At 39.5% G+C, this 510,085-nt stretch overlaps 16 protein-coding genes across 39 annotated transcripts; 8 read left to right on the top strand and 8 right to left on the bottom strand.

The window, feature by feature from the left end:
- The first annotated feature begins 4,280 nt into the window (after positions 1–4,280).
- psmb4 (proteasome 20S subunit beta 4) lies at positions 4,281–7,896 on the top strand. The gene is made up of 7 exons (XM_036566516.1): positions 4,281–4,443; positions 5,065–5,271; positions 5,381–5,527; positions 6,757–6,838; positions 7,038–7,154; positions 7,282–7,370; positions 7,731–7,896. Exons 1-7 carry the CDS (start codon positions 4,322–4,324, stop codon positions 7,741–7,743), a joined length of 777 nt encoding a protein of 258 aa, XP_036422409.1. The 5' UTR covers positions 4,281–4,321; the 3' UTR covers positions 7,744–7,896.
- Positions 7,897–8,913: 1,017 nt separating this feature from the next.
- Positions 8,914–21,144, bottom strand: pogza (pogo transposable element derived with ZNF domain a). Of its 2 annotated transcripts, none has more exons than XM_036566511.1 (19): positions 21,002–21,144; positions 19,469–19,593; positions 19,239–19,367; positions 18,856–18,953; positions 18,674–18,764; positions 18,222–18,440; positions 17,629–18,063; positions 17,315–17,403; positions 16,414–16,784; positions 16,027–16,181; positions 15,741–15,841; positions 15,364–15,510; positions 14,616–14,750; positions 12,408–12,622; positions 12,120–12,260; positions 11,858–11,917; positions 11,643–11,755; positions 11,455–11,479; positions 8,914–11,280 (listed from the first exon to the last, which is right to left on the bottom strand). In XM_036566511.1, exons 2-19 carry the CDS (start codon positions 19,569–19,571, stop codon positions 9,615–9,617), a joined length of 4,293 nt encoding a protein of 1,430 aa, XP_036422404.1. In that variant the 5' UTR covers positions 19,572–19,593; positions 21,002–21,144; the 3' UTR covers positions 8,914–9,614. The 2 variants fall into 2 exon arrangements, with proteins under 2 accessions (XP_036422404.1, XP_036422405.1); XM_036566512.1 differs by having other exon boundaries at positions 11,455–11,476.
- On the top strand, positions 21,131–30,211 carry zgc:153441 (retinol-DH_like_SDR_c domain-containing protein). 2 transcript variants are annotated; one of them, XM_036566515.1, is made up of 8 exons: positions 21,131–21,145; positions 24,476–24,542; positions 26,250–26,384; positions 27,149–27,340; positions 28,164–28,325; positions 28,550–28,669; positions 29,234–29,438; positions 29,756–30,211. In XM_036566515.1, exons 3-8 carry the CDS (start codon positions 26,372–26,374, stop codon positions 29,859–29,861), a joined length of 798 nt encoding a protein of 265 aa, XP_036422408.1. In that variant the 5' UTR covers positions 21,131–21,145; positions 24,476–24,542; positions 26,250–26,371; the 3' UTR covers positions 29,862–30,211. The 2 variants fall into 2 exon arrangements, with proteins under 2 accessions (XP_036422408.1, XP_036422406.1); XM_036566513.1 differs by lacking the exon at positions 21,131–21,145 and having other exon boundaries at positions 24,328–24,542.
- A 695-nt stretch (positions 30,212–30,906) lies between these two features.
- On the top strand, positions 30,907–43,904 carry vps45 (vacuolar protein sorting 45 homolog). The gene is made up of 15 exons (XM_036566510.1): positions 30,907–31,283; positions 32,123–32,257; positions 33,015–33,075; positions 33,220–33,299; positions 34,459–34,527; positions 34,809–34,946; positions 35,279–35,389; positions 36,143–36,277; positions 36,685–36,798; positions 37,046–37,213; positions 37,406–37,564; positions 38,253–38,360; positions 38,481–38,602; positions 40,689–40,820; positions 42,459–43,904. The coding sequence occupies exons 1-15, from the start codon at positions 31,191–31,193 to the stop codon at positions 42,529–42,531; spliced, it is 1,698 nt and encodes a 565-aa protein (XP_036422403.1). The 5' UTR covers positions 30,907–31,190; the 3' UTR covers positions 42,532–43,904.
- A 1,525-nt stretch (positions 43,905–45,429) lies between these two features.
- plekho1a (pleckstrin homology domain containing, family O member 1a) lies at positions 45,430–60,918 on the top strand. Its single transcript, XM_036566509.1, has 6 exons — positions 45,430–45,662; positions 46,209–46,355; positions 53,460–53,600; positions 56,144–56,248; positions 57,233–57,334; positions 59,122–60,918. Exons 1-6 carry the CDS (start codon positions 45,636–45,638, stop codon positions 60,244–60,246), a joined length of 1,647 nt encoding a protein of 548 aa, XP_036422402.1. The 5' UTR covers positions 45,430–45,635; the 3' UTR covers positions 60,247–60,918.
- Positions 60,919–84,961: 24,043 nt separating this feature from the next.
- anp32e (acidic (leucine-rich) nuclear phosphoprotein 32 family, member E) lies at positions 84,962–89,472 on the bottom strand. The gene is made up of 7 exons (XM_036566508.1): positions 89,282–89,472; positions 86,633–86,782; positions 86,220–86,342; positions 85,776–85,938; positions 85,492–85,616; positions 85,341–85,395; positions 84,962–85,199 (listed from the first exon to the last, which is right to left on the bottom strand). Exons 1-7 carry the CDS (start codon positions 89,333–89,335, stop codon positions 85,117–85,119), a joined length of 753 nt encoding a protein of 250 aa, XP_036422401.1. The 5' UTR covers positions 89,336–89,472; the 3' UTR covers positions 84,962–85,116.
- A 19,575-nt stretch (positions 89,473–109,047) lies between these two features.
- si:ch211-191i18.2 (uncharacterized protein LOC564095 homolog) lies at positions 109,048–123,098 on the top strand. The gene is made up of 5 exons (XM_036566507.1): positions 109,048–109,243; positions 115,336–115,425; positions 115,926–116,053; positions 119,428–119,549; positions 121,711–123,098. Exons 1-4 carry the CDS (start codon positions 109,141–109,143, stop codon positions 119,500–119,502), a joined length of 396 nt encoding a protein of 131 aa, XP_036422400.1. The 5' UTR covers positions 109,048–109,140; the 3' UTR covers positions 119,503–119,549; positions 121,711–123,098.
- Positions 123,099–135,810: 12,712 nt separating this feature from the next.
- cart4 (cocaine- and amphetamine-regulated transcript 4) lies at positions 135,811–137,924 on the top strand. Its single transcript, XM_036565663.1, has 3 exons — positions 135,811–136,026; positions 136,262–136,342; positions 137,625–137,924. The coding sequence occupies exons 1-3, from the start codon at positions 135,898–135,900 to the stop codon at positions 137,730–137,732; spliced, it is 318 nt and encodes a 105-aa protein (XP_036421556.1). The 5' UTR covers positions 135,811–135,897; the 3' UTR covers positions 137,733–137,924.
- Positions 137,925–139,141: 1,217 nt separating this feature from the next.
- On the top strand, positions 139,142–141,065 carry si:ch211-191i18.4 (uncharacterized protein LOC799350 homolog). Its single transcript, XM_036566505.1, has 3 exons — positions 139,142–139,364; positions 139,668–139,781; positions 140,941–141,065. Exons 1-3 carry the CDS (start codon positions 139,236–139,238, stop codon positions 141,046–141,048), a joined length of 351 nt encoding a protein of 116 aa, XP_036422398.1. The 5' UTR covers positions 139,142–139,235; the 3' UTR covers positions 141,049–141,065.
- Positions 141,066–141,162: 97 nt separating this feature from the next.
- jtb (jumping translocation breakpoint) lies at positions 141,163–144,652 on the bottom strand. 2 transcript variants are annotated; one of them, XM_036566504.1, is made up of 6 exons: positions 144,446–144,652; positions 143,563–143,755; positions 143,356–143,396; positions 143,175–143,260; positions 142,957–143,033; positions 141,163–142,829 (listed from the first exon to the last, which is right to left on the bottom strand). In XM_036566504.1, exons 2-6 carry the CDS (start codon positions 143,649–143,651, stop codon positions 142,673–142,675), a joined length of 450 nt encoding a protein of 149 aa, XP_036422397.1. In that variant the 5' UTR covers positions 143,652–143,755; positions 144,446–144,652; the 3' UTR covers positions 141,163–142,672. The 2 variants fall into 2 exon arrangements, with proteins under 2 accessions (XP_036422397.1, XP_036422396.1); XM_036566503.1 differs by having other exon boundaries at positions 142,957–143,036; positions 144,446–144,651.
- A 3,967-nt stretch (positions 144,653–148,619) lies between these two features.
- LOC118804892 (potassium voltage-gated channel subfamily KQT member 4) lies at positions 148,620–215,563 on the bottom strand. Its single transcript, XM_036565506.1, has 14 exons — positions 215,259–215,563; positions 172,438–172,528; positions 169,198–169,324; positions 167,147–167,322; positions 166,775–166,900; positions 166,506–166,616; positions 166,324–166,419; positions 165,318–165,406; positions 163,187–163,309; positions 155,570–155,799; positions 155,102–155,201; positions 149,814–149,945; positions 149,464–149,602; positions 148,620–148,874 (listed from the first exon to the last, which is right to left on the bottom strand). The coding sequence occupies exons 1-14, from the start codon at positions 215,561–215,563 to the stop codon at positions 148,671–148,673; spliced, it is 2,049 nt and encodes a 682-aa protein (XP_036421399.1). The 3' UTR covers positions 148,620–148,670.
- Positions 215,564–225,459: 9,896 nt separating this feature from the next.
- nfyc (nuclear transcription factor Y, gamma) lies at positions 225,460–250,742 on the bottom strand. Of its 11 annotated transcripts, none has more exons than XM_036566491.1 (11): positions 250,614–250,742; positions 240,128–240,237; positions 239,408–239,479; positions 238,409–238,522; positions 236,110–236,205; positions 234,092–234,268; positions 229,508–229,579; positions 228,660–228,821; positions 226,857–226,964; positions 226,539–226,598; positions 225,460–226,257 (listed from the first exon to the last, which is right to left on the bottom strand). In XM_036566491.1, the coding sequence occupies exons 2-11, from the start codon at positions 240,224–240,226 to the stop codon at positions 226,135–226,137; spliced, it is 1,083 nt and encodes a 360-aa protein (XP_036422384.1). In that variant the 5' UTR covers positions 240,227–240,237; positions 250,614–250,742; the 3' UTR covers positions 225,460–226,134. The 11 variants fall into 11 exon arrangements, with proteins under 11 accessions (XP_036422384.1, XP_036422392.1, XP_036422387.1 ...); XM_036566499.1 differs by having other exon boundaries at positions 239,408–239,476; XM_036566494.1 differs by having other exon boundaries at positions 240,128–240,234.
- Positions 250,743–259,782: 9,040 nt separating this feature from the next.
- Positions 259,783–270,484, bottom strand: si:ch211-13c6.2 (uncharacterized protein LOC100000125 homolog). Of its 5 annotated transcripts, none has more exons than XM_036566486.1 (12): positions 270,399–270,484; positions 269,940–270,045; positions 269,648–269,716; positions 267,966–267,990; positions 265,428–265,514; positions 264,313–264,461; positions 264,014–264,139; positions 263,188–263,236; positions 261,618–262,458; positions 261,364–261,421; positions 260,378–261,170; positions 259,783–260,231 (listed from the first exon to the last, which is right to left on the bottom strand). In XM_036566486.1, the coding sequence occupies exons 2-12, from the start codon at positions 270,000–270,002 to the stop codon at positions 260,014–260,016; spliced, it is 2,478 nt and encodes an 825-aa protein (XP_036422379.1). In that variant the 5' UTR covers positions 270,003–270,045; positions 270,399–270,484; the 3' UTR covers positions 259,783–260,013. The 5 variants fall into 5 exon arrangements, with proteins under 5 accessions (XP_036422379.1, XP_036422380.1, XP_036422381.1 ...); XM_036566487.1 differs by having other exon boundaries at positions 270,404–270,476; XM_036566488.1 differs by lacking the exons at positions 269,940–270,045; positions 270,399–270,484 and adding an exon at positions 269,792–269,901.
- Positions 270,485–275,439: 4,955 nt separating this feature from the next.
- Positions 275,440–387,330, top strand: trioa (trio Rho guanine nucleotide exchange factor a). Of its 5 annotated transcripts, XM_036566482.1 has the most exons (60): positions 275,440–275,735; positions 293,376–293,429; positions 321,850–321,924; positions 326,922–327,036; positions 329,827–330,019; positions 336,028–336,570; positions 338,943–339,065; positions 342,071–342,262; positions 345,620–345,751; positions 346,036–346,266; positions 347,245–347,367; positions 348,111–348,302; positions 349,489–349,658; positions 353,888–354,062; positions 355,960–356,155; positions 357,334–357,500; positions 357,978–358,097; positions 359,346–359,537; positions 360,106–360,255; positions 360,344–360,458; positions 362,383–362,498; positions 362,829–362,951; positions 363,182–363,376; positions 363,740–363,855; positions 364,039–364,105; positions 364,250–364,359; positions 364,521–364,590; positions 364,684–364,773; positions 364,865–364,957; positions 365,096–365,207; positions 366,961–367,151; positions 367,313–367,414; positions 368,942–368,971; positions 369,186–369,325; positions 369,963–370,062; positions 370,179–370,422; positions 371,802–372,097; positions 372,574–372,744; positions 375,762–375,857; positions 376,466–376,614; positions 376,709–376,775; positions 376,895–376,998; positions 377,143–377,212; positions 377,307–377,396; positions 377,813–377,905; positions 378,041–378,091; positions 378,196–378,273; positions 378,393–378,584; positions 378,671–378,851; positions 379,400–379,666; positions 380,293–380,771; positions 381,553–381,800; positions 381,912–382,050; positions 382,240–382,267; positions 382,368–382,530; positions 383,483–383,604; positions 383,733–383,811; positions 383,938–384,138; positions 384,247–384,385; positions 384,561–387,330. In XM_036566482.1, the coding sequence occupies exons 1-60, from the start codon at positions 275,666–275,668 to the stop codon at positions 385,104–385,106; spliced, it is 9,276 nt and encodes a 3,091-aa protein (XP_036422375.1). In that variant the 5' UTR covers positions 275,440–275,665; the 3' UTR covers positions 385,107–387,330. The 5 variants fall into 5 exon arrangements, with proteins under 5 accessions (XP_036422375.1, XP_036422376.1, XP_036422374.1 ...); XM_036566483.1 differs by lacking the exon at positions 368,942–368,971; XM_036566481.1 differs by lacking the exon at positions 368,942–368,971 and having other exon boundaries at positions 378,671–378,890.
- A 4,641-nt stretch (positions 387,331–391,971) lies between these two features.
- On the bottom strand, positions 391,972–433,131 carry tinagl1 (tubulointerstitial nephritis antigen-like 1). Of its 2 annotated transcripts, XM_036566478.1 has the most exons (12): positions 432,843–433,131; positions 425,477–425,787; positions 420,840–420,906; positions 410,096–410,188; positions 409,763–409,877; positions 406,576–406,699; positions 406,051–406,201; positions 405,322–405,508; positions 404,441–404,486; positions 401,980–402,103; positions 395,578–395,623; positions 391,972–395,478 (listed from the first exon to the last, which is right to left on the bottom strand). In XM_036566478.1, the coding sequence occupies exons 2-12, from the start codon at positions 425,775–425,777 to the stop codon at positions 395,308–395,310; spliced, it is 1,425 nt and encodes a 474-aa protein (XP_036422371.1). In that variant the 5' UTR covers positions 425,778–425,787; positions 432,843–433,131; the 3' UTR covers positions 391,972–395,307. The 2 variants fall into 2 exon arrangements, with proteins under 2 accessions (XP_036422371.1, XP_036422372.1); XM_036566479.1 differs by lacking the exons at positions 420,840–420,906; positions 425,477–425,787; positions 432,843–433,131 and adding an exon at positions 410,435–410,697 and having other exon boundaries at positions 395,233–395,478.
- Positions 433,132–464,620: 31,489 nt separating this feature from the next.
- gatad2b (GATA zinc finger domain containing 2B) lies at positions 464,621–508,301 on the bottom strand. 2 transcript variants are annotated; one of them, XM_036566476.1, is made up of 11 exons: positions 508,156–508,301; positions 478,251–478,610; positions 475,609–475,738; positions 473,090–473,221; positions 470,120–470,248; positions 469,519–469,689; positions 467,657–468,044; positions 467,184–467,386; positions 466,952–467,062; positions 466,486–466,681; positions 464,621–465,048 (listed from the first exon to the last, which is right to left on the bottom strand). In XM_036566476.1, the coding sequence occupies exons 2-11, from the start codon at positions 478,607–478,609 to the stop codon at positions 464,912–464,914; spliced, it is 1,956 nt and encodes a 651-aa protein (XP_036422369.1). In that variant the 5' UTR covers position 478,610; positions 508,156–508,301; the 3' UTR covers positions 464,621–464,911. The 2 variants fall into 2 exon arrangements, with proteins under 2 accessions (XP_036422369.1, XP_036422370.1); XM_036566477.1 differs by having other exon boundaries at positions 508,165–508,252.
- Between the last annotated feature and the right edge of the window lie 1,784 nt (positions 508,302–510,085).

The raw sequence follows: 510,085 nt of genomic DNA, 5'->3' as shown, positions 1-510,085 counted from the left end.
TGTATCTCCATTTCTGTCATTTTTCTTCTTTTTTGGCATGATATAAAAAGTCCAGTTATCCTTTGCATTGTGGTAATGTTTCATGATCGGCAGACTAATAGAAATGGTACAGTATCCTGTTACATTAGTTAAAATACTGTGGGGCAGCATCTTGTAAGAAGTGGTGGTTTGATTAGCAACAGAGAGAGAGAGAGAGAGAGAGAGAGAGAGAGAGAGAGAGAGAGTTTCTCTATTTTAAACTTTAATGAGTTTTTCTGTAATTAATTCCATTTTTGAAAGTCCAGTTCCTTTTTGTCCAGCAGATGATGATGTTGTGTGTTAATGCAGGCACTGGTGTTACTAACCCTAACCCTAGACTTCAAAAGCTACAAGAGTTTTTTTCATCTTAATATGCATAGATATAATTCTAATAGCCACACAGTTATGATGGAGGAACAGATGTATTTGCACCACAATAAGCAAAACATGGTGCTTTAAAAGAACATTTGACTGTGAGAGTACGTATAAGCCAGCTCTTTAACTAAGGGGTCTGACAATGAAAGTCTACATTCTAAAGTCCTGGGTGTGTCAGAATTATTGTGGGTGGGGCTGGTCCAAAATTAGAGATAATTGTTTTCCAAAATACTCCAACAGTAGGTTGAATTTACTAATTAAATTTTTTTAAACACCTCACCTTAAGCACAACACCAAACAAATCATGGAGGCATATAACGTTGGTAGTAGTAATTGGACAGTGCACAATTTTTTTGTACTTAATCTCACTGGATTTGAAACAATGCAGTTAAAGCACTGAATTTTAGCTTTAATTTGAGCGTACCTACATTTATAATGACTGAATCACACATGCTTTATATATAGTCCCGTTTTAAGAAAACAAAAGTAACTGGACTAATGAAAACTTAAATCTTATATCTTAAAACTGTAATATATTTTCTGTTTGTTAGGCAGCCTAACAAAAATCAGTCTCTGTGATGATAGATGCTGGATTTGCAGTTCTGTAATACTATTTAAGTATTTTTTTGTCATGACTTGTTTGTACATTTACTAAAGTTTTGTTAAAGTTACTTTTACTTTTTGAGGTGAGAAATTTTTACTTAATTCCCAACATGTTCAGTGATTAAAAATGCAACTGTGAGCCTCAGTTTTCACCACTTTTCGAATTATTTACATACATTATTCACACAATGACCCTTTTACTTTAGGGGCTCCAACTCCAGCCTTACAGACGTTTTCAACTATTCAACACACCTGATTCAGCACTCCAGTTCATTATGAAGCCCGTTCTGAACTGTGTCTGGTGCTATGGGACAGGGAATACCTCCAAGGTGTCCAGTCTGTTGTAGCTGCAAATGTTCATTCCAAACAAGCACAAGCACACCTGATTCCACCTGTTAAATCTGTTGTTCTCAGGCTCAGTTGATCATGTGTGATCTTGCTGTGCTAGAATGAAATCCTGTAACCACACTGGCTCTTTGCAGATAAGATTAAACACTCCTGGCATTAAATTGCAGCATTTAGTGCAGGTTTCCCTCTTATATGTATAGCAAAAAACAATACATATAAGACAATAATTTAAAATATGTTATTAATTTAACAATAAGGTATAAAATAATGTATGCTTACATATCTCTGTGTTATATATTCACTAACACCTGGCAAAATTAAACTTTGCTAAAATCACAATGAGGAAATGGTTTTTGAAACCCTTTGTTGCAATTTTGCAACATTTTTCCAAAATCCACCCTAAAGCAAAGTTTATAATTTTACATTTAGTTGGGCAAAACACAAACTAGTGATGGCTGAATACTAAATACACTGTGCTAATTATATTCAGTAATGTATTCCATTATAATACATAAAAAAGTAATGTATTCAGAATACAACCCCATTTCCAAAAAAGTTGGGACGCTGTGCAGAATGTAAATAAAAATAGGATGCAATGATATACAAATCATATGCACCGTAATTTTAAAGGAAAATACTACAAAGACAACATATCAAATGTTGAAACTGAGAAATTTTATTTCTCATTTGAAAAATATGTGCCAATTTTGAATTTGATGCCAACAACACGTTCCAAAAAAGTTGGGACGGGGGCATGTTTACTGCTGTGTTTCATCACTTCTTTTTTTAACAACACTCTGTAAGCGTTTGGGAACTGAGGAGACCAATTTCTGTAGTTTTGAAAGTGAAATGTTTTCCCATTTTTGTTTGATATCAAATCAGCTGCTCAACAGTTCAGGGGCTCATTTGTTGTATTTTTCACCTTATAATGTGCCAAAGGTTTTCAGTGGTGACAAGTCTGGAGTGCAGGCAGGTCACTTTAGCACCCAGACTCTTTTAATACAGAGCAATGCTGTTGTAATACATGCAGAATGAGGTTTGTCATTGTCTTGCTGAAACAATCAAGGCCTTCCCTGAAAAAGACGTCATCTAGATGGCAGCATATGTTGCCAATATATCGTTCAGCATTAATGGTGCCTTCACAGATGTGCACGTCACCCATGCCATGTGCACTAGTGCACTCCTATACCATCATGAATACTGGCTTTTGAACAGTGCACCGATAACAAGCTGAGTGGTCTTTAGCCTGGAGGACACAGTGTCCATGATTTCCAAAAAGAATTTCAAATGTTGATTCATCAGCCCACAGGACACTTTTCCACTTCCCCTCAGTCCATTTTAAATGAGCTCGGGCCCAGAGAAGGTGGCAGCGTTTCTGGATCCTGTTTATATATGATTTCTTCTTTGCGTTTCAGAATTTTATCAGTTTTCACAGACAGTGTTTTTCAGAAGTGTTTCTGAACCCATGCAGTGATTTCCACTACAGAATCATGTCTGGTTTTAATGCACTGCTGCCTGAGGGCCCAATGATCACGGCCAGCAAATACTGGTTTTTGGCCTTGTCCCTTGCATACAGAGTTTTCTCCAGATTCTCTGAATGTTTTAATGTTATTATGTACCATAGATGATGAAAAACAAAAGTTCTTTGTTATTTTACGTTGAGAAACGTTATTCCTGAATTGTTGCACTGTTCGATCGTGCAGTCTTTCACAGAGTGGTGAACCCTTCTCAGTCTTTACTTCTGATAAACTCAGCCTCTCTGAGATGCTCTTTTATACCCAATCATGTTACTGACCTGTTGCCAATTAACCACCAGGTTTTTTTTTTAGCATTACACAACTTTACAAGCCTTTTGTTGCCCCCGTCCCAACTTTTTTGGAATGTGTTGTTGGCATCAAATTTAAAAGGGGCAAATATTTTTCAAAAAACACTTTCAACATTTGATGTGTTGTCTTTGTACTATTTTCAATGAATTTGCATATCACTGCATTTTGTTTTTATCTACATTTTGCACAGCGTCCCAACTTTTTTGGAAATGGGCTTGTGCATTTAAAATAGACCTACATTTAGAATACATATTGATAAGGCACATGGGGAAAAATTCTACTGTAATTTTTATTTAACTCACACTGTTCCTTGCAGTTACTGGTTCTTCTGTTAATATGTTTTACAAAAAATTCACTTATTTCACTTAGTTGCAAAATTCTTAATGTTATTTTGGCTCTTATTGCCTGCTTCAGTCCGCTGCTGATTCCATAATCCCACAAACCCACTGTGGCCTCATGAACTGAGCAAACAATTCATTACATTCCAATAACAAAATCTTGCAAACTTGACTATAAAGTATGTAGCTCTGTGATTTTCAGTTAATAACATGTAACTTGCCATGAAATGCACGAGTCCACTCCAATACTGATGCTATCACTCCTGTCCACTACAGAGGAGACTGTTCAGTTCAAACATTCATTAAAAGAGTTTAGTAAAGCTCAGATTAATAACACACTGATTTATCAGTGTACTCAGGCTTTAGCTGGAACTTTGTTAAGTTTTTGTTAACAGTGTTTGTTAAGAAGCTGTTTTACGCTGTTCTTTAGAGTATGAAATTACACACTATATGTTGGTTTTGAAATAGTTAATTAACAAGGATCAATGGTGTTTTTAAAAATTGTATACTTTTTTTTTAATTTAGTAAGTATTCTAAAAGTATTCTCCTAAAAATGTAAAAGGTAACTGTATTCTGAATACTACCTTTACAAAATGTAATTTGGACTGAATACAGATACTTCATTTCTCTATTCTGAATACTTATTTCCAGTACTTGTGTTCCGTTACATACCAACCCTGGCAACTTAAAACAGTTTAAAGATTAGAAATGAAAACAGATGAACAAACTGAACGCGTGGCTCTTTAACCGCTACGGTGTCTGTGAAGGAAAGCGAGACTGAGCGCCGTGAGGTCATTTCCGGCGGTGTTGAAGATGGAGGCGAGCGGACTGAAGCTGAACTTCTGGGAGAACGGACCAAAACCCGGTCAATTTTACTCTTTTCCAGGACCCAGCCATACTACAGTTCCAGGATGTGGACCCATTAAACACACACTGTAAGCGCCAAAAATCTCATTATTCGTATTATGTAACGTTAATTAGTCGGGGCTCGGTTTTGGTCAGCCAGCGCTGCTGCCTCTACTTTCAGTTTTCCCAGCTAACACTGCTGTATCATCATGGTGGAGGCGCTCGGGTAGAAGGCTAGGCAGCTAACGGCTAACGTTAGTGTACTGTTTGGAAAGTTCCACCCAGCGTGTTGTCTTTCTAGAAGGTCTTTACAGAAAATAAATATAACAGGTAATGAATTTGGACTTAGTAGTGTTCATAGGTATTTGGTCAGTGCAGTGAGATAAAAATACATAACCTAACTTTGTTGTTGGTAACGCTCTGCTAACTGTTTAGCTAGTTAGCTAACGCTAACGGCAGTGCTCTTTCAGGCTGTGTCATGTCGCTCATCCTGCTAGCTGTCTAAAAAAAGAACAGCATTTAAAACCTATTTTTCTACACCTGCATATGTTATAGGAGAGGGATTTCCTTCAGGCTTTCAGTGTCTTTCCTAGATATTTTAGAAATATGAAACTGAGAAAGAAAGGCTTTTGACAGGTCAGTGATGTTAATGCATGAGTGATGCAGCTAACAGCATCAGTGGTTTTGACTTCTCCCATTTCCTTTCCCAGTAACCCCATGGTGACTGGGACGTCAGTGCTAGGGGTGAAATTTACAGGTGGCGTCGTCATCGCTGCTGACATGCTCGGTTCTTACGGCTCTCTGGCTCGCTTCCGCAACATCTCCCGTCTCATGAAAGTCAACGACAACACCATCCTGGGTGCCTCAGGGGACTACGCAGACTACCAGTATCTAAAACAGATTATTGAACAGATGGTGTAAGTGCTCAAGTATTTCCATGTAGTCGTTTAACTGTATTTCATAAGTGTCTCTCTACTGCTGTACAGAAAAATGGAGCTGAAGTTTTCTTTTGTGGCATTTATACAGGATTGACGAGGAGCTCCTTGGAGATGGCCACAGCTACAGTCCCAAAGCCATCCATTCCTGGCTTACTCGTGTCATGTACAACCGGCGCAGCAGGATGAACCCACTGTGGAATACTGTCGTTATTGGTGGATTCTACAATGGAGAAAGGTAGATTAGTTTTCATGTATTAACAGTCCACTCTCTTTAGGGCTCAAGCATCACTGCTACGGGTTTCCTTGGCAAATAAGCAGTATTACCATACTGTAATACGGATGTTTACTGACATAGAAAACGTGTTTTGAATGATATTTTAAAAACAGTACAACTACTTAATAAGGGTTAACATTGTTATGCCATGCCAAAGACTTGATGAAAGTGCACCATGAGTTGCTCAAAATGGCCAAAAATCTGACTGATCTTGTGTTGAGTAACATTTGCTTAAATTGTGAGCAAAGACAGCAGTGTAAACTTGAGTGGAAGAAATTGAAAGCTTTATCTAGTTGAAGTAAGATCATGCACGCAGGAACATGCACATACAATTTTGCATCAGCAGTAATGCATTCACATCCACATACTGACATGTCCATCTCTTATTGCACAATATAACATTGTGCATAACATTATGACCACCTCCTTGGTTCTGTGCTCATTGTCCATTTTATCAGCTCCACTTACTATATAGGTGCACTTTGTAGTTCTACAATTACAGACTGTAGTCCATCTGTTTCTCTGCATAGTTTGTTAGCCCCCTTTTACCCTGTTCTTCAGTGGTCAGGACCCCTATGGACCCTCCCAGAGCAAGTACTGTTTTGGTAGTGGATCATTCTCAGCACTGCAGTAACACTGATGTGGTGGTGGTGGTGTGTTAGTGTGTGTTGTGCTGGTAAGAGTGGATCAGACACACTGCTGGAGTTTTTACTACTACTTGAGAACTACAAAGTGTACCTGTATAGTAAGTGGAGCAGATAAAATGGACAAAGAGTGTAGAACCAAGTGGTGATGCCTGATCGGGGTGTGTGTGTGTGTGTATATATATATATATATATATATATATATATATATATATATATATATATATATATATATATATATATATATATATATATATATATATTCATGTATGTATGTATTTATGTATATGTGTGTATGTACACACACGTTCTTATTTTAAATAGCTTTGGATGAAAGGTTTTTGAAACGTTTACCCCTGTTGAAATAGTTTGCATTTTTTATTAGTATTTACCTTATAAGGAAAAAAATATATTTTTACTGAAAACATGATGTTAATCTTTTCTGTTATGTTTAGCATGATTATAAAAACTGTGGTTGTTTTAATTTGTTTATGACACCAAAAGTAAACGATTATATATAACCATTACTCCTTTGTACTCTTTTAGCTTCCTTGGCTATGTTGACAAGCTAGGCGTTGCATATGAGGCTCCAACAGTAGCAACAGGATTTGGCGCCTACTTGGCTCAGGTGAGTAGAAAGATGTTATTTTTAGTCTGAACAATCTAATTGGGCCTCTTTTTTATGTTTGCACAAGTCTTCCCATACATGAGACATAAGATACATAAGACATTGTGATTTTGTTTTTATGTTTTTAATTGTGTGTCCAATTATAATGTCTGTAGTAGATCTGTTCTTGACAGTTTTGGTATATAACCTATCTTTACAGCCATTGATGAGGGAGGTGGTGGAGAACAAGGTAGAAATTACCAAGGATGAGGCACGGGCATTGATAGAACGATGCCTCAAAGTGCTGTACTACCGCGATGCTCGTTCCTACAACAGAGTAAGAACTGTTTCTGACCTTAATATAAATTTTTTATGTAATCCAGTCAAGGTACAGCCATGTGTCTCTTAAAAACATGGTATGTGTGTGCCTGTTTATAAAAAATAATTTCCTCCTTTTTCCTTAGCATGAGATAGCCATTGTGACTGAGGAAGGAGTTGAGATTCTCGGACCACTGTCATCAGAAACAAACTGGGATATTGCCCATATGGTCAGGTGGGTTGAAATAATAATATTATTATTAGAGAAAGTGAATTTTAGATGGCTTACCAAATATAAGCTATTTTACTGTGTTCTTTATTTACATATGTTGACTGAAGACAAGATACTTTGCTCAACTGAGATTTTGAGTTTCAACTAGCATTTTAAAGAGTCTCAAGAGCACAAGTCCAATTTGTATCAGGACACCCACAGTAATCTGGCAGCTACATTTTTACTTTAACTTGGGGCTCACGGTGCAGGGATAAAGGTTTTGTGCTTATGTTTTTGTAGTTACTTCATATAAAAAATGTTTAAATTAAATTATCATTTGGTGCTTTAATATAACTCATTTGTTGTTTTCCTTTTTTTCTACAGTGGGTTTGAATGAAGGTTCATCCTGCTAATCCAGTTTTGTGGACACATCAGTGGATATTTTTTGCACCACTAGTAACTATTGGTTAAGACTACGCCTAGTTTAGTTAATGATGTTTTTCATCTGTTTTTTTTTTTTGTTACACAGAAATAAAAACTTTTAAAGTGCTAGGGTGCGTTTTCTGTCTGAAAATGTTTTTAGCTCAGCATACAGTAACAAGAACTGTCAAGAACAGTGCTATGCATTATATAAATGCAGCAGCCCTACTTATAAGTTCGGAGATATTCTCTATACTGCTGGTTCTCAATGTTTTCAGGGGTCAAAACATCTCTCTAAATAGGTTCCTTGCTCAAGGCACAATGGCATTAGTGATTTGCAACACATTACAATGACTTCTGTGCCAGTTCTTATTAATCATTTTAAGAAAATGTGCCTTTTGTGTTATTGCTGAGGTGCTTTTTTTACAACATTTTGCTAATTTGTTTTGGCACCATTGCTCAATGTACTAATTTTATTTGTGGCACACAGCAATACTGCTGCATGTAAGGCCTTATTGGGGGTAGATAAGTTTCACAACAGTGCCTTCTAATGCTTCCAAGGTGCACTGAGCCAGATGAAGCTACAGAGATTTCCCTCTTATTATTGGTCAATAATGGACACTAATAGTTTTATGTAGGATGACATTTTGAACGTTTCTGAAAAAAGCCGATTCTGCAGCAGCCATAGACAAACTATCTACTTTGTGAAGAAATGGTATTGTATTAGCTACAGCAAATAGTCCAGTTAATCAATGTATCAATATTAAATTATCATTCAGCATATCATGTGATTAACAAAATTGCCCTTTACTGCATATACAAAGGCGCAGTGGGTAGCGCTGTCGCCTTACAGCAAGAAGGGCCTCCCACGGTCCAAAGACATGCAGTCAGGCTAAATGGACTTGCTAAATTGCCCCTAGTTTAGTGTGGATGTGAATGTATATGTCTGTCTGTCTGCCCTGCAATGGACTGGTGACCTGTCCAGGGTGTATCCTGCCTTCCACCCTGTGATGGGCTCCAGCTCCCCCCCGCGACCCAGAAGGATAACCGTTTTATATGTGTGTGTGTGTGTATTGATTAAATTGGTTCTTGCTTACAAAATTAACTGTTTTTCAACAACCACAAGAAATAACTACAATTAAAGGAATAAAAAAAACATAGGTTTATTTATTCTGTAAGACAGCCCTTTAAATATGAACAAACAGCCCTAAACACAGCAGATAATATAATTCTAACACTGATAAACAGGGAGGGCCATTTGCATTGTATCTTTACACGTGTGGACAGTGTTATTAGTATTCATAAAGATGAAAAAGGGACCAGTAATTTACTGGTTGAGCAATAAACCAAAAAGACTAAAACGCTTCAGTAGTCAGTCAAAGAGACATGATTGTATGTATCTGTACAATATCTTGAAACCCTTTTTGAAAGGTATACTAAATAAGATTTTCTTACAATTTGTATATTCTACTATAGCTAAAATATGTTGTAGTGACTAAACTCCACTTTTTTATATAATGATGCTCTGAACTACATGCTGACCAAATAGGAAGACTCATGTTGCACTGTCAGCAATTACAGGTACTGTGAAAAGATGTGAAAATCTTATGTAGTGCACCATTAACACATGCAAACAAGTTTAGTCAACAAATGCTACTGCACCAGTAGTAAAGCTGACTCACTGACAATGTTGCTCTACAGTAATCTTTGACAAGGAATTTTTTTCATTATGTTAGTAAGTCATGAAGTCCAAAACAAAAATGGTCAGTAAGCAAAACACTGTTGGAAAAGCTTGTCATAAAACACCTACTTAGAGCAACAAAGTCATTTCTTGATATTTTTCAGCAATTAAGAGTCTGTCATTTCAGCATCTTCAAAACCAAGGAAAGATTCTAGATCACTATCTTTCTCAAATATCTTTTTCAAAGCATGGGGATTGGCTGGTGGGGAAGGCAAAGGGCTTGGAGAAGTAATATCTTTAGTATTGCTTTTGTCCCTAGACTCTACTTCCTCAGTTTCTTGTCCCTGAATATTGGTGACAACGAGTGCTTCTGTCAAACTACGCACTAACTTAGAAAGCTCTGCGGGTGCAATTTCTGTAGAGGAACTTAACACCTGATCAAAACTACGCCAAAGAAGATCTGGCTTTGCTGCTATAACATCCAGCATCTCAACAAGCCAGGTTGCGACGAGAAGAGCCAGGTCAGCAGGCTCAGCACCAATCAGATCTTGTGGTGCTTCCGTCACATGCTGGCTCCAGCGAGCTTGCAGGAGCTCTCGCAGCACAGGCCCAATACAGACCTCCAGAGGCTGCAGACGAGAGGAGCAGGCACGAGGGACGATGCCTGGCAGGGTATTGGCACTGTTGAGTGATGCTAAGAAGTCATCAGTTATGTGTCCACGGTAAGTGTCCAAAACCAGCAACCCCTTCCCTCCAGAGCTGGGCTCCACATGCCGACGCCAGACTTTGTCGAACCACAGCTGAAGTCTTTCCTCATCTGAGAAGCCCTCTAGCTTTGCCTCCAAGATAACGATATCTGGCAAGGATGGGGCATCTGGGTTTAGGGGCTCACCTTTGAGAAAGACCATGGTTGGTAACATGGTGCCATCAGCTAGGCCGACAAGCACAACGTCCATAAGCGGATCTGAATCGCCGACCAACTTGAATGCTGACATCATGGAAGAGGAATCAGCAGAGGCTGGATCTAGCTGTTCCATGTCAATAAAGATGGAGAGTTCATCCACAGCACCAATGAAAGACCGACCAAAGCCGTGTGAGGTTACCTGCTTAGTCATGAAGCGAGTAAAAGAATGCACATGTTCCTGAGATTTAGGAGGTAGCAATCGGCTAGACATGGCCAAAGCCTGCACGCCCAAGTTATGCCGCAACAGGAAATCCACTGCCCACTCATAAGAGATCCCTGGCCCACCATCTTTGCTCATGATCTCTGCAGCTTTGGAGAAAAGTTTCCCTTCATTTATAGGTAGCTGCTGCTCACGTTGACACAACACCCACTCAGCCAGATGGTCACTTGCTCGAGGAATCAAACCTTCTCTGCTTTTTGGGGGCCCAAGCTGAAGTTGACGCTTAAGCAACAGCGACTGGACTTCCTTTGGCTGAATGTCAAAGTGGTTAGCTGCCTGAGGAACCCCGAAACACAGGGCATAGAGTACAATCTTGTGCTGGGCTAAAGTAAGGGACCCTCCCACCTTATCTTCTGGATGAGCTTGTGCACCACTGGAAAGCCCTCCGTTTCGTGGAGCTGAATCTTTTGGCTGTGTCCCACAATTCTCATCAGGCACAGTGCTTTGATCAACAGGTTGCACTTGAATGGGAATTGATGGAGTGTGGACAGAGCTAACAGGGAGGTTAATGCATTGATTAGGATGAGTGGCAGGTTTACTGAGGTTGGAAAGTGATTGCTGGCCCACTTGCATTACACAAAGAGGCATAAAGGTCCCTGGATTGGGCCTCGGATCCTGCTGAATCAGCTCAGTTGGTATGTAGACAAATCTAGAGAATAAACATTATTTAGTAACGTTAGAAATACAGATATGCATTCTGTGTCTGTTATTAATTATTAATGGAACTAGATAGTGTGTTGTATTCTTACTACAGCAAAAAAACAACAAAAAAAAACCAAAAAAAAAAACACACAAGTTCTCTTTTGTGGCAAAGTCAAATTACCTTTTGTAGCCACGAGCAAATCCTTCTGGAAGAAAAATAACAGACAATTACTGTGTTAGATCACTGTACCATATTCTGCAGCCCTCTGCAAATTCTCCTTAGTTTGATCACATATTCGCATGTTGGAAAACAAATTTACTTCACAATTTACAACCAATTTAAAATAAAACAAACCATCATTATCTTACCATTGAACCTGCATTGGCTGGAACAGTGACCAGGATGGGCAATGAGATGATTGGCCATCAGGTCCCCAACTTTAGTTGTGTAATCACATGAACGGCAGCTCAGCTTACCCAATCTACATTTAAAAAAACAAAACAAAACATAGATCAGTATATATTCAACACCCACAATAACATTAGCAGGAAATTGGAGAAACTAGAAATCTGTGGTCTCTTACTTTGGACAGGGCTTGTACAAGTTCAGGTATTTAGATGTGGTTTTGCGAGAAACATGATTACTGCAAACAAAGACATAAAAGAGCTTATTAAGGACACTTAAACATTCAGTGCAATACTGATTATTCAATCATATCACACCTTGTGTAACTGATGTTCATTAATGCTAGGTTACATTATTTATAACATATAATTATAACTAAATCAATACTTTTTCATTAGACTCTCTCTCTTACACACACACACAAACACACATATACACACCTGATCATGTGGTTGGCATAAGCTCTGGAGCAGCAGGTGCGATAACGACACAAGGAGCAGTGCACAAAGGTGGGAAAGTGGCTGGAAAAATCTGGAATCTCATAGTTACATTCTATGCAGAACTGCTTTTTTGCTGGCTCACTGGAAAGAAAAGAGGTTAAGTGATGAAATGAAAATAGTTTATACAGTAGCTGTCCGCTGCCTTTGCAGGGACGCTGCAATTTAAGCCGTAATCAGAACATTTTCTATGCAATGACACAAAAAACAGACATCAGTACACTCACTCACCACTGGCTCTGAAACTTGGTCATGATTTCCAGCATGCTCTCAACAGGCTTCCTCTTTGTAGGTGTGATTTTTTGGACAGCACACTGAGATACAGGAATTGAAGGTGCAGAGGCTGAAAATACCTCCTTCTGAGGAGGACTTTGAACATTTGTGCTAGGTGCTTTGACGCTCGAGTTGTCATCTACCCTAGTCACTGTATAGGCCCGAATGGTTACCTGACAAGACAGATAAACAAGTTATATCATTTACTCAGTTTCATGACATATGGCTTACATGCTGACAGGTTCAGTCAACATAAAAATAAATTCTCTTTATATTAACTTTTAATACCACAGGAAGAACAATAAGTACAGTATTAGATGTGCCAGTATTTAGTAATTTGCTATACTGTGATATTTAAATATAAAATTACTGTTACTCGATACAGTAATCTGACACCAGCCACACAGTATGGCGGAGAAAAGAGAGGTCCCAGAACCTTTTCCTCCATCAAAAACCTCGCAGGTTGGAGGAGGATAAAATAAAGGTCCTCATGGATCCATGATTGCTTGCACTTACAAATTGTGTGAATATGAAGTAAAAGGATCAAAACCACAGTAAACATACTCTGCATAAGAAAACAGTTATGTTTAATAACCAGTTTGGCAGATTGCTAAGAGTTTAATCCAACAGTATTCAGAGTTAGAGTTAAAATGTTTCCCATATCCACTTGTAGATGATGTGTGGTGTTAAACAGTTAGCTTGAGGCTAACTTATGGGAAAAGCCATCATGGAGCTAGTAAAAATTAGCATTTTTGTAGCAGTGGACAAACAAACGCTACTTTTAAAGTACACAATTCCACCTTAACTACTGTGTGGCTGACAAATGTTTATGATAATATGATTACAATTTTATAAAAGTTTAAGAAATGACTAGTAAATCCCCTGCTTTATTTTTTGTTGAAGTATTTTCACATTTCTCCGTGAAGATCACAGCTCTAGCATTAGTTCTCAGTTCCTAACTGCAAGAAGACCTATATAATATCATTAACACACCATGAGTTTTTTATTTATGTTATTGCTTTATTGTTCACGTCATACATGTGTAACTATCTTCACAATAATACTATTAAAAACTTACACTGAGCACTAAGAACATAGTTTGTTTAGCTTTTAATATGTAGTGATTTTGTAAAATACAATATGGCGATAATATTGTAAACTATGATAGGTTAGGTAATAGTGATATGTGTTTTTGAATCAGCACATGTCTATACAGTACATATACAAAGTATAGTAAACATAGAGCTGGGCGATATGGCCAAAAACGTTATCACGATAAACAAAATTCATATCGTTCGATACTGATACATGACGTTCGCTGTGTAAAAGCATTATCTGCAGTGTGAATCTCTCACACCAATCAAACAGAGTCCTCCTTTTAGGTATGTTTAAACTGAAAGCGGTGATTTTGTGTCTTGTTTGATCTACCTTATCATCAATTCACTGTGTTGTGCCGGAGCGCTGCTTCAAGTTAGCCAGCAGCTAAAAACAGCTAGCCTGGAAAGCTAACCCAGCGCTCTCCTGCTTCCCAATGCCTCACAGCTTCCTCAGTTTACTTTTGTTTAAATCAGGGCTGTAACTCACATTAACCCACTTCTATCTTTCACTTTCGTTGCTCGAGAATGCACTAATACTAAAATATGACGGTTTGGCGCTGTAACACGGCGCTGCAGACGTGATTTAACACTGCTAAAGTTGTTAGGATGCATGGAAAGAGGTAAGTTCACCATAGGACAGTACAGTTACGTCACTGATCTCGTCACTCACACTCGGTCACAGGAGAACAGATCGCCGGTCGCTCCACTCAAACAGGGACTGTATAACTCCGCGTTTCAGATGTTGCTAAAGTATATTTGGCGACCCTTTTTTACTCATGGCCCCCTCCCTCTCTAATCAATTCGAAAAACTCGGAAGTGCGCCCTCTCCTGGCGACAGCAGAGTAGTGTCGCTTTCCTTGCAGTAGAAAACCCCACCGGGGCTTTCGCTAAAACCTGGAAGTGTGAGAATGGTGTATTATATCGAACATTTTTTGAACCTGTCTTATCGCTCTTTCGAGGAAGAGTTATATCGCGGTACTTACTGTTATCGTTTTATCGCCCAGCCCTAAGTAAACATAAAAAAGCATTCTGGTTTGGATATGCAGACTGAGGGTGGGAGCCATTTTACCTTGGTGCCAGGCTTAAGCCCCATCAGTTGCACAGGCTTGAGATGGGTCTGATGGAATAACGCCTTATGATCTGCCTTCTCTTTTGAAAAGAGAAACTGAAGCCGGCACTTGTCACAATGTTGCACTGACTTTTTCTGGACACATAAGGAGACATTAGTAGAAATACAGATTCACTGAAAAATGCAGTCATGCAATCCATTATTCTGTTCATCTCTGTGGTTCACAAATCTCTAGGCCAACCCTGGCCAAATCTCTAGGCCAACCTTGTCCCTGCTCCAAACACACCTGATCCAAATAGTCAGCTCACTATCCCTTCGTAAGCTGATGTGAATGTGTTACAGCAAGAAGACACAAAAATGTATAGGACAGGTGGTATTCCAGGACGAGGGTTGGGAACATGTGCCCTATACCAGGCGTGCCCAATCTTATTCACTAAGGGCCAGTGTGGCTGCAGGTTTTCATTCCAACAAAGCAAGAGCTCACCTGATCAATCGTTTAAAGTTTGACAAACTGATTAGACTCGAAGAATCAGGTGTACTCCTGCTTGTTTGAAATGAAAACCTGCAGCCACACTGGCCCTTTGTGGATAAGATTGGACACCCCTGCCCTACATCCTGGTCTAAATCAGTGATTCTCAAACCAAATCAAGGGCCCCCCCAGAAGATCCACATTTCAGTGTGAACTGTAAGTGTACAACAAAGAACATATTTCCCATCTGGAGTCTCCAGTGTTAGCTGTATTGCTTACCTGGTGCTTGCTGTAGTGTAACTGGTAGCTGTTGGTTGACTTGAACACTTTGAGGCAATAAGGGCACTGCAGATTGTTTGTGTCTTTGTGGAGCTCTCTGAAGTGAATTATAACATCATTGTAGAAGGACGAGCGGAAATTGCACACCTTAAAAAAAAAAGGAATGACTAATTTAAAAGTCAGGTCTGTGTGGTGTTGCCTTAAACTACAAAAGTTAAAAAGTAAATAAAATAAATAATGTAATAAAATACAGTGACCTGCAAATTTCTAATGATTACGTACAGTGTATAAAAACAAAAAAGCAAAACAAATAAAAGGTGGCACAGTAATATTCAGGGCACACTTCAGAATTCTCTATAGAGACAAATGAGGGTTACCTGACACATGTATGGCATTTCGCCAGGCTTGTGAGAGTTTTTCATGTGATTAAGAAAGAGAGGCTCATTATCGAAGGACAATTCACAGATCTTACACAGGGCTGTAAAAAGAGAAATGATAAACTTTCATGACTCTGTATACACCGACATAGTCCTGTCTTTGGTTTTATGTTTTGTAGCACACATATTAATAAATACAATGGATAGGAGTTTTGAGCAAAGCAGATCATTTTGAAAAACAAAGCAAAACAAAAACATCAGCAAAGGACATGGCAGAGGGACGCACCTGTACACTCTACTTGGCTGTGGACAGTCTCAACGTGGCACTGCAAAGTGAAAGGTGAGGAAAAGTTCCGGAAGCAATGCTGGCACACAGTGTGGCAGTCCCCATCACCCATCTGGAGCTCCATTTCCATGTGGTGCTTCATGTGGTTCATTAGCCTGCAGGGAGAGAAATTAATAAAGAGAGCCCAATTCAGGTCATCTAACCTCAGGTAAGCTAAAGGGCAAAAACAGATGACTATGTAAATCCTTAGACTTACATACCTACACAACAGCTAGCTAGAAAGGCCACTCGCTAAACACACACTACAATTACTAAAACTATTTTTTCTCCCTAAAATTAATCCCCCCATTTTCCTCTCTCCAAAAACCCCACTGAATGGCCTCTTACTTGATGTTGTTCTTCAACCTCTTGTCACAGAGATGGCATTTCATCATGATGGGCACTTGGTTATTCTCTATCAGGACTGGCCGACCAGGGTCCTTCCCATAGAAGAAGTCTTCCACTAGTATGATAAGCTTGCCGTGCTGATCATAGTCCCCAGTTCCAGGACTAGGAGCTCCCTCTGGTATCTCAGAAGTGGTAATGTGTTTCAGAGAAGTAGCAGGAGGAGGAGGAGAGGCTGAAGGATGCCTGCTGCTTGTGGAGGCAAAGGAGGAAGAGGGGGCAACAGGGCTATTGTGCGAGATTCGTCTTGCCTTTCTTTTTCTGGGTTGAACAGCCAAGGCCTGGATGCCCTTTACAAGCTCCTGATTGCATCGCTGAAACAGATTGTAAAGGGTGTCAAAAAACACAGAACTGATTGCATAGGAGAATCTGGCAAAGTAGACTTTGCTTTATACAATTACAGTTTTTGATTACTAAGCAGCTTGCTGAGCTCAGCTTTTGGATATGCAAACTGAAACTTAAATTTGCGGAAAAAAAAACAACAACTTCTACTTTGGTGTTTTTCAGTTAATTAATGGTGAAAGTCTGCAATAAACCCACTAATAAAACAGAAATAAATGACAGCCTCTCAGTGAAACACAGCACTAATTATAAAACGTGTTCTAATAAATGGGTATGTATGATTAACAAACAACAAATGTTTTTGCATTTTGCAAAATGCCATCATTGAGATATCCGCAATACTGTGTTTTTAAATTAAGATTTGTTTACATCAATATAGGAGTGCACACAAGTAAGTCAGACTGTCTGACCTAAAAATGTGCTAAATGCCTAAATCATACTCACATACTGTCCATCCATAAATGACCTAAATATTATGGTGGGGGGGGGGGCGTTCACTTACACATAAATAGCCACGAAGAGCGTGAACAACTTTGTAGGAAGCACCACACACAGAGCAGGTTTGTGGTGGCCTGGATGCACCCTGAAATACTGTAAAACATAGAGATTTGATTAAACCTCTTACATCAAGACACAAATGATCTAAAGACTGCTGAACTAACAAAGCACCTAAATGCAAATCCAAAAAGAATTCTGTGACCATGAGTTAGATGCCATTGAATTTTGATTATTTTTCCACAACCAACCAACCAACCAACCAACCAAACAAACAAACAAACAAAACAGACACCACACATGTGATAACTGCCTTCTGACCTTGGGTAACAACGGTACGAGGAGCAGAATTCTGTGCTTGCGGTTTTGGGGCCAGAACAGGGAGGACTTTATTAGGGATCCGAGATGAGACCTGAGTGGACACTGTGTTTGCAACTGAAATGGTTGGTGCCGTCACTGGACCTGTGCGGGTGAGCACTGCTGCCGGAAGTATGCGGGTAGGCACTGAAACTTTACGAGCAGGCACTGGAACTGTGCGGGTAGGCACGGTCACTGCAACTGTGTGGTTGGGCACCGCTGGAGGAACTATGTGGGCAGGCACTGCTGCTGGAAGTGTGTGGTTTTGCTCAGCCACTGGAGCAGTGTGGGTGAGCCCAGCCGCTGGACCCGTCTCTACTTCTGGGGGCTGCACTTCCGGGACTACCACTTCAGCAGAAGCTACAGGTGGTACATTAGGTGGAGGGGTGGTCACGTGCACTATGGACAGATTTACAACACAGAGAAGAGTTAAAGAATGAATTAAGGAAAATTCTGTGAAAAGGTCTATACAAAACAAATGTGTGATTACCACAATGTGAGCATAAAGTACACTAAAATCACTAGCTACAGCTTTCAAAAGTTCTATAAGATGATACCAGAGTCAGCCGGAGAGGAGAGTGGAAGGACTCTGGACGGTGAGAGACCCATAGCAGGCATTCCAGCGGAGGCTACAGCAGTGAGGTTTTGTATGCTAGACGGACCGCGAATGGTGAGGTTGACTGGGATCTGAACTGTAGTGTAGTTTCCTGGAGACGCTGCTTGTGGCGTGCCTGATGGAGAAGTTAGCTGAGTGGCGATGATCTGGCTTGCCTGAGCTGAGGAAAACAGGTGGAATTTCAACCAGCATGGAGACAAATAGCAACTGACACTGAAGGCAATACAGAGGATAAAGAAGGATTAAAAAGAAAAAAGAAACACCTTTTCTTTGCTGACTTTGACATTTTTAGAGTTATGCACAACCTGAAAAAACATACTCCTTACAAGCATCAAAACTAAATATCTCTATGTCTGGAGAGAAAGAGAATGATGTTTTAAAAATAAACCTTACCGGAAGTCAGAAAAGTGATAGACTGGCCAGTGGCTGTAGGTAGAATGTAACCTACAGGAGTGGTAAGGTTCTGAGAAGCGCATGGAGGTGCCTGAAAAAAAGTCAAAAGCCCTATTACGCAACTTTAAGAAAAATACAAATATATATGTTAAAAATATATGTGCAAGAAAAAATGAGTAAACCTGTGAGGTAATGTAGATGGGCTGACCAGCGGTGCCACCTGCAGCCATCTGAACAGGCTGCAGAATATTTGACAACAGCTGCTTGGGCACAACAGGAGCTGAAGGGGAGAACACTGTTAATTAGGATGGAGATAAATTCAATTCAGTTTTCTTCTAATGTATCATAACAATGATTTACTGCTTCTTCTTGTGGCCAGTATGACAACTGTACTTGCTGTGCCCTACAATCATTCAAAAGCACAGTTCGTTCCCAACCAGAGAGACTGCTGTACTCGGATTTGCCATTTTAAATACTAACACTTGGTAAAACAATCAACAGAAAAGCTCTAGTATGTGCTCAGACAGTCTCCCAAACCTGACATTTATTTCTTTTGGAAATGTACCAGCAGCAATTGGCAGAACCGTTGTCTTCATGCCCACTACCGCAGGAGACTGAACAGCGAAAGCAGGTGGAGATACCGCTGGGCTGCCATCAGAGGGCACTGGCGAGACAACTACATGTCCGTTTGGCGCTGGAAAAACAAAGGTGTTCATATTAAAATCAACATAAAATGCTTTAAGCTTTTTCATAAAGTCTTCACATTCACATCAATGTTAAGTAGTTTTTGCTAACCTGTACTGTCTATGTCCACTGTTAGAATCGTCTCATCCGCGATGCTTTGACAAGGCGCAAGGTCTTCCTCCTCACACTGCATGTAGAATTCTGACTCAGCCATGTTCCACAAAGTCTATAAAAAACTATAAAAACACTTATGAGATATAAAGATATTTTACTTGTGGATCCAGCAAGAGCTTGTAACATTAGAACACATACAATCCCCAGTCAGTACAGAAAGTGGGTATTGAGTAGTCAATAGGGCTGGGAAATTAACTGAATTTTATTTTCAATTACAACTTTGACTTCCAACAATTAAGGAAACAAGATAACAGAGATAAAACAATTTTTGTGGTGCATTCTGTTTCACAATGATACTCTCGTTTTGTGTTGTGTTATAAATCCAGCACACTCTTTCCCTTTACAGCAGCCAAATTCATCGAATTTATTTTGGTCGAATTGATTTTATTACGTTTATTTGTTTAGTAGTTTTCAGAAGGCTGTGAAAATGCACTGTAACATAAATTATCTTGTTTATTTTGACCTTATTTATGTATTATTTTTACATATTTATTTGCAAGCATATATATATATATATATATATATATATATATATATACACACACACACACACACACATATATATATATATATTCATGCATATTTGTATCTACATACATATATTCATATATTATATATTAATTACTGTGTTTTGTACTGTATTGCACTTTTTATTTATTCTTCAGTTGAACTAGAATTAAGTTCAATGATACCCACTGTTAAAAAGACATTTTTCGTAGTTCCATAAATGCACAATGTTTTCAAAGTCAATGAGTAATCATGTTAAATAACTGTAACCTCAATGTTGACCAAAATAATCGTAATTATTATTTTTGCCATAATCGTGCAGCCCTAGTAGTCAGTATTGCCACATCTGCATATTCCATAAGGGAGGCTGACAAAAAGATACTAAATAAGATCATACACGGCTTAAATGTCCAACTTTGTGTCATGTAAGTATTGTTAAGAGGAACTTCTGTTAGAGAGAACACCAAAATGTCCTTTACCATAAAACGAACTAGTGAAACATTAGTTAAGTGATTTAAATAGAGTAAACAAAACAGGGGACAAATGTAGATAACGCTGTCATTAGACTCCGATTTTTCTCCTTCCAAGCGCAAACGTACTCTAAACATACAAAAAAGCACAACAGATCGATCGCAATGTTGTCTTCCATGCTGACCGAGCTGTGCTTGTGTAACGCTAGCTATTTCCTAGCAGCAGAACTGTTTTTCCGTGATCCTCACAGGCTCCCGATCTACGACTCCCCACAACTCACTCCGTGTGTGTGTGTGTGTGTGTGTGTGGGGCTAAAGGCTAGCTGCGCTGCTAGCTGCATGTGGACTCCCACTCGCTCACTCCAGCGCCCCTCCTCCAGCTGTGCTACACGGGTTAGCCTTAGCCTGCCCTGGCTACAGCAGTTCAACACAACTTCAAAACAAACGCTCTTCACTTTTCGCTTTGAGGTGAAACAAGAAATAAACACCTTACCTCTTACACTGTTTTTCAAGCAGAAGAAGAAGAAGACATCACACTTCGTGGGACACGTTACTATTTAGCGCGCTTTGCCATCGGGAGAAAAACACAGCTTAATCTGCAGATGATGATTTTCCTTCTGCAGTTCTGCGCGCCGCGGTAGGTTAACCACCTTACAACGTCACTTCCCGGCTTCTCATTGTCCTGCGGATTGGCTACGATCTTTAGGATAGGGCGGGCTAATAGCTCATATTCCACTCCAACAATTCAGCCAAATCAGAGAAAAACTGGAGTAAAAGTATACATATTTTTGCATGCGATGTATTGGATACGGATGCATGCATGTCATCAGTGTTGACATCCCAGTCATATCTGTTCCCATTCCTATTCAGTTCATGAAGTCATGCCTGACATTTCAGATTAACTTGATCCTGCAATGTGGTTTATGTCAACAGAACAAAATGACCAGTAACATTGATACACACCTTTACCTCCGTTGCTTTCGCGCACTGGTTATAAATCCTGTCATTAAGTGAGTGCTAATTTGTGTTGGAGTTAACTGCTAACGTTACCAACAACAGGCAGCTAAACAGGAAACAGTAGTTGATAGCTTGTGCAGCTAACGTTAGCGAGCCAGTTAGCTGGCTGGCTGGTTTAGCTGTCTTTTAGCAACACAAAACTCGCCTCAGATAAATGGGTTTTTGTGTAAAGCGAGGAATCTGCGTGTAGTTGTAGGTTAACTTAAGTTTCGGCATTTTATAAAGAATTAAGTAGCTTAAACCGAGACAATACAAACACTAGTCAAGCTCTTCTGCTAAACCCTTTAGCTAACTAGCTAAGTTAGTTAGCTAGGTTAGCTACCACAGAAGCTAGCAGCTTGCTAGATTTTCTGCTTCTGGTTTTAAGATGGCGACTGAGTCTCCATCGCCAGAAATAACGTCGAAATCACGGTCTGCGTCATTTTCCCCGACGAATAAACCAAGAACAGACACACACATCTTACAACAGTCACCGACAAAACCAAAACTGATGAGTTAGTTTGTCTTAACTACCTGATTTTCGGACAGTATTTACACCAGTCATGTAAAATAGCTTATCGAAGTAAAAACAGTTAGAGTGTGAAAGGTTGCTTGTTTTGTTACATTGAAAAGGGACATTTATTTTCCTGCATAGACTGACGCTTTAACTGTGGACACTTCAACAGTAAGACGGACTCAGCCAGACAGACTCGTCGATCGTCTGTTACACACAGACACGAACGATATTGACCATCGCACACATTCGCTAAATTAAATTCATGGATTTGTAAAATGATCTAAACTGCGTTTCATTTCTTTACAGATTTACAACACCTAACGTTAATGGATACATCCAGTATGGATACTGTGGATTTTAGGCTTTTTCAGATTCCCCTCTAAGTCAGTTGAAGAGGACAGACCTTCCCACGCTGAACATTTAACTTACAGTAAAAAACTAAGTGGTTCGTACTAGCCAAGCAAGCCTAGAGTATACCGTACACTTCGAGGTAAGGGCTAAAGCGTCCGTATCTTGTAACCCAGAGGTGCCCACACTCGCCCTGGAATGGGCTATGTTACCCCTGTCCTGCACATTTTAGTGCTTTCCCTGCTCCCAACACACTGCAGTACATTAGCAAACCCTTCCTAAGTTGATCTGCATGTTTTAGAGCAGGACAATACAAACATGTGCAGGGCAGAGGATACTCCAGAACCAGAGCTGGGAACCTGTGTTATAGCCTATGCAGAAAAACCAATGGGTGGTCCCAGTAAATTACATCTTCAGTGGTCTCCAGGCCAACATACTACTCACAAAGTTTAAATGTTCTGTTTTTACGTACTAGCTAAACTTGATCTCTTGCTTTATAATGATATGGTTCTGAACATCCAGAACAGAGAACATTTACCAGTTCTCTGTTCTTTCGCTCGCTGGACTGTGTTTACACACTACATATCCCAAACTATCCAGACACACCTTCTGTTAGTGAATTCAGTTACTTTAAGGTGCACCCATTGATGACACTGTTGTTTAACTGTGCACACACAGCTGTAATCTCCATAGAAAAGCAATACAACTCTGGAGCAGCAGCAGATGAGCTTTATATCACTGTGCCTAATACCAAATGTTGCTATAGGGATATAAAGCACCCCAGCATTGGGCTGTAGAACACTGGAACTCTGGAGTGATGAAACACCATCTAATACCTTTAGGATGAGTTAGAGTTGTGATCCAGAACTAGTTATGTCGATTTTGGAGGAAACTTTGGATGAGCAGCTGTCTAAAAATTAATGGACACAGTATATTTCTACCATGCTGTTCTTTAAACTCAGAAATCTCTATAACAACCCATGCTGAGACCTACATAATAATATCTCTTTAGTTTCTTCGTTCTTCCTCATTCTGTACAGCATTATACTGTTAGTATACTTACAATAATAATATTAATATATTTATCATTGTAAAACATATTATTATTATTATTATTATTATTACTATTATTATTATTTTCTTGCTAATCTAGCCATTATTTAATGGCTATGGCCTAGTAATTATGAATTTTCATCTAGATGACAGCATTCCTGAGAATTATTTTTGCTTATAATTATCTAATTTTTTTCAAATTGATTTAAGTTAAAAATAGAGTTAGAAATATGATTATGGTGGTTGTGGGGAAAGCAGTACAGTTAGCTTTGAGAGGTATATATATGTATATATATATGTGTGTGTGTGTGTGTGTGTGTGTGTGTGTGTGTGTGTGTGTATGTATGTATATATAATGTGATATTAAAGTTTATTATTTAGTGATAATGTAATGTTATACCTTTGGGGTAAGAAGTCCCCCTGGGGAAAAGTGGTAAAAGCATTTTACCCCCAAATTATTACACAATCACACAGAATTGTTAAGTTTCACTGACTGAGCATTAGTGTTACATGCTAGCTAATATATGTTTTATCTTTACAGCAAATGGACATTTTTTAAGGGGGCTATTTTCCCCCAAACAATGCATAAGATATATTAGCACCTAATGACCGTTCATCAGAATTTATTACATTTATTTCTATCCACCAGTATTTCTCTGATTGCGCTACCCAAACAAGCACAAATATTCAGATGTCTGCAGTCTTTAGAATGTCCTGAAAAGAATGGACAAACCAAATGAACCAGAGTGAATGAGAACAGAACACTGTACAGTCTTTCCACAGTCAAACACAGCACACCAACCAAATGTTTGTGTTTGACGGTGTTTGTTCATTCATTCGGCACACTCTGGCCTTCGGTCTAATCTGGTTATAAAACCTTAACCCGGCCACTCTGTGGAGGCGCTTAGACTTACTTGCACTCTGTGCTAGATGGCCATATTGCAACTCACAAGGCATATTAAATGAGGAAGCAGGGCAGTTAGTTCAGGTGGATAACAGCACTGGTAGCTCTCCTCGACAAATGACATGAATCTGTATATCTCTGCTGCTCAGCTGTGGGAGGAACTGAAGTCGAATGATCTTGCCAAATATGGAGCAGTTACTGCGGCCACAGCTATTAGTAAGTTATACTTGTTTCTCATGCAACTTGTGGTTAAGCTTTTATCCTGCAAAATGTTTCTAATTAAAGGATTTGTTTAGTTGGTGAGAAAGTTACCGAACACAGGAAAAGATTTGCACTTGCTTGAACAATTGCTACTTTATTAAATGCTATAAAGATAATCAGTTTCTTTCTGTTTAGACTAAAAAGGTTTACTTAATTCTTCTCAGTTAAATGTATGTTTTTGAATTAATTGCTGTAGTTAGTATTGATTACAAAGTCCTCCATTCATAGCATTGTCCTATGCAAACTCAGTTCACACAACAAACACTTGTATTAGAAACATTAAATATATGTGCATATACAATGTACACAGCTTTCTGAAACATTACTCAAAGTCACTAACAAATTCCTCCCACCACAAAGCAATGTGCAATCCACTTGTAAACCTTAAGCAAGCCACAATCCCAGGGTAAAGCTTCCATTGTGAGAAGATTATTAGAGCTAATCTGGTAAGGCTAGTGTCTATAGCTCCACATGGAACCCATGTCTCTTGACTGCAGGAAACATGTCTCTTGACTGTTTACATGGGATTTCATTTCTACTGTACTTAAGATACAGATTTTACTTTTACAGCAGTCTCAGTGTATCTATAAACTGTAGATAATACAAATACAGGTATAATTTCAATGTTTTAGAACAGGAATCATAGATCATTGCATCATGTGCTGCCAGGTCCACTCAGGGCTGCCTACTAGCTCTGCCGAGCTGCCTACAGTACTAAACTAAATAAGAAATTCACAGATGGAAGCTATGAAATACAATCAATTAAATATTTTAAAAAAGTACCTGAGCAGACAGTGTCTATCTAAAAAAAAACAAAGTCTCCAAAGTAGTAACTTTACAGTAGAGGGCAAAGATATTCATTCCTTTTAAAGAGATTTATTTTTCCAAATTATGGAGAGCTTCTGGTGATCCATTATGAAATTTTCATACAATGTAAATGGCAGCTGCCAGGGCCCTGGAAACCATAGTCCACAGCTCAGTAAAGCAAAAAATGCAAACAGATGCAATGATGCTGTATAAACACAAAAACAAGTACATCTGCATTGATAGAACTGTTTATTCCACAGCCCAGAGCAGTTAAAATATTACACAACAGCATTAAAATTTCAATTTGACCTTTATTTTCAGAAAATTGGTTGTTCAATTTATTAGGCTATTATTACATATTACTTACAAATTTAATACTCAAATAGATGCTGTCCAGCTGAATGGACAAATAAATAAAAATGCGCATTTAAAATAAAAAAGTTTGCAATAGTTTTTTTTTTTATCAGCCTTCAAGGAGGATAAAAACATCTCAGAAAAAAATCCTGATTCATGTTATCATAATCCATGCATGAAGGGGTTATATAATAGAACTTTAATGAAACACACATTTTTCACACACACACACACACATATGTATTATTTATACATACTTATACATATTATTAAAACATAGACATTCTATATTTAGACAGATATTCTAAATTTTTATATCTTGTATTTATATGTAATGCTCATATTAAGTTCTGGAGAAGGTGAATATTTTCTGTGTTTATACTGAAAGGTTGATCTGTTGAGGAACAAATCTTTGTTATAATTGTCAAGTTATCATATACAACTAAACCACATGAAATCATGCTTGGCTTAACTTCTCATGTTTCTATGTACTAAATGTAGGTTTGGTTTTGTTGAGAAAATGGGTTGCGGGAGGAGTATGCTACAGTCGCGTGAGACTGGATGGGAGGACGGTGGTCATCACTGGTGCCAACACTGGCATTGGAAAAGAAACAGCACGGGACATGGCTAAGAGAGGTATCATATCCTGCATCCTCCATTACCAACTCATACACTTCATTGTCAAAATCGTTCCAGTGCACTAGAGCTTTCGTCCCCTGAAAGTTACCACAATGTACCGTCAAAACCAGTGAGCACTGAGTGTTCCCTGAATGGAAATAGCATGACATTTCCAGCATGACTTTCAGAAAGTTTTAAAATGGAGGATGAATGCTGTAGCCTATGTTGTCTCACTTGCCTCTCCTCCTCGAAAAAATTATTGTTTATTTTTTCACATTAGTGAATTAAAAAACTCTAAAAAACCTACGAACAATAAGGTTTTTGCTCTAGAAAAATTTGTCTATCAATTTTATACTAACTTAAATGTTTCTATCAACCTGTTATCCACTTAGCTAAGTTGCATTTAACTTTACTTATATTCTGACATTCATGTTTGCCACCAACTACCTACAAAACACTACATATTATGCACTATATTTCAGAAGCATTGCATATTTATTCCACGAACAAAATGAAAGCAGTCTGACCTTCTATTGGGCTAATAGGTAACAGGTGATAATTAGGCCCCTTCAGAAATATTCAGGCTCTAAATTTCTCTTTCTTTTCTCAATGGTTAAGTAGTTTAGGATGAAAGTACTAAAGAGGGTGGAGCCTGACTGGAGATCAAAAATTTTAGTTCCTTAAAATGGTTATATACCATTTCAATATCAGTTAAGACCTACTAATGACTACTTCATTGTGAATTAATCACTCAGTTCTCTTGTTTAATGACCTGTTCTCAGGAGCACGAGTTGTGATGGCATGTCGAGACCTCACCAGGGCAGAGAAGGCTGCAGCACAGATACGCCACTCCACAGGAAACGGCAACGTGGTGGTGCGGCACTTAGACTTGGCCTCTCTTTTCTCAGTTCGACAGTTTGTACATGAATACATTGCCACAGAAGACCGACTGGACATACTCATCAACAATGCTGGTGAGACCGAAGTTATACATAATTTTTAAGTTTGCCTGATATATTGACTGACACATTGTATAAAAATAAAATATATAAAAAAGTACAATATGAAAATGTTGTTTTAACTTTAAAAAGTAAGACATCCAAGGGTCTGATGTTTAAATACACAATTCAGGATGAGATCCAGAAATATAAAATGATTTTGTCCATTTCCAGTTCTCAATATCAGTGAATTTTCTAAACCTGAAATGAAGGAGGACGTGAAATTAATTGCTGTAATGTGTATGTTCTTTATGTTGGCATTCTGATGTAATGGTGCTGTTAATTATCTAGCACGTACTGTATTTATTAAAAAATATATTGTACATATCTGTGGTGTTTCCCCTGGTTATGTCATATCAAGTGCTAAAATATGAAATCTTGTTAGCATTTTTGAGCATTGAATTATGTTTATATTGCCATTAATAAAAGGAGTAGTTACTGAAGTAATAGTTGTTGAAAAAAGTCCACTTAGAAGAGTTCTCGTTCGTGATTGAGAAGTAGGTTTTGTTTTATGACCCATAGACCCAAGTTTTTCAGTAAAATCTTCATTTAACAGTCTCAGTTTATCAGTATAATACAAACATTTAAAATGCTCAAACTCTAAACAAGTTTATTATATATTCTGATAATAGTATAGGTACATATAAGTATATTATAGATTCTGATTATATGAAGAATCCAATATATACATATATCTATTTGATTAGAAACTACTGAAGTATTTAATAACAGTTAATTACTGTTTTATTACTTTAATTGCTGTTATTAACAACATTGACCACTTATTGCACTACATTAGGAGTGATGATGTGCCCCCACAGTCTCACAGAAGATGGGTATGAAACTCAGTTTGCTGTCAATCATTTGGGCCATTTCCTACTGACTGTTTTGCTCCTCGAGATGCTGAAGAAATCTGCTCCTAGCCGTATTGTCAATGTGTGCAGCATTGCTCACAAAGGAGGTAAATCCTGCCTATTAAACTGTGCTTGCATTCCAAGGCTTGTTTTTTTCAGTGGAATGGTAAAGTGAAGACAGGCTGCCTTATATAGCTGCATTACATGTAATATGGATTGTTGTGCTGTACAGAAATCAGTAGTTAAACCTAGTGATCAGTGACAATTTCTTATAGATATATTTCTTATACATTTTTGTGTAAATTACTTACAGCATTTCATTGTCTTTTAGGAAAGATCCACTTTGATGACCTCAGCTTCAACAAAACACCGTATGATTCTTTGGTCAGCTACAGGCAGAGCAAACTTGCCAACCTGCTCTTCACACGAGAGCTCTCACGGCGGATCAAAGGTTTGAACTCCAAATTGTACACTGCACTGAATCAAATCAAGGGAAGGCAATATACTATATATTGGAACACTGCTGTGAGGATTTGATTGTATTCAGCCACAGGAGCATTAGTGACGTTAGATTGTTACTTCTGGATCACAAACAGCACTTATTGCTATGTAGCATACTGTCATATTGAAAAACACCATATATTGCCCAGCCCTACTAGAACTCATCCCAAAGGTATTCAGGGGTGCTCCATCAAGCCAGTTCCACTGGCTTTATACCCCTCTACCTGACACTTGGCATTGGGCATGGTGACCTTAGGTTCATATGTGGCTGCTCTAGAGCATCCCATTCTATTGGCAGTGCTTTTCTGTGGAGAGTATATAAGCTGTGCAGGCACAACTGAATACACATTACGACAATGGATACACCTTAAAGTAGCTGAATTTGCTCATTAGAAGTGTCTGGATACTTTTGGACATATGGACACATGGCTTTTAAATGTTGATTCTTTTTTGATTGATTCTTCTTTGATCAGTCCTTTGTCTGCTCCTTCACACATGTTCTTATTCTGGTTAGGTTCTGGAGTGACAGCATATGCCCTGCACCCTGGAGTGATCCGCACTGAGCTGGGACGCTATGTAGAGATGCGTCACCCTATAGTCAGTGCCCTGCTGTCTGCTCCTGCCCTCCTCCTGATGAAGACCCCCAAGCAGGGAGCTCAGACCTCCATCTACTGTGCCATCACTGAGGGGCTGGAAAATCACAGTGGTTGCTACTTTAGGTGAGTTCTTATTCACAACCTAGAATATATGACAGTGTCTGACAAACTGCTGTTTCACTGCTACATCACTGTGACTGTCTGTAAATGCCCAGAAAACTTTGCATGTATCTGTGATCAAATTTTTTTTTACAAGTCTTATTTTCATGCTACATAATTAGGTCAGTATCTGCATCTTGCTGCTACCAGCACTTACAGTATATTGCAATACAGTAATTAACACTAATGAAATGTGTAAGTGTGTCCTGGTACATACCGAAAATACACCTTTTTTTAAAATTTTGTTGTGATTATGTTCATTATATTTATGGTAATGACAGTGACTGCAAGCTAAAAGAACCAGCACCGGAGGCTAAAGATGACCTTGCTGCCATGAGACTATGGGATGTGAGTGCTAAGCTGGTGGGCTACAAAGAAGAGGACTGATCCCAGGCAGCATCCCAAAGCAGCAATCTTCCACCACCAGTACATGCCTACAGCAGAATTACCAGAGCTCCTGCTGAACACCAGTCTGCTCTGTGCCTGCTTTATTACTATTTCCTTACATGTTTTTATTATGACAGCTTTGTCAAATTTTACAAATATCTAGAAATGAACAAAAATGAAGGATTTTTTTCACAAATCATGTAGCTCAGTATTACAACATGGTAACCACTCATTCTTATATCTATGTGATTAGTACTGAAGCCCATTCTCACCAGGTTGAGGAGAAAAAAAATAACCTGTGGCTTATCCTCTGGTTTTTATTCTTCTTATTTTCTTCAGATAATGACATATTATGCCATAGCAGAGTATCCCAAAATAATTACTTACTTTCTTACAATTATTTTATTATTTCAACATGTTGAAATTTAGTCTTGAATCAGTACTTTGAGAAAATAAGTCATTACTTTGATATACTAAGTCAATATTTCGAGATAAATAATATTTCCTGTTATAAATAATGAATTTAATATTCAGTACCTGTTGGTAATTAATATAATTCTTTACCTTGTGGGAATGGGCTTCCATGTCTATGCAATTTGCTTGAGCTTGAGGTATTGTTAGCTGTCATTACTGTGTACTTAATAGTTGTTTTAGTATGAAGAATATAATGAGAAATATAAATAAACATGATTTTTATGTTTTAATTTTGTAGTGTTAGTATGTATACAACTGAAAGGTTGTTTGAATTCTTAAAAAGTCTTTTATTCTTATAGACTAATATTCTTAATAATACTTTAAAATATTATATTACTGATATAATAATATTGGTAATATGATAATTATGAATATATATTATTAAAGCATACGACCTTATTATACATAACGTTGAATTATTAATAATATTGTTAATACTATTATATATGAAAATACTAGTATTATCTTATGACAAGTGCTCCTCTATGACCTTACCAATATGGTGGTTTACGCACTCCGTTCTACGTTGTCGCGTTGCATTATGGGATAGGTTCTGCTTTGCGTGTGGGCTGTTTGGAGGTCAGCTGTTGTGTTGACTGTTTCCAGTTCTTTACTCTGAAGGGCGATTTCAGCAGATCCCAGATCAGCCTGCCAAACTGTTACACACACCGGAAGTATCCCCGGTTTCATGAGCGATCCAGGCAGTTTTTGTTCATTGTCAACAAAACAATTTGGTACGCGGTGAACTGGCTGAGAGGACCGGCTGTGTTCACACTCAGCACTGACACTAGAGCTGTGTACTCTCGACTGAAGGAAACTGTGTAAACAGACGCAGGACGACACAGCGCTGACAAAATGAACGTCACTTTAGCAGTAAAGCAGTATGTCTCCAAAATGATAGAAGGCAGCGGTCCAGGAATGAAGGTTTTGCTCATGGACAAGGAGACGGTAAGTAAAGGCTTCACGCAGGTTCGGAATGTATTTGTCGTTTTGACAGTTGACAGTGTTAACGGTTCTTGCTAATGTCCCTCTCTCTCTCTCTCTCTCTCTCTCTCTCTCTCTCTCTCTATCTATCTATCTCTCTCTCTCTCTGTCTCTCTCTCTCTCACTATACACACATACGCATCGACTTGGACACTTGCATTTATGCTCATTGTCCAGTTTATCAGGTTCACTTGCCATATAGACGACATAGGTGCACTTTGTAGTACTACGATTAACGTTACAGAATGAAGTCCATCTGTTTCTCTGCAGAATTTGTTAGCCTTTGTCTCCCCTTATTAATGGTCAGGACCGCCACAGGACCACCACTGAGTAGGTTTTATTTACGTGGAGGATCATTCTCAGCACTGCTGTGTCACTGACAGAGTGGATGGAGTTTTCAAATATCTCAGTGTCACTACTACACTGAGAACAGTCAACCACCGCGTCCTGTGGACAGAAACTGACCACTGATGAAGGACTAGAGGATAACCAACGCAAACTGTGCAGCAACAGATGATCTGTCGTCTTTAATTTACATATGAAAGGTGGATCAACAAGGAAGATGTGTCTAGTAGTGTCACTGCAGTACTAAGAATGATCCACCACCTAAACGACACCACCTGTATGGTTAGTGGTGGTCCTGACACTGATAAAGTAGGTAAATAAGGGGGAACCGTATTATGCAGAGAAACGCACATATATGAAAAGTGGACGTGATGAAAATGGGCAATAGATAGGTAGACTTGACGCTATTTTATTTTAGCAAGTATAAGCCAGTTTTTCTTTCTCTTTTATCTCCATAGACCAGCATTGTGAGTATGGTCTACACACAGTCTGAGATCCTGCAGAAAGAGGTGTACCTGTTTGAGAGGATTGACTCTCAAAACCGAGACAACATGAAACATCTGAAGGCCATCTGCTTCCTGCGACCAACCAAGGTATTCATGCTCAGGTGTTATGTCTTATGCTTAGGGTTTTGATAACATTACTGTGTGCATGCACAACATCCCCAATGTCAGTGCATACAAATGTATGGAAGACGCAGAAAACATCCAAATACCTGCTACAAGTCCTCGTTGAAGGCCCTGTTTCTTAATATTTCACTCTTGTTCCATTTAAATCCCCAGTTTACCTTCCTCCTGCTCCCTTTCAGCACAAGAGCCCAGTGAGGATACATTTGAGTGCATTTTCCCGAAACATTTAAAGTAAATATCCTGCAGATCAAACAATTATTGAAAGAACCTGGATTTGAAAAAAATATTCTAGGCTTTAACTATGTTACATCAAAATAAATTAATGCATTTCCTCAAGACAGCTTGACTAGACTAGACAACATAGATAGCAGCTTTAGCTTGAACATGGTGAGAGCGGTGGCTATTTATCAGGGCCTACTCTGTCTGCCAGTGATGATGTGTCTGGGCACACTCAAGCACATCAGATCCAGAGAAAGATTTGGCAAAGTCCCAATGACAGCTTGATCATAACCACAAGTTTAGTTTTAGTTTTAGAGACTTTTTAAGTATTTTCTTAGTGGAGGGGGGCCATAAAATGCTTTGATCAACAACAATGTTAACTGTTATTTTTGCTACTACTATTAGAAGTAGTATGTAAGATCTGTCAATGGGGGTGTCATCAGTATAAAACTGCTCAAAATCATTCATATTGTTTATTGTCAAAAATCTTTTTTGCATTTAGGAAAACGTAGAGAATCTGATTCAAGAGCTGCGCCGTCCCAAGTACAGCGTCTATTTCATCTGTGAGTAATGGCGCTGATTTGCAGAGAAACACTTAGTCCCTGTTTTCATATCTTTAAATCGTGTGAGGCCAACACAAGCACTTAGCTCTTGATTAACAAAGTTATTTTTTATTTCTTTTGTTTCTGTTTTTTCTCTTCATGTAGATTTCAGTAACGTCATAAGTAAGAGTGAAGTAAAGGCTTTGGCAGAGGCTGATGAGCAAGAGGTCGTTGCAGAGGTGCAGGTCAGTAAGCTTGTGTAACACTCCCGTAAATATCCTATTGAGCATTGAAATGTTTATTGTTTTTCTCCAGATCTAGAGTTTTTTTAGCCCTTTTTCTAGTTTGATTATGAGCTTACTGTGTATAGTAATACTCAAGAGAAGAATGGCATTATATACAGTAGTGTACAGAACATACAGTCCTGTGCAAACATTTAATTTCCTTTTTCAGTGTCAGCAAAAAAACAGAAACATATATTTAACAGAAATTTACACAATAGCCTTTACAGCTAAATATGATATATATTTTTTTAGTATGTAGTGTATCCATGCCTTTATTACGCCTTCCATTCTTTTCTGGAGGCCTGCTTTCAGTTTTTCAAAGAAATCTGCAGGGATATTTTTCCACGTCTTTAAACTTAGGCTTAAGGTTGCTTGGTTTTTCTGCTTTTCGTCATCCAGGTAATCCCAGTTACAAATTTAGATGCAACATTCAATAAAGCCCTACTCCACATCTCTGCTGTCCAGTTTTGGTGTTATAGAACAGTTTTTTTTTGTGTATTTACTTTTCTCAGAAACGCCTTCTTGACAGCCACACATCTTTTCAGACCCATAACCTTGAGAGTTCTCTCCTCACTGTGAAAGGATGGACAGATCTGAAGCCAGAGCGGAGCTTAGTTTTCTCAAGTCTCTCAAAGATGAAAGCTTTACGTACTGTTGATCTGATGGTGACAGTTTTCTCAGTGCAAGTGTATTATTTTACAATTAATCTAGTAATTTTAGGTGCACGTGAGAAATAAATTTGTAAGGCAGCTGAGGTGAGTTTGGGTAGCTGCTTCTGTGAATGTTAGTGTCTCTTTGAAGGAGATCATAATGTCAGTGAGAGCTTTGGGAACTCTTTTTTGGGAGGACACAGCTGTAACTTGTTGGTTTTAGGATTGAAAGGATGGAAGAATGAAAGTGGCAGTATGGTGTAAAAAGTAAAATTAATAAGTAAACAGTGAATTCAACACAGATTTTATATTATATTTATTATTGGAGGCTTTTGTGTATTTCTGTTAAATGTGTTTTGAGGCACAAAAAACAGTTTGCACATTATGGCCATTTTGACTGGAAATAAAATGAATGACTTTTGCACAATACTGTACATTGTAATTGTAATTGTAATGTGTTCTCTCTGCAGGAGTTCTATGGAGACTTCATCGCTGTGAATCCTCATCTCTTTTCCCTGAACTTACAAGGAGTAGCCAGGGTAGGAGACTTGGGATTTGGGAGTCTGTTTAGACAATATTTTTAAACTACAATGACGTTGTATATCCTCATTTAAATCGAAATAGCATACTTGATCATGAAGAAGTGGAGTTTCACTGCCTAGTTTTAATAAAAACTCTAATCTTGAAGATTTTAGGTAACTGTAGGTTTTGACTTTTTTGAGGAAGAAAACAGTGCTGCTTTACTCACAGTTCATTCTCGTTGGTTCTCAGATATACACTCTGTGTAGTTCATACATCGTGTTTGTGTGGTTTCTCTCAGGGTCGCAGTTGGGAGCCCACTGTTCTTCCACGTGTCACTCAAGGCTTGACCTCTGTGCTGTTGTCTTTGAAGAAGTGTCCCATGATCCGCTACCAGCTTTCTTCTGACATGGCCAAGAGACTGGCAGAGAGTGTTAAAGTAAGATGCTTGTGTTACTGAGCTTAAGTAGAACTGTTTTGTTATGCTGTTTTCATTATTCATTCCTCATATACTTTATTGACTGCTCAACAAAATGCCCTCACAGTTGAAGGCTGCACTTTTGAGCCTCTCTATTGTTTTAGAAAATGCTGTTGTAAACAGTAGGATATGATGAACAGTAAGAAATCAAGTAACTAGGACGAATGTAAATGCCAAAATGCAAATGCAGCGTTATTCGTCAACTTTATAGGGATATTCATTTGTATTTGTATTGCAGTTCTACCAGATATTTGTATAAGTAGCACAAAGTTTATATTTTTATTCTCCTGTAGCAAATCATCACCAAGGAGTATGAGTTATTTGACTTCAGAAAAACTGAAGTGCCTCCTCTTCTCCTGATACTGGACAGAAGTGATGATGCTATCACACCCCTCCTCAACCAGGTGAGTGTCTGCCTCTTGTTTTGTGAAGCTTTGATCTATTAAAGGGCCCATATCAAGTGAAACCGCATTTCCTTTGCTTTTAATAAAAGAGTTGGATGTAGCACATCAACATTGTTCAAGTTTCAGAATATACCACTCCCTCCTCAGTTCATACACTCCATATAAGGAAACTAAGCTGCAAAAACAGCCTGTTTTGAATTCATTGTTTTTTCACATTACAGGGCAGAACAGAGGTCATTTATATATATCAATCTTAAACACACAGTAACAAAAATAGTTTATTTTTAAGGTATAAAAAGAGGTTGAAAAAAATGATCATGTAAATCTAAAATTGTTATGTAAAAATAAATTATGCTTTTTAAAATATTTTTTGCAAATACATTGTGACTGTTTAAAAAATAAAGTACAACAAATAAGACAGAATTAGGAAGTGGACCCTTAAAACATCTAGATCCTGCACTACGTCCTCAGCTGTAATTATTGGCTGTGGACACAAGAGGGCAGTACTGACCACTGCTTATATTGACTTTTAAACCTACTATACATTTAATATTTTAGATTACTTAACACTTATTAATGATAGTGTCTTCCTGGGGAACCACAAAAATTAATTGTACTCAATCGCATGTTTAAATTACATTGTAAACAATTGTATTCTGTCCATATGCTTTGGTGTGGTAATCTTAATCTTATGTAATGATCCAGTTGTTGTGATTGGAATGAGTGGTATGTTTGTGCTTTTTCCTCCTCTAGTGGACATATCAGGCTATGGTTCATGAGCTGCTGGGTCTCAACAACAACCGAATAGACCTTTCTCGAGTTCCTGGTATTAACAAAGACCTGAAGGAAGTGGTGCTGTCTGCAGAGAATGATGAGTTCTATGCCAACGTGGGTAACACCAGGCTGAATGAGTGATGCTAAAAATGTATTTATTGTGATGATATCCGTATTACTTTTTTCAGGCATAAAGTAAGATCAGGTTTGGGCTGGATTTACAATGTCATTGGGAAATTTTAACTGAATATTTTTTTGTTTTGGGCTTCTGCAAAACTGCAAAATCACTTGAAATTAAACCTATTTACATGAAGCTATGTTAAAATTTAAGAACAAATTTTGTCTTGTCCAGACAATTTGCTATTTTGGTGGTACATGTTCTTCTTTGGACCGCTACGACGTGTTGTTATATGCAATGGGGTAATAAAGAGTGCCATTTCTTAGGTGTATTGCTTTCAAGTTTCCTTTTTGTGATCTTATTGAAGTATTGGATGATTTATGGACTCTTTTCTCTGACACAGAACTTATATCTGAACTTTGGTGAGATTGGAACAAACATTAAGAACTTAATGGAGGACTTCCAGAAGAAGAGGCCGAAGGGCCAACAGAAACTGGAGTCTATTTCTGACATGAAGGTGAGGCTATAGAGATATTATTATGTGTTGTCAGTATTTTCTGAAATATGCAACATAATATATTGAAATGTGTTTTTGATGTACTGCTTTTTTTATGGGCAATTCCTTGAGTTCAGATCAAGGTCCTTCAGATGATCATATGGGTCAGATGGTCAGATGGGTCAGAAAAGTAATCTCAAAGCAGCAATCTAAGGACTGCTTTTGCTCATTTTCCACTCTTTCATGAGCATCTGCTCCGTCTCTGCAGGCGTTTGTGGATAACTACCCACAGTTTAAGAAAATGTCGGGCACAGTGAGCAAGCATGTAACCGTTGTGGGAGAACTGTCTCGTCTGGTCAGTGAGAGGCAGCTGATGGAGGTGTCTGAGGTGGAGCAGGAGCTGGCCTGCCAGAATGACCACTCCAATGCCCAGCAGGTACCTCACACACCGCATGCTTATTTACCCTCGCCTCACGACTCATGCTAACACACAGTTTTATTTAGCCCGCTTCTTCACTGCTTCTTGTCTTGGGTCACATGATTTTCTATTCAGACATGCTGCTTAGTCATGGCTTGGTTAGTAGATTTGTGTAAACCCTAGTGCTGAGGCCTCTCCATGTGGCAACAGAATGTACGGCGCCTGCTGCAGAACCCACGGGTGTCAGAGCTGGACGCGGTGCGGCTGGTGATGCTGTACGCTCTGCGCTATGAGAGACACAGCAGCAGCATCCTCTCCAGCCTCATGGAAGAGCTTAACAGGAGAGGGGTGTCTGAAAAATACCGCAAGGTGATGAAACAGTTGTTATTCGATTACAGTTTTCTTGCTTTTCTGTTCAGCATGAGATGTGCAAGAGCAGTAACCATGTTATGCAGTCTTTTAATGCTCAATTAGTCAGAGATCACCCTCCATTTATTTAATTTCCTGTCAAAGTGGCCATTATGTATACGTAATTCATTATTCAGCATCAGGAAAAAGCAGAAAACGTAATTATGTAAAAATGTAATTATGTAAAAATGTAATAACTTAACTTTTTGCCTTTATTACAGCTTTATTGTTGAGTTGTATTCTCACAGTGAATGAACAGAGAGAATGGATTTTTTCAGATTTGAAGCAAGAGTAGAGCTTGATTTTCTCCTATTTCTCAAATATGAAAGCTTTAAGTACTGTTTATCTTGGGACAGTTTTGGTCACCTACCAGGTCTTGTGCAGTTGTTAGGTTGTTAGGATTGTTTCTAAGACTTTTAATATTTTTTTTAATTCCAGTTTTGGAAAGCCCTGTAGTTTCACTCATTTTCCTTTCACTTTCGTCTTGCTTGTGCAAAGGATAATTTTACCTCTAATCTCCTCAGAAATATCTGTTAAATAATGAATAACCTGCCCTTTAAATTAAATAAATGAAGGGTGGTCTCTGACCTTTGCACAGTACTGTATATATTACATATATTTTGTTTACACCTTTTCTCCTGTGCCACAGATGGTACAGGCCATGATTGACTACGGAGGAAAACGGGTTAGGGGAAGTGATCTTATCACCCCTACAGATGCTGTGGCCATCACAAAACAGTTTTTCAAAGGGCTTAAGGTAGAGGATAATGTACAGACTGTCAAATTACTGACATGTTTTCACCATTTAATTTTAATTTTTATATTATTATTATTGAGATGTGAGTGGTTTATGTTTTTTGTTGGTCTTTGTGTGTAGGGCGTCGAGAATGTCTACACACAACACCAGCCCCTGCTGCATGACACACTGGATCAGCTGATTAAAGGCCGTTTGAAGGACAGTCAGTTCCCCTACCTCGGGCCAAGCTCTCTGCGGGACAGGTTCAACAGATACCCACACACACTCGCATACATTCTGCAGTGCTCCTGATCCCTGCTTCTTTAATCTCAAATCCACTTCATGTGATTTTAGCTTTAGTCCTGCAGTGAGTCATCATGCTTAGTTCAGTGTTCTGCAGTTTATTGTATTAGCCAGCTATGAGCAATGGGCCTTTGTCCTTTAAAATGTCACTTAAAGCTGCACTAAGATTTTTTTGTTTAGTAAAAAGAAGTGGCATTTCTAAGTGAGGAGGATAAATGAAAAAACATGCTTAAATATGGTGTCCTTGTGCTGTTGCAAGTCACCCTGTAAAGACTGAAATAATAATTTAGAAGACAGAGCAGTAGGATTGGATTTCGTGGGAGTTTTTGGATCATGTCATACATCTTTACATTTCACTTTATGCACTCAGGCTCAAAATTAATATTTGGCTCAATGTTTAGGTTTAAAATGTAAAATAACCAATATGCTGATGAAGATATGATGATAATAGTAAATAATTCACTTACATCCTCAGAAGACACATCTTTCACGAAAATGTGACTTGGTCTTTAAGTCATCTTTCAGTGCGCTCGCAGTCATCATATTCATCCTCTCGGGGAAGGGAACCGAAGCACAACCGACATTATAAAATGTTCTTCTGCATGTTGCATGCAATTACACAGCTCCTCCAGAGAGGTCTTAAAATCCCTAAATATTACATAATGTACCTTTAAATGTTAAAAAATTACCTGACACTCTAAAGTATTCAGGCTCCTCTTTTTGTTGCTATTTTATTAAAGCATGCATTGCATTGTCAGCAACAAATGATAGCAAAGTAATAATTTGCATGAATGAAATACATTAGGTACACTATATGGCCAAAAGTATGTGGAGACCTGACCGTCACTCTTAAATGCGCTTATAGGACTTCCCATACAAAGCCAAGGGAATTAATATGGAATTGGCCCGTCTTTGTAGAATAACACCCTCCACTCTTCTGGGAAGGCTTTCCACAAGATTGTGGAATTTGTGGCCATTCAGTCAAAAGAGCATTTGTGAGGTCAGTGCTCCGTGCAGATCACTGGAGTTCTGTTTTATGGAGCTCACGGTCATGCTGGAACAGGAAAGAGCCTTCCCTAAACTTTCGCCACAAAGTTGGAAGTATATAATTGTCTAAAATGTCTTTTTATGCTGTAGCATTAATGTTACTCTTCACTGGAACTAAGGGGCTAAGCCCAAACCCTGATAAACAGCCTCACGCCATAACCCCTCCTCCACCAAACTTTACAGTTGGCACTGTGCATTCCTGTAGGGAACGTTCTCCTGGTGTCTGACAGATCCAGATTTGTCCATCAGACTGCTAAATACTGAAACGTGATTCATCATTCCAGAAAACATGTTTCCACTGCTCCAGAATCCAGTGGCAGTGTGCTTTATACCACTCCGGCTGATCTTAGGCTTGTGTGCAGCTGTTTGGCCATGTAAACCCATTTCCTGAAGCTCCTGATGAACAGTTCTTGTGCTGATGTTGCTTCCAGAAGCAGTTTAGAACTCATTACAATGGAGGATAGGTCATTTTACACGCTGTGTGCTTCAGCACTCGACAGCCCCACTCTGTGAGTTTGTGTGTTCTACCACTTTGTGGCTGAGCTGTTATTGTCTAGATGTTTCCATTTCACAGTAATGGCATCCACACATGACTGCTTGGGGTTGGAGTGATTCACAGAATGTATAATTCAGTTTGATACAATACAGTGGTGTCTTGATTATATACATTTTTGTGATGCAGCAAAAATAATGAGTGCCTGAAAATGTTCCTTATGCCAGTGTTAATGTTTCAGTTTTCCATTTATTAGAGCATTCAACACTATAAAAGTACAATATTTTAGAATGATGCGCTAGCTACCAGTTAATACGTTAGCCTTGTGAATACTAAACTGAGATACTGTATTGAACTATACAGTATGATATATTTTGTTTTTACACTCCTAATGGCTGCATATTTTGTATTAATGGATAGGATGTGGGTATTCATACTCATCCCATATAAATACAGACTGCTGGACCTTTACTGTATGTTACACACTGTGCTTCACTCCAATGCAGGCCGCAGGACATTATTGTCTTCGTAATTGGAGGAGCCACCTATGAAGAAGCCTTCGCAGTTTACAACCTGAACCGCACCATGCCAGGTGTGCGTATCGTACTCGGAGGGACAACCATTCACAACACCAAGAGGTCAGGACCTCTCGTTTCACCCTAAAGCAACCCTAAAGTTTTATTCAGAATGGAATGAGACATGATAGAGTTACACCAGCCTTGAATGGTGGTATATGAAAAGCAATCAGTGCGCTTGCATGGCTCCATTGAGCCGGAGCAGTACTCTAAAATGCAGAACTTACTTAGTGTAGAAAAGGAGGAAGAGAATATTCTGTGGGAGCAAAAATCTGTTTTTATTTGCCCTTATTCTCCTTTTTTCAGCATTACGTGTGTGCTGAATATAACCTTTGTATATTTGCATTATTTATAAAACATGCTCGAAGTGCATCACATTGTGCATACATTATTTCATGTGAGTTATGGAGTTTCCTTATTTATAAAGGTAGGCTTACTGCAGTAGTTGCTAATTCAAAAAACATTGAATGGGATATCCAGCATGAATAAAATAAAGAACAGAGTGAATTTGATTGGTATTATATTAAGTAGTATACAGAATATACAGTACTGTGCAATAATCAGAGACCACTCTTGTGTGTAATTTCCAGTCAAAATGGCTATTATGTACAAGGTATTTATTTCTCTGCATCTGGAAAAGGCAAAAAACATATTTAACAGAAGATTACATAGAAGCCTCAAGAACTACATATAATACACATTTTTATGTATTTAGTGTGTCCACCCTTTAACTTTGTTACAGCTTTGTTTTTTTTAATTTTTTTTTTTTTGAGAAATAAATCCACAGGGATATTTTTCTTCCAAAAGTTCAGTCTTAGAAGTTGCATTTTCTGCTTTTTACGATTCAAATCATCCTATTCACATTCAATGATGCTGAGATCTGGACTGTGGGGTGGTCAGTCCGTTGATCTGAGAACATCAGCAGCTTCTTTGCTTGATTAGCAAATTTTCTCCTTCTTTGTCTTTTTCTTTTCTCAGTAAGGGCTTCTTGTCAGCTACACGTCCTTTCAGACTCATAGTTTTGAGTTGGACGGATGGACAGAAACACTTGTGGATTTTTTCAGATCTGATGCAAGAGTGAAACTTGATTTTCTCTAAAAGATGAAAGCTTAAAGTACTGTTTATTTTGTGGTGACAGTTTTGGTGATCTAACAGGTCTGTTTCGATTGCTAGGAGTCCCATTTTCCGTGTATTTATTAAAATTAATTTTATTAACTCCTGTTTTGAAAACTCGAAATATTTCTTGAAAAGTCTATGTACTTAATGGTGGTTTTGACTGAAAATTAAATGAAAGAAGGGTGATCTCTGGCTTCTACACAGTACTGCACTTCTCAGTTGACATGGACATTTTGTGTGCCTCAAAAATGTCCATGCATCAAGTATGGGTGACCTATGTGGTTTACTGGACTATAAATAGGAAGTATAGCTAGCAGTATACAGATTGTTTTGGTTACACTGTTTACAAACCTTAAGAATTGCATTGCTTAGGAAACAGTTAGTACAGTAAGTACTAATAATGATTAAAGAACTCAATCAGGACAGCGCAACAACCTCCTTAAACTTTTATGTTAGCAGCTGCTCCCTTTCTGTTAATAATTAATTAACAGTAAGAGCCAACACCACCTTCTTTCTTCCCATTATCTTACTATAATTTGGCTGTGCGAGTAGCGGTAATTAATTGTTCTTCTCTCTCTTTTACAGCTTCATGGAAGAGGTGGCATTAGCAGCAGGTTTGGGGCATGGAGGCGCCAGTCGTCCACCAACCAGACGCTGAGCGTTTGTCCTTAGCTTTCTTATTAATGCGTAGGTTATAGTGCTGTGTGTCATCTGAGCCCAAAAGCTGAGTTCACGCTTCCATCCCTCCTACTGCACACATTCCTCTCCAGTAACATGAACATGAAATACTCTGCTATCTTTGAAAGACTTGATGTCATCCAGGCATCCATCTCTGAGTATGTTACAAATTGTGTGAAACAAAGCAAGAATGCTTTTTGAGTTATGCATATGATCAAAAGTATAAAACTGTAATAACTTCAGACATTATTATGTTCCCAATGAGTGATCTCTACTTGGCAGCACTACACTAATAATAATGAGACCTCCAAGACAAAAAAAATCTTGAACAATAATCCTTACCCTGTTGTATATAATGTTGTCACTTATTTTGTTTCCAGTGAATACTGCAGTCAGAAACATCTGTAGTCATGTAATGTAATCTGTTATTTGGCAGCCTGCACTTAATAGGATGAAAACAGCTGGTCTCCATGGTAGTGGTGGTTCCACTTTACATTAGTGCAGTGGATTCCAACTCAGTTCTACTTATTATCTGTCCCATGTTCTCCAACTAAATTATGTCTTCAGAAAGTCTTAACTGTCTGAATCAGGTATTTCACGTCAGGTAAGGAACGGGGGGGCAGAAGTCCAGCACAGTCCACGACAGTAAATCTACAGGAAGAGGTTTGGTGACCATTGCATTGTGTGTTCCTAATGCCCATATGTGTGGTTACAGAGATGCCTACTCTTCTTTTTAATCAGTATATCATACCAATGAATGTCTTTAAAAAGGCGACTGTATGTATTTGCTTTGGGTGTAATTATTTGGACTGTAAAGTTGTCTCTGGTTAATGTAGTGCCTATTAGCAGTTACTAACTGTGTACTAGTCATCTTACAACATCATACTATGTTTAAATTTTTTTTGTTAAACTTTCTCACCAAATACAATTAGTGCTTATACTACCAGAACGAATTGGTTTGATTTGTATATGACATACATTTCTCTTTCTACAAATCTTTTACATATTTTTGCTAGCTGGTTAATGCAGAAGGAAGCTAACATTACAGCTAGGAATATCACAACTGTATTCATTAGCTTATACATCAGTGGTGCATCATACATGGTGATGGTTGGTAGGAGCATCCAGAAAATAAACATCCAGAATGGACACATGGACATTTACACTTCTACAATAAGGTCTTGAATACAGACCATTTCTGTAGGCTGAATCACATATAAAGTTTGTGTGAGTGTATGTGCCCTCCTGAATGTCCTTATGTTTCATTTTTGTACAGTGTGATATACTTTAAGATGTTCTGAAGAGATGATTAATATTTTATGACAAAGCCTAATAAACAAAATGAGTACTGGTGATGAAGATTAATCATTTGATACCCTCAAAAACATCTTTCATGTTTTCGCATCATTGCTTGAAGTCTGTTTATAGGCCTCGTTTGAAGAAAGAGCAGGGGAACAAAAAGCCTACAGGCTAATTTAGATACAGAGCAGAAACTCTAAGCCTAATAGTAGCCAAGCACATATGCAATGACACAACAGTGTTATGCTAATATATAAGGTCTTGGGTTAGGCTTTACACTTGGGTTAAACTACAGGAAATATTGCAGACAGTTTTTGAAAGTTCTAACCTTTTTTTTCAATTTTTCAAATAACCTCACTTGGCAAGCTGTATCACATTATCAGCAACTTGCTTCTCTGACATCACAGAAATACTTTGAGCTGCAAAGTCAGTTGTCATTCCATCCTACAAAAGGTCATAGGTCATTACCTTGTAAAGTAAAATCAAGGTGTTATGTGTTATACCAACTTGACATCAAAATAAACAAAGTCAGCCTTTATGACAGCTGCCACCATCCTTTTGTTTATCTAGGTTTATGTCAGTTGTCACGAAGGGTTTATGTAGGGGGAGTGTAGCCCTATGACCCTAAAGGTGCATTGGTGGGAAAAAGCATTCAATATGTTATTAGTCATGTTATGCAATACCTACAGCCTTTCATACTTCACAGCTTTGTCTCCTTTTTGCTCTTCAGTCCATCAGTGTTTTCTCACTACAGTATCCAGCATGCATTATGTAAATATATCATACAACCGTTGGAAACCCCCACCCACAGTGATAAAGAAATCCACTGATGCACCACTGATGTATAAGCTAATGAATACAGTTGTGATATTCCTAACTGTAATGTTAGCTTCCTTCTGCATTAACCAGCTAGCAAAAAAAACCTTACATCAGAAGGGTGGGGGGAGCTTGTCTTTAATCTGGCAAATCTCACTCTGGAGACTACTGTGGCACCACTGTAGGAGGCAAGTGGGCAGGAGTGGCCAGAGATCACTGTAAGTCACTAGAGCTAATTTGTCTGTAATAACACTGTATGCTTTTGGGAAACTGGCCTCAGGTCCTTTGACAGGGAATACATGGTCCCAAAGTGTGGAGATGTGTTTTTATGAGAACATGCAAGGCTTCTTTGAGCAACGTAAATATCACAAATCTCTTAATGTGTACATTGACTAAGTACTTTGGATTTGTGAGCTTGTAAAACAGAAAATTATCATTGAATATGCACAGAATATCGTATATTCAGGATCTCGTATATCCTGTTATCATATAACATTTATGTTACCTACTATTTGGCATCAGAAAACCTTGCAGAGACTAAAAATTTGGATACAAAAAAAGCACTTTTTAGTGTGTAAATAGGTGAGAATAAGCTGCGCTCGTTCATCTTCGATACCTGAGCTTTAACATCTGACGTGACGTCGCGTTGTGTGAGCGCGGCGCTGTCCAGTAGAGGGCGCAGCGGAGCTCCTCTCGCTGGAGCAGCCCACAATCTGGTTCACTGCAACTCTCAGCAGCTCTCAGGGAGCCTCCCAAGCCAGTGGAGACAGTATGCCCGCGTTTTGCAAACCGTCACGACAGCGAATAGCTGCTGCGAGCCGCCCGTTCAGCTCCGTCAGCTGCGTGTAGACAGAAACTCGCCAACAAAGAGGAGGACCAGCGCAGCCAGCGGTGCGGTTCATCTCTAACAGACAACCGGGGGCAGTTCGAGGGATATAGATCTGAAAAGTGCCATAGTTCACGTTCAACATGAAGAAAAGCCATTTGGTCAAAAGGGTGAGATGCTGATGTGTAAATGCTGAATAAATTTACGCTGTTCCTCTGACGGGACTGGAGCAGGCTGTGATAACACGCCTCTGCTAGTCTACACATTTGTATAATACATTCTTAGGTTAATGCTGTTTGGCACACCTCTGTATAGCAGAAGAGCTGGGCTATATTTTGGTATGTTACTGTCGTAATGCGTGTAAGTTGTGATATGTTTGTTTTTTGTGACTCGTTTGTCTTGCCTTTATCTAACGTGTAGCACAGAGTTTTAAAATTGCTCTAACCATATGTGTGGGGGTGTCGTTCTCCGAGGCGATAAGCACAGGTACAATATCTTTATTCTGTTTATATAATAGAGTATTCAGGCTAATTGGCCACACCCTTAAAGTGAGCATTAATTAAAAGCTGCTGTGTGGAATCTATTGCCATGATCAGCAGCACATGCCATATTTATATGTCAAAAGATTAGGTTATCAGAGTGGGTTTGTGTAGGAGAGGCTTTTCATTTTTAATTCCTCTGTTATGTAAGGCTGGATTTACTCTCCATACACGCAGGGACTTCAAGATGCCAACCAGCTGTCATCGCAGCCGGACAAAGTAGGCTGGATCCGCAAGTTCTGTGGCAAAGGCATTTTCAGGGAGATATGGAGAAATCGCTTTGTGATGCTGAAAGGGGACCACCTGTATATTTTTGAAAAAGAGGTGAGTTGAGTTCTCTGAAATGCAGATTTTTAGATTTTTTAAGATTAAGCGTTATGCCACATGAGAAGTAGCCTATGTTTAATTTATGAAAGATTGTCATTGAAAAACAGTAAAAAGTGCCTTTTCTGCCCCTGCATTTTGTGAGTCGCAGTAGAACACAATAAGCCTGTAATAAAACTAGGCATTAATATAATAACCCATACTTAGATTTTCTAGGCAGAAATGATTCCAAACCATTAAGGTGATATTCGGATTTTGGACAGTGGAATCTGGTAATTGTAATTTATCATAGACATATTCCGTTGCATTCTGAACGACTTGGGGAGAATGATCCAACTGCGATTTTTCTGATTTTGTGACTGTGATTTATGCTTTTATTCTCTATAAATTGAGGCCTAGGCTTTTTTTGGCTAAGAAGACCAGCACATCCGCTTCTGATGGCTTAAAGCTTGAAGACTGAATGCAGCTTTCCAGACTGCTAGTTAGTAGTGGTTGTGTTGTCATGTACACAGCACATGGATGTTTGGTTGCTTCTGATTGGTCTAACTTGTGTATAGGCGGTTCAGTTCTGTGTTGTAAGGGTTATATTTTCCCACAGTATTTTTCATAATGTAGGATATAGTTTAAATAAAGCTCTGGGGGTTGAAAAATTGTGCGTCCAATTTCAAAATAAAAACAATTAAATCTTTCACCTCTAATTTTCATGGTTGTGTCACACACCATAACATATGCATGTTGTATATCAGGAAGTTATACAAATAAAGCCATAATCTTTTATGCACATCCTATAACTGAAAGGCAGTAAGAGTTGAGCTTTGTTGTTGCATTAGTTGGTCCATGAGTGTCTTCTGAATAATGTTACCGTCCACCAATCATCTCTTTGCAAAAGAACTGTAAGAAGAAGTCCACTGGAAGGCCAAAAAGATTTTTTTTCTCTAAATCCAATTTCTGGTTCACTGGAGGTCCAACACATCCCTGTAATGAAATCAGCTGTGCACTTGAAGCATGAGCACACGGCACACGGATGATGATGATTTTCAGAGAAGTGCAGCAGCTCTCTCATGTCATAGCCTGAAGGCCAGTTAGTTTTGCAGCTCTGTCACTTTGGGTAGCAAGAGGGAGGAGTGAACCGATACAATGAGACACACACTACTCCCCCCTCCAACCCCCTCCAGTCCCCCTCCACAACCACCAAATTTCAGCCTGGCCTGTGCCTTTATCCTTAAGATAACTGAAATCGCATTAAAAATGTTGCTGAGTAGCTCGCCCCTCACTCGCTCAGCTGCAGTCTTTTGGATGCAGTACAATTGCCATTACACACATTAGGAGATCAAAGCCGCAGCTGCAACTCTTTTTGTGCCTGAGGATGCCCAAGGCTCTGAATGCAAAGCCATGACACCCCCCATGCACACACACAAATACACATAAATACACTCAGCTGTTATCTAACTGCAGAGCACCTCTACATTCCAGCATCTGAATGAGGTTAGTAACAGCACATTGAGAATCTGATAAGGAGAAAAGAGAGCAGATCTATTCGTTTTTGTGAAGTCACTGGTAGAAAGCAGAGACCTGATCATGACCTCTTCAATTGCCTTATTAATTACTTGAATGGCATTGAGGATGGCATGAGACGAAACAAAAAAATTGTAAAAAGAAAATGATTTAAGCAGCTATAATCTCTTGCTTATTTAAGTGTTGAGTGGGGGCCTATGTGCTCTTTTTGAATTTTGGATTTTGGAGAGCCAACGCACCATTAAGCGCAAAAGGTACAAGGTGGAAATTCCTCTTTTTCCCTTATTAATTATACACTAATGGCAATTATTTGAGCCATAAGTTAAGCTCAACATGCCTTTAAAACTCTAGCTACTTTTTGACTTTTTGCCTTATTTGACATTCTTGTCTTATCTTAATATTTCATACTTATTTTATAAGCATTACTGAAGTTGTGAATGTATAAGATATTCAGTCATTTAGTTAGTGTGTATTTCAAAAGTGTTTCATTAGTGGTGTTAATCCTACCAGAACAAGCAGCATCTAGGCAGTATAGATAGCATCTTTCCATGAAAATAAATGTTAAAAAAAGTTATTTGCCTATCTGGTGACAACAGTTTTGAATATCCTACGCAGTGGCTTTCTCAGGTTTTCTAGCCTACAGCAGATGGTATTCATTTCACTTTCAGCTCCTGAAAAACCATGTGTAACTCTTTAAAAATCTTTCAATGTTAGCATCGTAAGTCTTATTATTTAGGAACTACATGGAAAACAATTTGAAATTAGTAAATTATTATCATGTAATAGGAGTAATTATCAGGTGTGGGCAATATGGCAGTATTTGTTGTTGTTGTGTTAAATTACATCATATAACGTCACAATAAGCTTTCTGAGCATATCGTCGATGTAATCAGTACTTAAAAAACGCTGAGCAACTGCATGTTTCATCATAAATACCACATAATTAGTCCTGTTTAATTGGAATTAGCGCAGTGCAGCATGTGAAATATTGAATAACAATCTTTGTATTCATAGTTTTTGGAGCTTTTTTGTGTGTACAGACGTATCAAATGAAATATGCTGTTACATATCATCCTTCGTGAAAATCTCTTGAGGTGCTGTGATACTGTTTTTGCCATGTCACACTGTTATGTTATAGGAATGAACAATGAACATTACACCCACTGACAGGTCTGTGAAGGTTAAGGGGTTTAAAAGAGCATCTCTAGACCTTTCAATTATCATTAAATGCTTGTCTAACAGTGACATATATAGTCTGTATATGGTTTGCAATATCCTCCATTGGCAGCATTTCAGCCCTCAGGCACTCAGAGTTATTTTTGCCATCTGCAGCGACAGTGTCAGCAGGTTGCATCATACTGGTGGTGCCGGCTGCCTCAGGTGTGTAGAGGCCCTGGGGGAGAGTACGGTGTCCTGAAGCAGACGACTGAGTGACAGGCCACACTGTACATCACTGTATTCTTTCACACTGCTTGAGACAGCCCTGTGCCTGCCAAGATGATGTCAGTGGAAGTAACTGTATGACGTGAATCGCTCTTAATAGGCATAGGGAGAAATGCTATGCATCAAGGAACTTTGATAAAAGGCATCTCTGTTCTTGCGTCCCTGATGCATTATATGAGGCCGTATGTGGAGAAAGTCAAGCTTCTTCCAGTGTCTGAGTGCTTACGCTCAAGCGCTCGCTATAAGTTTGGTGTGAATAATTGATGAGCTAGCACTTACTGTATGTAGGGTAAGGACTGCAGTGTATAGCACATCAGATGGGCAAGGGCAATGCAGATAAAACCATGTTAAACCGCAAACTGTATTAAATATAATTTATGATATGTATAATGGGTCGAATGTTTCGGATGAATCAGATACAGTTACATTTTTTAATAACTTGAATCCAGAATCTAGTGTAGTTTAGATATTGAAGTCTGTCATACAAGGACACATTAAAAGCCAAATTGACCTTGCTTTTTTAGAATAGAAGAGCTAATGTAGTATACAAACGTTAAATTTTCCAAACTGTTCACACCCCTTTTCATACAGTCCGTATATAAAAACTAAGCTGCAAAAACTTTTGCTTGTATCAGTTTTTGCCCTATCCACTTATGCTGTTAAGTTGTAAGGAGTGTTTCAGTCCAGACTGCTTTTTGAATGAGGCACAATACAGGGCAAACAAAAGAGATGCTGTTTGCGTATATCAGTCTTAAAGGTACAGTAACAAAAACGGCCTGTTTAGTTCTAAGGAATAAAGAAAGGTTGAAAAAGGGTCATATTAAAATTTATTTAGACAATTTTGGTCAAATATTGGTACATTAAACAACACAAATGTCATAAATGAACCTCAAAGAAAAAACAAGAAAAAATGTAGAATATGGGCAACTTCAAGGGAAATTTGCGTGACAGAACTAGATTCAAGAGCAGAACTTGTTTAAGCCAACCTGATATCACAATTGATGTTTTTGTACCTAGTTACTTCATATCCCTGGTCCCCCTTCATGATATTTCATGATTCATCATATATTATTTAAAAGACAAAATTCTTGGTTCCCCATAATCTTCCACCACAAAATGTAATGACTTTTGTCCCATTTTCAGATCTTCAGGTTTTTGCTTACATCACAGTGATAAAAGCAAGTTGGGAAAATAATATTAAGCAAAAATATCATGTTCTACCTTACCCTCCCACCCTCACCTATCATTGTGTTAAAATGCTCAGCTTGCTGAGACCTTCCATAATGTTTCATTTGGAAGTGTACGAATTAGCTTTTATACAAGCAACAATTATTGGTTGCACAGGAAGCTTTAGATTATTCTGATATTTTAGATGATAATAGATTTAAATAATCTAACTCAGGTTTTAAGATAGCAAAAATATTCCAAGCCAGGAAATATTTGGTTAGGTGGACAATAAAGTGATGTTCCAGAATCAGCTTTACTTTGATTGCATGAGTGGCAGGATAGTAAATGAATCTTAATACCAGCTCAGCCCTTTCTGTAAGCTCCCATCAGAACTGAATCACGCAACCTGCACTACACAGCAGTACACTGTGTGATTTATGCATGAGCTTTGTTATTTGTAGTATAAACTAGTAAGACTGATCTAACAGAGGTTTATTATAGATGTAAATGCGCCTGCTGCAATAGCAGTGTAATCACTCACACAGTGAATCATGATCTGTTAGTGTGCATAGCATTGTCATTTATTTCGTGTGGCACAAGCCTGAGAGGTTTACATATGCCCATTATTTTAATGATGTTGATTTCTATTTTGGGAGAGCCGGGTGGCCTCAAAAATAACGTTGCCAACCAGATTTAAGAGTGTTTTCCGCTATGATTCAAGGGATTTTGCAAATCCTTTTTCCACCTTTAATTCCAACCTAGTTTGTACAGAAATAAACCCTTGGGCATGTAATTGCAGGGTATTCAATTCATGTTGACTACAGTTTGGAGCCAAACTAATAGGAACTTCCTTTATGGTTCCCCTGTGAAGGTTTCCAGCGCAGGCTCTCTGTTCATAGTCCCACTGCTCTGTTTGCCATGCATTTACAGTGAACAACTTGCTGTAGAGCAGCCATGTTTGTAACACAGACCCCGTGGTTTCATTTCTAGTATTACGTTCCAAAAATCATTAGTGCACTGCTGGAAATTTGCATCTTCATTAAGCAGCCAAGTCATACAGTCATGCTTCATACCAGAAGAAGTCCTACAAGTCTTATGTTTTCAGCATTGCTTTCTGAGAATGATGGCCTCACCATGTTAATAAAAGCATGCAAAATTCATAACAGGACACTTCAGGAAGCGTATGTTTTCCTTTTCGTGATTTTTGTACTGAGTTGAAAGTCCTCGCTGTCAGTATGAGGTTGGTTGGTTAGCGGGTTATTTTTGGATGTGGTTAATCCTGGGATGAGGATGGCCCCCTGCCTGAAACGTGCTGGGCCAACAGCAGGGGAGTGAAATATTGATGTGATGGAGGGAGGCCATGCGTGTTCCTTCAGGGGTCTTTTGCCCCATATTAGCATTAGCCTGCGCATTCTCTCTCACTGTCAGCGCACACTCGCATTATAACCTCAGGAGGCCGGTTAACTAGGAAGAATGAGGTTACGTGCACCAGTATTGGGCATACCTGTATATTTTTTCTTTGTCTGATTTTTTATTAGAGTGTGTTCCTGCTGAGTATATTGCAGTATGTCTGTCTGCTAATGAGGGTGGGGTTGCTGTGCTTTTACGCGTGCTGTTTGATATTACACTCCACGAACTCGGAGCACTTTGATCTTTTTGACTTGCGCTGGCTCACTGACAGTGGATTCCTTTGTTGCTCATTTCTGTTGCTATGGTGAATGCCTAGCAACCATACAGAATTGTGACCCAGTATGCTGTATCTGTCCATGTACCATCTTAGTGAGCCTATGAAGCCACTACTGTTGGACCGACATACAGAGGTGCCACTGATATTTCTTATTCCACCCACTGTCTCGACATGAACTCCTGCGGCCTGAACTGTGGCCCTCTGGGAATTGTAGGCCCAAAAGGGAACAGCTTCCTGACCCCACTCTCAGGCTCAATAAAGCTCTCCATTTTTTTTTTACTTAGACAGCTTTAATGAGGATTGACCTGTGTTTAAATGAGGCTTTTTCACAGACGAGTCACTGGCAGAATAATAGGAAGAGAGGCTGGACCAACGGAAAAGAGTTCACTCAGTCCACTTGCCTTTGTCTGAAGCAGAATGGCCACTCTAAGCGTTGTGTTTTGTTTAAACAATTAATTTAACAGTGAACTTTCAAGAGATTTTAAGACAGGCGTACAAGTATGTTTAAGTAATAAAACCTTGTTCACTAAATCTCCAAACAGGTAACTTTACAGGGAATTGAGAAAACATTTTCTTAAATTTTAATGTAAGTTAACATATTACATGAATAAATTGGTCCATTTGTCATGAGATGTTTACACAATGTAAAGAACAGCTTGTATTATCAAATGATGTAAAAGAATGATAGTAAAAACAATTGAGGTTTTGATACGACAATGACAATATACAACATAGCCCAATTTACAGCTCAATATACTGTAAGCTCCGTAATCTCCGATCTATTTAACAAATTTTTTATCTCAGATTTTATGGATTAAATACTGCCAAACTTTGCTTGCATTCATAATTCATTAATAGTTAATTAATAATTAAGTTATTAATAGTTAATTAATAATTAAGTGTTCCTCAGTGTTTAATTCTCTTGCCACATGTGGTATGACACCTGATTTTAAACATTCAGACCTTGGAAGGAATGTATGTTGGACATTATGTGTGAGATGATATTAGTAATCCCTTTTTTCAATTGTAGTCATGTCTTTGTGGAGTGAGCTTTGAGCACTCTCTGTCCCAGCGTGTGCCTGACACTAACAGTGATCAGTAATTACCCCTGTCCCTCAGGCTGAAGTCAATATGGCCTGCTGTGTCCCACTGTCAGCAGCACAGCCAGCATGTGAAAGGGCCGCAGATGGCTGTCAATTAATCGAAACATGAGCATCAAATTGTACCCTTCTATTTGGTGGAGTGCTCCAGTTGTGTGGATGTTGTTAACCGTTTTTTCCCTTTTTCTGTAGATGAAGAATGATGGGAAGACACATGAGGTGTTTGATCTGGCTGAGTATGAGCGCTCAGAGGAGGTGCGCAAAGCCAAGAGCCACAGCAAGAAGAACCTCAGCAAGTTCACCCTCCTGCGTTGCCGCCAGTCCGCAACTCGGGTGAGTCCTCGCAGAGGGATGTGCCACAGAAAGGCCCAGACAGAGGTGCAGGGAGGTTAAATGAATGGTTCTGTCAAAAATGTAACAGTGGAAGTCTGCATCCTACATATCTCAAAGCTCCCTTATTTATTGAAATATATATATACAAAGTTTCAACCTCTATGGTCTTCAGTAGGCAAAATAGTTTATATAGTGGCCAGCAGTGACATCATAAGGTTACCTGCCCACCAACAGTCACATGAACCAGCACAATAAAGATGCATGTATTAAAAAATAAAGTATTAACACAATCATTCAAAACAAAAAGACTTATACATAAAATAGTGACGTCAAGTAAATCATTTTTGATCATGAGTCTGAATTAATTTAGAACTTAAGTCTTATTTAAATGAGAGGTCTATTGTAGAAAAGGCCTCTATACCAGTGTATGTTGGTAAGAAATGCACACAATCTTCCTCTTATCCCATATTTAGTTCATTAGCTGTGTTTGGTGTTCAAAGTCTGTTTTAATTAATTTTGCTTTGGAGCTATGAGGCCAATGTGACAAGTAATGGAAGCTTATGGCCATCAGTTAACATTAAATCACCACACACTTTACTCATGCCATCGTTAAGTTACTCCAGTGCAATACAAAAGAAGCAGATTTCAGATACCAGACATGTCTTGTCTAATCAACTATATTTGGCATAAGGAGAAAATTGTGAAAACTAATGGTTTACTTATGAATCATAGATGAGAAACTAGAACATCCAGGGCTCCCAAGTGGTGCAGTTGTCTGAGCATTGACCCTATCATGAGTAGACTGATCATAGCAATGTATCTCTTAACATATATTAATGGTAAAATGGATGTTGATGTTACAACATTTATTACGAGTTCAATCCCCAGCAATACCACAGCCATCCATGGCTGGAAGTCCAAGAGAGCCTAACGGCTAGTGATGCTAGCCAACATGAGCGTCTGTTAGCTGACGTAACAGAATTGGCAGTTGACCTGTCTATTGACGTTGTGTGCAGTTATGCCAAAAGATTCATTGATGCTTCACATGACTCAGAGTAAGCACATGCTAGCTTTTGCTGTCCCGGCTTAGTACACTCTGTAAAAAGATGGTTCTTTAAGGGTTCTTTCGTAAGGAGAATAGTTCTATTTAGAACCATTAGTTCTATATAGAAACATTTCATGCTTAAATAGTTCTTTGCATGGTGAAATTGTTTTTCAGATGAATGTGTTGTATATGGTTCTATATAGAACCTTTTTGAAAATGGGTCTATATAGCGCCAAAGAGGGTTCTTCTATTGTTACAATGTCATGCTTGTAACAGTAGAAGAACCCTTTTGGTACTATGTGAAACCACATAAAGACATTCTCCATCAATCTGAAAAAAAAAATCACCATGCAAAGAACTATTTAAACATGAAATGGTTCTATATAGAATCATTCCCTTTACTAAAGAACCCTTGTAGAACCACCCTTTCTAAGAGAGTAGCATTGGGCTACGTAGAAGGACAAAAACGGTTAAAAATCCCCCTCCCAAAAAAATCCCAATAAGCCCCATTATGAGTTACACTAAAAGATGAGCAGTTGTACTGTATATCTGTGTGTTCAATAAAACATCTGGCTAGTCATTTTTAGATCCACTGTCCAAATTAAATTCTGTTCATTACAACTGACCAAGACAAACAAGGGTACTATCAAAACTGAAACTGTGTTCCAACTGCAGTCAGATAATTAAAATGCAGTTTCTTCTACAGTACATTCTTTTGACAGATACATGCACTAATCCTATTGCTCTGCCACTGCCAAGAGTATCCTCTCCTGTGGAAGACAGAACACATAATGAACTTCAGTCCAGCTTCAGTTCTAGACTGCGCTGAACTGCTCTGTCACAACCACAGCTCCTCAAGCTAATATATGTGTCACCCCCTGTGAGTGTCCTGTCATTCATAAGGCGCATGGTGTCTTTTAATTTGTATGTATCTTCATCCTGTTCAATTTTCTCTAAAGATTACTTCATGTATTAGCTTTACATCTTATTAAATATGCTCGTTGTGGAATATTAGATTTCAGTAAATTAATAATTCATAATTTTTGCAAGGTTTTGAGAGCTGGGGAGTTTGCACATCACATTTCTTGGACGTGTGTGTGTGTGTTAGCTTGTGCATTGTAAGAAAGAGAAAGAGAGCTCCAGGATTAAGAAATAATACTTATCTTTCTTTATCTCTTCTAAGTTTGTTAAGACGCAAAGCCCTCTCCCTTTACCTCATTCTGCCTGCTGTAGATTGAGCCAGACTTTAATTCATTTATGGTGATTTTAAGGAGCATGTGGAGATGCTTTACAGCAGAATTTGGCTGGCTTTGTGCTTCACGCAAAGCTTAAATCCTAGCAGCGCTTGTAATCCGCCCCTCTTGCTCTCGCTACTTCTTTCAGCGCTGCTATCAAAATCATTGACTAAACAGTTCCGCTCTTCATATCAGAAGATATTAAGAAAATATTCTGAAAAAAAAATGTTGGATACAGTTTCTCATTAATGTCTTTCCCTTAGACGCCCAATCTCGTGTTTTTGGCTGTTAGTCCGGAAGAGAAGGAGTCTTGGATCAATGTTCTGAACACAGCTATTATCAGAGCCAAGAACCGTGTTCTAGATGAGGTGAGCAGAAAGCATCTTTCTGGTTCTTTTTTTTTGTTTCTTATTGTTTTCATCTCATATTTTCAGCCATAATTGTTTGTTTCTCGGTCTCATGCTCCCACGCCCACCCACTCTTTCCTATGTTGGCTTTTTTCCTCTGCTGTTTTTATCCACAGGATCTGTCCATATATATTTCTGCTCTTTTCTCTCCCTCTTCTGGTCTGCTGCTACCCCCCCTCCCCATCTGTCTCTATGTCTAGGTTTGCATTCTTTTTGCACCATTAGAGAGGATACAGCTGAATTGGATAGAAAGATTTGTCTTTGTAATCCTTTTTGAGGGAACCACAAAGCACTGCAGCTGACTAAAATGTACTGTCACTACTGTCCCTGTGCTGGACGTCCTCTTGAAAGACATTTCAGCTAAATGCTTTTTAGCCGACATAAAGCTTGACGGCTCTGACAGGCAGAAATCAGATAAAGTCAGCTTAGGAACGCAGGTCAGCTTAGTTTCTTATTCCATGATTTCTGCCTCAGTGAAGCGTCTCATTTTAGAAGAAGCCATCCCTGAATGTTGTAATGTCATTTACCCTTAGTTTCCTGTATGCAAAAAGCTAACAACAGCCTTCTGTTAGAGCTGACGCTCAGATGTTAGCTGTGAACTCGGTTTGACTGTAATCCCAGTGGTACTAACACTTCATCTTCTATGAAAGTGTGAGGTGTGAAGGCACAGCATATGAACTCACTCTAAATCTGTAAATTAAGCAGTTCCTATATATGAAGCACATTCTACACACGGAACCGTGAGATTGCTTGCAGAGTTGTCTGTATTACAAACATGCAGAGTTAATTAGCGCTTTTCACTAAATTTAGCTAGCTGTATCATATGTCATGTCTTGTAAATTACTAACCCTAAAGGACATATTCAAATTCATATCAGCTTTCTAAAAAAACAGTGGTAAGTCATGCTTGCTTTACCTGGCATTTTCTCCATTTTTCTCTTTTCAGGTCACAATTGAGGAGGAAAGCCTGTTGGCTCACCCGACACGTGATCGTGCCAAGATCCCACTTGGGCGCCGCCTGCCCACGCGGGGTCATCTTATGGCTGTGGTGGGTGGCATTTCAGCATTGACTTTGAGCTCAGTCAGAAGTCAGTTGCTGTTTTTTTTGTGCAGATTGCTGAGAGCTGGTGCAAAGCACAGGCCTCTGTGTTCTAAAATGTTTTCTTTAAATCTGAGCGTGTAATATATAAACAGTCACATGCAAAAGTTTGAAGTGACAGTAAGTTATCCACTTTAAAGAACACACTTCTGGACATTTCAATGCACAATTAAAGGCCACCTTTTATGCTTATTTTTTTCTAATATGGTAAATTCAACAAAAAAACAGTAACTGTGCATTAAAATGTGCAGAAATATGTTCTCTGTAGAGGATGTATGAACTTATTTTCACTCAGAAAATCAGCAAATCATGTCATTTGACCAGGGGTCAAATGCTTGAGACTGTAGATATAGGTACAGCTAAATCTAAAGATAAAGATAGTACTATTAAAGGATAAATTTGGCAGAAAATCAAATTTACCCAGTTTTCCACTTACTCCAGATGTGGTCAATCAACCAAGACATGTTTGGAGTCCAAATTTTGCTTTTGTACTTTGGAACTAGAGCTACGTGTCAAGTTCCAGTGCTGACAAACACTCAAACTCAATAGTCATCCAAATAGCCCAAATCATTTCTGTTAAAATACATCACCAAAATTTCTTTCATCCCTCTCAAACCACATTCAGGATTGATGTCACACACCTGTCAGTGTTTAGAATACAGTGTGAATTACTGTGAGCTATAAAAATGAACCAAACTGCATTGCTACAGGCAGCCATTTCAGACAACACTAGTTTTGTTAATTTATATAGTTCACAGTAAGTCACACTGTGTCCTAAACCACTTCGACAAGTCTGCGCAACCTTAATGAGACCCGGATGCAGTTTGAGCAGGTTGAAAGAAGTTTTGGTGATGTATTTTTACAGAAAAGATTTTGGCTGTTTGCGTGAGTTATAGTGTTTGCTAACAGTGTTAGCCTTGCTGCTCCAGTTCTAAATTAAAAAAGCAAAATGTGGATGCCAAACCCCTTTACAGATTGACTACTTCTGGGGCAAGTAAAAAATTTTGCGAATTGCATATTTTGTTGAACCATTTCTTAACTGAAACTACTAGAATACAACTTAAAGTCTAGAGTTTAAAGGGTTAAACTTTCAGTTCCTTATTCTCAGAAATGCATATTATCTTTATGGTAGATATTGAAAAATTGACCTGTCGATGCTTTGCTCACAATTGTACTCTGTGTTAGAGCTGTTATGAGGTTGGACAGGTTTTACAGAACATTTGGAAAAATCCCATTCAGTTTAATGAGACATTTGTGCATAATACATTTTAAATGACATTTATTTTGTATGTGTGTAAAAGGTTAAAGTATTAGAATATACATAATTAGCATGGTGGCAAGTTTATTGTCTTTTCCCACCTGCCTAGGTTTGATTACATATAACATTAACAGCATAGACCTGCTTTGTAGTGCACCATTTTAAACTGTAATCTAAATATTGTCTGGCAAATCTAAACTCCAGCCTAAATCATTATGCTGAATGGAATTCTTGTTAGCATTTTGTGAGGCCTGTCTAACCTCAAAACAGTTGTTACACAAAAATGCATTTGTGAGCAGAGAATAGGTCAATTCATGGTGGTCACTGGATAAAAAGTCTTTAAGATTAATAACTTAAATGCCTAGAGTTTAAGTGGTTAAAATTTCTTCCTGATTTATTATTTAACCAAGTTAAAAAACGTTTCTAGCCAGAACTGAGGGCATCAGTGATTCTGAGAATGATGGTGATGCACCCACAGGCCTCCACTTCTTCAGATGGGATGCTAACTCTGGACCTGGTGCATGAGGAGGATGCTAGCATGCTGGAGGAGGATTATGCAGTGTGGGTAAAGGACCATCGGGGTAACCTAGATGTTCTGGCTCCTGGGCGGAAGCGCGCTGGCACAGATGCCTCCAGGCCTCGAGTGACCCCTGTCGAGGCCAGGGTGAAGACCAGCAGCCTGCCCCGTGGGAGTGAGCTTTCATGGAGCCACCAAAGCCAGACTCATACTCCTCAACCTGGCAAGAAGATGTTAGCTCAGGGTAGAAGTCGCTGCGGCTCCATGGATGACGCTCTGTCCCGTGGAGAACGGAGGCCCATCAAGAGGGACGGTTTCAGTCACCAGGCCACATTAGCCCAGAGTCCAACGAGCCACCTGCAGGACCTCATCAACCAGCGGCTACAGAGGACCCAGGAGCTATTGGCCAAGGTTCAGGAGCAGGAGCCGCACAGGGGCCGAATGGGCTCCTACACCCATTTGAGGGGCATTGATTCCCCAAGGCTGCGACACTTAAAGGGCTCAGAGTCGCCTCACTCCAAAAGCTCCAGCTCTCACAGCTCAACTCACGGCAAAAGTGTAGAATCTTCTCCTCAACTCAAGGCCAAGGATTCACCAGGCTCAAAGACAAAGGACTCTCCTCGTGTCAAAGCAAAAGATTCTCCTAGTTTGAAGTCCTCAAAGTCCCCTCACTCCAAGACCAACTTCCGCTCGAAAAGCATCGACTCGCCTGATTCAAAGGGTTCCAACTCCCCTCGTATGAAATGCATCGACCTGACCCGTATCAAGAGTTCAGACTCACCTCTTTCTGCTGGCTCCATTTCACCCCATTTAAAGGGTGTAGACTCGCCCAATTTGTGGCTTACAAGTTCACCCCATTTTAAAGGGCCAAAGGGCACAGACTCCCCTCTCAGTGAGGCACTGGACTGGGAAAGCAGGAGGGCAGCAGCTGAACGTCTGCTACAAGAAGCTATCTCTTCCTGGGAGGAAGCAAGGGAGGTACTAGCTGAGGTAAAGGAGCTGCAGGCCAGACAGCAGCAGGCAGAGCAGAGCAAGACTGCAGCTCCCTCCACACCCTCAAAGGTCGACAAGCATGAAAGCCTCTGATGCCCCAATAGCCAGTCACAGTGCTTTATATGACTCATAGGCCTATTCCCATCAAATGATGTGAGACAGCACAATAAATACATGAAATGCACTGGGAACTTTTTTGTAACTATTTTCTCCAGTAAATTTTCTCGCACTACATTATTCATTGGCACTCCAACACCCCAGTCCTTTATCTTTGCCCTGTAAATTACTGTCATTTTACTGCAACTTGTCCCCTCTCCCAGCTAATGTAAAGGTGCACTTTTTTGCTATTGTTAACAGAAGATTGAATTTTTTGTTATACCACCCTCAGTGGACCTCACAGGTTTGTGGCATACTTTTCACAGTTGCCCTCAAGCATAAATCTGTTTCGAGGAGTGTGTGATGAGTTTTCTGTGCTACATAGAGCAGTGGGTTTCAGTTCTAGGTCAGGTTTGTCCATGACCCAGACACACACAAACCCTGTGGTGTTGTTGTCATGCCCTCATGGGCCATTTGACCATAATGTGAATTTCATTATAAGCTTTTTACAGTATTACAGAAATGAACATGTACATACTTTGAAAATAAAATGATAAATTATCTTGATCAAAGAGCTTTTCATTTATAGAGAATATTACATGTTTTTATCAGTTATTGCAGTCATGCAAAAACCTTATGTCTCCATTTTTGTCTTTTTTTTTTGGTACTTTTGGCATTATTTGAAAATATTTTGTTAGTTATTCAGAAATGGTCCTTAATTACTTGGAAAAAAATCGTGTTACATTAACTTCCATTACAAGTTAAGAATGTTTTTTTCCTTCTCCTGTAAAGTCACCATTTTAGAGATAGGAGGTTTTGTTCCGACAGTGTTGAGATTAATTTTATACTGTAATTTCATGTTTGTTAGTCATGTATGGTAGTGAGTTTGTGAACAAACCATGCTCATTTTGACTTTTCTTTCATTGCAGTGTAGTTATGACTGAGGTGTCTCATATATCTCCAATAACATTCTCCATTCTCATCCAGTTGACCTATCCATGCCCCGCCCATGAATGCATTATTTTGTAGCAACTTAATAGAATGTTGGCAAAAATCCAATTTAATCTCATGAGAAATTGTAGCACAAAACAGTGTCTGAAAAATTAGTCTTATTAATTTCAAATGATATCTATATTGTATGGGTGTGAAAGGTTACACTGGTATATTGGGTGTAGTTTTTATGTTGTGTAATTTAGCCACTGTTAGCATGATGGCAAATTCATTGCCGTTTGTTGTCAGATTCACTGCCTAGTTTGAGTTAGTAACAACAACATAGTCTATAGCCATTTAACACCTGTTAAATGAGCAGAATCCACAAGCAGTCCTCACTTCTAAAACTTAAGAATAATTCAGTCATTTTCCATTCTTTTCCATGTAATTGCTGCAGTGTAAGAGTGAAACAGAACAGAAGTGGATTGTAAGTGTCTTGAGGTTTGAATTGATGTAAATTATTGCTTTTGTTCTTCAAACCTATAATTTTGCTCTGGATCGTTTCATTCAGTTTATTTGAGTTGAATAAAATTGCTTGTTACCATGTGAAGTTTTCTTATTTTTTATTTTTTACAGTATGAATAGTAAGCCTTAGCTGGGGAATTTAAAGGGTTATTCTGGAAACTTCTATATTGTGAATCTAAATGCAAACCTAAATTCATTAGGTTGAATGGGATTTTTGCCAATGTTGGATACAAGGCTGGATAAAGCTTGTGCAACCTTTCACCAGTTGCTGTGAAAAAATGCATTTGTGGCCAGAGCTTGGATCTGCCAATTAAACTAATTTTTCAAGTCATACAGCCTATTAGATAATAGTTTTGAGGAAGCCTCAGTTGTGATTACACTCTTTGAGATATAACAGAATTCTTATTCTATAACGCATAGACTGTTCAGCTGGCCCAGCTGGTAACCATACATGCACTTTCATAACTGTCATTTAGATTGAAGCTCAGTGAAACACATTCACCTCTATGTTCAGAGGCCCTGCATTGTTTTGAATAATGATAGTGTTTTGGTCCATAAAAGCATGCCAGTGAATGAAATCTTTGTGAGCTGCAGAAGCTACTTATTAACTTCATTTGATTCTCCAGAGGCATGATAATTATGGGCTTTTAATTACAGCTCTTGTAATAGATTACAAGAGGGTCAGCTGAATGTACACTGGGTGGGTGGGAGGTCATTAGTTATCTAAGTACCCTTAATATATGGGCTATGTGTTTGCTCCTCATTTTAAGAGTGCTTTATTGAAGTCCAATGCCCCAGCAAGAACATGATGTTACAAACCACTCTGAGTCAGTTATGATCACAATCATAGATGTTTTGCTGTACATGGTTTCGCAGTTTATATTAAGAAACATTCTGTGATTGAATAAGGATCTATTTTTGGGTGCTTTTTCCTTGTTATTGTTCGGCAGAATAAAGTGAATCAAACACCACTATATTAAAAATTACTTAGAATTGAGTCTATGGCTCTCCAGTCCAGATTTGGCTTTAGCAGGCCTGGCTAATCATGTAAAGCATGTTCACCTCACTAAAATATGACTAACTGAGCTGAGTGTGCTTAAGGCCAAGTGTGAGCCCACCATGCTAAAGCAGGAATCTTGTTTGAATTCTCAGTGTACTGCAGCTCCACATGAGCACCACATGAAGAATATCATTGCTTTTTACTTTAACATACAATGAAGTTATACCGCTTCCTATAAAGCGGTGATTTTTCAATATACAAGGTCTTGTTATAACAAAGATGATATAATACTGAATTCAATTGGTGCCATATGCTTTTTGTACAATACGGCCTCCCAAAAAGATCTCATCACTGCAGTTTGAAGGAATTTCCATTGACTTACTCATATGAAAAGCAACAATATCGGAATTCTATGTAATATGTTTCATGTACGTATCTGACGAAGCGAATACATAAACATTCACAAAATGTAGAAATTGGTACTAAATCGGTCTGGATCAGCATTAGAGAGAAATATAACCTTTGTTTATTTTATTAAGCAGTTATAGAAAACGATACCAATATTATTGTGCAACCCTAGTTTCAAGGGCTTAACATTACATCTAGGGGCTCTTTTATTGATCCAAGCCTCTCTAATAATCTGACTTGTGTAATCTTAGCTCATTAGAGTTGTTGTGTGAATGAGTCTGAATGCAATTATAATTGATTAAATGATGAATTTGTTTCAGTCAGAACTTGTCAGTAGATCTAGAGCAATCGGTTGTTCCTGCTGTTAATCCTGTTTTCTCATGAATGGCTGGGGAAGTATTAGACTTGAGTAACACCTCTCCGCTCGCTTCCTATCAGAGAGAAGGGTGCTCAAGTGAAAGTGAACTGACACACTTTAATATGTGATACAAATCTGATTCATCTTCTTGGCCTCCATGCTGGTCAAATAGCGCATGACTGGAAGTCACTGAAGCGCACTCAGAATCTATGCGATGACAGCTAATGCATAACGGGGAGCATTATGGAAAACAAATGGTGAGTCATCAATAATTAGGCCACACATGTAATTGGTGTAAGTGGCTGTAGATGAGTATTGCTTCTAAGCATGTTCTGCTATGTACAGACTTCACATCCAGGCGCATAGCACCAAATTTTGGGCCCCTGGCACAGTAGTGTGCCCAGGCCCCCTCCCAAAAATATTAAGAAAAATTATGTTTATTGTGTTGTGTTTCTTTATTAGGCTGGTTGATATGAATATAAGAGTGGAACAGCTAACAATGAGGTAAGTTGTGCTTTCACTGCAAAACATGGTATCTTGGTAAGTGAACTTAAATCTAAAAGGCAGGAAGCAGGCAGACAAGCAGATAAAGGATACACTTATCGTTATTATTCTATAATTCTATAATAATAGAAATGAGCAAAATTAGAAACCAAAATAAATATGACTTGCAAGGCTTTTAAAGGGTCTTCCAACAAGGCAGGGCCCTGGTATGTCAGGTCCACCATTACCTGTGGTCCGATGCCCCTCTGCTATATCAGATTTCCATACGGACTTGTTTGCTCACTTATGAAGGTGAAAATGCAGTTTATTTACGGTTTTGCAAATCATACATATTTCCATCATATAAACATATGCCATCAACATTACTGTAGAAAAAATATTGCACCTCCAAAACAGAAGGAAATTGTATTTTATGGCTACTATGAAAAGGGGTTAATCAGTAAGTTATTAAAATTCTGTCTATTTACCAGAATGACTTTATGCTGTTAATTTGTCCAAGTTTTGCTGTCAGACATCAGTACATCAAAGGTTTCAAATATTCAACAAAGATCTACGAATTTCCAGGCTGTGTGTGAACATACCCACTGCCAAAGTAGAATAAAAGATTCGGAGGCTAATCCTTTTGTCTCTCATTTCTCTCCTCTTTTAACTAGCTCCAGAGTCTCGAGGGACCAGGATTGTATTTTTCATCACATTACCCATTAGCAGGGACTTCTATATTCAAATGCAATCACGTATGATTAGCCGTGTGAAGTAGGACTAACTCACAACCAAGCATGACTTCCATTCATATTTCAGTGCCTCAATTTTGGATGAGGCCTGTGGTAACACTGTTAAGAGAAATGCCAGCATGAAGATCATGTGATTTCACTAGCAACGTTTAAATGCTGGATAAGAAGCAGTTAAGTGGAAGATGTGCCACACCTGATTCATTTGGAGCCACCTGATTCATCTGCCCTTTGTGTGTGTGTGAGTGGTGTGTGTGTGGTGGGGGAAGGGCCTTAGCTTTGTGACTCATTAGCCTTGCAGCATCTGGCTTTAGTGTGCCTCTACTGAATCAAATGGATTAATAGGGACATTACAGTGACGGCATTAGCAGAACAGAGGCCTGGAGCTAAATGTTAAAGTCCTGCTCCCTTAGATTGTAATTTTTCCATAGGAAGATGCTCCAAAAGAATAGCAACCAAACATGACCTATATTCACAAATAGATCAGTCCCAGCTCAGAGAGAAGGCCACATGCTTCATGTGCACCTGGTCTACTCCAGGGATGCCTGTGCTGAATGCTACTAAACAGTGATTTTCAGCAAAATGGGTGATGATGATGAAATTCAGTATCAAAAAATATTGGTATAAATGTTGAAATAAAGTGTAAAATATAACGTCTGTTATATTAAACATCAGTGAAGTTGTATTACCACTGACTGCGACACCACTGACAAAGTACTAAAATCAGAGCTTTTCTAAAATAAAGTCCTTTGCCACTTTAGCTTCAAAGTTACATTGTATGTAGAACATTACAAATATTCCATGTAGGTTGTTATTTTATTTTAATTTTAAAATCACTTCACAAGTAACACCAATGACACAATGTTTGAGCTTTAAGTATTTTAAGCTGTCAGTATTTTAGTCAAAGAAGTTTTCAGAAATATAAACAGAGATGTCTCTAACCATGGACAGCGAAAATATTTTTCACATAATGTAATGGAAAACAGGACAAAATCACTTTCAGGTTTTCTAGAGTGAAACTTTATTACAACCCCATTTTCAAAAAAATTGGGACGCTCTGCAAAATGTAAATCAAACAAAATGCAATGATGTGTATATCATTTAAAGCCTATATTTAATTGACAATAGTACAAAGACAACATATCAAATGTTAAAACTGAAAAAAATATATTGTTTTTTGAAAAATATATGCCCATTTTGAATTTGATGCCAATAACATGTTCCAAAAAAGTTGGGACAGGGGCAACAAAAGACTGGTAAAGTTGTGTAATGTTTAAAAAACACCCAGGGGTTAATTGGCAACAGGTCAGTAACATAATTGGATATAAAAAGAACATCCCAGAGAGTCTGAGTCTTTCAGAAGTAAAGATGGGGAGGGATTCACCATTCTGTGAAAAACTGTGTGGGCAAATTCTAGAGTAATGTCTCTCAACATAAAACAGCAAAGAACTATGTTACATTAAAGCAATAAGCCACTTCCTTAGCTAGCACCCCATTTAGAGAATGCACAGCCGTTTGGGATTCAGCCTGAGTTTGACGCTACTTCTGACTGAAACACAGACATTTGAAGCCTGTAAGCCATTCAAGTGACATTCTTTAGTCTTTTATATTGCCGTTTTACAGTGAATCATATCGAAAGTACTTTAATTAATATCAAGCCTGTGATATCAATGATGGAGTTGTTTAGGCTGTTACCTATCTTTTAGCCTGTTGGCTAGCTGACCAGCCTAGTTCTTGTTAAGAAAACAAGATGCCTACCCCTCAGTTTAAACAAAAAAATGGGTTCTTACTTCATCAGTACACTTGGTGGTCCATGCAAGCAGCATGAGTGTCAAAGCTTATTAGTTCAGTACTGCGTTCACAAATGTTAAGTAAGTTAAAACTCAACCATGCAAAGAAGAACCCATTTATAAACAGGATCCAGTAATGCTGCTGCCTTCTTTGGGCCGAGCTCATTTAAGGTGAACTGAAGCAAAGTGCCAAACCACTTTCTGCACGTATAACAACTGCACAGCTCCATAGTCAAAGAGAAAATATACAGTTTGTTAGTTTGTTAGTTCTTTAAAAATGACCCTTAACATCAGAACATCATCACTGACACAGTGGTACACCAAATCTGAAAAATAAATTAAAATAAATCTAGGAACTAAATCTAGTGTGAAGAGTATCTTTTCAGGCAATTGAAAGATAAGTCAGTCATCCATGTGTAAGGAAACCATCGTCCATCACTAACATTACACTTTGACCCCGGTAGAACAGAAAATTTGGGCACCCTTGCTTTATGCTAAAAATGTCTTGCAAACCTGATATAGCTTGTTGTGACCGGACTCTTTTGTTCACTCAAAATGACACCACAGGGAACCTCACACAGTAAATGTTAACCAGACAGGAACCGGAAAACAAACTTAGTATTTATTTAGTGTTTAAGCATTTTGAACTGTTCTTTCAAAATCATCTCTATCAGTCAGGAAATGAAATACATTGCAGTTTTCGTTATCAACATTGCTAAAACTAAAAATTCAGTAGTATTCAGTGACATCTGTACTGGTATAGACAATATCACTCCAAATTTACAGACTTTTGCATCCCAGAATAATCAGGTGACAGTCCACCTTGGGAATTTCACATTCAGGCTTGAGAAGCAACCACCTGAGACGATCAGCTCAATCTTCCTGAAAAGAATGCAGTTTCAGACTGCATGACAGGTAATTCTGTGGGGAACCTACAACCCCCTGATAACAATGGAAATTTCTTTTATTTACTGATATGTAGATCAGCATAGCTAAGGCAAAGTAGTCGCTGCATGAGACAGAGAGTTCAACACAAGATTTCTGCTTCTTTCAAGTCTCAACCGAAACCCAAAAGACTTAAAATACAATAAAGGAAGTCACAATCACTCTCTTTATCCTAGAGTGGTTGTACCTCCAGAATGTGTTGAGTCTGAACTCTATCAACACAGCTAAAAACACATCTCGTGTGACCAACAACCCAACACAAACGAGAATGGCCATGTTCAGGTGATATGTGAGAGCGAGCACCCGCACCTAATGCAGCATTTTATTCAGCCCAACGCACAGTGGCCACTTATAAAAAGAACATGACAACAGAGAGCTTTTTCCAGATGCTGGGCCTTTTGCATATTTTAGAGGATGCACTATGACAGAAAATGCAAGCTCCAGGACAGTGTGCTTTCTCCTTTCATAAACCTGAGTCCAAAGTTTGAGCTTTCAGAGAGGTGGTCAGTAAGCTTTCATAGATGCTGTAAACAAGCCTGGATCAAGAAAACACAGTCCATTATTATCCCAGTCATAACAAAACCTTGTAACTCCAAAATGGGACCTTTATAGGAGAAGGAAAAAACAATCATCACACAATGTAAAGGGCAGCTTTGAAATGACGACTTTGTTCGTTTTATGTTGTTAAGACTGATATATAACTTCTTAAGGTTGTGTTATCACAATCCATGTTCCAAGATGATTCAAAAAAGTTGTTATTTTAGTTTGAATGATATGTCTGAATGGTCTATGTGGTCTTGGCCATTCACAGACTCCTGTGTATTCATACCATTATGCTTCAGTATAGCTTTTTCAAAGAAGTATATTCAGAATTAGGGGGAAGGGCTGCCAAATAAAAGTTCCAAAACACACGATTAGTCTCTCCCAAAACTCCAGCAATTGGTCTCCTCACTTCCCAGACGTTTACAGACTGTTGTTAACAGAAGAGGGGATGCTACACAATGGTATACATGACACTGTCCCAACTTTTTTGAGATGTGTTGCTGCCATCAAGTTCTAAATGAGTTCATATTTTTCTTGAAATGGTAAAATGTCTCAATTTCAACATGTGATATGTGTTTTATGTTATATTGTGAATAAAATATGGGTCTTTGCAAATCATTGCATTCTGTTTTTATTTACATTTATTTACATTTTACACAGCATCCCAACTTTTTTGGAATTGGGATTGTGTGTGTGTATATATATATATATATATATATATATATATAATATTTTATTGTGATATTGATGATATTTTGTTATTATCATAATATATTATGGCACAATATGCTTTTCTGAGCATATCATGGACATCGTCAGTACACTGAATGGCAAACAACACTGAATGGCAAAATTAGGTCTATTAATTAGATTTAGTATAGTGCAGTTTGTAAAACATTAAATAAAAACACCATGGTTGTAGATTTATTATTATTGTTATTATTATCATTACAATATGTTCCATATGTGGCACTACAGGTTCTATTGTGTCTATTCCAACTTGTTACATCGTAGAAAAACTAAATATTGTGATGCATAGTGTGCATCTATATATATATATATATATATATATATATATATATGGGGTGGGCGAATGAAAAAATATTAGCCCTCTAAAGAAACATCCATTCAAATCGTCTTTCCTTCCCTGCCCTTTTAAACGTGTATGGGTCTCTTTTTGAAGGTTTCTGTTAAGACAACTTGGACTGAGCACTCGAACCAGCTGAGGAAATGCCCTTTCATGTTTAATTCATCACTCTCATCGCATGGATAATTACAAATTTGTTTAGGGAGTGTAGACTCTGTATTAATATTGCACTAGAGGAGATGCTGTGTAGTTGTTCAATAGCTCTAGTCTTCTAATTTGTCTATCAGAGTTGAATGGTGCTGTTGATGAACCAACATAATAAACAGTGTTGAATTTAATCATGCGATGTAGGACTTTAATCTCCTGCTGAATTTAAAGGGCATGTTGAGGTAAAGGATGTGTGAGTTCAAGAGGAAAGAGAGATGAAGAGATGCCGAGCACAGGAGGCCGAGGCCATATGGGGTTTAGTCTGTGGGGAAAACACAGTAAAACATCTGTTTAGCTTTACCTATCTGTGCCTGTTTGATTCTACATCCTATGAGTAACTGAAGCATTGGCATTAATGCAGATATACAAATACAGCCAGCTCAGCAAAATAACTGTGTCTTGAAGTTACGAGATCAAACATCTAGGTTAGGCATTATGTTTTATTCTTGTGGACAGTTGCATAATAACCAAAAGCTTGTTAATGGACTCTGCCAGGAACAGCTGCACACTGACCTCAGCATAATCACTTCTCATCTGTGTGTGTGCGCGTGTCTGTGTTTGTGTGAGTGTGATTGATGCAGCAGGAATCTATATGTCTCAAAGAAATGGGTTAGCCTGTGTTTCATTTACTGACTTTTCTATGTCAGACTGAAGGTTAATTTAAAGCAACTCTACACAAAAATTACAATGGCAGTTTTTTTGTCTTAAATATACACTGAGATGAAAAGAAAGGCACAAAATAGAGCAAATTAATATTATATTGTCTTTTTAAGTGCATAACAGAGCAACTAAAGATATTTTATTACAATATTCGGCCCTAATACAAATTATACTGGAGATTATTATAAAAATAAATCTGCCAGCAAGCTATAAAAAAACTCTTTAAAGGGCCAATATCCTACATTTTTCTCCACTTATCTGTGTGATTTTATGTACCAAAAACAGTCATCATTTAATTTTATCTGGCCATTTTCCAACCTCTCTTTACCCCTTAGAAATAAATAGGCTGATAGTGTGTCTTTAAGACAGACCTATATAAATGAGCACTGTTTGATTGATTGCCCTGCATTGTGCCTCATTCAAAAAACAATCCTGGATGAAACACTCCTTATAACTTCAAATGAATGGGCAAACCTAGTGTTGTAAGCTGAATAAGCAAATTTATGTAAATGCATTGGTTTTTTGTCACATTGCAAATACAATTAATACACAATGGGTGGTTTTTGCTGTCTAATTTTCATATTTGGACAAGGGAGTGAACGCTATGTGAAACAATGTTAACATAGTACATAAAACTTTATGTAGCTTAAAAAAAAAACAGTCACTTTAAGTGTACAAGGCAGCATGTCACAAATGTGGGTGCTTCTTTTTCTAAAAGCAAATCTTGGCTTCTTACTCAAAATTTCTGTTGGAAGCAGTTCAAGAGATTAATCCCCCCTTTTGGCGCATCTTTATGTTGTTGTCTTTTTTCTAACCATGGTAGAGTTTGTGTAATGAAAGGAAGATTCTTAAAATTAAAGTTTATTGATCTGTGCTTCAGTAGTTATTAGTCATAAGTGTCTATAAGACTCAAGTGTATCAGTGTTCCCCCCGCTTCCACATCTCTGTGACACTTAAGTGCTTTTTTTTAATAGTGCATTTACTCAGCCACTTCATATTATGTCCCAGTTAGAGTGTTTGGGGTTTGCGCTTGTGTTTCTATATTTGATGCGGATGATAGGCATATATGAGCGTGGGTAAAATGGAAGTTTCCCCCTGGGAAAAGTGGAGACAAAGAAGTGTCACACGACAAAAGCCAAGCGGTGCTCATCAGCTGCTGAACAATCCTGCCCCTCACTGCATAGTCTCCATATAAGGTTTCCGCAGGCTCGGCCCTTCTGATTGGATGGCTCCTACCCTTCAGCTGAACGGTGGGGGTCGGAGCTGCGCGTGCACGGATGAGCTTTAGGCTGTGTGACATATGTGTGTGTGTGTGTGTGTGTGTGAGTACAGAGATTTATCCTTATAGAAAAGCTATTTCATGCTGGCCACTGGAAGAAACGTTTCCTGCAACACATCAGAGCTGAAATGCTGATGTGCACCTGCTCACATTCCATTACATGCATATGTGCTTCCCCTCACCACAAAGGCCAAAGTGTTTGCATAGGCAGGCATGGACGTCAGCTGGGTAATAAATTGCTCAATAATAACGTACTGTGCAAAACAGAATGCAAATATCCCCCTAAATCAGGATTTCACTGTCACGTTTTACTGCATGTTGGCATATTAGATCCTGGAAATCATTTCCTTACATACATTGACTGAAGGTGCTTTGACCTACTTTCCATCATTTCTTTGGCAACATTCTGCATTTATAATTTGCAAATGCACTGTGACTGAACCCCTTCCTCCATATTCCATTCTAATTATAAAAGAAACGCAGCCTGCTCTGCACCTGAATATGGACAGCAGATAAGACTGCATCATTACAAAACACAAGTGTTCCCAGATGCAAGGACTTAGTTGAACATCATCTATCACAAGAGAGTTGAATCCCCTCTCTATTTCAACATAGAGGCAAAGATACAGTATGCGCCTGCACAGCTAGTGATGACTGATCGAAGAGCTCCTCCAAGTGGCATCTAGAATGTCTTACAATTAGGAATTTTTACAATGATCCTTAAAGAAGAATTCACCTTTTTTTTTTTAAATGTCTGCATAATGTAAACAAATTAGGAAGCACAATGTCTTCAATACAAATATAGCCACTTTATTAACTATTCAAAACCACCAGTTAACCTACACATCTGCTGAGATTTTATATATAATGTTGGTAATGGTCAAATAGTGATGAATCTGAATGGAATTAGTTTTCTTTAGGGGTATTTTTCTAGCCTTACAATGCCCTGCATGTACCTCTCTGCCATACATGGATTTAAAATGCATTTTAGATCAAAACCTTCTCAAAGCTATCATAAAACAGTGTCTCAGACATCGGGCAGTGTATTCATATCCATTTAATGTAATATCTTTCTGTGAGGGAGGTTTTAGAGGCATTAAATACTTCAGACATCTGGTTCCTATCACCACCACCGTGAACAATTCTGAAGTTCACAGTTTCTCTAGAATGGAGCATTTCACACTAAACAACTCTGAATGACCTGGTTCCCATCTTAACCATTTCATTACAAAGAATTCATTATGTATTATTATTAGAGAATTATTATGTATTTGTTTGCTGCTAGCTTAAAAAGGACATGACAAATTTTAGGCTGTAAGTTGCGCAGTGACTAAGCAGACTCAAAACACTGCGTTCTGCTATTCAGAATATCAGGGATATCCTTTACTATAATTTCATCCACTGTTATAAAGACTGAAGCTACTACTGTTCCCTGTACAGTACACACGCACACACACATACATGTTATCTATGCCGCTTATCCTCCAGAGTCGCAAGTGGTGGTGGAGCCTATTCCAGCAGTCATTGGGCAGAAGGCAGGAAACACCCTGGACAGATCGCCAGTCCATCGCAGGGCAGACACACAGACATATACATTCACACACACATTCACAACTAGGGGCAATTTAGTGTGTCCAATTAGCTTGGCTGCATGTCTTTGGACTGTGGGAGGAAACTGGAGAACCCGGAGGAAACCCACGCAGACACGGGGAGAACATGCAAATTCCACACAGAAAGGACCCTGGTCTCCTGGCCAGAGTATCAAGCCCAGGTCCTTCTTGCTGTGAGGTGACAGTGCTACCCGTGCCGCCCAATAATAATAATAATAATAATAATAATGATAAAGGCATTATTTCCATCAGAGTTCTTATAAATTTAATTACAATGAACAAATAAAACTGACGGTACTTTGTAATTATATCTGTTATATGACTTGAAAATTGTTATTATTATAATTATTATTAGTAGTAGTAATATACAAGTACAATTACTACTTAATTTTGTTCTTTGTAGTTGTTGTTATTTATTAAACAACAGCTGGTGGGGTAATGTAATATTAACTGATATTTTACCTTACATTTACTACCAGCGCAAAAGCAAAACTGAGATGAAATATCTTTTTCAGCCACTGACATATCAGTAGCACTCAATCCTGTGCTCTGTCTGTTTCCCTTGTTCATTCTGACTGAATGATAAGTGCTGTGGCGGAAATCGGGCCTGCAGTGTTGAGATCTCGGGAGCTTGTGCCAACCTGTCACTTAAGGGTGTTGATGAGGAACCCACAGAGCTGTTGGAGCGGAGCCAGCTGTCAACAAGCTGTAAAGTAACACCACGGGGGCTGCTGCCATCACACAGGAGTTTGCGTTCCTGTCATCCTGATTGGCTGCAAGCTCAAACACAGGTGTATTTATGGAATGCTACTCAATGAAAGCCTAGAAGATACAATGAACACACTAGCAAGTGAAACATTCAACTGAATTAACATCTAACTTTTGGGACCTCCTTTGTCGGTCTTTCTCAAACAACTGTTGATTGATTCATTGTGACTGAAGAGTATGTGGTATGATCCAACACAAGTATCTGAAGGCCGAATCTGTACAACTGCTATGAGTTAATCACCATCTTTGAAAGAGACATGCCGTAAAACATAACAACTGCACTAACTTAACTATTCATTTATTTATTCAGGCTTGCTTTACTCATCTGTTAAATGTACTAATGGAAATCTAGTAACACATACTATTTCTTGGATAATGCCTTAGTAGTTACTTAGGTAAATTTTGTTAAGATCAATTAATTGGGATAAGTCCTACAGACTGAAGTTTCTTCTGCCCAAAAAGCTTCCCAGCATTGACAGCAGTTCTGCTCATTCCTGTTAATTAACTGCTAATTTTACTCATTTTAATCTTCTAATCTTCACATAATGCTATTTTTTGTGTTATAGCATTCTTGTGCTGAAATGTTAAGTCTGGAATTATTTTACGTTTTTATTATTCTCACCATGGTGTTTTGTGTTTAGGTATACTATCCAGAAAGGCTATCAGGTGGTGAATACCAGCCCCCCAAGCATTTTCTGCACAGAATGGTAAAAATGCTTGAAGCCATATGAGCCCACAGAATAGGTGACTCCTGTCATCCCTTTTTTCAGTACTGTTTAAAAAAAGGAATAAGACAATATGCAGCCTTTGAAACGCAGCCATCAGTTCATTACTGTATGAAATAATCTATTTGGAATAATGGAGTTGTTCCACAACTTGATACCAATGCATTGCACACAGATGAGTATTTGCAGTGCAATTATATGAGAGGTTAATTTTACTAAGCTGATTCAAGTTAACAATCAGAAACAGTTAACTTAACAAAACATGAGTTACTGCAAGCTCAGTTGAAACTATTTAAAATTACTGGGCTGTTTGAGTTTATCTTATCTGCTGAAAAAGTGTGGTTCACTGAAAAATACAAAGTACCTATAACTAAATAGAAAGTCATTTAAGCTTGAGACTGTTAACCCGTTAACATCCCAAGGTTATTACATACTAAGGTTTTTTTTTTATTATTCAATGCAAACTGGTTGATCCATTCTTAGGTTACTGAAGTGTGTAATAAAGCTTTGGGCCCACCGGCGGCTCTGGCCATTTAAGGGGTTAAGTAAATTAACGTTTTTTCAAGGCAATAAGTTTGCATGATTTTTAAAAGTAAAATCAGCTAATTTAAATTTTCAGTGCAGAGGGCTGCTAGTTCTATGCCTCTAAAAAAAGACGGTTCCTCAAGGGTCCTTTTTGGTGCTGTATAGAACCCTATACAACACATTCTTCATTAATCTGAAGAACCATTTCACCATGCAAAGAACCATTTAAGCATGAAATGGTTTTATATAGTACTCATGGTTGTAAATACAACCATTGCCTTTATTAAAGAACTATTGAAGAACCATCTTTTTTAAGAGCGTAGAAAAAAATCAGATCCAAATAAGCAATTTACTACTTAACACTATTCTGTTTCATCAGCATTTATGTAGTTTTTTGTTTTTGCTCTGGGCTCAAGCACGTTGTATTTGAAACGAAATAGTGACTGCGCTGATAACAAGCAGACTGTCTATTTCAACATGAATTAAAGCTCTTTTATTTGCAGACCTCTGATTTCAGCGTTCCTTAATTAATTATGTAAGAGGCCACCTCTTGGCCAGCTGAATAAACTTTATTACTTTGTTTAAAAGCAAGAACGCAGTGGTCAGCTTCTTAAAGGAGAGAAAAATCAAAAAAGAGATCTCCTTAATATCTCAACGCTTTCTTCTAGACAACGAGATAGAATCAGATAGAAAGACAAGTGAAATGGGTGATCTCCCAAATGTCTCCTCTGGAGTTTACCCTCCTCATTCCAAACGTACAGTATTCTGTACATTTCTTCCCAGGTATTCTAGCTCTACAGAAGCAGGTATGTCACCACATTCATTTTTATGTGTTTCTACAGAACTCAGTCTTTGCATTGGTTGATCATTTAATAGCATGTTTTTTTTTATCTTGTCATAAACAAAAACAAACATGGCAGCTGATGAGATAGAGGCTCACTTCCTCCAAGACTGAATGAAACACTTTCTGAATTATTTTGTATTTCAGAAATGTTTCAGCATGTATGTTCTTTTAGAGGGTCCCTCTTGTGAAAGGTATACAAGGAAATAGTAGATATTTATTTCTGCATACACAAATATTGAGATAAGGTTTAATGTCCAGTAATCTGGACATTACAGTGTAGTAAATGATGCTTTGATTATTATAATGGACTCATGCATTACAAAACACAATCATCCAAGATTTTTGTCAATTTGGGTAAAAGTAGAATCTTGTGTATTTAGGAGAGAATCATTACAAATAATTCTATATAATATTATATATAGCTTAAGTGAGTCTTTGTGGTTTCCATTGCTTTCCCTAACACTTACACTTTCTTGGGGGGAGGTAAAAATATTAACTACTAAGGTAAAAATAAAACCTAGACTTTGTGGTCCAACTCAGTTTCATTTAGTAAAGCGTAACCCTGACCTTAGTAAACACATACATTTTGACAAGTCTTATGTACTTATGTACAGCTGGTGCAACCACTAGTGCTGTAGATACTTGAGGTATTGTCTTGGACTTGTCTTGGACTAGATAGTCCACAGGTCCCTGTGTTTTATGTAGAGGTAGTGCTGGGCTGGACATTTCTTCCCACTGTTGAAGTGCAAAGAGAATTTGCTTGTATGCGCAATGTTGTCTCTGCTTCTTCTGTGTCCATGCTACACTGGTGTCAGATGTGGGATGTGGTCGCCGAGTTTGAAGAAATCAAGCGGCACCTCAACTAACTCGAATGTGGACGACGAAGAAGACATAACCCAGAGGAAGGGGGTTCCAAGCACTACACATGCCCTCTCCCTGATGTAACCAGCCAGCCGAGAGCCAGCAAAAAAAACAGCAAAAAAACTGCACAGCGAGGCAGTGGAACCCTAGCTGGAGCCTGGCAAGAGGGAGACAGCGTATGTCCAATCGGCACACTACAACAGCAAGGGAGCCTGGGAGCCATACACCGCACAGCTGCAAGTAGTCTCCTGGCATCACAGCTGGATGGCAGCCATCTCTGAGGTGCAGATGTGTCTGGCACTGGAGGGGAATGCACTACAGGTGCTTGTCAGTCTATTGACGGAACAACATCACAACCTAGCGGCACTGACCACAAACCTCCAGCAACACTACGAGCAAGCACAGCAGCATCGTCAGTCAGGTGGCAGCTTCTGGAGAGACAAAGGCTAAAGGGAGAGCAGATAAGCATGCTGGCAGTGGAGCTGAGCACAATCATTCGACACGCATAGCCAGCATTCGAGAAGGATGTGCAGGAAGAGTTGGTGCTGGAACACTTCCTGATCACGCTGCTGCAGGAGGAGCTGAGATGGCACGTGCAGCTCACTGCACCAGCCAGCCTTCAAGCAGGCTCTGCCGAGGCAGAGAGGGCAGAACTCATTCTTGGTGTAGAGACAGCAACACAGTGCTATGCGGCTGAGGAGCTTGAGAAGGAGATGTTGTGATAAGTGGCCCCCGGACGACACACCTGCCAACTGGGAAGAGACGACCATGTGAAAGAGAGGAAGCAACTCCCAGTCATGGTGGGGCGCCTGAGCCGAAAGCATAAGTTCCTATACAGCACCTATACAGCATGCGTGCATACTCCGATTAGAATACTTGCAGCATCCAGGGCTGTGTTCGACCTCCAGAAGGAAATTCTGTTCTTGGAGACATGACAAGTGAAGCTGCTTGCTCTGGCTGGATGCAGAGCAAGGTGCTGTACCGCATGTGGCAGCCGCTGGTGCCACACACACTTCCTGAAGAAGCCTGAAGAAGATGGTACCATGTGTAGTGGATGGGGTAGCTGGCTTGTAGGCAAGATGCTGAAGTGGTTGCAGCAGAGATTTTACTGGCTGGGCTGCTGCACAGATGCTGCAACCAGTGCATGGCAAAGAAAGGACTGTAGCAGTAGTCTCATGCCCTGTTTCAGTCTCCCCGCTCTGGCATACCAATGGACATCCTGGGCCCCATGAAAGAGAGCGAGAGTGTGACTCTCAGGATGCATCACACTCCTAGTGTAAAAACGGATCATTGTTGTTGTAGTTTGGTGGTAGTTGTGTTTATTAGTGTAACTGTGTCTGAGAAGGGTGGACTTTGTGTGTATGTTTGTCTACTCTCCTTAACTGTGAATTTTATAATAATTTGAGCGTAGTAGAGACCCATATTTGCTTTTTTAGAGTTTGTATTTTTATATTTTCAAAACCTGCAGTAGCCCTGCATTGTTTACGTGAACACCGTATTTTCATTACAGTGAGCCAAAAACTGGCCACTTTGGGGGCTCATCCTCAAACACATGCAGGTTGAGGTTCAAAGAGAGAAAGTCTATGCAGAGTTACCAGCCAGTTCTGAGCCCCAAAGCAGCTTAATATTGTTTTGAACAGAAAAATAATCATCTATCGTTATAATAACGTTTCAACCGCTATATCTCCCGCTTTGTGTGCGTTCCTCTGGGTGTAACACAATCCATTACCGTTCCACATTTCAACAATCTGATTGGTTGCCGCTCAGTTCATTTGCATAAAGTTCGACCCAAACGAGAGAGCAGAGAGAGGACGTGCCATTCGATGCGTTATATACATATACATACATACAATATTTATCTAGTGTCATCTCTGACCTCATTGTAGTACTGTATAAGGGTATCAAAATGTTATTGTAACATACCATACCGCTCAAACACTGAGTTACAACAGCCATAGTTTTTGTGCATTGTCACGACAAATAGTGAGCCCCTCTTTACTGCTGCTGCAACTGCTCACGTAGGTTAGCTAAAGCAGCTCTGTGTTTTTGTACATGTCAGCGATTTCTGTAACAAAAGAATGATAGAAAGAAGAACTTTTATATGTAGTGTGAATTCGGTAGAATTTGTTTAGATATAGCTACTTACGCTAGCTAGAAGCCATTGCTAACTGTAGCTATATTCCCAATCAAGGGAGCTAGTTTTTATTAGCTGCTGGCACCAGCTGGCTAACATGGAGCAATGTCTCTGGCACATTTACAGCATGCCAGCGATCTCTCTAACATTAGAAAAAAAAACATACTTTTTATATGCAAAGCCTATTTGATAGACCTTGTTTAAGCTCTCTTTTAGCTTATGGTAGGCTGGCAGGCTACAGGCGCTAATTAGCTAGCCTACCATTAGCAGTTTAATGAACACCAGCTTCATATGAGTAGCAAACACTAAAGCTAGCTGGCTAGCTATGTTAGCGATCTGCCAAACAGGATCATTATTTTACTTACACTCATTACAATTTTGAAGCAGTACTTCAGATAACATCCACCTTTCACTGCTGAATTGCGAGTCCTAGCTAACTTGTATCTTAGCATCGTGGTTATGGTGTGACATGCTGATTTCCATTTTCTGGTGTTGATTTCCACGGGTGATTGTGGCCTGAAGCCATATCTGACATAATGTGCCAGCTAACGTTGGCTGTTTATACCAAGCTGATCATGTAAGAATTATTTTGTTGACGGTTAATTGCCTGTAGCATTAGCTTTTTAAAGATGTGAAGCAGACAGCTGCTTTATGTTAGCCGGGTAACAGTTTACAGTTTGAGATATTAGCTACAGTTAGCAATGGCTTCTAGCCAGCGTAGCTAGCTTCATATAAACGGAGTCTGTCAACTTCGTTCTACATACAGAAGTTCTTCTTTGTTTTTAAAACAAATATTACAGAAATAGTTGGCATGTACAAAGAAACTGCTTGATGTGAGGCAGCAGCCGTAAGCAGGGCTACACCACACAGCATTTTAGCTCTTAAATCAGTGCATCCATTTGTCACGGCAGTACTGGAAAACTAAAATGTGGCTGTTGTAGCCCTGCGATTGAGCATTATGGTACATAGACCACTGTAGTCGTGTCGTCATTTTGTAGTCGGCGCCATGTTCTTTTGCCCATATGAGGAACTCCAGGTCTGAGCTCTATTTCTCTATGGCCAGAATGAATAGGGTTCTCGAAAAATCGCCTCTATCGCCCCGTGTTAATAAAAATGTTCAGAACCTGATACGTTTTGTCCTGTGAACATTCTTTTCTCGAATACCACTGGATCCGCTGAATTACGAGGTCGTTAAAGAACTGAAATGTGAATATTGCTACATGTGAGCTAAAGCTACTACGCACTGAATTCACGTCATTAGACTGGCAGTCTCCTTAAGCGGGTTTTGGAAGCGTACATTTCCATTTACAGACTGAGGACAGATGAAAATAAGTCAGAACAAGATCAGCAGGTTTCCCTGCAGTTCTCAGTTCTTCATCTGATGCTCACTGAAACATGATAGAGCTTTCCTTTTAGCTTGATTTGAAAAGATCTACAAACGTACCTGCACTCAGGCTAATTCAGTACAGACTTAAGGCTTAATATCACTACTGACCCCCTGATAAACTGATTTCGGCTGTCAGAATATCTAATTATTATTTTAAATGGTGCCGCAGTCACGTTCTGAACTGCTGAGCCATTTAAGGTAGAACGGGAAAATTCGAACAAGCAGCCGGCAAAAAAGAAGCTGACTTCTTGGAGGGTTAAAAGGCATGATATGAGGAGGTTTCACTATTTACGCTTAACAGCTGAGTAACATTAACTTATTTTTGCTGTTCCACAGAACCGACAGGTCAGTATTTTGTCTCGTTTGCTAATGTTTGTGATTGCGCACAGCTGCTGCACCAGTTAAGGTGGAACAGGAACATTCAAATAAGAAGCTGCGAAAAAAGAAGCTAAATTCAGCCTCGTAGTGTTAACATGGATAGTATTTTTGATAAGGAGTTTTAGTCTATCAAAATATCCTACCTAGAGGTTTTATTTACGGATATACCTGTAAATATGCGCTACAGTACAACATTTTGATAAGGTAGCACAGCTCGTCAGAGCACCGCCACAGCCTGCCTTAGTTTCGTGTAGCTTAGTGACATCAAATTGATGCGCAGTAGCTTCAGCTCGCATGTAGCAATATTAGTAATATAGCTCTTTAACGACCTCATAATTCAGAGGATCCAGTGGTATTCGGGAGAAAAAACGTACACAGGACAAAACGTATCGTTCTTAACATGTTTATTTAACACAGGGTGCGATAGAGGCGAAAACCCTATTCATTCTGGCCATAGAGAAATGGGGCATAGACCCGGAGTTCCTAATATGGGCATAACGAGGACTACAGAATGACGCACGACTACAGTGGTCTATTACAACAACATTTTGACATCGCTTCTGCAGCAGTTATACAGAGCAGAAGCGAGTATTACCCTGCTACCGCTTAAACTAGAAGTAGGTGCGATTCTTTGTGACAAGAGTCCATTTTCGTCTGTTTCTACGGACAGCAGCCCTGGATACCGGCGTGCTCGATTTCGAGTCTCCAGCAGTCACTTACAGACAGGCCCTGTTTACAGGTCAAAACAGACAGACTGAAAACTCCAGTAAATGTTGATTCTGGTAAATGGTACTGTCCTTTACTTGCATTAGCACAACATATTAAGTTGACTAAGATGTAGTTTTCTGTTCACGTGTTGTGCTAGTGTAATATACTAGCACACAACTGACCGTTGGAAGGCATGGTAACTAGCTAACGTCAGGTCTGTGAAACTAGCACCTCTTTAACGCCTCTAAAAGCTCCCTCACAGAAAGTTGCATGAAATGCTTATGAATACACTGCCTGACGTCTGAGACATTGTTTTACAGTAGTTTTCTGATAAAGTTGTAGTCTAAAACGTTTTTAATCAATTTAAAGCAAGGACTATTCTCTCTCTCTCTCTGTGGGTAAGGGACAAAATTTCTTCAGTCTTATCTTGACTATTGTTACTGCTTAAACAGAGTGTCCTGCCAGTAACCAATCAAAAGTGACCACATACTAAAAGTTGTCCCCAAAATGTAACAATACCAACAGACATCACAACTGCTGGAGTTCACACCTATTAGAATAGGCCACTGATATGCAGACCATGATAGCAAATGTCAGTGTGGTGGGGAGTAGTGTGAGCCCCACCGGGGGCAAGGTGAGAATATTAAACATTTAAGGGCCCATGTCCTCTGTTTTTCTTGTATTTTATTTGTCCCCAAGGCCCATGTATAATGTTTGTGTGGTTTTATGTACCACAAACAGTCGAAAATCATTTTTACGTGACCATTTTCCAACCTCTCCATAGCCCTTAGAATTAAACAGACTGTTTTTGATACTGTCCTGTTCTTATTGTCTGTCCTGTATTGTGCTTCATTCAGAAATCAGTTTGGCTGAAACACTCCTTATAGCTTAAACGTGAATGGGTGGGGCTAAACTACGGTTTAGCAGAATAGTTAGATAAAAGTAAGTGTTTCCTTTGTGTGAGATCACAAAAGCAACTAATTAAAAAGGTCTGTTTTTACAGCACAGTTTCCTTATGTGGACTACATTTGGGAAATGGGAACATGTTTGCATACATTTGGGAAATTGGAAGGTGTTTGCATACTACACCAATTTTTTAAAAAAGTGAGGGGAAATGTGGTTTTCCACAATACGGTCCCTTTCATAAATTAACATTGTGGCACAAATTACAATTACGGCACATTGTGTAGTAGCTTTATGATCTGATTGGCCAGACCATTCAAGTGCTCAGTACAGTTTTATTATTTCTGCTTTGTCTCATAGAATCCTATGGCAAATCAAAGATCAATTACTTTAGATTTAAGCTTTAATTTGATTTCATACAGGACTGTACTCATTCATTATTTTCCTATGAAGTATGAGTTTTCAGAAGTTGTAAGGTGTAATCAGACATTTTGTTTGAGAAGACTGAATTATTTGTGCAGTTTCAGTGATCCTATCCTTCTCCTGTTTGCTTCAGCACAAGACTCTCACTCATTAATTCAATAAATTACTGATGAGCTGTATCATGACTCCACCCTTTGCATGCTCCATGGCTCTCCCTATTGGCCCAGAGCACAGTGCTTCACTCATGAATTATTAATGTCTCTTCTGGTAACCCTGTCTTTTGCTTCTACATGCTTGAAACAGGCCACACCCCTTTTCACTATACCACTGCTGCTGAAAGCTTGTGTAGCTGATGAATAATTAACACGCTGTGTAAAAGCCTTTGCAGATGGCAGCTCTGTATAGTATTAAACACAGCAGCATGTTTTCAGAGGTGCTGTAACCCACACACCACAGGGTCAATAAAGACATCAAGGGTTAAGTTACACACACAAGGAATATACGCTCTAGGGGACAGCTTTTGAGTCATTTCTGCTTTTGACTTTTAAGTAAAGGAAATGTGATTAGTAAACAGCTGCTAGTCAATACATGGACTAAAATCAAGGGTGGTGCATGTATAAAAATTATGAATCAAAAACACACACTTCTCCAACATGGTTTAAAATACTTATTCCGTTGCAAAGTATTTTGAGCTGCTTTATAAAAGTTTTCTATAAATAAAGGTATTATTAACACTAAAACCACCTGATTCCATCACTCACTGCTTTCAGTTCCTTTGTATGGCAAACCTGTGATTAAAATCTGTCCTACTTTTCACCCGTTATTACAAAGTCAGATTATTAGTTATACGTAAAGCCAGCTTCTCTGTGCCTAGATTTAAATGTTTAGGCCTGTTAGTCAACTAAATCTGTATTTAAAGCAACTGACTCGTCAATTTGCAGGCCAGACAATTGTGCTTGTTGATAACAGTTATTACACAGTAATGGCAGTTACTGCTAACAGCCATTCATTCTTATCATCAAATTAAATCTTACCCCCAGTAGACAGATGAGCACCCCCTCTTTTGTACATCACCTCCTGTGAAGAGCCATTCTTTTAATCCTCAAAGGACCGCTCTTTTATCAACATCTGCGCAGTTCATTACTGAACTGAAGAATTTACACCCTCATCGAATCATTTATCTCAAAGCATGTCATCTTTCATGTTTATTTTTTCCAAAAAAGAAAGGAAAAAAAAAAAGACAGGAACAAGAAAAAAATGAAAGAAATCAAACATCAAAACCCAACAACAAAACAACTAATCCCTCCATAGAGGTTTACATCACATAAAACCCCAAACACAACACTCGCACAACAGCCAAGTACTGAAAAATAAAACAGGCGACCTGCGTCTAGGGACTTTAGTCCTCTGACCTGTGCTTTGTAATAAAACAATTAACCAAATAGTTTTGATTAAAAAAAAACAAAAAACAAAAGTTAAAAAACACACTAACACCGACCTGTTGGAACAGATACTATATACTGTACATATTGCCATACGAACATTAGATTAAAGGTATTACTCTGTAAAATACCCCCACAAAAGGTAGAAACTAATCTGTTTCCACAGCAAGACATAGGTATAAAGGTACTTAAGGGTACGATTTAATCCAACAAAGCCATTAAACCTGAATGTTACGAGAAATTTCCAGCTCTCTTATAGGAACAAATTCTGACTATAGCTTTGCTCTTGACATAGCATGATTTTTGAGTCAAACTTTACTGAATTCTCCAGGATATTTGAGGAAAGGTAAAATGCTGATTAAACTGTTTACCAGTTGATTTTATTATCCCTGTGGTCTTTCTGTCTTAAAAAAGACTAAGATTAAAATTGGATAACAATTTGTTACCCCTACACTGATCTCCTTCCTCATTTTCAATTACTTTACATTGCATTTACATACATCACATTTTAAAATTCATGAGATCACATACCGTCTGGGCTGTCAATTTGAGCAAGCCTGGTCTACGATACCTTTACTGAATCAAGAGGAGACATCCCTTGCGGAGAGGGCCTTGGACTAAATCCTCGGCAAGGACTGGTCGACCCGGGAACACAGGGGGCTGCTAGCTGGAGATGACTGGCTCGATGCTCCGTGGTGGGCTGAGACTGAGGCAGCCTGGAGAGGTAGATGAGGAGCAGGCCGACTCTTCGCCTCCTCAAAGAGGTCTTGGGAAAGTCACTGGCAGGTTAAGCACAAGCTAAGTGGCTGAGTTTATTGTGTACGGATAAAAGTTGCTGTGCCAATTCGCCTCCCAGTATTCAAGTCCCAGTGCCATATTTAGAAATGGACTGTTGGTCAGTAGGTTTGGAAACAACGGCCCAAACCGCACCCCACAGACCTCCCCCTCCCCCTCCCATAACTCACCCACACTGACAAGATTCTCGTGTTGGGACATAAACTTGGAATGGCTATAAATGAATTGTCAATAAACCCCTTTTATATAGTATAATATAATGTATTTATCAAAAGAAAACACTTAGCCTCTACAGTGATATATCTATGGTATACAAAGAGAAAAACAATCTGCAAGATCACGCTTTTTTCAAGGTTGTTCAACTTGGATCAGGTTTCCAAGGCGTCAAACACACACACGGTTAGTCATCATCTTCATCATCGTCTTCGCCTTCATCTTCTGCATCCCTCTTTCGTTTCTCTCCCCGAACTTCTGCCTCCTCTTCTGCAAAGTGTACCATAAGAGGGCCATTAAAGACAAAACAATAACACCTCTCAGAGCAGATAAACTATGAAGACACTGGAGCCTTCAGATATCAACTACACAAAAAGTCTTCTGAAATCTCATAAGGTTCTTCATACTTACCCTCACCTTCCTCTTCTTCCTCTTCTTCTACATAGTCGTCATCATCCTCCTCATCCTGTTGTGGAAAGATGTCAGTACATTATTAATTGGCACGGTACATGGGTTTAAAAAGCTGGCTGAGAATTCAGAAAACATGCAACATCTGCCTTACCTGAATTTCATCTTTCATTAGATAGGACAGTCCAACCTCTTTACCCTCTGATCCTTCCTCATCATCGTCATCATCATCATATTCACCAACAGGGCCTGCTCCTTCCTCACCATCCTCATCATCATCTGAACAGTTACACCAAACACTGTTACAGCACTGAATTCACTCTAATTTTATTAAAATAATGGTGTGTAATTGGATTTCAGCCTGTATATTTTCAAAACAGTGCATTTTTCAACAATCCTAAGCAGTACAACATAACAGTCCTCCAGTTCTCCACTCACCATCATCATCTGCCTCTGAGTCAGGAGCCTCGTTGTCCTCTGCATCAAAGCCATCCAAGTATGTGATCTGAGGCAACAGCTCAAAAATGCTCTCCCTGTACTCCTCTAGTGTGGTGATCTCACAGTTAAAGAGGTCCAGGCTTTTCAGATTCTTCAAGTTTTGCTGAGGATTAGAGTGAAAAGGCCAAACACTGTCAACTCCGAATTGACCTGGGCAGTTAATCTTTATGGTAAACAAAATGTGTCTCTTTTCATAGCAGGGCAAGTCAGTCAGCCTACAGAGGACCACTGAAGGCTGTTTAATACAAACTTTATAAACAACTGTTTTTTTATGTTACAACACATTTATTACAGTCTTAACATACATCTACAAGTAGACAACTATGTGTCCACAGGCAAGCAAAAACAGTGACGCATAACTGGTAAGACCTAGGCTCTCCTTACCAGAGCTTCCACTGTGCTGAGTTCTTTAATCTTGTTGCCACTCAGGTTTAGATATGTAAGATTGGGGCATTTCTCCGAGAGGATCTCCAAAGAGCCAGAAATGTTATTGTCACTCAGCTCCAACTGTTAAAACATAAAAATCACACAGGTCACAAACACAACTAGATATGGCTACATCATAAAAAACACATGAATTTAACTTTGCAATGTAGTGAAATTTCAGTAGATATTTGTTGTCATAATTGTTGTGAGTGATGCACAAATTAGCTTTTGGTTAGCTTTACAAAATACAAGCATAAATTCTCTGCTGAGCTCCACTAATTCATCTATTTAATTCTACAAACTAAGCTCAATGACTGGCAGACATCTGCAAAATTGTCAGCTTGTGAGATAAATGTGCACTGACGACTCACCTTTCTCAGTTTGGGCAGTGATGGCAGCATGGCCAGAGAAGTGAGACCCACGTTGACCATGCTAAGGAACTCCAGCTCCTTGAACTCGTCTGTGAGACCCTCAATCTCTCCATCACTGGAGCGGCAATTATCCACCACCAGCTCTGCAACCTGCAAGTGTTTGACGTGTTATATCAAACAGGGTGGGCCACTGAATTGATGGGTGCATTTATCCAGTGGCAGGATAAATTTTTAAATCCTATCATTTTTAGACCGTGCAAGTCAGAATTTAGAACTTTAACAAAAATGATTAATGTCCATGCTCACAAAAAAAGCTCAGTTTTTATGGACTATGGAAGATATTTGGGTAATTATTTTCAAAGTAGGTATGAACAATGATATAGTATCATATTGGTATCAAAAGATAATCACTTAAATTTTCTGAAATTTAGAAAGAAGCTTAGATTTGACCGATATTTCAAATCAACAGCTGCATTTATGTATGTATCGTATTCTGGAAGAGAATAACTAGTTACGCTGGGTGACACTGGGCTACTATGCTAAAATGTCTGCATTTTATCCATTTTACAGCATTTGCAACCCTCTAGTAGTCAATGTTACATTTCGCCTTTAAGGCTACCCTGAGTACATTTAGTTCCAAATTCCATTTATTTTATAAATTATTATGTATCAGCACTAGCTGATCCCTAATTGAAATAATTTTGATTACTCTGTCAAGCCCTTGCAAATGCAAACTATTTATGAAACTCGCAGTGAAGCAGATTGTGAACAGGAACCTTTAAGCTAGATGGCCACCTTCAAATGTAAGTCATTATTCATTTCCTTCTATTGCACTGGATTAAAAGCATTACTCTGAGGTGTCTTCAGCAATCACATCCTAAACGCTTCAGATGATTTCTTCACTGAACAGAGAGGAGCCTTGAGCCACCAGCACCACCTACGGATGAATGGGCTGAACTGGCTCCCTACAAATGTTTCACAAGAAGGCGCTCGACTTTATGCATGGGCGTACTGGAAATACTTTAACTGGTGACGTCAGCGTCAAGCTCACAACCGAGTAACTTTAACAACGAAGTGACGTCGCAAAACTTCGCACTGCTCGCCCAGTATTTGTCTGAAAAGGATAATAAAAAGCGGCCTACGTATCTATTCGAGGCAAACGCGATTCTCGGAGATGGCAGTCTAGGCCAGGCTACAATAATCTACTAGGCTACATAAGGGGGAAGGGGGGGTAGCCCCCCTCACCATCTGCCACATTCCTTCAAGTAATAAACACCGTCGATCGTCGAAAAATTTGTTTAAAATACTCCACCATGTCGAATAGTCTATAAAAAGTCCAACGCCAAATGCAATCAGGTTACATAATCGCGCCACCGTTATGTGAGCATGGAGGAAAATGGCACCGTGTTCTTTTCAGGACTCCATAGTAGAAGCCCTCGACTGAACTGTGTGCGTGTGTGTGTGTGGCTGAAAGTACCGCCAAGCGGTTGCAACCGAGTTGTAATTTACTGCACTTCTGGTTTTCATGCACCGAAATGACTCGGTCGTCGTATACAGTAAGCGAACAAAGTCAAAGGCACGAAACGCCGTCACTCGTCAACCGATGCAACAAAATGACTTCCAGTCAGCGCTCCCCGCCCGTCAGATGGTGGACCTGCAGCGGCAGCAGCCTCTCAGTCCTCCCAGCACACAGCGAGGCGCTGCCACACACACACACACACACACACAACAGACGGAGCTCAAATGCGCTCTGGAGCGGGCTTTGCCGATTAATAACTGACGAGAGAATGCGCTCGAACAGCTCCGGGTGGTCTGAATGGGCTAAAATGTCGAATAGTCTACACATAGGGGCTTGGTGAGGAATACAGACGGCGACTGAAATCTTACAATGTCGAAAGAGTTCGAGAGTAAGATGTCCGCCTCGGGAGACGAAACTGCTCACTGTACAGCTAGGTTAGAGAAGCCATAGTGAAGCCTACATCCGCGGAGCTGGCCTTTAACAGACTTGTTCGAGCACATTATTCGCTAAACGGCCTAGTATCGAAACAAATGTTCTGAATTTGCAGAGTTACAAACAGGGTTTTCAGGGTAAAGTCGTGTATTTACAACGACGTTGGTCTCCTTGTTTAATATTCCGAGCGGATATGGTGCCATATATCAAATACAGTGAGGTCTTATTTTTTCGAAGACGGCGTCTGAGAAACAGTTTCGTTTGTTTTTTATAAGTTCTCTGAGGGAACATCATAATTCCGTGGCGCAACTAACGTTAGCACTTCGGACCTTCTTACACCGACCACAGAGTAATGCAATGGCGAGGGGGACAGTGTGGTGTACCGAGTTGACAAAAGACTCCACAGAGTTTGCCTCACTAGCTCGGCGAGGTTGGGCAGTACGAACACACTGAAGTCTTTGCGCTAAACGTGATATTCCGTTAAAGCCCGTCTCCGGTCTATTAAAAGGTAGGCGATCTGCTCGTTAACACTGTACATAAGCTTTCCTACTCGCATCCTTTTAGGCGCCCATGTGGTCTAACTGCAGAGCCATTCAGCGGAGTCTAGTAAGTGTTCGAGTCTGCAGGGTGGACAGGTTGCGAGCGAACATCATTTCACATTTCTTGAAAAATAAATAATTAAAAGTCCAAGATATTACCTCCGCCGGAGTTCTGTTCCTCAGCTCTAAACTGATCCTCTTCTTCATCTCCATTGTTTCAGAAGATACTGTACTGGACAAGATCGCTTAGGAAATAAATTGTAAGAAACTCCAGAGCGCGGACCCACAAGCTCGGCTTTCTTCAACGTCTACCGTTCTCTAACTGATCCTCCATGATACCTCGCACCCAACCCCCTTTCTCAAGTCCCGCCCACGCGCCCTCGTGATTGGTCCGTTTTTGTTTTTGAGCGCCTGATTGGTGGGTCAACGCGCCATTCAAACGGATCACACTGATCAACATAATCGGTCTTTGTCGACGGAGATGATTGGTTGGAATTGCGCGCGCAGTAAAATTAGATGGGTTGATGTGAATGTCAGTACGAAGCTTTCAAACTAGAAAACCGCCCATTCTTTGTTCTCATTGGCGCCTTAAAGCGCTGTCCATGTCCCCCCTAGTGCTCTACCAGTAAACACATCGATTAAGAGCGGGCCTAACTAATAGTACAAGTAACATTATGAAAACCCAAAAGTAATATTTAAGTTAAAAAACTGACGAAGCCCATAAAATGACATTTAGAGTAGACTAAATAGGCGCCCGTTAAACAGCCAATAGTTACCCACCAACTCTTACTACACCCCGCTTAACTATTAAATAAAATGGCTGACCATAAACCATGACAGCCATGGGGGCTTAGAGGCTGCAAGCCATCATGCCATCTGTCTCATGTAATGTGCTGCTGACCGCTTAACTACACAGCTCATACAGGCCAAAGTCCTTGTGCTCAGGCTTCCTGCATGTCAGGAAGCATGCTCAGTTTAACTGGGTTCTCCAGCCTTTAAGAGTGATGCTAAATCCGCGTTCTTTAAGAGAGAAAAATGTTCATGAATAAAAAAAATGACCTCAGGTCACTATGGAGTCACTCCCGAATATGGCTCTCCCAAACATAATTGTTCCAAAGGGTACAATTACTGTCAGCAACCACATATGTACTTTTTTTCTTCATAGGAATGTCAATATATTCAGTCATGTAGCTGGTACATGTGTTGGTGCAATACCCAAGGTGACCACTGGGTGGCTAGAGCGCGTTGACCCTGCCGTTGAATGGACAGATCTCCTAAGCTGATTTATCCCACATTGTAAGAGGAAGTGAATAATCTTCCGTACCTCACGGGCTGCGTCCGAATACTTGAACGAGGACACCTTTCCTGTGTACTTTGTTTATTTTTTTCCTGGTCTGTAGCACATGGCCTCACCAAACATATCGGTGGAGCTGACTAGTATGTGGATCCACATGGCTACCAGATCAGGCAGAATAAAGGAAAGCAGAAAGGAAGGGAATTCCATTGAACTACTCTGACGCAGCCAAAACTGTTCGAGAAGAACTTAAATTTTGCCTGAAGGAATACAAATACTATAGACTCATTGTATTTGAAAACTACCACAAAGTATAGAACAGGCCAAAAGCTTTGTGTAGTTACATACTGGACAGAGGGTTTGGGCCCTGTGTATTTGTAAACAGACGGATATCTCATTGAGAGGGCCCACTAAAGGCCTTAGAGTGAGAGGTGGGAGTGAGGGGTAAAGGCACTCCGTAGACAGGAAACAGGAAATGCTTCGGTAGACAGAGTGGAAAATATGGAGCATTGATTGGATGATGCAGCTTTTGCCTTTACTTACAACCTCATAGTAACACAACACAAAAAAAATTACATCCACTTTGATAACCCATATTAAACTGAAACTGAACTGTTGTGAGTGTAAGCTACAGGGGGGCTTGGGGAGCCCTCCAAATTGGAATACTGCCTCCCAACCAACCCCACATTTTTCGAAAAATTACAGATTTTTAAGTTTGCTAGTTAGGTAGTCAGTGTTTGCCACTAAAGCAATGTGTCTTTAAAAACAATGCCTCTTGGTACCCAGCCCAATTTGTGAACAAGACCCCACCTAAAATGAAATTCTGGCCAAGCCACTGCTGTAAACGTACTCCCATGGTCAGCTAGCAAGCCAGAAGACAATCTTTATTATGGCTTTGCACATAGTTGTAGTAATGGGTTATATTCCTCTGGGCAACAAAGTCATTTACAGCAAAAGCAAAACACCAGATACTGACATGATGCATGGTAGCTCACTGACAGGTGGCGACATTAGTAATGAGAAGAATGCCAGAGTGTAATGACATAAATAACCACTAGGTGGCAGACAGCAAAAGGACATTGCCCTAACCAGTTCTAACTGGATTTACTCATCCACACATTTGGTCCCTGAACTCAAAGGAGAAGTCGCCACTAGATGGAGTAATATATCTTTGGACTGTTCATACTTTTTTCCATGTGCGCTGTGAATGTGTATTTTGGGAATGGTAATCTTGGGGTAATTCAAGAACAAGATGATTGGATTTTTATTGTTATTACAGCCAATTTTGGAAACAATTACTCCTTAAAAAGGAGTAATTAATTAATTTTTTCTTTGAATGGAGAAACTTACAGCTAACATATCACACTGACCAACAGGAGTTCATCCACACTTTATACTTATGAACTGATATCTCTCTTTCACTGTGACCTCAGCTTTTATAGGCAAGTTAAAGTTTCATATCAGATCTTATTATCCCTATTATTCACAGCCTTATTATTGAGCCGCAGTAACATATAAGTGACTATGTATTAAAAACTTAAGGCTTGCCATGAAGCATCAAGAGGGTAAATGGCTGTAATGGTCCATTGTGCTGGAACCCTGGAGCTTCTCCTTGACCTTGATAGAGAGCTGTTGTCACGTCTCCTCAGTGTTAACTGCGCCCCTTTGTCCTCCGGCAGCGTGCTGGCCCACTGCTAGAAAAAGCAGGGGAGAGTGAGGGGGAGGGGGTGTGGGGTATGTCAGGGTCTTGTTCGGGTTAGAACAAAGGCAAGCACACACTGGTGTATTCTCATTCAGGAAGACAATAGGGAACAGCGGTGAGGCTGCCTGGGGAATCCTAAAAGGTTCATAATGGAGGAAGCATCGAGAGAGCCAGACACAAAAGACATAGCAAAGAGGCTAAAGATGGAGTGATGGGAAGTGCTGTAGCCTATTTTGCATGACTGAACGGGCAATATTCAGAATAGGCTGGTTGATGATTTAAACAGTGAACACTCGAGAGTCTATAGCTACAACAATACATATCAATTTGTCCTCTGAGTGCTGGGTATTACCATAATAGAGTACATTATATTAAAACCTTTTTTTGCATGGCAAAAAAAAATAGGAAGACAAAAACAAGTCTTCTCACTTATTGAAAGACAAAGTTGATGGGAAAATACAAAATCCCCCACTCCAAAATTCAAAACTTTAGTGGGCACCACACTGAGTGCCAGTCAGTGATGCCAGGTGTTTTACTAGAAAGCTGAATCAAAGAAAGAATTTGGCCTATCAGAGTCAGAGATGTGTGAAACTCATTAATTCACAAAAATATGCTGCTGTGTTTTTATTACCATTTTGAACAGTGGAATTGATATTGCTATGCTGTCTCAAAATAGGGTAAAAAAAGATTTTAGTGGCTTCTAAAAGGATCTGTTTTCAAGAATATATGCGTATACCCCATAAAATTACAGAGCCTAGTTGTAATTGGTTCCAGGTGTAATGTCTGGCGTACATGAACAGCGTGAGTGAATGTTTATAAAACGAAGTCGCAAACTGAAAAGCAGAGGATGAGGTTACAGACAGTCAAGTTAGAAAAATGCACTTTCACTCAAGATGAAAAGGAATAAAGACAGCATCTAAAATCAAAACGGCTTTTCCTTTGTGCAGGGGTGGAAAAACTATAGAGAAATTGTGCTAATTGTAAGTGAAAGTACAGGTACCATGCCAAAATCTTACTCAGTTAAAGGTGGAAGCACATGGGGCTAAAATATACTTGTGAAAGTAAAAAAGTGTTTACATTTAAACATATTCAAGTAATTATAAGTAAAAGTAAACAGTTTAACACATACAATGTCAAGATACTTTTTTACATTAAAGATGGATTCCACAGATTTTTGGAAAGTTCTGTATAATTCAATCATTGAGATGTAAACAAAGTCATTCAAAGTGGTTTTATGTGAAATGGTTCATTGTAGAAAAACATACTGACTCTGATGCCTTTACAGTGGTGGTGATAGGAACCAGGGGTCACAATGTCAACAACGCAAATATAGCCATTGTATTTGCTCTTCAAAATGACCATTGAACCTACATGTGTCTTCTGAGTCTTATGTGCGTATGTTAATAATGGTGAAAGGGTACTATTTTGCCTTACAATGGATTGCATTGACTTCTCTGCCACAAATTTCAAATAGATACATTTTGGACAAAAATACATTCTCTTAAAACATAAACCAACGTCACAGGCAGTAAATCTGTAACCATTTAATGTACTTTTTGTTATAGCTTTAAGAGGCATCAGAGTGCTTCCAGACATCTGGTTCCTACACTGCCACTGTGAACAATTCTGACTCGTCAAGTTTCTCTAGAATGGGGCATTTACATCTTAATGATTTAATTATGCAGAAATTTTTAGAAAGCTGTGTAATTCACCTTTAAAGTGATTTTATGGAATGTCTAAATGAGAATGTACTGAGTAAAAATTATGTTTTTTCTCTTGGAAATGTAACTGAGTAAGACTGCAAGTGTTTAAATAATAAATGTGTACAAATTGCTCAAAATTATACTTAAGTGAAGTAAGAAACTACAATCATGCAAGTATTTTCCACTTGTGCCTCTTGGTAAATAGAAAATACAGATATTGCACTGAGAGGAGATTGTTTAAACTATTATTTTAAGATTAAAATTACAATACAAGAGCACAGAAAAAGTAAAAATGCACTTGATTCCATTGTTTGTGTGTAAACAATAGAAGGTTTCTCAGGTGTGTAAAGGAAGCTGCAGTTATATGCACCATGACACACTTTCCAAATCAGGCTATAATCATATGATTTCTGAAAGGAATGTTTTTTAAAATGTGCATGGCTTGAGTTTGCCAGCTGATCTTTGTCAGTGCAGACAGTTGATCTTTGTAAATGCAGCTGACGCTGTCAGTCTGTCATTCGCACCAATCCACTGTGAAATTGCCATCCATTATTTTTGCGTACCTTTAATATTTCTGCAGTTTTAGCTCACTGGCATGCGGGCTGAGGGCATGGCTCCAGCTCTGTTCATTCATCCTCATGCAGATGGCACAGCCAGAGAAAAAGACTTCTTTCCTGTGGTGGAGCTGGCCCATGGATGCATTTGTTTTCAATCGGCTTGCAGACTGTGAAAGAACACATTACAGAGCAGAGCTGTGGCCATAAATTACATGTCAAACTTCAAACGCTCTCATTGCTGAGAGTAAGTAGCTATGTATACATATTTCAGATTACAACACATCTCTAACCTTCTTTCTGTCCCCACCACACTCTCTCTCCTTTCAGTGTGTAAATATTCAGTATCTAAAGGGGTTTCCCTAGCATAGATGCACCACAATATGACATTCACTTGGCAAACAGGTTTAATAAACAGTTTCTATTTCATATGCACACATTTGAGAAGGGGGAATGGTTCAGATTACATAATGATGGTTTCAATTTACAGAATTTCTCACGTACTCCAGCTGTAGATGATCAGCCAAGACATGTTTGGTGTTCAGGTTTTGCTTCCTTAGTTTAGTGCTGGAGCTATGAGCAATGCTGCTAACAAACAGTAGAACTCAGTAGTTATCTAATTTTTGTTCTGTAAACACGTCCCCAAGACTTCTCTCAACCTGCTTAAACTGCATCCACTTCTTCATTAAGGCCATACAGATGTGTTGAGTTGGTTTAGGACACAGTGTAAGTTACTGTTAGCTATAAAAATGAACAAAACTTGTGTAGCTGATGTGTACACTGGGGGCTGCCATTCTGGACAATAGGATGTTCTAGTGACCTGTATGAAGACCTGGGTGTGGTTTGAAAGAGTTGAGAGAAGCTTTTGGGTTAACAACGTTAGCCTCATAGCTCCAGCACTAAACTAAAGACGTCAAATTGGGACAGCTAAAAATGTCTTGGCTGATCAGTAGCTGGGGTGGGTGGAAAGTTTTGTAAATTTCTTGCCAAATTATGATGTAGGAAAAAAACAGATCTCCTTAATATCTCTGCAATTTATCCTAGACCAGTGGTTCCCACCCCTGGAGTACCCCCTGCCCTGCACATTTTAGTGTTTTCCCTGCTCCCAATACACCAGATTGAACTAATCATCTAATTAATAAGCGCTTACTGAGTTGAAGTGGGTGTGTTTTGGTAGGAAAACACAAAAATGCGTAGGCAGAGGGTCCTCCAGGACTGGGTTGGGAACCACTGTACTAGACAACAATCAGATCAGATGAAAACATAAAGGAGACTTTCCTCCTGCTTTGATATTTCTCCTGAGCAAAAGACCTCAGTAATCTCACGTCTCCTCTTTTAGTAGAGTAGTTTTAGTAGAAATCTCAACAAGGTCACATATGCTGTGAATAACTATTACAATTTTTGTTCAGGGCCAGAAGTATCTCACATCTCCTTTTTTGTCTAGTGCTGTTTCTCTAAAGCAATTTAGGAGAACCACCATTGTCTCCTGAAACATCTCAACATTTGAGAAATAAAATGTTCTTCTAGGATTCCTTTCACAAACAGTTGTTTGGGCCTGTCTGATTTTCCACACAGTCATAGCTACACTGAAAAAAAGTAGAGAAGTGTGGTTGTATAAAGCTTAAGAAATAAGTTTTGAAAGGCTCATTTATCAAAGCTTAACTGGGTGTGACAGTTTTGAAAGATCCTTATCTTTACACTTTGGAAGTAAACGCACTCTGGCTCAGTTTAAATCTAAATGCTTGTTGACGACCAGCTGTGAAACTTGTAAGTGGATTCTGTTGCCCGAGAAGAGAGTGAATTACCTGACCAAATCAGAGAGACAGGCTCTTCCAATGGGCAATGTGCCAGCGCAAATATATGTGACTTATACCATGTTTGGTGAAATCAAGTGAGTTTGTATGTACAGAGTGTCTCTGCAACCAAAACAGCTGTAACCAGCCTTTCAGTGAACTCACTGTACAAACTCTGTACAAGCTCTCTGTATTGTACAAGCCCCCTTCAACTAGCTTGATGGTGTTGTGGAATAAAGGACGCAGAACTTATAAAAAGAGTTTTTGCTCTTTTCATATAATGCCAAGAAGTGTATTTCCCATCATCACAAGACTGAAGAAAAACGTCCATTGGATATATACAAGACTTTTTGATTTAAAATGCAGCATCTTGTCTTGTTCAAAGGCTATTGTGGTTCCCCTCAAGACATTCAGATAAATCACATCAGAGGATGTTATCATCTTTCAAAAATTCCCAAACTCTGAAGTTGTATTCATCTGCTGAAGTTGCCTTGAAGCCTCAACATGGAAACTCTGAGACTGGACAATACTGAACAAAAGGATAGTGTGATGTGGGATGTTCCCTGGCTAGTTCATAATGAAACAATAAGGAGTTAGACTGAAATATTTGGGGAGGGAATAAACTGTCAGACAAAGGGTCATCTCCAATCACTAAGGAGACCTTTACTTGAAAACTTGTAAATGTAATTAAATAAATCAATAAATAGTTTGTGTATGATTAAGTATACAGTATAATATAGATCAATGGATTTGCGCAAAACAATGAGGGTAAGTAATGTAAGTAATGTAATCTAATTTTTGTTTAGTTTTTGTTGTTGCTTTTTAAATTTACTTTTCAAATGTTTTTTTTTCTGCCACAACCATCTTCTTCAGTTATAGCCCAAATGACCAAAAAAGGGGCAAGAAGAGGAAAAGCTTTTGCTTTTTTTTTTAGTTTCCATCAGTAGGAGCTCCATGCTCTGGGAGTGTGCAGACAGGGTCATGCATGAAGTGGTCTCTGAAGACACCACCCATGTTTTCTCAACATTCTCAGGATGGTCATTCTCACTGTGGTCTGTGATTGATTTACAAATAGAAAAGAACACGGACCTGAGCAGTGCCATCAAGCACACTGATGGGCCTTTATAACAGCTCCTGAGGGGACTAGAGGAATGTAGACTTTGTCTAAAGCCTTCCTCCAATATGCAGTGTACTTTTTGTGAAATTAATGCATTTTTTATTAAAGCATAGAATCAATGCTTTTTCAGATATTCAGGAACATAAGACACCATTCACTAAATAATTATTATTTACTTATACTTTCTAAGCTTTTATTAATATTATACAACAATTAGTTCCGCCAGCACAATCTGATTGGTTGAGAAGCATTCTACATTTTTTTTGTTGAATACTAACTGTATAACTTTGCTGAGCACCAGTTGCTGGTTATTAACACTAATTAGTATTCATTTTCAACTTTAGCTAGCACATACAAAACAGGAAAGATATACACTTCTAGTAGATAATACTTGACCTTCAGGCAATCAGTTTAGATTCTGAAGAAAATTCTGACAACCGGACTACATCAAATTCCAAACTTGTCATTGATCCTAAAAACTTTTCAGTCAGCAACTGTGATGGCAGAACAACTAAACACACTGGAATTACTCAGAAACTATCAGAATGCAATTTGGCTATCAAGATGGGCTGGTAAGTGCTTTACAGCCTGGCTGGATCAAAACAACATTCAGTTGAATGTGGCAAGTATTAAAAATGCTGAATTGACTCTGTTATTATGATATTGTGATATTTTTAGGGCTAAACAAAATGACAAAGGCTACAAATATTTTGGCTGAAATGCCAGTATTAAAGTACATTTGATATAATGTTCAAGCCTTCTTTGCTTTACTTTTTTCTTTGTTTTTCACAACTGTATGAAAGCAAGAGAACACTTGAGGTTGTATGTTATTGCGAATAACATCATGGCTGTGATGACTTATCATACTCACCTTTTGCTCCGGCCTGCAGTCAAATCACAGCTGTGATGTTATTTGTGATAACACACTGACTCCTGGTCTTATGTTTAAATATGACATATTGTGTCCTGTAAGAACCTTGTGTATTTTATTCTATTTTATTTTATTTTGCCTGAGTTTCTTAAATTACACTCGAAGTGTCCTTCTCTGTAGTCTCCTTTAGGACCTGTTAAATAAAAGGACACCTGAGGATTTATCAATGTATCCCACATATGCACCAGCAGGAGAAACAGCTGAAGTTCTCTCTGTGGTTTCAAACCAAACTTTCCTACATGAACCATGCAGACTGTTAAACACAGCATTACCCATGTGAGCTATAATAGACATAGGAACTAATAAACATTTATAGAGCCTACAGCAGTGTTCAGTGTAAGTACCAATTCAATTATGTGAATCTCAGAGAAATCTCAAGTGCATACACACTGTTCACTGGTGATGTAGAGAAGTACATTGCTATTAATTATAGGGGATTCTCCATCTTACATTAGCCATACCCAGATATGTCATATGAATCATTTTTAGTTTTAGCTTAACCTTAAGCTATCTGTAAGCTCAAACTAAATAGACATTACATCAATGTAGCAGGCAACTGTGACTGGTCTGTACATATGCTTCTTATAACTCTAAACTAATGGGCTGTTTATCTGAGTGAGCTCATTTCCTGAGAGAGCTGTAAGGGGTAATGGTGGGAAGCAGAGGTTTTGCAGGTATCGAAACGTGGGCCTCAGTCCAGGGACCCTCCTACACCATACCTCCCTTTATGCAGAAAATACATTTTGATAAGAAAGATACTTCAAATTGCTCAATTTAAAGAGAATTCTTGCACAATAAAGAACCAAAAGGGCTGTTTTCTCTCAAAACACACCCCGGTCATGCCAGTGAACTACAAAAAGGGCAAAGATGAGATGCCTCTGAAGACAGAAACAATCTGAAATTTAACTTTAGTTTGTTAACATTTAGTTTGTTAAGAATTATTCCACACAAAGCACTGAAAATGCATTTTGAAACAGCATGTTACCTCATACTGTCTTATCCTGTGTGTTTTCTCTACAGTATTTATTATTGGGCTTTGAGTTGTGCATTTGTTTATATTTTAAAACTGTGGTTGGTATTGTGCTGTACTGTCAACGTGAAATTGCATTATATGTAGTCTGCCTATCTGTTTCAATACCGGATTTGACATACTCTCGTCTAATTGGCCTTGCCAAAACCACCTGGGGGGAATCCCCAGTGCCATTTTAAGGGCCGTTCTATTACTGTATTATCTCAAATAGAGGATGTTAGGTGAGCTATTGGAGGGACGAGGGACTGAGTGAACACAAGTGTCAACATTAGCAGCAGAACTTGCCCAGAATTCATTGCAACCTGACACATTTTCAAACTCAAACAAAAAAATGCTGGACGAAGCTGCTTGTAAGTCATAGCAGTAAACTATTTTAAAATGCAGATGTCAAAACCACAACATTCAATTTGTGGGCTTTTTAGTAGTTAAAAAAACTACTCCATCTTGTACTTGACTTCATCACCACTCATTTATGTGGATGAGGTGATAAAAGTTGATTTGGATCTAGATGAAAGGCGTGGAACTGCATATCTTCAGCAGGTCAGAATGTGAAATATTATTTAATAATCCTCTACAGCACTCAAAATCTCTGTCTGTCTTTTATGGTACCCAGTGTTCCAAGACAATGACTTTTCCTGGCTGTAGCTTAACTCTGCACTGGCTGTGTCGATTATATCTGCATGTTGTCTTGTGGTCGTCTTGGCTGTGAGACTGGAGAACCATAAAAAAGCTATTCTTATCACTTGAGAAAATCTCATAATAACAGGGTTAAATGTGGTATCTGCAAATGTTGGCATGGACACTATGTCTACGTCTCTTGGACTTGTGTTTATTCATGGCTATCAACAAATGCTGTTTTAATGAGTAGCTGAGTGTGAAATACTGTCTACCTTTTTTGTAATATCAAATTTCATATATGGGGGTTTTCTTTTTAGCTGAATGGACAAATTAAATTTACTAAATCTTTTTGGAGTATACCAGTAATGAGACTACTATGGATAAAACAACTCATTAATGTTAATGTTAATTTATTTACTACATGAATGGATTTAAACCCCCACTGCTATATTTGAGTGGTGTTTAAAATCCAATTAACTTTAACAGACTCTTCAGCAAAAACATGTTTTGTAAAAATCCCATCAAGAACTTGCTAAGAATCCTGATTTTTAAATGTACATTTCACATCATTATATGTTGACCGTGCCACATAGTGGTCTGCATAAATTGAGTAAATGTTAGTTATGAAAAAAGAAAAAAGTTTTGATCAAAACTCCTGACAGCTTAAGGAGAGCTGTATTTCTGTATAAGTGGTACAACTTGTTCCTAAATGATTCTTGCATTGGAAACATGGTTCATAGAACAGAACCTTATTTGGACCTTTTGTGGATGTCCTTTAATGGTTCTTCATACTTGCACATCTCATTTGTCATTCATGAATATGTATCTAAGTTTTTTCTTAAATTTGTTCTTGGGAAATCAGTAGGTCAGATTCATGATGTGTTCTTAAACCGAAGAATTGTTCACACCTTTGTGATCTTGAGTGTGCGTAGTTTCTGTTCTTCCCAAAGAACGAATCCCAGATAAGAAAACACTGGTGAATCTTTGGTAAGTCGGTTTTAAGAAGAAATTTCTTCTTAAGAATGGTTGTGGAATGAGGCCCATAGCTCTTCTATTGAAAGGTTATTTGGGGAACCAAAAGTTCTATGGCGTCACTCCAAAGAAGCCTTTTTGGCACCATCTGAGAGCACAAATGGCTCTGCTGCTCTCTGAATAAAGGATTAGTGCCTCTCTCCTGTAGGCCAGAGTAATGTTAGCCAATTGTAGGCATCTGTTAGGTCATGTGTACAGAATTGGGCAGAGGCAGGATGCATGTGCGAGTTAGCTTTATTTGGGGCAAACCAAGAATCATTGTCGTGTACACAGTTCAGGGTCAAAGAACAAGCTGACAGACATAAACGAGGCACATCTATAGTCGAGACCAGTAAACCAGGAACAGGAACGAAAACCAGAGAACTAACATGAAACAGGGAGGCCGGAAGGCAAGAAAAAAAAACAAGGAAACAAGGCACTAGGGAAACTAGCCTGGAAACTAGACACAGTGTTGCACTGGAAGGCGTCAAGAATTCCCAGAGACTAAACTGAAACAATGGGGTATGTATACATGGACGAATGACCTAATAATCACAGGTGCACGTGAGTAAAAGGTAGATAATATTCTCAGTGCATAATACGGCCATAATCCTCCTAATAATGGGCCCCTCCAACTTCCTTCTTTTGTAATCAGGTGCACGTATTTACTTTAACACATTTCCAATGAAAATGGCCATGAGGCGCATTTCTAAAAACATTGGGACACTGTGCAAAATGTAAACAAAACAGAATGCAATGATGTGCAAATTAATTGAAAATGGTACAAAGCCAATATATCAAATGTTGAAACTGAGAAATTTTATTCGTTTTTTGAAAAATATACATCTATTTTGAATTTGATGGCAGCAACATGTTTTAACATTTTTGGGACAGCAGCATGTTTAACACTGTGTTGCATCACATCTTCTTTTAATAACACTCTGTAAATGTTTAGGAACTGAGGAGACCAACTGCTGTAGTTTTGAAAGTGAAATGTTTTCCTGTATTGCTTGATATAAGATTTCAGCTGCTCAGCAGTTCAGGGTCTCCTACTTTTGATTTCATAATGCAGCAATTGTTTTCAGTGGGTGACAGGTCTGGAGTGCAGGCTGGCCAGTTCAGCACCCAGACTCTATTAGTATGGAGCCATGTTGTTGTAATACATGCAGAATGTGGTTTGGCATTGTCTTGAAATAAGCAGGGCCTTCTCTGAAAAAAACACCATCTGCATGGCAACATATTTTGCTCCAAAACCAGTGTATATCGTTTAGCATTAATAGTGCCTTCACAGATGTGCAAGTCACCAATGCCATATGCACTAATGCACCCCATACCATCACAGATGCTGGCTTTTGAACTGTGCGTCAATGACAAACGGGACTCTTTAGCCTGGAGATCGCGGCATCTATGGTTTCCAAAAAGAAGGACACTTTTTCATTTCGCCTCAGTCCATCTTAAATGAGCTCAGGCCTAGAGAGGCAGCAACGTTTCTGGATCCTGTTTATATGTGGTTTCTTCTTTGCATGGTAGAGTTTTAACTTGCATTTGTGGATGCAGTGATGAACTGTGTTCACAGACAGTGTTTTTCAGAAGTGTTCCTGAACCCCTGCAGTGATTTCCACTACAGAATTATGTCTGTTTTTAGTGCAGTGCCACATGAAGGCCTGAAGATCACGGCCAGCCAATGTTCTTTCATTCTTGTTCTTTGCATAGAGAGATATCTCCAGATTCTCTGAATCTTTTAATGACATCATGTTCCGTAGATGATGAAATTGGCAAGTTCTTTGTTAGTTTATGTTAAAAAACAATATTCTTGAATTGTTACACTGTTTTCCTGTGTGGTATTTTTTTGTCCCAATTTTTTGGAAACAAGGTTGTGTAAGTGATTCACTTTTCAGGAAAATGCAGAAGACATGTATTTAACTAAAAATTACACAGAAGCCTCAACAACTAAATAGAATGTAATTTTTTCCATTATTTATTCTGCCCACACTTTGCCTTTATTACAGCTTCCATTCTTTTCAGGAGACTTGCTTTTGGTTTTTCAAAGAAATCTGCAGATATATTTTTACACATTTCCAAAGTTCAGTCTTAGAAGGTGGTAGCGTTTTCTGCTTCTCATGGTCCACATGCACAGTTGTTAGGAGTCTCGTTTTATTTATATCTTCTAATCTTTTTTGCACTCCAGTTTTGGAAATGCCTGTTTTTTGCTTGTATTCGTTCCTCTTTCTATGTAAGTAGATTATTTTATCTTCTATCTAATCACCTCAGAAATATCTCCTGAAATATAACTTGTACCTAATCTCCATTTTGATTGTATATTAAAATAAATGAAGGGTGGTCTCTGACTGGTCTTTGCACAGTACTTTATATTCTGAGCAGCCACTTCATTAAGTATACTTACATTGTTTCTATACTCTTTGTCCATTTTATCAGGTGTATTTACCATATAGGTGCATTTTGTAGTTCAACAATAGCAGACTGTAGTCCATCTGTTGTTCAAAACTCCAGCAGCACTACTGTGCCTGATTCAATCGTACCACCACCACATCAGTGTCACTTCAGTGCTGAGAGTGATCCACCATCCAAATAATACTTGCTCTGTGAGGGTCCTGACCATTGAAGGAAAGGGTGAAAGGGGACTAGCAAAGTATTTAGAGAAACAGATGGACTACAGTCTGTAATTGTAAAACTACAAAGTGCACCTATATGGTAAGTGGAGCTGATAAAATGGACAAAGAGTGTAGATACAAGAAGGTTTAGTTAATGAAGTGAACAGTCAGTTTATAAACTTATATACATGCTACAGTCCAAAAGTTAGCTTTTACTAATGTAAAGTTCACTTTACATTAGTTTTATTATTTACATTAGTTCATTAGATTTTATGTGGACACTTGCAGTAATGGAAACTTCTTGTGCATCTTGGATTTGGCAAACAAGCAAGACTGGGATTTGAGTCTCAAGGGCACAACTGGGACCAGAATGGACCAATCAAGAACAAACTGCTTTAACTAGTCTTGGCCCTGGAGGAGGGACATAATGACTAACACTTGGGACATCATTGAGCATATATATATATATATATATATATATATATATATATATATGTGTATATATAGACCTAGAGAGATTTAGTTTAGCTGTGGTACTGATGCATGACTGAGAAACCATTACATGTCTGTACTTACATTATACAGTACGCATGGAAAACAGCTTCTGGACGTGAGCCCAGATTCCATGCAAATGTTCAATAGTAAACATTCACAAATGTTCTCTCCCACTGCTGTGTCAGAGAGACTCACAGTCAGTGTGGCAGTCTCATCCTCCCTACCCCCTGGGCCCCACACTGTCCTCCTGGGACCCCCAGTGCTCATCCTGTCAGTGTTCTCACGTACATGCACTCTGCTGGATCTGCTGGTTTATCGTGCCCATGCAAAGTCGTTTGGTGGGAGCGTGGCTCAAATCCCACTCACATCTCACATACAACTCCAAACAGAGTTACTAAGAGTGGGTTATGTTCTACTCTCACTGGAAGCTGCCCTAATATAGTGTGTGATTTGGTGAAAATTTGAAGTTGTTCCCCATTTTATTATCATGATTAACTCCTTGCATCCTAGGCATATTATTTAGGAACTTCTATGAAATTAATTTGTAAGATATAAAGTTATGAGAGTGAAGAACTGAAATGTGGGTTCACATACAGATCCTTGGTGTTCAAGGGGTTAATTTATAGTTATGCTCTATTTTCTGAAGTCGACAATGTAATTTTAGACCAGATAATTCTACATTTAAAGCAAAAATAGTTTCAAGCACGAACCCATAAGCAAACACAAATACAGGCTTTGCTGATAGATGGTACAACAGAGATTGTAATATTCCAGCTGAAGTGACTCTATTAAACTTAAACATATTGCTATTCTTGAGGTTTCTGGTGAAATGTAAGCTCTATTATTTTGAAATAATTCGGTCCAAATGGACTCATTTCAGCCTTACTAGAAATGATAGACATATGAAAAGGAAACAGTTCTCTGAAACCCACTCAACTGAAGAATATCCTTACCGCAGTACTCCCAATGCATCATTTACCTCCCCCCACTTCCCAGCACTCTGTTGGAGTTATGTTAGAGCTAACACATGGGTTACACAGTTGGATAGAAGAATTCTGTAGAAAAAACTTGGAAACCATTCACTGCTGTGTGAATGGCTTCAATAGCAATTCTTTACTTTAGATCATTCATGGTATGCCATAAAACGAAAGATTCACAATGCATTGTAAAAAAAAAACCTTAAGAACCACTTTCTTAAACCATCTTCTTCAGTCACACTAAAGAGAGTAAGTTAGTTGCAAAGAAACAAGAACAAATGCGTTTTCTGCACAAAAAAAGAGGAAGAAGCAGATCAAATTACAGAAAATGAGAAGAGAGAAAAGTGGAAGTATAACAGTCCTCCAGTATGAGCAAATCCTACTTGAGCACAGGTTGGGAAAGGAGCAGTTAACGTAGCTTGGGACAGTGACAAATCAGAAGTGTCACATGTAGCTTACTCAAATGGTCTGAATGTGTGTGGCTCTGCCTGCCAGGCTTACATCTCTAATTGCCTCTTGCTGTCCCTGCCCTGAATGTGTACCCTATATCTGCCTGTCAAAATGGCAGCCAAGTGGGCGACAAACATGCCCATTCCAGTTTATTTACTACAGTCAGTCAAGGGAGGCATCCCTGATACTCAAATGCAGCCGAAAACACTATAAAAGTGAAACATGCCTGAAGAAGGCTATTAAGAATGACTGAATAACAATTATGTTCCTCTGGACCCAAAACACAGTCAGTAATAAAGGTACATAAACCGTTCCCAGGGAAGGGGTTAGGAGGTAATAGTCTGCGTCTAATAAGAGGATCATGCTGTCTTAAATAGTGTTTGAGAATTGGCTGTAGGAATCCACAAACCTGAGCAAGAAGCATTGCAGTGAACTCTGCCAAGCCTCACCCACCTGCAAGTCAAAACCACAGAGAATCACCTCAGACCCCTAGGGCTAAGGTGGATTCCGCACAAAAACAATGCAGGCTAAGATGATGGTAAGAGTGGTGTTGATGATTGAGACCTCATAAAGACCTCATACACACCAGAACAAACCCTCACGCACTTCTCGAGGAAGCCTCAGACACTCAACTGAAGTGCAGTCTTGCATGTGGATTTGTTTGATTTGGCAGATCCATAGTAGACGCTGGTGGCATGCCCGCTTTCCCTTCAATGACCCTTGCAGCGAGCGGCCACCCTCTGTGGCTGGTGTGGGGTTTCACTCTCGTACTGTCTGGAGGCATCTCGGATTTCAACATGACTCAAGGGCGTGTCTAAACAGGAGTCAAGGGCATAGCAGAGGACTTTTTTTTTGCACATTAGGACAAAACGAAAAACAGCAAACCAAATCTAGTGATAGCAACCAAAGTCTAGAAGTAATAGAAGTGTTAGAAGCATATAGTCTTAGCATAAAAGGTTCTATATAATACAGAAAAAAGTCTTTTAATTATAGAACCATGTTTGGTGCTGTATAGAACTATTTTTGAAAAACATTCTTTAAAGAATTATGTGCAGCTGTTTGCAAAAGTCAAATTACATTCTTTGTACATATCCTCTAGAGAGAACACACTTCTGCATATTTTAATGCACAGTTACTGTTTAGTTGCTGAATTTAATATATTGGAAAATAACATAAAATGTGGCCTGTGGTAAAGTTATGGCACATTTTATGTTTATTTTTTTTTACATTCAGCAATTAAACAGAAATTGTGTGCAGAAGTGTGTTCTCTGTAGAGGATGTGTTAACTTATTTTCACAATCTACAAAACAAGTGTTGTTGTTTATATAGTTGTAAGCTTTTGTATGCAACTGTACATATAAGTAACAATTTAAGCATGCAAATAACCATTTTTGCATTTTTTCTTTGAATGTTCATGGTGAGATATAACCATTTATTTACTAAAAAACCTTTGAAGAACCATTTTTTAGATAGTGTAGTACAGAAGGTACATTCCCTGAAGCGATAATCCTTTTCTCTTAAAGTGAAGATCTGATCTTACTGCAACTTGACACATTGACACATTGACATCCTGTACATGTTCTATATATATATATCCTGCATCTCATGCACCTAGTGCACATTTGGAAATGTGTATGTTATAACTGTAAATGTTATAACTTATATGACTGTACAAAAACTGTAATACTGGAATACTGCAACACTGGTGTATACTAATGTGTATGTTGTGTATATGTGTATATATTTAGAGTCTAGTGTGTATATATATATATATATATATATATATATATATATATATATATATATAGTTTCTTTTCTTTTTTTGTATTTAAGTACTACTAGGATTTTCACTCACCTTCACACCTGTGTAAATGTGATGTGACAATAAACATGATTTGATTTGATTTAAAGGTCATACATGGTTCTTTAATTCTTTTTTTTTCAATACAGATATCAGATATATAAAATATAAAGGAACTCATTTAAGGTAAAGGTTACATACCAACTAATATACCAGCTTTCCTAGAAACATACGTTCAAGCCAAGAGCCATTTAGGAACCTTTATTAGGAAAATGCATTAATTCCTAAATTGCAGCAACAAAAGGGACTGTTCAAGATGTACATAGCAAAATAGAAATATACAAACAAAAAACCAAGCGAAAAAACCCTTGGGTTCCACAAGCAGCATTACAGCATTGGAAATGGGGTGGGGGTGTGATGGGTGTTTAATGACAGAAAACAGGCTTTTAACCCACTTTTTGAGGGTGACAAGATAAAGGTTACCTTTAGATGAGGTGGTGCTTCTCCAGCATTATGGGTTGCTAAGAAACAGGATTTTGATTGGCCTTACATCGCACATGCTCTGCCTCACGTGTGCTCTGTCATTGCCCAGTCACCCACACAGTCCCACGGTCCAGTTCACACAGCTGGGGGCTACAGGAGAGGGGAACTGGGCCAAGTCCCACTGACTCAGAGCAGGGAGTGAGGAGCAGGCCAAGTCAATGCTGCAAGAATAGCTCAGAAAGAGTGAGACAGGGGGGGGAGGAATATTCATTCATTTGCTTACGTCCACTCTCCAACACCCCCAGCCCTATATCCTGCCCTGCTGCTGAAATACATCTTAATACCTTTAGCTTCTCCTCCTGCCCCATGCTGAGTAGAAGGGGACAGGCAGTTCAAAGCTCCTGCCTGTGCTTTGCAAAACTGAAAAACATCTGGTGCTTGGCACATTGGAAAAATGCAGCCTTATGGACCAGAAATTGACTATACTAAAGGAATGCTTCAGCTTCAGATGATTTCAACACGTTTCCTTGTACTTAGTGCTTAGTAGCTTCTGCAACTGCCCATTGGCCTCTGTTATAAATGTGTTTCAGGACTGTTCTGTTGTTTTACTATGTAGTAGAATTGCATTGAACTTTTTATACATGGTAATTGACTTTATGATGCAGATGTGGCTTATAAGGATTAGGCTGAATTATGTATTTAGATCAATGGCCTTTTTTCACTGTTATAAAACCTGAATACATGACATTAAATGAAATGTGAGTGCATGTGCTTGTTTGTTTTTCTAGTCACAAGCATTTTACAGCCACAAGTGATTGGACGTGATGTTCTATTTTCAATGCTTCCTCTGGTTTCCTGGCAGTACTTCATATTTACTCATTAGATGCCCTGTTTGGCTGATTTCAAAGCTCTTTCCCACACTCTGTTCACAGCAGGCACACACGTTTATCACTGATTGCCATCACTTGACAAGCAACAGCCACAACGTACTATGGCTGTCTACATGACGTTTAGGTCCGTTGACCTGAGAACAGCCTCACTGACCTCTTTGTGGGCTCCTGGACCTTCAGCCCAAAACTGAGGTCAGCTCATCAGCTCTTAATCCAAAAACCCTAAAATTGGTGCTGCCACCACAAGCTTAAACAGCTGTAATCCCAGCTGCTAAACTGTTACTTTAAATGGATGAGATTGGGCAGGAATCAGATTATTTAGTCCTAATCCAGACTGCTTTCATTTGCCGGGCTTGGATGGTCACTGTGGGACCGTATAAAAAGGGGGCAGTGTTAGTTTTTGGAGATAAGTGAGGCATCTAGGCAAACTGGGAGAGTTCCCACCCCCTTTTTTTCTTCTCCCACCCCCTGTTCTTAGTCGTTTCCTCCAGCTCTCACATGCTCACACAGCGCAGTCATTCAGAGGCACAGCGTGGAGGCTGCTCTCACACACACACATGCACACACACACTCTGAAGAGCAACATGCCCAGGTTACCTCATCACTGCCTGATAGCTGTGTGCCTGGCAGGATCTCTGCTACTGCTTCCACTCTGCTGCGGTGAGTGCTAAAGAAAAAGCGAGAGTAACTGTGTTTGCATGTGTGCATGTGAGAGAGACAGAGAGAGAGAGAGAGAGAGAGAGAGAGAGAGAGAGAGAGAGAGAGAGAGAGATGTTTTAGAAAAGAGATAAAAGGCAAATCATCGCTGCCCAAAAAAACATGTATCTCCAAAATAGTAACTATACAGGAAAAAGCAAAATGTTCCTTAAATTGTAATGCAGCGTTGGTCCATTGGTCCATTGGTGGCATCATGAAAATTTATGAAAAGTATAAAGGACAGCTGCAGAAATCTAATGATGAAGAAAAATCAAACCAAAACCAAAAATGGAGGTACATGTTTTTTTTGTTTTATGCATACTGGGTCTGAACATAGAAGACTAAGATAGAAAAATGGGGGGTATTAAAATAGTTGTAATTCCTACATCGTTCACCCAATTTAGATTGAAATACCTTCAAATTAAAGCTGAAAACCTGCACTTTGAGCATATTTAATATTATGTCCAAATATTTATGGCTCTATTTGTATTGTTACTTTTATGACAAAACCTCATATGTGATAAATGATAACTTTATAGGAGAAGGACGAACTTTAATATCATTCGGAAGTCATTCTGGAGAGTTTCTTTTGGTCCATTCATTACGAAACATTCACACAATGTGAAAGTTCAGTGGCATTTTTAAATAATGTAAATTAATAAAAAAAACAGCAACGACATGCATGTTTAAGTCTCTGAACCTGACTGAATAAGCATGGGAAAGGTGCATACTGGAAAACAAGTGCATGTTTGGTGTGCATTTGGAAATGAACAGTGTGTTTGATGAGGGTTGAGCACTAGGGCAAATGCTTGCACATGTTTCTGTTTAGGACTGAGCTGTCTAGCAAGTCTGAGCAGTAACTATGACACACATTTGCGAAGGTAGGCGTGGATCTCCTGACATGAGAGCATGTGGTTTAGAGTTTTTCTGCTTATTCAGCAAGACCACACAGACTATGGACACACATCTTGTCAAACAAAGGCCTGAAATGATTCAGATCAGAGAGGCCGTTAAGGACAGTGAGGAAAGAAAAGTTTCAGTTGTGTATGTTATGTGACCTCAGAGCAACCTGCAGACACAATATTAGAAGTGCAAGAGCATACTGTCTGAGCACAACAAGCCCAGAGGAAAGTGAAGAAGAAAGGACAAAATTCCACAGTTAGAATTTATTTCCCTTAGATCACCCGTGTCTTTTCGAGTGGCTTCTACTTCAGAAAAACGGCACAAAAAGCAGAAATTTGCTGCTTGCGAGTGTCAACTAAACTGAGACGATGAGTAATTCTTTCCTGTCATTCAGAGCAGATTAAGCTCTTGCCTGTAGTCTCAGGATGCCCTGTAGATGTGGAAATACCCCGGGAAAAAGACAAAAACCTCAGTGTATCCTGACATAGCCGTAAGAAAGCATGCTATCTGATTGTGCAATGCGGTTTCTCTAGCATGAGAGACGACCCTGAGGGTTAGAACAATCACAGGGGCGACATAATCCTGGTGCACAGCTGTTTTCTGTAGAATGTGTCAGCCACGGCTCTGCTAGGTCTCTCTTTATTCTCATTCATAGGATGCTGGCCCCAGAAAAAAGAAAGATGAGTTGGTTCTTGTGTGTTTCAGAAGAGATTGTCACTTGCTGTGGGGGAGCAGCAAGTCAGCGGGAGAAATGGGGCCTTAAATGACCCATGCAGAGAATGCAAAAGGCTAATGGTGCTCTTAAGCTGTGCTGCTGAGATGTCACATCATTTAAAGGAATAGTTTGGTGGAAAGTCTAATTGACACAGTTTTCTCCTCTCCCCGAATGTAGTCAATCAGCTGAGACATGTTTGATGCCAGAAGTTTGCTTTATTAATTTCATCACAGGAGCTAGAAGGTTGATATTAACAAGTAATAGAGACTTGTAATTAGCACTGTGCAAACTACATGACTGAATTCTCACAAGTGACCCACACCATGTCAACTTACAGGGCCCATTTCATGCAAAACTCCCTCACTTTTTTACATCAAAGACTTTGATGCAGTATCTGAACAATGCTGAAGTTTGAAAACATTTCATTCACTCCACAGTTCATATAGTCTATCTATAAAAACTAAGCAGCAAAACAGCCTGTTTTTAATTCACTGTTTTTGTGAGGTCACAAAAAACAACATATTTACACAAATCTACCTGTTAGGCCTACAGCAGTTCAGCTCCACCCATTCGTGCTATGCTGAAGTTACAAGAAGTATTTTAGCCTGGTCTGCTTTTTGCAGGAGGAACAGTATATGTCTTAAATGCACAGAAACAAGAACAGCCTTTTTAATTCGAAAGGATAAAGAGAGGTTGGAAAATGGTCATGTAAAAATGAATTCTGAGTGTTTTGGGTACATAATAATAGCAATAAAGTGGACCTCAGGGCAAAAAGACAAAATGCAGGAAAAATGTAGAATATGGGCCCTTTATTTAATCTCAAACCGACTTGCCCATGTGGTTTTATGATACTGTGTGATATTCTGTTGTCTATAGCATCTAAAACCACATAAGCAAGTCTAATTGAGATTACTTAACAACTCAACACAGTTTGAGGCTAGTATGTGATGATTTAGGCAGGCAGAATCATTCCTTTAATTCAGACTTGGATGAGGAGAGAACTTTGCAGTGTTCTTTTACACTTTCACCAGGTCTTTATTCCTTTAAAAACAGAGTAACGTGTGAGAGGTTTATGGTTTTTAGTTCTAATGCAGGGAGAATTAACACAGAGCTGAGTTTGTAGGACAGTAAAGTTGGCAGTCAGCAGTCAGAGAAATGCTCTCAGCTGTGTGACAGATTGCTCCAGCAGTCGGGTGATTTGGTAAATTAATCACCAAAAACCAAAGTAAGCTCAGAATTAATAAAGGAAATGTCACGCGATAAATACCATCAATGTTTCCTTTTTGCCTCTGGAGAGCATACCTCCTGCAAGAATCCCATGAAAATATTGGACGCTCCTGCCAAAAATCATTATTTGAAAGGTGTTATCTCACATTGATGCTATGCTCATAGCTTCTCGTGCTTGTTTGACATGCGTAGGAGATAACTGGGTGAATAACTGAGTGAAGTCTGGGGGTTTCTGGTGTCTAATTACATGAGCTCTGCAGTTGGCCAGAGCTTTGCTTTAAGTTGGCCAGAGCTTTGCTTTAATTCCATTTTGAAGGACAAGAACATGTATTTGTGGGAAACTGTTTGAAAGATACTATGCATACACTCTCCACTGAGCTCAAAGGTGCTTGTCAGAGCTCAAATCCTTTGGTCTTTTTGCAGATTTCACCGTGTTCCGGCTTTGCTGCCTCCAGGTTGATTTAACTGCACTGCATGAGGTCAAACATCCTACGGGCTAAACAATATGTGGAACCTTTAGACCTTGGAATTTTTCTCATATCCTCACAAATCTTGATGGCAATGACACACAGAGAATGAGCGAGAGAGATGCAAACCATAAAAACAGACGTGCAGGGGGTAGTAGTGTCACCAGCGATCAGACATAACTGTGACTGAAGCACAGGACAAAGCAATGCTCCATTAACTCTCCCTGTTGGGGAGAACATGAAAGGAGCAGTCATTCCATAGGGGCATGTGAATACCTTCACCCTAAAAATCCCTGCACCATGCTAACCTTGCCCAGAGTAAAATATAGCCCTGTTATTGCTACTACTCTATTTGGCAAATCCATGTGATTAAGGAAGTACTGCGCTGTTTAGATAGGCTAAACTTTGTGGAGCTCCTTAGTGAGCTGCTTGACAGAGGGCATGAAGGTTAGAGCCAGAGACCCGGTTCCCAGTGCTGCCTCATACAGTGACACCGAAATTAATAGCAGGCGGCTGCCTTCCCCTGGAGCATGTAGTCTTAAACAAACAGCACATACTCGTAGACTGGCCAGACACCATTTCACAGCTAATGCCATTTAGCTCCATGCTGTTTATGATCCCTCTTGTTTATCGGTGTTGATACAGGTAATAGCTCTCAGTCCCGTTTCTCCCACGGCTCTCAGGCTAGCAGAGAAGATAGTGGCTAGTTCATACTGAGGGCTTCCTGAGCATGCTTTGAGGACAAACTTTAATCACTGCGAAATCTAATTCAATTAGTGTTTAACGAGTCTTATTGGACGTGAGGGCAACCCACTGTACTAAACAACCTCTGGCCTGTTCAAACAAGAACAGCAAATTAGCATTTATTGAGGACTTCCTATTCAGGCCTTGTTCCTTCACTGGTGTTTTTTTAATGAGAAGGCTAGGTCAGGCTGAGAAGAAGCCCTAATGGTCTTGGCAACCTGCCATCAAGGAAAACGTATGGGCCATTTCTTAACTTCAATGGTGGAGGACACATAAGTCCCAGAGAAATGCAAAGTCCATCTGTTGTAAGGCCAAGTCTGGTAAAGCGTGCATACCATGATCTTTACTGCAGCCCATACTGCTGGATATATGACCCGTCTTAAGTGCAAAAGGGCTGGTTGATCACTGTATTTTTGTAAATTCCAGCAAGAACCCAAAGTTGAACTCAGGTTTCAGTGAATGACTGAAGTAGAAAGAACTCCCTGGAATCTCAGCTTTGTGGAGCTTCAATTAGCTAAATATATATACATCCATGTCAATGAATGGAACTTGAGAGAAACAGCTTTAACAGTCTGAACATATACAATGTTTCACCATATCACTGCTGCCAAATTAGAACACAATATCCCTTCAGACAAAGGCAAAACATCAGAGATATACAGAAAAAGGAATCCAGATTTGGCTTAGACACTTGAGAAGAGCCTCTTGGGTTGGTACCCAGGTGTGGGAATCACTAACATTCCCTCAAGAACAGCACTTGAAATTGATTGCCTTGGACCAAGCAGACAGCTGAATAAATGAACTAAATCTAAAATACAAGCCCGAATGATTATTTATTTAGCTCCTTCCTGTGATGCGGAAGCTGTTTCTCAGGGTTCACTTCCATCTTCTTCACCCCAGAGCCCACACCAGAGAGAAGGCTCACCACTGCTCAAGTGCTGTAAATCCCAAGACTACAAGCTACCCATGAAGACTTCTATAGAATGTAGGAATCACTAAGGGTCATTTGCTTTTTATAGCCATGTATGCACTGATCTCCCATGTCCTGTTTCTTGTCCAATGACAAGTTGACCTGCTTGCTTTGGTCTCAAGTGGCCCATTAGTATAGCAATGTAAAGCCCTGTGAGAATTTTCATCCTCATTAAATTAAGAAAGGATTGCTTCCGTTCTTAGTAACTTCCCACAATGGATAAAAGCTACTTTGAATTATCTGTAGAAGGTAGACAAATACTTTCCAAAAACTTTTCTCTCAGTACATTTTAATTGTAATGCCTTCTATGATCAAAGATGATCCAATACTTTACCTGCTGGATCCAAGAACTCATTCTTAAAAGCTATATTAGCGATGGCTACTGTTTGAACATGGCTATGATTAATCAGATATATGATCATTTTAGCTTGTAATGAGGGCTGACAAACATCCTGACAGCTGCCATTGTTGACTCTTTATTCATTCAACAGAATGGCCTCAAGTAATTCCATAGCACCACATATATCATGTCAACATAAGCTGAATGGATATAGCTGTCTCACATAGCTGACAAATGGCAGTGGTATGAATGTGGATACAAAGATCTCAAGTTACTGATTATTCTTCTTTTTGACTACAATGTCCTTCATTGTTGAGTGACACAGCTGAAATGTGTTAACATAAAAAGATGACCAGTTCAAAGTAGGATCACTTTAGATGAACTAAAGATTAAATATAATAGCTAATAAGTCAAGATCCTCTGATTCATCTGGCCTTAGTGTGTTTATATCAAAACAACCACTGTTCAAGTGAATATGTGTAAGAATAACAAAGACTGTGAAATATCTGGATCTGGAATAGTCGAAAAAATGTAACAACCTAAAGCTGGAACAGAAAGGCAATCAAGGGTTACATTAGCATGAAATGATATATATAATTATAGCAGAAATATTGCTTCTCTCGTTCATTTCTCAGCATATGAACAGGTTTTGCAAATCCCACCTAAATCTCATCTCTTTTATCTCCACAGTTGGCCAAGATGCCTTTCCACAATATGACTATGACTCCACTACATCACCAGAATATGACTACAACGCCACATTTGAGTACTCTTTCTACAGTATGTATTCCTATGTTTAATAATCTTTCAGAAACACTTTAGTTGAACCCTGCTACATAACCTTGACAAATCAAATAAGTCCTGACAAATTTTGTTCAGTGATATAATTTTTGCTGGGTAACATTTGACTGAAGGGCAGCATTCATAGCTCTTTCATGACAAATGACAAACATTTCACTGCTGATGAAACAAAACCTTGTATCTTCAAAATGGTAACGTTACAGGAGAAGGAAAAGCATACTTTACTTTTAATGTAGGTCAATGGAACCAGACATTTTTCCAAGTAATTTTGGGCTGTTTCTTTTGGTCCATTCATCATGAAATTTACACACAACATAAAACTGAAAAATGACAAAAATGGAGATACGTGGTTTTGTTTCCGACAGCAGCGATATACAGACACCATACTGAAGTTAGTGTCACCATGGTAATCATGGTGTATATTATTTAGAACAGTTTATAGAATGATTCATTTTTTCACACCGCACTTGTTGCACTAGGCAATGGGAGCAGTGAAGACTTGGAGAAGTTTCTTGAAGGAAAAGATGTAGATGATGAGGAGACTGAGACGGACATAAGCCTAACAAATCCAGATTCTACTACGTCCACTACCTTGACCAAAGCTCAGGTACGGAATCAGTCCACCAATCTCTCTCTCCTTTCTGTTAGAATAGAATGTGTTAAACGTAGTGTTTCATTCTGAGAAAGTTGTGAAAACTATGTAAAAGTGTGAATGATCTGCATCTCCCATTGAGCCATAATGACCTTGTGTTCTCAAGAACAGGACATCAGGAGGGGGTTCTTTAAGAATTGTGTGGGTGGACAAAACTTTGCTGAAACAGACAAAATCTTTGAAGACACGTACAGCAGGCCTGTATCATCTTCAACCTCTAACTTCAAAACTGAATTAAGTCCCAAATGAGCTGATTCATCTGGTTTGTGCTTGAAACTCACACTTAGTGTGTTTATGTCAAAACAGTCACAGTTCAAGTGAAAACATGTACAGAGTGTGGAGTAACAAAGGTTGTGAAATGTCTGGGGTTTTTGACACAGTATTGTTTTTCCATAACAGCAAAATACAATAAAATTTACAGTACCGTGCAAAAGTCAGCCATGAAAATTATTTAAAACTATTTATCTTGGCAGAAAGTGCTTTTGTCAATAACACTACGTAACACAAGAACAAACATAAATAAACATAAATAAAGTAGAACCGCTTGTTTTTTTTTTTTTCAAAAGTGATTCATATCTTGGTTAGAATAATACAGTTGGAAGAACACAAGTTTGTTCCCTGATTTCTTGCTGCATTCCAGCCATTGTATGTTATTGTTATTGTTACCGACAATAAGCACACCTGGTTTAATGAAGGGCTGATTAGCCAAATTAACTGTAAATTGTCACCGTCCAAAAACAAACAAATGTGTACCTCCATTTGTTTTTTTGTTTTTTTTCTACATCATTTCAACACAGCAGCGGTCCTTTATATTGTGTAAAACTTAAATGATGAATAGACCAATGGAAATGCAACAAAATGACATTTTTGAGCATTTGGAGACTTTTCTGGTGGACATTCGTAATTGCATGCAATGTGCAGTAGAACATCTTGTAACATTGGTGGTGCTTCGGCCCCCTCAAGTGGATGAATCTAGTGTCTGCGAACACGTTGAAAGAGTATTCAAAGAGAACTCAGTCAAACCTTGGTAAAGGACGTGTCTTCCAAGAATGTGCATGAATTATCTACTGTTGTCATCTTACCTTTATTAGTATGTTGATTTTGCATTTGAGACCTAAACATCGAGCTAGATCTTCTTTTTGAGTCTGTGTGTGTGATGTTAACAAGTAAAGTTGTATGACGTGGTCCGAAAAACTCCAGCAAAATCCGACCCAACACCTTTGACTTTTAAATTGATAAAATATTATTTCAGGCTTTAAAGGGTGACTCGCAGCAATGAACAACAGAACAACATATTTGACTTACAAATTGCAGCTTTAAAAATGTTTTCACCTTCTCCTGTAAAGTTACTTTTTTTGCAGATACATATTTTTTTGGGCAATGATAAAATAATGGGCTTCCTTGAGGACAGGTCTGGAAATAAATGCTTTCTGCCCAGACAAATAGCTTTACATATAATTTTTTCAGATGTCTAAGACTTTGGCACAATCCAAACCTGTAGAGAACAGTAAAATACCTCCTGATCACATTCTAATTATAGTAATAAAAGGCGCCCTCTTTTAGGATTTCAACATAGAGTCTTGCTATTATTGTGGATTAGACATGGTGTGGGAGTATCTGCTGGCACTGTGGATGCCTGCTGATTCAGTACTGAAAGTAAATGTAAACACATGGGTGTTATTAGTGTAGGACTACAGATCTATCCGAAAGGCCCATCTGCTTTACATCCCACATTTAGACTTGGAAACTAAACAAATGCCTCTGGATTAAGATATGCTACAGATAGTGGGGGGAAAAAGATCCCTACAGGAAAACAGCTCGAAACTCCTGAGGGTAAATTCCCAGCACTCAGTTACAATGCAGGTAGCACGGTGTGAGGGTCACGCTGATATTACATTACACGAATACTGCACGTGTCTTCATCCAACTCATACAAACTAAATGTAAGTCCATTCCATAAAGTTACTGTTAAAACAACAGATCAATGCAACAAGATCAATGCAACAAGTGCTTGCTCTCGCCTGTTTGAGTCTCTCTGTGTTAGACACAGTATGTAGAGAGGTCTAGGAGACTTACTCATAACAGCTCCTGAGTCAGAAAAACTCACGTAATCCCTCTCTCTAAAGCAGACAGTCCCTCTCCACACCTTGACACAGTTTCAAAAAAGACTTTGCACCTTTTATTTTCACATCTTTGCCTCAGGGTATATAGATGTGATGGTACTCATTGTGCCTTCTGTACTGAACAGCTGCAGAACAGTACCTGTCACTATCAGCATCAAAATGAGTATATATAACACAAAGGTTATGTTATGTGACAATACCACACCCTTGCTTTAGCTGGTGCGTGTTACGCTGGTTCAGCTTGACTTAGACTGAACATGTAACTTGAGATACAGCACTGCACATCTCTCTTTTAACACATTCTTTCCAGAGGCCTTCACTGACATCAGCATTTCAATGGTGTAAAAAATACATTTTAATCTATATTTAATTCCCTTGGATTATCATTAATGTTTGCAGCAATGCTCACAAAGGTATCTGGAATTAACTTTTGTGGAATAGAAACGCAATGAAATTAGCAAAAAGCCACTTCACATTCATTTTTTGTTTTCTTTTGTGTGAAAATGCTGTCTGATTATCACTTAAGACTTCTGTAAGCTCTTTAAATGGTCCAGCTCATTGAACACTGCTTGCTTTTTCCTAAATACAAGAGTTTGATGTAGTGCATAAACACTGTTAATGTTTCAATACCTGCGGTTCACTCTCCATATATGGAAAATGCAAAACAGCCTGGTTTTAACTGTGTTTTGTGATGCCACAAAAACCAACATATTTGCAAATATCCGTCTATTTATAAAACCACATACAGTGGTTTAACTTGCCCATTTATGATCAAGTTCTAAGGAGTACAGTAATAAAAACAGTCTGTTTAATTCTAAGGAATAAAGAGAGGTCGGAAGTGGTCTTGGAAAAAATAGATTGTGACTGTTCTGATACATAAAACCTAAAAACGCCTCAAGGAACCTCGAGGAAATGAATCAAATACAAGGAAAATGTAGAATATGAGTCCTTTAAAATGTATAGTATTAGTTTCAAATAAAAATTATACAATTTACCCTTGACCCAGACATATCTGATGTCCAGAGCATGCTTTTGGGCCAAAACAATGGACAGAATTACATGAAAATGTATCCAAGTCTGTTAGAGGAGGAACTTTCAGCATTTACAGTGTGTGTCTATCATTCTGTGTCTCAGTAACTCACTGGTTTTTGTTTTGTTGGTAGTGTAGCATCTATTGATACAACTGCTCTTCTCTGATCATTGCAGGCCTCTAGAACAGTGTATCCCAGCTTACTGCTCACGGTGGTCCTGACTGCTCATCTGATACTGCAGTTTCTATAGTCCACACAGCACCCATCACAGGACACTCTCACACACATACACATGAGGTGAGTGCAGGCTCTTCTCATTATTGAAACCTAAACTTTATATTTTTGTATTATATACATTTTTGAACTCGAGACTTGGAAAATACTGTATGTACTATATGTTGCATCCTGCTGCAGTGAGCGACTGTACTAGAAAATATGCATGTAATTCTATTTGATGCCAACAGAGGGCGTTCAAAGCCCAGGTAAAAAAAGAATATTGTTGATCTCCAAATTTAAATGTTCCAGATTTGTAGAATGTTTAGTCAGTACACAGTATAAATGTATGTACAGTATCAAAAGATACTCAAAAGAAGATAAACTAATGAGTAGATAAATATGAATATATAAGTAGTGAAAATATAAAAACATAAATTGGACAATTATTACACTTGCTGTTAAGACAAAATAACAGTGACATTATATACTGCTGTAATGTTTAGGTATATGATTTTGGTATATTCAGAGCTTGCCTGAAGTGTATCATAATTACAAGTTACTTAAAGGGGGGGACAAATTGTTTGATTGTTTTTGCACCATCAGTTCATGTTAGATAGATCACAGACCCTTTTAAGAAGTTATTAACTGCAGGGTCCCTTTTATTTGAAAATGAAATACATCCCCACTAGAAAAAAACAGTATGGAACAGCATAACTGTTCATCAGTAAAGCAAACCAGCATATGTTGTATTTTGACCAGCACCAAACCTGCATAAACCAGTTTAGACCAACACTAAACCAGCATAAACCAGTTTAGACAAGAACTAGACCAGCATAAACCAGTTTAGACAAGAACTAGACCATCATAAACCAGTGTAAACCAGCTCAGGCTAGAAATAGACCATAATAAACCAGTTTAGAACAGCACTAAACCAGCATAAACCAGCAGTAGCCAGTTTAGACCAGACATAGACCAGCATAAACCAATTTAGACCAGCACTAAACCAGCATAAACCAGTTTAGACCAGCACTAAACCAGCATAAACCAGTTTAGACCAGCATAAACCAGCATAACCCAGAACTAGACCAGCATAAATCAATTTAGACCAGTACTACACTAGCATAAACCAGTTTAGACCAGTTTAGGCTAGAACTACACACACACACGCACACACACACACACACACACCTTCTAAACCGCTTATCCTTCTGGGTCATGGGGGGAGCTGGAGCCTATCCCAGTGGTCAATGGGCAGAAGGCAGGAAACCACCTGGACAGGTCACTAGTCCATCGCAGGGCAGACAGTCAGACATATACATTCACACACACACTCACTCACACTCACACCTAGGGGCAATTCAGCGTTTCCAATTGGCCTGACCGCAAGTCTTTGTACTGTGGGAGGAAACCCTCGCAGACACGGGGAGAACACACAAACTCCACACAGAAAGGACCCTGGTCGCACGACCGGGAATCGAACCCAGGCCCCACCGTGCCGCCCTAGGCTACAACTGGCATAATTCGAGGATAAACCAGTTTAGACCAGAGCTAGACCAGCATAAACCAGTTTAGAACAGAACTAGATCAGCATACACCAGTTTAGAACAGAACTAGACCAGCATAAACCAGTGGAAACTAGTTTAGACCAGAACTAGACCAGCAGAAACCAGTTTGGACCAGAACTAGACCAGCATAAACCAGCTTTTAATGTTTTTAAATTAGTGGTGGCTACAAGTGGTTAGCCTCTTATATAAGCGTTTGCACTGGCTGGTTACTCTGTGTCTGACTTCTTGTTAAACGTAGGTACAAACGTTTGTATATCTCTGCGGTAAATATGCTTGCATATGTCCACCTCCATCAAAATTGACTGACTGTGGAAACTGAAAGCATTGAAAGGAAAGGTGCTGGGGCACTATGGGAAATGTAGTGTCTATAGTAAATTGGTCCTGACGTGTAGTTCAGGCCAGCAATTCAGGGCTAAAAAGGGGAACTTTATAGCTCACGCATTGACTTTTTCAAGGGATTATTGTGGGTCCAGTAATGTCTCTGCTTCAGTATTGCACTTGGGAATAAAGAGCCAGTGAAAGTGCTGCTGAACTGCACATATCCACTGTAGAGCAGATGAGTGGTGGTGTCAAGTACTGAGTCCATTTTATCCCTCATCCTCCTGCTGATTGTTCCATCCTAAAGATGTTTATGAGCTGCTGCTGTTTTCTGACTGTGTGTCGTCTTATTTTCATAGGAGCCCAAGAGAAGACAGGTCAGGATGGACAGACAGCCAGAGATTTGGCAAAAGAGACTAGCAGGAAGACAGACACAGATGGACAGACAAACTCATACATGAATGCACACACGCCCACAAACCTCTCACTTCAAAGAAGCAGCTATGAGTATCTCCTACCTGCACCTCCACACAAGCACAGAGGATTCACATGGACTAGATGAATAGGATGGGCTACCTGAAAGAAAAATGAAGCTCAATCAAATGATAGATTCCCTTTGTTTAGCTTACTCCCTAAGAGTGTCTTACAAGCAGAGAAAGGAGGCAGAAAAAAGCCTCGGTGAGTCAGGTCAGGGAAAAAAACAAAGATATCAAGGTTTTATGAATGTAAAAATAATCATCAAGTGAAATGTTACATATGAATTATGTTTTGGTGCAATTTCAAAGGACTTTTATTACAATAAAATAATTAGTGTTACTGTAACGAGACGAGCAAAATGAGATACAATGCTGAAAGGAATGAAAGGACCTTCAATGTTAAAAGTGTGTATATCAGTGTCTGTGTATGTGTGTGTTTTACTGTCATGTTCTCATTTAAGACCACTGATCACACAGCAACAAGTCTTAAAAACCCCATCTGCTTCTCACAGGCCACCTCACATTATGAAAAAAAAACAAAACACAATAGAAATCTTGCTAGTGTTTCAAATGGAACATTATTCCTGTACACTTTATTGCCTTTGATACCAGTTAAAAGTTTTGCTTTACCCACAATGAAACAGCATGCATGTTCACCTTTAATAACGCACCCTATAAAACTCCCTCATGCCAGTTTTAGTGCTGAAGGAATCACATGTTCCTGTTTTGAGTAAACTGACTTCAATATTATTATTATTTTTTCTTTAAATGAACAGACCTTATGGCTGAATCTCAAACTCCCTATATAGTAGGTCATTAAACCTATGCAGTGCACTATAAATGGCTCTCTATTAGGTAATAGAAGCCACTATTTCATGACCTACATAGTGCACTACATAGGGTGTAGGGAGCCAGTTTAGATTCAGCCTATGAGTGTCAAAGCAGAAGCCATAGCTCCAGCAGAAGTCCTGCCACTCTTTAGATGCATTTTAGTATGGCAGAGGTTCACTGTTCAATGCATGACGTGCACACAGGCACTTTCCTTAGCCAATGCACTTCTTCCATTCAACACCACTTTCTCAGTGTTTCTGGGTGGATAACACTTTGCAGCACATCTTTATGTTTGAAATATTAAATGTTACATTCATTTTTTTCTTTCTTTTTAAAGTTTGTGAAAGGATCCCGTTTGAGGATGAATGGACATGTTTTTGTGAGCTAATGAAGCAATCTGTATGTCTTGTTAATAATTTTGAATAAATATTTTTTAATTACATTCGTACATTTGGCCACCTTAATGGTTCAGGATTGAGATGTTTTTTTTGGTCAGAGTTATTCACTGACCTTTGAATAAACAGATACAATGATATTTGAGATGTTTGTTTGACAGCTATTTATAGAAATGAATCTTAACCTGAAGTGTCCACATGGTTTCTGTTAATCCATTAAATATTTGATGTCAGAGAGTTATTGCTTAACAAAACATCACAACATATCAGAAGTCCTGCCATGAAACCATTAAGGAGAAGAAACCATATTAGTAAGATTAGAGACAGTAATGAAAGTTAATAGACAAAAATAGACAAAGGACAAAAACGAGGCCACAAGACACGTTAATGCCAGGAAAAAGACGTTCATATTCAGTGGGTACAGTGGGATCTGCCCTGGTGAGCAAAGAGACGATGAGACAACTTGCTGAATACATTATGACTATTTTCTGCCTTTGGACACTGAACAACACAACAAATAGGGGGAATCTTCATTTAGCACAAATGCAGATGATAAATCGGTTGCACACAGAAGATAAACTAGGTTACAGAAAACTAATGTCTCATTAATAACATTCTAGGTCTGTAATGTATGACCTTAATTATAAACAGAACATTTAGAAGACTATATTGATTGGTTGATATTTATGTCCTTGAAAGTTTGTGAACCCTTTAGAATTTTCTATATTTCTGCATAAATTGATCTAAAACTTCATCAGATTTTCACACAAGTCCTCACAGTAGATGAAAAGAACCAACGTAAACAAATGAGATAAAAATATTAGACTTGGTCATTTATTTACTGAGAAAAATGATCCAGTATTACATATCTGTGAGTGGCAAAAGTATGTGAACCTTTGCTTTCAGGATCTTGTGTGACCCCCTTGTGCAGCAAATGCAATATTTCCGGTAACTGTTGGTTAGTCCTGCACATAGGCTTGGTGGAATTTTAGCCCACTACTCTACCCAAAACAGCTTCAACTCTTATGTTGGTGGGTTTTCTCACGTGAACTGCTTGCTCCAGTAGCCTTCTGGCTTGTCCATGTGATCTTTAGCAAACTGCAGACACGCAGCAATGTTCTTTTTGGAGAGCATTGAAAACACCTGACTAATTTCAACTTCAAATTATCTGCTAATCCAAGGCATTCACACCAGATTTGGTTCTCTTTATTTACTACTAGGAAAATCTGATGAAGTTTTAGGTCAAATTTATGCAGATATAGAGAAATATAAATTCTGAAGGGTTCACAAACGTTCAAGCACCGCTGTATGTGGCTCTCAAAGCCAGTGATGTATATTAAAAGCATTTCCATAAATGAAAAATAGTCGTGTTCACATATACACTCATAAAAGACTAAAAGCCAGGCCGATTCACACAAGCAAAATTAAAGGGGCACAAAAACACAGGCTGTTTTCCTCTCTTTCCATTTCACAAACAAGCACTTATCCATTCAATCAAGTCAATGTGTGACAATCAAACAATTAAAAGGGGAGAAAATGTCGAGCATTATGCCACACATGTATCAGCACCTTTCACTTGCAGCCAGTGAAATATTCATGATTCTCACCTCCTGTATGTTTCAGGAGATGGGCCCGAGTCAATAGGTCACTGTGGGAAGACAGAAACGGAGTGTCGGTGTGCATGGACAAACAAAACAAAGCGTAAGGTCACAAACGGTGCAGCTGAGTGCGTGCTGATGGCGGGGGGTGATATCTGCTCGTCTGTCTGAAACGGATGTTTACTGGCCCACTTTAGCCAGGCCACCATCTTTTAGCTCAAATAAAGCTTCCAGATGAGCCGTGATAAGAAAAGTGCCAGTTAGGCCTTTTTTATGCTGGAAACTATTTATTTAACTTAATAAAGTCTAACGCGTACAAAGAGAACACTTAGATGTAGGTTGTTTCTTGAGTTTTCAACTTCAGTTTGTAGACACCTTCTCAGTGAACGTTTCGTCTGAAATAGAGGATAATAATGGGGAATTTGTTCCCATTCGCTGTGGTAACAGCCTCTGCTCTCTTGGCTTTGCACTGTTGGAACATTCCTGTGACGATTTAATTGCGTTCAGTCATACGAGCATTAGTGAAATCAGAAATGAATGTCGGATAATTAGCTCTGGATCACAAACTACACTCCAACTCATCCCAGACTTATTAAATGGCGCTCTATCACTAGATAATGTAATTCCATTGCTCCACAGCCCAAAGCCGTGGGCTTTGCACCCCTCTAGCTGAATTCACTAATTAGAAGGGGTGTCTGGATACTTTTGGACATATATGTGTAGACCCTCAGGACTTTACACCATTAAACATTTCAGGAAGTATGTGGACCTGAGAATTAAAAAGCCCTTTTAAAATCTGGCCTGGGATGACTTCATCTCATAGCAAGTTAACTAGCTGAACTTTGCGAAGCACTAGCCACCTTGTTTTTCACAGTCTGTCTGAATAGGCTATTTTTGCTGTCAGTCCTACTCTGTTCCAATGTTTCATTTGATTCTCACAGTGGTCTCTTAAGACTATGGGTTGACATTTCAGTCAGCATAATGGATCATCCACAGCTGTAGTCATGCACCATTGATGATTCACTTTAAACTAATTCCCTTTATTCATCAGCGTAATAATGAAACTCTGCTACTTTTCAGATTCACAGTGTGATCAAACAGAACCAGAGAAAGAGGAAGAGAGTTTATCCTCTTTTGTCCTTTGCTGTGCTTTCAGGTTCCTTTTATTTGTCTAGTTCCAAACACAAAAAGGAAGCAAAAGCCTCAAGTCGCAACAGGGTGCTTTCTAATCAAGACTCATCAGCACAAGAGAACAGGCAGCAGAATCTGAGTGTTTCTGAGCAGGTAAGATCACAGTTATCACTCGTATCCTGTTATCGTATCCTCATCTGTGTCCTAGTCATGTCTTCACAGCTGATTTTGCTCAAACAGTAATTAACACAACTGAGCGTCTTTAATTATAAGTAACCCGAGCACACATGCTTACCTTTGTTTAACGTTGTCACTGAATTTTAAGTTCATGTTAACAAGTATTGAAAATACTGTATGGAATAAAGAATTATTTACACTTCCAACATCTGCGTGTGTACTCAAACATCTAGAAAGTTAGCTGAATATGGTACTATTATATCTCAAGGATAGGTATCACAGTTATGTAGGGTAATTGGTGTCACATTACACACATACACTTTTTAAAAGTTTGGAATTGCTTGTCATAGTTATGTTTTTTGTCAATTTCTTTACTAATAACATATGCAGTGTACAAATATTTTAAAAATAGCTACATTCCCCTTTTAAAAATATTTAAAATGTTAGTTGTGGAACAACAAGAACTTATCATCAATAATATTACTAATACTATACTACATTATGTCACAATACTATATGAATTACATTTTTACAATGAATGAATGAATGAATGCTGCCAGTATACACAGGAAAGTGGCATCATCTGAAAAAGCACTTTTCATTCTTATTAACGGTTATAAAGTTCAGTCTATAATGATGTCATTTCACACCAAGTACATTTTTACAGATTTAATGCATTGAAACCTTCATTTCAAGTCTGACGCACCTTTTTTAGCACTGAAAATGCAAGTAGTAGTAGTACTTTCAGCCAGTGCAACTCTAAACTGACACTGGTTGATGTCCGATTCTGCTAAAAAAAAAATCAATAAACAGTACACGTAGATCGACTGGCTCACACAAGATCTGTATACCTGGTGGTCCACTTTTGCTTCAGATCCACAGGTGTTTTTGTCCATCCTTCCACTGTGAAAAGACAACTCAGTGCTGTGAATCTGAAAGGATGTGTAGCTGTCAAGAAGACCTTACTGAGAAAAGGAAGCAGACAAAAAAGAAAAAAGTTGCATATCAAACAAAACTGCTTGTGTTCTCAGAACAATGAACCGGCCACCCCAGAGTCTAGAACTCAACATCCCTGAATTGAATTACAGCAGTCCCCGTATGAACCTTGGTGTATTTTTTAAACCTTTGCTTGCTCCCGGCAGGCAGTCAGCAATCACTCATTTTTACAGCCGCTGTGGGTTAAGCGAAGAACTTCTGAAACTCATGTTGCAGTGTGCCTGGAGCTTGGGCAGATGCTCACTGACACAGTGGAAGTGAACTTTGTGTGTAACCATATTTTATGTGTTTGGCTTTCCATCTTCGTTTGAGAAATAGATCAACTATGAATATTTGGCTTCACTCAATGGAGAACTCATTGGATATGGTCTCTCTGGAAGACACTTGCAGATTCTACTGCAAAGAATAGTTTGTTTTTAATTGAATACAGGTGTCTGTTTTCTCCCTGTTTACCCACCAATTCCCAGTACTCTTCTTTGCAATGAATGCTAAAGCATGTGCTGACCTTTCACACACCCTCATACTATTACACTATAAACAGCGGTTTTGGCTTGAGACAATTTTGGGTCTTTTGCATAGCTCTCCTGCTGTGCAAAGAAACCTCACAGCAGTGAACGGTGAATGGACAACCAACCTCGCTCACAACAAACTTGCAAGCATCTATTTTTGTTCTTCCTGCATGATGACATCCTATTGTAGTTTATTGAGAAAACACTAGTCATGTCTCCAGCAGCTCTGCCTGGTGCACTATGGTGCTTCAGGAAGCTGAAACACTGGGGTTATCCTTTTCTCCAAGACCATTATTGTATTTTGTGCTTCATAATATGCTTTATGTTTTCAATGGGAGACAGATCTGGAGTGCTGGCAGGTCAGTCTAGCTATAGTCATGCACTAGCGCTTGTCACGTTGAAACTATCATGGAAGTCCCTGAAAAAGTCCCCCAAGTTACACATGCCATCAGCACTAATCCCTCCACCACCCCACCATGACAGACCCTGGCTTTACACATTTACACTGGTAACAATCTGAAAGGCCCAGAGAGCACAACATCTATTGTTATCCTTGCAGTCACTCACTGGGCAATCACCAAAAAATGTTTAAAACCTAAATCAGTTTCAGTATTAGGGTATATTTACTAAAAAACAATGAAGTTGATAAAGTAAAACATTAAATATTGTAGTGACCATGCATGGCCATGCAAGCAGCCATGCGAGGAGGCTCATGGTCAGTGCACACCCTCCAAAAAAGGAACATTTATTGTTGTTTATGTCATTGCTGCTTTAGTTTCAGTTGTGTGTAAGTGTTATTTTGTGTCAGAGTGCAGTTTAAGTTAGTGTGCATTGTGTTGGGGGTTGGTCTACTAAGGGTGAAGCCTGTGGCTAATGGCGACCTCCCCCGTGGCTTCATGCTTCTACATGTCTCTTTCTGTCCTAGTGTTTAATAAAGAGCACTTCTCATGGTGGAAATCATTGTCTCTCCTGTGTCTTATTTTAAGCCAATGCAACAAATCTTGCTGTTTTCGTATAAATACAGAAAGTGAACAAATCATTGCTTTCTGTTTTTATTTGCATTTCACATATTGTCCAAGCTTTCTTGAAACTAAGGTTTTATTAATTACTGGGATCATACCAAAAGTAGTTAAGTCTAGCTAGCCAAGTGTCAACTGCAAAATACTGAAAAATGTACGGTCAAACAATGGCTGCTGGTTATATCTAGAGAAGGCATTCACAGTAGATCTAATTCACTTTTGTAGTAGTTTTGTCTGTGTTTTGTCTCTGCCTCATCAGGAATGTATTCTGCTCCGCTGTAATGTTCCACAAACATCTCACTCTAGGAGGCACCTTCACCTATTATCAGGTTCAGTGACAGTTTCATTTTAGAGGAGGCTGATAAAATGACTAAGAAAATAGTTTAATTGTGTAGTTTGACCCTAATCAAAGTCAAGGTGCCATATTACTATAGTGTTGGGGTGCTGATGTCAACAGCATACAAATATGAATGCAGGCCAATAAACATACATTTTCATTTTGTCAAAACATGCTCCCTATCAAATCATTACACACATGTCTAAGATGAATAATACCTATTTTTGGGTTATTCGTATGAATGGCATCCTTGTTGTAAATTAATAAATAAGTGAGCGTGTACAGTTTAAATTTTTAATAGTGTCCACATGGACAGACTTTTGTGATCTTCTGTGACTTTTGTGGCTCTTTGACTCAAGGGTTCCTTCATTAGGCTGCATCATGACACATAGGTCCATACATATTTTATAGAGCTTGGTTTGTTCCTCTGCGTTCTACAAGGTTACTGTGGTGGCCAGGTGAAGAGTTGATGAATGGCCTGACAGTGTGGAAATGCAGAGCCGTGGCAGACCCTGAAGTGCTGCATAATGCAAGAAGCATATCACGCGAACACTTGCCAATACGTGTTGAATGCGTACGTGCTAAATGCGTGCAAGACCCCCCTCTATTCAGGGTTCAGGTATTGCAAGTGAATGGAGGTTCTTCTTTCCACACAATGAACAGCGGAAACTGTCGTAGAAGCAAAAGACTATAACTGGTTGTGGACAGTGTGCGAGATAACTCTTTGTATTTGGCGGGTCCCATGTTGGCTCGCTATTCGAGCATTGGTTGGTTGCTCATTCACTCTGTAGAGCGGTGCTAATCCTAACTTTAACGCAGGGGTGTCCAAACTTTTTTTAAAGAGGGCCAGACTGCACCATGTCAAAATTCCTGAGGGCTGAAATATTATTCACAACATATTCTAAGTGGTCTTCAGTAGTCAGGATCCCCATGGACCCTCACAGAGCAGGTACTATTTGGGTGGTGGATCATTCTCAGCACTGCAGTAACACTGACGTGGTGGTGGTGTGTTAGTGTGTGTTGCGCTGGTATGAGTGGATCAAACATAGTAGTGCTTCTGGAGTTTTTAAACACTGTCCACTCACTGTCCACTCTATTAGACACTCCTACCTTGTCAGTCCACCTTGTAGATGTAATGTCAGAGGCTGTAGCTGCTGCTGCACAGTTTGTGCTGGTCATCCTCTAGTCCTTCATCAGTGGTCACAGGATGCTGCCCACAGGACACTTCTGGCTGGATATTTTTGGTTGGTGGACTATTCTCAGTCCAGCAGTGACATGAAGGTGTTTGAAAACTCCAGCAACACTGCTGTGTCTGATCCACTCAGATCAGCACAACACACACTAACACACCACCACCATGTCAGTGTTACTGCAGTGCTGAGAATGATCCACCACCCAAATAGTACCTGCTCTGTGAGGGTCCATGGGGGTCCTGACCACTGAAGAACAGGGTAAAACAGAGAAACAGATGGACTACAGTCTGTAATTGTAGAACTACAAAGTGCACCTATATAGTAAGTGGAGCTGATAAAATGGACAATGAGCATAGAAATAAGGAGGTGGTCATAATGTTATGCCTGATCGGTGTAGAGCACTTAATCAAACCGAGAGTCTTGTTAGCGGTCCATTCTGACAATTTGGTGATGACCTCTTAAAAACATATGAATCTGCCGCCAGAGGAGTTATGCAGCGTGCATGTTCACGCTGGTCAGAGTGAAATGTATCAGTGTGTCGAGTCAGAGCGCTCTGTGAGCTTTGCTATCACTGTATAAAAGATGCACTGGGCTTCTTTACTGATTGATTGTTATTCTGTGCAATTTGAATCAGTAAGCACTCATAACAAATTATTTAATTGTTTAAGAGTAACAATTAAACATGTCTAATGTACCAATTACATTGCTCTTCAAGTGTTTATTTTTTCAAAAATATAATTTGTGAGACAGACTAAATCTATACATTTTCAGGTTTGATTGATCATGCTCTTTATGTACCAAATAAATGCAGAAACAGGATTCAGAAATCACTTTATTATATAAGAAGAGCAGATTAAGCACCATACATATCTGTGCTTTATGGCTGTAGTCTTGACTATATGAGGTGCAGGTCTAGTCAGAGATGAAAGGATCTTAAACTTTAGCTAACATTGTTACCACAGTGTGGCGCATAACACTGTAATTTTATGGTGGTGCTGCCACCATCAGGTGAAAGGAAAAACTGCAACGTACTGGCTGACGGGCCACTTACAACACACTATAAAACAGAAGCTGCGGGCCAATTAAAATCTCCCTGTGGGCTGCATTTGGCCCTGGGGCTGGATTCATCCCTGCTTTAATGGCAGCAAAACGTTTGGTATCACAATTATCCTTTGGAAATTCTCTTTTCCAGTTCGGTAATGTCCTCTTCCACACATTCACGTAAATCGTACATATCTTCTCTTTTGCCTTTGCTTTGAAAAATGCAAATATGCTGTGGCACATTGTAAAGTTTTTCAGAGGTATACTGGGCATAGTTACAGTTGCGGTGCAATAAAGGACCAACTGGGTGAACCCCTCTGAGCCAGTGCTGCATCTCTAGTTAGTTAAGAATACCAACAGAAGCTCGCTGATTGTGGTTGAAGCAGCTAATCTTCACCTGAATTTGTATTTCTCCCAAACAGACAGTATAACATCTCATAGTAAGATTATTTTCAGGAACACCCAGAATTATGATTTTGAGACAATCAGGTGGTCCTGGGGGTTAATTAGGGGGTCATGGACCTCCCAGGACCTCTTGCATTTCGCACCTTGGTTGTGGACTCTGTATGGCACATTATGCAAATTGTATTTTTTTTTTGTTTGTTTGTTTTGCAAAATGCAGAGTGCGGAATGTCTGAGAGAGTGAGGCACCAGAGAGTGAGATTTAATAACCATGATGCTGCTTACTGAATTGTTTGATGAGATATATGAGACTTCTATGATAATGTCCAGACAGAAAACTAAATAGGCATTTCTGTGATTTTATTGTTTTATTTTAGAGTTCTTACAGGCTTCTAGCTACAGATCTCATAACAGATCATTCTTCAGAGCACATTAACACAGTGCCACACTATAAATCCAAATGCTTAGGTTTTAAACATTTTTCTAATCAAAACTGATCAATTTGGTGTTTATTTGATGTTTCAGTCACACATTCCCTAGTTTGTTCTCAAATAGGAGAACAGCTCAGCTCAACACTGAGATGCTTTTAAAAAGTCTTATCTGAAAAATATTTAAAACCTAAATATTTTGGAAGTTTACAGGCTAATACCAACCGATCTAATTGACTTGATCAATCATGTTCAATATAGAGAGACAGAGCTTGTGCTTGCTCACCTCATCTAATGTCTTATTCTGCAAACATCAATAAAAAGACCTTTGCAATTCTGAACCTGGACCACACTCATGTAATGATGGAAAATAACAGGATGCATATACATTGGCCCCAAACTTCGGTATTTGGATATTTGTGTCATACTTAAAATTATCGTGTTAGGAAACAAAATGTCAAACCAAGCAGTATTTATTTTAAACAGGCAATACCACAACTGCCATTTCTCTTTTTGGCAAAGTGTACCTCCTGGTGTGTTTCAGATCATTATTGTTTGAATCATTTCTTTGCAGGTCTTTGTACACTTTTGCGTTTATGATCCCTTCAATGAACACAACTCATTGACACCACTGTAAGAAAAACAGCTCCGGACTTCCATGCTTCCACCTCTGTGCTTTACAGAATTCCCAGTGCAGTCTGGTTGGAATTCTTCTCCAGGCTCAGTTTGCTGTTGGGATAAACATTTTATGAAGTAACCTAAAGAACTTTAGGTTTACAAGTTGTTTAAAACTGGTTAAAGATATTTTTAGGGGCTACTGTATGTTAGAGGGGCAGTAGCTTTCTAAACATTTTTCCTATGCTAGAGCAGTTCTGTTCTAGCAACTCCACTACATTTTAAAGACAAATATACAATATACAATAAATATACTTTGTATTTATACTGTGCCTGAGTTGACAACCCCATGCAAATTTTCTTCAGAATTTTTTTCACAAATTGAGCTGCTGGGGTCTAGCTTGCCCGTAAACAGATCATGCTCATAATGATGATGCACTAGTTGAATTTGTACCTTATCTGTCATACATAAGAGACTGATAACCTGAAGATACAGTTGTGGTCCTGATCCTAAAAATAGAAGACCTGATTCATTTCTGTCACTTTCAAGCAAGTGTCTATTACATGCCCATCTTTCCTGTGTTTTCACACCTATGGACATTCCAGTGTGCTTTAATTATGTCACCAGCTGAAGGGATGAGAGTGTAATGAGACAGGTTGAGAATGACAGGTTGAGAAGTCAGACATTCTTCAGTCATTGTCTCCGTCTGCTCAAAGTTAGTCATGACACCAGAATACAATCTACAAACTTTGTCTTTTGGATGGTATGGTATAATGATTTCAGGTTGACTTTTAGGACTATGATCTTATTGTGAGAGGAAATATAAAAACTTTTTTACACTACTCTTCATGCAAAGAAATTTTAAATATTAAAAGTTAATCTACTGGTGGTTCTTGCCTTAGAGTTCTGACAATGAATGAGCACCAACACCTTTAGTCAATGTTATAAAAAAATAAAATAAATACATAAAATAAATAAATAAAGAGGACAAAACTACAATCATGGTAGCCATATCACTGATCTTGATGTGTTTTTTTATTCTAAAATCAAAAATTTTCTCTCTCAAAAGCAAAAATGACATGCAGTACTGTGCAAAGGTCAGAGACCCTTCATTTAAGTAATTTACAATCAAAACGGCTTTTACAAATTATTCAGTTTTCAGAGTCAGAAAAAAAGAGAAAGCTGAAAGCATGTGTTTAACAGAGGCCTTAACAACTAAATATAATACATAATTTTACCATTTAGTGTGTTCACTCTTGCCTTTTTTACAGCTTCTATTCTTTAACCTATTATTCTCCAGGGTATATTTTGGTTTGTCCTTCTGAATTTACATGACCAAATCGTAAGGCAAATTATTCAGTAACTGCATGAACAAAATGTAATTTTTTATTTTATTTATTTATTTATTTATTTTAAAGCTCCCCTCAAATTAACAGAACATATGTTTTATGATTATACACATATTGCTATATGCTTACAATTTACTGCTGAAAGCCAAAAATCTTAGACACTCTTTGTATTATTTTATAAAAATAATTTTTGCAGAGTGTATCACTGAAGAGACACCATCTGTTTATAGTTTATAGCCCAGATTTGTGGAAAAATGGGTCGACTTTCAGTAGACAAAAAATTGTTCAGCTTCTTCTATTATAAGGGTTTAAAATTACATTACCTATCTATTTGGAAAGAAGACAGTTACAGCTCTTATATGACACCCACTTTTTGAATGTAGCTTATGGAATATGAAAGTTATGAAGAATGTGACGAAGTGCGTTTTGGAACCACCGGTGATCTCAAGGAGTTGAAGAGGTTAAAGGAGGCTTGTTTTCAGTTTATCCAAAGAAATCTGCAGGGATATTTTTCACACCTCCAAAGTTCAGGCTTGGAAGTTGGTCACATTTTCTGCTTCTCACAATACAAATCTCAAATGCTACTAAGTGATGTTGAGGTCTGGACTTTTTTTATGCCAGTGGATTATCTTATATCTAATCTGTTCAGAAATATCTCCTGAAAAAAAAAGAGTTATTTGTACTTAAGGTTGTTTTGACTGGAAATGAAATAAATGAAGGGTGGTCTCTGAGTTCTATATGCGCTAATTTATGGATGGAATTTATAAATCCCTGTTTATGTACAGTATCTGCTTTTGCAACTTTAAAATGGTAGAAAAGGGGTGAACAGGGGACGTTGTCTGCCGTACCTGGGGTTCAAGGCTAATGACTTCGGGTGTTGAGGGTGTTCTGCCTGCTGATATCTGTTCTTGGATTTCTGCGCTTGGTACCATGGAGACCAGGATCTGCTCTTGGTAAGCTCAACCTAATCACACCTTGTCAGGCTCTTGGAATGAAGCGTGCACATAACAAGCAGGCTTTTATTAAACACTTCCCAGGAATCCAGACCTCCTCATATTAGCTCCTGTGTATGTATCTGCTGATTATTTCATGCCCTACTGCGCAGTTACCCACATTTTTAAAGCCTTCAAGTAGAGCCATTAAGGGGGTCTTCATCTTTCTTGTGTACACTTTTACAAATCAAGGTAGCTGTATGGTTCTTGTCTTTGGTGTACAGTGCTAGGGGGAAAAAACTTTAACCGGTGAGCGTGGAGGTTCTTTAAACTTTAAAAAGGTTCTTCAGACACAACTTCACAAAATCGTCCCCTATAAGCGGTTCTGCAATGACTCTGCTACAAAGAACTCTTTTGGCCCCTTTATTTTTTAAGAGCACAGAGATGGCTTGTTGATTCTAAGCAATCATCTCAAAATCTTTTTGAGTTTTAAAGAGAGAGCATAGCTAGAAGGATTATCTAAGAACTGTAAATAGGTTTTTCATATTTAGTTACATGCAGAACTTCACAATCTCATCCAAAGTCCAATCAGGACTTAAAACATCCGTCCTTTCTCTGAAAGAGCTTCATGGTTTAGTACAGTCAACCTTTACGTTCAGTTTAAATTACTTATGTGTTTTTGTACTAATACCCAACATTAGTTTATGGTCAGACCTCATGCAGTGGTGAGCTGACGGGCTACTTTATCCTCAGTAATGAGCTTTTGGAAATTGTACTCTGATAGTGGAAATGCGAGATGTGCTCCCATTTGCGCAAAGCAGACCTGACGTGTACAGACGACATGCTGTCAGCGCTGTTTTTTGCCTTTGGGCTGTCAGTGCGGTGTTATCGTTTGACCTAGAGACTTATTCACACCTGTAGAAAAATGGGGGACGCGGGGACGGAGGTGGTGACGTCACGAGACCATATCAGTCCGTCACTCGCATCGTATAAATGGACAAAGTTTCCAAGCAGCTCAGTGAAGCAATAAGCAGCAAGCAGCCGGAGGAGAACAGCCAGACTGAAAGAAGTGCGTTCATTTTCTCTGATCTAATCCACGCCAAAGCGTCCAGCACCATGGACAGCTCCAGAGCAGCCCTGTACCTGGGGGTCTTCATCCTCACGCTCAGCGTCGTCTGCCACGGTCAGGGGTCACTGGACAACCGACTGTCCGCACACGAGGAGCAGCTCGTCACCAGAGACTTGGTAAGACCGTAATCTTTAACTGAGGAATGATGAATTTACATTCGGAGGACTAGTTTACTGAAGTGCTCACACTGTACATGTCATTAATCCACTCATATTTACTGAAGTTGTTGGTTTCTCTACTAACTAGTTGTAACCGCTCCAAAAGCGTTTACACTCTGACCTGCTTTAGAAAGTTTATACTACACTGTCCGCGATGGTGTCTTTAAACCTTCTGTCTGTCCATTCTGCTCAGGCTGAAGCTCTCGGAGAACTTCTGGAAGGAGACGAGGACAATCGGATATCACTGGAGAAAAAAGCCAGTGTCATTCCGAGGGTAATTATCATTACTATTATTATTATTATTATTATTATTATTATTAGTAGTAGTAGTAGTAGTAGTAGTAGTAGTAGTAGCATTAGCATTAGTAGTAGTAGTAGTTTGTGAAACATAGTCAGTGATAACTGTTGGCTAACTAATTGTATAAGATTGTTTGAAGTTGGAAATGAAAAAAAAATAGTGCTGAATCATAAACACTGCGCAGGTGTAAAAAAAAGAACGTTAAAATAAACCTTATACACCGCCTTATCAAAAGGGTTCTAGACAGTACCAAGAAAAGGTTGTAACAATATTTTATACCACTTTGAAAAGTTTTTTAAACAATTTCCATCAAAGAGAAGAACCACTTAACCATGTAAAACAATTCATCTATTAAAATGGTTCTTCGAGAGTCTACGATTCTGTACGCTCCTTAAAAACATGGTTCCTCAAGGGTGATTTAGTAAAGACAATGGCTTTATACAGAACCATGAACACTCACCATTTGCATGATTAAATGTTTTTTTGCATGGTCAAATGGTTCTTCAGATTGATGAAGAATGTGTTGTTTATGGTTCTACATAGAACATTTTCGATAATGGTTTTATATATCCATACATACATCGTATACATTGTAACAATAGAAGAACCCTTTTTGGCGCTATATAGAACCATTTATAAAACCTTCTCCATCAATCTGGAGATCAATTTCACCAGCCGTTTAAGCACGCCAATGGTTCTCTGAGTGTTCAGGCTTCTATATATTATTACTGTTTTTCTTAAAGAACCCCTGAAGAACCGTCTTTTTAAAGAGTGTACAGAATCGTGGACTCTCGAAGAACCATTTAAGCGCGCAAATGTTTTTTTTTGAGTGTTCACGGCTCTATATAGAACCATTGTCTTTATTAAAGAGCCTTTGAAGAACCATCTTTTTTAAAAAGTGTACATAACTACTGCCTTTACTAAAGAACCCTTGAAGAACCATATTTAAGGGCCTCTGGGTTCTCTCGGGTTCTGCATAGGCTCTGTGTATAAACTATAAGTATCTTTAAAGCTGATCAGTCTATGACAACAAACCCCAGATATGAAGATGTGATAATAACGCCACAGTGTTAATATTAACCCTCTATTGCACAATGTTGCTGTTAAATGTTGTTGTTAAATCGAATATAAACAGCGTGCGTGTTCAAACTGTAGCTGTAGTTCATTCATCACTTTCTGTGGGGGGTCATTCTCAGAGGGGTTCTGATCACACTAAAGGAGTAGGAGAGCTTACTGAGCGGAGCTGTTGTGTTTGCAGTGTGATATTGGAGAGCGCTGTGCTCTGAAGCACGGCCCGCGCATCGGCCGCCTGTGTGACTGCATGAGAGGAACCGCCTGCAACACCTTCTTCCTGCGCTGCTACTGAACCCGCAGGACTACACTTCCCATCGGGCACTGCGCGACCACCTTCTCGGTCATCGTCTTATTCGTGAATTTATATGGTTGACGTCTTAAACTGTTGTGCTGTTCGTAACCTTGACATGTATGTGTGATTAAGGCATAGCTACGATTAAATGGATTTATTTTTGTTTAATAAAATGTCGTTAAGGCTCATTGATTCTGCATAATGTCTAATTAATTATGCTGGAGATTTTAAAAGTTTACAAATGTTTTTTTTTTTATTTCACAGTACACGTATTAAAACATCATAGGTAAAATAAAATGAAAAATATCTGTCATGTATTATATATAATATCCGTCATTCTATGTTCTGTGTGAAAGGCGCCCTCACTCGGGCTGTTTACACCAGCCTTCAATGCAATATAATCAATTCTTCAATAAGCCTTGTAATTAAGAAGGCAATCATCAAAGGGCACGGGGGGAACAACGTTTACCTTTAATACTGATCAGTGAGCCGCGCTGATCCAGCTTCTGCTGACCTGTGGTTTCTTATCTGAGTGGTCTAATAGGTTTTCTCCTCTGATGTCCTCATCAAGGGCTTCTGGCTTCTTGATGAACTTTACACAGCGGCAGTCTGACTCCTTTAAATAAATTCATCAGTAAATCAGAGCATGTTGAGGATTAATGCTGCTGTGCCCTTTTCTACACCACAGAAAACCTTACTCGGACGTTGACTCTGACCTTTTAGCCAATATCACAAGATAACAGGTCTGTACAGGCTGTGTTGACATGATCAATGGGTTTTCTGTCATTTCCTACGAGCCGGTGATGCACTGACATTTATTTCAATGAAACACCAAAGAACTGAGAGCATCGGAATAAAATTAATGTCCACAATCTCCTGTTAGCTGCTGACAGTATTGGTAAATCAAGACGGGAGGAGGATCGCACAGCTCAGAAACACTGTGCAGACATTTATAGCTCATATATGTGTGTATACAGGCCACAGTACCACTGGACGGTCAAATGACTTTTCCTTACACACTGAATAAACAACATACACACTGGGAGTGGGCAGCAGGGGAGACTAAACACACGGCAAATCCGCTTTGATGTAGAGAGGATTAGCCTACACTACAAGTCGCTGAAAGTGTAGGCTTCAGGACACAGGCGCTCAGGATGGAGGTATTATTTCATCGTATGTAAGACACACAAGAATATAAGCAAACTGAACTGTTTCAGTAAAGAGAGTCTCTCATCTTGGGCGGATATTTACGCTTAAATCATGTGGGAGACGCAGCAGCGGCGTTTCTCCCACCAGTAAACCGACAAAGCCACGCCCAACTGCGAGGTCATTGGTTAGAAGGGTCATATTTCCTGCGCTTGGATTGGCTAATAAAGTACGAACTACTCGCGCAGGAGGCGGGGCTTGTCTGAAAATAGGTGCGGAAAAATAACACTGACCTTCTGCTCCGAATCAGAAGCTCTAGGCTAATATTGTCCCTCACGAGTGGCGGAAAACCACATTATGCCAAATTTCACCTCGCTGTTGATTGTGGTTTGTGTAGTTTTATGTGTTACTACTGTGGGCGCGAGACCGCCAGAGAACCTGCCTTTGGAACCGACGGACTCCAGTGAGGAGACCAAAACAGACCTGGTGAGTGAAATGTAAACAAAACCAATGCAACCTGTAGACTAAATTAAGCAGGTTTATCGAGAAATTCGTCACTGTGTCCTGGTCAATGATCCTTCTACTCAGAAACATACTAATTACTGTATACTATAATGTAATACAGTATATCTTTAATATATCAAGGCAAAGATTTTGGTACTGAAATAAAGTTATTAAAAATTAAATATCGACAGTGCCACTGAAACAAAGGGCATTTTAACACAGTAAAGATGGCGCTGTTCTTGTTAGCTAAAGTGCTAGGCTAATGAAACTGTTTTATATTTGCAGACAAAATTCTCTAATGGAAACTTCCAGACAGATGGCGTGGGCACATTAAGGAAGAGGTTTAACCGTCTTCCAGGAGTGTGCAGGCGTTTGAAGAGAAGGAGAATAACAGTTCTGGTACTTCTATCCCATAACAGACCAGGGGCACAGCTAGAACTTTTAGAATGGGAGGGCCAAGTGAGACACCGAGGATTTACTGGGGTGGCACAAAGCTAGGAAAAATAATAGCAAAACTGTATTAAACTGACATATAAATTGATGGTTTGTTTTTCTCTGTAACTAAATTTGTCCATCATTTCACATGAATAAAATATTACATCAATACAACTATTGCTGAAAGTAAATTGAAAGATAAAACTGTTGATGTAACATACTGTAGTGATTCATGAGGAAATGATGTGTTTGAATCAAGTAAATTAAATGCATCACTTTTTTAGTTTACAATGAAAAACATTTTATATAGACAGGCCACAGAAGTTATTCATTTAGGTTGAATTCACTTCAGGTAATACATGACTGTAATGATCAGACAGCGAGCCAGACAGCACTGTATAAGGTAACCTACACCATATGCATATATTCAACTATTAAAAAAATTAGCATGATATATGATTATAGCTGACTAATTTTTGATAGTTAATGCATGTAACCATTGAACAGCCTTATTCACAATGTAGCTCACACAGCATCACTGCTGAAGGGACCCAGTGCACATTCACTCGCCTGTCACTGAGTAAATTAGCCCATCACAGCAAGATACGCTGATTATTAAATGCAGCATTATCAGACTCTCATAACTGACTGGTAACAACCCTGATGGCAGATTTTCACCATAAAGCGTAATTGATGCTTTATTAATGATGGTTGATTGATAGCTGACTGTCTCACTTTCCATAACTGGGGTGGCCAGAAGTGTGGCCATGCTGCATTCCCTCGGCTACACCTCCGTAACAGATAAACAATAATTTGCTGATTTATCGCCCATTCAAAAGGATACTAGGCCAGATGGTTCACAGGATCGTACCTCCAATAAGGCTTTAACCTACAAGCACTTTGTAGCCTAGTGCTCCACTGCACATTCAAGCAGCACTTAGTGGATTAGTGTGAAACGTTTAAGGGACTTGTTCCTGGTATACTGAGCATTTTTGGCTCTGCCAAGGATTATGCAATCACCATTCAGATGGCTTGGTGTTTGTGTAGGTGTCTCTTATTACACTAATTATAGAAGTGCAAGAACAAAGTGTTTATTTGTTCCTATGTCATTTTCTCTCCACAGTGCAACGTTGAAAAGTACTGCTCTGCTTGGAGGGACTCTCAGCATGGCCATATCTGCTCCTGTCCCAAAGCATCAAAGTGCACTCACTTTTTCTTAAAGAGTTTTTAATTTCATATTGCAGTGCTTTGCGAGAAAATGCAAGATAATACTCTTATCTTAGAGACGTTAACAGCTTTGCAAGGCATATGAAGTCATGCACATGAAACAAAGGCTAAAAAAAGATACAGTAAGAACTCTCTCTGTTTAATTTATTCCTCCATTCCCCCTTTAAATACAGAGAATAGGAAACATATCGCATCTTTCATAAAAAATACATTATCTACAGTTTGGGTGGGCCAGTAAAACTAGCCAAAGAGAAGACCCTAGCCAGGAACATGCAGCTGTTTCTTTACTTGTAATCCTGTGCAGCAACAAAATAGATGAGACATGACTTTGCAAACTGGCTTCACCCTGCCAGATCACACATGACCAGAGGAATATGGTGTAGAAAAATAAAAAGAACAGCTGTATCACTGGAAGCACAGGTTCAAGCCTGGCTTGTACCGAAGTTTAAAAAAAGATAGGTATTTACTATACATGTCTACCACTTCAAAAAGCAATTTAAAACAGAAACATGTGCATGTTATTCAACATAATGCAGATTTACTACATTTTTAACAGACAGATTAAAACAGCAGAGTTTTAGGTTGAGAGAAGTCAGCAGCGGCAATCAGTGCAGTGCCCAGCGCGTCATCAGTACATTGTACAAGTCAAATATTAAGCAGGCAAAACATTACACATACACTGAAAACTATGCACAGCATGACAGAGAGAACAGTGGTCAATCTGTATTTGATGCCATGGTGAAACCGACAGGGCTAGAAAAACATTCTGTATAATTTTATGAATTAAAAACTGAAAATTTGTAAATAAATTGAGTTGTGAGATCTGTAAATCTGACTACTTAATAATGGACATCTGAACATTTTCACAACTCTTATGTACTGGAAAATTATGTCTACAACCAAAGTGGCAAGCAACCATTTTTTCAGTGTCAATAATTACATTCAGTCCAGTATGATATGGAATACACTTTAAAAAATGCAGGGCCAAAGTTTTATAATTAAAAACGTCAGTTTCAGACACTTCCAAGACAAATCATATTTTTCAGATTCAAAGCCAAATACCACAAGTTTCCAGTACTTTTAAAACACATGGTCATTTGAAACAAATAAACTCACATACTCTCCCTGTACATAAGATCAGCACAGTGTTAGTGAAAACGTACCTTTAGCCATACACTATATGCACAGAAACAGAAACTTTTCCAAATCTCAGGTCTTAGCAAACTGTCAGTTGTTTCTCATGTAATGTCTGTTCGTGTTTGATTCTCCATTTCTTTTGGAGGCTGAATCCCCAATTCAAATCCTTGAAAGTTCACAGTTAAAACAAGATCACTGTGGCATAGCATGGATTACCTGGGAAAAGGGTCAATTCTGCAAGGAGGCAGAATCTGCCATCCACATTTAATGTCAGAATGTAAAGGAATCTTTCGTCCATTCAGCCAGCTGTGGCAAGTTTTGTGCAGGAGTGTCCACTGATCACAACCCATGCTGAACCAGTAAACCTGGGAGGTGAACTGGTTACTACAGCTGTGCTATAACACTGAAAAAATGCTGACCCTTGCTGTAACTTCAGAGGACTGGACCTCCTGATCAGATTTGTGCAACAGTTCTTAATTCAGTTTTAAGTACTAAATAGATTCTATCTGCCTGCGAACCTTTTCCGAGGCTTGCCGGTCTAAGGAGCGTTGCCGGGCGACCACCACTAGGGCAAAGATAACAGTGAGCCCCAGCACGGCACCTTCAAACTTCCAGAACAGGTGCTCCTCCATTGTTGCTGAGCGGCAACTACCAAGATACAAAGAGAGGACAGTAACTTAACAACTTACATTTAATGGGAACATAGCAGTTAAAAGACTCCACATCAGCTCAGTAAGGGTCAGGGAAAGAGCAGGACCGAGAGAGCAGGACTTACCTCTTCAACTCATCTTTGTTGGACTTGGTACAGTTAATCCTCTCCACATATCCTGTCTGGCGACAGGCCACTTCTGTCTTCTGGAGAGATTATGGAGGGGGATTTAATGCAAGCCAAAGGAACATAAGTGCCACTCACAAAAACAAACACTGGACTGATCTTTGGAGTAAATATATGCATCTAAAATTTAAACACACACACACCAAGATGATTCTCACCGTTTGGAAAGCATTACATAGGGTGCACTCGGCAGCAACTACGAACTCTTCCAGTTGCCAACATGGCATGGTCACAGACTTTGTTACTGCAATTAGGAAACATTAATATCAGCAACACAATTTTGTTAATGATATAGACGGCTGCATTATACGAGTTATGAGTATGTTCTAGATAGGCTACCTGCGGATTTCTCTTCACTAAGAAGTGCAGCCCCAAACACTCTGAAAGAGGATTAAAAAAAGGTGAAAAGTCACTGATAATCATCACTCATAAACTCGTGGCGTCTCGAAGTTTCACACTCGGTCTGCCCTCTGAGAGAAATTTCCGAGACGGAAACCAGAGACTTATCAGCCCAAATCAAAGGCTTTTGTAATCTTGCGGACTAACCTGAGAGACACCAGACCCCAGAAGAGCGCGTGCAGAGCCAGCACTCGGGGTCTCAGACAGGCCATCGGGATCCTGCAGTCGCTCTCCATCCCGCGGGCGTACGCGCACACACACCCCACCACTACCACTTATAGACGCTTCATAGCTTCACAGGAGCAGCTTCTTCATACAGAGCCAGACACGATCGAGCAGCCTGAAGACAGGAGATTTAGGAGGAAGCGAGGTGAGTGTCGTGTCGAAGACTGATCCACACATCAACAAACCAATTAACAACCAGTCAGAGTACAGACTGCGAAAGATGAAGAAACCCCAAGAAGAGCAAAAGGTGAAGTTAGCTTCTCTTTCGGATTTTCCCTTCCACCTTAAATGGCGCAACAGCCACTTCTTGTTGGTGCAGTAGTTACCAGAATGACAGGAATGTACCTGCTGCACCAGTTAAGGTAGACCGTAAAGTTCAGTGTTGTGAGGAGAGCTGGTAAGATACCTGATAGTCCTGACACACGTTCCTGTCTGTACAAACGTTACTGACAGTAAGGTAGCTTAGCTTACCTGTGTGAGATGTGATAATTAAGTTACCAATATTTTGCCTATAATTAACCAGCTTGAGGTTGTGAGGAGTGAACTCGGCAAACTCGGCGAAGCACCAGCTCTGGTTTGGCTAACCGCTCTTTAAAACATATACAGTTTGCTACGTTAGCTGCCAACACAAGTGACCTTCGTGACTGTAAAGGCCAAAACACGCTCCTGAGTTGCTCATTAACGTTACTTAGACCTGATTAAAGCTAACTAGCGCTTGCTACGTGTTAAGCTATCTGGCGCTGACGTGACTGTGTTTAGCAATGTGTACTGAAGGAAGCTCTAAAACACACAGCAGAGTCCTCACCTCACAGCACCACCGCCGCTCCGCGCTCTGATAACTCGATATGTCCCGAGATCTCTGAGCTCCGAAAGTCCGAAAACTGACACTTGAGGCCGCGTGGCGGGTCACTGTTCCGCTGTTTTTAACCCGATACTTTATTTACACAGAAGTGAAGACGTGACTATCCGCCATCTTTAACTCCAGCGTTGCGATGACGTCAAATCAAGTGAATGTGCATTTTTTTCCTTTAGAGAAATGTTAGAGCGCCGTCTAGTGGTTGTTCCCATTGAAGGGGAGCTCCACCGAATTTTTAAAAATTCTATATAATTCAATTGTGACAATTGTTTTTTATGTGAAATGTTTTATGAGAAACGTACTGTCTCGTACTGATTTTATTTACTTACTTTATCATAAACATTTAGTGAACTTACACGCGTTTTCTAAGTTGTATGTAATATATATATATATATATATATATTATATATATATATATTTTTTTTTATTATATAATTAAGATATTAATAAAATACTGTTTTTCATAAATTGCCCCTAGGTGTGAGTGTGTGTGTTAAACGTGTATGTATGTCTGTCTGTCTGCCCTGCGATGGGCTGGTGACCTGTCCAGGGTGTATCCTGCCTTCCGCCCAGTGACAGCTGGGATAGGCTCCAGCACCCCACCGCGACCCAGAAGGATAAGTGGTTTAGATGATGGATGGATGGATGGATGTTTTTCATGTACCTGCCCACCCAGCATGTATTTTAAAAAATACATTTTAAGCCAAAATCTTTTTTCTAAAACTATTGTAAAAGAATGTCTAAGGGATTAGGCAACAAATTCATCACCATTTCAAATAATACGTTCAGTGAGGTAGCTTTAGGACGCTTTAAACGCTTCAGACAACTGTTAAACACCAACACTGTGAATAATTCTGATTCTTTAAGTTCCCCTATTTTACATCAAATAACTCTAAAAGACTTTGTTTACCTCTTAACAATTGAATTCTGCAGAAATTGTGACATAATCGGTGCTTCAAATCATCAGACTATCCCACTCACACTGGACCCAAGTGAATGAAATGACCATTTGCTAAAGAACTTGTAGAGCAGCAACTGCTGCCTCCCCTGCTACGGTAGGACAACAGATGTTGATCATGTTGGACATACATCACCCTAAAATGTATCACTGCAGCACATGCCCTGACTGAAAGAGCTTAACTCACATGTCTTGACTGAGATATTCTTATTTACTGTAGCAAAAAAAGATGAAACTCATTGCTGTTTAGATATATTTCTATTTTTGTGCCTCAGTATTTACAGTGAGGTTGGTGAGTTTTAGGCATTAAAACCAACATGGAACCAATCTGGATAATAAAGAGACAAATGATCAAAAGGTGAAATGTTCCAAATAATCATAGTTAGTTCTATCCGCTTATTAGTCCTCTGTCACACAAAATTGCTGGTCATTCTTAAACAAAATCTGGATTTATTAATTTTTTTTTACAATCATACCAGATTAAACATACATATTTCAGAGCAAATTATCTCTCATATCAGCAGTTAACAATCATGTCAATGGACAGCAACAATAAAGGAAATATCACAAATTTTTAATAGTACCTTGGTGTACAGCTATGTATTTAAAGGACATAAGATTGATAAGTAAAGAACTGAACAAGGCAGAAGACAAAACTGAATAGGAAGGGGAGCCAAACAGAAAACGTAAGAAAAAAAAACAAATGAACAAAAGGAAACAGGAACATACAAAACAACATGGCAGAGTGAAATGTACGTAGGTGAGAAGAAGATAGAAATATTTTGCCAAGAGCATATATTGTCCATACATGAGTCTGTGCAGGTGCAAATGTGGTTACGTATAAAACTCCTTCAGGATTCTGTTTACTCCAGTTCAGTCCATTTAGAATGATTCATTAATGCCATGATTAGTAGCCCAAACAATTGCTTAGGTCTACCTTTGTATCGTAAACACATCAGTGTGCTCTAGCTACGTAGATAAGGCAGAGGAGAGCTGCTGCTCCTGCCATGCTGTTGTTTACCCAAACTGGCTGCAGCATTTCTTATAAAGCTGGATTCCCCTCCCAAAGTTGCATGCATAGATACTGATATGGAGCTCATGCACAAAGACTAAAGTCTTATATCAGTCACTTAATCTTGATCACATCTGTTTAATCAAACTGCCAAACTGCTTCTAGCATTGTATGGGGAAATATGAAAATATTCAGTAGGTGCTTCACAGGGAAAATATTGTGTGACAGGCTGATATTTGATTCAATAATGGCCCACGGCCATTACATGCCTCCTGAATTGGGGGTAAGTTTAATAAAGTTTCTAGAAAAAAGCTATACTGGAAAAAAACATCACTTGATGGGAATTTCAGAAACTAACGTAAGCAAGTAGAAATAGTAAAGAGATCATAACATACCTGTACAGTCTTAAAAATAAAGGTTCCTTAATAATTCTTGGTTTGGATGTACAATTCTAGGAAAAACCTTTAACTGCTGTAGAACCTTTACGTCATGTGGAGGATCTTTTAACTTTAAAAGGGATCTTTACATTCACCGTCTTATTCACTAAAATTATGAATAAGAAAGTGTTTTTTTTTCTATTATATCACTCCAAAAATGTTTTATTTTTAAGAGTGTAGGCCTCTCATTCAGTAGGGCTGCACCACTTGATTTGGGCTGAAGTACATGCAGGATGAAAAAATGGGCTGCAAGGCAGATAGGGAAGAGGCTAAAAGGACAAGAACAGGGCATATAAACAGCCTCTATGACTAAATCCACTAAAAAAGAAAAGGTAAGCTTACTGCCGTATGCTATTATTCCACCTGAAGGCATCCTAGCCTTCCACTAACATGCACTTTAATGCAGCTATTTCAGTAAAGGAATAGTTATTTTCTAGTTCTAATTTTGATTCTTCTTTTTTTTTTTTTGCACAGTGGGCTCTTGAGAGACAACTGAGTGACAAGAAGGTGTACCCAAATCTGTGCAGTATAGAAAGCGCCGCAACAAGCTATGGAGTTACCACAATGCATGACAGAACCCTGAGTGCCACAGCAGACCAAGATTTGGTTCATTCTTCCCATCCTGGGCATGTCCTAAGAAGTAGGATGCAAGGCCATGCAACAAACAGATCAGGAGTTTAGGAAAAAGATGATGCTTTGGTCAAAACTGCCATTTGTCCCTTTGTCCAGCTTGAGTCCATCATGATGAACTGTACTGTCGTCTGTCCTTCGCACTTAGGACAGAATTAGCAGAACAGCACAAGGTTAAGGGTATGCAGTACATTCAGTAGAAGCTCAGTGACACCTTGTGGCACAAAGGACGCTGCATCAGCTCAAAGTTTAAAAACGAGAACAGAGAGCGAGAAACCCAGTTTGAATTCATTTGAGAACCAAAGCCCTGATCTCAGAACAAATAGAAATCTACTGGAAGTCTACTGATCAAAACAAAACAAAATAAAAACAGAAACAGAAACATTACTGGCATCACAGCATCAAGAAATAAATGCCAGAATTTTTTTGTATCTACAGTTGACTGCCTTTTATAAAAGAGACTGCAGAGGTGAAAGTAAGTGAGACAGTTTTAAGTGGTCAAGTAACAGTGCTCCACCCACTCTCATCTGGAAGACAGAAAAATAGAGATACTTTGCCTCTGCAAAAAGCTTTGCTTTCTACTGGACAAGTTCTTATAACTTTGATCTCCTTCGCATGAAGTATCAGTGTTTTCCCAAGAATGCCTGGTTGCCATGAGAATGCCACTGTTTGCCCACAAAAGCTGTGAGACAGTTTACCTAAAAAGACAGCGAGAACACTTGCAATGATAATCAGACTCATGAGTCAGAATTTAAAAAAGGATGCGAACACTGAGTATGGGTTATGTGTTTGGTTTAGAAATGAAAGAGACAAACATCTAATGTAGCTGAGGTCAGAAACGAGAAAATACGCAACTGTAACACATTAAAAAACATATGCACACCCAAAAGGAGTCCTTACAAGGTGTGGAATTGAGCAGAAACAAAAGGCAAAGACACAAAAACATAAGGGATAAAAGTCAGCGTAGAGGTAGGCAAACCCATGTGATAATGTGGGGACAGCTGGAGCAGTAGGCTGTAAGAATCAGCAGAAGGGTTTTTGCAGCGTTTGTGATGTGGAAGTTTAAGCTGAGTGTCTATTGGCTGCAGTCACTGTGGGGCTGCTGGACGCACACAGTCCCCCTGTTCTCTCCTGGTGTCAGTCCATATTCCCACTGTCTGACTGGGAAATGTTGAGCGTGTTGGCAGAGGGAAAAAGCTCGCGTTGGTCAGTTGGACTTTGGTAGTCAGAGGTGAGGTCAGGCTCCAGCAAAGAGGACAGGGTGAAGTGGGAGGAGCCTTTTTTTAGGCACTGAGAATAAAAGTTTAACAGCAGGTCCAGCTTGTTTTCAATTGACTGCACCTGAGACACCAGAGAAAGACACGGTTAGAGGCATTTCCTTGTGGAATTGATCTAAAGAATTTACAGCACTGTGTAGTATCTCAGAAGTTTCCAAAACAATAAGAAATGAAAAAAAAATGGAAAGAAAATGGAGAAAGAAAAGGAAAGACAATGTCTAAAATTTCATAAAATTGCATACAAATGTCATAGACACACAGCAATGATTACACTGTGTGAATTCTGTTCACAAATAGATCTGTTACTGTTCAGAGACGTCATAAGCAGGCATTTTATAGATGTGTTGATTTGTGACAAATCAGAACTGGGTCAAAAAGTGGTGACACAACTATTGGCAGATGTAGTTTTTTTAACTGTACTTTTTTACATGAAAAGAGACAGAAGGTGATTGGTCACTTCAGTGATATAAAAATACAGTGTAATATACAGAATTCTATTTCTTTGGATTCTTTTGAAATTTGGCTAGGAAAATAGTTCGAAACAGTCAGTTTCTGTAAAAAACAAAAACAAATAATTCACCAATTATTTAGGGCATTTATATTTTTTTGTTTTTCTCTTGAAACAAAATATTCATTACTTGGCCACGCCGTACCTGCTTCTCCACTTTAACTACACGTCCCATCATGCTCAGCTCATCCATCGGATCCAGTTCCGGAGGAGTCTTTTCACCTTTTTCTGTTCTCACCTTCTTATCAGATTGGACAGCTCCGCGGCCAACAATCTGATCTACCCTTTTTATGCAGAAAAATGTGTCAGTGTAGTCTGGAGTTTTCTAATTTCATTCTATGGCTGCTTCATATGTATTCTTTAGACTTTTTTACACATCTTTGAAAAGTTGGTGTCAAACACACCTCACTATGTTATCCTACATATCACAAGGCTTCATGCAACTTAAAAAGTGAATGTGCTCTGAAACAAACACAACTTCTTATTAAACCAAACCTTGTCTGCAGGCTCTTGATTCTGCCCAGCATGTCCAGGTGTCCGGCCGAATACTGCTCAATTACATCCTTCACATCATATGGTCGTAGTGTTTCCTTAAACTTCCGTTTGGCTACCAGGAATTTGAGGATTCTAAATAGAAACAACACACACACACACACACACACGCACACACAATCTGAGCCAGGTACAGAGGTACAGTAAGAATAAGACTGATACAAGGCTGCAGGGGTCTTTATTAAAGTGTACTTTTGGGCTTCTTATGGAAGTATTAGCAAAACAGCAGAAATACAACGGTAACTAGTTGATGGATCTGTACTTCTCTGAGTATTTTCAAATTGTAAATAGATCAAATATATTTGTGAGTAAACTCCTTTTACTGTTTGACTTTTGGTTCCTAATTTGTATCCATTCACATTTAGTTTCTAAATCCCTTTTTGGGTTTAATTTCATTCTGATCTGTTAGTTCAGCACATGGACTGCTTTGCTGTTGCTTACATCATTTACTTTCAGACTTTAGCATTTTATTTTACATTAAGAGGGTCCCAAAAAAGAGAGCCTAACAAACTTCAGTTCCTTTACTGATAGTGGCTGGATATACTCAGAAGTTCCACTCCAGATCTATAGGGAACTCTACTTGTACTTTTTTTTTAAGAATGCTCCAATATGGGACTTGTGGGCCGACACCGTTATCCAGTATTTTTTGTATGTATATATCTGCTGCTGATGATACATAAACATTCATAAAATGTAGAGATTAAAACTAAATCCACCTGGAGTAGCAATAAAAAGAAATGTAACATTTATTTCTGTAGGCTTACAATGACAGTAACATGAATAAAATGCAGATATTTTAGCACAGCAGCCTATTCTGTTCTTGCGGTGTGCAAATACATCATCACATAACAGTCTGAAATATCAGTCACATCTAAACATTTGATTTTCAAGCAAACAGCTGCTGATTAAAGCTGCTGAAAACGATGCTTTCAATTATATTTGGATTTAGACAGTACAGATTATATATTACTGGACATAGTCAGAGATGTGGCCAGATTCTTCAACCGAACTGCTTTTGCCTAATGCCTGAGAGGCCCGTCATAGCTGACAGAGATGAAACTGTGCAAGGTTTGTTTCTTTCATCAACCTCGGCTCAGATTCTCCTTATTGTTCTCTATTACTTCATGAAGCTGGCTTGACAAAAAGCATAGAACACACCAAATGTTAGCATCAGCAAACATGTGCACTCAAACTGCCATCCTGTGCCATGATAGATTACTCCAGGAGTAAGCGAGGACAGAGAACGTGAGCAGAGGAGGCTTTTTTTCATAGAATATCCTATCTCCTGTTAGCAGAGTCCTGCCTCTATTTAAGAGAATATTCTTTATTAGGGGACAAGCGAGGCAGAGCTTCCCAACTCAGGGGCTCCTAACCCTGCTGTAAAGCCATGTCCAGCCAGCAGGGGGAGAGACTGGACTTGGATAAGAAGAAGCACTGGCTAAAGCAGGTGAAATAAATCTAAGGGCCAAGATGTGTTTAAAAAAAGAACCATTGTTTTGCAGGAATAGCTTGCGTGTGCGAGTGCCGAGCTGTGCATCTCTGCCTGGGTGATGGTGCCGTTTCTGCTGGCGGGATGCAAGAGGAACTCTACAGCTGGTGCCTCAGCACACGTCAAGCCCCCAGAACCCAAGTTTCTTGATGACTCTTGAGTTTAGGGTTTTTGCAGGCTGCATTTTTCCCCCCACAAATTTTGCAGGTAGCTGCACATTTCGCTAGGGTGGGTCTCAGGTGCGGATTAAAGAGAGGGTAAGGAAAAAGAGAAGGAGAGAGGGAAAAAGCAAAAAGAAATCCCATTTATTTCCTCTCTCCAAGGGTTTCCATAAAATGCTGACTCTCTGTGTCAATGGCAATGCACTGTAAGGTATCGTTATACTGTCAGCCTTTAGACTACCCCACCCCCGAGCAACCTTTAAGTTGGTGCCCCTAATAATAGCTGCAAGAACACTGGCACCTGGATACTCCTGTATCCAACGTAAAGTGTAGGCTGTGGTAAATGTGTATGTGAAGTTATCTGAAATCCAAAAAATGACACTAATAATTGTCTATTATAAAAAAAAAGTTCCACTGCATTATATTATAAAGGGGCTTAAAGCATGGATTTTATTTATTATTCTGAGAGTACATTAACTGTATTTTAGAAATGAGCAGGGCTTTGGTAAGTGTGCACAGTTTAGTTCATTTTATCATTGTAAGGACATCTGGTGCAGGTCTTTTTCTCCTGTGTTCTGGAACATCTCGCTGAGCCCAGCTCACGCTTTCCTGCAGAGGAACGCTGATGAACTGTAATACTCTCTTTAAAGTGAAACCTCAGCATTGTGTAAAGCTAAAATTTGCTTGCTTCTAAAGGACATCAATCTTATCCAGGGAGCCTTACGTAAAATGCAAAATGCTGTTCTGCCACTGGCAACAATGCACCTGTGAGTGCTGCACACCTGGAGCTTTGTGTTCTGTGCGTTCTTGAAGGCTGTGACCAAGTCAACTAAACTGGTCAGGCCAAAAGGCTCAGATTTAAGCTGCGATAATTCCGCTCAGTGAATGGTACTATGTGGCATTCATGGGTCAGATTAAGGTCAGATTGAATAAGCTCTATTCTGAAGTCTACCATGCACACTAGCAGAAGTTAGCAGTAAGACTGAGCATAGTTCAGGCAAACAATACACCTGCAGGGTGCAGAGAGCCATGTGTTGACTCAGGCTTTGAGTATCCCAGTGTTTATAATTCTTTAAATCAGTGTATGTTCACATGTCCACATACAGTGTGTTCATTTGCTTTGCTCTGTTTTTGATTTTTAAAGAAACATGTATTTTGTTTGTTTATTTTGAAACGTGTCAGACAGAGGTGTAATAGGATTTCATATTATGTGAATTTGACAGACTTTCAAGTGGTACTGGGAGGATCTTCTCAGCTGATTTAGATGGTATTTGTGGGAAGTGAAACATGATAATATTGGTTGATATTATTTTCCCTGCCCACTGGTGCACAGTGATGTGATAAAAACTCAGAAGACTTTTTAAAGCCAGGCAAAAGCCATCACACTTCGATCTATGATTAAAACAGGAATTTTGTTTTTAAATAAATGATGTATGAGGAATCCTGCTTAATACCACAGCTATGAAGGCAAAAATGTCGGTTTTGATTTAAGGTTGAAACCAAGCCAAAAAGACAGATTTCACAGAGGTTGACCTTCAAAATGCCTCTTGAAAAGGAGGCAAAGATACAGAACAAAAATTATACAGTACTAAAATTGTTTAAAAAAAGTTTTTGTACATTTTATTTTCTTAACAATCTCTGACTACTTGCATTTTTGCACATTTTATTTCTTTAACAATATCGGCTGCTAGAATACTGTATCAACCAAATACTGTATTCCATTGCTGTTCTGGTTGTTACCTCAGTGACAGTTATGCTCATATATGCTAGACTATCTGCTAATATGTCACAATCTACATGTTCTCAGCACCGTGTACTGCCTGTTTTGTTTTGTATTTGTTGTTAGTCTTTTGTATTTATTGCACTGTATTGTCTGCACTGTGTATATTGTATTATTTTGCACTTGTGTTTCTGTGTTGCACCATGATCCTGGAGGAATGTTGAAATGACAATAAAGCCTCTTGAACTAAAGCCTCTTGAACTTGATGTTTTTTGTAAACAAACAAAAAATCTGTTGCTGGAGATAAACTAAGAAAATATCCCATCTATCTGGATGTACACTGGAAATTGGCTATTCAGAATATCAGAGTGTGCTGTAAACCCTTTGATTTTTATGGCTATGCTTTTTCATGTTCTCCCATAACCTCTGCATGACACAAGAGCTGAAGGATTATCTTCTAATTATTATTTAGCAGGTTTTGAGTTTTGAGCCAGTATAATTCTTTTCCTTGAAAAATGAAAACTTAAAAAGGTGGTCCTAAAAATAAACATTTTTCACAATTCTGTTGGAGAAACAATGAAAAGTGTTTATAATACTAAAAAATCATAGAGATTAATGAGTAAATTAATTACCTCTATGACACTGTTGGTCAAGTGCTAAAACATTTTTTGCTAAAAATTTAAAACAATACTTTCAATTATATTTGGATTTAGATATGTAAAAGCAGTGGTCACTAACCCTCCTCCTGGAGATCTACTTTCCTGCAGAGTTTAGTTCCAACCTGCATCTAACATGCTTTGCCTCCCTCACCTAACACTAACATAGCTGATCCAACCAGTCAAGAACTTCCAAAGAAGTTAATTAGCAGGTGTGGCAGATTGGATGAACTATAGGTTGCAGAGGAAGGCAGATCTCCAGGACCAGGGCTGGTGACCACTGTGTTAAAGCTACACCTTTGTAAGTTTGGGGATTTTGAAATTTCTCTGGCAGAAATATGTAATTTAACTCAACTGCGAAAGAACATTTTTAACGTCAACTGTGTTTCGACTGTGTTTTTGCATTTGAGACTTAAACATCGATCTCTGACTTTTAAATTACTATTACTATTTTAGGTTTTATATGGTGACTCACAGCAACACACTCACATTGTATTTTAGTGTGTTTTTTCTCCTAACTCAGTAATGCTACTTCTTCAGAACTTACATAGTGCAGCTTGAACTTCTCATTTCAAAGGAGCTTCTCTGTGTAGAATTTTTGGGGGTGGTTATTTGTGCTGCTTTAGTGGGCTGAGCTTCCTCCAACCATCGATGCACGCCACAAGACAATAACTATACCATGATGTGTAAATTAATTAGCTGATGCATGACAAACTTATCAACTGTTGTGAGGACAAACACTCATCAGATAGAACAAGTCAGCATTCAGATCTTTTATTACTTTCTGCTTTTTAAACAAAAATCCGAGCTTGTAGCTGATGGCTGCCATGGCCCTTATGTACATCATCCTTCATTGTCATTGTAATTGTGATATTAATAGTGCTTGAAGTTTGCTTCTGAAAAGGTCAAGGCTGAGGAAGCATGTTCTATGCCAAGGGTCCTTTGCAATAAACAGCTCATTCAATAGAAAGCCAAGGTGACGTAGATAAAATGTTCATTTATTTCACTAGGGCCATAAGAATTCTCCTCAAAGACTGTAATATTGCATGTAAGAATTGGAAGCCAGTGTTTGAACAGTTATTTGACTAGATTTAGGCATTTTATACCTTAAATTGGCAAAAGAAATAACCAGATTTCAGAATATAAATTAATCTAGAAGCCCAACTGGGAACTTCAAAACTGACCACCAAAGCTACTAGACTCACCTAACGGCTCGAATCAGGGTCTTCACTGCCGGTATAACATCCTCCATAGCAACATCACAGTACGACTTATCCTCTGTGCTCTCTTCTCCAACTCCCTCTACTACAAGAAATGACAGAAGAGAATGTTAGGTGTTTATATGAAAGTGAATGTGTGCACTGCTGTTCATGGCTGCGTTCATATTCAGACTTTGTTGCTAAATTAGATTTTTTTTTTATCAGACCCAATCATTCCGCTTTGACAGTTCACATTTGTGTTTGTAAATGACCCATAGGCCCAGCTGTGATTAGAACAGTCCCCTGCTCTGTACGTGTTTTTTTAAAAAGTTCACCACTGCCTTACAAATCTGAAAACAACAGATTATTTTGTTCACACAAAAGTCAGACCTGTTTCATATTTAGCTGAAATCAGATTTGTGGCCTTTGTGCCAACCCATAATGTGAACGTAGACTATGGTAGCACTTGCGTACCATCTGCGGCAGGACGAGGTTTGAGGCGGAGTGAAGTGCGGAATCGGGTTCGGTCGTTGAAGCTCCAGCTTTTCTGCACCTTTCCAGGGCTGGTGGCTTCAGGCACGTTTTCAGTGCTGGGTGAGCGGCGCACACTCCCTGGGGGCACAGGGGAAGAAGCCTTGCCCCGGATTGCCTGAGTGGAGCGGGAATTGTTCATCCTAATGCGGTCCCGAAATGGAATCTTCCCACTGCCAGCATATTTAGAACAGTGTATTCACAAACAACAGACTGATATTGCCAACTGATAAATGAAGTCAGTACATTAAAAAGTAATATATTGTAGTTATACTGTAGATTATAGAGGAAATGTTCTTAATAAGCACATGTAACCCATAAGCCCGCTTGTAACATCTTTTTAGATCAAGATATTTGTGTCTATGTGGAAGAACTGTTGTGAAAAAATTAAAAATAGTGATCCTCGAAATAAACACTTTTTGGAAATTTATTAGAAAACAATGACAAGATGTGATAATACTATATACAAAATATTAAGACAGGATAGAGTTGCCCATTTAATATGCTACTTCCTATTTCAAACGAGCTCTCTGAGGTAGTGGATTGTCAGAAGTCACATGGCCAACAGTAGTCTGGACACTTTGGGTACTACTCAACAAAGTAATAGCTCAAACTTTTTGAAAACAACTAAAACATGAGTATGTGATTGTAAACTCTGTGTTGAAGCTTTTTATTTGAGGTGAAATAAGAAAAAAGTCACACTGTTCTATAACTTTTTTGTTCTTACAGTGCTTGAATTGGAGCAGTTCCCAGCTAAGAATTTTCTTAGTCAACCAAAATGCCTGATTTTTGACTACCAGTCATCTGCCACCCCAGCATCACTCCAGCAAGGTGCAAACTAATACATAACACAGTACTGGTAAAATTACACATTTTTAGCATGACTAGCAATGCCTTTTTTAGAAAGTGTTAGGTCTACATCATATTGAACTGTAAGTTAAATGTGAACAGTAAGCTCAGTAAAGTAAAACAAAGTTTAAACTTAGATTGACACTCACTATTTACATAATTCAAACTTCAAAAATATCTAGTTCTTTGAAATAATTAAAAGACTGTGAGAATCTTAGTTGATCAAGAAAACTATGACTGATAAGACAACTAGTCAACCTCAAGTGAACAGTCCTTGCTTGAATGCGTGAAATGTTGAAAAAGATTACCAACAGTTCCCAACTTTTATTAATAAGTATATTATTAGTCCTTCTTAAAAGTGTGCTGCTGTTGTTCATGTATTTTCAACGTACTTTAATACAATTGACTGGGCTTAGTGGGTACAAAGGTGGGCTTAAAGGGGTCTTTAATTGTAAAATCTATATGATAAACATGTTTACTTAGAAATATGTTTGCATTTTAGTAGGGACTGCACAACATGCTGGCTGATTTTTTAATACATAAAAATAAACATTCTTTTTTAGAACTCAGTCGGGAAAAAGTGATTCTGTTTAGGTAAGAATATATGAAAAAAGACAGACAAATGAGCAGAAAACAGGTATAGATGTGTTAAACAATGGTTAGCAGTTAAGTAAAATGGCATTAGAGACAAAGAAAAAGACCCGTATTTTGTAGAAGTTGAAATTTCAGAACACTTTAAAAATTCTACAAAAACACAGTCGTGATAGAACTGCAATCATCCAAAGACTGGTGTGCCTCAGTGACAGGACAGTTTTCAAAGAGTAATTCTAAAATAATACCTAAATATAATACAACCTACAGTTGCACGTTTATCATTTATTGTATGTACACAAATTAAAATGTACATCACTGTGACAAGTATATCATACTGGCTGAAATGATACATGTTTAGCTCTTGTAGAGGACTGCTGCATAAAACATTCACAACTCCCTTTACTGAACAATAAGAAATGAATAGTAACATGTTAGGTGTGCACTCTGTGGTTAGTCAGCCATTTAAATGAATATTTAAATCACTGAAGGAGCATTAGCAAATACATCAGCAGATTTAGCAGTTTCATTTCACTAGCTGAAATGTTCTGTAAGATTCATAATTACAAAGGAGACAAAGTGGATTAACTCACATCATGCTACAGGAACAGGCACTAACAGAACTAATGCAGTAATGCTCAAGCAATGGCATGCAGTTTAAAGATGGTTGAGACACATACTACTGAGAACATTCATGTTAGCAGATCTCACAAGCTGAGGTAAGCCGTTCAAACTGAGAAGTCTGTGAACACAATGTTCATTTACTGCTAACACAATAAGTAGAACATTATATAATATAATAGATGTGCTCGAGAGAGGGACTGTTGTTAAAAAAAACGTCCTCAGAGCATTATAAATGTGGTACAATAAAATCATTTCTGCTCTAAACTATATAATTCATGCAAATATAATTCTAACTGCCAAACCTTTGTAATAACTGCTGTAGCAGGGCCACAGTCACATGCAACAGAGCTTAAGCCTGTTATGCCATTAATGTGTACGCAGGACTGGCCCAGGCTGAACATGCGAGTCATAAGTCTGGCCCAAGGGCCACCACACTCCAAACAACGAAAGATCTAAGCTACACCAAGACTCATAATTAAGCATGCATATCTTGCTTAGTAACTACACCCTGAGTTCTAAACATTCCTACATCTTCATTACGTTCAAACATGCTAGAAACGTTCAGAGAGCCAAGTCTCACATGAGTTAAAGACATATAGTCGGCAATGCTGATCCTGGCATCCAAATAAACCATGATGAACAGCAATTTAGTAAACCTTGAAAAACAGCAATTTAATTACATCTGAACTCATGGTTTATATTGACCTTTTGAGCACAGGCAAACCTCAAGCAGAACTGTACTCCTCATCTCTCGTCTAGTTCTCACACGCTACAGGCCACATTCAGAGATTACTGAACCAGAGCCACCTTTGTTCTTGTAAAGAAATGTTAGGAATGTGCCAAATCCTAAAGTAATGCTTTTTAACGGAGCTGTGCACTGTGTCCTTTAGTCATGATGCAAAACAATGCTCCGAGTCACAAGAATATGTGAAGCTATCGAATGTTTGTTATCTATTATCTAATATTCTAAAACTATTTATAAATGGGCATCGAAACTGATTTCAAACACATTTTATTACTCAGTGAATGAACCATAAAAATTCAATTCACTAATGGAGGTGGAAGGAACAAATTGCTGTCGTAAGAAAGCCTTGTATCTCTGAAAAACTAGCTTTATAGAAGAAATTCTTTTGTGTTAAAAAGAAAAAAAATCTTAATATGAATATATGTTCATATATGTACATATATATATATTTCAGTTTTATTGCAAGTAATTTAGGACCACTTCTATCGGTCTATTTATCATAAAATATTCACACAATGTAAAGGGTGGGAGCTACGAGGTTTTGATATGACAGCTATAATACTTTTGTAAAAGAGCACTCTTTTATTGTTGGGGCTCGCTCAGCCAAGCAGCTGCTCTGGGCCAGTAAGACTCTGAAACGGTCAGGCATAAGAGGGGGAGTCGTGCCCATTGTGTAGCAGGCACTGTGACAAGGATACCTCTGCTTGCAGCCAGCATGAATCCGGAAGAAACCCCGCTTTTTAGATATGAGCTGACTGAGGAGACACACAAGGCAGAGGGGGAAAGCGTGAGGGCTGTGAGGGGAAGTTGGCTGTGGCAGGACACAACAGTTACACTTGTTTTCTTTATGTGGCTATCATCAGCTAATTCCACAGTCAGAACTGATTCTTGATTAACTTAACGGTACGTTCACAGATATGCAAGGTATGCCACGGGCACTAATGGTGCTGTTCCACCACACGTTTGTACGGCGACTCTACTCGACTCTACTCAACTCTACTTGCTTTTGGTAACACATACATACCATATACCCCCTTAACATAGCCGGTCATTATAGTGATGCTGCATGAAACTGCCGTGACATGAAGGAGACAAATTTTGTTCATCAAAAGCTGATGGCAGCAAGAAAAAAGACTGCTGAAAAAAAACAGGAGAGTTTGGGAAATACTACATCAGAGTTCAGATGACGGGATGATTCTGGTTGCTCAAAGGCAATGCAAGAGGGTACAGGAACCTGGTAGCCAATGTTAGCATTTGTGTATAGGGTGACAGTGACGATCCTATCAGTAGTCTGCAGTTTTTCCACATCACCTTTTACTATCAGCTCAGCTTGCTTGGAACCTCAACGAAGGTGATACCAAAAATAGTACCAGGCAAGGCGAGTAGAGTTCAGTTGAGCCGGTACCATGGAGTGGAAAAGTGGCTAAATACACCCCATACCATAACAGACTCTGTTTTTCTAACGTTACGGTAGTAAAAATTTGGATTGTTCTTTCTTTTTGGCCTGAAGAACGTGACATTTTGACTGTGCAACAGTCTATTTCTGATTAACCTGAGCCCAGAGAAGTCGTCTCTGGACATTGTTGACATACACAGTGCGCTGTGCATTGTACAGTCTTGAGTTGCATTTGTGGATGCAGCAATGAACAGTATTTATTGATTGTTTGTCATTTATTGATTGTTTGTCAAGTATTTCCGAGCTTATGTGGTGATCAATCACAGAAGCCTGCTGGTTCAGAGGTCACATGCATTCAGTTATGATTTCCAGCCTTGTCCTTTATGCATAGAGATTTTCTGACTTCTCTGGATGATGATATTATGCATAGTAGGTGAAATACCTAAAATCCTTGCAATCACTCCTTGAGGAACACTGTTCATAAACTAGATTATTATATCTATATTAAATAGATTATTTGCTGATGCATTTTTTTTAAGAAAATTGACCCATCCTTGCTAGTTGAAGACTAGGCCTTCTTGGATGCTCCCTTTATACCCAAGTATGCAGGGATGGGGGAGTAGCTAAGTAGCGTTACTTTTTGTAGTTAGCTAAAATTTTTTGTAGCTAATAGCCATAGCCGCTACCGTTTTATGAAATGTAGCAAATAGCTGTAGCGCCTACAGATTTTTCTGTAGCTATAGCGAAAACTTTCGCTACAATTTCGCTACAGCCATCATGCAATCCGCACAAAATCTGAACCATAGAACACGGCCATTAACTGGGCTGGTGGCCACTGTGCAATCCAGACTGAGCCGCGGACAGTTTGAGCAAATGGGAACGGGCTGATCACCCCTTACTATAGTAAGCTTAGCGCAGGGGTCGGCAACCCAAATGTTAAGAAGAGCCATTTTGTTCTTTCAACAAAAATCAAACCAACAACATTTTATGTCTGTTTTATCATCTTGGCTGTAAGCATATCTCAGTATGTGCTGATAGCACAGGCTAAAAATATAACGAACACAAACGCAGACTTTGCTCTGCTTTAATCTTTAGCTCAGCTATAGCTGCTTTTCTCACATCTCAGGAAACTTCTCTGCAAGTTTCTTGTAAAATATCTCTCAATGTTCGACTTTTTACGTGGCTGAAGTCGCTTCTCAGTCAGCCTCAGCGTGAAAGGTCGGTGAATTAGCAGTTATACGTTAACTCAAGCATTTAAGTGTTTATTGTGAAAACTGTGTTAGAACTGTGTGTTATAACATTTTTACAGCAAAGGAGGATTATGTTATTTTACCTACAAACCTAGTTCTGCCGCGGAGTCACAACAGCTCTGCAGCAGTGGAGAGATTATTCAGCTGCGCAGGCCTGATTCTCACCCAAACCAGAGCCAGGGTCAATGATGAGGATTTTGAGGTTAAAGTGTTACTGAAGTTTAAACGACTCTGAATGTCATGTCTGTATATCTTGCTGAAATGTTTAAATTGGAGCGGTTTTATTTCAACAGTTGACAATGCTTTGCACAAAGTTGTTTGGTTTATATTCAGTTATTTTTTGTTGATTTTTGTTAGGAAAAATCTGGAATAATTGACTTTGCCTTCAGTCTAAATTTTTGTTGGATATCACGCCTTTGGTTGTGTAAGTTTGATTGTTGGTTACACTTTTTCACTACTTTCTGTTTTTATTTGCATTTTACATCCTGTCCCAGCTTTTTTGCAATCAAGGTTTGTAAACTGGTATGTAGCTTGTCTACTTTTTAAGTGATCAAGCACTCAATTCTTATTTTCTTTCCCATTCTCGGGGGGATCCACCCATTGTTTCACTTTCCACAAAGTGAAACAATTCTGTTATATTCACATATATCTTCCTGCTACTCATAATCATAAGCAGATAACACCCACTCAAAAACAAGTGCAACTTTGTAACAGAAGGAGGACTGAGTAGTATTAAAATGAGCTGGCTGAGTCTCCTAAACTTTTCACAACCATCTTGAGCACGAGTGAGTAACAATCTTAGGATAAGACGTAAGCATTAATGTGTAGGTTTGAAAGAGTAGGGTTAAGTCACAGGACACTTAATACAGTTATTAAGGCACAGACAGAGGGAAGGCTTCATTTACAAGCAGGGACAGCATGCAGATCCTGCACATGTGAATTCAGGCCATTTTTCAATGAAAAAAAACAACCACATGTACTGAAGCCACAGGACCCCAATGTAGGCTATGTTAAAGATTCACAACACTGTCCTTTACAATCAGTTCAATGTCACAATACAGAAAGACAGCATAATTCAAAAAACCATTGCATTTACAGTAGAGGACTCAGAATGCACAGCAAAGCAGCCAACGAGCTTTATCCATTAAAAGAATTAAATTCCTCTCAAAAGCCTACCACAAACCTTGAGACTCCAGAATTCCCGAAACTGTGGATGGATGGAAAGATGGCAGAAAAGTGAGGAAGAGCAGATGAGATGGAGAGGACAAATGAAAGGGAGGAATGTATGGGCTTATGAAACTAGTTTGACTTTTGAAAATTGCATTTTAATAATTTTCAGCCATTTACAACATTGAATCTGAGCAATAGCTTTGACCTTAAAGGGAAATAGTAATTAAATCACATGTTTAAAGGTGCTGTGTGTAAGATTTAGTGGCATCTCTTTCCAAGCGTGTAGCAGAACCTACGCTACACTACGCTTTCCAAGAAACATGGGGCACAACATAGCGGCCTCTGTTGGAAGAGGATCTGCTCCCTATTAAGATATGAAGGGCTCAATCTAAGCTAATGAAAACATAGTTTTCATTTCAGTTTATAGTTTATAGGTGATTACATACTAATGGAAAAATGGTTTTGTATATCATATTCTATTTCTGCTAATATATCCCCCTAAATCTTACACACTGCACCTTTCTTTGGCTAAATTACTCTTTAACAGTTACAATTGTGAAATCATTTCTAGGGGACAGTCCAGTATAAATGAATCCAAAACCGGGATAAAGCTGTGCTTGGAAAACAAGAACATAGTGTTAGTAATGTTAGTATCAGCTGTTAAGAGCGCACAACACAGAAGATATTCACAGGAAGCAAAAGCAAGCAATAGCAGCGCAAATGTAACTTACTTAACCTTACTTTACATTAGTTTACAATAACGTTTACAGGTCTATCCTTGACTAAGTTCCATATGCTGTTTTTTGACACCATACAGTAACCTTAGTGCTCTGTTCTTTCAGAAGACAATCACAGCACAATATATGTCTGAATGAATTCACCATAAATAATGCCCAGAGACGTTCTGTGAATACTGGAGCTGGACAGTAGCGTACCTGTCCCCCGACAGGTAGAGGGAGCTATAGGGCCGAAGGCCCGACAGCAGGGTTTGGTAGTTGTGAAGAACCTTCTTGGTGTTACGCTGCCGTTGGAGGTGACTGAACAGTAGCGTCAATTCTCTGACCCATGAGCAAAAAAATAAAAACATGACAAAGGAAAAAATAAACTCATAAAATGAGAGCAAACTTATCAACCAAAGCCACACTTAAAACGACAGAGATATGGATTCAGGAAATTATATTTGCACATAATTGGTTTAATAATGTAAAGCAGATGTAACAGAATACACTTAAATACTCATACTTCAATTAAGTCTGTACTGTAAGTAATTTACATATATTCTGTCTTTTTAAACAAAAGATAATTAGTCAAATTAATTTTGAAAAAGCATGTGAACACAAAGGAGTAACAGCAATGAAGAAAATTTCAAAACCAAATTTAGCGGATTGACAAATTTGGGATTTGAAAATAAAACCAGATAATAGTGAGTTGAAGGCCCTGATATCTTTCAGGGGGTAAGACTATTATAAATTCTGTTGTGTGACACATAACTGTCTGCTCATATCAAATAATAAAACTCATCAGTAGTAGCTCAGAAATTATTTACTTTCAGCTATTACTGCATACAATGTCCCTGCACACTGAAAGAATAGTTATATTTTTCTTCTTCTACTGTTCGTAAGAACCAATGTTAAAATAAAAATGGAAATAATAATAAACATTTAAATTTGATCATTTTTTGAAAACATAGGCCAAAATGAAAGGTTGTTTAAAGTATAAAAGGAAGGAATGGTCTAAATGGCTCCTTAATTTTTAGTAGGCTCAGGTCAAAGTAGTGACATTAACACTATTAAAATCAGATTTAAAGTGAGGATGGTAATTACATATCCAATTACTGGGCCACTGACACCACAGCAGGGCTTTTTTGTTCATATACTAAAGGTATTAAGAGTAAGATTTATTTTGCCAGCAAAATTTAGCAAGCAAAATTGCACTCATTTCAACTGAACTTTTTTTTCAACTGAAGTTTTGCAGATTTCCGCGAAACTTGATCGACTTTCAGTTAACTTTGACATACGAATTCAAGTCGTCAGCCAAAATCATTATTGCTTTGGATGTGTAATCTCTAAAGGGGTGTGGCACAACCATCTAAACATTTCTTACCCATTTGCTTTAAATAAACACATAAAACAGAGACTGTATGATATGTAGTCATTTGGAGGACTGTATTAGAAGGTATAACTTCTGTATTAGAAGGTATAACTTTGGTGTTTTTACTGTTTATGGCAGGCAAGTTAGCCAGCTTGGTAACTGCTAGGTTAGCTGCTTGACTAAGTGCTGCTGCAAACACCAGTCATGCTACTTTTGCGAACCACAGCAGTTATCCACACCTGCTATAACTCAGTGTGCAGCAGTGTGTATCTATTCATCTGGCATAATTCTGCTTACTTTTTGTGTTTTTTATTACTTATTATTGGTGAGTTAGACTAACTCTAACTGGGTGTTGCTACACACACCAGCCATACAATTTTGATGTATGTCATTGGTTAGTTGTGTCAGTTATACTGAACGATGGAACGATAATGTCATCACATCATTATAGCACTCACATGTTCTGATGTAAATTAGCAAAAAAAAAAAATCTAATGAAATAAAAAAAGCAAATCGCTTTGCATGACACCATCATTCACGTCACATATACGCTACTTAAAAATTCAGCACCCCTTATTTAAAAAGCAGATTTAGAAAATTTGTCCAGAAATACCACCACCTACATGGCATCTGATGCCATGGCTTCAAACTGCTATAACACGCTGTATTAGCGTCTCAGTTCAAGCTAGTTAACATGGAAGACCTAGTGATGGGTGATGGGTGAGTGGTATTTAAATTATTAAATAATATTTTTTAATTTGTGAATGAATATCTGTTGAGGTGATTTTACATCTGACAGAAAATTTCTGAAGCAGGTGGAATGTTTTCTTCCCTTTATATGCTACATAATATCAAATCAAACCTCTCAAAAAGTAAAGCATTTATAAGGCTAGTACATGAGATGGTTCAGTTTGCACAGCACACAGGCAGGAAGCTCAGGACATAGGTGGGAACTGCTGGACAGATCATACTTACCTAAACGATGGTAACATACTGTCGTAGAAATACCAGGTAGCTGTAAGATATGAATGCTGAGCATCTGTAGAATAGAGACGCCACGCAGCCTGATAAACACACAAATACAGACACAAACATTTGCAGATCTTGACTTAAAAAACACTTTCTTGCACTTTATAAAAAAGAATCCCACCATAAAAAAATTTCATAAAGTATGTAAAATATAGTGTTAAATAACAACACACGTTTAGTGTATATACAGGTAATTCCCCCACTTCATATATAATTTTTTGTTTTATCTGTAAAAAATGTTTTTTTTTTACCCAAAAGTGAAAATTCTGCATTATAACAGAGTATAAAAAGTCATATTATGTTTTATGAAGCATTCTACTACCTAAAAAGAAATACTTCATCTTTATCATCACAGCTAACTAGTTAGCTAAGGTTAGCTACCACTAGCTAGCAGACTGCACCTGAATTTTAATCAAGTTTTTTGTCAAAATGTTACCATTTTTGAGGAACTATAGCATATGCTGACATAGATTACATTACCTATCATCACATTAACAATAACAAATCACTATAAAACTGAGGCCAAAAGAATATCAAAATGGTAGCTAACATTATGTTAGCTTGTTTGTGAACTTAATGGCCACTTTAATTATGCTAACTTTATCTAATGTTTAAGGTTTATAAATACTGTTGCTACATCTAAATTAATATTACATATAATTGCTGTTATATTAAACCATATTGTCTGTGAACTTATCATTTATACTCTCTCTTGATGGTGGTGTAGTTTTCTCTCATTTGACTTGTGCTGCAGCAGCAAGCTGTGAGGCAACAGTTAAACCATCCAGCATGCAGTGTGTGCTTGGGAATCAGGATAAATTACAGTGTAATGCTAAAAATGAAAAAAAAACTGTTCGAATTGTACAGAATAGCCCGTAAAAAGATGGATATTTTTTACTGCGTGAGGTGCATTGGGTACAGTAGGCAGGTGTTCTGTGGATCAGGTCATCACCTGTATGAGGTTGGCTGCAGGAGTTCTTCTCTTCTCAAAGTGCTTCTGTCTGTGCTGTTCCTGGACTTTCAGAGCAAAACCTGAACCTAGGATCCCCTTGAAGAACAAAGAGGCATTAGCTGAACTGTGACTGGTCTAGACTGGAGAAAGTGAGCAGACAGTAGGCTAATTAGTGCACTTACTGCGGGCAGGGCAAAAAAAGAGACCCCTAACAGGGCAAAGCCGGCTGCTAAAAGTCGACCAAGCCAGGTATGTGGAGTCTTGTCACCATAACCAATCGTGGTGAGGGTTATCTAGAAGAAGACACTGTGTGTAAGGAGACAGGGTTCCTACAAATGTTGATGGAGCACATCTGTTTTCCCTTAATATCTTTTCTAATTTCTTTAGAGTCACTATTTTAAACAGTGTGAATTAAGTCAAGGACAGTGGCTCTGTGTTTGACTGTACTCACAGTTCCCCACCAGAGGGAGTCTGCATAGGTAGAGAACTCTGTGTTGATGTCCTTTTCAGCCAAATAGACCAAAAATGAGGCAAAAATCAACACCAGGAAGCCAATGTACCAGGCTGTAATAAGCTCCTAAAACAGAATAGAAGATGGAGGAGAGAGCTGAAAAATCTTTGTCTCAATATGCTTCAGAATTCAACACTCAATGAATTCAGCAACATTACAAATTCTATGACTTCACCATTTACTTTCAGCCTGAATTAGCTTCTCTTATTGCTTGGCAAAACAGCAAGGCCATGTGAGAGCAAGGAGATGCTAAAAAAGCAACTGTAATGGGGTTAAGGAAAGTGTCCCGTATGTCTGTGTGTGTGTGATCACCTTGCTGTGAGCATACACTACAGAGCCCAGCAGTTTCCAGGTGCCTCCGCGGCGGTCCATGCGTACCATGCGCAGGATCTGTAGGAATCGCATGCTGCGTAGAGCAGACGTGGCAAAAATGTTCCCCTGCGTGCCCGCCGCTATCACAGCCACCGATGCCACAAACACTATGAAGTCTAGAGACACAAAGACAAAGAGACAATGAGTATGTAATGCCCTGAACAATTTCCCCCTGGGATTGAAGGACTACAGCAGTGTTTTTCAACCTAACCTCTATCTGCTGGATCTGTACAGTCTACAGTCAGTTACCACACACAATAATTTGTGATGATAATGATGCATTTCCCTGTAGTTTGAAAACTCCTTGACCTGAAAAGCTCTTGTAATAGAAACCATGAGGTAATTGCTGAATTCTGTTAGCAAACATTTTTGCAAAAGATGCATTTTTGTAGAACACATTAAACTCATTAAATCTTCAAAGATAAATTAAGCACAAACCTGTACAATTAATTCTTTCAGAGACAAGATGACTAGTTTTCCAGAAGGTAGAATTGGTAGTAATACCTACTGATTTAAAACTCAGAGCATAAAACATAATAAATTGTTTGATTTCTCTTTTTACTTTCAGTCTGAGTTTATTTCTTTTACTGCTTAGCAAAGTGACATATAAGGGCAAGGAGACACTGCCAAATAGAAACTGGAACGGGGTTAAGGTAAGTGCACTGCCACTGTATGGTTAGAGTGTAATGGTTGTAGTGCAATGGTTGAATTTGTGTTATATAGCCATGCATTTTAAATGATTATTCGTGGATTTCAGCAACTGCCCAATGGCTTCTATTATATGTGAGTTTCAAGTCAACAGGTATTCAGGTATTAATTAAGTACAGGGAAACATATTGCACTTACCGTCTGTAAAACAGATCTGGTAATACAGAGGTGGCACATAGAAAGTAGGTTGAAAACTGGAATATTCCTTTAAATAAAACATTTACCTGTCTGTCTATATGTCTGTCTGTCTGTCTGTCTGTCTATTTATATTACTGTACAAAAGTTAAAGACTTCCTTTCATTTATTTAATTCCCAGTTAAACCAGCCATTAAGTAAATGTATTCATTTCAGAAAACATATATTTAACAAATAATTACACAGATGCCTCAACAACCAATAATATAAAAAATCAGTATTTAGCGTGTCCACCCTCTGCCTTCATTACAGATTCCATTCTTTTCAGGAAGACCTGCATTCAGTTTATCAAAGAAGCGAGAGATATTTTTCCACACCTCCAAAGTTCAGTCGTAGACGTTGGTTGCATTTTCTGCTTCTCATGATCAAAGTAATCCCAAACGCATTCAGTGATGTTGAGGTCTGGACTTTGGGGTGACCAGCATTGTTCTGAGAACACCAGCAGGTTCTTTGTTTGATCTGCAAAGTTTCTTCTTTTTGACTATTTCCTGTTTTCAGTAACAGCTTCTTGACAGCTTCACATCCTTTGAGGCCCATAGTGTTGAGCTGTGGGTAACACTTTATTTTGAAAAGCCACTGTAGATACTTTGTAGATGCTCAGTCTGTGTTTAACATTGAACTAAATACCTATTAAATGCAACTAAACCTAAAGTTAATTGTGATAGATTCTATTAAATCTAATCCTAACCCTAACCTTAACTTCAAACCTAACCCTACAGCTATTCTTAAACCTAATGGTGTTGAGTGTCATCAGAACGTTTGTTAATAATTTGAGTATCTGTAGATCATGTAGAGGAGATGAAAATTAAGTGTGACGGAGTTGTCTTCTCACAGTGGAAGGATGGACAAAACACTTGTGTTTTTTAAGATCTCCTCAAAGAAAGCAAACAAATGAATGGTGATCTATCTATCAATCTATCTATCTATCTATCTATCTATCTATCTATCTATCTATCTATCTGTCTGTCTATCTATGGATTGATTGCTCAATCTATCTGTCTGTCTGTCTGTCTATCTATCTATCTATCTAATTCTTGTGAAGAGTAAACATATGAAACCTCATAGTTGACAGCAGACACATGCCTTACCTATAACACAGAAGGGTTTCCTGGCGAAGCGCAGTCGCCCCTGCCATCCTCTGTAGCGACAGCAGCAGCCAGCAGCCCAAACCCTCACGAAGTACTCCAGCCCAAACACCACAATCATCACAAACTCCTGCAGGACACACAGCAGAGACCAGTCAGTATTCTGTGCTCAGCTGCTTTCTCCAACTATTTCCAACATTGTACTGCGTGATATGAAATAGAAGGACAACAAAAAATTGTACATAAGCTAAACTTTCACAACTACCTGTGTGACACAGCAATAAATACGCTACCTCAGAGATTTTACCCCTCCAAGGAAGTCTTCCTTTTTCCAAGAAAATGAATAACTCTCAAGTGTTGTTTAAAAAAAGTTTTACATGCCAAAAGTTAAATATAGTTTCAACATCCAGTGTGCATCTAACTCTGCTGAAAAAGTCTTCTACCAAAAAATAATCCTCTACCGAAACAGGTTACAATGTTAAAAACAGACTTGTCTCACTGTGTTTTTTCTTTTCAAATGTCTGCATTTTACTGAGGGTATACTATGCCACAGCACTTACAGATGGAGATGGACAGAAAGAGAAGAACTGTGGCTTATCTGACTAAATGCGGACTCATGAGGAATTTGATGGCACTTGAAATGTTCACATTGTGCCATTTTCATAGCATGCTCTTCCTTTGCAGTTTAGATTTATATAGGTCTACTTTAGATGCTGGTATTGACTAATTCTAATGGAATTCCTGGGAGCTCATAACATGATTTGAAAAAAGAGGGAAATGCCAGGCAACATATTTCTTTGCCATTAGAGAGAGAGAGAAAGAGTGTCTTCCATTACCTCCCTCAAAAGCACTTCATACTGAATGGGTGATTATAGGATTGCCGTTAAGATTAGTGGCTCGAGACGGCTACTTCTTGCACGCTCAACAACACCTGAATCCTGTGCTGTGCTTACACTGCCATTTCGCTCTGTAAAGAGCCCGCTAGAAAACAAGATGCACACTTACACACACTTAATGTGGCCACAAGGAGACATGAGACAGTACAGTCCAGCTTGCAACCTGCCAATCACGCCAATCAGCGTGAGAAATGAGCTCAACTTGAGAGGCTGCTGTAGGTAAATCGTATCATAGCAAAAATGAATGTTCAAAGACGTCTCTTTTTCTTTTCTACGAGTACATCGAAAAAAAAAAACAACAAAAACAAACATGTATCCAAGATGGCAAACATTGCCAAACATTTGATTCTTCACTTCTTAGTTTCCTAATTAAACCTAATCTCTCTTTTCCTTTCGTAAAGCTACTTGTTTACGTTTACAAAGCACCAAATTGTGCCAACATGATAAAGCTTAGTAAAAACAAAGGACTGCAAAAAGGGCTGCAAACACGGCACATTTGATCCATACTGCTGGCAAATGAAAAATGGTCCCTATTCATCACTTTTTTTAAGGCACACCTCCACAAATGACACCCAAAGATATATACACTGCTATTGGATACTGTGAGAAAAGCATTGTCAGGTTTTTAAAACAATGTTCGTTTGTATGTTTTCATTTGGAAACAATAGAGACAATGCAAATCGGATGCATCTGGACGAAGGCTCTCCGAGACTACAGCCCGCAAACTAGATCTTTACTTTGCTCTACAGTTTGCAAAGAATGGACTGAAGGTCTTTTTAAGGTAAGATAGGCTACAGATTACCACTCCTTATTGTGCTTATGGTATCACATACTTTAAGGCTTATCATTTGAAACAACAAAGTAAAACAAGGGGAATCAAAGATGGAACCTGAATGCGCATGACTAAACAACAGTGCATCAGCTAGGAGTGCACGGTGTATTAGAGACGTAAGTGATTGCATAGGGGTGTGTGTGATGTAGAATGTCACTTGGACATTCACTCAAAAAAGCTTGTTGTCTGTACGAGTTCCTACTTTCATTTTATCTTCCCGAAAACATTATGGCACAAATGTGGTAAGATTCTATGGTAAGTTTAATTTTGAACCCTCTCTAACAGTTAAAGCGACAGTTCAACAGAAAATCGGGCACCAGTTAGCATTCTTCAAACTGCATGCTTGAATTATCACACACTTGCCTCAAACTAAATCAAGTTATTAGCAATTAAAATAGATTTGCTTTTGTGCTTTTTCACATTGCATGACAAAAAAATCTGTAAAATGGACAAAAGTACATCACATAGCTAAAAACAGCAGTAGCAGCCATCTTGAAGCATGGCCGTAACTAGCTATGAGGACACAGAGGTCTGGACCTCGGTAGTTTCAGAAGGATTCGGAAGGGTTTTAAGAGATTCAGTGTGGTAAAAAGCAACACAAATACCGAATGAGCAGTGACTGATTCTCAGCTGACCTCAGAACAGCTGTGGCTCAGCCAAAGACTTAACTGCTCACTCTGTTTATCTCTGTTTGAGCCGCTATACTACTCAGAGAACCAGAGTAACTGACTTCTTGAGATGTTCAGGTATCGCTATGGAAAAAAGGAGCTAGCTTATAATTTATGAGTGCAATTAATACATTAAGATTGTAAAATGCAAACCCTATATTTCATTTTCTGTTTGGGCTGCTCATAATGTTTCTGGCCAAATCAGCATGCTTTAGTCTAGCTCCAATAACTGCTCAGGTTATGCTACCGGCTCCGGAGTTACCTATATTGGTGATTAGATGAGAAATTAAGGTTGTATTGTGTTACCTACACATAACATAACATTGAATTATGGAAGAATGGAGGGATGAGGAAGGAATAAATTAAATGAAAAGATGCATAACAGTTATCGATGTGTAAAAAACAAAAACAAACAAACAAAAAATACTCATATTCAGCAGTTTATTCACTCTGAATGGGAGTTTATTCTGCAAAATGGACCTCACTAAAATTTTCATCCTAGTTACGGCCCTGTCTTGAAGCCTGAATTTGTCTGTATACTTGTTCACTATTATAGATAACAGCTTGTCACACAGTGTCAGAAACTACATAAGCAAGTATATTTGAGATTAATTAATAAATTAACAAAGTTTGAGGTACATGTGTGATGAATTGGGCGTGCACTTTGCACAAAGCTCTGGTTTCCATAAACTTCCATTATTTGTTAGTTACCATTGCCTCATAGCTCCAGCTCAAAGTTAGAGGAAGAACTGTGTAAATTAGACTTTTCACCAAACTATCACTTAAATGCATTAGATGCTATGATTTACTACCATATATTGGGGCATTTAGCAATTGGTCCTCTTACCAGGATGAAGAGCCCCTCGTTGGCGGTTTTCTGATGGCTGGGAATGGTGGAGAAGACAGAGAGCACCAGACAGCTGAACACCAGCAGAAAACTGCAACGCACAAACACACACACACAGACAAACACAGGTCAATGCCCATACATGACCACAGACACAAGACCTACATTCAAATATCTAGACTGAACTATCAACACATTTATTTATTGTCTCTTAGTCTAAATTATGAATCCAATGTGAAATACCACATGCATGCATTCTTTTTTAATTCTAAGTATGAATCAAACTACAGGAAGAGAACACAACTGTAAGCTTGCTATACTGACGACATGTTTGACACAGATTAGGAAAAAGTATGACAACAGTATGACATTAACACAAGAGATAAAAACACCAACAGATTACGGTGAGGCACAACAGGAGCGCAAATGAAACACAAAGAAATGGCCCATCACCACTGATGCTGCATGTTGGCTAAGTCCAGTACTGACTCCAGTGCACTGGACAGTGACTCCTTTAATTCAAACTGGCACTGGGGTCCACACACAGATGCTCATAATCACCACTGCCATGGACCTCGCTCGGAATGCCTGACACCTGGCTTGGAAAATATACAGGCTAACGGAAGGGATTAGAGCTCCACATCCTGGCCAACACTTGGCCGTGGGTGAGAAATTGCACTGTTTACTAATTACTCAGTAGAGTTTTAGCCAAACTACAGCTGTATTTCTGTGTGGACTAATGATATGCATTCAGAAAAAGGGAAAAAACAAACTGTATAAATATATTGGCTCTTTTACTGCCCTGCTGCAGCTCCACAGCAGAATTAGATTTTTTAGGTAAAAATAATCCTCCTTTGCAGTGAAATAAAGCTCTGCTGATCATTCTAACACAGTTTTGGAAATAAATGGTCTTAAATGCTGGAGTTAATGTAGCCTATAACTGCTAATTCACTAATGTTTGACCCTGAAGATTGGCACGCAGACTGCTGGTCACACAACAACACAGCAACGCAGACAACAATCTTGCCTAGCTAGCAGCTAACAAAAAGGCAAAGAGAAAGATTTAAGACAAACATTGATAATTTGGAGACTAATGGACTTATTTGCATTATAAGCACTCAGCTCGTTTCCTGACATGTTTAATCTGCAATGAGAAACTGTCAAACACTAAAAAAAAGTCACGAGGCCAAAGTCAGCTTCTTATTCGAATTTTCCCGTTCCACCTTAAATGGTGCTGCAGTTACATTCTGGTGCCTCAGGCCCCATTTAATGTGAAACAGGGAAAATTCAAACAAGAAGCTAGAGAATGAGAAGCTGACTTCAGCCTTGTAAAAAATCCAACATTGAGAGGTGTTTTATAAGAAACTATTCTACTATTGCAGAAACGTTTCCTGCCAGAGATGCGAGAAAAGCAGCTATAGCTGAGCTAAAGCTTAAAGCAGACCAAGGAAGTCTGCGTTTTCATTCATATTATATATATTTTATATTTTTTAGCATATAGTAGTACATTAGCACATATTGAGACATACAGCCAAGATAATAAAATTGGCATAAAATGTTGTGGCTCTCAAGATTTTTGTTGAAAGGACAAATTGGCTCTTCTTACCATTTGGGTTGCTGACCCCTGGGCTAGGCAATATGACCATATTTATCACTATTGTGATAAATTATGTCACATTACAGCACAATATGATTTTATTGGCATATAATAGATATCATCAGTACTTAAAAAACAGTGACCAACTGCATGTTTCACTACAAAGATCATATACATACATACATATCGCCACACCTACACACTCTTAAAAATAAAGGTGCCAGAAAGTTCTTTGCAGAAGAAAAGATGTGAGAGTGTGAAGAACTTTTTTAAAATTTTAAAAACCTCTACAAATATACGGTTATATGGTTCTATACCAATTACGTGTTTTATATTATGACTGTGCATCCAAAGCAGGCCATTCAGTAACCTTTCTCTTTTAGAGTGTAGATTCAATCTCATTAGTTAATATGATAACAGGTGTTTAGATGAGTTATGTTAGTGTAAGTGGATTAATGTTATGCATCTCACTGACTTTTATGCAACTGTGCTCCATTTATTTCCTGAAACATATACACTCAATACTTTAACAAAATCAAACACAATTTACAGCCTTTAATATTCAAATGATACTAAAGACCCTCTGAACACATCCACCTCTTTGGAAACAGGTGTTCTCAGACGAATTCCATGAAACAAAGGCTACAGTGTGTTGGATCTGCACTCCAGTTCATGAAGTAGCTTTTGGATCAACTCCACAGCAGCAGCTGGGGACAATGCCAGATTCTACAAGGAGCCGACTCTCAGTTCATTACATATCATTCATATCAGTCCTCCACTCAGTCATCTGGCAAGCTAGACTGTGTCATTCCCTACTGTTTTAGTTTGTGCAATATGACCACACATGGAGAGTGTAAGTGTGGAAGTAATCGCTTAACATGCTTGTTTTGAGAACCACAGGGTGAGTAGCATCACAGACGTTAAACTCATTAGCATCAGAAGTGAAAACAAATTATACACTGTCCTTTAAAGAACATCATGAAATGAGGCACAGTTGATGTTTGACATGCAGCTCCCACAATGCTTGACATGCTGATAGAACCACAATCATTGAATGAACCAATGATGTTTCAAGTTTCATATGTAAATGAATATTCCTGTTCTGATTTCCTCAGTGAGGAAGGATTTTCAGACTGGAGCCATTTCTGAAGTTCCGCACTGCCTGTTTTGGTCGGAATACAAGCAGCTGGTACTGAGGACAGCAGAAATCATATTTAGAGAGTGAGTGGGATGTGCTGAACTAATGACACAGCTAGAGAGAGAAAAGTGGCGGCCAAGAAGGAACAAATGTCAGCAAGATTACTGGGATTATGATCTTCCTAATTATCTACTTCAAGAGTAATTTGTTGACATTAATTACTATCATTATAGAAACAATTTGTAAGTTACCAAGTCAGGTAGAGGGGACGGTTCAGTAGCTGGCAGAGGGGATACATACCTGTTATCTGAAGCAGGTACATTTCAGGGCCTGATTGAACATGAACAAATACAACTTTTTTCCAGTAATGCATATATGGCTGCTGACTGGGGTTAAACACCGGGAGGTGGGTATCGTGGGTGAGTATATATGTATGATTCTTAATAATGTAGAATTTTCTTTATCACACACATAATTCTTGAGTTAAAGTGAAAGTGACTGGGTCTCTATGCTGCACCTCCCTCCCCTTACACTACATATTGGGAACTCTACTCTAATAAACATTTTAGTTTAGCTGTAGCTTCATCTCCCTCATTATTGCCATCCTGGCTACAAAGGAGGTTTTAAACTGGAACGAAAACCTTTAAACTAGAAAAATGTAATTATCACCATATATATTGCAGCAGAAATTAAAACTCCAACAGCAAATGTAATGATTTCAGTCAACTATTATTCATTTATGTAATTTACTAATGAGGTGCTTACAAGCTACCAGAAAAATCATGAGATAACAAAGTAGATAATGTGATCGCTTTGCACTGCTGTCATCACTTATGAGCAGATCATATGTGGGGAAATGGGAAAATTGATTATATTAGATGTGTCCATAAAGAATATGATCTGAATCTACTGAGATGATAATAAAATTTTAATTTAAAATACAATAAAAATGTTAAAGTAAATTAGCTTAACTTCATGCTGTACCAACATGCCAGGCTACGTATAAACGGGTAAAGAATCATCGAGTCAAATATGTGCCTGCAGAAGCAGCAGTTTTCCTAGTCCAACTGTTAAACACAGTTTCACTATTGCAGCTATTTTCAGGCTGTTCTGTGCAGTTTCACTTTTTTCAAGCTTTGCACAAGTATTGGAGATGCATTGTCTCCTTAAACTTTAGTTTTTGATTTGCATGATTTTATTGACTTTATTTACCCAATGACAGCTGGGATAGGCTCCAGCATCCCACCGCGACCCAGAAGGATAAGCGGTTTAGATGATGTATGTATGTATGTATGTATGTATGATTTTATTTACCATTGAGAGTGAAAAAAAGCCTAAAAATCTGTTTAGAAAAACCTGGGAAAGAGTTGTGTGTTTAGGTTTATTTTATTTAAATAACTTTTTTAATATATGACAGCACTCAGTCAGTGACCACACTAATAAACATCATCTGAAAATTGTAAAAAGGGGTAAATGTGCACAAAATGGACAACAAAGCCTCAGAATGTTAACAGAGCACTGGGCAGAAACAGTGGTGTGACCATGTCAGAAGATTTAGGGGTCATGTGTCACACATTCTTCCACTGCTCAGCCCGCCTCATTAGTCATTAGCTCCAAACTGATATTAGGTAAAAAAAAAATCCCAGTAAATCAATACGAGAACTGAGAGCCAAGCTCCAGCGTTCCAGTCCTGAATCAGCAGCTATCAGGCTGGATGGAGGGAGGCATGTCCAGAAACCGCTCAGATTCCCCCAAAGCCACCCAGCCAAAAATGATGAACACAGTAAAAAGACAGATACATTAGAGCATGCACAGACCATGTGCACTGGGTCACATTTCAGCTGAGAGGCAACTTTCAGGTCCACTCTCTGAGCCCTTTCCAGAGAAAAAAGTCAATTAGAAAGAAAAACAGAAATTAAATCTTCAAAATCAGCAAAAAAGATAGTCCCATGTGGTCAAAACGAAGCACTCAGAAGTGATTTTCCAATCCCTCCAAACAAGCACACAACCTGGCTGTTTTACAGTAATTAGGTACGCTTTACATAAGAAATTATAGGTTACGTCTGCTGATAGTAAATGAAATGAAGAAAGTTGCTAAGCACACATACTAAATGTTTTGTTTCTCAAAGAGGTTTCCAAAAACTGGAAGTGATAGGCAACTAGCAACCAAAGCAGTTCTGTCAAATCAGAAGAATGAGTTTAAAATCATAAACAACATGAGTTACTTTCATTTTAGATCACTGGCAATTTCATCCAATCAGTTTTAATGGGTTTTTTATGAAATACATAATCTAGTATAAAAGTACAAAAATAAAAATACATATTATTTTAGTATTTTCTTATTTTAGGCTTCAGCAGAGCATAACTTCATACACAGGGTGACTTGAGTTTTATTCTGCACTGTTTATCACACAGTAGCCAAAAGCCCTATTTTTTGGTTAATAAAACAAGTGTATTATAATGCTTTATTATTAAATAATCCAATGTCTGTGTGTGACGTGATGTCAAATGTTTTTCTGCCTGTATCCTAGAATAGACCACATAAATATCAATTTAATACAATATTAAGGCCTTTAATTTGTAAAATGTAATTTCAAAGAAAATAAGACATATTATGAATGCTGCAAACAGATGTGAATCAAATTTAAGCAGAAGTGGCTGTTACAATCCATTATAAGGCCTACATATACATACATACAGACACACACAAACACACACACACACACAAACATACATACATACATACATACATACATAAAGAATCAACAGAAGAAGAAACACAGAGGTAGCCATGATCCTCTGCAAGAAGTACTCTTTATTGAACACACAAGCAGGAAAGGGTACATACAAAACACCAAACTCATGGAGAAGGTCAGCTCTAGCCACAGGCTTCACTCTGACGGTGACACTCCTCTCACACACAAAACCCTAATAACTAATAGACAACAACAGTAAACTACGACGTTTACCCCCTTTGTTGGAGTGCACACACTACCATAAGCCTTTGCGTGTGGCTATCTGCCTAGCCACACCTCCAGAGTCTCTTGCTGCCAGCACCAGTGGGATGCTACAATAATATAAAACCCAAGTGAAGTTCTCATTTAATTTGAGTTATACACAAGTGATGCACTCATTTCTACAATGAAAATATAGCAAATCCACATCCATCATTGCACAACTTAAGATGGCTCAGTTTATCATCTATTTTAAATGTAAAATGAGGATATTTAGGCATGTTTACAGAATAGCGTCACTGCAGTTCAGTTAATTTTTTATGTAAGTACTAAAATGAATGGCAGTAAAGCCAGGAAAATAAAGCATAAAGCAAACTCAACATTTTCTTGAAAGATAATAGACAATAGTTTACTTTTTTCATGCTTTGAGTAGCACTGCTTAAAGCAAAATTCAACCGGCAATATCTCCTGTATTTAAATGATTAAGATTTTTTTTGCTTATATCTTGCTTTGTGGTGAAACCCTCAAGTTAATGTTCACGTGTCAATTCAAAACCGATTCATACTATATACCATCCAAGTTTTCTACCCTACACATTAAGGCTCTTACCTTTATGTTACTATTTTTGACCAAAGTAGTCTAAAGTATAGCTAATTCAGCTCTTCTTAAGGTGGAAGTCTGAGCTTGTGAACAATTAATAATCTACAAAAACTCATGGTAGGTGTGAAGAAAGACATGAGACATTTTCCTAAATATGTAGGATGATGAACAGTCTGAGCTTTTGAATAGTGCTTACCTGGACACTTCAGCCTGTTTGCCACGGGATTTTGCACACAGTGTAAGAGCACCTCTGATTCAATCAGGAGAGGATGATGGAGCAGGCATCAGTTACACAGTGGGAGAGAGTGAAGAAGGAAGAGTGGACAGAGAGAAAGATGAAGAGCATGTGGAAAAAGAGCAACTGATCGTGTAAAGTGGTCAGGAGACAGAAGTGAAAAATGCCTACAGGCAGAACAGAATAGGAGAACCACAAAAATGAGATAGAGGAAATAAGAGGAAGAGAGAAAGAGAGAGAGAGAGAGAGATGCATGCAAACGGGAGTGTAGCGCCAGATGTGATCGATGAGGTGGTAAACAGATGCAGTGAAAGCAACATTGACCTGTATTCTACAGGGAAGTCACATGCATATCATGCACCTGCCGAACGTACACATACAAACGGTCGAATCATCGGTGTCCTGAGACAATTCAGTAAACAGCAAAAAGGTGTGTGTGTACGTGTAAGAGATGGTGGTGGTGTGTGAACGAGAGAAAGACAGAGAGAGAGAGAGAGAGAGAGAGAGAAAGAGAGACAGAGGGGGAATGGGAAAGAAAGAGAGAAAGAGGGTGAGAGAGAAAGAGAGAGAGAGAGAGAGAGAGAGAGAGAGAGGGAGAGAGAGAGAGAGAAAGAGGGAGGGAGAGAGACATTTCTTCTCAGTAGGCAGAGGAGAAAGATTGTAACAGTAGAAAATGCTATTAATAGCACCTGCAGGCCTTAAATAGCGACAGCCAGCAAATTTGTCCAGGTACACACTACAGCTCCTGCCCTGCTAATCCCTGCTGAGCGACGTCTTTGGGGACCGTCAACTTTTCCAAGGGAAGCAAGACTGAAAACGCAAACAGCAAAATTCGGAGCAAGCGCCGTGGCACAAAGCCGCAGAATGTGTGATTAAAGGCCTCCAGGAGCCCATTTGAAAAAACTGAAGTTTCCACATTATCATGAATCAGATATTGAAAATATACTCAGGCATGCTGAACGACCATGACACCGGTTCATATTACAATATCCACAGAATTTAGATGAAATTCTGGAAAAACAACTTCTCTAATCATAAATGACAAGTAAATTTGTCTGGAGAAGAGTTTCGCAAAATTAGCCACAGCTAGCCAAAATATTTTCATAAATCTGCAAGTCTACAAATCTGGCGGGCCTGTTTAAAATTCCCCTGTGTAAATGAATTACCTTCTGGTTGGAGGTCACTGTTCTGTGCAGATATACAGCAATACAAAAGCTACACTAGAACATCACATGAGAAGGTTTCAGATACTAACAAAATGAGAATATTTAAAAAATTTTGTAATTTAAAGAAGAAAGAAAGAAAGAAAGAAAGAGATAAAGAAAGAAGGAGATGAAGAAACAGAGATTGGGAATGAGCACAAACTAAAACCAGACAGCTGCTTCCAGCTGCCCTTTCACGCTGTCTAGCTGCTACTCAAGTTCAGTGTGGAGTGGAAGCATAACAATGAAGGGCTATCTGTGAAATAAGAGCTAAATAAAACAAAAACACAGCATAGAATTGGGACAAAAACCTTGAAAGTCCTTAGAACTGTTTGGATAAAGAGACATCATCCATCATTTCATATTTCAGTCTGCTTGAGTGGCTCTGAGAGGATTCCTAGAGTTCCATTTAACTCTGATTCACAGAATGGCCTGATTTATTGTGCCTTGTTTTGCTTGCGAGGCCTGAAGATTCCAAGCAATGGTGCAACAGTCTCATTAAGATCTCAATAAGACAGAGGTATTCAGAATAACACACATTCACGCTCTGTAACACTGGAATTTAAAAGTGTGAGAGGATGTTTATAAAGGTCTTTGAAGCACACGAGGAAGAAACCCTTCAGTTTGAGTCAACAGCAAGCTATTATAAATCACCATCCTCAGTTCCAAAACTATTCTCCAGAGATCTCCTGATGAGCTAACAGATCTCATTCTCTTTAAGACAATGATGAATATACCATTATACCCAGCTGAAGAAGCTGAAACTGATTTAATACAGTGGAGTGTTTTCCACACACATACAAACAATTAAAACGTTTAAGTGCGCACGCACACACACACACAGTGGCCTTCGCAACTTGAGTCCAACAATCTGGAGTCTCTCACTCACCCCTGCATGCGGCGATGGTTTGAAAGGGCAGTGTGCACAATCATGGGCTATTGTGGCATGGAGTTGTGGAGCTGATATTTGCTGAGGTGGCTGAGTGGGGCGAGAGAGGGGCTGTAAGCGATGTTAATTGGATGGCGGAAGGTGCTGAGAGGTTTGACATTTCCAGACAATATTGTTACTGTGCACAGACAATTAGCACCAAGCCCTGACTCAAGCACCATAAGCACAAACAGGATGTCACCGGCCCAAACTAGCAAACCACCAAAATTCACTAGTGGCACACGCTGTGTATGCAGAGCAGATAGATACAAGCACTGATTTAAAAAAAAAGCAAACTATCTGTACTGAAATATGCACACAAACAAAAAAAATGTTGTAGGTATAAGTGGTCAAACCTCTCGCACACACAAACAATGCACAAGCAGCACCACCCCCCCCCCACACACACACACTCTCTCTTTCTCTCTGTTGCCCATGCTACAGTATTTATGTGCTGACATTTCACCACTCAATGCACTGCTAACCTTACTTTTAAAAAGCCCAGACCCCTGCAAAATATGATGCTTTTATTTACACGTGGGGCGGAAAAAGTGAAGTCAGTGCATCTGGGCTAAGGCTCTGTAAAAGGTGAGAGAGGAGCGGGAGCTGATTTAAGTCATACTCGTTTATAATAACCTCTCAACCTTCTCTCACATTACTACTGGACTGGATGACTAGATGGAAGACAGACATCCACAGCTGCTAGCCCACCTGCTGGATACTCAATAAAGTCCGCTTTAAAGCAGAGCAAAGTTTTGGTGACTTCAATGAACAAATGGAAATGGACAGTAAACTTATTTTTACTGTGAAACACTAATATAAAAGCTTTTTTTGTCACAGGCTAATCTATTGGTCATGCTTACCATTAGTGACACATTTTACTGTTTTCTATTGTTTACATTGTCCTCTCTGTGGAGAACACAGATGTTCCTTGCTGATTCCTCCTTGTACTTTTTTGCTCCTTAAACCACTGTCTGAATGTGATCCAACACCACTCAAAATACCAAAATCTCACCCCTCAGCGCTTAAATATAAATAATATTCATATGTTATAATTTACCACAACTAAAACTCTGGACATGATTTTCTTGTTAAAGTGCTAGAAGAAAAGACTATAAATCATGAAAAAAGCATGAAGGTTTCCTTTTTATTTGTTTAATACAATTTCTCTCTGCATGTTTGCAGTGCCATTTTAGACAGGTTTCTGTTATTGTTCAGAACATTTTTAACAAACTGCTCATTTTGTCCACACTACTTTTTGCAAAAGTGTCCCCACTTCATGCGCCCACTTTAACACATGGTGAGGACAAATTTGGACACTTCAAAAACAACATGGGGCATAAAGAAAAGAGATGGAGAGGAAATCCCCAGAATCCAATCCTCATCATAAATGATACTTGTGACAAAAACGTCATATATTGTGAGTAGTCTTTGTGTATTGATATTATACCAGGGTTAATACAGAAAACTAGCTGCAAAACAACACTTAAAACGAAACAGAATTACTGTGAAAAAAAACTTTAGTTTTATTTTTTTCAGTGCATAAATGAGAGTGTAGAAGTGGATCTCCTCTGTGTTCGGCTGTCTTTAAGGAAAGTTGGAGCCGAGCAGAGCTCAGAGCTCAGAGCTCAGTACTGCTGTGCTGAATTAATCTTATCAAATACGTGTTATCAGAGCATTCATCATAACACTAAAACTAAGACTAAAACTAAATAAAAACTAAACTAAAACCTGTTACTTTTCAAGAAATTAAAGTAAAACTATTAAAGCACCCTTAAAACTACCTGACACTAAACAGAAATCAAAGATCAAAATAAAATATATAAAATTAGTGACAATTTCAAAACTGTAAAAACCCTGTCTTACACATAACAGCACATTTACATAAGAGACTACAGGAGACAAGTTCACTGACTATATGTTAATTGTTTATCTATATTTAAAAAATAATATAAATAGATGTACAGTTGACATGGGTTTAGTTCACTGCTGTGAGGTGAAGAGTTCCAGTAAGATATTACACATATATTTATATAAACACATGGCCTGATGCCTGTGACATGAACTTTTTTTTTCTTTCAAGTTAAAATCGTACCCAAAGCAAACAGACTTATTTCTGAATTAGCACTATTTTACCATTTTTCCATTTTTTTTTATTATTTATTAGTAACATTCCACCAAAGTTTCACTGTTTTTTTTTGTATTGCAAGTAAAAAAGCTTCATCTGCACAGTTTTATATACACCTCAGTGTTTGAATTATGTAGATTTCTTTTGAAAAACTGATAAAATTCCCCTTTATAACTGCTAAGGCTATTCAGCTACATATAGCTGCAGCAATGAAGAGCTGAGACATTTCTTGCTATTTTATCACAAACAGATACGTTACTGGACCACATTTGTATGTTTTTAAAGTGAATCTAAAATCAAAACAGACCATGTCTTGTTTTATTAAGTCACAGTGGCGGGGTAAAATAATATTAACTCATAATATCACATTTCACCCCCCCTACCCTATCCCACCCTCCTCCCTTCGCGATCACCTATTATCAAGCAAAAACACTCAGTTAGCTCAGATAACTCAGGAACTGTGTTTCACTCTGAAATACGTCACCGTACAAAAGGAAGATGTTATGATTTCCGATTCACATTAATGTTATCGCTTGTTTATTTAATCAATTCAAAATTAGAATTAAATTGGCATATTTCACTGGACAGTACCTGTGTGTAAGAGTTCATATCAGTTCAATTTTATTGTCATTATACATATACGGGGGTACAGTATAACAGAACATGTTCAGGCTTTCTTCTCTGGTGCATAGACATTAAGACAAGGACATAAGTGCACATGCTAGTTGGCTGACAGTCAGTGTACACAAAATAAATACAAAAACAATAAACAGATAATACAATAAATAGATGATAGACCATACACAACAGATGCAAAATAAACTAGAGACACAGAAGTGAACTGGTGCATATAAACTGTGTATATGTACGTGCAAAATGTGCAAAACATGTGCATCAATTTCATACAACACTAACTACCACATAACTACAAAATAAAAGTTAATAAATCAGAGGGGACAGTTTGTACTTTCTCTCACACCAAACCAGCTACACAGCAAAGCAGGAATTACAGTAATCATTATCAGTGAGCAACAGGTTAATCCAATTAATCTAGCCAGAATCTCTTTTTAGAGATTAGGAGATTAGAACAGACTGGTCTACTGGATTGAAAAATAGTAAAAGAAAAGAGTGTCTTTAACATTTGATCAGTGGTTAATTGGATCGGTTTTGAAGTCTATGGGGTGAGAAAAAGATAGAGGTCATACACAACCCTGGTGGTCAGCATTTCAAAGCCACTTTACACGGATAAGCTTGAAAGGCAGAATTTTTCTGGTATTTCACATTCCAGAGAGCACACAGGAACTGGACTAGAACTGTCGGACTAGGAAAGATTCAAGAGGTAACTCCTGAGTGTTGTGTAAGTAACATGTAAGTCTGCAAGATTCGTTTGCTGATCAGTGCCATGTGTAGCCTCATATAAAACAAAGCATAATATGCTGCATTTCAGTGTATCTGACAAGTACAAGTGCATATAGAAAACGTCATGATCGCCTGAGGACTGTACAGTAAAGAGAGACAGTGATGTGGCATCAGACTCCAGCACATATGAGTTACATTTCTCTGTAAATAGCTCCTACAATTGTAAAGCATGGCTCCTTGTAAAGTATCTTAAACTCTGGAGGGAAGCCAGCTCTGGACGCAGTAGTCCAGCACAGTTTGGTGATTTCCTGGCTCAAACACAAATACTAAACCTGGTAATTAACTGATGAGTTGAGTCAGGTGTGCTTGAGCAGGAAAATCACCAGACTGCCCTGGCTCCTGCCCTCCCAAGACTGTAGCTGGGTTCTTTTGGTCAAGTGACTGACACATCACCGTAGATAATCACAGCTGTGTTGATTAGGGCCTACAGTGTTGGTTGGTTTCAATGTTTCAAAATGTTAGACTCCAGCTGTTTGATTCATGAAATGAGTGGTAGCAGAGATTAAACTGAACAAAAAGACAAATTTTAATGTGACATTAAAAGTACATCTTAACATGATGAAATATCTTGATTTAAAGATAAAATCTTGCATCTTATTCAAGAGATGAACCTTTTACTCATTATGCATTTACTTTTTTCTAAATGTGAATTTCAGGCAATTGACTAGGCAAACATTTCTCTTCACTTTAAAAGTGACTGAAAAAGCATTTTTAATATCTGTTAATTTAACTTTAAAAAACAAAAAATGCTTAAAACGTTTTGGTCATGAAATGTGGTTATAAAAGAGCAGCTGTTGTTCTAAAACACTGTAAAAGCATAAAAAATAAGCAATAAGAGTTATGAAGCTACGGCAGTGACAACATAGTCGTATGAAAATGTCTGGATGCCCCTGGTCATTACAACAAATTTTGTTTTGTTGATTTTCTTGTTTCTTTTTTTCACCCTACAGAGAACACACCAGCACATTTTAATGCACTTAATGCACAAAATGAAACATTAATGTGTCTTGTGCAAAAGTGACATCCCATTTTGTTATTTATGTGTTATTCTTTTTCCAATAAGTTAAATTTGGCAAATAAATACAAATCATCTGCTAAAAATTGCTATAAAAGGAATATTTAAGGGTGTTTTCAAGACAGGATATATTAACTTATTTTCTACACTAGTCTCACTTACAGTCTGAGTTGCCATAGTGGTGACCTCTTTTATATTAGCCCTATTAACACTCTATTCAAGCTGCAGGGTATTGAGAAGTGAGTCTGGCAACTCCACAGAAACATTTAAAGAGGATGCGCAGTGTTATCTTACCACTACTGTTATCACTCACAGTAATACTACAAGATCACTGGGCCAACGTCTTTAACCAAGACTTCAAACGTGGAATCTCTGGTTGACATGAAAGGCTGCAGTGCCTAGTAAGGGTACAGCCGGGGCACAAGCCTTCCTGTCAGCACCAGTGCAGCTGTTAGGAGACACAACACAGAGAGACTAAGACAACTACATCACCCTTACACACCACCCCTGCTATGAGGCTTCAGTTTGCACTGACCACAAAGCACACTGCAGCCTGTGGTGACCTTAAAGCACATTATTAAAGACAGCCAGTCTCTTCAAAACATAACCATACCACAGGAAGAGAGCTACCTTTCATAACATCACAACCTAGCAACACAAATAGAAACTTTACAGGGGAAGTAAAAGAGATTTTAATTTTGAAGTGCGTTGATGAAACAAGATTTTATTCAAAGGGATTTTGGAGTAGATCTATAGCTTTATAAAAAAGGCAAATCTTTTTGCATGACGTCACCGTTCATGTCACGTTTGTACTGCTTCAAATTTCAGTATCCCCCACTTAAAACCCCTTCCCATGTCCCTGGTGTTTCTTATGCTAGATGGACTGCTATGACCTTTTACTTTGAATTATTAATTACTTTACCGTTCTTCACTGTTCACCCAACATATATTGCCAAGAACCGGTTTAAGAATAGAAGGATAATTCAACATTTCTGAAGGGATTATTACCAGATTTATTACCAGATCTTGTGTGTTAAGAATGCTATGTCCTGTAAACAAGCTAGTTCTGTCAATAGTTTTGATACATTCCATGTGTACTAATCTCTTGCAATAAAAAATGACAGACATGAGAGAATGATGTGCTTATAGGGAATGTTTTATTATTATAATGTTATTGATGGAACACCTTATTATGTACATTATTAACAGTAAAAATACCCCTAAATACAGCTGAATGTAGATCCAAACTAGTAAAATGCAGAATAGTGTAAGATTCTCCTATACTGTACTGTGATGCTACACACTTGACTAAGAAGGTGAGGTTATGTTCAGGTAGTTCCAATAGATTTTAGCTTTATGTTCTGGCACTGTTTAAAATCTCTCAATATAACAGAGAGGCAGAGACTCACATAATCTGTGAGATCTTATCATACACCAATGCTTTCAAGAAACATAACGAACATAAAATCATCCAGACCCCTAGAAGACTCTGAGCAGTTCCTGCCCACACACACACTCACAGTTAGTGGATCTGTCAAACCTTATTCATGACCTGAAGAACAACATTACCTCATTGCTCCCTGTCATGGCAGACACACAGACCTGTTATATGTCCATGTCAGAGACAAACAGCTTTACTGCAGCTTTTACTGGAGAAACATCACAACCAGCAAAATACAACAAGCTCAACAGCAATTTTAAAACGTTTTCACCTATTTGTGGAGAAGCACTTTGCTCTACACTGCATCAAAGCCTCTTGCAGGATTGCTGCTTCATAATCACAGCACTAAAGGATATAATAATCTATACAATAAATAATACAGTACTCTCTACGGTATGGTGTGCTAACACATATGGCTTGTCTCTGCAACATGGTATACCATAAACAAAAGAGTTTTCTACACACAACAAAACAGAAGGATGTACACTGGAGGTTTGAAATCGCTCTTCAAAAGTTTTGAATCAATATTTTCAGTAACATAAAATCAATTTGGTTTTAGACAAATTGAATTCTAATATGCTTGCTCCATGCAATTCCACAGGTTTCAAATAATTAGGACATTAGGAAGCTGTAAATAAAAATGAAAACATTTTAGGTGTGTCCAGAATGATGAATGGAGCCAATCAAATATTCTAAAATGACAGACAGAGCTGAACAGCATGGAGGATTGTGAGAGTATAGTTAAATTATAGTACAGTACAATGTATGCATACTGTATAATTTACTATTGTGTAGAAAATAACAAAAATGGCTAATTTGGCAAGTGACTCAAAACTTTTTAACATTAGCGATCAGAGGAAAGCGTCTGTCTGTGTTAGTAATTCTATTTCCCTGAAAGAGGGGAAGACTGAAACGTTACACTCACAGGAAAATGCCCAGGGTCTATGGGTTGTTTCTATAAAAGTTCCTATAAAACAGTGCTGAATAGCTTTTGTGGATGTAGTCACTGAAGGCCATCATCTGGATGCCATTACATAAGTTACATACAGTTTTAAAAGATACCCTTCTTACTCACTGGCTCAAATCCTGTTCTGACCAGACAGCCATCAAGTGCCAGGAAGGCACTACTCGTGGTCTTGAGGGACAAATATGATTTGCCCTGTTAAAGAATCAGGAAGCAAGAAAATGCAACCTGGAAGGCACTACATCAGTAGAACAGCTAGAAATAACCTCCAAATGCTCTTAAAGTGTGACCAGAGCAGTCCCTCGGCCCAAATTTCCTATAAAAAAGTGATCACAATGGAGAAACCATGGGGTCATGACTACGGTTTTACAACATAGACAAAAAGCCACGTTGAGATTGCACTGTTACATATAATGACTGTGTGACATTAAAAACAAACTGATGAATCCTTGGTGGGACAGGTTAAAGATTGTCCTGCATTATTGTGCCTGAGCTTATTTGTGTTTTTGTTTTTATATGAATGCCTTGATATATATAAAGACCCAAATACAACAAGTGAAACATCCAAAACTGGTCTGAATTTCATATCAATATCAGCTATATTAATACCACAAAAGACTATATTACGATAACGATAATCAAATGATTATGTGCATTTCATGTCATGAGTGCTAGTAGCATGTGCCTATATACTTTCAGTAACTTCCAGTAACACTGACATCTCATCACACTGCCCAATCACTGGGGATGCCAAATCAAGTGCCTGTGTAACTGAAGGCTCCACCTGACCTGGCTCATAAAAATCAAGTCATGGAACTACGGCTGATTGAAACATAGGGAAGCAGTCAGAGTGAACTTGCATTCCATTTCCTGCACTCTGTCAAGAATAGAGTGGAGGAAAGGAACTGTGGAAAGGCATCTGCTGCGGACACACACGTGCAAGAGCACCAGTGATGTATCGATCTCACAAATTGAAAACTAAAGACAGCGATGGGTCATGTTCTAACAAGCAAACAGATCCATGTTTGCTCTGCAAAACATCTCCAAATGCCCTGCGACCACTGAAAGGTGTGTCAGAGCAGGATGGCCAAATGACTGTTCCTTACACTTCTATGCAAGGATAGATTCCTGTTCTCCATAAGACACAAAGAATCCAGCTCCATAACTGTTCCATTTCCTGGATGTCAGGAACAAAATTATGAAATTTGGAACTCCTATTGGGTTTCTGCACATAAGCCAGTCATCATATTCCCTCCCAGGGCAACAGTGCCAGCGGCAGCATCTGTGGACTTTGTCAATGTGAAAGGTGGCAGAGATAGTCCAAAAGGCATCATTTGATATTCATGTTTCCAACTTTGCCCTGTAAGGCAAAATGCTAAAACTTTCCATGCTGAGGTAAACTGGCATCCTTCAGGTCTAGCCTGACAGTCACTAAAGCAATGCATTCCATAAGCTGGAATGCTGTAAGTATTTAGTATAAATACTTTCTCAAAGTCTTGTTAAGGATGCAGAGATCTAGAATAGGGTAGATCCTACAGTCTTTGCCATGTACAACAAAATACCAGCTTTCGAATCTTTCCATCATATCAGAGGAGACCATCCCCTCCATAATGCCTCCTTCAACAATAGGAATTCTATTCTCTCATGAAGTCTCAAGGCCTGCATCACAGATACAATGGAATAAAAACTAAGGTGGTCTCCACACTAACTGTACTACAAAGCCCATCAACAGTCTGAGTATCTACTGCCACCATGGGGAACAGGCTGGCCTTGAGTGAGAGAGGTGTCCTTGTGACAACTAGGGCTTGAGTGGAAACAGTGTTGCATTTGGAATAGATCTTGGCATGTCTGACTGTCTAACTGTGAACTGCCAGGTCTTGAGCCAGTTTTATCAAACAGCTGATCCTGAGCAGATGTCGTGGGCGAGGCAGCAGAGGCTTCACAAACACCATCTTGCATGTCACATTCACAATGTGCCAAAACCCTGACAGATTGTGGAGTCTCCCTCTATCTCCTAGGTTGTTGGGCTATACAAAATCTCAGGGATGCGGAATACTCACTGTGGCTACCAGATGTATGGCAGTGAGGTGTGAACTGAGGATGAACCCTACACATGGTTGGTCCAAAGCCCAATGGTGAAGCTCAGTATACTGTGCAGTTATATCACACAGAGACAGTGGAGCTATGGGGCCTGAACAGCACTAGATGCAGAACAGCACAGACAAAACAGCAGCTTAAATCAGCAGAATCTTTGCAATCTGCTGGAAAATTTTCAGCAAATTTGGGGTCCAATGGGAAATGAACATAGGGAAGCTTTCAGTCCTTTGGGATGAACATGGCTCTGTGGATAGCCACACAGACCACTATAGCATAGTATATAATTTGCATCATGCACTTGGTTATATGTAAGGCATTTGCATTAAGATCTATTTGAAAGACATCAGTAAACAGGAAAGTGTACATTCAGTAACTGTAGCACTCGTGCATTAGTGTGATTACACAAGCAAAAACAGAAGAGCAACTTTTCCTCAGGTGACTGAGAATGTCAGTGCAGATGTCAGCAAGAACAGACCGTCCACAACTATATAGAGAAGTATATTACAGAAATGGTTGCAGCGAATAGACCATTTATTACAAAGATGAAAGCATGAGTTCAGTGGGATAAACATCACAGGCACTGGTTTACAGAGATGTGGAAAAAAGTGATATGGCCAGATGAGTTATCCCTCACCATGTTCTGCAGGAGTGGCATACACCAAGAGAATGATACAGGCCTAAAATCTTGACCAATACAGTGAGGGGGTCTGGTGGCATTTCGCTGGCATGGTTTAGGTCCACTTGACCCCTTAGAGAGAAAGGTCACTGCAATTATTGACTGATCACCTTCATTCTATGATGAAACATTTGCATCCTGATGGTCTCCTCCAGGACAACATGAATTGATCTGATGAGGATGAAAATAACGTAAATCATTTGCTACTGCCTTCACAGTCAGCAGATCTCTGCCCAACTGAGAGATTTTTGGAACTCTCCACCACCATCCTTTAGAAGAATGGTGTTCCATGGTTGTCTCAGGAGGCTATTAGGTATCCAAATAAAAAAAGAGAGGTCACATGTGTCATTGAGAGGGCACACAGAGTCAGAGAATGTAACTGGGACTCAAGCTCTGCCAAAAGCTTAAAGAGCTTTCATCTGTCTGGCATGTCCACGGAAGTTGTGAGGGGTCATTTGTGTCCATGGACAACAACTCCTCATCTTCAGACAAGGAGGACTTCAGTAGAGAAACCAATATGGTTGCCTTTCGGCTTTGGTAAAAAAGCTGGTCCACAGAACAAAACTTCCTTCTTCTGTTTAGCACATGCTGTGCAAACAGAGGTGGGCCTGCAGGCTCTTGGCCCAGACAAGCAACACAGCTGTCATTCTTATATTTAATAGACAGAAGAGTCCCACATGCATTATACATTACATTACATACTGTTTATAGACAACTACCTTTTCATACCTGAAGAGAAAAAGATTCATCACAAGAGGAGTAAGCCACTCAAAGAATGAAGACTACAAAACTAAGTCCAAAAAAGTTGGGCCAGTAAGTAAAATGCAAATAAAACAGAAAACAGTGATTTGCAAATCTATTTTGACCTGTCTTTGAATGAAAAAAGTACAAACATAAGCTTTGCAATGTTTTATCTGATCAACTTCATTGTTTTTTTGGAAATATACATTCATTCTGAAATGCCTGCAACATGTGCCAAAAAAGCTGGGTCAGGAGCATTTAAGACTAGGAATATTGTGAAATGTTCAAAAACCATCTTAAACAGTGCAGGCAATTATGCTTGGATAAAAAGGATCCAGGAAAGGCTGAGTCGTTTATGAGTAAGGATAGGTTGAGATTCACCAGTTTGCCAAAAATGCATCAGCAATTTATTATTTTTTTTTAAAATTGTTTTAAAAATAACATTCATCAGTCTGAGACTGCACAGATTTAAAGTATTTCACCCTCCACAGGGCATTATTTTATCAAAAGATTCAGGGAATCAGGAGATCTCTGTGCATAAAGGACAAGGCAGAAAACCACAGTTGAATGGCACCAATGACACTGAACATTTTGGAGCAACATCTGCTGCCTTTAAGATTCCGTTTTTTTCATGGACGTCTGCATATTTCCACATCACAACACCAAGCCACATTCTGCATGTGTTATAACAATATGGCTATGTAATTAGAGAGTGCGGGTGCTAGACTGTTCTTAAAACTGGATCAGTTTGTATCTTCAGTCCCCAAACTATTATTCAAAACAAAAAAACACCATTATAAGGTAAAACAAAAAATGTTTTCAGTTTTTGCAACTTTTCAATGTAATACAGGTCAGACAGAATTTACTAATCACTGCATTCTGTTTTTATTAGCATTTCACATACTGTCTCAATTTTTTTTGGAAATGGGTTTGTAAATAGCTGAGCTATTTGGCCAAAGTTGGTCAATTTAAGTTGATGTAAATGGTACTCAGGTTGGGGCAAAAGCCTGCAATAGTGAGCTATGAAGAGGTCCAGTTAGAAACAGCCAGAGGAACATGCAATGACACCTATCTCCACTGTGTGAGTGAGAAAAGACATTCCTTGTCAGTCAACTGATATATGTTAAGACAAAGCCCTACTGCCAGAAGACTACAGGTTCAAATCCTGACCATGCCACAGCAATCCAGAAGAGCCTAACAGGCCCTGATGCTCTTTAGCTTTGTTTCCTCTCTCATTTATAGTGATGCTAGCTTTATCTGGTCCATTTGTAGGGTTACGTTACAGCATTGAGCAGTTAGTGCCATGGATGCAGTGGCTGCCTTTATGCGTCTCTAAGGAAGCACGTGCTAACCTTTAACTTCTCAGGTTGTTAGCTTTGTGCGATAGGGATAGTAATAGCTAGTGGGCGGAAATTAGCTATAAACTGTGAGAAACACTGGGGTTAAAATGTAACAAAAAGAGAAACTATAGCTTCATCCTTTTATAAATTTTAAATAATTAAATAAGTGTTTGCAAAGATGTGAAAGCATACACACACACACACACACACACACCTACATGTGCATGCATACACACAAAAGTTGTGAAATTTATGGCTTGATGAGATGCAAAGCGTTGCGCGGTGCAAAATCGTCATGTGCTCTAATGGAGAGTGAGCTGCTGATGTGGTATTTATGGTCCAATCAGGCTGACCTTTAGGCAAAGCTTTCTCTCTCTATTTTCTCATAATGGAAACTATTAACACCGAGTTAGTGCAGAGTCAGAGAATCAGGTCCTGTAGAGGGAACACAGAGATAAGGCTCTGTGGAAATACACAGTAGGAACGCACTTCATTATGATACTGAAATGAGTTACCTCATCTAAACTAGCGGACTGAAGGATGAGCGTGGGCCAGACCAAATTCATCACAACCAGCTGTGTACATTACAAGTTTCCTTCATGTATTCCTTCATATATCATCAGCACATGTTTAGAGCATCATGTATTCAGTAGACGCAGGCAAACAATGGGGTGTAAAATTCAGTGACTGTGTTTGCGACTCAGTGCTCCTGAATACAGTACAGAGACATAAAGAAGCAGATCATGCAAATTTGATGGGCTATTAGGTTTAAGTTCAACTTTTCCATCTCTTTTATTTTACAATAAGGGCAAGGTTCATCATTTGGCCACTATGATTCAAAAACAGCATTACAGGCCTTTAAAGAAATGCAGAGATTACATCAGCCAGGTTCAAATGTGTTCAACTATACAGGCAAAAACACACACACACATGCTCACACAGACACTCACACAAAAGCCAGACTCATGAGTGAGGAGCGGGGAAGCCGGACCTTATAAATACGGCTCTATATTATGAATTTGTTTTAGTGCTGTCTCCATGGTGAGGTTTCCCCACATGTTTATAAAAGCTGCCATTATAAATTAAAGCGGTTAACAACACTTAAGCCAGGCCTTACATGAGACTGTGGACTACCAGCAACAACCAGGTGGTTGAGAGAGAGAAAGAGTGAGAGAGAGACAGACAGACAGAAATGAGGGGTACATAATGGTAGTCCCCATGTCTGTGGAGAGTTTGACAGGGGTTCCCTATTAGGGTAAGTGGCCTGCTTTTGTGGTTTGTCTCCTCTTTTAAATCACATACATATAAAGCACAGGGATGCTAAAGGGACGCTGTACTGTCAGCCACAAGACAGCGACAGAGCAAGTTAACAAGTCAGTCATGCATCAACCAATTATGCTGTTAATATAAGTACACTATTACAGCTACTACAGCATAGATCTGCCCATTTACAGTATGTGCCACCAAACCAGCTAGAGGCAGCATTGCTGTAGAACAGGTTCACACCATAGCTCTACTATACACCAGTTCAATCAGTTCAATGAGTTTCAGCATTCTTTATTAAACATTACAGAGTGCTTGTATTCTTAGTATCTTGCTGTTTCTGATTCCAATTGCTATACCAATATTTGTTATGAGAAAAAATCTCTAAAACAGTAACTTTATAGGAAAGCGTGATGTACGTTAATGTATTTGTCATGAAAGGTACACACAAAAAAAAAATGTACACTATTTTTCACTTACCCCAGATGTCAATGGTTAGCCAAGACATGTTCAGTGTCCATATTTAGCTTCTTCAGTCTAGTGTTGGGTCTAAGAAGCTAACATTGCTAACATTGCTAACAAACACCAAAAGTCAACAGTTACCCAAACCAACTTTTTTCATAAATACATTCCCAAAACATCTCTCAACTGGGTCAAACCATCTCTCAACAGGTCGCACAGTCTTGTTTTTGTTTACTTGAACTTACTGTGAGCTATAAAAATGAACAAAACTTACTGTTTAGCTCTCATGTGTCAAACACAAGGCCCGCGGGCCAGATCAGGTCCATGATACAATCCTATCCAGCCCGCAAAACTATTTTCTATTAATATTAGCACATTTCACAATGCGCTGCACTAAAGTCCCCAGCATGCACTGCAACGTAAAGTGCACTCTGAATCTCTTACCCCAACAATTACACCTCAATTCTACACGATTCCACACCAGTCATATCACCAAGAACTTGCAGCAAAGAAAGGATGCCTGTTGTATAGTTCAAGCAAATACATTGAACAATTCATGGACTCATGTAATATTTCAAAGTCTATTATAAGTACCTATATTTTACTGCTGAAGTTTTTGCATATTCTGAATAAACAATGGCCAATTCAGGTTATAGCACAACATTAATTAAAAATTAAATAAAAACATTTTCTTCTATGGCCCACGGATTTGTTAAGATTTTTTAATATGGCCCCTTTACTGGTTGAGTTTGACACATTTGTGTAGCTCACAGTAAGTCATACTGTGTCCTGAACCACATTAACATGTCTCAGTGGAAAACTGTGTAAATTAGAATTTTCATTGCACCATTAGTTAAAAGCAGACATGATAGTGAAGATACATTAGGGTATTTTTCTCAAAGTTGATATTTTAGGATTTAGTATCATTCAGACTTGTTCACTCAAAATTAATACATTACATAGTTTAAAGGAAGACAAAAATGTACATGAAGGTGAACTAATAAAATGTGATATATAAATAGATAAGAACTGCTAGATTGGGAGAGAAATGTATATATTTTGGGGGTAATTTTAGGTCAGCTAATTGTGACATGAATTCAGTGGCATCATTTACTGCGCAGTACAGTCTGCAAGGAACAGATGTCAAAAAGCTGAATAACAGACTGGCATGTGTGCACACTCACTTGGGACACTTGTGAACATGAAAATGGTCCCTGGCTGACTTATGTAAACAGTATTGAATACTGACGAACACGGCATGGCCCCTAACCTTTCAGTGACGCTTCAACATCCTAATGAATATCTCAGTTAGTGTCTTACTGTCAATGACTTAATAGAGGGATAGATCGTCATTATGACTGCAGCTCAGATGAAATGACTTGTCATTGACTTTGACTTTGTTAAAGTGAGGTTACAAAATGAGCTGCAAAATTCAGTTACTGTATACTGTTGACTGAAGACTACCTGCTGTCAAACCATGTTCTTTTCTGCCTTCTTGCAAAACCAGAATAGCGAGGCAATGTTTCCCCCTGAATTGCTAATCGGGAATGCCAGAAATATTATTTGCAGACATTTATGTGTAGAAAATGCTCCACAGAGCAGTGTTTTTATGTGTGTGTTTTTTTTCCTTCATTTGCTTACAGCTCTGCTGATGAAATGCCTCGGGGTTGCGATGCTGCGTGGGTGGGGCAGTGGTCCAGCTTTGGCTGTGAAACCTTCCCCAGGGCAACCTCATGGCTTCATCCACTTAAAATAAACTTAGCAAAGTCACAGTGCTTGTGCCCAGCTGAGCTGGTCTCCAAGCCCGCTTGGCAAAAATAGCCTTACATAAACAGAGATTAGTGCAGATTAGGGGGGTGTCAACACTGGTGCGGGTCACATTACAGAGTGTACACTCTTGCCCCCCCCTCGCCCAACGGAGTTAGATGCAGATTTGATCCCTTAAAGGGTGCAGGGATGCTAAGTCTATTAGCATGTAGTCCTTTTGAAAGACCCAGCAGAGTCGGCAGCCTTGGAGATTTCCACTCGGTGACTATTACTTAAACCTTTATTCCGCAAGATGATCTCTTAAGCAAGAGGGGCTTAGCGAAAGCGGCCACTTGACAAGCATTAATAAATTTGCTGGCTTAACAAAGTAGTTCATCACAGTGATACACTGCGAAAAGAAAAAAAAAGAAAAGAAAAACAACACTAACACTGCGCAGACGGTGCGAATGCCCAGAGCGAATATGTGTGTGGTAACAGCTTCAGTTTGTCATTATTCTGGAAACCCAAAACCGGCCCCTGCACATCCTGGGAGAGACAGGCTGTCCCGAGGGGAAACGTTTCTGCCCTGAAAGGAGAAATGAATCCGTTGCGCTACCTCTCATCAGGAATTCACCACCAGCACTCTGTAACAAGGACAAACCGCCGGGTCACTCGCTCCTTCACTGCCAAAACCTGCTCTCATATGCCTTACTGTCTTCACTCTCTCTTTACTCATCTACACTCAGCAGTCCTCACTCTGTTTACTGAACTAGCACTAGAGAGAGACAGAGACAGAGACCTGTTATGCTAAGTCCCACTTGTGACTGTATTCCATAAAATAAGACAAGCACAACGAACCAAGAGGTTTATTACTGTGATCTGCTCTGTAACGCCCTGTACCCCAGCAAAAAAACTCAAGAAATGCTGTGCAGTGTCAAAATCAATGCACTGAATGTCAATTGTGCAGCCCACTTCTATGCAAATAAACAATATAGTATGTAAACATTTGTGTTTCGGTTTACTTACTTTTGGCAACACTTGTGCTGATGTAATATTATTGTGGAAATTATGTACTCTTTGGAATCAAGCAAATTTAATGCATCAATTTTTTTTCAGTGAGGCAGAGTGAAATAGAATGACAGAGAGAGAGTGAGAGGTAGGGAGTCCTATACAGGGGAAGCACAATGAGAATGTTGCCAGGAGGCCAGTACAAATAAACAAAGGCAAAAAGCTCCCTTGTGTTTTGTCACGTAATAAAGACCAAGGCCTAAGTGTTCCTCCACAGAGCACTCAAAGCAGCGGGACAACACTGGGCAGTGAGCGTGGCTCTGAGGACCTGCCATCTGACGCTCTGAACCCGTCCTGTAAATGACTGCCAACAACGGACAATAAATGATGACAAGGGCTGTTTTTCCACAGTACATTGTGAGCACTGCATCTCCAGGGTTGGAAAGAGTACTGAAAATCCCTACTTAAGTAAGAGTTCTGCTACTGTAGAGATAATTCACCTGGATGGAGGTACCATTGCTGGTAAAATATACCCAAATACTGTAACAAGAGAAGTTTCACCTCTGTATATTTCTAATAGCAGAAATGTAGTGCAAAAATAAGGAATATATCCCTCAATCCCGTCACAGCCTTCTGTCAACACAATCTGCATGTAACAGTAAAGCTACAGTGTTCTTACACAAATACAGTATACCTTTAGGAAAGGCTATTCTATTTATGTTTATTACAAGCAAGCTAGATTTACAAGATCTGATACTATTTTTGGATTTATTAGCATTTAGACCTGTTAATTCATATCAACTACAACTTATACTTACACATCACCCAGTTTGAGAGAAAAAGTAAAAATATGGAAATAAGTAAGTGCATTTTTAAAAAATATGGTGCAGTTTGCGCACCCCTGATAAAACTATGTTTTGTTAAATTTCAAAGTGAAAATAAGTTAATGCACTCTTCTGCATATTTTCAGGCACAATTACTGTTTATTTGCTGAATATTTTATGTTTTTTTTCCAAACATGTTAAATGGTAGAAAAATGCCATATTTGTGTGTTTCCTGTAGAGTATCTGTACTTATTTTCTCTTAGAAACTCAAAAAAACATGTAATTTGACCAGGGTTATTTAACCTTTTGCATATGACTCTATATAGACAGACCGGGAGAGAAGCTAATATTAAAACGACTTCAGTGGCTGCATTTACCACACAGTACAGTCAGTGAGGAACAGAGGTCAAAAAGCTGAATAACAGACTGGCATGCTCACACAGAGGTTACACTGTTACACTAAAATTTTCTGAGGGGTGAGTAAACTCTTCCTGTGGTTGTAAAACCACACAGACAGGGCTTTATATGTGGCTGACTGAAGTTATTGCACAGTGACTTGCAAGAGTACGTCTGCTCAGCTGCTTTGTGAAATAACTCCATCCACCAGTGAACATAAACATCAAAAATCAAGGTTCTCAAATGGTTCTGGGCTTGGACGTACAGCTCTAGGAAAAAAACGTACATTGGTACCTTTACAATACCCAGCATGCTTTACACAAATACATCAGACAGCCATTGTGAATCTCTCCACTGCGATAAAGAAATCCTGACTGCTAACGTAACCACTAATATAGACGCTAATAAATACAGACGTGATATTCGGCTTTTGAGTATAAACATTAGCGGTCTTGCTTCCTAATGCAATTAGCAAGCCAGCAGGAAAAAAAAGTTCTTGACACCTTCAAAATATATCATCTGATGTTGGTTTTCCTAGTCTTTAAACCAGAAAATCTCACTCTACAGACGACTGCAGCACCACTGTAGAATGAAAGTAGGCATGTTTATAACAGATGTGGCAATGGTTACAGTTTAAAGTTTGGCCAGAGTGTCACTTCAAAGATCCACCCACTGACAGCTTCTTTAGGGAACCAAATCACTAGGTAGTCTAAATAAAATATCAAATCACTGGCATCCTGTACCACTATCTTACATAAGCACATAATTTTAGGCAGTGTTTTCCAATGAGGTTACGGTCCTCTTAGCGAGCGCCAATGAGGTTACGATGCTCTTCTGCCCAGACTGCCTCAGCTCCAGAGGCAGATAGCAGTAATCCCACCAAATCATCTGCTCTACGTTAATGCAATCTAATTACTCTGACACTAATCTCGTTTTTTGCTCAATTAGATGTTAGCTTTTCGTGCACGTCCTGCATGAAAAAAAGAAGCGAGCCTTTTCAAAGGGGCAGCCTCCTCACTGGCCTCCTCTGGATGCTGCTTCTCTGATAATGACACATAATGAAGTGAGTCAAAGCCTCCATAAACAACAGCAGACAGGAGCACAGATACAGAGAGCATTCCCAGCACACACCTCATTTACCTCATTCCGCTGAGCCTGAGCCTGAGTATGGTTCTATATAGAACCTTTCAGAAAATGGTTCTATATAGCACCAAAAAGGGTTCTTCTGTTGTTACAAGCTTAATATCATAACAAAGCAGAACCCTTTTTGGTGCTAAATAGAACCATTGCCTTTATTAAAGAACCCTTGAAGAATATTTTTTTAATTGTGCGCTGAGAAATGAGCCTTCTTCTGAACCTCCACCACACACATACTGCACTGCACCCTTTAAAAAGGTTCTAGAATCGTTCTAGGTTTGGATATATGGTTCCTGGAAATCCCAAGGCAAGGCAAGACACTACAGGCAGAATTTCAGATTTTGGTCCGTCAATCATTTTACAGATATTTGATAAAACTGCATCCATAATGTGGCTTTTCTCCAAATTCAGAAGGACTTCTTGATATACTGCTAACAGCTAAATTTATGCTAGATTATATAGTGTAAAATGACCTGAAATACATTGAGATTCCAGAAATCTGTTCTGTAAAATACTGTGTCTTCACAGTAAAATACTGTGATGCATGAAATATGGAGAGCATTTTAATTCTAAATTCATCCAAAGTTGTGATCTAATGTGTTAAAAAATATCCTATTCACCTATAGTTTCTTGCCTTAATTAGATCTTTATAGAACCTTTACATTATGTTACATTAAGTTCTTTAAACATTAAAAAGGTTCTTCATCTTATTTACAAAATGATTCTTTAAAGAATAATCCACAGAAAGGTTCTTTAGGGAACCAAAAGTGGTTCTTATAGCATCACTCAAAGCAACCCTTTTTGGCACTTTTATTTATCCCTGATCCAGCCATTTAAACCAAATGTGGACCTTATGTGCTGGGTGAACACTGAAGATGCTGGGAAGAGCAGGGTGTGTTGTAGCTCACTCTGCAGCTTCAGGCTCAATTACAAACGGTGTGAGAAAAACAGATAATAATCCAGTAAAGCAGATGAGGGAGGCGAGAGTGATAACTAAATAAGGGGCTATTGGAGGTCTTTAATGGGGCAGAATTTACACACTCCACTGCTGTGAACCAATAAAGCAGGCGGGGGGGGGAGCCGCACGCAGTCTTGCAGGTTAAATTGAGATGAAGTGCAGAAAGTGTTTTTTTTCCACCTCCTCTCCCTTTATGATGCACCTCACTCTTCACTTAGTCATCAGGTAAACAAATTCAAATGCCTACTTGAAGCACACAAACATAAGATAGGAAAACTAATGTAGTACATTAACCTAGAAATCTAAGTCATTTTGGTATGTATTTGATTTGATTACATGATTATTTAAATACAGTTAAATTTTTATATATATATATATATATATATATACACACACACACACACACACACACATATATATATATATATATATATATATATATATATATATGTTTTTTTGTTTTTTTTGTTTTTTTTTCTGCATCATTTGGGCTCAGTAGCTGCCCTTTACATTGTGTAAAAATTTCATGATGACTGGACTAACATTAACACTTCGTATAAAACCTCTTTTCAGTAATTCACATTGAAAGTTAAGAATGTTTTCCCCTCTTATGTAAAGTTATTATTTTGGAGATATTATTTTTCTTTGGACAGTAACTTTAAATTGACTTTAACTTATTCAGAATTCAACTATTTCTCTGTCAATTACAATTCTCCATTCATTCAAAACTCTCTATCAATTACAAGTATAAAGCCACGGTTTTCACATTTAAAGCAGTACACAGCCTTGCCCTGCTTTATTTCTCGGAGCTCCTGCAGCCCAACACCTCATCTCACGCACTCAAGTCCACCAATATGGTCATCACTGAGGGCAGATAATTTAGTGCTGTGATCCCAAATCCTCTCAGGACCCATCACTGTTCTCCCTTCTCCCACTTTAGGAATCTTGAAACTTACCACTTCGCACAACACTTTGTTTATTCTAGTGTCTAGTTTCTTCCCTCTCCCTAATGTTTAAGTATCTGTAAGCCACGATTTAAACCACATAATAACTATGTTGAACAATAAATTGTTAATAATTATTATGTATAATTATTACTGCTCTACTTTTACCATTGGTGACTGGGGAATACAGCCCTTTGTTTGAACAGCTGAGCAGGTGAGCTGGGAGCACAGTAAAAGCTAAAATAAATTTAACTTATTAAGCTGCATTCATCTGAAGCTTGTAACTTGGAATTTCCCACCTTTGACTATGAAAAATAAAAAAAAAAACACCACTGAACTGCAAATTCCTTCTTTAATAGTTACACAGGTAGCAGTAATAAAGAACCACTTCTCTACTTTTAAATGAGAATTGCTTTAGTCAACACACATAGTGTTTAAATCTATACCTTTGACTATGAAGTTCACTGTTTTGAGCAGGTAAATACATCTTACAGCTATCAATTATATCACTGTTAGTTGGCTAGCTGGCTACCAGCTTTCATAACAAGTTTTTCCCACTTTGTAGAACAAACGCAGAGGTTGTAAATGTCGTAATTCCGAGCTCTGCTCCACTTCAGAGCAAAGCTGAATGCAGTATTTGCCCACTAAACTTGTGTTTTGCTGGGATCATACCTGTGTTGTGGTGTGTGAAGGCAAAGTCTTTATAGTGAAGTCGGTTCACTCGGCGGCCATCTTTGCATCACTGCCAGGCAGTTATTTCCAGCTATACAAGACCATTTCTCTATCTCTATAATTGGGACAAGACCTAAATACTCAAAATTAAAGGCCAAATTACTGTTTCAAAACAGTTATTGTGCAGATCTCTACAGCGAGAGGCGCTTTCCCCGCTCGATCCTTCCCCGCTCAATCCTTCTCCGCTCGATTGTTCTTCGTTCGCAGCGTAACCAACAAGCGGATTGGCTCTTTTACTTGAAGGGTGGGACATTCCCCACAAACAGAACCCATGTTTAGTGTTACAAGCTTTCCCATTCATATTTCAACTAGTGACCAGTCTCCTCCTTCATAACATCTCTGGTGAAGCTGTTATTATGCTAAACTACTGCCATGTGGACATCTCTAGCTTATCTTATATTTGAAGGTTTATTAGATGTGTAATTATAATGTGAAATGTAAATTTGATACTGTTGCAATTCTAAATATATTTTATTTGTTTTAGATAACTGCTGACTGCACAGTCCACACATCTCAAACATTAAATTAGACAGGGGTGCAAGGGTTCAATTGTAATTGTACAGCTACCTTGAGTGTGAGAAAGGCCAATAAAAATTATTATTATTAATACCATTAATATTACACAATTACATGATTAATGACATAGTTAAATAACAAATTACATTTACATTCTGGAGCTGCTTATAAACATAGATGTAGTAACACAAAAGTTTAGAATCTGCACTTTCAGTAGAACTTCTCCACTTGTTTCAATGAGCTACTAGTCAGAAATAATCAATATAAAACTATTTATTCTTGTATTAACTGCACATTTTAATGGTTAACAATAAATAGAAAGTGCCAGCCAGGAGGTGTCAGCCTCTTTATATCAGAATGCTTAAATAACAGGGCAAAAATGTAGCAGATTTACAGGCAGTTCAGTTCCATTAAGGCCCACGTCTACACTTTTGTGCTTGTTGTGGTAATCGTGATAGAGCTCAGTCTGAGTGAGTGAGAGAGCAGTAGAGTCAGCACACGCTCATGTGGGCTAAGAGCACTTCTCTTGTATTTATAGGCTTCCGGGTGACACATTCCACTCCACTGACCTGAGCTTTCCGTGCTACGTCCACCCCACACTCACACACCTGTAATTCACCGCCTCTGCTGGCCGCCCTTCAGGCCAGCGTGATATTCAAGGCTCATTAGGGTAGCCGGCCGGAGGTCTGGACCATGCCTGAGTCTGACAGGCTGTGTATCATCTCCCGTTGTGTGGACAGGAGCTGTGGAGAGAGCGCTGCGGTCCATCTCTTCCTCCATCTATAAATAATGAGGGTTTAAGCCGATGCTCTCATAAACAGAATCCATCTTCACTGACCTCACCTGATCGTATCGTAAAAAAGTTAAATGGTGGGATACGTTAATATGGCAGGACGGCACGGCGTTACACACAGGAGAAAATACACATGCACACTGGAAAATCTGTCCTGAATGCATGGAGAGTCGAGCATGAGTCAAACAAGCAGCCCTGAAGGGTCAGAGAGAGGGATAACAGATTATGCGGATGGTTCGTTCCTAGTTTTGGGCATTCAATACGTGCTTCAGTGGATGCATTATTAAAAGCATCCTAGATAGAACAGAAAATTAAAAACCTGCCATTTTAACCCCTTAAACCATTTTAACCCCTCTGTAAAGATCACGTTTTCTTTCATTTTTATATTATTTTACTTACACATCAGTAAATTAATAATAACAAATTATTCATTTGCCGTTCTAACTTTAAAACATAAGTGACCATGCTGAAATAAAATTTTAATTTAATAAAACGTTAAATAATAAGTTAACAGATTGTAATCCTCCAATAATTGTTCTGTTACATTACTATTAGAGGCCTAATGAATTTTTATGGAATCCAGGTTACTGACTTTATTGAGTTAAAATATCAAATCATTTTTAACATGTAGACACTGAATAATTCATAGACATCGCAAGAAAATAAGCTTTAATATTAATAACTAGAACTGTAACTACCAGCAGTGCACATTGAGGCCCACATCATGTGTGACATGGTAATGACCCGTGGCCTCTAGTATAAAACATCATAAGTAAATTTTGCCCTTAAGTTTTCCTCTTTACCTTAAGAGAACTGCTAAAATCTATTCAGAGAAATGTTGCAGTGGAAAGTAAAGAAAATCAATAATTGTAAACTTTCAGCACTTCAGTTTTGACAGTTGTAAACTTTAGATTCAAATGTACAGCTTTATTTATTTATTTATTTTATTTATTTAAACACTTAACTCATGGTTAATACTTAAGATCTTCTACGCAGTGTCCACGGGCCCTCTAACAACTTTACTGGGCCTCTTAAAATTCTACCTCTGCAATTTTACAAGCAAGAATCAAGGCTAGCTACAATAACGTAATTAAACTGTCCATGTAATTATTGAATAATTATACTTAGGATGTCATTACAAAAAAGTCTCAGAGTTTAAGAAATTAATAACATACTAATAAAATTTGCTTAAATTACCAACAAAAAAGTGCACTTTTTAAAATTAATTCAAGGTCATTTTCATATGTGGAGCCCATGAATTTATTTCACAATGAAGCTTATTAGATGCTAGTTATGTCACTTTTAATAACTGAATAATAAGCTTACACTCTTAAAGGTTCCTGAATAGTTCTTGGGTTGGACATATGGTTTATAGGGACATATGGAAAAATATTCCTTTGGAAGAGAACAGTGGTCACTCCTCCTGCAGATCTACCATCCTGAGTTTACTTCCAGCCTGACTCTAACATGATGCCCTCCCTTTATCTAAAACTAATGCATGGAATCCAGTCAGTCAAGGACCTTTGAAGAAGATAGTTAGTTGAGACAGGTAGATCTCCAGGACCAGGGTTGACCACTGATACAGAACCTTTTCTGTAGGTTCTTCATACTTGAACATCTTGTTTACGAGAAAGAAAAAAAACACAAATGCTGTTTACAAAAACTGAAAGGTTGTTTACAAAAAAACTGAAAGGTCCTTTAGTGAATCAGAAATGGTTCTATGGCTTTAAAGAACTGTGTAGAGTTTAAGGGGTTAAACAACCAAATGTCTACAAAATGGTCAAGTCCACATCAATGATGACCATACAGTTTCCAAAAATACAATGTCTGACTGTGTCTGCATGTTAAGGCACTACTACGCTTAAGTCTGGTGAACACGCTCAGAGTATGACCTGACTATGGCACTCTGGCTCTCGGATCTCTGGATAATATCAAGCCCAGGCCGGACCTGACGAGGCAATCGCCACCCCGGTGGAAAATCGATGACCTTCCTAGAGAAGAGGGTCCTACACTGATCGGATTAGTGATTGCTGAGTAATTTCTTTAAAAGCACAAACAATGCATTATTAAACAGCATAACAGCACAGCGAGCACTAAGGCCTCTCTTATACACGCAGTTCCTCTTTGTACAAGGCTGTGTTTGTACTGAGTGAGCACGTGTTCATTTTTATATATTTATTAACTTAAATTCAGGCGATGTGTGCAGCACTTTGAGAGATGGAGCGGGAGTTCTGGGCTTGCAGTTATTTCTGGCTCACTCTGTGAAGTTTGGGAATGAATCTGATAGCAAAACAAATATGAAATCCAAAAGGAAGGGAGAAATGGTCTGTTTTTCTCTTTTTCTGAATGATTCCTTTCAAACTACAACTCTGTACACTGTATAGAGCGGTGTAAGAAGTCCTTGACCAGAGTAAATGCAGAAAAAACCTATAACTGCAATATCTTATGTAACGTGACTTTGTTAACGAGCCCAAGTAAGAATCTAAGAATAAAACTAAAGTATTACAATACTTACACTTAAAATATACTTAAGTATCAAAATTAAATGGACATTTTATGAAGTCATTTTTCTATACACACTAATCCCAGCTTTTATACAGTTAGCAAAGTAAAAGCGTACTCCAACTAAAAACAGTGTGCTTTTTTAACCTTTACTTATTCGTGCTACGGTCACTGAACAATGTCCTTTCTCGTTTCAGGGCACTGTGGGTCATAAGAGCAGGTATCAGAAACATTAGTCCCTGCTCCACTTGGGATTCCATAAGTCTTTTGTCCTGCTATTCAAGAGCACTTAGCACCACCACCCCCCTTTTTATAGCCCACTGTAGTGTGAGGAACAGTAGGAGACCTAGAAGAAGCCTTGAATGTTAAGGGTCAGTTAAAGTAACCATGTGATTTTCTATATGTGGCGTGAGGGGAAATGGATGAGGCCAGAGGCCAGAGTTTTGATCCTGCTCAAGCTGTATGGCAGACATTTGCTCAGTTTACAGAACAAGCTCTCACATTCTAGACACTCTAAACATCAACATTGCACTGAGTTGTAAAGAGAAAACGGCTAAAATTTTCTCCCAGCTCTGCTCAAGATGCCCACATGCTGTACTGGTCCAGAATCTGCAGGGTGAAAAATGTGGGGCTTTTTTTTTTCATAAAAAGTGCCCCTTTTACAGGCTGCCAGGCCTTTGTTTAGACCCTTGTGAAGCGTAAAGACTCCCACTCATGTCCTAGCAACGTATCAGGTTCGCAACTAGAGGAATTTGTCAGCAGAGGATTTTCTGGAAGAACAGCAGGTGTTCTCAGCCTGATCTGCTTTAACGACACCACGTTTACCCAATCGAAATTCACAGAACTACGTACTTTGTTCCAGTCTCTTAGACACGACTTTTTCACTGCTGGAGCTTTAGTCAAAACATGGGCCATCTCGACTCACAAGCTCTTTTAAATTGAAGGACACGCTAAACATTGTGAGAAGCTGAGTTTTTCATGCAACAGCTGAAACTCAGGGGAGGTGGGGGGAGAGTGGGCTAGCGTGAAGAAACCGCCACTTCATCTTTCCTGTTCCAGCAGCCGTGCCAAAAAGCGGCACCCTGAGAGAAGAAGACCCCCTCCAGCTGCTCCCCACTCACAGGCCTAATTAAGCGGTGGAGACATTTACACTGCGTGCTTAATTGCAGAATCAATTAAGTGATCAAGAGACACTTCACTTCAGAGCCTCACAGGCCGGAGCTCTGCTAGAGTAGCACCAATTCCCAGCAGTTCATTTACAAGGAGCTAATTCCAACCATTAACATTTACTTCTGAGCAAAGCCAGGAGAATCATCTGTCATGACAAGATCTCAGGTGGACTGAACTTGGTCACTGTACTTGGTCTGCATAGATAGTATGGTGAAAAAGTCAGAGACCACCCTGCATTTCGTGAATTTCCAGTCAAAACTGCAGTACAGGTTATTCTTTTTCAGCAACAGGAAAAAAGCAGAAAACAGAAGCCTCAACAAATAATTATAATTTCAATATTTTCAGTAGTTAGTGTGTCCACTCTGTCTTTAGCATGGCTTCCATTCTTTTCAGAAGACCTGCATTCAGTTTTTCAAAGAAATCTGCAGGGATGTTTTTCTACCTCCAAAGTTCAGTCTTAGAAGTTGGCTGCATTTTCTATTCACCAATCAAGTAATCTTACAAATATTCAGTAATGTTGAGGACTGGACTCTGGGGTGGCCAGCAGATTCTTGTTTGAATTGCTAATGTTCTTATTTTCTGCCTATTTACTTTTCTCAGTAACAGTTTCTTGACGTCTAACATTTCAGACTCATGGCACTGAGCTGCCTCACAGTGGAAGGACGGACGTGGACACAGTGGCTCCTGTTTTTCAGATCTAAAGCAAGAGTGGAGCTCGATCTTCTCCTCTCTCTCAAAATGAACACTTTCAGTACTGTTTACTGATGGCGGTCTACCGGGTCTTGCAAAGTTGTTAGGAGTCCAATTTTCTCTATATCTTTCAACTATTTTTTGAATTCCAGTTTTGGAAATTCCTGTTTTTCTGCATCTTCCTTTGACTTTCTCCTTCCTTATGCAAGTGGATTATTTTATATCCATCTCCTCAGAAAACAGCTCCTGAAAAAATTATAACTTGGGCATTTTGGCCAGAAATTAAAGGAAGGGTGGTCTCTGACCTTTGCACAGTAAAGTATGGGGCAAAAAAGGACTTGGATCTTCTTTACAAACATAAACAAAGGTATAAAAATGTGTCACTGAGAAATGTGATTGAGATGCATTGATCTGAATGTAGTACTTCAACTGCATCGATTTTGGAATGTTCGAACCGATCACAATCAATTATAGTAATATTCAATAAAGGTCAAGATTTTTAGGGCCAAAATAAAATTTTGGGTCATTACTGAACTTAAAAATTAAAACAAACTAACAAAAAACACTTTGTGCATTGTTCTGTATTCTACCTTTGCATGAATAGCTCAACAGACCAGTGACCAGACTGTGAAGCTATGCATTTGTAAAAATAATTCTGCATTGTCTAAAACAAATCAAGTCAAATCAAAGTTGAATTGTGGTAAAATCTGAGATTTCATGATGCACTTCATTTTTTCCTAAAGAGCTGCAATCAAATCATTGTGATTAGAGGAGCAAACAACTCATTCACACCACATAAGCCCCGAGTCAGTTCAAACTTCCACAGCTCTGGTTTCTAAAACACTGTAGTGTAGTGTAGAAATAGTTGTTAGAGAGTCTGTTCAAACACTTGCATGAGCACCATATGGTGGTTTTCGTGTTATGGTCCTTTTGTGGTGCCGAGCAGTGGTGACAGAGTCTGAAACACGAGAACTTTAAACGGAGAGTGACCATGAGAACCTCTCAACTAATGCCAACACAATCCGGTAACTCTGCATGCTCAGCGTGAGCTTGTGATCACGGAAATGTATGCTTGAAATTCCTCTATAATAAAAATTTCACGTGAAATAATACAGAACGTAAATTAGAGTTTATGACGGAGTTTATGTGTGTATGACAGAAGGAGAAACAAATCGTCACTGCTGGAGCAAAACCTTCATCTCCAAACTAGTAACTTTTCAGGAGAAAGTCTGGCCACTTAGCTTTCAGTGTAAGTTAATGTCATGAGGTTTTATTCCAAATAAATTTAGATCATTTCTATCGGCCCATTCATCATGTTTTTGTAACATAATTTAAAAGGGCAGCTTGTATTTTCAAATTATGTACAAAAATGGAGATACAAGATTTCTTTCTGACAGTGACGACATACTGAGAGAGAGAGAGAGAGAGATTGAGAGAGAGAGAGAGAAAGAGAAGAGTAAGTGAGAGTGAGAGAAAAAGTGACAAAAAGTGAAAGATAGAGAGAGAGAAGAGACAGAAAAAAGGTGAGAGAGACAGAGAATCAGTGAGAGAGAAAGAAAGCAAGACAAAGCAAGAGAGTGAGAGAAAGAGATATTAAGAGAAAATTAGAGAAATTCCAAAAACAAGAGAGAGAAAGTGAGAGAGAAAGAAATCGAGAGAGAGAAAGAAACTAAAAAGGGTGAGACAGAGAGCCAGAGTTAGAGAAGGAAAGCGAGAGTGTGCAAAAGTGACAAAAAGAGTGAAAGATAGAGAAAATGGAACATAGAAAGTCAGAAAGAGACACAGAGTGAGAGTGAGAGAGAGGAAGAAAGCAAGAGTGAGAGAGAGAGCAAGAGCAAAAAAGAGTGATAGACAGAAGGAAGAGAGTGAGAAAGAGACAGAGACTGAGAGTGTGTGAGAGAGAGAAGGAAAGCGAGAGTCAGAGAGAGAGGAGTGACAAAGAGTGAAAGACAGGGAGGAGACAAAGGGCAAGAGAGAGAAAGAAAGCAAGAGAAAGCAAGAGAGTGATAAAAAGAGATATTGAGTGAGAATTAGAGACCGTGAAAGAAAGCGTGAGAGAGAGAGAGAAAGAAATGAAAAAGTGTGAGTGAGAGAGAGAGAGAGAGAGAGAGAGAGAGAGAGAGAGAGAGAGAATGCTGTCCCCTCTTGGGTTTCCCTCTGATGTAAACAGATGGTGACAGACAGCAGCGCTTGTTTAAACTCTGGTGGGTGAAGCACAGCAGACTGAAGTCTTTCTGTTCACGGATAAAGGGCAAGACCCTTTAGTAACACTGACCACCATCATACAGTTTGAACTACCAACACATGGTGGACAAATATCGGTGACTAAGCACAGATGTAACTGCTCTTTAGTCAAGCAGAACTGAAAACCTGTCTCGCTGAGCTGACAGTCCAACAGCATCTCAACTCTCAGCATCAATAGCAGCTTGATAATCAGGACTACCTGCACACGTCCTATATTAGACTCACTGTAAGTTTACAGCTGAGTTACAGAGCAGTATGATTAAGCGTAGATGTGTAGAATCTAGTTACATCAGAAGAAGACCACCACAGGACCAATTCATCATTTACCCCTAAGGCTGCAGACGCATCATTTCACCATTGAAGACTAATCATTCAGAAACTACAAGGAATTATTTGCTAAGTACTGGAAAACCGAAATGTAAGTTATGTAGTTAAGTAAGAGTGTAAGTAAAAGTGACAACATATTTGTGGGACCATATATGGGCTTTTAGGGTTTAAAAGTTTAAAGGAAAACATCATGTTTAAACCTTACACCACATGCAGCCAATCAGCCATTTTGAATTTACAGGAGCCACAAAACTAATATAATATAAATCTATGTCATCTAGACTTACCTAGACCAAGACTGTTAGTGTAAAACTAAGGAAGCAAACTTTGGACACTAAACACGTCTTGGCTGATTGGGTGCATTTGGGGTAAATTGTGTACATTTGACATTTTGATGAATCATTCTTTTAAGAGCACAAAATATTTCCTGATTATCTGGTTCTAAAATGTTATTGGCTGAGCCATATTTGAGGCCACTGTAAAATATTTGATATGCATACATATGACTGTATACAGTCATTGAATTCTGGGATAATGCTCTAAATTATTATGTTGTTTGCCAACCACTGCCTACTGTTAACAAACTACACTGCTTAGTGGAACAGCTATTACAACACTGTGCAAAAGTCAGAGACCACCCTTCATTTGTTTAATTTCCAGTCAAAACAACCAAGTTAATGATTTTCAGGAGATATTTCTTAGAAAAAACAGATACAAGATAATCCACTTGAATAAGGAAGGAGGAAAAAAGTGAAAAAAAAAACATAAGTTTTCAAAACTAGAGACTAAAATTATTAGAAGATGTAGATAAAATGAGACTCCTAACAACAGTGGAAGACCTAGTAGATCACCACAACTGCCACCATCAGATAAACAGTACTTAAAGCTTTCCTCTTTGAGAGAGAAGAGAAAATCAAGCTCCACTCTTGCTTCAGATCTGAAAAAATCCACGGGTGTTTCTCTCCATCCTTCCACTGTTAGAAGACAGTTCAGCACTATGAGTCTGAAAGGATGAGCAGCTGCCAAGAAGCTGTTACTGAAAAAATTGGAAATTGAACAAATAAGCTGCTGGTGGACTGACCACCCCAGAGTCCAGACCTCAACATCACTGAATGTGTTTGAGACTACTGGGATCTTAAGAAGCAAAAAATGCAGCCAACTTCTAAGACTGAACTTCAGAGGTGTGGAAAAATATCCCTGCAGATTTCTTTGAAAAACTGGAAGCAAGTCTTCTCAAAAAGAATTGAAGCTGCAATAAATGAACTAAATATTATTAAAAATCAAACATTTAATTGTTGAGTAATTTTCTGATGTTTTCTGCCCTTTTCTTGACACCGAAAAATGAATAACATACTTACTGTCCATTTGAGTGACAATAAAATAAATGAAGGGTCTCTGACTTTTGAACAGTACCGTGTTTGAACATTTTTGCATTTTGTTTCCACTTTAGAATGTTTTGCACTGCGCCTAACAGCCCCTTTTCTGTAACACATGGCCTTGTGCTGTATTGCTTTATTTTTCCATCAAATTTCAAATTATTTAACTGAGAGCTGAAAAATTAAATAAGTTAAGGTTCTCTCTAGACGATCTCAGCAGCCTTGATTTAGGCTGTGTTGTGCTTCTGAGTGAAAGAGTGTGCTGCATTAGATGAAGGACAGATTTTGGGTGTGGGAGACTCTGATAAGCTCTGTGTGGAGATCATAAAGGGAAAATCACAGCATAACAGCAACGTGTTGCACTTGCTAACAAAAAGTAATCACATTCAAAGCGACTGTTTACCCTTGCGGTGATTCACACAGCATAAACAATGTTTACTTGTTAGACGATTAAAGGTCATATACAATAACAAACACATGCACTATACCGCGATTGGATTTAACCTCTTTAATAGTAATAACAGTTAGCTACATTAGACACTATGTTGCATTACCTTACAACTGACTTAAATGTTTGCAGTGGACTACATTTGCACTCTCACTCGTGCATGCCAGCCATCACTCTGTTTATGCCATCTCAGATTGATATGCTCTTAACTGCAGCAGACATGATCCTAATAGGCCGGTGAAATGTACAGTAATTGCTGACTGATATATAATCTAAACCACTCTGCTTTGATAAGTGTGCCAAGTGGATGAAAGAAAAACAAAGGTGTAGAAACTCTACCATAGACACTCCAACTCAATCAGCCATTTGTAACATGCAAAGTTTTTTCATCATATCAATCCAAAAATTTACCTTAAGAACACAATGTGAATCCAACAAGACCATACTTGCACAATAGGCCCTGTGATACAACTCACATGTAGGCCTAATTAGACTACACAAACGCCTAAAACTATATTTACACTGTAAAATGCTGTTAATAATGTGTAGTAGTCTACAACATCTTCTTGTAATAGAACTAAAATTGTCAGACTTTACAGTAATTACCGTAAGCTGTTGTTCACAGAATACTTTGGGGAAGTGAGCGGTTATTTGTGCAGTCCAGTATTCTTTGTGGTTTTGTTAATTTCTTTATTTCGTCATCCATAGTTCCTCTCCCTTTCGTCTTTTTTTCACATATTATTTCAACCTAAAGACATTTTCAATCCACTTCGCCTTTTGATATTCCAAAATGATGGTGTTTTGTGTTTAAAGGGCCGACATTGTGGAAAACTGATTTTCCCACCTACGGTTTAGCCCCGCCCACTCACGCTGAGGTTATAAGGAACATTTTAACTTAAACTGCTTTTTGAATGATGCACAATACAGGATAACTAATCAGAACAGAGCTCATTTACATACACAAGCCTTAAATGGCCACTAAAAGCCTGTTTCATTCTAAGGGATACAAAGACGTTGGAAAATGGTCACATATAAAATGAATTATGACTTTTTGGTGCATAAAAACACACTGCCAGCTTTACAGTCATAAAGACTGCTATAAGTGCATATAATGTCTTGTGTATAAGGTGTGATGAACAGATTAGCATTACTGTATTTAGCAGAGTGATTATACTGTTGGCTTTAAAAATCTGTAAATAGCTGGAATTCAATAATGTGTAATATTTCTCTGTAAGTTTTATTAACTCAATGTTTTTTTTAATTTCTTTACAAATTTACAGTATGTGTCTGGTAACTCTACTTTACTGTAAATGAATTTACTGTAATTTTTGGATAATACTACTGTAAAATTCCTTAAAATGTAATCCTGTAAATAGACTGAAGGTTTACTGTTAAATGTACTGTATTTTTTCAGTGTGAACTGGTTTCACAAATAAAGTGTAAGTCTACTTTCTTAGCTTTTAATGTCCTTATGATGCTAAAATAAGTAAACAATGGGGTGCAGATTTCATTTGTGTGGTGTGTCAGAATAAAGCCTCTTTGCTTTGTTCCTTTATTTCACTCCACACACGCCACTTTGAAGGGAGGTGTTGATTCAAAACATCAGCAGATGCCCAAAAATGTTATGCAGGAAGTGCAACTTTGATTAGCTTTGCTGCACAGGAATTAGCAAAATGCATCAAGGCTTAAGATGGCGCAGTAAAAGTTGGGGGTTTTCCAATTCCAAAAGTGACTCCAAAAAGAGGTGGGTAGGAACCAGTTACTTTTCCTCAGCTCCAGGCTAACATTTTAATGAATTTGTACTTCTAAACATTTTCGAATGACAATGATATTCAAGCACATTGGAGGGAAAGTCCTCAGTTACATTTCAGTAGTTCACATTTAGGTCTGAAACTCTTTTGGGGTTCATTTCATTCTGCTCTGTTGGATCAGGAGCTGGAGGCTTTGCTGCTGCTCACACCTCTCGCAGCTTCAGCACCTCATTTTAGATCAAGGGGACCCAAAAAGAAGAGAAGAACAGAGCAGAACTAACTTCAGTTGCTGTTCTAGGAGATTCTGAATATTCTGAGTAGATCCACTGCAGTTCTGAAGGGAGTTCAACATTTTTTATTTACATTTACTCAGGTTGGTGTTTACTGGCTGCTTTTACTTCAAGTTAACACGTGATTATAGTTCGAATTGGAATTTTTCCGTTCCACCTTAAGTGTACTGGCGCCAGAACGTAACTGCTGCACCATTTAAGGTGGAACGGAGAATTCGAAAGAGACTGGCGGACAGGAAGCCGATTTCAGCCTCGTAGCTCCAGGTCAGCGTGTAGCAGGTGCTCAGTTCAGTTCAAGAGCTCAACTGCCTCCTGACTCGAGACTTACATAAAGTTTGTCGCTAATGTTCGCCAAAAAGTACCACACAGGGGTCAGAGCAGTGTACAGTACACGCTCAAGAAAGATGGTTCTTCAAGGGTTCTTTAGTAAAGGAAATGGATCTAGCAGGAATGATGAGCTCTATATAGAACCACTGCATCCTTTAAAGGTTCTGTGCATGGTGAAATGGTTCTTTAGACTGATGGAGAGTGTCAGAGTTCTGCTACTGTAACGATGAACCCTTTTTTTCTGGTGCGACATCCATTTTCAGAAAGGTTCTATATAGAACCATATACAACACATTCTCCATTCTTCAAGCATGAAATTGTTCTATATAGTTCTATATGGTTCTAAACAGAAACAGCACCACTGCCTCTCTTAAAGAACTCTTGAAGAACCATCTCAGTTAGTGCAGAGCTGGACTCAGGCTGCTGATGAGAGGTGACTCACATGAACGCGTGGTAGATGAAGGCCCATCCTCGCGGCCTCTCCAGCACGTTGTACAGGCAGTTCTGCAGCTTCCTGTAACGCTTGCTGGACGCCGAGGCGGCGGCGCGCGCTCCCGGCGGCACGGGCAGCGGCGTTCCCAGCAGCCCCGTGCGCTGCGACGGCGGCTGCGCGCGCTCCGGGCTCGACGGCTCGCTCCGGTCCGCGTGCACGGCGGCCAGGGCCACGAACTCCACGCGCCTGTCGTCGCCGGGGCCCGGGGGCGCCAGCATCCTCACGCCGCCGTTATTGGAGGGGCTTCCCAGCATGGCTGTGCGGAAACAAAGCCTCAACCGGGCAAATGAAACTCCGCCATAAGCGTCCGAGTGATTTATGGGGGGGTGCGCGCGCACGAGCGAGTCCTACAGCTCCCTTCGCCTTTCGATAGTGAAAGAGTCAGACGAGCGCGCGAAAAGTCACTCCGAGCCGTTGGTTAAAGCCATGGCTTCGGTCAGCGCGCGTGAAAAGTTTGCATGCCGCTTTCAGCGCAGCACGGAGCCGCGGGAGCAGAAGCGCGCGCGAACCATCGCGATCCAGCCGTTCCAGCTGTGACTTCAGCGCGTCAGGAAAAGTTCGGCGAGCCGCGCCGGCCCGTAGCAGGAGCGCGAGCACTTCATGGCGAGAAGTGTTTGGGGGCGAACAGCGCGAGGAAGAGCAGCACAGACACGCACACGCGGATGAAGTTCTGCTCCAAACCCTCAGTCAGCTGTGCTGGACACACCGGCCCGGGAGCGAATAGCGAAGGACACGTGCTCTCCCAGTTAAAGCAGCGCTGCTCTCCGCTCCGTTAAGCTGTTCACACGTCGTGAAGTTCTGAAAAGAGCTCAGTGCCCGCGAGGTGGGACCCTCAGCAAACAGCCCTCCGCTGTGGAGGGGAAAAAAACACACGAGCTCAAGGGAAAGATACTGCGCACGGAGGAGGTGGGGGTGGAGGGGTACTGTAACACCACTGTGTTTATCTGGACCTCACATTCTCTCTGTATGTTGTGAATGTACTTTCTAATGAGACTATAATGTACAGAGTGTACGTGTTTTAACATAAACACTTCACTTATTACAAAATGTGAGAAGTAAGAACCAAGAGCTTGAAAGAGAGAGCTTGATTTATCATAAATCATAAATACAACTAACTGTATCATCAACACAACTTGCATCCATATATATAAAAGCACATAATATATTACACAGAAGGAGGGGGGGTGGGGAGGTCCCAAACCTCCCCTAAGAGTGAAGGGACCCCCATAAGAGAGACAAAATTGAACTAGTGGGGTCCTGTATTATTTCCTTGAACAAAATTTTTATTTTCTGACAAAATAAATGCCCTACATGAGGTGACAGCCGTCTTTTTAAGTTTTCATCATAGTCAACATTACATTACTCTCTCTGGATAAACTGTACACACTCGCTCAGCCCCAATTTATAACGTAACCGTACAGTCTACAGCACCTACACACAACAGTATATGACCAGAATTTTACACAATTGTACTTCTGTGAGAAACTACAGGGTGTAAACCTTACAAAAGTGCATTGTGAAAATACATAAACGCACAATATATAGGTCACCCCAAAGTCAGACTTTCCACTAGTGGACCCCCCCCAAGAACACTGCCACAATTTGAACACTGCACAGAAGCCTCAACAACTAAATATATCATCTTTTCTGTATTTAGTTTGTCCACACGTTGCCTTTATTGCAGCTTCCATTCCTTTTGGGAAACTTGTTTTTAGTTTCTTTCTTTCAGTTTTTTGGAAAATCTGCAGGGATACTTTTTCCACACATCCTAAGGTTAGTCCTAGAAGTTGGTTGTATTTTCTTCTATTTACACTCAAATTACACCCGGACACATTCAATGCAAGCGAGAGAGAGAGAGAGAGAGAGAGAGACCTAAGACACTTTCATAATAACATGCAGGCAGCCATGTGCCATGTGCAGAGAATGAGCAAAAAATTCCATGTTGTTTATGTCAATGGTAAGATTATCCCAGTTGAACAGGTGCTGGGGATATGCAGTACAATGCTCTGAGCAGAGTGAACAAAACAGGGCTGTAAAACAGTGCGCGCCGATGTTCTCTGCATGTGTCACCTGACAAAAAAATGCCTGAGTCAAATAAATGGCTGAAATGTTTACCTGACCAAAAATACAGATTTGTACAAATTTGCACTCATTAACACTGCATTTAATAAACAACTACCCCATACAACATTTCCAACTGGACAGGTTCAGTATGGGCCCTCAGAATTTAACTGACATATATCTCACTTTTTCTCTTGTATTTTATTTTTTCCCCAGACTATATAAACCCCACATTTACAATGTTTATATTCAAAAATATATTTTTAACAAATATTTCAAAATATAGCCCTGCAGAATTAAACAGGCTGTTTCAGTTACTGTGTCTTTAAGACTGATATATGAAAATGACCCTGTTCTGATTGGTCTTTCTGTATTTAGCATCCTTCAAAAAGCAGTACAGGCTAAAGCACTTCCAAAGGAATGGGAGGGGGTAAACTGCTGATGGATGAGTAGGTGGGTTTATGTAAATGTGTTGGTTTTTGTGATGTCACAAAAACAAGTAATTTAAATTGGACTGTTTTTGCAGCTTTATTTGCATATATGGATTTTATAATCTAGAGAGAAGACTTGTTTTGAAACTCAGTTTTTACATCTGAAAGCAAACTCAGTATTTACATCTGAAAGCAAACCCAAACATCCATGAAATGGGCTTTTTAAGAACGTATGCTCCGGACATCCTGTGTTTACAGCATGAACCATTTGCGGAAGAAAAGGATGTGATCAATAACATGCATTTGGTTTATGTGACTTTATGAAAGTTATCCTAATGGCCTCTGCTGCAGCCTATTCCATGGAACTCATGGCATGTGCAGTGCATTAGATGGAGTTTACAATGCATTAGTCTGCGTTACTTCCTATGCAGGTTTGTCAAACGGTAAATTGCTTTGTCACCTAAACATGTAAGTGCATCTGTGCTTACATCAGAGCCACAGCCTTCAAAAAGAATTGCATTAATTAGAGATCTTTGTTACATTCATCACTCAATGACTTCATGGGCTTTGGAAACCGCACTGGTGGTTCTAGCCATCCTGAGGACTATGGCCAGCACTATACTTGAGACCACTCTCAGGTCTGTCAGACAGCATCTTACCTGTTAAAGGGTCCATAATCATAGAAAATCCAATTTATCTCACTTTTTTGAAGTGCCCAGTCCTTATGGTCTGTATAACAGGTCTCCCTACTCAGACACTTGAATCAACTCATCTTAATTAGCAGGTTTAGTAGATGTGATTTAGATTTAGTACATTTAGTAGAAACAGCAAACTGTACTGGAGTTTGAGACCCCTGGTTAATATGGAAATTAAGCTGCAAAAACAGTATATTTTGTTTTTGTGATTTCACAAATATCAACACATTTATATACATATTATCTCATTCAGCCTAGAGCAGTTAGGCTCCACCCATTCACACTGAAGTTATAAGGAGCGTTCCAGCCTGGACTTATTTTTGAATGATGCACAATACAGAGCAGCCAATCAGAACAGAGCAATTTACATACATCAGTTTTAAAGGCACAGAAAACAAAACAGCCTGTTTACTTCTACAGGATTGAAACATAAAACATTTCCAATGGGGCACAACTGCTCATATCAAGTCAGATTCAAATTTCACATTCGGGTCATCACAGCCCACCTCCCAATTTTAACGTAATTTACCCTGCATTTCCCCTGCTGCAGTTTTTCTTCTTACTTTATTCTCCCTCCCTACTAAACGATTACAATCTGGAATGCTGGAGACGCCCACTCAAATTTAGAACTAAGATCCATGAGGCCCTTGCCTGTGAAAAAAAGGATGAGCAGGAAGTAAACAGTGAATTGGTTCAGGAAAGCACAGATTAGTGCAGCCAAAAGGATGTTATAATTGTTATATTAGTATTTTATGCTGTGTGTTCATATATGTGACATATCTATCTATCTATCTATCTATATATATATATATATATCTATATATATATATATATGTTGTACTTAAACAGATGAAGGCTAATGTCTGCACCGCACGGAAAACAGCACCTTAGCAAAAATTGCACATAAAACACATAAGCACATTAAAAAAATATCCAGACTAAAAAATGTTGGGAATTTGTTTAAGAAATTAAACTTAATTTTGGCAGCTAATTATTTTATCATATTATTTTATAAATCCTTTATTTGATTTGTCCGTGATCTAATAACAGCTATTTTCACTGCCACATAGCAACATAGCAGTGTAAACTGATGATCAGATCACAGCCAGTATAATTAGTTAAAGGGCCATATCATGTAAAAATGAGTTTTCCTCACTTTTTTGTTTAAATAAATGTGTTTGATGAAGTAGCTTAAGTTTCAAAACATGCCGTTCACTACCCAGTCCATGCAGTGATGTCACACAAACCATCACATTTATGTTCATCCTTCCATTCAGTCTACAGCAGTTAAGCCCCGCCCAGTTACACTGAAGTCATAACATGTGTTTCAACCAGGACTGCTTTTTGAATGTGGCACAATACAGGGCAGCCAATCAGAACAGAGCTCATTTACATACACCACTCTTAAAGGTAGAGACTCAAACACAGCTAGTTTAAATCTAAAGGAGAAAGAGAGGTTGGGAAAATCATCATACATAAATTCATTGTGACTGGGTACATAGACAAATGTTATAAAATGGACCTCAGAGAAAAGAACAAAATACAAGAATACTGTAGGGTACTGTATGTGGGTACTTCAATAAGTTGAAATGAACTACAACTTTCACTGGTGAGATTCAAAATCTGATCACTATCACTTGTACTAAAACACACTCTACTGTAGATAAGGCAAAGGCACTAAATAACACACGCAGTGGCTGTCAGCCTCCATCCCGGAGCGCTGATGACACACAGCAGCTGGTAAAGGTCACTGTCTGCACCCAAACGAAAGATACACTCCATTCACACACTGAAGCACTTCTTCAAAGAGCCATGAACAGCACCCTTTCTTCCTCTGCGTGTAGGCACAAAAGAGGGAAGCGATGATGGCACAGGACTGGTGCTGTGGCTGCGTGCACACAAACCCAACCTGAACACACACACACACACATGCACGTACACACAGAGGCCGCATTCACTCATGCCCCAGTGAGAGGGATCCAGGACCAGACAGCCACAACACAACATTTAACAGAATTTAAAACACACATCAGCTGTGCTGCTTAGGCCTTCCGCTTTGCAGTGAACTTCCACCGAACCATGTGCCTTTCCCACACCCCAAAATGACATTTGGCTTTTAAAACCTCTCTCTCTCTCACTCTTCCACTCAATAATCTGCTCTTTACCCTAGATCCTATTTAGCACAGCATGTTGCTTTCAGAGTAAGAAAAACAATACGCACAAATAATGCTCATACTCTGGGCCTTCGTGTCAGGGGAAAGGTCAAACCATGATTTAGATTCCAGAGCAGCTTTTCAGGATTGAAGGAGATGGCTTTGAGCTCTGCTGTCTTTAGGATATTTGATTCGAACTACGAATGGCTCATTGCTTGCTCATCCAAATGGAAACTTTGGATTTCGGAGGAGCTCTGCAGCATGAGGAAGGCTATGGGGTTGTACGTACTACAAAGCTGAACAGATCTGGACACCTCCTACTGTGTGAGTGAAAGAGAGCTTTTGAGAGAGTAGTATGGGGTGAGTAAGTGTGCCAGGCCCCATTTCCAACTGAAAAGGTCTTTTGTATGTGTACCTCAGCCCCTCCCTCACCTAGCACTGAGCAAAGCTTAGCTATTTCCACCTTACATCATGGGCATAATTAGGCCTGTGAGCAGAAGCTTAAACAATAAAAAAGAAGACAGACGAAGAATCACTTTTGAACAAAACTTTTAAATGAAGAGTATGGCTTTTGAAGGAATCACTAACTTACAGCTTCTTCCTTTAGATCTCATGTGGTTGCCCATTCCAGCTTTCAGGGGCCTGCAGGCCCACGTTTTCAGCTCCAGGCCTGGTTCAGACCTTCCAAAAACTGTCTGAATCTCCAAAGAGGTTAAGAATGATCAGCATAGCATGAGTGGTCTTCTTGACGCACCCAGGAATCTTTGCTGGAGTCACTGGCGATAAACTGAATCCACCAATCAATACTAAGTGAAGTATAAGATTTTGAGTCAAATGTTGACTGTAGGTTTAGGTGATTCACTTGGCCACAGCTGCACATAACTAAAGGTATTTTTCATTACTGCACTACACATTGGAACTGTACTGTGTCTCACTATCAGTATAAAACTAATATCCCCATACTATGTAGTTTAGAACATACCATTTTATTTTTTCTGTATCATTATTTTCCCCTTTATTATGTAGTCTTATATAATGTTAGCCCAGTGTCTATGTTTGTACTGTTGTGTTTACAATGTATATTTCACCTAAGAGAGCAGTGAGAAAGCTTTTAATTATGCTGTACTTGTATAATAACAAAGTTGAATTGAATTGAACTGAACGGAATTGAACTGGAGGGCATATACACAGATCAGCCATAATGTTAAAACGACCTCCTGTTTCTACACTCACTGCCCATTTTATCAGCTCCACTTATAGATGTACTTTGTAGTTCTACAGTTACAGACTGTAGTCCATCTGCTTCTCTGCATACTCTGTTAGCCCCTTTCACCGCGTTCTTCAATGGTTAGGACACCCCCACACACCCCCCCGGAGCCACCACAGAGCAGCATTATTTGGGTGGTGGATCATTCTCAGCACTGCAGTGACACTGATGTGGTGGTGGCGTGTTCGTGTCCCTGCTGAAAAAATAACATAGAAACCATTAAGTGTTTCTGTTGGTTCCTGCTGGTTTTGTAATGTGTTTTGGCTTTTTTGATGGATTCACATCACAATGTAACAGATCCTAATTGTTTAATAGGTGACCAATGGCTGATTCTAAATGCATCTGATGGTTTCCTAATGGGATCTAAAGGTGTTCTGTAGGAAACTAGTGGTCTCTTTTGGAAATCATTAAGCCAATTCCCATTAGAGAGCAACAGGTTTTAGGTTTTAATCCCAATCATTTCTAATGGCCCTTTTTCAGCAGGGGTGTGTTGTGCTGGTATGAGTGGATCAGACACAGCAGTGCTGGTGGAGTTTTTAAACACCTAAGTGTCACTGCTGGACTGAGAATAGTCCACCAACCAAAAACATCCAGCTAACTGCTTCCTGTGGGCAGCGTCCTCTGACCTCTGATGGACAATGAGTGTAGAAACAAGGAATTTAATGTTACGGCTGATCTGTTTACAAAAACACAGAATAAAGAATGCTGACAAGCATCAACATCCTAATTCTTGCAGCTGTCCTTCGAATGTCCAGAAAAAGAACTGACAGCCTGAATGAACCAAAGTGAATGAGGGAGAATATTCTAGAACAGTGTGAATGAGGAAGAACATTCTACATTCCCCCAACAATCCCAAACAGGTATAGAACACAAACCTCCCCCTGCTAGAAAAACAGCATAGACCAGAACCAGCATATGCTGTGTTTTGGACGCTGATCTGCTGGTCAGCAGCAATCACAGTAAATATACTGATCGCCAGCAAAAATAGCGCATGCAGTGTTTTGGATGCTGGTATGCTGGTCATTCACTATGATCATACTGGGTGACCAGCTCACCCAGCATCACACCAGCATTAACCAGCTTAGACCATCATGGAATAAATGCGTGCTTAGTCGCTGTATTATAATAATAATAATAATAATAATAATAATAATAATATTGTCACTGTTACAAATTTATATACACAGAGTTTTATGAAGGGCACACAACAAGAAAATTACATCCACTCAGTGCCCATCAGGCCATGGTTTGGCACACATTCTCACAGACAGCTTTAACACTGTTAGGGTGCAGTCCGGACTCATTAATAAGGTAATTGTTCAGTATGGAAGGCGATTAGAAGGCAGTGTTAGCTCTGAGGCCACAAACAGGCAAACTACACCTGAGCTCCTGCAAAACACGCAGAGCTGGAGCTGGGAGTCGATACAAAAAAGAGCCGATTCTGCGACTCCGGGCGTCTGAGAATCCAGAGTCGACTCACAAGCTTTGGACTCGATTCCACACAGAGACACTGAAGTTTGCACACATGTTCGTGTGTCCGCGCAAACTCGACAGCCAGTCTGAACAATTCACCTTTCCACAAGAGTCATCACCAGACCGGCCGTGCTTTTCTTTAGGAAAAATTGAAACAAAACCATATTTGGTAACAAAAAACAAAAAAACTGACTTACAGCAAACTTCACCACTGCGGACACATCTGCTTCTCCAAAACTGAGAAGAAAATCAGTTTAGCAAAGCAACGTTACCGAATTTTGCTAGTTAATTAGCTGTCCAAGCCGCTGTGCTCATATAATTAAACTGACCTCGATGGTGAGCCTGAAAACAGCTGATGCGGTAACACATTTAGTAAATGCCATCTCTTATCATTCATACCGCTCTTAATGGTGCGTTATGCACTTCATACTGTACTTCTTAATTTGCCAGCTCTTTATTGTGTCTTGATTTTCTGGAATCGAGAAAATTGACTCTGAACAGTCAAAGGCTTTCTATGCCTTTTTTTGTTGTTGTTTACTTCAGAATCGACTCTTTGAAACGTGAGCTGTTTGCAAACGGGTGCGAAACGGGAAACCCACTGAATAAGAATGAAGGCTTATTTTTACTATAAAAAGAAAGGGTTAACTGGCAGAATTGTTTGTGTACATTTTTCTGTCGAGATGAAACGTTACTTGCACTTTCAACCCTGAATTTCTCTTCTACTTTTCTGCTCCTCCGTAATCGCCTCTTCCTCTTCGCATTCAGGCGGGATAAAGAGCGCAGGCTGATCTGTGAGCTTAGAGGTCTCACCAACTCGTGATCCAGTTGCTCCATTTAACACTTATCCGACTTGAAAACAAGTCAGGGACTAAGAAGCCCGATTAGCTCTAACACGCTGGTATCCGGCGAACTGAGCAGTTGAACTTTACAAAACACAACGGCGGCGCCCCCGTGTGGTGACAAAGGAGAAATACTGCCCTTCAACAGGGACGCGCTGATGAATGATCCAGACACAAACACTCCACATTAGTCTTTAACACGTACTTATCCACTGTATTATTAGAGGGAGAATGGGCTAAACCTATTCAATCTGTCTCACAGTAAAATAAAACAATCATCTTCAGTTTTCACTTTTTATTTTCTCACAAACCTTTCTCTTTAAAAAAAAACAAACAAAAAAAAACAACGTACCTAAGTATTGCATATCATACTGGCAGTTGTAACTACATGCAAAAATAATACAACAGAGTGACAACATCCGAAAAAAATTCATTCAAAAATCCATTTGATTGTTACAACTGGTTTTAAAATGTGTATATAAAAGAGTATCATTTCAACAACAAATAGTTTGTACAAGGGGTAACGGAGCAGTTTCCACAGTCAGAAGTGAAGAGAAGGAAAGAGAGGAAAGACGTCTTTTCACATCTGGTCCAGAGACAGGCTTTAATGCACAACATCAAACACTGGAGAGAACACACACCATCACACTCACATGCCTATGGACGACACACCCTTTACTGAACCGCTCAATCACACTCACGCATGCGCACACCACTGCATGTAGAAAACCCAACAATAAGAAGCCCTTTCAGCAGTATCACATTATCAAATATGAAAACTTTACAAGATACTAGGTAAAACAGAACCAGTACAATTAAAAGTGAACTACAAACAAACAGTTATTATACAAACTACAGAGATAACTGTGTACAGGATGTGTAGATTATGGCTTTGTCATTAAGTTTGAAGTCTACACATGAGAAGTCATGATCGATGGGCTTAAAATAAACATGAGCCAGGAGATAAGCTAAGCTTTATTCAAGACTACATAAAGCCTAAAGGCAGGTTACTGCAGGCCTTGTCACTGTAAACACTGAAGGCAGAGAAGACGTCAGAATCCAGAACCAAAAGACAACTTTCTACCCTCGCCTTCATCAAATAATCAGACTGATGCAACAAGGGCATGCTCTAACTACACTGTGGGGAAGACCGGATCGTTTGTAGTATATGTATGAAGAGAAGTAAACCAGGGGTCACCCAGGCGCTTCACAGCGTAATAACTATTCGTCATTTTATAGGTGATGCTTGCATTTCCATATATCTTTTGGAAAACTAAACCATGAATAGACACACCATTCCTGTCAACCAGTCTGAAAAGACAGCCTCAATTACAGCTGCACATTTTGAGAAATATGTCCATGGAATGACTTTTTGACTGGCTGAAGGCAGGAGAATGGCACTCAGTTAGCCTGTGCAACTCTTACTTAATGACAGCAAGACCAAAGGATGCAAACGTGTCGTCAGACATTTGTGGGTGCAGAGTGAACTAAACTAACAAGAATGACCCCACGGCTATAGTCAGGAGCACTGAAGAGAAATAACATGACAAAAGGAAAAGTTACCTTCTGCCACAACATGATAATCTGAAAACTGAATAAACAAACCCAACAGTTTAAGCAGGAAAACTATTTTGGACGGTACGCAAGTCAAAGCTGAAGATTCAGGTTTGTGAGGGTAAGTGTAATTAGAGCAATTAGATGTGTTGGTCACCATTAGGAAATGCCTTACACATGACCCTGCATGAAAAAGGACTAGAAAGATGGGGGGGGCTTGTTTAGCTGTGAGCAGCTTGGATGGGATATGTGGGTGTTGATACAGGTGTTGACGGTGGGGATCCCTCTCCTTCAGATGGTCTGGAGCAGTGTTGTTATTGCGCTGGTGGTGACCGGATTGGCAGGAAGAGCCTCAGTCTGCGCTGACCTGCGTAGTGACCTGGCTGTCGGCCGTCTGACTGGTGGACTGGATGAACATAGGCTGAGTCAGCTCCTGCCCTGCTGGCATTGTCACCTGCTGGATCTGGTACATCTGCTGCAGGGAAAAGAGAGAGACAAGGCAAAGCATGAGAGGAAAAAGTGAAAATGACAAACAACAAAACTGCAATTTAGTGGAAAAAAATCCAAGATGCACTGGCAAAAACAAAAACATAACTTTAATAGTGGGCAAGAATGAATGACAACTGTTCTTTGTTCAATATTCAATTTGCTTCCTATTTTCTGTTTTTTTTTGCACTATGAGCAGAATTTTAATGTATGAAAGGTGTTATGTCAGTTATCATCATCATCAGTGGCAGTGTCACTCAAGAGCCTTACCTGACCATCAGTGAACTGGTTGAATTGCTGTTGTCCTTGCTGTACTTCTGTCTGTGATATCTGCCAGCAGACAGAAAGAGCAAAGCGGTCTTTATCTCACAGTGATAATTCTGTGTTCAAGGTATCATCATAGAACAGATGATATAGTGTAATTCAAATTGGAACAGTCTGTTCCATTGAGGTATCAGTAGCAGGCCTAATAGAGGTCAAACCAAATAAAGGAAGAAATAGCAGTTATTTTTCTAAATAAAACTATTACTGTCTTACAAAAACAGAGACTCTGGTAAGTGGCTTTCACTTAACAATTAAATCTTTTACCTGCTGAGCATTGGTTGCAAGTGTCTGTATTTGTCCTTGAACGACCTGTGTTCCTGAGACTGGCTGAGCCAAGCGTATGTACTGCAGTTGGCCGGTGTTAAGCTGCACCTGCAAGGACAACACCACAAGGGGGAGACAATGAGCACACACTGTTACCTTCAACTAACCTCTGCCTCACTTGCTTTGCGGGTTTCTAAGGTAATGATCTCTACTCTTTAACTCTGACGATACAGGCTGTTGGATCCTTTGCTAGCTCAACAGGGTCAACAATTTACTATTAGTTTAATCTTTCACTCTTTTCTTTGGGCAGACTGACAAAACTTTAAAAATGATAAATGAGAATAAATAAGCAGAAGTGGGTACCATGCTCAAATAAAAGGTGTTTCTACTTCAATTAAATAATGACTCAAGAAGAAGTTAAAGTAGCTGCCAAAAACTGACTTCTGAGTCAATATCAATATAATGTTCCTTTGGTGTCTTCAGCGTAGTCATTTAAATTTTTTACAACATTGTGAAACAATTAGTTTTTCAAATTTGACTCAGAATGAACACATTACAAACATATAGGCATGTTAACCTTCAGTTTAAAATACATTTTATTTCATTTTCTTTGATGTGGAGACAAGAATTTTGACATGCCCAATGAGGTACATGGTTAAGTAAACGACTTTTTCTGGTTAAATAACACCTTTTACAACAAAAATTGCTATGTGGTCTTCAGGTTTTGAAGAAGTTTGTTGATAATTTAGGTACTTTGATTACTCATTTTGCCATTTTCATAAAAATATCAAGCTAATTAAACATGTTAATTTGCTGTTCCTTTAAGAAAGTGACCTTTGAAAACCATGACATCACAACCTTCATACTGTTTTACCTTCATGGACTGAAGACACCTGCTGCATGTTCAGTAACGATATAAGCTTTAAAAGACCACCCCTTTTTGGTGAAACATCGAGTTAATTAAAAAAGAAAATTAACTGAAATTTTAGAATATCAAAATCAGGCTACCTTTGGAACAATACGAAGTCATCCTGAACATGTCACCATGCATGCAACTGTAAGTCAACCGTGTGTTCATCAAAAGCTATTTTTAGCTAAAACTGTCCACGGTCACTGTCCACCCTATCGCACATCTTGCCATCTCAACGTGGACGCATTATAGAACCGCAGTGAAACTTCAGTACACCCAGCATCTACCTGTTCTGAAAGGTTCTGGCATCCTTTTGGTCTAAAATAAAATGCTAAGCCTTTTATGCTACTACTAGAAATACAAATGAAGTCCTGTCTAGTATATAGACAGACCAATAATATAACTATCGGTTGTCAGTATAGATGTTATATTGGCATCAGCGAAAACAGCGCTGATAACGCACTGATAACAAGCAACTTTTTTTTTGGTTTCAGACAGGATTTGAACTCTCAATCTCTTGATTGTACAACTGGGTAACCCAAAATGTGAATTTTTAGCACCTTAAAACCAGTAATGCATCAGCCACAAATCTGTCCATACCAGTCAGACCCTGGCATGGATCCTTTGAAAATATACTAAAATCTGAGTATCTATGCAAATATAGCCAGTTACTACCCACATCTGAATAGAAGCACTGTTACAAGCACACTGTCACAACAAACCTTCTCTCTCCAAAATTGTAACTTTATAAAACATTTAATAAGTGCAAAAAGATTTTAATCAATTTTGGACCATTGCTATTGGTCCAGCAGTCATCCAAACTTTTCAAAATGTAAGTCAATGATAGAGATACGAGGTTAGTACACTTATAAGCATGCTTGTGGAGCTCTTACGGGGATTTGTTGGATCTCTCCTGTGCTGGTGATGATTTGCTGCATGACCTGCATGGTTTGGCCTGCGGGCTGTGCTGCCTGAGCCTGCGCCTGCCCCTGCGCAGCCGCCTGAACGATCTGTACCTGCTGACCCTCGCCTACCTGCATGGTCACCGGAGCACTCTATGGCAGAAAGAGAGAGAAAAGACAAAGGAAGGGGAAATGAGTGACGAACATGGTACTAAGTTTGCAAGCAAATGAAGTGTCAAACCATCACATCTGGCTGGACCTTTAGATGCTAACTATAAAAGAACGCCTCACGCTCCCCACCCCCCGTCTAAATGGTCCTACAAAAACCACAGGAAATTGATGCAGGGAGTAGGTAAGAGAAGTCAGGCAAGTGTGTGACCCCAGGCCTCTTACAGCAGGCAGAGAAACCTGCGCCGCAACTGCCCGGCCGTGAAAGGCGATCGCCCACCTCTTCAGGAAAGGACACCCGATACACAAGAGCAATTTATTAAGCAGCTGGGCTTTATCTGCCACTGTGACCTCGTGTAGCATCAAGCAAAGAGGAGATCAACTACAGATACAAGATACTTAGTGAGTGTAGAGACTAACTGCTCTGTTCAGGACACGTCACACTTTGGCACACAAACTGCACCAACTCCTCTCCTCTGTATTAGCGCAACTGTATGGGACAGTATGTGCAATATCAAAATGACAATTTGTGAGTGTAACCTGTAAACACAGTCACAGAGTTGCACAGTTTGCTGACCATGGGTCAAAAGGTCACAGCATATGGTCCTTAGGGTAGAGCAGGTGCTACATTAGGGACGTGTAGAGTGCTGTTTGGGGGCTGAAATGTTTACCGTGATGGGGGTAGCCTGTGACTGAGCTACCTGCACCTGCTGTAGCTGCTGCATGGTGGTCCCCTGCAACACCTGAAGATGAACATGGCAAGAGGAAGAGAGAGAGGGAGAAAGAGAGAAAGAAAAGCTTTACACAACAACAAGCACATGCAAAGCGCACACTAAATGATTCACTCAGCAAATAAATAAAGTGCTTTCATGATGAGCAAAACAAACAAAGAAAGCATGTAAAGCATGTGAGATAGTTGCAAAGTTTATAAACATACAAAATATTCCGCAAAACAAACAAAAGTTGAAAGCTGATGAAGGCTAACGCACAGACGATGGCAATTTGGATGAAAGTGGTGAACTCATGGCAGTAATCTGACCAGGCTGTGAAGAAACAGTCACATGTAAGGCCTGACACCAGTTCTCTCTCTCCCTCCATCCTCTGGGACACAGACACAGCACTAGTTACCTCTTCTTTATTAAAAAGGTAGTTTTGGCTTCCAGCTGACCTATCAATTTCCTGCACTACCAAAACAGAATCCCATTTGTACAATCGCTTTCTTTGATGTAACCAAATGATATATTCCACATTGACAGATTATAGATGTCAGCAAGCTCAGCTATCATGATAGCTGCAGTTTGGTTGAGGAGAGTGGAGAGGAGGGGGAATGAATGAATGAATGAATGAAAATCCAGTCTTATCCCAGATGATTTCATCTGGAAGAAAATCACTGACATGACTGTGACAGATTCCACTGCGGTGTTCCTCCCTGTACAGGTGACCTAGCTGCCTGGAAAGCAAACCAAAGGCAAAGCCAACTTGCTGAGTCAAATGCTTTTGCTACAATATGAGCAACAAATATAACCGCATAATGTAAAACATGAAATTACATTTTAGTACTATATAATTTTTGGCTACTGCTGCACAGTGATAGCAGCCAGTACTAATCAAATTCCACTTCAACCGAATCTGCAGTCTAAATGCATCAGTAAATCCACAAATCATTGTGGAGAGACTGCTGCAACTAAAAGAATATACACTCACTTGTTTAAATAAAGAGCGCATACAACCCCGTTTTCAACCCTGGGACAGGGAAAACAAAAGACTGATGAAGTTGTGTAACGCTAGAAAAAAAAAAACACCTCATGGAACTTTGGCAACAGATCAATAATATGATGAGGTATAAAAAGGGCATCCCAGACAGGCTGAGTCTTTCAAAAGTAAAGACAGTGAGGGGTTCACCACTCTGTGAAAGACTGCACGGGCAAATAGTGCAACAATTTGTTTCTCAAAGTAAAATAGCAAAGAACTTGGGGATTTCCTCTTCTATGTATATAACATCATTAAAACAAAGAATCTGGACAAATCTCTGTATGCAAGAGTCTAAAAACCAATATTGGCTGGCCGGGATCTTCGGGCCCTCAGGCAGCACTGCATTAAAAAACAGACAATTCTGTAGGGAAAAATCTCTGCATAGGCTCTAGAACACTTCAGAAAACGAGTGTCTGAACACAGTTTGTCGCTGCATCCACAAATGCAGGTTAAAACTCTACAACGCAAAGAAGAAACCATATAAACAGGATCCAGAAATTCCGCTGCTTTCTGTGGGTCCAAGCTTATTTAAGATGGACTGAAGCGAAGTGGAAAAGTGTCCTGTGGCCTGATCAAAACATGAAATTCTTCTTGAAAATAACGGATGGCACGACCTTCGGCCTAAAGAGCAGAGGGACCATCCGGATCGTTATCAGTGCCAGCACCCAGGGGTGCATTAGTGCACATGGCATGGGTGACTTGCACATCTGTGAAGACACTATTAATAGTGAACGACATATACAGGTTTCAGAGCAACATTTGCTGCCATCCAGATGAAGCCTTTTTCAGGGAAGGCCTTGCTTATTTCAGCACTACAATGCCAAGCCACATTCTGCACGACTTACAACAGCATGGCTCCATGACTCCAAAGAGTCTGGGTGCTAAACTGGCCTGCCTGCAGTCCAGACCTGTCACCCAATGAAAACATTTAGCACTATAAATGAAAAATGACAAAGGCAATCCCAAGCTGTTGAGCAGCTGAAATCCTATATCAAGCAAGAACGTAAAAAATATTTCACTTTCAAAACTACAGCAGTTGGTCTCTTCAGTTCTTAAACGCTTGTCTTGTTAAAAGATGATGCAAGACAGTGGATAAACATGCCCCACTGTCCCAACTTTTCAAATTCAAAATGGGTGTATATTTTTCAAAAAACAAAATTTTACTTTCTACATTTGATATGTCGTCTTTTTAGTATTTTCAATTAAATACAGGACTTAAATGATGTATACATCACTGCATTCTGTTTTTAATTTAAATTTTGCACAGCACCCCAACATTTTTGGAAACAGGGTTGGACAAATGGTCATCTTTTTAACTAAGCCCAACATGTATTTATGTCTCTTTTGGGGGACAAAGTCATGGCACTAGGATCAAGTCCCTCTGGTTCTTTTCTCCATCTCTGCTTTCCTGTATCCATCCCCCATCTCTCTGTATTTCCTGTATTCCCTCCCTCGTATCGTTCTCCTGTTCTTGCGCTTGTTCTTGTTGTCCTGAGCGCTTTAGAAGGTGACTGCAGCAGCACTGTGCCCAGCTCTGACAAGTCAGCGAATTGCAGGCCTGCTGAAGCAGCACTGATCCTCAGAGAGAGAATGAGGTCCAGTACTTGTGTGTGTGCATGCATTTGTCTGTGTGTGTTTGTGGTGCGGGGACGAGAATGGAGGATAGGCTGAGAATGAAAGAAAGAAGCAGAGAAAGAAGATCTAGAGTGGAATAGGTGAAGAGTCATACAAATAAGGACAGTGATGAAGATAAAGAGTGAATGGAAGTAAATTAGGCTATAACATCTGAGAGAAAGAGAAGGAGCAGAAGTAGCATCATATAAAGAAGAGCAGAGGTTGGAGCAAGACAGTAAGATTGGAGGGGAAGAGTGAGAGAGAGAGAAAGAGATAAAGAAAGAAGGTATGATAATGAATAGAGAGAGAGAGCAAAATAGCAAGAGAGAAAGAGGCAGCAAGAGATAAGAGTGAGATACAGGGATGAAGGGGGAGACGGGGAGAGAGAGAGAAAATGAGCACATGACAGAGTGAAAGGGTGAGGGAGAAAGCCAAAGAGCAAGCAAAAGATCAAGAAAGAAAGAGAGAGACAGAGACTGCGAGGGAGAGCGAGAGAGAGAGCGAGACAGAGGGGGGAGAGAGCAAAAGAGTGAAAGAGAGAGGGAGAGGGGGGAGAGAGCGAAAGAGTGAGAGAGAAAGGGGGAGGGGGAGAGAGAGAGAGAGAGAGAGAGAGAGAGAGAGAGAGAGAGAGAGAGAGAGAGAGCGCGAGCGAGCGAGCGAGAGAGAAAGAAAGAAAGAAAGAAAGAAAGAAAGAAAGAGAGAGAGAGAACGAGTGCGAGAGAGAAAGAGAGAGAAAAAAAAAGAGTGCGAGAGAGAGAGAGAGCCAAAGAGCAAGCAAAAGATCAAGAAAGAAAGTGAAAGAGACAGAGTGAGACTGAGAGACAGAGAGTACGAGGGAGAGCGAGAGAGAGAGCAAAAGAGTGAAAGCGAGAGGGAGAGGGGGGAGAGAGCGAAAGAGAGAGAAAGAGAGAGAGGGGGAGAGAGCGAAAGAGTGTGAGAGAGAAAGAGAGAGGGGGAGAGAGCGAAAGAGTGCGAGAGAGAGACAGAGAGAGAGAGAGAGAGAGAGAGAGAGAAAAAGAGTGTGAGAGAAAGAGTGCGAGAGAAAGAGAGAGAAAGAGTGCGAGAGAAAGAGAGAGAGAGAGAGAGAGAGAGAGAGAGAGAGAGAGAGAGAGAGAGAGAGAGAGAGCGCTAGACTGATATTACACTGGGGAGGATGAGAGAGTGACCGGCTTCTGTGCAGTTCACTTGATAGGAAAGTGTGAATGACACCTCTGGGCATCAACTGTTAACAAAGTGTGGATCAAATGATCCAAAGGAGATCAAAATGAACTGAGCTCAAGTGTGTGGCTTTGTGTGTATGAGTATATTAATCCCTCTTAGTATGGTACAGTTTCAGGTGCTTGTGCACCACACTGAAGTATAGAATAGACAGAGGTGACTACAAGGGCAAACTCTGAAGTGCCACTCCACACAAAAAAACAGCTAATCCATAGTGCTATGTTGCTCTTTATTTCCAGCCTCACTTTCACCTCTTCCTGTTCAGAGTTCAGATGCCATCTTAGGTTATAGTGACAAAAATCACACACACTCATGATGTGAACATTGAATCAACCTTCAGTTACATTTCTGCAAAGGATTAACCTCTTAAACTGCAGGCTTAATATTCAGCTTTTATTCTTAAAAAGACTCATATTTTTCTTGTATGTTATTTTGCCCCTGATGTCTACTTTTTGACGTGTTTTGATGCATCAAACCAACCAAAACTTTTTTACATGACTATTTTACACCCTCACTATATCCCGTATAATAAAACACATGACAATAGACTGACATGTAAATTACAGGTCTTTTGAGTTTAAGGGGTTAAGCTGTTTTTGTACAGTGGGCGCAAATGAAATGAGGCTCTACCGAGTCAGCAAAGCGTGTGTGTATGTGCACGTGTGTGCTACCTGGCCCTGCTGAGGTTGGGCGATGATGATCTGTCCAGGTTGGAGAGTGGTAGCGGTAGGTGTAGCCACCTGCTGGCCTTGCTGCTGTCCCTGCACCTGTACAGCCCCGGGCTGCTGTGCCAGAGTGAAGTAGTACTGCACAGGCTCAGCCTGGGTTACAGACTGACGCACCTCCTCCTGCACAGACACATACGCACACAAATATAAGATAAAGCCTATCACTTGGTTACATCTCCATAAATTATTTTAACACTGTAATACTAGAGGCAGGTCTCAAATAAATAACTAATAGGAATGGCTAGGGACAGTAATGTGAGAGCAATGTGGACACATTCACACTCTGACACTTAGCCAAAGTCTGTGAACTGACCAGCTCTGCACTCACATTCTTGCACAACATTTAGACAGCCATTCACTAGTAACACATTACACAGTAAGATGTACAAAACCAGACAAAATACATATTACATAAATAGGACTATCATAATTGCTTATATTAGCAATTGAGTAGTCTTTGTATTGTTCTGATGCCTGAGTAATCAGAACTATTTAAAAACGTTCAAAAATAAAAATGTAAATTTCCTCGCCTTTTGGTGTGGCATGCAAAACTGCTCAAATTTTAAAAGCTATCATATCTTACATTATTATACTTTATTTTTCATGAGATGATGTGTGACTCAACTCACCAAAAACAGTCATAATTCATTTTTACATATAATTTTCCAATCTCCCCTTTTCCTTAGAATTAAACAGCCTGTTTTTGCTACTGTATCTTTAAAACCTTGCTCAAAAAGCACTCTTGGCTGAAACATTACCCGCAACTAAATAGGCAGATGTAGGCAAATGTGTTGGTTTTCATGACATCACAAAAACACAATTAAAACAGGCTAGCTTTCCAGTTTAGTTTCCACATGTGGACTGTATGGACTGGGGATTGAACGGTACATTTTGAAACAAAGTTCACATACATCAAACTTTTATTCTGAATAAACCAGAGACATTTGGTTCTCCATGCTATGGGCTCTTTGAAACGTTCCGTTCTCTCCTCAGTTCATACTATGCACAAATGGAAAACAAGCAGCCTGTTTTGAGTTGCTTTTGTGAGGTCAAGAAACAAGTTTACATATATCCGCCTATTCAGCCTACAGCAGTTTAGCTCCAACCATTCAAGCTAAAGTTATAAGGAATGCTTCAGCTCTGACTTCCATTTGAATGAGGCATAATATACAGCAGCCAGTCAAAACATCAGCTGCATATTGCCAATTAATTACTGCCAATTCACAGAAAAGGTAAATTTTATTTTTTAAACAAGTAATTGTGACAGTCCTTTGCATAATACAATTCCATACTTCGTTTACAAACAGTAAAAATCGGTACAAAAAAGTAATTAACACAAATAAAAGCAGGAGAAACTGAAGATTCATTTGTGACAAAGAGCGTAAACACCCCTCTCCCAGCTTCACAGTATCACAGCTGAGAGTGTAGGATGTTTACACACCTGCTCACACAGCCACACGCATGAACGTGATAGCAGCGGCAGTCCATCTGATAACATCTCCCATGCTAATCACAGATACAATAGAACACTGTGTCCTTTGGGTCCCGATTCATCCAGGATATGTTTCTGTTCAGTGCTACAGCAGGGCAGAGATCTCCTGGAGGAACATACAGACTGACATATGTTCTTAAAGCAGGATGGTGTTGCAGTCTGCTTGTTATATGATCAGTTGGTTGGGTGCTATGCCTGAGCCCAGGCTATGCAGTGGAAAAAGAGCTGATGTTCAGTGGAAGCCAGACGCTGCAAACATCCGACTGAAAGCCTTCACTTTTCTCTACCCCCAGCTTCCAGTCAAGGATGTTTACAGCGCCTACAAGCTGCCGCCAGTGGTGCTGCATGGGGATCCTCTTCCTCAGAGATGATCACTGATGTGAACACTTGCTTTCTCTGAGTTAGCTCATATTTCTGAAACTTCAATAACAAAAACACCACAGTAATAAACATTTTTCTGATTCCCCACCTGTCGTTTAGGGGGCTTGAGGTCATCTCTTGGGACAATGTCAATGAGGAAGTCAAACTGGTCAAACTTTGTGATGGCCATGGCTATGTCATTCCTCTGAAAAACAGAGTGAGAAAGAGTGAAAAAGAAAGCCCAAAAACACAACTCCTGACTCAGCCAGCACTCTATTAAGATTAACTTTGTTTAAAACAAATGGATATAAACAGAATTAAAACATACAAATATAAATATAAATTTCACAAATAGTATAATTAACTAACTAAATAACTACATAAATAAATGAGCAAGTTAGCTAGCTTAGGGACATACATTTAAAATGATATGTGACAGCAGAGAACAAGACTGAACGTGACCAGTAATAATGTCAATTCATCTCAGCTCCAGAACACTCACAGAGCCACCCCTGCCCCCTCTGTCTGTGTGGTACTTTCCACAGGATATTGGCTGCCAAGACCCCCTATTGTCACCCCCCACATCAGCAGCTATTTTTAGCCTTGTGATTAATATTTGGTAGCTAAGGGTCATGTCCGCGCAGTTGTTCTATTGATGAGCGTTGTCGTGGCGACCCTGATTGGCGTGATGCCTCCACAAAGGCCGGGTCTGCAAATGCAGTGCCTTAGCAACGTGCATTTGCACATAATACAATTTACATATTCAAGTGGTGCTGTACCCGATGTTATGTTCCCTCAGACTCAAAACTCTACAGCCCTAATTATACTACTGATGCAAAACAGTATTAACCCATGAAAAAAACTACAACCTTTAACAAAAACAAAACATTTAATTTCTGTAAATGAATAATTTAATACAAATTACACAAGTGACATAACACTGATTGTTCCTTGCATTGTTTTGTGTTTACAAACAATTTAAATCCAAGCTTTCTAAGAAGCTTGAGATCCATGTTGTTCGCCACTGCTCCAGGACAGAACGCAAAATGGCATTCTAGAAAGTGGGTCATGGGAGATTCACTTTTAGAGTCAACAGCAAGTGCTAGAATGGAGCTGAGACAGGCCCTGGAGGACTCAAGTGTGGGGCCCTGCCCCCAAAACCTGGCAAGCTCTGTCATGGCTCCCGCATCTTCAGGAGGTGAATACATGTAGTAACATGCATCGAAGCAGGAGGTAAATGCTTTTTTGGTCCAACAATTCTGACTAGTTTGTATAAAGCTTGTAATATGGGAAATAGAATGTAGTTAAGAGAGTTTCTGGATTTTTCATTATTTTATTATTATTATTTCTTTTTAGATGACTACAATCTTCTGACCTAGTTACTCAGTTTCTATCCATTTGGCCGCAGCTGATGTCAGAGATCAGTACTGCAGCTGTGACTATGTGAGAATGGCTTTAAACAAAAATACAGTTAAAGTTGTACCAGAAAGAAGGCTCAGTTTAAACAGAAGTCAGGTACGCTGGGGCTTTAGTATATTAGTAGGGATGTACAATGATGTCAGTATTTGAGTGGAAAGCCACCACGGTAAATGGTTAAATTGGGTAGATTCTTTTCCCTTTAATGGTTTTGTCCAGTAATTTTGGGTTGGCCACTTACACTGTGGACATGGGAGCGGACACAGTGATAACGTGAGTTAAAGCTTAATCTTTGTCAAATAAACAAACATGATAAAAGCACAGTTCAGTAAAAGTTGTAGTAGAGTCATTTTTGATTTGGCCACAAATCAGCATGCAGCTTTTTGTACAGTCATGACAGATGTCAGAGCATTATTTCTATAATGATCTTATCTATGCCAGGTACAATAAATAAGATATGAAAGTATAATATCACTCAGCATGTTTAAAAGTTCAGTTATGTTTACTTGTGGGAATACTAGCATCCTGCTGTGGTGTGCATGAAGGAAATCAATAACTGAACAACACTGTCCAAACCGGCAGGTTTTTACCATCACTGGGGACTGTTACTATAGAACTTGATTAACAGTCACAGGCCTATTTTGAGTTGACTGATATTTCAAACTGATATTTAAAGACATATTTAGTGTACGCCAGATGATCAGAATGTTTAATTGAGGCTGGGCTACTGCGCTAAAATACTTGTATTTTATTTATTTTACTGCATTTGTACCCCAAAGAAATAAGTGTTAGGTTTCTCCATAATGCTAATGTTGGTGGACCTAGTCCCTTATGTATTTGCAGATATATACATGAAAAATATCATACATTAACAGCCTACAACTCCCATACCAATGCATCCCAATAAATTAGTAACAACATTCAAGGCCCAATAGGTGCATACTTCTTGTGGGACAACTGTAGGATCGGAGGGTAAAAGGTCAATGACTAACCTGTAGTGTGCGGCGTTTGTTGTCCTCGGTGTGGATCCAGGCTCTGAGAGTGAGCTCTGTGATGAAGATCTGAGCCGCTTTGGCAAACAACACTGGAGCCTCAGCGCTTATCATCTGCAGAGGGTTAGCATGGAGAGGGTTAATGAAAAGATGCCACATGCATAAACAAATCCTCTCTCATGGTTAAGGCAGGAGTGAAGGCAGTCTTCATTTACTTACTATCATGAACCATGTATACACACACACGCACACAAACAAAAGCATACCCCAAGGTCCATGTCAGTGCTGCTGATCTCTTAATTGCCTTGGCTTTCTGTTCCAGTTTAACCCTCTTCCTACTTTAAGCTGTGGGTTATTTTAAGATTGTGGATAGCATTCTGACCTGATGCCTGCTTCCCACGCAGGTCTGGTCTTAAGCCTGGTTTATATTACTGGGAAGATGCACATAAACATATTGTGCGAATCTGTGGAGTTGTGTGTCACGTGAGTGCTGATTGGCTATCATGTAGTATTGGGGGCAGGATGAGACCCAAACAATATTCTGACCTGATCGATAACTAGCGCAAAATCAAAACAGAGCAGTTTGAAGAACAGCTGGCAGAAAAAGTTAATGATATTAATATGACCCATCTTCAAAATATTACAAAACAGTGAGTACCTAATCTAAGAGACGGGGGAAAACATGAGAATTTCCTCTTGTTTCCTCTTGTTTTTCGTACATTCTAGTTTGCACATTTCCTTTAGCGTACAAACGTACACACTGTTCATAGCACACTCAACAAAACCACTACAGAGGACAGAATAAGTGATGACAGAATAACTTAATTCACTAACAACAGAAAAGTGGAAACGAAAGAATGAAAGACGCGCATTCTGTGTAGGTTCTATGCATCTCTACATTACAGTACCACCAGTGAAAAGCAGGCTGCCGGTTGTAAAAGGAACAGGACTGAAGAGACTCCATCTGACAGGTGAACTTGGTTGCACAGTTGCTCTTACCTTCACATCTTCATCCAGCTTCATGATTTTCTTGATGCGAGCAAGTGGAAGCTCCTGCACGCGAAAATCCTTCTGAAACAGAGCGCAGCATGTCACATCAGGATAATCCACACTTAAGCTTCCTTGATAACTATCAAAGTAAATATCCAGAGAGAAGCACTCATGAATATTGAATTAATATCACAGATTGGAGTCTTGCTGAGGCACTTATGGGTGAAAAAATCTCCAGTGACTTCCCACACTCCCTCCATATATATTTGTATATACAGGGTGATACAAAAAGATTCATCCGATTTCAAGATGATTTATTTCACTTGTAAATTATTACAGAATGAAGTTTATTATGTAATTTTACAAGTGCTCAATATGACCTGCTCCAGCTGTACGGACAACACCAACGCGACAGTCAAATTCATCCCATACTAGATTGAGCATGTCGGGTGTCACTGTACTCAGCTCTTTCAATGCGATTTCGGAGATCATCCAGTGTTGTTGGGAGTGGTGGCACATAAACAGAATCCTTAACGTACCCCCACAATAAAAGTCACACAGTGAGTCAGAAACTCTTAGACCCTTTTTTTCCAATTGATATGTGATTGGTTCCTAGACGACTTAAATATGGCACTTGGAAATCGGATGAATCTTTTTGAATCACGCTGTGTTTATCACCTTCTCTTCTTTACAAAACTATTACAAAAGCTGTATGGGTGTGTTCCTTACCACAGTGAGGTTCCGGATCTCCTCCATGACCCTGGGCCAGAAGGACTGCAGGCTCTGCTGGGCATCGCTCCCCCCTGCTCCAAATGAGTCTGCTGCCATCTCCAAATCTGCTATAAAGAGAGACAGAAACTTCTTGAAGGCAACCTACATTTCATGAGGACTTCTAAGGTTGGGCTTCAAAATGAAGCCTTGAGTGTAACCTTTCATCACACATAATCTAATGTAATCAACACCATTTCCAACTGAAACATCCCACTATGTTCATTCATTGTGAGGAACTGTGCCTTTCAGTCTGATTGCCACTGTGTTAAGACTAAACGGTACGGTAGCCTCGCTTCCACACTGGACAAAAGGAGAAGCAGTCAGGTTTGCTGGGAAAGAAGTAAGAAAGGCATCCATACAGCAACAATTTACAGTATAGAAATGACAGGGCCCCAAACTTCCTGTGTGTGACTCAGAGCGAGGAAGACACTTCTGAATCCTTAAAGTAAAAGGCGTTTCTAGGGCTATGAGCAAACGTGGAACACTTGAATGTGCAGCTTGGTGTGCACACCAAGAAATCACTCGCAGACACACACTGACACACAAATGCAAACACGCTGCAAATGGGCCTGGTCCATCAGGCCCAGCACTCTGAGAGTAAAGCTGGCAGGTTACTATGGCATGAGAGGAATTCTGCTGAGAAGTCCAGCCAGCCTGTCTGAGCTTGTGCTCCTGGGGAACACAGCATTGCGCGCTCGCTCTTTTTCTCTTTCTAGCTCTCTGGAAGGAAAGAGAGGGCCAAAAATAGCTGGGTGGGGTGCCACTAGAGTGGGAGCAAGAGAGTAAAAGACAACTAGGCCTCACGCAGTTCAGCTATAATCCAATAACAAGACAAAGCGCCAAGGGCTTAGAGAGAGGAGGTGCAGACGACACAGCAATCAGACCGCCGTGTGGCCTCAGTATGTGGGTCAAACGAGAGAGGACAAAAGTGAAGAATGATTGCTAGAACACGCTTGCTTGCATACATACACACACAAGCCCAAGAGAGAACAAGGGGAAACGATTCTTTCAACACAAAACAACAACGGCCATGGTCAGCCACAACATCAGTTCCATTGCTTTCAAAATGAGAATTAAGACCAAAAGCATTAGGGCAACTACAAATCAATAAGTCATGTGTATCAGCTGGGCCTGACTAGCCAATAAGGTCCCGTGTAATTTCAGGGTTGAAACTGTACTAAAAGGAGCCGGTCCCTGTAATACTGACAAGAGTTGATTGGATTTAAAGACTCAAACATTGGGATTCATGAGAAATCTGAACTAGCATCTTTAAAAACCGGCTCTGTTTGAGTGTCTCTGCTTGCTTGTTTTTTTCTTATTTGTTGTTTTTTGGAGATGTGAAAAGCTAAGGAGCTTTAAAAAGCAGCATCAGGCATAGATCTTGTGACAGATCCTGCAGGACACACTGTGAATGTGGATGGGCGATTCTCAGTGCCAGTCAGAGATAAGAATTAATAATTAGACGATTCACTTAACACCATTAAAAAGAACTAGCTTGCTAATTACCATGCACTAACAGCACGATTACCGCCAAAGCCCCAGGAAATGGAAAGGCAAATTAAAAGTGCAAATCCTTCACTGAGAAAGAAGTACATCAAATCTTAGCTGGCCCAGCTGCTTTGATTGGTAGCCATCTTTACCCTTTGTCAGTCATGAAGCATGACAAACCCAAACTAAGAAGAACAAGACTACTCACTCTTTGTTGCTGACTTATCCTACATCCCATAAAATATCCTCTAACTGCATATTAAATTAAAAGATGTCAAATGGGTAGATTGCGTCAAAACCGAAAGCAGATACAATTTTATTCAACCATGAACTTCGAACTGGAAACACTAGCAGCCGGGCGAAATGTCTGCATTTTTTCTGCTCTCGAGCGATGACTGCTCTTGCACTTCAGCAAGTTGGGCAGCGCCGGGTGGTGTTGGATTTCTCCTGACCTGTGCGGGTGTCTCATCGGCAGTGACCGCTACTCCTTTGCTTCACAGAAAGTCAATGGTGCCAGCAGGAGCTGAATCAGCAGGAACATTCTGGCTAGCCTGAGCATGCTCCATGCAGGTGCAATACAGTGGCACCTCAGCAAAGGTGTGCTCCTCCATTTCAAGCAGGCAAGGGCCACACTGGAAATGGTGGACAGAGGTATTGTGCTGTTAATTAGCTCAATTATAGCTTAACTGTCTAAAGTGATAGAGGGTTATGTAGAAGGCCATATGCAGAACAGCTCTTTTGCGTCATGCTTGATGTTTGATGAAGCAGGAGGCAGAGAATGGTAGCCTCAAGCCTCTCAAGAGCCAAGAGAGAAGCAGGTGCCCTGCACTATGACTCAAACACAACGAAACAGTTCTGACAGCTTCTGCTCAGAGCCAAATTACTGCAAAGCTCCCAAGTCCCAAACCCTGGACAGCATGAATATGATGCACATAAGGAAAACCACAACAGAATGCTTAAGTACACTACTGAATACAAAGTCAGAGATGCATAACTATTTAAACTAAGATGACATGCGTTCTAACCACAAAGTAACCCTGGAACAGCCAAAACAGAATAAAGGAAAATACCTGGGACATGATCAGGATACACCACTGCACCATCTGCCTCAGATTGTTACTTAATAACAAGTTCAGCCTCAAGTAACTTGAGGCATTCTCCTCAACTCTACTATGATTATATGGTACAGCCCACAGCTGGAATGAGCATACTTAATTCCTCAGAAAGCCATTACTTATAGCCATAGAATATACAGTTGCAGACATTATCAAAAGTTAGATTCCCCGAAGCTTTTTCATTTTAGTTGAATGTCCTGAAACAGCAGTGCAGATGTTCTGCAAAAAATGATTAAAATTCTGCTCCATAAAAGGTTCAGGCCAGGGGCTAGGTTTTATGTTGAACAGTATTAAGATATTTCACCAAGCTTTTCTTCCTGCAGTTCTAGTCATCATATAAGTCAGAGGACTGACGTGTCCTACGATGATGACAGGCCATGGTGTGAACTGGAAACCAGGAGGTATACATCCACCCATGAAAAATTCAGATATACACCTCTGATGATGTAAGCGTAAAGCTTGCAAAAATGCTAAATCCCATCTATTCAGTCAGCTGCCATGTTCCCAGATAATGAGTCTCATAAATCAACAATGTCAACACAGGAGCAAATGAAGTACAGTCACTTGCAGTGTAAAAAACTATGTTCTGAGTAAAATAAGCCTTTTTTGTTCTGCTAAAGTCTTTCAATGGAACCTCAAAATTAACTTGAAGGGAAAACAAACAAAACAAGCGAGATGTAGTTGCCAGTGCGCACATCTCAATATCCTGTGTTATCATTCCTTGTCCCTCCCCCTCCGCTCCCCACACTTGCATCTTTCTCCTCCTCCCCTCCTGCACTCCTCCTCTCTCTCTGTACAGGAAAACAGAACGCTGATGAGAGCAGATATGAAGGAGTAATGCAAGCTTATCTGACATCTAAGTGCTAAGGGGTGGGGCAAAGGGGTGGTGCGTGTATTTAGAAAAGGATGGAAGCGCGTATGTTTTACAGTATTTTAAGACATACTTTATGGAGCGGTTACAGTGGTTACCAAAGTGGTTGGTGGTTACCAAAACTTACTTCATCTGAAAATAAACATGATATACTAATCCAACAAGATGTCCTTTTCTTAGAAACAACAAAACTAAACATTTGATTTGGAAAAAGGTCACCTCAAGGGTACCAAACACATTTGTCTAGCTACATTTAGGATTCATTAACTACTGTGACATTCTCACACAGAGGACAGTTGGTAAAAGCTGCCCCGGTTGCTGGGACTAGTTAATCATCTACTCGGGCAAAACAAGACATGGAGCAGCACACAGTAATGAATTACAAATTAACTGACAAATAACCTCCTCCTTGTTTTGATACCAAGCTTGGCGCGTCTAAAGACAACAGGACAACAGCCATGGTTACAGTAAGCTGCAGGTAATCTGTGTGAACCAATGGCTCGATCACACTAACCATGCCCTTGGTTCAGTCTCACTGCAACTCCAGGAAACAGTTACTGATCTCTCAAGGTCATTCAATAGCAGAGGGGGGGAGGGCAGCAAGGTGGGGAGGGAGAAAGAGTGAGGGATATTGTAACAGGGATGGGGTGAAGAAAGCGAGGGGAAGAGAGAACTTTTGCTGCGGCACTTGGCGACCCCGTGGTAACTCTCCTCAGTGTGCCGGTGTCCTCCCCAGAGAGGACGGAGGCTGACGGTGAAAGGGCCTCTCTTGTCTGGGGGCCTATGAGGGATGCACTGTCCTCACACTCTCACGCTCTCTCCCTGCTGACAGATCCATCGAGGGAGCCGCTCTCACATTCCCGTGACCTTCATCCGCCAATAGGCCCAGCTAGCACAGAAAGGTACAACAAGCTAAAGCTAGCTCCAAAGCAAAAAGCAGAGCAAGTGCAAACTTGGTCTTCCTCGGCAATGACATTTTCCAAATACCCATGCGAAAAAGTGTCCTGCCCTAGTGTGCCTGGGTCAAAAGAAAGAACCTGTAAATAAGGTCACCTTTAGGCAGACTATTGCCACTTGCAACGCTGCTACATTACATATTTTTGTTTTCATTTACTTTTATGTCCACATTTCCAACAGTGCAGTAAGGGCCTCAAATGATATTCAAATCTCATGCAAACAACAAATCGCAGTGGGATTTGGCAGTGAGGGCTCCAACTCTGAGCTATTTTTAGTTCTCCTCCCCCCTTTGGGACGCTACACTGTCAGAGGCACCAATGGAAACTTTCAATTAGAAGGGGAACAGAAATTGCAGTGGACTACAGATTCGTTTAAGGCTTATTAAGTGAGGAGAAAGTACCCGGTTGGAGATGTACAACAGGGCTTACGATGGGGCGAAGACAAGTGCCTGCCACAGCATCTCTCTCATGGAACCAGCTCTAAAGCCAGTCTTAGAACCAGCTCAAGTTTGTCCCCTAGACCCTACCACCATATTTGTCCTCTGCACTACATCACTGTCAGGAAAGCGTAAACAAGCCATAAAGGACTGGGCCTTGAAGGTGAAGCCGGACTCCTGTGCAGCCAGACACTCGCTACCTTCCCGTACCGCCCTACAAACACAAGAAATGATGCAGCAGACTCGTTCCCACTGCCTTCAAAGTCAAAAACTACTCTACTACATAAAAAAGAACTTAAGAACGTGCAGAAAGGCCATTAGGAGTATCCACTATCCATCACTCTCTACCAACAGTTAAACAAGATCAGGCGAAAAAGTACACCAATTCTAATGCACACTGACACAGTTTTGTCAACCATTTGCACAGGTGCAGCAAATTCATATGCTTGACAGAGTGTACTAGCTTTCACTGGAAAAACTAAGAAAAAAAGTCACTTAAACTGAGGGGGGAAAGTAGAGGACGAAAGGAGGAGGGGAAGCGTGGTGGAGGACAGAGGAAGCATCCTATTTCTACACAGAGAGAGAGAGAGAGAGAGAGAGAGAGAGAGAGAGAGAGAGAGAGAGAGAGAGAGAGAGAGAGAGAGCGCGAGCAAGCGCAAGAACAGCAAGAAAAAGAATAAGACAAAGCACAAGAAAGAAAACCCAACACCATATACAGGCTTGTTTTGTAGCACTGCCTGCATGCACTTTGTCACACTTACCCCATGTCCTTCATAGTGCACAGCAGACTGCGGAGAGAGGACGAGACGAGGACAGGAGGAGAGATGTTTGGAGCTGAAGTCTCTTTCAGAGGTGCACAGAGAAAGTGTCTCTAGTCTACAGGCTCTCTGTCCCAGGAGCAAACAAAAGGCTGTATGGGGCAGGCGGTCCAGCGCTGCGCTCCGAGCCCAAAGCTGAGGGGAAAGCAATAACCTACCTCCCCCTTCCTCAACCCCTCCCCTCCCCCTTCACTGCCCCATCTCCTCCACACACACCCCTTGCCGCCACCCCCCCTTTTACTAAACACACAGCCCCCTTCCATTCCTTCTCCCAGCGAGTCCTCTAAAGCCGGAGTTTGTCTCTGCCCGGCAACCCTGGTGTTTGTCTTTCAGCTGACCCCATCTTCATAATGAGCAGAGTTACAGGGGGAAAACGGCAAAGAAAGTGAGAGAGACAGAGAGAAAGAAAGAGAAACAGTGGGAGAGATACACACAGTAGATCGGCAGAGCAAGTCCTAGACAAAAATCTCCTGCCTGCTTTCCCTTTAACACTTGAAAGTAATCAATCTAGCCTGCTACACGATACTTACGGTCCGCCTCTCCTCCACATCCCACCCATTCCTCTGTCCTCGTCCAATCAGAAACGACTCGTTTTTGCTTCTATTGGCTCTGCTGACTGTCCACAGGCTGTGTAATTCCAACTCCACCTCACACATTCTCCACTCCACCCCTTTTCACAGAGAGTCAACTTCCTGTTTTAAGTTACCTTGAGCAGTAGGATAGGGGTCAGGGAATGAAAAAAGGAACAGAGAGAAAAGAACAGAAAAAGAGAAAGTGGGGGGAAAAAAAGGACGTAACAAGGGCGAAGGACGGTCTCTGTCTGCTAGCCTCTGAACACTCTCTCGCTCCTTGCAAATCTCCCTTCCTGCAGTAGCTGAACGGAGCTGGACTGAACAACTGGTTCCACTAACAACTGTCCCTTGCTTATTTACAATGTCAAACAAAATGTCTCTAGAGCCCGCCCCTCAGAGGAGCGCACTGGCCGACTGAATGGTGATGCAAATCGCCTCAAGAGCAGCCATTGGCTCAGAGGAGCGTCAAAGCACATGCCGCATGCTGTCGCCGGATGATTTAAAGTGGAATGTCATACAGGGCAGATTTGCAGTCACATACGTGTGCAAGGACATCTGTGCACTAAAGCTGCAGAGAGTGTGCAGTTTACTGGCAGGGTTCAAAATGTTAGTACAACGTTACGTGCAGGACATTCTGCCATTTCAACATCAGGAAAAATACTGACCAGCAGAGATTACCTCAAGTCATTTAGCCTGAATACAGTCACAGCTGTCAAATGCAGGAATGGACAAACACATCTAACCAAAACAGACACAATTAGCCAGAAAAGGCTACCATCTTACTATCAATGCTGTTCTGCATCACAATTGTTACTGTGTAGCGCTAAAAATTAACACATCTCAATGAAGGTTATTCCAAGCACAACAGAATGTCGCAGTTCAAGCAGCATGTTTCTTGGAAAGCCTGTGTTACCAATTTAGCCCGCGCACTCCTTATTTCAAGAAAAACACACAAAAAGATCACATGCAGAACTGCACCATTACGCAAGCAATATTTATTAAAATTTCAACATTTCAAACTTGAAACAAACAAGCTGACCAGAACACACTCGGACAATTACCAAGAAGACAGAACAGGTAAAAGCAGTGGATTATTTATTTTTCTTTCTTCTAAAGGATGCAGGGGATGGTGGAATGACCTCAAGGTTATTCCTGTCATTACAGCAAATCCCTACTGTTCTGAGAAACTAGACAGAGGAAAGGGAAACGCACAGACCTGCATAGTCAGGGAGTGATGGGGGAGGGGCAGAGATAAAGGGTACGAATAGAGGTTAAGTTTTACAGGTATAAAATGTACAGACACTAAAAGAGTGGGTCACCACAGAGCTCAACGGAGGCAAAGCGTTACTGTTTTCAAGTGTATTAGACAAGCAGTACACTGGTAAATGATTACACAGCAACAGGGCACAGGAGATTATGGGAACAGCTGGCCAGAGCGCCATGGCAGCTTTCTCTACCTGCAACACCATCTCGACTCCTGCTGAGGTCAGTGATCAGTTTTTTCTCCCACACTATTTGGGTCTAAAACTGCACCATCAGAGGTGGGTATAAGTAGTGGTAAACCGTGACTATTAGAGCTTGGCCTTTAGTTTTGGGCCATAATTGTCAAAACTCAAGAAAACTCACCTTTCTGATCATACTAATCTCTGTTAGGGCCCCTGTGGGATTCTGGTAGTATGTTAGTGCTAGGCTACCATTGATTCACAAACACATTCTGGCCACTCTAGAACAAACAAAGACATCCCACATTTTATTTAAAGCCTGTAACAGACACATTAACATATTTTACCTTCTACGTAGTTTCACAGTGATCTGTGGTATAGAGCCGTCACTGGCGTTTCTTATTTCCTAACTATTTATGACTGCCAGAAGGCTTAGAGTGACTTTTTCCCTCAAACCCATTGGGAATAACTGGATGATGCCACTGTGCATTCCCAATTATATTAATGGTTAATCTGAAAAGTTAGTCCAGGTCCCATGTGGCTGTATCCACCTAGATACAACAAAAAACAAAAAAATTCTGAATGGATATCCTTTTGTTTCCAGCCAAAACCTAACAGCGAAATATGAGTATTCCTGCAGTTTCAATCCCAGCATGATTACATTAAATAAAAATGAAGAAAAAATGAGACATGCATTTTTTATTTCACAGAAATCAAGAATGCCTAGAAGGCCTCAAGGGTTACACTCAGGTGGACCATAAATATACATATATATAAATATATACACACACACACACACACACAGCAGATTGCTCACAACAATTCCTTCAATGTGCTCGCAATATAAGCAAAATCAGAAACATTGACAGTTTATGGACTTAAGAAGAAGTAAAAGAACATTAAGTCTGGCCAAACTGACCACTCAAGTGCCAATGATATAAGACACAAGGTTACCGTTAAAGCAGTCAGCCACTCTACTCAACTGCTTCTTCCACAGAGAAGCGTCACTTCCTGTGTTACAGCAGCATCTACTGCCTTTGGGTAATGCGGTTTAACATGGCTGAAATATTAACGGTGAAATTTAACTCAGTTTTCATTCATCAATCTCATCTTATAATCAGGACAAATCAATCTAATAGTCCATATGCTACGACTGGCAGTAATTCACTGCAAATAGGCTAATCAGAGTTTATTAGATAAACAAGATCAGCACATAATCTTTTGTAGTCGACTGCAAAGGCTTTCCATTAAGCAAAATCCTGGCTTGAAGGTTGGGCTGAGGAGCTTGTTTTAACTACATCTGATTATTTTGGATCGAATAGACGCACAACTTATAAAGTCTGTTGGCAATCAAAGATTTAGGGGGTATGTATCACTATTATGTAACATAAAAGGTGTATATAGCAATATTTGATCTACATTCATACAGCAATTACATAAAGGTGACAGCTCGTCTTTTAATGAGTGGTAGTTACATCTATACATGAAACGTTAGGAGCAGTTCACAACCTCATGACTGTTCTGTGGACTAACCTAAATCTTCTGAACACTCGGTATCAAAGTAGGGTCTAAACGTAAGAAATGTTTTTAAAAACAATGATTATAACAACAACAAACCAATAATAATAGTACTACTACTACTACTACTACTACTACTACTACTAATAATAATAATGTATGCTGTCAGTAATGCTCTATTAAAAAAAGTCCGCAATACAGACATACTGCTAAAACATGAAAGCACATGTAGGATAAGCATTTTAAACTTATTTATTTGGGCAGGTTAGCTACTGCAGTAGGAATTAGCTAGCTAAGCTACGTAGTTTTATTTTGTTTTAAGAAACAAACGTAACATTGAACTTGTAGCTACTTTAGTTATGCACTAAAATGAAACTCACTTCAACATTTGAAGGGCTAAGTTACGTTGAGGGTCTACTTTACATAGCTATATCTTCTGAATGCTGGTGAATAGTTTGGGTTTTTGATTTTTTTACAAGAGCTAGGTTAATAGCCATTGGCTATGTGATGTGCTTGCCTTGGCACAAGACTTGTTTACTTGATCATTAATAACGCTTACATCGACCCTAAATACAAGCAAGTGTGCTTATGGCTTAGGAGCATGCAGTCTGAGCCTATGCAGCCACAATTAGTGAAAGCGGCTAAATTAGCGGGAACGGACACGGTGTTAAACACGAGCCGCTGAAACTTTGGAGACAATGCTCGCTATTATCAGCAGGCCGAATGTCTTCTATGATGTTCGCTAAAAGAGGAGCCATACGTACGGCGAGGTAACCTGCCCTATACCAAAGTTTCCTAAAATATTTGTAAAGCGCTGTAAAGACATACTAACCAATAAAGACTACGTTTGGATCTGTCCTTCAGACCAATCAAACCTCGGACTAGATTCCACCAATCAAGCTTTCTAAGGGCTGTGATAGTTGCGAAACTAACGCCATTCGGGCTCAAGGTGCACCAAACACCTCAGTATCCGCATATGGTAACGAGAGCCAAAATGCCGGGCCGTAGTGCCCAGTTTCCCGACCGCCTCCATTCCTCTCCACTAGCCACCAATAAGCGCCTCAGAGAGCGAGGAGGGAAATGGCGCCCATGTTCATCCTCCAAAACAATCATTGGATGAGGCCGTTCATTGGCCGAGGGCTCTCGCATGACCTCAGCCTAACGTAAACTCTACAGACGATAACAAGAGAACATAAGCAGACCCACACGTTTTACTTTTGTACTCACTTTGCCTTCTGAAATCGTAGAGTAGTCCGCTTCGGCGTTATTTTTAATTTAATTCAAGGTGCTACAGGAGCCAAGATGGCCGACGCTTTGACAACTTCTTTTCAAACCGGAATTACGTTTACTGTGACGTTCGAAACAGAAACCCACCTCTAAAGCGCTTCAATTTTTTCACCGCCCGTTTTCCGGAAAGACCCGCCCTCCTGTGTTACTATTGGCTAAATGATTTTCACAAGTCGTCCGCTCATTGGACAGTGATGGAGATTGAGAAGCAAAACGAGGACTAGAATTCAAATTAATGATATATTTTAAAACGACTGTTTTACAATTGACGTTGCAACACGCAGTTTTACAGAAATCAGAAATCAGTGAGCAATACGAGGACGACAATGGTAGGACCTCCCATCAGGACGAAACCTTGCAGAGGCGTCCAGTCTCATCCACACAGGGGCGGTGTGGCTGCAGGCTTTTGTTACAGCCAAACTGGGGCACACCTGACCAACTGTTTGAAACCATTTGATTAAACACGTAGATTGAGGTGTGCTGCGTGTCTGTAACGGAAGTACACACAACCAGTTTGTCAGCAAATTTCCTGCCATCTGTATAAATATGTAGTATAAAAAAGTAAGCACTAACAATGTTCACCATCAGAAGACACTGTTTACTTGACTGCTTGTCAATTTAAAAATGACTGCTAATGCTTTTAATATTTGCTGGTACACTCTTTATAAGCATTTAACTATTAAAAAAAATGTCTGGGTGAGGCGTCTACAATGACTGCTTTCCTGAAAAGAAAAGAAAAAAACCCATTTACAGTCCTGCTCACCATTATTGGCACCCCTTCCTTTTTTTGCATAACCTGTACAATATCTTCAGAAATAAATGTAAAATGTACCAAAGTTATATCTTCAGGATTTTTTAATTGGAGGTCCAAAGTAATACAACAAAAAAACATTGTTTTTCAACTTACATGTTGCAATTTTAAAGAAGAAACAGAATAAACAGCATGTGCAGCAATAAAGGCACCCCTTGTTAATATTTGGTTGCACACCCTTTGGCTGTGATGACAGCCTCCAAACGTTTTTTGTAGCCATCTAGAAGCTTCTTGCACTTCTCAGCTGGTATTTTTTCCCACTCTTCCTTTGCAGTTTGTTCAAACTCTTGAATGTTTGCACGATTCTTTTTCCCAATGGCAGATTTCAACTCACGCCAAAGATTTTCAATGGGATTGAGGTCAGGACTCATTGCTGGCCATTTTAAAACAGTCCATTTTTTCCTTTTAAACCATTCCCGTGTACTTTTGGATGTGTGCTTTGGGTCATTGTCTTGTTGGAATACCCATGATCTTCGGCTCAAACCAAGTTTTCTTACACTGGGTAGGACATTTCGCTCTAAAATCTCTTGATAATTCTCTGATTTCATGATTCCTGTGATACGGTCAAGGCCTCCAGTACCAGACGCAGCAAAGCAACCCCACAGCATTATGGATCCTCCACCATGCTTAACTGTTGGTAGGGTGTTCTTTTCCTTATAAGCTTCATTGCGCCGTCTGTAAACAAACTGTTGCTTTGCATTGCCAAAAAGCTCTATTTTTGTTTCATCTGTCCACAAAACATTGTCCCAGAATGATTGTGGTTTGTCAAGGTACTCTTTGGCAAAGATCAGTCGTTCCTTTTTATGTCTTTTCTTTAGCAATGGTTTCTTCCTTGGCCTTCGCCCATAAAGCTCTGCATGGTTTAGTGTGCGGCGTATGGTACTTGTTGAAACCATAACCCCAGACTGTTCCAGGTTGGCCTTCAGTTCTTTGGATGTTTGCCTTGGTGTTTTTTCCACCATTCGCACCAACCTTCGAAGACTTCTCTTGTCAATTTTCCTCTTTCCCCCACGTCCAGGGAGGTTCTTGACAGTTCCATGCTTGGCAAACTTCTTAATAACATTGCGCACTGTTGAAACTGGGATACCAAGGTCTTTGGAGATGGCCTTATACCCTTTGGAAGTCTTGTGTTTGCTAATAATAGCACTTCTGATGTCCTCAGACAGCTCCTTTGTCTTCACCATTGTAACAAATGAACATGGCCCAATGTATGGCTTTTTAAAACCCTGAAGTCATCATTCATTGGCTAATTCATGTCACATGGGCACTGAATTTGTCACAGGTGATTATCATTTGCGATTTACCACAGGTGAGTGAAAATGTGTTTCCATACTAATTTAATGTAAAGGGTGCCAATACCAGTGTCACAGCAAGCTTTAGGTTTTTTCTGTTTTTCCCTCACATTGTTTTTTGTTTTAAATTGTTGTTTATAGTTTGCTCTTTTGTTTTAAATATGAGTGCTCTATACAAAAAAACTGTTACAGTTGATTAATTTTTTCAGGGGATATTCCACAATATATACTTAAACTTCATGGGTGCCAATAATGATGAGCAGGACTGTAGATAAAAATGCTAAGTGGGTCCTGTATACCAGTGTTTCTCAGCCTTGGTCCTGGAGGCCCCCTGTCGCACACTTTTAGTGTTTTCCTTGCACCCAACACACCTGATCCAACTTATCAGCTGTTTACCAGCCCATTATTGAGTTAAAAGTGGGTGTGTTGAAGCAAGAGAAGCACTAAAATGTGCAGGGCAGTGGGCCCCCAGGACCAGGGCTGACAAACACTGCTTTATACCATGCAGTGTATTACTAGACTTGGATTAGGACAGTGTTTTCCAAGGTAAATTCAAGCCTGTTCACTTAAGACTCTTTACAGACTTTCAAAACACGTTAAAGATTTATTCTCTATCGCATTTTTTCTTCTGGAAATAAATAATAAATTAAATTAATAAATGGATTTAAAAAACAATACACAGCAGAAAGTTCATTTTTTATATGATCTCCCTTGAAGTCTTTACAGTCCAGGGATGGAACCAGAGTCTCATCAAATGTTAAAAAATTCCATGGAGAACAACGGGAGAAGACACTGAAACTAACCCCCTTCCAAGTTATATTTCTTATGTTTTTTAATTGTAATTATTTACCATTTTTGTGCATTCTTTCATACTTTTTGCATACTTTCTTTTAGTACCTACAACCAGCAGACTGCTGCACATACTAAAACATTTATATAAATCATTCTTCCATACAGTGAGACTAGATATAAATGATGAATGATCCGAGTGTGAGGTGAGAATGATAATTTACATATTCATCACTAGGTGTCAGTAGTCCTGCATTTCACTTAAAACAAGCACTGAATACACTCTAGCCATAAGAGACTTTACAGATGAGTAGTTAACATAAGAAACGTGGTGTCTTGGAAATTAAGTAATTAGACACATTTATTTAAAAAAAAATATATATATTTTTGGGATGACAGTTTCATTCAATTCCTAGTAAGAATAAGCAAACCACTGAAAAAGATGACTGAAAAATTATAGACACTCAAATCTAACTTTATAAAGAACCTTGCATTTAGTGACAGGAAATTACTATTATGTTCATAATCACCCCCAACATTACTACTAACAACAAATAAATACAATACAAACAATACACAATATCATCTAAATCTCTGATAAACTGACACAAACTAACTAATATCAAATTAATTCATGATAATAACTACACATCAGGAATTATTTCAATGCGGTCTTTAAAATACCTTTTGTTTCAAAATTTCTGGAATTCTCTTCAAACTGTTGGTTCTCTTGCAGACTTGTGGGATCATTTGTGAAAGTTCTTGCTTCTTGAAAATCTCTAGGGCCACGCTCATATCTAGTGGTCTCCTGAAATCCGTTGTCATCTAGACATCTTTCCTCCTGCATATTCCTGCGCTGATCTAGTTTTCATTCCTGTGACTGTTGTCTCTGATGCATGGAGTGACCGTGATCTTTGGCTAGGACAGTAAAAAAAGCATTTGGAATGCTCAAGATAAACCTTGAGTTCTCACATGACACTGATTTGGTTCCCATCTTAGCACGCTGAGCTTTATTTGCATTAAACTCCTTCAGAAAGTACATTTAAACAGCTCCTTCAGGAAATAAGCTTCATCCACATTTTCAATTTTGATGTCACTCTACAATCAAACACAATATGTTAGAGTAAAAACCTATAAATACATATAAAAAAAAGACCATTCTCATTTGCATAACTGTCTGCAGTTACCAGTACATCCAAAGCATTTTCTATATTTAGACTGGCATTCGCCACATCTGAATCAAATCTGTTTCCAGAGCCCTGTTAAACAAAAAAAGTATCTTAGAAAACTGAAGTTACACAGTTAGAAAACTGAAAAAAAAACTTAGTTTTCTGCAATGACATCCTTAATTGAACTGTTAATCTGCCTTTGTATTTCATTAGTCCTATTAAAATTTCTGAAGGACTTCTTGGGTTCTTTTTCAGAATCATGGTTTCAATAAATCTAAAAAAGAAATAATGATTATGGAATCTAATATAAACATTAAACAATTCCAGGTTAATCAATCTAAGTGAATCAAACTGAGTGAAATTATGAAAAGCTATACAGTCTCACTTCTTCATTAAGGACAGGTTTATTACTATACTTTAATAGTATCATAGAACACATTCTCCTCTGCATACTGGAAACATCTTCTTGGTCTTTGCAGTTCATCTACGCTACGTCCTCTTCCCTCACATGATGTGTACTGTCAGCAAATCTGCTTCCTGGAAGACCACCACGATACACATCATCTTGCACATCTGAACACACCCTCTCCTGTAATTTATCTCTGAGTAGCGTTCTTCTTGACGCTCACCACTATAAGACTTTGCTGGAATGGTTCTGTCTATTTGGTGTCTTCCACTACTGTCTTCTTCTAGAAAAGACCTTACACTAATGTCTCCTTTCAAATAAGGTCTTTCAGTGCGGTTGTCATCTTCAAAAGATCTTTGTCTGCCATCTTGATAGTATGTCATTTCACATCTGTCATCCTCTGGGTAGGACTGTCCATGAGCTGCATTATCTCTAGATGATCTTTCACACAGGTCATCCTCATGATAACAACATGGTTTTCCAAGAGCATCATTCTTCAAATATGATTGTTTGTAACCATCTTCAGCCAAGGGAGATGGCCCACTTCTGTCTCGCCCAGAGTAGGACCTTTCATGAGTATAGGAATGAGAGTCTTCTTCTCTTCCATGGCCTGTAGTGGAATTAAATTAAATATCAACAAACTACCATTTCAGGACTTCTACAGGTGAACACATGAAGTGGGGGAAAAAAACAAAACAAAGTCAACCTTTGCTCTGTATGACTGAATGGAACTGCAAGGTCTAAACACTGATAGTGAACGGTCTTGGTAAAATAGGCTGTGGAGAGACTGTAATGTCTTACCCATATACATCTCCACCTGGTTTTGCACAGTGTAGCACAATTAGTAAAGCTGCTATAACAGTTTCTCAGCATTTTTGCTTGGTACTTGGACATACAGCGTGTTGTTTTGAATTAATCAGCTTAATTGGAAATTGTCCACAGACAAAGCAGGGGTTGTGCTTCACATGCAGAGTGAACATCCATGTCACAGCATGTCAATCAGACCAAGTGTTTTTGTGTGAGCATATAAATCGTAAGCTTTGGCTGTACACAATGGGCAATTCAGATGTGCACCGAGTTGTTTTTAAAGAACAAGATTTCTAAAACTGCCCAGTATATGTCTGGCCTAAAGGTATTTTAATTATAGCAGAGGTCGGCTTACGCCAGCAGCATACTTCACATTTGGATTTCACTTGACTGCATGAGAAACAAAGGGCCTCACTTATAAAAGATTTACATGCGCAGATTTCATTGTAAAATGGTCGAACATGAAAATTCACATTTAAGTAATGATTTATAAAACAAGAGTTTGACATGAAAGTGCATAGACTGACGCATGTTTCCAACCTGATTGACGGGTTTTTAATGACAGGTTGTGGCAGGATTAGTTAAACAAAGAAGCAAAACAAATTACAACTACCTTCACCCATCCACTAGATTTACCTCAAGAGAAATCTTGTCATCTACACTATTACAATCATGCATTCATTCAGTTGAAAAATTAATTAGACAACTTGAAAAATGAAAAAGCCACTCATAGTTGATAGTTAACATATCTTACCATCTGATAGTCTACTTCATATCACATACTACATGCAGTGGGGTCTCTCACAGAAGATTTAAAAAGTCAACCAACAAACAACATGTATGGCAATAATAGACTTATTACTGATGGAACTGACTTTACAAACTTTGCTTTTCTCATGTGGTAACCTGCACTTTTCTTACAGCGATGTAGGTCTATATTCTTGTTGGATCATTATAAGTTAGATAATTGAAATCAAGTCAGGATAAATAGCTAAACTGAGACAGTAGCACTCAGCTATATCTGGGCCTGCCAGTGTGCCGAGAGTGCGCAATCCGTGAATGAGTGATTTTTATAGATACAATAAGCATACTGTCTCCTTTGCAAATTATGCAAACACTTACAGGCAAACAAGACTACTGCAAATAGACGGCTCTGCAAATACTATTCATTTATTTGTTTATTAACAAGTTAATAAACTAGTGGGCTTCCATTTTGAGTATACGCCTACCCAGCACTGCTGAAAGCCACCTCTCAAGACCTGTCTGATTTAATACATGCACTTCTAGTATAGAATAGTATCTGTTCTTATACACTTACGTTATGGTATTTTTTTTTTTTTTACTGAATAACTAATAACATAAACCATTTTATGAAGCCCGTTAAACCAGTGAGCAATGGTTATGTAGAACAGAACCTGCTGCATTATACTCTTTTCTCTCCTTTTGAGCATTGATTGCTAAAAACATTCATAGGCAGTTAAATTAGTTAAAATATGGGCGGAGTTAGAAAGCTAATTTCTACGACCATTTGTGACTTATAAATAAACTATATGTCCAAAAGTTTGTGAACACCCTTATTCATGAATTTAGCTGCATTAAGGTAAACTCACTGCTGACACAGGAGTTCAAATGCACACACAGCTTGTATAGTCTCCATAGAAAAGCACTGACAATAGAACAGGATGCTCTGGAGCAGCGGCACATGAGCCTAAGGTCACCATTTCCAATGCCAAGCGTGGACTAGAGGGGTTCGAGGCCACCCAGCATTAAAGCTGCATGGGAAAACAGTGATGTTTATGTGTATGATATAACAAAATCTCAAAGTTTCTGTAGTGCTTCCTGGCAGGACATATCAGACAGAATTCCAAGATTCTTGTTAACACACTACCAGACAGGAAGGGAGTCATTCAGCAGGATCCCAGACCACAGCCCTGTCCCAAATGGTGCACTCACATTCCTGTAGGCCTCATCTGCACATGGCTGTAGGGTCTCCCATTTCTTATTTTGTTGTTCAAAGTAGTGGTCACAAGCACCCTTTATGTACTCTTTGCTGAGGACTACATCAATGTGAATCAGCAGTGGCCTCTCACCCATATGTTCTTGAGACACAGGAGAGGAGCAGTCCGAGTGGAGGGGTTAGTTTACAGCTGTCTAACCAACAAAGCAGAGAAGCTATTTAGATATGACTTTAAATGTTTTTTTCGCTATTCCAAATACAGACTACAGCCACCTCCTGGTATGAACAGTTAATTCCTTTCTCGTGGGTGCAGAATCTATGTGCACTTACCTGTGGGAAAGCACAGCTTTTCACAACAGATGTCGACAGAAGACAATCAGTTGTCCTCGACTGGTACTAGTTTTTTGACATCAGCCTGGTGTGTAACTAGTTTTTGGCAATTATACAGAATACATCGTAGAATCCATATTTCATTCCTCACTCAACATGCGAGAAGTTTAAAAAAGCTGACTTTTATTTAGTGTAGTGAGGAAACTCCTCAGAGGACAAAGAAGAAGCAGGTGGAACTAAAGTCTATAGCCTGGATAATATCCAAACTGGACTTATGAGCAATCTTCCAGCAGAGAAGGCAATGGCAAATTAGCCATTATTTTCAAATGAGAAGTACAGTGGCATACATAACACTGCAGGCCACCTGAACACTATTGAAGAGGCAGGCCTAGAGACTTTATATGATGGGGGAGATCCATATATCAGCACCTACGTCGTTCAAATCTTGTGAAACGATCAGAGAAATACAATTCATTCTCTTAAAATCATTTTAAGATTAATGTTGTACTCATAATGGGTAGAAGACCTTCCCAGATGATGTCAAATATCAGGCCTCTAAAAATCTGGACAATCCAAATGGACAGGGAGATAAGGATCACGCTGCATATAAAGTGGTGTATATTCATATAATTTGGTTAAAATGCATCACATCACAATAACTGACAAACAGCCCAGTGCTCAATGATGGAATTACATATATAGTCAGATATATTTAAATTCCACAATTAAGATTAACTTTCTTTGTGAATCTTTGCAATTAATTGTATATGTTTTAACATGAACATGATGCATGCTGAAAGTGTTCAGCTTATTCAGCTACACTGGTTACTTTGGAGATGTATGGATCCATAAATATACAAATGTACTTACTTTAAAATGTTTTGGAGTGGTATAGGCAGTTTCACTTTTTAGTTATCTGTTACAAATCTGAAAATGAAAATATCAATAAATCGTTGTCCATTCTGTCTGAATCATACAGCACTGTTCAAGCTTATATGGAATCGGGCGAGCAAAGTTATTTGGCTGTTAGTTCTGAGTATGGAAATCTTAAGATGCTTTATTAGCCAATACTGAAGCTGAATATTTCAAAGATTTGCTGTGCAGTCGAAGATGGTGTTTGCCTGGTTGCCCTCGTAAACAGTAAGAAAGCCACTGCCTACCTGCTAACAAATTATTAGCAAGTTGCTAGGAGAGACCTAACGTTAAATATGAAGTGTCATCATGGACTGTTAGGCCGTGTGATTAAAGTGACTGCACCTAAAAACAAATTTCACTTGTGGTGTGGATGTGCGCAAGCATATGGCGAATTTTAATTTTTATAAATTATTTGTTCTAACATGTTTGGGAGTGTTCTTACTTCCTTTGACTACCTACAACTGGTGGATTGTCATGTTGTATGCATCAATATGCTTTTCCTACCAATTCATTTGAGAATTTCTAGTTTTTGTTGCACATACTGAAATACTCTTGCATGAAGTCAAAGCAGATATAAATGATGAATGTTTTGAGTGTGAAGTGAGAATAACAGTTCAAATATTCATCACCAAGTGTCAGTAATCCTGTATTTTAACCAAAACAAGCACTGAATACACCCCAGCCAGGGAAGACTTCACAGATGAAGGGTAGTTAACATAAAAACAGTGCTCTGGACATTAAGAAATTACACACAATTAAAAAAAAAAAATTTATATTTTTGTTGACACTTTCATTCGATTCCTTTTAAGAATAAGAAGAATAATAACAACTACACACATATCTTCACATAATTTAGGAAACGTTTCAATTTGATTTACGTGCCATAAGCTCTAGGAGAGTGACAGCAAGCTTTTCGAGACTGGAGGGGGGTGCCACTTCCTGAGGCGGAGAAGATGAAGGATGAAACGGATCATAGGGTTCTGCACCAGAATCATAGTCACGCTGATAACGTGGCCTTTGCGCTTGGCTCGCGCCATACACCTTTTCTTCCTCTCTTAGAGGTCTGGACTTCCAAAGGCTCTCTGAAAAGAAGAGAAGACTGAAATGAAAATGATGCAGTAATATGATTTGCAGTAACTTGATCGCCTTTTTTGGGACATATGAAAAATCTGTGAAAAATAAAGTCCCAACAGACATCTTGAAGACACAGAATTGCTCATCAGCCTACCTCTTGTATCTCTTCCATCATCATTATCATAACGTGGATAGTAATCCTTGAGATCTTCAGACCGTTCAGCTGATCCCCTTCTTTTAGGGTCCCATTCAAATTCACGCTGACTGTCAAGGCTGCCCTGAGAGTGTCTGAAGTCACCCTCACTATACCTTCCCTCTGCTCCTGCTCTTCTTCTTTCATAGTCTTCATAACCTATAGATTTGTCAGAACCCCTGGTATGTCTAATGTTTTGAAAGCTTCTGGGTTCTTCATTAACATGCCCTGCTCTGGGGTTCTCATCAAAACGTCTGGCCTGCTGGAAACCTGAAGGATCATCTTCAAAACGTCCTCCATGTTGAAAACCTCTAGGCTTGTCCTTAAATTCTTTTGCCTGTTGGAAACCGGCAGGACCATCTTCAAAACATCTTCCATGTTGATAATCTCTGGAGTTGTTCTGAAATCCTCTTGACTGCTGGAAACTGGTACGATCATATTCAAATTGTCTTGATTCTTGAAAATCTCTTGGGAGATTTTCATATCTTGCAGACTCCTGGTAAGAGTCTTTTTCATATCCCTTCATGTCCTCAATGTGTCTGTGGTCTTCAAAATATCTTTTGTTTTCTAAATTTCTGGAATTGTCCTCAAACCGCCGGTTCTCTTGCAGACTTGTGGGATCAGTTGTGAAAGTTCTTGCTTCTTGAAAATCTCTAGGGCCACGCTCATATTTAGTGGTCTCCTGAAATCCATGCACATCAAGACGTCTTTCCATCTGCATGTCCCCACGCTGATCTACCCACCTATGAAAATCCTAGAAATAAAAATAAAAAAATATATATATAATTCTCATTTACACAACTGTGTGCACTAATGAGTACATCCAAAACATTTTCCATATTTGGACTGCTATTCATCACATGATGTCCTAAATGGAACTGTTAATATAATCTGTATAATCTGTATCGTATTTCATTAGTCCTGTTAAAATTTTCAAATGGTCTCACTTGAGATTTTGTGGGAACTGCTCTTCCTGGGTTTTTCGGAACCATGGTTTCAATAAACCTATAAAAAGAACAATTATTAGGAAATCTAATATAAACATTAGTTTGAACAAATGCAGGTTAATCAAAAAAAAATAGTGAAGTGCCTTAAAATGATTAAAAGCCATACAGTCTCACTTTTTTATGAAACGCCAGTTAGTTACTATAGGCTTAATGGTATCACAAAACACCAACCATCCTGGGAAAATGAACCTCACCTCTTCTGTGCAAGTGCTATTTCTAATGGTGTGGCATCAGAGAACCTACTCTTCCTTTTCCTTTTAGCAGGGGGATGTTCCTGAGCATAGTCTTCCAAACCATCTCTGTGTCTTTGGGTATAGCCTTGCACCTCAAAGGACCCAGCCCTTGCTGTATTTTCTACATTTGGAACATGTTCCCTTTCCTCCTCTGCATACTGGAAGCTTCTTCTTGGTCTCTGCAGTTCATCTATGCTACGTCCTCTTCCCTCACATGACGTGTACATCCGATCTTGAATCTGCCTGTCCTGCCTGTAGTCTGTATCTTCTAGGTGTCGAGCTGAACCACTCATCTCTGTGTCAGCAAATCTGCTTCCTGGAAGACCACCACGATACACATCATCTTGCACATCTGAACTTGAATTCCACCCTCTTCTGCGATTTATATCTGGGTAGCATTCATCTTGCCGCCCACCACTATAAGACTTTGCTGGAATAGTTCTGTCAATTTGGTGTCTTCCACTACTGTCTTCTTCTAGAAAAGACCTTACACTAATGTCTCCTTTCAAATAAGGTCTTTCAGTGCGGTTGTCATCTTCATAAGATCTTTGTCTGCCATCTTGATAGTATGTCATTTCACATCTGTCATCCTCTGGGTAGGACTGTCCATGAGCTGCATTATCTCTAGATGATCTTCCATACAGGTCATCCTCATGATAACGAGATGGCTTTCCAAGAGCATCATCCTTCAAATACGATCGTTTGTAACCATCTTCAGCCAAGGGAGATGGCCCACTTCTGTCTCGCCCAGAGTAGGACCTTTCATGAGTATAGGAATGAGAGTCTTCTTCTCTTCCATGGCCTGTAGTGGAATAAAAATTACATGTCAAACTACCTTTTGAGGACTTCAGGAAAAAACAAAAAAAAAAAAAAAACACAACAAGTAAAGTAAGGTAAAGGCAAAAATACACTGTGCAAAATTTCATGACCAGGCTGAATTTCAGCTTCATTGGCCATCGTGAACAAACGAGGTGGGGGAAAAAATAAACCGACCTTGCTATCTGGGTTTAGTTTCAGTGCTTACTGTGGCACATGTTAGTAAAGCTGCTGTAGCACAGTTTCTCAGCATTTTTGTTCTGTACTTGGATGCACAGCATGTTGTTTTGAATTAAACAGCGTTAAAAACCTCCACAGACAAAGCAGTTTGTAGGGGTTGTGTTCCACATGCAGTGAGAGCACTCAAGTAGCAGCATTTCACTCAGACCACTTCCCTTAGATCACATCAGTTTTTATAAATCGTGGGGTTTGGTTGTACACAATGGGCAATTCAAATGTACAGTGTGAGTTGTCATCAAAGAACAAGATTTCCAAACACCGTATATGGCTGGCCTAAAGATATTTTAATCATAGCAGAGAATGGCTTACACCAGCAGCATACTTCAAACAAAAAACAGCGGCAGCATACTTCAGAAAACAAAAAATCCTAATCACCATGAGTTCTTTTCAAGTATATTTACTAGAACTACGAGAGCTTTTATTTAGTTCTTTCGTCTTTTGAAACATACTGCCAGTTTTAGAATACACTCCTCACCTTGATAATCCTTTTTCTGCCTTTGGCCCTCGTCTGGCCGGTTGAGTGCCTTAAATGAAAAACAGACCACTTTCAGGCACACTTTTTGTACATATAGAGAATGTTTACACCTTGCATGAACATCTGCTTTCGGTGTTCGGATCCCATCACATTCAGTGCACACTTGACTGCATGCAAAACCAGGAGCTTAATTTATAAAAGATAAGGTTTTATATAAAATAAAACAAATATATAAGATTTTCCTGGTCTTCCAGATATTGCCTTTACTTCCACAGTTCCCCTTAACTGCCATTTCCTAATTGCACTTTGGACAGTTAATATCGAGTCCTGGAACCACTTTGATATCTTTTTATAGCCTTCCCTTGCTTTGTAGGCGTTGATTAGCTTCATTTTCCGATGTTCAGGCAGCTGCTTAGAGGAGCCCACGGTTGTTGAGTGCACAATGTTTGAGTCAAAGAATTTAATACACTCTGGAAATGTCTTTAGCTGACGAGTCAATTAGGGCCTAAAGAGTTCATTTCAAGACTTTACATGTGGAAGGGTTTCCAAACACACTATTTTATTTATCAATTTAAGTTAATCAAACGTAAGTAACTGTGCATTAATATTTACAGAAAATGTCTAATAGTTTGTTGCAGGTCTGGCACAATACAATACACTTAATGTAAAATATTCACACAATAACATCACATTTTATACTATTTTTGCAGTCAGTCATCTACTCAAGTGTAATGACTTGACCAAAGAGTAAGATTACTGACCAACATGTTCACCCTTCACTTTAATCAGCACACAAAAATAAAAGGGCAGGAAAAAACTGACATACCACTGGAGATCCCCATCCTTCTTGCTTTTCCACAAGTGCAGCCTTAGCCTTCGCAACAAGACCTGGTTGTTTCTGTGAACTTTTGCTGTTTTTCTGCCACGTCACCAAGTCTGGCCTCTTCAATTGCTGTGCACAGTTGTTAAGAGACCTGTTACTTTGAGTAATCAAATTGAAATATATACTTCCAAAATAAAAATGAAGCTGTATGCTAAGGCTGACTATTTTGTGATCATTTCTTTTGCAATGCATCTTAATATTTCACAATCAAATAACTGCAGAAAAAAGTACTTCAATCTTACCAGGTACTTCTGACGGTGCTTGCGGCTTACAACATGGCATACCATTGTACACATGTCCATCACTACTGCACACATTTTACACCTGTACCTCAACTGGACTTTGCCATCATCTGTGAAAGCATCTTCCTCTTGCACCAAAGCACCAAGTCCTGGAAAGGAAAAAAATATGGCAGGAACAGAAAAGAAAAAGCCCTTCATAAAATACTGGCTACTATAGAGTTTGCTAATGACATTAAGGTCACTGGACAAAGAAATTAGTTGCATGCATTTTTTTTTCCCTTAATACTTGGTTATGTGTCCCCTGCCTTAATAAAATCAATCCTGTCGAGTAAGGATTACACCAGTCTCTTAAGGTAGTTTCTTTCCATTCCATTCTAGCCCACTCTTCCACAAACTGGGTGCAGATTTCACCTGTCCTAGTGATCCATCATGTTTGTTGAACCAGTTACATAGAGGCACCCTACAGTTGTCATCCTGGAGTGTAGGAGTGTCAACGTTTGGTTCTCCTTGGACATTAAGCACAAAGTCAGTGGTAGAGTGAGCTGAAATAGACAAGAACTGCACTCTTAAAAAAAAAAAAGATGGTTCTTCAAGGATTTTTAGTTACAAAAATGTTCATAGTTCTATATAGAACCCTCAAAAAACCCTTTGTATGATTAAAGGGTTCTTGACATCATGAAAGTGTACTTCAGTTTGATGGAGAATGTGCTGTATATGCTTCTATAACATTTTTGAAAATAATTCTATATAGCAACCAAAAGGGTTCTTCTATTGTTATGATGTATGATGAGCTTGAAACAATAAACAAACCCTTTTGCGCGCTATATAGAACACCTTTTCAAAAAGATTCATGGTTCTATATTATAACCATTTTTTTTTACTAAACAACCCTTGAAGAACCATCTTTTTAAAAAAGTGTGTCTCAAGAGACTGATGTCATCCTCACCTGGCAGACCTGGTGCTTTTATTAAGGCATTTGGATGCTTAACCAAGTATTAGAGAAGAAATGATGCTTGTGACAAATTTTTTGGGAGACTATATTTTTAATATTAAAATTGTCACTTTTAAATTACAAAACACACAAAGTATCACTACATTTCATAGAGTTGCCTTACCAATAATGGGCTCATCAAGGTTGAGGTATTTCAAGTATTGTTTGATATCGGTCCATTCCGGCAGTGGGAGTGGCATAGGGATGAGGCCTATTGAATTGAGACAAAACAGTCAGCTTCACTCTGTAGGAAAATGTTTACACATCTCCAGAAGAATGAACAAATTTCACATTTCAATTTTCCATCATCAATCCTAGCAAACACATCTATTCTAACAGTTACAACTCTAATATTCAACCATTTAGGTAGCACGTGAAACTAAAACACAACACGTGCACACAATTTGCAATGTTCCAATGGTATCCTGGTTTCAATTTTGAAGAGAGGAAAAGAAAATCTCTGTGTCCATTTGACCAATAATAAGAACAACACTGTAATGACTGCAAGAAAACAGTCTGCATGAGAAAACAGTCATGTTTATGTGCATGACATAACTGAATCTCAATGTCTCTGCAGCACTTCCCAGACAGAAGTTATCAGACAGACTTCTTCCAAGATCCTTGTTAATGCACTGGTATGGAGTCATTCAGCAGGATCGCAGACCACAGCCAGGCCCCAAAAAAAATGCACTTACAGTCCTGTAGTCATCACCTGGTGCAGGATCCTAGACCACAGCCCTGCCCCAAACAGTGCACTTACAGTCCTGTAGTCCTCATTTGCACATGGTTGTAAGGCGTCCCATTTCTTGTTTTGCTGTTCAAAGCGGTGTTCAAAGGCACTCCTTATGTACCATTTGCTGAGGACCGTATCATTGTGAATCAACAGTGGCCTCTTACCCAAATTTCCTTGTGATACAGAAGAGGAGCAGTCAGAAAGGAGGGGGTAGTTTACAGCTGTCTAACCAACACAGAGTAGAAGAGATTCATGTAATTTAACATGTCATTCAGATGCACCAAGATAGTCATTTGAACTGTGCCACTGAAGACAAGCAAATTAGCTCATTTAATAAAACCGGTACGACGGATAATTGTGCATATGCAGAGCCTGCATGTTGCATGAGTCTGTCCCAAACACACGCTTGAAGCCTTCGAGGTCTCTTGCCCTCTACGTCCACAAGTTAAAGGTGTCACCTACATGTGGCCTTGGAGGTGGACAACAGGGTTTAGGGTGCCATTTGGGACAGGGCTCATGTCTTTTACATTAGGCCCTGTCATACAAAGCATCTCTGTGCATGTTTCACACCACTGGCACTTGTTGGCCCTTGTAGGCCCTTGTACAACTGTTTGGCCGATTGGGCACGCTGAATCAGTGTTGCCGTCTGTCCATGATTGGTGCTAGTTCTTCGACATCAGCTTGGTGTGTCAAGGCTGCAAGTTCTAGGTTAGACCAAGCGTGTAACTTTGTCAAGTGGATGTTGATACCAGACTCTCTTACAAGCCCCACAGGTATGTGATTTCTTCAGCGAGTAACAAAAATCCGCAGATTTTTGATGGCATCTTGATGGCAAAATATTAATTTTTAGGACCGAAAGGAAACTTTCAGTTGAATGGAAGGATCACATTCCTGAATGAACTGCACTCTCTGAAAATTCTGAAAATCTCAGAGAAATCAGATAGAGCAGCCAATAATTAACTGAAAGGCAATCAAAGCTGATGCTGTTCCAAGTACAGCATCAAGGCCAGCTCCAAGACTCCGATTCCAACTCTGAACATACGTTTCAAATTCAGAATTGGCTCGTTTAAGCTTTATAAAGAACTTAGGGCATATACTATACTAATATGCATATATTCTTCTTTTATTTTGTAGGTAGTACAATGAACACAGTGTCCAGCATTTATATCCAAGTGTCCAGTGTATTATGTTCCAGGGCTGAAGACTCCTAAGTACATTAAACTGGCTAACTCACCATGTTTGAATTCCAGTGATGTCAAAGAATATGGGGGCCAGGAGTGCACAAGAGCACAACTAGTTACGTTCTCCCTGCGTGTGAAGGATGGCTTCATTCCTTTCTCGTGGATACGGTGAGACTAGCCAGTCAAGGATATCTGTTGGGGCTAACATACTGAACAAAGCACTTTTGTTGCCCTTCAGACGCACATGACGCCATGGGAGCAGCAGCCCTAAAATACTCGATAAGAAAAAGGTGTCCCAGAGGAAACATATTAGCCCCCTGGTACTTCTTAGTTCACAGAAACTTCACATCAACTGTAGAGAAAAGTTGATACGCTGTTTACCTAAACAAAAGTTTACTACAGCGTTCATATAATACATGTGATCACAGTAAACTACAGAAATGGTTGGAGACAATACGGCTTCTACTGGTTCACTATACCATAAATAAAGAAACCGCTTGTCTTACAGACTGTCCATCGAATGACGGCAGTGCTATAATGGGAAACGGGCAAAGTGAGAGGAAACAACAGAAGGCACAATGGTTGGACTGGTCAATTTATCAAATACTAATCAATTGATTATATAAACAAACTTTAGTTGCAGCTTTATCTATAAACATTAATAAATGTTATTTTGTTTTTGGCACAATACAACCAGCAGCCGAGAGATGATTAAAGCTGTTTTAACATAGTTTGTAGAATTACTTACCCTTAGCAGCCTGCGCCTCTTCCTTCTTTGTAGAGTTATGGCCAAAAAGTGCAGAAAAACAGATATAGGTGAGTAAACTGGTAACAAATCATATCAGACTTTAAACCTGCCATCAGTCTCTTTCAAACACAAAAATAAAGAGGTTAAACCCAACACTTACATTAATGTCCTTTTTACGCAAGAGAATGGGAAGGACAATGTGTTTTTTTGAGTGGAATTAACTTTTTTGCCATTTAAAACAAAAACAAATATTTGTCGAAACAGATTCCATAAGAAATCAACGTTTAGGATCCATCTTGCATTTTTGTAAGGAAACAAAAAACCCTTTGAAACTCCACTTGGGTTGAGAGAACACAGTGTAGTGAGCGGAAAAGATCAGTAATAAGTTCAGACATAACTTCAAATACAATCATAAAGCCAGAACCATGATTCCTCGTTCCAGATATATACAGACAAGTGAGAAAGTGACTGTGTGGTGCAAAAGAACTTGGAGAGCGATGCAAGTATGTGCAATTCGTGAGGTGAGACCAGAAATAAAGTTTCAGAAACAGAAAGGTCATTCCTTGTGTCCAAGCGCACCTCCTGCTGTCAGAAAGTGCAGGAAATTAACTGAACCCGTTACACAAACCAAACAGACAGTTTGGAACAAGTTATGAAGGTCACCCACACAAACCAATTAACAATAAGCAATGAATTTGGTAAATGTGAGCCTATGTTGAATCACATTTATGTCACACAGCAGTGACATCTTTAATGCTGAGATCCTCGCTGGACGAACCACATTAATGTGTTTGGCAGAATTACATTTTCTTGCAAGGATGGAGTCTGGAGTCATAAAACTGTTATCCACCGGGTTTATCCAAAGTCACTTTTTCAATGTAAGGTCCCCAGACTCCTTAAAAGGGATTCATGTGGATCCATGAGGGAAAAAAAATGCAAACCCGGTCAAAAAACTGATATGGGGTCGAAAGGCATATACTTGGTAGTGCCTGGAAGAAACTATACTCCAGTCCTCACTCAACACATCAGGAGTGAGAAGGAATGACAAAGCTAACTTTAAAGTTGGCAACTCCTCAGACTCCAAAGAAGAAGCAGGAGGAACTAAAGCATACAGCTTGGATAATATCCAAAATAGACGTATGTGCAATCTTCCAGCAGAGAAGGCAATGGCAAACTAACCATTGTTTTCATATGAGAAGAACGAATGAAGTCTCCAGCGGCATACACAGCACTGCAGGCCACTGGAACACTGTTGAAGAGGCAGGTCTGGAGACTTCAAATACTGCGAATGGATTGGAGAAGTACAGTTCAGTACTTCTCTTAAAAACATTTTAAGATGAACATTGCACTCATGATGGGTAGAAGACTTTTCCAGATGTCAAATATTAGGCCTCTAAAAATCTGGACAATCCAAGTGGACAGGGAGATAAGGATCACACTGCATATAAGGTTTTGGTTAAAATGCATCACATCACAATAATTGACAAAACAGCCTAACACTCAACAATGGAATTATTCATTTATTTAGATATATTCAAATTTCACAGTGAAGATTAACTTACTTTGTTAATATTTGCAATGAATTGTAAGTGTCATTAACAAACATATGTATGTTAAAAGGGTTCAGTTTATTCAACTACACTGGTTACTCTGAAAGCGTATGAATCCACAAATATACTTACTTTCAAATGCTGTAAAGTAGTTAGATGGACCTTATATTGAGTTTCACCGTTTAGTCTTCTGTTACAAATCTGAAAAGTAAAATGATAGTAAGGAAAAAGGACACAATCGAAGCATATATTAAGTCCACACAGCAGCCACCTTACTTTGTTATCCATCCTGTCTGAATCATACAGCACTGCTCAAGCTTATACTGAATCGGGCGAGTAAAGCCATTCAGCTGGTAGTTCTGAGTACGAAAATCTTAAGATGTTCTACCAGCCACTGCTTCAGCTGAATATTTAAAATGTTTACCGTGCAGTCGAAGAAGACGTTCGACTGGTCGTCGTCGTAAACAGTCAGTAGTAAGTCAGCCATTGCCTACCGGCTAATGAATTATTAGCAAGTTGCTAGAAGAAACCTAGGTTAAATATGGAGTAAAATGATTAACGTTAGCTACAGCTCGCCAGGTTACCCTTACATCTGAACACAGAAGAAAGGAAAATGTGGTTACATAAATAAATTAGTTTTGACCTAGCTTGACTAGGTTTCGTTAGTTAGCTAACTTAGCTAACATTTGAATAACAACGCTAACCATGTCAGGAACATTTGTTGCTAGCGAGCTTAGCTACCTAGCCACTTAGCAAGTTTCCCTGATAAATAGCCCATCTAGCTAGCTAAATCTCCACGGACTGTTAGGCAGTGTGGTTATAAATTGACTCGAGTTTGCATCTGGCTACACTACCCCTCAGTTTTTGACTAAAAAAGTATTACTTTACTAATGCGCTTAAGCTCTCCAGAACCGGTTTATGAGGAGCCTGGCCACTTCCTATTCCCCCGTTACATCAAAAACAAACCTGCTAAACGGCAGAACGCACCCGCGAGCGAGTCCTCAGTGAATGGGAGTGAATGGCGCTCAACGGCTAAAAACGAAAAGTTAAAATAGTTTCTCATCACTCGCCCAGAACCTTTCTTTAATTTTAGAAAATAGAAGGATGTATTTCACTAAAAACACAAAGAAATCGTACCTATATATTTCCTTTTTTCTACAGCAAACGGGTTTTTAGGCAGTAGAAGGCGGGCTTTACTGCTAGAGCGTGATGATTGATTGGCGAGCGGAGCAGCTCATTGACTGTTCGCGCTCACTGACGTCATGAACATACACGAGGCGCCGTTTTAAACACCTATAGCTCGAGTTTAGAAGCTCTTAAAAATATAACAGCAGTGTTAAAATGTTTTATGCTATTCTGTGTTCAGGAATGATTGTATTCTTTTACATTAAATATGTTTAAGCATTTATAAACTATGATTTTGCTCAAATGCTCCGTATCAACCTATTCCTTTTGGACTCGCTCGGGAGCGCCCTCTAGCGTCTGAGAAACCCGGAAGACATTGCAGAGTGGTAAATCTCCTCTCTAGAAGTTCTCTGGCTCTTCTTCCTTCCTTTCTTCCTTCGCCTTTGGTTTCCTCCGCTGCTAATGCCACTCAGTGGCCGATAGCAGATACCGCCACCAAGCGTTCGCCGTCTAAACTGTACCACTGAGAGAGGAGGATGGATTTACACAATGTACCAACCAACATTAAGCCATATTAAAAAATAACTCGTTATGGTACACTAACCATTTATCTGTTTCAAAACAAATTGCTGAAACTGAGTATTAATAACAGTCTCAATTTCCAGACAATGTTAAAAATACCATGTAAACATTGCTACAGTTTCAGTGTTTCTTTGTAACATTTTTACAAAATGTACAATTAATTCACTAGTCCATACTGTCCATCTATTAAAACAAATCTGTCGCAAACATACACACATTTACATGTAACTGCCCATTTGGCCTATAGCAGTTTAGCCCTGCCCATTCCATTGAAGTAATAAGGAGTGTTGTTACTGCAGACAGTCTGTATCAGTGTGCATGATGTGCAGAAAACAATTTGATGTTATGTTAAGGCTAGCTGTTGGGAAGCAAAAAAAGGCAGACATCCAAAACGAGTTGCTGAACTTTATTTTATCTGATGTTTATCGGTATTCAGTCCGAACTTCATCATACATTTCAGCCCTGAGTTCTTTTTGAGGGAGGTGCAGTGCAGGGCAGTTAATCAGAAAGGAGGTCATTTACCTATATTAGTCTTAAATTCACAGTAACAAAACAGCTTTTTGTTTTGATTCTAAAGGATTAAATGGGAATTCCACTGAATTTCTAAATATTTGCATAATCATATAGTTAAGATGGGTGGTTTGATGTAAATTCTTCAGAAACAAATGAATCAGAATCATTCACATTAGTGGTGATAGGAACCACATGTCTGCCTATAAGAAATCCCTCACATAAAGTTATCACATGAAATAGTTATGGATACACTGCCTGTTGCCTGAGACATTGTTTTATAATTATGTTATAGACATCGAGACCCCTGATTTCCCTCAGGGAGTGACTACATGAGCTTTTTCAGCAAAACAAATAGTGATAGTAACATGATGCGGTATCTTCCTGGATCGGCACCTTGTCACGGCGGAAGAGCTTGTGTGGTCTAGAAATTTTCAGAGCTAAGTTGTCTGGAGCAATATGCTCCTGGTAGGGTCTACCAGGGCAAACAGGTGTGGAGTGAAGACCCAGACTAACATGATCCAAAATCCCCTATGAACAATGGACACAATATATCATGTACCCTGCCCGGGACATGGTTAATGGGACCTACCCCTCGACCCAGGCCCAGAGGTAGTGTTCCTTGGCAAACGGCTGGTGGCTGGGCAACCCAGTCTAAATCCAATCTAAATTTGTAATTGGACTTCTGTGCTAGTCATGGATTGTCTATAACGAACACCAAATTCGAAAACAAGGATGTTCATAAGTGTACTTGGTACAAGACCTCTTTGGGTCAAAGGTCAACGATCAGCTTTGTTGTTGTTTCATCTAACTTGGGCACATAGGTTCTAGACACTTAGGTAAAGATAAGTGCTGAGCTTTGAACCGATCACCATCTGTTGGTGAGTTGGATCAGATGGCGTGGAAGACTGGTTCTAAGACCTGGCAGACCCAAGTAAGGGTTTGCTGGGAACAATTGGCAGAGGCCCCTGTCCAGAATGATTTTAACTTCCACCTCTGTGAGAACTTTTTTCATGTGCTGGAGGAGGTAGGAGACATGGAGTCCGAATGGACCCTGTTCAAAACCTCTATTGTGGAAGCTGCTAGGTGTAGCTGTGGCCAGAAGGTTGTTGGTGCTTGTCAGTGTGGCAACCCAAGAACCCATTAGTCGACACTAGTGGTGAGGGAGGCAGTCAAGCTGAAGAAGGAGACCTTTTGGGACTGGTTTGCCCTCAGCAGATAGGTACTGATGGACCAACTCAGCAGACAGGTACTGATGGACCAACTCAGCAGACAGGTACTGACGGACCAACACAGCAGACAGGTACTGACGGACCAACAAAGCAGACAGGTACTGACGGGCAAAAAATACGCCTCTGCAATGTGGCATGGACCTTGGGAACAGTACCCTTTGTCTGGCAGACTGAGGTGGTGGTCCCTGTTTTTAAGAAATGGGACTAAAGTGTGTATGCCAATTACTGAAAGTGGCTCAGGATCCCACAGAATGAGCTGGAGGAAGTTGCGGGGGACAGGGTCGTGTGGGCTTCTCTGTCTTCCATATAGCAACCATGACCCTAGCTGGATCAAGCAGGTTAAGAAGATGAAGATGAAATGATGCAGTGTGATTCTACCTGTTGTCTTCTTTCACAGATGGTATGAGCAACTAAACTGGTTCTCTGTGGTTTTGAGTTGGATATGCATTGAATGCAGATACTATAGTGAAATTAATGAGAGCTGAAACTCATCTGTCTCTTTCAAACTGCTAAATTACCCTATCATACAGCAAGGCAACAGAATGACAATTATTACAGACGGGTAACTAATCCTCTTGTGGAAGCGAGCAATTGTAGCAGGAAAATGTGTGGCACAGTTAACCCACCAGGGGTCAGTTTAATTCTAACAAAAAAAAACAAAAAAAACAAAACATAATGGAATTTACAGAAAGCAAATTTTGTAATGGGAAAAGGACACTGATATTGTTATTATCAGATCTAATTCCACAGCTCAAACACCATCATTACTCTCAGTCACATCTGTGCTTCTAGTTCTCACAATATTTGAAAATGTTGTGTGTTACTCGTGATTAAAGATAGATTAAATACAGTAGTCGAGGCTTTATTATGGAAAAGATAGATTGGATTAATAGGTATATTCAAATAGTAGAAAATTCAGAGTTTGTATTAAAAAGCAAAATTTTTTGAACAAAATGTTTCTTAATTTTACGAAACTGATGAATTAGATGTAGAAAGTATTTTATATTTTGAAGCTGAAAGAAAAGTGTGAATAAAATGAATTAATTCATGATTCAGAATCACCTTTGGCAGGAAATGGTTGGCATTCAGATAACTTGTAATCTTAAGTAGTTTCTCAGGGCTACAATCAGTAAGCAAATATTTTGTGATAATATGCTACATGTTTACATGTTCAGCATCTACAAGTCATAAGTCTAAGTACATACATTCTAAAACTGATAACAAAAGATATATATTGGCATTATCACTACCATATAACGAGTGTGTCAGGAATGCCAAAATGTGTTTTACTTTTCAGTTCTGGGTGATAAACACTGGTATGTGTTTATGTTTTCTATGCTTCACTAAACAGCTGATTGACACTACAGTGGTTAATGTAAGTGAGTTCAATCAGGCGCATTAAAAGAGAGAAAACACTGAACTGTCACTTTACTTCACCAAGTATGTTACAAGTACAAGGAATTTTATTGGTGAGTGCACAGATGTGTAACATGTAACACACTGAACAGTCCAGACAAACATACAGACTGATAACAAATATTTAACTAAGGGACAAATAAAAACAAAATAAATAGAATAAAGATTGACAAGTACTGATGTAGTTCTTACAAATACGAGGACTGTTAACGATTCAGTTTGTGCTTTCCTGAACTACAGTAAAATCCATTTCAGCAGTATCTCCTTATACATCCAATGCTCTGCTTATACGGTAACATTTCTTGAAATCTTCATATGTTCAAGACAGACTACGGATCAGTGTCATTCATCATTTTTTAAATGTAGATTTACTCCATAACAGTAAAAATAAAAGTGCCTACATAACATTCTTCCTCAATCCAGTTTATGAAGTCTTAGAAACAGACTCCTCCTATTTCTATATGTAGATACAGATAGAAAGATCACTGAATTAAAGATCACTCTTACAGCCTTCACCTAATCTTGACCCCGTTTCCAGACCTAAACCAGCGGTAAGTAGTGGCTGATTGGATTATAGATCTGTTACCTATGAAAAGCTCTTTTAGCTTTTAGTCTACAATTTCTTGACATCAGAAATTCCATTTGAACTGTTATTAATCCTAGAAAAGAAATTAAATTTAACACGTAAGAATTCAATTCTGACTTTTGCTGGTAGAGATTACATTTTAGTATGAAATAATTCAAATCTCACAAAAAAAACTTACAGCCTTTGCTAATTCATTTTTTATGGGAGAAACATTTTACTAGTATGAATTAAATGTTAAAATCTTGTATAATAAAATATATTTTCTACCACTAAATGTTTAATTATTACACGTTACATTTTTTACTAGTTCTAATAACATTGTCCACACTGAATTTCTGATCATCACAGATGCGTATTTTCTGGCTTGCCAGATTTACCTCTATCTTTACCTGTAGAGACCGCTGAGAGGAAGGGAGGGAGTGGGAAGGGGGCTTTTGAAATCTGCTCACGCCCCCTGCTGTCTTCCCTGACTTTCCTTTTCGATTAGCCTACAGTCGGAAGGGCCGCCGGCCGGTGCTATTAATTTGTATTATCCAAGATGGAGGATTGCTCGTGGTCCCTAGCCTAGCAGAACAGCGGTCTTTTCCGTCCGTGTCACATCCTTCTTGAAGCAAAAGGGGCGGACATATTCCACACACCGTCTGAGCTGGAACAACCAAACTTTCACATTTGGATATCTGCTTCGCGGTTTCCACAGACATGAGCTCGGGGGAAGGAGCCGAGGAGACGGCTAAGGACGCGGCCGACATAGCGGCGTTCTTCAAATCTGGTAAAGCCCAAAAACTAGTGCGGGTGGACCGTGATTGAAATCGCTTGCTGGGTGGCTAGTTGGGGAGCAGTGATATAAGACAGGGCAGTTATGCATCCGAATGATTTGCACTGATCTGTAGTTGGAAAAGTCCTCTCATCGAACGGACATAAACAAGTTCACTGCTTTATTTTTACAGAAATATATTCTCATATCAGCACTCTATGGGGTCTGTGGGTCAAAACATGCTAGCTAGCTGTTTAAAAGTGAGATATGTCCTGTTTGATTATCTTGCTAGCTGGCGTGTACAAAAGACTGGTATAGTGCTGTGCCTTTAGCTTTGCCTTTATTTGCTTTCAAATGATGCAAGTCGATTGTTTCTTGATCTGCGGGCTCTGTTTTAGACTAACTAGTCCATGTCCCCCCGAGAAATACAGGCAAGTTAGCTATCTAGTTAGCTTGGATACCTCAGCTAGCAGTGACCAGCTGGGCAACTTCTTGACCAGCAGCTAACAGTTAGCACTTGTACCATTAGCCTTCTAGTAGGGTGTGTATGTGGGCGACCCTTTAGATAATCAAGTCAGTTTGTGTTTGTACGTTTTCACACTTGGTATTTAGAATTACTAGTAACATCAGCCGAAATGATGTTGTTGGCCATCAGTGCACTCTAGCTGTCCTACTAACCCAACTAGCCTGCACGAGAAACAGTCATGATCCGTTTTACTTCATCCCAGTCGTTAAACATCATTTGGGCACTAAGAGGCCAGACTGTCTATAAACGAATCTGTTTAGTTCTTTAGGCTGCCATAAAATTCATGCAGTTGGCTAAATCGTTTTTAAGGATGTACAAGACAGCCAGCAGACAAGATTAAGCATCTGTGCAGCTAAGCTAGCAGTGTAAACAATGACCTGGCGTGGCATTCTCCAGAGGAATCGTTCGCTAGCGAGCTGCTAATTCTTAGCTGTGTGGCTAGTGACCTGGATCACTCATTTGAATACTAATAGAGAATTGTTTTGGCGACGTGTCATTTGACAGTTGCACGGCATTTGTTAATAGCCGAGAGATGCGTTTTCTCGGTACCTTAAACGGTTTGGCAAGCCACATATTATTTGACCCACATTTGTCTAAATCGGTGCTATTCGCTTGAATCTATTTCGTTATACACAGAAAGGGCCTATAGGTATCGTCTGAATTAGGTGTTTTTAAAGCCCACGTAGTTTTGGTTAGGAGATCTTATTTATTGATAGTTAGTAATGTTGTATGATGCATTAAATTGACACTGTAGATTCTTTGCAAAGTAGGTTCTGGTTCAGAGGAACGTTCTTGGTCATTGTCGGTGCTCTACAGATTTGATGTAGGTTTAAAAGCGTATTTCTCCCCTTTGCCCCTGTAGAAGGAGTAAGATACTCTGTGAAGCTACACAGTCGTGTTGTTGACTTTAAAATATTATCCAAAATCTAGTCTCAGTGCTCTACTGAGGAAACCAAAAACCCCTCTCAAACACAGATTTTGCACTATGGCACAAAGTGTAACCACATGAGGAAGTACTGTAGCCTCAACTGCTTCCACACCGGAAGCCTTGTGATGTTTCGGTTCTTTTAAGTGTTTGAATTGGAATTGAAATGTAATGGCTTTTAAAGTCTAGTATTATTATCACTGTTGAAAAAGACAAGCAAATGTAATTTCACATAAATGGAAGTAGGACAAGCTTGATCTATATTGTCCAGTGCTGTTGAACACCATGCTCTGGTTTATGTCAGCGCATACAGCTGCAGTAGCTTTTTAGACAGATTATGTAAACCACAGGCCAGTTTTTGGTATGATGTTTTATGACCTCTATAAGGATCATATGTTGCTTCACTCAGTGAGATTTAGCTCATGTCTTTGTACTCAAGGGCCAGATAATGCCTTATATGGCCTCAGAGGTTCAGGCATTGTCATGCGTTACACAAGCTTAAATATAAGCATACTGTCTGAATTTGGTCTTAGTACTGCCTTTTTCTTTTTTTTTTTAACGGCAGTACTTGAATTTGCTCACTAGCAGCTACAAGTAATCCTTGTTGGCCCCCTATGTACCTGCATGGCTCTTGTGGTCTGGTGTATAAACTGTGGTATTGGCTTGGCTCTGGTTCTTTCTGCTTGCAAAGCTCTTGCTTTGAAAGAGTTAAAGTCCATGCTTACTTGCTGTGGTTTGTAGAGGTTAATTTGCCAAACTCCAGAGTTAGGAGCAGTGTGGGGTTTTGTGATGTGGTGATGTGGCTTGGATTCCAGTGAAATTGAGAGAATTTCTAAATGTAAAATTTAAAGCTGTGTGGGTGGAGTACAGCACAGCAGTATGGAATCCCAGAAGCTGCAAGACTATGAATTACACAGTATGAGTATGTAGACACCTGTGACTAACCCTTGACTGTGTCATTGTTTTTAAGTTTGACATACCAAACCTATACACTCTGTTTTCCCCAAAGACTTATAGCCACATGCTCTGCCCTAATACAGATCTGGTGATGCTGATGAACCCCAGTATTGTACTAGAGCACTCTTTTGCAATACCTTATCACACGCTTTTCTGTCTGTGTAGTAAGGAGGGTTCTTTTCAGACTTAATTTCCACTTTTATTCTGAAGACCTCTGCTGTACTGCCTTTGAATCTATATTTTGAAAAATACAGTTACATTTGGGTGTTTAGGTGGTGAAAAGTGCCATGTGAAAATCTTGCATCCACCAGAGGTACCACATAGTATCTTAAACAAGATTTTCGAGTTTAAAGACTAGGAAAATTCCTTTCTGGTGATGCATCTTGATGGTGAGGGCATCTTTTGAAAAGCATGCAGAACCTTTTTGATTTCAGCTGTGTAACTGTAGTAACAATCACCAATTCATGATTACAGTGTTGGGATGGATTATTCAAACGACAGAAATGACTCATCAGATGAAGAAGATGACAAACTTCAATCTAAAATTAGCAAGGTTATCCTGGGTATCTAGATACATTGTCAGTTTGGCTCCTTTACTCTGGTTGAAAGGGCAAAAACATGTCTCTGCATCCTTTTTGTTGTAAATAAAGATAGAATAATTATTTTCTTTATGATTTTGTTGAACTACTGAGGTAAGAGTTCACCACTAGGGATATCCACTTTGGTTCTATTTATTATTAGCCTATAGATCAGTGACTAGGCAAGTAGTCATGATTGCTTGACACCACAGGGATTTCTTATGGTTGTATGATGCATTTGCGTAATGTGTGCTGGGTATTGTTGTAAGTGAACATTGATGAACAGAAACATGAAAAATGTGAATACTGTCAAGCTAATGAGGCTGAAGGACAAAATAGTGCACTACAGACCACTGAATAACATGGCAAATGTTGGGGGGAAAAAAGGGTTTAAAGCTAGAATACTGATTGTTGTCTGTTAAGATGTTTCATCTGAGTATGTATGGCAAACTGCAAATAAAAATGTACTAATTTCACATTGGATTATGGCATTTGCCAGGTTTTACAAAGCTTACAAATGGGGAATTAAGGATTAATTACGAGTTCTTTGGGTCTTTTAAAACGACTAATCCAGATATTTGGTGCAGAAAATTTGTGCTTGATTGCATTATAAGCCCAGTGAAAGCTTTGTTGCTTGCTAAGTTTGTGGACAAGGAAAGGGGGGTTGAATCTTATTTTTCTGTGTCAGTTTTGTTGGTTTGTTTATTATGTTCAAAATGAACCTTGTTGAGGCCTTCTATGTTTTATCTGTTTTATGTGCGTAATCTCTATTTTATTATAGCAGTACTGGATAAATTTTAGCACTTGTGGTTAACACTGGTGGGCTTAGCGCTGCATCTCTGCTTGTGACTGTGCCACCTGGAGAGTCAGTGGGTGCAGCTAAAGCCTCTCTGCTTTGCATTCTCTCCTTCTGTGTTTCTGTTTTGTCTCACTGTCTCCTAGTTTATCGCTTCTCTCTTTAACCACCTTTTTGCTTCCTTACTCTCTCGTCTGTGTCTCTCACTCTTTCAGACAGTCTTTCAGTCTCCCTGTGTGGTGGGGAAAGGTCATGCTGACCTAGATTTGCTGGGTCTGTGATGGTGCACTCAATGGCCCCTCTGCCTCAGTCTTCTGGCACACAGCGAGCAGATCCTTATTATTCAACCACACAGGCAGGGACAGCGATAGGCAGTAGGGAGGAAAGTAGGACTGCATATTGTATAGTTTCTTAATCGTTATTGTGATGTCAACCTTTGCAGTACTGATATTGCAGAAGGTTGCAAAATGCAAGTGAGCCCTCTGACCACTTACAATGGATTTTTACTGTGTGCTGTAGGCATTTTGACCAATCACAGTTCCAGACCAGTGTTTCTATGAAGGTTTTATAAATCCAAGTATGCATATAATGTGATGATACCACAGCCATCTGTGACCTCACTTTCTCTGGTTGGGTCGTATAGCTTACCCTCTTTCTGTTACTCAGTGGTAGCCAACTGGGCGTCCGTTAGCTCAATGGGCAGTTAGCATTCTGAGCTGTCCGATGACATTGCGTAAGTGGCAGTTTAAATGGGTGTAGTGGATGAATTCACATACGTGATTTAGAGGAAGCACTAGCCTTTGCCTTCCCATTTTGGCAGTGTTGTGTCATGGGGGAGACCCTCACTGGGTTTATATTGGACATGACCACATTGGGGGGGAAAATTAGATGAAAAATAGAAACTAAATTATTTTAGTCAAAATAAAGCAGGCCAATTTTGCACTGTTACATTATTGTTTCACTAGTGCATTTTTTGAATACATTTAATTTAAGTCTATTGCAAGCACAGCAGCATAAAGCAGTATGATCAAAATAAAGTATTGTATGCATGTTGTGCATCACTAGAAGAAAGAGAAGACATCCGGGTAGCTTTTGTTTAGTGTACAGTTTTGTATCGTAGAAGCTTAATGCATGGATCATGTACTGTGTTGCTAAAAGGAATTATGGAGACTAAGTGAGGGCTCTGGAGGGAGAGTACAATTGAAAGAGACAGTGAAGGAGATCTCTACAGTGGCTCTGTCTATAGGAATGTTCACAGCTGAGGTAAATGGTATGCTTTGGTTTGGGGATCCAACTAACTGTATTAGTGCTGTTTCGGGGAAGCTGATGGGGGAGTCTTCATTAGATTACAGCCGGCCCAGAATCTAATTACGAGCTGGATTTGCTGCCTCTGTGCCCTCACTGTATGCGCAGCCAACTGTAATCTGCCATTAAGCACATGCGTGTTTTCGTTTTGCCGTTTCTAGCAGCACAGATGATCCAAAGCAAGTCGACCTGGAAGCATGTATTTCATAGCATAATCAGCAGCCGGGTGGTTCAGTTCAGCAAATTAAACGTGTCAGTTTCATGTGTTATTCACCACTCGCCACCTGCTTCCTGAAAATACTGCCATTTTTATTCAAATAATCAAGACGTATTATTGTGTTCTTAATATGATAAGTACTGTTATGTCATTACATTACATTTTGATCATTTGTGTGTTCATGTTTTGCCTTAAGCTTTTCAGAGTGATGACATTTACTGTATTGTGGAAGAGCAGAGCTTTGTGACGATGCCAGGCTACAGTGTTAAAATGAATACATTTTGTTCATTTTAATGCATTTGTAACCCCATACAAATAAATGTTAGAAATTAGAAATGTGTTTTTTTGTAATGCTAATCCATGTGGATCTAGTTCCAATTTCTACATTTCACAAATGTTTACATATCTGCATCAACACTGGTGTTACCACTGGCAGATACAGTGTATGTTCAAAGAGTTTGTAGACACCTGCTCATCTAAATCTTCTTCTAAAATCAAGAGTATTTGTCAGGAGTTCATCATCCCCTTTGTTGCGGTAACAGCCTCTATTCTTCTGTAAAGGCTTGACATTAGATGGGGGCTTTTTACCCCTATGGCTGACACCATACATTGGGCAATGACCTTAGGCTTCAAGCTTCCAGTTCTATTGGTCTTTATTTTCTCTGTAGATGATACAAGCAGTGTGTCCACAATTGGACTCCAGTGTCAGTAAAGTAGCTGAAGTCACTAATTAAAATGGGTGCCTGGATACTTTTGGACATAAAGGGTACATACCTGAAACATGTTGGATATCTATGCTGACCCAGAATTCCCTTGTTGTTGCATCCTTTATTCATGTTTAATAAATATGAACAACACTAACAGAGGTTGGGCCATCTGGGAATTTGTTCTGGTATTATAAAGATGTTATTAAATGTTTTCTCTCTTGCTGTTTATTCTGCCCTCTTGTCCTGCTCTCACCTGTCCAGTGTCACTGCTAATCAATATGGAGTTCTGATCTGGTTTTAGGGCTGGTAGGAGATTGGATTGATCATACCTTTGTGTTGCTTCTGTGTCTCGCAGGCGTGTGTGTGCGAGACTGAAATTTTGTGTTTCGCTGACGTCGTGCTGGCCCACTTCCTCAGCCAGCCCATGGCTCCAGCACAAGGCTCTGTGGATTTATCCCAGTGCCTGAGGTCAGGCAATCAGATCACACTCTGTTCTCTTCCCTGTTCCTCACTGAAAAGGTGCTCTGCTCATTCTGTGTCTCTGCCCTGCTTCTGTTTTCATTCTGTTGTTCTGTGGTCATTTAGCCACTGTCAGGTTTGTTCAGTCAGTGTTCCATGGGTTAAAAAAAATGGTTCATTTCATTTTTTGTTACCAATAAACAGCAGTTCCTATTTGAATGTGTGAGTTTATTGTTGAAGTTGAAACATTTTTGAAATGTGATCATGAGGATGGAATAGGGAATTGGTTTTTGCTTGATAGACCTACTAATAATAAAGTGCACACCTAAAATTAGTGGTGTTTGGGACCACTTTTTGGATAATGTTAGAACACCTACAACAACATACCATATCAGAAGGAAACATCCAGCGACGAGACCGACATCTATTTCATTCATGTTCTCAGTGAGAAAATGTGATGCATTGTGCTACGTGCAAATCACACATGGGTGTGCAAAGTTGTAGAGAAGAACGTAGTGGATGGCGATGGCTTTTGAGAACTGCTGAGGTTCACTGAACCAAAGCTAGCCCTGATCATACCATTATGGTTGTTTTAACTTGAGCTAGTAAAGAGCGGTAAATATAACTTTGTATAGAACTTTCAGTTGTGTATCATTTTGTGGACTTCTGATCATGAACATTGTAGTTATCAGCATTTTGGTTTAGAGAAAAACTGGTATCGGGCTGTTTACTTAATACATACGCACTAATGCCTGGTCCCACCTGTCAATACTACATTCCGTGGTTCATACGATAAAATTTCTGTTTTGCATTTTAATATTTCAGTGGATTAATACAGAGTTCAAATGTGTTCACTCATAAATGTGCGTATATCAGGTATACCACAGTGGCTTCAAATGTGGCTCTGCCAGTTAGCTTTTAGGCTACGTTTGCACAGCAGCTAAAAGTGGCCCAAATCCAATTTTAGGCTGTTCACGATATCTTTTAAATGTGACCTGTATGTGACATTAGTCTGAACAGATTACGCTAATAAACTGACCCACAGTGCTTTATGTTGCTTCACATGGCGCGCTCATCCAGAGGTAAACAATAATGACTGCTAAAGAACGCCAGTCGCTCTCGGCGCTTTCAGTTTCATCTTCGCCAGCATCACAGGAGCCATCATGAAGCTTCATTGACTGACAGCTGGGCTCATCACCTAGAATGTGTTTGAGGTCGCCATAAAAAGGGCTCGGTCACTTCTTTGGTTCATGTCCTCAGATTCTTCAAACTTTGCTTTCAGACTTTTAACTGTTCTTTGGCACTGCAGCCTCGTTCTCCTACAACAATGTTCGGCCATTTCGTTCTAAATCTTTTTGAACACAGGGGTTTGGAGAAGTCTCTTCCAGTTTTTTTCAATACAGAAGCATTGAGGTCTCAGCAGCACGAAATTATGACAAATGTGGAGTTGGATCGATGTAAAAGTCGCATGAATTTTCGATCTGGCCGCAATGCCGCATATCGGACACGTATCGGATTTCGGTATGGAACTTAAAATGGGAAATAGGTTGCTGCTGCTTATCCTTGATATAGACAGTCCTCTTCAAAGGTCCTCTGTGGACCAAGCTTACATTGTTTTCAGGTAACTTCAGATCTAATTTAACTTCAGATTTTGTTCCACAGCTCAGAATAATCTAAATAATAAGCTGTGATTGCTGAATTCTTGGCTTGTCAATATTTGTAATATGTTTGTAAATGCAATTGGAAATTCTGTAATCACAACTTTAATCTCTAAGAACAAAGAATTTTAATCATACTTGTATAATTCAGTTCATTTAGTTTAATTGGGAAAACTAGGTCATCAAAACTCTCAGTACACTCTCAGTACACTTTTGAAAGTTGTACTGACCTGCCTCTCGTTCTAAGTCTCTTTGAATGTGACAAACTTAGGGTTAGAGTCACACACACAGTGTTTTATGGATTGCTCCAGACTGCTCAGCCTTCTCATGCATTGGGCCCCACAACTCCTTTCAAAACCGTGAAGGTGGGTGTAAAAGGCAGTACAACAGACCAGTGAGTCAAGTGAAAGTAGCCATGCCACGTCAAGAGGGCAGTGAAGGAGGTCTGTGGGTGTAACAGCTGGCAAAATGTGCTCATATTTGGCTGGTAGCCACAGTTCATCTTGCGCTGTGTTGTGGCTGTTAAAGCCCCATATACTGATTAGTCTTGCCTGCAGTTTCTCTAGGTTCCTTCCATTTATCAAAGTATTTGGAATAGAAGCTTAATTTGGGCGAGTTAATTCAGTCGTTGAGTTTCTAGTGTGCTTTCCTGTAAAGCCAAAGATGGCAGCAGTTATTATGCTAGCCTGGCCTTTAAGGGGATATGACCAAGCCTGTAGAATATGCAAAACCATAGGCTGTCTGAAAGAGGCTTGAACGCTACCGAATGAAGATGGAAAACTAACTAAATAGGTGAATGTCATTTTCTGTGGTTATATCAGATGTGCTTTGTACAGAGAAAACGTCTTTAAGCCTCTGTATAAATAGGAATGGAAAATGCCTGTACTGAAGTATTATTTGTACATGCTGAACTAATGCCCAGCCATTTCTTTTGTCCAATATTGATGAGGTTAAGGTTGAATCAGAATTAGTATTCCTTTGGACTGATTCATGCTTGTGCAAGGTAGAATGGTAGATACCAACAGGTCAAGCTGTACGCTTGTCCACGGCCACTCATCAAAATGGCAGTTACGTATGTCTGTGTGTGGACTGTTAGCATTGCCCGGAGTGATATGAGGTGCTGATTTTCATAGCCATACCGGCCACTTTTTGTTCCCTATTGCTCAGAGCAAGTTTTAGAATGAATGTCTGTAATTTATGGGAATTTATAGATTCACTTGGACAACACTCTATTAATCCCTTCTATCTTACCCTCAGAAATGTCTCACGTTGAGACTGTGAATCAATGAATGTTAACTGCAGACCTGTGTTTAACTTAATTACTTTTACTATTACAGTGTAGTTAATGCACTTAGCAAATCACCTTGCTAAGTTTGTTGATGATACTGGCTGATACCATGTCTGATACCACAGTGAATTACCTACTTAGAATGAAGTAGTTGATAGTGTAAATGAGTGCAGTGTATTGTAAAAGTTAAATCAGTGAAATCTAGCTAATCTTAATTGATGTGCATTAGCTAGCTGTGTTACATTAGTTGCCCTGAATTGAGTAGCGATGCAACAGAGAAGAGCGGCTACAGTAGCTCAGCTAACTCCTAAAACCAAGCGATGTGCACGGTATGACACTGTGGGCTCTCTGCAACTGTTGTACAAAGACGATGTATTAACATTGATACCTCAGAGTTCTATTCAGTCAAACAGAGTGAAGTCTGTATATATGGGCTTTGGTAGCAAATGTCAAGGTTTTTTCGCCTGTTTTGTTAGCCTATGTTGTCCACCTGTGCTGGGGAAGGGATCGTCTTTGTGTGTGTGATTTTAATAGGGGGGGTATGACACAGTGAATTCCTAGGGGGAGAATATACCAAGACAAAATGTTAAAGTGACCAACAGCTTTGTGATCGTAGGATAGGTAGGAGAATGAGAGCAAGAGGTAGACTCATTTGTGACTCTCTCTCTCTCTCTCTCTCTCTCTCTCTCTCTCTCTCTCTCTCTCTCTCCCCCTCTCTGCTCTGCTGACCTGGTTTTGTTTGACAGCTCTTTCTATTCCCCTCCCTTTGCTCCTGTTTTGTTTTGTCATTTCTTCATCTCTTATATGACTGAGAACACATTCTTTAATATCCTTGAAAACAACCACTCAGCACACAATGCTGTGCATGCATCCTTAATTGACAGTTCCGTCTGTTTCCCATTCATATCATGCTATCATTGCATCACATTACTGTGGTAGCAGATGGCTGTATCCTGAGGCCCTGTTGACTTTTGCCTTAACTGCAAGTAGGATGGTACCAGGAAGCTCCTGTGTGCTAGTCAGTGGTTTCAGTTGTGATGGTTTTAACACTTGCTTTCTTGATATCTTTTGGTAGCTTGTAGCTTCTGTTATATGTGACTAAGTAATGTTTTGATTTTGTTAGAACACCCTCTTAAAAAGGTGGTTCTTTAGGGTTCTTCCTTAGTAAAGAAAATTGTTCTGTATAGAACCATGAACCGTCTGATTAAAGGGTTCTTCAGACTGATTGAGAATGTGCTGTAGATGGTTCTATTTAGAACCTTTCTGAAAAAGGTTCTATATAGCAGCAAAAAGGGTTTTTCTGTTGTTACAATGTCAAGCTTGTAACAAAAGCAGAACCCTTTTCAAAAAAAGCACATTCTCAATCAATCTGAAGAACGCTTTCATGATGTAAAGAAACCTTTAATCAAGCGAAGGGTTCTATGAGTGTTCATGGTTCTGTGAGGCATGCAAAATTAATAGCAAATAACATGATGAGTAACCTACTTGGAATTAAGCCGTTGTTAGTGTAAATGAGTGCAATGCACCTTAACAAATAAATCATCAAAATTGAACTGGTTTTAAATGATGTGCATCAGTTAGCTATATTGTGTTAGTAACTTTGAGTCAAGTAGCACTGCAGTGGAGAAGAGTGGGTTTTGTTCCATGTCTGAAAATCACATCTGTACACCTGTGAGTAAAGTGTATTTCGTAGTTTTGCTTCTCATCTGTCTATTTCAACAACAGTCTCTGCAGAACAGTGACAGCAGAAATCAATCCGTAGCTAGTGCTTTCGACGAGTGCACGTGTTGAGTTTTATGTTTTGTTGGAGTCTTTTTGGCTGTTTAGCCGTTTATGCTGTAGATGAATGTCCTCTAAAGGCCGGCACACAATGTGTGACTTTAGAAATCTTCTTCTTTGGTGACAACTTGCACTTTGTGTTTGAATAGACCATTGTGTATGGACAAAACCTGCGATATACTCGCACTGTACAAAAACACTTGGCTTGACGTGTTACATGAAACACAGGCAATATCCAGGAAAGCTGTTTCGTTCAAAACAGCATGCTGTGCATCTGAGTACTGAGCAAACTCGCTGAGAAACTGTGCTGTAGCAGCTTTGCAAACTTGTGTCATGCTGTGCACTGAAACTAAAACCTGCGGTGAGGTACTTGGGTGAGACGATGTGGTCTCTCTATGGTCTATTTTACAAAGACAATTTTCAAAAATATTAAACACTTTTAAAGCCTGCGTTGAGGTTTATACATCACAATTCCGTTCATTCAAATGGAAAAAAGTGAACACATATGGACTTCTTGGAGTTTTGTTGCCTCTGTTTTGTTAGTCTATGTGTCTCCACTCGTATTGGGCAAGTGGTTGAGATTGTCTTTGTGTGTGTTTGTAAATGGGCTAAAATGTTACAGAGTATGCCTGGCAGAAATAATATCAAGGGGGGGTTGTTTAAAGTGACCGATGGCTTTGTGTCTGACTGCCATGCCACTGGCATCACTTCACTGTGTGAGCAGACTCTCTTTCTCTGCCAGCTTGAGTTGTTCCTTCATTAGCATGGCGGCATACACTAGGCTTACGTCACATGATGTTGGATTTTGACATCTGTGCATTTTAATGAGAATGAGTAAGTGAGCGTGCTATTGGGCTGACCCTGATACCAGTATTGGTATTGATGCATCCCTAATTAGATGTAAAGCAGGCCAATGTTGTTTTGCAGGGTTTGCTGGCTGTGTTCACTCTGTCAGTCAACCAGTTATGTGTAGGGTGAAGCCCTAAGTGACTGGCACCTAGAGTAGATATTTGGTCTAATGGGGGTGTCTGCCACCTGGATCATGGGAAGAGTGAACCTTCTGAAAGAAAACTGTTGTCAGTGCACTACTCCACAAGGTAATGGGGAATCCCTTGCTTTTAGCAACTATAAAGCACTTTCTCAAAGTGTGCTGAAACTAGAAGCTGCTTTTGTTGTGTACCTGTTTTTTGCGTCGCCCCTTTATGTGTTTAATTATTCAGTAGCTCCAGAATAAGGTAAGGAAAGACACCAAACCTTTCGTTTTTATAGATGGTGCTCAAATAATAAACCGGTGATGTAACTTTTAAAGAGGTTTGAGATAATTGTCTCCAAAGATAAAAGGTTCTGTTTTTTCCCTTTAAATTGGTTCCAAAAGTAAAGTAGGACATCTTGTAAAATATAGAGCCATCATACTCTCACTGCTGAGCTGAGTCTCTAGAGACATGTTAAACTTTAACTGTTCTGACCTCTGTGTCTGTATCTCTTTGTCTCTCTGGGTTGTTACATAGTGGCTTGGCCTTTTAACCTCTGCTTATTGACACGAGAAGCTGTGCTCCTGGACTGTGCACTATATATATTCTATGGTGGTGTTTAGCTCACATCAGCTGTGTCATGCCAGCCCTTTCTTAGCAAAGGCTGTGAGGATATTCACCTGGGCTTACTAGGCCTTTGGGTTGTGGTCTAGAGAGACATCCAAAAATAGTTCTCTGACGAACATTACAATCACGGAGAACTGAGCTGTGTTTATGTTCACACAATGAATGGAAAAGAATAGAGAGCATCGAGGACACGGGGCAGTGGCAAAAGGAGACGGGCTGACCTGGCGGGGAAAATGACTCAGTTCATTAGCATTTAAAGAAATAGGTTTTTAGGTGCCACGCAGCTCATGAATGCTTTGACACCTTGTGTCCTTGCCCTTCGTTTTGGCTTTGCTTTGCTCTTATAGGGCTGCAACAAATATTCGTAAATTTCATACATTTGATAATTAAAATATTCAAAAACAGAAAAGAAAATCGAATAACTGACACACTTACTATTTTTATGAACCCATGCGTTTCTGTGGGGAAACAGAATCGAGCTAAATGCTTGATGTTTGTTTATCAAGCTTGATGTTTGTTTGTCAAGCTAAATGTTAGCTTGTCACCAGAGGCCTGCAGCTGCCAGCTCTACAAATCAGATTAATTACAGTTGTAATTTGGAACGGTTTGTGAGACTCTAGGCAGTTCGAAGCAACAGTTAATCCTAACTCCAGTAGCAGTCCAAATCATTTTCTTATTGATCCGGATTGTTAACTAGCCACAGCTGTAGGAAAATGATTCTGCACTGAGTTTAGCCACATTAGTTTGTTTGAAATACTAAATTTGGTATCAAATGGTTTTTAGCAGCTAACAAACATTCGCTGACAAGTTGACTTAAGTTATTTCAATTTCTATGATTCATGTTTGCAGTTAAGATGAAGACACTGTTTTTTCTGCTTTTGCTCCACCCACTGCTGTTCAGACACTGCTGTTCAAACAGGGTTGCCAGATTGGGCAGGATCCCCAGTTTAGCATTTTAATTTTCAGTGGGGTTTTTATTAACTTGTAGTGTTAAGTTAACGTTTGATAGGATAGTTAAATAAAAATGTAAAAAAAGTAAAGTAATGCAGATTGTCTTAACTTCAAAACAAAATGTATAGAAAATATGATTTAAAAAAGTATAAATAAATAATAAAAATCAATACAAAATGTAATGTAAACTATATATTTTTTTAATATACATTAACTGGTGTCACTAGTTAACTAGTTAATCTTCATGCTTTTTGGTTAATTCAGTTTCAAAAACCCTAAAAATGGTGTGTTTTTATCTTTTACCGTAGTCACTAGAAAAAAGCCAGTGACCAGAAGAATAGGTCTGTGAATTCACTGACGTAACTTTTGGAGCATAGTTCATTCTAATGGTGTAACATTAGCTGGGGAAGCTTGTTGTCCTAAGCTTAATAAGGTGCAACAAATTTTACTTGTGGTGATAATTTGGTTCTGAACTCACTCCAGAGAAATCATAGGTGAGACTTGAGAGCTGTAAAACTAGGAAATGGTTGTTGTCCCCCCCCCCTCGCTCTCGCTCTCTCTCTCTCTCTCTCTCTCTCTCTCTCTCTCGCGCTCTCTCTCTCTCTCTCTCTCTCTCTCTCTCTCTCTCGCTCTCTCTCTCTCTCTCTCTCTCTCTGACTCCTCAGTGGCCCTGGATGAGGAAGGCTGAAGGCATGTAGCGATGAGAGGGCTCTTTTTCCCCTGTAGTGATTCATCTGTGAGCGGTATTGATGACTACCCCACCACAGTGCATAACACAAGGGGCGTACTGCTGGGGTCTGCTTGTAAAGACGGGCTTGTTTTAATGCATTACATGAACAGAATGGGAGGGTTTTGTTTATGATGGGGAAACACATGGGTCCTGACAGGAACACATGAGGTTGAATCACTGCGTGTTGTGGCATTGTTCTTTTTCTGCTCTGGCTCAGAGTTGAGGGGCTTTTGGAGATGACTGACTGAAATGGCTGACGTTTAGGGAGTGCTCGTATACCCTCAGCCTTCTTTCCTCTGCACATATGCTCCTGTACAGTATGAGTGTGTTTGTGGTGTGGCCACTCATATCCTGCTCGCTCACAGTTGAAAGGAAAATAGTGATGTTGCTGAAACCCAAATCTCCTCTCCTATGCTTATGCGGGGTCGTCAACTGACCCCCTTTCTTGAGGAATGTCAGAGGAATGTTAATCTTCATTTAATTAATTTAATTTTATCTATAATCAGTTTTTTTTCTTGATCCTGGTTGGTTCGTTGGTTGGTTGGTTGAAGTGTTGATCACTTGAGAATGAGTGTAACTTTACCATGTGAAGGAAACTCACCTGTAGCAGTGTGGGCTGAAATAACTGTGCAAATGTTTTCCATTTCAGCTTCTGTTGAACTGTGCCATTATAGTAGGACCAAATCCAGGACTACAGATGTTACTTCTCACATATCCTGTTCTTCAGTCTTTGCTGTCCTGCTTCTGCCAGACATGTAATGAACCTCTTAACAAATGCATTACTTTGGCTCTTGAATTACTTTTGAATAGTGAAATTGTACAGTGAATGGTGAATAGAGCGTAGCAAAAAGTCAGTTTGTTGAAGTTTGACAGTGTTGTAGTTTGAAGAATGGTTTGGATAAACTCAAACACTGCAACCGATATGAGAGTTTGAGTCTAAAGATCTTTGCGGGGGATTTGGAATGGGCGGGAGAAAACTCCTTTCTTCTTATGAAGTGGATTTGAAACAGGACTTTTCCACCATGTCCTCTCAGCTTATGCTTCTATATTTGGACTGGAATAGCAAGCTTTGGCTTAACTGACTTGTAATCATTCTCTTTTGATCATTTATTTTCTTGAATTGGTTGTATGTGTGGATTTTTTTGTATGTGTGTGTTTTATGTGATAGTATTGGAGATTTGCTTAGACCTAATTTATAAACATATAAATGGAAATTAGCACAGTTTAGAAGTTAAATATGATTGCATGTCCAGGGTGTTTCTGTTTGGTCTCCAGTTTCTCAGGCTTGCTCTCTGTTTGGCTTCTCCAGTTGCCGTGGAACATCAGGAGAGAATGAGACGCAGGGGGAAAATTCCATTTGTGGAATCTAAAGAAGCTGCAGTTCTCCCTTGGAATTCTTGACATTCTTTCTTTCTGTTTCTCTATCTGTGCATCTCGTTTCTTTCATGGTGGGCTCAGGTTTGCCTGTCCTGCCCCCTCTTTGTCAGGACTGTGGAGTGTGACTTGCTGCGACATCACTGTGGTGCAGATGTGTGTGTGTGTGTGGGTGTGGGTGTGTGTGTAGGAGGAGAAGGAGGAGGGTTTGTCTGATAATGAGCATCTCAGTGGAGAGGTAGGGGGATTTCTGAAGGCCTCAGATCCCTTTATGTGATGAGAGGGAGAGACCCTTATCTGTCAGTATTCTGCCTTCTGCTCCCCTCCCCCACCTGCAAGCCAGTGCCTCAGGGATCATCTGAGCTCATCCGTGTCACTCCTTCAGCCCAGATGTGACTTTTGTCTAGAGCGCACCCATGCAATTAGCGTGAAACCTTCTAGGAAGCATGGTTTTACACGGGATTGCTCTACCTAAATACGTTCTGTCTGAGTCCAACAAGACACAGTCCACAACAGGAAAGTATTAAGTCTTAACCCAACCTCAGCCCGACAAACTTATGCCCAGACCTGACCTAAACCACATCATCATGTTTTGAATCTGAATTTTCTCCAAAACTGACCTAAACTGGTCCACCGTCACCCAAAGTGTCCAAAGTGCCAAACAAAACCAGATAGCGATAACTTTAGTCATCGTTAGGTCAGGCATTTAAAAAAGGACTAGTAATAGTAAAATGAAAGTGAATTCTGCTAACTAGTGTTTTTTCAAACAACATTCCACATGTTTTGGACTGGATAAACTTTCCTTTATCCTTTCTTTTGACACTGTGTGCTGTTGATATAGCAAGATGTTATCCTTCACCTGTTTAATTACTTTAACTAACAAAATGTTACCTATGACATATTGAGCATATACAATATTTTGCCCATACAAACGAAATCTGAACATTCTTTTGTCTGCACTCAACTCGATTGGCTGTTTTATCTCTTGTGCCTCTATTTTCTCATGAACGTGGGCCTTGTAGTTCTTGTAGATTTTGTAAATTAAGCAACACCATGAGTGAGTGAGCCCTGGCATGCCAGATTAAAAACTGTTCTAAGGTAATGAAAGTAGAGAGGAAGAACTAAGCAAGGAGAAATTAAGGCAGGGGGAAACGCAAGGGGGGGGGAGACGCAGCAGCTTTCTTGACCTGTGATCAGAGCCGGCTTTCTGTCTATGCACTTTGATGCCTGCTAGGAAAAGCATCTGTTTGTTTAGCCTGGCAAGAAAAAAGCCCCAACCTTCTCCACAGCTCAGTCAGAGCACACACACACACACTCTTGTCTCTAATGCGACCCTCACGTGTCCTGCATTTTGCTTGTAATCAGCAGTACATGCAGTGTCCACAAGGATCTTTTTTTTTTTCTTGTTCCCTCTCTTTTTCCATGGTGTTCCTTTGGTGTCTGGCGGTGGAGAAGTTAAAGTGTGATTAGAGGTCATTACATCTGAGGGATTAGTGCAGTGACTGGTGCGCAGACACAAGTTCTGTGTCACCACCCACACGTTTTTGGGGTCAGTGGAACTCGGCTAAGAGTAGCTAAGAGTGTGTTTGTGCTTACCATAGCTTGGGTCTTGTGCTGTGGTGTCCACACAGAGGCATAACGGCTAGAGAAATGCAGGGCATGTACCATATGGTGATGGACAAAAAAATGACCAGTCAGTAACCGGCAATAACCAGTTACTTTAATTAGAATGTGTTTCAATTAAGAATTTCAATTTACATGTGATTTGGATGTAAAAGTTTGTTTTCTTTCTGTTTATGTTCTCTAGATGGCTCCCTTCCAAAATGTGAACCCAAAAGCGATGTGTCCAGTCACATATCAGGTAAGGAGCGGTCAAAACGTTTTTTTACAGTTTTTATTTTATTTAATTTTGTTTATTTATTTGTTTATTGGGAATTCCGAAAGGCTTTAGAAGCAAATGACTTTGTTTTTCAGAATATATCACAAGTATTGTCGGCATTGTGTCTGTAATCTACACCTAATTTACCTCTTGCTATTCCTTCAGAAATAGTTCCTTTTTATATATGGTTTCTCTGTTGCTTAGAAACTGCAGATATTACATCTTCTCAGTAAACAGGAAGTGTACTTCATTATTTCAAAATTGTTTCATGATGGTTTTCTCTATATCTAACTTTATATTCTGAAAAATGCCTTTTAACCCTCCCATTTTTACTTTAAAATGGGACATTTTCTGTGCCTAAAATAGGAAAAATGACAGGAGAGTAGTGTCGGATATTAGTAGAGATAGTGACTTTCTTGTTATCTTTCATCCTTGACCCATAAGAATGCATTCTGGATAGGAACGCATTCCTGGTTGTACACTGTGTGATTGGGACATGTTAACCATGGTTTTACATTCGTCAGAGGTGTGTCTCCAAGGACACTTGTCCAGAGAGACTTTTCACACTGATAATTCACACTTGTGGGGTTAAAATAAGCCGCTGCCTCACCCATGCTCCCACTGAGTCTATTCAGCTGTGAGCATTCAGTTCATGAGCAGCCGTCTGACCCTCTACCACACCCCTTTACCGCCTGTCCTGACCAACATCCTGCATCATACATAAAGTACGCAGCAGCAAATACTGACTACTTTTGGATAAAAAATGAAGACTGTCCTACACAAGCTTTATTGGGTGTGGTAGTTAGGCTTTGAAAGTAGTAATCTACAGTTTGAACATCATACTCGTAATATTTAATCAGTAAATTTAATGCACAGATGTTTTAGCTTAATAATTTAGTGTTGTTAAAGATATTCAACATTATTCAGTTATGTAATATGATAGTATTAATGCGATGTATTACGTATGTCTTATATATATTGTGCTGGGGGAGCTGGAGGCTGTCCTAGTGGTCATTGGGCGGAAGGCAGGAAAAACCCTGGACAGGTCGCCTGTCCATCGCAGGGCAGACAAACAGACATATATACATTCACACACACATTCTCACCTAGGGGCAGTTTAGCATCTCCAGTTTGCCTGACTGCATGTCTTCGGACTGTCGGGGAGAAAACCCACACGGACGCGGGAAGAACATGTAGACTCCACACAGAAAGGACCCTGGTCGCCTGCCCGGGAATCGATCCCAGGCCCTTCTTGCTGTGAGGCAACAGCGTCACAATCATATATATATATAAAATGTACACACAAACTAAAATATCATGAGCTGTTGATCTACATAAGAGTTCACTTTGGCTGAGTGATCAGCCCATTAAACACCAGTTTTAATTGTTGGCTGTTAATGCAAGTCCTTCTATGATCTCTTTCGTGATTGGTCAGTGAAGCAGGGCTCAGCTGCTGAAGTTCTTCAATTTCTCACCTCTCCCTGCCTACCAGTTAGCACTGCTAATCTTCCTGAAGGAAGTGTTCATGACTCTGTGCCAGAGTGGAGCTGCTGCTTCAGATTATTTCATCTAAAATGGCTGCCACCACTCAAAGCTTCTGGTATTGATCAGTTTAAGCAAAATGGAAGAGTAAAGCTTTTTCACAGTGTGGATACTGCTGCCTCACCATATGCTAACACACACACACACACACACACACCCCACACCACACTACACCATACACCATAAGCATCTGTGGTTCTGCAGTTGTGTTCTCTATAAATAAACGTAACCCACCCAATCGAAGACTCTTTGCCCCCCACTGAACCAAAATAGTGCAGCACATTTGTGCACAGAGGGCTCACTGATACAAAGGCACAGGTGATAACTGTCCAAACAAGATACAAAGGCCTGTTGGGGAACTGCATGGTATTGAGTGTGAGCTCTTAGCTATGTGCAGTGCATCATAGGATAACTAGTGATGCATTGATACCATTTTTTTTTTTTCAGACTAAATACCAGTACGTTTTTTAGTTACTCACCGATACAAAGTCTGATGCCCTTTCATAACCATAACCTACTTAGAATTAAGTAGTTAGTGTAAGTAAGTGAAGTGTATCTTAACAGTTAAATCATTAAAATCTAGCTGATTTTAAGTGAAGTGTATTAGCTATGCTACATTAGTTACCTTGGTTCGAGAAATGCCGCAGTTGAGATGGTTTTGTTCAATATCAGAAAAGTGCTTCTGTACGGCTGTGAGTAAAGTAAGTTTCATAGTTTTGGTCCTCATCTGTCTCAAAAACAGTCTCTCTAGTGCAGTGACAGTAGGATTCACATTTAAGGCTGTTGCATCCACATAATGCGTAACGCACATGTTTTGTGATGTACATCCTCTTTGAGTCTTTTGTTTGGCTGGTTTGACTGTAGTTGAATGTCTTCTAAGATGAGACATACACTGTGATTTAAGACAGTATCAATGAACAACTTCAAATAAAGCTGTTTCATTCAAAACAACACTGTTGCACCGAGTACTGAGCAGACGTGCTGAGAAACTGAGCAGCTCAGTTAACACTGTGCACTGAAGCTAAAAGCAGGATGGGTGTACGTGGTAGGACAATATGATCTGTTTTCCTTGTTTTTTTGTTTTTTCTTGTTTTTTTCCCTATTTAACAAAAAAGACCTGTATTAATGTTTATACCCCATGTGTATATTCAGTCAAACAGAATAAAGTCGGCAAAAAGGAACTTTGGTAGGAATTGGCAACTTTTTTGCCTCTGTTTTGCGAGCCTGTGTGTCTCCACCCATATAGGGAAAGCAGTTGTGATTGTTTGTGTGTGTGTTAAATGGGCTAAAATTGCACTGTGTATTCCTGGTGGGAATTTGCCAAGGCAGAATATTCAAAGTGATCAACGACTTTGTGTCCAACCACCATGTAGTCAGTAACACTTTGTTGTGTGAACAGAGCCTCCTTCACTCCCAGGTTGAGTCGTTCGTTCGCTAGCGCAGCAGTGTGCACTCAGCTTACGTCACATGGTGTCAGCTGGTTTGGGATGTTGATGTCAGTGCATTTTTATGAAGCCACGTATGAGTAAATGAGCATGATATCGGCCCGATGCCTGATATCAGTATCGGTAAGGATAACTGTGATATTGTTTGGCAGTTAACACTCGTAAAACCTGCTCTTCTGTTTTGGTTTCTCCATCAAATTTAGATCAATGTGCTATGGCAGGTGTTTACGTGTGTGTGTTGTGTTTTTTCTCCATCAAATATTTATAAATATATTTGAAAAACCCTATTTTCTATGTCCCGGAGCACAAACAATGGAAGCTGTGTTAGCATCAAAAATAAGACAAACTTTTCGCAGTTCAGTAGCACACAGTCAGTATTTACTATCAGCCTTTGAAAATGGGAGTAGGTGCTTCATTGTAATCTTCATTGTAAAAGTATTTTGCACTTGTAATTGCAATGAGGCAAAAGCACGAAATAGCAGTAACTGCCCCTTTTTTCTTATTATGGACACTAAAGCTCCATTGCGCCTGTTTAGTAGATTATAACATTCATTTTTCAATGGCAAAATAGTTTGAGATGGCGCAAAACCTTAGTAAATTTGCCAGCACAGGTTGGTTTAAAATGTTCAATAATGTAATGATATTAGTTTAAAATGTTACGTTAGCATTACCTTTTGTTATGTTTTTGAATGTTTAGGGCAAGCGGCTCAGCAGGCCTGCTAGATACTTGTTAACACATTTTTACTGCAGAAGGTCCACAGAGCTTGTAAGACATCCACTGATTAGCCCAACTGTTCACAGAGGACTCTTGTCTACAGCACTGGTTTATGGTTGAGTTTCAAAACCTGCTAGAGTGCCTGCACTGTTCAGCTTCCCCTTTTAGAATATTAACTGTCACTGTCAACGGTTTCCGTGAGCTCAGCCTAACCGAAGCTCAGGAATTTCAATAACGGAAAACACTCAGCTCACGTCAGCCTGGCACTGAGTGGATTTGTTTGGTTTGAATTTTTTTTTTTTTTTGGTGGGAGGAGCTCTTACTCACTGGACGTTCTTGTGACTTTTAAAGTTGCTGCGGCCTCCTCGTTTTCCTGTGTAGGCCTCAGCCTTTTCCAGTGAACATCAAGGGAAAAGACGGAGAGATCTGTGCAAGTGAACGATTTCCAGGGCTTTATTATTGGAGCCCACAGCAAGGGACTGGAAAGAAGAAAGGAACTGAATGACTGTGTAATATGAGAATATATGGTGGCACAGGGAGGGTAAGAAAGAAAGATGGATAGAACAGAAGTCTGTTAGAGGAGGTGTGCAGTAACTATGAGGCTTGACCATTATGCAAATTTGGGAGTGAATGTACACACAGGGTGGTGGAGTGGTATTAGGATCTAGAGGAAGCCTCTTATAATTATGTTAAATCTTCTAGGAGAAAGTTTAGACCTATAGCAGCTTGTATTTAAAAATCCAAACCTTTGAATTAAGCAGCAGTTACATTCCCTGATTACACATTTAATGCTTACTATTATTCTGAATATTTATCCTGTCAAATTTGAAAATTTGAGTTTTTTCTCTTTTTTTTCCAGTGCCACAAAGGTAAACAAGCAAGTCATCACATTTTTTTTTATGACCTAGAATATAGTTATAGTTGAGCTAGTTTCACTGTTCCATTAAAGCCATCTTCCAGTGTTTTTGACCTGATCTCCGTCTGCTGCAGCGTGTGGTTGATTTTCCCAGACAAGAATTTCCCTGTGCTTCGAAAAGATCAGAAGCACCGTTTGCTATAAAACGCTTACAATAGAAGCTAATGGCCAGTTGCTGAAATCAGTCATAAAACTTTGGTGTGAAACGTTTTTTATAGAGTAATGAGTTCATTAGAAGATATTTGTGAATTATGTTATAAATCTCTATGATTCATGCTTTCAAAAATTGTCACTTGTGTTCCAGAAGGAAGAATTGGTGGTAATATGTTAAAAGTGTACTGTGTGGGTGGCGTTTTCATAGGCTGCCTGATTGCCTAGTGTACAAGAAAATCTCAAGGAAAGTGAAAGTAAGCAGAACTATTTGTTTTTTTTTTTTGTTTTTTTTGTGCTTAATGGCTAAAAAGCCTAATAATAAGCAACATGAATTAAATGAATAAAATGCTGATATATTACCGCGGTAGCCCAGCATGACCTAAACATTCTGCTCTTGCAGAATAAGATAAATGTCATCAAATATTGTTTTGAAATATTGGTCAGCTATAAATCCGTCCAATTCTGAAAAATTATTTATTTATTTTTAAAGCAAATATCTTCCAGTATGGATATGAATCCAGTGTCATTGTGCGTCTTTACTTTAGTAGTCACTTACTTCATTTATTCATGGAACGCAATAGCTGCCCATTGGCTTATATTGTGAGTCAGCAGGTTTTCAGTTTTTGTATGAGTAAAGGGAAGCACATCATAAATATTGTCCTCCATAAATGAGGGGTTATAGAGTGGCTGATAGGGATTAGTTGAACAAAGCTGGAGTTCTCCTTTAAGCCTCACAAGATCAGTGGTATTGCTGTGGGGTTCTGTCCTATAATCATTAGAGAGAGACTACTTTTCTGAGTATGCTTGAGTATCTATCTATCTCTATATTATGTATTTAATAATAATGTAAACTGACCGTAAAAAAAACCCTTCCTCATTATTCCAGCATTCCTTCTGTAGTTTTCTCTTCTCCTGCTCAGGTGGAAACTAATAGTATATCTGGCATCTTATAATGCTGAAATGGTGTGTGTGGATATGTGAGAATTTTATTTTTAATGGAGGCTCTCACTTAATAATGCCATTGTTAGAGATTCTTATACTGTAAGCAGTAAAGTACTGAACGTAGTCTTACTCTGTCTCCTTTTTCTCTCTCTTGGTCTCTTTTGTGTGAGTAGTGTGTGCTTTTGCTTTACCCTACCCTGTTATTAGGGGGCCTGAACTCAGGGGGCTGGCAGGAAATATCATGAAAAAATATTCATGGGGGAAAATACATGCAGTTCTGTGCAAAAATCAGATCTCAACCTTCATTTCTCAAATTTCCAATTAAACAGTTATTCATTTTTCAGGCAATATTTCTGAGTAATTAGATATAAGATAATTCACTTGACTAAGGAAAAGGAAATAACGGGAAAATAAGTGGGAAAACAGAACTTTGGAAAACTGCAGTTCAAAAAACTATTGAAAGATGTAGAACAAATGGGGCTCCTAACAACTGTGTAAAACCTAGTAGACCCCCAGAACTGTCATCATCAGATAAACAGTACTTAAACTTTCATCTTTGAGAGAAAGGAGAGAATCAAGCTCCACTTTTGCTTCAGATCTGAAAAAATCCACAGGTGTTTCTCAGCGCTATGGGTCTAAAAAGATGTGTAGCTGTCAAGAAGCTGTTACTAAGAAAAGATAATAGACAAAAAAAGAAGAATTTGCAAATCAAACAAAGAAGCTGGTGTTCTCAGACTGACCACCTCAGAGTCCAGACCTTAACGGATAAGATTGTACACCCCTGCTCTAACACATTATGAGCAGCAGGTAATCAGTGTGTTTTGGTTTTCTTGGGTTGTGAGTTGTACAAAAAGCAACCAGCTACTAAGACTGAATTTTGGACACACTAAATACTGAAAAAAAATGAAGAACTTGCACTTAATGACCATTTTGTCTGGAAATTAAATAAATGAAGGATCACCTCTGACTTCTACACAGTGCTGTATATGAAATGGATGCTTTGAAAACTCTAGATACGTAGTGATTTTGTCCCATGTCCTATGATTAGCAGATGTGTCTGGACATATGTGTGCGTATGTTGCTTAGCAGCTGTTTCCACAAGTAGACCTTTAACCCTTCCAGTTTCATAGGGTCTTGTCATGCACGCTCATTCATGTAGGGCGTGACTGTTCATAGACTGTTCTTGGTTACACCAACAATGCAGAACATGGTGATTTGAACATCGGTCACCTTTTTTCATGACGAGGGTGGAGATTGTTGTTGAGTTTCTGTAGAGTGAATGTGGGAGTTTTGTGAGAGATGAATGCCTAGGAGCACAGGTCTGTAAGTGGTGATATATTTTGAAACACACAGGCAGTATAGACTTGTGCTGAACCGTGTTAGTTAGCCTGAAAGTCCATTGTTGAGAGAGCTGGAGACTGGTTTGTCAGAGAGTGATGTCCTGTTGATGGTAACAGGCACTTTGTCAGTGTCAGTCCTGCGATGCGTATCAGTGACACCTACATTTATCACAGGCCTTTACTGTCGCCAGTCTCATCATCCACATGAGCCGTTTAGCACCTAGACAGTACTGCTCTGCTCTTTTCCTCTTTTTCTTGCTGGTGCTGACACTTTACTTCCTTCTGTGCACAGTGCTCAGCTTTTTCATATTTACCCCTATTTTTTCCTGCTTTGCTCATTGCTTAGCAGTTAAAAGTTGAGACAATTTTATTTACTCATTTATTTAATGACATCATGTATGACGTGTACATGGCTGAAATCAGTGTCATTGGAAATTCATTAGCAAGTTTGTGATTGAAGTAGAAAAATTGAGGATGGACACTGGTGTCTGTTATAGTGCAATATATTATGATGGCAATTAACAAATTAATTCATAATAAAAAGAAACTTAAAGGAATAGTTTGGCAAAAAAATCACACTTACCCAATTTTCCATTTACCACAAATGTAGAATGTGTGGAGTCCAGATTTTACTTCTTTAGTGTAAAACTGAAGCTTGGTTAATGTTGCTAACCAACACTAGAACCAAATAGCCCAAATCGTTTCTGTAAAAATACATCAAAACTTCTCCCTGCTCAAACCTTATCCAGGTCTTCAGTGAGGTTGTACTGACTTGCTGTTGTAGCTAAGACAACAGTCTGACTTTCTGTGAGTCTGTGCAGCGTAAATGAAAACCTTAAAAGAAATTTAGTTGATGTGTTTTTACAGGAATGATTTGAGCTATTTTGGTGACTATTGGGTTCTAGTGTTTGTTAGCAATAACAACAATTCTAACCTAAAGAAGCGAAAAAAATGGTTTGAACTCCAAGCATGTCTCTACCAATTGACTGAGTCTTGTGTAAGTGGATAATTGTGTAAATTAGATTTTTCTCCAAAGCATCTTTTAAGGAAATATAATGAATGTAGGTAATAATGTATGGGAAAAGCCTTGTTTCGAGATGCTGCATGTTATAAATGAACTAATTCAAGATTAGCGAGCGCAGGAACATTCTACAATAGTTTTCAGTTTGCAGAAAATGTAAACATAGTCAAATTCTGTTGACTAACAAAGTCATTTTGTCACTCCTTTAACAATGGTAGGATGTTCTATATTTCTAAATTTCTAAATTGACAGCATTGTGCCTAAAGAAAGTCACTTAAGATATGCAAATTGTCTCAAACGTCAAAAAGGTGTGTTTGCTGCATGGACAGGTAACGTAACTTATCTTCTTAAAAGGGTCTGTGCTGTTTTGCAGTGTTCAGCTTCAGGATTTATTTGTCTTACATGGCTGATAATCAGGCTTTCAGGCTGTTTCTGTGCGGTCGAAAATATCAGGTTTGATTATTATTACCGCACAGAAACTAATTAAGCTTTGCTTTATTATTACTACACAGTGATTAGTCCTCACGAGCGGTTCATAAGATCTCGAGTTGTACCCTTGGTGGTTTTCTTCTTGTGTTTCTTTCTTGTGTTCTTTAATAATACATTTATTAAACCGTTGAATGTTAAATATTTGTCAAACGAATAACTACATTTTACCCAAACTAATCAGTTAATCAAAATCAAATTGGACTAGTTGGAGCCCTAATGTCTAATGTAGGCCAGTGATACCATCCAAATTGGCTGTATTCCTTTTGAACTAATGCTGAATACTGTTGTCTGTGTGACATTAATGTAATTGAAACTTGAAGCTGAAGAATAACTGCAGTTTAGAGTGAAGCCTGTTCCATATGTGAACGTATATACGCACAAATATAAGCACACCCACACATGAACTTAACTCATTACCTATTACTTCAATAACAAGTAGAATCTTATTATATCAATAAGACAGAGGGGATTTGAACTCGGTCACCTTCTCATGTAGATAGAAGTGTTTCCTTGGCTACGATGGATATGTTGTTGTCCTTCCTGGCAGAGATCTTTAACACACACCTCCATACCCTCTGTTCCAAGACCACCTCCACAAAATCACACTGGCCAGTTTCCCTCTCTATTCTGTACCATCATCATTACAGTTTATTGCTTAGCTTGCTCTAAAGACTAGTGTTTGTCCCTTGAGAAGAGTTAATGGAAGGCCTCTTAGAGGTTTATGTAGATGCTATGGTCTGCTTTTATGGTTTGGAACCCTGAGGTGTCCATAGGAAGAACATCACTGTACTAATGGACTTCCTTCACTTTCATTGTCATCGTCTAAAGGAATGAACCAATCCCTCTAGTGGAGATGGGTGAGGTCTGAACCTGCGTCTTGGCTAAATTCAGTATTACCCTGAAAAACTCCAGAACCTTCGTATGATAATATTTACAGCTTTGTAGGATAATTTTGTGGTTATTTTGTATCTAGTGTTATACTAGATGCAATTGCCCTGGAGATCTTTGGAAGTGTGTTAATTTCTTTTCAGTGGAATTGTCATGCTGTTTAACATGCAAGCTTAATTAAGTGGCAAAGATGTCCTTTAGTGATGCACTGATCCGATATACTGGATCAGTATCAGTACAGATACTGACCTTATTAAACGGAACAGGTATCAGCCAGTATGACCAGTCTACGTGACCTACTATCAATGCTGTTTCTCAGTCACGGTCGCTCTATATAGTAAGCGCGTCATTCCAAAGCACAATACACAACAACTTCTCATTTTTTGTTTTATTTAATGAATGGAACTAAATGTTCTATGTACAGCTAATGAAAGATCACAATACAGACAGGCTCTTGTCTGGTTCCTATCATCACCACTATAAAGAAATACGATATCTGGTAGTGTCTACAATGTACCGTTTAACATCAAAATGCTTAGAATGTATTTGGTCACATCTCAGGACTGAAATATGTATAAATTTAATTGAATTGAAAATTGAATTTCTCTTTAAGGATTTGAAACAAGTAGGGATCCATCGTTACCAGTAATCGGCCCTGTACCATGTTCATTTACTCATACTCATGAAAATGCACTGACACCAACATCCGATGACACCAACATCCGATGACACCAACGCTAAACTAACGACTCAAGCTTGAATTGAACAAGTGTCTGCTCACACAGCGAGGTGTTGCTGATGTCTTGGCAGTTGGATGCAAAGTCATTGGTCATTTTAAACATCCTGCCTTGGCATATTTCTGCCAGGAATACACTGTACACAAACACAATCACAACCTCTTCTCCAAATACAGGTGGAGACACACAGGCTAGCAAAACAAAAGCAAAAAGCTCAACAATTGCTACTAAAGTCTGTATGTGCTGACTTTACTCTGCTTGACTGAATACATTTGCTAAGCAAAAACTATATATATATATATATATATACACACACACACACATATTAGTGGGTTTTTTTTTATTTCTTTTTAATTGTCTTTGTAAAATAGGCTGTAGAAAGCCCATGTCATCCTACCCATGAACATCACTGCCTTGTTTTAGTTTCAGTGCACAGTGTGGCACAACTTAGTAAAGCTGCTGTAGCACAGTTTCTCAGGACTTAAATGCACAGCGTCTTTTAAATGGAACACCTTTTTTGATAATTGTTCATAGACAGCTGTCTAAGGCTGTGTTTCATGTAGTATGTCAGTCAGCCTGAGTTTTCACACAGCTTTGATTGTACATGATGGTCTGTTCAAACATCAGTAGCGTGAGTTGTCACTAAGGAATGAGATTTCTAAAATCGTGATGTATGCCTCGCTTTAGATAACATTCAGCTTCAGCTTAACCAGCCAATCAAACGCTCCAACAAGACATAAAACCCAACAAATGAGCTCTGTAATCTCTGTAAATCTGTAATGCAAGGCTAAAACATTAATTAAACACAACAATTTTGAGATCGTGGTATGATAGTTAACATATTTACAGCGATCAGGTAGACTTAATAGACTTGCAAGAAAATCAGAATAACATGGTTGGAAATGAATGCCTCATTTAAAAAAAGCCTTATTTACCAAAATTTTGTAAAATAAATGTGATGTTTTTGAATGAATTATTTAAATGTAACAGCACATTTTATGAGGTATATAGATTTTAAATTGAAGAAGGGGAAAAAATAGCACTGATATCGGTTTGGTTCTTGGCTGATACCCTGAATTTAAGTATCAGAATCGTTAACAGAGGGGAAGTAGTTGGGTTGGTGCCTCCCTAGTGTCTTTCACATCTCAAAGCAGAAATATTCTTGGGATGCTGACATTGCAGCAATATGTTGCCATATTGCGTGGTCAGTGGTCAAGGCTACGGGAGAGGCCCTTTCTGAGGCTAAAGCTGATCTCCACACTTTCTAAGAAGCTTCTCACTAATCCTCTGTTCTCTTTTGTCACAGCAGCAGATTTTTATTTTTCTGGATTTTGTGTCTTGGGCATACAAGCATTCACAAACCCCTTGCCAGATCTACAAAATGCTAACATAAGTATTGTTCAGAAATAAATGCTAGGAGCCATTTCTCATTCTAATTTGTGTAATACTAACTAATAGCCTTTACTTTTCATTACCCATTGTAGCATGAAAGTCTTGCTTTTGGTCAACCTATTCCTTTGAATCTAATGGCCCTTAAGTAAACTTACTCGGCTGTACATTGATTAGCCTATCTTGGCAGCACACCCCCTCCTGATTATGGACATTGGGGCAGGAATGACTGCCTTTCTGCTCCTCTCCAGTCAAACACATTCTGTCTGTAGAGTATTAAGACTGAGGGAGATTAGAGGCAATGACAGACAAAGCCTGTTCCTTCCTTAAATCCGGGCATGACAGCTGTTTTCAGGGGCTTACTTACTGCCAGCCTGTTTACAGCAAAGGCTGTGGGGTTCAGCCTAGCATCTCAGGCATGTTGTAAATCTAATCAGCGGGGGAGAGAATGCCTGTGCTGTCAGGCCACTCTCAATGGCCAGGTTGATGGAGCGTTTTGAAGAAGCTGTGAAATGTCTGCTTTGGACTATGTTATCCATCACTCGCTGCCGAAGTCGGAATTCCATCATATGCTGAAGATTGCAGTCACTTTCTCATTCATATGTGGTTATGGAACAGCCGTCTCCATAGAGAGTTTTCGTTATGAACCTACACTGTGGTGCTGTAAGGGATGTTGCGAATCTGTCGAACCGCTGGCAGGGCAGCATGATGTCACTGGTGGACCAGCACAGGTGGCAGTATGCACAGACGGGGACCACACTGCTTCAGCTGCCAGGTACTGGATGTGCCCTTCAGACCCTACAGTCATGCCATCTGTAGCTAGGTAAAGTCCTGGAAGAGCGTTTAGTTCTCTGTTGGTGTTAGGGTTTTGATGGTGATGCTGATGTTGAGTTTTATTTGTGTAGTGTCTTTCTCAAATGTAAGGTTGTTTCACAGCAGCAATGCTTGATTTATAAAATGCTTAAAAATGCTTAAGTGCATCATGAGACTCATTCTGTTGCTGGAGGTGCTACTTCCTACTGCTAATAATTGCCTTAAGGGTCACTGCTTGTTTTGTTTTCGATCACCTGAGGAAAGAGCTACACATTCAGAGCTGTACCTCTAATGCTCAAAATGAGGCCTGACCATTATGATTTTTTTTTTATTGCCCGATTATAAGATATTAAAAATACTGATAACTGATAAAATTGTCCCCTATAATTTTGGATTTCATTTTTCTGCTCCTGTAGTAGAACAAGAGCCTAACTGACTGATATGGCTGTGACTGTCAGTTGTAAACTGTGAATTGTGAATTATAACTTGGTTCTTTCTTAAAGAAAAAAACAAATGCACAGTCTTAAATAACATTTTATTGTGGAATGTTTAATGGAACTGTGCGTACTTCTTTGCGGTTTTGATTTCTGATTATCGGCTCTTATTTTTCATGTGTTTTGGACACAGTTTACATGTTATTTTAACCGTGGTTGTATGTTTGATAGTTCAGTCTAGATGGGGCTTTCCAGTCCATCCAAGGCTTTACCGAGTCTTTGGGAGATCATGAGTTGGAATCTGGCTATGGCGCAACCTTAAAGTTACTAATTATTGGCACATTAATATAATAGTTGATACCAGTAAACCAACCAATGTCTTCCTCAGGCTTTAATTCAGATATTGTTAAAGCAATAGTTTGTCCAAAAAATACACATCTTCCCTTTATTCCACTTTTACTTGCACAGTCAAGGCAGCTTTATTAGGCATGACATTTTGTTTCAATGTATACAAGTTATATTGATGAATGACAATAAAGACCACTTTAGTTGAGGTTGGTAGTAGAGCTATGAGGCTAATAAAGCTAAGTAATGGAAACTTATACCTCAGCAATTAGCATCATGCACACTGCATGTCACATTTCAGCACACACTTTGCTCAAACTGCAAAAAAAGTAGTAGACTTGCGTTTGTCCTGGCACTGTGTGTACTGCAATTTGTACAAATGGACAAGAGCGCAGACAAGACCCTTTAAACAGCCTCCTACTGCTGTTTTTAGCTATGCAGTGTACCTCCACCCATGTTTCTCAAATAGACTTGCTATGCCAAACTGACATATGAGTAAATTACATTTCTTTAGCCAAACCAAGTTAAGTGATGAGTAGTGCTCTGTTCTAAATTTAGTGAGTGAAAGTAGTAAACATGTACAGTTTAATCAGTCCTGTCTTGAAGGGTAGTGTTTGCAGTATTTCATAGTTGTGGCAGATTCTAACTGGGAGGTGTGTCTTATATTGCGCTCCTGAACTTTGATTTCAAGATAAGATCAAGCAGTCATTGATGAGATATAATATAAATGTAATACCTCAGTTATATTGGCTTATTGTGGGGTGGATCAGTTAGGAAAGCAGAGGCTTCATATATACCGCACACTCTCAGGAAAACAAAAAGTACTAAATTGCCACTGGGGTTGTACACCTGTTGTCTCTGGTGCCTCTTCAGTATCTTTAGTTAGGGAAAATAATTGTACCATATCACATTCAAATTAAATTTTCTAACATTGTATTGACTCCACACCTTGTCTTGACTCCAGGATTTTTACTGTATTGTTCTATTTCTAAACATTAGATGATGAAAAGGTACAACTAAAATCATTGTTGTACGTTCAAGGGTACAATTACATTTTGTATCTCGATGAATGAAAAATGTGCCTCCACAGTGCCTTTTTTTCTGACAGTGTACATATAAACAAAACTATGCTTTTTCAGATTCCTGAGTGTAGCTTTAAAGTGGACTCAGTCATAACATGCTCTCTTATCCTCTCTTGACTCTCTGTGGCTGTTGGGAAAGCCAGTGGTTAATGTTGTTAGCTTGTATTTTGTGAGTATTTCATCCTGAACTGAAATTCCTTTCCTGTTTTATCTCTCGCTTCTTCACTGCATCACTCCTCCTTCATTTTTTTCCCTCACATGGAGGCGATTTCCATCTTAGTCCCCTCTTCCCCTCCCTGGCCCCTGATGGTCACGGCACTGGGTGGGAGAGATGAGGGGAGTAAAGGAGGAAGAGATGGCCATTTGTCAGGTGCGGGGGATGGAGTAGGAGTGTGGAGGAGGAATAATGTCTTCATCCCCACATTCTGGCACTGGATGCTATGTGGCTGAGACTGGCTGCAATCCTGTGAGATCACTGTCCCCGGCTAGTCTCTATCTCTCTGTCTCTCCCTCTCTGAGTCTCTCTCTTTCTAAGTGGTGTGCAGTGCCTCGTGATGAGTCAGTTGAGCTCACTGTGATCAATCCTTTGAGACAGCAAGAGAGGCAGCTGAGCCATGCTTTTAGTGTACGTGTGTGCATGGGTGCGTGGACCTGGTTGGTTTCAATGAAGTCTTTATAGATGTGTGTGGTTTTGATTCATTTCTAAGCTGATAGGCTGTACAGGTAGTATAAATGGTCTATGCAAATGCATGGAACAGCTTATACACAGTACTGTGCAAAAGTTGGAGACCCAATTTCATTTCCATTCGAAGTGGCAATGAAGTATCAGTTGTTCATTCCTCAGCATCAGGAAACAAGCAAAAAACGAAATCTGCAGGGATATTTTCCCACACCTCCAAAGTTCAGTCTTAAGCCCTATTTGACCTTGAGTAGTTTTACCTGAGGTGCTTTAATCCGAGTGATTACTGACTGACGAGATCTGGGATTTCTGTGAGATCCAAAATTTACAAAGTGTGCTAAGTAATAATTCCAGAGTGAATTACCTTCTATAATTTGCCAAACTCTGAGCTCCCTCAGTAATAGTGGTTCTGTTTAAATCAACTTCAAAGTAATGTGATAACAAAACTGGGTAGTAGAAAACTGCGCCTCTATTTCCCCCCCCCTTTTTTTGTCTTTTTTTTTTCCCCCGCAACTTCAAGACAAGACTAACAGCTAAAATGGAGCTTGATTTGACCCAATTCCTTAATCCTCAAGTTCATGACAGGACTACTGAAATCCACAACATTTTTGGTGATGGCTGAATTACAAGGAGAAGTCTGTGTTGTTGGACGGCATTTGGTAAGTTTGAATGAACTGACTTTATTGGCCTGATGGTAGCCTGTTTGCCATTTAGCCACACAGTGTGTTATTTTTTTGGAATTGTGGAGCCTATTGCATAATGTTGACTGAGAACAGCAGCAGCTTCTTTGTTTTATTTGCAAATTTTATATTTGTTGTTTTTTTTTCATTAAGGGCTTCTTAAGAGCTGTGCATCCTTTAAACCCACAACATTGAGTTGTCTTCTCACAGTGGAAAGATGGAAAGAAACACTTGGAGCTTTCTGTCTCTCAAAGATTAAAGCTCTAGGTACTGTTGATCTGATAGTGACAGTTTTGGTGATGTACCAGCTCTTGCATGATTGTTAGGAGTCCATTTTCTCTCTGTCATTTAAAAAATGTTTCAAAATGCAGCTTTGGAATTTTTTTTTCCATAATCGTTATTGTTGACAAATTGACTTTGTCTTGTACCTTTGTTTTGACTTTATAGTTTATATGAAATCTGTGTATTGTATATGTGCAGATGTGATTGTTTAATTGTTGGCCTGAATCCCATAGACAGCCTGTAATCTGTACGAGGGCCGGAACAGAATCTCTCACGCTTCTCCTGGCAGGAAGTGTCTATTTCACTGTGGTTACAGTTTAACATCTGCAGGTAAAGTAAAGGAGGAAATGAACTGAGTGTGTTATTATCTCTGCTGTTCCCCCAAGGAATACAGCCTAACCTCAGAGCAGTGAGGGCTGTCCAGCTCTGCTTCCCTAATCTTGCTCAATGCTTTACACAAAGTCCAAAACAATGTTTCAAAGCTTGTTGTGATTGTGTGCTATGGTTGCCCTTTGGTTTACCTCATGTAAGTTTGATGACGTGTAGTTTAGCCTGTAGCTTAATCCTCAGAAGTGCAGGGGCCCTGCAGTGCAGAGAATGAGAAAGTTTTGAGGTAGGATTGTCGTAATACTCTCAGCTACACTGCCGTTGCAAGCGTCAGTGGTGCACTGCGGGAATGCGGGGGGTTCCTGCTTTTCACTTAGCTATCCATGCATAGAAAAATTAAAATAAATAAATAAATGAGGCAAAAATATACAGGGTAATGGTATTGATGTGCTGTCACCGTGGATGTTGCGATGATTGTTGAAGCTCTAGGTATGAGCGATCTGATCAACCTTTGATTCTGTGAGTGTTTTGATGCATCAAGGCAAGTATCCAGCAGAAAATTAATTTTATGCCTGTGCCCGGTGATGGTTAAAAGAAAAAAAAGTTAATTTATTGATTTATTTTATTTATTTATTACATGCAAACCATAGCAAGACACTAGTATTTCTACACATGAACATAGTAAACATAGCAGAACTTTTAAACATTAGGTGACGTGGTGTCCTGCATGAAAACTTTTATTATACCTAACGTTGGTAAAAGAAACACAAGTAAAATCATGTCTCATCTCTTGTATATTGGGCGAAATGGGCCTCTGATGAAACGGCATTGGAGAAGAATGCAACAGACTCTCAGACACTAAGGTTTTGTGGCATTCACAGGTCCATTCTTTCTTACTAGATTAAATACAGTACACACACACATTATCTAAGCCACTTATCCTTCTGGGTCATGGGGGGAGGTCAGGGTGCTGGAGCCTATCCTAGCAGTCATTGGGCAGAAGGCAGGAAACACCCTGGACAGGTCGCCAGTCCATCGTAGGGCTTAAATACAGCATCATGGCCAAATTATAGATGACAATGTAATACAGCCACAACTTTTAATAACCTATTTATAATGATTTTATGTTCATTTATTCACAAAAATTAAGCTTCAGCACACATTCGATCACTGTTAGTTGCATTGTTAGAGGTTCTCTCAAAGCTACTGGAGAACAGAGTAGCAGTGTTGTCATCGTCGTCGTTATATAAAAGATAAAACAAAAGAAAAAAATAATCCTCACCCCCTAACCCAGTTTAACTGTTTACTGCCGTTACTTTCCCCCATTGTTTCACAAAAGTTTCTGTTACTGATGTGGACCTAGTTAAAAGTAATCATGTCACATCAGAGGTCCACCACTGACTTTTAATGTGCTGTAAGGTCTAATGCAATTGCAATATGTAGCATTATTACAATAATGTCACGGTATAGTTTTTTTGCCTGTATCATGCAATCCCTGCATTAGAAAGAGAGCTGGGAAACAGTGATCCGGTAGACACAGCAAGCCAGACAGAATAGTGTTCAGACTGACCAGCGGACAGAGAGAAAGAAAGACTGCACTGTGCGGGTGTGTCCTGCAGTAACCCCCTCCCCTCCGCACACACACACACACACACACACACACACACACACACACACACACACACACACACACCTCCCTCCTTTCTGCTCTGGCTGCTCCTGAAATGGGAGAGGAGAGCGGCGCTCAGTGGGACTCCGTGGGGGACAGGCTAAATTTAGCGTAGCGAGGGAGCTGAGAATACAGGAACAATAATAAAATTAAATGACAGTGGAATATGAAAAAATGTGCACACCTTCTGTTTAAGTCCTCACACTGATTACAGCATGTGTTCCAGAGACAGACCACCTATTACATGAGCAGTTCTGCACATGTGCGATCATACACATACATGCGTAGAAATATATACACAAGGCCAAAGTCGCAGTGAACTGTTTTACCGGGTTCTTTGACTGACATATGTGCATGCAGACACACCCCAAAGCCCCTCTGTGGTGTTTAAGACCCCACTGTGACTGAGGCTCTTTTTGGAAAGATGGATGTTAAAGTCGATTCTGACTCTCAGAGGTGTGTGTTTATGATGGCGTGTTCATGGGCGTCTCCATCTGTATTCGTCTGTGTGCTTGTTTTGGACTTTTTTGTGCTTTAGTGGGTAATACTGTGCTGGCGCAGACCACTGAAAAGTGTGTGTGCACATTATAGACCTAATACTAATTCTGCAGTCTGAAAATGTAGCCTGCTGCGACGTGGCATTTCCACTCCTCCTCCATTCGCCTTACTGTAGACTCAGTATCCTTGAGTAGAGAGACTGAATGTTTTCCTTCAGTAAATGCCAGAAGTCCCATTTGTCTATCTGCGAAAACCTCACTCTGCTTTCATGTTAACAGGTTAACATTCTGTATGTCCTCCATTATTTACTGTAACTGATTCATTTATGATGTTTGTGCAGCTCTCTGAGGGGGATGTAATATAATTTAATTACACTTGTAGTCAGTAGTAGAAAGGGAAGTTTTAACACTATGCACTGTTTCATAGTACGCTAATATCATCATGACCTTTACTGTCTAATGTGATTGTGATGCACCTTGTCATACATTAACAGCGGAGTAGGGAATGCTGGGGAACGCTGTTACCTAGTTAGAGATTTGCCTGCATTGTTTACGCCAAAATGATCTCCTTGGCTGATCATGTGACTGCTTTGATTTATCAGTGCATCCACAAAACGCTGTAGCTGTAATTGTCACAGTTCGCTGCTGGTTATGGCAGTGGTTCATGTTGGTCTTTGTCATGCCTGTGAAATATGGTCCCAAAAAATTATCTTTATTTATTTTTGAATTGTGCTTTAAAATAATAACACATTTCAAATGAAACCCAGAAGTTAATTGGATTTGCCTTGAAAATTAAATTTCATAGATAATATACAAATACAATAAATTAAATACTTTTGATAAGATATTTGAAAATGGGAAAGCCATTCAAATAAATTTTACTTTGAACTCTTATGAATCCACACACTCAGTCTAATGGTAAACAAGCCGAAGTGCTTGTACAAAAAAATTTGGGAATTAATTCCTACTATTTGAATCACATCAAACATTTCTTTTTTTTTCCCTTCAAGTTAGTCATTAGAATTATTATAATTATGAATGTCCACCAGCTGATTGAGCTGCCCATTTAAGGTCGGTCTTAAGGGGCACTGAGAATAGTGCATGGTTAGCACAGTTTTACTTTTGCAGCCACAAAAATGAAATGTAAAATGTTTGTCTGCTTATATATTTAAGATACAATGAAAAATGTTACTTTTTTTTTAACCTCTTGCACTTTTTTTTTAGAGAGAAAAACAATTCAAGACAAAATGAATGGGAAGAGCTCCTGAACACAAGCTAACATGAACAAACAAATAAATAAATAAATGTGCTTTTTTATTTTTATTTCATAAGTCAAACTTATGTCTTCAGCTTTCCCTATATTTTGAAAATGAAAACAATCAATAATTGTAGCTCTACTTAGAAACATTAGCCATGGAGGCCTTTCAAAACAGTATGTTGAAAAGCTGTGTCTGAAAAAAGCTAGAAATGATGGATCACTTTAATGTGACACTGCTGCTGTGGTTTATCCATCATATAGGACTCTTAAAGCCTCTTCAACACATGAGTCACTTGTGCAACTCTGAAATTAAGGGGTAAAAAAAATGATTACTTGTCATTTGCTAATGTAACATCTTGTAATGTGGCCTGTACTGTGTTAGTCCTGCATTGCATTTAGTGGCAGCACATAAACCCTGAGAGAGGAGATGTTTGTGCTTCTCAGGGGGTGTGTTTAGACATGCCACAGAATCTTAGGTTAAAGAATGTTGTTTGGAGCCTTTTTTTTTTCCACCCATCGCTTTATTTATCTGACACACAACTGCATTCTGGTTCCCTGTTGGTCATCTGTCTTTCCCACTCACTTTTATTTTGACTCTCTTGAATTTGATATCTACACTTGTTTCGTGAGCCTTTCCTTTAGGTGTTGGTAATACTGCAAAAATATATTATCAGTCAATACTTGAAGACATTTTGCCACACGCACCGCACATAATTTTTTTGTTTTTCTAAGGGCTGATAAGTTGGAACAGACATGGTGCTTTTAAGAAATGCCATCAAAAACTGAGCATGTATGAAATACAGTGGGGTCCAAAAGTCTGAGGCTGCGTTGACCATTTGGCCTGTTCCATTTAAAGTTGGAAATAAACCACCAACCGTTTTAGATTGTTGAAAAATTTAAAACAAAGAAGAATGAGGGAAAATTAAAATGAAATAGAAATGTTGAAATTCTGCACTATTTCTAGGTCACTATTCAAATTGAAGCAAATTTGTGAAACTGACCATGTTAAGCTCTCTGTACAAAAAGGTCAGTTTTTTTTTTCCCTCTGTTCCTTCCATTAAAACACAGGTTCAGGCGACTCTAAGGTGGATTTGATCTACTGTTGAGAGGCTTTTGTGCAAACTTAGGAGTCCCTGCCAGCTCAAATGCACACTGTCATTCAAGCAAAAGGGTGACATACCAGTGCTAAGAAATTCAGGAATTAATGTAAACAATAAAAGATTGTACTTTTCACTCAGACTGTTATTCTGAGAATCATTTGTATTGAAAAACTAAATTAGAAAGAAGAAGCATTTTTTCCAGTGGTCTCAGACCTCTGAACCCCACTGTATGAACTTTATTTAGACACTACCTCTAGTTAAGTAGGGCCAGTTCTGGACATTGTTGAGATTCAAACTCAAAGTCTCTCACCAGCTGGGTAACATTGGACAACTACACCGCTTGCCTATTCTAAACCTACTTTTATGAAACATGCAGTTGGTCAGTTCTGTGGAAGCACTGATGATACCCACGTTGTGGCATAATTTATTGTGACAATGTTGACGGTCACTGAAACGTTCTTCCCTGATGTCCTGTTGCTCACAAGATTGTGAGAAGTTTATTCTTCAGAATAGGTAGAGAGGTCATAGAAGTCCTGAGTCTCTCTAGCACTAATAACTTGTTGGCTAACGTGCTCACAGGCTACATACGCTTGACAAGCGTGGCCTGCTTTGCTTCAAAAGGCTGTGACAACTGCAGCTTCCACTAAAGTCGTGACCTGACCTCATGTGGGGTCAATCAGGCTGGAGCCTGCTGAGACGTCGTTATTATTAGCACACTTTGGGTTTTGCCCTCTTTGAATTCGGAATTGTTTTGAACACTGAAATCTTATAACAGTTTAAATCCAGTTATTGTTGAGCCTAATTGACTTGGTTATAAGCAGCAAACTAATGCAGCCACACAATTACAGCCTTATGACCGTTGCCCAGACCGTTTCAGTTTTTCATCTGCTGGTCCTGAGTCACTCTGATAAATGAGGCCACTAATTTGTTGGAGTCTGTCAGGTTCCTGTTGCAATAAGATGATTATGTTGTCCCTAAAATGTGCAGAGATATGACAGATATGTTCCCCTCCCTGTACTCTGGGCAGTGGGCCCTTGACTTTTGACTTTGGCTGCTCATTACACAATCATGCCCATCAGTCTGAGTGACAGCTGGGAACCACACTCCACTCCTTCTCTGAGGGAGACAGAGAGAGGGGGATGGGGTTGAGAGCGTGTGCATACATATGTATTTTTAAACCATTTGATCTGTTTTTGCAGTAACAAGGTTTGCTGTTAGTGTAGCTGGCAAAGAGCATGTAGCTATTAGGGCAGGTAATGTTGGTGATGATTGACAGGTAACCCAATAATGATCCTTGACGATGCATTGGGCTGGGAAATGGATTGATAGTGAAATAGGTTTAATTTAACTACTTATTGAATTATCAGTAATTATTGATAACATAAATGGAACTTACGTTTTGTTTTTGTGTTGTTTTTTTGGGGGGGGAATTCCTTTTTATATGCAAGCAGTGATCTGAAACTCTAATCCTGGTTTACTTTATTTATGCTCACAGCAGTGGTGAGTGCCCTGTGGGCTTCAAGGTGTAAGCTCACTGCCACAAAAGTAAAACACTTCCAAAAACAGCATTTTTCATTCTTAACTTTAAATATTCAGTCCTTGTGAGGACATTTCATACAAAGTTGATTTACGGATGAAAACAGATGCAGTTTGAAACCTTCTCATCAAGCCTGGCATTCTTTTAATATTAAACAAAAACAAATGTTTTGTGGTAATTTATTGTTGTTTTTTTTTTTTTCTTCCTTCAAATTTGCTAATTGTCCAGAGAACACGTCAGACGGGTGAATCTATTTCCTGGTTTCTTTGAAGGACATTAGACATGCAATCTGTATTCACGGCTCATGTTGAGTATCATGAGAAGATAAAGCGCCTCAGAACTAGAGCACTATAGGTCTGACACCATTGGAAAACATGACATTCAGCTCGATGCACAGAACACAGCGAAACAGAAAAAGTCTCTGTGAGCACACTGACAACACCTGTAGCCTCACAGATGACAAAATCACAGATGACAGTACCAAAGTGCAGAGTATATCTAAAAAAATAATAATAATAATGGAATACATTGCCTTGAATGATTGTGTTCTCTGTTGTTAGTCAGCTTTCATGGCACAAATTATAGTCTACACTATAATCATTTTCTTAAGCTTATTTTGTTTAAAAGTGTTTGGTCAGCGGTATTTCGGCCAAGCTCATCCTGAATTTTGGTTTCGGCCAAGAACTTTCATTTTGGTGCACCACTAGTTCCATTCTCTTTTACTTGTGTTGACCAGTGGATGGTTACAGGCCTTTAAGCTATTAGACTACTGTAGAAGGAACTGTCTGAGGGAAATTCTAAGCAGTTTTCCATTCAGCATAAATGTGCTGATGGTTTGGATGAGTTGTAAAATTCTGAAAATATTCATGGTTTCCCCAAAGCTCTCTATGACTGAATTCCACAGCACCACTGCTATAATCATGGATAATAATAATAGTAATAATAAAAATAATAATAATCTATAGAAAAAATGATGAGTACTAATTTAAAATCATAATAGATATTTACCAAACGACACAGTTTTAATTAAACGCTAAGTTAAGAGAGACGTTTTTAAATGTTTGTTAAAAATGTGCTTTGAGCTTGACTGTCTAATAGAAGGTGGAATTGTGTTCCACAGTTTAGAAGTATAATAACTGAATGAGGCCTCTCCACGTTTACTGTACAGAGGGTGTTTGCAGAAGGTCAGTATCAAAAAATCTAAGATCACGTGTTGAAACATACAGGCAGACGTTCTGTGATGGAAGCAGGTGCTTAAGGTCATTTAAGGCCTGAAAGCTAGTAGCAGAACTTCTATTCTAAAAGATACAGGTAGCCAGTGCAGTCCTTCAAACTGGGAGTGATATGATCTCTCTCTTGTGTTTTTGTTAGGATGCGTGCTGCTGCATTTTGTACGAGCTGTAGAGGATGTACTGTATTCTTAGGGAGCCCAGTAAGAAGAGCATTGCAGTAATCAACTCTGCTTGTAACAAATGCATGAACAAGTTTCTAAAATGTCTTGTTTCTTTAGATGTAAAGCATCATGGACGTGGCCTCTCAACGTACTCTTGTTTTGTGTTTTTTTTAATAAGAAAATCAGTTTTTAAATATTGTTCAGCCTTGTGTCGTAGAAGCATGGGCTCATCTGCACATATGTTTGCACGTGTGTGTGTTGGAGCAGACAGCTGTTGCGGAGCTGTCAGCAGGCAGCTGTCTCCGGTGCAGAGTGGAAGGGCTATAGCTGGTTGGCCTTGCTGTGTTACTTCCCCTGCAACCGCACTCACTCTCTTCCTCTCTTCCTCTCTCATTCTTCCACCCCTCTTACACTGCATCTCTCTCCCTCCCTCTGTTCTTATCCTCTTTCCTTCCTTTGTGTTGACCACCACACGCTTATCATCTCTCCCCCCTCTGCTCCTCCCTCAGAGCCCCCATCCTCCCTCTTTATTCCATCCTCCTTTTTTGTCTTTCACATTCAGTCCCTTGTTTCCTCTTGTACTTATTCCCATCTGTCATCCCTTTCTCATGTTACTGGGCAAAAGCAGAAGCTCCTGGCTCTGCTGCTGCCATTTGACAACTAGATTACCGGCGACTGTAAAAACTTGCCTTTGCAAAAGTGCTGAGGTTGAATGTGGCTAATTGGAGCTCCTAAAATAAGCGGATGGGAACAGTAAATCCAGCTGCACGTTGAGTCACATGTAAGACTGAATGGAGATGTTCTGTTTTAATGTTGCCTCGATGCTGAACTGACACCTTTCATCATCAATATATTGTCAGACTTTCCAGAAACCACGATCTAGGTACACTAGTCATCAAAATTACTTTAATATTGTCGCTGATGGGGAAAAAAAAAAAACAAGTAGAGTGGAATGTAATGTAAAGAGATTTTATTCCAAGCACTTCTAGAGCCTTTGCATCAGCCCTTTATCTAGAAATTGTCACACACCATAAAGGGAAGCCTCTGTGCCCAAGTGATACAGAATTGAAAATTGAAAAAGAACAATTTTTATATTTTATATGCTGATAAATGAAGGTCTCTACACTTCTGCTCAAAATGTTCCGTTTTGTCAATCCTGACGTGAAGTAATATGATATGAGTGCTTAGGCATTAGAATGCTCCTAACAAGAGTGGTTTGTGCAGTTCCAGAGAAGCTTACCAAGTCTGAACTGTATACAGTGATGGTGATGGCAGGCAGGGGTTGCAGTGTCTACAGTGCTAATATAGTAATTTTATTTGCTCTTCAAAATGAATTATTTGTGTCATCTGACTTTTTTGAATGTAATGTTGATAATGGTAAAAATAAATGGGGACTGTTTTGCCTTAGAGCACCCTTCCCACCATACATGTATTGAAAATGTTTTCAATGAAACCATCAAAGCTATCATTAACATAATCATCCTATCACTTCCCCCATTTCTGATTCTGCAGGTGTCTCCAGAATGCTGCATTTTAAATCAGTCCACTTGTTACTTCTTAATTTAATTACACAGCAATTATGAAAAATAGGTAGAATTCCCTTTTAAACAGTTTTTACTTACATATGAAATGTGTTCAGGACAGCGTTTGATTTTCTTTCTTCTTTGGCTCGTGTCTAACTTTCCTATATCTAATTACAAGCATATTGTGTTTGTCATGTTGGTTCTCGTTTCTGTTGTTTCATTTAAGTAAAAGGTTTGAAACATGCTCTCGTTCCTTTCAGGCACAGTACCTAAGAACAGTCCTCCAAGTCTAGTATTGTCTTTGAAGTTCTCTGCTTTTCACACTGGATTCTGTCTTGACACACCTCACCTCTCTTTCTGCAGATTCTGATTTGCCTGTCACACTTCAGAATGCATTGACATGCACCTCTCGGACAGTAGTGAGAGTTTTGCTGGACTCTAAAGTGGCTTTATTTTTTTATATATGTGAAATTTGTCTGTGTATATCTGGTCATTGTGCAGCAAGCTCCAAGGACAGGGATGTGGCCTTGAAATGGGTGTTTTGTTTTTCTCCTGTGAGGGACACTCCACATACAAAAAGGGAGTGATTAAGAGCGGCCTCGAATACATCCGCAAGGAAAAAAAATGGTGTGTCCACCTAATGTGAACGAGTGGTAAGGCTACATTTTGGCCATTATGGTACAGATATTATAGTAGAGGCAAACTTCTTCAGCTGAGTAGGAGAATAGTACTTTTCATGGCCTCTGAAAAACAGAAATGGTCACATGCTGGGGGAAAACAAACATTCAGACAGACAGACAGACAGACAGACAGACAAAGGCACACACCCTGCCATTACATCATCCAGCTGCAGGAGAGATCACCTTGTTTGTTCTACTTACCACACACTCACTGGCTCAGTCCGACACACTTTCTCTCAGGGGGAGACTTAGCTCCTGTTTTCTCCACCCACAGTACCGCCCCATACACACACAGACACGCGTGTGCACGCACAACCCTTCCTCTACTCTTCAGTTCATTTACTCACTGTTGTCTTTCCTGATTAGTCTAGAGATTTCAGATTCTAATTTTGGGTTGCCTTTAAAGGGAAATTTAAAGGGGAAATAATCCCACTATGCGTTTTCGTTACCTTTTGCTAAAGTTTTCTTTTAACAGGCCCCTTTTGCGTGCTCTGTTGTTTTTAGTACATGATACCAGTTTAAATGACAAATTACTGCATGTCTGTCAACAGGTAGATTGTAGTGCTGGGCCATATGGCAAAGATCTAATATCACGATATGATACCAAGTTTTTCACAATGCACAATATGTTGTTTTGGACATCTAATACATTGGAACAGGCAACGTAGTGCCGTATTTCAAGAATACTATGAAAAATTATCAATCCACTGATTTTTATTTAAAGTTTGACATACTGCTGCACTAACTCCATTTAAACAGGACTAATTATCCTCTCTTTCTAGTCAAACATGCAGTTGGGAACTGTTTTTAAGCGCTGATGATAACCCCAATATGCCCAGAAAAGTATGTTGTGATATAATTCATCATGATGATAACAAAAAATTTGCCCTATTGCCCAGTTCTAGTAGATTGCATACATATTTTGATAGTAGAGATGCACTGATATCATGCCAATATCCGATATTTTTTCATGCACAAATTCTCTGATACTGATACATAAACCTTTATAAGATTAGTAGAAATTGGGGCTTAATCTGCCTGGATTTGCATTATGAAGGAATATAACATCTATTTCTATAGGATTATAAACGCAGTAAAAATGAGCAAGATTCAGATATTTTTGCATAGTAGCCCAGCATCACCTACACATTCTCCTCTTCCAGAATACAATAAATACATCATCAAATATTTGTTTATAATAGGTCATATCTACACATCTGTCAGATGTTGATAATTGTTTTTCAAGCAAATATCTGTGGATACTAATATAATTCAGATATCATGCATCACTAAATTAAATAAAGACAGGCTCATTTAAACAAGATGTCTTTAAACAAAGCAAACAGTAAAAGCTGCACTGTTTTATGAAAGAAAATGATATATTGTAGGTGATGTATAGTTGTCGGCCAACACTATGCGCTCTGGGTGCAATGCAACAAATATCTTCTGCTCATCATATTTTATATTTTATTATTATTTTCTGTTATTTGTCAGGACTGATATGATTCCTGTGTCATCATGCACCCCTATATTTTATTGACAGCATTAGAATCTGTTGATTTTTATGGGTTTGTGTTTAACATATGGATATTAACATTTCAGTATCAATATACTTTAGCTAGTGTGCTTGAGAGAGAATGTTAGTCAGGCCTTTGCTTACAATAAGAGGCGCTATGACACTGCAGAGTCCATCATGAGATGATAACAGATGAGAGAGAGAGACAGTGAACAAGTGAGTGTGGGAGGGCTTGGCTTGTCTTTCTGAGCATATTTCATGTGCCATTAGCCGTACAGGAATACAGGAAGGAGTTTCAAAGTTACAATGACATGGGAAAAAAAAAGACATTTTTCACCCTTTTAAATAAGAGGAAGCACACAATGAGACCTCATACACACATTTGATTCTGTTCTGGATGACTAATTCTACATTTTGGAATACACAAGTGAAATTCCTGTTGGTGTTATTATCTCTCAAGGATCTGCAAATAAACATATGTTTCAACCTCCATTTAATAATTTATTAGTCTGTAAAATAGCACTTAAATTATCTGTTCATGTGCGAATATTTGACATGAGTCACAACTTGATCTCAGCCCAAACCTGAGCCTGCCAAACTGAGCCCAAAGCAAGTCTGGTAGCAGTGCATGACTAACCTTTCCAGCTCGCCCCTAACCAATGAAGCCAACTTCAGCTACTGAATCATGAAAACAAGTGTTTGAACAGAAGCGACAGTTCAGCCGGGTCACTCTCAACTGAGCTCATGGAGAAGCTTTGGAACCCAATCCAAAACCTGAGGTGGCTTTAGTTTGTTATATTGAAATAGATTTTCTGTAGACTGATGATCTTCAAAGGCTTCCTTTACATCTTTCAGAAATACCTATGTTTTAGAAATAGATCAATGTCATGATTCAGATTACAGCTTTATGAAGTGGAGGGTGTCTTTAGGTCATGCACTCGACACAGTAACGGCTGGGTGAGTTTCATTGATGCAGGTTTTCTCACATTGACTCTGATTTTGTTTTTCAGGATTTCGCAGGAACGAAGAGATGAAGGCGATGGAGGTTTTGCCCATTCTAAAAGAAAAAGTGGCCTTTTTATCAGGTTCGTTGTTTTTTGTCATCATTTGGTGACTCATTCATTCATACCACAAATGCAGTATTTCATGACGGGTATTTCATAGCAAGCTATCCTAATATTTAAACATAACATGCTCTAAATCTCAGTATTTTGACAAAAGCTGAGTTTTGCACTTTGATTTCTGATTAAATTGAATGGGATTTTTTCCCCGTGTTGTACTTGTTCAACCTCACAACACTAGCTTCAAATCTGTGCAGAGCATGGGTAGGTCAGTTGATTAATAATAGTATAGCACCTTATGTCTAAATGTGAAGTGTTCATTTGCAAAAACATCTTTTAAGTTTTTTCAGCTGGAGCAGATAACTCCAATGATGATAATTTTATGTTCCAGAGTCCAAAAAGCCATGCATTGGATACAAGTTTCGTTTAGGTGCAGTATTGAACATTCGTTAACATAGAACAAGTAGGTAAAGTGCTGAAAATTGCAACTGAAACAGCCCATTAATGGGCAATATTAAACGACTATAAGATCATAACTCGGAAAATCTAAGGCTAAATCTCAAATGGCTCACTGCTCCCTTTATAGTACACTATGTGAGTTATGAAATTTTGTTAGACTTTATGTCCAGTATGAATTGTACACACATGGCTGAATCCAAAGTGGTTCTTTGTTAGACACACTGTGCTCTGTTTAGATGCAGATGCCATTATTTTGAGACCTATGTGCTGCACTTTGTGGGGAGAAGGGAGCCATTTGAGATTCTGCCTAAAACAGTTTATGGCAGTGTTGCGTTACTTGACCCGAATACTGCGCACTGATTCGCTGTATGGATTATCGGGTTCTGCTCGAGAACAACACTGGCTTTTGACTGCTGTAAAATGTAAACTTGCAATGCCTTGACAATGGACAATAACAGCTTTTGTGATAAAGTGTATTTAGGCTTCAGATCGCGCTGTGTGTTAAGAATAATTTACGACAGCTGTAAATTGTGTTTATCGTTTTTTGCAAATGAACTTTTCGTATAGACTATAGGAAGTTCTCCATTATAGTAAAGCTATGGGCAAATAATCTCTGTGGTTTGATCTTCGTGCTGATGTTCTGGTCTTTTAATTTTTTTATTTATTTATATAATTTTTTTTGCTCATGAGGCTGTTTGTCAGTCTGTTGAGAGGCCAGAGTGCACTTGAGCTGCTCTGAGTCAGTGGCACAAAGTGCGCTCCAAATGTGATTGAAAAACAGCTAAGCTTCAGTTGCCCCCTGCAACTGTGTGCCTCAGGCGAATCCATCATGCAGCAAATCATGCATTCTTTTATTGTGATGTTCAGAGGTTGAGTTCTAGTGTCTCAGCCTGGCTGAAGCAGGTCGTTTTACATTCATCTTTACCTCCCTTCATCCCCACCTTATCACTGGGTTAACAGGGTTCAAACTCATTGCCATTTTGAACCTGTATCATCCTGTGTCTAAGCAAAAATCCTATTTAATCGTATATTATATAAACACTGCATAATGACTTTTTACATAGATTACAAAAACTGTCATTGTTAAAGGTTCTTGTGTGATATTGAGTGATTTCTGTATTCTTACATGAAGTAAAAAGAGTACCTTTCCTTCATGTTATGGAGCTCTTCACAGCTCTTTTTGTGTCCCTGAGATGCTGGATATGCATGTGTTTTCTGATTGTGTTTCTTGCAACCATGTAGTCTGCTATTAATTGAGGTGCATGTCTGAACTAGTAAAAAGCTTGGATTGGATAGGAAAAAAATCTGTAAGCTCTGTGCCTCTACAGCACAAACACACTCCATAACCCTACAGTTATTCAGTAAATTATGAATAAGTATTTTAACATTTTCACTGGAAAAAAAAATTGCAACTAAGATTTTGCAACTACTTCTAATGTCATGTTCTAGGCATATGACTTAGGAAGTACACGACTTCTGAAATCATTCTAAAGTCTCTGACAACTAATTTATCAATAATTATTGATATCAAGCATGAAATTGGTAGTTTTGACTGTTTTTTTCCCGTTTTATGTGCGTGAGCATTCTGCAAAATTCCAGTCCATGTTCTACTCCATTTATTCTATTTACATATTGCTTTTTATGAATAACACTGAATGACAGCCCATCCTGCTAAAATTTATCACAGACACTCTGTGTGGAAAGATGTCAGACATTGTCAACCTTCCTCTGATGCCAATGTACAATGTAAACCGTTTTAGACTGTTATTGTTACTGTAAAAAAAACACAATAAAACCCCGTAAATAATGAAAATATCAATATTTATCAGTAACTTTGTTGTTCAGAACTGCTAATCACCCTAGCCCTTACTATATATGAGCCTACTCCACTTTAATGTAATACTTTTTCACCTTTTCATCCCTGAAGAGCATAAAAGACCACCAAGTGTCAAGTTAGCATTGTTTGTACACTGGACGGGTTTTGAGTGATCTCTCAAGTGGCCTCAATTTCTTTGTGAAGTTCCCATACACACAAACACGGATGAACCCTTTGTCCTGCTTGTCCGGCAGACAGGCAGTGGTGGTGCATAGTCGTGCCCTCCAGCCCGACTAGCGCAGTTAGCTCTGTTCTTTTATAGCCAAACACAAAATACAGCTAGACTTAAGTGACCCTCCCAACTCTACCTGTACTTTACTTTTTTTCACAGTCTTTTGTGTTTGAGTATATTTTCAAGCATCTAGGTGGATGAAAGGTATTGTGTGCATTTGATTCACTGCTATGCTGGGATCAGGATAAAAAGGAGAAAATATGACTCTCCATGGATTTTACTCACACTCAAGGTCGTGAGACTAACACAAAACAAGCACATGAAGACTTTGGCGTGGATGGTTTTCCCATAGAGATGTGAGGCTGTCACTTTTGTTTATCCGTTGATGCAGTGAGGAAGGATCACTGTCCACAGAAATAACTGAGAAAGGCTACCGCTACCACTGCAGTTCTTAAAGGAAAAGTGACAGTCCATATAGCTCGGTGATTGTGCATCACGCAAATGTGATTATTTTTTTGTTCTTCATGCCAGGGGGATAAGATGGTTGATCCTATTAAGCGTACACTCAATTAGGGGGGTTCAGCACTTTCTTGCTTGGGAAAATCCACTGGGATGTCCTTGCAGGCATGGTTCATTATGGTCAAGTCAGTGCACTTTTTACTTTACTGAGTCTCTCTGCTGAGCACAGTGTATTTTAGTGGAGGTACGGAGGAAGAACAGAAGGGATTAATGCCCAGAGACGGAGAAGATTTACCTTCTCCTCTGCGTTCTGTAGCTTATTGTTTGGTTTGATGATAAACCATGGCAGATGTTGTTAAAAACATGCTGTCACAGTGATGGTTTATGCTTGTTCGTAAACCTAGTTCACCAACACTGTGTTACTGCCCACAAACTAATGCTAACTTTGAGCTGGACTGGGGCAGTGGCCATTTTCTCATGGAGGGTTTGTGTTTCACATAGAAATGTTTGTGATACTGCTGTTATCAAAATGCCATGATAAACTGCACAGTCTATGAACTGTTTTCTGTCAAAAACGACAGAAGAAATTAGGCTTAATGAGGCATGGCCAGCAATACTGATTTGTCTTTGGGTTAGCCTGAGATAGGGCTATGTAATGTAGTGTCCTGTTGAAAATACTGTGTTACCTTGTTGGACTGTGTTGCTGATAACAAATTTGACTCCATTTTAATGTTAGCTTGATTTCACGACAAAAAAACTACATTGAAATGTACCATTATGGTCTTTCAGGCAAAACAAAAGTAGTATTTGAAATAACACCCTAATTTTACAGTCCAGATTTAGGTAGTAACAGAATCCGTATAATGGCGTTATGGGATTACCTGCAGGATTACATTAAAACCACTCTTGTACACCAAATGTGATTTTTCACACAGTGATTATCATCATTATCACATCAAATCATTATTTGCCTCCCGTTTTGGAACTTTTGCTGGCGACATAAACTCACCCAGCCAATCTCTGTGGTTGGCATAGCAACAGCCAAGCTGACCATATGATTGTGTCTCAGGAATTTGTGACAAACTTGGAAAAAGGACTATGGATGTCTGAGCAAAACAGTCAGTGCTGGTTTCACTTTTCCAAAGTGGAAAGTTGCCTTCTTTAGGGCACCTTCTGAATTTTTTTGTAAAGGTGTGTTGCTCCCCATGTGTATAGATTTGTTTATAGGTCACCTAAAATGTATCACTTTGTTTTATGAAACAGTGCAGTTTTCTTGTGTGCATTGTTTCGAGAGCTTGTTGAAACTTGTCTTTATATATTTTTTGAATCTTTGAACAGTGATCCAAAAGTGATGGACAATTATCAAATGATGTTACTTGAAAGGATCCATATCATGGACAACTGGAATGCAATGGAATAAAACACATGAATAATGTAGATTATGGGTCTTTTTAAAGTTGTAGTCCTTTGGATTAGGTATATAGATTACTTTCTTTTATACATAGTCAGTAATCTCTACAGGAATACATTTTTAAAGAAACACCTCAAACCCTGGTAACATCAGTTCTTGGTCTATATTGCTTTCTAGAGCTGTATTTTCAGTCAGCTGTAGTGTGTGTAGTTTTGAGAGTGGGGACACTATGATAGTGTATCAGTGCACTGCTGTCAGTCTCTGTGCTATGGAGCAGTGCCAGCATGGGGTAAGTAGTTGTTATTGTTACCTCCATACACAGCATACAACTGTGTTTAGAGGCCCCCCTCCAGGAGAGAAACATGAGAACCTGCACTGGCATAACATGGCACATATCTCAACGTGCTGTGTGATGTAGGCGGATACATGTGCATACTTTGAAAACATGACATAACACACCCTCTCACATACTGATGCACGTTCTTCTGTCACACACAGGGTGTGTAAGTGGCAAATGGTAAAGCTCAGTAATAATGTATGATATTTCTGGGCTCTGCCTCTTGTTGGAATGTGTGTGGATGTTCACACAAGCAGCATTTTGACTGTTTCTCCTCCTCCTCCCAATTCCTCTTTCTGTCCACCAGGTGGCAGAGACAAACGCGGTGGACCAGTCTTAACATTCCCCTCACGTACCAACCACGACCGAATACGACAGGAGGACCTGCGCAGACTCATCGCCTATCTCGCTGGCATCCCCAGGTAAACCCCAACTCCCACACACCCACACACACACACCTGCCTCTTAGCCTCTCTGCCCCGCTTTCTCATTGTGTTTCCACTGCTGAAAGCACTTGCCCTGATTATTTTTCTTTCAGAAATGACTGATCATACAATAAAACCCATTTGTATTCAGGCATGGCAGAATGGAAGGTGATTTAGTGGGGTTCTGTGCACGTAGTTGAGGACAGTGGTGATCTTGGAGCACCCTAACTTGCATTTTTTTTTTCTCTCTAACAAATCTGACCCAATTAATCGGCTAATTAACAAGCCCTTCGTAAGATAGAATAGGTGTGTCAGAGCTGGGGAAACACTAAAATGTGCATAAAAGGGGTTCTCCAAGACCACTGATTTAGGTAAACCAGGTGCAGTAGACCATTTCAGTTAGCTGTTTTAGACTGACCTTCATGACTTATGTATGGATAAGTGGACTAAAGTATTACTTTTTAATAGCGATAATATTGATCTGTTTGATCTCTTTTATATCTTTTTTTCAAATAAAATCATTTAGGATGCATAAGTCGCCTATTTTTGTAGGTCAACAAGAGGTCTCTTCACCTTGTTTTAACAATAAGAAGTAAGTCTAAAATATTTGAATGGTGCGAAATGTCCAAAACAGAACTGAACACTATCTAGCTAAATCTATATTAACATTGCTTCCTAACTCTAGCAGTGTGTGTATGCATAAGCACACAGCAGCTTCTCTGGACACAGCAGAGCCAATGCTAAATGTTTCATGTCCCATGCGTGTCTAAGGCACTTGCTTTTACGCCTAGGACCATCAGCCACTGCTGTAATTTGGTAAACATTACAAATCATTCATGCTGTCGGTAGCGGGTGAACCCCTGCTTGTTGCGAGGACCAGGCCCTGTGACAGTGTCATTGTCCAGTGCAGTTGACTGAAGGAGGCAGCATCACAAGTGGACCCATGTCCATACTAGGCTAACCCCAAGAGACAGTCAGTTGCTTCTATTCTTGTGTCTCTCAATAACAAACTGGACTAAATTACCTCAGACTGGAACTGCCTACAGAGCAGGAAGTGATCGAGGGACTGTTGTGTTTTTATTTTCACTTAAAATGACAAAACCAAAAGGTAACATGTCCCTGAGTCCCTGACTCAGCCATTCAGCTAAATGGAATCAAACATGTTCAGCGCCATTTGTACGTTACATTTTCTGCACTTCTTAGGCAAATCAGTATAAAGTTTACGGCAAAGTTCATACCGTACAGACACAGGGAGCTTAAGTCCATGTTTTCTTTCTGAGTAGGAAATCTTGTTTTTGTGGGCACACAGTATACATGTGCAAAGTATGCCTGTGAATAACTTGTCTACTGAATGACCAATGCATTTTGCCAACATGCTCCTTTTTCGTTGTAAACTACTGTCTCGCCCACTGCTACAGTGTGCAGTATAGGGTACATCACTGCTCTAATGCATCTCACTGTGCTGTATGTTTGCTTTAATGAAACAGGGGTGTAGGGATGCTCTGGTTCCATATGTCTCCTTTATGGAAGAACTGCTTCCAGCCTTTACCTTGCTTAACTCTCGAAATGGCTTTATTTGGCTTCCTTTAGTCTTAGAGTGCTTACATTGGTCTGATGTTATGCGAGCTTATCTCTGATATTATGTACTATGTTGCCAGATTTGCTTTGGTCATTTCCTGATTTGCATCCTTTGTATTTTAGCTTCTGTGATCTTGAGCTGTGTGTATGTTTTATGTGTTTGTTTACCCTGTTACTTATGGTGGAAAAGTGCGACACCTGGAAGCGAGAGAGAAAGGGAGGGAGGGGGCTAACAGACCTGAAAAAATAGAGAGGGAGAGAAAGGCATACGCGTGGGCCAGATTCTAAAAAACCTGCAGCGGTTCAGCTTTTGCCAACAGACCTTCCTCCTCCTCCTCCACATCATCACTCTTCTCTTCTCAGCTCCATCCACTGCACCCACACAGTCACACCAGAGAGAGAGAGAGAGAGGAGAGAGAGAGAGAGAGAGAGAGATTCTCTGAGCAGATCCCACTGAGAGAGGGAGCAAGAGAGAGAGAGCTGCACAGAGCTGGAGAGTGACTGAGAGCAAATGCAGGGAGAAGTGGGGAGGAAGGGCGAGTGAACGCGTGAGTGGGTGGGAGAGAGAGCGCGCAAGAGAAAAACAGTGTTGCAGTGGCACAGGCTGCGTGTGCATCTGCTGATGGTTTGTGTATGGATCTCGGCTCGTTATCACGTAAAGACCGACCTGTCCATGCACATCCAAGGAAGAGATTGACAGGTAGATGCTGTGCTAACTGATCTAGACGTACAGTTAGAGATACAGAATGACAAACAGACAGGCGTGCAGTTAGTTACACTGACAAACAGACAGACAGAAGGTACTGAAGGCCTTCACCAGCTGTTCATTTGCCTGATGCTCATTATCTGCGTTTTAAAGCTGTCTGCCTTGGGTAAGCAATATGTTCCCTCTCACTTCTCTCTTTTGATGCTGTTCTGTATGTTCCTGCATCTTTATCTCTACTGTGTGGTCTTGTCATACTGATGTATCTGGTTTGTTATTATTATGCATAAAATGACCCACTGACAGCAAATCATTGTACTCTGTACCAAATATGATGAAGCATTCTAATTGTTCCTTTATTCAGTTGAGAGGATGCTCAATAGATTATGTAATGGATTGGAAAAGAGGATTAAAGCTTGTGTTTTGTTCTCTCCATCCCCCTCCCTTTTCCTATCTCCATCTCTCTATCCATCTCTTCCTCTTCCTCCCTCCCTCCTCCTTTCCAGCGAGGATGTATGTAAACATGGCTTCACAGTCATTGTGGACATGCGAGGCTCGAAGTGGGACTCCATCAAGCCTTTGCTGAAGATCCTGCAAGAGTCGTTCCCCTGCTGCATCCACGTCGCCCTCATCATTAAACCAGACAACTTCTGGCAGAAGCAGAGGACCAACTTTGGCAGCTCCAAGTTCGAGTTTGAGGTATGAGCCTTTTTCATGTGGTTACACTGCCTTGCTTCTCTTGGGGATTCTCTGCAGCAGTCTATAGGATGAATAGTGCACTGTAGGGTCAGAGCTGGACTGGGCTCACTGTCAAACGTATGATCTATACAATGCTGGATGTCATAAATTGCTCTGTCTAATGACTAATGATTCTCTGTGTGCTCAGCAATGCACAGAACATTTTAGTTGCACAGTAGTGTTTATGGGTCGTAGCTGTATTTGGTTACAGTTGTGCTATTGTGGTATGGTTATGTTCTAGCGGTAAATATATAGCCTTAGCCTTTGCTTTAAGGGTCGGCTTTGAGGATCATATTTATGCAACATTGAGAGGGATGCACGATGATGTTGGGACCATATCAGTATTGGTAGGTATTTGCTTAAAAAAATTAGAATTTAAAATATCGGAAAAATCATTCGAATCGATTTTTCCGATATTTTAAATCAATATGTGGTCTGTTTTTGAGCTTCAGAAGAGCAGAATGTTGATATGATGTGCTCCCATGCTAAAATGTAGTTTCTGTATGTATTTTTAAATGCATTTTTATTTGATCCATTTATATCCTTAGAGAAATAAATGTTTTATTTCTCTGTGATGCAAATTCAGGTAGATTTAGTCTCAATTTCTTTATTTTATAAATGTTTAGATATCAACATTGTCAGCTGTTTACATGAAAAATGTCAGATATTGGCATCACCCTCAATTCCCATATCTGTGCATCCCTAGTAATTTTAATGCCTCTCCTCTGCCATAGAATGCAACATTTGCCTTTCTGTGTATGTGTGTGGGAGACGTTGTGTGTAGTGCATTGTTGTAGTGGGCAGGGTGGGCTCTGGTTACTGCGGAGGGGGAGTGTATGTGTGGGAGGCATACATGGATTGTCAGGGTGAGGGTGTGCGCATGTGTTGCTGCACTATGCATTGAGCAAAATATCCATACATTTTCTTCATCTGTCAGTTGATTCAGATAGGAGGACGGTGGGCTGCATGTCTTCGCAGCAGAACACAGATGTTTTGTGGTGCTATTTGGTGTAATATGTTAGTCCACATCACATCATTTGTGGTTTGTCGACAGCCGTTTTGCTTTTCTGGATCGTGTTGTTTTCATTTGGCGTGTTTCAGGGTGAAGGTGTTTGTTTTTATTCGTGTCGGAGAGCCAGTGCCCTCAGTGCTGATAACAAATAAAGGAATTTTGCTGAAGGTCCTGGTTTACCTCATGGTGGATGTGTTTACTCTTCTAATGGTGCTAGGCAGAAGATATTCAAATGAACGACTGGCGGTTTGCCAGTGAAAATTATGTAATATTTTATAAAGTCCTAGTTTTTCAGTTGTGCAGTGAAGATTGTTTACTTTGCAAAAATGAATGAATGAGTAAATAAGTAAATGAACTTGAAGGATAATGGAAATGTAGAGAAACAGTTATCGTTTACAGAGATCATGATAACTGATATGATCCAAATTCAATTACAAAGTATAAATTGTGAGTGTTATTGAACCTTATAGCTTGCATTTTTCCCTAATGTTAATGTTATTACAATGTAATTACCTTCTGGGCTATATTACCGCATAACTATATTCTGCACAGACAGCATGAAACACTGTTAACATGCAGTGGTTCTCCATGTTGGTTTGGTTGGAAAATAAAATTTTGCACAAAAAATTCTTCCGGTCAAGGTCGTCTGTTTTACACCTTACCGGAGAGTAAATCTCACGTACCGGAGTTTCACTGTTTCATTTGCAGTCTTTGCCAGACTGAATATTTCTTGTAATCTTGCCAAAGCATTTATGTGTGTAGCTGCTTAATTGGTGGTGATCTGTTGCGATATAATTAAACTAACTAACCATAGAATAGGTATGAAAAGGTGAAATAAAGGAAAAGCAATAAAAAGCTATCATGTGGCACATGAAAGAAAATGAATAAATCAAAATTTGCTTAATATCAGCACTTATTTATTGCAATACTCCATATCAGTTATAAGCCCAAAGCTACTGATGAATCTATACTATATGTTTTCAGCATAGTAGTTAGATGTATAAATAAGGAATACTTTTCTGTTCAGCTACTCATTTCTAAATAATAGAGTGCATTTACCTTTTTTAAAGCAAATACCCCTTTTAAATTAGCTTTTGGTTAATGCTTTTCAAATACTACGTTAGACTAGATAGGAGAGTTAATATTTATCTTACGGTATACAAGATATGCACAGACATGCACATCTATCCATTTTGCTCAAGTATTGGCTCACTCCTAGCTGATTTCTCCTGTTTTACTCTCTGTACACTGTAGGGCAAATCCCAGTGCTAAGGTGTGGGTCCCTGCAGTGCTCAGATTTTTCCCCTAATAGAACACGCCTGTTTCGATTCATTAACTTATTATCAAGGGCTTACGAGTTGAAGCTGAAGAGCGAAGGTGTAAAACGGAAGGTACAGTGCAGGTGCCTTTGCTGCCTTTTAGATGTGCTTTTGAAATGCTTTGACTCTGGGGTTAAACTATGATTTGATGATGACATACTGGATAATGCAGCATTTGCAGGGTGTTGGTTGACTGGCAAGGCACTCCCTTTTGCTCTTTTTGGTTTGGATTTAGAGAGATTAATTGTTCATGGTCTTGAGCAACTGAAGGCCTTTAAACCAACTGTCAAATGGACTGTTTAAACAGTAACTACACCCTAAGACCTTTTATTTTTCATTAACAGCTGAAATGCACTGTTCTGTAATGATAAAATATACCAGTCTTTCTTTAAATGTGGACACATCTTTCTAAACTGTAAAATATTTTTATTGTGGTCAGTTCCACCTTTGCAGCGCGTCTCTAGTTCAACTCTGCTATAGGCGCGGATGACGTGTCTTTGTACTAAAGTACCATGAAACGTCACAGTAGGCAAATCAGTCAACCAACATTACCGCCCTGATGACGTCCTACTAAATATGAAAGCATAGGACCCCGGAGCGGAGGAGATAACCCCACTCACACGCTGAGCTAAATCCCGCCAACACCACCTCACAAGGCTGCGATATGCCAAATGTATGTAACAACTGTAAATAACCCAATTAATCTAAGCTTAGTTTGTAGTAAAGATGTTGGACCGATTAAGTGAGGATTCTTGCGAGTCTCCATAAAGTTGCCGGTCCTGCATCCAATTCACGTTTCCCTTCACAACTCGGACACTTGGACACACGCACTCACTGAACAGACATCAACCGCAAGCAACACGGGAACTCCGGAAAGCGAAACAGTTTAGGAAAGGTTAACGTTAAATGGCCATTGTTACTGACTGTGTCAACCTTTCATCCATACAGCCTTTCTCAAACTTTTTTCCCGCTTTCCGGTGTTACTTGCCGTTGGTTTCTGTTCAGTGAGTGCGTGCGACTGAGCGTTTGATTTATAAATGGGAACATGAATTTGAGAGGGAACTGAATCAGATGCAACACAGGTAAGTGCCATGAACAGCTTGTAGAACGTAAGGATTTAGGGCCACCGCAGCAAACCCTGGATGACAGGTGATGCAGTCTGCGACCTTGATGTCAAACTGAACGAAACTTAGACAGGGTGCAAAGAAATCCACTTTATTCGTTCGGAATCAGTGTATCTAAGAAATCAGGACCCGGGTTTATCGAATATGGACCTGCTGAACAGATAAATAGAAGCTAGCCATCATGGTTTTAGGAAATGGTCTACCGTTCAGCGCCTCTGCCGCTCGCTGGTAATCATTTTCTGGCACTATGTTAACTCTTAAGTCTTAAGGCTTGAGTCAGTGGCTCATACTGTTAAGGCTCAAGACGCCCTGCCTGATCAGAAACACCTTCCCTCGTTGAAGATGGGGATGGTAGTAGAGAAAAATCGTCAGCCGCCTGGGACCTCTCAGTTGCTAAAGTGCTGTTTGATTCGGTCACTCTCCATATTTTTTGGTAGCTAACGTACGCCAGCTCTAAAAACACAGCAGCCCAGCCCGCCCGGTTTCCCTCGCAGCCCCACCTCCAAAAGTTGGGTGTAGTTATTCTTTAAGCTTGGTATAGATTTGGTCTTAGAGTCAAAGGTTAGGATTGGCAGTGATGCTCTGCACAAAAACATAGTTGCTCAGTGTATTGAAAAACGTTGCATTATCAGAAAATGCAACTATTTGTGGTCTGTTATCAATATTCCGACAGTAAAAGCTAGTCAACAAATATTTCTGTTGACTTTTTGTTTACCTTTTCAGTGTGACATCCAGCCTAGAATGAGTTAACTTGAAGATGTCAGCAGTTTACTTATAGTGTTGTACCTATGTGAGCAACACATCAACTTGCTGCAGAAACCTATTTGCACATAGCTCGTCTGGTCAGCAAGCAAATTTAAATTGTAAACCGGTTAAATCATGCTGCAGCTTCAAGAGCTCAGACTGTAATCTACATAATTATTAGCTAAATAATTAACCTAAATAGCTAAAAATTATAGACAGGTTTAAATAGAGCACCATCCTTTTTTTCTGTTATGGTAATATCTTGGTGAAAAGTACCTCAGTGTATCAGAACATTGCCAAACGTCATTGTTAGAGCTCAAGTTTACAGGCCACATTTAAGCTGATTAAACCGTTAGTAGTTGGTTAATTCAGATAAATAATTGACTGTCAAAAGATTACTTTTTGCAGCCCTGCTATACGGATGAGAAACAGTGCTGGCTAATGGACTAGACCTGTTTTTTTGGTCGTTCTAAAAATATGTCTGTAAAGGTAGGAGCTTTTGAATATGTGAGTGAATGCAGGATTTGGTTGAAAGAATAGCAGTGGGACGCATTTACCTTGACTCAACAAAAGAGCCCAACAGCTTGGCTCTCGCCTTTTCACACAGCCGTGATGGAGCCCACTCACTTGCTTTTGTCAGTCCATCTGCTCTCTCTCTCTCTCTCCATTTCACCATCTCTTCATCTTTCCATCTCTGTCCGTGCCTGTGTAGATCAGCCCATGATTTCACTAGCTCAGAACTGACATCTCTGAGCAGGCGAGGAAATGTCTGTAAGAGCTCAAATGATGGATAGATAACTGGACGGGGAGGAAGGATACACAGATGTTGAGGCAGTGATCTCTGATTTTCTGACATGATTAGTGGAAGCAGTGATTCAAGAGAGTAAAACAGATTAGCTATGCTTGTCAGGTTGTTCCAGTCTTATAAACATACAGCCCTGTATACCTCTCCCTTCTTGTCTGCTGCTTTACGTTTCTGATAGGCTGGTTGTGCTCCTGGTCTGCAGTTGTGCTGATGTTTTAGCCTGCTCTGATGCCCTGGGGCTTCGCGACCAGCTCTAGTCTGTATGTTTCTTGCTAGTCTGGACCTCAGGCTGTCCCCAAGCAGCCAAGTTAAATTAGATTTTTGCCCCTTGTTAAAAATAACTGTCCCACCTTACTGGTCATTAACTGAGCCTGGAATGGCTGTGTTGAATCATACGGGACTCAGAACATTAAGATGGTACTGAGTGTTATTGTGCTGCTGTGCGTGTTGACTGATTTTGATGTTTTTTTTCCTCTCTATTTCCTCTCTGTTTGTTACTTCTGCTTGTTATTAAAGTGAAATTCTGCTGAATTCAGAGTCATTCAGAGTGGTTTGAAATGTTCCATTCTAGAAAAACTTTAGACTCAGAACTTTTCTCAGTGATTGCGATAGGAACCAGACGTCTGAAGCGTTAAACCAAAATACCAAAAGCTGCCTAATCGGACGTTTTTCCGTTGCTTTTCATTAATGTGTTAGAAATACAGTACCTAATATCTGACATTTTTAGAAGAGATTTGGAAGTTAAACATATCTTTAGAATCCATTCTTGGCAAAGAGGTACTGCACTGGGTATTGTAATGCATAGCATTCCAATTTGTAATTTCCTTCTCATTACCATTTTCAGCTGCTTCCTTCCTCTCCGTTAAAAATAAACCATACCATTAACTTCCTTTTCATTTCTTCCTGCTTCCACCTTTTCCCTTTTTCCTCCAGCCGTGCACTCACTATTTGTGTTGCTTTTTCAGACCACCATGGTGTCCCTGGAGGGCTTGTCCAAGGTGGTGGACCCTTCCCAGCTGACACCCGACTTTGAGGGCAGCCTGGACTACAATCATGAGGAGTGGATTGAGATCCGTGTGGCCTTTGAAGACTTCACAGGCAATGCACGGCACCTGCTGGCCCGGCTGGAGGAGATGCAGGACACAGTCACACGTAAAGACTTCCCTCAGGACCTGGAAGGGGCACGACGTATGATTGAGGAACATGCTGCACTGAAAAAGAAGGTGATGAAAGCCCCGGTGGAAGAGGTGGACTCAGAGGGCCAGCGGCTACTGCAGCGCATCCAAAGCAGTGAGAGCTATGCTAACCGCACAGTGCCCGTGGGTCCTGGGCAGAGGGAGAGTCAGGGCCAGCCCAACGCAGACACACAGGGCCTGTTGCCCCGCATCTCCGCCCTGCTGGAGCAGCTGCACAGCACACGGCAGAACCTGCACCAGGCCTGGCATGTCCGCAAGCTACAGCTTGACCAGTGCTTCCAGCTCAGGCTCTTTGAGCAAGATGCAGAGAAGGTGAGGCACTCAGACACAGCGAGAGTGGAGGGGTTGAATGATGCACAGGGTTTATTTATTATTGGTATATTACTGATGTACAGTGATACTGATGAACGGCGATACTTATGGTTTGGTTTTGATGGGTTATTTGGATCTCCATAAGCTGCACTTAAGGTAATAGGTACTCTTCCTGGGATCTACTTGAATGTAGAAAACATTATATGTAATTAGATACAGAGTGTTGCAAGACTTTACAAATTAAAAGTATATATTAATAATGCAGTTGTGACGAGGGATGCACCGATCATGAATTTTTATGATCGATTCTGCATGTGATTTCCTTACAGCCAGTGTAATTAACTACTGTCTGATTCTTTCTTTCTTTTTTGGCTTCATCTTGTTTTAATCTGAAGCTCAGTGTGGGCTAAATGAAACAGACTAACATATTTCCAGTAAATTTTTATAGCCAATCATGCAATATAAACAGTATTACTTCCTTTTTAATCGGCCAAACTGGCATTTCAAAATTTTCTATTTTTAAATTGGTTGCCTTTATAAAATGACACAAATCAAATATGTACTACATCAAAAGTAAGAGGCAACTGGCAATTTAGCACAATGAGTTATGCATAAGAATGTTATGAAGTTTTGTTACAGGTGTAGCCAAGTCATTAAAATACAGTACAAGTGCACTTACCGCATGTTATAAATACCAAGATAAAAATATAATTTGACTAATCAGAAAGCGCTTTGATTAATCGAACATTAGCAGTGTTGTGCTCTAAGGTGTTGGTCGTTTGGGTTATTTTTTTAAATGGTGATTTTTAGAAAATAGGTAGGATATTCTAGCAGTCATTGCTGTGTATGTTAAATTTGTTATTAAGGTATTAGCGTCTACTCTGTAAACGAAGTACCGCCTTTGTTGTGTGTCCCTCTGTTTTTTTTATTAAGAATGTATAATGAAGTTCTCTAAAGCGTGACAATGGTGTCTACGGTGCATACTGTTGATTCATGACAGTGGGTTCAGAATTTGATATTCTCTTGATATTTTGAACAAAACTTGAAAGAAAAATGTTGCCTGTAGTCATATTGGAAAACGTACATTAGAATTGCTGCGATGGACTGGCGACCTGTCCAGGGTGTATCCTGCCTTCCGCCCAAAGACAGCTGGGATAGGCTCCAGCACCCCACCGCGACCCAGAAGGATAAGCGGTTTAGATGATGGATGGATGGACATTAAAACTTGGGGGGCAGGAGGAGTGCTGGAAAGACATGTTGATAAGTGCTGATCGTATGCAAACTTTGGTTTTCAACCAATTTTATTAGAGGAATAATTAATTGAATATTTATTCTCTACAATGCAAAATTAAAACGATCAGAATGTCACAATGTTAATGTATTGTTGCACCACGATTATCAGTGTTGTGCAATATGGACCCAGAAGTTCAAATTATGCGCCTTATTTTGAGCTAGTTGGAGTTGCGTTTCTTTTTGTGTGCTTCCTGACCATGAGGTGGGCACGATATTTAAGATATTGTATTGTTATTGTGATAATTTTTGTAATTGTGATGCACGATATGCATTTCTGGGAAAGCTGACCAGCTGAATGTTACATTATAAAGAGAGCGTAATTAATCCTGTATAGTTGTGTTTAGTGCAGTATATGAAACGTTGAATAACAATCATTGTATTAATAGGGTTTTATAGCAGGTTTTAAATGTGACACTACTTGCGCATTTAGTCTGTTTTAAATACCATGATACTTATCGTATATCATGTACCCTTCTTTAAGTCTCATGATCTGCTATTTTTCCCTCCTACCTGACCGTACTACTTGATAATAGTCAAGATGAGACAGGCTATTAAGAGTGTAGTATAATTAGTAGTGCATGTGTAAAGCAGGGATTTCATGTAACACTGTTATTTTCATGATAATATAAATGAACATAATCTTTTTCTTTGCTCGCCTTCTTAAACGGTGTTTACTTTGTGCCTCAGCACTAATGGAGCAGTCTAAATGCTGCATGTAGTGGGTGGAGGATTTTGCATGTTGCTAGGACACCAAGAGCTATTCTCTCCTCCTGAGAATCGGGTCATTCTTAAGCATCCTATTTTTATCCACATCATCTTCATGGACCCACTGTTATGAATGTGTTGGAACACACACATTGCACACAAAACCAACACAGTTTTTTTTCTTTTCAGTTGAACATTTTTGTGCATTTGCTTGTGTACATGCACAAACTCGCTGTACTGCTCGGTCATCCAGAACATAACACGTGTATACACACCATTGCATGTTGAAACTCACACAGACACACGTGCTCCCTAAACCCCCTCAGGCCAAAGATGTTAAAGAGTGTGTGTGTTTGTATGTTGTGTCTTTGCAGATGTTTGACTGGATCATGCACAACAAAGGCCTGTTTCTGGCAGGCTACACTGAGATTGGCAACAATCACTCCCATGCCATGGAGCTCCAGACCCAGCACAACCACTTTGCCATGAACTGCATGGTAAGATAAGAAGAACACTACACAGAATTTTACTGTTTTGTAAGATTAGAAATCTGATTTAGAATGCGCTGTGAATTGCTATCTCAGTAGCTGCATGCCAGCAAGTAACTATTTTTGAGTTGTTTTGGCTCCTCTGTACCTGACAAGCAAATCATTTGGTCATGTAAACAGGGCATTTTTGAGACAGGAACATTTATGAATGAATGAATATGCGGCGTCCTTATTATGTCTAGACAAGTGCTTTGAAGTAATGTTCATTTAATTTTCCCTTATGTGGTGATTTTCTTTTCTTTATATGCTGTGGCTTTTATTCCTTTCCTTTAGTCTCTCCTTGTTTAAATGGGTTTCTGCTGGTTTGCTTTCATTAGCAAAAGCCTGTGCTTGTATTCATACATGGATTTTGAAGTTTTTAGCCGTCCAGTTATATAAGAATATTGTTTCTTAAATTCTGAAATAATTCAAATTGTTTTTGCAGATGTTTATTACTTGTACTAGTTTATAGGGATGCATGATCGGAATTGACCATGCACATGAATGGCAATCAGCAAATTTTGTGTGTGTGTGTGTGTGTGTATATATATATATATATATATATATATGTATATATATATATATATATATTGTATATGTATATGTATATATATATATATATATATATTATATATTATATATATTATATTGAGAGAGAGAGAGAGAGTGTGTTTTGGGAAAAAAAATAAGCATGAAATGTGGCCTGTTCAAAAGTTACAGCACATTTTTTATTTTATGTTTTATTTTTTCCAATATCTTAAGCTAAAAATAAATTATGCAATGCAATGAAACTGAAAGTGCCATATGTATGTACCCCATATAGGATTATTTTCACTTTACAAAATCAACAAAACATATACTTTGATTGGAGGTGTTCAAACTTGCACCCAACTGTATTGGAATTATGGGCCAATATCAGTTTCCAATGTTTTTCTTGTACATATCTGCTGCTGATGCCATAATTATTTATATTATCTAGAAAATGGGACTAGAGCTACTTGGATGAAAATTATAGAGAAATATAATTTGGAGATATTGGTGATATTTATATACAAATAGAGATATTTTAGTGTAGTAGCCCAGCATCATCTAAACATTCTGCTCTTGCAGAATACAATAAATACAGCAAGTATCAATTTGAAATATCCAGTCAAATATAAACATCTGTCTGATGTAGATATGATTTCGACATTATTATGCCTCCATAATAAATAACTTGAGTTAGGTATGTGCACTTGTGTAGTATTTGAATGCTGCTACTACACCTATGCTAAACTCTCACAGCATTTTTATGCATGACTAGTGCTAAATAACCAGTTCCTCATATTTTCTATGTAGCACTTCATTCGATTCATATTATTTAAGTAATTTTTAAAATGCCAGTTTGGCCCATTAAAGAGTAAATAATGTTTTTTATATTGTAGCTTTGGCTAATAGAAAGTACTTGGAATGTGCTAGTGTGTTTCATGTGTTCATTTAGTCCACATATTGTGAGCTTCGAGTTTAAAAAAAAAAAAGCTGATAAAAATCAGCCTGAAAAAATAAAAAAAAATAAATAAAGAAAAATCAGCCATTGCCAAGTGGGCTGTAAAGATATCATAATTGGGCTTCAACCATAAAAATTCATGAGTGGTGCATCGTTACAAGTTATGTTGGTGGTTTTGACAAGAATAAGCTCAGTGTTAGGAATGGGTGGTTAGAACTGCCAGTGGAAGATTAAATTTGGAGCACTCACTGTAACACCTTTGAGGTATTTTCTCTCTCCTCCCATGGGCTCACAGAAGGTTCAGTACTGGATACAGTGCTTGTAAGCTGGCACTGAGCCAGTAGTTACAATCTAAATCCTCTGATACCTCCTCTAGAACCCATAATGAATTGTTTCAGGCTAGTGCTTCAGTCCTCCTGAAACTGAGATTACTGTGGATTAGAATGTTTTTGAACTGAACAGATGTCAGTTTTCAAAGAAAATAGAGGTACTCCGGCTCCCTCAGTAACATGGCTTTTGCTTGAATGGGATGGTGTAATGGTGGAGCAGCCTCTTAAGAATCTCAGTGTTCAGTGCTAGTGACTCATCACATGTCCAGTAATGGAGCAGTGGCAATGATCCACCTAAATGCTTCCTGTGTGAGTGGTGTCCCACAGGCTGCTCTAGACCCATACAGGGGCATGCTTTCAGGAGCCTCTTTAGCACAAATATGGATCAGTTCCTGTTTCAGAGAGGCACAGAGGAAACAGAGGGGAATGGGGAATCGGCTAATTCACAGGCATTCCAGTTGTGTGAGAGTTGCAGCTGTTGAGATGTAAATGCCTGCAATGTAGCTGACGTGGCTCTAAACGTTCTGCAGGTGCATTATTACGCAATTGTTCCAGCTAAACAAGCAAAGTAATCATTCTAACCCTCATGTGCAGCCAAAATATATTTTTTTTAAATATATTCTAGATGGAATGGTAGTTAGCAGGATCAGAAAGTGGTCTGGCTACCCAGGACCTTGCTAGATATTTGCACAGGGAGGTTGTTTGCAGTATTTGAAGGGGTAGCTGTGAGTTATTGGTCAGAGGCATGCTAATCAAACTGTAAAATCTGTGCTCTCCCCTGAAGAATAATGACCACTAAAGAATAATGACTACTCTCAGAGGTCTCCATGTATGGAAACAAACTCAGAGCACAGGTGTGAATGGAAGCCACTATAGAAACCAGTTTATTAAAATTGTCATGGTCAGAAGAACCTTGTAAGTCCATTTTTCCCCTTTTGTTTGCTTGTTATTTGTTTGTTATTCATATATTTTTATGCTGCTTACTACAGCAGCTGCCTCTACTTTGTAGGAACATTTCATAACGAATGGACCAATTGAAAATTTTGGAAAACAAACCTTTCAAGCTCTCATTAAACAATACTTTAATAATTTAAGAAGTTGAGAATCTTTAATATGCTTTAGTTGTTGCTAACTTGATTCCCTGTCTTGTCCTTGTGCAGAATGTGTATGTGAACATTAACCGCATCATGTCTGTTGGGAACCGGCTGCTGGAGGCCGGCCACTACGCATCCCAGCAGATCAAGCAGATCTCAGGCCAGCTGGAGCAGGAGTGGAAGGCCTTTGCTGCTGCTCTGGACGAGAGGAGCACATTGCTGGAAATGTCTGCTACCTTCCACCAGAAATGTGACCAGGTCAGAAAATGCAGCACAATGCTACTTCTGTCAAATCTTAGTGGTAATGCTAGGACTGAATGAGAAACATGCCTCATCTGTGAGTCACATCCGTAGTTTTGATATAAGCAGTGAATATGTAAGCCAGCTAAAGTTAGTTGACATGTAAAAGAGGAGTAAAGTTGAGGCTGAGTAATACTCTTTCCATATGTTCCTCACAATCATTTGAGTTCAGTTCATTGTTGCTACAGGGTATAAAAGCACTCTTTCAAACTTAGGAATCTCATACAATTTAAAAAATGAAACGTGTTCAGATTTATTTTAGTCTTCTGTTGTTTATTTGTTTTTATCCATTCATATCTTCCTCCATAAATACACACTGGTGGAAAATTCGGAGATGTAAAAGAGTTCCTGAGTGCATAAGACCGCAGGAGTATGAGTGCCCCATTTTTTCACTCATGGAATATTCCTCTCATCTATGGTGCCTTTTCATGCGGCAGTAGGATCAACCCTCTTTTTCCAGGGATTTCTCTCCTGTGAGCTTTGCCCCATCTCGCATTCTCTCTCTGTACACAAAGCCTGGTTTCAGTCCCCCTCATCCATGCCATTCTGTTTGAGACCTGGAAGCTGGGTCAAAGACAGACCCCGCCCCCCCTTTTTCTTTCCGTTGGGGAGGGGGATTGTCAAGAATCATGAAGTTCTTTACATGAGTGAATTTATATTAGACTGTATTGAAGCTCGATCTTCAGTATGCCAATTTTACCCTATATTGACATGCTTAGGTTTATTTAGCCTATTGTCTTTTGATATTTTTCTTTTTAGTTCTATAAAGACAAGTGTGGGGAAGTGCTGAACTGCTAATGATGCATGGCATTGTGTGGAGAATCTAATTTTGGAATTAATGTGGCATGCGTATTTTAAATGGTTTAAATGAATGTAATTGATTGAAATGTACAGTGTGGAATCTTACAAGGCAGAGGATGTAGTATATTCCCCTGAATAGTAAATAAAATACCTGAACATTAGTCTAATCTTCATTTTGGAATGGGGGATTCCAATGATTTTTCAAAAGTTTCAACGTATTTGAATAGTTAATGGGGAAACTCATTTACAGTAGTTTGATGTGAAATGCTCCACTCTAGAGAAACTTGCTGAGTTAGAATTGTTCACAGTGGAAATGGGAAAAGGTTAATGCCTCAGAAAAGGGTGGATTAAATGGTTACAAATACACTGTCTCATGTCTGAGATTTACAGTAGTTGTCACATAAGGTTTTGACGTTTTTTACAATTCATTCGTATAAGAGATGGTGCACATTTATCAATATTATTTATAAAAACTCAGCAGACATGTGTAGGTTCACCAGCAATTTTGAATAGTAAATAAAATGGCTATATCTGCATTGCAAACATTGTGACCTCTGGTTCCTATCACCACCACTGTAAAGAAATCTGAGTCAGCAAGTTTCTCTAAAATGGACCATTTCACATCAAACCACTCTGAATGACTTATCAGTTATTAAGTAGAAAGTTTGAAAAATCGATGGAATCCTCTTTTTTCTCTTACAGTAAATATAGTATTGTATTAACCCATTAAGCTTCATGGAGATCCCGTCCAAGGATTACTATTCAGTAACTGTATTGAAAACAATTAAAAATGGTGAAGTTAATTAAGCAATAATAAACATCAAAGAATTTTACATGTTACAAAATATAATGATAAGGTGCTGTCGGCCTATTTTGCTAATCTGTTAATGCTTTTAGCTGAGGGCTCCTGGGGCTGTTTGCACCAGCAGTGCTTATGCCTGGTCGTAACCGAAGGCACTCATAACTTTCAGGGCATGAATTGAACTAAAATGTGTCTGCATTTCCCATTCTGTACAATCCAAAATACAAAGAGAAAAGGAAAAGAAATTCTGCAAGTCAAAGTATCTGACACTGTTCCTAACAGTGAGTTAAAAGACATTACTGAATCGCAGTTATAAGAGGTTAATACATTTTTTGTTGCTTTATAGTCTGTGTAGCCAGCCAACATATACTGAATGAAACTGAGCTTTTTTGGTTTGTATTTGAAATCCATGAGGGATTGTCAAGTTAATTCACTGTGCAGTCAGACACGCCCCTTAAGCGTTGAGGCTCTTGTGAAGAAACAGCTAATTTCACTTAACTTGTAACTTGTGTGTATGAATAGTATGTGATTAGCTAACTATGCTGCAAAACATGCAAAAAGCAGACAAGTTGCCTCATTCAGAATGAGTTTAGATAGAGCTGCTGGATGTTCTTCCATGTACTTGCTAGCAGTCTTGTGTGATAAAGTCCTCACCTTCAACATACTGAAGTAGAAGCAGAGCTAGCAGTGTGGAGTGTTTGCAACAGAACTGCAGAGCCATTCTTCTAGAGCTGAGGTCCATGTCCTCCTTGCAGAGAAATGTGAAGAGCTGTGGCGTGTGAGTTGAGATGGAGGGGGTCACAAACCCCTAAAGTACATTTTGGATGTGTGTGGCTCAAAAAGGTTGAGAAACACTGTTCTCCTGTGTGTTGTCCTCTCGAACCAGCCCTGTTGCCTCTCTATTTCTTAAGCTGCGAAGATGTTTATCCATCAAAGTGACTTTAAGCAGACTCTAAAATTTAAACGATATTCAAATTTCGCTGTGAGCATCAGCTGTCAAGTTGCCAGTCATAGGTATGTGCTGCTGTTTTTTTACTTAGTAACGCAGACTGCTTAGGAGCTGTCATTGTTGCATGTGACCTGGCTGATACCGGTCTTAATTGAGCCTAGGCGTAACTTTGTTTGGCGCAACAGCTGTAAAGTTCTCACTAAAAACTGGTCTTCACTACAACTGACTTAGCAGTCAGGACCTGTTGGTGCAAGCCCCTGCCCTGCATGGATGTAATATTAAAAGTCAAAGAACAACACAGAGGTTTCTCGGCTGGATTTGAGTTGGGTGGGACAATATTGGAAGACGCTGACATCAAGTGATCCCTGGAACCAATTTAAAATAGTGGTAGACGTTTTGTCAGCAGCTCTTTACCACAGAACCATCCCACAAACACAACACCAGTAAGCGAGCTAGCTGCTATTTTAAAAACATACCTTAATTCTGGTAAAATGTTTACTATTTGCCAATATTTGGATTTTCTTGTTTTACATGCCATTTCACTATATATTTTTTCAAATCTGACATGAGTTAATGATCAAGTCATGCATCTTTAGTTTTTTGTGTTACAACATTTGCGACAGAGTTGCCAGCCCCTTTGAGTTGTGAAAGGAATGCAACTCTAGACTTACCAGAATGTTAATAGGTTGAACTTGACATTAAACGTTGTAAAAAGTGTTGGATGGCTCATTCATGTCTCTTGTGGTGTGTCTCGTGCCAACAGTACATGAGTAATGTGGACTCGTGGTGTAAGGCATGTGGAGAGGTTGATTTGCCCTCTGAGCTCCAGGATCTAGAAGACGCCATCCACCATCACCAGGGCCTGTATGAACATATCACAACTGCCTACTCTGAGGTACAGTACAAAATACATGTGTGTATGTGAGGAAGAGAAAGTGTTTTAAAAAGTAGTTTAATCACTGTGTGTTGTTGAAAACACTCCTAAATGAATTGATCCCGGTGCCGTTGGTACACATTAATACATGAGTGCCAATTACAGGTGCTGCTACGGTCACAGTTTAAACTAATTATACCAATTGAAAAAGGCATAGAAGCATGAAGGGGCTGGTGCGGCACAGTCAATCCTGTCATTAACTCCAATAAGGTAGGAAGAGTCATTTTCTTGTTTGCTTTGTGCAGGTTAGTCAAGATGGCAAAGCCTTATTGGACAAACTTCAGCGGCCTCTGACGCCTGGCAGCGCTGATTCGCTGACAGCCTCCGCCAATTACTCCAAGGCCGTACACCACGTACTGGACATCATCCATGAGGTCCTACATCACCAGAGACAACTGGAGAACATCTGGCAACATAGAAAGCTCCGTCTGCACCAGCGCCTGCAGCTGTGTGTGTTTCAGCAGGACGTCCAACAGGTAAACACTACCCCAACACCACCCTCTGAACACGCATGCTCCCACATAAAGGCTGTAGGCAAGCTGAATTTCGGAAGCTCACCCGGAGAGTGAGAGGGATTTAAAGAGCAACAAGCAAGTGATGGAGGAAGAGATAGAAAGCGAGAGAGGGATGAGCATAAATAATTAAAAGGCAAGCTGCTTGGCTGTGGGATGCTAATATCCTGATATACGGTTGTAATGAAGATGTTTCAGCTCTCCTCCGTACTCCATGCGGTATTTAACCTAAGCAGACTTATCTTCTGCATTTCACTGCAAAAAGCAGCGAAAGCCTCGGCTTTTAAAAAAAGCTCATGTTGGGTTGCGCAGGCTAAGCGTATAATTACCACTGATGCTGTTCCTTTCATGCAGGCTGAAAAACACCACCGCAACATCTTGGCAAAATAATGCAGAGATTATTTTCATGCACACATAACAGAAATAGTGATGTGTAATTAAAAGGCAAAAATGTCCGTCCTTGTTGCTTTTTTGCCTCTCTTGTCTCTTTCGTTCACTCTTAATAGTTAACAGGCTTTCAGGCACTGTGGATGGGTTTGTGCTGGAGTCAGTCTGCTCTGCTCTGTGATGGTTTGGGTGCTTAGCTGGGGAGGAATGCACCACCACTTTTTCCACTCATAGGCTGGGAGACTGTTGCTATGGAAACCAGTGTTCTCTGCAGCATTCAGGTGCAGAGCGCTTGAAGAGTGGCAGATAGAGAGAGAGCGAGAGACAGGGAGCACATCACCTTTCTGGGGCTCATCTGCATAATTCTCGCTTTCTGTGACCCACAATTTCACTTGCTGTGGTGCCTTTTGTATTGCACTGTCATTATCTCAAGCTGTTTGACGGGACATATTCTCACATTTGTCGTACATGAGTAAAGGCTAAAAAGCTTCCACTTAGTCTTCACATCTTAATTTTAAATTGTGTGTGTCTGTGTGTATGTGCACCCACACACAGGTGCTTGACTGGATTGAAAACCATGGTGAGGCGTTTCTTAGTAAGCATACAGGAGTGGGGAAGTCTCTCCATCGTGCCAGAGCCCTGCAGAAACGGCATGAAGACTTTGAAGAAGTGGCTCAGGTGAGCGTCTCCCACCCCATTCTCTTTTTCTTACATCCTTCCCCTTCTTTTTTCTCTCTCCTCTAGTTCAGTTCAGTTTGTAATATGGATGTAAATGACTAATTACCTGTTAACTGACAAATAAACAGCTGTTTGATCAAAACAAAGTTTAATTTTATTTCATTTCCAAAACACAGCATTTCTTATTAGAACAGGCAAGTTTATACTTTTGAATAAGGCACATGAGTGTGCAGTAGTAATGACTGGTAACTATAATTTAATAATAATTGTATAATGTAGTCATTTTGTCAGCTTTTTAGTTTTTGGTAATATAATCATGAACTTATTATAATTAGATATTTAAATAGAACAGAATTCAGTTGAGGTGTGCACACAGGCATCTGTACATACCACGTATTTTACAACAGCTTCTGATGAACTACCAATTACATTAAATATAAGAACATGATTGCGAAGGAGCTCAGTACAGTATTAGGCAGATGTACATTGACCAGGAAAAGATAAAAAGTTCTTGCCGTGACGCTTGAGTTTAACAGAGAAGTGAAATCAAGTCCTGCTTTGAGTGGTTTCCTCCTTGGTATAAATAAGAAAACCTATATCAGTGCTGTTGAGCTGTAGATGGCTAATGTAGCTCAGGAATTTAGCATATGTTTCTGTGTGTCTTACATTTGTATTATGCAATCTGCTGAACTCTTGATTGTATGTATTTGTGTATGTTTGTGACCTTCTCCTGTGTGGATCAGAACACGTACACCAACGCTGATAAGCTGCTGGAGGCAGCGGAGCAGTTGGCTCAGACGGGCGAGTGTGACCCGGAGGAGATCTACCAGGCCGCCCACCAGCTGGAGGACCGTGTCCAGGACTTTGTGAGACGCGTGGAGCAGCGCAAAGTCCTCCTGGACATGTCCGTGGCCTTCCACACCCACGTTAAAGAGGTAGTTCTGTGCTTTTCACTAAACCTTTCTGTGGATTTTTGTATTTCAGCAGGATAGGGCTGGCTGATATGAGCAAAATTCTTATCCAGATACAGTACTGTGCAAATGCCAGAGTCCACTCTTTATTTCATTTCATTTCCGGTGTAAACGGTTATGAAGTACAAGTTATTCATTTTTCTAGAGGTATTTATAAGGAAATTAAATATAAGATGCAAAGGTCAAAGTGTTATTCCGGCTCTGGTGTTCCCAGAGCTATGGACTGGTCACTCCAGAGACTTCAGCATCATTACGTGTGTTTGAGATTAGTTTGATCATGAGAAGCAGAAAATGCAACCAACTTGTAAGACCAATCTCTTTAAGAAACTGAAAACAAGTCTTCTGAAAAGTGTGGAGGCTGTAATAAAGGTTAAGTGTAGGCACATTAAATACTGCAAAAATATTACATTTAGTTGTTGAGCTGTAATTTTCTGTTAAATTTGTTTTCTGCTTTTTTTCCTGATGCTGAAAAATGAATAGCTCGTACTTGATGGACATTTTGACTGAAAAATAATTAAATGAAGGGTGATCACTACGTGCAGCTGTACATTGCTGCTGTCGGAACAAAACCTTGCAGGTCTGAAATTATAACTTTACAGGAGAAGGAATAAACCTAGTTTACTTTTAATGTAAGTCAATGGAACCAGACATTTTTCCAAGTCATTTTGGGCCGTTGCTTTCGGTCCATTCGTCGTGAAATTTACGTACAATATAAAGGACTACGGGCATTTTCAAATTATGTCAAAAACTGAAAAACGTCAAAAATGGCGATATGAGGTTTTGTTTCAACAGCAGCAGTATGTTTCTTTAGCGTTTGATTATTATTTTAAGCATTTGCTGTTGCTTATTTTTAAGTCTACTATTAATAGCATTTTAAAACCTGAAGAAAACAAAGGTCTTATGCTGGTGCAGTATACAGAATTATCATATTTTTATTTACTCTCTATAATTCTCTCTATAACGACTCTAAAAATAGCATTATGTTACTGTAAAAAAAAACTCTACAATTATCATTATTGTTTTATCACATCGCCCAGTCGTCAGACTTTTCCCCCACATGGTTATTGAATGTTACTTCATTAAAGGGGTCCTGGCTTACTGCATCAGATGTCCTGCTTGAGGGTTGAGTGTTTGTGTTTTTGTGCTGTAGCTGTGGACGTGGCTGGAGGAGCTGCAGAAGGAGCTGTTGGATGATGTGTACGCTGAGTCAGTGGAGGCAGTGCAGGATCTGATCAAGCGCTTTGGCCAGCAGCAGCAGACCACCCTGCAGGTCACTGTTAACGTCATCAAAGAGGGCGAGGACCTCATCCAGCAGCTCAGGTACACACGCTGTAGCGGTTCTCACAAAGCGTCTTCAACTCTGTATTTTAAAAACATTATTCATTCTCAAACTTACATAATTCCAACACTACAGCTATGCTTCTGATTTATTATTCTTCTTCTTGAGGGACAAGACCTACGCTACATCTAATACCATTGCAAAAGATGAAAAGAATAAGACCCTGTACACCCAAGTTGTCCCAAAACTGCTGAGTTTCAGTTTAATTTGAACCCCTGCTGAGTTGTGCTACACTGATAGCAGAATCAATTTGTCACATTTATAATCCATATGCAGTGAGCTGCAGCAAAGAAACGTGAGGCCTGAGGTTGAACAGGGCTGCCTGCTTATGTAAGCCCAGTGAGAGCATGTGAGCGAGAAAGAGAGAGAGAGAGGGAGAAGCCTTTCCAGCTCCAGCTCCTCTCAGCAGCCCTCAGGCAGCCTGTGCTACTCCAGCAGTTCTCTCTACCTCTGTCAGCTCCAGCAGCCTGCATGTCTCTCACTGCTCCCGCAGAACTCCATCCACATTTACATATTCTATACTCAAACATGCTGCATTCAGGCCGCAGTATAGCAAATTTCTTGTAGATCTGGTATCTTTGAATTTTGATGATTATTTTGGCTTGAAATAGAATTATTTAAGTGTTTTATTCCACTTCCACCCTTCTTAGTGAGGTTGCATGACAATTTTTACTAGTCAACTGGTCATTCAAAAAAAGAGCGATCATTACCGTATTTAAGAATAATAATAATAAATTAAAAGCTTACTTGGTCTTGTGTACGTCAGTGAAAAGTTTTTTAGTTAGTAGCTTTCTAATATTGATTGGTTTAGCGGCAGTTGCGGTTTACAGTGTGCACCGCAGAGTTTTTTGCTGTATTTCAGTGTTTCAGTCTCTGGCACTCTGCCCACAAAAGTATGCAGACTGTCTGATGTAAACTGCACGCTAGAATTGCCAAAGCTCTCAGTAACTCACCTCACAGAGAATTTAAGCTACTGCTGGCAATCTGTGCTTCTACAAAAACTGGCTTTATCAGTCTGAAATGATTATTTATCAAGTTAAAAAGTGAGATATAGTCGCTGAACCAGAAAACATTCATGCTGTCCCATTTAAAAAAAATAAATAAATAAATAAAAAATATATATGCAGGTAGTAAGTTTTCCATCCATTTGCCAACTAGTGACTCCACTTTATCTAACGCTGGTTTGTTTTTGTTACTGGCACGTCATGCTAAACGTTCTATAGTCAATTTGCCTGTCTGATTACTATCAGAGACAGCAGCTCTCGAAACCTACTCAGTCTGTTTTAACAGCTTGTATTTTACCACTGCTGTACTGGTACTTTCAGGTACTGACGTCAGCTAGTCGACTGTTGCCTGCATTACCCACTAGTGGATTTATTTGTTGACTAGTCAACTAGTCTGTGCAACCCCTATTTCTTAGACAACCAGCCTGCAAGATTTGCCTGAAAAACATTCATAGCCAGAGATGAAAGCATGTCCAACAAGTATTTCTGTCTACAAAATTAAACACCCTTTAATTGCTATACAGATGCTATCGACTCCCGCTGTAGAACCAAATGTTTTCGAGTGCGAGTTATGGTTTTGCAATCAGGACCAGGAAATCCCTCAGACCACCTAACAGATGGTAATGACAATTGTCTTCTAAACCTCTGTTGGTACTTCAGTTACCCAGGACCCCCCCACCCCTCAAACTATCTGGAAGGAAGTGTCATATATTTTGACCTCTTTTGTCAGATTATGTACATGCTTGGGGCATATTTTCTAGGTTGGGTTATGACACTAATTTGTCAGTAATGCCATCACTGATGCCTCTTTATAAACTGCTAAGCATCTTAGCAAGCAATTGATATGAGGACACCACCATCCTATAGATGTTAGTCAGTCATGTACCATATAGACACTAGAAATAAAATTAAATCAGAGGGGTATTCAGTTTGAAGGTTTAGTGACAACCCATGTAACATTCCCTTAATATCTAATGAGGTTGTGCAAACAGCCTGATGTACCAAGCTTGTCTCTTCAAATGCTCCACAACTACTGAAGAAAAAGGCAAAGTGTGGGCTCTAACCAAGTGAGGATGTCAGAGGTGCAGAGATGAGGAGATAGAATGTAAAAGATGCAGAGATGGGTTAAGAGATGAGAAAAGAGCATTAGAGGTGAGAATACGGAGAGAAATGGCTGTGTTTTGCCTCTGTTTGCATGTTTATTTCTGTAAGCAGTGTGATATCATTCTCTCTCACTTGCTCTCTCTCGCTCACTCTCACTCTCTCTTACACTCTCTACAGTACTTTATTATATAATCGTGCTTTCGTAACCACTCAGTTAATTATGTAGAGGAGTAATACTTAAACCACCCCGTGCACAAGGGTACAAACAGAAAGGTTCCCAACTCACTGTCTCTTACGCCAACACGCACCACAGAGAGAATCCGCACACACACTGGCAGAGGATGCTGACGCACAACACTTGATATTCAGCTCCAAGCCCAGCAGCAACACTCCGTTCAAACACAAACCAGTCATCAAAACATCGTTGCTTTATTTGATCTTGTGTGGTCCTTCATCATGAATGTGTTAATTATTCTGCTACTCTTTGTGAAACACTGAAGCACTGCTGCAAGTTATTAATACCATATCACCATGGGAACAGGCTGTCTTGTTAAAGCTGCATAGTATCAATAGAGAAACAGCTATTACTAATGACAAAAAAGATTATTATGATGGTGATAGTAGTGACTTTAAATTATTACATGGGTATGATTTAATAAAATTTGTCTTTGGGCCTCAATGGGACTATTATGTGACTCCTGTATATATCATTAAGTTATAGTCCTCCATGATGTTCTGGAGAAGAGTATTATTATGAGAGCATTATTCTTCTTGATTCTTTTTCTCAGTCTGAAACAGGGATTATTACAGCCGTGCTTGATGATAATGAATTGAGGGTAGGGAATAAATGGGATGCTATTAGAAATTACTGAAAATTGCAAGTAGTAACTAACCATACGTTGTTTTGTGGAAGACAATTTTCAGTAAAGTCTGGCTGCATTCATATTCAGGTGCTCAAACAGCTCTATTTGGTAGAGAAATATGATCTCTCACGTAACGATTCCAGAAAAGTTTTTTAGATCAATAATTCAGAACATGGGCAACAACAGTTTTTTGCAGGAAGTGACATCATTATGTAAAGCATGTCTATTGCTAAATGTGAGCTGAATCACATTGTTTTTTTTGCTTGTAATTTGTGCAAAAAAAAATAGATGGAAACCTTGCTACTGTTAGTAGTATGGGAAAAAATCACCTAGCCTAATCAGAAAAATTAACTGATTGAAAACAAAGCTAAGAACCGAAAGCCAAGAGCTAAGATATGTGTTTATGCAAACTTTGGTTCTTTATTTTTGCACTGGAGCTATGAGGCTGAAGTAGTTGGCGAATAAAGCTTTAAGCTTGTTCACATTGTATAAACTGCATGCCTAAATCATCACACAGTGACTTTAAGCTGCATCAGTTATGAAGTAATCGCAAATAGACTGGTTTCTGATACAGTATAATAGTGTTATTATTATACTGTTATCTAAAAATGTATGTTGCATAGCTAAGAACAGTAGTATCAGCCATCCTGAACCAATGGCATTTAATGTTGTGATGGCATTGATCTGATATCTATATCAGTATTGAGCCAATATCGGTAGGAAATGCTAGATCAGACATCAGGAAAAAAAATCTGATTCAATCCTGTAACAAACCTAGCTTGAAATAACGCACGCTCACACTGTGTGATGTCATGTTGTTAGCTGTGGATTTCCTCCTTTAAGCAGTTTTAGAATCATCTTAAGTGAAGTACTTCAATTTAAATAGCTCATTTTGAAGCTGAGTAGTTTTTAGAGAAAGACATTTCATGTGCAAGAGAAAAATCTGTATCAATCGGCAGGTTTCAAGGTTCAAGTATTGGTACTGATATCAGAAAAGAAAAAATTAACCTGAACGTCAAAAGCCTCCTCAGCTGTTGAAATTCTTGTCTCGACACTGGTTAACATTACTAATTGTATAATTGATCCTGGAAAGCAACCTCTGTAAACAAAGATACTCGCTATCTACTGTTTCTCCCCAACTGAGACTTTTCCATGCAAGTGACACCTTTCACACCAGCTCAAGAAACCTCAGACATCACACGCGCACAGCTTAATGCTAGCCATCTACCCTTTCCACAGAGATTCTGCTATCTCCAGCAATAAGGCCCCACACAACAGCTCCATAAACCACATAGAGAGTGTGCTGCAGCAGCTGGACGAGGCACAGGCTCAGATGGAGGAGCTCTTCCAGGAGAGGAAGATTAAACTGGAGCTCTTCCTGCAGCTCAGGATCTTTGAGCGTGATGCCATCGATGTAAGTCATGCCATGCCACCTGCCTTCTCACTGGTGGTAGCAGTGGTTGTGTGATGTCTTGTAAATTTTCTGTTGCAGTGCATTAGGGATTGAATAGACAACTATTCAATTACAGTTTCAAAGTGGACAAAAATTTTATATTTGAATATTCTTATCATGCAGAACTGATGCATTTGAATTGCCAACTTCAAATTGATGCACTGAAGCATTTCTGTGCCCCTGCAGTCCCTGAATCCTCATCCTCAGTATTCTTGCCTATCCAGATGTTGTGTGTGTGTGTTTTACTAATGTGTTTGAGTGTTAAAGTCTATTATTTGAAATGAAGCCCAGCAGCTGTAGTTGCAGACTCCCTGCTGCCTAAACTGCAACTTGCACAAGCTGAGTAGAAAATGTAGCCAGAAGTGATTACTCACAGACTGCATGCACACACTCAGGCTGTAACGTGTGAGGGTCAAGAGGAGGTCAGCTCTACCACATGCTGTAGTGCTGTGGTTCTCAACTCTCTTAGAGATCCCAGAGTTTCCGCTGCATTGCACATTTAACAAACCCACTTTAACTCACAAAACAGGACAGGAGCTAACAACAAAAAACAGAAATAAAACGGTTGAAAACACTGGTAAGCTCCAACTTGGTGCAGCAATATATTTTTTTATTATTTTATTGTTTGACTTTGAGAATTTGATTGCTATTTCAACAGTTATCAGCAATTTCTAGACTATCAACAATTTGAGAACTAACAGCCGTAACTGACCGTTCACAGCTGACAGTTATGTTAGTAAAGCACCATTTAACTAAAGCAATTAGAAGTCTGAATTTTGACTGTAAAATCCCTAGATATCTGTTTGACTCCTTAAAAATGGGGTCAGTATCAATGTTTTCGTGCTGGTTGGACCCTCTCAAGAAGCACCTGATAATTAACTAAGTGGGTTTAGTGTGTTAAGTCAGAAACATACAGAAACATACAAATATGCAAACACTTCCAGCTATGCAAGCATAGATTTGCGCAGTGTTGTGTCGTGAAATGTTTTAGAACTCAATACGTAATGCAACGGAAGCATGAGGTGCATTCTGAGCATTACAGCATGGCGCTATAACGACAGCCAAGCCTGACCGATCTGTTTTGTTCTGCCAGGGTGCTGTTGTTCAGGCATCTGTCATAGCAAACCAGCAGTTTGACAAGTCTCTTACAGAACTACTTCACTATAAACGCATAGATATTGTCACCATCATGCAAAAAAACCTTAAATTCCCATTTTTGTAGTTTTTTACTTTTTTGCAAAATTGGAAAACTGCTTTTACCTTTTACATTGTGTTAAAATCTTATGATGAATGGATCTATAGAAATGGTCCAAAATTACTTGGAAAAAACCTCTTTACATTTGCTGCCATTACAAGTTAAGAATGTTTTTCCTTCTCCTCTGAAGTTACTTTTTTGGAGATATGAAATTTTGTTCTGACAGTGACTATGATACATCAACATCTCTTCATTTTGAACAAGTAAAGCAGCAGACTTTCTTCTGCTGTCTACATATTTAGTTGTTTTAGCTGCTGGAATAACGGTAGATTCTGATCACAGATGCTGAGATTTGTCCTCTATCACCATAACAACGCAAGTTGTCTTAGTACAGCAGGAGTGTGTGTTTGCAATGCATTGATGGGCGTTGTCATTTGAGTTTGCTTACTTGCATTGAGTATGTTTGTGCAAGAATGTACAGGCGGGGTACTCCTGGACTAGGATTAGAAACCTAGACGAGAATAGAATACTGGCTGCTTTTTTTGCTTGTTTGTGTCCCTTTACACAGTTGTCTGTGCTTATCAGGCTGAAATCTATGACTCTGCTTCTGCGTGTGAGATTTTGTGCGCGCATACCCGTTCTAAGCACCCCTCTGCCCTACAGATCATCTCAGATCTGGACTCGTGGAATGAGGAGCTGTCTCAGCAGATGAGTGACTTTGACACAGAGGATCTGACTCTGGCTGAACAGAGACTGCAACACCATGCAGACAAAGCCCTTACCATGAACAACCTCACCTTTGACGTCATTCACCAAGGCCAGGAGCTACTGCAGTATGTCAACGAGGTGCAGGCGTCTGGTGAGGCTCCCTTTATCTCTTAATATACACTAAATTCTAAAGTTTGGAATCACAGTTAATAGATTTGGAATCATTTTTTGGTTGCAGCCAAATACATAAAATTAATAATGTGCTAATAACCTAAAAATTCACAAGCTTCACATAATTAGTTGAAAGCAGAATAAATTGTATGTGCCCAGAATAATTAACAGAGCTGTATTGATTCTAAAATGACTGACAGCTCTGAAGCATTAATAGCTAAATTAAAATAAATTGAATATCCAAATTGCCCTTTAAAGTGCTGGTGAAATTGAGACAGATAAGTTGACTAAAATTACTGCAAATAGATATTTACAGACTAACACTGTCAGTCAGGCACTTTTTACCCATACCAGTGTGGTCATTTCAAATGGTCCATGCTTTGCAATTCACACGTCTGGTGTTAGATATTTATCACAGGTTCTGAATCACTTTGCAGTTCACTGCTTTTCTTGTCTTTGCTAAACTGTCTTGGTTCCTAAGAAACTGTCAAAGGTATTTATAGTTCAGATCACACTGAAGAAGGCCAGTCATTGCTTAAGTTTCCCTGTGGGCCTGTGTGACCTATCTGACTGACAACAAAAGAGCTGAACTACTCAAGAGGATCAGAAGATGGACAAAATATAATTGGGTGGCCGCAAGTGCGTTATTTACAAACGCTCAGAGAGCTGTCAGTCTATTTAAGAATTTTAATTGCATATGTTGCAGTGTGTAGTACTGCTTCAGTTCTCCGTAGAGCCATACAGTGTTAACACCCAGAGAGATGAGTGCTGATGGGACAAGAACATGTGGGATTTTAATGTCAATCTGATGGACGTCTACAGCAAATCAGCACACATGCAAATTTACACAGTCTAACATTACCAGTATGTCCTGTCACTTATTTGAAGTTACTCTAAGCACCTTTTCAGTTTCTGCTACACTGTAACCGATAGGTCTTCAAATCCCAACATTGTTTCTGTTCCTGGATTTTGTAATCGCCATATGTGATATGTATGATTATGTATGACACCAGGTGGCTGATCATTTGCATCAGTTAACTACCAGTGATTGTAAAATCCAGGACCAGAAAGTGGATTTAAGGTGAGACTTTGAAGACCTTCGTTTACTTTTAACACTAAATCATTATTTTTTTGTGTGTGATTTGTCTCTCTGTGTAGGTGTAGAGTTGCTCTGTGATCGGGATGTGGACATGGCTACACGTGTTCAGGATCTGCTGGAGTTCCTGCATGAAAAGCAGCAGGAGCTGGATGTGGCTGCAGAGCAACACCGCCGCCATCTGGAGCAGTGTGTGCAACTGCGCCACCTACAGGCTGAGGTTAAGCAGGTAACACGCAGTACAATACTCTCCTGCCTTGCACGTTTTTGTGTTTTCCCTTCTGTGATTCACCCACTTCAACCCAGGATGGCCTTTTTAAGTAGCTGATTACTTGAATCTGGTATATCGGAACAGGCAGCACAGTAAAATATTCAGGGCACGGTTTCTGTAGGACCAGGATTGAGAATCATTCTTCTATACAAATATTTCTAGAGTTTCAAGATGTTTGGTGATGCAGTGCGTGCACCCACATTTCTGTATATTTTACTGTGGAGTGTCACAAGGGCCCCTTTGTAAATGCAACTCTAAGAGAAAGTGAATAAACCCTGAGCAGACAGTAAATCTATCTGTATACTTGAACTTATTTGTGTGTTGTAACTACTTTTCTGTATACAGTCCCCAGAAATAGCTGCTGTTCAAGGCTTATTTTTTCTTGGAAATGTTTGTGTGTCATAGATCTCTAAAGTTTGTGTTTATGTTTTTCAGGTGCTGGGCTGGATCCGTAATGGCGAGTCGATGTTGAATGCTGGTCTGATCACGGCTAGTTCTCTTCAGGAGGCTGAGCAGCTGCAGAGAGAACATGAGCAGTTCCAGCACGCTATTGAGGTGTGTTCAGTTGTCTCCCTGCTCATCTTCTACCATCCATTCAACTACTTTCTCTAACTTCTCACTCTCAAGCCTTATTCTTACTGAATCTACTTACAAACTCTCAAATCCACCATGGGTATTTCCAATTTTACAGTCAAAAGAGTTATGAAATATTCACTTTCAGCATCAGGAAAAGATCAATAATCACATATTTAACGGAAAATTATACAAACGCCTGTATAATGTCATTTTTTCCAGTATTTAGTATGTCCACCCTTTGCCTTTATTACAGCTTTCATTGATATTGGAGACTTGCTTTCAGTTTTCTAACGAAAGGCAGGGATAGTTTTCCAAACCTCTAAAGTTCAGTCTGAGAAGTTGGTTGCATTTTCTGCTTTTCATAATCCAAGTAATCAACTCATTCAGAGATACTGAGGTCTGGACTTTTGGGTGACTAGGCCATTGTTCTGAGAACACCAGCAATCTTTCTTTTCTCTGTCCCATTTTCTCTATATCTTTTATTTTTTTTTTTAACTGCAGTTTTGAAAACTCCTTTTTTAATGCATATTTTTGTTTGAGTTTCCTTTTTCTTATGTTTTTTTTTGTAATCTCCTTAGAAATATATCCTGAGAAATGCATAAATTGATGACTGTTTTGACTGGAAATGAAATGAGTTGTATCTTTCTTTTGCACAATACTGTACATGTACACAGCTTGGTGTGCATCCATATGCATCTATACTCTGTAGTTAAATCTTTTTTTTTTGTCATATTATTTTAGTATTCCTTGTCATTTTAAATACATTGTTCTCAGTTTGAGAATCTTGGTACAAAGGGCCTGTGTCTCCCAGGTTCCACAGACAAAGACTGCTGAGTCCTTCTGCTCTCTTTTAATGAAGTACAGATTACATCTGTGTTTGTAGGAGTGGTTACATTAGCAGCTTGGAGAGACAAAGCTGCCTATCATAATGGTGTCTTCATTTCCTACAGATATCAGTTGCCGTTCTTACAGTTCCCTATAGTGACTGCTCAGGAGCTCTCTGAATAGACAGAGCATTGATGACATAAATTTTAATCCTCCAAAAAGAGCTCTTTCTCCTTCACTTTGGCCTTCACATAGTTGCCCTCTCTGGTGCTTTAGTCCGTTTAGCTTATTCCTCTCTGATTAGCTGCCATTTTATCCTATGAGTTTCGCATTTTCCCTTTTTTCTGTTTTGTGTACATTATCTGACTGTGTTCACTGTTTTCTGTGTGTGTGTGTGTGCAGAAAACCCACCAGAGTGCTCTGCAGGTGCAGCAGAAAGCAGAGACGCTGCTGCAGGCCAATCACTACGACATGGACATGATCCGTGACTGTGCAGAGAATGTGGCCTCCCACTGGCAGCAGCTTATGCTCAAGATGGAGGACCGTCTCAAACTGGTCAATGCCTCTGTGGCCTTCTACAAGACCTCTGAACAGGTGTGAAATCAATGACCAGCAATAATTATACAAATAAATATATAAATAGTCGTAGCAAATAGGGATGCATAATATGAACATAAAAGGCGATGTTCAGCGAGGCTGTTGCGTATCCAATAACAATATGCGAAGAAATACATTATGATTAAAATTGTGTGTCTCTGGCTGAGTATGCTACAAGACCCTTTTTCTATACAGACAACAAAAACAAATATATATTTAATTCCTTCAAAGGTCCTTTACTGCTTGTGCTGATATCAGCAGAAAATCCTGAATCAGATATTGAAATCCTGTAAAAAAATTAAGCCTGGAATACCTGACACTCACATTGTATGATGCTATATTGTTAAATATAGGTTTCTTCCTGTAAGGTAGTGGAGTGTTTGAGTAGTTTGAGCATTATAGCCTGTTTTTAGGTGCTTATCTTATATTTGATTAGATGGGAAAATGCAGTCATGGTGATGTGCTGTCTTAGTGCACATTTTCTTCCTGATACTCTTTTGTAGCTGTTTACTGTTTGAGAGAATGTTTTCAGTGTAGCTGTGATCTTTAATTGTTTGCCATACAGGTGTGTAGTGTTTTGGAGAGTCTGGAGCAGGAGTACAAGCGGGAGGAGGATTGGTGTGGAGGGGCAGACAAACTGGGGCCCAACTGTGAGACAGACCACGTCACCCCTATGATCAGTAAGCACCTGGAGCAGAAAGAGGCCTTCCTCAAGGTAATGTACCCATAGGCTACATTCACCCAGCTTTTCCATGGGCTGTAATTGCTTGCTGAATCACGTGTATGTATGTGTCTCCTTTCAGGCATGCACCTTGGCTAGACGAAATGCTGATGTGTTCCTTAAGTACATGCACCGGAATAGTGTCAACATGCCTGGGATGCTGAGTCATGTTAAGGCACCTGAGCAGCAGGTCAAAAGTGAGTTCACACCCCCCCACCACTTACCGTAAGGCCTTAGCTGTAAAACCCCTGTCAACATGGTTTCAAATGTTTACAATTTTTATTTTAATAATAAGGATATGCCATGGAATAAGTGTTTACCAGTGTTATGTTTAGGAACATATGTATTAAAAAGTACAATATAATAGTAGAGAAACATAGACATTTACATAGGGCTAGCTCTGGTTGGTCTGTTGATCGGTACTCTGGCAGATGTGACATCACCTGCAATAAATTTTGTCCCACCCAACTCAAATCTATCAGAAGAAATGGCAGAAAGTGTAATTTCAAAAATCTTTCAACAGAGAAGACCAGCTGCATTTTTTTCTCTGGCAGTTCACTGGACTATAGATAAAAACTATAGATAATAGAAGAACATTTTGAAAATGTTGTAGACAGGAGCTTTAAGACAAGGAAAGTGACATTTAATCACGTCTCACGGTGTTTATAATGAAACAGTTGCTAACAAAGGCCTCTATCTAGAGTAAACAGTTTTGCATATTCAACACCGTACTCTTAAGCTTGCAGATGTTTCTTTCTTGTGTGTTTGTGTGAATTTCTCTCTGGCTGTTTTATCTCTGGAGGCGTGCCTAAACGCAGTTAGCCTGCCTCCATGAGGAAGGTTTGTTTATTTTTCGACTGCTTGTCTTTTGCCTCTGCTAAATGGGCTCCATTGTGACTTCTAGTGGATAGGCAAGTCGTTGCAAGGTAGAGGTCCTTTGATAAGAGTTGTGGTTGTAACAGCTGGCCCACTTAGGCCCAGTTTAGCCCAGTTTGGAGTGTGTAGTGTGAATGCGGCCCTGATCTGTTCTGTGCTGTAATGACTCACGGATCTGGAAACAGTAAGTAGGTCAGGCCTCAGAACTACAGAACTAGACGCACTGTCCCAGTGGTGGGATCCATCACTTTACCTTCACCTGATATACACACACTCAAACTCCCCACAGTACCAAGTGCATGTTCTTCCCCTGCCAATAAGCCTGATGTATTTTTGTGACATTTAGGTTCTTATCTATTAAAAATATATTTAGGCATTTCAGAGCTGCATAGGATATAAATTAGGAATACATACTTTTACAAATTCATTTGTCCAATAACCATGCATCATTAGTTGGCCATTAATCGAGGATGTAACATCAGTGTATCAGTTACTGACGCACGCATCAACTGAATTCTGTATTAAAGTGTTCGTTGTATGTACCGCAGAACACAGTACTGGTCAGCTGGGCCAGGCATATTAAACATACCCTACATAAAAACACAGTTTTCTTTACAACCCCGTTTCCAAACATTTGGGACGCTGTATGTAAATCAGTGTAAATAAAAATAGAATGCAATAATGTGCAAATCATGTAAACTCTGTATTTAACTGAAAATAGTACAACGACAGCATATCAAATGTTGAAACTGAAAAATTTTATCGGTTTTACACCTATTTTGAATTTGGTGCCAGCAACACGTTTTAAAAAAGTCGGGACAGGGACATGTTTATCACTGTGTTACATCACCTTTTCTTTTAACAACACTCTGTATGCGTCTCTTAGCCAGACAGCTAGCTACCATTACTGATGTAAAAACATAGTCGAAATAGTTGTCAGAATAGTTGTCTTTTTGTTTGTGGATGTTTGCTCTCAATATGGCACATTGCTGTAGTCATCTGGAAAAGTGTTCCCCAGCACTACCATACTTTTTTTTTAACTGTGCTCTTAATTTTTAATAGCAGAACCCTTATGAGTTCAGTTTTGAAATTGTTCCCCAAATTGGAATGGCAAACCTGCCTATTCAAGTAGGAATATATGTTTACTGGACATGAAATAAAGTGTACATTTTTTTTTTCTGATAGCATTGCCCAAATATTTGTTTATTTGTTTGTTGATAGTTAATCGGTGTATGTTCTTTGCAGACATCTTGAATGAGTTACTGCAGAGGGAGAACCGTGTCCTGCACTTCTGGACGATGAGGAAGAGGAGGCTAGACCAGTGCCAGCAGTATGTGGTATTTGAGCGCAGTGCCAAACAGGTTTGTCTTACACACAAACACACCCAAATGCGCAAACAAAATCAGTTCCCTCACCTGCTCCTGCCATCTCTCTCTGCTCTCTCCCCACTTGTTGAGAAGCTTCACATACTGGAAAACTCATAATTAGTTCTGTTTCTACACCACAATTACTTTTAAATACTGCATAGTTCTGTCTTCTTACATTATGGGTGTGATGTCTCTTAATACTGAGAGTTAATCTCTGTGCAGTTTTCATGCTCAGTGATGCTCTGTTATTGGGGATCAGTATGTTGGGTGACTGAACTAAGTCAGATAAGCATGTGTTAAGACATCTGTTAATGTGTTATCTAGGCTCTTGAGTGGATTCACGACACTGGCGAGTTCTATTTATCCACACACACGTCCACGGGCTCCAGTATCCACCATACCCAAGAGCTGCTGAAGGAGCATGAGGACTTCCACATCACAGCCAAGGTAACCTGTTTCCTCCAGTGTGTGTTACTACACATATACCTAATACTTAATGAGTCCTTTAATAAAGTACCTGCAGATAGCAAGTCCACTGTCCAAAAGTTCATAGATACCTACTCCTGCAATCAAGGGTTTCAATTGAATGTTTAGTTCTAGATTACAAATGGGTAAATTAATGACTTGGCAAGTTATTTCGCTTACATGCTGTTGACTGTCCATCCCTTCTTCCACAGCAAACCAAAGAGAGGGTGAAACTGCTGATCCAGCTGGCCGATGGCTTCTGTGATAAGGGTCATGCTCATGCTGCTGAAATCAAAAAGTGGGTGACTGCCGTGGACAAACGTTACCGAGACTTCTCCCTGCGCATGGACAAGTACCGTACTTCTCTGGAGAAAGCTCTCGGCATCTCTTCTGACTCCAACAAAGCGGTATGTTTCTGTCTGTGATCTAGAAGAATCTCCTTTGCTCTTATGTTGAATATGTGTGCCAGGAGTACTCAGCTCTGGTAGTGGAGGGTCAGAGCCAGGTGCAGTTTAGTTCATGTGTTAGACCAGGGCAGTCACCAAACTGTGTTGGACTGCGACCCTCCAGAGCCATAATGGAGGATTCAGTCCCAGCTAAGCTCTTCAGAATGCTTTCCAATCAAATCACATTGCAGCAGGAGAAGGTCCTCACCAGCCCTTTTCATGCTAAATGACAGTAAACAAAATACTTGAAGTAAAATATTTAAACAGTTGTTGCTGACATTATGCAGTTATTGAAAAAATGATTCTGACTTTTCTCTTTTCTAGAGTAAGGAACTACAACTAGACATTATCCCTGCCAGTGCCCCAGGCTCAGAGGTCAAACTAAGGGATGCTGCCCATGAGCTGAACGAGGAGAAGCGCAAGTCTGCTCGCAGAAAGGAGTATGTGTCTACAACTCCATCAGTAACTGCATAGCTTACTATACATTACCACCCCACAGCATAGCTTACTCAATAATACCGCCCCACATTTACATCTGTTTTTAATACCATCAGCCAAGATAATCAGAATCAGAGGCTATACATTTTTGGACTGTGTAATCATTCCTTCACTTTTCTTCCAAGCTTCATCATGGCTGAGCTGATTCAGACAGAGAAGGCCTATGTGAGAGACTTGAGAGAATGTATGGATGTAAGTATTAACAGTATTTTTTTTCTGTTAATCCTATTTTTATCATCTCTGTCACTCAGTGAAATGTTACATCTGGTGTATCTGGTACCAGATTTAGCTTTTGTCATTTTGAAATAAAGCACCCTTCCCTGTGTTACTGTTCAGACATATCTATGGGAGATGACCAGTGGTGTGGAGGAGATCCCTCCAGGGATTGTCAACAAAGAGCACATCATTTTTGGCAACATGCAGGACCTCTATGAATTCCACCACAAGTGCGTTTTCAATTTTGACTATCAGGCTTTTCTCACAAGATTTTGGTTTATGAAGTTTTGCCATTTCTCTTCTCTGAAATGTGTCCACGGATATCAGGAAATATCTGTGATGAACTGTGAATAGGTGTTTGCATTTACAGTTCCTTCTTTCACCTTTACAGTATCTTTCTGAAAGAGCTGGAGAAGTATGAGCAACTTCCAGAGGATGTGGGCCATTGTTTCGTTACCTGGGTAAGTTTGTGGAAACCCTCGTGTTATACAAGATCATTTTTCTGTTGTCATATTTTAGCAGTCAGTAAACTATTTGTATTTCTTCCTTTGCAGGCTGACAAGTTCCAGATGTATGTGAACTACTGCAAAAACAAACCAGACTCCACTCAACTCATACTTGAGCATGCTGGATCCTACTTTGATGTAAAAACAAGTTTTTATCTGAATTTCCATCTTTTTTTTAGTCAGTTTACTTATTTGCATTTAACATGGCTGTAATTTTGTGACTTCACAGGAGATCCAGCAGAGGCATCGCCTGGCTAACTCCATCTCTTCTTACCTGATCAAACCAGTGCAGAGAATAACCAAATATCAGCTGCTCCTCAAGGTGAGCACATTACTGACTCCACTCTTGTGTGCTGGCCTGCACAGCTGCATTTGATGTGTTTTGACTCAACTCCATCTCACAGTAAAGATCACAGTAGTGTTATGTGGTACAGTGCTGATGATTGCTTTGTGTGTATAGGAACTCCTGACGTGTTGTGAGGAGGGCAAAGGAGAAATCAAAGATGGCTTGGAGGTCATGCTCAGCGTACCTAAGAAAGCCAATGATGCCATGCACCTTAGCATGCTGGAAGGTGAGTGCAGACACGTAGGTTTGCGTGCAAAGCTGAAATTAGAAACGGTAAAAGGAATGGATACAAACTGGACACAGTGTATTTTGCAGAACAGAAAACAGGAACAAAATAACTTTAAAGAGTTTGAGTGAAACCTTAATTTTAAAATGTGGTTCTAATGTTATTTTATTCTGGTACATTTGTGTTATGACTACATTATATTAATGATTTTCTTATAGGTGTGTAACAATGCACAAAATTCAGAATTAGATTCAATACAGTCTCGGTTCAATACATTTTTCAATAAAACAAAAATATGGAGTGGCTGAAAGTGTGTGCTTAATACATTAATGTTTCCATTTTGCATTAAACTTTATACAAGTACAGTATTTGAAACAGTGCGCTTTATAGTATCCCAATGTGCCACACTAGCCTCAATCTAGTGTTAGTCACAAACTAACACACTAGCCACAGGCTTACGTGCTAGATGTGAAACAGTTATACAGTATAAAACACAGAGACAGTTTGATGCAATATGATATGTATTGTTGCATCCCGGTTTTCCCAGTTTTCCTTGCTGTCTACCTTTTGCAGCGTTACCACATTCCTTAAAATGAGACACATTAAATGAAGTAGGCTGTATAATGGCAAGATATAAATATAATTTTTTGTCATGTTGTCTAATCATTTTTACAGCTGAGTACAAGCATGTAGGCTAGATACCTTCCAAGGCAAGTCTAGTGCCAGGTGGAATCAGTTTGCGCTAATGACATTAGTAAATTTATCATAGACGAACTCCATCTTACCATAGTTAACCTGTCACCAAAAATACTGTCTCTGTTCAAAGCAGTCCAAAAATAACTGGCACTTGGTTTCTAATCACTGGTGTAAAATTGTGTGCTTTGCATCTTTCGTTTTGGAGGATAAACAAGACAGGCGTGGGCAGTGTAAACAAATAAACACGCACGATGCTTTCTAACAAGAGAAACCAAACTAACAGCTATTCAAAATCATGTTTACTTCAAGGAGGTTTTGAAAAGACAAAAGAAATAAGAGTCAAAGGATCTTTTGCACAGATCAAGTACTTATCCAGTACGTGTCAAATCAAAATCAAATCAAATCAAATCAGTTTTATTGTCACATCACAAGAGTACAGGGACACAGGTGAGTGAAAAACTTGAGTGCGAGTTCCACAAATTATGCAGAGAACAGTATTTACACAGATAAACAAAACTATAGATAGGATAGAAAGTGGGAGCTCGCAACACGGCAGCCATACTCGGCGCCATCTTGGAATCACCTTTTGGCACAGAGTTTGCACCTCTTTGTTACTTTCTTTTTTTGCAGAAGGTAGACTAAAGAAACAGAGCTTACTTTCTCTGTTTAGCTTCCACAATTAAAAGAAGCACAGAAATTCACCTTTTACTCTTTTCATTAAATTGTGTTCAGTGTGGTTGTTTTAGTGTCTGCAGTTTGTCCTCCAAATTTTAAGAAGCAGTCTGCACACATTAAACTTCAGTGTCACATTGAGGGAGCCTGTAAATCTTAAGAAGAGGCTGATGGATAGCTGTTCTTCTTGGATGAGCTTCATGGGTGGATTGTTCTTTTGTGCATTTTTGGTCATTTCATGAACATGATGTTCAGACTAATGTCAGATATATGCTACATTCAAAAGATAATGTGAAGAACCAAACAACAAAATCAGATTTTGGCAATAAATTGGATTTGGTCCACTTGTACCTGAACGTAGCCTAAAGCTTGTGTATTTTCTCAGGTTTTGATGAGAACATTGAGTCTCAGGGAGAGCTGATCCTTCAGGAGTCCTTCCAGGTGTGGGACCCCAAGACTCTGATCAGAAAAGGCAGAGAGAGGCACCTCTTCCTCTTTGAGATGTCACTTGTTTTCAGCAAGGAAGTCAAAGACTCCAACGGCAGGAGCAAGTACATCTACAAGAGCAAGCTGTTTGTAAGTGCTCTCTGAATACTCTAAACGAAGCAGCATCATGGACCGACTTAAAACAGTCTGTTCTACAGTTAATAATGAATAGCGAGACTTAAGGTTTGAAGAGTGAACTACTGTCCACTGCTGCACACTACTTACTTTTCCATGTGTTTGTGTTTGTGTAGACCTCAGAGTTGGGTGTTACTGAACACGTGGAGGGAGACCCATGTAAATTTGCCCTGTGGGTAGGACGAACTCCAACCTCAGACAACAAGATTGTCCTTAAGGTAATCTCTCCTTTTCACTCTCACTTTTGCTCTTGTTCCTTCTCTATCGCTTTATTCTTTACCTCACTTTCTCTTCTGCTGTCTCTATGGTTGTCCCTTGCTCTTTTTTCGTGCTTGATGGCATGGCTCTGGTGTGGAGTTTTGAGGTGGTTGTCTAGCTTCGTGTTCAGGGCTAGCTGGTCTCTTTCTCACCTTTTCAGCTCTCTCGCACTTTCTGTGTGGTGTGTCAGGCAGCTCTCTGGGCTATTTTTAACCCTTCTCTGCAGATGTGCACTGTGAAGGCTGTTATGTAAATGCTTCTATCTCTGAATATTAACTAATCCTGGTGGGATTGCATGCTTACGCCAACTTGTTTGACTTGCCCTTAGATCTGAGCCTCCTACAGCATACTGAAAAATATTTCCTCTTTTCTTTAAACCCACTGTGCGCAGTCCACATAGAGATATCACAAATCAAGCCTTTTATGGCTAGAAGAAGAAGAAGCGCTACAGAAAACTTTGAAATCAGAAGTTTTCTGCATAAGATGTTTATGATTACATGCTTATGCTCAGTTCTACCTGTTTTTCTGAAGAAAAAAAAGGTTCATTCCAAGGTTGACAAAGCATGTTGCTTCACTGCTTTTATGCAAGACAGTTCGTATTATAAACTATCTTTATTAGGAGCTACCTAACACTGCTGGCTGTGTATTGTGAATTGTTTCTGTTCATAGGGCTGCAGCGATTAGTCGATGTCTGAAAGCGAGTTTCCCCAAAACAATGGAAGCTATAACAAAGGCAAAGGGAGAACACACTAAATACTGAGAATTTAGTTTTTGAGGCTTCTGTGCAGTTTTCTGATAAATGTTATCTTCTTTTTTTTTCCTGATGCTGAAAAATAAATAACTTGTTCTTAAAAGTTGTTTTGACCAGATAATAAATAAAGAAAGGTGGACATATATATATATATATATATATATATATATATATATATATATATATATATATATATATATATATATATAATAGAATATTTTTATATAATGAAATCTAAAGAACAGATTACAGAACTGTTTGCTGCAGCCCTAGTCTTTTTCCAGTTGTTAATCGCATGCTCTATTTTGACTGTTTACTGAAATGCTGAATGAAATTTTGCCTTTCGCATAATATGTTTTACATGACACAGGTTTGTGAATATCAAGCACATCCTGCATCTTGTCTTTTTTTACTGTCAGTTGGTGTGAGTCACCTCATATTTACTTGTAAGCACAAAGGGAAATTAAAGGTTAAAAAGCAATCTTTTTAAAAATGTAAAGGTTAAAAAGCAATCATATTTTAATGTGACTGTCTTCTTTGCCATTCTCACCCCAGAAATTTAGAATTTGATCAGTTGCAGAGCATTCTGAATGTCAGTAGTGACATTCGTAGTGCACAACAGAAATTGGCATAAAAACTTTCGCTGTTGTCCATGTGTCTTCAAAGCCACTTTGTCACATTTGATGTAATGTACATTTAAAAAGTAGTGAAATTTTCTTCTATATTTCAAATTAAGCTAAGTCAGGGATGCAAACATGGAGCTATGGTGAGTATAGTTCAGCACTGACAGTTAAACTTTGCATTACAATCGACACAAAAATGAAGTGAATAGCTTTCCTCAACTTTGTGCACTTTTTACCCCCTCTCTCTCTCCCTCTCTTGCTCTCTTGCTCTCTCGCTCTCTTGCTCTCCTCTCTGTTTCTGTTTCCTTTTCCATTTTTCTCTTTCTGCCTCAACCTCCTACCCTCAAAATCACACAGGCCTCCAGTATTGAGAACAAGCAAGACTGGATCAAACACATACGTGAGGTCATCCAGGAGCGCACAGTTCACCTGAAGGGGGCGCTGAAGGAGCCTATCCACATCCCCAAGCCCTCCACAACCAAACACAAGGGCCGCAGGTACAATCCCAGGCCAGTGAAACCTCTCTTACTATAATGTCTATGTTCTATGTTTGTGTCCGTAACAGGTGTAGTCTTTCTTTTCTTATACACAAAATCTCATTTACACATTGTCCTCTTAATCTTAACGTAGTTGATCATCCAAAACATGGTTTGTATCCAAAGTTATCTGTAAAAATGGACAGAGGTATGGGCATAACTTTGGTTTAAGGTGGCAGCTCCTACTGTTCTGATCGTTACTGTACTGTTTTTAGCTGTACAACATTCTTTTGTCCATTTTTATTGACAACAGTATGTGATACAGTGCCAGAGACCACATAAGAAGGTCTGTTTGATATTACTTTGTAAGTATGCAGTTTACACAGTGCTAATTGGGTAAGCTTTCGTTTGCTACATTAGCTTCAAAACTACGGCACAAAACTAGAGAACAAACTTCAGATACCAAATATATGTTGGGGTAACGGGAAGATTTTTCACTGGATGATCACTTTAAATGTAATTCTTCCACTGTTGCCATTGTCTTTATGTGTGTTTCTGCTTCTTTGTATTTTGTAAGCTGAATATTATGGAGAACAGCACCTTTTGCTTTGGTATGATTGTGTGTTTTCACGTGCTGTCTCCTTTTTTTTGTTTGCAGAGACGGAGAGGACCTGGACAGCCAGGGTGACGGCAGCAGTCAGCCAGACACCATCTCTCTGGCCTCCCGTACTTCTCAGAATACACTGGACAGCGACAAGGTCAGATACCATCCTTTTCACCCCAAAGCTACTGCTGTCTCATCCAATTTCATATCCACTCTCCAGGGCCGCCGTTGAACCTAATGAGTTTTCCTTTCTTTCTGTCTGTTCCTCAGCTGTCGGGAGGTTGCGAGCTGACTGTGGTCATCCATGACTTCATGGGTGGAAACAGCAATGAGCTGACTGTGCGCAGAGGGCAGACAGTGGAGGTGCTGGAGCGACTCCACGATAAGCCCGACTGGTGCCTGGTGCGCACCACTGACCGCTCACCCGCTCAGGAGGGCCTGGTGCCCTGTGCCATGCTCTGCATCGCCCACTCCCGCAGCAGCATGGAAATGGAGGGCATCTTCAACCACAAAGGTAAGGAGAGCTCATAGAAACACAAAGCCACAGACATGATTGTAGTGCTATGTCTTAGTACAATATAATTTCCTATATCAGTGAATGTCACTAATTATTGATAGTTATTGCATCCTTTGTGTGATTCTTTTAGTTTATTGTGGTTCTTCTGCATTACATCTGATTTTAAGAACACCAGACCACATCCGCGCTCTAGAGCAGAGGTCTTCAGATCTGGACCTTAAATCCAGTTTCTGATCCTGAATTTTGTAATCACTGGTAGGTATGCCACAAAGTGGTCAGTCAGTTACATAAATGGTTCAATTAAACTACAACTAATTACAAAATCCTGGACCAGAAAAATGATTCTGCTCTAGATGATCTGTGGTTTTTTTGCCATGTCAATCTCTTGTTTTGAGACATTTTCCTAAGAGTTTTTGTTTACACTGGCTAGCTAGTTACTCTGGGTTATGCTGTTACGATTGAGTGACCAGACTATTTCTCCCTCCCCATCGACCAAAGGTACATGTTGCCACCTAGTGTACCAAGACAGTAATTGCAAGACTTTGCTGCTTCTGTCAGAATGAGAAGCACAGCAACATAATTATTTTATTGAAAATACCTTCAACCTGTATCGTCAAAATATCATGATTTTTTTTTTTTGTCAAAAATGTTTTGCTGGAGGGGCAGTCTGATTGCTCAGCCCTTTACTATATAAGGGAAAGTCCCCATTGAGTCCCCATTTAGGCAGAAAACACAGTGAAAGAAAGACAAAGTGTCTTTATTTGGGGATCCACTCTCCCCATTTTTGTGTTTGTTCTGTCTTGCAATCTGAAGCTGCAGCAATTTTATTAATCTCCCTGTGGCTAAGCAATAATAGCATCCTAAAGAGATCAGTCACTTGTCGTAACTAGCCATTTTTTCGGTGTGTTTAGGCACTTTCCCTTTTAGGAAGGGCTCTACTATTAACTAGCAAGTGTGATGCTACAGGAAAAAATAAGCTAAACTGAAAACAAGCTCCTTTTTGTTTGTCATGAACATTTCAGTGAGTGAAAATTTCTGGGTGCTCAGCAACTGAAGCCACTAATCCCTCCTCCATTACAGATGTTACCCAAGGCCCACCTTCCTTTTGATCAGATCAGCACAGAAAAACACTAGTGACATAGGCAAATTGACTGCTTCAAGCTGTTTTTTTTCACTTGTACTGCCCTGAACAGAGCTCAGAAAACTTGAGGCACCCAGTGCACAAAAACACCAAGCAAAACATTTCTCTCCTATTAAAAACAATTAGGGGAAAAAAAAAGTTAGTCCACAGAAAATGCACACAGTGACTCTCCCCTAACTCTGTAATCTCCCTTTCTCTCTCTCTCTCTCTCTCTCTCTCTCTCTCTCTCTCTCAGATACTCTGTCTGTATGCAGTAATGATGCCATCCTCCCTGGGTCATCTGCCACCCTGCAGCCTGGTCATGTAATGGGCTCTCAGAGCTCACCTGGGCCCAAGCGACCAGGGAACACTCTGCGCAAGTGGCTGACCAGCCCAGTGCGGAGGCTCAGCAGCGGCAAGGCGGACGGCCATGTCAAGAAGCTGGCTCACAAACACAAGAAAAGTCGCGATGTCCGCAAGAGCGCAGACGTGGGCTCCCAGAAAGACTCAGATGACAGTGCAGCCACTCCACAGGACGAGACAATAGAAGAGGTCAGCTCACGCTCGGTCATCTTCATTCCTTTGTCTGAAGATGTCTCGCCTAGGGTTTCATGATTTTAGCCATTTTTGTATTTATTCTGTCCCTTTGCTCTCTCAGTAAATGGGTTGGATAATGTGCAAATACCTCTGTGCATTGTGATGCATCAAATTAAAGGTGATGATGCATTTACATACATTTTGTAATGTTAGGATCAACTTATAATATTCAGTGATATAGATGCTCTCGTTTTGCCTGAAATACATTTATTTGGCTGTTTCCAGACATAAATGTTGTCTGTATTCCCCTTTTTTGTAAGTAGTTCTTCTAGCCGCATTTTTTAATTTGGTTTCAGGTTTTTTTTTTGTTTGTTTGGTTTTTTTTTTATGTGTAATTTAGATTTTATGATACCCTGAATCATTCAGTAAAGAACCGTAATCTTTGTGAAGTCTGAGATTTACACCTCTAGTATGTGATGTTCTGTTCTTAGAGAGTGCGAAACGAGGGTCTAAGCAGCGGAACACTCTCCAAGTCCTCCTCCTCAGGCATGCAGAGCTGCGGAGAGGAGGAGGGTGAAGAAGGGGCCGATTCTGTACCCCTGCCCCCACCCATGGCCATCCAGCAACACAGCCTCCTCCAGCCGGACCCTCAGGACGACAAGGTGAGCCCTGGAGATAGCAGAAGAAAGCTGGGTTAACAGCTGTTGTATGAGAGATAATAGCCGTACCACCTCCTAGCCTGAAATCAGGATTTAGTTATATTTGCACATACACGGAATTTGTTATAATAGACATGTTTGAATTCTACATAGACTCAGTATCACACAGAGATGCAGACATTCATTGCAAATTATATTCACATAGATTAGAGGTCTGTGTTAACGTGAAATTGAATCCTGACCTGACCCATACCTGCAGCTTTGAGACCAGACCTGACTGGTACTACCTGCTTACACCCACTATTAGAGATGGATGATCACAGCCACAGTTTTATAGCCCTTAACCTTGTTACTAAGTGTTTAAGCTCATCATCACAAAATGAACTAAGAAAAAACTCAAAACTCAGATTTATCTGAAATCCGAGATGTAGCTGATACTGACTGAACTGGTGCTAAGAAATGCTTTAGCAATGACATCTGTAGTGCAGTTGCATGCAAAAGTGCCAGTCCTCCTGCTTAATGGCTCACAATACTATTACTCCTCTGTACCTGATGCAAGGTCCAGGGCATAATGTGAAATTTTGGAGTTTTAAACAGTTTAGTGAGCTTTCTTTTTATTTTGACCATGGTGAACACTTAGTATGACCAGCTTTGTTGTACACATTATACTATACTAGAGAGAGAGAGAGAGAGAGAGAGAGTGGGCGTAAGAGAGAAAATATGTGAAAGTGTGCAAAATTTACAATGGCATATTCAAATAAACACAAATGTACTACATGAAAAATCACTCATTAGAAAACAAACCCTTTTCTGTAGAAGCTCATAATATGGTCAAAGCCCTGAGAGAACCTTCACTTAGTAGCATGGCAGGGCAGTTCTTACAAAACCAGTTGTGTTTTTTCAGTCTTTTTCCACTATTTAAGTTGCAGTATACGCTGGTAAATTTTGTTTAGTTCTTGTTAAGTTTCAGCTGGATTTTTGTCCTCACTAATTAATTAATGACTAAGATTACCCATATTTCTTAGCACACAGTACATTTGAGCAGTTTAGTGTCAGATTTCAAGTGAAACTTCGGGAGACTTTTAGACAGTTTGAGTCTCTCATTTCTGTCGCTTTCAGATGCAGACTGAGTGAAATGTACCAGGTTTAACTGGGGTCACCCCTACCAAAGAACAACTTTATGACACTAATTTGTTTTTCTCTTTTGTTTTGTTCTCGGCTGTATTGTTTGCCATAGCATTATGTTGATTTGTGTCCTGTCTTTGTTTTATCTCAGTTCCCATACCTCTCCATTTGACTCCTTCCCTTTCTGGCCTCCCTCCCTTCATCTCACTTCTCTTTCTGTTGTCATACTCCAGCTTAGTCACAAGGTGTAAAATCCCCTTTCTTTTACTTTTATTTGCGTTTTTATTTTGATCTTGCTTTGATTTGGACAGTAGAGACGTAGATCGAGACGCCCCGCTTGTAGAAAATATCCTCTGCCTCCTGTGTACTTTACAGGCAGGTTTACCTTTCTGGTTTTCTTTGACTGTAGTTCATTTCCATCTAGACCTGATCTCCTCTTTTAGTTTAAATCTCGTTGATTTAAACTTGAGCTTGCCTAAGTTCAAAAGTACCCCCATCTTTATTTCTATTTGTTTTATTTTTTTGTTTGTGTTTTTTTTTCTTTAGTTTTCATACTTTGATTTTGTTTTGTGTTGTTTTTATTTCTACTTCTCATCTATTTCCATGTATATATTAATCACTTTCAATTAAGCATTATCAACCCTGGTTCCTCCATATGTGTTGGAGGTATTATTATTATTTTATGTTAAACTGACTGGGTGCCTCAGAGTGTGTCCTAACTCGTCTGAATGTAGCTTCAGAGTACTAGAGGGCACATGTGCTGTGAAGCAGAGAGGGGTGTGCGGGTTTGGTTTGTGTGGGTCAGAGGGGGTCATGTGCCTAATGACTCTGAATCTCAGAGAGCATCTCTCGCCCCCCCAACCCCTCTAACAACCCCCCCCATTCCCCATTCCCCCCCTCCCCCCTTCCTCTGTGCTTTACCCTTCATTATCCACTCTGGTGTCTAATTGGCATGTAAAAGCTAAGCAGACCAGAGGCCACTCCCAGACACAAATTGGAAAGTCTGGAAGGCACAGCAAGGGTGAGATTTTCTGCTAGATTTCACTTCTATGTACTGGCTGGATTGTTGCTGATTACTAATAAAAGGAACATACCACTGCTTTTTAGCATCATAATATCATTAATTATGTCTGGCTTCATACTGTTGTCAATTCTTAAGTCTGTAGTAAAATCAGAAAATAGTCATGTGATCAGCGTTTTGGATGTCTGGTCTGACAGATAGCTGCATGTTTTGATCTTCCATTTGTTTATCTCTCTTCAGATATTTTCTTGATGTAAAGCTCTGTTTACATATTTGACAGTGGTGCGTTGCTGAACATAATGCTAATGTTGTTAAGAACCAGTGGAATGTTCCTTTAAAGGCATGCGTTTTTACAACCAATTTTATGTGCCTGGACACAGTTGGACACAGTATGGAATGATTTCTCTTTATAGTTATTAAGTGCCTCTACTCTAAATTATTATTCTCATTGCTAAATCGGTTGAGACTCAGGAGAGCTTTGCTCCCAAAAACAACATAATTGTATTCTGCAACTACAGAATCAGGGACAACTTCACAAATGCCACTTGTGCTTTAGTGTTTTTGTTTTCAGTCATGCACAGTAATAGGATTTTGCCTAATTGGTGACACTTAAGACAGGTCTTGTTGTAAGATAATAATTCTACTTTCGTATCTTTTTATGTGTCTTGTCCGTGCACCTAAATATTGTTTTTGGTAGTTCATTTGAAACTCAAGAAATTGTTAATAATGGCCTGATGTCAAAACAAATAGCTTAAAAAGCATCAGATGAAAAGGGTGTCGCATCCAACAGATTTGTCTGATTTTTTTTTTTTTTTCTGTGATGACGCTTGACCCAGTTTTCTTTTCCTCTTCTCCTCACTCTCGCTCTCCTCAGACGTCATCCCGTCTTTCAGTACGCCCCTCCAGCTCAGAGACACCTAGTGCTGCAGAATTAGTCAGTGCCATCGAAGAGCTGGTCAAAAGCAAGATGGTAAGTGTCATAACAGTGTGCGTGTATGCATCTAGAATGGCTTGATGATTTGTGTGGTACTGTGTCAGTGCTCCCATGCAGTAGACAAATTATAATACTTAATAACTGTGATCCTGTCTGTTAGACCTTTCTGCATTTTTGGTGGATTATGTTGCTGGGGCAATGGGTGCATCTTAACACTATTTGAGCTAGATTACTTTTACCAGAGAAGGTTCTGTAATGTAATTTGTGAGTACATTTGTAATATCCTTAAATTACTACAGATAGTCCATATTCAAACGTAATAGCCTGGATGTATACGATTGCATTACATGACAGGTGCAACACTCCATAACAGTAACACTGGGCATGGTGTGTCTGTTACCAAATAAAGTTTTGTTATTACCATGCGTTCAGTGCAACCAGGACGGCTATTCCTAAGAAGGACTCTGGCTTCATTCAATTTTTTCAGATATTACTTGAACAAGCATTGCATTCATTGGTACTGGATTAAAATCACAAATTTTGTCTGTAATCACCCAAATTCTAAATCTAGTTCAGCACAAATTGTACATTAGTATATGTGTGTTTGGAAAGTGCGTCTCTGTGACAATGCTGTCTCTGGTCAGGCTCTGGAGGACCGGCCAAGCTCTCTGTCCGTGGAGCAAGCTGACAGCAGCAGTCCTTCCTTCAACCCCTCAGACAACTCCCTCCTCTCTTCCTCCTCCCCTGTCGATGAAATGGAGGAGCGCAAGACAGGCTTCCTAAAGAGACGCCAGTATGTGTCTATTTTATTGCCTAAAGTCACCCCCCCCATTTAAATATATTATCTGTACTGACTCTCAACATGTACCCTATTTGTTTGATTGTAGCTATGTACTGCTGGAGCTGGTTGAGACAGAGAGGGACTATGTGAGGGATCTAGGTTTGGTTGTTGAGGTGAGTGACCTTGGCTGCTCTGTGGCTTTCAGGAGTGGGACACTTGCTATTGAAATTTGAAGATGATCTTATCACTACTACGCATTGCATGCAGTGTAATGTTGCTTTGTGTTTTCCAGGGCTATATGACAAGGATGAAGGAGGATGGGGTCCCTGATGACATGAAAGGAAAAGACAAGATTGTGTTTGGCAACATCCACCAAATCTATGACTGGCACCGAGAGTCAGTAATCCTTCCTATTATTATTATTATATTATTATTATTATATACTTGATATTAATAAAGACTGTACAATCACACTGATACTAGTGTAAGATCTCCTGTAATGGCTGGCATTCTAAGAGCCTGTAATCCCTGACTTTTCAGTTTCTTTCTGGGAGAGTTGGAGAAGTGCCTTGAAGACCCTGATCGTCTGGGCTCTCTGTTTGTGAAACATGTGAGTTAATTTCCTCATCTGCATGCACAACACATCCTCCACAGATTCCACACAGTTTACCAAGCCAATTTTAATTTCTTACTTCTCACTGCAGGAGCGGAGATTGCACATGTACATTGTTTACTGCCAAAACAAACCCAAATCTGAACACATTGTCTCAGAGTACATCGACACCTACTTTGAGGTATGTTCTTAATAAAACATTTTTTTTGGGACTGTTTTATAATATGAAACTTTCACTTAGTTGAGTCAGGCTGCAAAGTCCTAGAATTGCTTCCTACTGGTCCAGTTAGTAAAGGATCTTTCTATTGCATGTCTGTGGGCTCTGGAATAGTGTTTTGAAGAATATTAGAAATGCAAGTTTGCTTGATGTTTTTTTTTATGCAAATGAAAGGCATGTTGTCCTAGCTAGCATATACCTAGTGCATTGGATCTCCTTTTTTTTCAACAGTTTGCAATTCTGCTGTTATTTTATTCAAACCAATTAATGTTACATCCTTGTTATGTTTTGCTTATCTTTTCATGTAAAGCACTTTGAGACTGTGTAAATAAAATGGAGATGATTATATCTAACATTTACACTTTGACTCTCACTTTTAGGACCTGAAGCAGCGTTTGGGTCACAGGCTGCAGATCACTGACCTGCTCATCAAACCAGTGCAGAGAATCATGAAGTACCAGCTTTTGCTCAAGGTCTGTTGATCTCCTCTCTCCGTTCCCACTGTCTCTAAGTGTATGCTTCAGCTCACTGGGCTTCAAAGCTTTGTCATTGTTTACAAAGCAGGCTAATCAGATTGGGCTGATCAAATATTCCTTTCTGTATAACAGGATTTCTTGAAGTACTCCAAAAAAGCTGGACTTGACTCACTGGATTTGGAGGTACGTACATGGGATGAGTTTTGATCACACAGCCATGCTCCGGCCTTCGTTAATCTTTGGTTCTCTGTGGATTGCTTAGTGCAGTGATGCTTTTTTTCTTACAGAAAGCGGTGGAGGTCATGTGCATTGTACCAAAGCGATGCAACGACATGATGAATGTCGGCCGACTCCAGGGATTTGATGTAAGACAGCCAGTCATTGGTCAAAATAAAAATAGGGAGGTGTGGACAAACGATACTTCTTGCTTTCTGTCAAACAGTGAATTTAAGTTGGTGTCTTCCTCTCTCTTTCTTTCTCTCAGGGGAAGATAGTGGCACAGGGTCGTCTCCTCTTACAGGACACCTTCATGGTGTCAGACTCTGATGGAGGCCTGCTGGGCAGGATGAAGGAGAGAAGAGTCTTCCTCTTTGAGCAGATTGTTATTTTCAGTGAACCTCTGGATAAGAAAAGAGGTTTCTCCATGCCTGGTTTCCTTTACAAGAACAGTATCAAGGTGCCTTTTCACATACAAGTATTCTCATCAAGTTTGGCTCTTTATGGTGTTAGGTTAATAGTGATGATTATTTGCAATGTGTGTAGGTGAGCTGTCTGGGCCTGGAGGACAGTGCAGATGGTGACCCGTGTAAATTTACCCTGACCTCCAGAATGTCCAATGGCAGCACTGAGGCCTTCATCCTGCACTCCTCCCACCCTGGAGTCCGGCAGGTCTGGACCCTTCAGATCAGCCAGATCCTGGAGAGTCAGCGCAACTTCCTCAATGGTACAAGGGGTGCATGTCTAGATTCCTTTGAATTGCGGAGTAAGTGTGGAGTTGTAAGCTGGTAAAACAACCTGTTATTCATCTGAAATTAAACTTTTTTTTCCTCTAGTTGAATAAATGCATGCCACTCAGTGTTTACCTGCTGCTTCTGAAATCTGTTTGGATTTAAATGAAAATGCAAACTTTTATGCCATTGCATAATCTAGTATAATAAAAATGATGAATTATGTGTATTTTTTTTTCTCACATTAACATTGATAGTGAAACCATTTGTTTTTGCTTAAACAAATTGGTTAGTGTCAAATTTTCCTTCACACAAAGTGAAGTCCGGACTGTCAATCAAACTGGCAGCACAACATTTAAAGCCAGTGCAGTTGGTTGTAGGTCGCACTTGTGACAATAAAAATTTAGCCATATCACATAGATAAAGGGTGTTCATCTGTTTGAAAGTGGCAGGTATTTATTTCAGATGCAGATGTTACTAAAGCTAAGTAAATCACATAACCTATTGCTCAATATCTCTCTGTCTGCTCTCTGCCTGCCTGCAGCGCTGACATCTCCCATTGAGTACCAGAGGAACCATGTGGGGGGCAGCGCGAGTGCTCCAGGTGGCCCTGCTGTTAGTGGCAGTGGAGGACAAGGCGGAGGGCAGAGCACAGCTCCTGGAGGAGGTGGGGCAGTTCCAGCAGGGTCAGTCTCCCGCTCACGCCCCTCCCGCATCCCTCAGCCCTCCCGCCTCCCTCAGCCTCTCCGCCACCATTCTCCCGCCCTGGGCCCCGGAGCCTGCGACCCCGATGGCCCTGACAAAATATCAGGTATGCCTAATTATTCACTCACCCACATGCAGCAGAGCTTTAATTGGGCCTAAAATTTTGAACTGAACCCAAATATAGCCTGTGAACATCCTGCTCCAATCTGGCTTCCTCGATCTCACAGTGCCAGGGTTTCAGTGCAAAACTGACTGTAGCCCAACTAAATTTTGTCCAAACTCAACTAGAATTCCGTCTAAACCCTACTGTAGTCCAGACAAATGGTAATAACTCAAATCCACGGTTTTATTTCACTCCCATCCATTTTCACAGTTGCACACATGGACCTCAGCTGCAATATAATGAGTGACTTCAGCGTCTAAGTCCAGAATTCCGTTCCTCATTCCTGTGACTAAATTATACTTCAATTATTTTGCATCGTTTTACATGTAGTTAATGAATAATAAGCTTCAAACTTAAAGCATAATAAAAGTAGGCAGGAAGAATGCAGTATGTACCAGTGATTTTTAGGCCAAAATCCTTTAAAAGTTGGGGAGGCTATGAGAAACATGAATGTGAAATTTAAACCTCACCCAAGACAAAAATGTGAAAAATGATGTCTGAACTCCGATTTGAATATTCCGGTTCTGTCAGGTTCGTACAGATATTTCAAGGTCTGTCTTGCGCTACAGATCCCAACACAGGCCGAGACTCTGCTAAGGTGAAGGTATCGGACAGCCCTCGGTCTAAACGTGGCGAGCCTTTGGAGAATGCCTCTAAAGAAAACCGGGACAGCTCGATTCCCATAGAAATTCCTCGAGCAGCTGTACCTCCCCTGGCATTGGTAAAACCTAGGCCAAGCACCATCTCAACAATGGCCACTCCAATGGCCACCCCAGCCTTCAAAGACTGTCTCCCGCCCTGCAGCCCAGGGCCGAAAAGCGGGGGCTGTTCTACCCCTTCCTCTTCCGCCTCCTTCTGGAGCTCCATGCCGGGTTCCCCAGCCAGCCGACCAGGTTCTTTCACCTTCCCTGGGGATGCGTGTGACACACTGGGCCGTCAGAATCAGAACCAAAGCCACAGGCACTCCACCCACAGTAAAGATGCTGACCGCATGAGTACCTGCTCCTCCGCCAGTGAGCAGTCAGTCCAGTCAACTCAGAGTAATGGGGTAAGAGCCCTACTTCATCCACAGGCTTCAGCGCATCCTGCAGCTCAGCCCAAGCTCTACTACAGCTACTCCACTTCAAGATCTTGTTGCTTTTTGTCCCTCTCTTGTCTACTGAACTTACTAACCCCTACTTGGAATCTGTCTGCTTTCTGCCTTTGATGATTGGGATTTCCAACCCCTGCATTCCTGAAATGTAACATATCTCTACAGCTACTCAGTTTACTAACTTCTGATGCTCTGTGTGTGGGATTCTGGAGAGAAAAGTCTTTCCTCTTTGAAAGCTGTCATGACTCTTTCACTTCATACTGTGCCACTGCCTTTTTCTTATCATTTCTGTATCATCTTTGGAAGACAGTAGGATAATTCTAACTACTGTTAGTGAATGGAAAAACTGTTGGATATCTTTCTAGATGGTTTCATTGTAACTTGAGCCTAAATTTAAATGCACACTGTTGATATGAGTCCTGTTTAAATGACTAACTTGGATTCTGGTCTCATCTTTCCACCTTTTTTTCCTCTCTTTCGGGAGTCAGTGTCTGGTTCACTGTGCATGTTTTCTCAGGTTTGCACCTAAACTTGGTCAGTCAGAAGCTGTGAATAAAAGCCTAGCTTGATCAGCCTGCAGCTGTGCTGTAATCAAAGAGCTATATACATTATTAACCATGTCTGTGCATGGCTGTGGAAGTAATTCTCCTGGTCCTGGAGTTATGTCACTAACTGTAAAGACAACTGACCTATGTGTTTTCAGTGCCTGAGACTGTTTGTGTGTTGATCCCCATAGAGTGAAAGCAGCAGCAGCAGTAATATTTCCACCATGCTCGTGACGCAGGACTATGTGGCACTGAAAGAGGATGAGATTAATGTGTGTCAGGGTGAGGTGGTTCAGATCCTGGCCTCCAACCAGCAGAATATGTTTCTAGTGTTTCGCGCCGCCACTGACCAGAGCCCCGCCGCTGAGGGCTGGATCCCTGGCTATGTGCTGGGCCACACCTCTGCCAGCATCCCCGACTCCGCAGAGGGAACCATTAAGTAAGAGAAAGAGCCTCTGATAGTTAAGATGGTTTATCTTCCCATCCTTGTTGAAGGCATTTAGTACTGGGGCATGAAACAAAGCTCTTTTATTGAATCCTTTTTCAACAGGAAATCATCTTCATGGCACACATCCCTTCGCATTCGGAAGAAGTCAGAGAAGAGAGAGAAGGAGGGGAAGAAGGAGGGCAAGCTGGAAAACGGATACAGGAAGTCCAGAGATGGTTTAGCCAATAAGGTTTCTGTAAAGGTAGGATGTCTGCTCTAAGAACTAATAGCTCACGTGCAATTAGAAAAGATAGTATTTCACCTCGGCCTTCAGATATGTCTTTATACATACACAAGTAATATCCTAATAATGTGCACAACCTTGATTTTTTTTTTAAGTAATGCTTTGGACACCCTTTTTAATATTACTTCTTTTTGTTTTCTATTAAAGCTTCTAAACCCCAATTACATCTATGATGGTAGGTTTTTTTACTCAACATTGGCCCTTTTCATTCTTTAGAAATGTTCATTTGAAAGTGTAAAATTAATTTTGTTTGATGTGGTGTGATCTTTCTCCAGTTCCCCCAGAAATGCTTGTTCCGCTGAATGACGTAACCTGTGATAAGGGCGAGTGTGTCACACTCAGGTGTAAGGTGTGTGGCCGCCCTAAAGCCACCATCACTTGGAAGGGACCTGACCAAAACACACTGACCAACAATGGTCACTTAAGCATAGCTTACAGGTATTGATGTCACTTTTTTAGACCATTAGACTCTAAAACAGTATAATACAACCCCATTGGCTCTAAAGGTGTTTTTCCACTGGGCAGTGTGGTGTGGTGCGGTACAGTACGATTACTCATCTGTACTCAGAACTATACATATCCTGGTTGAGTACCTGATTCCGTTTCCTATTGCAACATCCATGCAAGAAGACAAGGTTTTCTGGAGGTTTTGTGATGGTCACATTATTTCTCTCAAAACAACAGTAGCAACAAGCTCTGGTTTAGCTTTCAATGGACATATGCTGTTTGTTTGTTTTTTAAATGGCAGTTGTCTGACAATTCTGTGATTGACCAGTCAGTGGTCTGTATTAGGCACGCGCAATGAAATTGGTATTAGCAGATGTTGATTTTTAAAAAACGGACAAATGTTTAGATTTGACCAATATTTAAATCCGTATTTGATGACTCATGTATTGTACTACAGAGCAGCAGAATGTTCAGGTGACGCTGGGCTACTGCACTAAATGTCTGCATTTTTCTTTTCTGTATTAATAGCCCTAAATGCTATTTCTGATGGATCTAGTCCGAATTTCTACATTTTATGTGTTGTTTAAGTGTTGTATCTACATCAGTCTTGGCATCAAATAATATCTGTATATCCATCCATACATTTAGTTTTTTTATTTACTGAAAAGTACTGAAAGTTTAGTCTAGTTTTTAGTTAGTTTCAGTTTTAATTTAGTTTGTACTATTATTAGTGGAGCTGATGAGGTTTCGTAGCAATGCCCAGTGGAAAAATGTCTTAAAATTTGAATACTACTGAAGGCCTTGAATAACTTGATCAGATGTGGTAGAGCTGGGACTAAAATCTGCACTCCTGTTCTATAAAGTCTTAACTAAGAGTCTACAGTGTGGCCACTTGGTATGTACTACATGGACAGATTAATCAACAATGATTTTTGTCTTACAGTGAGACTGGAGAGGCCACACTTCGCATTGTGGGTGTGGCTTCAGAGGATGATGGCGTTTACACCTGTATCGCCACCAATGATGTGGGAAGTGTGACGACATCAGCCAGTCTCAGAGTGTTAAGTAAGTACAACCCAACTCCCACCCCTTTCACACTTGGATATGGCTGTATAAACATCATACGTTAAATATGAGTTAAATATGAGTTAAATATGAGTGAACCAAAAAAGGTTAAATCTGGTCTTTTATAGGTCCCTCCAGTGATGGAATCCGGGTCATGTGGAAAGACAACTTTGAGTCTTTCTATACTGAGGTGGCAGAATTGGGCAGGTACGAATTAAACCCTTTGTGTATAATTAGGATTTCCATATTAAGTAATAAGACAAAGTCCAGGCAGATGAAGTTTATGTGGTAGTTAATATAACCATCTTACATGTACTTGATTTGTTCTGTCAGGGGCCGGTTTGCTGTAGTGAAACGGTGTGACCAGAAAGGATCTAAAAGGACTGTAGCTGTCAAACTGGTCAATAAGAAACTAATGAAACGTGATCAGGTCACTCAGGAACTCAGCATCTTAAAGAGACTACAGCATCCCCATATAGTCTGCCTACAGGACACCTTCGAGACCCCCAGCAGTTATGCGCTGGTCCTGGAGATGTGAGCACACACATTCACGCATACCTTTATACCCACAGAGTAAACTTAAGTGCACTGATAAATAGACTTTCTGTATCTGACTGTGTGTCTGTCTGTACATGGGGACAGGGCTGATCAGGGACGTCTGCTGGACTACATTGTCAGCTGGGGAAACCTCACTGAGGAGAAGGTGGCCTTTTATCTGCGGGACATTTTAGAAGCTTTGCACTACCTACATAACTGCAGAATAGCCCATCTGGATGTGAAGGTCAGTTTGAACAATTCATACAAAAATGTAATGCATCATTGTGTGTGTGTGTGTGTGTGTGTGTGTGTGTATGTAGTACAGATGTAAAAGTGTTACAGAGAATATGCTAAATATATTTTTGATCATCATGTGTTTGTAATCTTGAAAAACTTTTTTTTTTTAAATGTCCTCTCAGCCTGAAAATCTGTTGGTGGATCAGAGCTCCTCTCAGCCAATGGTGAAGCTGACAGATTTTGGTGATGCAGTGCAGCTAAACTCCGCCCACTATGTTCATCCTCTTTTGGGTAGCCCGGAATTTGCCGCCCCTGAGCTGGTTCTAGGGGACCCCGTCTCTCTGACCTCTGACCTCTGGAGCCTTGGGGTGGTCACCTACGTCATCCTGAGCGGAGCTTCGCCCTTCCTGGACGAGAGCGTGGAGGAGACCTGTCTGAACATCTGCCGGCTAGACTTCAGCTTCCCCGAGGATTACTTTCAGGGTGTGAGTCAGGCGGCGCGGGACTTTGTGTGCCTGCTGTTGAGGGCGGAGCCTTCCAAACGGCCTGCGGCCGCCGCCTGCCTTCAGGAGGCCTGGCTGAGGCCGGGGGGCGGCCGCCGCTCTGCCGAGTGCATTGACACCTCCAGACTCATCTCCTTCATCGACCGGCGCAAACACCAGAACGACCTGCGGCCCCTAGGAGGCGTCAGGCCCTTCCTGCACAGCAGGCTACAACCTAGGATCTAACCACGCACATAAGAAAACTCCAAAAAAAAGATAATCTCATCCTCTTTCAGTGGCCAGGTGCAATTCAGAGGACACGTTCAGTCCTCAGCCAATCAAAGTATGTGGAAACGATCACCTTAGCCAATGAGAGCCGTGTAGAACACAGTTCTGAAAAAAGCGACATGTGTGGATTAACTGTCTTTTCCCAGTCTTATGCTGCTGGCTGCTGACTGGTCAAATTTAATGAAGATTTCTAAGAGATTTAATCAATGGAATACATATGAACTATTCCACTGATTTAATGATCAGTGGACTGATTTGTGTGGAAAAAAGTGTACCTGCACAACACTGGCAGAGCTTTTCTGTGAAGAAAGTGATGCAAATGAGTCTAGAACCCTTTTTCCCCCCATTTTGCCTGAGCCAGAGGGAGCAAGCAGTTCTTTTACGCTTTTACAGTATTCAAACTCAAAAAATTTGAGGGAAAAGAAAACTTCCTGCAAGTGACTTAAAAGAAAATTAGATTAAATGAAGATAACTGTATCCAAAATTTTCAGGTACATGTCTGAGAGAACACTAAAATAGTGAAACAAAAGAAAATAATGCTAAGAAATAAGCAAACATTAGAATCTGCTAAACTACACAGTTTGGATTTAGCTTCAGAGTTGCAAAGCAAACTTGTGAGGGCAGTTTCTTTGGAGTTGTTTTAATTGAAATCAAAGCTTGTTTGGTCGCCTAGCTTAAGTTGCTTAGTCAAACAATAATGATCATGCCACATTTAACTATAACAATTTAAAAAAGCTGCAAGTGGAACCTCTTAAAGAAACATTTTTTAAACATTTGCTTTAACCAGAACAAATTGTGTTGTGCAATTTAAAGATGTATAAGCCTTACTTTGTACATAGTCTGTGTCTGCAGTTTTTCTTGTTTTCCTTTTCAATTTTATGATATCTGTTTATAAAGAGCATCCCAGGACGGGAGAAATGAACCCCAAGGGAAGATAGCCATAGGGCAGCCAAACATCTGAGTGGCAGTGGACATAAGAGCTCAAAGGAAGACTGAATACTGTAAATGCACTCACGTTGTATGTTCCAGATTCTTATCATGTGCAATGTTGCGGCTTAAACAGTTTATGCAACTATTTATGAAGACATCTGTTGTACCTGTAATAAATATTTAGACAAGCATGTACTTGGTACTGCAAGTTCTGCTGTTAACTGCGTTTATTTAACCTGGACTTTAGTTGAGTATTATTTCCCTGTCCCACCACAGGGTCATTGTCTACATGGCACTTATACGTTCGTGTCACTTTTTGTTAATGTCGTTATTGGTATACCAAAGCTCGCCAAGCTTTATGAGACTTTTTTTTTCTTTTCCATATTTCACTATTTTAAGTTATACATTATGAAGCCGTGACAGATTGTTTACATGTGTTTACCATAGCTTTGTTGTTTAAGTTTGAAGATGATCTTTCTTGGATGTTATTGACATTTTCACAGACTTAACATCTGCTTTTCTGCACATTAGTTGGGTGCTCTACAACCCTTTTCCCAATCATAATCAAAACTTTATTGCTCAGTCTTGGCCATTTTTCACATTTTCTCACAATGACAAGATGTCCTTGACATAAATGTGAAGCCTTTAAATTATGATATTTATATAAGATCTCACCATATAGATAGTTTTTATACAAATGTAGATCCTATGTCAAAGACCTTGGATAGTTTTTGGTGACACATTGGCTAAATTTTCAACAATTTGACAGTAAAAATTCGCACTGAAGAGATTTTTCTTTTGCAGCTATTCATTGGTCCGTAGTCTACAGTTTTTCCTCCACTCTTATGCTTAGGAAGCATCACCTTAAACAATTCTCTATCATTCAGATTGTGAAACTCAATAGAATGTGTGAGTGGTGGACAGAGAATCTTTCCAGTAGGAAGGAACGTGGTGGAGTCATCTGTATAGTCACATATCATGTCCTCTAATTTATTTGTCATTGTAAAGTTGTACAGATGCCGTTACGTCATAAAAGTTGGACTGGATGCGTTGTTTTGTTAATTTGATCTTTTAGTTCCAATTCCATTGTATTTTAATGTATGTATGATCATTTTAAACTTTTATTTCAGTTATTTTATACTTTTGCATGTATATTTCTTTGTACAGAGACCATAAGTGTTTACGCAATATGTGCTGTAAATAGTTTCAGTTTTGCCATCAGTTATTTTGAAATTAAACATACAGAACGTTCTGTAGACTACTGTGCTTATTGTACGTGCCTGCAGTGTTAATGTTTACTGTAGATGGGTTGCAGAGTCGTCAGTGATTCATTATAATCATTGCATTTCTAGTGCACAAGTGGTGCTTATAAACTCTTCAAGCTAATTCTTCTTATTCCATCCATTTTTCACTGACTTAACCTGTGCAGTACTGTTTCTTGATGTCCCTGTCTAAATATAATGATACAATGATTTTGCATTACAGTACAAAACATTTTTCAATACAAAATTAGAAAACAAATGCTAATTTTTTGACATTTTATTTTTGCTTTTTTCAAATGAGAGTGAAAGGATTTTCTAACGTGGCTCAATCTCTCCCAGCAAACTGCAGAATCTACAACTGAATAGAGGTGCAGATCGTGATCTTGTAACTATGGAGGACCAGATTTGCCAAATTGAAAAATAAATAAAATTAAAAAATAAATGGCTCAGTAAATTTATCAATAAATAAAAAAACCAAATAAAGTATATATTGTTTATTGTGATTGTAATTATAAACATATTTCCTTTTTCTGCAGTTATATATTTCTCAATTTATTTATTCCTGTTATTTTGTTTTATTAATGCCATTTTTATATATTTTTCCACGTCTATAATTTTAACAATTGTTTGCTTTATTCATTGATTCATGTATTCATCTATTTATTTATTTTTTTCATTAATTCATTTATTTATTTTTTCTTTAATTTATTTATTTCTGTATTTCGTCGTTCATATGGTAATGAGGGGGCGTGTTTTTCACGTTCAGGCTCAGCAATCAAGACCAGGAGGAGAAGAGCTGATTAAACTGTTCTTTCACTCCATAAGGAGCTGCAGTGTCACGGACAGACAAACCTGCTGATAAATAACTCTTGATGGCTTCCACAGGCAGTGAGTGAGAAGGGCGTCCAAATGTCTGAGTGATCTGAATTTTGTAGAAAAAGACCATGAACCACCTCCTCCACAGTTCTGAACACTACGGGTCGACCTCTGTATCAGCAGATCAGCTAAATGGACCAAACTGTCCTCCACAGCCTCCAATGGAAGAGTGAATAATCCGGACCCGCATTTTCAGCCAGATCAGCTCTCATTTTCAACTCTCAGATCTTTGATTGTCTGCTGCCAGTAAACAGTCGTTACTGTACTATCTTGTCCTTAGTTACCGTTGACAGACCAAGACATGTACAATCGATCTACAGAATCTGATATCAATCATCCAATAGGAATATTAAGACGCTGTGACATCATTGACTGACAGCCCCTTTAACATTAGCATAAGGACCAGGAAATACAGAAATAAATAAATAGAGAAATAAATAAATATAGAAATTAATAGTTATGGAAATAAATGAATGGAAAGACTGAAAAAAAAATGTAATAAAGAAACATAAATAAAAAAAATACATAAATTAGTGAGAAGGGGAAATTACTAAATAGACATAAATAAATGCAGACATATTAATTTATATAAGATTTTATTTATTAATATATTAATTGCTATGTATATTTATTTATACATATTTAGATTTATTATCATTATTTTTTGCAATTCTACTTTATATATTAATTTACCATGTCATTTATTTTTAATTTTATTTATTTTTCATTTTGGCAAATCTGGTCCTCCATAGTAACTGCTGCTCCGTTTAAGGTGAGGTGGAACGGACAGGTTGAATAAGATGCTGGCGAACTTTAGCTTTTCTCCTCGCTCCTCTAACTGACATATTTGGGTGATGTCATACATAATTGAGCCGGACTGAGCAACCTCATTATTTCAAACAGCTTGGCTAATCATCCATCCAAGGTAGGCTAACCAAGCCAGCTTTTTCAGTTCTTTTTTATGTTTGTGTTTGTTAAATACATTGTATCAAATAGAACTATAGAAACCATATACCGATATCGCTGTTGTGCATGGTTGTTATTGTTGGTTGCTTATTATTTGTTTATGTTTTTCACTGGAGGGTTCGTTTCCTAATGATTTGTTTTGTGTTTGGCTTATTACACCTATTATTGTAGTGGTCTTAAACCTCTGTCCAAGCTGTAGTTTCATTGTCTTCACCCTGGAGCTCATGATTCATTTGCTGCATGACTCTGGGGATGTTATGTTTTTTTAATTAACCTGGCTTTTCCTTGCAAGCAACCAAACAGCTCTTCCCTGGGTAAGTAAAGGGCTTACACAAGCACAATCAACTAATCCATGTATATGGAGAGCTGAGTGAGAGACACTGTATATATTTCTACATTTACATATATACATCTGTGCATAATGTGGTTGTTGAGACATAAATGAATGAGTGTTTTGGAGTGAAGTGGTTCATTGTAGAGTAACTGCTTTACAGTGGTGGTGATCCAGGAGCCAGAGGTTATAATGTGTACAGCTCAAATGTAGCCTTTTTATTTGCGATCCAAAAATCAGTGAACCTACATGTGTCTTCTGTGTTTTGATATATAAAGTTGATGGTAAAATAGTGATATATCTGAGAAAATAAGATTTCTTTGGGTTCTGTTTGCTTTTGCATGCAGAGGTGGCAGAAGTGCAGAAGTCCCTTAAGTAAAAGTACTAGTAATCAAAAAAAGGAAGCTTAAGTTGAAGTATAACATTTTTACAAGTGTAAAAGTACATGCAAATAAATGTACTTTAAGTAAAAAAAATCTTTAAAAATCATTTCTAAGTCATTTTTTTAAACAGGATATCTTTTACTGAGGAATAGAGCTACACATCCACCAAACTAAGTGTACATAACGGTTTATACTAGAGCTGCAGGCATCATCCAAAAAAGTCCACTCGTCTCGAGCACCGAAACATGTTTACATGTTTGATTTCCTTTACAAGAATTTGAGATGGACATTGTTGAAATCTCGGCTGGTTTAACCCCTAAATTACTACAGATATACCCCTGGATGTAGCATTTACAGTTTGAGCGTTCTTGTGCTGTAAGTTTATTCATTAACTCACAGTAACCGGCTCAAAACTCCACCGTCCCTCCGGGAATTCTCCAGACTCACCCGATCACCCACTCCAGCACTGAATGAGGCCAGAGAACTTATAGAGAGGAGATTTACCACTCTGCAATGTCTTCCGGGTTGCTTAAACGCTAGAGGGCGCTCCCGAGCGAGTCCAAAATGAATGGGTTGATATGGAGCATTTGAGCAAAATCATAGTTTATAAATGCTTAAACATTTTAAATGTAAAAGAGCTATACGTGTTTAAAACGGCGCTCGTGTATGTTCATGACGTCAGTGAGCACGAACAGCCAATGAGCTGCTCCGCTCGCCCATCAGTTAGCACTCACCGCCTTCTGCCACCCAAAACCCATTTACTGTAGAAAAAAGGAAATATATAGGTAAGTTTTCTTTGTTTTTTTAGTGAAATACATCCTTCTATTTTCTAAAATTAAAGAAACGTTCTGGGCGAGTGATGAGAAACTATTTTAACTGTTCGTTTTAGCCGTTGAGCGCAATTTACTCCTATTCATTGAGGACTCCCTTTCAAGCGCCCTCTGCTGTTTAGAAGTCCTGTTTTTGATATAACGGGGGAAATAGGAAGTGGCCAGGCTCCTCATAAACTGGCTGTGGTAAGGCCACGGATGCAGGTTTTTTCAGACTCACCGTCCACTTTAAGTGCTGGCTCAACTCTGTGGCTTCCGCTGGATTCCGCTCTCATCTGTTTGTTTATCTTCTTTTTCGCACATGCTCACTGCTGGGGCCTGTAAGCCGTGAATGTAGCCAATTACAGGCAAATCGGCTCCCTTCACGTTCAGTAGGGAGCCGATTTGCGCTTCATTAGGTGCCCTAATGCAATTTCCTGATTAAAAATGCATAAACCAGATACAGAGAGATAAATAGATAAATAAATAGATTAGTAACAAGTAACAAGCCTGCTTTGAAAATGTAGTGGGTAAAAAGTACAGATTTTTCTTTTGAAATGTAGTAAGTAAAAAGTATTAAGTGATAGAAATACTCAAGTACAGAAACCTAAAAAAATTACTTGAGTACAGAAATGAAGTGCTTGTTTGTTGTTACCACATGTGCCTGCTTGCCCCTCTTTGCTATGGATGGATCTTAAAATATACATTTTGGGCCAAAACCATCTCCAAACTACTGTAAAACGATGTCTCAGACATCAAGCAGCACATTCGTAATCAGTTGGTGTAATAACTTTCAGTTACAGAGCTTTTTAAAGCATTAAAGATTTCAGATCTCTGGTTCCCATCACCACCACTGGGAATGATTCTCACATTCTGTAGAATGGAACATTTCACATCAAACCACTCTGAATGACTTGAAAATTGGTGGAATTCCCCTCAAAGGCACAACAGGAAAAATGTTGGATTGTTATCTCACAATTCGTTTACTTTTGATACTTAAGCACATTTAAAGGCAAGAACATTTGTACTTTAACTCCATTAAAAATATAAACAGAGCAAATACACTTATACTTGAGTAACAAGTTATTAAGGGTATGTTTCACTCGAGTACAGGATTCCTAGTGTAATAGTCATTCTTATTTCTAACGAATGCATGTGTTTGTAAATACAGTTTGCATGTTTTATAGCGCGTATAAAAGGGTTATTCAAAAAAATGTGTCCATTTGTTTATTTTTAATACAAAAAAATTACAAGCCAATGTCTGTATCTGAGTGAGCCATGTTTGGATTTAGATTTTATTGCAGCACACAAGTGAACACTACAGTGGTTTGCATTGCATACGCATAATACAAGGGACAGCAAGATAATACACATAGCACAAAAGACCAGAAGAACAACATTTACAAACCTGACTCTTAAATGAAGTCATTTCTGACAAAGGTATTTTTCTTTGATTTAAAAAATGTAATGGGAAAGATTTCTTCAAACTGGAAAGGGACCAATTATTCCTATAGGGGCCTCTGCATGACTTGGGTTCAGTCTCTTAGCACTCGCTCTGTTGGAGCAGGCTTTGTGAGTGGTTTATCTCTGGTGCGTTGATGGAAAATGAGTTCTAGCTAAGTGAACAGATAGGTAAGCCCATCACAACTTTGAGAACAGCTCGGCGTTGATGTCAAGTTTATGTCCATTAGTAGTAGCTTATAATGGCAGTGGCACCTCAGAAATAAATAGCAGTAGCAGAGGGCTGTCTGGGTGGCAACTACACATATGCCTAAAGGAGAATTCCACCAATTTTTAAAAAATCAGTGTTTGGGATTTAAATAGTCATTCAGAGTGCTGTGATGTGAAATGGTTAATTGTAGAGAAATGCATGAACTCAATTTCTTTACAGTGGTTATGATAGGAACCAGAGGGCACTATGTCCAAAACACATATATAGCTTTTTCATGTACTACCGAAAAATGATCAGATGCCTTCTGAGTTTTTATATGTAATGTCAATGATAATAAAATAGTGGTAACAAAATAAGTTTCCTTTTGGGACTGTTTTGCCTTAGAACATCCTGCATGTATCTCTCCGACTACAAATGTGTTTTTAAAAATATGTTTTAGGCCAAAATCTTTTCTAAAACTACCATAAACTACCTTTTCTAAAACTACCATAAAACAATGTCTCGGGCATCAGGCAGTGGCAACGTTTCATTTAACTGCCTTTTTGTGAGGGAGCTTTTAGAGGCATTAAACACGTCTGGTTCCCATCACCACCACTATAAACAATTCTGGCTCAGTAAATCTCTCTGGAACGGAGCATTTCACATCAAATCACTCTGAATGGCTTTGTTTACATCTTAACCATTTAAGTAAGCAGTCATTTTCAAAATTTGGTGGAATTCCCCTTTTAAACGTACAGATTGAACAGCAGTGTGAAAATATTAAACAGGAAGGCTTTTCACAGGAATTTTAAAAAGCCATGCATGTAACAAGATAAAGCATACGTTTCCATAGGATATGTGAGTCAGTTAAAGCCAAATGCGGTCATATGACCATTTGCACTCAGTTATTGGGAGTGACTCAGCATTAATGGTGTCATGCAGAAAGTTAGCAGCTGTGTTTGTTCTGAGCAGCTCTATACTGTAACGCCTCAGTTAGTCTTTGTGCTAATCCAACCATGCTGCTGCTATAAAGAGCCATGGTCTGCGCCTGGGCTTTGATAAAATTACTGAGCATGATATACAGTGAAAGGCTGACACGCAAGCTTAATGTAACGACTGACCACATGTTTCATCCCATATATGGATAAAAATGAAAGAACAAAAGTCTGATCTTGTCCTGTGGTGGGTAAATATGATTGACTCAGAGCCTGTTGGGGAAAAAGTGTCTTGTGCAATATCTGCATAATTTGATGGAATTGTTTGATGATTGCTAAAAGCGGCAAAGTCCTGCTTGTAATCTTAAGAGGAAAAAAATCACTAAAAATCTTATTAAAAACATATTTTACGAAAAGATAATCTTCTACAATCCTAAAATCCAATACTCAGTGGTCTTGTTCTCTTTTCACCCATAATAGCATTTGCACCATTAATATATGAAAAATGTTTCACAATATTTTTTTTTTCTTAAAATATTTAAAAATGTTAAAAGTAATAACAAATAAAGTATGGTGACATTGACTATGCAAGGTCTTGTTAGTTTACATAAAGAAAGTAGTTTAAGACTAATAAAAGAGAGTTCTGTACTTCAGAATTGGTGAGACTTGATTGGTCACATCCAAGAAACTCCCACTCTAGATAACTTTCACTAACTTTTATTCACTGCTGTGTTCAACAGTGGGAAGGTTAGGGCCTTTAGTCAAACAGTACTTGTCCAAATACTTATATAGAAGGCATTACTGATCTTACAATGTGCCTCTGAATGTTTGATATTAAGTTCTTTAAAAACCACTGAATTTACAGTACAAAAATAAGTCTTGGGCAGGAATTAATTGTGAAATTTGACCATCATATCTAATTGAGAACAGTTTCATCTGCTTAACAAAAAGCAGTAAATTATGTCAGGGACATATTTCACTGTTCCTGCCTTACTGGCATAAAAATGCTAAATTTGTTTGGTTTAAACAAACATCTCAAGCAGAAATCATCTCTGTTACATGGGTGAAAAGAGTTTTGTTTGCTCTTGGGCTAAATAAACTAATGCAGCCAATCTTTCAGGAAGAAGTACACAATCATAGATATATTTATTGCAAAAACAGTTCTAGGGAATTTCAGAATAAATAATTGGTTGTAAACTCAACCTCTTAATCCACCCCCTTGTCTGTTGCCTTTCCAGTGTATATTTTTGCCTCAATGCTGGAATGTATTTTGTTTACATATGAGAATATTACTGATGAATGCATTGGAGTAAGACAGCCACCATTACATTGTAACCCCCTGATTTCTTTGTTCTGAACTGCCGAACAGGAGACCTAAAAAGGCATTATAACCTATAATAGAATAAAAATAAAATAAAAAACACACCATGAAAAGTAGAACCATCCTTGAAATCAAAAATGGACATTTCAGACTAAATGAGGTGAACTGTGGTCACTGCAGTGAAGAGAACCTGTGAGAAGTGATCTTTGTAATACAGAGTCCTGAGTGGTTTGTAATTGAGTCCTGTGGCCAGCAGAGGGCCTGCAGGGAACTCTTGGAGACAGGTTTCCACCAACACAAACCATTGCCTAACTATTGGTGTAAAAAATCTGAAATGACTTGCCGTTTGCATGGTTTTCTCATTAGCATAGGGGAAAAACTGATGCAAAGCTTATTCCATAATCGGGGATTCTTTTTATCCAGTATAGTCGTAGCCATAGCATGAGTCTGCAGACTCCAGTGTTTTCCTATTTTAAATGGCGTTGAGTACTTAACAGCACTGGCAATGCTAATATATTTGAATAGATATTGCAGGAATATCACTGGATATTGTATTTGATGGCTTTGATGGAAACCACATCCCACTCTCCTGCCATAGTCTTGACTGAGCATTTGGTGTTTGTTGGCAATGAGGTGTACACGGCTCTCACGGGGAGGAGGGGGCGAGGATCAGAGGCAGACTCTATTGCGCGTCACTATTTGCGTCTTCCGTGATGGTGGTGGTGATGGTGGCTGTGCATGTCCTCCATGGTTACCCTGCCCCACACGCCAATTATGAAGTTCTCGATCTCACATTCGTTTTCTCCTCGCGCAATGCGGAAGTAGCCACCCTCACCCCAGGTCTTGCCCCATGAGTTGGCAGCAGTCTGCAGAAGAGCGGTGGAGGGTCATCAGACATTAGACATGGCTGTGAATGTTAGATTTCATCCTCATTAAGACTGATTGATAGCATAAAAATATCTTACCCAGTACTTCCGTATCCTCCCGTTAAAATCTCTTTCTTCTCCCCACCTGAACAAAATCAGAGCAAAATATTATTTCCATGATTAGGATTCCCAAGAGCCACATAGAAGACTCTGTGGTCACTTGTATTAATGGAAATCCTTGTTCAAAATTTGTGTATTTGAACGTTTTGTTAACACTTTACTGAAGGCCAGTGTTCATAATGCTACATGCCACCTACATAAGCTTTTCAACTGGCATAAACCTATACAGACATTCAAGCTTTGTTAAAAAATGGACAAAGCAGCTTTTATGACAACTGACTTGGAATATGTCTTTATTAATGTTCAGGTATGTCAGGTAGGTAGGCCAGTTGTCAGGAAAGGGTTATGTAGGTGTCATGTAGCCTTATGAACACAACCCTTCAGCAAAGTGTTAGCAACATTTTAATGTAGCTCTACTCCAAACAATGGCCCTTATTCATCAAAGTTGCATAAAAACCAGTAGAGATTTGACCACTTTTAATGTGGTACAAAGTACTTTGCATCAGATTAATGAAACTTTTAGAAAGGGTGAAAATGAGAGGAGATTTGAGTACAAAAGATGAATCACAGTGTGTGAATTCAGCACCAGCATTCAAAATACAGCATATGCTGGTTTTGCTCACGACTAGCATAGCAGCTTCCATTGCTGCTGACCAGCACACCAGCGTACAAAATAAAACATATGCTGGTCTATTCTGGTTTTTCTAGCAGGGTAGGCAGTCAATAAAACAACCGCATTCAGCGGCTCGTGAGCCAATGGCTGTGCTCGTAGGCTGAGTTTGAGTTTTTCGAGGAGTGAGGGCACTGTACTGAATAAATATTACATCATTACAAACACAACCACTAGAAAGAATAAAATATGAAACAACCAAAACATCTTGGTTCTTTTAAAACAGTAGAATGATGCAATTCTGTATTGTATAAAACAATATATTTAAATGCTCTATCACTGCAGTGTATGAGATGCTACTGCACTCATTAGGTTAAAACAAAAGCAGAGTGTACTAAATAATTAAATGGATAATGGAATGGTTGCAACATTTGTGTACACCAATGTGCATGTAAAACAAGTACATCTACTTTTCTACTGGATTTGGTATAGGTAATATAGATTCTATTAATAATAGTCTTAGTTAGTTAACTGCAAATCCAGCATTTTATTGAGGTTTTTATACAGGTTTGTATTACACATATCCTACTGGACATAGGTCTGATCATACGGATACTCCAAAGATGAAATCAATGACAAAACTTACAATTTGTGTGCGCTCATTTCATGATCAGATTTGTTTGTATGCAACCTCAGTGAATAAAGCCAATGTGTGTACATGAGTGCCCTTGACTCTTTACAAAAACTGAAACCAACAAAGTTAAAACTCTTCTCACAAAGGAAGAAAATCTTTCAACCAATAAAACATCCTGAAAACACTTTTGTCTATGCTAACATTCCAGCCAGGATTTGAGTATTTCTCCTGATTTGGAAGAATTCCCCGAATGCCATTTCCCTCTGGCCTGAGAAGTAGGAAGGATGCATGCATGAGGAAGCAGCACACGCCTGCCTCCTGCCATCTCCTGAGTACATCAACAACAGCAATTCAAGCCAAAGAAACAACAATTCAAAGGCCCAGCTCAACAACTCAAGGGGTGAGTATGAGGTAGGCCTTTGATCAAGCTATGGACACTGTCACATTACAGCACCAGGCTTGTTCTCAGGCACCAGCCATTCCTTAAATATTAAATATTTAAGTATGACCCACTGCAGGCTGCTGCCGTTGAGTTCCAGAGCGTTCCCAAAGATCAGACCAGAATGTCCCTCTCTTTATTTCCATTCCTGGATCAGAACATTCAGTCTGTCCAGTACGATGTGCCTCCATGGAACAATTACGTGTGATCTTTGTGCAACAGTGGAACGCTGGGAAATAATCTGGATGCCAATTCGAGTCACCATACCCTGGCACTGGCTTGTCCTTTATCACCACATCACCAACCCTTCCAAAGTAGTTCAGTTCTACTAAAATGGACAAATAAAAATAGCTGGACAAATAATGTGTCCTAAAATAAAATGGACAGAGTATGAGATGTCATTCTGAGGAATAAAGCTAATGTTTGTACACTCGGCAAAGCCAGATAAAGCACTGGACACGGAGTAAGAGCACAGTGACGGACTTTTCTTACCCTATTTGGTGCCCTTGGCCTTGGACAATGACAGACATACCATGGCTCCTGGTCCACCCTGACCTGCTGTGAGTTTAGGCCCACTGTTCGTCCGGTGGAGTCAGGATCAGCCAGTCAGACAATGCCATTCCACCACACTGGACATCAATGAGCTTTCCATAAACTTTCCCAGGCTCTTGGCTTAACGGAATACACCGTGGTGGGATTTTCCTCATGAAAACACTGTTGCTGCCCCCCGTCCCCAAATCCATAGCCCCATCATCCCCCCCGAGCCTCCAGAGCTGCGAAAGAACCGCAGTGTCAGCAAACGGACACGGGCAGGAGAAAAGCCAGGGTTCAGACATCCACTCACTCGCCATCATCATCACCACTGAAGCATGTCACACACGCACAGACACCAACAGCAAACCAGACGTGCACACACACACACACACACATAACAGACGCAGACCAACACAGACACCAACGGTGAAGGTTGCTAAAGCCCCAGCGCCCATCCCATCAGGCCAAATCTCTTGGCTTGACTGATGAAAATTTGACACAGCTGAAGTTACTGCTGTTCTAGACGTACTCGGCAATATTCACATCCCTGAGATGGGAAATGAAAAACAAACCAGCTATTTCCTGCTAATACTACCAAATATCAGACATTCTTCAATCCTGAAAAAGTTTTTGCTAGTAGGATGTCTGACACTCCCAAATGTTATACTGAGCACCTGAACATAGCTGGAGAAAGATCTCCAAAGCCTCCTCTGCAATTCCGAATAATGTGATAAAGGCATGTCTAACTCAGGGTTAAATGGTCAAACTTCCAGGCCAGGACTATTCACAGGATTTCTGCAGTAAGATCCGTCTCAGTACTATTTGTAACACGCCATCATCAACTTCGACCCCACGCTCAGAAATGCTTCACATTTACATTACACAAGTGGCCACTTACTGTACAAGGGAGAGGAGGGGAGAGTGAGGAGGCTAGGTTAGCCACAATGAGCTATATAGCTAGCCATGCAAACTTCATAATGCAAAATAGTTTTGAGAAGTTAGAGCATACATGAATTTTGCCTGGCTAGATATGGTGTAGAACCGTGGTGTAATACTTCTTTTGGTTGTTGCTAGCTGTGTAGCCTTTCGCTTGCTGACTAGCAGGCTAGCAGAGTAAAGGAATGGTATCAGCAGTCATGCATGTATAACAGTGAAGTTTGCTACCTAAAACCCATTCTAAACATAGCAATTCAAATGTCATTTTGCAAGTATTAAATATTTTAAAGGTTTTTTTTTGCTATGGCTTATAAACAATCATGTCTGCCATTTTTCTGAGGGTAAAAAAAGGGAAATGCATCAGGTCGCAGTGATCTCTGGGCAAGGTCTGCTGCCAAAGTCCACACTTGTGTTGATCCTTTTTCTTTCAGAGGGCTCATCTAACACCCTTCAATTGAGCTAATTAATGCAATGGCCCTGAAGATGCTAGTGGGGATTCTGCTGAGGAGAAATCGTAAGGCAAAGTGGACGAGGGCAGTTTAAACTGGTAAACCGGAAGGGATGAAAGGTTTTAAAAAGTGATTAAACAATAGCAGACTTACTGGCCACAGACTATTTCAGAATGTAATCCAGAACAGAAGCCACAAATCAATTTCTCAGCTCAGATTAGAGCTGAACAATTGATGCTTATTATGCCAGACGGAGTATGCTGACCCAGCTAAAGAGAAACGTAAATCGTATGTCTATACAAATCAGATAGCTGGCAGTATGATTCAAGTCCCGTAATCTGACGCCTGCCTTTAATCCCTGGGTTACCTTGTGTCTTCAAAAGGCGTTTGTGATGATGTTGTGGACTGACTAGACACTTGCTATCTTCTGGCTGAGTTATTATTTTCTAAAACTAGGCAAACAAGTGGTAGATTAAAGCAATAAACCACGAGAGGTCGTTTTTGTGATTTTATCACAGAGAAGGGTGTTCTGATACCTTTTATAAACCCCTTTTTTAAAAATATGTACACAATTTTTCAGAAAATAATTTATTATTAATAATAATGTACATGAATGAGTATTCTGCCAAGAAGTGTAGTTCCTTTAGAGTATGACATCGCTGCCATGCAACCATGGACCACTAGCTAAATGAGGAAAAGAACGTTTGGTTGCCCATCACTGTAAGATATATTTCAGTCATTTCATTAACTTTGTTAACTAGAATAATGAACATACAGTAACACAGCACTGTTTATTGCAAAAACCTTTGCTTTATAAGCAGTTTTTGGTCACCAAATTACCACCACGAATCGTATATAGCACCAAACCAACAGCATCCCTCTTCTCACGCTGGGGCTGAAGCTCAAACGGCTTCCTGCTCCCTACATAGTGCACTTCGTAGGAATTAAAATACTCCTGGACCCCAACAGTGCAAAATATCGCTAACCAATAGTCATTTGGGATTCAGCAACATACATACACGACAGAGTGCACTATTTGGCTGTAGAAACCAGAATTTCAAACCTTTCATTGCTCACTATTTAGGGAGTACGGAGCCGTTTGGTACTCAGCCTGGGGCTGACGCTACTTCTGACTGAAAGGCGAACATCTGAAGCCATTATACAGTGAATTATATCATAAATACTTAAATTTAAGCCTGTGATATTAATGATAACAATATTTAGCATTTGTGCTACCTTTTAGCCTGTTAGCTAGCTGACCAGCCTAGTTCTAGTTAAGAAAATAAATTGGAAGCCCCTCAGTTTAAAAAAAAAAGGATTCTTACTTCATCAGTACACTAGTGCTCCCTGTGAGCATGAGAGTCAAAGCTTATTCCATTAACTGCACAAAGATTTTTTGTGATATGGCGCAGTAATACAGAGTTCAGGCGGTCAGTGTTTGCAACGGCTTCAAACGCGACTCAACCAATCAGATTTTAGGACCGGTGTTGTATCCGATTCAGTTCCCCCTCAAATTCACTTTCCCTTTGATAAATCAGGCCTTTGGGCGTGCATTCACTGAACAGAAAACAACGCCAAGCAACACTGGAACTACGGAAAGCGAAAAGGTTAAAAGAAGACATGTTTTCACCCAATTCTCAATATAAATTCACCCAAGATAACACGGCATAATTGAGATTCCACGATAAATATTATTTTCAATTGGAGTAAACAGTAAACAATCATACTGATAAATGCTTTTTATACTGTTCATCGCCGATTGGGTGAATACAGCTTCTGTACAAACCTTTTTTTGAACCTTTTCACTTTCCGTACTACCAATGTTTCTTGACATTATTCAAGGCTGGTTCAGTAACTGAGCAGAGGACTGCTGCCCATGTATCCTTTACTGAGTCTCAGATTAAAGCTGAATCTCAGATGAGACTGTTTGGCTGGATGACGAAGCCCAGCGAGGCGGGCAAAGGGCAGAGTGTTGAGTGAAGGTGATGCAAGCAGGTAGAGGAGGCAGACACATGGCTGGGAGGGCGGAGCTGACCAGTCAGCCATTCAGGTGTTGTGTCTGCATTTTTGTGGTGGCCATGGTAACAAAGAGCATGTCTGGAAGTAGGGCAGAGGTGTGCTGTAGAGGCCTTTTTGTTGTATGTGGGTGCCAAAATTTTCATTTTATCTTACCCTTATCACTATATATTCCACTATATCATTCAATATCAACAATCATTGTTAATTATATATTGGATAATTTTAATAATTATACAGTTATTTTCTAATGATCAGTTTTAAGTTAGTATGGTATTTTGAAAAAAAAAAAACAGAAATATCCTTGTATTTTATTTTGTCCCCTCATGTCCGCTTGTGAAATCTGTGTTGTTCTTTATCTCTTTGAATGAAACAGTCTTCTCTAGTGCACAGAGGCAGCAATCGTTCATAGTTTTTGGCCTTTGTAGATAATATATGGATTGATAAAAAGTCATTTCATCAAAAAAAAAAATGTTCATTATCGGTATTCGTTATTGTTTTATCACCCAGGCCTACTGACTATACATATAAATAAGGAAGGAAATGGATTCCTTACTCATTGTGCTAATCTGTTCCATCAACTGGGCATTTCTTTTAAAGTGAGGGCCCACTAGCACCTTAAAACAAAAATATCTAGTGTGATCTAATCCTGATGAAGGTCATGAGACCCCTGTGAGTCCACTCACATCCTCTTGCCCACTTCCACTGCAGGAGGGGAAAGGTTATGCTGTTGGTTGATGCTGTGTGTAAGAGCTGCTCTTACCCTGTGATCCTCACAGAGTGTGTCCCACGCTTGCGGTAATGTGGTGGTTTGTGGGAGCTGACGTTTGTGTGGCGATAGATTCCACTCTTGTACGTAAAGAAATCCTCATGGACATCCAGGATGGCTAAAGAGGGAACACAAACCAGTAGGCACACCCATTACATACAGTTTGGCCACATGCTTGTTTGCTCTTTAAGAATAGCTTTTTGAATGGCAAGGTTATTCATAGTGTTCTAGCAGTGTGTTGTTAAAATGTCAGTAATCCACCTACAGCTGACCCTTGAGACTCCAGGGTCTTTGTTCACAATGGAATGTTGTGTTTCATCTTAGATATATCCTTAAAAAAGAGCATTTTGATCTCTCTGACTGGTTCAGTACTTACATAACAGCGGGATGTAACTTATCATTGTGATCTGCACAGCACTAGACACTATGGGTGCTTTTAAAGTGCGATTATATAACATCCAGCAAGCCCACCCAAGCATCTCATTCCCCTGTCTGATAAAAGTGATATTAAAGTAATAACAGACCAATGACAGACTGGTGGAGGTTTTCAGCTTTACTATTGTAATTGTTGATTGTTGAGTTAAGTCGAGCTGCAGCCATTGTGACATTCAAAGTAAAGCTGGTTAGGAGAGCTTTCAGGAAACTGCTCTCTATGAATACTATGTGCACCCTCCAGGTTTGAAAAGGAAACCTCTATTTAGACTGCACAAAAGTCAGAGACCACCCTTTATTATATTTCTAGTCAAAAAGGCTGTTAAGTATTTGTCATACATTTTTTCAGTGACAGGGGCAAAAGGAGAAAACATATTTAACAGAAAATTCCACAGAAGCCTCAACAACTAAATATAATATCAAACTGTTCAGTATTCAGCTTGTGTTCATTACAGCGCCCCCTTTCCATCCTCACCACATTCTACAGGAGGACAGTAGAGAGAGTCCTGATCAGCTGTCTCACTGTCTGATATGGGAACTGCACTGTCTCGGATCACAGGACCCTACAGCGGATTGTGAAGACAGCTGAGGAGATCATCAGGATGTCTTTACACACCATTGATGCCTCCTACCACAAGTGCTGCATCCGCAAGGCCGCCATCATTGTGGACAATCCCTCCGACATCTCTCATGGACTCTTCACCCTCCTGCCATCTGGCAGATAGTACTGGAGCATCCATTCCACCACTACCAGAATCTGCCACAGCTTCTTCCCTGATGCACTCAGGCTATTGAATGCACTGGTGTTGACTGATCTCACACCCCTTTATCCATCACTGTACACTTGTAGTTCAAATCTTAATTTTTTTAAATGCTGCTGTGGGACCCTTATTCATGTATATTGTTTTGCTGCCCTGTCTAGTTACTGTCCTGTATTTTTTGTCATGTACATTTGTTGTTCTGTTCATTTATTGTCTCATATTTGTTCTATATATTTAGTCTGGTGTATTTATTGTATATTCTGTACTTGTTTAACACTGTCATATATCTGCTCACTATGTAGTCCTGTGTAATGTGCTGCTGTTGTGTGTTGCACAGTGGGCCCTGAAGAACGACATTTTATTCTGATGTATATACGTTATACTGAGGAACAACAATAAAAACCACTTGACTTAAGCTTCCATTCTTTTCAGGAAACGTGATTTTGGTTTAAAGAAATCAGCAGGGATATTTTTCCACACCTCCAAAGTTCAGTCTTAGAGGTTGGTTGCATTTCTGCCTCTCACAATCTAAGTAGTCCCAAACACATTCAATGATGTTGAGGTCTGGACTCTGGTATGGTGAGTCAATTGTTCTAAGAACAGCAGCAGCTTCTTTGTTTGATTGGAAAATGTTCTTTTTTTGTCTAGTTGCTTTTCTCAGTAACAGTTTTTTGACAGCTACACATTCTTGCAGACCCATAGTGTTGAATTATCTTCTCACAGTGGAAGGATGGACAGAAACACATGCATTTTTTCAGATCTGAGTTTGATTTCATCTCTTAAAGATGAAAGCTTCGAGTACTGTTTATCTGATGGGGACAACTTTAAAAAACTCTTTCCCCTTCCTTATGAATTATCTTGTATCTAATCTTCTTTAAAATGTCTCCTGAAATAAGAATAACTTGTACTTAATGGCCATTTTGACTAGAAATTAAATAAATGAAGGGGGTACTGTACTGTACATAGCAGCTTTATAAATACTGTAACCCTAGTACACTCACTCCTTAGTATCAAATGTTTTCACCTCAATCTTGACATTCAGCCAGGGGCTGAATAGAACTCAGGGTGAAAAAAACAGCCCATGGTCAAAGTTTCCTTGTGTGTGGAACAATACAACAAAAGACTGGCACAGACTCATACAACATTTTTACACAATGTCATGTGCACACATACACACACAGACAACTGAGACACCGAATTAAATACCAAATGACCGCTCTGACCTTATCACTCTCATACACACTTTCAGTCCTACCCCATACCTTGCACAGGCCCATTTTCCATGATCTCCTTCATTATCTCCTTCTCCTGTGAGTAAGATAGAGAACAGAGTTAGCAATAATCGATGTGAGACTTAAATATCTGCATTAGGTTCATAAACTTCAAAAGCCTGTGGCACAGTTCCCAACTCAGTAGCTGTCAAAAGGACATTAAAAATCCTATCCTAGAGCTTTATGAGTGGTGTGATAAACTGTAGAAGATCACTGAACTCTATTTGATTATGTACATAAAACCAAAGACAAGCAGAAGATTGTGAATATGGTCTGAAGTGAGATCACATAATCATTATGGGCCTGCTAAATTAGTGCGGTGCTAGTGAAATGTCTGTGGCCCATTAGCCTTTTCTGTGTTTTTAGATGAGGTCATCTTTACTAATGAAGAAAAGGCAAAAATATGACACTAAATGTGAATTATGGCCCAGTGGATTATTGGCATTTATTAGTTTGTATGCTAACAGTTATTTTAGAGCTTTATACCTTCAATTAGAAGGTTTAATTCAGCGGAAGACAAGCATAGGACCATTCATCAAGGATCTTTGCTTTTCTTTTGACCATTGATCCCAGTGAAAACAGGCTAATTGTCAGCAAAATGAGCCATTATTGTTCTATCCACAAAAACTTTGGAAGCTATATCGAGAAAACTAAACACACTGATTAAGATGTCGTTCAACTCACAGTGAGGCATTTTGTCAAATGTATACTAAAGCCTTGTAAGCAGTGTATTATGTAAGATTAGGGAGTGTGTTTGAGCGGACTTGTCTGTAGCAGTGTTTGAAGTGTACTTGAAAGGTTTGTGAGGGTATTGCCTCGACTGAGAGGATGTTGTTCTGCCTCATTGTTCTACCTCGCTGAGGCTTTCTTACATTTGACGACAGTCTGTAGGGTGGGGTGGACTGGTAGATGTCGTTGCGGTAGCTGTAGCTGTTGGGACAGCGCACTGTGGCCTGTCTCTTCCCTCGGCCCACTGAGCGGCTCTGCATCATACAGGGGCTGACCTCGGCAGGGGTCTGCTGGGGCGGAGAGAATGGATAGCACTCCTGTGTCACCACCCTGAGAGAATAGAGGAGAACTAGTGAAACACAATATATGATGCAGTGCAGTGACAGACGGATAGAAAATATTCCAGCCCTGAACCATCTTCCAAATTTTTTGAGTTTTATCTTTTTATTTTTATGTATTATTGGTTTTATTTTCTTTTACACTGCTTGATACTTCTAGCTCCCCTTTACATTATCTGAACTTCTCCTGAAAAAATGAACCATCAGACATTTAGAAAAACAAGATTTTCACTTTTTTTTTACCATTATCATGGTCACACTTTGCTCTATACTCTGCTACACTGATAACATTGACATAACCATGCCATAAACATGCCATGGTACATGTCATATGCTACTAGTAATGGTAACACAGTGTTATTATATCATTGGACATAATCTGTCATGACAACTCATTACAGCATAAGACATCATATGGTCTGCCATAACATGTTTATGGCATGGTTTTGTCACTGTTACGTGTCAGGGTTCAAGTAAAGTGTTTTTCATGTAAAAACTGTGAAAAATTGTTACTGGTAGATCAAAGAAACTCACCCTCTTCTTCTCATGTACCACCAGGCCCCATCAATGCGGCCCCCAGCACAACCCGCTTGGTTCCGTGTGTCACAGGAAATCAGATTCTGGGGCGATAGTTGAGGAGTCATGTGGCCCATAGACTGAATGGAAATTCGGTCTGATGCTACAGCTGGAGGGATGAAAGAAAATGAATTGTTTTCTTATAATTTGCACCACTGATTAACTCAGGTCCACTATTTTTCATTTCAAATTAGTACACATTTCCTATCTATTCCATACAGTATAGTTCTGCATATTTATTGCATCATTGTAATTCACAGTATTGTAATTCTACTGCACTGCTCTGTCTGGTGTGTTCTATTGCACTTGTTTAACTGCTCTATGAGTAGTCTATGTCTTGGTCACTTGGTATTGTGTGGTCAATGCCCTGTCCTGTATGTCCCACCAAGTGGCAATGTTGTATATTGTACATGGATGGCAAAGCTCTTGACTGTTGATGGGTAAGGTAGAGCATGCTGCAGTTCAGTAAGCTCACTGACTCACCTGCTGTGGAGAAGGCCCAGGAGGCTGCACAGTTACCCTGGTCCAGCGGCTCATGGATTTTTCCTGGCCATTTCTCAGCTGCATTGAAGTCACTGGGTATATGCTCATTATTGTCCATATTCATCTAAGAAAAATACAGGACAGGAGGCAAGAAAAATAGAGAAAAAAATAAGACTTGTGACTCATACAAGAGGTAGCTTACAGAGCGTACTGGTGAGCAATGTAGTGGTGAGTGTGGTCTGCCAGGTTATCAACATTAAACTTCCATTAGAAAAAAAATACATAAGTGTGAATCTGAAATGTAAAATATTGTATCAGTATTATTAGCTACAATGTAATTAAAAACAGCCACTAATCACGGTCTGTCCTTTTTCTATCATATCTGCAAAATAATAAGGATTATTATTAGGTTTTAATAAGGATTTAAATGTATCTCATAACACTACGGCAGTAGATACTGCACTCTTTTCTGTGAAGCAGAGTCAATCATTGAAGGAAATCTTATGCAATCTGCTTCTAATCTGAGACAGGAAAATCTGGACTGTCTCAGCTGTCAAAGTTCACCCCACTGACAGCTCAGGTGTGTGTTTCACCTTTGAAAGCTGAATGAGGCTCATGTGCAGCTTTCCTTCTTTGGAAATGCACAGTCACACACTGCATTCCCACCATTAATATCTTAATGATTTACAACCACAACTGATAGATGTGAAACTCTGGAATGTGAATGACCTGCATTGTAGTGGCAACCTGTAGCAGTTCCAAGTCCGAGACAGTTCAAAACTGTGAACAACACTTCTCTTACTGATGAAGTGAACACTCATACAATGTAGCATAGAATATTAAAAATTGTATAAACATTTATATCTTCACTGTTGGAACAACGATAAATTCAAGGAGAAGAAAAACACCTCAACTTTGGAATGGAAATGGAAATCAATGATAATTGTATCAAGATTTTATTCCATTTTATTCCAATGTAGCAAGTTTTTATTCCAAGTAATTTTGGTCCATTTATCTTGGTCTGTTTATCATGAATTTTAACCCAATGTAAAGGGCAGCTGGCATTCTCAACTCATAGAAAAAAATACTAAATGATAAAAAACAAGAGGTTTCAGCTTTGTGACTGGTTTAAGATTAAAACCACCCAATTTATATTAAAAATGGAGACATTCTGGTGAAGCACATTGGCCAGTTATTCGTAGAGCCTACTTATGAGTGCCAGCAATACCAACATTATGCTAATTAGAAAGCAATGACGGATTTAGATTCTCTGAGGTTTAAGTATGTAAGAAAGGGGTAAGGCTGTTATGCTTTGCCTCATTGTCCTGCTGTGATTTGAGCACTGAGCATAGTTGAAAGCATGCTTGCAACTCCGCTCTGCCCCCAGCCACAGGTGGAGACATGTTGGGGGAGAATGCGGTGGGATATGGGTGTAGAGAAGTGCTTCACATCTCTCTTAACTTCCTCCCTCCCTCTTGCATCTGGAGCATTCTCTGTTCTGCATGCTTTATGTAATGTGTCCTCGTGGAGAATAAGCAGGCTGCTGGAGAGGAAGACTAAAGGCCTCGCTGAGTCTGATCAAAACAGCCAGCGCCAGACAGACGTGTACAGGATACAGGGGCATCCAACCACACCATTACAGCCCTTTCACCTTCTCTACCAGACTGGCCAACGGTATCAGAGATCAAACAGCAGCCACGTTCAGGCGGATGTTGTTTTCACATGGATGAATTTAGCAAGCATGCTAAATTACACTAAGGACTGTGTGTGATAGTCCAAACTGAGAAGTCTGAGGAATTTGGGAATATGAGCAAAGCTTTCATAAAACTGAGAAACTGTAAAACTTGGCCAAGCAGATTTCTAAATCCATCTGGATCTGGATACCACAAAGACACTATAATGCTTAGATCATTGTGAAAAGGTACAGAGGGCATCATTTGAATAATACAGTCTTAAAAAGTTTGACAAAAAGATACACATTTTCCCCAACTCAAATGTAGATAGTCTGCTAAGACCTATTTTCTGTCTTAAGGTTTTTGCGCAAGAGCTATGAGTCTAATGTAGCTAACAAGTAATTTGCACATATCTTGGGAATTCAGGAAGACTCAGGAAGTGAAGGGGAAGTGTGTGTTTGCTTTAGGGTGGAGTTTGTATTTTTATTTTATGTTTTATTGACATATTTTTTAAACCTGATTTAGCTACACAATGTTAACACAAGACATTGCTGCATTTACATTACAATGAGCCAAATCACTATCCTCACAAACTGCTAGCCACTCTGAGGGTGTGCCGCTAAAATGAAAACAGGTTTATGTAGAGTTGTAAGTTTGTTCTGAGCCCCAAAGCAGCCTCACATTGCTTTTTTAACTTAATAAATTTGACTAATGTAATAGATTATTTTTTCTACCACTATATCTTCCGCTTGGTGTGTGTTTAAGTATTGAAACTCAGCGTGTAGCTTGACTATGGGCATGATCAATTCAGTTAAAGTGGCACAAATCAACAATCAGATTGTTCACCATTCAGCTCATTTGCATAAAGTTAATCCAGAATATATTATATGTCAGTTATAAGTGTATATTTAAGTCTCTCATCAGATGACACATAAATGCATTCTGTTTGATGCAAAGTATCCAAAAAATGCAAGTGAAAAAAATTTACATATATTTTTTCCAGTATGTTAAATGTATGTTATAAATAGAGATGCATGAAAATGTGCAGACAAATGCCTTAATTAGGTTTGTTCCAGGTAGAAGATGTGTTAACTTATATTTACTTACAAAATCAACAAAACATCTTTTTTTTTACTGGTGATGCTCAATGTTTTGCAAACTTTTAGCACCCCAACTCAAAACACTTTCTCATGTCCCTGGTGCCTATATTATCACACACTTAAATATCCATTACAGTATCGGAAACTACATAAGCAAGTCTACATTAGATAATTTGACAGCTGGACATGGTTCAGGTTCAGGATGATTTTGTGCTAATGTTAGCTACATTAGCTCCAGTCCAAAATAAAAGAAGCAAACTTTGCAAGTGAAACAAGACTTATTTGACAAATTACCTTTACAGTAAGGGGAAAAACTGATTTTGCCACTGTGCTGTCACTTTAAGGATGTGTGGTTTTGTGTAGATCATTATAGCACAGATCACGGAGAATCCAGTGTATGTATTCCCTCCTCACCTGAATCTCGTTCATGCTCATGATGGCTCGGGAAGGCCTCTGAGTGCCCAGACGGTAGCGCAACCCCTCATCCAGAGTCATCCCCCAGAACTGACTGTAGTTGGCTGCCCTCCAGCTGAAAAATCCATAGACATACAGGAGATCTGTTTTGTTCACTTGTAGGCTGGTTTTCAGACACAGATTAAGCCTTGTCCCAGACATATCATATCAGCGTCAGGCTGAACATATTGCTTTATAAATGTAGTATCTGTTTTTCTCACAGTGATGAATGTGCACTGCGTCAGTGAAGCTGGAATGAGAGTGTGAGTGGGTGAATGAGTGCATGGCTCTCACCCATAGTTTCCTCTGTTCACTGCCTGGATCGTGTCAGGTTGTATCAAACAAGCATGCTGCTCACAGTTCCACTGCCCATTCGGCCCACACGTACTGCAGGAGAGAGAAAACAAGACATCAAGAGAATTAGCACTACTGGCCCCATTAACACTCGTTCAGCAGACGTTTTTATCCAGAAGTTGTTTTATGCTCCCTGGGAACGTAACCTGTGACCTTGACCTCGCTAGCACCAGCGAAGCTGCAGGAACAGACGCTACACAGACGTGTTGGCTGAAATTGAATGTCTTTCTGAAATAACCTTAGTTGATGAAATACACAGTGCAGTATCTCTGTAACTACCATTTGCTTCTGTGTTGTAGTCCACAGAACTGAGGGAATGTAGACGTTTGGCAAAATTTAGGCAAACAGTAGGGAAAAAAGGATAAAAGCACTGGAATAAAAGCAGTGGAATTCCCCTGAGCGACACAAATGAAAATGAAGGAGAGCACTTGGCTGAGTTGGAAAGAGGGAGGAGAAAAGACAAGAACTGTCAACCTTTTATGGCTGCCGTGCTCAAAGAAATATCCATTTTTAGGCAGCATGAGGGAGAGGAGGGGGGCCGACTAAGCCTGCTACTTGAAGGGATTTTGAATGTGAGAGGATTCAAAGAAGAATATTCCAAACACACAGGATGTTTTCTTCCTCTGAGTCCCTGCTGTGTGATTAGTTATGAGGCTAGCTCATAGCTTTCAAATAACCTCCAGTGCAAGAAGGAAAAGTGAAAAACAAGGCCACAATTATTAAGGGTCAATAACAAATAAGGTGTTTAAAATGACAATGTTTAAAAATCTTATTAAAAAGGACATCGTGTCTACACATATATTTGCATTTATTTTCTTTATGGTGCAATACTCTGGCCCTTCTTTCATCAAAGCATGTCAAAATAAAAGTCCTTTGTTTTTGCTTGCGCCGCCTGACGTTTGAGGAAGTAAGAACTTGCGGACAGACGTTTTCCAGTGAGTTGAGCAATTTTAAAGTTGCCTTATTTTGCTACATGGTTTTTATTATAAAGCTGTAAAAGATAAAATCATGCCAAAGTATTTTATTTAACATTTTACATAACTAAATAACCTTTTTTTTGATAGTTTACCTAATCAACATATACAGTTGGATAGTTAGAAAGAAATTTTTTGTTTAATATGGAATTGTTTTTTTTTTTTCAAACAGAAGAGGTACTGTTGAGTAATTCGATACATCATGTATTTATAAAATTATTTTTGGGAAAATAAGGCACTTGGACAAAAAAATGCATATCATGTCAATGACCCATATACCTCTATTTAGGAGGATAAATAACCTAGCAAACTTACCACATACAATAAAAGTGCCAAACTTGGGTGTCTCTCTTTGGAGCGATGTCATAGAAAAACCACTTTAGCTCCCTAAAGAAGCTTTTAATAAAATTATGTATTTCATTTTTTCCATTTAATGTGTTTTGTGTGGTTTTGTGTACCAAAAACATTTTAATTCATTATAATTCATTTTTACATGACCATTTTCCAACCTCTCTGTATCCCATAGAACTAAACAGGCTGTGTTTCTTACTATTCCTTTTAGACTAATATACATAAGTGACCTGTGTTCTGATTGGCTGTCCTATATTTGTACCTTATTGAAAGGCACATCCAGGCTGAAGTACTCCTTATAACTTCAGAGTGAATGGGTGGAACTTAACTGCTGTGGACTGAATATGTGGATTTGTGTAAATGTGCTGGTATTTTTTACTTCACAATATAATGAATTCTAAATATGCTGTTTTGTGGCTTAGTTTCAATGTATGGACTATAAACTGGTCCAGTGAATGGTTGTATCAGTATTTACATACTAAAACAAACATTTTTTAAAAAAAGCAAGGGAAATTCAGTTTTCCATATGGGCCCTTTAAAGAACCTCGACATAAAACAGCAGTGTCCAGTCTGCTAAAGGATGATGTGGCTGCATGTGTTCACAAAGCATGGCCAGTTGTTTGAAGGCCAACTGATTAAACAAGTGGAATCAGTTGTGCTCCTGGAGTGAAAACCTGCAGTCACTGGACGCTCCAGATGTGAAGGTCCTTTACTAGTTTAAGGTTTTTCCTGGAAATGTACATCCAAGCCAAGAGCCATTCTATTTTTTAAGAAAATGCCAAAATTCGTCCAGTTCTTCAGGTTTTTCAGTTAATCTAAAGTATCCAGCAAACCCATCCTCAGTCATGGAACTAACAAAAGATTCATTCAGAAATAACTCACTTCCGAAAACCATTATATCCCTGACAAGCACATGCACACACACAAAAGAACATGAGAAAGATTGAATTGTTGAATTGGTCGACTCCAATGCCCCTCCATCCACTCCCCTAAGTTGAATTTGATTAGAGGAAACAGGCAGGCTCCTTTGACACTGTGCTTTCTTTGTTGGATGAAAAAAGCAGTTCCCCGATGGTAAAACCTGCTCTTATTGGTTTGGAACAGACATACATTCACACGGTAAACATGCAGAAACACATCTGACAGTTGGTGTGGCACAATGCAGCAGGAAAGGCCACTCAAATCTCTGGAGGTTGAGGTGTCAGGTGGCCTATTGTCAGTGGGAAGCCATATTTTTTCACATTCCTCGTGACAGCTCACCGTAACTGCTCAATTTTCAGCATCCTGGGTCATAAGCAGTGATAGTACACACACCGTAACACACACAACCCCTGTGACCCCCCTTGTGAGAGCACAGGGTGTTTGTGTGCTCTCTCCATGTTTACACACCACAGTAAGCTGCGGAAGATGACAGCGGGATAGACGGAGGGGGCTCTAGATCTCAGACCGTGGGCTGCTCCTCCACTCCCCCTTTGAGGCCTGCTGATAGGGGCCCATAGGTGAGCTATGGAAAACATAGATTTCTGTGGATAATTCTGGCTGATTTAAACTCATGCAGGCTTCTGACTTCAATTCAGGTGGAACCAGAAAGATGAAGATATGTCGTGTTAAATCACGCAAGAGTTCATGTATGTATTCAGACTGATACTGCACATTCAGTCTGGTGATGTCAACTATATAATTGTTCGTTACAGGGCTAAACTACCTTGTCTGTAAAGCAGCCCAATAACAAGGCAGCAAGAAAGTCCGTTTTCAGTCTAAATAAAGTGACCAGTGAGTGTACAAGGATGGCTGGGGTCCAGCAGATTTGCCATCACGCTCCATCTCTAGCACATACTGTAAATTAACATTCTACTTATAAGGAGTGCAGCGCTCTCTGATCTGTTGTTCTAGACTACCTAAAAATACAGCACGCTAAGTTCTCTGCTCAAGCTTGAGTATAGTAGAAATGGGACCACTGCAGGACCACTCGATCAAGTGTGTGTAAGAGGGACAATGTCTAACTTTCAGTGGTTGAGGGTCATTATTGTTGTGTTTCTGTACATTTGATTTATATACTTATTCATATCAGCACTGTCAAAAACATGTATCTCTAAAAGAGTAACTTCACAGGTCAAAGCAAAAGCTTTCTTAATTTTAATGTGTGCTACGTTCAAATGATGTAAAAAAAAAAAAAATGAGATACAGGGTTAACAATGGGGTTGTTATTTGATAACATCATACTTGGTTTAAAGTTTTATTACACACTTCTGTAACCTAAGAATAGCTCAGCCAGTTTGCACTGAAGTGCCTGTAGTTACTGCATAATAAGCCTTAGTAATTAATAAGACTGGGATTTTAAGGGGGTCATCGAGTTTTTGAATAAGAGCCTGAATAAGTGAATGTTAAACCTTACATGTTTTCTGTTTTAACACCTCATGGATTTGGCTAAGGTGAAGGTTTCAGTCATAGAAATGACACTGTAGCACTTTAACACTGTGTGCTCTTCTGTACTGATAATATGAAATATTTTCTCACTGAAATTTGTTAAAATGGGATGAAATGGAAATTGTATATTGTTAAACTAAGACAAAATGTACTTGGGTGGCCATCAGCACATTTGAGAGCCCACCCAAATACATCATATATGTGGGAAACATTGTGGTTATATACTTTATAACACTTACATTTGATTTTCATGCTGCATCGGCTCACTTTTCTGTTTGTTTTAACATCAAATATTACAAAAAAATAAATAAAATGAAAGAAAGAAACCGGTTTTCTTTCCACAAAACAAGACTGTCCTCATAACAGTAACATTTCCCTCAGCATCTCTGCACCTGGGCTACAAGTGAGTAATAATAGCCAAAATGCAAGAAAAAATGTTTCAACTCATACACACCGTTGGGGTCCTGGGAGGGTTAATAATCATAGATCTTCACTATTGAGCCTGGAACAGGTGACCTTCATGCCAACACGGTCAGGCCACCCCAGACAGCCCAGCCAGGCTTGAGCTCAGGAAATCTCTGGATTACAGAGGTGAACAATACGTCTCATGTGAAAGAATCCCACTGGGACAGATGCCAGTGTTTCCCCAGCCTCCTTGTTCACAAACATCATATTAGTGTACGTCATCTCTGATGAACGAGAGAGTTTCTGCAGGAAAAGTGCTGGATGAAGAGAGTGAAGACAGGGCTGAAGAGGCTGAAGGTGTCAGCACAGATAGCACTGTGGTCTAGCAAAGTACTATCACTCTGAACCAGCTGATAATCCTCCACCACCGGGCCCTATCTCACCTACAAAAGCTTATCATACAAACACGAAAACCTTTCCACATAGCAAACATGCAAACTCACGCACATGAGCCCAGCACACAGGCAGTAAAAGTGTTCTAAAATGTGTTGTGTAATAAAAAGCCTGGAGACATATAAAAATGTGTACTAATCAGTAAACAGGACATATACGGGTGATCAGAGTTTGCATTTCAGCAATGACAGTTGTCATGCTGAGGATGTCTATCTGGACCACTTTTATCATTCACTATCCTATCACAGCTTCACATTTCTGACAGAGATTTTCACATTTTCTTAGAAAGATAACACTACTGTCTGTTTTTCTTCACATCATTTGAAATGCCAGCTGTGAAATAAAATTACATTAAAATCACTTTAACAGTATGCTAAGTTAAAAACTCTTTTTTCTTTATCTATAAAGTTACCATTTTACCAGACGTAGGCCTGTGCTATAGAATGTAATATAGGGATACAGAGGAATAATACCACTTTAAATAAACTGCTAAATAATATTAAACAATACATACATGTAATGTTTTATTCCTGTTTACTGTAAAAACAATGGATTATTTTGGGGCATTGATAACCCATTGGGGTATGGTAGAGCAAATTTCCCATTGTTGCTGCTATGGATTTCCCAGAGTGCAACATTTCCATACAGCTTAAGTGTCCCGATGAGTTTTAAAATGATAAAAATTTTATATTTCATGTTTTCCCACAGGCATCTGTGTTTGATATGTAAAGCACATAGACATTAATTTAGTACTCATTAACTTACTTTCTCATGTTTAGCATCCTAGCTCCCAAAAGGGGGAGCTATTAGCAGTCAAGTTGCTTTTGTGTGCATCGTTTAAAGAGAAGAAACAGCCTTCAAACCACACCAGCTGGAGCTCAAGAAGGCACATGTTTGCAGTGACAGGTTTTAAAATGAGAGATATAGTTTATTGACAAAAGATGCTGACCCACTCAATATTATATTATTTAATGATTTTCATAAACTCAGTTAATGCTAAAAAGCCTGCAAGATAAAGATAGCATAGAAAGTAGGTTTAAGTTGCAATATAATCAATTATTAAGTAAATATTGTGCTAAATACTGTAGATATCACAAAAACAATCAAAACTCCTGTCCTCTAACAATAGATGGTTGATTAGCTATTGAAAGTATGCCATACTGCAGGCCTCTTTACCAGCTGCTCACTGGTGTTGCTGTCACTGCTTTGCAGGCCATGGCATTAATGAGGAGGAGAAAGGAGTGAGAAGAGAGAGGGAGTATGGATGGATGAGATAAGAACAGTGGAAAAGAGACTCAGGCCAGCTGAAGGAGCAAATGAAGGACTGAGCAAGCCAAGCATGACCGGACGTCCTGCCCGCTACATGCAACTAAAGCCTGTGTGCTGGCCAGAGGAGGATGTGTACACTGGAACAATGCAGTTTGGATAAATTCTGCTTGAGGCTCTGAGTGGAGTAATAGTGTACTATGTTTGTGGGTATATTGCAAATTGTACATGGATGTGTCAAGTACTGCATGTCCTCAGGCCATTTAGTTTAAACTCAGAAAGTTGACCTAAAGCAGAGAGCATTTGGGCCTCTTGTTTAATGTTTGTTATGTTTTCTTAGAGAGCTGGGAAGAATGATGGTTGGCCGTGTATCAAACATACAGTGACCCTGTCCTGACTGGCAACTCTTGTCCCTCTTAGTGCCAGCTGACCTCACAGGCACTGGCACGCAAACAGCCCAACTGAGCCTCTTCTGGCTGCATAGACATGCAGCATCTGTACAGCGCAGACAGCACATAAAACACACTGCACTCAAAAGTCTGGGAGTTTTTTCAAAATGTTTCAATAAATAAGCACATTGTTTCTTTTTTTTGTTAGTTTTGTTCTTTTGCTATAACTTAAAGGATCAATATTATGGAAAACTAAATTTGTCTTTTGTCTTTGAATTAAAAGACTTTGATGTATGAACAACTGTTAAAGTTTCAAAACCTATCATTCCTCAGTCCAAATGGTCCATTTATGGAAAATAAGCTGAAAGAACAGCCTGTTTTGAATTTGTTGTTTTTATTACATAGCGAAAACCAAATTAGGACTTAGCAGTTTTTCTCTATGGGGTATTTTCTGTCGCTATCACGCCTATTTGTAAAAAAAAAACGTTCCAAAGCTGATGCTTCATTTTGTGTAAACCTCCCCAATCCCAAACTTTACAGGATCCTCTGAATTACAAGGTCATTAAGAAGTTGAAATATGAATAATGCTATATCTGTCACGAAATCTTGTCACTGGGGTGGTACCGCCAAATTTTAGAACCTTTAGTCAGGGAATATAATTGTACCGTAATCCACTGAAATTATATCATTTAAGTTGTATTGACTCCACACTCCCCGTCTCGTCTCCAGGCTTTTTATTTTATTTAAATAATAGAATATTATGTGTAATATTGTATTGATCTGAAGACTTATTATTCAGTACTGCCATAAATTATTCAGTAACTACTAAACATTATCCTGTAACTACTACAAATTATTCAGTAGTACTATAAATTATTCAGTAACTACTACAAATTAATCAGTAAATGATTTAAATTATTCAGTAACTAAAGTATTTAGTACTACTATAAATTAATCAGTAACTACCGTAAATTATTCAGTACTACTATAACTTATTCAGTAACTACTACAAATCATTCAGTAAGCGCTTTAAATTATTTAGTACCTACTATGAATTATTCAGTAACTACTATGAAAGTTACACAGTTATGAGAGTGGGGAACTGAATTGTGTACTGTGGATCCTCAGAGTTTAAGGGGTTTAGTTATTGCAATACCACAAAGAAAATCTCATTTACTGAAAACAATATATTTTCTAGACAGTGTATCTGTAAACATCCATTCAGGAAAATCATTAAATAAGTGCAAACGACAGTTCTGTAAGAACACATATAAACTCCAGATAGATGCTGACAGCAGCCACACTGGTCTGCTTGTTCCTGGAAACATGGCTCATGTCACTTAGGTGTCAAAGAGCTCTGGCACATGAGTAAGGAATGCCTCTCCCCAGTAACCCTTCACCTCTCCATTGCCCTACACACATCCACTTTACATAAAAGCCCATAAAGAGCAAAAAAAACAAGATAAGACTGTCTACTCCACCCTATACAGCTACACTCATCAGACAAGAAACTGAGAATTATGGGTAATAGCCCCAGCAATGATACACCTCAGTGAGCGAGACTGAATCAGAAGATGAGAGGTGGACAGAGACAGATAGTATTTTCTGGAGAGTGGTGAGTAAGAGGTGCTCAGTGAGGATCAAAGTGCACAGCTCTTGGGCAGTTTGCCGTAGAGAGGTGAAGAATTCTGCAGCAATTATGCTCAATTTACCCTCTGCTGCTCAGCAGGAGGCTCACTGGGAGAGCCAGGCATTTACCAGTGCTTTAGAATTTATGCAGGTACAGCAGCACTACTGCCATACACAGTAAACTGCACTGCCCGTCTAAAGTTTACCTAAAACAAACAAAATGATCATTTACAGTGAATCAGTACAGTACACAGCAATTATAATCACATCTGTTAGATTCTGGGAAGCTGAGACAGTGAGTCACACACTTTGGCCATGTGTGTGTATATTAATTTGCTTTCTTTTGAATTTGTCAAAGTGACGTCTGATTTTCACTGTTTTGTTTAAGTTCAAACAAAACAAAATCCCTGCAAAGGTTTTATTAATATAAAGCAGTTATTTATTTTGAGTACTTGTACCCAACACTCAGCTTCATGTTCATCAAAGTATCTTCCTTATATGAAAAACATGTTTTGTCTAATAATTATTTGACAGAACAAAAACTTGAAGTGGGGGGTTTTGTAGCCGCTTTCTTCAGGCCTCATAGTGGCCATTCAACTTTCTATTTTTTATACAGTAACATAAAATACTTTTCCCTGTAACTCTGTTATCAGGTTAACTAGGAAACTGTTGGCTCTCTGCAGTGAACTGTTGAGACACTGTGTTGAGGTGCTAGTGAGCAATGAAGGTGAAAATGGGAGAGTGAGAATCTCCTGCTATGAAGAGTTCACACTTCAGATCTGTGCAGAGACATTTTGGAGGGCAGGGGCTCAAGGAGATAAAAGGGCAACATGAACATGAATTTAATTTACCATATTAATTGCAGTTAGTTATCAAGAGAGGGAGTAAAATAATGTTTCAGATAAAACCAAACGTTGTGCTGAGAGTTTTTTTTCCAAAGGGAGCCAAAGTGAAGCACCGACATTACTATTTACACAGGTGATTTGAACCTGAGTCACCAGCATGCAGAGCCATTACTCACTACACTATTTAATCACTATGCAGCATTTAGCTCTCTTTTTATGAGCTCCAGAGTCTCATACAGAGACCTGTTTTTTTACAATAATGAAATCTGGATGTAGCAAGCCATTAACACCCCTTACTGCCAACATTATGTTTGGCTTTTGTTCAAAATAATCACTGCCATTATCATTATGGAATGTCACACCTTCTTTCATTACTTTTATTATTTAATAAAGAGATTATCAGTGTTTTACTGGTGGGATCTAATGCTGTGGTGACATATGATAGGTTGGAGTTACTGAGGAGAACCATAAAAGGTTAGTGTACCAGAGGGGGCGCTCAAGAGCAATGAATCTCATAGAACCCAAGCCAACCCATGAGCTCTGTTCTCAAGGCTGAGCCTCATCTTGCTGAAACAGATCTTAAAGAATGGTGGCGGCACACCAACCAAGAGTGCACTTGTACAGTCTGAGGGCAAAGGAGCAGTGGCTGAGAACCCACGTTTGCACATGCCTGCAGTGATCTCCATAAAGACAGCCATGCTGAGATAAAACAGACAGCATTGCAGCATTATTGATATCAAAAATGTGCACAATTTCTGCAATACAAAATAGCATTTAGCATAATGAGCAAATAACACAAACAATAATAAAAACACTTCAATAAATGTTGACTCGCTTGCTCACCTATTAAGACAAAAATCCAGTTCACTTCCAGTTTTGTAAATCATACACATTTCCATCAAGCAATATTCCATAAAAGTTATTAAAGGAAAACATATACAATTCAACTAACAGATCTTCTACAAAAGAGACAGAAATTATATTTTATGGTCGCTGTGAAAAGGGTTTAAGAATTACTTTTGTAAATGAAATGATATTAACTTCATAATGTAAAGGTTATGTAAAGGTTCTATACTAATTAAAGTTTTTGTAGAAACCAAAAAACGTTTAGAATCTTTATTTTTAAGGATGTATATGATATCCACAATAAATAGAGGACACACCTCACAGTCAAGATATGTAAAGCACAGGTACTATAGAAAGCATTAAGAGGGACTCTGCTGTTATCAGGCTGTCTCTATACTATTGCATGATTAAATGGTTCTCTGCCTGGTGAAATTGTTCCTCAGATTGATGGAAAATGTGTTGTCTCTTTTTGAAAAGGGTTCTACATAGCACCAAAAAGGGTTCTTCTATTGCTACAAGCTTGACATCGTAACAAAAGCGGATGTGCTATATAGTGTTTTTGATGCTATATGGAACCATATATAACACATTCTCCATCAGTCTGAAGAACCATTTCACCAGGCAGAGAACCATTTTATCATGCAAATGGTTCTTTGAGTGTTCATGGTTCTGTATAGAACCACTGTCTTTACTTAAGAACCTATGAAGAAGGGTCATTTTTAAGAGTGTAGGATAATTTGCTATGGACCAAGCTAATTGCATTAGCGAGCGGCTGATGTATATGCAGAGGGGAGAGGAAGGTAAACACGTGGGGCAGTAATGTGTCATGTGTGCGTTGTACTCTGATATGCAGTGGGTTTTCACTGTCCACACAATCAGTGCAGTGACCCAGTGTAGTAAGCAGTGCCCAGACAGAAAGAAGGAGAGAGAGAAAGAGCTGAGGAATGTGTGTCTCTCCACCTCCACACTCGCTAAGCCCTCGTGGTCTGGGGATCAATCTTGCAAAACACACTACTGTACTGAATAACAGCCCCTTGCTCCATGCAGTGTGATTCGCTGTATGGAGGAGAATGTTTGCACTTGCATTGTTTGATCTTACCATAAATTGCAGTTTTCTTTGTAGGTGGCCCCTGAATGGAACTTGTGGCCGTTTCTTTTGCAAATACCTGAAACCAAGAGACAGCAATTTACAGTGAGTCAGTCTGCAGTACACACACCGATTACCATCACACCTCTTAGATTCTCAGGAAGCTGAGACAGTGAGTCACACACCTTTTTGGCATTTCTGATACATCTCCAATCAACATACACACTGGTAGGGGTAGCATGACTGAATTGTACTAGTTGTACTATTCTACTACCACTAAATAATAGAAAATTAACTGAAAGAGTAGGTGACACTTTATTTACATATCAACAACATATCAATGATTATATAGCAGTGAATACTTTCAGTAGATTATGAAGAGACTTTTAAATTGCTGCGTAAATAAAATTTGTTTATAATCTACTGAATCCAGTTGTTTTTCACTTTCTTTGGAGTGTCCAAGTTTATATTTATAGATGTTAACCTGAGAGGTCACTGGACATGTAACATGTATTATACTGACCATCTCAACATCCTCAACAAGCTGTTATAGACACCCTGCTGACACCATTTTGTAACTGTAATTTAACTGGATTAGGTTTTGGTTAAGGTTAAGGTTAGGCTTAGGGCCATGGTTAGGTGTTGGAGAAGGTTGGTTAAGGTTAGGTTTTGTGTAATGAAAGTAACACATGATGTTTACTTCATGTAACATCAATAATCCATGTATTAATGTAAGGAATGTATCAACAGTACACCTTCAAGATATTTACTTCAGTGCATTCAGGTGCTTTGCTACTGCAACTTCACTGATATATTGTTGATGTGTTACTGATCATCTGTTAACAGTTTATTAATCATCTACAAAGGACCACTGCAAATAAACTGTTACCAAAGAGTATTCCATCAAACACATTGGTGAAGAGTATTTTGTCTGCAGGTTGCTACTAGGGGCTAGCAGAAGGTGCTTCATTTTGGGGTGGTCACTCATTGCAAAGGTGCTTTTGTTGTTTTTCAGTTTGTCTCTGCCTCACACTCTCTGGTCCATGTAATGTATGCTAAGATAAGCACAGCTATCATAATCTTCAAGATAGCGACTTTGTGCGCTTTTGTTTATGTATGTAGCTTATGAGTATTCATCAGTAGCACGCAGTTGCCTTCATATACACTGTGACAATGAGCCTTTCAAGATAAGATATAGTTGCTGGATTGGAAAAACGTTTGCAAAGTTCATACCATCCAATATTCATTATTTTAACAGGTATTTTTATAATTTGGGGTACTGTATAGCTTTTGCACAGGTCCTTTTTTGTTGTAGCACCATTTTGATCTCTGTCTCTAACATCATGTAAAAATCATGGTCTGTGGGTCGGTTTGCATGTCAGTCAAATGCCCCTTTCTGTCACAACAGGCAACTTGACCACCTTGAGTGACAAAACCTACCTGATTGTCTAGTAATTATATATCTTGTAATCCTAACTTGGGAGTCGTTTTGATCTGAAGTACTTCTACACTATTGTAGTACACTGTGTTTAGCAGAAAAAATCGTCCTTTATGTTCACTACTGTTTTTCCCATTGTCAAATTTTATTACCAAAAAACAGACACTGTCCCTAACTCATGTATAGCTGCCCACAGCGCCAACTGGTGGATATATTAGCTGACTGCTCTATGTGTACAGGGCTGATGGGGTTAACAGAAACACTTCTTTCAGTTCTAAGGGCTGAAACTCCACTGAGCCTCAGTAATCTGGTGCTGGAATGTTGGCTTGGTTCTCCTTTATTTTCCCTGGGACCCTGCTCTCGTCATGCCTTAACGGGCTTAATTAGAGTTACACTGGGCAGCTGGATGTGAGTGGGCAGCACCATAAGCTACATATATCTCCCTGCTCACTGCAATCCCTCCCATATGCAGTAATGAAGATTCTACACTTCACTCCCACACTGCAACAGTCTGCAGCAGACACAGTCATTAATCTCTGCTGTCAGTGCTCTCACTAACACTGCAGTGATGTCTAATAACCTCTAGTGCCACACGCACAAACACAAACACACACACACACACACACACACACAAACACACACACGCACACACACACACACACACACACACACAGTCAAAACATTTCATATGATTTTATTGTTCAGTAGAAAACTAAACACAAAAAAAGATGCATTGAAAGCCTGGAGAGTGTAGTTAAGTGGGTGTCAATTGTCATACTAAAATGAAAAGTATAGTGTTTGTAGTGTTTTAGCGATTTTAGGCATAATGAATAAATACAGATATAAGGTCATTTTCCTGGACAACGATTAGGTCAAGTCCTGGACTACAGAGAGTTCTATATGGAGATTCTCCAAAAAATTTCCTATTCCCTGACTGGGAAACTGACCCACTGAGTTATAAATAAATATTTTATATACTGATTTAGGCATGGTAATAATAGATTATAAAGTATGTATCTAAGTTAGAAATATTAGCAATGTTGTTGTAATAAAGTAATAATACTATTGATAGTAGTTAATTATTACATCACTAATACGTGGAGTAATCAATGCATGATATTAATGACTCAATATTAAAAAAACCCTATAAATAACAAAATGAGTATAGATAAAATCTGCCATATACATAACACATACAAATAATAAATAATCTTTAATAAACTAATAATCTTAATGAATATTATTACTTACTTATTTTAATATTAATTTTAAAAATGTGCACAGTGGCCTTTATTCATTAAAGTTGCATAAAAAAGAGCGTGGATTTGACTGTCTTTCATGACGCATGAAGTACTCTGTGCTTGATTCATGAAACCTTTGCACTGCGTGAAAAGAGATTTGCATTTGCAAATGTTGCATCAGCTTCAGTGCATGAAATCACGCACCAGCCTACCAGTACCTTATTTATATAACATTTACATGAAGCATGCCCTAATTCATGCAGATGTTTTGGTCAGGAACCAATAAAATGACTGCAACAGCACTCGTGAGCCAATGGCTGTGCTTGTAGGTGGAGTTTGAGGTTGAGCAGTGCATTGTTCCCCAAGCTCGCCAAACTTTACTGTGCTGAAATTATGATGACTAGAAAAAATGTAATGTGAAAAAAACAAAATGTCTTTTTTTTGAGATGGTAGAATAATGTGGTTGTGCAGTGAAATTATTTTTCTAATATAGCAAATCTAAACACTGTGTTATTGCAGTGTATGAGACGCTTCTGCACCAGCTGTGTTTTGTATTTTTTATTTTTTGGATGGTGTCAGTAGCATAAAACAAAACACAGTGTAGTATGTCTTTAAATGGAACATGAAATATGTGTTTATTCCAGTGTGCATCCACTTTTGTACTATATTGCCATGTGCACAAATAATTAGATGATAGTGAAAATAGTCTTGGTTAGTTAACCTCAAAACAAGCATTTTTCAAGTTGTTAAACTATTATGCTCACATCACACTCCTACCAGATGTGAGTTTGATCATACAGATATGCCAGATAAAATACAAATCTGTGGGTGAGGTTTGTGTGTCCTCATTTTAATGTGCATGGTAGGGTCACATGCTTGGGGAAATATGTTGCGTGTGTGTGTGCCTGTGCATGTGTGTGTATGAGCTGCAGGCTGCTGTAAAACACCTGTGGACGTGATTGTCCCTCCTTCAGCAAACAGAGGCCTTGTCCAGCATGTACGTGCATACCTGCTCTGATCCCCTTCGGCCCTTTCCTGCCTCCCTCTCCCCCCCGGCACTCGCTCTCTCTGCATTACATGCATTCTTTCTGCTGACCTCCATTCATCCCTCCCTCCATCCTGCCTCCTGTCCGCCTGTGTTCATAAAAAGTCCACTGTTCTCTGCCCATTCTCAGGTAAAGCCCAACACTTTTTACACCTCATGACTGCAGATGGACTACAAAAGAGGCTGTGCAGGAAAACACACAGGCTAAAGTTTAACATGGGCAGGAATGTGTGGAACTCACTCCATTTTCACTGGAGTGTAATACAAAGCAACAGAGCAATGGATTTCCTCTTGTTCCGTGTCATTGACTGAAGGTCTTTTTAGTGGGTGTGGAGATTTTGATCATATCTTTAGGTCTAGGGTGGGTGATGTGAAACTCAAATACGTATCATTATATTATAATAATAACGATATGAAATAACAAAAAAATCAACTGACAATAATTAGTATTGTAATAATACCTGTGCAAGTTAATATTTAATTACGAAGCAGATCATTCTGGTACTACAATCTCATTGGCTGATTGGCTGAATTGCTTATTGCAATTATTATCAATGATTCCTTGATTCAATTATTTCAATTACTTATTAAAAAAAGGTGTATTTTATCATATTTTATGTTGTCGCTATTTTGTAAAAGCAATAGGTCACTTGAGGTCATCTGTTTCTGTTGACAAGTGTAGGCAAACTTTACAGAATGTTGCCAAAAAACTCAATGTATGGAAATTTAGGGTGCTTTATTCATTTAAAATGGTATATATTTTGTGTATATGTGTAGCTTAGCTAATGTTAGCATGGGGAAAAATTTGTTGTTTCCAACCTGCCTTTTGATTATCTACAACATAGTACAGCTCACCTTTATTTAGGCCATAGGCCATAGTGAGCTTCACCATGTTGTTCTGCTGGGCTCTAATTCTTACACTTACTTTGATATGGTGGGGGAACTCCCAGACAGTGTCCCCAGAAATCTGGGCAGCAGTCGGAAATGGTGCGGTTGCAAAAGAGGTCACAGTAGCAAATGGTGTCCAGGTACGGCATGGTGCACTGGTCGTTCCTGCCCTCGCAGCAGCCTCCTCTCCGCTGACAGTAGGAGCCGTATGGGTCCCGGATGCCCCCCACGTGCAGTGGGCTGGCCAACTCCCTCCGACTGCGGGACAGAGTTCTTAAAGCCATACTTCCCTCCACCAGCAGGAGGAGCACTGCACTGACTGCCAGCATCAGCCTCATCGTCACTCGACTGTCAGAGAGAAATCAATACCCAAATATGATTAAGCATGACCATTTTAGAAAATCATATTACACCATTTATGCCTCATCACGATCCATCTCATTGTGCTCAAACACGATGACCCACTGAAGGACAGAAACACAGTCAGCTATGCTGAAAAAAGTGAATTTACTTGATTGAAATGTGTTGATTGAAATCATTTCCACGTGAATAAAATACTTTTATTGCTTCCATAGACAGAAATATGTGAGAAAGATGTCATTTTGTTTATGCTGCATATTATATTCATATTGATGTACACAATTGAAGCAAGAAAGGTCAGTGATTTTTTTTTTCAGTGTGAGCTGCAAGCAGGCCTTTGATGGAGTGATGCAGAGCTATGTGCCTCCTCATTCTGCACATTCATTTTTGTCTGGCTGGTGAAGTACACTGAAACTCTGAGCGCTGCTCTCTCAGCCAAAAATCCCTGAATGTAAACAAAGGTGATAAACACAAGTTCATCATGCCCTTTTTTATTAACGTAGATACACTTCAAACACGCAAACACCATGAAGACTGAAAAGGATAAGTAAAAAAATTGTCATTAGTCACTTTCTTTGTTGCTTTTGTCAGTCTACTGATCAGTTTGTATTTGTAGCTACATGAATTGTGACTGGTCAGTTTAGATGATATCTCTGGACCAAAGGCAAGGTCGAGGAAGTGAACTGAGGAGCCCATCTCCATCTTTCATTTCATGTTGAATTTTCAGTGATGTGTGATTTTCATCATGTTGCTGAACTCAGAGAGCGTCCGTAAGTCAAAGTGAATGCTTACGTCAGAAAATCTGCTGTACAAGAATGTGTGTGGATGTGCTATTCAGAGTGGTGGAGACTCTGGGGTAGTTCAGAATGCCTGCAGTTTAATGTTAGACACTGATTCTGCCAAGTTTGGAGCTTTCATCCTCTTGCGTCAAACAGGGTTATTTTTATAAATGGGGAGAATTAAATAGGGAGGAAGTTGCAATACTGTTTCTATAATGGACAGTAAGACTGTTACACTTGCTGTCTTGTATCAAATGTATTATTACATCCAGTTCCTGATTTTTCTTGGCTTTAAAACATCTTTAAAACAGTCTGGGAATTCAGGGCTAAGCTGTGTTATATCATGTTTAAAACGACTACTGTTTCCTTCAGTGCGTGGACTGAAGTGACAAAATAAGATGGATTAGCCCATAAAAACTGTGTAATAAACCAGCGAGCAGTTCAGATAGGGGAAGGAGTGGTCATTGATCTAAATGGGGCATGAAAGCACAGTAGCTGACATGAGGAGGGGCTCCCTGCCACTATCAACATGACAGAGCCTAAAGTTATCAGCAGGATAACAGTCACTTCCGCCTGTCTACCCAAACAGTCATTTGAGCAGCAAAGTTATGGGATATAAGAGCTGTCTCTGTTAAAATTAATCTAACTGCAACATAGGACACGCTGACCTGTCCATGCTCTGTCCACAAATATGTTGGTTTGTTCCAGTCTCTACATTACATTAAGTTAGCAGTTTAAAGGGCTCACATCCTACATTTCTGTATTTTACTTTTTTGATTTCATAGTGAGATTTTACATTCAGTTTTAAATGACCATTTTTCAATCTTTCTGTATCCCTTAGAGTTAAATGGGCTGTTTTTATTGCTGTGCCTTTAAGTTTGATATGCAATTGTGGGTAAAAGTTTGAACACTCTTCATCAAATTACGTTTTGTTGATTTTCTAAGTGAAAGGTTTACACATCCTTTACAGGAACAAACATCAATGAAACATTTTTCTGCACATTTTAGTGGACAATTAGTGTTTATTTGCTGAGTTTAACATATTGGAAAAAAAAACCTTAAATGTAAAATGTGACATAACTTTTGCACGGGCCATTTTTCCCCAATATGTTAAATTCAGCAAATAAACAGTAATTGTGCATTAAAATATGTAGAAGTGTGTTCTCTGTAGAGGATGTGTATTTATTTTCATTTTGAAAATAATCGAAACATATAATTTGACCAGGGGTGCCCAAACGTAGGCATACGACTGTATGTAAATGTTCCGATTGGCTGCCTTGTATTGGACTTCATTAAAAGCAGTCCAGATGCAAACACTCCTCATAACTTCAACGTGAGTGGGCGGAGCTAAAAGGCTGTAGGCAGAATAGGTAGAAATATGTAAATGTGTTGTTTATTGGGACATGATAAGAATAATAAATTAAAAACTGGCTGTTTATGCTATGCTATCTTTTTATATAAGGACTGTACCGTCCATATGTACAGACTAGGAGTGAATGGTACGTTTTGAAACTTTAACAATGTTTACATTCTACATCAAAGTCTTTTATTTAAAAAGAATAAGGAAAATATGTTTTTCCTTGATATGGTGCGTTCAAAATGCTGTGCTTCTAACTTTGACTATGTTCTAGGAAACTGAAAATGAGCACATGATTAAACAAAAAAAAAGAAAATCTGCTCTGTCCTAACATTGCATCCCTTTATCTGCATACAAAAAAATATATAGTTTGAAACTGATAATGTGCTCTACGTGTATGTATTTTGACAAAAACAGAATTGTGCACTACAACTTTGCATTTTATATCAACATTCTGCAAACCTGTTTGAAAGAATGCATTTGTGGGCGGAACATGAATTGGTCAATTAGCATATTAGTATGTACAGGTGTGAGACAGGCTCATTAACATACACACTCAGCAAGAAATGCTCAGGGCTCTGCAGTAGCTTTAATAAGTCCCTGCAGCCAGGCTTTTATGGCACTTGGGGCTTTATGGGCTTCTGTTTGGGGCACTGTACGGTCTCCTTTTAACCTTTGGCCATTTGTAGCAGCATTGCTGTTGCTCATTTTCCGCACTTTGGCCTGGAAACAATGGCTCAGAGCCACACGTGATTGCTTCTAAAGCACCTGCTGTTCTCTTAGGTTATTGTGGGAGAGTTCTTACAAAGACATGAGGAGCAGTGAGTGAGTTACATAAATAGTGTCATTAATTATCCAATCAATTCACCAGCCCATCGTCCACCCAACACAATACCCTCTTCCGCACAGAACACAGTGCAGCACTGGAAAAAAAACTCCATTGCTGTGCACTTTTCTGCATGACTGTGCCTTTAGTGGGCCAGCATAGTCTCTCTCTCTCTTTCTCTCTCTCTCTTTCTCTCTCTCCCTCTCCAAAGCCCTTTTCATTGACTTTCATGAGGTAAAGTCATTGAGGGGGAAAGAAAATCAGAGGCACATAAACTCAGTTTGTCATCTTCACTCTGTGAACAGGACTATTAATCCTATCAGAAGCCAGAGACCAACAATCAGGGGGTCATGTTGACCCCAGTGACTACTGGAACAGCTAACTATGGCCTGACCCCTTTCCACCAAAACAGCCATCAGTACAGAGTCATCACTGCAAATAAAGTGGGGCTGTCCAATTGTTAAGGCTGGGATAATAAGCAATTTTGACAATTTAGGTGAATTGGCACAAAATTATTGGTATATATAGACTTTTTTATTATTTAAAATTTCAGGTGTTTTACATTTCAGTGTAAAACTGGGTCTGGAGTTTTGGAAAATGGATCCATACACAGTACGCTCATGCATGCAAGAAGAAAATAGAGTTTTATGTATGTATTTCATGCTATCAATACTGTCAATAAATCAATAAGTGCCAGTTCTGCACAAATATCATTTATTAATTGGTTTTGCGAAATTGCCATTACTTTTTACTATACGGATATATAACATAAATAATTTCTGATCTGAATAAGGCATACTGTACAATTTAATACAGATATATGCCAAAGTTTTTGTAAATAAAAATATGTACACACCCTCTTCCACACATTTTAAAGCAAAATTATTATTTATTTGCTGAACTTAACATCCAGGGGGGGGTTGGCCTTATATTTTATGTTGTATTTTCTTCCAATATGTTAAACTCAGTAAATAAATTTGTTGTGCACTACAATTTGCAGACAAATGTCATATTTGCTTCCTATAGAGGATTTGCTAATTTACTTTCACTTAGAAAATCAACTAAACTTGTAATCTGATCGATATTTTTTCATACAACTATCTATTGTAAGGCATATCACAGAGCGACAGCTAACCACATCAAGGATTCCCTGATGTGTTTTGACTTTATTGCAAGGCATATTGCAAACACAATATACAGCAAAAGAATTGTGGTATGGTATGACACTGTGCTTTATTTTCAGTGAAGTGCAGCTAACACACTGGCAGTGAATAGAATTGCACAGCGTTCAGCTGCAGATTTGTGTCTATTCTCATCAATTAATCACAGTGTACCAGGATGTACAGTATGGTATGCTTCAAGGATTCTGCTCTACTTTTCAACCATAATTTGGCTAAAAGCCACATGGCTGACCCATTAGTGACCAGAGCACAGCTGCTCCCAGTCCAAAGTAAGCTACTGACCCATGATCAAATCCCCTCACACCAGTGGGGCAGATGGGCTAGCACCAGCTAATATTATAGCCCCTAATGACCCCCGCTCATTCAGGGGGCTGTCTGCTGAACAATTGCATTATACTGATCGCATCAGGCTATCACAACTGCGCACAACAAGAAACTAATAAAATCCTCTCAGGCACCACTGGAATCAGAAATGATTCTTTAAAGATGTTAACAGGAATGAAGCAGAAAACTTTCTATTAGCAGGAATATCTGACACTGACAGACCACAGTGCACAGTAAGACATAACCAGTAAAGTTAGGACGTATATAGGACATATCATGGAAAACCATGAAAAACCATGAAAATAAGGGACTTTAAAGTAATGTCTAAATATTGTTAAAGTTTCAAAAAGTTCTATTCACTCCCTGTACAATCCATACATGGAAAGAGACAGAATATCAGCCAGCCAATCAGAACAGAGGTGATTTACATATATCAGTCTTAAAGGCCCTTTAACAAAAACAGCCTGTTTAATTAATTAAATAGAGCTTAGAAAATGGTCCTGTAAAAATGAATTATGACCACTTTTATTACATAAAACCACAAAAATGTTAAGTAAACCTCAAGAGAACAAATAATGTACAAGAAAAATGTACCTTTAAGGCATGTGAAAATAAATTACTTCAAAAAGTTATATAAGCTATATTTTAAAGATTGTGTTTGGCTGCAATTGTCTCTGTCAGCCGAAAGGCATTTCAGTGATGCACTTAAGTACTTCTAGAGAGTTCTATTCATATAAACAATGGCACAAGAGCAACCCACAATCACAGGCTTAAGGGCATTTCTAATAGCAGCTCATTCAGCAGAGCTTTCTCAAGAGTACAGGTAGTGCTCATACTGACGTCAGAAAAAAACTGCACTGCTGAGTCTAATGAACGTTCACCGATTCAAATCAGCTGAGAAGCTTCTCTTCATCACGACCAGTTTTTTGTTCGATGCTCTAAAGATATTTCACTTCAGTTTTCTGTGCTCTGAAGCCTCATCGCTTCATGCATTACTGTTAACACCTTATTGTACTCGTTCACACTTCATCACTGTCATTTCTCTTCAATCCTCTGTACTTTACTTGCATTTAACTTTTGTTTGTCTACTCTTGTATTTGTTTATTTAACTAGATCATAATAGGGCTCTTGTCTCTCTTGTCTCCCAAAAACAGCATTTATCTCCAGAATTGTAACTTTACAGGAGAAGGCAAAAACTTTTTTACTTGTAAAGTTAGCGTAGAGAGATTTTTACACAATGTAAAAAGCAGCTGTTTGTTCAAAGATTGTAGAACAACAATTCTTTGTTAACAACAAAAATTGAAAAAAAATAGAGACTTTTTTCTGGATACTGACAAAATTAACCAAAAAAACAAGGACAACCAACTAACCAGACAAAAAAAGATAGAGCTTTAAGACTGAAGAACTGAAGATCTGAAGAAACACTGTTTGAGACTCTAACAGCTTTTCTTGTGTGCAAAAATTAATCTCATGTGCCAAAAAATGGTCAAACAATGAAGTTGCTCTGATCTCCATATTTATTTATTTATACAATCCATATTTACTGTACAAATCTATAATCTTTATTACTACAATGCTTTATATATGAGTCCTATACTACATAGCCTATATTTATGGTCAAAAAAGCTCAGTTCACCTCTTTAGTCCGTACATGTTTCAGTCAGATCCCACAGACAGTCCTTTCAGATACCTCAGCTACATCTCATGCTACTTATGCATTTACATTAGCATTCACAAATCATATTAATAATTTCTTTTATTTTATTCAATAATAAGTATACAGCGTAGATTGAAATACTCTATAGCTAGACACCAGCTGGTTCTTCAAGATGTTTTATTCAAAATGTTCATTTTTTTTCGGGTGAGGATGCCGAAAAGTTATTAAATGATAAATAATATACTGCAAATATTCATTTGCAGTAACTCCTTGATACATTATCTGCCTAAGATGTGATCACCACGTTGACATAGAAGGCATTCTGGACATTAATTTTAGTATGCACTCATTCTCAGTGTTTTACAGCCTTGTCAGTCATTAAGGAATCATCTCTGACTCTCTTCATCATTCTGGATACTAACACTACTTATTTTCTAACACTTCCTGCTACATTAGTAGAAATCTGTGAGATGGTAGAGCAGTAGCATCATAATCGTATCATTTCATACATCAGTTTCAGACTTTTGAATTCTGATCCTGAAGGCTACTGTATACACATCATAACACAGAAGCCAAAGGTCAGCACTTACTAAGCAAACTACTGAAGTTTAGGCATTAGGAAGAGTAAACATCCTATGAGAGTCGTCCAAGTAAGCCAAAACATTTCTTCTCTAAAAAGTGTTTTATACTGCCTTTTATTAGACTTGGTAACAGACTGTGGAGGCTATTAACATATAAAATGCCACCTTTTCACATTTTAAGATTAGTAACCACTGAGGATGGAAGAAGTGTGTGTAGCTCTGGTTAAAAGGTGACGTTAGTCTGTTACCTGTAGTGCACACCTGTGTGTAGTGTGAGGAAGCGGAGGAGTTGCACAAACTCAAACAGTGCAAAGAACAGCAGGAGAAAAAGTTCCTACCTTGTTGTATTAAATAAATCCTCTGAGCTGTTTTAATCCAAAGGGGAAATGCAGCGATTTCACACACAGGTCAAAGCTCTACACCCCGGCGCTCAGAGACACAAGAGTAAGTGAGTTTCCCTTCCCGTCTCGCTCTCTCTCTCTCTCTCTCTCTCTCTCTCTCTCTCCAGCTCTCACTCTCACTCTCACTTTCAGCCCCTCTCTGCCCTCTGCCTCTCTCACTCACTGCCAGGCTCTTTATAGAGTCACGGTGGGAGGAAAATCCCTCTGTCCCAACCCCTCCTCCTCCACTCTCTCTCCTTGACCACTCCTGCCTCATAACAAGTGCTCTCACTTTGCACTACTGCTCTCTCTCTCTCTCTCTCTCTCTCTCTCTCTCTCTCTCTCTCTCTCTCTCTCTCTCTCTCTCTATCTATCTATGACTTGTTCAGCTCCTTGTGGTCAATCACACAACTGCACTGCTGGAATGAACCAGTGACTTCTATTATATTTGAAGCACTGAGGTAAGAAAACCTGCCTCTATTGTGCACTATTGTGCATCCAGTAAGAGACAGCTGTCCTCAGGGCTGGGCCAGGGTCAACAAATCAGTGACAAAAAATCAATATACTCTGAAAAACAGGTGGACAGACGAGAGATGAATGAAGTTATTTGCTGTATATCTTTTCTGTCAGACCAAAACCTTATATCTCCAATTCTGTTTTACCTTTGTGCATAATTTGAAAACACAAGCTGCCCAACAGAATGTGTTAAAATTTCATGATGAATGGACGAGCAGAAATGCTCCCTGTCACATTAACTTCCGTTACAAGTTAAGCATGTTTTTTCCTTCTCCTGTAAAGTTAACATTTTGGACATAAGAAGTTCTGTTCTGACACCAGCGATGTATAAATAGAAGCTGCTCTTTACATTGTGAATGGATGAATGATGAATAATGATGAACAAATTCTATATTTTGCAAATTATGTATTTTTTAAATTTCTATTTTTTCATTTCTATTCAGTTGTATTTATTGCAACATACAATATAAGCATGTAATATAACAAGTGCCATAATTTTTGGCCAAATTTATATTTTATTTGTTTCTCCCAAAATGTTAGATTCAACAAATAAACAGTAATTTTGCATTGAAATGTCAAGAAATGTGTTCTCGGTAAAGGATGCGTCCTTATTTCACTTTAAAAATCAAAAAACATCAAAAAGTGTAATTTTGCTAGGGTGGCCAAACTTTTGCATTGATAATAGTTTGTATCAAAAATATCATGTCAAAATATCACTAATGGCTTTACTACTAAAAAAAACAAAAGAAAAAAAGCAGTAATGATGCCACTTAAATGTACATTGTAATTTATTTTATTCATATTTATTTCTTTTATTTACTTGCACAGCATAGTTGTTTGGTTGTTTATTAAAACACATTGTATTTTCATTAGCCTTTACTAAAGTTTTTTCCTTCCCAAAATTAACGAAGTAATAAATGTTCTTCATTCTTGCATGCAAAATAATAAGATTGGGGTGGGGACGTCACTTAGGGCCCCGAGGTGTTCAGACATGGCTTTGTCAACAATATATGCAGCACTGTGCAAAAGTATTTATTTTAAAAGTATTTAAAGAGTATTTATATCTGAGCAGTAACTGTGTTTTTGCTTGTGAAAAAAATATTTAAAAACCAGAATAAATACAAATAAATGTCCCGACATTTTCTTGTTGGCAAAAAAAGTTATTTATATCTTGGTTAGATAAACACAGAGTTTTGGTTCCTGCCCTCCAGCCACTGCATGGGTTTCTTAAAGTGCATCAGCAACACACTTGATTAAATTTAATGAATGAGTGTTTCACTGAAGCAGGTGTTGGATGGTTATTATAAATACTTGGCTTCCTCAAGGAGAGCTCTGAAAATGGTTTAGCTAACACGCGCAATCTTGTTTCGGTGAATTGTGGGGACATTACATGGACTTTCATTCATTTCCTGGGGACTTCCTGGGGACCCAAATCTTAACCAGAACTATAGCTCGCCTAATCCTAACTCTAACACTAACACTAAAATTTAATGGCTTGCTTTGTGGGGACCAGCTTATGGACCCCACAAGGAAGAAAGGTCCCCAAAACATTAGGGAAATAAACTGGTTTTGGTCCCCACAATGTGGCATAAACCTGGCCCACATACACACATTAATTCACAATGTGTTGCTGGTGGGTTTTACATGTGTTGTTTGTGGTTCCACGCATCATTTTTTCACATGTCTAACACTTTTATGCAGTACTGTGTATATATTGCACCTCACCCAGCATAAATATTTATTTTATCTTCTATTAATTTTAATTCTACTAAAATTAGGCTGAATTAAATTTATACAGAAAATAATTCTTTATGACTCTTCAGATGCAGACCTCATTTTTCTTATGTGTAAGTTTAAATTTCTATAAAAACATAAATATTCAAACTTAAGAAAGAGGGAAAGTTCTAGAAAGAGAAAAACAAATCAGCTAATGCCCCATCAACATGAAGAGAGTAAATGATGTGTATCATGATAGCAGGAAAGATGACGTTCCCTTCAATCGTTAGAGTAAGCACGTTAAAGCATTGGCTAATCCTCTCTTTCCATGCTGCAACATTTCGACACGAAATGACTTGTTCTGCGCTGCTTTTATCAAATACCTCTATCATAACGGTATTACCTTTCAATTACTTCACCATATCCAGTGTGGTCCAGCAGGGGTGGATGTTTTGTTGGTTTTTGGCCCAGTTGTTTCACTTACAGTAAATATACTGTTTGTAGCTACAGTACCTACAGTATGTATCACTCATAATCCCGTAAATATGCAGCTGTGACGTGTCTGTTATTGTGTGTGTGTGGGTTGAGGTTAACCCTGAGGGTCTCTTTACTGCCTCCAGCCATTATCATACCCTATCAGTCACAAAGACATGATTCAGTGATTAGACTAGGCAACTGCACACATGCTGTGTATGAATCAGTATATGAAGGCAAGACGATCACACTGTACAGATTTCACAAGTAGTGACCCAGACCTAAAATGAGTCGGAGGGTTATGACCTTTTAGATGCTGACCATTGCAGCGTCCATTTCCCCTGAAAACGAGAACTAGATATGTCCAGTTCCCGAAAGTAGTGAAATTTAAAGTAACGAGGCACACATGGCAGCTATAGGACCAAAGAACGAGAGAGAGAGAGAGAGAGAGAGAGAGAGAGAGATGTGAGATTAGAAACAATGCACCATAATAAACCGACTGTAGAACAATTCCACTCTTTCTCCCTCAGCGTCTCTGACACAGCAGCATTCAGCAGAGCAGAGCAGATGCAGTGTGTCAGCATGCAGTCACACTCTTCCTCCATAGCAACACTGTTTGTGTAGGAATGAACAGAATGAACTCTTCACATTAACTGCCTCCTCTTCATAAGTCAGAAAAGACGAGTGCCTGGTGAGCTTCATGGTAAAGCGCAACGGCACTTCTGAAGTGATCACATGCACACAGCAGCCAGAGATCAGTGCTAGCGGTCAAGAACTTGGCCCAGCCAGATGTGCTTGTTCACAAACATCACCCCGTATCTCTGCTGATAACAGCACTCCAAAATGAACTTGGGCTTCTGGAAAGCAAGAAAACAACACATAGTCATTTTTAAACAGGTGTCTGCAATTTCAGCTGTGAGAGAAAATCACTGGTTAATAAACAGAAGCAATTCCATCTGTCTCAGTTCTGCTGCCAATCAAATGTGCTTTTTTCTGTCTTTTGTCATGTTTTTTATGCTAAACCCAAAAGTCAGACACAGAGTCTATAAATCTTTAAGAACCAAATGATTCTCAAAGATTTTTTTAGTGAATGTGTTTCTTTAATTTAATTCTTTAATTCTTTAATTTTCTTGCATTTAATTTTTATTCCATGATGCAGAATTTTTCCTTCTCTTATAAAAAAGTGACTATTGTTTGGCTTCCTTCATTAATCCTGACTCATGGCAAATTTAGAGGAGAACATGATAGCACAAATGGCACCAGTCTGATATCAAAAACAGTCATAATTAATTTCTACATGACTATTTTGCAACCTCTCTTTAGTTCTTCAAATTAAACAGGCTATTTTGTTATTGTGCCTTTAAGACTTCAATGACATCACAGAAGCAGTGGATTTAAATATATATATATATATATATATATATATATATATATATATATATATATATATATATATTCAAGCACAGCATCCATTTCATGATGTATGGACCAATAAAAATGCACCAAAATTGCTTAGAAAAAATCTCTTTCCATAGACTTACATTAAAAGCAAAGAACGTTTTTGCCTTCTCCTGTTACTATTTTGGAGATGCATGGTTCTCTTTGGACAGCAACGATATTTGTATATATAAATATGTAATATACAAAGTTGGGAAGGTTATTTTAAAATTTTTATTCCACACTAATGACCTGTTTTAAAACCTAATCCAAGAATTACTTCATTAAAATAACATAATTTGATTAGTTATGAATACTTTTTGATTTTGACTTAATTTATAAAGTCATATGATTTAATAAAGACTAAAAGAATAGCAATTTCAACTAGATGACTTAGGCAAACAGGAACAATGTGCTATTTGTGAAACAATGCTATTTAAGTGACATACAACTGTTTGTGCTTTCCATGTGCTGTGTGAACGTCTATTTGAAAATGTCATTTATATAATGTCAAATATTTTGGTGGAGTAAATCAGGTGTTCAATAAGATATGTCTGGCTGGAAAAAAGCACTGAATTCAAATATTTTCCTGGACCAATATTTGGAAATGTTTCATCCAACAAGGTAGTGTAAGTTGGGTGAGTTATCGTTCTGCATGCTAACTGGTAGTATGTTAATTCACATATGCTTTCCACAATGGTGAGGTTTTAGCACTCCAGTAGGTTTGGTGTGCATCACTGAAAGAGAGGAAACTGTCTTTTTTAAGATGCAATATTCACTGAAGGAATCACTGTAAAGCTGCATATGAAGTAAAGAACAGGCTATTGCGAATGTTTGTAATTAAGCCACATGTGCCATAAATGTCTGGCTGGCTATGTAATGATCTGGGGCTCAGTCCAGTCCATTGTCCCACAGACTCTTTTAAATTAATATGCAAAATGTGAAGTTGCAACTTTTTTTGTATTTAATAAGAAGATTTACACATCAAAAAATGTGCAATGATTCAACACTGTTGATTGGCATGTCTTATAACAGAAATGTTTCTCCAGTAATGCCAATATTTAAGGACTGCTGTAACCTCACAGCATAGCAGGACATAGCATGATTGTAAAATGTATCACTTGTCAGTCCGCTATAGTCTTTATGCAACTACCACAGGTCAACACAGTCAACTAACAGGAATGTTTCGTTCAAGAGTTTTTTTTCTAGAACCACATAACCTGATTTTAGCTTTGTATACCACATGCCCCAGACTATGCAGCTTCATAGGACCATGGTGGTGCTTTACACCCCTCGTGCTGTGATATCATAAAAATTCTTTCACCACCAAAAAGGTAGCCAGGTTGGGGCCCACCAATTGTTTGTGTGCAGGAGCCAAAAATCCTTGTATCTCTATTTCTTACTTTTTTAAAAATCTTTTTTAAATAATGATCACCGTAGTTCCCCAGTGCATTGTGTTATGTTGTCATGATGAACAGACCAATAGAAATGGTCTGAAAATACTTGTTATATTAACTTCCGTTACAAGTTAGGAATGTTCTGTCCTTCTCTTGTAAAGTTGGCACTTCGGAGATACAAGGTTTTGTTCGGACAGTTACGATAATATAGTTTCCATACAAAAAGGTACATTATAGTGAGTGCTGACTCATTCATTCAGGCCGACTGAAACACAGGAAATGTTTCATCAGCATATTTTTCTTCTAAAATATCTTAAAACATCATCTTATACTGAGTCATGTCTCATGTCTGTACATAACTTTGAAGTTCCACAGACTCAGACCTGACTTAGGAAAAAATAGTGATGATGTACAGTGATATTGAGTTTAAAGGAGACAGAAAAAGCATGATAAGCATCACATAGACCAAGAGGGTCACGTAACGATTAACTGATCACACAGCAGGCCAGCTTAGGCCCATTATATCCACAATTAGCCAGATTACCTTCTCTCTCTCTCTATCTCTCACTCTCTCACTCTCTCACTCTCCCTTTCTCTCTCTCTCTCTCTCTCTCTCTCTCTTTCTCTCTCTCTCTCTCAGACACACCTGCTGGCTGTGTTTGGGTCTGCGGTTTGTGCTTTAACTGAGCCCATATTCTTCTCCTAAACACACGCTGCAAGCCTGTTCATGCTGTAGTCCCCTCTTTTTCAGCCAAGATTTGTGAGAGAAATTCTCAGCTGCACTGTTTTTGCCTTCATGTCAGTAATAATAATGTTCATGTTCGTTTTCACTGAGTGGCACTGTATACAACTGTTTCAGCCCATTGAAAACAGATCTCATCTACTATTTTCCATCTGCTTGTTTCCTCTACCCCCTTTAATCCACCAATGTACCAACTCAACCCCATCAAAGAGGCACCCAGTGATTTCGTAGTGAGTCTAGAGATACAGTCATGCAGAGGCTTGTTGCTGTGTTTAAAGTCGCTTTTGTATAAGATCCCCTTTTGGACTTGCTCACTCATGCTTCAGCAGGCTCTGCAGTTTCATCTCCACTGCTCAGCATAAAAGCAAATTGAATCATATGCGCTCATAAAGGCACTATAGCGCTGGAAACTATGCCGCTTAAAGCCAAACTAATGTGGACATGGATTCTGTACGGACAAATGAAGAATGAAGTTAGATCAGATAATAAAGAACTGCTCTGAAGAAGACGTTCAGAATGACTAAAAGATGTTTTCCATCTGAAGCTAAAGTAGGAGCTGAAGCCCCTCTCTCAATGCTGTGTTTGAGAGCAGGTCTCAGGTGGTCTTCACTGCCCCCCCACTGTGCAGTCAATGGACAGTACTCCTGCGGGAGGGGGCCAAGCACTCAATAACTGTCAGCATTCATAGCACTCAGAACAACCCTCATCACATCATACACAACCACACATATAATATATGTTGCTGTTGACAAAACCTCGTAAAATGGTAACTTTACAGGAGAAGGAAAAAACACACTTTACTTTTAATGTAAGTCAATGGAACCAGATGTTGGTTCAGATATTGTCCTTCTGGGCTGTTTGGGCTTTTGGTCCATTCATCATGAAATTTACACACCAAAAATTCATAAAATGACAAAAATTGAGATACGAACATCTTCAGTAACAAAAACAGACTGTTTTAGTAACACCAAAGGAAGAGCAGCAGGGGAGACCAGCATGGCCTGCAGTTCACAGCATTAACTCCCTCACTGCTCTTCAGATATGTCTGCATAAAATCATGTAATCAATACATGGTCGGTTTTGAAGAGAACAAAGAATACAATTGTACTAGTTGAATAGCTGTTCTGTTATGACTAAACACAAAGACACCTTCACTTGCACAGGCTAATAACACATCAAATAAAGCACAGAATACTCAGTCTTTCCTTGACCTTTTAATTTTTGTCATATAATTATGAACATGCACACAATTTATTTCACTGTTTAATGATTAAAAGTTCACTTCTAAGTCACCAATTTATCCAGCACTGCTATAATGCTCAGTTCCACAAGCAGTCTTATTGGTTTTTATGTTATATTACCAAGCTAATAGTAGTGTATATGTAATTTTCCAGCTTCAGTATGGACATTTAATGCCTGAAAGACATTCAAAAAATATTATTTATTTTCCATGTTGTAGTTTAACAGTAAATGTTTATATTTAAAGCCTAACTCTAGTGGAGAAGCCCTTTAGCCTGTAGTTATCTGCTGAGCTGATCAATCTAGACCTTTGCAGGTCTTCCAGTTTTTTGTAGTCATTGCAGTGTGTTAAGGCCTATAGTTGTTCTTTTACAGACTGTGACACTGCATACATTTTTCATCAGAGCCAGCTCGAGTTTGTGTTTTGTGGATGTGTTAACAGTCAGGCTGACCAATCAGAACTATGATGTTATGGTTGCAGTTTAAACAAATGGCAGAAAAACAGCTTGTCTTGCTTGGGGCAGAACATACAAAACTTATATGACATCCAACGCGTTGACTGTAAAAATGCAGAGGTTCAAGAAAATATGTAGACAATGCTGGGGTAAATCGGGAGAGTTGGGAGAATTCCCAGAGAGCTGGTGGTGTTTTGGGCCATTTACTATGAGCTAAAGAATAAACTCACACATAGAAGCACAAGAACACTCAGATAAACTATAAATGTTACATCCAAATGTATATCTGTAGTTATTTAGGGCTTAAACCAGCAGCCCTGGTAACTTGTACAGTAGATAGAAATAAGACGAAGCTAAAGTTAGCTTCTTATTCTTATTTCTCATTCCTCCTTAAATGAAGTAGCACTTCATTCAGATGCCTGTTACCCATTACAGAACTGACTCACTGTGTGTTTTTCCTTTCTTTTCTTTGCTGAGTTGAACAGCTGCCCATCCTGTGTGTTCTGATGCTGCTGCCTCTTCTGCCTTGATCGGGTACCACTGCTCGCCAGCCCTCTGGACCGGCTTACCACCATTGAGCCTCCTGCTGTACAACGCCGTGCAAACCTCACCCTCACAACCTGACCCCACTGATGCTACTGCTGTTGCTACATGAACTAATCAAAATTATTCATTTGAACTAATCAATCATTTAAACTAATCAAATTAATCAATCACCCATTACAGACCTGACTCTCTGTGTGTTTTTCCTTTCTTTCTTTTCTTTGCCAAGTTGAACAGCTGCTCATCCTGTGCGTTCTGATGCTGCTGCCTCTTCTGCCTTGATCGGGTGCCACTGCTCGCCGTGCAAACCTCACCCTCACAACCTGACCCCACTGATGCTGCTGCTGCATGAACTAAACTAATCAAATTAATCATTTGCTCCACCTGTTTTCCCTGTTTTTGTACTATAATACTTTATACTAACAATGTTTTATTATCCGAACAATGTTTTATTATCCAATGTTTTATAAGCCTCTGGCTTGCTCATGGGGGCTTGGACCCGGATTTCTTTCTGTAATGCTGATTTCCTTGTAAAGCTGCTTTGTGACAACCCCTGTTGTAAAAAGCGCTACATAAATAAACTTTGCTTGCTTGCTTGCTGTTCAGATTCTAGCATGTAACTGCTGCACTATTTAAGGTGGAACAGAAATTCCAATGGGAAGCTAACTTCAGCCTTGAGAGACTGTCAAATTAAACGTCACAATGTGGTGCTGGTTAACACAGCAGACAGAGCTCCACTGAGTTTATTACTGTTTTAGCAATTTTCATACATGAATTATGTGAAAATGGACAGCAGCAGCAAGAACTGCAAAAAAAAACTAAGGTACGAAAAAGCGAGTTAAGGAGGATGAGGAGATAGTAGTGAGAAATGTTGACAGAATGTTAATTTAAGTTACCTTAGCTAACATTAGCATCGTTTGTAGCATATTGACTGTCATGACTGCGTCTCATTTAAGGCAATAACGTGTGTCAGTTTTCATTTTCTCACTATCTAGCCACCTTGTTTATCTCAGAGTAGCACATACAGAATAAATTAGACGAGAGTAAGACAAAGGGATAAAAATGCATAAAAAAATAAATAAAAAAAAGCAGGAGGAATAGTTAGAGTTTAAGGTGGGCTGGTCTGATCATACAACACCGGGTCTGAAAACAAGTCCCACTCCAGCCCTCTGCGTAGAGGGTCATAGCCAAAAGGCTGAGAGTGATAGTGAGTACTTTAGTACAGCACTGTGACTATTTATAGCCTATTTTTGTTTATCTTGTGTATCGTCATCAATTCACGCCTGTTTTTTTTTTTTCTTTTTTGTAGAATGACATGTACCCAGCGTGTATGTGGGACTTTTAGTTTCTGTGGTTAAAATAAAAAGTATGAATTTATACTCGAGGAATTCATTTTTCCTCTCTCTTTCATTCTCTTCTAGACAGTGTCGAAAATGGATTTTTATGGATTTAATGTAATGCTTCCACTACAATAGAAATCTGTTTTTCTTTTCATCTGAAAAAATCAGATTTGGTGTGGATAGGCCTTTAGAGTTTAAATTTTCACAGAATATGAGAGGCAAGTGTGAGCTGATAGAAGGTAGATCAGTCGGCATGCCTGGGCCCTAAAGTTCAATGGGATTCTGCACTTACATTGAAAGTAATCCATGCTGCTAAAATTTGTGATTTAACGCTAAGAAAGAAACACTTTGTTAATAAGTCGAACTTGCTAGTTGCCTAATGTACCCATTTACTTTGGAGCTTCAGTTCAGGAAACAGGTAAAATTTCCCTCAGTGCTCTAATCTCTCAGATATTAGGTTTAGCAGTAGCCACATGCAACACTGCTGCATAGTGTATGAGCTCTGAAAGCTTGTCAGAGGTGCTTGCACCTGGTTACAGTTGCTAAGCTGTGATTGGACATTTAGTATTTAGGGTTTAGCCAGGGTCTCATTTGTTGAGCACATTTAAGCTTTTGTTTTTGGTTTGCAGGTCACCTTGATGAGGAGTGAGGAAGAGTTTTATTATCAAAATTCCAGAATTGTGTTTCATGATTAATTTAAGAGTTTTCTTAGTAGTAATGGCCAAAGATAAGTATAGCTGTTCGATTTTCACTGAATATACGTAAGTTATAGTGGTTTCCTACTGGGTGTATGGCGCTCACCTGTGTATCACATAGACAAAACCACTGGTCTTAAGTGTTCTATGGGTGTTGTAGCACAGTTTTGAAGAGTGAAAAAATAATAAAGGAAAAAATTCTTCAATATTGGTCAAATACGTCTTTAAAATATGTTTTTATTATTGGTTAGAAGCAGCAACTTAGGGTAAAGTGGCCATTGTTGTTGTAATTAAAATTATTAAAGTTGTTTCCCAAATGGTGGTCAGCAGATGGTGGTCACCAGTCACATACCTGGTCAAAAATTGTGCTGTTATCAGAGATAAGAATCCCAGCAGAATGTTTTTCAATCCATCAGATCATGTGGTCGGAACAAACTGTTGTTCAAAAATAAATAAAAACAACAATAGAAGCTTTGCGGGTCTCCTGTGTGTGTATTTGAAATCAGTGCAGTAGGAAACATTCTGATACTAATGTAGTTGACAGGAAATGATGCTTGGCCCCCTGTGTTGGGCCTGCTGGTGGGTGGGTTGATGAAGCGCTCTCTGGAAAACTATTGTTCAGAGGCCAGGCCACTGAGCAGCAGGGCCTGGGTCAGCCTGGGTCTCCCACGGAAAAAACTGCTCAGTGCTCATGTTTCATCTTGGGGTCATACACGGTCACCATAGTGATGGACAAAGAAGAACATGATGGGTGCTTCCTGTTGGGTTGGGACAGCAATGTGTGTGAGCGAATGAGATCAACCTCAGATCAATGTGGCAGTGTTTCTTATTTATAGCCAACAGGACAGGTGCTTTAAAAGCTTCTCAGAAACTCTCCAATCAAAAATATTTTTTGGATATAATTTCGGTCATACCAAAATCTTGAAAGTCCTCACTTGTACTGATCAGTGTGATCTCACTCTTCCATGTTTTGATATGCTACACCCAGCTGGCGGCTGAGCGCTCAGCAAAAAAACCAGATGCTGCAGATCCTCCTCTGTGTCTCCATGGAAGATTACACTCTGTAACAGACACACTGGAATCTCTGTTTAGCACGGATGTTTGGCTACTGCAAGTGCAGTGTGTGTAAAACATGTACAGTGTGTGTTAAATTGCAAAGCCTTGTATGGGGGGCCCAAGTTATAGTTCCTCACACATTAGTTTCATAGCAGTTACTGAATAATTTACACACCCAATTCCAAAAAATGCAAATAAAAACAGAAAGCAGTGATTTATAAATGTACTTCAACCTGTATTTGAACAAAAATAGTAAAAAGACAAGGAAATGTATGTTTTACCTTATCAGCTTCATTGTTTTTTTTTGTTTTTTTTGTAAATATAACATGTTCCAAAAAACTGGGACAGGGGCATTTTAAGACTAGAAACATTGGGCCTCATTCACCAACTTCCTTTAAGAAGAAATTTCTTCGTAAAACCCACACAATTTCCATGAAGATTCTGACGTTCACCAGTATTTTCTTATTTGGGATTCTGTTCTTAGGCAAGAACAGAATCTACACACACTCAAGAGCACAAAGTTGCGAGCAGTTCTGTGCTTTTAGAACACATTATAAATCTGACGTAGGCTTTTTCTTAGGACCTTTCTCAACAACAAATTTAAGAGAAAACTCAGGAAGATTTTGGTGAATGAGAAATGTTTTGGTGAAACATCTTAAACAGGTGATGCAATTATACTTAGAAAAAGGCCCAGTCCTTTATGAGCAAAGATGGGTGAAGGCTTGCAAAAAATCCACTAGTTTGAAAAAAAATCTGTTCCTCAGGCTGGGGATTGCAAGGATTCTAGACATTTTACCGTTACGTTATGTGCATAACATAAAAAAATTAGGGAACATTTTAGAGCAACATATGCTGCCCTTTAGATGCTGTCTTTTTCAGGGACGTCCATGCTTATTTCAACACAACACCAAGCACATTCTGCATGTGTTATAACAGCATGGCTGCATAATCAGAGAGCACAGGTGCTAGACTGGCCTGCCTGTAGTCCAGAACTAGCTTTGGTAATGTGTGTTTTATTAAGCTCAAAAACACGACAACAAAGGCCCTGCACAGTGGCACAGCTGAAGACTTGTAGAACAGAAGAATGGCAAAAAATTACAGTTGCAAAGCTGGATCAGTTTGTGTCCTCAGTCTCCAAACGGTTATGAAGTGTTGTTTAAAGGAAAGGTGATATAACACAGTAGTCTTTACTTGAACCCTACAGCATAGCATTAACATAATCATGCTATAAACATGTCATGGCAGATAATATTCAGTAGTATAAGGCTGGCTTAACACAGGGAAACTTTCATGCAACCAGCTGCATGTTGTGAGGTGCCAGCAACATAATTTCTGTGTATTTGAGTTACATAAAACAATTAAAAAGTTGCACACAACACATTCAGTTATTCCACAAATTAGCTAAATTAGCAGCTCATAATTTTGATACACATATAATTTTCATTATTAAGTCATCCATTATGTATAATTTACATATTTTCAACATTAATATCATCTTCGCATGTTGTAGCTTTCTAGCAACCAAAGTCGCATGTAAGTTTTCACCTTATAAAGCCAGCTTTAAAGTGTCGTGTCACCATCACCGTTAATGTTTTTGAATTGTCATAATTATTGATGACATTATGGCTAACTAGAGCACACTTAGCCCAAATTAGCATGTGACATAGGCTGACATGACTTCAAACATTATGGCTTCTGTGATGACAATTACCAGTAATATTAACATGACACTTATTTTACTAAACAAAATCTGCCATGACATACTTATAGCTTGGTGATGTCAATGTTATGTAGCTGCATTCAGGTAAAGTGCTACCAAATGCACATCATCTTCTTTTCATTACTATTATTTATTCTCAATGACACAAAGAAGCAGAGCTCAGCGTTGAGCATGTGGTGTGAGTATGTGGGTATGTTTGTTACATATCAAATGATTAAATGATGGCATATCTTAATAGGTCTCCTAAATAAAATAACATATAGCATGTGTGACTGTATCATATAAATGCTTTGTAATTTTAATTGACCAAATGACATAAAATCAGCCTACATTTCAAAGGATTAATCTAGTCAATTCCTATGCATTTGTTTGAAGAAGTCTATGTCTATACAGAGTTTAAGGGGTTAACTCAGGCCACAAAACTGGAGCTGTGCTGTATCAGTAATATTCGCTATCAATGCTGAGGTATGCGATAACCAACATAGTTAACGGTTGCAGCACGTATTTGTTTGCAACTATATTAATTGCCAAAAATGTCAGCCATTCTCAACGTCTGGACTGACTGCAGAACAGACGAGGAATTCTTTACAACATGCTAAAGGTTAACTGAGCTTAATAACAAACAGCAGGGGCCTTGAAAACCAATTCAGACATCCAAAGATGAGGTCGGTTGAAGTGACCCAGCCTGACAGCATTACCCCCTCTCCTTTCCCATCATGCCCTGTCCTTGTCTGCCTAAAGTCTGCCAACTCTCCACTTCCCCATCGCCAGGTCAACAACGACCTCCAAGACATGTTCCTGCATGGCCTACTCGACAGAAATTCTCAGGATTCCTCAGATACGCTATCTGTGGGTGCGATGGAAAACAGAAGAAGCTGAGAAAACAATAGAGAGCAGAGAGCCAAAAGGAAGACACAACAAAGTCCTGATATTTGGGCTTGGATTATGTTCTGTTCTCTGAACAACTTCACACACAGCATGAAAGGAGGAGCAGATCCCTCTTCTGGGAAAGTGAAACTGGGAGTGAGATGATAATTAAAGAAACAGGATATTTATTCTGGATCATTCTATTCATTCCAGTAAACATCATAAATCAACATGTAAACTAAAACCTGCAGGCAAATGAAAGGTGTGTTATTTGTCCTTTCCAAAAGAAATCATTCGTCATCACCTCTTAGAATGATACCAACAAAGATGATGTCTGTAATATAACGATGCGAGCCAATTCAATTCAGTTCAGTTCTAATGTATCTGTGTAGTGCTTTTTACAATGTCACAAAGCAGCCTTACAGCGATCTGGGTCCAAGGCCCAAATGAGTAAGCCAAGGGTGAAAGTGGTAGGAAAAACTCTATAAGAGGAACCAAGACTCAGAAGAGGATTCCATTATGCTCTGGTTGACACTGGATAGCAAAATTACAATAATGATGAAGGTTAGAGGAATTATTACTAAAGAAATGAAGTGAGCCTAAAAATTAAACAGAAGCATTCAGATCAACAAATGAAAATGAATGACTAATATTAGAAGTCTACCAAAGGTTCTCAAATAGACAGACTGAGACTTGAAAGGACACTGCCACCAAAATAAAAAGTAACCATTGCTACATCCATTGTAAACATGATTGCATACATTATACAGCATACAGCATTGCTTCAGTAGTCTTTAGAGTAAAATTTGCTCATTTAAAAACCCCTCTGATGATGTATCTTGAAGATGGGAAAAATTTTTCATGGACTGCTTTGGACAGGCTGTTTTTTAGTTAGCTAGTGAATGCAGAATGAAGGCAGATCGCTAACGCTACTGCTAGGACACTGAACATCTCATTGCAGCTGTATAACTGTACAATTGTCATCAAATCATCATTAAAACGGAAAGAATGGATTACTCAAATGATAGAAAGGACTTGCCGGATGTGGAGGACAGCAAGCTAAAAGCTAAAGTTAGCACGGTAGCTGACTATCTAGATAGCTTTCAGTTTGGCTTCTTTTATCTGTCTGAAAGGGTAAAAAAACTTGTCTCGGGCATCGATTGTGTGCTGAATAAAGATAGGATCACTGTTATCTTTATGATTTTGTTCAAAAACTGAAGTATAAGTTACACTTTCGCTAGCTTGGTTGTATTTATTAACCTGTAGATCAGTGGCTTGGCCAGAGGCCAGGATTGGTTGACGCCACTCATGATTAGTGACCTGGGGAAAAATTCTCTGAGGAGTGGTCTAGACTAGCAGCAGAGTGACCTTCGTTAATGTCAAGTGACCTCTATAAGGAGCTGACACATCTCACATCTCAGCCTCAGGCAGCTTGACCTGAATGGCGACTCAATAAGCTCAGGTCTCACGATCCACAAGCCCAGGTCTCAGTGGACATGACAAGGTAACCTGTATTGTTGTATTTGCTTTGTTCTCTAGTGTACTTTAAACTGTTTAAGAGTAAATGACTGTATAACTGCATCATCATTTTTTTAGAAGAACGAATCACTGCTACATCAAGGACACCATTAGACTACAGACAAATACATGCAAAAGCCATGAGGAGAAGCTTTTAACAACAAATTGATTTCATTAGAGATCACCTGAACAAAAGCATGATGCTTAAATTGTATGATGAAGGTAGATTTTAATCTTGTCATCTAAAGGAAATCCTAGTAATGAGCACTCTAATGGACATGTGACAGATCTGAAGCATGGGATTGAACACTAAGTACCTGGTCTTTTTCACAATAAAGAGCATTTTGTTAATTGGACTGAAAGGAAATCAATGGCAAAGCTCTTAGATGTCTCCTGGGCAGATGCCAAAGTCCCCGATTCCCAAAAGGAATATTCAAACTCTCCATTTAACTCTAAGGTCCCACCTGAACCCCTACACTACTATACATTTCAATACAAGTTAAAACTTTGTGTTATGCAATCTGGTCCACTTAATGCAAAAAAAACAGACAGAAGTTATGCAACAAGAAATAAAGCTGTGCATTCCCAAAAGAGTGAGTGGGGCCTTTTTCAAACCAACCACCTTTCAACAGAGTCAGAGGAGCTTTAACAGAGGGACTGTAAATAACCTGATGAGTTTACCACATGAGCTTCTAGAACAATCCACCTTGGATTTTATTCCCTAAATGAGAATACCTTTACTTTTCTGCTTGTCGTTTTCTTACATCACAGCTTCTTACACCAGCTTCTAGAAGCATCTAAGTGGCTCTACCTCATCCTTGATTCTTACAATCCTGCTAGTAAATTAGATACCCAGTATCGGTACTGGGCTGACAGCAGCAGAAAATGCTGGATCAGAGATCATAGGGAAAAAAGTGAATCCAATCTGATTCTGTAACAAATGTAGCCTGAAACATTGCACAGTATTTATCATTATCATGATAACCTATGGTGCAGTTTGTCACAATTTGCTTTTCTGTATTATCATGAATATATGGGTGTTTGATTATAAAGACAGCATAATTAGTCCTGTTTAACAGGATTTAGTGCAACACATGTAAAATATTGGATATAAATCACTGTATTCATAGTTTTTGATAGTATTTTTAAACATGGCTTTCAAATGATCAGTGTATTCCAAATGATCAGATATCAGAAAAAAGTGAATCATGACATCATGTACTGTGAAAACATCTCTAAGTATTATATTACATTTTTGCCATATCACCCACCTCTAAGTTGATATGAAATAACAAAAATAGCCACATGTAGCCTAATGTTAACATAAGAACAAGCAACCAAGTATTAACATTTCAATTTTGCTTTTTTTAAAAAAATTAATTAGTCTTTTTTTTTTGTTGCATACAATAGAAGCTGCGGTTCTGAATGTTGATGGCTGTGTATTTTTTCACGTAGGGTACTGAAGTGTTTGTATAATGGGGAATTCCACTGATTTTTCAAAATTTCTATAATTGAATTATTTAGATGCATATAAAGTCATTCAGAGTAGTTTGATGTGAAAGTGTTAATTGCAGAAAAAACTTACTAACAAGATCTTTACAGTGGTGGTGATCAGCACCATGGGTTGTAATGTCTACAACACCTGCATATAATCTATATATCTACATGTCTTTGTAAATGTAACCATTTTATTTACTATACAAAATGAACAGTGAACCACTTCGTATAATAAGTTTATGTGATACCACTTTCAGAGGCATTTAACTTTTTAGACATGGAACCTGACTGGTTCCTATCACAACTGTTGAAGAATTCTGACACAGCGAGCTTCTCTAGAATGGCACATTTCGCATCAAGCCAAACTGAATGACTTTACATCTTAACAATTTAATTATGATACGTTTTGAAAAATATGTAGAATTCCTCCTGAAGCTGCGAGACCATTTTATTTCTAGACAGTCATCTTAAGTGCTTCAATTGAAATAATAGCTCATTTTCATGCTTACTATTGTTTAAAGAAAAAAATAGCAGCGTTGGTATCAGCCAATACTCAAGGTTTCAGTATCGGAGAAGATAAAGTGGCATCGTGCCATCTCTAATCGCATATCCCATGTCACTTTCAGACTGTTGAGCAGAAGATGCTGGGCTTCAGGTTAATAAATTATCTCTCCTCTCACCAGCCTCTCGGCGAGGAATGTCAGGAATTAGGCTATGGGGAAGAGAGAGAGAGCCTTAAGCCTGAACACTTTAACTATGAACAACTTGCTGACATCAGAGAACGAGACAGCCAAACATATGATAGGGTACACTGGCCTGTCTCTGGCACCTGTGCAGCTGCTAATACCACCCGGCCTCCCTCAAGACAGACTGGTAGAGCAGAGATGAATGGGCAGATAGATGACCCATCTGCTCCACAGACTGAGTACTCTGCTGAGAATTAGAAATGCATACTTGTCTATGAGCTCAGCTAATGCACTGCTGCATTCCCTACTGACAAATCAGTAAATTATGGGTTACAGTTAGACCATAACACTGTCATACAGACAGTCACAAAGAGTGCATCTCAGAGATGTTTAGGGGCTTTTAAGGAGTGGATTATGTGACGTTTTATAGAATAAAAGGGATTTAAGTGATAACTAACATTAAGAAAATCAAATCAGGAACGAACAGATAACTGAGGATTATCACAAATCACCCATGTTCTTCACTGAGCATCATGTCCAAGATTCAAATGTGATTAATCAATATTGTTCAAGGCTGCCCTCCAGTGGCAGAAAAACCTTAAAGAAGGGAATACAGTAAAGAGAACCGAGATTAAGCTGCACTAAAAAAATGAACAAATATGTAGCTTTTAATAAATATTCAAGAGAAAAACTCATCAAAAAGCTACTAGACTACCAGTTAACTGTGAATAATTACACAACAGAGATGTTCATAACTTGCTTCATGCAAGTCCCAGTCTTGAGTCTGTTCAGTGTTGTTCTTTGCTGCATTTGTCAGGTTTCAAACAACAAGTCTTTCACTAAAGACAAACTTCAGTCTGAAGGACAGAACTGAAAGGCTACACCCATAAAAATATGGTGCTTAAAATAAAGGGCAAAACACAAATTACATTGTTTTAAGTGTACATGCAAGCTAGCATAATAGCTAATCCACCTGAATTTTTTAAAGTTTTAAATAAATGTGATCTGAATTTTTTAAAGTTTTAAATAAATGTGATCTGTAACTTACTAAAACCTGTCAACTAAAGCTAAATTAGCTATAGGCCCTGGGAATGTGATATCATAACGCAGTGTTTAATGGGCGATCCTCCACTGTGGCAGGGGTTATCAGTTCAGGCTGGTTTAGTACAAAAAAATAACTTTTCTCCCTGATTTCCTTAATTTTGGCTGATTTGTAGCTTATGATGTCCCTAAAGTTGTTTGCAGAGATGACTAGAATATGGACCTACATGATTACCAGATCACAGATCAGATCAAAGTCAAAGAAAACAGATTGGAAAGGAACGTTTAGTCAGCTATTTATTTGCAGCTCATCACAGCGAAAGTGCAGATAAACATCAGGCTCAAGCTTATTTTATAGATCTAATCATATAATTTCAGTGGAATAAAACTCAGTATCATTTAGTGGAATTATCACATTTGGAACCAGCTAACTATCCAGCAAACACACAACACAGTCACAACATTGTCTACTTTCTTACAATGTTGCTACAACGTTGTCAAAAGGTGGTGCTGTTTATGTTGTCTGAGCAAGGTTGTCACAACATTGTCACCAGCTCATTACTTAGTAACGTTGCCGTGTGATGTTATGACTACCTGTTGGCAACTTAGCAAAATTCCTTGGAGTTCCATGCACAACGTAATGAAACTTATGAGGATACTAGAAGGTGGTGACAATGCTGACAACGTTGCCACTACATTGTCACAACTTTCTGAGGAATTAAATTTATTGCTGTGAGCACCAAAACAATAGGTTGTCACAACATTGTCATAATGTAACTGTGTTTGCAGGGGAATCACAAGACAGTTCAGCACGTGTCAGGTCTCGAGTCAATATCTCTGTTATATACATTTACACTTTGGGCAGAGGCTCTTATCCAGAGCAACTTACAATTAAAATACGTTATAGAGGCCGTTAATATAGAGTTAGGAGTCTTGCCCAAGGACGCTTATTGGTGTAGCGTGAGGTGCTTGCCTGGGAAAATCGACCCCCATGCTTCATTCAGTTGCTCATTGAAAGGCTGTAAGTACCAGAAGGTTAACTAGTAAATATGACTTTTTGGATGCTTACTGAAAGATATGCTCATTACGTGGAGAAAGAAAGCAAGGAGGTCTGGAGAAAACCTATTCTGCTTTTTATTTGCTATACTAAAAAGCACATAGATGACATACAAGTGCATCAGGTATTCCTTTTTCACCATTCACTGCCAAATTTTTCGTTTTTCACCAGCAGAAGAGGTGAAAGCTTGCACTATACATGACATCTCATAAACTCATGCATCATCTAGAATCCCCAGGTTCCTGCTTATAAATACGTCAACTGTTAAAGTGCAATTTACAAAGCAGAATATTCCAGTTTCTGACATCACTCAAATGCAGCACTGGTTTATCATGTGGAGGGCAGTGATGTTCCCACTGCGCTATACCAACTGCTAATTGATAGCTAATCAGCTGTGGGTGGTGAAAAATCCATCATATTAATCAGTATGAATTGAGTGTAGTGGATAATAGACCAAAGGGTCAGTAAGCAAACAGGCAAACAGCGACAGGTCTCGCCTTGTTAAAGGCCTGATGTCAGGGAGCATTCTCTCATTGCAGGCCACATTCCAGAGCAGTGACAGCCTCCGACCTGTGCTCTCTCCAGACACTTTTCAACATGACTAATAGGACCCAGTCAGAGGAAGCTATTACTGAAAATCAGCGTGCAGGCCCATGACACGCAAATTATAGTCCGGAGAAACCAGAGCTCAATCAATGAGCATGTTAGAATTGTTTTGTGACTCATAAACTGTATTCATTAACCAATTTTCCACATTACAGCTGACAGGGGCTTGACCAGTCAAAGGCTAATGTAACATGTCAGTAATGGGGATTTAATTGCAGTCTTGATTTCCACAGTACCATGGACTAATTATGCAATAATACCATGATATGTAATATTTCTCGAGAAACTCACAGGTAAACTTCTGCAAATAATAATCATAATTATAATAAATCATATCAAGAAAAAAGCAATTTCACTTAAAATGTGTGTCATTTTCTGGCACTTCTATATTTCTATCTATATATTTCTATCTATATCTGTATTTTCCACAACTTTTCTTTGCCTTCTTTTATTATTCTGGATAAGGTGTTGACATTCACTCAAAAGGGACACAAGTCCCCCATGCAAAGTCCTTGTTCCTTGCTTTTAGGCTGTTCAGTTCACCCGTCAGGTTTAAATGAGATTTAGGTCAGGGGACTGGAATGATCTCTGCAAAAGCTTGATTATACAGTCAGTGGACCATTTGTGAAAGGATTTGAAGGTATGTTTTGAATCAGTGTCCTGCTGCAAGATTTCAACCACATCCCTCCTGGCAGAGGCTGTCAGATTTGATCTTAAAACCTCCTCTTTTGTGGAGACCTTTTTATGGAGTCCCTGATTCCTTGTAACCTAATAAGATTTCCAGAGATCTTTGGAATTAACAGTTCCAAAATATCACAGATCCACCACAAGACTTCACAATAGGGATTTGAATCTTTTCTGCATGACCTTGACTTATTTACATCAAACTCACTGTCTGTCATTCTTATCTATTTTTGTCTCACCTGAATATTGAACCTGTTTCCAGTCAAAGTTTTAGCAAAATGTTGGCTGAGCATTTCTTCGGGCAAGCCTTCAATAGTTTGCTGGCACGGAGGTCCAATTGTCATTTTGAAAATTTGGTAACCCCTGTGATTCTTGGAGAAAGTTTTGTTTGTGATCAATCGTCTCAATGCATGTGAGGTCAAAACACACACTGTCCTCTGGACAGGCCCATCATAGCTCAAGCTTACTCAACTTCTAAATTATTGCACTGATAGTGGACACTAACCCAGGAGTCAAGTCACAACCCTGTGAAAGAAGGTGACCACTTAAGAGGTCCTAAAAACTCAGGTGTGCTTAAAAAAGGTAAAATATGAATGAGAATGTCAGCTTGGTTACTATGGATGCCAAACAATAACTGTGAAATGTTTTTAAATAACAGACGTTCTTTTCATGGGCTGCTCATCTTTTCCCAAACATTTCAAGTACTGTTACTCAATAATTTACCATCCATATTACACAATCTCTGATTACACAATCACTCAGAGTTTCTATAGTATTCACATGCTGAGGGGGTTGAGAGAGGGCTGTATGGTTACTTGTTCCTTCCAGCTCTATTTCTGAGGCCTCTCACCCTGAAGGCCAGAGAACAGAACACTCCACTCCCCTCAACAAGACAAAAACGCCTCCACAGCACAGCCCCCCCCACCTCCTGCACTCTCCCTATTGAGGAATGTAGCCAGTTATGCAATGAGGACACAGTGGAAGAGGTGGGTGGAGGTAAATACTGCAAAACACTGGACTACCTGCCAAACTATGGTGCAACAGAAGGAAAACTCTGGAATTCCAGGAAAGAGGATTAAGGACGACCATTTTTTTTTAAAAGCTTAGGGTTAACATTTTTCATAGGTTTGGACTAATCTAGTCAAGTTTTGGTTAGTCTTGACTTAATTCTAGTGTAAATAAAGTCAGTTCATTAAAATAAGCTGCAACCTGTGATTTCAGGTAAAGCCATCTACATAGTAGCATTTTCAATATTTCTCATTCTTAACGCTTGTCTGGTGTTCAGGTCCCCATTTTCAATGTTAACCAAAAGAAAAATGATGTAATTTATTATTATTTCAACCTCAGATTCCTTGGCCTTCGCTCATTTTCTGTGAAGAACATATAAAATAACACATTTTCAATGACTTCACACTGTACACCCCCCTACACATTTATATTACACGTGGTGTTGGGATCAACCCGCGGGGAATGAAAGTGTGGAGCTGCTGTGTCCCTTCACTCAGTTCTCCTCCTACATGGCCTGCTGTGAGTGTGTGTGTGTGTCTGTGTGTGTATGTGTTTATATATGTGTGCGTGTGTGAGGGTGGACAACATGGACAGGCTGCTGACTGGCTACAGCTGCTAAAGGAGAACTCTACGCTGGCCACTTGTGATATTTTAAACATCTGGTATTTTTACATAAACTGTTAGGGCTGTATGGATTTAAAAAACAATAATGTGGTGGGTCCACCAGACCACTGAGTAACACAAATATGAAGACCACACAAAGGTTAAACTTACAGTATGTTAGTTTGGGGGATTTGGAGACCCCTCTGGTGGAAATGTGTACATTTTGTAATGTTGATAGTGCTTCAGGCCCCCATAAGCAGGTGAGCCTGATGACTGCGAGTGTGTTGAAAGAGTATTCAAAGAGAACTCAATTAAAACTCAGTACAGGACGTGTACTGAGGATGTAAGTGAATTATGTACTGTATCATCATTTCTTCATCAGCGTAATGTTGATTTTGCACTTTGAGACTTAAACATGAAGCTGCAGCTTCTTTTTCAGCTTGTTTAAGTAGTTTTAATATGTAAAGACGTATGACATGGTCTGAAAAACTCCCGACCCGACACCTCTGACGTTAAAAATGATCATTTTACGCTTTGCAGGGTGACCCGCAGCGGTGCATGCACAATGAGTTTACACTCAGTAATGATACTTCAGTTATGCTACTTCTTTTTTAATAAAACAAACTTACAAATTGCAGCTTTAACAGTTCTGTTTAAAATATTCTCTGCTGGTCATCATTAACATCACCTACTGTCCTCTGATTTGGGCAAAAGTAACAGATCTCTGAGTTACAGCACATCTAGATGAACATGCATGTCAATATTCATGTAATGTGTGAAATACCTTAAGCACATTCTGAGACAGTGCTATACCGCTCACTATCCCTGTCAGACGTACAGAATAGACCCTGTGCACCTGAAACAACTAATTACTGTCTTGAATGTTCCAACCTGATTCTCAAACCTCTCTGGGCAGAATCCTGTTTATATTGGCAGGACATGGCCAGCAGGGATGCTGAAGGAAATATCCACCATTGTTATGGCCAGACACAATCAGAACTGACAGTGAAGCCAATCAGTGTATAAATGGGTGCCTAGGGATCAGGATTAGGCCTGTGTGCTGGACAAGTGGGACAACTAGGAGACTGTGTGAGGTCAGTCATTCAAAAGCAGTCTTTTTTTTGGGGGGGGTGGGGTGAATGACTGTAAATCAGTTAATATTAGTTTACCCTTCATTTCACACAGTTTTAGACCTGATAGTTATAAACGAAAACAATATTAAAAAAGAAAGGAAAGGTGTTTAAAGGTGTTCAAGATTGGTGTACTGCAGGTTTAGAGTTCCGATCTGTCGTTATGAATGACTTACATACTCCAGGCCCTGAAGGACCATTAATAAGTTTTAATAATTTTGGTTATTTTATGTACAACCCCGTTTCTAAAACAGTTGAGATGCTGTGCAAAATGTAAATAAAAATAGAATGCAATGATGTACAAATCATGTAAACCATATATTTAATTGAAAATTGTAGAGAGACAACAAATCAAATATTGAAACTGAAGTTTTATTTTTTTGAAAAATATAAGCCCATTTCGAATTCCAGCAACACATTTCAAAAAAGTTGGGACAGGGGCATGTTTACAACTGTGTGGCATCACCTCTTCTTTTAACAGCACTCTGTGTGTGTTTGGGAACTGAGGAGACCACTGCTGCAGTCTTGAAGGTGAAATATTTTTTTGCTTGATATAGGATTTCAGCTGCTTAACGGTTCACATTTTATCGATTCATAATGCGCCAGATGTTTTCAGTGGGTGACAGGTTTGGACTGCAGGCAGGCCAGTTCAGCACCCAGAGTCTTTTACTATGTAGCCATGCTGTTGTAATAAATGCAGAATGTGGTTTGGCATTGGAAATAATCAAGGCCTTCCCTGAAAAAGACGTCATCTGGATGGCAACATATGTTGCTCCAAAACCTGTATACAGCCCTTAGCATTAATGGTGCCTTCACAGATGTGCAAGTCACACCATGCCATGTGCACTAATGCACCCCGATACCATCATGGATGCTGGCTTTTGAACTTTGCGCTGATAACAAGCCGGGTGGTCTTTAACACAGAGGGCATAGAGTCCATTATTTTCAAAAAATCTCAATTTTTGATTTGTTGGACCACAGGACACTTTTTCACTTCGCCTCAGTCCGTCTTAAATGAGCTTGGGCCCAGAGAAGGCGGCTGTGTTTCTGAATCCCTTTTATATATGGTTTCTTCTTTGCATGGTAGAGTTTTAACTTGCATTTCTTGATGCAGCCACGAACTGGTTTCACAGACAGCGTTTTTCCAGAAGTGCTCCTGTTCCTTTCTACTACAGAATCATGTCTGTTTTTAACGCAGTGCTGCTTGAGGGACTGAAGATAAAGGATAGCCGGTATTGATTTTTGAACTTGTCCCTTGCATACAGATATTTTTCTGAATCTTTTATGATCATATGTACTGTAGATGATGGACTCCCCAAGTTCTTTGCCACTTCACATTGAAAAACATTATTCTTGAATTGTTGCACTATTTTTCTTTGCAGTCTTTCACAGAGTGGTGAACCCCTCCCCATCTTTACTTCTGAAAGACTCAGCCTCTCTCAGATGCTCTTTTCATACCCAATCATGTTGCAGGCCTGTTGCCAAGTAGTACTTTTTTGAAACATGTTGTTGGCATCAAATTCAAAATAGGGCATATATTGTTCAAAAAAACGTATTCAAACTTGTACATGACTGAACACGATCACTGTAAAAATGATTTGGTTTTTAGCGCAAAAAGAAAAAAATAGCTTTCATTTAACTACAAACAATAAGTTGACAAAATAAACATTACTGTTTAGTTAACTTGTTACATTTTAAACAATGACAAACAATTACAGTGATGTAATAATCTGATGACAGTAAAAATGTTAAGATAGTTGCTTTAAAATCTGATCACCACTGATTAAAACACCAAGCGCTCTGGATATTAATGTAATTATAACTTAATTCTTCGTTGAGCTTTCTCTGTCATTTAGAATCAGTTACAGCTTTGTTCATCATTCTGTATCTACCCAAAAATCTTTTTATTTATTTTGCTTTTTTGTCAGCGTCCTGGCTTCTTACTGATTATTTGAACTATGAAGTTGCCCTAGACTAGCATGTTAGAATCATTTTATACATTTATCTGAAAACAGTTTTTTTTATTTTTAATTTTTCTATATTATTGAAAACAGACTTTTACTTTTTAATGGAATTATCATTTTTAACCACACAGGCCTGGAATGATAGGTATGTAGATAAAGCAAAGCATGTTACTGCTGCTTACTAAAGCTTCAGCAGTCATATCAACAGTCAGTCAAGAGGCCCACCCAGACAAAGTCATACAGCTAGACAAGCAGGGGGTCTCTGCTTCAGCGCATACCGTAACTAACGCCTATTGTCAAACATAATATAACAAAACGTTATGTATAACCATAATTACCAGCGAGACAAAACTTTGAAGACTTCAGTAGCAGCAATCCAAGGTTCACCCAGCAGTACAGAACAGCTCACATCTCTGTAGAGGGAAAGTATAAGCACACATTACAACAACATAAAAAAACAAAACAATGTATGTAGTGTTTCCTTCTTAGCGTCCGGCAAACTCTTTCAGAGCAACTGGTAAATGTACATTTCCTAAGACACAAGCCCAAGACTAAATCTAATATTCTTAGCTTTCACCACACAGCTACAACAGTATATTAATACAGAGCTGGTTTCCTGGAGGTAACAGAGCACAAACAGTACTGCAACAGTATAACATCACAGAAAGGTAAATTACCCCAGAGTGAATCTGGCAGCTTAATCTCCATTATCCTTGCTGTTCTTCTGACCTTGGATGTCTTTTTAATGCTTTCAGCTGGCTTACTGCTCAAAACATTGAAGATGTCTTGAATTAGAAGCACTCTGGATCAGTTTCACTCTGCATTTGCACAGCAACCTCAACGAAAATACAGTGAAAATACAGCGCACACAGCTTCATTACACACAGACGGGCCGTACAGCAGAACTGTAAGCATTTTTAAACATTCGTTTTTCACTGTAAAAGAGAATAACAATGGAAATTCGAAAATGGGAAATTTAGATTTTAATCACCTTAACAGTAAATGAAAGATACAAATGAACTGAAACCGTGTTAGTTGAACATTTCAAGTACAGAAGTGACTCACTCCCAGATGTAAACTGTTCCATCCTTTATTAAACATAGCTTGCAAGAGATAAATATTACAAAGTTATTTCCTCCAAAATTAGCTTATCAGTCAATGCATAATTGTTGTTAATCAACCGGCAGTAATCAAACAGCATTTTTCCATCTCCATTTTTTAGACAGTTAAATATCAAGGATGTGCAAAAGGTCTGGATTAAATGTCCCAAATGAAAAAAACAAAAACAAAAAACAAACAAACAAAAAAAAACATTTTAGCCTTGCTTCAAATTCATTACTGTTTAAGCCAATTCCCAGTTGTTCATTGAATTATTACACTTTTCAAAACTTTTTTTTTCATTTAACAAAACAGATTTACATATTGCCAAGTGTTTTGAATATTCAAACAGGTGGAATTGCAGCCGAGTCTGTTTAAAAAAGATTCAAAATTGAAGAAAAATTTCAAATCAAAGGAAATATGACCCAAACCCCCAGTCTCCCACTTCAAGGAAAATGACCTGTATTTCACAAACAAATAACAAATCAGGAAAGAAAAATCGTATCAGTAAAAGAACAAATGACAAAAAAGAAAAAGAACTGAAACGATGATCCAAAAACTAGAGTGACATCACGTGGTGGAGAGACGTAAACCCCAGTGCTAAAACGCTCGTCTCCACAAAAGCTGATTGTCCAATCAGAGGATTATGGACAGTTACTCTATGTCGATGAAATGTGAAAGAATATTTAAGAATGTCACAATCTTTATAATCAATACTTGAAAAGTGTGCAAAATTGTCCCACTTTTTGTCTTAAGAATTTACTAAACTGAAAGCAGTAAGCATTAGAACAGTCAAAAACAAGGTTTCCTTAAAATGTGGATGTATACAATGTATACAAGTTCCCATGAAAAACAAAATAAGAGCATTGCAAAATTCCCCACTAGGGAAAACCGTGAATAAGAGGCATACTGAAGTCTACTGAAGAACGCTTTCATATCATGAGGAGTAGAAAATGAGAATTTACACTGTCTCCCAAAAGGGTAAATGACACCCTGTAATTCAACTCAAGCTAACTGAAGGTGATGTGCGGCATTGTCTGATTTCGCGTCTACAGGTGAGTGCTTTGGATTTGGTCAGGTGTGGGGTAATACTGTCAAATGTCTGATCCACTCTGAGCCTTGTGAGGCCGACAGTCTGCATGGGATATCTAGAGAAATAAATGTATTCACTGAACATTGTTTAACTTCAATGTTATTGACAAAAAAAGCAACACACACAAAAAAGTAACATATACAAGAATGAATATCCCATTTTGTCCCAGTCTAAAGACTGCAGAATGGATCAAACGCTCCACCAGGACAATTATTGTATTTTTTTTTTTTCCTTTTGCAAATACTACATACTACAAAAACATACAGCCAGGGAGAAAAATGCATCGAAAAGAGCTCATTCAAAAACAAGAGAAGTATAATCCCGTACATTTTGCACATTTGTTACACAATAATACACAGTGATCACAAAACGAAATGACAAGCTTCACAATATTCATGGCTTTTTGTTTGCTTTTCTACACAATATACAACCATTTTAATTTCATTTCATTTTTTAATTCAAGGGAGAAAAAAAAGCGTATGTACAATAAGTCATTATTACTTCTGACCTAGCAAATATTGTGTTGTCATCTCATAGTTCATTTTTTTTGTTTGTTTGATTTAACTTGATTTTTTTTTTTCGTATGAAAGATCAGAAATTAAATATAAGCAAACCGAACTTAACTGATGACTCATCAAAGGAAGTGTAATATTTCAAAACCCTAGAAAATGACATTTCAAAGCCCAACTGGTAGTTATCAACAAAAGGTACATGGATGCATCCTGTACAGTCTAGCAGAGACAGTAAGAGAGAGAGAGAGATAGAGAGATTAGCTATACACATCCTGCATTTGTTTCAAGAGATCATACAAAGACACACAAATTGGAGTGACACAAAAAAATTTGAAATCAGGTAATGAAAAAAAAATAAAAATGATTTGACTAAAGGGGTCTGATTCATAGACAGTATAAATGTAAGCGTAAACTTTCTACCATCTAATATTGCACCAGTGAATCAAAGCCAAGGTAGTTTCAATGACTTGTTTAGAAGTTGCATTATTCTCTCACAAGCAGTAACGTTACAGCCTCCAAAACCTAAACAGAACCTGCACTGACCAGCACTTCACGTCACACATCAAACCACACCAGTGACTCGATTTTGCCACTTTCAGCAAACACGTGAAGCCGGAGAGCTTCAGGAGAAAAGCCCTCATGCTGTGATTGCTGTGTCCAGTGCCTAAATGGACACAATATGTCTTAGCATATGTTAAAGGACAACGACACTGATTTTTCAAATTTTTGCACAATTCAACTGCTAAGATGTAAATTAAAATTAGGAACCAGACATCTGAGGCATTTAATGTCTCAAAGATACTCCACAAAGTTATTACATAAATGGAAATGAATATGCTGCTTGATGCCAGAGAGGCCTCAAATTTTATTTTTTATTCCATTTATGGCTGAGAGGTACATGCAGGGCATTATACGGAAATCTGAAAAAAAAAACAACTTTTTTTCCATCAGATTTACCACTATTTTACTATTATTAACATGACATATAAAAACTCAGAAGACACATGTAGGTTTACTGACCATTTTGGACAGTAAATAAAATAGCTATATTGGCATTGTAGATATAGGGACCCCTGGTTCCTATCAACACCTCTGTAAAGAAATCTGAGCTACTAAGTTTCTCTCTAACAGTGTATTTCACATCAAACCACTCTGAATGACTTTGTTTACATCTTTTTCACTGAGTTATGCAAAAATCTTGAAAAAAACAGTGTAACCGGTTGTGATTAAGTGCCCAAAATCTTAAGTGCCCACAAATCTCACACTCACTGAATATTTTATAGCTATGAGCAAACTAATCAAACAACTTTTAATCAAATGACCCAACTTTCCTGAAGCATCTATACATACCGCTGTAATAAAGCAGCTGTGTTAAGTGCTAATTCAATAGGACAGTGAGGGAAATATCTTGAATACAGCTTGAATAATGTCTAGCACCGAAACAGTGTCTTGCTAAATCTACATTAGAGCCCATCCAACCTCTAATACTGCATAATGACCCAACACTGCTAATGCTGCCACCTTGTGCAAAACCTTCCATACTGCCCTCAATGGTACTTGTATTGAAATGTAGCTTAAATCTATAATGGGACGGTTATACAGTGAGACTGAGTCACTGCACAGCAGAAATGTATCGACCATTTTTTAACCGTTTTACTGTATTTTGACTCAAGGCCCTGACCAGACTGACAGCCAAAAACAAAGAGCATGTTTAAGATTCACTACACAACACAACATGGTCTCTCTCCTAACTCTCTCTGAGACAGTCAGGTGCCATCCACACCTTAAAGAGCCTGTAACATTCTTATCCTCTTTCTAACCAATTTTTTTTTTCATTTTTTTCCCCATTCTTGTTAACAAAAGTGCTCCTGGAGAACGAGGCACCTCGCGTGCATTGCCCCAACACGCTGATTGATTCTTTGCCTATGCCATTATAATATATGCATCTCCTTCTCTTAAACCTTCTCTCACGCTAAGAATCTATACATAAACCATATAGATATTTGAATAGTTTCCGTCTTTTTTACTATTTCGATGATTATCGTCTCCTGTGTTAAGTACCTTTCAGATACGCAACTTTTTCAGCAAGAGACGCCGCCAAAAAGAGAAACAAAAGAGAAATAAAAATAGAAAAATCAACAACTCTGAAGGAGAAATGAAACTCAAAAGGGAACAAAGTTCATGGTAATGGAAAACTGGCTCACTTCCTCCTTACACAGCCAATCGAGTGGCACCACAAAGGGGAAGCTGGTCTCAGAGCGTCGGTGTCATGGTGTCCTATAAAAGGTGAAGGCATTGAGGAGACATACATGGTACCATCCATGCCAGTGTTAAACAGAAATGGGCCTCCAGTTTGGCTGCAGTTTCTGTATAGATCCTCATCGGAATCCCGCTCTTGCCTCCGCTGCCGCTAAATTCAGCCATTCTTCTGTTTGCATTACACGACGCAGGCCAGAACATCCTTCAACATCAGTGTCATCAATGAGTCTGCAGACATCTCCTAGTGTTCACACGATACTGTGTGGCCTTCTCAAGACAAAACAACTATTTGTCAAATCAGCGTCTCAGTGCATTAGGACCAGTCTACTGGAAAAGTCTGTCACGTTCCGTCAAACCCAATCTCCACCAAGGCTCTTTCTCTGAAGAACTGGTAGCTTCAAAAATGTGTTTGCTACAAAGACTCTGGTCTTACCAAACGCCACAGCCCCAACCGTTCTCATTCCAAAAGCTTAGCTATAAACGTAAGCTTCAATGAGGAATATGTGATCAAAAATATAAGAGCTTTCATAACATGAGAGCAACCTCTCATAATTTTACAGGGTGCAAAAAGGAGGAGGCTTAGACGGAAAAGAAGAGCGAGAACAATTTTTCAAGTGACCCTGGAATCTAGCCCCCTCCCTCAAAAAAGAAATAAATAAAAATGGCAAAAAAAAAAGAAAGAAAAAAAGAAAATTCCACAAATCACTACTAATAATCGTAATAAGAATACCTGTAACAGAAGCAATCATAATAATACTAATAATAATACTAATAATAATAATAATAATAAACATAGCAATAACAGCAATAATAAGTTGAAATAAAGAGCTTTGCTATAGTAGGAAATTGAATTCGAGATGCACTGACAGTCTGGTGTTCATCATCTGGCTGAGTCGTTCTCATGGGTTAGTTGGGTAGGCACACGGACAGGCACTGCATGCGACGGGGGGTGATGGTTGCTGTGTGTGCGCGTGTGTGTGTATGTGTGTTTTCGTGTGTGAGAGTGTGTGTGTGTGTGTGTGTAGGGATTAGGGGTGGAAGGGTGTCCAGAAGGGGCCTATGGTCTGCTGGAGCTCATTTCTGGCCGGTGATGGACTGAGATATGGAGCGCGGGGGGATCATGTCCAGCAGGTACTCCCTCTGTCGGTCTGCTAGACTGGATGCCTTATGGCCTCCCACACCTCCTGGGTTCAAATAGGCAATATTCAGGCCTGAGAAGAGACAGAGAGAGGGGTCAGCATGAGAGAGAGAGTAACACAAGGGACAACAGAAAAAGCGTCAAACAGAAAATAAGAAAAAAGGCTAAAAGCACAATACCATTCCAATATCTAATATACACCACACCATTCAAAAGTCTGAATAGTACGACTTTATATACAATAAGAAATAATACACTGTAATCTAATAATTATTGCAATTATTATAAACTAGAGATAAAACAGATTCATCACTTCTGAAAATTAAGCAATGTGGATATAATATTTTAGTATAACATCATCCTTGATGCTGTACAGCAGGGGTCGTCAACAGGCAGACAGCGGTATTTCAAGTATTTCAGCGAACCAAACTAAACACTTGAAAAACTGTTGCGAAGCCGATTAATATGTGTTAAAAATGGTCGCATTTTAGTGACATACATGAACCAGCACGGCTTCTGTAGCAGTCCTGTCGTGGTTTATCCAATCACATGCATTTATGTAAATGATGAAGACCGCTCATTGGAACAGGGACAACAGGGGTAGATATCAGGTCAAAAAGCGAGTAATTTCACATATTTTTGTAGATTTTTAATTTAAATGACTATTTCTGGTCTTAATAGTGAAGCAGCAACATGGCTTGTTTAAAAAAAATAATAATAATAAAAAAAATGTGTGAGTGTTTGGAACAGACAATTCCCAACATGAGGATAAATAAAATAAACCCAAAGCTCAGCATGAAAGGTACACCTGTGTGCACATCCATTACTGATGGTAAGAGCATAAAATGCTCATCAAGAATAGCCTTTTTTATTTTACATTTTAATTAAATTTTATTTTTCTTTAAATTAATTTATTTTATCTTATGAAAAGACATGATTAACATTTTAAGACTTTTTCCTTAAAAATGATTTTATGTATTTGTTTATTCTTTTTAAACAATAATAGCCAATGGCCAACCAAATTTAAACTTTATTAGATTAAAAAGATACATTCAGAACAAAATACTTGATCAGAAAAATGTTTGAGGTGCCTTTTTTTTATTGGTTGCCTGGACTACTCATTAAAAGTTAAGCATTTAAAGGTAACCACTGTCAGCATTCACTTAGGATAGTTTCTTTATTCAAACCCTAGTAAGAGGATAGTCTGTTTATTCAAACTACAGTAAGCAAGATATTCGATATAACTGGACCTGAATACCCTTCCTGTACAACTTTCAGAATGATCTCAATCACAGCTCTGGACTCATCATCATTTATTTTTAAATTATTTTAGAGCCTCCTAGCCTCATAACGATTATTTGATATCTATGTACATACTTATCCAAATTAAGCTGGCTTTATATTATTTAAAACACTCATTCCAACTTTTGAATGGCAGTTTAATTTCATAGGACTGAAATACAGGGAACCATGTCTGGCTGCCGAAGGGTCTCTAACGCAGTTCTCTCACCAGGGATGTTGTAGATTTGCCGGCGGCTTTCGTGCTGCTGCCGACTGCTGCTGCCACTGGCCCCACCGCAGTGCTTGCTGGTCATACCCAACAGGCCACTTGCCACTGAGAGCTGGGAGGCCTGGGCAAAGTTAGAGAGCACGCCCCGTGCTGAGCTGGACAGACCCCGATGCAGGTCAGCCTGTGGCTGAGGAGCCTAGCAAACACAACCAAATAAAACCAAGTGTTACTGAGCAGACCATCACTATTTAACAACGTCTAAATCAGTGTTTCCCAATCAGGTCTGTAAGAGCAGAATAACACCAGGGCAGGGGTACGCCACGACCACGGGACTGTAATAAACAATGACTACCTGTGAACCCCTTGTAACTGCAGGTCACATAAAGGTTACAAGGCACACTACGTGAAAAATCTCTTTTCATGTGCTACACAGTGCATAACGAACACATGTAAGACAGTGTTCTACCTGTCGGAGAGCATGGTGTCGGATCATGCTCTCAGCCTTACTGACGCTGGGCACAGTCTGAGCCGAGCTTGGGGAGAGAGCAGCCTGCTGCTGCAGCCTCTGCTCAATCTCCTAACACACACAACAGAGAGAGAGAGAGAGAGGAAAAGAAAACAGAAAGCCAAAATCAGCAAATGAGCTCACACCTATCATGTGGAAGATGTACTAATGTTGATATCAACAGTCAACCCACCTGCTCCTGCTGCAGGGCCTTGACGAAGGCGTTCTTCAGCCGGTTGGTGTGCTCAGCCTTCAGGGCCTTCTTCTGATTGGAGGTCATGCACTGCTCACACAGGATGCGTCCGCTTTTCTCCTGCTTCCAGTGGGGGGTGAAGTCGGTCCTGCACTGGGCACAGAAAAACGGCTCTGTGCGGGCCAGAGACCCCCTCATTTTACCTGCCATAGCAAACAAACGAAAATAGTTCTTGTTTCATTCCATTTTATTAACTTCTCTAAGTGATATGCTTTTAAGGTACAATTCAGTGAACCATGAACTCTCCAGTTTCATCATGACTGGATTAACATATTTGGAACAAATCAGAACTATTTTATAGGATACACTGAACACACAAATGTGACTGGAGAAACAAAAAAAAGATTTTTGAAAGTGGTTTATAATGCGCTTTGGAACGAAAGTGCTTTGCTGCGTGTGTGTCTGGGCCTCACCCTGGCTATCGATGACGCTCTGGACCACCTCCTCCAAACCCACCATGTAGATGAACTCGCTGTTGGCAGCTGAGGGCAGGAAGTGGAGCAGGGGAGCGGGGGGTTTAGGTGGTGGGATCTCCAGAAGGGTTTTCTCCAGCTGCTTGCGTAGGGCCAGTTTGGCAGCCGCCTGACTGCTGGCCTGGTCACTCAGCGAGCCCACACCGCCCACAGCAGCCACGCTGGAGCCGCTGGGTAGTGTGGAGGGGCTGACTGCCCCAACTCCGCTTACACCCACCCCAACGCCTGGAACCCCCGCTGCCCCGGCCGCCTGCATGTGAGCCAGGTTCATGTAGATGGCTGTGGAAGAGCTGGAGCGCTGGGAGGCCGCCACCTGCTGGCTGGCAGCCTGTAGGACACAGAGGAAACATTATTCAACATGATTACACTCCTGTCATTTGTTCAATAAATTACTAATAAATGAGAATGCTAATGTTCTAATTAATAAACATCCACACAATGAGAGTCTTGGTACCATTACAGTACAGGTATGAGCTCTACGACGCTGCTCAATTTAATTACAGACGTGAGCAGGGATTCTGTACATCACTGCTCAAAAGTTTGGAGTCACTTGTTATAATAAACAAAAAGATACTACTAATCAATAAAAATTAGAAACGATCTCTTTATAGTCGGGACACACGTCATCACTTCAAATATCATTAATATTCTCCATTTCTGACTCAATGCAGTTTTCTCAATTACATTTACATTTATGCACTTGGCAGATGATCTTATCCAGAGAGACTTACAATATTATTATGTTATAGAGTAGGGATGGATCAATACTGATACTGGTATCAGACTGATACCACACTCATTAACTCGTACTCAACCTCACAAAAAGGCACCAATACCAACATCCGATACCACCTGATACAATGTGATGTAAGCCAAGTGTACACTACCGCGCTAATGAACAAATGACTCAAGCTGGCTGTGAAAGAGGGTTTGCTCACACGGAGACGCGTTACTGACTCTGTGGTGGTCGGACACAGCCATCGGTCACTTTAAACATTTTGCCTAGGTATGTTCCCACCAGGAATACGCAGTGCAATTTTAGCCTGTTTATCAAAAAAACATTTGCTACCAAAGTCTATATACGCTGACTTTACTCTGTTTGACTGAATAGAATAGTGACGTATAAACGTTAATACACTGAATTTTCAAACTGACTTTGTAAAACAGGCTGTAGAGAGACCGTATTGTCCTACCATGCGCATCGCCTGGTTTTAGTATTTAGAAGCACTGCTGTAGCTCAAATTCTTATTGTCTTTGCTCATTAAATGCAGCGTGTAATTTTAATTGAAACAGCTCTACATGAAATTGTTCACAGCTTTCTGTAGGGCCTACGATTTGTGCAGCACAGGCCAAGAATTTTTGCAGTGTGGGTATATAAATTGTAAGCTTTGTCCCACACGATGGTCTATTCAAACTGACTGGTAAGGTCTATTTAAATTTAACTGTTAAGGTACGTTGCACTCAGGCTACTCAGTATGGGATCAGACTCTGTATCAGTGAGTGCTAAAAAACATACTCGTACTAGGTCTCAAATAAATGGTATCGATGCATCCCTATTAAAGAGGTGGGCAAATGTAGTGTTCGTAGTTTTGCCCAAGGACTAGGACTAAGTGCCTGCCTGTTCAGGGAAATGAACCCCAGAGTGCTGCATGGAGGGCAGGGGTAATACCCACTATGCTGTGCTAACAGAAACAGTTTCATACTATCAAAAACAGAGATCTCAATCTTTGGAACAGCAGTTTATGTATGTTGTACCGTATGACTGCACAGTTTAATTACACAAGATGTTAGGTTGAGTGTACCTGCTGGTAGTTGACTGCATTGCCCATGCTCCCTGTGGAGGATCGGCCCATGCCAGGCTTAGAGGGCACTCTCTGACCCTGCAGCTGGGCTGGGTTAGGGGCGATCACACGCTGGGACATCATCATCGGGGGCAGGGAGGCACTGGCAGCGGACCTGATCACCGTGTGGCCCTGGAACAAACATGCAGGGAAATAAATAAAGACATGCAGTATAATGAATGACCACTAGATGTCAGTAGATGCTTGATTTGCTGCCACTACTACACAGTCACATTTAGTAAAAGGGACATGAATAAATTGTGCAATGATATTTACCACTGTACTAGACAATGGGTGCTACACTTTTGTGAGAAGAGACAGACTAACATTTCTTAATTAATCTTTTAATCTGATAATCTGGTTTTGATACTGAAAACAATCAGACTATCAAGTTTGAAAAAAAAAAAAAAATACTAAATAGGAAAATCCAACAAGGATTTGTTAAGCATGCATGCACTGCAATTCTAATATGTCAGGTAAGCTGATGAACCAGAATACAGTGTACTATACAAAATAAAACAAAGGGAACAAAATCTATTCCAGTTATTAACAGCCTTGACACCTGTGCTGTGCGGAGGTTCTGGGGCTCGGAGGTGTGCATGCCGGGCCGAACGGGCAGCTTATTCAGCCCCTGTGAGCTGTGGATGGGAGAGGGCTGCACGGAGGAGGGCGCGTTTTGGACCACTGGAACCTGGAGAGGAAGGGGACACAAAGAGAGACCAGCATGAACATTGTACACTGTTACAGGGTTAACCCTAATGTCTGATTCCTGAAGTAATCCAGTGTGTGCGTTTTTATGTTTGTCACTAGAGAGAGCAAAACTTGTCTTTTTCAGTGATTCCACTAAATTTGTTGTGGATTGTACTGGCACTCATGAAAGCAGCCAATCCAAAGGCTTATTCCAACTGGTCAGCTTATGTATGTGTAGAGACAGGGAGAAACATCTCAACACTAGAGCAGCAGGACAAACATATCACAGTGCTGTGATACACTGCCAGTAAATCTGTTTGTTCTCCTCCATAGCTGCCCTATTTCACCCCTCAGTGTTTGTTCTAAGATGGCTTTACTCACACTACTTTTAATCACATTCGGTAAGCTAAAGGACAGGGCACTTTTGCTTGGTAAGGAAAGCACTGCGGCAGATCATTACCTGACCAGCAGCCAAATCTGAATTTATTCAACATATTGAATATCTATTGGATTTTCTCCTCATAGTCTAACTCATTGACTATGTGTTTATTTATGATTCCACATTAGACCACATTAGCATACTTTTTAGCACATTAATAGTTGACTGCTTATCTAAAGCATGAATCCAATCAAAAATAATAATAATAACTAGAAAAGTGCATTTCCTGAAGGAAACGGGGAATGGTTGCACAGCGGTTACTATGGAAGTCATTAGGAGGAATGAGGGATGAAAAAACTACACATACACGAGTGTGGGTCAGTAAGGCGGTGGATTAGAGCTTGGAGACCTGATCTGAGTGAATACATGTACTTTGGTGGCTGTTGGGGAAAAAGACCGATTAGGGCTTTGTTGCGAAAGAATATGAATGGGACTCTATGGGAGGAACGAGGGATGAAAAAAACGACAAATAGATGCGTGCGGGTCAGTGTGGCTGTGGATTAGAGCTTGGGAATGTGCCCATGCATTTCGGTGTCTGTTGCACAATGGAAAAAACAGGGCTATGGTTTGGCTGAAAATAAATGGGACTGTAAGGGAGGAACGAGGGATGAAAAAATGAGAAACAGAGGAGTGCGGGTCAGGATGGCTATGGATTACAGCTTGAGGACGCTGCCCTGAGTGAGTACATGCATTTCGGTGACTGTCAGGCGAAGAAGTACTAGAGTTTATGTGGTGGCGAAAATGAATGAGACTCAGTGAGAGGAACAAGGGATGAAAAAAATGACAAATAGACGAGTGCAGGTCAGTATGGCTATGGATTAGAGCTTGGAGATGTGCCCTGAGTGAGTACATGCATTTCGGTGGCTGTCAAGCAAAGAAGTAATAGAATTTGAGTGGTGGCAAAAATGAATGAGACTCTATGGGAGGAACGAGGGATGAAAAAACAACAAATAGAGGAGTGCGGGTCAGAATGACTTTGAATTGGAGCTTGGGGACCTGCCCTGAGTGAGTACATGTAATTTGTTTGCCGTCGTGTAAAGAAGCAATAGAGTTTGAGTAGTGGCGAAAATGAATGGGACTCTAAGGGAGGAACGAGCGATGAAACAACAACAAATAGAGGAGTGCTGGTCAGGACGGCTGTGGATTAGAGCTTGAAGCAGTGCCCTGAGTGAGTACTCTCATTTCGGTGGATGTTGGGCAAAGAAGTAATAGAGTTTGAGTGGTGGCAAAAATAAATGAGACTCTATGGGAGGAACGAGGGATAAAAAAACGACAAATAGAGGAGTGCAGGTCAGGACGGCTGTGGATTAGAGCTTGGGGACCTGCCCTGAATGAGTACATGCATTTTGGTGACTGTCGGGCAAAGAAGTAATAGAGTTTGAGTGGTGGCGAAAATGAATGGGACTCAATGAGAGGAACGAGGGATGAAAAAAATAACACAAAGAGGAGTGCGGGTCAGTATGGCAGTGGATTAGTTCTTGTGCTAGCTAAGTGCAATTCCTCCTTAAAAGCAGTTCCACCTCAAAGAAATCAAAAGTGAAAGCTAAAGCAAGGCGCAACCATAATTAAGATATGTTAAAAAAAGCAAGAGGAAGTGGCTGATAAATATTATAAGCTCAGACTAAAAGGCTTTCTATAGAGAACATTCTAGCAGGTAGGGACCCACAGCACAGTCACCCATCACTGAAATGTATAGTTTTTATTTTGCTCAAGCCAAAATGCTTAACAAGGTAATCTTAGTGACACATTGCTTTGAATCAGAATGCTGTGGGCTGACTAAGGAGCAGCGCTGTTAAAACAAGAATATTAATTTCCTTGTTTTCCTATATGGGTAGCGCTTTCGCCTCACAGCAGGAAGGGCCTGGGTTCGATTCCCCGGCCAGGCGACCAGGGTCCTTTCTGCTTGGACTCTATATGTTCTCCCCGTGTCTGTGTGGGTTTCCTCCCACAGTCCAAAGACATGCAGTCAGGCCAACGGGAGACGCTAAACTGCCCCTAGGTGTGGACTGGCATCCTGTCCAGGGTGTTTCCTGCCTTCTGCCCAGTGACTACTGGGATAGGCCCCCCGTGCATTGCATTGTTACATCCCTACTAAGCAGACTCACGAACAATGATACTGTACTTTAGTATAGCTCAAGTATCAGTGGCCACCCAGAGCAAAGCTGAGGTCATGTGTGTGTTCTGGCATTTGAGTGCATCAAACTACAGGCATGAAACAGCTCCAGGACAGTTACATAAACAACAGTAATGCCTGAAAAGAGAACTAGTTTCCATTAGAGTGGGGCAGTAATGGTCACTAGCCTGCCTGAGCCAGGTGCTGGGGCAGTGTTAAACAGTGTGGAGTGAGGTGTTAAGTCAGCTGTGCTGATAAATGGAGGTAATAGGGGAGAGTGGAGTATTGACCTTCTGCACCACATTCTCTTTCTGCATCTGGCTCTGTCTCAGCTTCTTCAGCAGCACCAGCCTGGCCTCCTCCAGCCTCAGCTCCTCACGCAGCGCTTTGATCATCTGCTGCCTCTCCTCACCCGTCTTCCCCTGCAGAGCACAACACACACACACACACACACACACATGAACAAACAATATACACACACAAACATGATACAACAGTTAGAGAAATGCAGACAGCAACCCCACAAAGAGTGATACACACATACACCAAGCCTGACTCAGGACAGATGACCAGTTGAAGAGGGATGAAGACAGTCTATACAATGCTGGTTAAAAATGTTTGACTCACTGACTTCATTTGAATGTTTGATTTTTCACTGTTACTGTTTAACTGGAAAATTACAAAAACACTTGCAACTTATTTTTTTTAACATATACATATATTTACAATAGCTCTGGATACACAACACTCTGCAAAAGTCAGAGACCATATTTAGTTTATCTAATTTCCAGTCAGCCAAAATGGCCAGTAAGTTATTAATTTTTCAGAAGATATTGAGAGGACAGACAAGGCTATTAGGTATAAGATAATCCACTTGCGTAAGAAAGGAGAAAGTCAAAGGAAAGTAAGTGAAAAGAACAAAACTGAAATTCAAAACAATTATTAAAATATAAAGAGAAAATGAGACTAACAATTGTGCAAGACCTATCAGACCTACAAAACTTCCCCCTCAGATAAACAGCACCTAAAGCTTCTTTGAGAGAAAATCAAGCTTCACTCTTTATGCTTTAGATCTGAAACAAATCTACAAATGTGTCTGAAAGGTTGTGCAGCTGCCAAGAACCCACTGCTGAGAAAAGGAAACAAAAAAAAGAAAAAGAACGAAGTTTGGTGGTCTCAGAAGACTGGACTGACCACCCCAGAACCCAGACCTTAACATCAATGAATGTGTTTGGGATTACTTGGATTGTGAAAAGCACAAAAAGGTAACCAATTTCTAAGACAGAACATTAAAGGTGAAAAAATATCCAGATACACACAGAAATATACAGATTTCTTAGAAAAATGGGAAGCAAGTGCCCTGAAAGAAATAGAAGCTGCACTAAAGGCAAAGGGAGGACACACTAAATACTGGAAAACGTGGTATTTATTGTTGAGGCATGTTTTCTGCTTTTCACACCAGACACTGAAAATGAGTAATTTGTACTGTGTTCAACGTATATTTTGACTGGAAATTAAATCATTGAGATTTGGTTTCTGATTTTTGCACAGTACTACTTTTTTCAACACTCAGTTTCAAGCGTTTTCCTTGATAAGAAAAGTAGGTTTTGCCGAAATAATGATTTGACAGTTTTTTTTCCAAGGTATTGTTATGAGCTCATATGAAATCATATATTTTCTGGCTCAAAATAGGTTTAAAAACCTGAGAGGTTTGAGTGCTAACAACACAACAAGAGAATAAAAAGAGTGTGGCATTATTCCCAAAGTTGCACTGTTACACATTCTTACATGTGAGATACTGCTTTTCTCAAAATAAACCTGATCAGTCTTTAAAATGTTAAGATACTGAAAAACAAAAAAGAAAACATGGTCATGTGTATTAAAGGAGAACTATTTTAGTAATTCTTTCCCCCTCAGTTTAACGGATACCAACATTCGTTCGGAAGACACATTATGTTACCAGTTAAACTGAAATACAGAAACTAACCAGGTATTTACTTGACTATACAATCTTGGGCTTGAAAACATGACACACTGGAAACCTGGCATCCACAACAGCACATTTATTCTCGTTTACATCAAAAATGGTGTTGAAATGATGTTATAAACAGCAGAGGCAGTGGTGAAGGCGGGGTTGGTGGGTGTGGTTATTCTAGTGGAAGGCAGGGCCCTACTTTGAAAACCCCAAATGCCTGTTGAATCACCACGTTTTTTTTTTAAATGGAGATTTCATGAATGAAATATATAGTGACGAGTAAAGCATATGTGAACTGGCAAGGAAAATTCAGGTTTGTTTACTTGGGCTCCTTTACGAACCTGTGTACAAACATGCAGCAGTCAACAAGGCTTCACTCCTGCCACAAGCCAAATTCTGCGAACCCCCCCTTGCAGCAGGTGTTGGCTGGCTAAACCAACAGAATCTCTTACTGGAGCACAGAGCTGAGAGACCTGTGGCCAATCCCTTACTGACTGACTGACAAGTAAACTTTACAAAAAGGTCTTCCAGGCCCTGAGAACTGACTGAGGAACTGAGCTCAGTGGTGTGACATTAAGCGCACGAGCTGGAGACGCTGTGATTGACTCTCTAATCACAATAATGTCCCGCTGCTGCGTGGCTTATGGAATGACTCACATGGCTATAGGCCTAATAAAAGAGACTGCAGGCCTGACAATGAGCGCAGTGCAGTCAGCTGACAGACCCAGACACAGTCTATTAGTGTCAGTGAATGAGGGGCTGCACAGCAGAGGCAACACTGACGCAGCAGCACAGGATAGCAGGATGAGTTCCTCCTCAGGAAAGGGGCCATACCTTGAACATCTCCAGGTTGGGGTGGTGGTGCCGCTCCTCTGGACGCGGGGTGCTCCGCGGGCTGGACGCTTCATTATCTGACAGGATGATCACGTCTGGAGATGGAGTGCGTCTCTGTCGGTCCACATCACTGGGGGGAGAAAGACAGATGTTTAGTTCACCTCTGTGGTCACCAACCTTGGTCCTGGAGATCTACTTTCCAGGTACACCTGCTCCAGCTAATTAACTTCTTCAGAAGTCTGTGAGTAGTAGGATCAGATGCATCATGGTAAAAAAGGGGGTCTAAAATGTTTTTTTTTTGTTTTTTTAGATATTTATATTCATAATAGTAACCAAAGCAAATGTATTCTTCATATATAGCACTAATTGACCATTATCAGAAATACATATTCTGATAATATGAAATATAAAAGCTCAGAAATAGGTTCACAGGTAGTTTTGGTTAGTACATAAAATGGCTTTATTTGTGTTGTAGACATTACGACCCCTGGCTCCTATCACCAACAAAGAGAAAACAAGTTACGTTTTTCTAGACACTTCACATCAGACCACTATGAATGACTGGTTACATCTCAACAATTTAATTATGCAGAATTTTTTTTTAGATCAGTGGAATTCCCATTTAAGGTGTTTGGGTGTTCTGCAAATGCGAGTCACATTGACATTATTACAAATAGGTGCTGGGAATGCTTTTCTCTTAGAAAAGGGGCAGAAAAAGGTTAAAGTGCCTTCAGAATCTTAATGAGCTGTATAATATCAAAGCCTGGCTCTTCCCTGCTTTACCATAGCACTTCCTTATGTACATGCGCTCACAGATCCTAGTGAGTTGATACTAATGTTTACTACCAGTACCTATCTTAACCAGCGTAGCTGGAACTACATTTGCCTCATAAAAATATTAATAGGAAAAAAGTCACATATGCCACGGATGCAATGTTAATGGTTTATTTCCATTTACATAGCTAGCCTAAGTGAAGTGTTCTAATTACTTTGCTGTAAGTTAGACATGCTAACATCAGGTCAGCTAGTCACATTTTAACCAAAATTTCAGATTACAGCACTGAAGAAAAGGAAGACCTAAAGCTGCTCAGTGAGGAACTTTTTAAGTCCCTTAAACGACTCAAGAAGTTTTAAGCCAGGGTGTCCAATCTTTTCCGCAAAGGGGCGGTGGGCTGCAGGTTTTCACTCCAACAAAGCAGGAGGTCACCTGATGAAATGTTTAAAGACTAAGAGCGACTGATTAAACAAGTAGAATCAGTTGTGCTTCAGCTTGTTTGGAGCGAAAACCTGCAGCCACAGCGGCCCTTAGAGGATAAGACTGGACACCCCTGTTTTAAGCAATGGTATTATGAGATATTCACACAAAAAAAAGAGTGCTGAATTGTTTTTTTTACTGGCCTGAACAAATTCATCATGACAATCAAACAGCTTCTTCCCACTCACAGTAGCACTCACTACCCATGTCTGTACAGGCCTCTTCTTTCTTACCTGTCTCTATTTAGTCTTGACTCGTGTACTCACATATTTTACACATCTTGAACATCACGTAACATTGCACATATGGGGCAGCAGCACGATTTAGAATCTTTTCACATTTGCATGCTACAGTTCTGTCACACCTCATTCATAGTTTACACCGATCAGGCATAACATTATGACCACCTCCTTGTTTCTATGCTCATTGTTCATTTTATCAGCTCCACTTACTATATAGGTGCACTTTGTAGTTCTACAATTACAGACTGTAGTCCATCTGTTTCTCTGCTTACTTTGTTAGCCCCCTTTTACCCTGTTCTTCAATGGTCAGGACCCCCATGGACCCTCACAGACCAGGTACTATTTGGGTGGTGGATCATTCTCAGCACTGCAGTAACACTGACGTGGTGGCAGCGTGTTAGTGTGTGTTGTGCTGGTATGAGTGGATCAGACACAGCAGTGCTGCAGGAGTTTTTAAACACTGTGTCCACTCACTGTCCACTCTATTAGACACTCCTACCTTGTCAGCCCACCTTGTAGATGTAAAGTCAGAGACGATAGCTCATCTGCTGCTGCACAGTTTGTGTCGGTCATCCTCTCGTCCTTCATCAGTGGTCACAGAACGCTGCCCACAGGACGCTGTTAGCTGGATAATTTTGCTTGGTGGACTATTCTCAGTCCAGCAGTGACACTGAGGTGTTTAAAAACTCCAGCAGCACTGCTGTGTCTGATCCACTCAGACCAGCGCAACACACACTAACACGCCACCACCACGTCAGTGTTACTGCAGTGCTGAGAATGATCCAACACCTAAACAGCATCTGCTCTGTGAGGGTCCATGGGGGTCCTGACCACTAAGGAACAGGGTAAAAGGGGGCTAACAAAGTATGCAGAGAAACAGATGGGCTACAGTCTGTAATTATAGATGTACAAAGTGCAAGGAGGTGGTCATAATGTTATGCCTGACTGGTGTAAGAACCCTAAACAACTTACTTTACTTGACTTAAACGTATATTTTGTGGTAAAAAAAAAATGTATGTTGCTGTGTACTGTACTAATTTATCCTTTTTATAATAATCAACTTCATCAAGAGATATTTTTTGTAGTTCACATATATGAGCTTTTTTAAACCTGAGCTTTCTCCTCCACACTGCCACTCCTCTCACCTCCTTTTGGCGCTCATATCTACGGGTTCATCCATCATATTCTCTTTGCCGTTCTTGCTAGGCCCTCCGTGGCCAATAGCCCTCAGGTTGCCATTCAACTTCTCCTCGTAGGCTGAGGCCCCCATCAGCCCCTGGCTGCCCCCGGGGACTTTACCCTCAGCCATGGCTGCCGCCATTGCGGCACCTTCCAGCGCAGCCAGGTCCTTGCGCTTGAGCAAGGCCAGCATCTTCAGCCTCTCCATGGCCTCATGGCCCTCCATCTTCAGCCGCTTGGCCAGTGCTTCCTCTCTCTCATCCGCCGTCTCCAAACCCCGCTTCAGCAGGTTCAACCGCAACGCCTCCTCAGACATCCGCTCCATCCTGCAGGTTTAGAAAGAGAGAGAAAAAGATCAAACATTAGGAATGTCCCCTGATATTAATCCATGTCCTTTAGTACTGAGTACCTGTCAAAATCAAGTCTCTGATATTTGAAGTTTAGCAAATAATAAATAGATAATTTAGTGCACACTTAAATTACATTAAAGTTAGTAAAACAAGTACAATTTAGATTAGATCTGCTGCCAGTTACATTAAAATCAACCTGCCATTAAAATTGTTTATGGTCATATTAAGCATGACTCATTCCTAACGTAATGTGTCTGCCTCTAAAACGCTGATTACTTTACATGTATGTGCACCCATCAGGCAGGAAAATAATACTAAACAAAAACATCTTTCACCTCCCCCTTCTTCCAGCCCACCTATCATCAAGCAAGCTCAGCTCCCTAATTCCATGTTTCACTCTGAAATTCGCCACAGTGTGGAAAAAAACTGATTTTAAAACTCAGTAATGCACTTTATTTTTAGCATCTGCATAGTGTGAAACACTCTGAACTAACGTATTTTGTACATTTTGGAGTAGTTCCTTATGGCTTCCTGAATGTTATTTTCCTGTTTACAGTTGGTCTAACTGGCATCTATTTGCAGACCTGTTGTTCACGCGGCTGTTGGACCCCATTTTACACTTCAAAACAGATCCAGAGTGCAGACTTTGAACTTGATGAAAACGTTCCACACAGCTACAACTGGATAATGTCTGTTTATTTCACCTTTATGGCAGTGTTTTATGCCACTTTTATGGCAGTAAATGTAGCACAGTGAGGTAAAGTAGTCTTAAAGTATCAGAACTGGATTCAGCTGAACAAAGTCGACAGTGTTCCATAACCTGCCTCGATTGGCTCCGAAACTGATCATTCAGATTGGATTGAGACATTCCAACAAATCACCTCAGTCCCTACTTATAAGGTCAAGCCATATTTGAGAGAATGCGATCAACTAGCTATAGATTCTGATTTTCCAACCCGGGTTTGAGCTCGATGCAAATCAGTCAATTATTTTGAGGCTTTTCCTGACTAAGTGCTGTGACTGAGAGGTCTGCGAGAGAGAGAGAGTGAGTAAGAGCGAGCATGTTGTCATGACTCCTTCTCACACGCCCACACGCAGCTTGCCTCTCGCTGGGGCAGTGGACTGCAGTGTTCGAGAAGCAGACCATTTCCAGACTTAATTGTTTAATTACATGATCGTTACATTCAAATCATCGTAGTTTTCATGGTCTGACATGAGTGGGCTGAGTGAGCGGATGCGCTACGCTCCGGGAGTCTCTCTCTCTCGCGATCAGCTGCCTCTGTGAGAGCGTGTCCCCAGCTGTAGTAGTATCAAGCTGCAGCCCCACAGACTGATGATGTGAAGCCCCAGGCTGTGCGGATGAAGCCCTTGTTTGGGTGGCTGTAAATTGCTCCTTCAAGGATACGGTTAGTGCCCTTCCCAACCATGTTAGCCAGTTATCCAACACACAATGAAAACAGTGAGTTATCCAACCTAACGTAACATTAAACTTCATTATGTAACTACAGCATACATATTTATTTACTTTATGAACTTTCACCTAACCTTTGTTAGCTACCTCATCAACACTTTAGCTAGCTAGCTAACGTCCACCCAAGCTGGAATTTCTACCAAAGCTTGTTACTCCTCAGCTCCAGCTACAACGGCAGGACAGAGTCCTGAACCTTCCCCCAGCAAACCACTTCCAACTCAGCCGCTTCGGAGGAAGGGGGTGACCTTCAAGCTTCCAGAGAGGGATCATATTCCTAGGTTCTAATTACTGTGATTGTGAATTCAACTCTTATCCGAGGAATCTAATTACACATGTCTTTGTTCTCTAGTGAATGAAGGCTTTGCTAGCGAATGAATGCCCAAGGTCTCTGCACGAAGGGTAAAAGTTTAAAAACGTCAGAAAGCTGATGGGAAGCTGTGCTGAAAGTTGAAAAAAAGTGCCCCGAAAACCCTGAAAACTATCCTTAACACTCAAACCTATGATCTTAATCATATAATTATACCTATAGAACCATAAAACTGATTGGTATGCCACCAAAAGCAGATCTGGTACTGGTACTCACACCAGCTGAGTAGAACTGATTAGCAGTTCTGCTCTAACAGTACAGTTAACAGTACAGTTAAAATCATACCAGTTGAGTAAAACTGTTAAAATCATACTGGTTGAGCAGAACTGTAAATAAAACTGGCTGAACTGAACTGGTAAATCAGTCCTATGTGACAGACTCAAGTTCATGCTGCTTTACCAGGACAAATGTTCTCAGCTGAAGCACATTCATTAGTCTTCCCAATGCTCGAGTCCAGCGAGTTGCTTAGCTAGGCTAATCCAGAATGCATGATCATGAAGTAGAATACAAAAGCAACAATGAAACTGCACATCTGCTGAAGCAGTGCTCTCCAGTGGTGCATTCTTGCAGGCGGCCATTAGCCCAAGTCCCTGCTCTTCCACCTCTGGACAAAAAAACGCACCACACCATCCACACTGGAGCAGAAAAAGCTCAGAGGCCTGAGTCTACAGTCTACAGCCTGATTGAGCCACTCCATCTGTGTGTGTGCACTCATGTGTGTGTCACAGAGTTAATGTGAAGCACACACACACACACACACACACACACGCGCGAGGAGGTCATACATGTTCAAGTGTCCGTGAATCGGATTATGTGTACACAGAGTAGTCTGTTCGGCTTTGGCCATGTGTCATGTACTAGCGATCTAAATGATCATGTGTGTGTATGCTCGTCTCTATGTGTTAGACACGCATGAGCGAGCCCTTCATAGCCAGAGGGAAGAGAGAGACTCTTCCTCCTCCCTTTCTCTTGAACGCACGCGCACTCCCGCACGCACAGGGGGAGTGTCTGGGCAGCGGAGAGTGTGCGGACACTCTGCAGGCTATTGTTTGTGGTGGAACCTCTTTATCTGTCTGATGCATTTGTATTCTGGTCATAGCAGCTAGCCCCAGTATAAGATAGAGCATTAATATCAGGTGCAACATGGCATTAATGCCTTGAAGACACACACACACACACACACACACACACACACACACACACACACACACAGACACACACACACTGTACTCATGTACATAAAGGGGTAGACAGACAAACATTTGAACGGGCCACCAAGTCAATAAATCCAATAAATCTAAAAATCAAATAAATATTTTGCGGCCATAATAATAGAAGCATGTTTATTGTTGTATTTACAATTACCAAGAATGCTTACGAACCTATAACGAATCAAGTACATTTTAATAAAAAAATTTTATTAAAAGCTTTACATTATAAAAAACATGACCATTGTGGTCTCTCCTACTGATCTGGCCCACTCTGACATCATCTGATCTAGGGGTCAAAAACCCCTCATATACTGACAATGTTATTAGGTACTATTTAGCTACTGCAATTGCAGCATCTCACTGTAATGCCACTTTATTTCATTTACAAACTTTTTTCATAATGTGACAGCAAACTTCAGCCATCATATTTACGGGACCACCATAGTCACCGCACCACCTCCATTAGCTTTCACAGTGGTTGTAGTTAACAAATTCTGACAAAATTTGATTTGACACAATTAGTTCTGTGTCCAACAAAACAGGTTTGTTAAAAGGGAAAGAGAACACAGACACATCTACAGGCTATGTGTTCTTACATTGTGTTCAGACTTGGCAAGTATGGACCCTGGTGTCACTGTTCTGTTAGCACAATTCGCTAGAACTGGACAATGCTGCCATGCAAATCCTGGCACACAGACAAGATCCCTTGAGGAGGTTGGTCTCTGTCCACTTCTAAAATGGAAAGTTGTGGTTTAAAAATGAAACTGAGGCACGTGTGAAGCCATTATTAAATACCTGAAATACATACATATATTTGACTACACGTCACTCACATTACGTACTGATGCACAAAGTTTCTGAAATTTTAGAAATCAATAATCCACTTGAGGTGCTGCAGTAGCTTCACCTCACTTCAAGACATGGAAAAATAAGGAAACACAAAGTCTCATGGCTTGTTGCTTAAGAATGAGGAACAAAAAAGACAGACAATATAAGAAACACATGAAAAAAACCCACAAGCCCAGTTAGATCAGGGTACAATGTACTTTAGAAAGTGTGTGGGTTGTTGCCAGTACCAAATGTATGTCATAAAATCCTGTTTAATCAAATAAAGTCTATTTTTTGAATAGGGGTGAGTGATATGGCAAAAATATACCATGACACTATTTCTCTGATATGGATCATAACTTTTTGATGCATAGACACAATGCATGAGCAGTGCCCTGTTTAAAAATAGCCATTAAAAACTATAAGTACAATTATTTTTATTCAACATTTCACACACTATGATGCACTAAATGTACAAAATTAAACAGGAGTAATTAAGCTTTCCTTGTAATGAAACGAAGTTTGGTTAGTGTTCTTTAAGTATGGATGCTATCCACATAATATGTTCAGAAAAGCGTTTTTTTTTTCCACAATAAAATCAATCATGATAAAATACCACATTGCCCACCTCTACACATGACTTTTGTTTACATCTCTTGGTTTGATGTCAAGTAAGTTGCCATGAACGCTAAGCGAACCTGAACTAAAATGCACCAATGTATTATTTTCTGCTTTGGTCTGGACCAAGGCAACCAAACTACAAATATAAACATACGGCGACCAAAATGTGAAACGCTGTGGCCATTGGCACTGGGCCATAGGCAGTGTCTCCTGCTGCCTACACATGCTCCATAGTTCAACTTCAGACACAAAAATCTGGTATTACAATAAAAAAAAAGTCTGAAGTGAGCAAAATACAGTCTGCATGTAAAAAAACAAAAAAACAAAAAAACAAAAAAAAAAAAGTGTAAAGTGTGCACTATGCAAAAATGTATCTTGCAGTATTACAGAGTACAGCAGCGCAGAGTGCCGAAAAACACTCACAAAAGCTTCCTGTCAGAACCTGAGCAACTGCAGGCTGACTAATCTCCTCACGGTGGAGGGAAAAAAAAAGAGAAAAAAAAATCAAGAAAAGAACTGAGTTTATAATCTCAGGCTTCACTGCTATCACTCACTTTGAAGTAACGTGGCATTCAGACTCTGCTGTAGCTGCTGCTTCTCTTTGACTCTGATGTACTTGCAAGAGAGGAAGTTTGTAATGGAAGACAAAAGGTGTGTAGCTGCAATCCCCCGCTCACGTGATGCCTGAGCTCAGCCACGGTTATTGCTGAGCTGCATTAACAGCCAGAATACAGCAATGCTCCCTCAGATGCGACCATTACAATGAACTCACAACACAGAAAGAGAGAGGATCTGAGGCTAATCTATGACAAATGATGGTTTAGGTGAGGGTGGAATGGGTGCACTGCACCAAGCCCACCGCAAGACCTCAGGAGAGAGCAGTAATCACACTCACACATACACGCACACACAAAGAAACCAAAACGCTTTTTTTGGGGTGGATGGAGGAGGGGCATTCCAGGCTATCTAATATTAGTCCCAGCTCTATAAAGCATATGAGCTGTTTTCTTCCTCCCCTCCATAAGACATGACTAATCAGCAAGTACAGCATGGAGTTGTGCAGCCATTGTGACCTTGTTCTGCACAGAGAGATATATTAACAAAGCAGGCTCGTGTGCCTGTATGTGTGCTGTAATCTGTAATCAGTGAGTAATGCCGCTCGACTGGGTATTCGACACCTCCACATATTACTGCTTACAGTACACCACATAGTACTGCTTACAGTAATACCATCCAAACCACCTAGACCGCAAAAACAGACATGTTCAAAACTTGATGAATTTCTTTTACATCAGAGAAGCTCAACATAACACAGGATGTGTAAACCAATCAAACCGAAAGAAACTGGTCACCCCCCCCCACACACACACACACACACCCCACCTCTCACCATCCCGCTCAAATGCAGCCTCTGCCGCTGCTACCGAACCAATCAGGCGCCATGTTCATCAAATCCCCTCGCCGCTGTACTGCACCATGAACCCAATTAAACCCCGGGGAGCCACGTCTGACTGGTCTTAAAATGCCATATTGTACAGCAGTCCCCAATTATAAATTAAACAGAGCCGTAATTGGCCCCTTGATCGCTTAATCATCTCTCGATTATCTCATTATTGCTCGTTCTATCATTTTATCAGTCACTTTCATCCACACATATCTACACACTGATGCTGGTAATCTCTCGCCTGTCATGCTGCCCCAGTCGAATATCTATACGATCTACATTAGTTTTATTAACATGGACGCTAAAAAGAAAACTGTGATTGTTCTTCGGGAACTCTCAAACAAACAGCATGACATATGGCAGTACTGGGGGTGTAACAGTACATTCAGTAAATGATTCATCTCCATTCACACTGTATACTACTGTAAAACATCCTAACCAATATATATATAAAAAATGTCCATTCAAAGGTTTAAAACTACATCTGCAGCAGTTCCTAGCATGTTTCAAGCCAATAAGTTAGTAACATGATCACAAACTGATGACTACCAAATGGAGAGAGGAACATGCCAGAGCAGACCATGAACAAACAATACAACAATTTATTTAGTCTTTAATTAGAGTTAACATCTGCAAACATCTGGCAGCTTTTCAGAAACTCAGTCACTCTGAACAAAGGGATACATTTACTTTATAAGCTGAATAACGCTAATACATTCCTGTGTGAGGTAACTGAATGATCTGCGTCAGATAGCAGACCATTTCTGACAAGTCAACATTCCTGTGGACGCTTTGTACTTCAGTAAGCCAATAATCACGTAATACTTATAAAAGGTAGTGAAGTAAGCTGGTAGCGCAGCTGCATGTAGTTGCTGGCTACACAGTTAAAGGCTTCTTTCACAACTGGTGTGCACACTTAAAGTGCTGCGGCTCTCTTCTACGTTCTAATAAGCATGGGATATCACTGACATGGGGATTTTATCGATATGTTGACCTCAAAGATACGTTAGAATAGGCCTATGTAGCTTTCTGGACAACTATCTCGCAAGTCATGACCCACAGGCTGAGAATCACTGGTTTAGACTTGGTGTGCTTTTGGGGACATTTGATGATCTTTGTTGAGCACCCTCCTGTGGATTTTTTTGGGGAAAATAGTGCATTTAAATTCGTAATATATTGGACTATTTGACAAAAAAATGGGGAGAAAAATCCGAACTTGATTGCTCTCGCTCTGTGCTGCAACGACAGAATCTATGAGTGCAGCCGTCTGGTTCAAAAACACCTCCCTTCTAACACCTGTACAGTGCTTAGGAATCAGGTATACAGACAACTATTAATTCTGTGTAACAAACTTAACTTACATTTTTATCATCCATCATCACAGTTTTACTTTTTGTTTTAGTTGTTCTTAAGCTTAGCAGTGCTGGTGTTCTCTTCACCCACCGCCAGAACTCAACAAACTAGGCTCTGAGCTCCCTGGTTTTAGCCTCACCATAGACTTAAAGTGCCCCCATCATTTGTCAGGCATCTTTGACTTTTTCTTGCTTTCCATGTGGCCATGTAGGCAGAAGGAGCCAGGCTTTCGAACACTAAAGAGAGACTTGTAAATCAGTGTAATAAATGAATACTTCAGTATTTCAATTTTTTTGGAGCAGCCCTACAGTTTTGCATTATGATACCACAATGTTACGACACACTGTTACACCCCTAGGGAGTAATGCCCCATATTTCACAAAACATTGGTCTGTTATTCCACAAATAGTGATTTAATGTTTTAGAGTGGTGAAAAAAGCAAAAAGCTTAGGTATGTAATGCTGTGCCATGCCATCACTCAATACCACCCACCTCGCATGCAAGTGAGAGTGAGAGAGGGAGTGAGAAGAGAGAGATAGACCGCACAAGCGTGCACACACACACCCAACAATGGCATCAACCAGCCAATGAGAAAGGCGTTGTAGTGCACGTCAGTATGAACCCCCCTCTTTAGAGACACACACACACACACACACACACACACACACACACACACACACACACACACACTCCCCTGTCCCCCTTTACATAATATAATGACTGTTTCAGTTCAGTCAGCTGCTACAAAAACCAGACTCTCTCTCCCCGACCCGGTCCACCCCCCCCGCCCTGCATCTCCGCACACCCCCCACCCCCTACCCAAACCTGCACACGCGCAATCCTCCACACACTCACAGCTCCGGGCACTCTGCCAGCCAACGCAGCAGCAGCTCAGGGAGATGAAAAGAAAGAGAACGAGAAAGAGAAAAAGACGAGGACAGAAGAAGAAAGAAAAAGATCGAGGAGGCGAGATATCGGCCCGATTACGGAGGGGATCACCCAAATCATGGTCACCCAAAACCCCCCCAACTACCCCCAGTAGTAATAAAGTGCAGTCAGTATTTTCACCCCTCCCCACCATGACCCTACCAAAATCTGCCCTCACCTCATTCTCTGCCGAGTTACTGTACACAGCCATTGATACTAAAGCAGCATATTTGTCGCTCAATTGTTCTGAGGGAGTCCAGAATCTTTCTGCCAGTGAGGAGGGTGGGGGACACTTCTAGCCTTACAGTTAGGGGAAAAATACCTTCCCAAAAAAAAAAAAGCTATGGTTTCATGGCCTATGCCAACATAAGACTCTCTTTTGTACCCTTAACCCCCCACCCTCGCCATTCAGCTACAGCCGTGCCACACACCACAAAGCCAAAAAAACTGGCCCCTCCCTCCTTCTACACCCCTCCCCCATTTTCCAAAAAAAGTATTTCTTCTGTTTTTTTTTTCCTTCCCTTTCCTTGCCGTGCTGTAAAAATAAACACACACGCTTGCTTTCTGGGGGCCCCTTCAAGGTACTGCCGACTCCAGGCTATTTTTCGTAATCAATGCATTTATAATGCAAGAGACCCAGATAAAATGTGTGTATGCGTGTGGAGTGTTGGGGGGGGGGTGTGTGTGGGGGGGGTGGACAGAGGATAAAGAGTAAGAGACTGAGCAGAAGGGGGTGGGAAAAAAAAAAAGAGAAAGACGGCAGTGCAGTGCGCTCTCCTGACACGCTACCCTGTCATAATGCCAACCCTTAATTCCCTCTCCGCCCATCCCCCCACCAGTATACCATCTTCTTTATGCACACGCCACTGCTGCCTGTCGATCAGATCACTGCTTGCACAAAAATGTCCTCTTGCCTCTGCCCTCTCTCTGAACGCCATCACACCCTGACGACCTCCCAAAACCCCAACACACACACACACACACACACACACACACACACACACACACACACACACAATCAAAGTGCTCAGTTTGACACTAGACATAACAGATTTGGAGAGGTTCGTAAAAACAGGCCAAATGCCAGACGATGGGGTGTAATAATAATAAGGCCATTTGCGACCGCATGGTGGAATCCACAGCTCATTTCACGCATGATCTGCATCATGACAATTCATTTGGCTGACGCAACTCCCCGCCCCACCTCCAAAACCAGTGCTTGTGGCATCACATCCCTCACCCAGGGTAGAGCAGGAGCGTCGTCTTTAAAGCCAACCCAGCCTTCCAACACACATACACGTGCCCCCCTCCCACCGCGCTGATGTTCAAAAATCTTGATTCCTTCACGCAAGAGTACCAGAGCATCTTCTTAATTTTCTGAGTTTGCAGTGTGATTCATCCCAGGGCACGGTGCTTATCATGAACATGCAGGGGTTTTCGCCCCAGCCGTTCCCCCGACTGCTCCCCCGCATCCTGACCGGTCCTGGCCCATCTCCCAAATCTGCCTGCGCTCATCCAGCCCGTCTGATCAGCCACCCGCTCCATTGGCTAGATTAAGCCTTCCCCATTTGCTACATCTGATGCGCGCACAGACCTCAAAATGGCTGCTGCATCCCCACCAAGGTGTGCACTTAGACAAATGTAAATAAATAAATAAATAAAAGCATACACACGAATAAATACTTAAGCTCGCTGCCACCCATCAACAGGCAATGGACGAGTCGCTCCGAGCGCCGCTCTCATAAATCTTCCCTATGATTGGGCACAGTCACACAATAGTTTTTGTGACCTTAAATGTAAGGAGGGTGATTTATGGCGAAAGGCAGCCTTTGAGGCAGTAACCCAGTTGGAAGCTGGAAAGAGCAGACTTGCTATGGGGTCATACAGGGTAAGCACTACATACACCAGGAAAGGCAGGCCTTTCTGTGCAAGCCTTACACCGCTATTCTCTCTTTTCCTTCTGGGGATGTGTATGGGCTGCCGTGTGGTGAGAAAGTTCATAATTAGAGCAGAGGTTAACTGAGTTTCAGGCGGGTCGGGAGAAACTCCATGGGAAAGATTACTCTTTAAGAGAACTCTTTACCTGTCAAACACTGCCTACTTCTTACATGAAGAAAGTGAAGAAAAAAAGCCTTTTGTCAACTATAGCTTCTAAATACTTCTGTCCAATGACAAGCTAATTCCTTTTCTTTATTCCACACTCACTTTTATACACTCATTTTCAGTTCTTATTTTTTTTCCTCATATTGCTCTTGTTGCGTTACTGTTTTGCTATCCAACATCGATCAGCAGAGGACAGATTCCCCTTTTGATTTGCAGTTGCAGGGAGTTTCTCCCTGCCATTGTTGTCATTGGCCTGCTCATTTGGGGCTTGAGCCCAGACTTTCTGTAAAGCTGCTTTGTGACAACACTTTTTGTTTTAACTTTACATCATGATAACATTGGGCACTTGTTTCCACAGCTACAAGAGTTGGATAAGCAATTCATGCATCATCCAGCCAAGACGGGATACAGAAGTAATAATAATAATAATAATAATAATAATAATAATAATAATACATAAAATAAAAAAGGGACATAACAGACATTTTCAGCTTCAATGCAGTTTTTGAGGTCAGTTTTTTCAATATTTTTAAGTCTAATAAATGTCTTAACAGAGCTCTTATTATATCAATACTCAGACTGATTTGGCATTTGAGCGTGGGTGTGTTCAGAGCATAAACTCCCCCCGCCCCACTCTCTTTGCCCAGATGTCTAGTTCTGATCACTGATAGTGGTTCCCATGGGAAAAAAACGACAAATGAGACACCCTCAGAACAGACCGAGGGCTGTAATGTCCATACAGTTTTAAATTGCGATACACTGTCTCGAACCTCAGTTCTTCAGATTTGTCAGTCCTGTATTGAAATCAGGGGTGGTGCCACACCTCCAAAAGTGGTGGGGCAAAACTCTTTGTTTAAAACAAACAAACAAACAAACAAACAGCTGTCTGAGTGACAAAATGCAACTTGGCCACTGACTAACTAGAACTAGCTTTCATGTCATGCTAATAACCTGTCTCTATAAACCTATTCTTCAGAGTTTTTGTGGTATTGTTTCTTCATTTAGCTCAGTTGGTTTCACATCACAACAGCTAAAGGGGACCAAATTAAACAAGCGTTCGCTTATTGGTCAAACTTTTTACTGACACATCTACCACAATGAAAACATAAAAATATAAACAGACAATATAAAAGTGACACTTAACGTCTATGTGTATCACAAAACAAAGCAGTAATTAACTTCCTTGATATCTGCTTCTTTATGATTGGTTTAAGAATGTGAATTTCACCAATTAGGTCGCTGATGGTTGGCCAACACAGGTTCTGCTACGCATGTCTCAAGATTAAAAGTGTATCTATTATTTTAAGTGTGCTATTATTTTATTGCTTGTCTGCTGTTATTATCAGAAGCTTGCGCTGCAGGAACTATATGACAGTCTGTAAAGAGTAAAATGTTAAAACAGGCAGATTATGTGGACAGTATGGAGCTGATGTGTACTGAGAAAAGCAAACTCTGGGTGTTGAATTCTCTCGTTTGAGGTGCACCATCACAAAAATGTGTTCCCACCAGAAGCAAACACAACAGTCCTGATTGAAAATGTTAAATACTTACATAAGAAAATAAAATCTTAAACAACTCTGTCAAAACAACAGGTTTGCACAATTATGTGCAGATTGCAAAATCATAGTTAGTAAACACAATATTTGCCATCATGACTAAGATTTGAACTACTGTTCCTATTGATTGGAAAATACATTAATTGATTTCCACTGAGTGAACAGTAGTGGCAATAAGTGATCCGCAATCATCTAAACCCTGGCCCCTTACACTGAGATCTATCTAGAGTCAATATCTTAACTGCTGTGTTTATCCCTATTGCTTTTGTGTATTACTGTATTGTCATGTCTTCTATGGACACACTCTCGGTGGGATACTGATGGTGAAAGATCTGAGAGAGGTAACTTCTGGACACATATCCCTCCGACCCATACAGAATGTCAGCGTCACATTTTTCAAGGGACTGCAAAGAAATGAATGGAACGTGCAGTTTTAAAACTGCACAAGGTTGCAGTATTGACACTGACCATACGCAGCAGAAACTACTGACTCTCATGGCTTTCTGAGCCATCTGGACTGGTGAAAAAAGAAGAGTCCAAACAAATTAAAAAACACCATTTTTAACTATTTCACAAGCACAGACGAGGTGTTAAAGGCTTAGATTTTTTCCAAGTCATTTCAAGTCAAAGCAGCAACACAATACGCGGTAAATACATAAAACAAATCAGAGGGATCAGAGAGAAGGAAAAATGAAAAGAAAAAAAATCTTTTGACATTTAGAGCCTATTTACATGGCTCCATATTTATTTATGTCCACCAGGTCAAACCTCATTGACCATATCGAGGTAGTCCATCTGGGAGGAGCTAAGATTATGTACATGACTTGAAGAAATGGATACTTTCACACTTAACTCCCTAAATCTCCAATGCACCTCAAATCACCTCTTCAAGTGGTTTAAGTGATCAGACAGTAGTCTGTCTCCAATGTGTCTTGGCTGCGTTTACCTTTGGACTTTTCACAACTGGATAGCTTTCTGATCAGCCCAAGATGCATGAAGTGGCTAAGCATAAAAAAGCCCAGTGTTTCCAGCCTGACTCTTAACAAAATCTGACAAAATAATAAAAAAAATCTGTGTTCTCTGTGGGTTCATTTCATTAAATTTGACATGCTGCATTAACTGCGGTGTCATGAATATATCTATGACGACTGCTGTAGTTAGCTTTCTAGCTAGACTCTAGGACTGTTATTAGCATAATAACAGACTCTAAGATGACGTCTGCTCATGTACTCTCACACAAATGTCTATGGTTTGCTAGCGTTACACAGAATCATGTGTAAAAGCAAGCAAATCTACTATTTTCTCTTCAATGACCAAAAATATGAGCAAAAACCACTTGTTGTTGCTGCTAGCACATAGGCTAACAGAACTAGCATTATAGCTTCTGAGCTAGCTAACACTGTTACGCTGGTGAACTCTTTACATAGTGAGAAGTCCAAAAATAGAAACGGACACATCAAAATACTATTCCAGTTTATGTTCTTGTGCACTTAGTGGTCATGTACTAGACCCCCGTAACCTTATCCTCACCTTAAAAGTGAAACAGTGAGAATTAAACTGGTCATAGACAGCTCAAGCTCAAATTAACATACTATACTCACTGCGGTTCCTGCAACTGTTGCTAGGACATGATTTTGGTTGTTTTTGCGTTTTCTGCTTTATTTTATTATTTGTGACGGCGGCGTTGCTTCATTTATAGTGTATAGTAGCACCTACTGTTTGTCTCGGATGACACTTGTACATGTACATTTCAACAATAGGTGTCAGTCAGTCAGTAGATAAGTAAAGTAAGACACAGCGACTCTCATCCCCTTGACCACTGGGCGGTTCGGCAAAAAATTGATTATTGATTCAATAATGGAATTACAGCCACTAATTACAATATATAGTGCCTTATCCACACACACACACTGACCCATATATAGTCACTACTGCTGGGAATTTTCTTTCCTTTCTACTCTCTCAAATGGCAGCATAATGGATAACACCACCACCACCTTACACACAAGAGACTGAATGTTCAATGTTCAGGCACAAACTTCACTGCTACACCGAAAAGCGCCTTTGGCCAAGAATACAAATGTGATATTCCCCTATTAACTGACAAAATATTTACATAAATTAATCTAAAGGTTATAAAAACTGTCTGATTTAGCTGTGTCATAGATATTTAAAATGAATCAATGATCCATCTTTAAAGTTATAATCTGTTTTACGATTCTTGCGTTTCATATATGGATTATAATTGTGAACTTGTGAAAATGCAAAAATGTACGTTCTCGGTTTTTGATACTGGTATTGCCACAAGATGTTACCTATCAGTTACTGTTATTAGCCCAGACAATCAAAAAAAATCAAAAAAGGGGGCATCCCTGAATAATACTGAGTAATATGTTTGTATAATACTGCCCCGGTTGTAGATCAGTGACAGTAGCAGGCTTGCATGTTTTACAGAAGGACTGAAATGTCACAGAGACGGCGAGCCCTCCTGTGTCGTGGCTTGTGTCTCTATGAGCTCACTTTCACAGACGCCAGCGCTCCAGCATGAGTGTGACCTCCCTGAGGGCACACAAAGCAGAAATATGACTTCAGCAATGCACTCATGAGCTCACGCCACAGCCATTTCTACACTCGCAGCTCCAGAGGAGACGGACAGCAGGTGACAAAACAACACAGCGGTCAGGCCTGCTTCTGGGCCGACCCAATCTCTGCCACTGTTCCCTCTCTCTTTCTCTTGCTCTTTTGGCCTTTTAAGACCAGGGGAATGTGATGTATTCTGTGGGAAAAAGGACGGAGTGAGGAGGAGTGTGACACGAGGTTAACAAAAAGAAAAACAAAGACAGGACACTTGCAAGAATATGCAATCTCTCAGCAATGTGCCTCTTCCATAAGATAGCCTTCTGATTCAAATTAGCCTAGATGAATCCCTTAAAAAGTTTCGTTTGGGGAATCTTTTGGAGTACTGTAGGATCCAGAGATCCAAAATTTGAATATGCATATAAAACCCCCCTATCAATGAGACCGTACTTCCATTAAAGACTCGGTGCACTTCAATGGAACGCTAAAAATAAGCAAGACAAGAAAGAGTGCGCGAGTCAGAACAGCTCAGCCCCATTCTTTAAGAGAACAGTGCATAAAAGCACCATAATCAGTCACTAAATCTGATAAAAAGGGATTACTAGCATTCACAAATTCACTGGAACATTGAAACGGGGAAGAGAAAAAGAACTGCTTGCTTATTAGCAAGCGGCTGTGAGCTAAAATAAGAAAAAAAACATATCGTCTTAACCCTTAGCAGAGCTTCTCACTGCACTTCCTGAAACCTCTTATATGCTTAGAGCTTCAAATTACATAGAACACAAAGGCTGAGGCCTATATGTCACATCTATTAATGCTATGAGGGGAAAATGACCATCTGTACAAAATATGCAAATTTCAAACATGGCAGGCTATCATACAATAGGTTGCTTGGTGGCCAATGGCAAGATCACGCTTACACTCAACTATGTGTTTTAAATGTAGCATGGGATCAATAAGCAATTTGTGCTGCTGAGCATGAGCACTGCAGCAAAGCTCATTGGTTAATTCGCTAATTGGACCACAAACCTCATCAGCCCACACACTGGCATACTGTTACTGTATATTTATTACTCTGAGGAGGGGCTGCTGGCAATATGACCAGAATTTGCATAAGGCCAGTTTCTGACACTAATGAGGCCAATTAGGCGGATGGCACCCATAGCAACAGAGTTGTAATTGGTTGGCTTCCACTTTCTGGTAGTTGTGAGTAACAGAATGTGGGTTTAGTGTCAATGTGTTTCACGGCTGCAAAATCATGATACATTTGATTTTAATTTGGCTGCATCCATCTTTACCCTAACGTTGGGTGAGGGGTGAGCTGCGATGAAGCAAATCGGCAGTCTTGCACCTTCAAAGCAACGCACTACACCCTCCTACACGCTCACTTACATCCATACACTCAATTAACAACCATCTGCATACACCAGAACGCATGCAGACAACAGAGCCACTGTCCCTTCTATCTAAACAAGCAGAAACGTCCCTCTCAGCCTGGGCACGCAGCGCACTAGACACACCTAGATATGGACGGCATCTCCTGCTCGCACTCCTTCAGCCATAACACTTAAAACCCTGATCTTCATTAAACAAGACAACAGCTCATTGTGTCCGTTGCCATGACAACAGGCCCTTCTATTTTTAAGCCATGCCACTAATCAATTCTTGTTCTGCTGTCGCCCGAGGGAGGGAGGGGCGTTTTGGGAGGAGGGTGGGGGCAGTAGAAGGGGGCAAAAGGGGAGAAAGTGTGTGTGGGGGTGTGAAGTTGAAGACAAAGAGACAAAATAGAGAGAGAAAGAGAGAGAAAAAAAAAGAGAGAGACGTGAAAGATCGAGGGAGTGCACAACAAGAGCAGTGAGACACTGACAGCAGTGGCAGACTCAACAGCAACTAGAGTAGACCTCTGTGAGGGAATGCCTCTGTCCCTCAGTGCTAACCAGATTTTCTCTTCAATTAGCTGCTAGACCTGCTAGGAAGCACTCCTAACTAGAGAAATCACGCAGTACAGCAGGTACAAAACCCACACAAAACTACTCTGGTGCATTCTGTTCATTTGGCAACAGACAGTGACAAGCTGCAGAAACTCACAAGCTCATTTCCATCTGCTTGGTTTGAAACTTTGCTGCTTCTATCCTATCAGCTTCTTCCAAAAGATGACCAAAATTCTTTCCAAAAACGCCACCGATGTATCGATCATTCACACCTAGTACTGGTGCTCCTCGTTTCCGTCACTAGCTGGACCATGCCCACAGTTAATCACAGTGTGGTCAGGTCTGGCTAAACCATGAATAAATGAAAATACTCTATAGGGTTACAGTACCACTGAGCCCTTCTCTGAAAGGCTGCACAAGGTTAAAGAACCAGCGGATGCAAGTAATACCAGCACACAGAAATGTACAGCACTGTGGAGGTAAGAATCATGAGGAACTCTGAACATTTCTAGGATGTACTATTTGATATTTTGACCCCTTTATCAACACAATCAACATTTTCCCTGGCACTGGATATTAAAGGGGAATTCCACTGAACATAAATCAGTCGCTGAGACATAAACAAAGTCGTTCAGAGTTTTCTTATGTGAAATGGTCCGTCATAGCGAAACTTACTGTCTGTTATTTCTTTACAGTGGTGGTGATAAAAACCAGGAGTCACAATGTCTAAAACACAAAATGTAGCAAATTTTATTTACTATCCAAAACAATCAGTGAATCTACAGGTCTTCTTGCTTTTATATGTAATGTCGATAACAGTTAAAAACTTATACAGATGAAAAATATGTTTTCTCTGGGGGCTATTTTGCCTCACAAATGTACCTTTCTATCATGAATGGACTGCAAAAATAAATATATAAATAAATAAATAAATCACATTTTTGGCCAAAATCTTCTCAAAACGTTCACAAACAATGGTTCATGCATCAGGCAGGATATTCCTAACAATGTCATACAATATCTTTGTTACTTTTAAACAATCCAGATGTCCCGTCACCACCACTGCCAACAACTGAGACTCTGTATGCTCTGTATTGTGACTATCAAACTACTCTACTCTGCAATAGTAAATGCAAACTTCTGATATTTCAATAACTCTTTAGCATGTTAATGTGCAAGTAGTTCTAGTAATTTTGGCGACTAGGTACCTTATTTTCTATACTTTTTGAAGTTTGTTCTTGGAGTGTAATGATACAAATATTTCACAATTTTCGAATCAGGTCAAGATCCGATTCAACTTTTGTTAAAGTAAGCCCCAAAAATCCCAACCTTTCGAACTTACAAACAACTTCAGAAACAAAGCCCTTCTGAGGGTTTGTGTGTTCATAGCATAAGCTACTACTTCAACAGCATCACAGACCACTAACAGTGGTTACTGCTTGGGGGAGACTGAGGGGTATACCAGTGATACAGTTCTGCAGTGTTTCCAATGTTTATTTTATCAATTTTTCAACACTGTATTAAATTTGTATGTTTGCTATTCTTTCATTCAGATAGTGTCTCTTCTTCAGTACAGGGTCCACACCTGGCTATAGATCTATACAATAGGAGAAGGGGGGGTGAGGAGAAGAAGAAGAAGAAGAAGAAGAAGAAGAAGAAGAAGAAGAAGAAGAAGAAGAAGAAGAAGAAGAAGAAGAAGAAGAAGAAGAAGAAGAAGAAGAAGAACAACAACAACAACAACAACAACAACAACAACAAGAACAAGAACAAGAACAAGAACAAGAACAAGAAGAAGAAGAAGAAGAAGAAGAAGAAGAAAAAGACGAAGAAGAAGAAGAAGAAAAAGAAGAAGAAGAAGAAGAAGAAGAAGAAGAAGAAGAAAAAGAAGAAGAAGAAGAAAAAGAAAAAGAAAAAGACGAAGAAGAAGAAAAAGAAAAAGAAGAAGAAGAAAATATCATTTCCTACAACAGAATATCTACTGGCCCACTAACACAGTTCCCACTGCACTGTGATGCTCTGGGTTGGAAAAAAGAGTCGTGAATGTGCACAAATATGCACAACGGTGAGACAAATTTCAACACGGGACTTTCTAAAAGTAAGGGGAATCCCATGATTTTACAGCTGAAGTGCCAAGACAAGACACAATCTACCTTACCTAGATTAAAGAAGAGTGTCCTAATGAAACCACACAAATGCAAAAGCAAACCTACAGAGGAAAACTACAGACATGACTAATCTACCTGCAGTGAGGGCACCATCACCCCAACACCAGGGCTATGAAAGGAACTGCGAGAGAAAACTCTGATTAGACTGGTTAGGACACCAGATGACAAATTTAGAAGCTGGTACAAGTTAGCCAGTTGTTTGTCCATTGTTAACTTTTTGCTTGCCAGAATATTTCTTTGTAGCCAGGAAGGGAAACTATGAGCTATTTCCTTTATGAAGAGGCACAAACACTACATTACTGCTCCCTGCTGAACTGCTTTCCAAGATCTAGTTTATTTGCAGTAATATGACCTACACACACAAAAGGAGGAACCGCAAGTTAAAGCCTTTACAATAGTGCACTGTTTTGATTACTTGTCCAGAAAAAAAAAAACCCTTGAAACAATGGCACAATGATATTTTTGATTAAAATAATAATAAACAAAAACAAACACAATGTGAAAACAAAACCCTGGACCTGCTTGCAAGCCCAGGAGTTTAGAATCCATAAACTTCTGTATGTGGCTTTGGACACTGTTGATGAAGCTGAAGTCAGTCTAAGCGAGAATTAGACTCCTGTGTCTTTAAAAAAAAGCAGCGAGTCACAATATCTTTTTTTCTTTCTTTCTGTTTTTTTTTTTAAACCCAGGGTACCCAGTGGAGTCAAAATGCGAGAGAGCCAGTCTAAGCCGGTTTGTAACCTCAGGGTATGGAATTATCTCTTAATATGTAGCCGTTAGTGGTCAGGACGTCACACGAAGACAGAGAAAAAGAGAGAGAGGGAGAGGGAGAGGGAGGGAGAGAGAGAGAGAGAGAGAGGAAAGAAAGAGAGAGTGACGTGGGTAAAGGGGTAAGGGGAGGGGCATGAAGCTCCTGTGCTTTCAGGGCAGCAAGAGGAAAATGTACTTCTTGCGAGACGCTGAATCTAAAACCTGGCACCTTGACAAGAAGGCTCATTGCGGAACTTCAGACCACAGGGTGGGGCATACGTTGTTTAAACAAAAGGAAAAAATGCTGGAACTTGAGCCATCTGGAGAGACTGAGGTAGCACAGAGATTTTAAAATGGGGCTGATCTGGGCAGGAGGGAAGGAGAGTACACTGAAGGGAACAAAGAGTGTGACATGTTTAAAGCAGGAATAAGCGGATGCAACCAAATGTACAAAACGACATACATGACTCGATGTACATATCTATTAATCAAAAGCACAGCATCAGTTCACCTTGCGCGTTTTTACACTAATAATGGTCTATCAAGTTGAACTGAAATCTGATGAGAAATCTCTCTGAACCTCAAAGTAGTAGATGTAGAGACACACACATGCTGGGAAAACAACATCACTCCACCAGGAGCAGGAGAATGAAGCGATGGACTGCACAGGAGACACACAGCTATACAGATATTCATATTTCAGTTGCATTCCACACTGTGAGAAACAAACATCCTGTGCAGACACATTTTTCATTCATCAAGGTACAAACAATGTAAATGAACTTTTAAAAGGTACAACTGTTCCAACTGTGTACCTAAGTTTTTCCCAAGTGAGAAATACATATATACATACATATTTGTACCTTATGTTTTAAAACAGAACAATAAAATAGAAAGGCTGGAGATGAGACGAGGAGTGTGGAGTCAATACAACTTAGAAAATATAATTTCAATGGATTATAGTACAGTTACGTTCCATGACTAAAGGTACTGAGATGTTCCCTTGAGAATACCACCCCAGTGACAACAGGGGTACTGCCTCAGTGACAGTTGCGTACCTTTTTTATCTGAGAGTGCACCATCAACAGAACGCGTATTACACACACTATTAAAATCGAATGATCAAGAAAACTAAGAAACAAAGCTTTAAACAGAATTTTATGTGTTGAGGGAGGTGGGGTGAAAGCTTCTTGCACTTAATATGACTAGTAAGACTAGTAAGACACAGTCTAAGATTATGGCAACTGGGAATTAGACCCTGTACCTGTGCAGGTAAAGATGGTACCCTTTTGTCTAAAGAAAAAAGTTCCGTCCTCACTCGTGATCCAGAACACGTACTACTAGAAATGCACAATATTGGTGTCAGCAGATATTTTCTGAAGTCAAGCGCTTTGTACTACAGCAGCAATAAGGATGGCCGATATAGCAAAATATAACAACACTTTCAGACATTCTTGCGATACAGAGCATAAGACGTTTTTAAGGTTTGTGAATAACTGAAATTGTCAAAATGCAGCAGTTACCAATGTGTCACCTTTAACAAAGGCTACGGAAAACACAGCATACAATGATTTTTTTGTATCCAACATTTATAAAAAATAAACTATTTAAAGCTACACTACGTACATTTTACGGATTTGGAGACCTCTCTGGTGGAAATGTGTAATTGCGTGAAACATGAAGAAAACTTTCTAACATCGGTTGTGCTTCTGGCCACTTCCCCATGCAGATGAACCTAAAGAATGCGAGAAAGAGCATTCAAAGTGAACTCATTCAAAGCTTGGTGAAAGACATGTCATCTACTGTCTTCATATCTTCATTGGTGAAATGTTGATTTTGCATTGCATTACCTAAACATTGGGCTAAACCTTGTCTTTGAGTCTGTGCATGTGAGACTAATAAGACATGATGCGGTCCGAAAAACCCCAGCGAAATCCGACTTGGCCCCTTTGACTTTCAAACGATTATCTCAGGCCTCACAGGGTGACTTGCAGTAGCACGAGCACAACACATTTTAGCATGTTTTTTCCCTCCTGACTTAATAATGCTACTTCTTTCAAGGTACCCATGATATTCATAGAAAATGATAATTTATCATAATATCATCGTATTACCCACCCTTAGACAGCAACATTACCACTGTACACAGACGACAGATGTCATCAGTCCAGGGGGAAAGTTTAGGGAAAAGGTCAGTAGACCTTTGAGATGATGGACTGATGTGCAAAGAGACGCCTGAGGTGATGAGAAGATGCCAACTTTGCAAATTCACAGTAGGGAAAATGGGGAAAAGGGCAAATTAATGACAGGTCCCAGATATTAGCTAAAAACCACCCTGTGGTAAATGAGACATTAATTGGACCAATGTACCAAATGTAGAACTGCCTGATTAGTCTAAAGTATAATGTTATAAAGAGTAACGGAATGTAAGGCATGCAATAGGATCCACATCACAAAATTTAGGTATCAGAAGAGGAACAAAAGACGTTGTATAAGTCAGCACTGGTGCTTTATAGCAATACTGCCTAGTCAGCTAAAACCCAGCAAACATCTGAGCACAAATCAGCAGTGAAAGTGTCCCAGAACCAAGGCTAGCACTTTAACTGTCACAAATATCTCTCCTGAGGTCTATTACCCAGTAACAGCATGGAAAACAATGCAAAATGATTAGGTTATTATGCTGTTATAAGAGTCAGTAATAAGTCTGGAGCTTCTGGTGGATCTGTGAATGTTAGGGGGTTAGATGGGGTTGAATCTAAGAGTTCTGCTCTAGGATCAGGTTTTAATAGCTGTTACTGCATTTAATCATAGGGATGCCATCTGAACTTTTTTGAACAACCCTTTTCACGTACAGCTTACAAAAACCAAGAACGTCTGCTGGGTCATGGACACAAACAAGAACCAGAGTCAATATTCTATAAAAGTTCTGTAAAGGTCAAAAGTGGAGACCTAGAAAGACCTTCCATTGTCTGCTATGTGTGTAGGTGTGAACAAAGCTTATTCAACTTACACGTGAACAGACATTAACAAGATAAGCTACTGTGAAAGTACGTACACCTGATAAATTAACAGCAGAGTTAGAGGTGGCCATCGCAAAGCATATTTACTATACAATATGCTTTTCTGAGTATATCACAAGAACTGTTGGTACTTAAAGTTGAGCAACTTCATGTGTCATTAAACAGTGGTTTAGAAGAGGCTACAAGAAGTGGGGCCGTCAAAATCACAAGTCCAAGAGAGCATAACTGGTATTTATTGGATGAAGTGCCATACAGTTAAACACCAAATGTTTTTTTAAAAAACTTTACACTCAGTTTTCAGCAGGTGTTTTGCTGCTAAAACAGGACACAGCAATATGGGAACTGTGTGCCGATGCAAATATCCAATATTTTTCATACTTATCTGCTTATGCAGGTTTGTAAACATGTGTATAAACTGTAAATGTAAATTATAAATGCATTGCAGAAAGTAGGCAGAAACGCAATATTTACTTCTACAGAGTTACAAATGCAGGAAAATGAATAAAATCACTTGAACATTCTGCTCTTCCAGAATACAATAAATGCCATTACACATTTTTTTTTAAATATGGGTCAAATCTAAACACCTGTCCAATGTTGACTTTTTAAAAGCAAACAACAATTCAAAAACAAACATCAAGCAATTCAACTTTGTGCATCATATTTTGGCCATATTGCCCATCCCTAATACATAGTCAGTCATTGATACGTGAACAACAGGAGCCTCTAGCAATTCCAAAAAAGTTAGTACAGCATTGCTTTGTGCCTGTATTCCATATGCGTTATATCTTCTAGTCTGGTAGATTTCATATATGACCAAGTGGCCATGTTAAGCTCCCTTTCCTTTTGTTTTGATGAACCTGGTTGAGCCCCAAATCAATGCTTCTAATCTCATGCGATATGCACTGACATCTGACAATTTATGCAGCCCAATGGCAAACTTCAAATTCAGTTATTACTAAATTAACAATAACCAGACACCTGCTCTGAACAAACTAATGAATCTTTAGGTACTTCAGCTCCCAGGAATCTTCATGGCAACACATTGTGGAGCAGAAAGCTCACACCGTCTTCAAATTCACATGATTCTTCCTTGCTGTCAACTTATTTAAGTAGGCCTGTGGGTCACTACGCAGCTATCTACAGTCGAATTTTCCACTTTTCATATGTATGCATTTCTCTTCCATCATAGTAAGAGGCATATTGTGCTGTTTCCTGCTGCTGTTTATCTAGCTCAACCGTCAGGAAGGCCCTCTAATTAAACTTCACAGGGAGCCATTCATCTGGGCTGATTGTTTCTGTGTGGGGTTTAATAACGCTTCCATGAGGCCTGCTGAACACAGGCGCTCCATTCAGGTGTTAACAAGAGCAGCATAACAACACACTACTACGCAACGCAGTCAAGTAAATGAATAAGTCATTCTTATTCTCCATCATATCAGGACCACAAACAGTAAAATAGTGACGAACAGCCTGCTATTTCATACGTAGTCCCTGAATGACACAGACAGCACAATACCAGTGATAACTCAAGCCATCTAAGAATTTGTGGCATGTGTTGTATGCATGTTAGCAGAAACAGAATGGGGAGTCTGAGGTGAAATTTCATGGAGGCATCTTCAGGAGATCACGAGGAACATGATCTTCTCTGGTTTAATTATTATACAATGCAGAAGCATTGTATAGGTAAGACTGGGTCTCAGCTGTGCATTGTGTTGTCCATTGAAGGGATTTCTGATAAAAAGCAACTATTTATGCTCTTAGAGAGGAACCTGACATTTGCAGTCACTACACTGTTTGGCATGCACTGTTCTCATGTACTGACCAAACGAAGATCTTTCTCCTTCAAGCATCAAGATAATCCATAACACTGCATGCCTGATGATATGAAACAGCCCTTCTTCATTCATTATAGAATGCACATGCCACCTTTGCCAATCACAAAAAGGAAGAGAGAAGAGTGACTACTATGGACAGTCAATTGGAGACATCCTTTAGGTGAAAAAAAAACAAAAAAAAACCCATAAAAAAATTCTATGTGGACATTCAGTTCTGTGCTGAAGTCCTGAGGAGGGTAGAAATAAGAGGGGGAAAAAGAAAACATAGAATAAAACAGGAGTTTCTGGAACTGCAGAAACAGGAAAAAAATAGAATAAATAGGGAAAAAAGTACTTCTAACAACCATATAAAACCTGGTGGACCAACAAAAATGTCACCATCAAATAAAGTGTTTAAAGTATTCATCTTAGAGAGGGAGGAGAAAATCAAGCTCCACTTTTGCTTCAGATCTGAAGAAATCCATAGGTTTTTCTGTCCATCCTTCGACTGTGAGAAGACAACTCAGCGCTATGGGTCTGAAACGATGTGTAGCTGTCAGGAAGCTGTTACTGAGAAAAGATAACAGACAAAAAGAAGAAAATCTGCAAATCAAACAAAGACACTGCTAGTGTTCTTAGCTCAATGAACTGCCCACCCCAAAGTCCCCACCCCAGTAACCAACTTCTAAGACTGAACCTCTGAGGTATTAAAAACTAATCTAATAAAAAAAAAAAAGACAGCAAGTGTCCTGAAAGGAACGGAAGCTTCAATAAACAAAGTTGGACAGAGTAAATATTGAAAAAATGATAATACATGTAGTTGTTGAGGCTTCTGTGGAATGCTATATTAAATGTGTTTTCTCCTTTTTTTCTCCTGGCCACTGTGACTGGAAATTAAATAACTTAAGGGTGGTCTCTTACTTTTGCACAGTAATGTATGAGAGTGAGACTGTAGAGCCCAACGTAATAGAGATCCATGCCTTTTCAAGTGCATGGGTGCAATGTGTTAATAGGATACATGTTCCTCACAAGCTAAGTGACAAAACTTTTATAACTTGTCCATGCATCTGCCACAGAGTTATGGGACAATGGAAATGTTCTGCTGTATTACCTTAAAATTAGTTGTAAATTGAGAAGATATTTACTAGTTGCTGTGGCTATAACAACACACTGAACATGACTAGTACTATAGTTTCCCAAACACACGTATCTCTGACTAATCAACAATCACATAAACACAACAGCAGATACAATATTCTACACACATGTGCCTTTTGTGTTTTTTTTTGTTGTTTCTGTGCGAGATGAAACCCTTGTTTATCACTACACTTCACAAGCATTCATTAGCATCACACATATCAATTAGCAGCACGTGCCAGCAACCAAGAAGGCTTCTCCCCCTCAAAGGAGTTTCACTTGGGTGGATTTTGAAATAAACTTAATTTTCCTGATTAAGAGCTAATTATGATGATTTCTTGCTTCTTAAAAAGAACGCTCAAATCTATTTAACATTACCGCGGGTCACAAAATGAACACTGATTTTGAGGGGGTAACCATGAACTCCCTTCTCAAGATACAGAAGCTACAGACTTCCAGAGATACGAAAGTACATCAGCCACTTGCGGGAATGAACCACCTCCTGTTATGGTACTTCTCGCTATTTTACTAAATGTATGTTTATAAGCACAGAGCCATATAATTCTCTGCTAGTGGTAGAGAGAGACCTCCCCAAATTCTCTGACACAAACACTGAGACACATGCACAGTCTGTTTTGAAACTTATGTCCAGGTAAACACAAGCAGCCCAGGTATGCAGGTTTGTTTATTTTATTTATACTTTAGTTAAGAGTTGACCCAAATATAGGAGTAATTTTTGAATGATCATAAAAGTTTAATTACCAACTTAAAAACTCGAATGTAAATTAAAACTGCAACATACCGTAAGGAGACTTTTCTGAGGTATGACAAGCAATAACGTTTAGAAACCAATGTATAAACATGGATACGTATGTTCAAATTTAACTGTAGGTGTGTATAATGCTGTTCCTATAGTTGCCTATAAAACCAATACTTGCTCACTTTACTGCACAGATCTGCAAAGCCTTATCTCACCAAGTGAGAACAGCAACTCTCAGCTTATCAAAGTGTCAATGAATTGAACACTGTTTGACCCGGCAGTCCATTGACAGGGTTCTTTTTATCCCGCCATCACAGACAAACCAAGAGCCAAACTTGAGCACAAAACTGAAGCGGTGATGAGAGAAACACACCACTTAAGATGGTGGTACAAAGAGTGCACGGATGTTAAGAGATTGATATATGAGGACATCTGGCAGTCATATTCTTACCACTCAGAACGGACTCGGCCAGTGTTCATCTAACAAAACTTCAGACCAGGTAGTCATATTTCACTGCTATATATCTGCTAGTGCATGTTTACAGAACAAGTTGCTTTGTTGTGTCTACCAGTGATGTTTGCCAAGGGGACACGGCTAATTCTAAACACTGCCTTTTCTGACGATTTAGCAGTTTTGAAGTAAAGCCAAGGCAACTACTTTCTGGGGCCACAGTCATAGCCTACAGCTCAGCTCTAGCTGTGATTCTTTTCTGGTACATTACCTCAGCCGTCAGTAGCATGATGTGGATGTATCAACCAGACAAAGCCAAATATGGTTCAAGGTTGGGAGAAAATAAATCTCATCAAATTCCACTGACATGGTTTATATATATATATATATATATATATATATATATATATATATATATATATATATACATATATATACATACACACACACACACATACATATATATATATATATATACATACATACACACACACACATATATAAACCATGTCAGTGGAATAGGTAACAGTGTTTTAGCATAGTGGATAGAACTGTACCACCATGACATCTTCTGGTACAACACACACTTTTAGTGTTGCGCATCAGTGTTAAAATCTACATTGATAAAAATTAGGCAGCCCCCCCCAAAGTCTTCGCTCAGTGCGGTGTATTCCATCTAATCACCTGGCGACACATATCGCAAGTCTCGTGGGTTTAGCTATACCAGGCAGTCACAGGAGATAAGACGGCCATGCACCATGGAAATTAAAGAGAGCACACTGCATGAAATCCCTTCACAGGCAGTGACCACAAGCTGGGGTGCTTTGACTGAAGTGATGAATAGCTAAAAAAAACGCTAGAAAAAATAAATACAACCCTACTCCTCTATCTTCCATCTGAAGAGAGGGAGAAACAGTCCACACAAAATACCTTTGAGCAAAACAGTCAATAAGAACATTGTTTGGATCCCTCCTGAGGATGTAATACTAGTGGGGTAACCCTCAAAGTGTGCAGTAGCCTCTTTCAAAATGAGCAGGAGGGGAAAAAAAACACAACAACTATTGGCTCCCGTCTGATGTGTCTGCTGTGAAAAGGTGGTCTTAGGGACCACATAACCATGCTTTTCAGTAGCAGATGATGGGGTACTAAGGAGGACAACTACAGCCCCCTCAGCTCACTGGATATGAAAATAAATGAGAGAGTCAACAGAGACAACTGTTTGATACAAGGGCCACTCACTCAATACCAGCTGTTTTATAATGAACATTTCATTCATTACGCCAATCTATGCCCAAAATAAAAGCTTGGATACAGGAAAAAAAAGGCTGAAGTCATCAGAAAAGGCGTGAAAAGAAAGTTTCCATACTGTCTCTTTAACATGTACACAGTGTAGTAAGACAACTGGGAATTTTAATGACAAAGAGCACAGCGACAATAAGTCACCCATGACAGCACTTCATGAACATGACAGGAAGTAAAATAATAATTATAAACTCAATGTAGTTTTTGTCATAAGCTTTCAGCCTTTAGAAAGCAACTCCACACAATACAGCTGCCCCCAAAGAGAATAAACCTGAAAAGAACTGAAGTTCTCCAAAACGCACCTGCTCTTTCCTACCATGCTAGGAGTTCTTGGAGTTGAAAAGGGTACTTAAATCAAAACGTTAAGAAATTTTAATATCTGAATAAATCCCATTTAACACCAAAGCATCTCTTAAGCCTTCTAAGAATTTTCTGAATTACTGAAAGAAAGACCTGATTTATTCATTTCAACATGTGTGGAGTTTAACTACTTTACCATCCTGCTGTAGTGACATAATCAGAAATGTAAGAATAAGTCTTTTAATTTGTTTATCCATAAGTATGCTATAATATAATATAGCATGCTGACGTCCGTGTCATACCATCATCCTCTACCCTATATGCTAAAAACAAAAATGCAACTTCAGCAAGGAAATGAACTCTCTACAGCCAAGTTGGAGACGGCTGCCTCCAGAATACATACTAAAAACACACTTGGACTTGGACTTGGACTTGGACAGACTGTACAGCCTACAAATTAGGCGCCGTCTCACTTTTGACGTGTCTGCAGCACCAAGAATAATAGACTGCATATATTATTGATCAGAGTTTCTTTCCAAACGTCATCTCTACCCGTTTATCAGTGGCTCCCTGTTGGTTACGATCAATGCATGCATTCACGTTGGAATTAAATTTCAGCCTTTCCCCCTGTCAAGTGCTGGGCAGCCATTTGCGTGCATATGGAGCAAGTTGAGAGAACGTCCTCACTTACGTAAATGGCTGATGCATTTTCGGATCTTTTTTTTTTTTTCTAATTGTACAGCCATCAGCTCTGCCGTACACTACCGTGTGCCCCTCAACACAGTTCAGCAAATACCCAGTTTCTCTGCGCTCAGAACCAGCGCTGAACCTCCTGTTTAACATGAACTTCTTCCATTACGTTTCCTAGATGAATTATAAAAGGTACAATTGGTATAATTTAGGGGGGGTTCATTGTGTGTACTGCTGCACTACTGTAGCCTCAGCCCGGAGGACGCGAGGCTGGCTCTCTCTCTCTCTCTCTCTCCGCCAATCTGGCTTAAACCCCCAGAGACACGGGATGAAACAATGAAACGCTTTTCAAACAGAAAATATTGCAAATCTATGAGAATCGAGCGAAAGTATTTCTTCAATTTTCCCACATTTTCGAGTCGACTGGCTCGGACGAGAGCCGTTCGGCTTGAGGCGCTGCGCCGAAGACAGTCTGAGATCATTTTAATACTATTAGCCAGCCACTTTGAACTAACGTTCCTACGCGCTCGTCAGAAACCTCTGCGAGCCAGCAAAGCGGCCACGCTATTGTCTGGTCATTCGTCAAAATGTTTGAAAACCGTTTATCGCTGGTGCTTTCCGACAGCGTTTTAGCCTCATTGAACGCTCGCCTGTACAACTCGAGTGCTCAAATCCCGCCGCTGTACATTCAAAAATCACGTCCCGTCCCGGCTAGGCCCCGGCTGAATCCCCGGACTCACCTGACTTGCCTTCGCCCTTCAGGTTGCTCTGGATCCGGGTTCACTCGCTGATCCTGAAGCGCCGCAGTAGCTCCTCACGACCAGTCCCCGGCACCGGCAGGCAACACAAAGGCGCTGATTGGGCCTCGACAGGCGCTCATCCCCCTCGGTCTCTGCCCAGACAGACGGGTTATTGGTCGGCGGCTGTGTCGGAGACGCGCCCCTATTAAGGTGTATGTTGTTGTCTGTGTCTGGAGGGGAGGGGACAAGGAGCTCAGAAAATGATGGGAAACTAAACGGGTTGTTATGCGCGTCGTGTCAGCAGCACAAGGCGAAGCTTTACTACATGGGCAGATAAATTGGGGACAGCCATATTAACTCCCTTCTCCACGCCATCAGGGCCGATCGACTCAGTCTTTTTTAAGGAGCGCCGTCGTCTCGTCGAGGCGATTTATTTTAGCATTTTGAACGTTGTCCAAAAGCCCGAGCTACAGGCTACACTTTTACGGTCGTCTAATAAGCATCTTCTACAAAGGAACGGTAGATCGTCGTGAACTTGGTGGGATTCTTCAGTAGAGGCAGGCTGAGGAAAAAAACGAGCGTAGCAGATTATATTTCAGATTAAATCAGTGACACGCTGTAACAAATCGCAGTTATTTGCGCTAATCTTTACATTAAATAGGATAACACATGTAACTGGCGACAAAGCGGAAAGGGTTTTTTTTTTTTAAATAATAATGATGATTCAATGATGATAATGTCAACGATAATAACTGTTATTATTATTATTATTATTATTATTATTATTATTACTACGTTTTTTTTTATTTCATATTGGGCATTATAATGTTGTTTATGTTGTGGCCTACATAACACGGGCAACAATGCAAACAATGCACTCATATAGGCTTCATTGACCTATTTTATAAACTGGTTGATATCTTGATTTTGTAATTTTTTTATAGCGAACAAAAAAAAAAAAATTAAAAGGATCTTCCTAAGTAGCCTCGACTGAATTTGTTAGTACTGGCATGTAGAGGAATTTCAGGCAGACCTGTACAACACTAGCGCTGGTGTCTGGACTTCATTAAGAAAGCCTACTGGTCACATTTCGTAATCAAGCATATTTCCTAAAGCTCCTTGGCTCAGTGAGGGCTGATCTGAACGAGCCAGCGCTCTTACTTTTTGGCCATTGTCGTTTTTTACATAGGCTACATAGGTTCATTCTCAGGAAAAGATTGTCAGACCGCACGATCACGTTTTCCAGTGCTCTGCCTGATCCTACCGTTATGGTGGGCTGCTCTTTTATTAAACTTTTATTGTTTGTTAACAGCAGTGCTTACTGAGCCCTCTAGCGGTGGTGGGACGTTAGGGAGTTGAAGGTAACATCTCGCACAGAGTACATGGATGAGGCTGAAGTAAGACTACTGATTGTTCACCTGTACAACTTACACCCCCCAAAAAAGTATGTAACTTAATGGATTTAGCAAAGGTTACATCTTTTCATGTGCCTTAGAGACTTTACAAGAGGAGCATGTAACAAGACTGCCCAACACTGCTCCTCAAGATCTACCTTCCAGCACAAAAACAAAGATAAAATGAGCAGAATTTAATTAGCTACACATTTTCAACTAGAGCAGATAAAATATATGACAACCACAACATATTTTTGGAGTGTACAGACGTTTAGCGACAGCCTCTATTTACCACACCTCGCTCTAATGTTCAGATGTTCCTGAGTGCTTTTAGATTAGGCCTGGAACTAAACTCTGCAGGGTGAGGAGACCTCCAGCCGCATGGTTGGGCACCTCTGATGTAAGACTTTTGGGTAATTCTTCCAGTGCTTCCAATCAGTTGGATTTTTAAGTGCAGTATTTCCTTTGAAGTGTAAAATAGTTTCAATTCCAATTTGTTCTGCAATGTTGCTTGAACCTGATGCAGTTTTCCGTAT

This window comes from Colossoma macropomum, unplaced genomic scaffold (assembly GCF_904425465.1).
Source record: "Colossoma macropomum unplaced genomic scaffold, Colossoma_macropomum, whole genome shotgun sequence".
Classification (NCBI taxonomy): domain Eukaryota; kingdom Metazoa; phylum Chordata; class Actinopteri; order Characiformes; family Serrasalmidae; genus Colossoma; species Colossoma macropomum.
Note: the sequence above shows the minus strand (reverse complement) of the source record. Positions and strands in the feature narration are given on the sequence as shown.

Excerpts from the sequence above, each read along its gene's own strand:
- psmb4 (XM_036566516.1), top strand. The coding sequence starts at position 4,322 with ATGGAGGCGAGCGGACTGAAGCTGAACTTCTGGGAGAACGGACCAAAA. Across the intron at positions 4,444-5,064 it reads GGACCCATTAAACACACACT|TAACCCCATGGTGACTGGGA; the intron begins GTAAGCGCCAAA and ends TTCCTTTCCCAG. Across the intron at positions 7,155-7,281 it reads ATGCTCGTTCCTACAACAGA|CATGAGATAGCCATTGTGAC; the intron begins GTAAGAACTGTT and ends CTTTTTCCTTAG.
- pogza (XM_036566511.1), bottom strand. The coding sequence starts at position 19,571 with ATGGCTGAGTCAGAATTCTACATGCAGTGTGAGGAGGAAGACCTTGCG. Across the intron at positions 12,261-12,407 it reads ACCAAGTTTCAGAGCCAGTG|TGAGCCAGCAAAAAAGCAGT; the intron begins GTGAGTGAGTGT and ends TTTTCTTTCCAG. Across the intron at positions 11,756-11,857 it reads TTGTACAAGCCCTGTCCAAA|ATTGGGTAAGCTGAGCTGCC; the intron begins GTAAGAGACCAC and ends TTTTAAATGTAG.
- zgc:153441 (XM_036566513.1), top strand. The coding sequence starts at position 24,449 with ATGAATCTGTATATCTCTGCTGCTCAGCTGTGGGAGGAACTGAAGTCG. Across the intron at positions 28,670-29,233 it reads GCTCTCACGGCGGATCAAAG|GTTCTGGAGTGACAGCATAT; the intron begins GTTTGAACTCCA and ends TATTCTGGTTAG. Across the intron at positions 29,439-29,755 it reads CACAGTGGTTGCTACTTTAG|TGACTGCAAGCTAAAAGAAC; the intron begins GTGAGTTCTTAT and ends TGGTAATGACAG.
- vps45 (XM_036566510.1), top strand. The coding sequence starts at position 31,191 with ATGAACGTCACTTTAGCAGTAAAGCAGTATGTCTCCAAAATGATAGAA. Across the intron at positions 31,284-32,122 it reads TGCTCATGGACAAGGAGACG|ACCAGCATTGTGAGTATGGT; the intron begins GTAAGTAAAGGC and ends TTATCTCCATAG. Across the intron at positions 33,300-34,458 it reads AGGTCGTTGCAGAGGTGCAG|GAGTTCTATGGAGACTTCAT; the intron begins GTCAGTAAGCTT and ends TTCTCTCTGCAG.
- plekho1a (XM_036566509.1), top strand. The coding sequence starts at position 45,636 with ATGAAGAAAAGCCATTTGGTCAAAAGG. Across the intron at positions 46,356-53,459 it reads TGTATATTTTTGAAAAAGAG|ATGAAGAATGATGGGAAGAC; the intron begins GTGAGTTGAGTT and ends CTTTTTCTGTAG. Across the intron at positions 56,249-57,232 it reads AGAACCGTGTTCTAGATGAG|GTCACAATTGAGGAGGAAAG; the intron begins GTGAGCAGAAAG and ends TTCTCTTTTCAG.
- anp32e (XM_036566508.1), bottom strand. The coding sequence starts at position 89,335 with ATGGAGATGAAGAAGAGGATCAGTTTAGAGCTGAGGAACAGAACTCCG. Across the intron at positions 85,396-85,491 it reads TAATGAAAGATGAAATTCAG|GATGAGGAGGATGATGACGA; the intron begins GTAAGGCAGATG and ends TTTCCACAACAG. Across the intron at positions 85,200-85,340 it reads GGAAGAAGAGGAAGGTGAGG|AAGAGGAGGCAGAAGTTCGG; the intron begins GTAAGTATGAAG and ends TACACTTTGCAG.
- si:ch211-191i18.2 (XM_036566507.1), top strand. The coding sequence starts at position 109,141 with ATGCACACACACACTCTGAAGAGCAACATGCCCAGGTTACCTCATCAC. Across the intron at positions 115,426-115,925 it reads ATTTGAGTACTCTTTCTACA|GCAATGGGAGCAGTGAAGAC; the intron begins GTATGTATTCCT and ends TTGTTGCACTAG. Across the intron at positions 116,054-119,427 it reads CTACCTTGACCAAAGCTCAG|GCCTCTAGAACAGTGTATCC; the intron begins GTACGGAATCAG and ends TGATCATTGCAG.
- cart4 (XM_036565663.1), top strand. The coding sequence starts at position 135,898 with ATGGACAGCTCCAGAGCAGCCCTGTACCTGGGGGTCTTCATCCTCACG. Across the intron at positions 136,027-136,261 it reads AGCTCGTCACCAGAGACTTG|GCTGAAGCTCTCGGAGAACT; the intron begins GTAAGACCGTAA and ends CATTCTGCTCAG. Across the intron at positions 136,343-137,624 it reads AAGCCAGTGTCATTCCGAGG|TGTGATATTGGAGAGCGCTG; the intron begins GTAATTATCATT and ends TTGTGTTTGCAG.
- si:ch211-191i18.4 (XM_036566505.1), top strand. The coding sequence starts at position 139,236 with ATGCCAAATTTCACCTCGCTGTTGATTGTGGTTTGTGTAGTTTTATGT. Across the intron at positions 139,365-139,667 it reads AGGAGACCAAAACAGACCTG|ACAAAATTCTCTAATGGAAA; the intron begins GTGAGTGAAATG and ends TTATATTTGCAG. Across the intron at positions 139,782-140,940 it reads GAAGGAGAATAACAGTTCTG|TGCAACGTTGAAAAGTACTG; the intron begins GTACTTCTATCC and ends TTCTCTCCACAG.
- jtb (XM_036566503.1), bottom strand. The coding sequence starts at position 143,651 with ATGGAGAGCGACTGCAGGATCCCGATGGCCTGTCTGAGACCCCGAGTG. Across the intron at positions 143,037-143,174 it reads TATGTAATGCTTTCCAAACG|AAGACAGAAGTGGCCTGTCG; the intron begins GTGAGAATCATC and ends TAATCTCTCCAG. Across the intron at positions 142,830-142,956 it reads AACAAAGATGAGTTGAAGAG|TTGCCGCTCAGCAACAATGG; the intron begins GTAAGTCCTGCT and ends GTATCTTGGTAG.
- LOC118804892 (XM_036565506.1), bottom strand. The coding sequence starts at position 215,563 with ATGCTGGGAAGCCCCTCCAATAACGGCGGCGTGAGGATGCTGGCGCCC. Across the intron at positions 167,323-169,197 it reads GAAACCCTTCTGTGTTATAG|ACTTCATAGTGTTTGTGGCA; the intron begins GTAAGGCATGTG and ends TTGTGTCTCTAG. Across the intron at positions 148,875-149,463 it reads TAGTTAAAGTGGAGAAGCAG|GTGCAGTCAATTGAAAACAA; the intron begins GTACGGCGTGGC and ends CTGGTGTCTCAG.
- nfyc (XM_036566491.1), bottom strand. The coding sequence starts at position 240,226 with ATGGCAGCAGACTCATTTGGAGCAGGGGGGAGCGATGCCCAGCAGAGC. Across the intron at positions 238,523-239,407 it reads AGCTGGATGAAGATGTGAAG|ATGATAAGCGCTGAGGCTCC; the intron begins GTAAGAGCAACT and ends AACCCTCTGCAG. Across the intron at positions 229,580-234,091 it reads CCCAACCTCAGCAGGGCCAG|GTGTTGCAGGGGACCACCAT; the intron begins GTAGCACACACG and ends GTTCATCTTCAG.
- si:ch211-13c6.2 (XM_036566486.1), bottom strand. The coding sequence starts at position 270,002 with ATGGCTGACTTACTACTGACTGTTTACGACGACGACCAGTCGAACGTC. Across the intron at positions 265,515-267,965 it reads AGAGGCGCAGGCTGCTAAGG|GCCTCATCCCTATGCCACTC; the intron begins GTAAGTAATTCT and ends TCAATTCAATAG. Across the intron at positions 263,237-264,013 it reads AAGGATGGGGATCTCCAGTG|GCACTCAACCGGCCAGACGA; the intron begins GTATGTCAGTTT and ends TTTTCATTTAAG.
- trioa (XM_036566480.1), top strand. The coding sequence starts at position 275,666 with ATGAGCTCGGGGGAAGGAGCCGAGGAGACGGCTAAGGACGCGGCCGAC. Across the intron at positions 342,263-345,619 it reads TCCACCAGAAATGTGACCAG|TACATGAGTAATGTGGACTC; the intron begins GTCAGAAAATGC and ends TCGTGCCAACAG. Across the intron at positions 354,063-355,959 it reads TTGAGCGTGATGCCATCGAT|ATCATCTCAGATCTGGACTC; the intron begins GTAAGTCATGCC and ends TCTGCCCTACAG.
- tinagl1 (XM_036566478.1), bottom strand. The coding sequence starts at position 425,777 with ATGAGGCTGATGCTGGCAGTCAGTGCAGTGCTCCTCCTGCTGGTGGAG. Across the intron at positions 406,700-409,762 it reads TGAGCATGAACGAGATTCAG|ATGAATATGGACAATAATGA; the intron begins GTGAGGAGGGAA and ends TATTTTTCTTAG. Across the intron at positions 395,479-395,577 it reads GGAGGATACGGAAGTACTGG|ACTGCTGCCAACTCATGGGG; the intron begins GTAAGATATTTT and ends GCTCTTCTGCAG.
- gatad2b (XM_036566476.1), bottom strand. The coding sequence starts at position 478,609 with ATGGAGCGGATGTCTGAGGAGGCGTTGCGGTTGAACCTGCTGAAGCGG. Across the intron at positions 470,249-473,089 it reads AAGAGAATGTGGTGCAGAAG|GTTCCAGTGGTCCAAAACGC; the intron begins GTCAATACTCCA and ends CTTCCTCTCCAG. Across the intron at positions 466,682-466,951 it reads GACACCATGCTCTCCGACAG|GCTCCTCAGCCACAGGCTGA; the intron begins GTAGAACACTGT and ends TGTGTTTGCTAG.